The sequence below is a fragment of the Chionomys nivalis genome, chromosome 7 (assembly GCF_950005125.1).
Source record: "Chionomys nivalis chromosome 7, mChiNiv1.1, whole genome shotgun sequence".
NCBI lineage: Eukaryota > Metazoa > Chordata > Mammalia > Rodentia > Cricetidae > Chionomys > Chionomys nivalis.
Genome location: NC_080092.1, coordinates 61,147,409 through 61,724,124, shown reverse-complemented (window position 1 = coordinate 61,724,124; position 576,716 = coordinate 61,147,409). Strand labels below are relative to the sequence as shown.

At 43.8% G+C, this 576,716-nt stretch overlaps 9 protein-coding genes across 18 annotated transcripts in view; 3 read left to right on the top strand and 6 right to left on the bottom strand.

Annotated features, from left to right (window-relative positions):
- Nucleotides 1-3,873, top strand: part of Asic2 (acid sensing ion channel subunit 2) — a 283,277-nt gene extending 279,404 nt beyond the window's left edge. Inside the window, exons 8-10 of the mRNA XM_057774916.1 lie at nucleotides 158-237; nucleotides 1,957-2,025; nucleotides 2,910-3,873. Of these exons, the coding sequence (XP_057630899.1) occupies nucleotides 158-237; nucleotides 1,957-2,025; nucleotides 2,910-3,011 (251 nt within the window). The 3' untranslated portion in view covers nucleotides 3,012-3,873. The remainder of the gene's footprint in view (nucleotides 1-157; nucleotides 238-1,956; nucleotides 2,026-2,909) is intronic.
- A 10,492-nt stretch (nucleotides 3,874-14,365) lies between these two features.
- Nucleotides 14,366-19,313, bottom strand: Spaca3 (sperm acrosome associated 3). The gene is made up of 4 exons (XM_057776698.1): nucleotides 19,061-19,313; nucleotides 18,191-18,349; nucleotides 17,789-17,867; nucleotides 14,366-14,432 (listed from the first exon to the last, which is right to left on the bottom strand). Exons 1-4 carry the CDS (start codon nucleotides 19,245-19,247, stop codon nucleotides 14,366-14,368), a joined length of 492 nt encoding a protein of 163 aa, XP_057632681.1. The 5' UTR covers nucleotides 19,248-19,313.
- Nucleotides 19,314-64,422: 45,109 nt separating this feature from the next.
- Tmem98 (transmembrane protein 98) lies at nucleotides 64,423-76,881 on the bottom strand. Its single transcript, XM_057776668.1, has 7 exons — nucleotides 76,755-76,881; nucleotides 74,623-74,806; nucleotides 72,236-72,367; nucleotides 70,881-70,914; nucleotides 69,056-69,171; nucleotides 66,652-66,711; nucleotides 64,423-65,248 (listed from the first exon to the last, which is right to left on the bottom strand). The coding sequence occupies exons 2-7, from the start codon at nucleotides 74,751-74,753 to the stop codon at nucleotides 65,041-65,043; spliced, it is 681 nt and encodes a 226-aa protein (XP_057632651.1). The 5' UTR covers nucleotides 74,754-74,806; nucleotides 76,755-76,881; the 3' UTR covers nucleotides 64,423-65,040.
- A 30,063-nt stretch (nucleotides 76,882-106,944) lies between these two features.
- Myo1d (myosin ID) lies at nucleotides 106,945-409,262 on the top strand. Its single transcript, XM_057774656.1, has 22 exons — nucleotides 106,945-107,258; nucleotides 189,983-190,191; nucleotides 193,565-193,658; nucleotides 195,027-195,192; nucleotides 196,668-196,721; nucleotides 199,087-199,182; nucleotides 203,349-203,465; nucleotides 203,990-204,193; nucleotides 205,602-205,747; nucleotides 205,824-205,938; nucleotides 210,966-211,136; nucleotides 214,878-214,948; nucleotides 218,844-218,918; nucleotides 232,000-232,132; nucleotides 241,082-241,248; nucleotides 247,551-247,758; nucleotides 282,941-283,164; nucleotides 289,755-289,899; nucleotides 290,745-290,849; nucleotides 298,998-299,111; nucleotides 326,247-326,401; nucleotides 407,122-409,262. The coding sequence occupies exons 1-22, from the start codon at nucleotides 107,164-107,166 to the stop codon at nucleotides 407,276-407,278; spliced, it is 3,021 nt and encodes a 1,006-aa protein (XP_057630639.1). The 5' UTR covers nucleotides 106,945-107,163; the 3' UTR covers nucleotides 407,279-409,262.
- Nucleotides 409,263-410,247: 985 nt separating this feature from the next.
- On the bottom strand, nucleotides 410,248-414,418 carry Cdk5r1 (cyclin dependent kinase 5 regulatory subunit 1). The gene is made up of 2 exons (XM_057776894.1): nucleotides 414,286-414,418; nucleotides 410,248-414,077 (listed from the first exon to the last, which is right to left on the bottom strand). Exon 2 carries the CDS (start codon nucleotides 413,932-413,934, stop codon nucleotides 413,011-413,013), a length of 924 nt encoding a protein of 307 aa, XP_057632877.1. The 5' UTR covers nucleotides 413,935-414,077; nucleotides 414,286-414,418; the 3' UTR covers nucleotides 410,248-413,010.
- A 5,084-nt stretch (nucleotides 414,419-419,502) lies between these two features.
- Psmd11 (proteasome 26S subunit, non-ATPase 11) lies at nucleotides 419,503-453,847 on the bottom strand. The gene is made up of 14 exons (XM_057775519.1): nucleotides 453,688-453,847; nucleotides 451,004-451,105; nucleotides 444,654-444,778; nucleotides 438,339-438,410; nucleotides 437,588-437,645; nucleotides 431,694-431,888; nucleotides 428,047-428,191; nucleotides 426,398-426,458; nucleotides 424,192-424,254; nucleotides 421,861-421,986; nucleotides 421,444-421,479; nucleotides 421,163-421,214; nucleotides 420,593-420,735; nucleotides 419,503-420,477 (listed from the first exon to the last, which is right to left on the bottom strand). The coding sequence occupies exons 1-13, from the start codon at nucleotides 453,776-453,778 to the stop codon at nucleotides 420,593-420,595; spliced, it is 1,269 nt and encodes a 422-aa protein (XP_057631502.1). The 5' UTR covers nucleotides 453,779-453,847; the 3' UTR covers nucleotides 419,503-420,477.
- A 23,656-nt stretch (nucleotides 453,848-477,503) lies between these two features.
- Nucleotides 477,504-493,724, bottom strand: Znf207 (zinc finger protein 207). 5 transcript variants are annotated; one of them, XM_057773509.1, is made up of 13 exons: nucleotides 493,527-493,724; nucleotides 491,908-492,034; nucleotides 488,343-488,481; nucleotides 487,172-487,339; nucleotides 486,987-487,062; nucleotides 486,457-486,504; nucleotides 485,027-485,097; nucleotides 484,066-484,223; nucleotides 482,871-482,963; nucleotides 481,665-481,907; nucleotides 480,725-480,884; nucleotides 480,422-480,605; nucleotides 477,504-480,204 (listed from the first exon to the last, which is right to left on the bottom strand). In XM_057773509.1, exons 1-12 carry the CDS (start codon nucleotides 493,565-493,567, stop codon nucleotides 480,445-480,447), a joined length of 1,485 nt encoding a protein of 494 aa, XP_057629492.1. In that variant the 5' UTR covers nucleotides 493,568-493,724; the 3' UTR covers nucleotides 477,504-480,204; nucleotides 480,422-480,444. The 5 variants fall into 5 exon arrangements, with proteins under 5 accessions (XP_057629492.1, XP_057629491.1, XP_057629495.1 ...); XM_057773508.1 differs by having other exon boundaries at nucleotides 477,506-480,605; XM_057773512.1 differs by lacking the exon at nucleotides 482,871-482,963 and having other exon boundaries at nucleotides 477,506-480,605.
- Nucleotides 493,725-502,071: 8,347 nt separating this feature from the next.
- C7H17orf75 (chromosome 7 C17orf75 homolog) lies at nucleotides 502,072-525,063 on the top strand. Of its 2 annotated transcripts, none has more exons than XM_057774859.1 (10): nucleotides 502,072-502,237; nucleotides 503,553-503,633; nucleotides 506,485-506,610; nucleotides 508,329-508,472; nucleotides 509,563-509,620; nucleotides 513,611-513,730; nucleotides 516,170-516,234; nucleotides 516,378-516,514; nucleotides 519,342-519,445; nucleotides 520,475-525,063. In XM_057774859.1, the coding sequence occupies exons 1-10, from the start codon at nucleotides 502,098-502,100 to the stop codon at nucleotides 520,589-520,591; spliced, it is 1,092 nt and encodes a 363-aa protein (XP_057630842.1). In that variant the 5' UTR covers nucleotides 502,072-502,097; the 3' UTR covers nucleotides 520,592-525,063. The 2 variants fall into 2 exon arrangements, with proteins under 2 accessions (XP_057630842.1, XP_057630841.1); XM_057774858.1 differs by having other exon boundaries at nucleotides 520,385-525,063.
- A 3,125-nt stretch (nucleotides 525,064-528,188) lies between these two features.
- On the bottom strand, nucleotides 528,189-575,991 carry Rhbdl3 (rhomboid like 3). 5 transcript variants are annotated; one of them, XM_057774666.1, is made up of 9 exons: nucleotides 575,601-575,991; nucleotides 574,201-574,224; nucleotides 559,159-559,317; nucleotides 556,123-556,347; nucleotides 549,737-549,885; nucleotides 548,509-548,621; nucleotides 543,018-543,118; nucleotides 535,074-535,134; nucleotides 528,189-530,647 (listed from the first exon to the last, which is right to left on the bottom strand). In XM_057774666.1, the coding sequence occupies exons 1-9, from the start codon at nucleotides 575,709-575,711 to the stop codon at nucleotides 530,376-530,378; spliced, it is 1,215 nt and encodes a 404-aa protein (XP_057630649.1). In that variant the 5' UTR covers nucleotides 575,712-575,991; the 3' UTR covers nucleotides 528,189-530,375. The 5 variants fall into 5 exon arrangements, with proteins under 5 accessions (XP_057630649.1, XP_057630650.1, XP_057630653.1 ...); XM_057774668.1 differs by lacking the exon at nucleotides 528,189-530,647 and adding an exon at nucleotides 530,681-534,702; XM_057774669.1 differs by lacking the exon at nucleotides 528,189-530,647 and adding an exon at nucleotides 530,681-534,698.
- Nucleotides 575,992-576,716: the final 725 nt, after the last annotated feature.

The following is a 576,716-nucleotide window of genomic DNA, read 5'->3' as shown; positions in this document are numbered from 1 at the left end:
GCATACGTGTGGCGGTGAACCTGTCAACAGCCTGGCCCTCCTGCGACAGGGTCCAGGCTTCCCTTGGAGGGGCCACCCTCAAGAGCTCATCATCTCTTCACCCCTTCCTGGATCTGTGTGTAAAACCCAATCTCTGGTCTTTTCCCTTCCTCTGCAGGTGACATTGGTGGTCAGATGGGATTGTTTATTGGTGCTAGTATCCTTACAATACTAGAGCTCTTTGATTATATTTATGAGGTAAGATTTGGGGTTACCCTTGGGGAAATGACCAAATGGTGGAACGCCCAGACTGAGAACCAAGCATGGCTGAGCAATAACTTCATTCTGCCCACACAAACCCGCTTCTCCAGAGCATAAGTCAGGAGTCTCAAGGAGAGGTGGATGTGGAAGAAACGGCATCCCTGGCCCTCTCTTGGGTCTGACCTGTGCCACAGAGAGGGAATGGAGGAATGAGAAGAGGCCAGACTGTGCAGAGGCAAGGCTTGGGTCCCTCACACAGTGGGACCAGGGCAAGGTTTCATACCCCAGGTAGTCCACATCCATATGCAATATATCACACACCCAACATATTACATGCTCATGCATCACACACGTATCATACTTAAAACATACATATACCACATGCATTCACACAACGTGTTCACAGACATGCACACACACTCAAACCTCTTTCATAGATCTGCATACTACACACAACACACTCAAGAGTACACACCACCCACAAGCCTGTCCTCTGAGTGGCCTGTCTTCCAAGGCCTAGCCAGCCCCAGAGAGGGCACATGTCCTAGGAATCTTCATCAATCCCCAATGAGACCACAGTATCCATAAACTGCCTCTGCCACCCATGGTCTAGGGAGATGTGACCCTCTAGACACAGTTGGGGCCACATTTCTGAAAGATTCTCAGAGGCCCTGGAGCATGTCAGTTCTTACAACTTCCTAACCCTAGCAAGAGCAAACCTACCTTGGTCTACTCTGCCCACGGCTCATCTGGGCAGAGAACCTGCTGTGGCCAACTACCTGAAGAGCAGCTGTGTTAACGGACTCACCTACCTGTAAATAGGTTCCATGCCAGCACTGCCCTGCCATGGTGATCACTTGGTGACCTCCACGTCCCTGGCCACAGATGGGCAATTCACCCCAGGCTGGGTGTGCCTCCCTGAAACAGGGGGTGATCCCAAAGGTCCCACAGCACTCCCACGCTGCATATGCCCTCCGGACACTGGTTATCAGTCACCCCATTGCCTCCCAGGAAAGGTAAAATACCCCCAAGCATCAGTAGAGCCCCTTGTGACCAGTGCAGAGACTAGTGTGTCCCTCAGCATGTGACTACAACCCAGAGAAGGCCCGATTCTTGCTCTGCATTATTTATTCATCCTCCTGAAAAGCCGCACAAAACGAAAGGCAAATTGAACCGCATTAGAGAGCATATTTAAGAACTACCCTTAATTGCTACAAATAAAGTATTATAACCCTGGTCATCCCTCATCTTGTGGAGGAAGCAGTCCTTGGAAGTGACTAATGAAGCTGGGTGTGGTGGCATATCTCTGTAATCTCGATACCAGGAAGTTTGAGACAGGAGGATGGTGAACTTGAGGCCAACCTGAGCTACACAGTAAGAAAGAGGTCCCAGAATGCTCTCTAGGACCCATGCGGATCTGAGTGTACCAGTGCCTTTAACTTCTCCATTGGAGAAAGAGGTCCACACAGCAAGGCGGAGCCCTCCCCCACCCTCTCCCAAGCTCTGTTTGGAGCAACAAAATCACAGGAAGGCCAAAAGGTGAGCTTGAGCGAGTGAGGCCCTCGAGACGTCCACCAGGCAGAGCTCTCGCCTTTATGTACAGCCACCGCCCACACACTCACTGCGTGATCCCCTGGTTCAGCCCTGAGGAAGGATGCCCTTTGGCCTTTGCACCATCCCTCCAGCCTGACTGTGCACTTCCTGTCTTCCTGATAGCTGATCAAAGAGAAGCTATTAGACCTGCTTGGCAAAGAAGAGGAGGAAGGAAGCCATGATGAGAACATGGTAAGGACAACTCTGGACTCCTGGAGGCTCTGTAGGACAGACGGCAACCTCTGCTGAAGGAGCAGACAGCAAAGAGCTAAGGCTCTGCTCTCAGTTGTCTTGGGCACTGCCTAGGTCCTCTGAGTCCTGACTGTGTGCCTGAGGGAAGTTCCTTAGCCTCCCTAAGCATCTGCTAGGATCATAAAGCCTCAGAGGGGACTCATGGGCTTAGGAGAGATTGTGCTTGCATTTCAGAGACAGCAAGGGCTCCACCAGCCATGATCCCCACTCCACCTCCCTTCCTTCCTTAGAATGTCTCAGAGTCATAACCTCCTTTCACCTATGTCCCCTCCCCCAGCCCTGTCTCCATCAACTCCCCTCCCTCCTCACCCCACCCCTTCCAAACTGACCCCAGCACCACAGCCCTGGCACAGCCTCTTGTCTGGTCCTTCCTTTCCCCACATCTCTCAACCATCTGCACACTGCAGCCTGGGAGCCTTGGGCGAGGTACAGCATTTCAGGTCTACCCTGCTCAGGAACTCTTCTGTTTCCCCGGGGCCAATCCTGGAGCTCTGATCAGCTGAGGGGCAGAGGCAGAAAGCCACACGCTGGACGCCAAAATGTAGGGGCATAAACGACCGGCAAATAGGATTAATCAGACTAGCTTTAAGATCAGCTTTATTAAGGGGAAGAAGGGGAGAACTTACAAAACCAAGGTTCCAGTGGAGAGCAGGAAAACAGAAGGGAAGGCGGGGAGCACACCTGCAATATTTATAAGTAAATAATATCCTCAGGGGATCCCACCCTTCAAGCAAGGTGATTGGCTGGGCTTCCCCTACAACTCACAGGACTTTGCAGTAGAGTTTTCTGAATGAGTGACTGCACCCCCTTCCTTTTCCCTGCAGAGCACCTGTGACACAATGCCGAACCACTCTGAAACCATCAGCCACACTGTGAATGTGCCCCTGCAGACAGCTTTGGGTACGCTGGAGGAAATTGCCTGCTGACACCTCAGGCAACCCAGCACCTCCAAACAGACCTTAAGGCCCAGGACAGGGGACAGCAAGCTCAGGTGGAATGGCCCCTGATGACAGAAAGAAGCAAGAGCCCCCCATTATGCACACATTGCGAACTTCTGCCAAACCTCACTCTGGCCACATCTGACATGAACTGTCTCGGGCCCTGCCATTTGTCCCTTGTAGGACTGACGAGTCCCACTCCGGAGCTGTTCGAGAACTAATCTGCCATCACATCTCACTGCCAGATGTACAAAGCACCTGCATGCTCAGACTTCTTATGGCGCCACCTCCACTTCTGTCTTGTACATGCTATTTTCTCCGTACAGTTTCCAGAGCCCACACTGCTGCCCATGCAGTGGGACCAGGTTCCAACCCCAAAGCCACCCTGAGCCCAGCTCTGGAATCAAAACTGCACGGTCAAGAAGGAAACCACAGAACTCTCTACAACGTTTGACCCTTGTGTTGTTTGTGAAGGTTCTTGACCCACCCACAAACCCTTGTCCCCTAAACGGCCCCTGGGGCTCCTGCACTAAAGGTGACCAGTGCCAACCTCCTTCTTATCCCAGCACCTGTGGAGGTGGTATAGTGGCCTGGGTGACCCCAGTATTCGTCCATGGAGCCACGTCCTTCTCACCCTGTGACACAGCTGTAGAGTTGGATTTCTTTTTGTTTTGTTTTGTTGGGGGCGGGGGCTGTTTTTGTTCGTCTGTTGATTGTTTCGGTTTGCTCTGTTTTATGGGCTTTGGTTTTGATGTTCCAAGGTTCGGTTTGGGTTTTCCATTTTCTTTGGAGTTTATTTATTCGTGCTTTGAACCACAGTCATATTAAAAGCTGGTCTTGTGGAAGTGGCCACATCTGTCTGCCTTTTCTCAGCATCTAGTTTTCTGTCCCTGAGAGCGCAGGAAAGCCTCAGAGCTGCCAGCCAAAGCTACGGAGAATGTGTTTGCAAGGTTCGTCGACCGAGCTCCCTTTCCAAGGTGTGTGCACCGTGTGTTTTATCCTAGTCTAAGCCACGACTTAATCAGTTGCCTACGTAATCCACTAACAGGTCAAATCCTGTGTTCTGCAGGACACCACCGAATGTAAGTGTTGTTTAAAAGGGAGAGACAGAAGCTACCCATGGCAGAAAACCCTAACAAAGAGACCTTCCAGGGCCCCTCGCTCTGCCGCCCTGAGTCCTCCCAACCCTGTCTGTGAGTTCAGGTGAGACACAGAGCCAATGTGGCCTCTCACTCGTCACCATCTGACCCTCTCTCATGCCCAATTCTTACCCCAGGGAACTGACCTGCCTTGTCCCTGCATCAGTCACATTTGAAGCATGTAACTCCAAAGAGGATATCCCAATGAGACACGGGTTGAAGGTGCCATTACTGGTCACAGGTGCATGCTCACCCTTTGAAGCCTCTGAGTGGCAAACGGGAGCTTCTTGTTTGGGCAGAATCACACCGTGCTGGTTCCCTGGTGACGGTTCCTCTAGGCTAGGTTTTGCCTTCCAGCCACAAAGCCCCAGCACTCCTAAGTCAGGGTCTGCTCCAGTAGTGGAGACAGGTCTGATGTGCCCTGAGTCTTTCCCTCCACGTCCGTATTTACGGATAGAACCAGTCAGAACAGGGGTTCCGGTTCCAGTCTCTACTTTGTATCATTCTCTCCCCTACCCCTCACCACACTGCGATTTCTCCAGCCTGTTGAGTTGAAGAGTTGTCTGCAACTGTGGCCCATGAGCCTCTCCTCTCAGCAACTGATGGTGGCGACACTCTCACCCTCTTGGGCTCTCTCCCTTGATTTGAGGATGATCATAGTTTCCCTATGTGAAGGGAAGGTGCCGGACCAGGTCATGTCTGGCATGAGACCCCTTCAGATTCTAAGCACTGCGGCTGTACTATCTGCCACCAGCTGGAACAAGTTCTATATATACACCTGTCACATGCGTAAGCCTGGCCAGGAGAAGGAGGTGATGGAAACCGCAAGAACAGGTAGGAAAGCGTTCCGCTGCAATGCCCACCCCCACACTAACATGCACCCAGACTCTCACCGGGGTTGCCCAAACTCTTAACCATTCTTAAGAAGGCAGAATGGCTCCTCTGGAAAGTTTCCTGCCTTGTTTTCTATTGTGGAGGCAGTAAGTCACTAGTAGCATAGTGTCGTTTAACACAATCTTACTCTCCTGGGAGGTCTGGCACCCGTCTCACTGGGCTGAAGTAACAACAAGATTGCATTTCTTTCTTGAAGCTCCAGGGAGGGGATACACTTCCTGACCCCGTTCAGCCTCTAGAGGCCCACCATGTTTCTCTCTGGACTCATGGCCCCTTCCCGCTTATTTCAGGTTAGCTAGGGCTGCTCCATCTTCTCCCATCGCATCACCAGGACCCTCTATATCACATTTCCCTCCAACTCTGACCTCCCCCCCCCCCTGCCTTCTTTCGCTTTTAAAGGCATTCTGTGGCTCCATTGGGCCCACCAGGCAATCCAGAACAACCTGCTTTGTTGCCACGTTATTCCCTCCAGCACATCTGTGAAGCTCTTTTTACTATCTAGGGTCATGAGTTCTACTGATCAGGTTGGAAACATCTTCATGGGGAATTATTCTGCCTGTTGGGTCACATAGCCTAACGCCCTCATTTTTCTCAATGAATAAACCCAGCCGGGGTGGGAGAGACTGACTTGGGTCACCTGCAGAATGAGCTACTGTGTCAAGAAGTACCCCTCAGCTCCCAGGCTCCCAGTTCTGTTTGCAGACCTACCATGATGACTTGCTTAAAACACAAAGGGCCAAACAGGATTTTTCTTTCAGTCATTGCCAGACCAAAGAAGTCTCTCCTGAGACAAACTCACCCCTCCCTTCACCCAGCTGGAAAGTGTTCCACTGGTGGCTGAAATGTGGAAGGGGTCTGAAGGCTGGCCTCAGACTTGCTTCCATCAGTGACAGGAACAAAGTGGAATGCCTGTTTGGATAGCTAGGAGTCTGCCTGATGCCTCTGCCTTCTTCCAATTTAACAACTTCATACATTTTTAAAAACTGATAACTGAAGATGCTATTTGAACTGCTTCAATGGATTTCTAGCTTCCTTCCAGAAAAAATATAAATCAGGGAGAGGGATCATTTTGTGATGGGGCAAAGACTGTTCAGACACATCTATATTACTCTGGGCCTCACACGTCTATGTAGCCCTTCTGATTCGGGGGTTCTGGCTTCATTCAATTTAGGGTAAGTCTATATACTTAACCTATTTAAATGTTTATATACATACATGTGTGTGTGTACACACATATAAAATTCAAAAGAACAAAGCAATTCAGGTATCAATTGTTAACAAAAGATAGTCTAAATTCCAGTAAGTGACAAGGCGTTTATATTGCTGTCATTTCAAATAAGTGTCCTAAGAAATGTATATACAAATGTTTTCCAAGTGATCATCAGAGAGCGTTGGGTGTGCAGAGGACGCTCAAGCAATGTCACAGTCAAAGGAATCACTGAAAACAACACAAAGACATGAAGTTGAGAACAGTTCCATGGCCACATCTCAAGGCTGGATTCTCAGTGGCTTTGGAGGCTGAGATAAATTGATTAATGAGTGGCCGGCAGCCTCAAAGATAGAGAATCCAGGAGGCGGCTACAGTCAGTGGAGCAAAAGGAATGAGTCCTTCTGTGTGCATCCAAGCTGTGCCAGGGACCGCGCTGGCTGCGCACAGGCTGTGGCTTTGTTGTTTTTGGCAAAGTCACCAGAGTTATTTTATTTTCCTCTCTCCAGATTGAAGCTATTTGTGTGGCTGTTTTAACTGTGAGCATGCCTAGAGAGGAGCTTCTAGTGTGACAATCACAGATGAGAGACTAGAGTCCCCCGAGGGGCCAGCTCCTTGTAAGCTAGGGGTGGCAGTGGGAACCTGCCGCCCACAGGTGTGGGCTTGCCAGGCAATATGTTCCTTCCAGGAAGCTGGGCTCAGCCCATCTGAGCAGAGAGGTCCAAGGTGAAGCCCAGTGACCTTGTCCTTCACAGACTTGAAAACTGTCATTCTTGGAATGTGCAGCCAAGAGTCCCCGTTGGCCCCAGTGACTGGATTCCTCAGTTGAGAGAAGAAAGGGGCTTCAGAGAGGTCGAAGAGATCAAAGAATTCCTTCCGCAGGAGAATTCTGCCATCCTGATCCACATAAGGGGGCCGTCCCCATACTGCACGGAGCAAGCTTCCTGGCAAAGTGGAGGAACAGGAAGACAAACAAGAGGCCAACAGCCAAAACATGAAGAACACAGGCTCACCATTCATTCACCTCAACTGCCGTGTACCAGGCTTTTGCCCTCATGACGTTTATAGTCTGAATGGAAACACTGACGAACATACAGGTAGATCTGGGTTCCAGGTGAAGGAGCGTGAAGTGAGGTATAAGCCAGGTCCAGATTAGAATAGGCAGAGTTTAGGAGACTGGACCAAGTAAAGAACCCCAAACAGAGACATGAAAGGGAGAAACGAACATGCGTGCGCGCATGTGCACGCACATGTGCATGCGAGTACATAAGATACTTTTTCCATGGTTTTTTCTTTTTGCTTCTTTGAAGCGTATTGATTCTTAATCTTGTTTGGATCGCTGTGTCATTTTAGATAAAGTGAAAACTATGAATACCCCTCCCAGGAAAGATTTTCATGGCCATGAGCCTGGGCTCATGGCATAAGCTCTGGAGCTCATCTGTGGCCCTCCATGGCTCCACGGGTGCTGCCCATCATCTAGAAAGTGCTAACTGATTTCCAAAAGAGCCCACACCAGCACACAAAAGAGGGACTGATGTTTCTTCTCCCCAAATGGCATAATGACGGTCGTTTTTCAATTTGTGGAAGGGAAAACAAAGGATAGGGTTTGATCAATTTCCTTTTTTTTCTCCTTAATTTTTTTTAACCCTTTGACCCCTGCTTGCAATTCGTGATTGGAGTCTGCTCTCACAGATGGCATCGCGAATGAGTGAGCAGAAAATGAGCACGCACAGGAAACCTCAGAAATGGGATTTTATAAAATCAGTTTATGCGTGTGGTGATGCTAAGGGCTGGAGAGACCCGAATACGTGAACAGCAACTGTAACACCTGCTTCACAGATGTGCTCTCAGACTGGATGCTAGAGGAAGAGGGAAGCGAGAACGTGATGTTCTTGGACGGCCACTGAAACTTGTCGTGCCCTTGCTCTTGGATTTCATTTGCTTTTTTTTAAAGCAGGGATCCTGTCTTATTAGAGTTTCGAGTTCTGTGATAAGACATCATGACCCAAAGCAACTTGTGTAGAAAAGGGTTTATTTCATCTTGCATGTCCCAGCCCCAGTCCCAGTCCATCATAAAGAAAGTCAAGGCAGAACCCTGGAGGCAGGAGCTGATGCAGAGACCATGGAGGAATACTGCTTACTAGTTCAGTCTGCTTTCTAATAGGACTCAGGACCACCAGCCCAAGAATGCACTGGCCCCTGTGGGGTCCCGTCCCCCATCAATCATTAATCAGGATAATACTCTCACAGACTTGCCTAAAGGCCAATTTTATGGGGGCATTTTCTCAATTGTGGTTCTGTCTTCTCTGGTAATTCTAGCTAGTGTCAGGTTGACACAAAACTAGCCAGCACAGATGCGAAACTTGTGTGATTGTTCATAGAAAATTCCACACCCTGAGAATGAATGCAGGGAGGTGGGATTTGGATGTCTGCACGCTGAAGTTCTCTGTACCACATTCATTTGCCCAGCTTACCACCATGGTGAGCCGCTTGTCTTTAAAATAATCCCAACTGTCCTGGCTTCTTTTCAAAAAGAATTATACCCAACTTAAAAGAAAGCTAATGCAGAATCATTGCAGGGCACCAAGTCACACCCAGCTCAATTCGCCTTGACACAGTGAAAAGGCAACTGACATCTCTACCCTGAGTTCATCACCTCAGAAGTATTTTCTGTGGGCCCTCTATGTTTCAGGTGCTGTGCCAGGTCTGGGGAGTGGGGGGGGTTCCGACAGTAGGAAAACATTGTTCTTTCTTAGTTTTTTCATACAATATATTTTTATCATGTTCTTCCCCCTCCCCCCAACTAGTCTCAAAGCATCCCCACTACCAATTCAACTTCATGTTACTTTTCTCTTAAAAAAAAATAATAACAAAAAGCACACGCCACTCACAGATCTCAGGAAATGCTGAGTTCTGTCTGGGTAGAGGTCACCTTCCACATCCCAGAGTGTTCAGAGGGCATTGTACTGCCCAGCAGAGCACAGTGACCTCAATAAGAGGAGGACATCGGCAAAGCCTACTACAGCCACCACCAGCCTCTGCCTCCTGACCTCCACTTACAGCTAGAAGATAGCTAGCTGGTCTCCCCAGAGCTTTGCTCCACACTTTGGCTAATGGCAAAGAAAATCCTGCTTCAAATCTGAGCCATTCTAGTATGGAATGGGGACACCTACCAAGTGTGACACTCTTTCCACACTCCACAGAAACCTGCCACTTTTTCCAGCTCCTTTCCCTCCTTTTCTTCACACCCTCTCCTCTCTCTCTGTTGACTGAGGTTTTCTGTCCCACCAAGTCCCACATCCATTTAGTCACACAAAAAAAAAAGCACACAGAGGTCTACATTAACTATAAACTGATTGGCCTATTAGCTCAAGCTTCTTATTAACTCTTATAACATATATTAGCCCATAATTCTTGTCTGTGTTAGCCACGTGACTTGGTACCTTTTTCGGCAAGGCAGTCACATCTTGCTTGCTCTGTGTCTGGCTGATGGCTACAGACTGAAACTTTCCTCTTCCCATAATTCTCATTGCCATGCCTCTACTTCCTGCCTGGTCGCTGTTATCCCTTCTATACTTCCTGCCTAGCCACTGACCAATCAGCGTTTTATTAAAAATAATACAAGTGACAGGGTACAGACCATTGTACCACAGCATCTCTCCTTCTCAGCAAATAGTGAGAAGAATACAGTGCAGGTCTCCAGGTAGGTAGGGCCTGGGGGCACCCACTGCCCCTCACCCCCAGGAGCTGGAGCTCAGTATACTCAGAGCTCAAGAAAGCGCACAAGGAGTAATTTCTTTTCCAACGTCAGATTGCTGACTAGAGTGGAAACCCATTGCTCCAGCTCTGGCCAGATCATGCTGGGTTCTTTCAGCTGCCAGACTGACAGATATGACTGAGCAGGCAGAGGGTCCAACTCAGATAAAGAGCAGTTAGAGTGATCTGGAGAGGCAGGGAGACTCCCCAAGACGGCTCAAGAGAAGTGATATCCATTGGAAGGAAAGCAGAGGCCTGGCACACAGGTAGTTCTTAGCAACACCGTTGAATGAATCACGGCTTTATGAAAGGTGTCAGGACCCATTCATTCTCTCCTTCCTCAAACGACAACTGAGTGCCTCCCAGTCATTCATTCGCACACCAGCTGGGCCTTCAACGGGCTCATCCATTTGTTGAGTTTTCTGATGGACTGTTTTAAATGCTGGAGACAAATGCACAATGTTCCTGCCCTCATGGTGCTTGCGATCTAGTAGAAGAAACTGGAGGTGTGTCTGTATGTGTGTCTGTGTGCATGTCTGTGATTGGGGTCTGTGTCTGTGTGTCTGTGGGCGTCTGTGGGTATTTTCAGATGTGCAAGAAGTCACTGTTGATAGTGAGAATGGTAAGGTGGTGACAAGGGATAGTGAGGGGCCTCCTTCCGCTCTGGTTGTCAGAGAGTCACTCTGAGGTGGGGAGATGGAGTTAAGTTGAGACTAAAGAAAGAACAAGTCACTGAAAACTCTAACGAAATGACCTGCCTGGGAGCTGCCCAGCTCCTGTAGCTTGTTGCACCCAAAGCAGAGCTGGTGAGTGGGAGTCTGAAGAACAATGAGGAAGGAGCGAGAAAGAGGGCTGATCTCAGGAACTAGCTGCCAGGACTCACTGCTATTAGATCAGTGTTTCTCAGCCTCCCAAACGCTGTGACCCTTTATTCCAATTCCCCATGCTGTGGTCACACACACACACACACACACACACCATAAAACTATTTGTCACTACTCCATAATTGTAATTTTGCTACTTTTATGAGTCATAATGTAAATAACTGATATGGAAGATATCCGATAAGTGACCCCAGTAAAAGGGTTCGTCCCTAAAGGGGTCGTGACCCACAGGTTGAGAATCCCTGCGTTGGGGCAGAAGTTCAAAGAAGTTGAGGTGGCTCTGGACTGGTCAGCTGAGTCCTCTTATACCAAGAAACAGCTTGGGTTTCAAGCTGAGAGTGAGAAAAGACACAGCGCTCAGAACCTGTGACAAGAGAAGGGAGAGCAGTGGGAGGAGGCGCAGTAGCATGAAACAAGGTGAAAGGCAGGGACATTTTCTGGAAGCCATTACATCTGCCCCAGTGGAGAGAGAGGAGGGCTTGATTGAACACATCTGAGTGTGGGTAGACGTGGGACAGTCCAGAGCTTTTGAGATCAAATGCTGAGAAATGTCTGCCACACAAGCGTAAGGACCACATTTAATCTCCAGAACCCACATTTACAAAAAAACCAAAAAAAAAAAAAAAAAAACAAGCCGGCCACAGGGGTACATATCTGTAACCCTAATGCTGGAGAAGCAGAAACAGGAAGATCCCTGGAGCCCAATGACTAGCCCATATCCTAGTCAATGAGTTCCAGGCCAGTAAGAGACTGCTGCAAAAAAAAGAAAGAAAAGAAAAGAAGGAAGGAAGGAGGGAGGGAGGGAGGGAGGGAGGGAGGGAGGGAGGGAGGGAGGGAGGGAGGGAGGGAGGGAGGGAGGGAAAGAGAGAACAGTGTCTGAGGAGCACCCTCAAGGTTAACTTCTGACCTCCACATGTACCTTCACACATATACAGGCACACACACACACACATACACGGGAGAGAGATGCACAATACAACAACAACAAGAGGTCAAGTAGACAAGCTTCCATAAGCAGAAGACTGTAGGGGTGAGTGGCCGAGAAATGGGGAAGCCCTGTGTTGTAACCAGGGTACCAGACCTGAACATTCTCTTAGGCACGGAGTTTGGGACCCAGGTCTCCTCTAGTTTCCGCTCTTAGGAGAGCTTGTGCACTGCCAACCCTCACCATAAGCCAGGCCTTTGTAACTTTGATCAGAGCACTCTCTCCTCGTTATGCCTTCTCCATCTCCACCTGCCCCCAGTCAACACCCTAGCCCGAGCCTCCAGGGTCCCCTTTCCCAGATCTGACACCGCTCAACCTTACCTTGGAGAGGCCTGAGGCCAGGACAGCAGTCTCCATATCCTTTTAAGAATTCTCCCCTCACTTCCAGGAGCCCCATTTCACCCCTTCCTGGGTTCTCTTCCCAGACTAACTGAATGAGGTCCACTGGAGCTATCAGGGAATGCAGGTACAGGCATCTGAAGCTACAGCATCCAACATAGAGGAGCCCTGGATCTCTGAGCATCAGCCCCTTGTCCGTGTATGGTGACAGTATACACTCAGGAGGTCAGAATGACTTGGGTACAAAATGTCCTTCCCTGAATCCGTGTCCTTATCTACAGAATTAGAGGATAGTGGTACCCACATCATTATTATTGTCCCCAGGTATAAATCAGATAATGCATGGCACATGGTCAGCACAGGGTATTTGTGTGATTTAATAGATCTATTAGTCATCAATGTCACCTCTCAGCAAGATGTTTTATCACTGTCCACTTGGATAAACAGCTCCCTTGTTTTATCATTCATTGACCAGTCCAGTCGTAAATGGAAACGGATCTATTTCATCAATTGTAGGTTCTCAGCCACTCCTCCAGTATTTGTCAGCAGTTTAGGGAAAGGGAACATTGGCTGACATCCCCCTAGGAGCCACTAACCATTCCTCAACTCACAGTTTACACAGAATCCAGTGAAAACCCTTGTAGATGCTGCTACAGTCTAAACTCAAGACTCATTCCTCTTACAAGCCATCCTCCCGTCACCTCTCTTGCTGTACTGGCTAATTTTATGTCAACTTGACACAGACTAGAATCATCTGGGAGAAGGGAATCCCAACTGAGAAAATGTCTCCTTAAGACTGGGCTGTGGGCAAGCCTGTAGAGCATTTTTTTTTTTAATTAGTAATGGATGTAGGAGGTCCGAGCCCTTTGTGGCCATGACAGTGGTACCGGGTTCTATAAGAAAGAAGGCTGAGCAAGCCGTGAGGAGCAAGCCAGTAAACATCACCCCATCCATGGCCTCCTCATCAGCTTCTGCCTTGCCTGAGTTCCTATCCTGGCTTCCTTCAGTGATGAACCATAGTAAGGAAGTGTAAGCCCAATAAACCATTCCCTCCCCAAGTTGCTTTTGGTCATGGTTCTTCCTCACAATAGCAGCCCTAACTACGACAACTGCTAGCCTAGCCATCTCAAGACTACCTGCCTTGCCTCTTTAAATACAGATGTCCCTGGTACCTGAGACAGGTCCTGTCAGTGAGGGCAGAGCTGCCTTCCTCAGAACTTCCCACATACTGGAGAAGGCACTCTGCATTTTGCTGCCCTCTAAACCCACTGGCAAGCTCCACTCCATCTTCCAGCCTCATAAGCGCAGGCAGAGCCTTATGACTTCCTCTTCCAAGAAGTGACCAGCTATTAACAGTGCCACTTGAATCTCCTGCCTCTAGAGGGCACTAAAGAGCAAGGTGATCAATAAAGCAATACACACACACTCGCAACAACCACACCTACGACGATGACACTGGACAGCACTTAGGGACAGGACACACCCCTGTGGCTCTTCACCTACAGTCACTCTGCATCACCTCATGACCATGGGATATGAGGAGAGTAAGAGTTAAGGCTATGGTGGCTACAGCTACAGAACTGCAGAAAGTAAGCGGCTCAAGGATCTTTCCAAATATGCCAGGGGTTCCCAACACCAGACTTTTCTAGGTTTGCCAGGTAAAAATACAGAAGCTCCCAATTAAATTTGAGTTTCATATACACAAGTAGGTTCTTCAATATTAGTATGAGCCATACAATATTTGAGTTATACATGCACATTAAAGTTACTTGTGTAGCTGAAATCCAAATTTAACTAAGTCCAAATTTACCCTATTTTTGCTCTGGCTTGGCTTTTGCTAAATACGGTGACTCTAAACCCAAACTCTGTCAGATATGGGGAAGGTAGGTACTGACCTTATCCCCTTTCGTGATGGGCATTTTGGAGTCCACCTGAAACGAAGCCCAGGTGAGCATGTGAGATGAGACAAGAGGAGGCTCTGGCTCCAGCTGGGTGCCTGCAGACCTGCAGAACTCTGGGAAATATTTTACACATCAAGTTAGACTTTTATTAGTTGGCTTGTCTTCCCAAGCCTGTGTCAGGAACAAAGCCACACTTCCCAGTCAGCAGTGTGTGGCTTGGTCCATCCAGAGAGGATCTTAGAAGTCACAGCCATCCACCCAATCACTGAGGTCCTTGCCCTGGCAGTGATGCCTCCAGGCCTCCCTGTGGGTAGAAAACAAGAAGGAAAAGAATCCACATTAGCAACTAGGTGGTGGTGGTGCACACCTTTAATCCCAGGGATCAGGAGGCAGAGGCTGGCTCTGTGTGCTTGAGGCCAGCCTAGTCAACCACAGCTACACGGAGAAACCCTGTCTCTAACCCCGCCCCACCCCACAGCCAGCCTAGACCACCACAGCTACGCAGAGAAACCCTGTCTCTAACCCCCCCACACACACACACACACGGCCAGCCTAGACCACCACAGCTACGCAGAGAAATCATGTCTCTAACCCCCCAACACACACACACATGGCCAGCCTAGACCACCACAGCTACGCAGAGAAACCCTGTCTCTGACCCCACACACACACACACACACACATGGCCAGCCTAGACCACCACAGTTACACAGAGAAACCCTGTCTCTACCCCCCCACACACACACACACACACAATCCTCATTAACATCATCCCTTGGTGCTATTCAGATAGCAGGAAAGGTACCGGACTCTAAACTGAAGAGAAGCAAGGTTGCTGAGGCTAAGCAAGGGGACTAAGAGGATGGGAAGCAACAAATAAGCTGAGCTAACCTAGAGGAGGTGGTTTTTAAGAAAGAGAATAGCTGTTAAAAGTCAATATCTAGCTGCCTTATTTTATCATTGAAGATACAAACTAGTATGCTCAAGCTTACCTATGTCCTCGTCAAAGGGCTAGGAGCTGGAATCTGGAGCCTAGGCACAAAGCTCCTTTCCTACACCCAAGCGCTTCTGGGGACAGTGAGACCACCGTGTATGTGCACAGCCCTTCACAGTCTACATACCACCATGCCCTTCACCCACTTATAACTTCTTCCCTCCTGTCCCCAGCTGGCCTAGAGGTTGATTGAGTCAATATTATCTCCCCTATTTTCCTAAGGAAAAACTTGGGCTGTGATGTACACTTATCCACTCAGGGTACACGGCTGTATGCACACTCAGCATGTCTTGATTGCCAGTCTAGGTCTTTCCATGATTGACTACTATACTCCTCTTTTGGGACCATCCGCCGCCCCCCCCCATGTGTGTGTGTGTGTGTGTGTGTGTGTGGTATTAGGCTAGATGTCAACCTAGATTGTCATTTCTCAGAAAGTGTTCACCTTGTCCTTTTTAGAAACAGGGTCTCTCACTGAACCTGGAACTAACTTACTAATTAGGCTAGGCTGGTTGGCCAGCGAGCCTCAAAAATCTGTCTCTACCTGTCTATGGTGGGATTACAAATGACCAGCTTTTAAACGTATGTTCTCGGTACCCAACTCGGGTCTTCACTCTTGCATGACAAGCAATTCTCATGGGCTTACCTGTCTTCCCAGTCCTATCACATCTGCTCTCTTGAGGAAGATAAAAAAGAACATAGGGTCCTAGAGCACAAAGTTCTCTGGAATCCCAAGATGTGAAATCTAGTGTCCATTGTGATGTCAATGTCAAAGAGTGCAGTGCTTAATAGTGCATTGGAAAGGCTTCTAAATAACTGTCAATCAAGACAGGTTGATTGTCTATCGCATTAGACTATAAGATACTTGAGGACACGGACAGGTCTCAGCTATCTCTGAAGCTCAGCATCTACCTGGACCTTGCATACCTGCATCCCCAGTGCATGTGCGTAGACAGGAATGGACAGCCATGTATCTCCAGTGCTGCATGTGAGTGGACAGGAATGACAGCCTTGCATCCCCAGTGCATGGGAGTGGACAGGAATGACAGCCTTGCATCCCCAGTGCATGTGAGTGGACAGGAATGAACAGCCTTGCATCCCCAGTGCATCTGGGTAGACAGAAATGGACAGCCTTGCATCCCCAGTGCTGCATGTGAGTAGACAGGAATGACAGCCTTGCATCCCCAGTGCATCTGGGTAGACAGAAATGGACAGCCTTGCATTCCCAGTGCTGCATGTAAGTAGACAGGAATGGACAGCCTTGCATTCCCAGTGCTGCATGGGAGTGGACAGGAATGGACAGACAGCCTTGCATCTCCAGTGCATGGGAGTGGACAGGAATGGACAGCTCTGGACCTTCTGGACCCACTTCTTCCAATTAGCCTCAGACACTCAAGAGTCACCCATGCCAAGTATTTACAGTGTGACAGAGGTGTTCCTTGGCTTCACCTATTAGGACCAGGTCTTCAACTCTGCAGTAAGGGTACCAAGGATGCAAGCTCTTGGAATAACACCTGAGCTGGCCTTGTCCCTTCCTGCTTTTATAAACACGCTCTGTGTCCTACAGAGCTGGCCTTACCCCAAACTCACTTCTTAGTGTTTCAACTATTCTCAGACCAACAAAGCAGTGTCCGTTTCAAGTAATGTTTCTGGAATATCTCAAGATTCAGTCATTTGCAAGCAGTGGTGGCGCATGCCTTTAATCCCAGCACTAGGGAGGCAGAGGCGAGTGGATCTCTGTGAGTTCGAGGCCAGCCTGGACTACAGAGCAAGTTCCAGGACAGGCTCCAAAGCTACACAGAGAAACCCTGTCTCAAAAAAACAAAAACAAAAAGATTCAGTCCTTTACAGTGTCTCTCTGTCTCTTAGATCACACCTCACCTAGTCCTGAATCCCTTCCCGCCCCTTATCTCTCTCTCTTGTATCCATCCCTGGTGCACCTGTCCCTCTCCAAATCCTATGTCTCACCTAGATTCCTACAAGAGCATCCAACAGATCCACCAATCCTTCCCCTTCTTTATTTTCTCCTCCTCTCTTTTGCTCCAAGGTCTCCTACTGTTCTTTCCCTGGCCTCATTAGCTGCTATATCTGTCCATGGTCTGGGTGTTCCTCACCCCTGGAGTGGTTCACCTTTCCCAGATTCTTCCTTGCCCTTCTGGTTTCTCCTTCATAAGCAAGAGTAGAGTGGAGGTTGGAGACTCCGGTGGGAAACACACATCAAAAGAGTTTGGGCAACTGTGACACAGGTTGTATGAACCAGTCATCTAGGTCAGAGCCCGATGCTCAGACAACCTCACCATTGTGAGGAGACTTCAAAGGACATGTTTCTGGAAGTAGGTAAGAAAAAACAACTGGAAGAGGAGGGTTCCAGAGCCCTACCCATGATCCAAGCAAAGAACCTCATCTACCATCTATTATACACCTTGAGTTTTTATATAAAATTTGGACTGAGATGTGTGGTCATGTGATTGCCAGTGCTATCCTCCCTGGTTGTCTCATCCAGAATTATCTGGAGTCTCAAAATTCCCAACACTGGTTGTGAGGTTTGGTTCATGAAGTCAAAGAAATGTGTTGCCTAGGATAAAGTGGATACTCATGGAAGGTCAGTTCCCTAATGTTACCCTCCAGTTCTGACTACAACTCCCACAATTCCAGTGGGAGTTACTCACCAGTAGCCCAGACCCTGGGGCTCTTGAACTATCTTCATGACACAGATGACAGAATCCTTGAGATCTTGGCTTAACAAATCTGGGGTGGGAGGGGAGAAAACAATGAGGGGGCAGAGAATGGGGTGCTATCTCTCTCTCTCTCACGCACACACACACACACACACACACACCACTTCTGCATCTCTGGAAACACCACTCCCCTGTCTCTGAAGATGTCACCCTACCCCTCTCTCCCACAATCTTCCCTCTATCCCTGTAGCTCTAAGACCATCTCTCAGCCTAGACCCCAAATTGGATTCATAGCCAGCCTTCCATCCCCACTTGACCCTTATCCATCTCCTGGGGGATCTCTACCCAGAGACAAGGAAAGAAAACTAAACTTCGAAAAAGAGGCTAGCCCACCAGTGCAGTATAGCTGGCAAAGGTTGGGGCCATTCGGGATGAGAGTCTTGCACCACTTCCGGCTGTTGATCTGGAAAATGCCATTGTTGGTGCTTCCGTCAGCTTCATGGTCCACAGCAGCTGTATTGAACCCACTTGTGTAGTAAGCAAGGCAGACCCCTACAAGGGACAGACACAGCTCTGAGGTCAGGTTCTTGGGCCACCACAGACAAAGGGTTCACAGATAAATTCCTAGACACTGGCTTCCTCAACACCATGGAGCCAACAACAGGTCTCCTTGCATCTACTTTGCAGATGGATCAGTCTAGAGGTCAAAGTGACTGCCCCAAAATTATATACAATTACCTCAAAGCAAGGGTCAGGACTGTCACTCTTCCTACTCTCTCACTGTGCAGTATATAGAAAAGTTGGCTGCATTTGTTGAATGGATTTAGGAGAGCTAAATGTTTAGAGGCAAGATTAGGAAGACACAAGCAAGCTCTACAAAGGGGGGCAGGACTAGAGACAAGATGAATCTAGATGTGACTGGGCTTTACAGTCTCCTGAAAGTGCCTCTAGTCGGCAATATTATTGGTTTGCTCAGTTCGCCATCTAAGTTTCAGCAGGTGTATTTGTTCCTCGTGATCAAGATGAAGTGTAACCTACAAAGCTGCTGGTTCCTTTGACTTCCTGGCTAGCAGTAGGGATGGTTCTAATCTACTTGCCTGCTGCTTGCCTAGGATGAGGTTAACTCAGAAGGTGGGTGCCATCCACCTCATTGGCTTCTGGTTTTACCAAGAGGGATTAAACTCAGAACGCCTCCTCCAAGGCCTTTGAATGAGTAGGAGGAAAGACAGACAAGAGAATGAGCGGAGGGAGAAGGGTTCTCACAATCTGCCAGGTTATATCCGCGATAGCCATCCAGCCCAAAGTTATGCAGCTCTTTGGCCAGCTCACAACGACTGAAGACCTTGGCCTTGCTGGAGGCAAGCAGGCAGCTGAGCAGATAGGCCAGGGCCAGCCAAGTGATCCCAGGTGGACACATCTGTCTTCTGGAAGCCCGGCTCCTAGTTTCCATGCAGTGGAAGGTAGAGGGGGCTGAACTGTGGGATGGCAGACAGTTCACCAGCCAGGGGTCCAGACAGCTGCCCCTTGGAAGAAGAAAAGAAGGGCAGGGTTTGAGTGTACATTGGGAAATGAGAGAAAGGGCAGACAGAAGACAAGGCTCCATCCCTGATGGGACACCAGACATGCTCCTGAAGCCTTAGATAAGGTTCCTGAAGCCCCACTCTAGGGATCTCCCTCCCAGCCCATCCCAGAATCAGGTCCCTCGGGTCACATCATGGAGCCCTCTCAGGTGGAAGGCACTCCTCCCACACACAGATCCTGAACAGCGCTGAAGTCTCCCTCTTGGCCATCCATCCTTTCTATATCCTCACCTTGCAAACGCTCCCTAAGACTTACCTATCCCAAGTGCTCAACTCTCGTCACTTGGCTCTGTGGGCAGATTCCCATGTGATGGGGACATCGGCCACTGCTGGTCCTTAACCTTGTGGTTTCCCCTCCTCAGACGCCACTGTCTTTGCCACACTGTGATCTTGCTATTCTTCATCTTATCATCAGTTCTTACTTCCCCATGTCTTCAGCCTTCTGCTCAACTCTCCCCGTGACCACACCACCAAACACATCTACCCCATCTCCCACGAACTCTGCCCACAGGCAAAACATACTTACACAATCTCCAAAATAGGTGTGCTCTGTGTGTTATTAAAGTGGAATGGCATGGGGGCTGGAGAGATGGCACAGCAGTTAAGAGCATGCGATGCTCTTGTAGAGGGCCTGGATTTGGTTCCCAGCATCCATAGCAAGAAATTCACAGTCACTGTAACCCCAGCCCCGGAATATCTGATGCCCTCCTTAGGCCTCCACAAGCACCAGAACTCACAGACACATAGACACACACACACACACACACACACACACACACACATAGTTTAAAATGTTTAAATTGTTTTAAAAAGAAGATGGAATAGGGAATATTAGAGGTAGAAGAAGGATCTAACCTGGGGCGGGGCAACAGGGAGATAGGAGAGATAGGGAGGACCAATCCAAACTGAGTGTGTATAAAAATGTCACAAGGGAACCTGCTGCTTTGTATGCTTACTCTCCTCACTGAAAAATTAAAAGCATAAGGTATTCTTTTTTTTTTCAACCTCCCACCCTACGTGTGGAGGATGACAAAGTGACTAAGGGCATAGTTTCACACATGAGTTTGAAGCCCACCGCTGCTCCTTCCTATGTCTTAAGCTTAGGATATTCACCAAGCTTCTTTTTCTTCATTTATAAGATGGGGTAAATTAATAGTACTTGCCTCAGAAGATGGTTGAAAGAATAAGAGAGAAAATGAGTGTAAAGATATTGGCTCTTGGCATTAAGAACAGCCTTGCCGTTGTTTCTGTTGTGAACTAGCATCTATGCGGATGCTTGTCTTTGATCATCTTTCTCTCCGCTCCATCAAAAGGGCTTCAAAACCCCTCATTACTGCCCTCGAACTTCTCAGCCACTTCTCAGCTCCCAGATGACCTCACCCCTTAGGACACCAAGAAAAGCAGGATTGTTTTCCTTCTTCCTGCTTCAGCCCCATCCCACCTTCAAATTCATCAGAAACTCCCCCCGTGTTACCAGTCCTCGGGAGTAAGGACAAGGTCAATGTGGAAGACAGTACTGATGGTACCATCTTGCTTTATTCCTGGTTTCCTTCCTCATCCTCAGGACATGACCTTCATGCCTGGAACAACTTGTCCTCAAAGATAAGAAGAGGCCACCACTAGGTCATTTTTAAAACATCAGGCTGCCTGGCTCGGGCTCTGGGGAAATGGTGATTTCTGATGTAACCCCGATCTTCATGAATATTCCCTGCTCCCAGAATTCTCATAAGGGGTATCTGGAGATGTTGGCCTGTCTCCTCTCTGGGCCACTGGCTCTCCACGTGACAGGGTCCAGTAGCACATCCCTCACGTCCCTCTTTGCTCTGAGCGCAATTCTTCTTTCCTTGGCAGCCATGCTCTGTCAGGCATGCCTTCTCTCCCAGTACCCACGACACTCATCTCTACCTGTTCTTTCTCATTCCGTGGGGATGCCCTGGGTTAGGGCCCCAGCTTCCAAATGTCTCTGCTTGTTTCTCATCCTTGTCTGTGCCCATCCCTCTTTTCTGCTCTTCTCATCCAAATTTCTGAGAGAAAAATTACCACTGTCTCCCTGTCCCTTCGTCTTGTCTTCTTTTCATTTTTTTTTTTCTTTTTCTTTTTCCTAGTATTAGAGATCAGGTCCAAGGTCTTTAGCATGCCATGGAAGTACCCCGCCACTGTCCTACATCACCAGTCCCTTGGTCCCCCTGTCCATTTTCTTTTGAAACAAAATCTTGCTAATTGCCCAGGCTGACTTTCAACTTGCAATCTTCCAGCCTTGGCCTCGTGAGTTGTTGGGATTGCAGGTATATCCCACCACACCTCTCTCCTCCATGTTTGCTAATCTGGAGTCATAGCTTCCGCTCCCCACCCACAGGACACCTCTGCTGGCTGGCTAGCCTCACAGGTGCCCTGTGGACATTCCACCTGCCGATCACTTCCCTGTTGAAATCAGAGTTTTGTTGGTTCCTCCAATGTTCCCTTCATCCAGGCTTCCTCCTCCCACAGTGGCTTTCTCCTCCTCCACTGCATAACCCCTATCTGCTCCCATCTTAGCTGCTGAGATGTTTTTCAGCCATTTTTATCTTGAACCCTTCTCTCTTCCACATCAGGAAGGCCTAGGACGCCCCTGGTGTGACATCAACCGCAGGGCCATGGCCTTCTACTGCACCTTTTCTAAGAAATGAGAAGCAGCTGACCCCTGGACACCTTTTGTCAATACCCCACAGTCTCCTCAAACTCAACTCACTGAAGAGAAATAGTGTCGCCACCAAATTCTGCCCTTCTGTTCTGTTCTACTCTACCACAGAGCACCTGATTCCCCAAATATCCTAGAAACATGGATGTTGTCCTTTACTTCTCCAGCCTATGCCCTTCTTCTACCCAGAGCCAATTAATCAATGCCAATGCCCTGTTGACCCTTCCTTCCAAGGCCACAATCTCTCAAGTGCAAACCACCACTCCGTCTTCCCCCATGGCTTTCTTATGCTAGTGACAGACCTCTTCCAGACCTCCTACTCATCACATGAGCCAGAATGGACCGATATGCAAAGCCTGGTCATGCAACGCTCTTTGACAGCTCCCCCGTCACTGCTCCCAACATGGTCCAGAGACCCCTCCATGGCGCAGTAAAGCCGGCTCATCCCTCACTCGCGACCTTCCATTCTGGTGATACCACATGGTTGGTTCACTCTTTGGGTGAAGCCTGCTGTCTAGCACTGTGGATATCTCTTTGCCTCTGCACAGATAGCTCCTCTCAATGCTTCAAAGATGAGACACAACCAAGGTGAATCCCCAGTCAGGCTTTCCTGTCGGGCACCATCTCCCTAGACAAGCAGAATAACTTTATCTCCACACAGGATTGTAATATATGTCAGCTGCAGTCCCCAAGGTGAACTTCCACAAAACAATGGCCTGGTCCTATTTATCTTCATATCCTGAGAGGCAAACTGAGTGTGAAGTGGCTGTTCAATGGATACTTCTTAAACTCAAGTACACCGAGGTCATGGTCACAGTGAGAGTGTGAGCCCTTCTCAAAGAATGGGGAGGGAGATAATTATTACCTTCGCTGAGTCCTTCAGCTCTGCAGGACCAGGTGTTTTGTGGGTGTTTTCTAACTTAATCTCATCTAATCCTCTTAACTATTCAAAGAGCTGGGATTAATATCCTCAATGTATAGATGAGGAAACCAAGTTCACTGCTACCCAGGGAGTGTTTTTTGATTTCATAGTATTTTTTGTAGTAAAATGACTTCAAGACACGTGTATCTAGAGCAGTTCACAGCAGGTCCTCAGGTTTAAGGAGACAGACCTGGTGGTAACTCACAGACCAGAGACCTGCCAACCAAAGCTGGTATTCACATTCTCCCCTCCTTGCTCTCTCCCTCCCTTCCTCCTTCCCTCCCCATCTCCTTCTCCCTCTACTTCCCTCTCTCTCCCCTATCCTCCTACCTCTCCTTCCTCTCTCTCTCTCCTCTCTCTGTCTCTCTGCTGAGTCTCTGTCCTAGAACAGAATCTCTCCCTCCCTTTCTCCTTCCATCTGTGACCACCGCCTTGCTGTTTCCAAGTCCCTTTAGTCAACACTACCAGGACTCAGGGAGAGGGACTCACAGATCAGGAGTCTCCCTACCAGAGCTGAAACTGTGGTGACAATGACAGCAATGACTGTGGCTCAAAATCCTGCTTCAGCTCAGGACACCCCTTGCGATCCTGCCAGTGTCCCAGCACTGGGCATGAAGAGAACAGTCAAGAAAGCAGACTCCAGATTGACCTAGGGCCTTCTGGAACTCCCTGGCTCTGTGAGCTCGTCTTCTAGAACATGCTTCACTCCTTGAACTTCGAAGAGACTGACTGTGCCTTCCAGGTTCAAGGTCTGGGAGCATTTTAGAGGCATCTATTTTCTCGGTTTTGTTTTTGCTTTATCAGACAGGGTCTCGTGTAATTTAGTCTGAGCTCAGATTCACTATCCAGCCAAGGATGACTTTGGAGTTGTGATATTGCCCCTCTTCTCAAGTGCTGGGATTATTGGCATTTGTCACCCTGCCAGTTTTATGCCATGCTTGAGGATGAAACCTAGAACTTTAGATATGGTGGCTAAACACTACACCAGCTGTGCTACCTCTCCTGCCCAGGTTAGTGGTATACAATCACAACTCTTCCTGGCCACCTCTGCTTACACACACACACACACAGACACACACACACACACACACAGTACTTCAAGGGATGATTCTGCCCTTCTAACAGACATGGCTTCCCAGATACAGCTATGTGAACCCACTGCCTCCAGGTGGCTCATCCCAACCCTGAACTCCCTTCAAAAAATACTCTTCCTTAATGTTGATCCACAAATCGCCTCCCTCCTCTATCTAGATGACAATTGCTCAGTGTACATAGGCCCAGGGCTAAAGCTGCACTGCTGTCCCTAAAGCCCAAAGAGTAAGAGAAGTGAAGCAAAACGGCCTGTGACACCCATGGGAGCACCTGCCTGCAGGGTATCAACAGACACTCCTTCTATAGTGTGGGGCTGCAGGTCTGAGCTCCTACACGGCTAACAGTACCACCAGACGAGCCCACAGAGAAAGCAGTTCAAGCCTTCTCTTTCCTCAACCCCAAGTGGAGATGATAATCCCTACCTAGCATGGAATTAGGAAAGCCTAATAAGTGTTTATGTAGGGCTTAGGACTCAGGACTGCTAGATCAGTGCAGTCGCTGTGAAGAGCACAGCAAAGTTACAAGTGTGTCAGTTTGTACTAAGTTTATCTCCTCTTCCTGGCACAGCCTAGACCAAGCGCCTTAGCCCTGAACTTGTCCCATCACTGGCACCAGTGTTTCTTTCCCCCTTCCTTCTTTCCTCCTTCCTTCCTTCCTTTTTTTTTAAATTTTATGTGTGTGGGTGTTTTGCTTCCATGTATGTTTGTACATCACATGCATGAAGTGCTCACAAAGGCCAGAAGGAGTTGGATCTCCTGGACTGGAATTCCAGACAGTCGTGCCGGGAATGGAACCATGATCCTCTGGGAAGAGCAGCCAGTGCTCTTCACCATTGAGCCATCTCCCTGGCCCCACCAGTGTTTTCTTTTAATTATGGTAGATGATAACAGGTAGATGTCTAGATACATAGACAAACAGATATATATCTCAAAATAAATACAGTAGCTAAGTTGTAATGACAAGTTAAGTTTACTTAGTTTTTGAATAATTTTTTAATTTTTTGAAATTAAAACATAGTTTCATCATTTTCCTCTTTCCTTTGTCCCTCAAACCCCTCCCATATATCCCCTCTTGTCCTCTCTCAAATTTATGGCTTTATTTAATTGTTTATATTAGATTCCTAAATATATAAATACAACCTGTTCAGTCCATAAGTCATTTTATTTTTAAGTTTGAGACAAGGTTTCTCCGTAGCTTTGGAGCCTGTCCTGGAACTAGCTCTTGTAGACGAGGCTGGCCTTGAACTGCATCTGCCTCCCGAGTCTGGGATTAAAGGTGTTCACCACCACTGCCGGGCATATAAGTCAAATTTTTTAAAAGGCTTTGAGAATATTTAAAACAGGACACCTGTCCCCTTAAATTTTTAAGTGCACAATAAATGATCAGCATCACTGTACAGTACAAACGTGCACAGCCGACCGCCAGAACTGAGCACCGCTGTGCAATACAAACTGCACAGACGACCGCTAGACCTGTTGGTTTTGCTTGACTGAGTCTTAATGCCCATTAACTGGTAGCTCGCAATTAGCCTCTCCACTGGCCCTGGTGCCCACCGTTCCACTCTTGGGCTCTACGACTTTGATTTCTCTAGGTACCTCATATATTCGAGCTGGCTTATCGCCATTAACATAGTATCCTCCAGGCATGGCACTGAGTGTTCTCATTTTCCCATAGCATCCACGATTGTTTGTTCTTGAGCAACAAACCTGATTATGGTTCCGTTGTGATTTTACCTTGCACTTCCCTGATAACTGGTGACTAGGGGCATCTTTTCAGATACCTGTTTGACTGTTCACAGAAATGTCTAATTGAACAGGTATTTTTTACACATTTGCCAGATGATTCCACTAGGCATCCAGGCTTGAAAAATGTATTCAGCAGAAAGATCTCAGAACTTATGTTTAAAACCCTAAAACCTAGGGCTGGGGAGATGGTTTGGTGGTTTAAAATGCTTGTTCACAATCATCAGGATCTGAGTTCAAATCCCCAGCATTCACCTAAAAGTCAGATGTGGCACAGGGCTCCACAATCCCAGCACTCCTACAGGTGATAGGAGGTAGGACCAGAGAAATCCCGGATGCTAGAAGGCCAACGAGCCTGCTGAAGATGGTGGAAAAGCAGCAAAAAGACCATGTCTCAAAGTAACCCCTGAGGTTGACCTCAGACCTCCACATGCATACTAGGGCAAGTGTGTGAGCACACACACACAGAGTACACACATGCACACACACACAAACACACACACACACTGAAAAATACCTTGAAAACCCAGAGCAATGAAAAGTGAGTTCAAAGTTGCTCCTCCCCTGACCAACTGGCTAGCGTTGCTAAGTTAACCTCCATTTCCTCATGAGGAAAGCGGAGCTGTTACCCCTTTCAGGCCAGCACTGGCCTACAACACTGTCAGCTACAGTCACTACCTCATCTCCCCAGACCTCATTTCCCTCCTCTACAGAACGTAAGCGATCATCTTCCCTCCCCGCCGGTGTGGGGCAAAACCTGACAGTGCCTACCAACTGCAGCAGTACATCTTAGCTGCCATTTTATTGCCTGGCCCTCGGTGGTGATTCTGTCTGCCTGAGTTTTGGTTTGGTTTGGGTTTTTTCTAGATTTTACTGCATCGGCTGTCCGCTTTTACTATTCCACCACTTCTTTTTATTGAGTATTCTTTCAACTTATTTTATTTTATGATATGTTTGGTTATTTCCCTATTGACTTTAAAAGTGGGACAGTTATGAGGGCAAACTGGGCCTGACTATGGGCTCATGGCTATTTCTCTATTCAGCTCCTTACCCTGCTCTCCTGGCTCAGCAGTGGAAGCCCACAGCCTTGAACACAGCCTAGCAGAGACCCTCCAGCAACTTACCCCAAGTTTACATTTCTCTTACCGTATGTTCCTGCCCTTGATTTATATTTGACACTGACGCCTGGGCCCCACCTGCAGGCCAGTGGCACCCAAGTCTCTGTGGATGGAGCCCAAGCCACCAGCTATTGTTGCTCTTGGGTCGTATGAAGTGCCCCCTGAGCTGAGAACAGAGTTCTTACAGTGTCCCGTGCATGCCTTATATGGTCTTGTATTATATGTCAAGGGCTGTCTGTCTGTCCCCCAGCGATCTTCTGGTCCTCCTCAAAGCACCTCAGACGCTCAACTTACTCTCTTCACTGCTTGGGGTGCCTTGGGGTCACCTAGCATCTTGCACAGGATCTGATGTTGCAACTCTAACTTTGCCTTCTAGCACAGTCTTGTCAACCCCTTGTACCATCGTTCTCATCAGATTAGCAGATGCCTGATGTGCCTCTCACAGCTATTTCCCAGTGTTGAGAAAAAAAAATTAAAAAAAAAAAACTGCTAGGGGAGTTTTAAAAAGAAGGAAGGGAGGGAGAGAGGAGGAAGAGGAAGGAAGGAAGGAAGGAAGGAAGGAAGGAAGGAAGGAAGGAAGGAAGGAAGGAAGGAAGGAAGGAAGGAAGGACAGTCTTCAGATGGAAGCTATACATACACCCATACACCCAGACTCCCTGAATCCTCAGGACTTCAGACTTGAACTAAGCCATCAGCTTTCCTTGGTCTCCTGCATAAGAAGTTAGCCTGTACATCATGAGACTCGTTGTCTCCATGAGTGAATGAGCCAGTTCCATTTGCCACATTAATATTTCCCTCTCTATTGATAGACAGATTAGATGGTTGGATGGATAAATAGATAGGTGATAGATAGATAGATAGATAGATAGATAGATAGATAGATAGATGAGAGAATAAAAGATAATAGATGGATAGAAAATAGATAAATATAGATAGATGATATGTGTGTGTATATATACAGATGATACAGACATATATTTTTTACAGAGCATCATGAGAAGAAATATTCTTTTCTAAGGAAATCTGGCCCACTATAAATTGGTAGGAAAAAGGGGTCACATTGTCCTGTGAATATGGTACCCACTTCCTAAAGAGTCATAACAACTTCTTGAAGTTTCATACACAAAACCCAAGTTGGCTGCTTTCCTCCTCTCCAGGACAGTGCCTTCCATCCTGTCTCTGGAGTACACGCTCTGCTCTGCTAAATAAACTTCTATCTAAACTGTGTGTCTCTTGAAGAGATGACAGTTAACACACACACACACACACACACACACACACTTAAAGCTAGTTCACTGTGTCTGTTTCTAACACTCTGGTATGTTATGACATTATATCTGGACCAGTTAGTGTCTACATCAGAGGGTTCTTCCTAAATGTCATGGCTGAATACATCATTCCTCTTTCTCTCATTTTTTGTTTTGTTTTGATTTTCAGACAGGATTTCACAGAGCTCAGACAATCTGCAAACTGTCCAGGTAGCCCAAAATGATGCTGAACTTCTGATCCTCCTGCCTCCACCTCACAAGTGAGATTACAGCTCTGTGTCATCGTGCCTAGTTTATATGGTGCTGGGGACATGCATGCTTAGCAAACACTATCAACTGAGCCCCATTCCCTATTTTCAACGTTTTAATAGATCTCATCACTCACCATAGGGCTGCTGACCCAGCTCAGGTGGCCTTAGTCTATCTCTCCTCCTACACCAGCCCCATCCCCACCTCATCCACTGAGCTCTGGAGGTCTAAATTACTGCCTTCTCCCCAAAAGTGATTTTTCCTCTCTAGGTACCAAATCATTTCCATTCAGACAAAATCAGCCCAGTGTTACAAAGTTCGCAGAGAGGGTTAACCTTGCTCGCTCTCCTCAATCCCCCAGTCTAGTTCCTTGGGTCTCTACTTCAGCATGTCCCTTGTGCTGTCATTTGTGATGTGCTGGCCGGCTGGCTGTGCACTATTCAAGAGCAAGGATGCTGTTATTTTTATTCCCTTGACTTTAATGGATGAAGCACACTGAAAGCCCTGGAAAGAGGTTAAGAGGTTGCGTTTATAGACACCGGTCTCAGGAGTAAATGGCGACAGAGTGGCGAGAGGGCAGGTCTTTGCTGTAAGGGGATAGTTCTGCGGTTTGATGGGATTGGTGAGCAGATGCACTGTAGGGAAGTCAGTGTCCTGGTTTTTCTTTTCCAGTGTGGCCATGTAATAGTTCCCACTGCGGGAGACTCAGTGAAGGAAGTGTGGCATCTCCAATATTTTTGCAACTCCCTGTGTAATAACTATTGGAAAATAAAAGGTTTCTTAGAGAAGAAAAACATAGGCTAATTTAGCTATTTTAAGGGCCTGTCAACCCCAGAACTGTTTGCAGCCTAATATCAGAATCTTAACAGTTGACTAGCTGGGAGGCAAATAATGACAGCAGAAACAGAACCGAGTTGTTTGGACATCTGGTTGCTTTTAAATCAAGTTCCTGCTCCAAAGAGCTTTATACCGTCACCCCAGTGATTCCTTCAAGTCCTGCCAATCAGGACAAATCAGGATCTGTGAATCAGGGTCCGTGCTGTTAAGGGAACTGGACAAGATCAACGACAACAAACTTAATTTTGAAAACACTGTGAGAGAAGCATGCCTCTCCACTTTCGCTGTCTGTCTAGCTAGAACACGGCTAAGTAAGAAAAAGAAGGCAGGCTGGCTGACCCACCACTTAGGACTCGGAGATGTGTGTATCTGAGTGTGTGCCCTTAGTAACTCAGAAACTCTGAACACTTGGGGTGCTCGAGATTGAGGATTTGAGCAAAGTGATACCTTCAGAGGCTGCCCTCAGACTCAGAGCCTCTCAAATCCGTGCTTCCTAGCAACCAAAAGGCTGGCTACTGACTCAATAACTTCAAGTTCCTGGGAGCCTGAAGAGTCTTGGGCCCCTAAAAGCTTATGTCACTAGCAACTGGGGGCCTTTAAGAAACATGAAGATGTTCATGAATTGAAAATCGGAATAACCTGAGGCTTCTAACAGCCCAAGACCTATAATAAACTGGAACTCTTAGCAACTCAGGTTACCTAGCAACCAAGAGACTCTAATTATCAGAGACTCCTAGCAACTGGGAGATTGCACAACCTGGAGGCCCAGTACACATCTAACACTGGACCCAGACTGTCTCTCCCTCTGGCGCTTGCTGCATGCAAAATTGTGAGACTTAGTTTGATCCTAGAGATATGGCCAGAATTAGATAATACGTCCTACTATCCTGGCTGTGTCTGTGGCTTAATGTCAGCCCTGCCAATAGTTACCTTTCCAACAAATGAGTCCTCGCATCACTTTTGCCTAAAGCCTTCCACTGACTCCTTGTTCCGGTGAAGGTCAAGGTGAGACTCCAGCATGGTGCCTGAACTCACACGGTCAGTCGCTATCTTTCCATCTTACCCACTTCCTCCAGCCCCCATGTCCTTCCTCGAACCCTAAAGCAAATCTGAAGTGAAGGCATTTCACTTTAGTTTCACAGAAAGTGAGACGGGAGGAAGCTAGAAACATGCCAAGGCACACATGGCCTGCACACGGCAATTTCCAGTCACACCTGATTCCAAAACCCAGCCTTTTTGACTAAATGCCCGAAGACCCACCGTAGCTACCTACAGAGTTCCTAAGATGAGATTCTCAAGGTACTCATTGCCCTTCCAGGTTTGGAGTTTAAACCCAGGGTCTTACACAAGCTAGGCAAACACTCTACCACTGACCTACATTCCCAGCCCTCTTTATACTTTTTGTTTTTCTTGAGACACCATCTCACTAAGTTCCCTGGCTGGCTTTGAACTTGGGGTCTTTCTGTCTTAGCCCCTCTGTAATTTGAGTAGCTTGACAGTTTCCTGCCCTTTCACTGAGGCTACCAACCCAGAGTAGTGAGGGCCTGACTAGAGGGCAGGCCTCAAGGTCCCCGCCAGGGAAAGCGGGCCCCTGCTGCTGGGGCTGCAGTCTCTGCTGTGATCTCCTGGACCTGCTCTGCTTGTGCCCTACTTCCCTTTGTCCCTGGCTCATTGGGGCATCCAGGAGTTCCTGTGTAGGTGCCGAGAAGTTTCATCGGGACGGGTGAGTGTGTGCTATCCTGGGGCAGACGGTCCCGGTAGAGAGCACAAACGCCCCTCCCCCAGCTCCTGCTGCAAAGCTTTCTCTCCTACACACCCGCCCCCACCCCCACCCCCAAGCCTGCCTTGTCTGCAAGGTCCTTAGCTGTGGAACAGTTTCCTGCCCTTTCACTAAGGCTACCAGCCCAGACCAGTGAGTGCCTGACTAGAGGGCAGGCCTCAAGGTCCCCGCCAGGGGAAGCAGGCCCCTGCTGCTGGGGTTGCAGTCTCTGCTTGTGATCTCCTGGACCTGCTCTCCCTGCCCCCTATTTCCCTTGGTCCCTGGCTCATTGGGGCCACCAGGAATCCCTGCATAGGTGCTGAGAAGTCCCATCTGGATGGGTGAGTGTGTGCTATCCTGGGGCGCACTGTCCCGGTAGAGAGCACAAACGCCCCCCCCCCCCAGCTCCTGCTGCAAGGCTTTCTTTCCTACACACCCGCCCCCCACCCCCACCCCCAAGCCTGCCTTGTCTGCAAGGTCCTTTGCTGTGGAACAGTTTCCTGCCCTTTCACTGAGGCTACCAACCCAGAGTAGTGAGGGCCTGACTAGAGGGCAGGCCTCAAGGTCCCCGCCAGGGAAAGCGGGCCCCCGCTGCTGGGGCTGCAGTCTCTGCTGTGATCTCCTGGACCTGCTCTGCCTGCGCCCTACTTCCCTTTGTCCCTGGCTCATTGGGGCATCCAGGAGTTCCTGTGTAGGTGCCGAGAAGTTTCATCGGGACGGGTGAGTGTGTGCTATCCTGGGGCAGACGGTCCCGGTAGAGAGCACAAACGCCCCTCCCCCAGCTCCTGCTGCAAGGCTTTCTCTCCTACACACCCGCCCCCACCCCCACCCCCAAGCCTGCCTTGTCTGCAAGGTCCTTAGCTGTGGAACAGTTTCCTGCCCTTTCACTAAGGCTACCAGCCCAGACCAGTGAGTGCCTGACTAGAGGGCAGGCCTCAAGGTCCCCGCCAGGGAAAGCGGGCCCCTGCTGCTGGGGCTGCAGTCTCTGCTGTGATCTCCTGGACCTGCTCTGCCTGCGCCCTACTTCCCTTAGTCCCTGGCTCATTGGGGCATCCAGGAGTTCCTGTGTAGGTGCCAGAAGTTTCATCGGGACGGGTGAGTGTGTACTATCCTGGGGCGGACGGTCCCGGTAGAGAGCACAAGCGCCCCTACACTAAGGATACCCAACCAGAGCAGTGAGTGCCTGCCTAGCGGGCAGGCCTCAGCAACCCCCGAAAGGGAGCGCAGGCACCTCCAGCTTGTACTGCAGTGTCGCCTGTGTTCTACTCGACCCCGCCCGACCCCTTGCATTCGGCCTTCTTTACGCGGGTCATTGGAATACCACGCATCCATGTTTTGGTGTTGAGGAGTTCACCTGGAAGGGAACGGTTCCTGCCCCTACACTGAGGAGATACACCTAGAGAGTTAGTCACAGCAAAGACTGGTCCAAGACATCAGGCCTCTCCTGGCTCCATTTGAAGGAAAAGATGGGCAGGCGCCAATGCAAGAATTCCCCCAACAACTTGAAAGGCAACGTGACATCACCAGGATCCAGGAATCCCGAAATGAGAAGTGTACACCCTAATCCAGAAGAATTAGAAGAATTCGACTCAAAAGTGAATTTTATGAAAATAATAGAGGACCTTAAACAGGAGGTGAAAAACTGCCACAACCAATTAGAGATTACAAACAAAAAGGTAGAGGAAATGAATAAATCTCTCAAAGATACCCAAGAAAACCAAGAGAAACAAGAAAAAGTAATCAAACAGGTAAGGGAAACGGTTCAAGACTTGAAGAATGAAGTGGAAGTAATAAAGAAAACACAAACCGAGGGAAGGATGGAGATGGAAAATTTGAATAAACGAACAGGAACTACAGAGACAAGTACCACCAACAGATTACAAGAGATAGAAGAAAGAATCTCAGACACTGAAGATACCATAGAGAAAATAAACACTCTCATCAAAGAAAACAGCATAACCAACAAATTCTCATCACAAAACATTCAGGAAATCTGGGACACAATAAAAAGACCAAACCTAAGAATAATAGGGATAGAAGAAGGAGAAGATCTACAGCTCAATGGTCCAGAAAATATATTTAATAAAATTATAGAAGAAAACTTTCCCAACCTTAAGAAAGATATTCCTTTGAAGGTCCAAGAAGCATACAGAACACCAAATCGACTGGATCAAAAAAAAACATCTCCTCGTCATATAATAATCAAAACACAAAACATACAGAATAAAGAAAGAATATTAAGAGCTGCAAAGGAAAAAGGTCAAGTTACCTATAAAGGTAAACCTATCAGACTTACACCTGATTTCTCTATGGAAACCATGAAAGCCAGAAGGTCCTGGATAGATATACTGCAGAAACTACGAGACCATGGATGCAAGCCCAGACTTCTATACCCAGCCAAGCTTTCGTTCACTATAAATGGAGAAAACAAAATTTTCCAGGATAAAAACAAATTTAAACAATACGTAGCCACAAATCCAGCCCTTCAGAAAGTAATTGAAGGAAAATCACAAACCAAGGAGTCCAACAATGCCCACAATAACTCAGACATCTAATGACCCTTCACCAGCACAACTTGAAGAAGGGAAACACACAAACTCTACTACCAAAGGAAAGAAGGAAAGAAAGGAAAAATGACTGGAGTTAACAACCACTGGTCATTAATATCACTTAATATCAATGGACTCAACTCACCTATAAAGAGGCACAGGCTAAGAGATTGGATACGAAAACAGGATCCAACATTCTGCTGCTTACAAGAAACACACCTCAACCACAAAGACAGACATCTACTCAGAGTAAAGGGCTGGGAAAAGGTTTATCAAGCAAACGGACCTAAGAAACAAGCAGGTGTGGCCATACTAATTTCTAAGAAAGTTGACTTCAAACTAAAATCAATCAAAAGAGATGGAGATGGACATTTTTTACTCATAACAGGAACAATTCACCAGGATGAAGTCTCAATCCTGAATATCTATGCCCCTAATATAAAAGCACCCACTTATGTAAAAGAAACGTTACTAAAACTCAAGGCAGTCATCAAACCACACACACTAATAGTAGGAGATTTCAACACTCCTCTCTCACCAATGGACAGGTCAATCAGACAGAAACCTAACAGAGAAATAAGAGGATTAAGGGAGGTAATGAATCAAATGGACTTAACAGACATCTATAGAACATTCCACTCAAATAAGAAAGAATATACCTTCTTCTCTGCAGCTCATGGAACCTTCTCGAAAATAGACCACATACTCGGTAACAAAGCAAACTTACACAGTTACAAAAAAATATCGGTAACCACCTGTGTCTTATCAGATCACCATGGATTAAAGTTAGAATTCAACAACAATGCTATCCCCAGAAAGCCTATGAACTCATGGAAATTGGACAGTCAACTACTGAACCACACCTGGATCAAGGAAGAAATAAAGAAAGAAATTAAAGTCTTTCTTGAATTCAATGAAAACGAAGACTCATCATACTCAAACCTATGGGACACTATGAAAGCAGTGCTAAGAGGAAAGTTCATAGCATTAAGTGCCCACATAAAGAAAACGGAGAAAGCACACATTGGAGACCTAATAGCCCACCTTAAAGCTTTAGAAAGAAAAGAAGCAGACTCACCTAGGAGAAGTAGAAGACTGGAAATAATCAAATTGAGGGCTGAAATCAACAAAATAGAAACACAGAAAACAATCCAAAGAATCAATGAAACAAAAAGCTGGTTCTTGGAGAAAATCAATAAGATTGATAAACCCCTATCCAAACTAATCAAACGGCGGAGAGAGAATACGCAAATTAACAAAATCAGAAACGAAAAGGGAGACATAACCACAGACACAGACGAAATTCAGAGAATCATTAGATCTTACTACAAAAACCTGTATGCCACAAAATTGGAAAATGTAAAAGAAATGGACACTTTTTTAGATAAGTACCATATACCAAAGTTAAACCAGGACCAGGTGAACAATCTAAATAGACCCGTTAGTCGCGAAGAATTAGAAGTTGTTATAAAAAACCTTCCCACCAAAAAAAGCCCAGGTCCAGACGGCTTTAATGCAGAATTCTACCAGAACTTCCAAGAAGACCTAATACCTATACTCCTTAATGTATTTCACAATATTGAAACAGAGAAGTCATTGCCAAATTCCTTTTATGAAGCTGAAGTTACTCTGATACCAAAACCACACAAAGACACAACCAAGAAAGAGAACTACAGGCCAATCTCACTCATGAACATCGACGCAAAAATACTCAATAAAATACTGGCAAACCGAATCCAAGAACACATTAGAAAAATTATCCATTATGATCAAGTAGGCTTCATCCCAGAGATGCAGGGCTGGTTCAACATACGAAAATCTATCAATGTAATCCATCATATAAATAATCTGAAAGAAAAAAACCATATGATCATTTCATTAGATGCGGAAAAAGCATTTGACAAAATTCAACATCCCTTTATGATAAAGGTCTTAGAGAGATTAGGAATACAAGGGTCGTTCCTAAATATAATAAAAGCTATTTATAGCAAGCCGTCAGCTAACATCAAATTAAATGGAGAGAAACTCAAAGCTATTCCACTAAAATCAGGAACACGACAAGGTTGTCCACTCTCTCCATACCTCTTTAATATAGTGCTTGAAATTCTAGCAATAGCAATAAGACAACATAAGGGGATCAAAGGGATTCAAATCGGAAAGGAAGAAGTTAAACTTTCATTATTTGCAGACGATATGATAGTGTACATAAGCGACCCCAAAAACTCCAGCAAAGAACTCCTTCAGCTGATAAACACCTTTAGTAGCGTTGCAGGATACAAGATCAATTCCAAAAAATCAGTTGCCCTCCTATACACAAAGGATAAGGAAGCAGAGATGGAAATCAGAGAAGCATCACCCTTCACGATAGCCACAAATAGCATAAAATATCTTGGGGTAACCCTAACCAAGGAAGTAAAGGATCTATTTGACAAGAACTTTAAGTCAATGAAGAAAGAAATTGAGGAGGATACCAGAAAATGGAAGGATCTCCCTTGCTCTTGGATAGGGAGGATCAACATAGTAAAAATGGCAATTCTACCAAGGGCAATTTATAGATTCAATGCAATCCCCATTAAAATCCCATCAAAATTCTTCACAGATCTTGAGAGGACAATAATCAACTTTATATGGAGAAACAAAAAACCCAGGATAGCCAAAACAATCTTATATAATAAAGGATCGTCTGGAGGCATTACCATCCCTGACCTCAAACTCTATTACAGAGCCTCAGTATTGAAAACAGCTTGGTATTGGCATAAAAACAGAGAAGTCGATCAATGGAACCGAGTAGAAGACCCTGATTTTAACCCACAAACTTATGAACACCTAATTTTTGATAAAGGAGCTAAAAGTATTCAATGGAAAAAAGAGAGCATCTTCAACAAATGGTGCTGGCAGAACTGGTTGTCAACGTGTAGAAGAATGAAAATAGATCCATATCTATCACCATGCACAAAACTCAAGTCCAAATGGATTAAAGACCTCAATATTAGTCTGAACACACTGAACCTGATAGAAGAAAAAGTTGGAAGTACTCTACAACATATGGGTACAGGAGATCACTTCCTACGTTTATCCCCAGCAGCACAGACATTAAGGGCAACATTGAATAAATGGGACCTCCTGAAACTGAGTAGCTTCTGTAAAGCAAAGGACACTGTCACTAAGACAAAAAGGCAACCCACTGACTGGGAGAAGATCTTCACCAACCCTGCAACAGACAAAGGTCTGATCACCAAAATATATAAAGAACTCAAGAAACTAAACTTTAAAATGCTAATGAACCCAATAAAAAAATGGGGCACTGATCTGAACAGAGAATTCTCAACAGAAGAAATTCAAATGGCCAAAAGACACCTAAGGTCATGCTCAACCTCCTTAGCGATAAGGGAAATGCAAATTAAAACAACTTTGAGATACCATCTTACACCTGTCAGAATGGCTAAAATCAAAAACACCAATGATAGCCTTTGCTGGAGAGGTTGTGGAGAAAGAGGCACACTCATTCATTGCTGGTGGGAATGCAAACTTGTGCAACCACTTTGGAAATCAGTGTGGCGATTTCTCAGGAAATTTGGGATCAACCTACCCCAAGATCCAGTAATACCACTATTGGGAATATACCCAAGAGATGCCACATCAAATGACAAAAGTATCTGTTCAACTATGTTCATAGCAGCATTGTTTGTAATAGCCAAAACCTGGAAACAACCTAGATGCCCTTCAATGGAGGAATGGATGAAGAAAGTGTGGAATATATACATATTAGAGTACTACTCAGCAGTAAAAAACAATGACTTCTCGAATTTTGCGTGCAAATGGATGGAAATAGAAAACACTATCCTGAGTGAGGTATCCCAGACCCAAAAAGAGGAACATGGGATGTACTCACTCATAATCGGTTTCTAGCCATAAGTAAAAGACATTAAGCATATAATGTGTGATCCTATAGAAGTTAAATAAGAAAGTGAACCCAAAGAAAATCATATAGTCATCCGCATGGAGAGGGGGAAGTAGACAAGATTGCAGGGCAAAAACTGGGAACTTGCGGGTGAGGTGGCATGGGGCAAAGGGGAAATGGGATGAGAAATATGAGAAGGGGAGGATGGGAGGAGCTCGGGGGATTGGGATGGTTGGGATATAGGAAGGATGGATACGGGAGCAGCGAAGTATATATCCTATCTAAGGGAGCCATCTTAGGGTTGGCAAGAGACTTGACTCTAGAGGGGTTCGCAGGTGTCCAGGAATATGTCCCCAGCTGGTACCTTGGGCAACTAAGGAGAGGGAACCTGAAATGACCCTATCCTATACTGATGAATATCTTGCATATCACCTTAGAACCTTCATCTGGCGATGGATCAAGGTAGAGACAGAGTCTCAATTTGGAGCAATGGTCTGAGCTCTTAAGGTCCAAATGAGGAGCAGAAGGAGGGAGAACAAGAGCAAAAAATCAGGACCACGAGGGATGCACCCACCCACTGTGACAGTGGAACTGATTTATTAGGAGCCCACCAAGGCCAGCTGGTCTGGGACTGAATAAGCATGGGTTGATTCCGGACTCTCTGAGCATGGCGGTCAACGAAGACTGATGAGAAGCCAAGGACAATGGCACTAGGTTTCAATCCTAATACATGAACTGGCTTTGTGGGAGCTTAGCCTGTTTAGAAGCTCACCTTCCTGGACGTAGATAGAAGACCTTCGTCTTCCCGCAGGGCAGAGAATTTGGACTGCTCTTCAGTATCGAGAGGGAGGGGGAATGGTGTGGGGGGAGGAGAAGAGGAGTGGGGATAGGGGGAGGGGAGTGGGGGGAGGGGGCAATATTTGGGAGGAGGGGAGGGAAATGGGAAACGGGGAGCAGGTGGAAATTTTAATTAAAAAAGAATAAAAAATAAAAAAAAAAAAAAAAAAAAAAAAAAAAAAAAGAAAAAAAAAAAAAAATGTAATTTGAGTAGCTTGAGTTTACAGGCCTGTTCTAGCAGCCCCCATTTCTAAATATTCCCTTAATAAGCTTCTTCTTCACCTCTTCTTTGGGGAGCCATAAAACTCCATTTTATTTTGGTGGAACTTGAGGTTAGTACCACCAGTTCACATGGAAAGCCCCAGGATCAGACCCTAGGAGAGTACTGAGACCACGCCCAGGCCCAGTGATGGACTTGAGGTTCACCTCATTTTGTTCATGATGGGCTTTAGGGTTAGGATCCGAAACCTGCTTCCATCCTCTGTCAAAAGGATCCCGTCATTAGCATCTCAGTGGTTAGAGATCATTTTTATTTGCATCCTTTCTGTCAAGAAAACAAGTTAATCTGGGCTATAAATACCTCTGTGTTCCTATTCGGGATACAGTAACACTGCTGTCCCTTTTTAAATTAAAAGAAGTATAACCTAGGGCTGGAGAGATGACTCAGAGATTAAGAGTGTGCACTATTCTGGCGGGGGACTCAAGCTCGATTCCCAGCACCCATATCAGGCAGCTCACAACCACCAGTGAGTCCCACTCCAGGGGATCCACAGCCTCTTCTGGGCTCTGCCTACACATGTGGTCTAAGCACAGGGATACACACACATAAATAAAAATAAATAAATATGACCCACACATACCTTTATTTCCCTTGTTTATTTCTCAAGGTTGGGGGATGTGAACACGGGGTATGCTGAGGGAAGGTTGCTCTCTACTGATAAAGTTCAGAGAAGTATGAGGATAAAAACATGACCTTCTAAACATGAGGGTAAAGATCCCTAAGGGGAGTGAGTATCTCTAGGACCCGTAGAAGGAAGAGCCAGCATAGGGCCAGATGGAACTTTCCCGAACATAACTGTGTGTGCTTATAATCCTCTTGTAATTAATAGCGTATATAACAGAAGCTCTCTGACACTACTCCTCACAGGCCTGAGTGCAAAGTAAGGGGCGGCAAGAGCGAGTTCTCTACAGGAACACTCCCCGTGTATGGAAGAGAAGTCAGACATGACCCGCAGTGATTTCATCCCTCCAAAATTTTATGTCTCATGTGAAATGAGCATAATGATGTGTGCCCTTGAGAGGTCCGGCTCCTCCCCTGCACATCTCTGAGACCTGTTCTCCCTGGGCTGAGATCATAGCTCCCAGCATCGTGCTCCTGTTGTGCTCTGCGTGGGCTGGGGAAGAAAGATCCTAAGCACGTGACATCCAAAGCAGTTTCTCCCAAATTTCAAAGGAAGAGCTATGCTCCAGGTGCATGTTTGTCAGTGGACATAGGGATGTGTGTGGCTTGTCTTCCCACGGGATGAGGGCAATGTCTGATGATACTTTGTATTATCACAGTTTGGGGCAAGGGAAGTTACTGACCCTTGAGAAGTAGCTATCAGGAATGCCTACAATGCACTGGTCAGCCCTTACAGCAAAGAATTAATCAGGAAACACTCACAGTACAGAGCAGCCTCAGCCTTGCTCCCTCTCTGTCCCTACCTTCTGTGAGATGCTGGATAGGCTATCTCATTGCACTAGACAGTATTTTGTGTCCTGACTTGTAGAATAAGCTAGTTTGGCTCAGTGATCTAAATGGACCTCCAAGTGCCCGCCATTCTCAAAGCCTTTGCTTACTGTATTGAGTCTCCCGAATCACAGCAAGTATCCGCGCCTCCATTCCTTCAACTATAAAAGGGGGCTGAGTACTCTTGCTTCATTGTTTCTATTATAGTATGAAAGGGGAAAGTGGCTATTGAATGGAAAATAGTAGCACATAGTAGGTGTTTTTTAAATCCACACATGGTGGTTCATGCCTGTAATCCCAGTACCTAGTAGGTTAAGGAAGGGGGAGAACAAGTTTAGGGTCAACCAGGGCTACATAACAAGACCTTGTCTCAAAATCAAAAAGCGAGCAAGAGAGAGAGAGAGAGAGAGAGAGATAGTTCAATTGTAATTCACTTAAAAGTACATTAATTCACAGCCCTCAGGCAGGAGGAACCTGGGAGCTAGAAAATGACATTTTTCTAGAACTTTCCATAAAGCAGCAATGGACCTTGGGGCTTTGCAGGCGACCTAGTAAAGTGAACAGAAGTTGGGCATGGGGATTCACACAGGCCTGCTGCTGCCAATGACGCATCCTTAGGAGAACTATTTCTGTTGGAAATGGAAAAAAGAATCCGCTGGAAGAATCATTTGAACAGCTCTTGCTTCTGCAGCATGGAGGTACCAGAGTTTCTAGGCCAAGTCTGATCAGAGGTCACATACTTCCTCTACCATTATCTATCAGTTGTCAATGTGGATGATAGAAAGGCAGACCAAAGAGAAGCCTGCAGCTTTCAAGCAAGGTAAGGCATTCAACAAGTATTTAATTAGTGCTATGGCATTCAGTCAGTGTTTAATAAGTACTATGATCTAAAAGTCTGAGAGAGTCTTGGGCAATGTATTGCCTACTCAAACTCACCTTCATCCTCATTTAAGATGTCCAAGAGAAGCCGGGTGGTGGTGGTGCACACCTTTAATCCCAACACTCGGGAGGCAGAGGCAGGAGGATCTCTGTGAGTTTGAGGCCAGCCTGGTCTACAAGAGCTAGTTCCAAGACAGGCTCCAAAGCTACAGAGAAACCCTGTCAAAAAAAAAAAAAAAATCCAAGAGAAATTTTGAAATATTGTGAAATTCCATTATACTTACATAGAAAATAAGTTTGCTAGCCTTAACTATCTCCCATTTATCCATCTACACACACACACACAATTTTATATACTAAAAAAATTAAAAGTTAACCTTGGATATTTAATCAAGGTTTACCATGTTTTCCAGTTGCTCCTACCTCACTCCACTATCCCCCAAGAACACACCTGCCAAGAGAGGTTAGAAACAGCTCTTAACCATTTAAAGTGGAAACAGCACCTCCCAGCCCCATTGACCCATGAAGAAAATAGTCTTATAAAACAGAATCTGCTCCACAGTTAAGCCAAGACCATCTTTTATTGATTAAAGGTCAACAAGAATGTAGATAAGTTAAGCTATGCAAAGACTCAACATTATGAAATGCCAAGGCCTGAGGCTAGAAGTCTAAAGCTCACCATTCAAAACACCAGTAGGCACAACCCTGGGGAGGGACTGGCACTAAGCCACTCCACTGGGATCTGAATTGCAGAGCCCATCCAGCTAAGGCACTCCCACACGAAAGGCTAGGCTGCACTCTGAGCTAGCTCCCTTTCAAACAACATCCTGCAAACATGCCCAGAGCTGAGGTGTGTATTCCAGAGGCTGGGAGCATGGAGAAGAGACAGAAACAGGAGGGCAGATGGAATGAAGGACACAGAGGTGCCCACATCAGAAAAGCCAGCAGCTCCCATCCAGCGTCATTCATTCTTCAAACATTTAAAAAAAAAAAATCAAAACTTGTTCCTCATCCTTCTTTTCTCCAGACCAGGATGACTGTACGACTGTAGTTCTTTTATCACTGGCAGAAGCCACTCTATGCAAAGGCAATGGAACATTTCAGCCTCTTCTAAATACACCATCCGAACCCGTGTTGGCCTTAAAGAGCACCAGCTTCCTTTGAGTCCAGGATGGGGAGATAAGAACAAGTAGGGTTAGAGGTCAGAGCAGAACTAAACAGGGGCAAGAGTTCAGCTCCAGGGCTGGGTCCCTGGGGAAGGCAACCACAAAGGTCAGAGGTGCCTAGCTCAAAAGGTGAAGCGAGCCTAAGGGCTAAAAACAGCAAAGTCAATCAAACTGCTCCAGCTGCACAGAATGTCTAAGCAGCCAGCACCGAGCAGGCGGGAGACCTAGCCTGTGGTGAGGGCAGACAAGGAAGCAGGTGACCGGCCCTGCTTCCTTCCTTGTCACCCTCCTTACTGGGCAGCACAGATGCAGGTCCATGGTGGGTGACTCACAGGCCTTCAGAGACCACGCCCAGTCTCTCACCACTTCCATGTGTCTATCATTCTGCCTTCTATGAAAGAAATAGAGTGTCACCACCTGTCTGTGACCTCCCCGCACAGTTTTTACAAAGTCACTAATCTAATGAGATGCCAAGGACTAAAGTCCAGACACTACTAAGGTGTGATGAAGGCCTGGGGGTGTAGCTCCATCAGCAGGGTGTATGTATACATGCAGGAAGTCCTGGGTTAGAACTCAATAATACTGCATGCCTTTAATTCCAGAACTCATGGGGTAGGCTGGAGGATCGGGAATTTAAGGCCAGCTTGAGCTACATGAGACCTTGTCTCAGAAACAAAGTACCTTATAGGAAAAATCTAATGACAAGCCTGGCCATGGCCTTGGAGCAGTCAGTGGGTTCTGGGTGTAACTGGCTACAGCTAGAGCAAACAGGGCTCGTAATGGGATCTCCATGTCTTGTTTTACATCACTGTCCCCGTGGCAATGGTAGAAATGGGCTAAACCTGGTCCCAGCCAGACATAGCAGATTGAGACCTGTAAGTGATCTCATGAAGAGGGGCTAGCTTCTGACCTGTATATTTGTTGTCTCTGTGTGTATGGTCATCTCAGACAACCTACAGAGGAAAGAAAATAGGGTAAGGGTCACCTGTGGCTCATTACTACAAATTGTAAGCAGGCTGTGTGCCTCAAACAAATTGCTAAGACCTTCTGAAGTCAATAGCGATTGTCTATTGCTGTGAAGAGACACCATGATATGGCAATTCTCATAAGTAAAGCATTTCATCAGGGTGGCTTGCTTACAGTTTCAGAGGTTCGGTTCATTATCATCATGGCAAGGAGCATGGTAGTGTGCAGGCAGACATGGTACTGGCTACATCTTGATCCACAGGCAAAAGGAAGTGAACTGTGTTCCACAGGGGGCATAACCTCAAAATCCACCCCAACAGTGACATAGTGGCACACTTCCTCCAACAAGGCTATGGCTACTCCAACGAAGCCACACCTCCTAATAGTGCCACTTCCTATGAGCTTATGGGGGTCATTACATTCAAACTGCCACACTGTGGAAAGTGACTGCTCCAAATCTTTATTCCTCCTGATAGTTATCCATCTTACTCTTACTATGTGGGTAGAGGCATTTCCAAGGCAGTTGGTTTTGGGCTTACCTGTGCATTTGTCAAGGAATTTTTCACACAGCACTAGCAGACTTGAAATGCATTTATGCCCTTGGACCTGCCTATTCTCAGCAATTCCTGCCTTTTTTCTATGAGAAAAACAAAAGCTGCCACAGTCGACCACAAGTGCAAGGAGGATGGGAAGCAATGTGCATTCCCAGCTCAAACCACAGTCTGGAGTGGAACTGAGCTGACACACACACACACACACACACACACACACACAATCAGCCAAACTCTATTCCATCTGTAGGCCTGTGAGATCCAAACACGTGTTGTTGTAAGCTATTGGGATTCCAAAGCTGTTTGTTATATGCATCATAGCTACACAATGCTCTTTTAGGCCCCTCCCAATGCCTTTATTTAAAGACTCTGATTGTTATTGTTCTGGGGGAAATGCTTACCACATGAGCATAAGTGGTGTAGGAGGGCCTTCTGTATTTGTGTTGCTTTCATTGGTTAATAAAGAAACTGCTTTGGGCCTGGTGATAGGGCAAAACTTAGGTAGGCGGGGAGACAGAACTGAATTCTGGGAGGAAAAAAGCAGAGTCAGAGAGCTGCCATGGAGACGCCAGGTCAGACATGCTAAATCTTTTCTGGTAAGCCACGACCTCATGGTGAACACAGATTAATAGAAATGGGTTAAATCAAGATGTGAGAGTTAGCCAATAGGAAGCTAGAGCTAATGGTCAAGCAGTGTTTTAATTAATATAGTTTCTGTGAGATTATTTTGGGTGTAAGCTATCCGGGTGGCCAGAAGAAGGGGCCCTGCTCCCATCAACACATAAGGACTCGAGTTTGATCCCCAATGTCCAAGTGAAAAAATTCCAGGCATGAGGGTGCATGCTTATATTCTCACACTTATGAAGCCAAAACAGGGAGTGTTCCAGTCAGCACAAAGACCCTGTCTCAAAAACAAGGTGACCAGCACCTGAATAATGACACCCAAGCCAGAGCTCCGACCTTCACACACACACGTACATATGTGTACACACACCCGCAAGCACAACTGCACCCACATAAACAGCACATGTATGCATGTGTACACACACACACACACACTCACACGCACACACAAAACTTCTGAGGGGATTTTTACAAAATCTAGAAGCTACTTCACCCCATTGCTCTGGAGAGTAAATTCACGGCACCAAGTTAAGTCGAATATTACACTCCTTAAGCTTCAGCTGCGGCACCTCAAGGAAATTACATAACTGAGAGCAGATGGTGGTCCTTTTTCTGCAAGGGGCCAAATAGTAAATATTTTCAGCTTTGTGTGTTGTATGGTCTCTGTTGTAACCACTTAATTAATCCTACTGTTTTAGACGAAAGCAGCGGTAAACAACACTTAAGTGAATGCCAATGGCCACGTTCCAACAGAACTTTCTAACGGACTCTAAAATGTGAGTTTCATTCTATTTTCACTTGCCACTAAATAGTCTCCTTATACCCTATAAGAGTGTTTGTGTTAACATGTGTATAAAGTGTTTAAAGTGTAAAAGCCGTCAATTAGTGGGTGAAATGAAAGACAAAATAGAGCATCTATATCCAATGGAATACTATTCCATCTTAAAAAGGAGGAAACCTCTAGCATGCGTGGAATCTCAGCATTCTGGAGGCTGAGACAGGAGGGTCTCTATGAGCCTGAGGCCAGCCTCAGCTACATACATAGCAAGACTTTGTCTTAAAACAAATAGAAAGAGAGAAGTTTTCGTGATGACTGAAGACATTGTTCTCACTGGAACAGACGGGGCACATAACAGCAAATGTGTGATTCTGCATCAAGTGCATAATAACAGTCAAAAGAAAACAAAGGAAAGTGGTGGCTAGGGGCAGAGGTACAGGAAAATGCGGAGCTGGTTTTGGGTGTTTTGATTTTCAATTTTTTTCGTACAGAATAACTTGTTCTAGCACTGACAAAAGCTGAGTTAGCGATTACTGTCATTTTTCTAATCTACTAGCATCCCCGGATGAGGAAAGATACTGGGTAGGTACTCGGGCTCTGGTTTGAGGTGTGGATCTACTGAGTTCTTACATGTGGAACCTTCAGTGACCTGAACTTGCAAAGATCCTTCCATGACCTTCCCCGTGAAATGGACACAATAAGCATAGTGTTTTAGTGTAACGACCTTCTCAGTATCTGAGACAGAACAAATAATATGTCGGGCTTTATCATGACTTATGAGAAAATGGGCTCAGACAAATATAATGTGTTAGAATTAATGTTTGTTTGGATTTCCTTGAGTTTGTTTTTATTTTAATATATGCATATGTGTCTGTCTGTATGTGGGTATATTTGTGTGAGTGCAAATGCCTACAGAGGCCAGAAGATGATGTCAGGTACCTTGGAAGTGGAGTTACAGGCGATTGTGAGCTGCCCAGTGTGGGGGCTAGGAATGAACTTGGTCCTCCATAGAGTAGTGTGCACTCTCAGCCACTAAGTTGTAGCTCCAGCTTTTTCTTGAGATTTTTATGTCTGAAAATTTATAGACTTTTACTACGTTAGAAAATTGTTCAGTTACTGTTTTCTAATACATTTATTCCCCACCATCATCATTTCTTTTTTCTTTCAGGGACTCCAATATATATATAGTTCATGTTGACATTAAGTTCAGTTGATTGAAAGTCTGTTTCTTGGTTTGTTTGAATGCTCCCTATTTCCTGTGTCTTCAAGTTCACTGATCTACCTCTTGTGTCTAATGGGCTCTTTGTTGAGCTGCTGTCCTTTTTCATCTCTCCCAGTGTGATTTGATCTTTTCCATATTACTCAGGTCTCCCGGGAACATGCTCATAATCTCTTCTACCTTGGGCTTATGAACTCAATTTCTCATAGTTGTTTGAATGTCCTTATCTGGTAAGTCTATCGCCTATGACACTTCTGGATCTGTTTCTGTTGATTGCTTTTCCTCCTCACTGTGACTCATGCCTTTTCTACTTCTCTACATTCCTGGCAATTTTGCTGAACCCTTTGAAGTTTATATTGTTGAATGCTGTCATCGTTAGCTTTGGCTGTCAACCTGACACACCTAGAAGAGCGAACCTTGCTGGAGAAATTGCTTTCATCAGATTGCTTTGTGGGTGCATCTGTGGGGTTTCTTCACTGTTAATTGATGTAGGAGGATCCAGCCCATGGCAGGTGGAACCGTCCCTAGGCAGGTGGCCCTGAGCTGTATAAGATAACTGACCACAACCTAAAGCAAGCCATAAGCAGCACTCCTCTGTGGTGGTCTCTGCTTTAGCTTCCGCTCTGGCTTTCCTCCATGAAGGACTGTTTAACCTGTAATTAGCCCTATCCTCCTCCAGTTGCTCTTGATCACAGTGCCTAATCACAGAAAAAGAAAGCAAATTTTCATACTCTTTTAAATGGTTTTGAACTTTGAGTTTAGTTTGTTTAGTGAAGTCACTGGAAACAACTTGAGTTCTTAAGGCATGCTAGGTCATCAGGCAGGTAGAGAACAACCCTTAGTCCAGGGCGAGCTTAGTCACCACTGAGACAAAACTCCCCTCAGGATTCCAAACAATGCCTTACAAGTTGGGAGGTTGTGGATTCCTTGCACAGTTTGAGCCCCTGACGAGGAGTAGTGAGTCAATGAAGAAATGACAAACACACATACACAGAAAGAAGGGATCAGGCAGCCTGGGGCCTCTGATGGAGACGCTGAACCTCCCCCCCGCCCCCAAATAAGCACAGTATGTTTATTATATACAGTGAAGCAAGGAGGCAGGATTATTGCACACTGAATCAAGAAGGCAGGGTTTATGGTATACAGTTGAATCAAGAAGACAGGTTTAGCTAATCTCAGTAAGGAGCAGTCCCTGCAGGGAAGCAGTCTTCGGGCTGTAAAGTTGGGGGCAGTAAGCTAGGATGCACAGTTTCTGCGTATACTATCAACATCCATGTGTGGACCAGAGAAAGGCTTTGCCAGTCTCTGAACCCCACCCAGGGGGAAGGCTTTGCTCTTATCCCATGGGTCTGAGGCTTCGGTCCTTTTCATGGCCAACTCATGTCAATTACACACACCACTCAGGCCTTCAAACACTCAGGGTTTCCTCCTCTTCCCCATAGGAGGTCTGAGAACCCAGCTCTGGCACTATGTGAGCTCTGCCTGGTCCTTTGCCGCACCTTTCACCATGGTCTTCCTCGGCTCTAGTAGTTTCCGTGTGTGTGTGTGTGTGTGTGTGTGTGTGTGTGTGTGTTGAGCAGTACTAACTTGAAGACTGCAAGGAGCCCTCCAAGACCCCCAAAGTCCTCTCTGTCTCTCTCTCTGTCTCTCTCTCTCCCTCTCTCCCTCCCTCCCTCCCTCTCTCCTTCCCTGTGTGTGTTAAGCAGTGCTCACTTGAAGACTCCAAGACCCACAAAGTCCTCTGTGTGTGTGTGTGTCTGTCTGTCTGTCTGTCTGTCTGTCTGACTGTCACACTCCTCTCTGCCTTGGCTTCACCAAGCTCTCAACTGAGGAGCACTGTCAGATTCTCTCTCTGTTTTTCTCTCTATCAAATATCCTCTCCTCTGGTTCAGCTAAAACCTTTCAGAGAATGAAAAAAGAAGCTGAACATGCCCAGAAAGTGTTACTGCCCACTGGGCTTCAGGAGGTGGTTGTTTAACAGCTGGAGTTTCTGCTCAGCATGATAAGAGAGCTCTGAGGGGAACTGGGGAGACAGCTGCAGCCAGTAAAATGCCTGTGGCACAAGCAGGAGACCCTAAGTTCAGTTACCAACATCCATGTAAAAAGCCAGGTGCAGCGGCGCGCCCAGCCATCCTAGCACTAGGAAGGTGGGGAAAGGCGGATCCCTAGAGCTTGCCAGGAGCTACTCCAGACAAACTGGCAGGCTCCATGTTCAGTGAGGGACCCCGCTTCTCCAAGCCCAAGGTGGAAGGGCTGGGGAGTTGGCTCAGTGTGTAAAAGTACTTCTCATGCAAGCCTGAAAATCCAAGTTAATCCCCAAACCCACATAAAAAGATAGACGGGGTCATACATCTATAACCCCAGAACTCCTAAAAGTGGGAGGCAACGATGGCGAAATCACCCGGAAGCTCACAGGTCCCCTGGCCTGGAGTGCACTGCACCCCAACAGAGGTAGAGAGACAAAGGTGAGAACCAACTCCCCAAATTGACCTCTGACCTCTACTGCATAACTAAAGCACACATGCACCTGTGTTCTCTCTCTCGTCACTCCCCCCCCCCCATATATAAATATAAGTATTTTCTGGCAAGATCTCTCATTTGATAAAGGTGCTTAGTGCCAATCTTGAAAACTTCAGTCAGATCCCCGGAACCTACAGAGCGGGAGGAGAGCACTGATTCCCAGAAGTTGTCTCTGGCATCCACAGGCACATTCTGACACACATATGCCACCCCTCCCAACTGACAAGTAATCAAGTCAATGTAATAAAGATTTTTCAAAAGTGGAGAATGTTAGAGAAAACAACCTGATATCAACCTTTGCACATATGTGTACGTGTGCACAAGCACACACAAACACAAAAGAAAAAAGAAAACCTTCTGCAGATGGATGGTGAGAGCAGATACACAGCAATGTGGATGTGTTTATCTATGGTAAATCTTATATTATACATATTTCATCATAATTTTAAATTCAAATTCTAAAACAGAAGACATGGCGGAGGGCAGGTGAGGTGGCTCAGCTGGTAGAGAAGCTGCTGCCAAGCCTGACCAAGCCTGAAGACCCGAGTTTGATTCCCAGAATCCACACAGTAGAAGGAGGAGGAGGAGGAGTCTGGTTTCCACATGCTCAATGGCACCACGATGACAGGCACACGCATGTGCACCAAAATGAAAAATATTTTTTAAAATTAAAAAAGACGTATAAAAATATCAATCTGTGGCCTCTTACAAAAGCACTTGGCAGTCAGACTTTTCTCTAGAGGCTATGGAGTTGGCAGTTACCCTAAAGAAACACATGCACAGATGTGCACACACACACATACACACACACGTGCATGCACAAGCGCAGTAGAAGATAACCACAGGAGTTCCTCACAGTAGCATCCAGAAGGTAAGAAAGAGAAGCATCCAAACTTCCATCTGTGGGAAAGCAGGGAACACACTGGGAGTATTTACACAAAGGAATACCCAGTGAGAAGTTCCAGTTTATACCGGAAATTTAAAACCCTATTGGATGATGCTATATTGAATTAATGAAAGCATAAATATGTAGTAACAGAATTAAACATACATAGGGTGATAAGCACCTGATTCATGATGGTAGTTACCTCTGAGAAAGGAGGAGGAAAGCAGGGTTGGGAGTAGGATATACAATTGAATTATATCAGCAATGTTTTATTCCTTTAAATGAGATCTGATGCAGATATGACACAACGTTAAGATCTGATACAGTTTAATGGGTAAATTATGCTTTTTTTCAATTTTTGCCTGATCTTTGAAGCATTTTGTGATGAAAAAATTAATTTTAAAAAGCGAAGGGGAGAACATTTTAAGGAGAAAAGAAATTGTCAATCTCAAAACGTGTCATCGGGAGCAGTAGGAATAAAGAAGGAATTCTCAGCCAGCCCCGTTGAGACCTCCTGGCTTTCTTGCCCCCAGCATGGAGTTCGGGAGGCTAATATGCCGTATTTCACACCGAGCAAGTCAGTTCCTCTACTACTACAGAGGGAAAGTTGACAGGACTCAGGCCATCACTGTCTGAGTGTCACCCTCTAGAGCCACAACCCAGATTTCCCGATTTCTAGAGGAAAGCTCACCCACACCTCCAAAGCATGATCAAGACCTCAGGAAGTCTTGCTTGACATGGGATGTCACTCACTTAGTAGTGTGTTTAATCTCTCATGTATGAAGCCTTGTGTTCAATCCCCAGCACCACATAAACCAGCAGGGTGGCATATGGCTATCCTAACCCTTGAGAGGCGAGAGGAGGAGAGTCAGAAATTGAAGGTCTTCTTCAGCTACATAGCAAGTTCTAGGCCAGCCTAGTATATCTGTGACCCTGAAGAAAGGAAGGGAGGAAGAGAGGGAAAGAGAGAAGAAAGGAGGGAGGGAGAAAGAAAATTTTAAATGGAAACCTGAGGTTCTCTCACCGATTCAGCACAGATAGAAATACACACCCCAGCCCACTGGCCCTAGTGCTAATCCATTTCAAATGCCGTCTGGTTGCAAATGACAGTAAACCCAAGTAGCAATAGCTTGAGCAAGATTGAAACTCATTTGTGGGAGGTTTGGAACTCAGGCAGTGTGAAGGTACTGCCATTCCTCAGCTGTGACGTCCCCAAGGATTCGCCAGAGCTCCAGTTACCACATCTGCCTTCTAAGCAGCAAGATCAAAGAAATGGAGGAGGGCTGGCATTCTCTTTTGTGAAGGAAAAAAATAGACTAATTTCTTTTTTTACGATGTCTGAAGAGTCAGACATCATCAGAAGGCCACACATAGCTCCAAGGAAAATGCTGAGGCCCTGGGCTCTGCTTGTCTCTGCTTAAACTGGGTATGCTATGGCCAAGGCGGCAGGGAGAATTGTCAGGAGCAGCAGCACCTAGTGACTGCCTGACTGACTGCCTGGCAGGTTCTAGGCAACAGCAATTGTTACTCTTGGTTTAGTGCCCCACCAGTCAATGCTAGGGTCCACGCTAGACAGTGTAGTCTATGCTGGGGTTTTAGGGTGGCTTTAAATTCACTGATCCATAAAGGAAAGAGACAAAGAGAAAAAAAGTTGTATTATTCTTTATTCATAACGGATCAACATATTTACTGCTTATTGCTCTCAAAACTCATAAACTATCATATGCTGCTGGATGTGTTGCCCTTTTTTAGAGATGAGAAAATAGAGGTTTAAAATGGCTAAGCTACTGCCAAGCTCACAAAGCTTTAAGTGGTGGGACCAGGACTCCAATCCAACAAAGGCTCCTGCTCTACATCCCACTGCCAATCTCAGTAGAGTCATGTACCACATGTAGGTGCCTTGGCATGTGACAGGCCACACATATGTCTGTGACCACATAACTAACTGCTTTAGTTCAAGTATACTCTGTGACTTCACACAATGATGAAATTGCCTAATGACACATTTCTGAGAATATATAACATGGTTGTAACTGGGAATAGACCTAGGCACAATCTCAAATCTTCTACTTACTAACAATGTGATCTTGAATAAGCAGTTTAATGTCTCTGCACTTCCTGTTTCTAATCTGCAAGTTGGGAACCACACCGGTACCTCTGCTGTAGGGTTGCCAGGAAGATGAGATGAATGAATATATCTTGCTCTCAGGGTTCGCACATGTTAGCCATATCACATTCGGCAACATTGGCTATGTATCGTTTGTTGAGTCAGAGTCTCCTGTAGCTTTGAACTTACTATGTAGCCAAGAATGACCTTGAGCTCCTGAGCCTCTTGTTTCCACCTCCCAAGTATAAGGGTTAAAGGTGTGTCTCACTATACTCAACAAGATATACCTTAAGGAAGACCAAGGAAAGGATGGGCTGAGATGTTCTAGGGAGAGGAAGCAGCCCAGTCCCTAGCTGGGAGGAGGTGACTGCTGGGCCAAGCAGAAAGAATGAGAAGTGTTTCTCCCCTTTCATTGTTCCAAGTCTCAGCACCAAGTGTCCTTACAAGACATACACGGGATTTAAGAAACTTCCTGGAAAAGCCATAAGAATAAAAGCTAAGAGGACAGTAGCACCTCTAACTCCCAACTACAAGCACTCCAGGGCAGTAAAAGCTTGAGTAAGTGAGGAGGGGTAGCCTGGAACGCAGAGAAAAGGGCACAACTTAGGTGCACAGTTTGCTGTCTTTGCCCTAAGGGGTTCTGGCCAGCTATTCACAGTGGCAGCTGACAAGCCATGAAGCACCCAGCCCCACCTTCTGGACAAGGCTGTTCCCTGAACTTTGTCCTAAGCAGGAAACTTTTTTCCTCCCAGACAGAAAAGGATAGCTGTACAGGGTCACAACCAGGAGTCCTACCAGTCAGAATATGCCACCAGCAGGAGGCCTGGGGACATAGAGCTGTCTTCAATGCCAACCCATCCCAAAAAGAGCTGGATCGATCCCTCAGAAGCTATCGCTAGGTTTGCCCTCTAAGCAAACTACTGGCCAGGGTGACGCACCTATAAACTCCACACCTAGAGGTAGAGGCAGGAAGCTTAGGAGTTAAAAAGTCATGCTAGCAGGTTGAGGCCAACCTGGGCTACATGAGATCTAGCTCACAAAGGCAAGATATAAAAATAAAGCAAGAAAACCATGCTGTAGTTACAAAGCATCCAAAGCAGATCTCAAGAGACCTGGATTCTCTTACTAAAACAGCTGCGGGGTCATTCTGTGACCTTGGGCAGTGCCTCTGCCTTTTGGAGCTTTGAGTGGAGGGGAATAGCCATTCCAGTCTCAAGGTTGTTCGTCTGTTAGGAGATTAAATGAAATCACACAGGGAGACATCTAGAAAAGCTCCCAATAGGAAGCAGGAACCCAGGCCATGTGAGGGCTCTTGGGTTTTCAAGTTTCTCCAGGCTTTAGCAATTCCACAGCACTCCTAGTGTGAGTTCCATAAGACATGAGACGACACCCCACCCCACGCCACGGATCTGTCCTAAGCATACTTTGTGTATTTATGAACTTGAGAAGTTGACTTTGAACTTTTTCCTCCTTGTTTGTGTCTTTGTGGCTTTTTGTACACCTGACACATAATGAGAAACATCAGTGGATCCAAGTAGCATCTTCTCCACTGAGCTCCAGGGAGGTCAGATAGCATAGCACACACAAGGGGCCAGAGCCTCGGTGAAACCAAACACACTGAAGTCTTGTCATCTCTTAGACCCTCTCCAGCTCTCAACCCCGGTCTTCCCTACCATTTCTGAGAAGATTCCAAGTCGGGCTGGATTTGGAAGTAGGACCTCCTAGCTATTACTCTGATCTACATGTGAAAACATGCCCACTCCCCAACACAAACACTTAAGCTCCCCAGCAGAGGTGTGACAAGGCTACAGGAGGCTGAGATCAAAACCTTATGAAAGGGAACAATACCCCAAACATACCCCATACTGGCATGACCCAAGAAGGAACCCTTACACCTGGAGGCGGCATAGCAGAGAAGCAGCTGGCTTGGTTTCTGGCTCTGGATTACAGTCGTCCTGTCTGCTAGGAGAAGGTGACTTGGGGGTGATGTCAGCCCATGCTTAGTCCAGACATTCCTCCCTCATAGGAGCAAGGAATGGGAAGGGGACGGGGCGGGGGCATTCCTGTATACTCCAGCACTCCACTGCTTGGAAGGGAGAGGAAGGTGGGATAGAATTTCAGAAAAAGATATGAAGAAGAAAATGTTAGCTATTGCCTAAAAATGAAGGGCTTTTATTTATAATTTACAGCCTTATTTCAGGCAGCAACAAATCCCTACCTATCCTAAGTGTGCACTCCTGTCTGTATGTGTGTGTGTGCACGCTCACGCTCACTCACACCCATGCACAGAGTACCTGACCCCCACCTGTGCGGGAAGCACGTGATTGAAGTTGAGTGGCATGGTGGAAAATTTGGCCCAGTAGCTAAGCAATTCTCATCCACTCAGAACCCAGGGAAGTGTGACTAAAAGATGTCAGAGTCGGAAAGCCATTAGGAAACATTGCACGCCTTGCTGTAACCTGTGTACAAAAGAAGATGTTGCTGAATCTTGCTCTGGAGTCCCGGCGGGTGACTCCTAAGCATAAATAGAACATGGCAGTTCACTTGCTCCCCCCCATACACACACACCAGAACATGAACCCAACAACAGATCAGGAGGCCAGGCTCACAGGCTCACACCAAGAGAGATAATCTGGCGCCTTCCTAAAAGCAGAATCAGGTTGGCCCTCCACATAGGATGGCTGTTCAGCTGTGGTTTGGGTGATTCCTGGGCACACATTCTTTCCCCAGTTCCTCCCTTTGTAGATGCGTGAACTCCAAGAGTGAGCTTCCCTAACCTCCTCAGTTTTCTCCTTGCCAAGTCTCATTTTCCTGATGGAAACAAATCAGAATAGTTTCCACTCCCCTGGTTCTCTCGGGTGTCCCTGGGCTTCAATAAGACGGGCACGGGAAATGTTCTCTCAAGGCAAAGCCATGGGACTACACAAAGCCATAGCTAGTTGGAGGGAAGTGATCTGTCCAACAGCAGCAGCCGTGGAAAGGGGAATTTTGACTGGGGCATGGTGATGTATTTATGTAATCCCAGTATTCAGGAGGCTAAGGCTGGGAGCTCTCAAATGCCAGGCCAGTGTAGACTACAGAGAGAGAGTGAGGTCAGGGAGGAAGGAAGACGGGGGAAGAATGGCAATAATGAGAAGGAGAAGGAGGGGAAAGGAAGGAAGGAAGAATAAATACATTTTTAAAAGCACAGATGAATGAGGTGCCCATGAGTAAAGAGGGACCCCAGGGTACTGTTCTTTCCTTGCTTCAATATTCGAATAAAGTAGAATCCACAACATGGAAAAAGGACAGAACGTTTTTCTGGGAGTTACTAAAAAAGAACATGAAAAAGCTCACAGTGCTTGGGGTCTGAGTTACCAAGTTCCTTTAGCTGTCTCAGGATGGCTAGGGGAAGGTTATCCAAGGAAAGGAGTCTGGAAAGCCCAGCAGGACTTGACTTAGCTGGCGTCTTATCACAGACACTGCCACCAGCCACTGTAAATGCATGCTGGGTGACAGCCCACCCCTCAGTTGTGTATAAGAGGCCACAGTGACTCAGACAGAAGGACTTGAGAGAGAGAGAGAGAGAGAGAGAGAGAGAGAGAGAGAGAGAGAGAGCTTTCTGATGAGTGACAAGCTTTGGACCAGACAATGGGACTAGGGAGCAGTGTCGGTAAGAACTGTGAAGATAGAGAAGGTACAGTTAGCTTAGGGAAGAGGAAAGAGCGAGTCTAGGGTAGAATGGGCTCGGAGGGCTTGAAGACCAGACCAGAGCCTTGGGACTGTATGAAGTTGGGCCCACGTGGAGTATCCTCCTTGGGCAGGGATGATAGCAAACACAGTCATTCAAACAATGGTTACTAGAAGGGTCTCTAAGTATCATCAGTGTGTGTATGTAGTACCTCAAAGGGTATGTAGCACCCAAATTTTTGAGTACCTTTTATATCCAAGGGCAGTAAACTAGATGTATTGCATACACTAGTTCCCTCAGCTCACACGTGCACAAGTACATACGTGTTCACATGTTATTGAACAACTCCTGAGACTCAACGGCAGTTAAGTGACCTGCCAGAGGTCACACAGCTAGTTTTTAAATAAGTCTTGGGCTCCCAAGGTCATGTTCATAATGGCTGTTCCCCTTAAGGAGACAGAAGCAAGTCTGGAGAGACTGGATGATGTCTCTTAACTCAAAGGGGAGACTGAGGGCCGGGCTCTCTATGAACAGGTTTTCTCCGATGAGTCAGACATGGAGTCCTCTGCCCTGGGTAGCCGGCACTGCCTTTTCAGTTGACAGGCTGGCTGAGGAGCTGCTTTCATCCCCCACAGCCCCTTCTGTTTTCTTCTGCCTTTGTGTTGTTTTAAAAGCCTCTGTTTCCACATCCATCTCATCCATTAGACCGGTGAGTGGTCTGCACCTGAGCTGCACTTTTGGATCTTATTAAAAATGACAATGGCTTGGGACCCACTTAAAACCACTTAATCCGAGTCTCCGGGACTCCAGCGGTCATACTTTTAAGCTCTTTAGATGGTGATTCAAATGTACCTCCAAGTTGGAGGCACACTGAAGACAGTGAGTATTGAGGGTCAAAGAGCAGGTCATGAGCCTTTGAATCCGCAGAGACAGGTTCGGGGTAGGCAGCTTCCAGAATTTTAATGAGAGGAGGAATGCGGATAGCAGAAGATAGAGATCAAGTATACAGAAAGAGAAAATAGGGAAGTACATTATTCAGAAGAGAAGCAGTGGTTTGAGACCCAACCACAGAAGCGAATCTTTAAGATGCCATGGGCAAAAGCAGAATCTGGCCAAGGCTGGGTGATCATGAGATTGTCTTGCATAACAAATCTCTAGTTAAAGTAATAGAAAGCTTTGGTGCAGAATAAACAGCACCTGCGGCAGAGACGCTGGTTGAGGCTCTAGACGCATGCGCATGCACGGGAACAACAGGCTCTCAGGGCCTCAGGGCCGGGGCCCAGCTATTGCTGAGAGGAGGAGAAGGAGAACAGGGCTGTGAGTGTGGAGAATGTCTGAAACATGGGAAAGACTCTGGCCAGGATGGGATAACTCGTGATTTTAAGATAAAATGGGAAGACAAAAGAAAGGATTGTGTGATCAAGAGTAGAATGAGTTGGGGGCTGGAGAGATGTTTTAGTGGATAAGATCACTGGCTGCCCTTCCAGAGGACCCAGGTTCAATTCCCAGCACCCACATAACAGCTCACACCTGTCTGTAACTCCAGTTCCAGGGCATCTGACATCTTTGTACAGACATACAGACAGGTAAAACACCAATGCACATAAAATAAATAATCATCTTTTTAAAAAAAATATTAAAGAATAGGATGAATTTGTAGGCTATCCAGATGCATGTTTACTCAGAATGCTATTGTTTTAGCAGGGGAAAGGAATTACAGGTAAATAAAATATGCAAATGCATTTCATAATGAAAAATCTTGTGCCGTGCAGCCGAGATAATGACTGTGTGGGTTCTCTGGGAAAGACTGCAAACGGCGGCAGGGATGAAGTGAGTGATTCTCCTCAGGTGCGATTTTCCAGGGGAGGCTGCTTCACGGGCTCAGAAAATTAGCTCACTCAGCATTGATCTCCAGGCAGCTAAACCCAGGTCCAAAGTCTCCTTGCTTCGATTTCAGACAGTTGCCCAGGGGCAGGCTGTCCCAGGCTGGGTCTCAGAGGTGAGCAGGTCGCACGTGATGTGTACAGGAGAACATCTCCTGGTAGGAGGATTAGGTTTGAGTATCTAGCTCTAATCTACGGTGCTAGGAAGGAGAGAGGAAATAAAACAGAGGTTAGCGTGGTCAAGGGGTAGAGAAGCAAGATGCTCCTGCCATTCCTTGAGTGCTTATTGTGTGCCAGCACCAGACGTACGGTTTTTCCCTAAACCACCAAAACGGCTCCCCAGAGTCGGGAGCTGACCTGAGGTCAAATCCAATGCTGAGTTCCTCGCGGCCCCTTCTCTACTCCATATTCTTTCCCTAGCCTCACTCCCATGCTCCTCACTCCTACCACAATGACCCATATAAAGACCTTCAGCCCATTGTTGATGGAGCTTTACTCCTTACATCTAACTCAACTCAGATCAAATGCAATTTGATTAAATTCCATGTCCATATCAGACGCTGTGAATCTTAACCCAAGTTTGCGTATCTTCTTCTCCCTGGGGTCCCTGTCCCTGCACTGTTATTCCATGTGGGTATGTAAACCTAAAACTTAGGGATCTTTTCTGGACACGTTAGGATCTTGCCCCAGTAGTCCATATCTAATTTGTTCTGCTTACTATCCTTCCCAAATACTTCTCAAATGGATCTACTCCCCTACCTCTATTTTCCTGTCTCTGCCCTAGACCACACTACCAGTATTTCCTGTCTGGACCACCAATAGTCTTCCCTGTCTACTCTGGTCCCTTCCAGTTAGTGAGCCACACATCTTCGCCCATTAGAACTGCTGCAACAGTGTAACAGAGCTAGTAATTGACAACAACAGAAATTCCTTCCCATAGCTCTGGAGGCTGGGAGATCCACTGAAGCAACAGTGTTCATCACTGGCACCTTTTGGCTGTATCTTCTTGTGGCAAAATCCTGCAGTGAACAACCAAGTATGAAAATAATTCTTTGGAAAAACAACTGTTTTAGAAATGCAAGGAGGTATGTCTCAAGATTCTTAGAAAGGTGGATCCCTCATGAATCAATCATCTTCCATAGGCGCCACATCTTAATACTAGTGTATTAGGGGCTAGGACTCAGCATAGGAACTGGGCCAACATCAATATTCAGAACCTAACAACACAGAAACCAAAGGAGCCCTGTGTGCCGATGCCCATAATCCTAGCACTTGGGGTAGAGGCAGAAGGATCAAGAATTCAAAGCCATCTCGGCTGTGAAGTGAGACTGGCGCTAACTTGGACTGTGTGAGAACTTGCCTCAAAAAAGGAAGGGAGGAAGGGAGGGAAGGAGAGAGGACCACAATCCTTTGTGTAGCCTACGGCGTCTGAGGTAATCTGAACTCGGGCCCCGTGCTCATGTGCCTTTCTTTCCATCTTCTGTCCAGGCACACTGGTCAGGACTCCGCTGTCATTCTGTCCACACACCTTGTGTATGCTTGTACACCCTCCCCCCTCCTCCACATCCGAGCTCCTAGGTAACCGCAGACAGAACAACAAAGACCTCTTTTGTTGTTTGTTTTGTTTTTCAAGACAGGGTTTCTCTGTAGCTTTGGGGCCTGCCCTGCAACTCACTCTGTAGACCAGGCTGGCCTCCACCTCAGAGATTCATCTGCCTCTGTCTCCCGAGTGTTGGGATTAAAGGCGTGTGCTATCCCAGGGGCAGCAAAGACCTCTTTAATGCAAGTCTTCTTTGTGTTTTGTTCTTGAGACAAAGTCTTGATAAATAAGACAAGTTGGTCTGGAATGTATAAACCTCCTACTCCCTGATGTTGGGACAACAGGTGTGCGTCACCACTCCTGGCTCTGGTGGAAGCCCTTTGTGACATCTAGATATGCTCATGTCCCTAATGATCTTTCACAAGACTATCTTTCCTTAAAATATTTAGAACCTTTTACTTTACGTTTATTTAAACAACTGTTTACTTGATACCTGTTTTCTCTCTCTGGCTATAATCCTGCAAGGTCAGAAATGTGCGGATTTGGGTTGAGTGTTTTCCTACCCCAGGCACCAAGTACCTCATGCTTAGATAAACCTTGTTCCTTCATATTCTCCCTGGAGATAGTGGCTCCTTCCATGTATGACTCTCCCCTGCCATCCCCTCCTGATTCTCCCTACTTCCCCCCTCCACTCTGTCTACTTTCGTCCCTCACTGTTCCCACCTACACCTTGAGACAGGTTTGGTGGGAATAAAAGATGATTTGGTTTCTCCTATCCTAGTTGGGTTTGTTGTTTTGTTTTTCTTGTCTACATCCAACCTGTGAATATTGCTATCAATCACCCTCCACGGCACACTCCTGCTTCAAACATTTCAGTGATATTTATTTGATCTCTGAATGAGGAAGAATTCTGTAAGCATAAAAGTAATGGAGGAAATCACTGAGGGAAAGAAAATCAATACATTGGACTACACCAAATTAAAAACTTCTGGATGTCAGAAGCCATTCCAAACCCAACTAAAAAGCAAATGACAAGACTGGGGAAAGTCTATGCAATAAATATGATGAAAAGTTGTTATCCCTCAAATATAAAGAGCTCATATAAATCGATAAGAAAAATATACCAAAATCCCAGTGGGAAAAATGGGCAAAGGGCAGGACAGTGTACAAATAGCTTAATAAACACATGAAAAATCTTTAACTGCAGCAGTCCTCGGGGACATGCAAATTCAAAAGTGCTTTCCATTGCTCACCTACCAAATCAGGGCACTAAAGCTGGAAGGCTAGAGATGCCGCTGGGGTTGATTCTTTGACTTGTGCACCGGCCCTGGGTTTGATCTGCAGCACCTGGTGGGCTGAGGGGCAGGGCTGAAAGAATGCAGTGTGCTTTTGCCGCTTCACAAGTGTCTTAGCTACTTTTCTATTGCTGTGACAAAGTACCATGGCCAAGGCAACTTAGAAAAGAAAGCATTTAATTTGGGGCCCACCATTCTAAAGGGTCAGAATAGCCTGAGTGGCACCATCAGGCCTGGCTGAAAGTTCACATCTGATCTACAAGGAGGTATAAAGAAAAAAAGTTACTGGGAATGGTGTGGGCTTTTGAAGCCTCCAAGCCCACCCAAAGTAACACACCTCCTCTAACTAGGCCACACCTCTTAATCCTTCCCAAACAGCTCCACCAACTGGAGACCAAGTATTCAAATATATGAGTCTATGGGGGTCATTCTTATTCAAACCACACCACGAAAAAATAAGAAATTGTTTCTTGTTTTTTTTTTTTTGGTGGGGGTGGGGTTGGTTTTTAAGACAGTTTCACTGTGTAGCACAGGCTGGCCTCAAACTCCTGAGCCCCTAGGCTCAGCTTCCTGAGTGCAGAAATGTTGGGTTAACAGGCAAACACTGCATGGAAGTAGCTTTGTGACTTTTAGTATCTCAGCACCATCTAGATCAATGTTTCTGAACATTCCTGTGCTGCCTCCCTTTACTATAGTTCCTCGTTTTGTGGTGACCCCAACCATAAAAATATTTTCATTGCTACTTCATAACTGTAATTTTGCTACTATTATGAATCTTAATGTAAATATCTGTGTTTTTGATGGACCCCTGTTAAAGGGTCCTTCAATTCCAAGGGTTGTGACCCACAAGTTGAGAGCCACTGCTCTAGAAGAAAGCACAAAGAACACACAGGGTCCAGAAGACTCTCCAGATTCTAGTTCTTGCCTCCCTGTCTCACCTTACCCCACACACCACACCTCCTGTGTGCTGTGTGCAGTAAGGATCATAGTATGGAAGGCTGGGCCTGTCTGGGTTGCCTTCCTGAACACTCTGCCTCTTCCTTTGCACCCTTCATGAGCACCCATCTCTGACACCCACTCCTTTTGAGAAGTCACAACCTTCAGGAAACTCCTGAGCTAGGCTTGGCCTGCCTTGCCTGTACTCTCATGACACACACCTTCCTTCACTAGGCAAGGTTGAGACAGCTCTTAGCAGCTTTCCGTCCACCTTTGATTCTATGTGTCTCAGGGGAGGCATTAGATTTTTATCCATTCCTGGATTCCAGAGCCCAATTCAGGAGAATAATCAACAGATGACTCTGAACTAATCAATCATGTCATAAATTAGCGATTCCATTTTGCACCATAAATTTTTGCTACTAGGCTGGTAAATGTGAGTTTTACTTAAAATGCATAAAATGAAATGCTTTTGGATAGAGAAGAAGTCCCTCACTTATGCCCCAGCCCTTATTACAAGCCCATGTTCTATCATCCTGTGGGTTGTAACCTACTATGGGCCATGAAATTCATTCCTGGGTCACAGCTGCCATTGTCTTAATGAAAAGTATCAGAAGCAGAAGAGGGCGAAATGATTCTCATCTCATTCTTCTCTTCCGTTTCTAGTATTCTCTGCTATTCTCATCTCTCCACCTGCTGCACCCAGGTGGGGAGCACTACTGGCAAGTAATAATAGTAAGTAATAATGAAATAAAAACCCCAGGGCATGAAACTCCTGCTGATTTTTCTTTCACGAAAAACTACAGCGCTCTCCAGACAGGCCTTGGTCTCGTTCCCCGAAAATTGGGAGTAATAAGAATCCAATCTAGAAACAAAAGAAATTTGGGCAGTGGTGGTGCACGCCTTTAATCCCAGCACTTGGGAGATAGAGGCAGGTGGATCTCTGTGAGTTCGAGGCCAGCCTGGTCTACAAAGTGAGTTCCAGAAGAGGCTCCAAAGCTACATAGAGAAGCCCTGTCTTGAAACAAACAAACAAAATCCAAGTTAGGGCTGGAGAGGTAGTTAAGTCAGAGGAGGTAAGTACAAGGACCTGAATTCAATCTCTAGCACCCAAATTTAAAAGACATTTTAGTGGCATGCACTCTTAATCCCAGCACTTGGAAGACAGAGCCAGGCAGAAGTGCCTGGAGCTCCTTGACTGGTCAGCGTAGCCTAATCATCACAATCCTGGCTGAGAAAAAAAGAACCAAGGTGAACAAACTGTTCCTGGGAAAAGATGCTGCTGGAGGGTGACCCTGGCAGGGGCTCATTCACCCATGCACACACACACATGCACATGTTGAACATTCACATACAAATAAGCTGGACTGTGGGTGTGGTTCAGTGGTAGAACACTTTGCCTAGCACCCATAAAACCCTTGGTACCATTGCCAGCACCTCAAATAATAGAGCTGATCAGCGCCATGTCCCAATGAGCTGGAGCAGAAAGGAGCTGGTTTTGCTTCAAGTGCTCAGCACTGTCATCCGCATTTCAGCACAGAGATCCCAAGCACCAGAAGCAGACAGCATAGCATGCATCCCAACCTCCTCAGCTCCACTGTCTAGCCCATCTGCTCCGTTCTGAACAAGCTGCCTGGCTGCCATTAGGCTGTGATGTAGTCCCGAGCCTCCCAGACTTAGACTCATGAGCATAGCAAGTGTAAGAGCCCTGGAGCCCAGGGCCATGCATTCTGTCTTTCTAAATTGCAAATGTGACCATATCACCCTCCTGTTTCACATCCTTCTATGACTCCCTGATACCCCTTAAAATATCCTTTCTGTTGCCCTTCCATCCTGTTTAGTCTCCCAGGTCTGCCTATTCCAAGGGCCAAGAGGAGTGAAGTCACCTTCTACCCCAAAGGGTGCTTCCACCTCAACTGTCAGCTCCTAGCACCAACTGGGTGCAGAGGCTTCTCATTCACATAACACTAGAAGAAAATCTGCCCAGTGCAGAAACACCTGCATATGTGTGCGAGCGTGAATGTACACAAAAACACATGCATGTGCATGCACGCGCGCATGTGCACATGCACACACCCACACACATTCTTCTACGGCCACCCTCACCAAACCCAGACACTCCTCAGGTCCTGAGCAACCCGTCCTCCTGGAAGAGGGCATATCATGATGGATGACTGGTGTCCCAGTCTCAGGAAAGGTAAGCAATGGTGGATGTCACTTTAGAGAACTAAGAGCACTCCACTCCATCCTCCACCCATGTGGTGACTGAGATCCCCATTTAGACTTGCTTCTCTCTAGCTTTGTCTCTAGGTTCCCTGTTCAAGTGTAGAGCACATTTTACTACAGTGGCGCCATTGCAGCCTCAGCACATCCAATAGTGCAACTAGGTCTTAAAGGGGAGGGCCTCAAGAAAAGACTTTGTGAGGGCCTCAAGAAAAGGTGGAGTGGGTTATTTTGACATTTTCCCATCACAGCTCCCAACAGGGTAGGAGTTAACTACATAATACACTTTTAGGGTTGATGGGAGGAAATAGCCGACAAGCTTCTCCTGGAATCCACTCTGCAGTCCAAAAGGGGTAGTTCTGCTTGCCCCTCCTTGGTACACATTGTGCAGGTCAGAGCTGCCTTCTCTCCAGGAGAGAATGAAATATCTAATCACAGACAAACAAGATCCTGGACTAAAGACTGAGGTCATGGTACCCAAATATCAAGCTAAAGTGTTTGCTGACTTGAGTTAGGGCAGAGAAAATAAAACGGAGACAGAGGCATCTCCAACAATGCTTAACGATAGGACCAGAGCAGGACCTGGGCAGCAGCGAGCCAGTCCCAGCTTCTAAGAACTGGTTCTGCGAACGTGGAAAGAAGGTTCTTCAGGCTCCCCTATGTGCGTGGGATGGAAGTCATGCAATCGGGACTATGCAACCTTGAGCTGGGTTCCAATGAGTTTTCAGGTCAGAAAAATACCCACTATCAGTAGGTGGTGGCCTTGGACACTAGTGATTCCAGCATTCTGGAATCTGAGGCAGGAGAATCACAAATTCAAGGCTGCAATTTAAAAAAACAAACAAACAAACAAACAACAAGGAAGAGCCTCTTGTTTTTTCAGTATTTGCAAAACAGATTCTAGAAATAAAGGGTCACAAAGATGTCACTGCTGCAAGAGGAAGCACTTCTATTGTAGTGTCAACACTCGTGCCTGACTCTTCTTAAGTGTACATACACACACACACACACACACACACACACACACAGAGCACCTTCAAGATTTCCTAGCTCTCTCCTCCCCTCAGTTCACACACATTCTGCCATACACCCCACATATAAACTTGACTCAATAACCACACATTTGAGGAAAACAGAATAAGTTTACTATTCACCTAGTGGTTGTAAAGGAAAATTGCAGGCACAGTGATAAAAAGGAAACAATCAACTTCATATTCCTCAGCTTCTGACACAAATGGGAAACGGGAAGACACAGGGTGTGGGGGCGGGTGGTGAGGGGCTCGGATGCTTCAGGGACCAGGTTCTATACACAAACCGGCCAGGGGAGTTCAAGGATCACCCAAAGAGGTGATCCCGGCTTAGTTCTGATTGTTTTCTAAAACGCAGACCCGAGTTGCCACACCTTGATTTTCAGAGGCCAGGAATCCTAATTTAATGCGAAGCCTCTTGATTCTTAGAGGCCACTCGGTTTTCGTGGAAACATGAAATGCACTGAGCCTAGCAGTTCTGGTGCAGCTTTCCGCATTCTGCTGGCGAGGTCCGAGGCATCTCCCCTAACTGTGGTATTACACTGCCACTCTCCAGCCACCGTTTGCCATTGCAGCGGAGGCATCCAGGATGAGGCTCTCAGCTTTACTCTGCACCCGGGGCTGGATGCCGGAGCCCCAGAGAACAACTCGATCTACAGGAAGTGGAAGGCTCGGCAGAGCCACGCAGGGGCAGGGACCAGAGCCTTGCAGATTAAATGGCCGACTGTTCCTGCAGGAAACCCTCGGGGTTGGGAAGGCCTTTATCTGGCTCAGAAGCCAGGGCTGCCTCTCGGAGGACTTCCAGGTGCTCCTCAGCAGCAGACAGCGACTGGTCGATCCAATCCAGGCCCCCAGTTAGGTGGCAAGCATTCCTGGTCACTAGCACCAAGTGACTGACGGAGAGAAGCAGGGCAGTTGTCCTAGGTTAAAAAGAGAAGAAATTATATGGGCAGTAGAAAACAAGATCTCCTGAGTAAATTGGGAGAGGGTTGAAGGGGAGGGGAGAGGCAGGGAGGGGAGTAGAGAAAAATGTAGAGCTCATTAAAAATCAATAAAAGAAAAGAAAAGAAAAGATCAGGCTCTGTAGAAAGTGGGGAACTTTGCACAAAAGCCCACATGGGTCCACACTCTATATCAGCGTCCCCCCCAAACCGGAGACCCCCATCCTGGAAGGTGAGCGGTTATGTAAGATAATGGATCCACACTGAAACACATAGAGGATGGCTGCCTTAAACAAGGTTAATTGTCTTGGAGCCTTTGATGAGTTTGACAAAATTCCAAGGGGAAACTGGAGAGCTGTGTCTGGTAAACATATTTAAGACGGTGGAAGAGGCTTCCAGCAACACACCCGTTAACAGCTCCCAGAAGGGTGTTTTCTGAAATAGTTTGGATGTGGTCAATTGGATGAGTGGATCTCCAACTGCTGCCCACTTAAAGATGGGTTATATATATCCCTTTTCAGTGAACATCCCTTATTGATCACAAATCAATAAGCCCAGAGCTGGCTTACTCAATGCTAAGGCAAATATAATTGAAAATCAAATTGAGGAGGAGGGTTTTGTTTGTTGTTGTTATTTCTGAGAAGTTTGTTTTATTAACTGAAAAATTTACTAGGAAATAATTTTTAGATGGTAAGAATGCCAGATGTGTTCAGGGCTCCATTATCGATTGCGAACCCATGGAGAAAGCTGAGCAGCAATAGGAATGGGGCAAAGAAACCAAAGCAGACATGTCATGACTTACTGGCCACCTGGCAACCACCACACAACATGTCCATGGTAGTCTCACAAATCAAACGGAGACGACACGTAGGTATTTAAAGGGTTTACATTTGGTAGGGCTGAGTACACTCTGCAGTGGAGGAGGGTCCAGAGAACAGGATCCTGGGATCCTGATGGGGAGTGAGTTCCACCTGTGGCTGACCTATTATGCATTCTTGTTGCTGGGCTCACCACAGCCCTACCAGGCAGTGCTTGCAGCAAGGTGTGGCTGTTTTCGAGTCCAAAGATCAGAGGGAGGAATGGGGAGTGAAGGGCAAGGAGGCCCGGGCAGCAGAGCCAGTTTAGTATGCAGATCCAAGACTGACTCTTGACTTGCTCCCTCCTCTCAGGGATTCAAGGATCAAGTCCCTCACTCTTTCACCTGCCAGGCTCAAGCCACTGGTTGGTTCAGTGTTGACCTAGAAGGGGATGAATCCAGAGCCAGGGGTGGCCTTGGAAATCTGAAATAATATCCTCTTTAAACAACAGGCGATCAACCTGGCAGGCTTGGTCTCAGTGACCCTGAAGGGCAGTGCTATGAATAGACCCTCCTCCCCTCTCACCGTGCGTCCAGGAGCTTGGGGTCCAGTGGAGGGTACATTGACTTCACGACATCGTCCACTCTGAGGGGAGGCAATAGGGACAACTGTCAATATTTCACCTCCTTGTCCCCTTTTCTCCTTCTTTAACTTCCCATTCTCATGCTTAGACTTCTCTGTTGGTGTTACACACCCACTCTTTGGGGGTCCTTTCTCTCCCTCCTTCCTTCCTTCATCATGCAAGACTTCTCTGTTGGTATTACACACCGACCCTTCAGGGGTCCTTTCTCTGACTACTTCTGCATGCCCACACAGAGTCTAGCAGAAAGACTTCAGGTTCTGTTTGGAAAATATTCTGTTCTCTGCTTTTGCTTTCATTCCAGTGGTTAAATGTGTGAAGTCACACATATGGAGTGATGCTCAGGATTACAACTAAACTGAAGAGGTAACCGGCAAGCAGGAGGATGCTGTATCCTTCTGAAAACACAAATATAAAAAATAAACCAAAGCTATGAAATGCAAGAGGGAAGGTCTAGAGGACTGCTCACCATTTGATGGTGGCTGTGTCCCTGAATTGGGCAGGGAGGAATCAGGGAACATCCCACTTTTCAGATAATCTATTCCTGACGTAGATTAACTTTTATAAGCATTTTTTTTTTACTTTTGTATATTTTAAAAGATGATAATACAGTGATATAATACAATGTTTTTAAAAAGTCACAGCTTAATTTGGGCTCAAACTGCTCTGCTGCGTGTCTTTTCCCTATAGCACAGCCCATGACTAATATTTAAGTTAAGTTTCCACCTGTCCTGATTTGTGGGATGCGAGATTTTGCTCCCATGGATCACTTGGTAAAAAAAAAAAAAATGGAAGCTGTGTTGTTAGATTTCTAAAAGCGCTAAGAAAAATGCAACCCTCATTCTCCCTCAGGTCCGTGGAGCTGGCAAGCAAGCAGGTGAGAGGCATGGTGGGCCTCAGCATCTCCCCCAGCTAGCTCCTTCCCTCTCTGCAGAGCCCAAGGCAGAAGCCACTCTCCCTGAACTAATAAATCATCAGCATGGCAGATGGAGAAAACAAAACCGGGAGGACATGGGAGCTAACATCAGCCAAGGGAGAACTAGTGAGGGCAAATAAAGAAAACAAGAGAATTCGGGCAAGAAACATGAAGGAGGTTGTGCCAGGTACTCGGCAGAGAGCTCTACCCTCCTGGCAATGCCACACTCTCACCATAGCACACTGTTAACCGTGTCCCCTCTGAGAAATCGCAGCACCCTAACACCCTGTTGACAACCTGCACCTCTGAGCCTCTCTGGCCAGGCCCTGTGAATGGGTCTTAGAAGTGGGAAGAAGCACGAGGAAGGGTCCAGCAGATGCGAGCATTGCACAGTCTAAAACTGGCACAAGTTGGAGCCTGGGCGGGGGTGCAGGGCCTGGTACAAACCAGGTAGTAACACCCATGGGGCATCTCCAGAGCCAGGAGCTATTCTGGCCTGCATCCTCCCTCTCCCTTTCTCCATCTCACTGAACTACCTAGACAGAGTTCAAGTACACCAAGTCTTGTTTTTCTCAGAGGATCTTACAGGCTGCTCCTTCTGAGCTTTATGAGCTTATTCGAGACCAAAAAAAAAACCACTGGTTGCTTGTGATTTAACCCAGGCACCAGGAATGCACAGAGGAGGCCATTCAAGGCATAGGGGTCAGGTGACTGATAAGAACACGTTCCTGGAGTGGGTCATTTGACAGCAAATCCACATACCAGCCACCAGATGGCAGCACATATTTAGCGCTGCCTTTGGCTCAAAAAAAAAAAAAAAAAAAAAAAAAAAAAGGCCTTATTTTTCTTTGCAAAATCCAGTCCAGCTGAGGGGGTGTAGTTGTTGACTGGAGCTCTGCTGGGTGCCTCCCACAAGGGATTTTGCAGACAGCCTGGAATTCAGGAGGTCTGAATGCTCTGTGGCTTCACCTCCCACCCAGGGCTAGGCTGAGGACTGAGCAGCCACTGAGAGCCACCAGGAAAGGAAGGGAATCCTCAAACTAGTTCCCAGGACAGCTAACAGGCTGGACCTAAGGGCATGGCTGGAAAGTCACTGGAAATAGTCTCATAGGAGCCTGTGGGAAATGTGCCTGCTGGCTGCCGCAGTGTAGCAAGGGAAGGGAGGCTGACCTGGTGAGAGCCGGAGTGGTCACTGTGGAGCTGCAGGCTGGCAGCACAGTCATTCTGGAGCTGTTAAAGGACTTGTGCTGGTAATGGGGGATGGCAGGTGACCTCTTCAGCTTAGGAATGCCCGAACGAGGCTGTCTGTATACACTGGCATCCTGATAACTGAGGCCACAGACAGGCCTACTGTTTTACAGCATTGCTTAGCCTCGCTGGCTCCCTTAGCTTCCCTTGTGGAGTGTGGGACTTCACAGCCACTGACCACTCACCTGGGGCTAATCCGCTTGGCCACCACAATGATGTCACTGACACTTGCTGAAGTCTTCATCTTGGCCCCAGAACCCATTGTCATGGCAACAAGTTTTTCTGTCAGAGTGTGACAAATCTAACAAGGAGGAAAGAGGTAATGAGGGGATGGCCTGGCTCCTCCCTCCGCATTGAGGACTCTACCACCCTGACAAAGACAAGTCTGGCCCCACCTTGGGTACTGCCGCTAAGCTGGCTCCTACCCTAATGGGGAGAGGAAATGGAGTGGAAAGGGGCAAAAGCCAAGAGCCTGGGTGATAGCTGGGGGGGGGGGGGCACTCAGATCAAGGGCAGAGCTTCAGCTCAATGAGGACTAAGCTGGAATAATCCACCTAAGAAAAATCATGCGCTCTAATTTCACCATCCTGATAGGGAGTGTTTTCTATCCCCTCCTTAGACTTCCAAATGGATAGTATCTCCAGTGGGGCGTCCATAGAAATGTGGCTGAATGAAGGGCAACTTTCTCTTCAGGCACAGTTTTTGAGGGTCGTATACTATGAGCACGTTTGTCCAGGTGGTGATGAAACGGCCCTGGAAAACTCAGGACAAAGGCAAGCTGGCCACCTCCGAGGCTCACTGCCTCTTTCTGTATCCCCCATGCTGAAACCAAGCATGCCTCTGTCCCTGCGAAGAAGTACCTGCTGTACTAGAAAACCAAAGCAGGAAGAAGCCCAGGAGGCCACCAGGGAAGAAGGACCCATACTCCCCTTCATACTCTGGGGAGATGATGGAGCAAAGGCATTCTGGGCTCTCAAGAGGAAGCTCAGAAGCCCTTTTCTTTATTCATACTCCCCAATCCAAGAACTAGGGCCCTCCCCTTCTGATGGAGAAGGACAGGGGAAAAAAAAAAAAAAGCAAGGTAGGTCCAGGACATATCATGGCTTGGCAAAGGGAAATGTAAGGTGGTTTATTGTTCCAGTCAATGTACCTTGCTATCTGTGTCTACAACAATATGTATATGTGCAGCCATATTTATATATCCAAGGAGCTTCCGGATTCCCAAGCAACAATTTCTTACATAGGTAGCCAAGGGAGCGGCAGATAAAGGACTTTTTAATATCCTGTGCTGAGTGACCCTAGAGAGGAGCCCAAGTTGTCTCTGGGAATCTTGAATAATTAGTAGACAAAGAGACAAGGTCACTGACGTGCAGAAACCCACATTTGCATTTTGTTAAATATTTGCATGTTATTCTTATTCTATTGGGAAGGATAATATCAGGCAAGAGCTGAGAAATGGATGTTGGAACTATGAAGATGGCTAACGCGCAGTTTGGATGTAATTTTCCAAAGGCTTCAGGCCTTCAAAGACCAAAGTCTGCCTCCAAGTGGAATAACTTGTTGCTTGGGTTTTTGTCTTTTTAATTCTGGTTATCGCTTTTGTCTGACCCCAAAAAAGCCGGGGAAGACTTTCTAGCACTGAAACCCAAATCTAGAATGCATTCCATGGACTGAGCTGGGTGTAGGTAAACAAAGGATCCCAGGGAGGCCAGAGCCTCATTTGCTTCAGCAACTCCAAGGCCTCAGACACCCAGTTTTCCCCCCAAGGTTTGTAAAATTATTACCCCGCAAGCTGTCCTTTCCACGGGTCACTGTGGTTGAGAGGACTAGATGGGATAGAGCTTAAAAAGAACTTTGAGAATGCTGAAGTAAAACAGACCCACTAGGGAGAGACGGAAGCAGACTGTAGAAATACAGCAGGCTGACTGGGGCGGCCTGCCAGGTCAACTCCGTGTACACACGGGGTGCTCCAGCACTGCCCTTGGCCTCACAGGGAAATCAGAGTATTACCTTCAAGATGGCGATGCAGTGGGACATGAGGCCCCTGAGGAGACAAGAGGAAAGTGTTAGTGCTGCTCTAAAGAGCCCAGCTCCTTCTGGATACCCCCCTACCACTCTTCAGCCAGCACCAGGAACTCAGTAGGAAACCATCTCCAAGCGGAAGCCCCCAGCGCTATAGTGTTCACACCCACCCACCTCTCCAGCCGGCTCTGTCCCCACCTGCCAAGTCCAACATTTTATATCGCTGTGTACTCAACGTGCCCTTTTCCCTAGATTCAGTGAGTTCCTCTTTCTTCAGTAAACCCAGTCAAAAGGCACCCATTCAGGGGAGGGGCTTATGAGGCCCCACCCTCCATAAGGGCTCATAGGCAGTTAATGGTTCTTGGGTAAAAGAAAAGGAGAAACATTTCTTTCATTAGTGCTGTAGATACTTTGGGATGGCCATGCTCCTACAAATAATTCCTGTAAGCAACCCTAGTTAAAGTAAATGGGGGGCACACACACATGCATATATGGGCACGTGCATGCACAAACATGCACACACAAAAAAACATGAAAGAAGAAGGTGTAAGGGGCACTATTCAGGAAGAGAAGGGTATCATAGAGGTAGGAGGGGAACAAGAAATAGTAATGGGTGAATGTGATTAAAATACATTGTATACAGGTATGAAAATGTCAACGTGAAACTCATTAAGTAAATATAAAATGTTTTTTAAAAGGCCCCCCTCTGGGACAGGCTTCATCAAAGCTCCCTTGATCTCCTTACCCCAGGCAGACCTGGACACTGCTCACTCCCCGGGCCACTCCTCATGCACTGAGACCCCCCTAGTCTCTATGACACTGGCTCTGGTGCAGTTCCAGCTCTCTGTCACTCTGACATCCACAGGGCCCGGCCCCATGCCCAGTATATGCGTGCCCCCCATAAACATATGTCAGTAGACAGAAGGATAAAGGGGTAATGAAAGGAAGCGGCATGCACTTCTGTGGGACAGACAGCCCTCTGTGGGACAGACAGCCCTCTGTGGGACAGACAGCCCTCTGTGGGACAGACAGCCCTCTGTGGGACACTGAAAGCAAAGGCCGCCTGGAGCTGACTCAAAATCCCTGGACAGCCCAAGAATAACCCGACCACACTGGGGGACTTTATAATGATGCCTGCCACACAGCTAACTGCCCGGGCATTCAAGTCTACAAAGTAAGGGGAATGAGACAAGGACGAACACTGTCATGCCCGATGCTGACATCCCTCACGACAAGGACAGGGAATAGCTCTGAGTGCACGGCGCAGTGTTCTGGTAAAGGAACCCAGAAGCCCCTTTGCTATCCCTAAGGGCTAGAGAGCCAAAGTTCCCCTGAGGCCTTACGAGGCATCTTCAATCCAGTCTTCATTCTCCAGAATGGCCTCGATGTGGGGGTTGGTAATGACAACATCATCCAGCTCTAGCTCGGAGGGCTCAGACTGGGTCTCCATCGCACCAATGAGGTCCACAATGGGCCTAGAAGGAATGCCACTATTAGAATTTCATGACAAGTGACTGAGACTGACCCTCTTCTCATCACAGCCACTACTACAGTATAGGTGTTGAATGTCCCCCAAAGGCCTGAGTGTTAAAGGCTTGGTCCCCAGGATGGCACTCTTGGGAGGTGGGTCCTTTAAGAGTGAAAACTAGCGCGAGGGCTTTAAGTCTTTGAGGCTGGACCCTAAAGGGGATGATAAGACATTGGCTTTCTCCTTTTCTTCTTTTTCTACATTCTGACCACAAGGTGAGCAGTTTGCCTCCCCACAGACTCTCCCATCTGGCTGCACCATCTGATGTCTAGAGCAGTGAGCCTACTTGATTGTGAATCAGAACCATTAAACCCATGAACCAAAAGAAACCTTTTCTCTTTACACTAAGTTATCTCATGCATTTCGTTATGGTGACAAAGGTATAGAGAATTCAGAGGCGAGGCCACTTGTCTGGGTAGAGACCTAACTATAATGGGCTCATAGCACAAGACAAGGCACACGGCTATACAGTGAGTCAAGAAGGTAGACCAAAATGCAAGCGAGACAGGATGAGCTGAACGGCTGGAGAATGGGCAGCACTAGCATGATTGCAGAGATGTCCTAGACAGGACCAGCTATCTTCCTTTCTTTCCCTTCAAGCCTATGTTAGTACAGGAATGTTGTTATTCTGATTAGCTCTGTGTCCCTAACTGGTGTACAGAATCACTCTTGGGAACCACTCATCCCCTCTGAATAAAACTACCTCCTCCTTCATGGCAGGGTTTGGTAGAACCTAGCTACAGAGACATTCCTTGCAAAGCAGAACCTTTCTGGGGGTGGGGGAGACATCTAAGTGGGCATTTACAGGTTGTTAACCACTCAGCGGAGATGCTAACCTAGTTAAGATCAAGAAACATCAGAAGCCTAAGGTTGGTTGCTAATATCCTTTATGGTTCTCTCCACTCAAAATCCCTAAAATGACCTTGCTTGCAAAATCAATCTCACACAACCATGCATGATGAAGGAGACAGGCATCTGTATGCCAGGACTGCAAGATTTGGAACATTTGTTGCTTAGGTGTGTGCCTGAGTGTGGGCATCAGATTGCTGTTTCCAGAGTTTTACCTGGAAAGAAATTTGGCTCATCTCCTGTCAAACAAAGTGGCCCACATCACAAAGATTGGGCTTTCATGTCAGGCGAACACATTCAGTGACTTCTCTGTGACTGAAGGAACAGAAAAAGTAGTGTCCCAGGATGCTGGTGGGCTTAAGCAAGGTTGTTTTGGTTTTGGTTTTGATTTGTTTCATTTTTTTGAGACAGGGTTTCTCTGTGTAACAGCCATGACTGTCCTGGAACTCACTCTGTAGACCAAGCTGGACTTCAACTCAGAGATCCACCTGCCTCTGCCTCCCAAGTACTGGGATTAAGGTGTGCACTACCCAGGGGAATCTTCCAGGAGTCTACAGGGAGGACCCTAGCTTAGACTCCCAGTCATAGTGGATAAGTAGTCTGAACTGACCAGATTGGTGCCTGGCTCAGCTGTCATCAGGGAGGTGCCACCCAGCAACTGATGGAAGCAGAAGCAGAGCCAAAGCCAAACATCAGGCGGAACTCAGAAAGAGGAGGAAGAGAAAGGAGTGTAGGAGCCAGAGGGGTCAAGGACACCACGGGAAGGCACACACAATTATTTAACCTGGGCTCATAGGGGCTGGCAGAGACTGAACAGACAACCAGGGAGCCTGCATGGGACTGACGGAGGCCCTCTGCATATATGTCACAGCTGTGTAGCTTGGTCCTCTTGTGGGACTCCTAACAGTGGGAACAGGGCTGTTTCTAACTCTTTTACTGGCTTTTGGGACCCTACTCCTCATGCTGGGTCACCTTGCCCAGTGTCAGTACATGGAGAGGTGTTTAGTCTTATTGCAATTTGTTATGCCATGTTTTACTGATACTCAGGGAGACCTGCCCTTTCCTGGATGGGCATTGTGGGGTTGGAGTAGAGAGGCGGGGACTGGAAGGGGAGGATGGGGGAGGCTGTGGCCAAGATGAAATAGATGAATAAAAAAATTTAGAAAGGTATGCGCCACCACCGCACGGTTTAAGGAACGCTCTTAAGCTCTGAAGTCTTTATAGAGAAGTGTGACCTGCAGGAACCATTTAAGAGAGAATAGGTTGAACTGAAGTGGCCCAGCAGCAAACTGCTCTGTCCCTCTGGCTTTCTGCTGCCGGGGCTCTCCTCCCTCCGCATCCCAGCCCACTCACTTGGAATCATAGCGCTGTAGCAGGTCTCGGGGCCGGCAGTAGCGCTGCCGACACACCACCACCAAGGCAGCAAACGAGGCCAGGAAGATGGTGGCCAGCACACCTATGGCGACGATCACCACTGTCTCCATGCTTTCAAGGGCTCCCGGATACAGTCCACTCACATCCTCTGAGCAGGTGGAAGCTGGGAGGACCAGAACATTAAACAGATGTGTAAAAACAAGGCAAAGAAGGGAGGGACGGCTGGGTCTTCCCTGCCAGAAACAGCAAATGAGGATGAAAAGGGTAGCACGGCACCCTCATGTCACCTGCAAACCCAAGGGACCTTAATGCAAAGCCCAAATTTCCCTTCTCCTTTATGATAAGTGGTTATTTTCTAGTTAGACTGAGATAGCCTGGGACACATTTGCATAGGCACTGATGATTTCCCATTGCAAAACATGTGAGTGAAAGAAAACCATGACAGCACAAGCAGAAAGGTGGACTGTACCTGGTGAGGAGCCCCTCCGTATCAGACGCCCTGTATGTGTTAACTCGTCTACCAACTGCCATTTGAGGCAGGTATTGGCATCTCTACTTTATGATGAAGAAACTGAGGGCCCAGGAGGTTGAGGAAGGTTGTCCAAGTCTGCATAGCTGGCCTGCCTAAATTAACAGTCACCTTTCTTTCCCTTCCTAAGGAAGAATGAAGGCTCCGCAGTGGGTTCTGGCAGCCACTTCCAGTATTGGAAACGTACAAGCAGAGCGGAGTGTTCCTTGCCTCTCACGGCGCGGGAAGTTCTTTCACATCAGCAGTCAGGTATGGTTTAACGATGCGCTTTTGTTCTGAGAAATGTATCGCCAGGTGTCATGGTCACGGTCAAACGCCCAGATCGAACTTACACAAGCGAAGGCCAGCTATGGAGTCATTCCATGATGCAATTCTATAGGACCACCATGCTATATGTGAGTCACTACTCACTGATATGTGATCTGGCCTGTCGGCGTATGTTAAACTCAAGTCAGGGCACCTTACCCTTTGCAGCATTCTTTCAGGCCTCCCATCTGCATCCCTTTGAGCAATCTCCTCCCCTCCCTGGGTTTAGTTTATTTACCTACAAAAAGGAGTGCTCTGCCTTAGCAATCCCTATGACCCCGGGATGGTCCATCACTTCCACTTGCCATGTCTCAGGGATTTCAAACTCTGATGGTCACTTGATCATGCAACAAACACTGAATTCCGAAGACCAAAGATGAGACGGCGCAAACCCCTCCCCCACCACCACCATGTTAACGAACTAGCAGGGAAGAAGGATTCTGTTCTGTGTAAATGGGCTGGATGCAGACTTGGACAGTAAAGAGATTACATTTGCATGATACTTTCTAGAAAAGCCCCCTTCACAGGCCTGGGTATGCTTGAAGTGGGTTTTGAGGGATAAGGCAAGAGTTCCAGGTAGACAGGATGTGGGAGTTTACTGGCTTAAAATGCCAGGGAAGCCTCCTCAGAGTTCTCCAGGGCTGCTCTCTCCGAAGGATTTTTTTTTTTTTTTAACATCTTGTACCTCTGTTGGGAAACTAGGAAGAGAGAGGTACAAGGGTCTAGAAACATTCTTTATAGTCCTTCCTTGTCTTTCCTCCCTATTCTTGTCTTCCTTTCTAGACTTTTTCCTCCGGTATCCCATTCTCCGGGATTCCCACGTCCTCTCTCCCATGCCCCCATTCCCCCCTGCTGCCTTCCTCTTCTCTCTTAGTTTCCAGCGTTTCTCTGAGCGTCTGTGCTCTCTTGAACTTTCCCTCCGCCTTCCTTTGTGATCCCTCTGTGTGGGCGTTCCTTTGTGTGCTTTTCTTTCTTTGTGTGTTTTCTGTTATCTCCGTGACTTTTCCTCTCTCCTCGATCTCTCTTTCTCGCTCCATCCCCTTCTCTCCTTCCCCCTCCATTTAGTTCTAAACCTATCAGGATTAAATTCCATGACCCTCTTTCCCTTCCTTGACCCTGCCAGCCGCCACTTGGGAAGGCTGCCACTGCTCTAAGCGCCCGCTCAAGTTTGGTCCCCAACTTGTGCGCTGCCCGCATCCACCGCCCAGCAAAACAAAGCAGGGTTCGGGCAGCCCGCAGGGAGCTCTCCCGCTTCCCAGTCCTCGTGCTCACCCACCTCAACTGGGGCTCCACTCCGGAGCGCGCCGGTTCCCCGCGGTCCCCCAAGGCCAAGTCCGAGTGCTGCCCACAGCGGCCAGCAGCGGGGCATGCCGGGAGCGCGGGCGGGCCGACAACCCAGATCCACCCACGGTGGGGCGGCCCAGCCAGCGCACCCAAATCCCCCGCTGCCAGGCGCCGCCGTCCCCGCCAGGCCCCTGGCCGCCCGGGGGGATTGGCGTCGCAGGAGGCCAGGGCAGCTGGGAGACAGTCACTGGCAACCCGAGAACCCCTCCACGTGCGCCCACGGAGGCCAGGGCAGAAGGGTGACGCGAGGGCCATGCGTTCACACCCGCTGTGCTCCAGCTGGCCCACCAGGGATGGGGGTAGAAGCTTCCCTAGCTGTACAGTGTTGGGTCGCTGCCCCAACTTACTGGCTGCAGATTGATTGTAGCTACTAGCCGTGAGCAATTCGATCTCCCTTCTCTGTGCCTTGGTGCCCCCCTCTGTAAGGATCCTGGGAATTGGTGTCAGGGTCAATGACATAAAGCATGCATTTTCTTGGGCTAACAGTGTATCTACAGCCTGACATAACACTCTTGCTAATCACTGTCTAGCCAGGACCCTGGCAGGCAATCGTGCCCATGATCCCATCCTTGATATCCCACTGCAAAGAGGCCACACCTCACTGGTCAGGAAACAGTCCAGTCACCAGTTAGGCTGCCCTTCAGGCCTAAAGATCCTAGCTGATGGCAGCTGCTTAGGATCCCAGAGGTCCCCACAGGCCTAGGAAACAGACTGAGGACTATTTGGGCGGGAATCCCAATGTCGAGAGCAGTGGTTCTCAACCAGTGGGTAGCCACCCCTTTCAGGCAGAAGGACCATTTCACAGGGGTCGCCTAAGACTATCAGAAAACACAGATACTTGCATTATGATTTATAACAATAGCAAAATTTCAGTTATGCAGTAGCAATAAAAAATAATTTATGTTGAGGATCACCATAACACAAGGAACTGTACTAAAGGGCTGCAGTCATCAGGAAAGTTGAGAATCTCTGCTCTAGTGTATCAAGACCATGTTTTACAAGGGGAAATGAATGGACTCCAGATGGTCACATCCCTGGTCTGTCCTGAGGAAAAGGGCAGAGCCTTAGGGGGCCGAGTGAAACATGGGTGTTGTTCAGTTCTAAAATAAGCCTACTTACAAGGGCCCAAGATGACAAGGAACACAGGATATAGATTAGGTCTCCATAAATATGATGCAGCGTTTGCAACCAGAGCCGTAGGCTCATCCAGACCCCAGGGGTTTTGTTTATTTTGGTTTGTGCTCCTGTTTTGCTTTGTTTTGTCCTGCTAGCGGTTGGATATAGGGCCTCCTATATTCATGTGGTAAGAGTGTTCTACCCACTGTATGGTTTGCCACTGGACCTGCGTTGTATACGAAAGCAGACTGAGCAATCCGTGAAGAGCAAGCCAGTAAGCGACACTCCTCTGAGGTCTCTGCTTCAGTTCCTGCCTCCAGGTTCCTTCCCTGACTTCCTTTCAAGAAGCACTGCAGCCTGTAAGGTGAAATGAATCCTGTGTCCCTCAAGTTGCTTTGGGTCACGGTATTCACAGCAATAGAAACCTAACTACTACAAGAAGACACTTGAGCCGGGCGGTGGTGGCGCACGCCTTTAATCCCAGCACTCGGGAGGCAGAGGCAGGCGGATCTCTGGGAGTTCGAGGCCAGCCTGGTCTACAAGAGCTAGTTCCAGGACAGGCTCCAAAACCACAGAGAAAGCCTGTCTCGAAAAAAAAAAAACAAAAAACAACAAAAAAAAAGACACTTGACGTCAACAACCAGCTTTCACAGGCACAGCCTAGTGGTAGAGTGAAGCCGGCGAGCACAAGGCCCTGAGTTTGATCCCGAGCACTGGGAGGGAGGAGAAGCATGAGCTTTGCTCCTAATTCTAAGTGTCTTCTCCGGAAGAGAAGGCTGGGGAGTGGTTTTAGCACCCTCTGAAGTACTTTCATGAAGACCTTTGGAGCACTATGGCTGTGCAGAAAAGTTCATAGCTCAGCAGCAAGTATCAGAAAGGGGCATGAGGGGCAGCATTTTCATTGCCTGGAGATTCTCCAAGATGAATTGTTTCTGTTGTCTTGGTTGGATGATGCATTTAAAATATATGATCCTTGTGGCCAGCTCTGAGATGTTATGGCCACACAAGAGATGTAGTAATCTTGAAGCATTCATTAAACAGATGAACATTTTCCAAAAAAAGAAAACAAATATATAAACAGCCACCTGGAGCTGATGGTACAAACTCACCCCAGCGAACCTCATGCTACCCATTCATCAGGCAGACAAAGGGCTCTAGATACTGCAAACCTTTTCCAGCCCACTGTCTCCCACTGGTCTAGAACTTCTGCCATCCCAACACCCCTGAAGCATCTCTAGACGCATCAGAGAAGACTCTGAGTGGCATTCAGCATTCTCCCTTAACAATAACAGAACCCAGTACAGTGTCCCCACATGGAAGTGGGACCTGTGGAAAGGACATCGGTGCCCACAGAATCATCAGGAAAGTAAGAATCCATGTTGGAAGTGGGCAGGCCCCAGGGACTGTACACCTGAACCTGCAAGGATTCTGACCATTCCCTCCAACTTTGTCTTTTGAGCCCCAAGTGCTGGGTAGGGCCTAGGAAGCAGAAAGAGAAGGGGTGGGGCAGGAAATGACAGAGAAAGAAGAGAGAGCAAGGGACACAATAATCTTCAAGGCTATGCTCCCAGTAACCTACTTCTTTAACTAGGCTCCACATCCTAGTTTCCATATCCTCCCGATAGACCATTAAGCTATGAATCTACTGATGAACTAGCCCATAATAGAAGTCAGAGTCCTCATGATCTAATACATGCCTGAAGGCTTCACCTCTCAACACTGCTGTACTAAAGACCAGTCCTTCAACATCTGAGCCTTGGAAGGACATTTCTTATCTATCATAGTTGGTTTTAATGTCAACTTACCACAAATTAGTATCACCTGAGGAGGGAGAGAACCCCAACTGAAGAACTGTCCTGATTGCTTTGATTGATATGGCAAGACCTGCCCCGACTGTGGGTGGCACCTTCTGGCAGCAGCCCAGATTTTAAAAAGAGGAGGGGACACATCAGGGAGCTAGAGATATGCTGAACAGTGACAATTATTGGCTGCTCTTCCAGAGGACCTGGGTTCAGTTCCCACCACCCACATGGTGGCTCACAGACATCTACAACTCCAGTTATAGGGATCCGACACCAACTTCTGACCCCTTCTGGCACTAGGCTTGAGTGTGTGTGTGTGTGTGTGTGTGTGTGTGTGTGTGTGTGTGTGTGTAGGCAAAGACAGACATATGTATAAGATTTAAAGTCTAAATAAACACATGTTTAGTTTTTAAAAAGGGTATGTTAGAAGGAAGATCATCTTTCATTTGGCCTTCCCTCTTGCCTCAGACTTATTTGTCGTCCTCCTTCTACTGCTGCTGTTGATGATGATGATAATGATAATGGTGATGTTAGTGATGATGGTGATGATGATGGTGATAATGATGATGATGGTGATGATGGTAGTGGTGACAGTCATGATGATGCTGGCAGTGGTAATGGTGATGATGGTGGTGGAGGTGATGCTGGTGGTGGTGGTGATGATGATGGTGGTGGTGGTGATGATGGTGCTGACAGTGGTGATGGTGGTGATGGTGGTGGTGGTGGTGGTGATGGTGGTGATGATGATATGATGATTCCTGCACTAATAGCAGAACTGTTTCCAAGATTTCCTCATGACTAGGGATCATCAACTCTCGGCTTTCCAGGAAACTTCAGGGCTTCCAGTGCCCGATTGGAATTACTGAGGCACCCCACCTTGTGGACTGAATAATTATCAGTTCTCAAACTCAATGAGATCGCTGTTATGGGACTAGTCTGACTGTTAAGACATTCAGCCTCCAGGGCCATGTAACTATGGGGTTCTCTGCTTCTCAGGTATAATTTGGCTCTTGTTACTACTTTAAAGCTAACTTAATAAATTCTGAAATATATATATATATACATATACATATATGTGTGTGTGTATATATACTTTTTTCATCTCCTTGGTTCCGTTCCTCTAGAGAACCCTTACTAAAACAATATCCAAAGCATAACAGTGTTCATTACATAAAAAGTAAAATAATGGTAGCCACTGGGGTGAGGGAAAGGCATAACTCCACACTACAGCTCTTACAACCTGAGGAGTATTCTTAATCTTCTAGGAACCTCAATTCAAGTAAATGGGATTCTTGACTTAAGCACAGAAAAAATAAAAGTGGGTCAAGACAGTATGAAGCTGAGTTGGAGTTTATTAAAAATAGAGAGGGCTGGAGAGATGGCTCAGTCAATAAAGTGTCTGCTGCAAAAGCATGAGGGCCTGAGTTTGGATTCTTAGCAGCCATGTAAAGGCTAAGCATGGTGGCTGCTCCTCATTTCTGGGGATGCAAAGACAGAAGAACCCCAGAAGCTCATTGTCCAGACAGCCTAGTCAAACTGAGGAGATCTCAGTTCACAGAGAGACCTTGTCTTTTAAATAAGGTGAACAGGGGGCAGAAGAGACAGTCAGTGGTTAAGAGTACTGGCAGCTCTTCCAGAGGACCAGGATTCAATCGCCAGCATCCAGATGGTGGCTCACAACCATCTGTAACTCCTCCCAGGGAGCTCAACACCCTTCTGTGTTCTCCTTAGGCTTCAGGCACACATGTCGTCCACATATATTCATTCACGTAGGCAAAACAGTCCCACACATAAAAACGTTTAAAATAAAGGAAAAATAAGGTGGACAGCAATAAAGGGAGATGAACAACGTTGACCTCTAGACTTCACATACACACACATATACACACAAACACATGCAAACACACACACAGAGAGGGAGAGAGAGAGAGAGAGAGAGAGAGAGAGAGAGAGAGAGAGAGAGAGAGAGAGAGAGAGAGAGAGAGGTGTTTGGGAAAAGCCGAAGGCACACCCGAGAGCATGAGTATTGGCTTCTCAAAGACAGTCACACTTAAAGTGTCCAACAGTAGTCACATATGCCATCATGGTGTCTCTACAACTCAAATGACTGCAAGAAAAAAATTAGTTTTACATTCATTTTGTGTGTGGGGGGGTGCATGCCGGCTGTTGACACACATGTGCCATGGCATATAGGTGGCGATCAGGGAAAAACTTGCAGGAGTTAGCCCTCTTTTCTGGGCATCAAACTCAGCTCATCAGGAATGGTGGCAAGTATCCCTACCCCCTCACACTCCTTCATACTCCAGGAATTCTTTCTATTTTCTTTGATATATGTGATTATAAGATGGTGCCAGAGGTGCCTTGGGTGGAATTACAATGTGATAAGATAAAATCAGGAGCCACTGGGGTTTAGGCTGTGTCCTTTCACTGTTAAAGGAGTTTTCTGGTGAGATCCCTAAAATATTGCAGGCTTTCAGCTAAGAAAAGGGAAAGGTCTTAAGCAAATGTTAATTATGTTGGAATTCTTGATTTCCAGCTGGCTAGAGGCTTCAGCCAGACTCTGGAGGTTCCTTCCCCTGCCATGCCTCATAGTTTTCTATCTTTCTATCTTGCCTTAGGAAGACTTACTGTGGAATGGATCCAGAGGTTTGGTTTAAAAAAAACAAAAGGAAAAAGAAAGTGCTGGGGATGGATTGTGGTGGTGTCTATACAAAACGCAAACGCCTAAAGAAACCCCGTCTCAAAAAAATAAAAAACCAACCAACAAACAAAAACTAAAATGCAAATGCCTTAAGGGTAGCGAGTTGTGTGTTTAAAAGTGGTCTAAGTGGTCGACATGTGTATATTTTTTCAAAATTAAATAAGTGCTCCTCATAGGATAGCATAGGAAAACGGGTCAAATATCAAGTTTACCTAATGTCAGGCCTTGGTATTCCCTATCTGGAATAGTCACCCCATTATCCCAGTGCCTCCCCCTCCCTCTGCTTAGGTATCTATTCATGCCTCCCCTGAGAAGCCCACCTGGGACCCCCCATCATTCCTGTTCCCCAGCCCTAGATATGTGTTTCTAATGGAGCATCTCACTGCTGATTCTACTGTCCACAATGTCTCCCTTTTCAGGATGTAATGTTTGCAAGGGCTGGGACTTCACTTACCTGTTCCCCGCTGACCACTGGCATCTAGAGTAGCACCTGGCACTTAGTTGGTACCTAAAAAAGTACTTGTGCAAAGAACGAATAGAAAGGTGAACCACTGTCACAGTCCAGAGGGAGATGGGACTTAAGACCCACACCCAGTCTAGAAGGCCTGCCAGACTATGTGTCAGCCCTGGAGTGGGGTGGGGGCAGGAGGGATAAGTACCCAGGAAACTCTTGGGAACACTGAGGAACTAGGACTTAACAGAGCAAGAAGGCCAGTCTGAATTAAAGGCGCACAACTTAAAAACCCTGATTGAACTCTCAGTCCATTTGTTTTCTGTGTCTGGGCCCTTTTATGGACTGGCAAGGAGAACTGCACCAATCAGGGAGGGGCTTGTGTACACACACACACACACACACACACACACACACACACACACACAGAGATCAGGCCTTCTGTGAGACCTTGCAGGAGCAAAGCCAACAAGCAGAACCTCTCAAGCAAACAACTGCTAGAGCTGGCCAGAGGGCAGTGGGTAGGACCAGGAAGCAAACGATACCGGAAAAGCTGGTAGGAAGGCAAAGCGCTAACAGGGCAGGCTAGCCAGGGTCCCCACTGGGCTACAGGTCAAGTGTGCATTTCCTCTCAGTTAATGTGACTGGACCAAAAATCATAGCGACCCTCTTCAGGGATTTCCCCTGAAACCATTAGGTCGGACGTACTACAGCAGCTGGGAGGGTGGAAAGACAGACTCTCAGCAAAGGTTCTGAAAACTTTCAAAAGACCGCTGGAAGTACTCTGCAGACAGATTGCACAGCCGTCCTCGCCCGCCTCTTCTAGATTTGTGCCACATCCCACTCCAGAGCAAATGGAAACCTCCCTTGCTTTAAGTATTTAGAGAATGACAGTTAGATGTGTATAAGGGGAAATGGCATCCCATATTTTATTTAATGCACATGAAGTTGGCTTAAAGATGGATCGAATGCTTTAATTAAGTCATTTGCTTCTCTGGTTCTATTTGACACACCAACATCGTAATAACTGTAATTGCTGCCACTTCTGGGTGTGGTTTGTAGGTTTGTGTGTGTTCAGAGTCTCTACCTCAAGAGGCCTTAAATTCTCTATGTGCCCAAAGAAGCCCTCCAAATTCTGACTTTACCATCTCGATCTCCCAGTACTGAGATTACAGGCAGGAGTCACCACATCCAATTTATGCAGGGCTGGGTATCAAAGCCAGGGTTTCACACAGGTTAAGCTCTACCAACTGAGCCAGCCCTGGGGTTGTAAGTATTTCAAGCTAAGTGCTAGATAACATTATAATTCAAGTGCCAGTGTATCACTTACTAGCTGTAAAATAACTCTTGAGTACTAGTTTCCTATGTCAAGTCATGAAGAATAATGGTCTATTTTAAGGGATTGTTATAATAATCATGGAATGTCTACAAAGTCCCTATCATAGCACCTGCCCAGCTTATAATTAATTTCCCTGACACCTCATTTTTGCATGACCCCAATCGGTGAATTTCCAGGATAGCGCTTACTGAGTGCCTACTCTGTTTCAGGTGCTCCATACATGGAACCTCTCTGGGAGGAAGGATTAATGCCTTGCAGACACTCACTGGGTGAAAGGGCCGGGGCATGCCTCAGGAGCCACAGCTAGTAACTGGAAGAGCTGGGATGTAAAGGCAATTCGGCCTGTTTCAAGACTTGTGTGTTTCTCCCGTACCCACCTCTCTGTGTGTTCTCCCAGCCTTAGGAGGACACCAGCTGTCACTTTGTCACTACAATCACACTGCTATGGAGTTTCTCTTTCTCCTTCAATTTGGGACATATGTGTGGTATAAATACGTGATAATACAGCCTTAAGTATTTACGTCAGAACAGCAAAAAAGTGTGGGGCCTAAACGGTGTTGCAAAAGGAACTCCCCTTGTTGATACTCTGTACTTTTCCCTTGGGTATAAGGGGCTCAGATGGGGGCTAGAGAGAGCTCAGTGGCTAAGATATTTGCTTTTGTAGAGGACCTGGCACCCACATGGTAGTTCACAATCCTCCATAACTCCAGTCCCAGGATGCATATAATATACAGACATAGGTGAGAAAAACACCCATACACATAAAGTAAAATAAATCTAAGCAAAAAAAAAAAATTAAAAAGAGCCTTACTGTTCTTGCAGAGGACTCAGTTTAGCTCATCCACGTCCGTCAGCAGCTCCAGATCCTGGGACTTGCACTCATGTATGTATGTGCACACACATTACATACATTTCCTCTCTCTCTCTCTCTCTCTCTCTCTCTCTCTCTCTCACACACACACACACACACACACACAATTAAAAATAGTAAGATAAATAATTTTAAAAGATGTATTTTATTTTATGTGTTTTGCCTGCTTATATGTAAGTGTGACACATTCCTGCCTGGTGCCCACAGAGGTCAGAAGAGGGCATTAGGTCCTTCTGAACTGGAGTCATCACAGATGGTTGTGAAGCCACCATGTATGTGCTGAGATCTGGACCTGAATCCTCTGCAAGAGCAGCAAGTCCTCTTAACTGCTAAGCCATCTCTCCAGACCCAAATCTTTTTATCCTTATTTCCTAAAGATTAACCTCTAATTAAGGGATATCCAGCTCCTTAGCCCGCAAGTCCAACCCAGGACTTGTGACAGGTATCAAATGGATACAGACTTGCAGAGGGACCTATGAATCTCTAAATAAACCAGATCTTAGTGCAGGGGACAAACAGAGCCAGGGACAGTATGATGTCTTAAGCCCAGAAGGAAGAGTACTCTTTGGAGGTGATGGAGAAGGGGACAGTCCTCACTCAGCTCTTGCATCAGCCAAGAGGTATATACCCCAGGACTGCTGTGACAGAGAAGAGTCTATGCACTGCCCAGCATTTGTTTGAACCTGGACAGGGCTTTAGAATGCCCCAGCATCCAGGAATCAGGATGGTCCCTGACCAGCAGGGACCCAGCGGAGAAGATGTCTGGGCTCTGGAGCTAACAGTCCAGATTACTTTGGGTGTCTTTGCACTCCCCTCTAAGCTACCCCACCACACAACACTTCACCACCTTGGGAATGCTAGGGTGCAGGCACCGAATCCTGCAAGAGATAGCTGGGAGAGCAAGAAGCATTTCTGAGTAGAGCAGAAAGAGAACAGTCTCCTGGAGATCTGCTCCTAGCCCACACCCAACAAGGTGCACTTCAAGGAGCCGTCACTGGGTGTCACCACTGCATCTCAGGTATGTGTCCTTCCCCAGCTGTTAGCTTACATGCCAGAGCATATGCAGAGAGAAAAGTTCTCCATCTAGGCCTAGATGAAAGGAATGTGGATCCTGTACTTCCCATGAGTTCTGTGGCATTCCTACACCCCTCATACCCCGGCTCTTCTGGAAGGCCTGGGCCAAATGGTCCACCAGCAAGTTAATCCTCTGTTGTCACTTGGCAGAGCCCTAAATCTCTCTTTTCCGACTAGCACCACGTATTGCAGTAGAGATCTGCAATCACACAGATCTGGCTTCAATTTCAATTTAAGATCACAAATCTCAGCCAGGTACTCATGGCTGGACAGCCATCTGTCCATGTATGTTCAGGTCTCACTGCCTAACAGTTCAATTTTACTTGATGGTAGTGGTGATAATGGTGGTGGTGATGGTGGTGGCAGTGGTGGTGGTGGCAGTGATGGTAGTGGTGGTAGTGGTGGTAATGGTGGCAGTGATGGTGGTAGTAATGGTGATGATAGTGGTGGTGGTGATGGTGGTAGTGGTGATGGTAGTGGTGGTGATGGTGGTAGTGGTGATGGTAGTGGTGGTGGTGATGGTGGTAGTGGTGATGGTAGTGGTGGTGATGGTGGTGGTAATGGTGATGATAGTGGTGGTGGTGATGGTGGCAGTGGTGATGGTAGTGGTGGTGATGGTGGTAGTGGTGGTAACAGCAATGGATAGGGGTCTCACAGCATATGTGTGGAAGTCAAATGACAACTTTCAGGAACTGGTTCTTTCCTTCCACCTTGTTGAGACAGGGTCTCTCTTGTCTCTACTGCTCTGAGTACTCCAGGCTAGATGGCCTTCAGTTTCCAGGCTAATCCCATGTCTCTTTTTCCATCACACCGTAAGAATGCAGACATTGTAGAGAAAAGCCACCATGTCCAAAGTCATACGGTTCTGGAGATTGAGCGCAGGTTGTCAGGTTTGCATGTCAAGTGCTTTTGCCCTCTGAGCCACCTTGCCAGCCCTCACTGTCTAACTTGTTTAAACAGCTCCACATCCATTCATCAAAGCTCCAAGCTGTTGTGTTGGGCACACTTGTTTCCTTCAAGAGAAAAGGGAGAGCTGGAGCTGGAGATGTAGTATCGCGTGATTGGTAGAGTACTTGCCTAACATGTACGCTGAGTTTAATTCCTAGCACTGCATAAAATAAATTACACCTGTTGTCCCAGCATTCAGGAAGCAAGGGCAGGAGGATCCAAAGTTTAAGGTCACCCTGGGATACAGGGCAAGTATGAGGCTAGCCTGGGTTCTGTGAAACCTTGTTTCAAAAACAAAACAAACAAAAAACTGTATATAACTTCCTTATAATTTTACCACCAAATCTCTTCCTACTAACATGTGTGTGTCTGTCTATCCATCTGTCTGTCTGTCTGTCTATCCATCTATCTGTCTGTCCATCCGTCCGTCCGTCCGTCTGTCTATATCTTCTCTTCCTGCTCTGGCTGCTGGCCTCCTCCTTTCTCATAGTCCTGGATCCTCAGGCTGTCTTCTAGTCTAATACCCTCCTCCATGCTTGAGAGTTATCAACTGCAAACAAGCTCCAGTATTTTTTTTTTTAATTCAAGCCATGCTTTGTGGCCCATACCTGTAACCCCAGTACTTGGGAGGTAAAGGCAGGGAGACCAGGGGTTTGAAGTCATCCTTTACTCCTACTAAGTTTGAGCCCAGCCTCAGATATATGAGATCCCCGAAAACATTTCTTTTTCTTTTTTGGTTTTTCAAGACAGGGTTTCTCTATGTAACAGTCCTGGCCATCCAGCAACTTGCTCTGTAGACCAGGCTGGCCTCAAACTCACTGAAATCTGACTGCCTCTGCCTCCCAAGTGTTGGTATTAAAGGTGTGCACTACCACCACCTGGCTAAAACCACAATAACAATAATAATAGTAATAATAATAATAATAATTTTTATTATTATTTTATGCCAAGTGGCTCTCCAGTTACCTGCCTTGCCTATATCTTCAGTCCCTTTTAGTACTGAGTGCCTATCTCCTTTCATCTTAAAAATTTTTAACATTTGCCTAATTAGTGTGTGTGTGTGTGTGTGTGTGTGTGTGAGAATGTGTCCACACTCATGTGCAAGAGTATATGTATGACAAGACATGTGTGAAGATGAAAGGACAATTTGGGAGAGTCAGTTCTCTCCTTCCACCACCTTGTGGGTTCCAGGGATAGAAATCAAGTCGTCAGGATTGGTGGAAAGCTCCTTGACCCACTGAGCCATCATGCTGGCCCTCTCCTTTTACCTCAACACAACCAAAGCATGTTACTCTACTAACACCTATTCTCTTCAACTTGCTCCTCTGTTCCACACTAGTCCTACTCACCTTGCCTCACCAAGGTGACTTTTTAAGGTCACCATGACCTCTAAATCACCAAATGTAATGAGTTGACTTTTCAAGGTCACCATGACTTCCAAATCACCAGACGCAACAGATACAAATATCCTTCAGCATTTTCCTCACAGACCTTGATTGTGCACACAAGACAGAAACGCATTCTTCTTTTATGCTTTCCTATTCTTGGTGCACACCAGATGGGAATATATATATACATACATACATACATACATACATATATATATATATATATATATGTGCCCTCCTATTCTTGATTTTTTTTCACCTTGGTTAAGTTTGAATACATATATATATATATGCGCCCTCCTATTCTTGATTTTTTTTCACCTTGGTTAAGTTTGAATCTAAAATGTTCCCCCATAGGCTCATGGTTTGAATGCTTGTTCCCCAGATGGTGGTGGTGTTTGGAGAAGCTGTAGAAGCAGTGGTTGGCTGGGACTTGGCTGGGAGAGGTAGGTCCGTCCCCAGGGGCAGGAAGTCTATCTGGTCCCTGGGTCTGGGCATGCTCTCGGTTTCTTGCCTCCCACAGGTTCCAACTCCACTCTACCTTCCCCACAATGATGGACTGTAGTTTCTGGAATCATGGGCACAAATAAAGCATTGCTCTTTTATTTATGACATGTATTTGGCTTGCAACAAGGAAAAGACTTCTTTTGTCGGTTTCCCCGCCCTGATTATAAATATTTATAACTTTCGTTCCAATCCCGGCTTGTTTCTGTGTTTCCGTACTACCCCATTTTACTAGACAATGCCATCTACGGGACAGATCTCCATGTCTAAGCAGCCGCTTCTGAGCTGTGCATCTTTGACCCATGCCTATCTAGTTGCCATCCCTACCTGTATCTTTCGCAGGTATTTAAAAATGAACGGACCCAGAACGGAATGGCCCATTCTCCCCTCTCCTGGAAAGACAGTTCTTCATTTAGCGTGTTCCACCTCTACAGAGGGGACCATGGCCAGCCACGCTGCTCACACTCTGCCGCTCGGGATCTGTACCTCTCTTCACCCCTCCCATGCACGTCGAGAGTAAGTCTAATTACTTTTATCTCCAGCATTGGTTTCTCTTTTCCCACTGACCTCTGTCTCTACTGGGATTCTGCTCAGGTACAGGCCAGCACCTCCGCTCAACCAAAGAGATGGGAAACATTCCAAACTCCCCTTCCCTTCCCCTCACAAGCTCCATCTACTCTCAACACCCCAGCAACAAAGGGCCTGAGAAACTAAGTCTGGGATGGACACCATCTGTCTCTTAGTCTGAGTATTCATGCATAGAACTCTAAGGAGGGTTGATTATCTATGCACTTTACCACGAGTGTTGATTCAACTAAAGCACAGAATCAAACCAGAAAGCCAAAGGTGTCCATTGGCTGGGTAAAATTCCTCAGCAGTGCCTTTCTGAATTCAGATAAAAGACCACACCCTGTAGGCTCAGCCCCCGTGGGTCTTTTTCTCCAGTCTGCCTCCCACCGCACTTCCTCTCGCTAGTAGAGCAGCTGCTCTGGCTTCACTTGGTTCCTTCAAGAGGCCCAAAGCCATCCTGCCTGCTGGGGAGCCTTTGCTCAAGAACTTCCTTCCATCCTTTCCAGTCCCAGCACCTTCTTCCTCTCACCCAGTTAGGCTTTCCCAGAATTCCATGTGGTCCCATGTATTCTTTGTGTGACATACTCATTACCTTGTTATTATATTGTGTTGCTTTTTCCACAGTTGGGAGCAGCTTTGGCTTTTGCCCACATTTAATGCATACATTTCTGTCCCATGTAAGTGCAGCCTAGACAACCAATGCCACGAGTCTGTGAGCAAAATGCCCTTTCCCTTTCTAAAGCCCTCTGTGTCATGGCAGAGGTGCTTAAATACCTACCCTTCCCCTCCCCCAGGAGTCCAAATGGGTCCCTTTAGGCACTCCTAAGAACTCTAGCAATTTATCTGCTGAGGTGCAGTAAAAGGGAAGAGTGTGACCAAAGGCATAGGTGGGGGCAGGGTTCTGGTAGACTAGGCCACAAGCAGAGATAGCCATGGTCTGGTAGACTACGCCACACTGCAAGACTGTCGATGCTGTTTCCTTTCCAATGACCCCATGCCTGGATTCAACTCACTGAAACTCTTCTCCCCACCCCCCCACCAGTCATCTCCACTGAGACAGGGTGCTAATTTCCACCCCCAAGTCTAGAGAGAGGTGGTGGGGCCCATGTTATCAGCTGAACTGTATCCTCCAAAAACACAGTAGGCCGCCTCAGAGCAGGGGAGAAACAAGGAAGTTTAAAAAGCCACAGATGAGCACACACACACAGTATACATGGGTGGGCCTAAATGATTTCACAATAGAAGTTAAAGGCGAGGCACAGGTACCTGAGGCCGGGCAAGCAGCAGTAAATTCCCAATACTGCAGGTGTTTTTTCAGACACTTGTCCTTCAGCCCAGCCCCCTGACATAGCCGAATTTTTGTTGTTGTTATTGTTTTGTTTTTGTTTTGCTTGACAAGTGTAGTCATTTCAACTCCAGGGCCATTCAGGGCAACCTCATTTACTCGAAAGCTCTTCTGAGAGGCTCCAAATGATTGCTACAAGGACATCTCTGTGGATAACAGTTCTTCTAAAGTTGTTCAAAGATGGCCTCAATGCCTTCAGGCTCCCCCGGTCCAGGTGCCAATCATCCAGACAGCCTAGTATGTCTGAGATCTCAGGAGCATCCACTGAAGCTGGGTGACTTTGGGAGAGAAATGGCATGGGGTGAGACAGACATTTCCACAGTGAACAACTCAGGGTGTACCTCAACAGCCAGCCCTTGGTGGTACTGTGGATTCCAGAATACACAGAACAACTCTAACCATCCAGAAGGACAGCGGCAGGGACTTGATAAAGAAACTAGACAGTTGCACTTATCAGCTTCTTGTTAAAAGAAAGAGAAGGAGAGAAAGGAGAGCGTGCAACTGGTGAGAAAGATAGCGCTTGTTATGGAGAAACAGACCAACTCCAGCTACATCAACTTTCATCCTGGGTTTTTTTTTTTTTTCAGATAGAAACAGAGCGAATATCTAATACCCCCGAAGACGGAGGATACTATTTTTGTTTAGAAAGCACTTTGCACTTTATGTTTGTGGATATTTTCCTTTAACATTTCTCAGTTGCCTGCCCACATTCCTTCCCACTACTTCCTTGTGAGATTTGATCTGCAGCCAAGTGGGAAACCCTGCTCTTCCTCTGCTGGGTCCTGTGCTTCACATCCCTACCGCACCAGTACCCAGCTCTACCTTTCAAATCCTGCCCTTTCTTTAGCCCTCCTCCATCAAGTGCCACCTCTGGTTGATTTGTGTCTCCTTCCGCTGAGGGTCATGGCACTCTGTTTCTGGGGCCTGTATGATTTGTGTTGTAAGTATATGACCGACATCCTCTCACCCACAGTTTCTTCTTTCTTTCTTTCTTTCTTTCTTTCTTTCTTTCTTTCTTTCTTTCTTTCTTTCTTTGCTCCTTTCTTTCTTTGCTTCTTTCTTTCCTTCCTTCCTTCCTTCTTTCTTTTCTTTCCTTTCCTTTCCTCTTTTTTTTTTGTGAAAGGAAAGACTGGAGGTAAAAGTCAGAGTATCCCTTATGTTAATCATTTAAAAATACTTCTCAACCCTTCTTCATACTGGCAGATACAGAGCCCATTTGCAATAGAAATGTCATTTCTCATTTTCTTTTTTTAGTTGTACAGATCTTTAAATTTTAATTTTCTTTAAAATTTTTATTTTTAAAGATTTATGTATTTATTATATATGTTACCTACCCCATGCATGTGTGTGTATTCCTTTGTGAGTTTATATGTACCACATGCATTCAGAAGTCCTCAGAGGTCATCAGAACCCAAGAACTGTCATTACAGGTGATTATGAGCCACCATATGGTTCTTTCCTTCCACCATGTGGGTCCTGGGATTTGAACTCAGGTCATCAGTTTTGGCAGAAAGTGCCTTTACCCACTGAGCCATCTTACCAGCCCAGTTTCTCATTTTCAACTTGACTGACTGCATTTAGAATCCCAATGCAGACATACCAATGAGTAGGTCTAGAAAGGTACCTTTAAAAGGTACCCTTTTAACTAAGGGAAGACCAATCCCGACCATTCATAGGGTCTGGACTGAATGAAAAGGAGGAAAGCAAGCAGAAGCATCTTCCTTTGTTTCCTGACTATAGACACAATGCAGCTAACTGCCTCAAGCTCCTGCCACCACAGTTAGAGGCACTGGTTAACACCATGTCCTGCCTAGACATGATGGCCTGTACCATTAAACCATGAGCCAAAACAAACCCTCCCTAATATAGCTCCATCTGAGTTCCCACAGCAGACTTGGGAGACACAATGATACTCAATATGAGCCAAGTACATCCAATATCTTTTTAAATCCTCATCCCACCCTAAGAACCTGGCCCCAATCCTTTAGAGGTATGAGGCTTCAGACTCAAGCCTTTAGAGGTATGAGGCATGCCAGACCCACATTTGTAACAAGCAGGCCAAGACTCCTTATTGTATAGAGGAATGTTGAAAATGCCCAGAGGACTTAATCTGAGTCCTCACACAGACAACCTTTTCAGCCTCATGCAACCCTGCAAGCCGTGATTTATATTTGGGGACAATTTTGCCCTCTGAGAAATACTTGGCAATGTCTGGGTTCATTTTCAGTTGTCATTCTGGGAAAGATGATGCTACTGGTATCTAGTGGGTAGAGGGTACAGATACTTCTTAATACTGTACAGTGTACAGAACCATCCCACACAACAAAAAGCTGCCTCGCCCTAAGATGGCCACAGTGCTGTGAAAGACACACCTTGCTCAGTATAAGGTGTTAAGCACCTAACACATACCTGCGACATAGTTTAGGGTCTATAAACCTCAAGAATAGTGCTATCGGCCTGTTATTATCTGTTATTCCCACCATTGTGACTTTGATCGGGACCAGTGGCTGGGAAAAACACATTGTAGTTTCCTTGATCTTTTCTTTGGACACCTCCTTTCTTTAAAATTCTCTTACAAATAGGTTGGTTTATGTCACACCAGTTGCTTCCTTGTAGCTGGTAGACACACCTTGCTCAGTATATCATATGCTTTCCCTTCTCCTACCCTCCATTTTATTCTCTTCTCCTATAAGGAACATACTCCAAATGACATTACCGGACTCTGAATCAGACAGAACATTTAGGTTTTTGTTTGTTTGTTTTTTGGTCCTGGGGAAACACAACAAGTACTATACCACTAAGCTACACTTCCAACCAACCCTTCAATACCGGATCATTCTATGATGATATAAGTAAGTATCCAACATTACTGGCCATAAAGAAGCAAAATTCAAAAGTCAAACTCTAGCCCATCTTTCATTGAACTTCCTTACATTTTTGGAGGTTCCTCATCACTTGAAGGGGAAGGAGCACCTGAGAGCTGTTTGCTGTGGCAGATGGTTCTGAGCACGGTGGGATGTTGGGCAACATCCATTCCTCTACCCAGCAGTAGATGCCAGTAACTTGATCCCTCCCAGAATGATAGTCAAGAATGTCCCCAGGCATAGCCAAGTTGCTCTTGGAGGGCAAAATTGCCCCCAGTTGTCAACCACTGCTACCAGGCCAGCCCCATTTTGTTTTCCACAGTGGGTGTGCCCTGGGGTGAGGTTAAGTGGGCAGGAGGAAGAAATGAAAACGCCTGCTACCCAGCTAAGGAATGTTCCAGCATCATTTGATGAAGGCCTGGGACACCCAACTCTCTGAGCCTCCAGCTCACACTGTATTGCAGGCAAAGGAGACAGCATTTAAGAATCAGCTTACAGACTGTCGATTGACAGAAGAGAGAGATGCTAGAGACTCAGGTGTTTGCTGCCAACAGAGAGAAAGCCGAGTGGGAGAGATAGCAGCCATCGGTGGATCCAGTTCACAGAAACTGTCTGCTAATAACTTCTAAGGAGTACGGTGTGTGAAGGGCACTCATATCAGAGGAGTCAAAGTCAAGAACACGCCAGGGCCTCAAACATGATACCTCTCTTGGCCATTCTAAGCTTGCACGGAGAGGCCAGCTCACTGCTGTGGAATTCTGAAACTAACTAGGACAGGCTTTCTCCTTCCTCTTGTCTCTCTTCTCTCCAGTGGTTGAGTTAGGCCACTCACGCCTACTTCTTTCTGACTGGGATATAAACTTTAATTTGTTTCCTCAGGGAACTAGCGGATGAATGCATGTCGAAAGCTCTCTCTCTCTTGCTCTCTCTCTCTCTCTTTCTCTCTCTCTCTCTGTATTCCAGGCTGGCCTTAAACTCACTATGTAGCCATGAATGACCTTGAATTTCTGACTCTACTGTCTGTACCTGGAAAGCTATGGGATTACAAGTGTGCACCACCATGCCCCACCCATTCTGTGGTGCTGGGGATCGAACCTGAGGCTTTACATGTGCTGACGGCCAGCTGCTTAGTACAATGGTGATCAGTTTATCAGGCAACACTCAGCCAGAAGTTGTTCTTTTCATGTGTCTGACTCCATGTGTCTTCATTTCAGTAGATCTTAGCCACTAAAAATCTCAATTCAAAAGCACTGGAGCTGTAATTTGCTAAAACAAATCGAATGACCAGCCAGATTCGGAATTCACTCACCCATGAAACCTTCCTAGAGCAGCTTTGTAAATCTGAGAGTGGGAGGGAAGGGGCAGCCGTTTACAGCAGCTGCATTCACACCCTGGGCGTCCATATTTACCTGGGGGAAAAACAAATACCTCATGAGAGGCAAGGGTGCCTGGTGCAGCTCAGGTGACAAAACCTGACTAGAAAAGCTGGAAGTCACTGTACCTTTAAGACTGAAACGTTGAGAAACTGTAGAAGGAGAGGCACTAAATTCCCTGCAATTAGTGTAACACCCCAGCTACAAGGAAGTGAGTGGTGTGACAAACCAACTGATTAAGAGAATTTTAAAGAAAGGAGGTGTCTAACGAAAAGATCAAGGAAACTAGAATGTTCTTTTCCAGGGCCACTGGTCCCCATCAAAGCCCCGAGGGAGGGCCTGGCAATAATCACAGGACAGACGGCACTGTTCTTGGGGTTTCTCGACCCTAAACTGTGTCCTAGGCTGTGTGTTAAGTGCCTTACATTTTATCTGCTTTAATTGTCATAGCAACCACTAGAAGTGAGGAATCAGAACTATTCTCGCTTTACAGAGGAGGAATGAGGCTTTCAGGGCTGAAGTGACTTGTCCAGGGTCACACAGAGCATTTATGTGACAGAGCTAGCCCCACAGTTTTTGCTTCTAGCTCTATGCTCTACTGCCTTTAAACTCTGAATGCCACAGCACACACTGTAGATCCTCCTTTTCTGTGGGTTCTGAATGCGTGGATTTAGCCAATCGCACATTGAAAGTATTTGGAGAAATGATTGTATCTATGCTGAAAACACGGGCACCCTATTATTAGTCTCTAGATAACATAGTGTAGCAACTGATTTTGTGTCACTTGTGCGGTATGAGGTCCAATAAACAACCTTGAGATGTCTTAACCTGGAGAGGTTAATGCTTAACCTCAGCATTAACAGGACTTGTTATCCTTTCAAAGGACCCAGACTCAATTCTCAGCACCCACATGGAGGCTCATAACTACCCATAACTTCAATTCCAGGGAATCCAGTGTCCCTTTTGACCTCTAAGGACTCCTGCACACGTGTGAACATTCATACCATCAAGCCCACACGTGTACACTTACAATTAATGAAAAGTTTTTCAAAATGTTAAGCAGATGGGAAGATGTATTCGATTATAAACAAGCAGAAAGTCGTGTTCTATAAGGGATTTGAGCACCCACAGAGTTAGTATCTATATAAATCTTTCTCTCCCCACAGTTGCCAAGAGACAGCTGCAGGGCTGGGGATGTAGTTCAGCTGGTACATGCTTGCTTACCATGTACAGAGCCCGGGGTTACAGAGTCTCGGCAGTGTTGTTCCCAGAGTCCAGTACAGGGAGTTCCTCGGCTACCTAGAAAATTCACGACCAATCTGAGATCCATGAGAACACCCTCACCCCCCCCCTTTTTTTTTTGAGACAGAGCTTCTCTGTAGCTTTGGAGCCTGTCCTGGAACTAGCTCTTGTAGACCAGGCTGGCCTCGAACTCACAGAGATCCGCCTGCCTCTGCCTCCCGAGTGCTGGGATTAAAGGCGTGCGCCACCACTGCCCAGCAAGACCGCTACTTAAGAGAGAATCAACAAGTCATGTGTGCTCGAAATAGTTGATACATATACTTATTCATAGATGAGAATGTCAGACAAAACTTATCCACAGTTCAGGATCAGTTCTTCTTAACGACTGCTTGGATACTCTTTGAAGAGTCCTGAAGTAAAATAAATAGAAATCCCAAAGAACATCTAAATTAACAATAACAGCAAAAACTGAACACTTATGCAAGGCAAAAATGAATCTCTATTGACTGGTTGACAAAGCTAAGGCTCCCACCTTCTACCCAAGCCTTACTCTCATGTCATTAGCCTCATTTCTCATTATCTCTTTAAAAAATGCTACGAAGCATGTATTTGTGTGTGTATGAGTATGTGTTTGCCTGTGTGTGTTTATATGGAGGCCAGAGATCGAAGCTGGGGATTTTCCTCCATGGCTCCTCATCTTATTATTTTTTAGACAGAGTCTTTCACTAAACCTGGAGCCTGCTGTCTCAACTGAACTGGCTTGCCAGTAAGTCTCTGGGATCTACGAGTCTCTGTCCCCACACTATTGTGCCCAGCTGGATCCCCAGCTGCTGGGGATTCGAACTCAGGTCCTCCTGCTTGTATAACAAGCACCTCACCAAAAGAGCCATCTTCTCAAGCTATGAACACATGCTATACTAGAATCTGAGGCTCTACTGCTCTGTGGGGTGGCAATCTTCACATTGAATGGGGAAACGAGAAGGGCTGGGAAGGTAGGAAATTGATTGAGGGTTATTGTATGGCAAAAGGATACTGTAGAACATGTGGGAAGGGAAGAAAGGCAGATTTGATGTTGCAGGGGTGGGAGTTGGGTAACATCAAGGACCCAGCCAGATGGCCCTCAGCCATAAAAAATATTTAGTAGATTTTTATTACCTGCTGATTTCAAAGTTCATCATGGCTTTGCACAGGCATGACAATAAACTATCCCTAAGAACCAAGAGTCACATAGAGAAAAATAAGACTCACAGGCAGCAGAGAGCCCAACCTGCTCAAAAAGACATGCAGGGAGAAGATGGTTCTGCAGTTAAGAGCGCTAGCTGGACTCCCCCGTATCCTATTCTGGCCTCTGTGGGTACCAAACACTCATGCAGTGTTCGTACGTACATAGAGTATGCAAAAACTCATACACATAAAATGAGACATTTTTCTTTTTAGTTTTAAAGGACATGCAATAAATTATTGTCATAAAAGAGCATCCATGTTCTGGAGAGAAAGGAAGAAACACACTTATAGCAATGCTAGCTTGTGTTTAACTAGCATTTGCCACCTGCCTGGAATTAAATGAAGCATCTTATAGCTGTCCCTTTGTTTTGTGGTTCTAACACACTGAGATGGATTTTTATCATCTGTTTATTCAAAATGAAGGCACTGGGGCTTATAAAAATGAGCTAATAAGCCTCAGGCAGTATAACTAGCAGGTGGCAAAGTTCAAATTTGTACTTACTCCCAAATAAACACTCCTCCACAGCATGCCTCTGGTCACGTGCGGCGGAATCTCCTGGGGTGCTATTAAAGTTCAAGCTTTACGTCCTACCCTACACCGGTGGTACAGGTGCCTAATGTGTAAATACCACCTTCATGAGAATGAGTAGAGTGCTAGTCTGCCAAATTCTGAGCTATACAGGGGACTAGGGGTATTAGATAGACTAGAAATACTCCACACTAGAGAATGAGGTAAGGAGGGAACCTTAGGAGAAAGTGTCTGCGACATTATTAAGAGACAAGCAAGGTCAGACTGAGACATTGAAAAAGTGGCTCAGGGTGGAAAGAAGAGGAATGATGCTGAACCTGCAAACCCAACACGTGGAAAGATCAAGGTTCAAAATCATATTTAGCCACAGTGCAAGTTCAAGGCCAGCCTGGGCTACTTTAAATCCTGTCCCAAGAAGAGTATAACAAAGGAAAAGAAATCAGTGAAGAGAGAGCCAGAATCCTTTGGATAAAAGGACCAAAAGGGAGGTCTACTTGAGAAAAGCAGGTTTCTCTGGCCCTGACCTTGACTCCCCAACCTGATTATTCCTCACTGTCACCTGGTCTTATCTCGATGGCATATCAGATCTAAAGGACAAACCAAGCTCATAAACAGGGGTCAATGAGTAACAAGATGAGAGGCTAGGACAGTTGAGAGCTGGTTTGCATATGGGCAGGCGTGGGCATACGGAATAATGATGGCATGAGGGTGTGTCCGTGTAAAGACATCTGCTGGGCACGGGGGAAGCCTGAGTGGCACAGTGAGGCCTAGAGAGAATGGTGGATTAGACAAGGGATTCAGGTGCTGGAGGGGATATTGGGTTACATGACCTCTGAGGTTTCCTAGGTTTTACTGATCCAGCTTTTAAATAATTGAAACTTTTCCCTTGTCTCTGTTCTTTCGGGTTCAGTTGTCAGAATTTAGATACAACTATGGCTTGTATTGTGTCTACCTCCAGAGAGTGTGAAGCGTGGAACCGGAAAAAGCCCAAGAGTCACACTTCATTTGAACGCCATCTCATTTCATGATCTTGTGTGTGGTACACATATGTGTGCGGTTGCATGTATTTATGCAGGTGTACATACACCTGTGTGCGTGTCTGTGTTAAGGACAGATGTTGACATCAGGTGTCTTCCTCAATCATTCACTGCCATATTTTTGTTTTTGAAGAAGAAGAATCTCTTGCTGAACTTAAAGTTGCCAACTCAGCTAGAGCAGCTGGTCAACAAGCCACAGGACTTCTCCTGTCCACACCTCTCCTGATCAGGGACTATTGATGTGGACTTCCCCTCTGGATGCTATGAATAGGTTTTATTAACATTGGTTATTAAAGAATCTGTTTCAGCCAATGGCTTAGTAGAGTAAAACCAGGTGGGAAATCTGAACAGAGATATAGAGAGAAAGTAGGCGAAGTCAAGGAGATGCCATGTAGTTGCCGAAGGAGAAAGATGCCAGCCACCAGCCAGAACCTTACTGGTAGGCCACATCCTTGTGGCAATACACAGATTAATAGAAATGGATTAATTTAAGATGTAAGAGTTAGTTAAATATAAGCCTAAGGTATTGGCCTAACAGTGTTTTTTGTATGATTATTCAGGTCTGGGTGGCTGGGAAATGAACAAGCAGTCTCTGTTTACAGACTATAGTGTGTCTATTACTCCACTGTGTTTTCACATGGGTGGAGGAGGTAGAGCTCAGGTCCTCTTTGCGCTGCAAGGGCTTTACCAGCTCAGCCATCTCCCTGGCCTCATTTCATGATCTAAACTCTAGGTGATGGGTACCACTTTAGCTCACTAGTTGAAAAACAGGGATTGTAGATGTAGTCAGGAAGAAAGGAATCTGGGGGAGATTAGATGTCATGGTACAGTTGTCCCAAAACATCGATTTTGAAGCTATTCTGATAATAATAAAAGAATCCAGATTCAGTTTCTCTTATTCTACAGTCACATCACAAATTATTTCTGGCAGCAGGGGCTGCCTCTCCACTACCACAAGCAGTTCTGCAGCAATGGATACCTGATGGGTTCAGTTCTAACACTCACTTACCTGTCAGGGTGTAAGACAGACTTAACAACATGATCGCCTCCACTGAGATGCCAATCAGAAGCCCCAAGCTTCTTTACCAATGTTTCCAAATGAACGCTATCAACCAAAGTCACCCCGGTGCTTTTCTTGAATTTCATTTGCTTGATTATCTCCTAGAACTCATGGAAACACATTTGCCAGATATATACATAACACACATGCAGAGAGGGGGAGTTACAAAAGGGTATAGATGCAGAAACTGAAGGGCTACGCATGTGGGAGGAGCATAAATCCGTTTGTGCGCCACCCTCCAGGACTTGCCATGTGTTGTAGAATGTTATTTTAAAATGTGTTACATTTGTTTATGCTCTGAAACATTTGTTTTCGTGATGCAAGGATGTGTACCATTCTTTTATGCTGCATTTGTTTAACTCTGTGAAGCTGTGCTACTTTCCTGTCTTAAACACCCGATTGGTCTAATAAAAAGCTGAATGGCCAATAGAGAGGCAGGAGAAAGGATAGGTGGGGCTGGCAGGCCTGGAGAATAAATAGGAAGACAAAGATGTAAGAGAGATCAAGGAGCAAGAAAATAAGAAGCTAGCCACCCAGCCAAATAGCCACCCACGGAGTAAGAGTACAAGTAAAATTACAGAAATAAGAAAAGGAAAATGTCCAGGGGCAAAAGGTAGAAGGGTTAATTTAAGCTAAGAAAAGCTGGCTAGAAAAACCAACCAAGACTGAGCGTTCATAAGTAAGAAAAAGGCCTTGTGCGATTTTTGGGGGGATCTGGGTTGTGGACACCCTCCCCCCAAGACCAAAGAACAAAAGAGAAAAAAAAAACTAAAAAACAACCAACAACATTTTGGCAATCCAACGTGGGGCTAGAGTAAAAGAAAATCCAACAACTGCCATGTGTTCAGCTAACCAGAAGATCCCTGAAGGCTGTTTGGGTTTTCACAGAGAGCTTGTTGCACAGATAGGTTTCAAGCATGGAGACAATCTTGTAGAAATGTAACTGGACAGAAAGGACACGACTAATGTTAGGCTGGAGGAGAAACCCAGCAAGGCCCGGTGTGTCCACAGGCTTCCTGCACCACACGTCAGGGTAGGACCTCTAAGAGGGTCTGTGTCTTAGTGTATACTATCAGGTAGGGTCCGTGTCTTAGCGTAGACTATTGGATAGGAAGTAACAAAAGGTATTCTTTGCTCCAAGACAGACAAGTGGAAGACTGGTGTTTCTCTGACTCACCTCGAGGAAGAGGAATTCTATTTTCTAAGCCTCAGGGAGGGAGTTGGGAGTCAGGAGTCATGGACATCACAAAAATATACAAGTGGCTAAATTAGAACTGCTTGCTGTTTTGTCAGAGGGAAAAAAGGAGTTGGAATGGTTTTCTTCCTCCCTTTAAAAAAAAAAATCTCCCGTGTAAACTGCCCTCTGAAGAAGGAAGAAAAGGAAGGCAACAGCTTCCCATTCCAGAGTAGGATAGAAACAGGTCGCCAAGAGAAGATCTAGTCTGCTGCTCTTCTTTGATGGTCTTTGCTTTTCCTCTCAGATTTTTTTTTTTATCATCAACAGCAATCTCTTAATGAGATGTCTATGTTAGGTTTGTAAAAGAAGCTATCCATGTAGTTCATGCACGTAACCTCAGCACTCAGGAGGCGGAGGCAAAAGGGTTGCCACGTGTCCCGGGCCAAACAGGACAATACAGTGAGGTCCTGCTGAAGCCAAGTAAGAAAATAAAATAAAAAAAAAAAATCAATTGGTTCTAGATTTCCCAATCACAGTCTGTATTTTGACCAGGTCCCTAAATAACTCTCACATGCTTTGAAGCTGGAGACATCTTACCAAAAGGCACTGTCAACTCATGAATGGATTGGAAAGTTATTCTCCCTCTCATATCATCAAATCTACTGGTTCTAGGAAGAGTTCCAAAGGTCAGAAGAGCTAGAGACTTAGTAACCGCCTGGCTGGATGCTTAGAGAAAAGGCCTTGTGATAGAATGCTTTCACACAAATCTGTTAGTTAATTAACTTGATAATCAATGTACCTACTGAGCACCAGACAAGGTTTGAGGATCATGTGCCCTTTCTAGCTAGCTTAGGGCACATGCTTAAATAGTCAGCTCCAACCCAGTGCAATAGTTATCTTGGCAGCTAAGAAAGGTGTGGGCTGGGGAATGTAGCTCAGTGGTAGAGTACTCTCCTCGCATATGCAAGGCCCAACATCTGGTCCCTGGAACCGGGGAGGGGGGTAGAGTTCAGGGTCGGGGAGGATATATTCCTTGAGATTCTGGATGTTTATCTTCAGATATATCACAAGCAGAAACAGTTCTAGAGGCAATTCTAGGCTATGTCCACATCCTCTATGTGACTCTGTCTTGCCTGTGGCCTGAAATCTGTGCAGGTAAATTGTCGGGACAGTCCCTTTTTTGGTGACTCACAGGACCGTGATGGTAATTTCCTTACCCTCTTCTTCCTTCTCCAGTGGTGAGGACTTGTAGTGAGAGCTTCCCCTTAGCACAAGTCTTCCCAATTCGGAGTCCACAAAGAGATCACCTCTGGGAGCAGAAGAGAGGAGGCAGTCTGCACAGAAAACCATTTCATGTATGTGTTTTATACAGTCACCTCAGGAAACAAAGTCCACAAGTTTTTAGAAAAGCGTGATGTCTTAGTTAGGAACTCTATTGCTGTGAAGAAACACCATGACCATGACAACTCTTAAAAAGGAAAAGATTTAATTGGAGCTGGCTTACAGTTCAGAGGTGTAGTCCATTATCGTCATGGTGGGAAGCATGGTGACATGTAGGCACACATGGTGCTGGAGAGGGAACAGGGGGTTCTACATTGGGATTGGCAGGCAGCTTATAAGGTAAGTATAAAATGTCCTTTAAGTATTCTTCATGGCTGTTTTTTTTTAAAATTGATTCTGTTTTGTTAGACTCATGATGAAAAAAAACAAAAAACAAACAAAAAAAAAAAACAACAACAAAAAAAAACCCTTGTCTTGCTGGGATGCAGAGCCCTGGCGGAAGGAGATAAAAGTAGGGTGGGTGCTAAGAAAACTGAAAGAGAGCAAACATTCAAAGCAGATCACCCAGACTTGATTTTCATTGACAACCCAGTAGCCCTTGAGTTGAGGCTAGTTATTACAGAGAGCCTGACCAGGCCTGCACACTGTGTGTTTACACTGACTAAAAGTGGTTGTTCTGAAAGTCCTTTGTACCAAGCAGTTTGAGATACTATACCTTTTATTAGTAAAGACTTTAACAGATGTCTGCTTAGAACAAGATACTCTCTTATGAAGCCTCAGCACAGTAATCGAATTTAGAAACATTAATTAACATTGACACCTTCTAACATATAGTCAATTGCATCCATTTTTCCAACAGCTCTCTCACCTTCTCCTGGTTTGAGGATCACACATTATCTTCAGCTGTGATGTCTCTTTAATCAGCTGTTGTTGTGAAATATTATTTTAAGATGTGTTATGTTGATTTATGCTTTGGAATACTTGTTTAATGATGCAAAGATGTGTTGCATTTTTTATGTTGCATTTGTTTAACTCTGTGAAGCCGTGTCACTTAGCCTGTCTAAAACATCTGATTGGTCTAATAAAGAACTGAATGGCCAATAGTGAGGCAGGAGAGGGATAGGCAGGGCTACCAGGCAGAGAGAATAAAGAGAAAAGAGAAGAAGCAAGAAGGAGGAGTGAGAAAAGGAGAGGAGGATGCCAGGGGCCAGTCACCCAGTCACCCACCTAGACATGGAATAAGAAAGGAAAAAAAGATATACAAAAATAGAGAAAGGTAAAATTCTAGAGGCAAAAGGTAGATGGGATAATTTAAAATAAAGCTAGCTAGAAACAAGCCAAGCTAACGCCAGGCGTTCATAAGTAAAAATAAGTCTCCATGTATTGATTTGGGAGCTGGGTGGTGGGCTCCCAACAAGCCAACAAGTAAAAACAAACAAACCCTACAAACTAATCTTGGTCAGTGTCTTGGCATCTTTGTCTTTCACACCATTGGTATTTTTCATGGGTGCTAATCAGTTGTTTTGCAGGATGCTCCTTGCTCTGGGTTTGCTTCATGTTTCTTCCCAACCACACTCAGCTTATGGATTTCTAGCAGGTAAGTGATACCATGTCTTTTTCAGGTGATTCAATCAGAAAGCTCATGATGTCATCACATGTCACTACAGGTGATTTAAATACTTATTTTATTTTTTAGTACATCTTAAGACATAGCAAGCTGGGTGGTGGTGGCACATGCCTTCAATCCAAGCACTTGGGAGGCAAAGGCAGGCGAATCTCTGAGTTCGAAGCCAACCTGGTCTACAGAGTGAGTTCCAGGTTAGCCAGAACTATTATGCATAGAAACCCTGTCTCATAAACAAATAAACAAACAAAAAAACAAACCCCTAAAACCAAAAACAACAACAAAAAAACATATAACAAAAGGTACATATCCAAATGTGTCTCTATTCTCATTTTATCATGAAGGAGATTCATAATGAGCTAAACTGCTCTGGTTTAGCATACAGGAATACAGTCCTTGACATTTAGTCTTCCTTGTTGTTTCTGCCTTGTGTGATCACTGATTAATAAGGATGCAGCTGGCCACTAGAAGGCTATATATAAAACTTTACAAAGGCCAGGTGGTGGTGGTGCACACCTTTAATTCCAGCACCCGTGAGGCAAAGACAGGTGGATCTCTGTGACTTTGAGGTCAGCCTGGTCTACAGAGGGAGTTCCAGGATAGGCTCCAAAAACTACAGAGAACCTCTGTCTAGAGAAACCTAAAAAAACAAAACAAAACAATAACTATACAAGTAACAAATTACCACTGAATATGTAAATCAGAATTCTCTTTATATTTGAATAACTCAACCACCTAAAAAAGTTAGGTCAGAATCTAGAAGCTGATTTAAGTTGATTAACAGTGGGCCTTACTTGATAGCTCTGAGTTCACTAAAAGAAACTCATTGGTCTCAATGCCTGACGTTACACTAATCTGGACTTATACAAGAATTTACAGAATATCTTTGCACAGATTGTACATACATTCTAGACCTGAGGCTCCTGTTCAAGACAATGACTATAATAAAGTTCTCCAAATTAGCCCTTTGAAAACCGCATAGCACCCTGGTATAGCTCCCAATCCCTGCGTATTCTTGTATTCTGCTGGTTTTCGTGTCTCTTTTCCTAGTGCCTAGAATTTTACTCTGATCTTCAATAACTGCAGGACTCAGAGAACACATACATGCATAGGGCATACACACATATCCACTTACTGCTATGACTTGGGGTCTGTTTCCAAGGGCACAGACTCTGAGATCTGTCTCTTTCCATTTACAAATTCAGTCCTGCTTACACTGAAGTACCCTGATATGAACAACATCGGGATGTATACTCACTCTCATCTTAGACACGCTAAGTGTCTCCTCAGCCACTCGTCCACTCTCACAAATGACTCAAACATATGACAGCCCTACCTTGGAAGTATTATCCCAGCGTTCTTCCTCTACAAACAAGCACAATGACATCCAAACATCTTGTGAAGAAAGCAAGCTACACACAGTAGCCACACTGCAGCCCAGCTAGCTCTGCTGTGCCAGGGAGCAGAGGTGCTCCATGAAAATGATCAAGGCACCGTCCCCTCTCTTGGCAAGTGTGGGTTATTGGCAGCTAAAGCATGCCAAGGTCCTTCAGTCTTATTTACTCATCTCAAATTCAGCCACAGAGCTGAAGCCCAGCCAGGTCCTGGAGGCCTCTAGATTTCCTAATAGATTCTGTACTGAAGGTGGCCCTAAAAGGGACACAGGCCTGTAGAAGTGCAGGTGCTGGCAATGTCCCTTATAATGTATTTCCATCAGGAAAATATAGTCTATGTTTGAAAAAACAAAATTTGAAGATCACACATACAAGATCAGGGTGTCTTTAAGTTGAAGATCACACAACTCATAACAACCTGTGGAACTAATTTCATGGTTATATTATAATAGACCCCATACAATATCTACTTGGAAGGTGTGGATTGTGTGTGTGTCGGGGTGGGGGGGGACATATCAAAAAGTTTAGGACACGGTCTTCTGTGCTAAAAGCCTGCAATCATCCTGAGGTGACGATTCAAACATATATTAAAAACTTGCTAGAACAAGGTCAAGTCTGATGGCACGCTCTGATGAATGGAAGAGGAAAAAAAAGGACCACTGTGAACGGAGGCTGAATGCTGGGGTTCATAAATCAAATGACCTCCATGAAGTCGCAGCTTTTCCACTTCCTAGCAGTGTGGCAAGTTACTTAAGTTTGCTAAAGCACTTAGATCAACTCTGAGCATTTTGGTGACCTGGAAGTGATCGGTACTGTTGCCATCTCTATTCAGTCACCACTTCAAGGGTGGGTAGCACATGAGCACAGGAGAGTGTGCCAGAATCATAATGGATAATTCGCTCCAAAGCTGCTCAAGTTATGTTTGTAACTTTGTTGGTATATACTAGGCAGGGGTTGAAGAAGACAGCAAGGCCTATTTCACGCACAGTCGGCACACAGCACCCTTCCACGCGAGATGCTCGTGCCTGTCTCTAGGGGGCGCTGAGGCTCAGCCGCCGCGGCTGGCTCGGAGCGCGTCCCCGCCCCGCGCGTGCGCGACGCCCAGGTGAGGAGGCGGCTGGGCCGCGGCTGGGCGGGATCCTCCACGGGGGGGGCGGAGCCTGAGCGACCAAGGCGGGGCGGGGCCCAGCCGGACCCAGGCTAGAGGCGGGACCAGCCGCCGCCGTCTCCGTCTCGCCACCACGGCCCCCACACACCCCGCAGTCACCGCGGGAGGAGCGGAAGCCGCCGGCCTCGCCCGTCCAGAGCCGACCCGTCCCGAGCACTGACGAGCGCCCGCCTCCTCTCTCCGGCCCGAGCGTGCTGTACGCCCCAGCCCCGGCCCGAGCGCGCCAACCTGAGGCCGCGCGCCCACCTGAGCGAGCACCATGGCGGAGCAAGAGAGCCTGGAATTCGGCAAGGCGGACTTCGTGCTGATGGACACCGTCTCCATGCCCGAGTTCATGGCCAACCTTAGGCTCAGGTGAGCGCGTCGCGGCTGCCATGCTGGGGTTTCCCTGGAGGGGGCGCTGCTGAGGTGTCTCGGGATTCGGGGTGCACCGAGTAAGCAGCGCCCGCGAAGGAGTGCGCCAGGGTGACAGGGGGTCTGCGGCGCGGGGTGGTCACGCCTCCCCGAGAGAGGACGCCTCCGTGGTGCGGCCTTGGGACTCTAGGGTGTGACGAGGTCTCGGGCTGCAGTTTTAGGGGTCTGGGGTCGTCCCTGAGTGGTGTCCGGATTGGGGGCGATAAGAGGCAGGCTGAGCTTGAGCTCACTTGGGGCAGCACCAGCCTGCCCTGCGCCAGGTAAGTGATGTGGGCGGTGCCGGATGACTTAATGGAACAAAAATAAAAACTTTCAGGAGCGGTGTGGTGGCCCTGGCGGCCCTAGGAAAACGGGAGGGCTGTTTTAAAAAGAGGCTGGCATCTCTTCCCGTTTTCACGCTTGCTTTTCTTTTCTTTTCCTTTCTTCTTCTCCCCTTCTCCCCCCCTCAACCCCCCCCCCCGGCGTGGTTCTATCCTGCCATTCAGGATGCTATGGAGTGAACCCTGAGCTGTCTGTTCCGGGACACGGGCTATTTTTTAGTTACTCGTTCGACGTAATTAGACACGTTTCCAGACATCGAAGAGACTGCTGTACTTGCCAGTGCCAAGATAAACTGTCTGAATTTGACAAGGCGTCCATGGTTTCAGTTTTTTCAAGGAGTTATGGATGGAGCCCTTGTATTACTGACGTCCTTGAGAATTTAGTCACAACTCAATGCCCCAAAATGGGCTTCCAAAAGAACTTATTTTAAAGTCTTCTATATGAGATTATTTCATTTTCGATAGAGTAATACGTAAGCTGAGTATTAAAGCAGTGTGACTTTTAAAAAGTGAAACCAAGTTTCTAAATAGCTTAAAGTGTGTGTGTGTTTGTTCGTTCGTTCCCAGAAGCTTTGCTTTGTCTATTGCTTATAAACTTTATAGCCAAATATCACTTTGTAAACTTAAAACCTGAAAATCATAATTAGATTTGGATGTTTAACTAACTTCATTTTTCACTATCAACCTTAATTTCAAAATTTAAAACACCTGGTTTACTCTTCGAACCAGCAAAACAGTTTCATCCATTCTTTTGTGCTGTATAGCTTAGGGTAACTTTGAACTTTTGATCCTCCTACCTCTACTTCCTGTGTACTGGATGTACAGATGTGCACTACCTGGTACACGTAGAGCTGGGACTCAAACCCAGAGCTTGGTACATTAGGCAGGATTCACTCCATCAACAGACAAACGGGCGGCATCATCAGCCCTCATCTGTTCTGTACCAGGCTTCTAATGTCTGGAATAAGAGTGTGGAGTAGGAGCACCAGCCTGAATGCTACACCTGTGTACCATAAACTGTGGGCCTCCATTTCTTAGTTATAAAGTAACAGGGATCTCCAGGAATTTTCAGAGCTTATATTCTCAGCCCCCCTGAGTTTCCTAGGGTAGTAGTCTCAAAGGACACACCGTAGTCTAAATAGGGTGTTGCATAGACTGTGTAGTTCCTTGCTGTCCTCAGAAAGTCCCTTCCAAGAGTCTCTGTGAATTCTAAAATTTGACGATGCTTACCTATGGTCCCAACTATTTCAGAGGGCAACGCTGGAGAATGTTCATTTGAGGACAATTTATCAAGACTGCATTAAACATTATGGTTAGAGGATGCCTGAGTCCTTAGTGTAAACTGACAAAAGTAGCTTCTTCGTGTCTGTGGGACATGTATTACAAGAACCCCCTGGTGGATAAGCCTTATTTACTGTTTTCTCCTATAACTACAAGCCTATGATCAACTTTATAAATTCAACACAGTAAGAGATAAAAAATTACTTATATAAAACAACTATTATAGCAATGTACTGTGATAAAAGTTAGGTCGAGTTTCTTGTGGTTTCTCATTCAAAAGATGGCTTTATGTCATATTCACCCTCACTGATTGCATATAGCTGAAACTGCATAAAATAAAGTTTTAGATAAGGGAGTTTTGTTTGTATAGCCTCGATTACACATATCTTCCTGTATTTTCTTTTTTGCAGTCCCAGGGACTGAACTCAGGGCCTTGTGTGCACTTGGCAAGTGCCTTACCCCTGAGCTACACCTTTAGTCCCTTCTGTGTTCCTTAAATCATATCTAGGTTGCTTATAATACCTAACACAATGTAATGCTATGTATTATATTATATTATATTATATTATATTATATTATATTATACTATTAGGTGATAATGACAAGAAAAGGTCTAAACTTGATCAGCCCTGATACAGTGATACAGTGTTTTCTCCAAATCTTTTCAGTTCTCAGTTGATTGGGAATATAGAACCAGCAGTTATAGAAAGCCAACTACAGATTGTATCCATAGTACTAGAAAAGCTTGTTTCACTTTTTTTGTTGTTTGGTTGTTGTTTTTATTTTACTTATTTATTTTCATTTATTTGTTAATAGTCTCCCTATGTGTAGCCTCAGACTTAAAGCAATCCTCTTTAGTCTCCTGAGTCTCATTTGACACCATGTTTTATATGTTAATTTTAAGCCAAAGTTTAGATGCCCAACCTTTTTTTTTTTTTTTTCCTTTTGTTTTTTTGAGACAGGATTTCTCTGTATAGCTTTGGCTCCTGTCCTGCAACTCGCCCAGGCTGGTCTCTACCTCCTGAGTGCTGGGATTAAAGACGTGTGCTACCACCACCCACCTAGATGCCCAACTTTTATATAAATGGCATCAAATGTCATCTTAATCAAAATGATATAATTACAGTTATAAGCAGTATTATGTTGGTTCAGAGTCAATGGCTGAGATTCAGGTTCTCATTTTACTACTTTCTTGCTATGGTCTAAAGATATCTTATTTAAACATCTCTGTATCCTTATCATTTTTTTAAAAATAGGTCATCTTTAGATTAAATTCTTTAATATATATAATTCCAAAGACTACTTTCTGGTAAATATTTATTAGCAAGTTTTCTCAAGTACACATAGCGTAGAGAGTTATGTAAATAATAATTTCACCAATTGAACTTGTTCAAAATTATTTGAGATGCTACCCTTCCCCCATGATGGAGCTGTGTGCTTTGAGAAGTCTTTTTATAATTAAGCTGCTGTCAGTTACTAATCATTTCAGTTTATCAGACATCAAGTACATTTGCTAAGTACATACTACACACAAGACACAATAGTAACACTTGAATATGCTGTCTTATTTTAACTTCCATACAGCATATGTACGGCACACATGGCATGACATTAGCCAGAACTCTGAGGAATTTTCTGAGTTTCAAGTTGAAGGTTTAGAGTCTGAGTTAAACCAGTTTTTAAAACTTCCTTTTTGCCAGATATGGTAGCTGACTCCTGTAATCCCAGCACTCAGAAGGCTGAGGCAGGAAGCTTGCAAATTCACGTTTAACATGGGGTACATAGTGAAATCTGTCTTACAAACTTCCCCCATCCCAACAGACAAGAAAGGCAAAGCAAAGAAAGATACCTCCCCATCCCTCTGCAATAGAGTTAAATGGTTGTGGCTTTTAAAAATTAGCACCGTCATTATTCTTATTGTCAGTGTTGTGTGTCTGACCAGGGCCTTTGCATGCCTAGAAAGTGTTCTACTGTGAGTTTGACCTGCAGCCTTTTTTTTTTTTTTTTTAAAAGTAAATTGAAGGACAGTATTTAGAATTTGTTTTAAAGACTTTCACATCCATTGGTTACAAGCTTTCAGAGGTTTGAATAAGTAGATCTTTAGGGAGAACCTGACGTCTGTGTGCACAGAAGAGAATGATATAGTTGAACTTTGCTTGAGGTACTCTAGAGGATGAGATGGGTGGATGCAAAGAATTATGAGTGTGATCTGTTCCTTATCTTTAAGAGGTGCTATGTCAGTGAATACCAGGAGAAAGGGGACAATTGCTATTAATTTAGAAAACAGAAAATGAGATAAGCTTTATAGAGCTAAGATGGCTATTTGCCAAGTAATTCTATGAACTTAATTGTTCTGGAAGTTCGAAAGAGGGACAAACCCCACAGGTTGACTCAGGAACACCCTGAAGAGAAGTTGAGCTAAGCTCCAGAGAATGAGTAGTGCTCATCTAGGTGGACCTGTGGGTGGAGAACATTCCAGGTGGATACAGTGGTATGAATGAGTAGGGAGGGTGGCAAGAAAGCCGGCTGTGTATTTAGATGATAGTGATTGAGCTGTGCTGTCTGCAGAGGAGTTGGTATTGGGGATCTGTGGGAGGAATCATGAGCTCTTGTTAGCAGGATTCCTGGCTGATGCTCAGATTTCCAGTCTGCCTTTTCCCTGCCAGTCAGAATCCTGGATGGTTAGATACCTGTATGTGCTTGTTGCTGCTGTTGCTTTGGGTGGGTGGGTGGGACTCACACATCACCAAGGCTGACCTCCAACTCATAATCCTCCTGTTTCTGCTTCCATGTGCTAGGACGACAGGTGTGTGACACCACAGCCAGCATTTGTGTGTGTGTAACTGTTGACTGTGATTCTCATTACACAGACCACCAACTTCTCAGTTGTTATTTAATACATAGTGTCAGCGAAGGGTGGCCCCATACCTTCTTTTAGAGCTATAAATCCCAACCCGGATTTAAAACCACCCTCTCTGATAGTTTAAACTTCCGGTCATCATGACATTCCCCCTCCCTGACTGTATTTAGCTGTGAGTTCCTGGAATTTATTGCTGTGTCCTTTGGTTTTCCAATTCACTTTATTTAGAGATGACCAAGAATCTCCACAGCAGACCAAATACTAACATGTGATGTTAATAAGTTTTCAGTGTGAGTGGCTTGGGTTACACCAGGCATATTCCTTTGGCTGTCAGCAGGTGAAATGGGAGGTGTCTGTTTGAGGGGTGGATGCAGGGATGCAAATGAATTTCCTAAAGATGTTCCTGTTACTCCTGCCCTCCTCATGCTGGCTCCAGTTTGTGCTCCTTATTCTGGAATGTCTGCTCCTGTGATTTCTGCCTGGTTCTTCCGCATGGACCGCTTCCGTCCTTTTTAGGGTCTGTAACATACATGAAGTATCTAAGGCTGTAGTTACTTCAGGGGTCTGTGACATCAAAACTTGATTTTAATTTTCTCAACAGTGGAAATTTTCCATCACTGTGCTGGGCACACTGTACATTCCTTTGGGATAACAGTTTCCGTATTGTGGATAGAGAAGAAAGGAAGTTTTCAGTTACTTTCAGTAAAACTTTTATGGCCTTGGGTGTGGAGGTGCACACCTGTCAATCCCAGCACCTAGGAGTCCAAGTGAGGAGAATTTTGAGTTCAAGCCAGTTTGGACTACATAATAAGACTTTGCCTTAATAGTCAATCGAATAAATAATTTAGAAACTTAAAAAATATCATTTTCAGTTTGGAATTGTCTTTTCAGAGCTAGTGTTGTAGATCTGTAGTGTGATTCATAGGATGTGTCACATAGCATGTGCAAGGCCCTGGCTTTCCTCCCTAGCGCCATCTAAAGGAAAGGACAGTAACAACAATTGGACTGTTCTCTGCTTTTCCTCTATTGGAACTAAAGCTTGATTTTTGAACATTTACTCCAATCACTGTAACTTCACTCTATTCATACTACCTGTGCGTGCATGCATGTGTATATGCGTGTTGTGTGTGTTTGTGTGTGTGTGTGTGTGTGTGTAAGGCCAACTCAAGGTGCTATCTACTTTAAAAAATTTTTGAGACAGGGTCTCTCACTAGCCTGGAGCTCACTAAGTAAGCTAGGCTGGTTAACCAGCAAGCCCAGGAGTCGACTTATGATTGCTTTCCCAGCACTGGCGTTACAAGTGCCACCACACCTGGGATTTTTACTCGCATTCAGGGTCCAACTTGGGACTTAATTATAAGGCAAACACTTTACTGACAGAGCTATCTCCTTAGCCCCACATCTACAGATGAGTGTAGGTGAGTGTGTGTATGTGGACAGGGTAACGTTAAAGAGCTGGTGCGGGTTAATGTGAGTAAGCGTATCTGAGAAGATTCCATTTGTATTTCTTGCTCTTGTAACAAAATCTCCCTGTGTCTTGAGGCTCCCTTCCCTTCCTCTCAGAAGTCTCCTGTGAGAGGAAGAGACTTGTTCTGTTATTTCTCTTTAATTTTCCAGTGGAGGTGGTGGTGGCAAAGTGCTTTCTGTTTCTAAAGGATCTGTGCCCAGGAGTAAGATTCCTGTCAACCCTCCTCTGACGCTCAGGCCACATTCTGCTTCCTTTTTAGCTACTTGTTTGGGCCAGGGAGCCCTTGCTTCCTCCCTTTCTAGCCTGACTCATTCCTGTTCCTGAGTCTTTCTAGCATCCCAGCAGCTTCTAACCCCATCTGAGCGCACTGTTAGGTGGATGGGGGAACACCTAGCTCTTCTGAGTGCACTGTTGGGTGGATGGGGAAACACCTAGCTCTTCTGAGTGCACTGTTAGGTGGATGAGGGAACACCTCGTTCTTCTGAGTGCACTGTTAGGTGGATGGGGGAACACCTAGCTCTTCTGAGCGCACTGTTAGGTGGATGGCAGGGAACACCTAGCTCTTTTGAGAGCACTGTTCAGTGGATGAGGAAACACCTAGTTAGGTGGATGATGGGGAGCACCTCGTTCTTCTGAGCGCACTGTTGGGTGGATGGGGGGGGCACCTAGCTCATCACCCTCACACTGCTGTCTGCTGAAATGTAAAATGCGGGCTGCTGTGTAGGAGTGGACTTGAGCAGAGGACACTGTCCCTGAGAGATGTGCTTCTTAGTTGATAGGGCAGTAAAATGTGGTAAGTTTCCTACCGTCATCTGCTCTTCCTACCTTGAAGACAAAGCATCTACTCAGCCTTATTTATTTTGTGGTGCAGGGGATTGAACCCATTGCCTCATGCATGCTAGGCAATTGCTCGACCACTGAGCTATACTCCAGTTCCTGTTTCTTTTAACCTGTGCTTATTATGTCTTTGCTTAGAGCAGATTTTTTTTTCAGTGAAGCTGTTGACATTTTGAGTGGATAAGGCTTTGTTGCGAGGGCTCCTCTATGCCCTGAGGGATATTTAGCAATATCTACCTACTAGATGCAAGAATTGCATCTGGGTAAAATTGCCTCCAGTTGAGAACCTCTGACCTAGACTGTTCTTACTCCCTGAACTGTTCTTCCCTCATTGCTACTCTTGTTCCCTCCCTGCTTATCACATCTTACTCATCTAGAGACCAGTTCTAAGAAGTCTTTCCTAATCCCACAAGACACCATTAATTACACTCTGCTCCTAGAATACAGGCACACTTGTTCATAACTGTTAAAGATTTTGCCACATCCTGTTGTTTTTTTGCATATCGCCTTTCTTACTGACCTGTGGCATAGTTAGTCAATGATGCATTTCTAAAGGTAGACCCGAGTTCTCTGTTACTTTGAAACCCAGTGCTGTTGGAGAATCCATCTTTAAGAAAATACAAAGTGTGGCTATAAAATTGGGTCTTTGGACAGGGAAGCATGAGTGGGTGACTGAGAAGCAGGCCTTTTGTTTCCTGTCATGCCACAGGCTTGACACCTGTGTGCTCAGCACAACTAAAGTAGTCAAACGTTGGATAATTGGTCTTCAGCCAGAGCTCTCGATTCTAAGTGTATATCAGAGCCTGGTGTTGCAGGTCTATAACCCCAGCTACTCAGGAGACTGAAGCAGGGTGATTAAAAGCAAGGTCTGTATGAGCTCAGAGTGAGGTCAAGGACAGACTTGCAATTTATGGAGATTCTATCTCAAATTGCAAAGAAAAAAGAGGGCTGTGGTTGGGCATAGTAACATAATGCCTGTAATCCCAGGATTTGGGAAGCAGAGGCGGGAGGATCAGGAGTTCAGAACCTGTGTTGGTTCATGAGTTTGATGCCAGCCTGTACTGTATTGAACACCCCCCCACCACATACCCACACCCTTATATACATTCTCTCCCACACACACACACACATACCACACACACGCAAACACCCAAGACAAAAGAGAAAGCTAGGGATGTAGCTGCTCAGTAGAGTACTTGCCTAGCACTCAGAGGCTCCAGATTCAATCTTTAGTACCACCCTCCCCTACAAAGAGGAACAAAAGGCGTATAACCTTCTCAGTGTTGTCCTTGACTGTGGACTGGGGAGGAGAGGCCTTATGGAACGAATAGGCAGACAGCAGCTAGGGCCTCATGCTGCCATAGAACTCTGCCCACACCCAGTAAGCCATTGGGTCATTGGAAACTGGTGAACAAAGTTTTCCCTTCCTTACCAGACCCTGTGTGGTCTTCACACAACGTAAACCCACCGTGGGTTCAGTGCTTCAGTTCAAACTCTTTCTCCTCAGATTTAGAGGAGAGGTGAATGGCACACTAAATCTTTTTGGCTTCCATATAAAATTCTTTGGCAACTGCCTTTGGAAACGGACAGTCTGCTCTGTGCCTGTTTTGCACATTGGCTTCAGATTGGAACAAAAATGGGAACTTGGGTTTTGGAGCTGCCATTTGGAGTGAATCACCCCCACCGCCTTGTTTCCTCTCCTCTGTGACAGACTTCCAAGACTATTTTTATTCAGGGTCATTTCTTGACCCTGTAGACTTCTGCTGAGTTTAGCTCCCAAATACAGCCAGATGTGGATGGAATCAAACACTCAGAAGTCACTACTGGTTGCTTTCATTACAGGCTTCTGAAGGGATTGACTCTTAGATTTACTTGACTTTGATATGGATGGACACACTTGCACAATGATCTGCATGCACTTCACTTCACTGAGCTAGCCTTATGTGGAGAGCTAGCTGCTCACCAGTGTTCTCACCAAATGTCTGAGCCAGCCCAGCAAACAGAACCATGATCAAACACTAGCCCCATTTTTTGATAATTTCCTAAAGACAGGATTGGGCCATTGTGTTGTTGCCCAGCTACTGCCTAGTTCATTGAGAGAGGAACTTCTGTGGTCCTCGTTGACTCTAGACCTAATGGTAGCTTCCCCCATGCATGCAACCACTGACATCACACAAATGCCAACCCTATTCATAGAGGTTGGAGTGAGAGGGCAAGCCTCCTTCTAATTGTCTTTTAAATCCCTTGATTGATTTGATAGTTTTATTTCCTGGGGAAACAGGCTTCTTTCATCTAACTGCTCTATAGTTATTGGTTAGGGCTCTTGAAAAGATCTATGTTTTCCATCCTTTAGCTGGGGGGCATTTGTGTGGTAGAAGAGAAGGGAAAAATGTGCTTGCCACAGGGAGAGTAGAAAGCACACATGCTTTGAGGTCTGTCTGACCCAGATCCCAATCTCGTTATGATTTAGGTACCCTAGACCTCAATGTCATTGTATGTGGACAGTGATCACCTACGGTTACTGCGATGAAATCATCTGTGTGGAAAAGGTCTGGTCAGGGCTTAGTTTAATTCCCACTTAACTCATGTTGACTCTTCTCTACTCCTTCCCATATTGTCTTCCCTCCCTGTCCTGCCCTACCCCTGTGAGTACTGAAGTAGCTGTGTTCTTCCTCCTCCAGTAATATGAGGGAGTCAATTGTTCTGTTTTCATCTGGAAAGCAAAGATGAAAAAGGTCCTGGGAGGAATTCTCGTTGCCCGTGGAGAAAGAAAGATGTTTTCCATGTTCTACCTGGTTCCTCGAAACCTCCCTTGTGGGAATAATGGGCTATTGTGAAGTTAATGATAGCATCTGAATAGGTGCCAGAACACAGCAGGTCTTCAGTGAATGCTTAACCTCTGGTCCAGTCCCTTGGACTGAACATTCCCTGGCCATACTCAGTTCGTTCAGTAACCACCACCTGAAACAATCACGCAATGTTTACTTCCTGAAAACCGTCTCAAACTCTCCATAGCAAGCACTTCCGCTGCCTTTTATTCTGTGTGCCGTGTTCTCTGCTCTCCTACGAGTCGGTGACATTGATCCTCAGATCTAGGCACTGATAGCTATGTGATAAACTTGTAAGCAGAGTCTTTAAAAATAAAAACATTCTGAAACCAAATTTCCTTACCTAGCTGTGGAATCCATATGATTTTTTTATACTTTCCAGCATCAAGCTAAAGACCACTGTGCTGAGTACTTACTGGGGCTTTCTTGTGGAAGTCACTCTTTGAGGGATAGCTTGCTGGGGTAAAGGATGCATTAATGAATGAATCAATGTGAAGTGAAATATGGAGCCCAAGTAAACAGTGCAGATAATTCATCATTCTAAGTACTCCCTAGACAGAAGGAATCAACATACCATATTTTTTAAAAGAACTGATGACAACATAATTAAGATCTGTACATATGAATATATTACAGCCCAGGGGGGACTGAAAAATGAGATTGGAAGTGGCTTGGGCATACTCTCTAGAAGAGGTACAACCTAAGCAGATCCTTGATGGAAAAGAGCTGTCTCTCATTTGGAAGCTGTTTTTCCTGCTGCCTTCTATCCCTGGATGGCTTTTCTTCTTTTTCTACCTGCTCAGAGTGAATGGGCTGGCCTTGCTCCTAGCCAGCTTCCATTGCACAAGCTGCTTTCCCCCATATGTCTACACCTTTTTAGTCTTCTCTTATACTGTCTTACAATTAGAGATTAAGTTGAATTATAAAAATTCTCTTAGAAAGTCACTACCACCAGGCACGATTAAGCTTGTGCTTATAATCCCAGCCCTCAAGACAGTCTTGAGGCAGAAGGATAACCCTGAGTTGAAAGCCTCTCTGGGTAGGCCAGCCTAGGGTATAGAGTATATTTTATAAAATCAAAAGGAGAACAAGACATTCATATTCACACACACACCCTCTCTGGAATCACATCCTTCTGAAGTAGCCCAGGCACATTTGTGTCCATGGGCCTAATCTGGTTACTCTCTTTCATGCCTCTCTGTGGCCCTTCACTGGAATGAGGGACTGGAGTTTTTGTTTCTGAGAAGTGGTGCTGATGGGACGGATCTGGGATGGAGTTTAAATGCCATTGTGAAGGATGTGCATGGTAATGTAGCTCAGTTTATTCTTGGGGAGGCAAGTCCTTGTGATGAGGAAGGATGGCCAAGGAAAACTTTGCATAATTATGATTGCTGGCTCATCTCTGAGTCTAGAAGAGGATGGGGAACAGGAAATCTCCCCTCCCCTATTTTTATGCTCAATTACTGAACTTCTGAGACTCAGTACCCAGACTGTTGTGTACTGTGATCATGACATTGTGGGTGGGAGATGCTTGTGAGCCAGCCTGTGAATTAGATCATGGCTTCCAACATTTCCTGATGAAATAATGGAAAGCAGGGCATTTAAAGCAAAAGATTCCAGTAACAGACTTGAATAGTTGGAAAAGTCTATCAAGGCCATCATCTGACTCCTTGTTCATACTTTGCCTCCCTTCCAGTTCCCCCCATGTCCTAGCTCTATCTTTGTAGGTACCCAAACTTACAGTCCCCACACAACTGCTTCATGGATGTTGCCATTCTGACTAACTAGGACTCCATCTCCCCCACATTCTACTCGACTCACAACATAGCAGTAGGTTCACTTTAGTGTGATTGAAGCTTTAACTCTAACATGGCTGTTTTGCTTTACTAGAAAGACTACTTATTGCTGAGCAAGATTTTTTCCTAGAGGAGCCACAGGCTAGTACAAAGTTCTAATATGTCCTTTTGGAATGATTGGAAGGCATTTGAAGGAGCAAACAAAACACAGCTTTCTTTTAATTTCTTCTTTCCATATTTCTCCCATGATTATATTACTGTCTTGATTTTAAAAAATTATTTGCCATTTATTTATAGAAAGTTCACATAAACAATAGAAGCAATTGAATTGGTCCAAAAAATAGTTTCACCTAAAACAATGAAGCAAACACCAAGAGAAACTCAAACAATTTTTCTTTCTGTGACCACAAAGTCGGCTTTGAGTACTTGTACAATGGAGAATCGTCTGGAGCGACTGTCTGAGGCTGCTGGCCTATCTCAGTCCACCGCTTTGTATGTAGCATCAAGTCAGGAAAAAAAAGGCGTAGTCAATTTTCAAAAAGGTCAAACACTGTTGAAAACACTTAGACTTATTTGGAATGATTCTACCGTTAGTCTTGTTTCAGTTCTGACTTACATAGATATCTGGATCATCTTGAGTTTTTTATAGGAGTAGTTGTTAATAATATCAGGTTGAGTTATCAGATTCTGTTATCTTTCTCTAAATTCTTGTGATTAATAAGAGAACCTTTTAACAAAGCAGAAAGTTCAAAGTCAAGCCTGGGCTACATGAGACCCTATCCCCAAATCCCCAACAAACAAAAATTTCTAGGCTAGTTTAAATGTAAGTACAACTATGAGAACTTGTAATCATATTCAACTAGTTTTTCTGTCAGTTTGTGTTTGTGTCTTAGCCTCTGTGTCCTGAGGGCCATGCAAAGGCTAATCTCCAAAGGCCTATTTGCATGAAGGGCAAAGATGATTTTATATGCATATATGAATGAATAAATAAATAAATGCATAGTATTTAAGCATCTTTGTTTCCTTGTTAAACTATGCATTTTTGTTTTCTAAAAGATATGAATTTAGCCCTAGCTGGCCTGGAACTTACTATTGTAGACAAAGCAGTCCTTGAACTTGTGATGATCCTTCTGCCTCTGCCTCTAGAACACTGGGATTTCAGGCCTGTGTCACTGGGCCCTGCTTCATTTACTGTGTTTAATGTATGCCTTTTACTTCTTGTGTTTTGTGTATCATGACTTTTCTGTTGTAACTTCGGTCTTTGGGAACATAGGAAAATAAAATTACCATTACTCTCAGGGGATGAGGTTCTACAGCATGTTTGGGACTCTTTGTAAAATGGTGACTACCTCCTTTTCCTTTCAAAAGTTTGCAAGGGGCTGGAGAGATGGCTCAGTGATTAAGAGCTCTTGCAACTCTTCTAGAGGATCTGAGTTTGGATCCCAGCACCCACATTGGGCAACTCTACAACCCCCTGTAACTCTAGCCCTGAGAGAGTTCCACACCATCTTCTGGCTTCCACAGACACCATACATACACATGTGGCACACACACACACACACACACACCCATGAGTAAATCTTGTGGTGCCTGAGCCATAAGATAAAGTGGAAACCATGGCCAAGTGTCACTGTCGCCCCCTTTAGCCAGTTAACTGCATTTCCACCACACTCCCCAACCTTGCACAGCATCATGATGCCTTCATTCAGTTTTTATCAGTTGTCAAATGTCCACAAGGTAGACACTTCAGTATAGCAAGTCCGGTGATGCTTATTCTGGTGCTGTCTGTATTATTCCTGGCCAAGGAGGAGCCTAAGGAGCAGCCTGGGATTCTGAATAGAGTCGAATAGTGCTTTTTAGGCCACCTGCCTTCTATGGCTTTCAACAGAGCAGCTTCACTATGGACTGGGGTTCCAGGGATTTAATTCTCCATTTGGAAAAAGCACCAGCCAGTGAGAAATCAGCTTATAAACTACTGCTACAGATTTAGAGCTTTAGCCTCATAAACACGTGTTCCCCAAAATTAGAGGTACTCCCAATGAAAAGCAAAAGTGGGGTGCCATATAAAACAAAACTCAGGAGACAGTGAGCTCTGTAGTTACACACGGCTGCACCACTCGGTGTTTGGGTTCTCAGAGCCTGTATGGCCTAACCTTAAAGTGTGAATGATTCTTACAGTACAAGGCTGTTACCAAGTGAGATGTGTGTTGTTTTGTTTTGAGACAGGGTCTATCTATGTAGGCCTGGCTGTCCTGGAATTCCTATGTAGAAGCTCTTGCCTCTCCCTCCTGAGTGCTGGGATTAAAGGCCTGCACCACCATGCCCAGCTGGAGTGTTTAATTCTTAACATGTTACAGGTACTCAGGTATAAATACTACCTCAGTTTTGCTTCTTTGAAGAAATTATGAAGTTGGGCATGGTGGCATGTGCTTAATCCCAGATCTTGGGAGGCAGAGGCAGGTGAATCTCTGAGTTTGAGGCCAACTTGATCAACAGAGTGAGTTTCAGAACAGCCAGGACTACACAGAGAAAACCCTATTTCAAAAAAACCAAAAAACAAAAAAACTATTCTTTTGGGCTGGAGACACAATGAGGAAAGATGGCCCAGTGGTTAAGAGCACTGTCTGTTCTTCCAGGGGACCTAGATTCAGTTCCCAGCACCCACATGGCAGCTCACAACTGTCTGTAACTCCAGTTCCAGGGGATCTGACACCCTCATACAGACTTACATGCAGGCAAAACACCAATGCACATTAAAAGAAGAAAATGTGAATATGTGATTTCACTTTTTCTTTGGTAACTCATCATCATGGCCATACTTTTGAACAGTTTTTTCAAGCCATTGTTGTATGTAATCCTTTCCTCCCCAAATTAGTGTAAATAGTTTAACTTTTAGAGTATATTGCTGTTGGAGGCCGCTCGTTCATTCCCTGATGCTCAGACCCAAAAAACCACACAGAATCTGTATTAATTAAATCACTGCTTGGCCTATTAGCTCTAGTTTCTTATTGGCTATCTCTTACGTCTTAAATTAACCCATTTCTATTAATCTGTGTATTGCCATGCGACTGTGGCTTACTGGCAAGGTTCCAGTGTCTCTGTCTCCTGCGAGTGGCTACATGGTATCTCCTGACTCTGGCTTCTTTCTCCCAGCATTCAGTCTAGTTTTCCTGCCTAGCTTTACTCTGTTAAGCTATTGGCTGAAAGTTGCTTCTTTATTAACCAATGGCAATAAAATATATTCACAATATGGAGAGGGAAATCCCACATCAGTATATGGTTAAGTCTACACGATTTACTTCAGTTTGCCTCCCTGTAAATCTTCTCTGCCCTCTTAATGTACAAATCTAACCAGCCTGGTTTCAGCAGTCAGATAAGCTCATTATAAGGAGTATGTTCTGATTAGACAGATCTTGTGTATCAGTTGTGTGACATCAGTTTTAAGAAGCCTGTGTCTTGTCTTTGCAGCTGAGATCCCTTTTTCTATTGTTTTGGTGTGTTGGTTTAGGAAGCTGAGTTCTAGGTAGGTGCCGTGCCACTTGAAACTTATTCCTGTCCTTGGCATTTGAATTATGTGTGTGGTTGCACAAACTCGGCTTATGAGTGGAATTTTCCATCCTGTGAGCATTTTGATTGCTTGCTGACTTGTGGCAAGTAGCTGCCATGTGTCTATTTGCATCTCTGACCTCTTAGGCTCCTGTTTTCTCTGAAACCTTTGATGAAGAACTTCTTTAATGTTGTCTTAGTTTGTCCTAGACAGGTGTTGCACATAGCCTGAATTGTGTTTGAAGTGCCCAGCTTTAGAGAGACTTCCTGGGCTCCATTTCCTAGAGACTGCTTTCCTGAGTCTCTTGATGCCCGGATGATTCTTGTGTACAGCCAGGCCAGTAACCACTATCCAGGCAACTGTGCTTTCAGCCCAGGGCTGTGCTTTGATGAAGCAGAATTGGGCATGACTGTGATACGAGCTGACTGGCATATTAGCAAATATAACAGCCAAATAGTCATGGTTGCCATTTGTTACAGTTTAGTTGTTTAACAGTCATGTGCTACTCTCCATCTTTGCGTTACGTTTTCATCCTATGACTAGGCCTCTCTTCCACTTGTGCCATGCTGTATGTTGTTTTACTTTCTGTGTCCAGGTAGTTGTTGTTTTGGTTTCTTGTGACAGGGTTTCTCTGTGTAGCCCTGACAGTCTTGAAACTCACTTTGTAAACTAGGCTGGCCTTGAACGCCTGCCTCTCCCTCCTGAGTGCTGGGATTAAAGACATAGACCACCATGCCCAGTCTGTGTCTAGGTTCTTAATTAAAAAAAAAAAATCTGGAGGAGGGAGATGACTCAGTGGGTAAAGTGCCTGCTTCACAAGCACAAAGACCTGAGTGGATCCCAGTGGTGCATGTCTTTAAACCTAACACTGGAGAGATGGGGAAAGAAGAGTGCAGAGACAGGCAGATCCCTGGGACTTACTGGTTAGCCAGTCCAGCCAATCAGATGAGTTCTGGAGTCATTGAGACTATCCAAAAAAATAAGGTGGAACATAGAGGAAGACATCTGACCACTGACCTCTGGTTTCCACGTGCATGTTGCGTGTACCCATACATAAATGTGTATATATACCTATATGTAACATCTTATTAATACTTTGATACATTCCCTTTGTAATATATATTATATATAATTTTAAATATATATTTGTAAATATATATATATATATATATATATTACTTTAAAATTTGGAATCCTCCGTTTTCCTTAAGAGTATGGCCCTTGGCAGGTTAAGCATGTGCCAGTGGGTGACCCCATACCCATGAGTATATTAGCAGTACAAATTGTACTCAATGCATTAGTTTTTAAAATAAAGGGAAGATACGTAGTTGGGAAGGGGTGGAGTTGAACTAGGAGGAGTTAGGAGAGAAGCAGGGGATGAATATAATTAAAGTACATTGTATGCATGTGTGGAATTTTCAAAGAATAAAAATATTTAAAATTTTGGACTCTTTTTACTTACTCAATGTGTAGTTTTGTAAAGTGCTTTTTTTATTTAGCATAGTAGCATTTGTGCTTTCCCATGGCATTCAGGGGTCTTTGGAAGAATGTTGACCATCATGTCTTCTCTATTCTTTCTGTGTAAGTGACTAGGGATGCTGTGACTCCTGTGCTTATGAAGCTAATCAGCCAGCAGGGAGACATACTCATTTGGTAAACAATGAGAAGGGTTGAAGGAATCATACAGGGTTTCCTCATCAGGGAAGTGTAACATATGTGCAAGTGTAAGAGTGTGCCACAGAAAAGGCCCTGCGTGGGGAAGTTGTCTTTAGCTGAGATCAGAAGGATGAGGAATCTGTGTGTGTCAGAGGGTGGGAGGGAGGCAAAGAATCAGATGGGGAGGGGTCCAGGCCAGGCAGAATTAGTCACATGTGCATAGCAGAGAGAAAGAAATCGGTTAAGACAAGCAGACTCTGCACATGTTTGCAAAACTGCAAAGTGTCCAGTGATACTAGAATCTGGTGGAATGAAGCAAGCAAAGTGGGGACAGGTGACAGTGGGGGAGTAAGAAGCCACACTTGTGAAGGCCTTGAGAAGTGATCGCTCAGACTTTCAGTACAGTGGAAGCTATCAACTACATCTTGTAACAAGATGGCAGTATCGGGTGAAAGCATACTTTTACACATGCTTGCTTTAGTTTTACTGCCAGAACCCCCCAGGTCTCGTAGCTGTTCCGAATGTTTGTTTTCATCAAGATGGTGAATTGAGCACAGATTTGGAAGTTGTTTTCTCCATTTTTCCTCTAGTGTGAATGTAAACATAAACAAGCGCCTAGGTGTGCTCTCTGGGGCAACAAAGCTGTTCTTGACTTGAAGGGAATCTTGATAATGCAGAATTGGGATTTTTTTTTACTGCTTCAATTGAGAGGGTATTTCTGAGCCATGAATTCTCTGAAAAGTCTCTGAGTCAAAATTTAACACCAGAAGACGGAACTCCAGATTTTTCACTCGTGTACAAATGCACAAAATGAGAGCCAGCATGCAGTGGTAACATGGTCCACAAGTAGAGTACCAACTCTGTATTCATTTTTCTGCTCCTTCCTCTTTCCTATCTCACATTGTAATCTAGTAACTCTTCAACTTCCTTTATTATTATTTAAAAGAAATATTCCTTATAAAGAGCTGAACACTTGTAACAATGGAAAGGAAACAATGTGAGTGAAAAGTAACCAATAGTTCTTTAGTGACTACTAATTGAACAATACAAACAGAAAGTAACCTTTAGAGGGGAACTGATGAGGGGTTCAGTAGACTATACTATGTATCAACATTGTTCCCAGCCCTATCCACCTCACCTGGAGGGAAGAGTAGTCCCACGCTCACCCTGTGTCAGTTTGAATGCAGTTGACTGCAGGTGAAAAGAAGTCCTGACCACAGTGACTTAAATCAAAAGGAAACACAAAAACTAAACCAAGCAGTCTGGAGATGAGAAGCTTTGGCCATGTCCTGAGGGCCCAGCCTGTGACTCCCTTGGCCCTGACCTTCTGGGGCTTCTCATTCTCTTCGGTGCAGATCATTGCTGTAGTTCTGTGCATCCCATTTGGATACAGTCACCTCCAAAGGAAAGAGAGAGACTACCTGATGTCTTATCTTCCATCTCTGCCCTCAGTAGACCTCTTCATACATGTAATTTGTCAATATTTTGTTGCATACCCATTACAAAACCTGCCAGTGGTGAGAGGCGCATGAATATCAAGGTTAGTTTAGAATCCTTGGGAACTGAGGACACAGTTTACTTCTGTTATACTTGGCTGTGTAGAAGGGAATCTGTATCTGAGCAGCCAGGTTCTTTTAGAAAAGAAAGAACTGTATGGGTGGAATAGTGTTAGGAGGTGACCAAGAGTATTTCTTCTATAGACCTTCATAAGCTAAGCATACAGGACAGAGTTTGTTCAGAAAAGAATGCTTTCTGTGTAGAGATACTTGAAATTAAATCATTTAAGGAGTGACTGAAGAAAAGGAGATATAGATCATGATTAAAAAACAAACTACAATATTTGAGTAGGAACTGGTTGTGTTATTTTAGATGATTCCAGAAGATAGAACCTGCACTTGTAGGTAAAAGTGCTTCCCCTCTTCCTGAAGGAAAAGCAATATAAGTATCTATGTCAAGGGTAGGGGAGCCACAGGGCCTAACATTAGGGTTTAGAGCCCAAGCTGAATGAAGGGGGTTCATACCTGAGGAGCCAGTGTGGAGAAGAGAGCCTCTGAGCAGGCAGGGTTCTGGGGACAGCAGTTAGCTTAATTCTCAGACTGATACTGTCACAGTGCTTATGTTCAAGTAGCCTCAGAATGGCATGTGATTTAAGATTTACAAATTGTGTATTTCTGGAATTTTCCATTCAGTATTTTTGGGTTATAAGTTGACCACCAGTAATTGGAACCACAGAAAAGGAAACCGCAGAGGTGGGGGGGAAGCTACTGTAGTTTGGGAAGCAGGACCAGCTTCTGTGAAAGGGAAAGTAGGAATCAATTATTTACTGAGATAACTGCTAGGTATCTGGAACTATATTTGAAGGTTTTTTTTATTCCTTATCTCTTTTAATCTGCTCAGCTTTACACAATAGGCTTTATATAGATGTGAAACCCACAGTGAATTAAGAGGCAGTTGGGAATTTGAAACCAAATTGGCTTGAGTTCAAACCCATGACCTATCAACTACTGACCAGCACTGCTTCCTAATATGATAAGGGCTGCAGATGGCTGGTAATGTCTGTAAGATACTGAGCACTCAAGTTGATATGGAGGGGATCATGGAACACATATATATTAGACCTATATGGCCAAAAAAAGCAATAAAATGTGAGCAAATGGCCAGTGGATGAACCTTTAGAAGCATATTTATTTGCTTGTGTGTGGGTTCTGAGGATTACACTCAAGTCATCAGGCTTGGGTGACTAGTATTTTTCTACGCCTTCATTCAAGAAGGATATATCCTATATAGAACTGTCAATAATAATGACCTTAAGAAGAGTCAGGAGTGTCCAGGGAGTTGGAAGAAAGCCAGCAAGTGTGGTGGTATAGGATTCAAGAGAAGAACAGAATGGTTGACAAAGGTGGACACCCCAGAAATGTCTAGGGAAAGATACACAATGACGACCCATTAGATACAGCCTCAAGGAGAGCCTGGGTGCCATCAGAGAATGGCTTCATTGGCGGGTGGAGGGAGAAACTAATTTGCAGTGATTGAACAGTGAGTGGTGATAAGGCCTTCTAGAAGACTGCTGTGCAGGGAGAGCAAGATGTCACCATGGGAGCCTGAATACGGGTTGAATTGGGGTTATAGTTTAAGCCTAAGGAGTTGAGCATAGATAATGGTATAACAGAGGGGGAGGAAAAGAGTGTGGAGGGAGGGGAGAGAAGTTGAGAGATTGAGATTAAAAGAAAAGAGAGGTACAGAATGGGTTTAAATGTGTTCTTTACCCAAATTGTCCATTTCTCTCCACCATAAGGCAGAAACCTTGCTGTGTGAGGAAGGGTGTTCACCGATCACAGTCTAGCTGCTGTGTGCTCTACAAAACTGTTCCCAAAAATAGTAAGCCAAGACGTGTCTTAGTTAGGGTTTCTGTTGCTGTGAAGAGACATCATGACTATGGCCACTCTTATAAACGAAAACATTTCATTGGGGCTGGCTTACAGTTCAGAGGTTTAGTCCTTTATCATCATGGCAGGAAGCATGGTAGCATGCAGGCAGACATAGTGTTCAAGAGGTAGCTGAACGTTCTACATCTAGATCTGCAGACAGCAGGAAATGACAGTGACACATTGGCCAGGCTCGAGCTTCTGGAACCTTAAAGCCCACCCCCTTAGTGCCACACCTCCTCCAACAAAGCCACACCTACTCCAGTAAGGCCACACCTCCTAATAGTGCCACTGCCTATAGGCCTCTGGGGGCCATCTTTATTCAGACATCCACAGCATGTATTTATATACATATTCTGAGTGGAGGCAGCTACGATATTTTCCTTATAAAGCTGTTCAATTCAGTACTGTTTTCCTGGTGTGATCTCATCAGAAATGCCTTCTTAAAAAGAAGAGGAGAACAGGCATTAAAAGTGAATATGCTCTTAGCCAATGAAAGCTAGCCCTAAAGACCACTGTCCTATGACCAAAGAAAGTCAGTGCTTCAGACCCATTCATCCAAAGAACTCTATGTCATGTTTTTCAGGGCTGAGTATGTTTGCAACATACATTGTTTACTCTGTCATGGTCACGCTCTCTGCCATTTAGCTTGGTTCTGAAGAACTGTTTTGATCTGTATGTTGAGAAGGTCTTAGGGGTGTGCTAAAGCAATGTGTTGTAGTGGGGAGATGGAAGTATTAGATTTAGTGTTAAAGTGTAATAGGGAATAAGTCAAAACCTGGCAAGCACACAGTGTCTGTCAGCTTGGGATGGGAAAGTGAGTTTTGGTGTTGAAAGAATACTACATAGCAGCAACAGTAATGAACTGTAGCTACACAAAGCAGCATGAATCACTTCACAACACTGAGCAAATGAAGCTGGGCACCAAGCAGTACCTATCCCATACCTCCCTTGCCATGTTCAGAAACAAGCAGCAGTGATTGGTGGTGTTGGAGTTATGACGATGGCTCTTTTTGAGAGGGGAGAGAAAGCAATAATGGCGAAGGCAACTGAAGGCTTCCAGAGTGCTGTGAGTTTGTTCTCCACACATATGGAGTGTGCTCATCAAGTCTACACTTTGGATCTTTGCCTTCTTGTAATTTTATGCTTCAATTCAAATGTGCATAAAGGAAGACTGACAACAAGGAGCCTTCTGGGAGGTGGTAAGGAAACTACAAAACTTGGGCAGTAATTAAAAATAGGTAGAAGGCCTTTCATCTTATACGATGAATCCCCTCCAGCTAATAAAGATTAGCCTACACTCTGTTAATGTTAGTTGGCGGTATGTCATGGCTTTAGTGAATTTACATTGACTGGATTAGCAACTACCAAAGGTATGTATGTCCACACTCCCCCAGAAATGAATATATATTTGTGTACCATACATCGGTGTTTCCATAGCGACTATACAAGCACTGCCTCTGGATAAGAGTGTATTCAGGTAGTGCACCCATCCAAGGGAGTGTCTCAGCTCTAACCTCCAGTTCATGTGTGTTCCATTGCTATGGTTACAATCTGTTTATCCTGCATTCATTGCTTCTCATGTTTCTCTCTAGTTTTATACTGAATTAGGTGCCTTTCAGAAATTGCGTATGTATGGGGTTCTTCCTCATGGACTATGTTGAACTCAGTTGGGCAGTATACAGGAAGTGCAAACTATCTGACATTATTAATTCTTTGTCAAATAAAATGTCATTTGCCATCCTGAATGAAGTGTATAGTGTGCCGCAAGGTTAAGCAAGAATCACTTTGGATTATTTGTTTGCTTTTGGCTTCATTTGTGATTCTTCTTTTTACCCAGCAGACACTGCAGCTGGTTTCCATAGATATGCAGACTTCACATCCAGGTTTATTTCAGGTGGAACTTAAGCTTTTCTTGGCAGGAGGTGATTCACCCGTGGGGAATCTTGAATGCTTAAGTACGGAAGAGATCTGTTTTTCAGAGTTTCATAACTTTTTACTAGTCACTACTTTGCCAAGATGCATTTTATTTCTTTATAACCCCCCTGTGAGTTTGAGCTTCCTGATAATTTTGATTAATAAATTAGTAAAGTTTAGCAAAGCACGTGTGTGTTTGAAATGAAAAGTAACTCTCCCTGAGATGAAAAGAGATTTTATTTTTCTTTGGCTTGTACTAATTCCAGTATGGTGAAGTTGTTGAATTGCTAGTAAAGAGAATATTTGTTATTTTTCTGTTTTTAGAAAACTAAGGTAATTTTCGCCTATTTTTGAAACCAGTAGCTATGAAAGGTGCCTTTCAGGCTTTTTCTTTAGAAGAAGGAAAAGGGCATTGTGGGAAGGTTTTCATGAACCTACTTAAGAACTTGCATACTGTTAGCACAGTGGTTCTCAACCTTCCTAACGCTGCAATCCTTTAATATAGTTCCTCATGTTGTGGTGACCCCCAACCATAAATTTTTTTCTTGCTACTTCATAACCATAATTTTGCTACTGTTATGAATCTTAATGCAAATTTCTATGTTTTCTGGTGGTCTTAGTCAACTCTTGTAAAAAGGGTCTTTGGCCCTTTGGATTCTCCTACAGGTTGAGAATCACTGATCCTACCCTGTGCCTGTAAGCCAAACTATTCATTAAAATATTTATACATTTGATTATCTGTTGGCTATATGCTATGTGGTAGAGGCACAAAGATGAACAAACTCTTGTATAGAGGAAAAAACAGACAAAAAATGTAATCCTAGGAACATGAGTCGTAATGTGTTAGGAGTGAGGATGGCATGCTGCGGGAACTCGGAGGAGGACACTCCTGCTTTGGAAGGGCAAAGTGAAGTTTTCCAGAGGAGATATTTGAACTAAGAGGTGAGTAGGAGGCTCCCAGTGGACACTGAAAGAATAAGTTTATTAAGTCCCATGCTAAGAACTTTTTATTTTATTGCATGGTGATGGGTTGCCATTGAAGAGTTTTTAAGCAGGGGAATAACTTGATCCAATTTACACATCAGAAAAATGACTGTGTTGTTAATGAAGAGGATAATTGTGTGCTCAAGGCTAGCAGTAAAGACAGCATTTAGGAAACTACTGTTTAAACAGTTCAGGTGAGGTTTTGAGGATATAGTTCAGTGGTTTAGTGCTTGGTTAGCATATGTTAAACTCCGTATTTGATACCCAGCACCACCTTCAAACCCTGTCCCCCCAAAAGAAAAAAAGTTCAGGTGAGACTTGTGAGGAAGTAGGAAGAGAAAAGGAAGTGTTTTCCAGAGATAGACTGGATTGGCCTTGTTATGAGTCTTTGATTGGATGTTGATGGAGTCTTGTATGATTCACCTACTTGCCCAGAATAGAAATTTCAGGAAGGCAGTGTTGTCTATAAAGGAGTGGAGATTTGGGATGTTAGTTAAGGGCAGGACAGCAAGTTGAAGTTGTTACTCATTGGGTCTTCACATGGAACGTCTAGTGGACAGGTGGCAGTGGCGTTCTGAAGCTGAGGAGGGAGTGTGTGCTGGTGATATGGTTTGAGAACCTTCTGTAATGGTATTGAGACTTGAAAAGCGCGTGAGATGACCTATTGGAAAATGTATTGAGTAAGAAGTGAAGGTGAATACCACTTTTCAAACAAGAGTTTGACCCTCAGTTTCTTTTTTAAAATGTTTGGTTTTTCCTTCATAATAGGTAAATGATATTCATAATCCTTATGGACAGCTTGGAAATTCACAAGAAAATCACTTCTAGTATTTTTAATATTTTCTTCCAGACCTTTCCCCTATGTATTTTCCATGCAATTTAACTAAAACTAAACAGCACCATAGTTTTGCTATGTAACATTACTATAAGTCCAAACATAGTACCATCTTTTATCATAAGTAACCTACTATTTAATGCTTCTGTGCAAGGGTTACTTCTACTATTGATGGTCACAGTTGTTTTAACTAGGGTTCTGTTGTTGTGATGAAATACCATGACCAGAAACCAAGTTGGGGAAGAAATGGTTTATTTGACTTACACTTCCACACAGTATTCCATCATTGAAGGAAGCAGGGCTGGAATTCAAAGCAGGAGCCTGGAGACAGGAGCTGATGCAGAGGCCATGGAGGAATGCTGCTTAATGGCTTGCAACTCATTGCTTGCTCAGCCTGCTTTCTTAGAGAGCCAGGACCACTTGCCCAAGGGTGGCCCCACCCACGATGGGCAGGGCCTTCCCCCATCAATCAGTAATTATCCCTCAAATTAGCAGTGGTGGTGCACTGCCTTTAATTCCATCACTCAGGAGGCAGAAGCAGGAGGATCTCTATGAGTTCAAAGTCAGCCTGCTCTACAGAGTGAGTTTCAGGACAGTCAGGGCTACAAAGAGAAACACTGTCTCTAAAATGGGTGCATGGGGGGGGATTAATGCTTCATAGGTTTGCTTATGGAGGCATTTTATCAACTGAGGCTCCTTCTTCTCTGATGACTCTACCTTGTGTCAAGTGACATAAAACTAGCCAGGACAGCAATCTTATCTATATGGATTTCTATAAGTGACATAATTTGATTAAAGGTGTGACCCATTGGGAAATATTTTATCTAATCAATAATTTTTCCACGTAGTTGTATAAATGTATGCTACTAATAATAAGTCCTAACATTTCATGGTTTTATGGAAGGAAAACTCCATACAAGAAATAAGTTGAACCAGAAAATAATGGTATAAAAAGAAACCAGTGGATCTATGAGACTTCTAGAACAAAGCATCAGTAGTAGAAGATGCTGAAGAGAGGTCACATTTAAAAAAAAAAAAAAAGTGGATGAATTCATTGGATTTGGTGATGAGAGATGCCAATATAGTGGTAAAGAGTTAGCTAGGTTACAGTGAGCTGAGGCATACTTGAAATGGATAGTTTATTCCATATTTTTACTATAAAGAAACAAGGTGGGGAAGGGAAAGAGTTCTTAAGTAGAGGGACCACAGACTTGATGGAAGATATTGTGGTAGTTGTAGTGTGAGTGAGTATCAAGCACATTTGTAGGACGAGGAGTTGGTAATGGGTAGAACAAGACATGGGAAGTGGGTCGATGTGGGGTCTAAGCTCTGAGTAGGGCAAAGGATGGTTAATGTGCAAGTAAATGAGGTATTAAGTGGCTGGAGGGATGGGAGGAGTTTCTAATAGATCTCATTTTGTTCTTTGACAAAAGATGAGATATTGTTTCCCAGTGAGGAATGGTAGAAACGTCAGCTTTTGAAGGGTTTGTCTTCTGATGTGGGTAGCAGTCAAGTACACATACCTCATCAAGGTATGTGAAGGCCTTTCTGCCATTGAAAACCACAGATTGATCATAGAGCTTCCAACTTGCCAATCGGGTAGGTGGTTTGTTATCCGCCACCCCCCCCCCCAGCACTTAACAGTCCAGGTTCAGGGGAAAGACAAGTAACCAGCCAGTGTGCCTCTATGAACCGTGTGGGCAAGACAAAGTAACCAGCCAATGTACCTCTATGAACCGTGTGGGCTAAGGGAAAGACAAAGTAACCAGCCAATGTACCTCTATGAACCGTGTGGGCTAAGGGAAAGACAAAGTAACCAGCCAATGTACCTCTATGAACCGTGTGGGCTAAGGGAAAGACAAAGTAACCAGCCAATGTACCTCTATGAACCGTGTGGGCTGTTGGCTTGGTTGTTTTTACACATTCACTTATCTAACCATAAAGTAGGTATAGGAAGATTTGAAGTCTGGTAAATGAGATAAACAGATTGACTCACATGATATATTAGTTACTCTGCTCATCCCTGCAACCAAATACCTGACAAACGCAGCTTCTTGACTTTCAGTTGGAGGGTGCAGTTCATCCAGGGGGAGAGCAAGAGGCTGCTCTTCACACTGTGTCCACACTCAGCACGCAGAGAGACGAACACTAGCGCTCAGCCACGATCTCCTTTTACCCTTTTTATTCTGGGACCCTAGCCCAGGGATGCTGCTGCCTGTGTTCAGGGTGGGTCTTACCTGCTCAGGTAAACCTCTCTAGAAAAATCTGAGGTATGTCTTCTGGGTGATCCCAGATCAGTCAGGTCAACAGTGCAATTTAAGCAGCACACAGAACAAGCTGGTTTACCAAGTTCTAATCAAGCCTTGGCAAGACCCTTCCCCTCAAATTCACTATGCCATAGTTAAGCTTTAGAAACATTTGTATATCCTTGTTATTTATTACTGAGCTTAAACTAACAAAGAAAAGCTAGGATGTGTATCATGTTGAGTAGGAAGGAATAAAAGCGTTTTCAGGTTATTTATTTCTTTTTAGAGTGATTATGTTGTGAGAAGCGCAAATGTGGAGAGCCAGTGGAGGAGGCAGCGGATGAAACACTCACAAAGCCCTCTCATTTTTGTATTTCTCAGACATTTTATGTAAAGAGTTTTTACTTTGAGAAAAATTATATGAAATACAATGTTTTGTTTTTTGAGGCAGGGTTTCACTTTGTAGATCTGGCTATCCTGGAACTCACTCTGTAGACCAGGCTGCCCTCAAACTCATGGAGATCCATCTGCCTCTGCCTCTCAAGTGCTGGGATTAAAGGTGTGCACCACCATTGCCCAGAGAAATACAATTTTGTATCAAAGTAAGGTGTCTGCCTTCTTTGATATATGTAACTGGGAAAAACACGGCAGTATCAGGAGGCCTGGTTGGTTATTGTTGGAAGAACAGCAATATGCACTTAACCATTAGTGGATTCATTTAAGAGAAAAGTCCACATGGTTTGGTTCTCCTACTGTGTTGTGAAGAAGCCATATTTTCTTTATCAGGCTTGCTCTCACTGTGTCTCTTACAGGACTTTAGTGACATCAGTGCTCAGTGGACATAAACAACATCCCCAAGAACAGTAACTATTAAAGTAGATTTGAAAACCTCTTGACAATGATGAAAAAAGAGTTATTTCCCAGAGGACTATTCAAAGACTGATGCTTCTTGTGCCAGCAAAGGGCCAGTTTTTAACCACAAAAATTTCCCTGTAACCTTTCATGATTGAAAACATATTACTTGCTATTCAAAAACACAGGCAAATTAGTGAGGAGTGTTTCTAAAATAAGCTCCAGGGTTAGACATATAATTTGTGGATGACAACTCATACACAAAGTGTGTCTCCTTCTGTGTTTTGTTTTAAATCGTAGGGGCACATGAGACCCAACAAACCCGACTTCAGATATGTTTTCACAGCTGTAAAATGAGTGCGCTTAATTTTTTAAGGGACTTCTGTTCCAAGTCTTACATGTCTTATTCCATGTTGATTTCTGACAGTTTGTGTTCTCTTACAGTGTATGTTTATGTAACTTTGCATGGCAATAAGGTTGTTAGGGGGCTTGGCATGGTCATCCGGGAGCCTCTTTATTGTGGGGTCTATTTTCAAAAAAACATATACTCTCGAGAACAAGTATGAGGCATAGGATAACTGTGTGGAATGAGCCAGCTCCCTGTCATGACAATAAGGACATGACACAGCACAGACTGTGGTGAGATGGTGACAGTCAGTGGTTCCAGCTGAAGTCACCAGGCGATCCCACACTTGACAAGAATGTACTCTGCTATGAGGAGTGGGTCAGCTCTAGAGCTAGGGTACTGTTGGAGAGCTAATAACAATACTGTGCTTCCTCAGTAACACCCAGATGTTGTTTTCTAGATCATTCTCAGATGCCCACAGAACTACTGTCTTAAGGAAACATGAGCAGAAGGATGAATTAGCTTTTGGAGTGACTCTTTATTTTGACATAGCAGAAAACCTCACAGAAGTTACAAGACTCCCTTACACTTTTCATTCAGCTATTCCACTTGCTTATCACACCCACCCACTGTTTAAGAGAAAGTCACATTATACCTCCACACCCCAAGTACCTCAAAGGGTGTTCCCTCAGAACGAGCAGCATCTTAAAGTGCCCACAGCCCAGCAGTATAAAGCAGGGCATCCTCGGCTGCGTTGTACGATAGCATCATATCCAGGACCTTGCCTAGGCTTTGCTAACTGTTCCTATTAACATCGACTTTAATAGTATACTCTCCTGTTACAAGCTTCATTTGCTACCTCTTAACTCTTTTACTCTTAAATGAATTAACTCTTAAGTGGAATGGAGAGGGCCTAGTTTTCAGAGCAGGCATTGCATGTGTAGCTATGGCAGCATCTTCTGTGAAGCATCATGGACGGAAATTTTTCTTAGCAGGAATCTTGTAAGAAACACTTGTTCTCTGGCCTATCAGTTAGGACTTTTATTTTTAACTGTTGAAAGGCTATCTTCTGTTTCACATGGTTGGATTTTAACACACTAAGCACAAAGTTTTGTTTTTCTCCCAGGAAACATAGGTACTCAGTTGTGGATACTCCATTAGTAAACCTCATGGTACGCTTTGTTTATACTGCTGCAGAAGTGCTGATCAGGTTACCTACATGACTGATAGGTTTTTGAGCGCTCATGGTAGCCCCCACTTTGGGTTCCCCAGGATGATACTCATGTGAGAACTGTCTTCTGCATCCTGCCCAGCCGCACAAGGGTGTATCTCCAGCAGCTAGCTTCCCATCCTGTCTCAAGTCTAAATTGCATTGTAGGCCTTTCTGAACTCTGAGGCAAAATCCTAGTTCATTTAGATGGAAGGAGAGGGTAAACAGATTCTAGGCCACCTACAGAGTACACTGTCCCCTGCTTCAGGGTCTACTCCTAACCCATTGCTCAGTGTTTTCTATACCGGTCACCTTTGACACTTGAGTTCAACACAGTTTCCCCTGCAGTATTTCAGAAGTCATGTCATGTGGAATAAGTTGACCATATAATATTTTCCTCGTTTTGAGGAAGGCAAAGCAAGGGTGTGGAAAGCCACCACATGAGAGGAAAATGCTACTGGAGCAGGAATCGCACTGCTTCTGTTAGGATGGAAAGTTTCCTTGTCTGGACTACCCAGAATAGTCACCATTGGCCACATGTGGTCATTGAATCCTTGAAATGTGACTTGTGCAATTACAGAACACAGTTGATGTTTAAGGCATTTAAACTTAAATAGTTCAATGTGTTCGGTGCTGTCACAGTGGACTGTACAGGCTCACACTATCATTTAGCAGTGTGAGACCCTGGACATATCCCTCTACCTTCTCTGATAGGACCACACCTCCCTGCCTTCTGCACAGCCTTTCAGAACAGAATACAATTATACATGCAAAATCTTTCTTAAAATTATAAGTTGAAATATAAAGTGACATTATCAAAATTATGACACCCCTGTGCTTTATCATAGTAAAACTGAAAACACTCACATTTTGCTGATAGTGTCAGTCCTGTTACCTCTCTTGTTTGAATGCTGGGATTTTTTTTAAAGCAGGTTTAAACCTAGAGTCTATTGAACAGATAAAGGAAGCAAACTTGATTGTTATTTTGGAGGTTTGTTCTTATATGTTCTCAAAAATTTCTAAGTAGAAATTGAAATGAAGTTTTAAAATGAGAACATTATAAAATACTGTATGGATTTTATGGCTTTTTGGAAAGTGATGTCAAGATGGTGTGGTAGTAATGTCACACTGATGTGGCTGAGACAAGAGGCCAGCCTGAGTTACAACTGAGACCCTATCTCAACACCCTCACCAAGAAAAACTTTTAAAAAATGGAACAAGATAGCAAGTGCCAAGGAGCACTCACGATCTCACTACCCCAGATGGTTGTTGTCAGTCCTTTGGTGTAACTTTTCAGAGTTTTTGTTTTTGTTTTTATGTCTGTATAGAAATGTAGGCCAGGTATGATAGCACACACCTATAAACCTAGTGTGTAGCGATGGAAAAGAGGCAGAAGAATTAAGAGTCTGAGACCAGCTTGGGTTTGTAATAAGACTTCTGTCTCTAACAGCCTCATATACATACAAAGAGAGAAATATGTAACTTTTGCTTATATAATTACAATTTTAAATGTATGGACATTTTAGCATGTCAGTAGGCAAGATTTACTTTAGATATCTGTAGATTTCTATTTACAAACCATTCTAGTTTGGTTTCTATTGCTGTGGTAAACACTATGACCAAAAACCAATTTAGGGAGGAAAGAGTTTATTTCAACTTACACTTTATAGTCCATCACTGAAGGAAGCCAGGGTAGGTAGGAACTCAAGGCAGGAACCTGGAAGCCCGACCTAAAGTAGAGACCATGGAGGAACACTGTTTACTGCTTGCTTCTTATGGCACAATCAGCTTGCTCTTTTATATACCCCAAGACCACCTCCCAGGTTAGCACCGCCTACTGTGGGACAGTAAGCTAAGTCCTCTCACATCAATCATTAATTTAAAAAAGTGCCTCCCAGGGCTGGAAAGATGGCTCAGTGGTTAAGAGCATTGTCTGCTCTTCTAAAGGTCCTGAGTTCAATTCCCAGCAACCACATGGTGGTTCACAACCATCTGTAATGAGGTCTGGTGCCTTCTTCTGGCCTATAGGCATACACACAGACAGAATATTGTATACAGAATAATAATAAAAAAAATCTTAAAAAAAAAAAAGTGCCTCCCAGACTTGCCAACAGGCCAGTCCGATGGAGGCATTTCTCAACTGAGGTTTCTCTTCCTATATGACTCTAGCTTGTGTCAAGTTGACATAAAACTAACCAGCACTCAAATATAACATAAATTTGTACAAGATCAGACATAAATATAAGATATACAAACAAAAACTTCCATATGTATGTATGTGTGGATATATAAAAGTATGTATCAATATATCATTTTAAAACTTATTTTTATGAAACTAGATTACATTTATAAATACTGTCTGTAAATTTGCATTTTTCACTTGACATGTTTTCATTTATCTTACACATTTATCTCACATATTTATTATATTCTGTATGCTAAAATATTTAGTTAATTGGATGGTGAGCTAATTATAGTTACCTTACTAATAAAATTGTTTTGAAGGGATGAAGAGATGTTCAGCAGTTAAGATTGCTTGGTGTTGGGGCTAGAGACATAGCTCAGTGGTTAGGAGCATTTACTGTTTGTGGAGAACAATGGGGACCATTTCCCATTACCTACCTGGGGGCTCACAAACCACATATAATTCCAGTAGGGGACCCAGTGCCCTCTTCTAACCTCCACAGGCTCCTGCACACATATGATACACATACATATACTTAGGCACATGTACCTACATATAAAATAATGAATAATCATTTTTAAAGAATATTTACTGGTCTTCCCAAAGGACCTGAGTTTGTTTCTCAGCACCCATATCAGGCTACTCATAACTGCCTGTAATTCAGTACCGGGAAATCTGACACTCTCCTCTGGTTTCTGTGGGCACCACACTAATGTGTAGTATATATTTAAGCAGACACATACTTAAAAATAAAAAATAATTTTTTGCCCTTTCTGTTTAATAAATTCTCAGATGTAAAATAAGGGATAAGAATGTCTGGATATTAAACATTTATTTCTCACTGGATTGCTCTCAGAGACAAATGGTATTAATTCATCCAAGAACAAAGCAAGAGTACTTCCAAAGGAATATTGTCATGTTTGTTTGAAACTGGAAAGCATTTGTCATTATCAGGCTTTTCTTCATGCTAATCTTAAGTTTAAATGTGACTAGATGAATTCATGTGTGTCCATAGAAAACTGCAGCCCTGGCCTTCTACCTTCACTGTCTTAATGAGACCCATTGCCTTTCCTTTGACCCTCATTCTGGATTGTGACTCCTTCCTCTTTCATCTCTTCTTTTCCATCCCCCTAAATGCTAGAGGAGAAAAAAACTTGGTGACTTTGGATTTCCTCTATATACCACAGAGAGAGCATGATTTAGTGACTAGGAAACTTGAGGCTAGTTAGTGGTCAGTAGTATGTGTTCCATTTGACTCATTCAGCATTCTGTTACTAATTGTATACGTTATTTTTATAGCTTTAGATGCACTCTGTATAAATATGTTCTCTATTTTCTCATTAGCCCTAGGAGTGGGTTCTGTGTTGACATGCAGTGTGCCCTATGAGCTTTAGTTGTTAAGATACTTAGTCTTTTAACTGAGTATTTTGTCAAGAGTATTTCTTAGCTACACACACACACACACACACACACACACACACACTGGCTAAAAAGTTGCAGTTAACAGCTTTTTGTTTTTTATTTTATTTTATTTTATTTGGACCTTGCCTTGGAGCACAGCTGGCCTAGTACCAGGGATAATCTTCCTGCCTCAGCCGTCCAAGTATGGAGGATATAGGTGTGAGCCATCCCACAGAACTTAAAAGAAAAATAGAAATGAAATACTTGACGGTCTAGTGACATGGGATTAAAAACATTTTGTTTTAGTTTGCTTTTTGTTGATGTGATAAAGCACTGACTAAAACCAACTTGGAGAGGAAATGGTGTATTTCATCTTATAGGTTCCAGTATATCATCGAGAGAAGCCAAGCTGAGAACTGAACCAGAAGATGGAGGAGGATGCCTGCTATGGCTATTGAAGCTTTCTTTCTTATACAGCTCAGGCACACCTGCCTATGCATGGCTCCAACTGCAGTCGGCTGGGCCCTCCTGCATCAATTAGCAATTAAGAAAATGACTCAAAGATTTGGCCACAGGCCAGTCTGGTGGAGGCAGTTCCTCAGTTGAGATTCCTTTTTCCCTCGATAGAGCTATGTTTGTGTCAAATTGAAAAAAAATTCACCAGCACACTTGTGTATTGAAAGAAATAGTGATTTGGAGATTCTTGAAGAGCTACTAGAGGCAGCAGATTCTTAATATGATTTTGAAGTGAGCTTCTGAAGTCTGGGTATATAGAACAGGCAAGGCTATTATGAATGAAAGTGGGAAAGAGGCATGTAAGACACCAGGGGTGGGAATTAGGGTACCAACGGCATCTCAGAAGTGGCATGCAGCTTTGTGTGGTGGGGATAGGTCACCTGGGCAGAAGTTCCTGAAGGAAGAGAAAAGAAGAGGGGACAGGGAGGCCTTGAAAGCATGTATATGCTCAAAGACTATGAGGAATAACTGAAAGTTCTCATGAAGATCCAGTGTGCAGCTGTCTCCTAAGAGAACCCCTTGTTCATTGGGTCACTGCTGGGGTCAGCTGTCTCAGAAACCTTGCAACTGCCCCCCCATACTTCTCATTCCCCGCATTTCCTCTCAGATGCCCTGTTCTCGCACTGCTTCCCACGTCTTCTGTCTAACCCAGCTGTCACCCCATTCTCATCATGTCTTTCCTCACCCTTGCAGTGCACTAACCCACTGTTCTTTAGTCCTGAACTATCAAGCTGCTCCTTTAAGTTTACCTTCAGGATTCCAATATCTGGTCTGCTGGGATTTGCTGGCAAAACTGATGCTACTATCAACACAAATGTAGCTGCTAACCTTAGATCTTAAAATTGCCTGGTATTCCTATGTGTCTCCCTGACCTGCCTGCCCTCTCTTCATTGTGCCTTGTTTTGTTTGTTTGAGATGGGGTATTGCTGTATATCCCTAACTGGCCTACGACTAACCCTGTAGACCAGACTAGCCTTGAACTCACGGGAATCCACCTGACCCAGTCTCGTAGGACTGGAGTTAAAAGCATGTGCCACCACAAGCCACTTGCCCTTTCTTTGCTTAACATCTCTTAGGTGGTCTTCCACTACTAATCTTTTATTTCTGTCCTCTTGCTTCTCTCCTGCATCAGATTCTACTTCTCAGAGCAATGTCTTTGTTGGTTCAAACTTCTGCTTTCTTTGGGCCATGTCTTCACCAGCTCTCTCTTCTTCCCTTCCTACAACAGGATACACAATTTAAAATGCAAAATAATCCTACCTTTTAGCCTTGGTTAGTTCGGAAGTAGGCACCTAACCCAAGCTAGACCACTCAATCAAAGTTCTTCACCAGAAATTTATATCTAAAATAAAATCATCTCTCTCTCTTGGTGTAAAGAAATCAGAATCCATATATTTAATAATTGCTGGTAATCAAGTTCTATATAAAAATTAAAGATTAAAGGGGGTAGTAATGAGATAATGAGGAATGGAAAGAAAAAATTGTATAAATGAATTATTGCTGAAAGGACAAAGTATCATTTTATATATATATATATATATATATATATATATATATATATATATTTTACAAGTAGTGAATCCCACTCTTTCAAGTCATGAACCACATGAAGTGGTTTAAATTCTTCCCCTGAGGGAAAGGAATGAAACTGTGTTTCTGGCTGGTGGGTGCACCTGTAATCTGAGCACAGGTTGAGAAACGGTTCTACAATGCCTGGCTTCAGTTCTTCACCTGGTCCCAGTGTGGGTCCCATGAGCTATTGTCCATCGTGCCTTCATCAGAGATGTCAGTTCCTCCACTGCCTTCCTGAACTCCCTAGTTGCTGCTCCTGTTTGCTCCGCTAATACTCCAGCCCCTATTCTGCAATTATCTAATTATCTGCTTGTGCACTTTGGTACATGCAAAAGCCCCAGGAGGATAGAAAGTACATCTGTCTTTTCATCTTTATAGCTCCAGTGCCTCCAGTGGGATAAACATCTCCTGAAAGAAGGAATTATGCTCTCTCTGCCCACATAAAAGAGTAGCAAGGAAACTGTAATTGAAACAAGATCTCGTGTGTGAGCGTTCTTTCTAAAGAAGAAGACAGCTTTGAAAAGGAGCTCTGGATAAGAAAGTGCAGAACTGTGGAGTTTTGGCATCATCTACCTTGTAATGTTGTCAGATTATCAACTCTTCCAGGCTTGAAGGAGATGATGGCTTAGTACTCCTGTTAGAAGATAAGACTCAACTCATTTTCAGAGTAGCAAATTTCCTGTGGGAACAGATGCATTAAAATCCCTGAGAATTAATATTGTTCTAACAGAATGGATAGGTTTTCACCTTTCTCTTCTCTGTCCAGCACTCTCTCCAGACTTGAGAGTAGGAAAAGAATTAAACACCTCCCTTATAGGATGAGGCTCCTTCCCAGCCTTCCGCGAGTGCTCTTCTCTTGAAGGCCTTCTCTCCTCCATATTATAGCTCCTGCTGCACAGCTTCATCTCCCTAGTAAAGAGCTTAAGCTATGACTTGGTGAAGCCACAAAGTTGCTGCTCTGTGCCTCTGACCCAGTTTTAAGCACTTAAAATCTCCGCAAGTGTCTTTCGGCTCCTTTGGCGCTCAGGTCCCGTCACTGTGGCGTATTGTTGTTCTTCTAACACCCCAGCCTTTTGGAATTTTGGTTGAAATGGTTTGGTTTTGCTTTTTAAAGTAACTTTTCAGATTTTTTGAAAATAAGGTTTTCTTTGTTGGTGCTCAGGTATACTCCCTTTTAATGGTTAGTTTGAAAGGCTGTTGGTGTTGTCTGCAAAAGCTCAGCCTCCTTCCTTAGCATACATTTATTCCTTTCTGCTTTTGTTCCCTCTTGGTTATTGACAGTTTTATACTTTTAGTCAGGCTGTCAAGACTCCCCTATCCTGCCTTTTTCTCCCTTCTGGTTCTACTAATAACTATATAATCTTCACAAAAACATATGATGTAAGATGTGTCCTTTCTTTAATGGCTTAGCACTAATTCTCCAAAAACCTGAGGAGAAATGATATATAATCAAATTGTAATTTTTCATAAATATTTGATGTTGTGCCAAATAAATTAGACTAGGGTGAAATTAGGTGTTTCAGAGGGAACTCGTTTAAATAATACCAGAGTTAATTTGTAAAAACAAGTGGTGATAGTTACAGTAACTTCCTAGGAAACGAGAAGAGTATCAGTGAGGCCTTACTCTTCCTCATGCACCTTTGAACAGGTTCCTTGGCTGCACTTAACTTCCTTTAGTAAATTATTCTTCATCTTATGGTCCTCCTAAAATGCATATCTGAACACTTTGCTCCCTGATTACAGGTGTCCTGACTTGCCCTGCCCTCAGGACAAAGTACAGAGTCATTTTTAAGGCCCCTAAGATCTACTCAGCCCCACCCTTCCAGGGCCTGAGCGCTTGCCACATGCGGCTTCCTAGTTTTTCTGCTGCAGCCAGGATGCCAGTTCTCAAACTCTCCTGGTACCCTTTTTCTCTTTCATTTGTAGATCTTTCATCTTGATGTTTCTTTGGGTAGGCCAGGCATCACATCCCCAGAAACTTTTCCTTCATTAGCCAAGTTCATTAGAGAGTCCCTTTATGCACGCCTTGGTCTCCCATACCTTTGGTATATTGTGGCATTTCAGTCTGGTCGCTTTTTCCACACCCACACTACTAGTCTGTCTTCACCATAAGAACAGAAACCAGAAATGTCTCTCACTGTTTTATCTCTGAGAGCTAATGTGATGTATCTACTCAACAAACACCAATCAAATGAAGTAGTGATGGCGACAGTGATGTAGAAAGTGTGATGATGATGTAAAACTAGGCATTCATAGAACTAAAAAGGTAGTCCCAAAGTAATTATAAAAACTGAATGAATTGTATAATATGCATCATAAACCCCAAGCAGAAAGGAATATATATTTGATGTTATTGCCATCATTGGTTATTAATTTTTATAAAGAAAACCTAGACATAAGTCTAATATAGTACCCCCAACAAAGGTTGCTAAGGAAATAAAGGATCAAATAAATCTTAAGACGATTAGTATGGATATTCATGGAGAAATATTCATATTAACAATGGATACTTTATAAGGAATGTTCTAGGGAAGAGCCTTTCCTAAGCTTGGGTGTAAGGATGGGCTCACCTACATTAAACTTTTAAAAGCACACTAGATTTCAGGAAATAGTTGCTGTAAATATAGAACTACATAAAACACAATAAAATATTATATTAAAAAGCTGACTATCTTGATTAAATGTGAAGACCCTGTGACAAATGCACATATGCACATGAACAAAATATTTATCATAGCAAACATGTAAATGGATGGTTTCACTTTTACTAGATTCATAGAACTAAATAGTTTTTTCCCTTGTTAGATTGGTAAAGAAGTGTTTGTTTGTTTTTAAAGCCAGAGTTGTAAGAACATGGCAAGCAGGTGAGGAATGTTTTCTCAGGCATTGTTGGACACTAATGTCAAATGATAAGATTTTTGAAGCAGCGAAGCTTGGTCTGTAACAGTCTCAAGTAGTCACATAACTTCTATGACTCTACCCATATATGAATCTAGATGAAGGAAATAAGTTAATATAGGGAAAACTTTAGATTTTGGTCAAAAAAGTGTTAAATTATAGCCAAAATTTAGAAACTGTCTGTATGTATAATTATAGGAGCATGACTAAGCAGTAGAATATGCCTAAGTGATGAACCATATTCTGAAAAAAATTGCGTGTGTGTGTGTGTGTGTGTGTATGTATTGGACAAAAGACTTAGCCAAAAGACTCATCAAACAAACAACACTAAAAGCAAAATTTCAAGCACTCTGAAACAAAGGTAACAAATAATCTATTACTGGAAGTGAGCCCACAGTGTTGAGATCTGTGTGAACATAATGTTTTCAATGCTGTGATGGAAACAGAGCAAATGTTATAGGTGCACAGAGGAGGAAGTGTGCGCTTGTGCGGGGAGTTGGGAGCTCCACAGGGGAGGTCACATTTAGTGGAGTACTGAAAGATGCACTAACGTATATTCTCTGAGCAGCTGGGCAGGGATTGGCATGGGGGGAGGATGGAGCTATGTTTGATGTGCCTGTCAGAATATGTTTGGTACCACCCTGTGCTCTTGACAAAATTAAAGGAAGGGAATAGCATCTGCTTTGGAGAAGGTGCCTCTAGCCCCAGAGTGTTATGAGAAACTGAAGGAGGACATGGTGATAGGGTGTGGTTAGGAGAATAGCGTAGCTCTTAGGTGGTGGTTGATGAAAGCTGGACAGTGGAGTGATAACCGCAGTTAGAGTTGGACTCAAGAAGGTGTCAGATTGGTTGCTTAGTTCAGGAAAAATAATTGGTGGTAATTACCAGGATGCTGCCTTGGAGAGTAGACTCTGCTGATCTTGGCTTTACTTACGGCCACCATGTGATCTCGGCAGGGGTGGGGTCAGGAAGTAGGACATCTCTGCTTGATGAGTACTGTGTCTACTTGCCCAGAACTATTTCCTAGTGACAGGAGTAATGTATGATTGGACAGTCTGCCATCTCTCTTGAAGTCCCTGTTAATTGCAATTCCTGGACTTCTGTCTGCTGCTTACTATTTATCAAATTCAGAATGATATCAATATTGTTAAATTTTTGAGACGTTTATTCATTTATTTATTCATTCAGCAAACATCAGGTTTCACCCCTGTGCCAGGCTGGATCATCGGGAGTGAGGAGGGAGTATATTGACATCAGGAAAGCTGAAAGGAAGGTTTGGAGTTTTCCGTGCTAGAGAGTTTGAGCAGAGATGTAGTATGATGTGGTTTATATGTGAATGGAATCCCTCTGGCTGCCGTTCTGACAATGTACTGACAGGGCGGGAGGGAAATGGTGTCAGAAGCTGTGTAGTAATATGATCATCATCAAAGTGAAAGACTGGGGAGATGGCTCATTGAGGAGCTTGTTATGCAAGCATGAAGACCTGAATTCAGATCCCCAAAGCACACATAAGAAAATGCTGGGTGTAGTGGGCTATTCCTGTAATCCCAGTATTGGGGAGAGAGAGAGAGATAAGAAGACTCCTGGGACTCACTGGCCATCTAGTCTAGTTAATCGCTGAGCTCCAGGTTCAATAAGACACTGTCTCAAAACATGAACGGAGAGGTGATTTCCATACAAACTCTTACACACACAGGTACATGCACCCAAATGCAAGCATATCCCACACATGAACATGTTCTTACCACATATACATATATGAAAGATAATCCAAATGAGGTGACGGTGACAGAGGCAGTGAGAAATCCAATTCTGGGTGTATTTTGAAGATAGTTATTGTGGGCAAAAATCAGAGCTGGAGACTAGAGGTCAAGAATAGTTAAGCTGGGCGGTGGTGGTGCACACCTTTAATCCTAGCACTCCTGAGGCAGAGGCAAGCAGATCTCTGAGTTCAAGGCCAGCCTGGTCTACAAGTTCCAGGACATCTAGGGCTATACAGAGAGACCCTGTGAATAGTTCTGAGGCAAGCTTAGGAACTTAGTTTGAATACTAGTGCAGTAATTGGGTTTATGACTGTGAGGTTCAAGATGAAAGTCCATGCTGGAAATACAAACTTAATTCTGAGTGTACTTGTTACTTTTTTATGGTTTATAATTTAAACACCAAAGACTCGGGGGACTGTCATAAATAGACCACTTTACATTTCTGTAATGATCCCACAGGACAAATTGCAGATTGTTTTGCAGGCACAGAAACCCTTTATAGATCATATACATTAAGCTGCTAAGAGTTACATGTGTTTTAAAGGGTTCCTAAACTGTGTACAGTGTAAGTTCTTTCCATTCAAGTTTTCCTTTTAGTTTAAAAAGCTTCTTTCTCAGCTAATTAAAAATGGTGAATTCGACTTCTTTAATACAGCTACCTTTACTCAGAATATCCATCCACTTATTCTTTAATTAGCTTGATTTTATCCCTCAATGCCATATATTCAGACTGTATGCTAGATTTTTAGTCACTATGGCAAATAGAACAATAGAGAGAGGAAAGGTGCATTGGTTCACAGCTTCAGAGGTCTCAGCACTTGGTAAGCTTGCCAGTGGGAATGAGGTGGAGCACTGCTGTTCCAGGAAGCGGGGAGTGGTAGGTACTGAGTTCACAAGGCTTTCTCCTCCTCCCGCCTTTGTTTCATCCATGGTTGGATGGTGCCAGACATACTCAGCACAGATCTTTTCAAACTAGGCTGGGTCCCACATGCCCATCATCTCTAGAAGTGTTCTTATATCCTTACCCAGAAGTGTGCTTTTACTAATCCTAGCTGTCTCTCAGTTCAAAAAAGTGGAAATGAAGATTTACTAGTACAGATTTGAGCTTTAACAAATACAAACTATATAGTTAGCAAGTAATACTGAATATCAGACAATTTTGACTAAATAGTTATAAGAATATTGGGAGTCATAATTTGGCTACTTTTTTTGCCAGACACTTCAAAACCATAGGTTCTGTTCTTCTGTTTAATAGACTATTACTTTGAAAACTCTGGATATTATTGACTTTGATAAAAAGTTTAGTCAAACACCCATCGTGATTATAAAGATATGCAATGAGGATTTATTTCTTAGTTACTAAATCTTTTGTCCTTATTTTACTATTTAGGCTCACACACATGTTTTGTCACCATTTGCTAAGTGTGTATTGAGAAGTGCGTTTGACTGTGGCTGCACGTGAGGCCGTTGCTGTTGAACTGTAGAGACACTCTCCTGCCAGGCTGAGCTGAATGTCTGACTGCTCCTTCAGTGAACCCTTGAGCTGCACAGACGACCTCGTGTACACTTTCATACTCAAGGCTGCAGAGGCCTGGTGAGATGATTGTGGAAACACAACTCATCATGGCTGAGCTACGTGATTCCAGTGCCAGTGCCATTTCACCAACTCACCTGGGAAAGGTTAGGAGGGAGAAAGTGTAAGGTACCTACCTCTGTGTGTAACAATGGCATCTTGGTTACCGGAAGAGGCCATTCAAATTCCAGGAAGAGAAACCAGCAGGTCTCCAGTGAACTTTAAATATTTGCTTAAGAGTAGTACATAAGCCCAGTACCCACGTCAGTTATTTTGAGGCATACAGAAAAGCAATACAGTGCCATGAGGAAATGAGGGTTAATAAATACAGCATTTTCACTGCTATTTTCCTCTTCTTATTTGATGTCACATCATACTTACATTTTGTTTGTTTTTAAAATTAATTTATTTTTATTTTATGTACATTGGTGTTTTGCCATGAGTGTCCGGTCTTCTGGAACTGAAATTACAGACAGTTGTGAACTGCTGTGTAGGTACTGGGACTTGAACCCGGTCCTCTGGAAGAGCAGCCAGTGCTCTTAACCACTGAGCCATTTCTCCAGCCCCCATACTTATATTTTTTTAAACCTCATTTATTCAGATTGAGTTTATGTTACTCTTGTCAACAATCGCACACTATCATCCTAGAACCTAATCAGTGACAGCAATACAACCACATTCCTCTTTGAACAGATGCTGGAATTGGACCAGGAAGTCTTTGGTTTCCCCAGTGTGCAGACTGCTCTAGCTGCTTCTGGGCTACAGCGCTACTAAGAACAAACTCGCTGTCTGAGAGGACAACAGCCTAGGAGGCAGCAGAGCTTTCCTTCCGTAAAAGAAATAACTCTTCTGTTTCTTTCAAGTGTATATAATATGCTTCAAAATGTTATTCTGTTCCTCAGAAGAACCTAAAAAGTATTTTCTGATTAGCACTCTCATCAAATTGTTGCTTACTAATGTGCTGAATTCTATTTTCTTTTTTCTTTTGACACATTTTCTTAGATCATTTGGTCACAAGTCACTAATATACTTATAAAAACTTCATCTTTCCTTAGCGTATATGTTATTTATTTTGTTGTCACAACAAAATACCTGACACAAGCAACATAAGAAGGAAAGGTGTTTTCCTGTCTCACAGTTGAAGGGTACAACCATGATGCTGGGAAGTCACTCTGCATCTACAGTTAAGTAGAGCATATGGGTCTGGAAGGATGGCTCAGTGGTTAAAGCACTGACTGTTCTTCCAGAGGACCCAGGTTCAATGTCCAACACCCATATGGCAGCTCATAACTCCCAGTTCCAGAGGATCTCACACCCTCTTCTGGCTTCTACAGTCACCAGGCACACGTGTGGTGCACAGGCATACATGTAGGTAAAACACTCATACACATAAAATAACAAACCAGTTTTTAAAAAGAAACCAAGAAACTGGGCACAGTGGTGCACACCTTTAATCCCAGCACTCAGAAGGCAAAGGCAGGCTCTGAGTTTGAGGCCAGCCTGGTCTACGGACGGAGTTCCAGTACAGCCAAGGTTGCACAGAGAAACCCTGTTTTCTAAAAACAAAAAAACCCAAGAGTGATGAACACTTGTGCTCTGCTTGCTTTCTCCCTTATTTTTTATTTTTGTTTTATTTGTGTGTGTGTGTGTGTGTGTGTATCTCCATTATTCAGAGCACAGCTGTGTTAGGGTGAAATTTGTTTCAGAAAAGCTAAAACAGATATTAATAATTCACTTTACTCATAGGAGACTGTCTGGACCTTGAGATTTCCTGACTTATTTTGGTGATATATTCATTAAAATAACTCTTAAACTCATTGGATCAACTTTTCTCTTCTTTTATTTTTGAGATTTTTTTTATTAATGTTGTTTGTTGTTTTGAGACAAAGCCTCCATATGTAGCTAGCCCAAGCTGACTTTGTGCTTGAGATCCTCTTGTCTCAGCCTGACAAGTGCTAGATTCACTGGCTAGAATTATCCTTTCTACTGTATAAATATCCCACAAAGTGAGTGTTCCATGGTCTTGGCCCCTCTTCACTTATGTGTTGTGAGAACAGGGGAGTCTGATTCCATGTCCTAGATGGCATCAGCACTGGGACAAAGCCTTGTGACTGACTACACAGCCCCCAGGATATCACAGACCTCTATGAGTATAACTCAAAGTGGAAGAAATGGCTTTTGAGTTGAGCCCACAGTTTTTTTTACATCCATCTGTGGATGAAGTCTCTGATGGTCCAACCAAAATCTGGTGGAAGAGGAGCAATGAAAGCAGCAGTCATGGACAGAAATGGTCCTTTGCTGTCTGCTTCCCTGCTGCATGCCTGTCCAGCCCCTCCCTGTTAGGCCACTGGTTTTTGCTACTATTTCAAGATCTCATCAAAAAAGTAAATGTTTTGTAGTTTATTTTGGCACACGCTGTAGCATATTTTCTTACCATCACTTCCATTTTTGTTCCCAGCTTATTTTCTCCCGTCAGTGTGCATTTGTGGTGGTGCAGCCCGGGTACTAAGTCTCCAGCACAGGAGTCAGACCCAAGTTTTGCCTCCAGACTATCATTTACTAATAGTGTGATTTTAGGGAAATGTACCCAACTTGTGTGTGCCTCAGTTTCCATAGCAGCCAAATAGAAATGCAATAACACAGAACCAACAAAACCTATTAGATCTCAGAAATCCAGAACAAATGACTGAGGTGCCTATTAGCATATCAAAGCCGGCACTGGCCAGCTCCCCAAAACTCAGCCAGTACCTGTGTGTCCTTCCAGTGCTTCTCATCCCACCCCTACACTAAACCTCTCCCTCCCAGGGGCGGGGCTTTGCCTTCCCTTCCTCCAGGCTGGTATTTCAGCTATTGACTGTCTCTTAGCCTCTCCTCACTTGCTTCCCCTCCCCCGTCTCCTCTCATGGTCTGCTTTAGCCTGCTGGCCACATTCAGCCTGGACTCTTCCCTCTGCCCGATTTCTCCCTTTTATCTACAATAAAATCTTCTCCGTACATTAGGAGTTGTCATGTCCTCCTTTTATTTCATTTTTCACTCACCTATAAAGCGGAATAAATGAGGAAATGCACGTAGGGTCGCTTTGCCCCCGAGCACAAAGCAAAACTCAGAGCAGCTTAGCTTTTCTACCCCTCAGGACTCCTTTAAACAGTAAGAAAAGTCTATTATGACTGCTGTCCCTTTTTCTCTCTTACATGCATCTTCCCCACCCTTCACGTGAACACAGAATTAAAGAGAATGGAACATGCTCAGCACTGCCAAGTGCCTCCTCATTCATTGCTCCGTATGCCCCTGCCTGCTAACTCCAAAGAATAAAAAGAATCCAATTTACTTACTTGGGCAACTACCTCTTACCCAGGACCTTTCTGGAAAATGGTGCCTGCTGTCATTTGCTGACTCCCACGCTGACTGTCCACTCCGACACTGACTCAGACTTCAAGTGTTTTTCATCTTGGTTAGAGCCACTCCCATACTTAGGGTCTTTTCTTTGCCCAGTATAGTGGTTTGTGATTCTGCATTTTTGCTGACACTATGGCTCTAACTCAGTAAAAGTTTATTTTCTTTTTGTCAAATATTGCTTTTTTTAAAATTTCACATAGAAGTTAGAGACAAAGACCATAGAGTGCTGTTAATACCTCCCACCTGCTGCTGCTCAAAAGACATTCCAGCCGTGTTGGGAAACAACAGAACACAGCAGTGTACTGTCATGCAGCAAAACAAGACAGAAACACAAGACACAACATCTCTGCACACTGATATGAGACTGGTCATGACCTCGAAGGAAAGCAGTCATGGTCAAGTCATTGTTGATGCTGCCAACCAAGGGCACTGGGCTCAGGACAGCTCTCTCTTTGGCCATGGCTTCTGGGATCTTCTGCAGGAATTGGAGCTGCTTGTTTGAAAGTTAGATGAATCACAATGTTATTGTTTTATTCTTAGTAAAAATACAGTTGATAAGTAAGGGCAGACATTTTACCTGTAGGACGGTTTTCCAAAAAGTTTTGTGTACTTAGAAGAAAGTTCTTTTCTTTTAAATTTCTATTTTGAGATTTTATTTTACTTGGTGATGCTTGCCTGGATGTATGCCAGTACAGCATTGTGTGCAAGGTCTCTAGAGCCAAGAAGTGAGTATTGGGTATCCTGGGACTGGAGTTACATACAGTTGTGAGCTGCCATGTGGGTGCTGAGAATTGAACCTGAGTCCTCTGCAAGAGCAGTCCGTGCTCCTAGCCACTAATCTATCTCTCTAGCCCTAAAAGTTGTTTTCTTAAGTTCCATTTCCATATTGATTTGGAATAGAAACTATTCTTTCTGTATATGGTCACAGATCTGCTTGTGGAATGTAAATTCTACTTTGTCTTTAAATTTAGTAAGTTTCTTTCCCCCCCTATGGTCTCCTGAGCCCAGACTGGCCTGAAACTTACTGTGTAGACCAGAATGGATGACCTTGAATTTCTGATTCTCTTGTCTCTGCATTCTGAATGCTAGTGTTACACATATGCACCATCATCACACTCGTTTATGTGGTGCTAAGAATCAAACTTGGGGCTTCATGTGTGCCAGGCAGGTAATCTTCCAACTGAGCCACATCTCTAGCCTCCCCTTTCTTTCTTATGCAGATTGGACAGATTGGAGATTTCAAAATATAGTTTGTTTGGTTTTGATTTTGTTTACATAAATCCTATTTATATTAAGAGAAAAATTGTGGCTTTTGGAATATTTCATAAATTAAAATATAATTGCACACTTTCCCTTTCCCTTTACTCCCTTCAATTCCTCCCATGCCTCCAACTCCCTTTCAAATTCCTGGCCCCTTTTCTTTAATTGTTATTGTTACATACATATATAAAACACAAATATATACATACTTATGTATGTAAGTATGAGTCTTCTGAGTCTGTTTTTAAAGTGCTTCCTATTAGCTGTTCTCTTGTTGTAAACTATACATAACAAAATGTAACACATACAAAGTGTAGTACAGTTTAGTACTTAGCAGCACTTAGTACTTGTACGTTTTTGTGCAGCCATGACCACTGTCCATCTTCAAACTGCATGCCTGTCTGTCACACTCCATTTCTCCCCTCCTTCTCTCCAGCCCTGGTAATCACCCTTCTTTCTGTCCTTATGAATTTGACCATTCTAGGTTCTTTATGTAAGTGGAATGATACAATTTATGTGCTTTTGTGTCTGGCCTGTTTCACTTAGCATAATGTTTCAGAGTTCATTCGTTTATAGCATGTTTCAGGATCACATTCATGATGGCTAAGTAATATGCCATTATGCGCATATCTCTCTGTTTCTCCATTCATCACTCTCTGACTGTGTGAGTTGTCTCCATTGTTCAGATATTGCAAACAATACTGCTGTGAATATTGATGTGCAAATATCTGCCCACATCCCCAAGGCCTTCAGTTCTTTTGGGTATGTAGCGCCAATTACCAGCTACTGGCTCACATGGTAATTTTATATTTATAATTTTGAGGCACTAACATACTGTCTTCTACAGCTGGCCAAGCTACCTTATATTCCCAAGGTTCCTAATATATGGTTATATCAGAATTTAGCAAAAAAAAAAATGAAGCAGTCTAAGAAATGCACAAGGCAACACTGTACTTTACCATGCTGTCCCAAGATAATCTGATGTTGTCAGCCTAGTTTACAGATGCTACGAGTTGACTTCTGTTTAACCCAGGGCTCTCTGAGTTAGGAGTGTCACTAATTCAAGGCCAAGCAGGACTACACAGTCAGACCCTGTCTCAAAAAAGAAAAAAATAATTATACTGTCATGAAAATGTGGGCAGTCTAGTTTGTGCTGTGTAATTTACTTGGTTGTTCAGTTTTACTAAATAAATTACTGAAAGAATATGCATTTTTAACAATATAATTTATCAAGCTGAGAGATACTGAATTGAGACTCAGTCTTCTTCAGGCTCCTGTTCTTAAGGTAGTAAGTAGCTGGCTACTGCTGTGGTTGTGTATTCCTGTACGATTCCCTGCATATCTTTGTTTCTCCGCATTTATAAAAGCATTTATTCATTCATGTCAACAAATTTCTATTGGCTTTCTGCCCTGGCTCTGTACTGAGGAAAGGTGGGTATGCTGATTGCTGACAAGTGAAATGGGCAAGTCCTGTTGAGTCTGGCTGAGTTCCGTGAAAGCAGAAGTGCAGAGAGCTTGGGAGTAGATGGGAGGGTTGGTGGTTGTTTTCTCTTTACTATTTGCTCTTTGGGGGCTCACCATCCAGCACCAAATAAATCACACAGAGGTTTATTACTTATAAGTCCCTGGCCTTAACTTGGCTTGTTTCTTGCCATCTTATTAACTTAAATTATCCCATCTATCTTTTGCCTCTGGGCTTTTACTTTTCTCTATTTCTGTATACCTGTTTTTTACTTCTTACTCCGTGGTTTGCTGTGTAGCTGAGTGGCTGGCTGCTGGAGTTCTCCTCTTCTTCTCCTTCTTTTGCTCCTGGAACCTTCTTCCCAGATTTCTCCTCCTCTTCTCTTTGCCTGCTAGCCCCACCTACCCTTTCTCCTGGCCAGCTACTGGCCATCCAGCTCTTTATTAGACCAAAGCTAAGTGTGACACAGCTTTACAGAGTTAAACAAATGCAGCACTTCAAAGAATGCAACACATCTTTGTATCATTAAGTAAATATTCCACAGCATAAACAAATGTAACAAATACATCTTAAATTAGTATTCCACAATATAGGAGAGGCAGCTATCCTGGGTTTGTCAGAAAGGAGCTGTCTCAGGTAGATCTAAAATACCTCCAAATTTTCCCCAGGCAGCCGGCTCCAGGAATAGAGAAATGACTGACACTCCCTTATCACTTAAACACCCTCTCTCACCTATCAGTGTTGTGTTAAAGAAGCAGCCGTTAACTTCCATCAGCCTAGGAAATTAAAAATACCAGTGCTTTTAAAGCTCTATGCATATCATGTAAGATCAGGTGATTTTGCTTTAAGAAGCTTTATCCAAAAACAAGAAATACCCAGTTATTAATATATTATGAATATTTTTTTTCTTGAATACTAGTTAATTTGGGTCTGAAATTTTTCTGTATAAAGGCTAACAAGTTCAACAGCTTTTTTATTTTTTGGTTTTTTTCTAGATGAGGTTTCTCTGTAGCTTTGGTTCCTGTCCTGGAACTAGCTCTTGTAGACCAGGCTGGCCTCGAACTCACAGAGATCCGCCTGCCTTTGTTGGGATTAAAAGCGAGCGCCACCACCGCCCGGCAGAACAGCTTATTTTTGATACCATAGTTTTCTTTCTTGATGGGGTCCCTGCAGGTGTCACAGAGGGAAGCAAACACAATGCAGATTGACTTCATCAGCCTGGATCAGACTTCCGGAGTCTAATGCCAGGCACTTCATTATCAGCATGTTTGAAACACAGTACAATTTGGGGAAAGATTTCCAGGCAACAATCAGTCCAATTCCAGGTGCACAATAAAGCTTAAGGTGTGACTACATAGAAAGTCCTTTACAAAGTGCATGTGACCACGAGGGTGGGTTCCACAGCTAAAAGGCCTAGTATCTAGTGTGGTCTCTGACCAATAGCATACATAGAGGTCAGCAGGCCATAAAGTGCTTGTGACATCTACCCTAAGGATGGGTAACAGTCTAGGGAGGGAAGAGTCTAGAATAAGTATTCTGGGGTATTAGGATGAGGTCTGTTCCTTCAGATAGCAAAAAGGTCACCAGGTTGTTAGCAACCTCCACTCTCAGCTTTTTGGCTAGAATGCAGGTATTTGGTTTGTATCGCCTCCACTGAGGAGACACCCTGTGTGCTTAACATCCCTGGTTCTCTTAGTGCTTCTCTGTGAGGACAAGCACCTTTATGCCCACTACACTTCCTTTTTTATTGAAGATTTTTAAGTAAGTGTGTATGGGTGTACACGCCTGAGTGTGGTTTGTACATGTGAATGCAGGTGCCTGCAGAGGCCAGAAGAGGAAGTCAGATTTTGGGAGCTGGAGTTACGCAACAGGTGATTGTAAGCCACTTGATGTGAGTGCTAGGAACCAAACTCAGGTCCTCTGGAAGAGCAGCAACAGTTTTCTAAGCGCTGAACTACCTCTCCAACCCCACAACTTTCACATAAGCCACAGCAGCTATAACAAAGATTTGCTATTTTTTTAGATAAAACATTTTAGTTAACCTTTTTCCATTTACTTTTAATTTTGATTTATCACCATTATTTTTCATAATTATGAAGAAAAGTACCAATAACAATCAATAAATCAGAAGTGATATGAAACATGAAATATGCTCCCACCCTTTTCTTTTCCTAACCTTACTCCCCTAGAATAAGTGCTGGATATGTGGTGTCTGTCTTTCCAGAGCATGCAGCCATAATGATCCACCAAGCACTGGCATGCATATGTAGGAGGGAGAAGAAGGTGAAAGGGGGAGAGCTAAAGGATAAGAGATTATTCCAAATAATATCTGTAGTGTGATTTCATTTTCCATTTGCTGCAATATAGCCCTTTCTTCCATGTGTGTATCCTGAATTCTGCCCCATCTCTCCAGTGGCTGAATGTTTTCCAGTTTGAATGTAATTGTTCTCCTGTTCAGAAATATTGTTAACATTTATGAGAATTTGTTGTTACATGCTGCAGCAAATGGCCTTGCACGTGTGCCTTTGCATACGTGGTCAGTATTCCTGTAGTGAGTGTTCCTACAGTGGAGTCTTTCACATGATGACTCTGAGAGTGGGTACCAAATGGCTGTCTGAGGGACTTGCATTGGATAATCTCTTAATCATTTTTAGTGGCATAGCCTTATCACCTCACCTATTACCCTTATGCCCTCGATCCTAGAGCAGGTAGTTGTAAGCATTATGCTGATCTAGTAAGTGAAGAATACAATGCCATTATTTTATTGTACAGTCCTGGGTGTTCCCCCTTTCCAAGATGCATTAGCTATTTAGATTCTCAGAATTTCCTCTTCTTAGCCATTTTATTAGAGGACTTGTTCTGTTCTTCTTGATTTCTAATAACCTTTTATAAGCAATTCCTTGCTGTATAGACAGGAAATATTTTTCTATTTTTCTCTTCAAAGTTTGTTTATAGTGATTTTTGCCAAATATAAATTTAAATTTTTTTAAATAGGCAAATGTTTCATCTTTCCCTTTATTGGTTCTTGGTTTAGTATCATGACTATAAAAGAAAATGAAATTATTATGAAAATATTCACCTAAAACATTTTTGTTCTATTATTTCCATAGGCTTGTTTGCAAATTTAAATTGCTGATGCGTTTAGAATTTGTTTTTGTGTAGCCTAGGGTGTTGAAGATTTAGTTTTAGTAGAACAGTCCATCCGTTAGGCATTGTTTAGAAGTGTGGTCTTCATCACCTGCTTCCCAAGTTTTATATGTTAGTTTATTGACATGACAGATACATTTGCTTAAGCTCTGTCTTAATTTATGTGAATTTTTCACCTTACTGCCTTGAAGTGATTTTGCACTTGTTTAATGTGTTAGCTCTCTGCGTTGTGCTTTTCTTATCATTTGAGGCTGTACAGTTAGTTTGAAATGCTCCCCTCTAGTAAATCGTCTTTATACTTGCAGCTTTACATCTCTTCTCTTCCTTCCTCACCCAGGCTTTGGTAACTAGGTTACTATTACTAGTCTTCCTAGTTATATTTCAGTAATACTGTGTTTGGTATTTGAGGAGAGAAGTAGCGTCAGTTTAATCAAATGGAGGCTTATTTTCCCATTAAATGAATAGCACAGAGCTCAACAGTTGGCCTGGTTCTATAGCTTCACAGTGTCTTTAGTGTCCTTCACTTAAGCTACCCTCTCAGAAGCTGTTCTTGGTTTGTGACTTCTTTATTCCTACTTACCTCATGATCATGTGGTGGTTGCCTCATATCCAACTGCTCATCTCTGTTCTAGACAAGAAGGCGAAAAAAAGGAAAAGGAAAACAGGTGCCTTCATTGGAGAAGCAAAACTTTCTTAGAAACCCAAATTCATAGATCACTGAGCAGAACTGTCACAAGACTCCCTTTGCTGGTGTCACCCTAGCTGTGAGTTTTGTTAGTGAGACAGGAAATAAAAGGCTATGGGCCAGGCAGTCGTCTCTGTGAGTCGCGTGTTTGCTTTTATACCTTCAGATGGTAGCACAGGCTTCTTAAGACCATGAGCTCTAACTATACCCTGTGACCCTACTTGGGAAGAAAAGAAGTTGGAACACTTAAATGATCTTTTACCTTTTCTTCTTCCTTTTCTTGTTGATTTGTTATTCTTGTTATTTTGGACATATATTGCCTCTTCCCCACAGCACCATGTTCTCTCCTTCAGTGGCTTCAGTGTTTGCCTCCAGTCTTTGTGCTTCAACTTCTGTGTTCGTCCCTTCATTGTTTTGACTCATCCCTAAGCTTTTCAGGATGGCCTCATGTAAAGTATTTTGTTTCCATCCTTGCATGGTTTCAAATCACTGCCTGATGTCTTCATCCCAAAATGATTGTTTGGGTACAAAATTCGCCACTGTAACTTGCTTTTTTTTTCTTGGTAGTGTTGTCATGATGTTTTCTGCTGGTGAATTTTCATGATGTCTAGAGGGAACCTGATTCTTCTTGCATAGGTAGCCTGAGCTACTTATTTTTAGCTTAGCTTTCAAGAAATTAGTTTGGTGTTCTGTTTTTTCCCCTCAAAGGTCAGTTACCTTCCTAGCACAGGGATTGGTGTTAATTAGTGTCTATTGGTTCACCCAAGGACTTCTTTGAACAGAACATTGATGATGTTTTTTGCATATCTTGAATTGTGTCTTGGAATGTTTTTGCCTATGTGCTTTTTCCCCCCAGAATTGTCAATCAGAGCTATATTGTGTCTTTATCACTTGTATTATTATTTTTCTCTTCTATTTATCTTTTTTGCATTTTATTTTTCTCAAGCACAACTCAGTTCTAGAGGTGTTGCAGCAGGTTCTGTCCCTTTTGGTAGCTTCTGGGGTAGCGTCTTCTCGAAGTGAGCTTTGATCCTACTTTCCTAGGTCCTGTCATTGCTTTTTGCTGCTGTTGTGATAGATTTCTACAAGTTCAGTAGCTTAATTAGAGTTGTTCTTTAGCAGTTAAGGTAAGAAGTCACTGAATATGAATGTTGGCAGGGCTGTTTCCTTTCTGAGGGTTCTAAGGCAGACTTTCTCACCTTTTCCAAGATCTAGAGCTTGCTGACATTCCTTGGTTCAGGCCTCCTTAGCCATCTCCAAAGATACCTTGTTGGTCAGGTCTTTGTCTCTGACCATCTTGATGGTATCTTCTGGGAACTGTGAATTGTCTTGTGCCTCCATTTCCAGTTTTGATGACCTTTGTGGTTATATTATATCCACCAGGCAATCCAGGATCCTCTTCTTTGAGAATGAGTTGATTAGTTAGTTCCCTCAGAAGCCTGACTTGATCCCTTTGCCAGGTAAAGGACATACAGACTCCAGGAATTGGGGTGTGGCCATCCCAGCATAGGGAGCAGAATTCTGCCTACCACAGTATTTAAGTTAGTGGTTTCAGCCTGATTTTGTTACTTTTGACATATTCATCCTCCCTCGCTCTTATTAACTCCCCTCCCCTTCTCTTTTCCATCTCCTTTCTCCCTCTCTCTTTCACTCCTTCCCTCTCTCCTTAGTTTTGAACAAAACTCCTATTCTCATAAGAAAAAGAGTTTTTACATGTGTGCTATTATTGTGGATTTTGGGTTGGGGAAATAAAGTCCCTAACCTTATTTTGTTTTGTTTGAACAAAGATGTTTGAAGTTAGATCTGCCTGTGATGATTTAGTTTGGGGCCCAAACTAGATCTTCTGGGAACTTCAGGAGAGCCCAGGCAGGAGTCTGAGTATACATGTGTCTTTGCATGTGTGCATGCATGTATGTGGAAGTATGGGAATGACTTAGTCTTGACTTTTTCTTGCTCCTTCTTCTTCAGCAGAAGTGGCACTTTAGTGACTCCTTGTGAAAATAAATTTCAAGTGTATTTCTCTACCATTTTCTTTCTTACATGTTTCTCTTATAATTCTTCAAGCTGTTTTGTGTGTCCTTTTTTTAAAAAAAACAAGTTTTTATGTGTGAATCTATGCACCCATTTATGAATTTAGCTTGTTCATATTGGAATAGTTCTAGAATCCAAACACTAGAAGTGTTGTTTGTACTAAGCTTGTGATAATGCTTGCCCACTGGCTATATCATTTCCTTGCAGTTTTATTGAGGCACATTATTTGTCAAAAATACCATTTTTAAAATTATACCTGTTGTGCTTTGATATTCATATCGTGTGAAATGATCACCACTGTCAGACTAATTAGCATATTCATCACTTCGCTTACCATCGTGTATGATGAGAAATCTCAAGATTTACTACTCTTAGCAAATTTCAAATTTATAATACATTGTTACTGGCCAGGTAGTGGTAGTGCCTTTAAGCCCAGCAAAGACAGGCAGATCTCTGGGTTCAAAGCCAACCAGGTCTACTGAGTGAGTTCCAGGACAGCCAGGGATACACAGAGAAACCCTGTCTCAACAAACAAAAACAAAAATATATTGCTATTAAGTATTATAAATGTGCCACACATTAGGTTTCTAGAACTTCTTGATCCAGACCTTCCCTTCCCCCAATCCCAGGACCATCATGGCCACCATTGTCCTGTGTCTATGAATTGGACTTAAAGACTCCACTTTGTGTGTGTTGTGTGAGAGAGAGAACATCCAGAATATGATTTCTTTGGCTTATTTCACTTAGCTATTGTCTTCTAGATTCAACCTCATTGTTGTAATTAAGGGGGTTTCTTTCATTTTTAGTATAGGTGTGTGTGTGTATAAGATACATTATTTTTAATCTACACATTAAGCAACAGGCACCTGGGTTGTTTTCACAGTTGGTTATTAACATAATGGACACAGGAATACAGATGTTTTTTTTCCGAGTAGTGATTTAATTTCCTTAGGATATATACCCAGAAGTGGGACTGCCAGATCATACAATAGAACAAAGTTCTGAGGCAACTCCAGACTAGTTTCCATAATGGCTGCTGTGGTTTACATTCTCAAAACAGTATGTGCAAGGGCTCCTCTTAAAGAGAGACCACTTTACTGGCCTGCTCAGCAGGAATAAGGTTCATCTGCTCCCCTATTTGCCCAGCCTCCCCACCCCCATCTGGAGGAGGACTTGGTTCTGAGATAGCCAGTCTAGGGGCATCACAGCTACAAATGCCTGACTCAGGAGTTCCACACGGTCCTTTGAAGCAGTAGGCGTATGTCTAGGTTCAGCCACTTAACAGTTTTTCATTATGAACAGATTACTCAGGAGCCATTGTGCCTCAATTTCTTCTCTGTAAATTTTGAGACTCCATATAATGTTCTTTTAAGATTAAAGATAGTGCAGTTAATCCCCTTTAAGTCCTCAGAACAGTGACTCATACACAGTCACAGCTCCATTCATGCCTTGTTGTTATTCTGCTGGAAATGTGGACTCGGGAACTGGACAACTTCAAGACTTGCTGGCAAAAATTAGCAATAGAATGTCAATTGGAACAGTGAATCTGTATGTGGATATGAGCAGGTAGCTTCTAAGGAAGTTCAAAGGCAATTTGGTGGAGAAAGATTTTTGTTGTTGTTTTTAAGATAATATTCTATTTTTCTTTTCATAAAATCTTAACTAGTAATGTAAACATTTAAAGTATTCAGTTTATAGATTGCTTCAGCTTTCGTGGCTAGGTCATATGGTTCAGCATATACTCTAGGATTCAAAATAAAAAAACAATAATCAGAAACAGTATATCTCTTCCTTTGGGGTCATTGAACTCTTGACAGGTTTAAAGAGAGCTTGGCCATTTACAGAACAGTATACATGGTCACACAAACACACAGGCATTCAAGATTGATTGTACTTTGTTTAGAGAGCAATGGAAAAGGCTATGCTAAGTCAAATACACCTGCCATTCCAATATGTAAAGAAGTGGAAATTGCTATCAAAGCAGAGGGAACTATTTTATAAGGGAATAATAGAATTAGAAAAGAGAAATGAAAAAAACTGTGACATGGCCTTTCACCTCTAGGTCTGGCAGTTTCTCCCCAGGATTCCTGAGAGATCCTGTGTGTCTCTTCACAGCAAATATTCGAAGTCAGCATAGCCTCCTGTTTTGTAAGCAAACTAGCCTAACCAAATAAAGACGGAACTGACTTCTGTGTGATGAAGAATTATTGCTGTGTCATTTCAGATCACTTTATCCAACACTGTGACAAACATCTTCACAATGAGTGGATAACTGACTGCTGGTACTGTTCAGCTACCTCTGACTTTTCTTTATGTAGGTTGAATATTCTCCAAGCATATCGTTTAAAAAAAAAATAAAATAGTCAAGGAAGAGGTGACATCAACTTCTCTGGTAGAATTTTGTTTGGCTTACTTTAAAAAATTTTTGAAACTGAAAATGAGACAGAACTTCCTAAGATTTTAACCGGAAAGAATTTGAAAGTTTTTCTAGTCCACTACTCTCAGACACAGAGAGCTGGTCTCTAAGATTGTATTACCCACTCAGTCTCATGTAGTGATCACAACATGCTTATATGTAGGCTGTCCTACTGCCAGGTAATGTGCTACCCACGACCAAAGATGCAGCCATGCTGGACCAGGTCCTCTGGCTGCACAGCATGGGTTAATGTGCTCCTTTTGACTGGGATGCTATTTTACCTTCTTTGTCTTTCTTTTAGTATCTGTTCTTAAGAAGGCTAGAAACTCAAGTCTCACGTTTCCATCATTGAACTGGATAAGGTTTTCCTTTTCCTCCACAGCGATGTAATCTTAACTGAGATGTCTTCCCACTGAACTGCTGTGGCTAGTGGTCACTTACTTAGCCAGCCCTCCTCCCATAAAGAGGCCAACGTTGTGTCGAGCCCTAACTTGGTGGTGCTGGGAAGAGGGTCAGGGGCTCCAGGACAGTGAGCTGCAGATGTGTTAGCAGAATTCCCTCCTGCTTGCAGAGGCTCTGCAGGACAAGGTGGAGGGAAGTTAAGAGCACTGGCTCCAGAAGTAGAGAGGCGGTTTCCACTCTTCCTCTCACATACTTGAAAGACCTCGGGGACCTACACCTCTTGAAATCAGACATGTTTTATTATGAAGTATGTTGTGAGGACCCAGGTAATAACAGATGGAAGCCACTTACCACAATTCCCAACATGGTAACGCTGCATGCATGCTGGCTGCTAGGATAGTACTTGAACACAGTTTAGAGGAAAAGCTACTGGGGGTAACACCCCCACTAAAATTCTGTCATCTTTGCTATTCTTTGTAAGTTTTCAAATTGAAAATAAAGTGTGATTTGCCAGCTTTTTATCGCTGAGACTCCCAGATTACTTTCCTCGCAAGTGTGAGCTCTTCCTTCTATTTAGCTGACAAACCACTTCTTAAACTTGTGTCATTTTCTCAATGTAAAAGCAGTTTTGATGCCTAAAGTGTAGATGCATCTTCTGAGTACAGTGGGGAGACTTTGGATTGCCCTCTGTTGAGCCATTGTTTTCCTGATCAGTCCTAAGATCTTTTAGGATCAAAAATTTGCAGGTTTAAAAACTGTATTTTTCTTCCATAAAATAGCTAGCAGACAAAATACTAGTTTTCCTGACCATAGTATATCTTAGTACCGTATTAAGTAGAAAATTAAGTCATAGTTACTTGCTTATGGTATATAGATGAATTATGAAAATTTTACCTAACCAAAAAGTTTTATAATGTATATGTCTTTTACTTTTTTAGCTGTCTTTCTTTTCTTTAGTTAGAAAGACAAATTCTGAGGTTTTCTTTGAAGTCTTTAAAATAATTATATTATACTTGAAGGAAAAAGACAAAATTCTATTTTTTGTGTTGAAAATGAATTAGGATTCTGAATTTTAAACTCCTATTTGATGTTATAGTTAGGAATGACCTCTGATGTCTCCAGCGACAATGTTTACTATATTTTGACTACTTCAACATAAATACCATGGAATTTATTATTCACTAATTGTAAATGCATAGTTTGATATTTTGAAAGAAAAAATTATTAATTTTTTCACACATACTCACACCCTAGCATTTTAATTTGTTGGGTTATAAAGAAAAGAGGTTTATTTTTGCTCATTATTCTGGTTTAAGGTTGACGATGAACTTCTTGATGGCAGAGTCCTGAAGTGGCTCAGAGGATCTGGCTTCTTACCCTCCTCTTTTTTTTTTTTTTCCCCTTTTTTATTTGCTTGCTTTTTTAGTTCTGGGTTTGGACCCAGGTTTTTGAGCATGCTAGGCACCCTTGAATAATTTTTTGAAATCTCTGTGTATGTGTGTGTTACTTGTTCATGTGTATGTCACGGTCCGTATGTAAAGAAGTCGGAAGTCCATCTCAGGTGTCAGTCCTCAGCTTCCACTTGTCTGAGACAGTCTCTTGTCCATTGCTATATATGGCAAGTCAACTGGCTGTTGCAAACTTTGTTTAAATTTGGTTTTAATAGTCCTACAGCAATCAGGCATGGAGAAACTGAAAGAATTACTAAGATGATTTCAAAGTTCAAGGGCAAGAATAATTATTAATACCAAAGTTCCCAGTTCTTGCCACTGAAGCCTGTATTAGTTCTTACCATTGAAGCCTGTATTATTCCCATGGTCAGGAACATTCTTAGCCTCCTGCCTCTCTGTCTAATCCTACCTTTTCTTTCTGCTTTTGTCTCTGTGAAATCTTCCCTATACTGGTTAGGTGTCATCTTTAATACTGCTAGCAGTCTGCTCTGTCTGATTCCTTGCCCTCAGAGTTTTACTGTCTGTACAAAGAGGCTGCTAACTTGTCAGAGAAGGGAGCTGCTTGTTCGTCCGGCCGCCTAGAACCGAAATAATCACACAGAAACTATATTAATTAAATCACTGCTTGGCCCATTAGCTCTAGCTTCTTATTGGCTAATCTCTTAGCATCTTAATTTAACCCATCTCCATTAATCTGTGCATCACCACAAGGTCGTAGCCTACCAGCAAAGTTTCAGCACATCTGTCTCTGGCGGGAGATCCATGGCATCTCTCTGACTCTGCCCTTCTTCCTCTCAGCGTTCAGTTTAGTTACCCCTGCCCTGCCGCCTACCTAAGTTCTGCCCTATCAACAGGCCAAGGCAGTTTCTTTATTCATTAACCAATAAAAGCAACACATAGACAAAAGGAACTCCCACACCACTAACTAGATTATCAAAGTGTGTTTCATGTTCTTCCTGGACGCACCTCCCTTGCACCTATGCCTGATTTCCCCATTCTCTGACCCTTTCTGCTGAATAGACATTGAAACCCTAGAGGAAAACGTGTTGGATGTGGCAGAGTGAGTGTCAGGCAAGTCACCAAGTGGTTGCATGATACAGAGGCCCAGTCTTTTGTCCCAGAAGCATTTATATTGGAATACTTTGGGATTATGAATGAACTTCTTAGGTTAAGCTAATGCAAAGCTTGGGATTTATTTGTTATTGCAATTAGCATTACACCAAGGCAACTTTTAATAGGCAATACAGCAATCCCAAAGTATTTAATTTCTAAGAGTGATTCATTATTCTTAATTTGTAATGCATCCCACTTGAAAGAAACACAGTTTTATTTAAACGAGCCTGCTAATTCTTAGTCTGCTTTCATTATTCCAAATTACTTGACTCTTCTTTTAGCAGCCAACTAATAGTTACTCTGATTAAGTAGGTCCTGTATTTAGCCTCCTTCCTCCCACACCATTTTGTAAGGTAGCATTTCTGTGTTTACAAATCCAGAAAGTATTTGCTGTTATTTATAAATGCAGGAGGAATAAAATGAGAAGTAAATTTAAATTGTCAACCCCAAAGTATTGTTTATACTTCTGACTTGAATTGTGGCAATTACTTTACCAAAAGGTGTTACTGTTTCAGGAAATTTATCTGCATTAAAAAAAAAAAAAAAAGCTATTGCCTAAAGCTACTACCTTCTACCTAATCAAAGCCAGAAATGCAGTCATTCTTTGTGCCCACTTCTCCACAGTATTTTGTCTCTCCGTAACTCACAGATGAACACATATCTGCCTAAACTCACAAAGCTCTAAATCTGATTACACAATAATCAGTCTCAGTGAAGTCCCATGGGTGCGACCATCTCTCAATAAGTCTATTGGCTTCAAGCTCAATATGTTTGTGCTGAAGCCAGAATTAGCTTTCCAAAGTGCTGAACCTACACCTCAAAATCCTTCAGTGTCTGGACCTTCCTTGGGGGCTATAACTTATTTTTGTAGTAGTGCAGGGATTAATTCCAAGACCTTCACATGCTGGGCAGCCGCCCTGCCCTCCCCAGTGCTGGGATTCCTGATTTACATCAGCCCACCAAACTCTAAACGTATGCTTTTAAACCTGTGTCATCACCCATCCGTTTGCCTGTCTTGTCTCTTGCTGCCTTCCCGCACCTTTCCCTGTACTGTCTTTTCCGCATACTGTGCTCCAGCCTTACTGGAATCGATCTATTTTTTAAAGACACCTTAATTGTTCTCAGACCCTCATGCCACTGACCTGCTGTGATCTGTGTTGAGCTCTGTTCTTCTCACCATACTTTCTCCACTACCCCCCTTTGGTAATTCCCATCTATCTATCCTTCCTTCTCAGCTTAGATGTTATTTCTGGAATTGCTTTTCAGAACCTTGATGCAACACCTTTCCTTTGTGGACTGACATCTTCTTGCATTTTCTCTTCCTCCTCACTTCTTTCTCTTTGTTTTCCTTTCACTGACTTCTCTCCTCTCCTAGGCTGGATGGTGACTGCCATGATTATACTGATCACTATTATGTCTAACACCTGACATGTTGCCTAACACAGTAAATATTTGTAACATAAATGAGTAATAGGATCTGTTAGAACCCAGGCCTGGGCAGCCTTATCTATGGGTGATATTAGAAGATACACTAAAGGAGAGACAGTGCCCATATATCTTTCCAAGTATTGAGAAATCCCCGGTGCTAATGACCTTTACAAGAGAAGCTGCTGAATGTGTGTTGAAAGTTAAGCTAATGGGGATGTGCTGCAGAAGTGGATGATGGGTCTGAATGATTCACATCTGTCCCATTTTCTTGACGAAACTATTCATGAAGAAATAATGTTGCAGTTATGGTTAAGGTTACTATGAGGATTAATGACATAATACACACATGAAGTTTCTACCCATCCTAGTATTTGACATTTTGTAGTTACCTGAAAAATATTTTTTCCTCATTTGTAACTTAGTGTCAAGTTGAGGCTAGAGAGAAGAATATGTTGCACATAGAATTATTATCCCTAGGCAAAACTTCTGCGCAGGATCATTAGGCAGTCTTGGGCGGCTTCTCCCCTTGAACTAGTGTTCTAGGTGGCTCTCCAGCTTCCTGGCTTAGAGAAATCTTTACTTTAGGATGACACCCATTGAAGCTGCTTTTCTTGGTTGTCTACTTCTTTGCTGCTATGTTAGACTGCTTTCTCCCCTTGCTGTGACTAGTACAGGGAGTCTAATATAAAGCTTTAAGTGCAGGTAAACTGGGACAAGGTTTTTAGGCTTTGCTTGCTCTCATTTTTCTCACATGTGAAATGGGAGTGGAAACTCTTAAGATTGTGAGCACTGCATAGTGTTTAGCTATCATCAGTCACTGTTGTACCTGATGACCACAGCCACTTTTGTGGATCTCTATCACTTGTACACCAATTATCAAGTCTTGGTGTTCCCCTTTTATCACCCATCCTTTGATCTCATTTCCACCAAAAAGACCCACAGGAAATTCAAACTCAAAAATCAAAGCCAAATTTATCAACCTACCTGGCAGTCAAACCTCTATAATCAGAAGTCCAGAGGTAGGATGGATTCAACACTGGTGGGTGTGGCTTCTTGGCTTCGTGTTCTCATGACGTTGGTCTTTGCCATGGTCTCAGTATTTTCACTTATTCTTTATGTCTTCCTCTTGCTCCTCACAGTATATACCAATGTTTATATGTATATAATCCCTTTTAACAGATAATGTCTGCCTTTGAGAACACTGAAAAATTCCCTCTTGTCTTTACTCAGATCCTCATAGAATCACCAGCAAGAGGACTGGGATTCCAACTTGTAGCTGACTTGGACAAAGTTTGTGCTTCCACAGACAGTATTCTTTAGCAGGACAATGCAGGACTCAGGAACAGAGTTAAAGCTCTAGGCAAATGAGGAAGGTTGAGAAGAGTGTGGGTAGAAATCTATATTGTCTACTACACTGTTCAAAACATTTCATAATTGGAAGAAAACAAATCCAATGATGTAGTAAAATAGAGTCAGGGAAGCTAATGGTATTGTCAAGTCAGGCTGAGTGTGAGGCAAGAGCAGAGGGGAAAGGAGTGAGAGGCATAGGTAGCATCTTGGGGTATGGCCGGAGTAGAAAAGAAGAGCCTCCTTTGGCTTCCTGGTCCTAGTTGGCCAAGTAGACAGTCATGAGCACTAATAAGAGTGCACACTGGGTGGAATGAATCGTTTCATTCTGTAGGGGTTCATTGAGTTTTAAACCCACAGCCTGTGAAGAGCTGTACAAGGCATGCTAATGGCAATGTTCCCACAGCCATGGAAGTGCCTGAACTGGAAGTGTCACTTTCAGAACACTGTTTCCTTGTGTTTAGAGTCTCTGCTTCCTCCCCTTCCCATGGTTTCTGATGCTACTTCAATCTCCCTCTTAACCTTCCTATTTCTTCACTGCTTTTTGGCGGCCATAATCTCTTCCTTTTCTTCTGAAGGAGTGTACTTCCCTTTGGTGAACCAATTCCTTTACTCATGGTGCACTAGTTGCCAAAGTTAATGTCATGGTGAGTCAGGAAGCCATCCTGGTTAGAATTAAATGAACACTGAAAACTTATTTAGTTGATCTACTTTGTAAAAGACCTATAAATCATTAAATTATAAAAACAACTTCTGAACCAAAGTAAGTGGTAAGAAGACAGAATTATTTTAAAACATATTGAATGCCAGTGTGTTGGTATGCAGGAGGGTACAAGAGACACCAGCAGGAAGCAGCTGGCAGAGTGATACAGCTGGAAGGTGTATTCAACTCTTAAGACGCGTGGAAGGATGAGAGGTGGCCTGACCCAGGAGCCTGTGACAATGGGTTGTGGACAAAGCTGTGGAGAAAAGTGCCCAGACAGACAAAAACACTAAGGAAGGAAGGAAGGGTGGGAAGCAGTTAGCAGGAGAAACAGAAGGGCAAACACACAGAGTTCTAAAGGAGACCCTGAAGTCAGACTGAGGAGGAATGTGGACATTGGAGGGCCCACATCAAGATATGCTGGCTGGTTTCTCACAGTTGTAAAGTTTAAATTGATTGAAAATGAATATTGTTGATTGTTTTGTAGTTATAGTTTTAGGGAATTATAAATGCTGGAGTTTGTGGAGTAAGATGTGACAACATCTCTTCTCCACCCTATGCATTCCTTTCATACTTTTGACTTGGTGATTATCATATATATATATATATATATATATATATATATATATATATTCTCATTTGGTGTTCTGGGGGGACAGGATGGCATGTAACACAAGATGCCCTCAAACTTACTATGTATCTGATCATGGTCTTGAACTCCTGATTCTCCTGCTTTCCAAGTGCTGAGATTACCACACCTACCTTAATTTTCTTTTAAATTTACTATTCTATGACCTATCAGTTTTACTTCAAAGAATTTACAGTTCAGAAATATTTATATATGTTAGCAAAACTGTAGGCCAAAGGACATTAGTAATGACATTATTTGTAGAAATAACAAAACAGTCTAAAAGTACATCAGAAGGGCCAATACATCAGTTATCTGTGCTGATGTGAAGAAAAAAGAGAATCTGCAAATATGCTAATATTACCAGGATTGCTGTAGCTACACACTACTCTGAAGGTGCAGGCCTTCATGCACCAAAGGCAGTTTTCTCACTTACCCGTGGTCTTCTATGGATCTGGGAGCCTCCCCAGGCTGTGACTGAGCATGTACACTTCGGTCTTGTGGATGACTCTGCATCTGAAACACAACTTCTATAATCACCAAAGCATGTGAACACCAGCTACTTTATGCCTTGGCCAGGTCTCTGTGTTCCATAGTGGCCTATTAGCCAGAAATGATGCATGGCCCTGCATAACTGCAAGAGGAGAGGGGGAAGGCAGCTATCTTTGCCATAGTGCTTAAGGCATAGCAGTTGTAAAGAACAGCATACAGATGCAATTATCGTGTACTTCTGTTTATACAGTGAAACATGTTATATGATATGCATTATATGATGTATCTTTTAAAACTAAGTATGCTAATTATAGGCACATGAAGTTTCTGGAGTGATATACAAGGCATTATTAACTAGTATTCTAATAGAATTATATTAATTTTATGGAGCTTTTTCCCATCTGATTTGAACTGACTGTAAAATCTTCTGTGAAAGTAAATTCAACTTTGATAAATCTAAGTTTTGTGACTATTAATTTTCCTCAAATGAAATTAATCTATAATCCTACGGTGTGAGTATGTGTATAACATACAGGGAGAACTATAAAATCTACATATGTTTATCCTTCCTCATGTTAGCTAAGGCTTATTGTTACCAGATTTACAAAATAGGAAATGCCATTCACCATTTACTCTGCACCACTCCTTTCCTGAATACACTGAAACTAAAGGGCAGGCAAAGTAATAAGTGATCCATTCATGGTGAGCAAGTAAGGAGCTGACTAATGTCGCCATAGAAAGCCACGCCGTTGGCACTGTGAAAGTACTCTAACAGATGATGTAATCTTTGCGCCCAAGAGAAACGTTTTTAAAATACATTCATCTCTTGGGGCTGGAGAGATGGCTCAGAGGTAAAGTGCTTGCTGTGCAAACATAAGAACCTGAGTTCAGATCCCAGCACCCGTATAAAAGCTAGGTGTGGCAGCGTTTGGTGGACTGAGCAGAGATGGGCAAATCCCAGAGGCTGACTAGCCAGGCTTGCTAAAACAGGAACTCCAGTCTCAAAAATAAGGTTGGGGAGCTGGGGAAATGACTTAGTGGGTAAAGGTACTAACTGCACAAGCCTGACAACTTGGTTGGATTATCAGAATCCACATAAAAAGTGGGGCACAGTGGCATACATCTCTGCTCCTAGCACAACTACAGTGAGGTGAGATGTGGAGACAGAATTGCTCAGAATCCCAGGGAGGAGGGTGCAGCACAGGAGCAGAAACAAGACAGTCCCCATCTCAACCATGTGGAAGGCAGGGTCCAGCTCTGAGACGTTCTCCTCTGATGTCCTGATGTGCACTGTGGCGTATGTGCACACTGCAAACAAATAGTAACTAGATGGAGAGCAATAGTAAAAGACTCCGGCTGTTGACCTGTAGCTTCCACACGTGTGTGCAGAGGCAAGCACACCCACAAAACACGCAGGTACACACTTATGTTAATCTCTTTGAGCATTCAAAACATGAAGATTCACTTTTCACAGATACAGCCAGACATTCTGATGGTAAATGCCCTAGATGTATAAAAGAGCACATTTGGACTTAAATTCTAGAAAATAGCAAGGCACTGTAGGTATGGCGGGATAAAATTAATTTATAATCATGAATTTTTACCTCTCATTAAACTCCAAAAGGTACTGTTGTGGGGGAGGGCGCCGGGGGAAGGCTAGGTGTTGAACTGAGGCTCTCACACATACTAAAGAAATGCCCTATAGTTTTAATCCTGGTATTTTCTATAGCTTTTGTACATGTTCATGTAATGAAGTCCCCAGGAATGTGGTTTGAATTCCTGTGTCCATCAGTTTCTGGGATACCTGCAAAGAACACAGACCCTTATAGCAACTCTTTTAGAAATGTGTCCTTGGCTAGTGCTACTAAGCCCCATGTCCCTACAAGCTGTGCTAAAAACAGACCCAACGTATGAGGAATTGTGGCTTATATTTGGTCGTTTCTCTAGACCTACTTCCATCGTCATCATTTACTCCATTGTGACCACACATTCAAAACAGCTCTGTTTTTCCTGGAAAGAAGAGTCTAGGAAGCATGTTTTGTAAAGGGTTAAGCATGCCATTAGGATTAAAAATACATAATACATTTTACTTCCTTAATATCTTTCTCTACTTGAGATACTACAACATAATACCCTAAATTGTTGGGGTTTGTTGTTGTTTGGTTTTTGTTGGGTTTTTCAAGATAGGGTTTCTCTGTGAAGCAGCCCTGGCTATCCTGGAACAGAATCCGTAGACCAGGCTGGCCTCAAACTCACAGAGACCTGTCTGCCTCTGGCTCCCGAGTGCTGGGGTTAAAGGTGAGCACCACCACCGTCTAGCTAAACTGACATTTTGTGAATAACTAAAATTTACTCTTCAGGATTCTGGAGGTGGTAAGGTTCAAGACCTCCACAGGCTCTGCACCCCATAAAGACCTGTCCTTCACGTGGGCCTCACTTCCTCAGGGCTCTTCCTGTTTCCCGGAGGAACACTCATAGCCTACTGACCTCCCAAGGTGTAATGTCTCTGCACTGCAGATTGTGTTTTGACATTTGAATTTAAGGGTATACATTCAGTACAGGGCATCTAATTTAGCTAGTAATATTACACTAAGTTGTAGAAACAGCCTGATTAACAAAGTGGCTATAAACATAACAAGCAACCAACAACAAGTAGAATGCTTATGTTTTGTCTGATCTGTATATCTTTTTGAGTCAGAGTTACTACAGTGTCCTTAAATATTATTCTTTGTAACCTGGTGCCTGTCTGTGGCTAACTGCTGGGTCCACACCACTTCCTCACGCAACCTCAGCATGTGTTTGAGAGAACACAAACTGATCTGCACTTTGCTGAACAATGTAAGATCACTAAATCTCACTCTAGGCTTTCATGGTAATGTCAAATTGCCTAAAATTCTATAACCGCTGTCTTTCTCTAACATAGACCAAGCGACATCATTTTAATTAATATTCATTTTGAGAACGAATGTGGAGCATACTGTAAACATGTAGAAATACTTACTTGCTTAAAAGAACAATGGAAGAGTTCCCTGAGACAACAGCAATTAATTGACAGATAAGTTAAAGGTAGTAATTGTCCTGAAAGCCCAGTGGGAGGAGGGAAGTGACTTTAGGTTAGCAAAACCTAGAAAAGCCTTGTGGAAAAGACGTTAAAGTGTTATGGTATAAAATATTTAAAAATATTGCCTGGCGGTGGTGGCTCATGTCTTTAATCCCAGCACTTGGGAGGCAGAAGCAGATGGATCTCTGTGAGTTCAAAGCCAGCCTGGTCTAAAGAGTGAGTTCCAGAACAGACTCCAAAGCTACACAGATAAACCCTGGGTCTCAGGGAGATAAATAAATAAATAAATAAATAAATAAATAAATAAATAAATAGATGCGCACACACACACACACATATATTCAATTGTATTTTTTGTAAACTGAACAGTAGTCATAGTAGTTAGTTGCTGCTATTACTACATAAATCTTACAGTTAGCCTTTGAGTGCAAAGAAAATCCCTTTGTCTTCTGTTTTTAGATGTACTTTAATCTTAATTATATGCCTGTGTGTTGGGTTGGGGTGGGTATGTGCGCATGAGAGTGCAGGTGCCTTCAGAGTCCAGAATAGGATACCCTGGACCTATTCTGTAGAAGGTTGTGAGACCCAACGTGGGTGCTGAGAACTGAACTCAGGTCCTCTGCAAAAGCACAAATAAATAGCCATCTCTCCAGCTCTTTATTTGTGTTATCTTTAAAAAAAATCGGAACCAAAAGTCTTTGTTCTTTTGAATCATCACAAGCTTCTTAGTAATTACGGTGAAGCAGCTCCTTTCTAAGTGGGACTACTCTGGATGGCTCCTTTAAGAGCTCTGTTTTGCAGATGTTGTTTTGTAATGTGGACTCAGTCCCTGGCAGCAGAGTGTAGCTGGTGTTGCATCACTTCCCTTGCAGGAGAATTGACTCCAGGATCCTTGGGGCAGGGTCATTTTCTCATTGTTTTACACACTGTGTATAACCTATTTACGTTAGAACTCCGGTGAGTCACAGCCACAGATTAAATGGGGACTGTTATTACACCTGTTAGCTGATGATGTGATAGGTTTTATGCAAGCTGTCGTTTCTTTTTCTCCCCCCCCCCCCCAAGCCAGTTTTATATTCTTTAAACTTTAGCTTCAATTTCAGACAGAATACTATCCCTTTTTAAAAATCCATGTTTTCGGCTTCCCTGAAAAATCAGAAGTTCTGACACACCTCAACTACATTTTCAGAATGGGTGCCATCTGCCAGTAAATCTTGCTGCTTCCTCCCTGCAGGGAGCACACTGGTCTAGCTCCCCACCATTTCCCACATGGCATACTTCCTGTCTGTCACTTACCTGTCTGGCTCCCTGGTTTCTTCCTTAGATTTCTGACTCTTCTTGGTGTCTCTGCTTGATTATTAGATTAAAATGTAATCATGTGATATACATAACAATTAAAAAGCAAGACAAAATTTGTGTTTTGCAATATCTGTTATCTTTTGAAACTTGAACTGTGCATCATTTAAAGAATATAATTATATATAAATTCTATAGTTGAAATCAATTGGTTAATCTTAGTAATGGGTTATGATAATGTTATAATTTTATGTGTGCTTATACACATTTGGTTGTATACACAAATATATATAAACAGTGTTTATTAAAATACAAGGGGCAGGATCATCTGAGTGAAAAATATTTGGGAGTTTATTTCTTAATGTTTTCCTTACAAATTTTAAGTTTGAGATTTCATAAATGTGAAAGTTGTTTTTTAAAACTCAGGCTAACTCCCAACACAGATCCAACAATGAGAAAATTTTTTTCTTCTCAAAAAGATCTTTTTATATTTTAATTTGCAGAAAGGAAAAACTTTCAGTCTACTTGATTATCATGTTCTTCCTCAGGAAAAAAAAAATATTTTCCTATAGCTTATACTAAGAATAAAGTTTAGGGACAGTCAGGAAAAGCAGAGGATGAAGGAAGGGACCACAGCCCCAAGAATGCAGGCAACCTTTAGGAGTTAGGAAGGTGGGAATGGATTTTCTTCTGAAGCCCCAATAGGGGATACAGACACTGAAGACACCTTGTTTTTGAACTTTGATTCCCATACTATAAGAATAAATTTGTATTACTCGGCCAAAAATATTCTTTTAGAACTATTTTTTTGTATGAATTAACTACTGCCTCCAGTTATTCGTGTACTGTTCTAGTAAGGTGCTGGACATACACAACCAAAGAAGGACTTTATTAGCAGAATCCGTATGGGCTCATGCAAAAGTACCGACATATTAGATATTTTAACAAGTGACCACACTGTCCTCGGGGCATAAACCCTTTTTTTTATGAGTGGTGATCCGTGTTGCAAGTTCATTCCCATTTAGTCTGTCTCCCTTGTAGTCAATGGTTATGTGTGTGTCCTTGAAGGCTAGTCAGGATAAAACCTACAGATCACACTGCCAAGACTAGAGCAAAAATTAATAGGGCTCTGCATGGGGGTAGCTGAGTGGAATGAGGATCTGGTTGGCAGGTGTGGTTGTTCCTGGCATTTCACTACCCTTAGGCTTCTTAGCAAACAGAGCTGGAAAATGGTCAGGGTGCATTCATGCATGGTCAGCTCCTGTGTCTGTGGGTTCCACATCCACAGATTCGACCAACTGCAGATGGAAAATATTTGAAAAATAATTCAGAAAACTCCAAAAAGCAAAACTTGAATTTACAGTGTATTCCACTGAATCTGTGCAATTGAAGTAGTATATAGGCATTATATTAGGTTTTATAAGTAATATAGAGATGATTTAAGGTATATGGAAATATATGCATTGGTTATGTAAACATACACCATTTTATATAAGGGGCGTGAGCATCTTTGAATTTGGACATCCACAGTGTCTTTGAGGGTCTTCTGAATATCATGAGATGTTTCTTTCTCTATATTAAACATGAGCTCATATTAGTATCTCACATTTCATAGACTCATATGAATCTTTTCCTCTTCCATATCTATAATTTCCTTCTGCAGTATGAAGAAACCTGGCTTCCATATTCTCAGCATATTCTTTGCTTAGTCCTCCTATAGATAACTAATTTCCCCAGCATGCATACAAACAGACCACAGCCTAGACCCTGGCCCTGCTGGACACCCCAGTGCACTGATAGAATCCTTACTCTGGCCCCACCACACATGAAGTGAGCCAGCTGAATTCTTAGCCTGGCTCTGCCAGATATACTGGCCAAACCCTTGTTTTTAAACTTAGAGGGATTATATAAGCAAAAACTTAAGACAGACTATTTTCTGAAGTTTAAAAATAAGGATGCTAAAATTTATTCAGTCATTGTCTAGTTTCAATTACTATTCACAGAGACTGGTGGGATTTGTTTGAGTGAAGATTTGGAACTAATGCTATTTATATGTAGTCTTGGCTTTTCCTTTGTGTAATGTCATGTTAATGGGCATTTAAAGAAACTGGCCATGGCCTCAGTGAGCAAGGTTGAGCTTGCCTCCCAGCCTAGAAAGCTTGTGCAGTGGCACTTCAACAAAAAGCAAATGTTACATAGTATTTGTCTTCAGCTGGCAGCCGATCCACCTACATAAATTCCTTTCTTAATTTGATTGAACAATAAAAAAAAATGATTTCTGCTAGAAGAGCAGAAGGGGGAGAGCTAAGAGAAAAAGTAGGAGAAATTATCATTTGTTTTTTCCATTTCCTGGTGCATTTGATCTGTTTTTAGTTTGACTTTTCTTTGCCACACATTCTTACTCCCTTAGTTTGCTTCCTGATGTCTGCTGTTCCTGAGTGTAGATAACTCTCGGTTATTTTCACAAGTGGAGATGGACCAGCTGGTAAAGCAGAATACTAGATGGTCCGAATCATGTTTGTCTTTGTGTTGATTTTGATAGTCTAAATGCAGGCCCATTTAATATGTAGAGAATGTAATAACGAGTCTCTCTGTGGCTCCAGGTCTCTGCCTCTGTGAAAACTCCCTTGGCTTCCAGTGCAGTGCACTGGGAAAAGTAAGAACAACCTCTCTAGCTCTCCCCGGCTCTAAGGAAAGGTTCTGACATAGGAGCAAAGCTGAATCATCTATTTCAAATAACATTTAAAGATGAAAACTCCTTGCACAATGGTAATGGTGATATCTTTTATCTTTTACATATTCTTTAGTCTTCTGTAAATTTAGCTCCCTTCTCCTTACCCACAAGACTTTGTTCCCAAACGCCCAGCCATTATGCAGAGGCCCCCAAGGAGCAGCTATTACTACTTTACCTGGGGTACTACTGACATTCTGATTTCCCAAGGGCTGCTGGCATCAAAGGAGTTGCATTGGTATGCTGTAAGCACTGTGAGAGTTCATGTATTCCATGGATACACCCAGCATGGGAGCAGTGAGTGTGTGCTTCAGCCTAACCTCCCTCCCTCAACTGAGGCTTACATCTGCAACCCCAAAGCAGAAATCTTGTAAATGATAGCCAACACTGAGGATGATCTTGAAGTCTGTTGTTAATATTTAAAAATTCTTTGACAGTTTCATGCATGCATATAATGAATTTTAGTTCCTTTCAACCCATTATCCTGTCTCATTATCCCCTGCTGAAATCTTTCTTCTTAACAAGCCCCACCACACAGACACTTTCATGCCTTTTGGTGCATATGACCCATGGAATTTAATTAGGGTTGCCTGCATGAGTATCAGTGAGAGATTGTTCACTGGAGTGTGGGCACCTTATCAATGACTACGCCACTGAAGAAAGTGACACCCATTCTGCAGCTACTGTCAGTAGTCCTTTAGGGATAGAGCCTTACAGGCTCCCTGTTCCATGAAAAGATGTTGAAAAGCCTGATTTTGAGTAGGTCTTGCGTGGGTAACTAAAGCTGCGTTGAGTCTGTATGTGTGTGAGCTATGTCATACCCAGAAGACACTGCTTCTCGTTGCTCCTCCCCAGCCTCTGCTCTTCATTCTTCCCTTCTTTTCAGTGTTCTCCGAGTCTGGGGTGATGGGTAATATAGACTCTGGTTTAAGGTGGAACATTCCACAGTTGCTTATTCTTTGAACTTTTAACCGGTTCCACCTTGATTTGTCAGACAGTGTGCACTGGTTGGCTAGGCTCGCTGGCCGGCTGGCCAGTAAAACCCCTGCCCCAAGTTCTGGGATTACATGCAGCTACCACCACACTCTGCTTTTATGTTGATTCTGGGGATCCAAACGCAGATCCTTTCTACCAAGCACTTTGCTACTGAGCCGTCTCCCCAGCCCCGTAGCCACCTCTTAAAATTGCCTTTTCCTCTGCTGTATGTCCCTAAGTCTGCTCAGCTGCTCCTGTGAGTAACCCTAATACCTCCACCTCCTTTCCTTTAGCAAACACAGTAAGTTATCCTGTTTGAGCAGTTCTGTCTTTAAATCCCACTGTCTGAAGCTCCTTCATTCCTCAGACTATTGCAGTAGCCTCCTAGTGGTCAGTCAGCAGGCACTCGGGCCCTGTACCAAAGGAGATAGGATCCACCACACTCTCCTGCTCCAGATCCATTCCAGACCCCTCAGATGATGTGTCAGTCCCTCCTTTCCCAGCATCCTCTCTTGTTGTCTCTTCTGGGACATGTCATCGCCTGTTCCACTCTGGAGTCTTCAGAAACTTGGTCCCTCCTCTTACCAGCGCAGTATACACTTGGTTGTCTCTTCTGGAGCCCCTATTTAGTGTCTGTTCTCTTCTTACTTGCAGTAAGGGGAAAATGGGTCAGCTGCCTATTACTCATAGCTCAGAAACCTTGGAACATGAATGCTGACCAATAGTAAGCTGGATGAACAAACACATGAATGCAAATAAATGCAAAGACAGCAATAAGAATATTTTAAAAGACTTCCAGGAATGTTGCTGATAAGAATAGCACTTAGTTAATTATGCTCTTAGTTTGCACCAGTAGTGTGTTGAGGACTTCATGTGGCGCATCTCATTTATTGTAACAGTCTTGAGGTGGTTATATGCTGTAGTTTGGATGGTGTTTTGTCGTTGCTTTTCAGGCAGGAGTCTCTCTATAGCCAGCAGGATTAACCCATGCTGATCTCAAACTTTTGATCTTTCTGCTTCAGCCTCCTGTGTACTGGGATTACAGGTAATGCACTGCCATGCCCAGCTAGTTTGTTTGTAAAATGTCCCCAAAGGTCCTTGTGATAAAAGTATGGTCCCCCTCCCCCTTATTGGAAGGTGGTAGAAGCTTTAAGAGCTGGGATGTAAACTTCAGTGATCTTTAGATTATTGAAGCATAATTTAGGTTATTATGCCCTTGAGGTTATGGAACGCCCAACTGTAAAAGATGGTAAGGACCATCTTCTGCTCCCTGCCCCTTGAGATGTCAGATTTTGCTCTGCCACACATCCCCACCATTGTAGGCTTCTTATCAAGGGCCCGAAGCAATAAGGGCTACCAGTCTGAAAGCTCCAAAGTCTAAAGCCAAAATCACCTTTTATTTCTACTTAGACATCATCGCTACATTTGTTAGAGCAATAGAGACCCGACTAACCCAGCACTATTACTGTCCTACTCGGCACAGAAGTGTGGTAACTTAACCATAATCACTAATCTAGTCAGTGCTAACCAGCGACCATGTACAAAGGGCACTTATGCCAGTGCCACTTTCCTGTGCTATCTATGGCCCAGCAACATCCATGTGCAGGTGACTGCGCTTAGCAAGGGTTCTCATCCATGGCGTGAACTGCAAGCCTCTGTGTCAGTAAAAGACAAATATAAACCTTCCAGTTCAAGGTGATTTTAAGACAGTTGAAATCAAGAAGTGCTTGGAACTGCCTGTGTAGTAGCTATATTAGAAATAACTCAAATGTCAGGCAACATGAGCCGTAGGGACTTCTTTGAGTTCCCACTCTTAAAGCTGGGCTAGGTCTCCTTCTCTAAACTGTGGCATTCTTTCTATTTCTATCGGAAATTTCTGAATCCATGGATTGAGGATGTGTGTGGAGAGGAGAGTAGGAACAAAAGAATAGTTTTTAAAATAGCTATTTTTTAAACCCAATTATTGTGCTTACTATGTGACATTATCAGTTTATATAAAGCATGGAACAGTGTAATATAGTCAGTAGTTTCCTCTCAACTCAGGCTCCTGGGCACTTACTGACCACTCAGATATATATGAATGCATATAGTTAGTAATTAGGATTCAAGCCTCAGGCCCCAGGGCTGTGTGACTTGAAAATCCCTTCTCTTTCTAACACATAGTCCTTGCTCATAGTCCTACAAAGTAGATAAACTGGCAGGCACCCAGTGAGCAGTGCATGAGCAGGCAAACAAAGGTGTAAAGTTTTGTGTACTTTGCAGTATAAGATCTCCTTTCAAAATAGCCCAGGATCAATGGTTAAAAAGCCCACACCCAGAACCAGAAACGTCACACATTGTAAATACAATTATAAACTATATTATCTCACTATTTTTCAATAATTCAAAAATTTAAATTGCATATAGCCTTTAAAATTTTTAGATGTATTTAGTTTTAATATTGTGTGAACATTTTGCCTGCATGTATGTATATGTACCATGTGCATGTCTAGTGTCTATGGAGGTCAAAAGAAGGCATGGGATCACCTGGAACTGGAGTTAAAAAGAGTCGTGCATGTAGGTGCTGAGAACCGAACCCAGATCCTTTGTAAGAATAGCAAGCCATCTTTCCAGCTCCTGCAAGTAGACTTTAAAGCAGCACTTGTCATCACAGAAGTGTGTTCTACAGGTGCACAAGCATATATGCCCAAAGGAAAATAAACACCATATGTTTACACTTGATTATCCACAGTAACAAGTATTGATCAACAATGTGAATGTCCAGTGGGATGAACTCAATACTGTGCAAGCCTTTAAGCATGAGACTTATCTATCTGCTTATGTGAGGTTTTTGCCAAAATAAGTATTTTAATTAGGAAAAAATGTGTTTATGTTAATAAAAAAAAAACATCAAAAAGTTATTACCAGGTGGTGAACTAGCTCAACAGATAAAAGCATTAGCAGCCTGCTGCTCAAGCCTGACCCTTGAGTTCAGTCCCAGAACCTATGAAAGGTAGCAGGAAAGAACTGATGGCATTTGTGCTGTGGCAGGCATGCACCCACATGCCATATGTTTACACACACATTAATAATCATTTAAGACCTACATAGACACACTTGTATATATGTAAGAAGAGTATGTTCCAGAAGAATTCGCAGGAAAGCTGCAGCAGTGGTTACCTCCAGGAGGGAAGGTTGTGGGAAAGATGTGAGAGAAATACTTTGCACTGTCTATCTTTTGTATCATCTGTGTCTTTTGCTAGTTTATATCACCTTGTCACAGCTAATAGATCGATAGATATTTAAACTTGCTATATAAAGAGGCTTGGAATTTAAATTTTTAATTTTCATCCTTTAATTTCATATTCATGGAAAACATAGTATAAAAACAAACACCTTTTATTCCTCACCAGTTTTTGTATTTTGCTCTGTTTCTGATCGTCTCTCTTTATATTTTTATGTATGCATATAATTATTTTTACTTTTGGAGAGTATATTGGAGACATCATGATCCACAGAATAATTCAAGGCATGTTTCCTAAAATCAAGAATGTTCCCTTCACCACAGCACAGTGATCAAAATCAGGAAATGTAATTTTGTCACAATTCAGTGTCTGACTCTTAGCTGACATTCTTATTTTATCATATCAGTTGTTCCAGTAATATCCTAAAAGCAATTTTCCCCCTACTCTTTTTTTTTTTTTTTTTTTTTGATTTTCGAGACAGGGTTTCTCCATAGTTTTTTTTTTTTTTTTTTTTGGTTCCTGTCCTGGAACTAGCTCTTGTAGACCAGGATGGCCTCGAACTCACAGAGATCCGCCTGCCTCTGCCTCCCGAGTGCTGGGATTAAAGGCGTGCACCACCACCGCCCGGCCTCACCCTACTCTTGATCCAAACTAGGAGTGTACCAGGGTCTGAGCTCTTGATCACCCTGCCTGGATTGGGTTGTTGTAACTTCTTGTTAACTTTAGTCTTGATAACAAGCTATGCAAAAAAATCTTCTGTATTTCGGACGTCCAGTTTCCCTGTGTTAGACTGGGTCAGTCACACCTCACCCATTGCTGTTACTCCTTTCCTAGCCAGTTAACTCAAAGCCATTAAGAGCCCAAAATGTCAGGAAAAGTCAATGGGGTGTTTGTTGTGCCTCCTGACAGAAGCATTCTTCATGCTGGAACCAAAACTTTTAGGCCTGCTGAACACAAGATTCCAGAAACAGGAAGCAAAAGTGTCCCTAGTGAGTCACTAGGGTTGACAGTGATCTAGAATGTCACTAGGGGTAATAGTGAGTGACCCAGTGGGTCATTAGGGGTGACACTGAGTGGAACCATTTCATTTTCTCCTCTCAGTTTCTAGATCTGTAAATGCTGGTGATAAGAGGAAGAGTATCTTATACTGGACTCTGATTTAAAGCGTTTACAGCCTTCTGGAGAACCTACCCCAGACCTAAAGGCTATTGCCACCCAACTGGAACTCTAACTGTATCTTTATTTTTATTTTTTACTTTCTATTCTTATTTAATATATTTTAATTAAAATACAATTATCTCGGTTCCCCCTTTCCTTTCCTCCTTCCAAACCCTCCCATATGTCTCCCTCCCCTGCCCCATTCTCCATATCAAGTTAATAGCCTCTTTTCTTTATTATTGTGACAGATAGATGACACACAAATAGATAAACACAATCTGCTGAGTATTTTTGTTGTTTGTTTGTATACAACAACTCATACACCTAAGGATCAGGGACCATTCCAAAAGAGAGGATGGAAGATTGTAAGAGCCAGAGGACCAGTAAGTCCTCTGTGAGACCAGAAATGGCTGCCTGAACCAGACCTTACAATAATGATATTAATAGACATCTAATGGAGAAAGCGTGGAGGGAGATTTCACAGAGTCCCACCCCTCAACAAAGAACTGCAGGCTACAGTTGATTACTGAGAGAGAGAAAATTAGTCTCATTCAGGGACAAGCCCCTAATCGTTTACTCAGTCCCACTTGTTTTGTGACCATGTTCTCCAGCAGTGAACATGGCATATCAGATTTGAGTTGGAGTAAGTACCTCTTTTATTTTTCTGGCTGTGAAGTTGCTCACATAAAAAGAGAACCCGATTATTTTCCGTGGGGACATGAATATATGGCCCATCTTTTAAATATTAGATGACATTTTGTTGTATTTTCTCCCTCCTGTTGTAAATTTGGCATGCCTGCCAACCAGTGGAGGCAGAGCTGACTGCAGCTTTTGCCATGGCCGTGCATTTACATCACTGCAAGTTCTACGGAGCTGTGTTTGGGCAGGAGCATCCCTAAAGGCCTGGCCACCCCAGATCGTCTGTCTATCTTGTTACTTCTCTCTGCCTCCCGGTCGGTCTGTCTGTCTGTCTGTCTGTCTGTCTGTCTGCCCTCACATGCTCTCTCTTTCTCTCTCTCTGTCTCTGTCTCTCTCTGTCTCTCTCTCTCTGTCTCTCTCTCTGTTTCTCTCTCTCTCTGTTTCTCTCTCTCTGTTTCTCTCTCTCTCTCTGTCTCTGTCTCTCTCTCTTCCCACTCCGAGACTCCCTACCCCAGTACACCTCTTACATTAGATATGTCACATGGCATGATCTCTTAGCAGCTCACCTTGGCCTGGCCTGCCAAAGGTACCTTCTCTGCTGCTTTCTCATTACACCTCCCCTTCACTTTTGAAACTTATAAGCTAACATCCAGCGGAAGCTAGGATTAACCATAGGAATAGGGGAAAATGATGTTAGACAGTTTAAGGCTTTTCATATCATACCTGATAAACTGAATTTTGTCCATAAGACAATTCCTCAAAGAGATGTGCTAGAGATTTATCCACTCACTATTGATTTTATTCACTAAATGTCTAACCATTCCTTGCTAATACAGACTGTATTACATGGATTACATGCTGAAGATAAAGCAGGAAGCAGGGCGGTTATAGTCTCTGTTTCCCTAAAAGCTGTTTATCACAACTACTATGAGAGAAACAAATAGGTGTGAGCTTCGAGATGGAGAAAGAATTGGGCGTTCCATGCCAGACCATACAATCATGGGGTACTGGTGTGACACAGACCACTGTCTGGCTGTCACATTGGCAAGATTGTGACTTCCCGCTGAAATGATTGAAGACCAGGCCTTTCTAATAGCTGTGTATTTTCAGGTCCTATTTAGTGGTATGTGGAGAGCAGATCAGAAGGGGTGACAGTGGTCGCATCACGACAGTGCCTATGACAGGGATAGGCAATGCCCAGGTCTTCAAGTTCTTATTAATACACGGTAGTTCACTGCCAAGTCCCTTGATCATAGGAGAGAAGGTATATCCTACTGATGTGATTTGAATTTCTTTTTGTAAGGAAGCTGAGACACATTTTCATGGAATTTATTATGATAAAACTTATTTCTAGGGTTGCTATGGAATTTATTGTCCACAGTCCTAAGACAAAAAGGCCAAAATCAAAGTGTGAGCAGAACCAAACTCTGAACAGCCCTTTCTGGTCTCTTCTGGCTTCTGGTACGGGTAGATAGATTGTGGGGGCTAGATGGTATTTTTTCCTTGATGTGTGCTGCCTCACATGGCTCTATCTGTGTCCACGTGACATTTCCCCTTCTTTAAAGTCCACCCTAATGAGCTCATCTTGATTACATCTGCAGACGGCCTGTTTCCAAATACGGTCTTATCACAGGATGGCTAGGACTTCCTAGTATATTGTTTGGGGAACACAGTTCAATTCCCCACACCAATGCCCTGTGATTTTTTTTTCATTTGTTTTTCCAAAGCTGCTATCTATTTTTCTAACAGTTGCTGATTTTTTTTCATTTTCAAATGCACAGTTTATTGTTTGCACATAAAAAGTGGGGAAACAGCTTATGGAAAAGGAATCTAACAATTGAACATCCAGCTCTAAGTAGTACCACCAATGTCCAGAGGCAGAGTTCACTCACAGTGGGTACATCCCCTTGTGGGAGAAGGACAGTGAGTGGATGCCAGCCAGCAGATGCTCCTGGAGATGTACAGAGGCTAACTGGCCACGCCTCGGTTGTGCTTAGCCAGGTCAACCAGGATGCTGGACACTCAACAGTTGCCTGAGTGAGAGCTAGCCAGAGGCAGATCTTGGTAGATGTCGTCACCGGAAAACTCCCTTGTTGCTATAGTACCTTGTTCATGTGCCTTGAGATGCTTTAGAGAGCCGTGTCTGCTGTTACTGGGTTTTTGGTTTTCGTAGCATATTTATTGTTTCTAAATGTTACTGTTATCAGATGGTGTCTGGGACACCAAAATGTGATCTTCAGTTATATTCTAGTTCCATAATTTTCTTTATCATACTTTCATTTTGTCTTTCTGGTTTTTTGTTATTGTTGTTGTTGGGGTTTTGTTTGCTTGTTTGTTTTTTGAAGCAGGGTTTCTCTGTGTAGCCCTGGCTGTCCTGGAACTTACTCTGTAGACCAAGCTGGGCTTGAATTCAGAGCTCCAACTACTTCTGCCTCTGCGGAAATTAAAGGTGTGCACCACCACCACTGCCTCCATTTCATTATTTTATCTTTTTTTCTTATCCCTGCCTATTTTCCCAGTATTCATTCTCCCTTTTGTTTATTTTTAATATTTTTTTTCTTGATTTGGCCATTTCATATATGTATATAATGAGTTCCAGTCATTTTTCCTCCCATTACCTGATTTCATTCCCCCTTGTCTTTTTAAAAGCTACATATCTACTTTATTTCTATTAGAAAAAATACTATAGCACATAATTTTTTATCTTTCCTATTATACTCTGTCGTTATGATTTATTTACAATATTTTCTTGATTTTGCCTCTTTTAATTGCCAGGGTTAGACCCCTTGTAGTATACAAAGTAGACACTTGGTCATAACACACAAAGATCATAGGAATACTTTCACTGTACTTTTGGAGCAGGGTGTCACAGGGTTTCTAGTGTAATTACTGCACATCCTCCCCAGGGAAGTCCTGAACGGACCTACTGCGTTGCTTTTCTGTTCACCTCCACCCTCAGGCTCCAAAGCCTTGTGGAATTCCAAGTTGGTTTTAGAGCGTATAGTGGCACCACCTAGTGGTGATTTTTGAGATCTAACCAAGTTTAAAGTCATTTGATAACCGGTTTAGAATTTCAAAAGTAACTTTCTATCATTGTTGCAAATTGCTGAAGCATTTGTTTAATATTATATTTTGTTGAGCCTCTAAAACAGTTTTCAAGTCAACAGATAGGATAAATATTATGACTTATAAATAATGTGATTTATAAACAAATGATTTATTCATTTTATACCTTTTGAAACAAGCTGCCCTTGATCTCTTGCTCTCCTACCTATGCCTCCCAAATACTGGGGCCGTAGGTGTAAGCCTCCACACCTGCTACTGTGCATTTATTCTAATTATATCTTGAAAATATGATGCTTAGAGATTTAGTCAAACAAAATATTTAATTTGAACTAATATAGAATTTCAGAGACTCTTCCATTTGTGGCCCGAAGAACTATTCAGTGAGAAAAATGCCTTATTAAACACACTGGGGATGGGACAACACTCTGTCACAAACAGCGTTGCTTATGCCTCTGAGTCAGAGTATCAAGTTTGTGAAGTAACTTTTTCCCTACCAGCCTGTTAACAGCTCCTTTTCTTTTTTTTTTTTTTTTTTTTTCCCAGTTTGGACAGTTTTGAAAACTAAACAACCCTGTCCTTCCTTGGTGATGCCTGCTAAGCATGTCTTGAAAATTTCCATATCCAACCAGAGAGACTTGAGTGCTGAATCCTACCTTTTATTTCTTTGTGGTTTTTTTAAATGTATGTTCTTGTGGGGAGGGTTTGTGCCGTTGCTCTTGGAGACCAAAGGGGAGGGTATTGGAGTCCTTGGATTGAGAGTTACAGTCACTTGTGAGCCACTTGTCATGGGTGCTGGAAACTGAACTCTGATCCTTTGCAAAAATTGTACACAATCTTAACCACTGAGCCCATCTCTGCAGCTTCGTGTTGTGGGTCTTTTTGTTTTGTAGACCAGGCTGACCTTGAACTCACAGATCTGCCTGCCTCTGCCCCCGAGTGATTAAAGGCATGCACTACCACCACCCGGCAACATTTGTGGGTCTTTTTTTTCTTAATTTACTTATTTTTTTATTGAAAATTTCCACCTCCTTCCCTCCTCCCACTTCCTTCCCCTCCCCCCACTCCTCCTCCCCCTCCCTCTCCAGTCCAAGGAGCAGTCAGGGTTCCCTACCCTATAGGAAGTCCAAGGTCCTCCCTGTTTCCCCCAGGTCCAGGAAGGTGAGCATCCAAACAGACTAGGCTCTCACAAAGCCCATCCATGCAGTAGAATCAAAACCCAGTGCTATTGTCTTTGGCTTCTCCGTCAGCCTCCACTGTCAGCCACATTCAGAGAGTCCGGTTTGATCACAAGCTCCATCAGTTCCAGTTCCAATGGCCTTGGTGAGCTCCCATTAGATCAGTGGACACACCCCTCACGGTCCTGACTTCCTTGCTCATGTTCTCCCTCCTTCTGCTCTTCATATGGTCCTTGAGAGCTCAATCCAGTGCTCCAATGTGGGTCTCTGTCTCTATGTCCATCCATCACCAGATGAAGGTTCCCTCTGGATGGAACTCCTCAGCACTGAAACAGGGATACCTGGTAGTCCAAGGACACCGCAGACAAAAGGCCATTTGTGGGTCTTTAAATGTAAGCTGTATAGGTAGATATCTTGTTGGTGACTTGCAGTTGATTGACAAATAATGACATTGATCATTTAGTCTATTCCTCATCTATAAGGCTATTGAGTAGGGGCAGTGTTAATAAAAATAAAAACATTTGGTAAAGAGTCTGTACTCACCTGCAATCCCAGTACTACTCAGAAGTAGGAGTATCAGGAATTGAAGGCCATATTGGCAACATAGTTCAAAGCCAGCCTGGGCTGCCAGAGATGCTGTCTTAAAACATGCAAACAGACATCACTTTCACACACAACATAATAGAGTATAAAAATTAATTGCCACTTTTTGAAAAAAGGGAAAAGCACTTATTCACTGCCACAGGGATAGAGAGGTCTGATTATTACTGTTGAACAGCTGGAGAGGCTGAAGCATGGGGAGGGTAAACAGGTTTTACAAAGTCTCACGACCGTTAAGTTAATAATGTGAGCATTCAGGCCCAGATGTGAAGGACCCCAGAGTCAGTGCTTTTACTGTCAGTGGGAAACCCACAATAGAAAAATGCACAGAAAACCTCACTGGTTAATAACTCTTATTTAAATACCTGCCAACTACTTGGTAAAAATCTTGGTTCTAACTTATTATTCACAACATCTATTCTTATTTGTTTCCACTCTTAATTATAGCTGATAACTTCCATGTTAAAGGAGGTTTTAAAAACTTGCTTTTCAGGCCCAAACACTTAGTTCTCCTTATCCATTGGCTATAAAAAGCAGGGTACTAAGAGACAAACTACCCGTGGACCAGCATTTTGTCTGTGTGAGCACTCTTCATTCAGCTTTGGAAGTGAGACACAATCTTCCCCCCATATCCACAGATGTGGTATCCTTACAACCAGCCAACTGCAGATTAAAAATGTAAGGGCTATTTAGACAACGTATAACTTGTATGGAGAATTATTATAGCCTACAGATTATTTAAAATATGGAGAAGTATATACATAGACTTTACACAAATCTAGGACATTTTGCATAAGGTACTCAAGCACCCATGAATTTTATTTGTGAGGACTCCTGGGACCAATATCTAATGGATGCTGAAAGGTGACTGTATTTGCCTGTGCCTCTAGCAGATGGAGAGTATTGGTAACAATCACTTGACCAGTAACAGTTAAGCTCTGGTTTGTACACTTATAGGTATGGGTTATTGTGTAAATAGTATGTGTGGGGTTTCTGTGTTTTTTAAAGTTTTATTTGATTTTTTTAAAAAGAAAATAAATTATCTTTTTTCATTTTACATACCAATCCCAGTTCCCACTCCCTCCCCTCTTCTCATTCCCTCCACCATCCTTCCTTCATCCACTCCTCAGAGAGGGCAAGGCACATTGTTCCAAGGAAGGACCAAGGCCCTCCCCACTATATCCAGGCGGTTTCTATGTTGTTATATTAAATTTTTGTGCATATTTTTCATCCCTATTTACAATTTCAATTATAGGGCTTTTGCTAATTTTACTTTGTTCCCATGACTTCTCCTCACCTGCCTTTTCATTCCCCCATCCATATCACCCCACTGTATGTATATAAAGGATAAGCATGCCATGTGTTGTATAATACCTTGCTGTGCATACATATACTCATTTATCAAGTGTACATACAGATAGACAAACATACATAAATGTGTTCCCATACAAAAATGGGATCATATTACATATACCTTAAAAATATAGATACTTTCAATCAGCTGTCCCATTCCTGAGAGTCCTTCCCACTAATTTGTAAGCTATGTGTCAGCGTGTTTTCTGCAGTGTTGCTCATAGCAGCAGAAGGGAAGGGAGATCACTGAATAAATCGTGCTGTATCTACACCGCAGGATTCTAGGCAGTCACTACAAAAACCAATTTGATTTAGACCAGAAGTGTCTCCTCTACCATTCTCTGTTGGGGATTTTACTGTGTTTATTTCTTTACTGACAGTTTAGTGAGACTTCTAGAGAGAGATGAAATAAATGTGAACAGGCCTCTTTGTAATTGAAAATCCAGTGAAGTAAATTCGAAGACCTGATTTAGCTTCTATTTCTTTCCTACTAGAGCTGTGAGGGTTTCTCCAACATTTTTCCTCCTCTTACTTGACCTTCTGTATTGGAAACAGGAAATCCACAGCCTTCTACGTGTCAAGTTCTTCTTGCCTGAATTTTAAACCCTTGGCCTTTTTCACTAGTGGCATCCAAAGGGTACCACATCAAGATATGGTCTCTACTGTTAGTTGGATGGGTTTTGTTTTCGTTTTTTTGTTTGTTTTGTTTTTAACTTCACTACATAGCTTAGGCTGGCCTCCAACTCACAGCAGTCCTCCTGCCTCAGCTTTAAGAGAGCTGACTATAAATGTAAACTATCATACCTGACTCAGACATAGTCTTTGGGGTTTTGTGTGCTTATTTTTAAGACAGAGTCTCACTCTGTAGCCTAAGCTGTTCTGGAACTCACTGGTTTTGAAATCACAGCAATCCTCCTGCCTCAGCCTCTTAGGAAATGGGATTATAGACACAAGGCACCACACCCAGCTGTAATGTGGTCTTTAATAGTAAACTGAGAACTGATGAATTATCAGTTCAGAAACAGTTCCTGGAACATTTGGGCCTATTTGGTAATAAATTAAGAGGAAACAATTCACCCCAGCTACCTTTTGTTCTTACTTCTGTGCAGATTTGAGAAAGGACGCATCTACACATTCATTGGAGAAGTGGTCGTCTCTGTGAACCCCTACAAGGCGCTGAGCATCTATGGGAGGGACACAATTGAACACTATAAAGGTCGTGAGCTATACGAGAGACCTCCTCATCTTTTTGCTATTGCTGATGCTGCTTACAAAGCTATGAAGAGGCGATCAAAAGACACCTGTATTATGATATCAGGTATTTGGAGGGGGCCCTGGTTCCAATGTCTAAAGGTATTTAATTTTTTTTGTACTCAAGAATTCACTTAATTGATGAGTTGGTTTTTGTTTTTGTGTTGGTTTTTGTTTTCGTTTTTTAAAGCTTAGAAACCTAAGGTATTTACAGAAAAGTACTGAATACTTAAATACCAAAGTATTTCTACCCTGTTTGATCATCTTCTAGTCTTGGTTTTAGAGGCTGAGGCAGGAGGATTGCTTGAACTCTCGGGAGTTTAAGACCACCCTGAACAACGTAACAAGACTTCATCTTATAAAAAGAGATTATACTTGCATGCCTTTTGGTCATTTGTAGACTGAGCCAGCATGGAATATGATTCCTCTTACCTGAAGCACACAAAAAAAATACCAAATAAAATATAACAAAAGTAGTTCAGATGTGTTAACAGAATGAAACAAAGAAAACAATGCACTTCCATGCCAAATGTGGGGGGCAAGCCTGGAGTTTGGAAGTTGGCGCTGTTGTGCAGAGGTCGGAATGGGCTTCCCGAGCTTGGACCGGAGCCTTCTGGAGGAGAGGAGGCACTGCAGCCCACATGCTCAGAATGGGAGCCTAGCCACGCACACAGTGCCGAGTACTTTGCAGCATCTTGCCTGGGAAAATGAAGACAAGGAAAATACCTTTTCCCTGGCCCAGAATGCCTCTCAACTGTGGGAATCTCTGTTGGTGCTAATAATACTGCCCCTTTACTTTAGTGGCTTTGTGCTTTTCAAAATATTTTTCAATCATTATTTTATTTTGGTTATCAAAATAAGTGGTATGTAGCATAGTTATTTTTCTACTTTACAGATAAGAATGTTAAGGGTCAGAAGATTAAATAACTTAGTGTTGGAATTAGAGAATTATAGCCCAGGACTAAACTGTTTTTTAATAACAAAAACATTTTAAAAATTTAAAAAGTTAATCTGTTATACAAATTTATGAATGAAAAAAAAGTGCTTTACTCTTTTCTCATACAATGTATTTTTATCATTCATCAGTGTGTTTTATTATTTGTTACCCCAAGTCCCTCCCTTCCAGTTCTTCTCACCACCACCATTTTCTCCGAACTTCATGTCTTCTTTTTGTTTATAACCCACCCACATCTAGCTGATTAGACACCATTATACACGTGTGTGTAGGGCCATCCCCTGGAGGATTCCAGTCAGCCTACCAGGATCAGACCCCTGAAAAAACTGATGCTCTTTCCCCCAAGCAGCTATCAACTAGGACTGGGCCTTGGGAGCTCCTTTCCCATCCGTACTAGGTTGACAGGCATGAATCTCATGCAGGGTCTGGTGCGGGCAGCCACAGCTACGTACTGTGAGTTATGAGTATGGGGCCCTGGCATGTTTTAAAGACACAGTTTCACAGCAATCATCCCCAGCTTCTGGCTCTTAAACTCTTCCAGACATTCTTCTGCCGTGTCCCTTGAGCTTTGTGACATAGATACACTGTTTATGGTTAAGCCCTGCACAGACCCTTATCCTCTGCACTTGGCCAGTTGTGAGTCTCTGTTTTAACCACCATCACTGCAGAAAGGATTTTCTCTGTTGAGAACTGATAAGTCTTTAGGAGGCAGTTTGAGACTTTGCCCTTTATTAAAGTAATACTAGCAGATTCCCTTAAGGCTGTGACCTCCCCACATACAGGTTCTTGGCTAAGTTTACAACACCAGACATGAGTTTCCTCTCCTGGTGTGGGCCTTAAGTCCAGATAGTAGCTCTTTACCCCCATAACATCGTGCCATTATTGTAGTTCACAGAGTAAGAGTGTTGGTGAACACCAAGTATCAGCAGCCTGCATAGCACCTCCTGGGGTACTCTGAAAGCAAGCAAGCAAGCAGAGAGAAAGCTTCCAGATCAACACCAGCTTGATTTCTGCATCTCTAGTGACTGAAGTATATAGTATCTTCAGCACTCGAGTCTTACTAACAAGTCTTAGTGAGCAACCATGAGCAATGGCAAGAGCTGTATTTTTTTGTCAGGGAGGTTCCTCTGGGACCCGTCTGACACGGGGAAACATTCACTCGTGCTTGAACATCTTGTCCCCCAACATTCTAGAAGTAGCAGATGGTTAGTTTTTGTCCTTTTGCATATTTTCTCTCTATGTGTAGGTATATAGAGTCACACATTTGTATAAATGAGTAAAATACAGAATTGTAAGTGTTTACTGCTATTGCAAAGTTAGTTTTTCCCACTCAGCAGTGTATAGTGGACATATTTTCATTAGGGTTTCTATTAGAACTAGCACATTCTCTTTAGCAATCCCATTATGTAATTGACTATTTTTATCCAGTTCTTTATCAATCTATTAGTCCAATTTTAGCCATCACACAGAGTATAGTCTATAAAAAGATAGTTTTAAAGCCTTGGAAGATTGATACATTTGGTTATACTACATTTAAAAATATTCCCTTGGAAGAAAGTTAAGTGAGTGAAGTTTTGGTGTTTGAATGAGTAGATGGAACGTCTAAATCTGCCCCTTCGCTACAACCACTTATGCCCATTGTCACACTTTTCCATGATACCTTGTGTCTCAGATGTGGTGACTTCCTTTCTTCACTAAAATTATTGTGGGGTTTTTTTTTTTTATTTAAGACGTTAGTTTTTCTTTCCTTTTTTATACTAAGAGACTGGATTTAACTGGCTTTAGAAATCCGTGTATTCAAGCTACCTTTCTTGGCCTTTAGAGGCTCTGGACCTGTGTGAGCACCTGACTGTACTTTTCATAACCAATTGCTTTATTCCCATTAAATCTAAAATAAGTTTTCTGTAGAAAATAAGGTTATATGAATGTAGCTGTAGTTACTGTTTGGATGAGCACCTTAGTTATTTTCGGCTATACTTAGGAGTAATTGCTTAGTCTAAGGGCTAGTTTACCATAATTTATTCTTTGATATATTTTCCCTAATTAAATATTGATTTGTAATTTATAATTTTGCTTCTGTCTTTTTTTTTAATTTATTTATTTATTATGTACACAATATTCTGTCTGTATGTATGCCTGCAGGCCAGAAGAGGACACCAGACCTCATTGCAGATGGTTGTGAGCCACCATGTGGTTGCTGGGAATTGAACTCAGGACCTTTGGAAGAGCAGGCGATGCTCTTAACCGCTGAGCCATCTCTCCAGCCCCCGCTTCTGTCATTTTTTAAGACATGTTCATACCTATTAGAAGAGCTGAGGACAAAATAATAAGAAAGCGGGAAGGGTGAGGAAGGAGGAGGAGAGGAGGAGGATGGAAGAAAATGCAACACATAGAATTTAAATGAATAACCACCAAAGGTTTACATTTTTCTGTTGACAATGAGCTTACCTTATGGTGTTAAGCCCTTCATAATTCTTTCCTCCAGGGGAAAGTGGAGCTGGTAAAACAGAAGCCAGTAAGTACATCATGCAGTATATCGCTGCCATCACCAATCCCAGCCAGAGGGCAGAGATAGAAAGGTAAGAGCTCAGGAGCACAGGCTGGCTGGGCTGGGCTTCGTGTAGTGTGCAGACTGGGCTGGGCTTCGTGCAGTGTGCAGACTGGGCTGAGCCTAAACTGGCAGTCATCAGACATTTTCATGATGTGTAAAATGCTTCGATTTTCACATTGCATTTTGTCTTTCTGCCTTTACTTCTATTACTATGTCAATTTCCAGCTTTACCAAGTTAAAAAAAAATTAAAACTATTTTGAAATAGTTGAAAGTGTCCTGGTTCCAGTTCCAGCCAGTTTTCAACCTCAGCAGCAGAGCTGCTGGAATTTGCACAGCTTGGCTTTATTCTTCAAGCCTCTGCAGGTTCCTTGCTCTCTGTTTTTAAAAACTGTACTCTGAGTGAAATGAGGCCCTGGAAAGTAGACCCACAACTTTCCATTGCTATCACAACCATAACCCACTGATGCTGGGAGCCAAAGTGAGGTTCGCATGTAAAAGGGCCTCATACTGCACTATGCTGGGCTCACAGTCAGATGAGTAGCATAGCTGTTCTGTACGGTGTGGGGCACCCGTGTTTAGAACAGTGCCTGGCATACAGGGTTTGCTTAGTAAATATGTAAGGAGTAAATGGGTGGTTATTGTTTGTTTTTTAATGAAGCGGTATGTGTAGCTTTCTTATGTACTGCTGCCTTTTCTAAGAGGGAAAAGTACTTTGCTGGTTGCCGGCTTTGAAGCTGAGTAGTATTTGACTGAACACTCAACAGCTCATCTGTGCTCCCCAGGTAGCTCGACAGGCTGGAATCCAGGGGGCTGTCTGATGTCAAGGGAGAGGATTTAGATTTGATGATACTGTGTGGACTTTGCATTTTCACCATAACTGGATTACCCAGTCAAAAGAAGCCTTTTAAAAATGTGTGACATATTCCCACTTCTGGTTTTTTCACTTTGCAGTCTAATTTGAAGTGAACATTTGATCAATTTTTTGTAATTTCTTTTGGACCCCAGGAGAATAGCTAGCTGAGAACTAAATTACTTTCATTTCTATATGGCAGATAAGGCTTATGTAAATTTACTGTCTCTCTAGAGCATATCAGGCCATCATCTTATGGTTTCCTTTGTAAGCAAGCAGTTCCTACACACATGCCTTTGTAAAGAATACAGTCATTGATGGGCAGCAGTTTGAAGAGTCCGTTGCAGGATTCGTGGGAGGGGCAGGGGTGCACTAATGAGGTCGTGTCAGAGGCCAGGTTATTCCTACAGGTGTGACTGTGTAAGATGAGTCTTGTCAGCAACAAGGAAACAAAGAGACATGACTAGAATGAAATTAAGGCTTATCCAGTTTAAGTGTCTTCATCTCTGAAATTTTTTATAATAACTTTGATATATTTTTGTTAGAGTGAAGAATATGTTGCTGAAGTCAAACTGTGTTTTGGAAGCTTTTGGAAATGCCAAAACCAACCGTAATGATAATTCAAGCAGGTTTGGGAAATACATGGATATCAACTTTGACTTTAAGGGAGACCCCATTGGGGGCCATATCAATAACTACTTGCTGGAAAAGGTAAGTGTGCTAGATTTCTAGGATGACGCTTGTGATAACTGAATGTTTAAAATGATATATGTAAAATTTTTCATTTATTGTTTTAAAGTAGTATTTAATCCTGTTGTCCCTCTTCAAGTTTGTCTTCCATGGTTAAAATTGTTCTCTTTGTTCTCTTATGAGCGCTTAGGCCTATTATTTTCAACCTTCCTAATGCTACAACACTTTAAACAGTTCTTCATGTTGTGGTGACCCCTCCAACCATAAAATTATTTTATTACTACTTGATAACTGTAATTTGCTACTGTTATGAATCATAATGTAGATAATATCTGATATGCAACCCCTGTGATAGGGTCATTCAACCCCCAAAAGGGTCACGATCCACAGGTTGAAAACTGACTTATTATGTCACCTTAGAAAATGTTAGACTTTGTTGATGCAGAATTAGGTCTGTATGGGACAGGAAGAATGTGTGACAACTTCTGAGTAAGATTTAACACAAACCAATCAAATCCCTCTCCCTCCCACCCTTTTTTCCCCCGTGTAGCTAAGACTGACCCACCATACTTACACCTCAGCTTTCTAAGAGTTGAGCTTACAGGACTGTGTGCCATCATGCCCAGCTTCCAGACCTAGACTCTTTTATGTTACCATCCTCCATCCAGTTTGCGTTTAACTAAATTGAAATTTTCCTTCCTTTAGTTTCTGTTTGCTCACTGCTGTATAATATCTATAGCTGGCTACAGCTGGACGCAGGCGTTCTTTCTCCCGATCCAGTGAAGCCATGCTGCACAGTCACCTCCACCTTGAACTGTGCTCTGATGCTTCTCACTCAAGGGCTCCCTATCCCAGTGACCCCACAGCATCTTATGGCACTGTAATTTCTATTATCTGTGATATCGAGGCTGACTGTTAAGGAAATAAGTGCTCTATCAGAGTCATCTGAAAAGAAACAGGAAATATCAAGTACTACTATCTTTCCTCCACAATGTTTTGTGATTCCACTGTGTGTACGTATTAAATCAAAAAGAATCCTTTGAATGAACACACATGCTGAGCAGTCATTTTGGAGAGTCTAAGCAGAGTCCCTAGGGCCTGCTCATGTTGACTGATTTTATTATAGGATATGAGGCATTGCTCTTTGAAATGCCAGCAGACTCTGGACAAGGGAATGTTGAGAATGTTCCTCCCTAGCATTCCTTCCCATTCTCCCCCCTCAGATTCCTACCACTTGCACATACTATCTTTAGACTCCAGGTTGCAAAAACATGGCTTCATTCCTCATGAATGTTAAGAAACCCCCATTTTAAGCAATATAAAGAATTACCAAAATACTGCCAGGAAAACCATAGCAAGCACCGGTCTCTGATGAGCTTTGGCCACAGATTTTTTAAAATGCACTATGAATATAAGATTCTCTTAGAAAGTTGATTCTGTTTCATTTATATCTATACTTTCAGATTAACCATTTTTTAAAAATATTTTTTTCTTAGTCTCGTGTGATTGTGCAACAGCCAGGAGAACGCAGCTTCCATTCTTTCTATCAGGTTAGTAATCAGTCTTATGCAGAGAATGTCATTCGCCTAGTCGTACTGAGAATCTTTCTGCTGCACTCTCATCTGTCCCACAGCTCTCTGACTTTCCTTGTCTCCACTCCACAGCAGATCACATTACGTACAGGCATGGACACATCCTACCCCACCTAAGAGACCATGAGCACTGTGAGCACTGTACGAGCTGGTGGGTGCTCAGCCAACTGAAAGCTCCCAGGCTGAGCATCACCTGCATTTCCTCCAAGGAGAGTGAGCAGTGTAGTGGCCATGAAAGCTTTTGCTTTGACACCTTCTAGATGTGTTGATTTCATTTTCTTTTGAATTGAGTTGCTACTCCTGTACTTGAGAGTTCCTGAATTGGGAATGTAAATTTGGTTTGTGTTGCTCTTGTTAGGTGTAGGGCAATATGATTAATTTAAAAACAAAAGCAGGATTTATAAATTCAAAGTAGAAATATCTTCTATGCTGTCAACACTCAGAAAAAAAATAAATGTCTTTTGGGGATGTTATTAGAGCTTGAAACAAACTCTTAAATAATCCTCCTTTGGCACATCTCTCTTAGAGAGAGCAAGGTGATGTTAATATGACCTTTGAAACTCAAAGTGATATAAACCAAGACTGCTATTAAAAGCTGTTGACCTAATTAAGTAATATTTGGAGTTTTAAAGACCAGATGGTAAAATGCTTGCTGAACCTGTGGTTGGTAAAAAAAAAAAAAAAAAAAAGAAAGAAAGAAAGAAAGAAAGAAAGAAAGAAAGAAAGAAAGAAAGAAAAGAAAAGCAGAATTGGTGGTGTCGGTATCCAGCCCTAGTGCTGAGTAGGCAGAGCCAGTTCTGGGGATTGCTGGCTCTAGGCCAATTTAAAAAAAAAACAGAGTGAATGGAACCCGAGGAATGACACACGCCCAAAGCTGACCTCTGTGCACAAACCAACAGAAGCACACATGCAATCATACATTTAAAACTCTGAGTTAAAAAGATTGGTTTCTGTGTGTCTTTGAAGGAGGTTAATGGTGACAGTACACTCGAATACAACATTGTTTGATTAAGTAACTGCTTTCGTCAATGCCATTCAAGTTCTGGTATGTTTGGTTTAAAAAAAAAAGAATCATCCTTTAAGGTCTGATAACTGCACATTTGAAGTAAGCCAAAACTTACTGTTCAGTGCAGCGCCCTCCTGGAGGCCTGCTCTATAGCATGAAAGGGTAATGGCTTTGTTTGGGTTTCTCTTAACAGTTTGCTAGATTTCAGATAAACTGTTTCTTTATAAAATGTAAGAACTGTTTATTTCGAGAACTTCCAGCTTTTGCCCGTGTTTATCCCAGTTGGGTGAAGTTATTGAGAAGTACCATCACTGTGTGAGAGTCACAGCCATCAGTCACACTCCTTTCTGACTGACAGTTGAGGAAAAGCTGTTCAGCACATGGGACTCCATGTGTCGGCTGATGGCTCTTCCCCAGCATCGCTGACTTCTCAATTCGGCACAGTGACACTGCTAAGCAGCCAGCACCTCAGGCAGGGACCCGACTTACAGATGATGACATTCTAAGCAAGGACCTTTTAGACCAATTCGTTGTGAGTGAGCTGAGACATTTTCATATTCCTCGTGACTGTATAACATTCTGTCTATCTTAATAAACAGAAGCCACTGACCTGTAAGTAATAACAACAGCAACAAAACAAAACAAAATCCAAACATTTCCTCAAAGCATGTAACAGAAGGACCTAAATGTGTAAAGCCCAGAAAATGAGTAGGAACTAGATCACCACTAGGTTAGAATGTTTGACATTTAGGAGATCAGTATTTGCTTTGACGGTTGAATTAGTCAGGAGGAACCCTAGAGGGACAGAACCAAAAGAATGAATATTTGCTAAAACAGTATTTTTTAGATTGGCTCACACGATACTCTCTGGATAGTCCAGCAATCCATGCAGGAGCCTGGAGAGGCTGAGAGCCCAGTAGCTGCTCAGCCCCTGAGGTTGGGTGCCTCAGCAGTCCTAGTCTGGTGCTTGAAAATTCCTGGAACTGCTGGTCTTCCTTGGAAGCTTGAAGAAACAGAGTTCTGGTGTCAGCAAAGGAATGTAGCAGTGGTTGTGGCTGCAGCAGCAACAAAGTGGCTGAGTTGATGCAAGATACAAATATGGAAAGCAAAGCTTTACCCTTGGACCTCCTTTTATCTAGACTGCCACTAAAAGGTCCTGCCCACATTTGGGTGGTCTTTTCAATTCAAATAGCCCGATCAAGAAGATCTCTCACACAGGTACCCAGCAGCTTATCTTTTAGTGGATTCCAGATGCAGTCAAGTTGACAACTCCTATTAGCCATCACAGCAATTTAATTTAAATTGAATATTTTCCAGCTGCTCCAGGGAGGTTCTGAGCAGATGCTGCACTCCCTACACCTGCAGAAATCCCTTTCATCCTACAACTACATCCGCGTGGGGGCACAGCTGAAGGTGAGTTTCTTCTTTGAGAGTGGAGAGGCGGCAGAAGGAACACAAGCTGTTCACCCAGTCCCTCTGTTGCCCTCAGGCAAATGAATGTCCTCTGTTCTGGCTTTTAAAATTCTCGGTCCGAAATTCATTTAAATTTAAGATTTATTTAAACTTAAATTTAAAAACACCACTGAACTGAACACCTGGCTAAATAACCTTGCATGGCTGTCTTCTAACAGAAAAGTTCCTCTCCCTCTATTTAGGGTTTTCTCTTAATATGTAACCTGACTTAATTTATCTGAAACCATGAGAACACTGAGGACAAGGATGACTTCTCCGCAAGAGTTGGTGTGATTTGGCCAAAGGCATGTTGCTATGACAAAACAAAATTACAAAGCATTTTGATTTTTTTCTCCCCACTTTTCTTTCTTTCTTTCTTTCTTTCTTTCTTTCTTTCTTTCTTTCTTTCTTTCTTTCTTTCTTTCTTTCGGTTTTTCAAGCCAGGGTTTCTCTGTGTAGCTCTGGCTGTCCTAAAATTAACTCTGTAGACCAGGCTGACCTCAACCTCAGAGATCCACCTGTCTCTGCCTCCCTAATGTTGGGATTAAAGGCGCTATGCCACCATCACCCAGATTCCCACTTTTTTAAAATATTGATTGCGTTTATCCTAATTTTTCCTTTGTATTCATCTTTCAGAAGGACCAATGTTTTCCCTTGCCTTGTGTGCAAGCTCTTGCATACACATCTGCAGGCCGCTTCTGGCTCCTGTTTAGTTTTTTCCTAGTCTGACAGTCAGGCTAACAATGTGCTGGCTGATGAGAGTGCATAAAGAAGTAAATGCGGTGCCCTAGTCCCTGGAAGCGAGGCGTAGAAATGCAGAAGCTGTGCAAGGCTTGGGTCGCAGTTTTAACTGTTGCTTCCGGAGGGGTAAAAGTATACATGTTTGGACCCCACATTTCTGTATTTTTAACTTTTCTGTAGTAAAAAGTGCACTGCTAGCAGGGTACAGTGGCACATACATATAACCTCAGTACCCAAACGGCGGAGATAAGAAGATGCTGAATCCACCTGGGCCACACAGCCAGACCTAGCTCAAACAAGAGAAAGCACTCTTGATTTTAGCTGGATGAAGCATAAAAAGATCTCAGTCAGAAAAGGATGTGGGAGGTATTTTTATTTAAATTATTATTCCACTTAAGCTAGTTATACCCTTATTACTGGCTTAGCAATATTTTTATTGCTGTCCCTAGAAATAAATGATACTTAGGTTCTGTAGTTAATTTTCTATTATTTGGCATTTAGGCTTGTGGAAATGTTTGACTGAAAATGAATTGAAAATAAAACAGTAAAAGGCAATGGTCCAACGTTCTCAGCATTGCCAGAAGTACTATATAGAGAGGATTGTGAAATCAACACTTATAGATAGTAGCTGAGCTATTCCTTTGTAATCAGGCCATGGTCTTATTACCAAAATTACTTCGGTCTAAGTCATGTATCTTAATACTAAGTTAATATTTTAACTTCTTTCTAAATAAAATTCATCTTTGGTACTGTTTTTATTGGTTTTCCATTTGGACTTTTTCCTTCTTTTTTTCTGACAAAAACAAAGAATATGTACTCTTAGTCAGAACCTAAGAAAGAGACTGGCTCAGTGGCTGGAGAGGTGACTCAGCAGTTAGGAGCACTGCAGAGTCTTACAGAGAACCCTCATTTGATTCCCAGCACCCACATGGTAGTTCAAAAGCATCTGTAACTCCAGCTCCAGGAGATCCTATGTTCTCTTCTGGCCTCCATGGACACCAGGCACATACACGGTACACAGAAGCAAAATACCCATACACTTAATTCAAAACAAAGCAAAACAAAAAAGCACCAAAAAAAAAAAAAAAAAAACCCTAGGATATATGCTTAAATTCTACCATATAGAGATGATAGTTAGTAATGACTTGTGTGTGTGTGTGTGTGTATATATATATATATACAAAATCATTAACAATAAACCCTGCTTAGACCTATGTTTATTATATTACAGTATAATCACTTCCCTCATACAAATATGAATTGATTTTAATGTTCATAAAGTGTTACATGTATTTTAATTAATCATGTACAGTTAAGATACTGTTGGTCACAGGTAAGAGAAAATCCAGACAAGAGTCTCCTAAAATGGTAAGGACTCCGCTAGCTCTGTATGACAGCAAGTGTTGGAATGCTCATAGCCAGGGCCTCAGCAACATTGCTAGAGACCCGGGTGGGGTTTGTGGTTTTCAGACTTACAGCTCTGCTTCCCTCAGTAAACTGGCTTGGCCTCCTGGTCTGTTTTTGTTGTGGTTGCAAAACGTCATCAGCAGTCCCAGTATTCACTGCAAAAAAAATGCTGTCTTTGCCACCTTACATACATACGTCTCCCTAGAGCCCCTCCCTTTACACAGACCCTCATATGCTTTTCCTCCTGCCTCCTTCATCACAGTAGCATCACATGCCTGTGGCTGACCACTCACTTGGTAAGGGGAAGAAAATGTGTGTCTCAGGGTTTCTGCTGCTGAGATAAACACCATGAGCAAAAGCAACTTGAGGAGGTAAAGGGTTTATTTCATCTTCCAGCTTGTATCCCATCACCCAGGGAAGCCAGAGTAGAAACTCAAGGCAGTGCACATGCCATGGAGGGGTGCTGCCTACAGACTTGCTCTCCATGGCTTGCTCAGCCTGGTTCTCTTAGATGCCTCGGGATCACCTGGCCAGAGGTGGCGCCACCACAATGGTCTTTGCCTCCAAGTCAATCACTTGTTAAGAAAATGCCCCACAGGCTCACCTGCAGGTCATTGCTTCTCAACTGCAGTTCCCTTTTCTCAGGTAACTCTAGTTTGTGTCACGTCGACCATAAACTATCCAGGATAATGGCCATGATCAGTTTAGAACCGTGAAGCCTCCAGAGCTGGGAGCGAGCCAATCAGGGATGAGCTTGAAGAGGACTAGACAAATCTTATGTTAGCACTAGTGAAGTGACAGAGGAATGGCTGTCAGGGAAACAGCCAGCGATGTCCTTTTATGGGACAGAATTATAATCTCAACATGTAATTTATAATGGCAATATCTGATATTTTAGTATTTTTGGTATGGTATAGACCAGAAAACAATCTGTAAGAAACGTGTTACTTGGGAAGTAGAAAAAGACAAGATCTCCTGAGTAAATTGGGAGCATAGGGACCTTGGGAGAGGGTTGAAGGGGAGGGGAGAGGCAGGAAGGGGAGCAGAGAAAAATGTAGAGCTCAATAAAAATCAATTAAAAAATCATAAAAAAGAAATGTGTTACTCTGTGTGTGTGTGTAATTTTTGAGGAAAGTGAGAAAACACTGACAGGGATAGCAGCTTGCCTGGTTGTGCCTAGGACACGAACTTGTGCTCCTCGAGGTTTGCTTTGTATGTCCTTCTGTAGGAAGCGAGCATCAGGTGAGGGCACCATCCTGGCAAGAGGAGCAGCTTGTTGAGAAAAGAGTTAGTCCTGAGCTGCTTCCGGGAAGACTTGTAAAATAGACAGTTGCCACTCTACTGTGGAATCTCTTGGCACACTGGTATATCCAGTCCGGTGGCCATGTCTCCCAGGGCTGCAGATTCACCATGGAGCTCCTCCACTCTGGGTATAAGCTGTAACTTACCAGACTCTTCTAACATGAGAAAAAGAAAAGCGTATAGTCCTATTGAACTGCTTGCTAAGTGGCTGCTGCTGGTGGCTTTGCTCTGGGTGCTGCTTTTCCTAACCTGGGAAACAAGAAGCCTGATTATACAGTGTGAGAACTGTTGCCAGCCTACACTAGAGCAAGGAGCTGTGAGAGAGCTGCAAATGCAGTGACCAGCCGTGCACTTTACAATTCCCACATACAACATTTTCATGTGTGACTTCAGTCCCATGCCATTGCCCCGGTGGGACATAGAGCTATGGTATTCTGTGAGCCAACTCAGAACAGACGCTTCCAGAAAGGTGCATGGTGCTTATTTAAGTGACAGCTCTCAAACACAAATGGGCCTCATACATCTAAACAATGTTTCTACCACAAATTAATTTTGATACTTACTTCCCTCAAAGTGACTTACTACAAAGGCATCAAGACTTTGGCTGAACACTTCTGTTTTATAATCAGTGCTCGTGTGTAATGTCTGTGACTTAAGATTTTGATGTTCATGCCTAGTCCTCCATCAATGATGCTGCAGAGTTCAAAGTCGTCGCCGATGCCATGAAAGTAATTGGATTCAAACCTGAGGAGATTCAAACTGTGTATAAAATTCTGGCTGCTATTCTTCACTTGGTGAGTAAGGACTCTCAAAGTACATTGTATCCCTGTGGATACAGTGTACTCTTCCAGAAGATTTTGTTCCTTGTCAAAAGTAATTTATGTTGTGAAAATTTTGCTTGTGTTCTGAAAAACGTACTCTGATTTTTTTCATTATTTTATATTTTGAGAGGTTTTCTAAACCACTGTAGAGGCTATGCTCATTTCATTGTATTGTGATATCCTCAGACCTTGACTTCAGCACCAAGCCTAAGGGTGATGGCCTCTGAATCAGATGGCTGCAAGTGACCTCCAAGGCCCAGCCAGCCCATCTGAGGCCAGCACATAGACCAGAATGGCAAAAAAAAGTATTTGTAAATATGACTACTTAAAAATACAGACCCTCTATCAAAAATGTATGCTAAGATGGAAGAATAGACATGTGTATGGAAAAGAGAGTGCTAGGTTTTCACATATGACATGTATGTTTAGGAAGGTAGGTACAAGCAAGGTCAGAAGCTCACTGGACTTGGTGTCTTTTGTTTTTATTTTTGATATAGGGAAATGTAAAATTTATAGTAGATGGTGACACGCCACTCATTGAGAATGGCAAGATTGTGTCTGTCCTGGCAGAATTGCTCTCTACTAAGACAGACATGGTGGAGAAAGCCCTTCTTTACCGGACGGTGGCCACAGGCCGCGACATCATCGACAAACAGCACACGGAACAGGAAGCTAGCTACGGCAGAGACGCCTTTGCCAAGGTGAGACTGAACTTGATCTGTGGGTTGCAGCCTAAGTGAAATCCTGTGAGGATGTGTTCAGACCTCTCAAGCAGTGGGCTAAGGGTTTTTAGAAACGGAGACTTTCTGGCCATCAATGTCTCAGTAAAGCTCCTGGCTGTGAGTATCACTGCTGGAAAAGGAAATAGACCAACTATGGGCATGAGGGAGTCGACGTTGCTACCTCAGCAAGGTCGGCACCACTGTGCCTCCCCTGCCTCGTTTTCTGCTATCTTCAGACACTTTTACTTATTCCAGCATGCTCATCTTTTCTTAAGCCTCCTGAGTCCTTCTCCCCTTTCTGCTTCTAACCACAGGGGCTGCACACACCATTGCCTGAGCACAGAATGAAGTCACTTCAGGGGGCTGGAGGGATAGTTCTACAGTTAAGTACACATACTATTCATGCATAGGACTCCAGTTCAATTCCCACCACCCATCTGGGCAGCTTAACAAACTACCTGTAATTCCAGCATCAGGAAAACCAACACTTCAAAAAGCATCTACGTGCACCCACATACAGACACACATAGTAATTTTTTTAAAATCACCTCAGGGGGGCTGGAGAGATGGCTCAGTTGTTAAGAGTATTGCCTGCTCTTCCAAAGGTCATGAGTTCAATTCCCGGCAGCCACATGGTGGCTCACAACCATCTGTAATGAGGTCTTGTGCCCTCTTCTGGCCTGCAGATATACACACAGACAGAATATTGTATACATAATAAATAAATAAATATTAAAAAAAAAACACCTCAGACAGTGTACGTGTGTTCCGTCACCCTAACCTTCCACTCCTCGGAGACTATGACTTTGTGTGGACTTAGTGCTGTTTCCAACAAACTGTGTGTCTAAGTGCTCAGCAAATATTTGGTGAGTGAGCGGATAAATTCCTAAGTAGCCAAGGCCATTTGCGCATAGCTCAGAGTTGGTAGAACAGTTTCCAGAGGTGAGAAGAGCAGATGTGTCACTGACGGAGAGAGGCATAGACACACATGCCAGGAGAATAGTCTTTTTCAAGACAGGGTTTCTCTAGCTTTGGAATTTGTCCTGGAACTAGCTCTTGTAGACAGGCTGGTCTCGAACTCACAGAGATCCACCTGCCTCTGCCTCCTGAGTGCTGGGATTAAAGGCATGTGCCGCCACCACCCGGCTGAGAATAGTCTTACAATATAAACAGTAGCCAATAACCTCTGTAAAAAATCCTGATTGCTTGCTTCAGTTTGGCGTATATCGTGTAGATGTTTCTGTAATAGGGGATACACATTTCTCATTGTTCCACTTAGGTGATACTGTGTGTGCTGAAGAGTAAGAAGAAGGGATGGAAGACACATCCGAGTCCATCGGAGGGACTCATTCCCAGACACGAATTTACAGTGTCCTTTCTCTCACAGGCAATATACGAACGCCTTTTTTGTTGGATTGTAACTCGCATCAATGACATCATCGAGGTCAAGAACTATGACACCACGATCCATGGGAAAAACACTGTTATTGGCGTACTGGATATCTACGGCTTTGAAATCTTTGACAACAACAGGTAAACTGGGTAAGATACTTAAAACCCTATTGCGTATTTTTCAGTACTTAAGCCTAACATGTTCCATCTCATGTAGCTTCGAACAGTTCTGCATTAACTACTGCAACGAGAAGCTGCAGCAGCTGTTTATCCAGCTGGTTCTGAAGCAGGAGCAAGAAGAGTACCAACGGGAAGGCATCCCTTGGAAACACGTGAGTACCCTCATGGGGACTGTCTCCCTGGGCTGCCCACCTTGATTCCTCCGACCTTCCTGGGGTCTTGAACCTCCTGGACCCTAGCCTTCCTCCTTGAGATATGCTAATCCAGTTGTGCTTCTCCTGTGGGTGTGATTCCTCTAATCTGAGAGCCTGCCCTGTTGGTGTTCGGTACAGCCTGAAGCCTCATGTCAGCTGTGTAGCTGATGCCACATGACTTCCTGGTTGGTTTTTGTTCGTTAGAGTCTGGCATCACTCAAAGTTCACTCTTTCGACTTAGATTCGATGAATTTACGCCCAGACCTCCCGTTGTTTTCTCCTCTGCTCTGCGGACTAAGTGGCACTGGACACCTCTCCGCTGTTGATGTTTCTGTTCTCGGAATGCTGGAACGCTTGTGCTCCTGTCCAGCTCCACATTCTTCCTTCTGCTGTCACCTCTCTTCTCGTGGCTCTTTGTGAATGTTTGTAATGTTCAGAGGCAAACTGTACCGTGAGATATGGATGGAAGTGACACTGGTCCGACCGGGGCTCATGGCTGAAACACTGGCTCCCGGGGCTTCCTCTGCTCTGCCATTGAACCCCCAGCTCCTGACAGAAGTGAGGCTTAGTCATTCTTCTGGGACATCCGTATTTTTAAAACAATTTTGGGAGTAGACTTTTAAAAACTGGTTTTCTGTAACTTTCTGGTATTTTCTTGTAATTGTTTGTTTATTTTTGTGAGGTTTTGTAATTTGTTTGCTTTGGTTTTTTTGAGGCATAGTCTGATGGTTCCCAGGCTGGGCTTGCACCTGCTGTGAAACCAAGGATGATCTTGTGCTCCTAATTCTACCTCCACCTTATGAATACTGGCATTACACGATTCACCGCCATGACTGGTTGCTGAGTTTATAAAACTGTTTGTATACTCATCAAACAAATAAAAGGCAGTATTTATCCTTTGATATCAAACAGAGTAGCAGTAAAAAGCTACTTGAAATGTCATATTAGAATTATTTTCATATCAATACCTTCCTAATTTTTATTTCTACATATTCATTTTAAAAGAGAGAGTGATATACTAAGTAGCAGGTCTGCCTCAAATTACATCTTTGCCTTCCATCACATGTTAAATATTAGAATGCCATAAAGTTTTATTTATTATATTAGCTTAAATTTTACATATTTAAAATATACCAGAGTTGTGAGCATTATTATAAAATAGAGATGCCTGTTGTTTGATTTAAACAGCGACCTCTCATAACTATTTAAAGTGTAACTCAAGCCAAGCCAGGTGTTAGTAGCACATACCTTTAATCCCAGCACTGGGGAGACAGAGGCATGCAGATCTCTGAGTTTGAGGTCAGCCTGGTCTACAGAAAAAATTCCAGAACTGCCAGGGATACACAGAGAATGAATAGATAGATAGATAGATAGATAGATAGATAGATAGATAGATAGATAGATACATACATACATACATACATACATACATACATACATACATACTAGATAGATAGATAGATAGATAGATAGATAGATAGATAGATAGAAAATATAACTCGATTGAAGTTATGTGAAGTTTTTAAAGAATAAACCTGTTGTTTAATATACAGTATAACTGAAGGTGAGGGGTTTTTTTAACCATGAATCTCATCATAGAACCTGTTATTCAGATGTGATTTGGAGATACTTATCCAAAATATCCTTTGAAGCTGATTGTGGTGGCACATGTATAATTTCATATGTAATTTCAGCACTTCAGAGGCTAAGATATGAAGATCCCAAGTTTGAGACCAGTTAAAGCTATGTAGTAAGAGCTGTCTTTTAAAAAAAATGAAACCAAACAATCAGAATACCTCTAGCAATCAGAATATCAAGCTCCACAGGCTTAGTTGACAGGGGGACAAGTAACAGCTGCAGTGGTGTCTAATTCAGACACCTTGGAAAGCTCAGTAACCCTGGAGATGATGGGGTTTGGAAGAACTGAAACAGATTGTATCATGAAGGGAACAGAAGCCAGCTCCTGGGTGACAGAAGCAGCATGTTGATGTGCACCAGCATTGCAGCCTGTTTCCCTCGGATCCTCAGACTTCTAAGCATTGTGATTCATCGCTATAGAACATTTCAAAGGTGTAGGAGGGAAATATAAACTATGTGCACCCTCAACCCAGTCTTGGCATTTCTGCTGTGTTGCCCTCCTCCTGCCTCTGTGCCTTCCTCGCCTGTGCCAGGTCACATTGAGTTACTCAGATGTCACGTTACTTCATCTCTGATTTCCAGTGTATCTCTCTAAGAAATAAATACTCCTACAAAGGCTGTAACCATAGTTCTGTGACCCCACCCCAAAAATTAATAACAATTTCTTTAATAGCACCTTCTATTTCTTAAGTTGTTGTATTGTTGTTGATGGTAACCGATTTCTTGATTGGATCCAGATAAGGATTTTGCATTAAGATTGATTGATTTTAGCAGGGCGGTGGTGGCGCACGCCTTTAATCCCAGCACTTGGGAGGCAGAGACAGGCGGATCTCTGTGAGTTCGAGACCAGCCTGGTCTACAAGAGCTAGTTCCAGGACAGGCTCCAAAACCACAGAGAAACCCTGTCTCAAAAAACCAAAAAAAAAAAAAAAAAGATTGATTTTGATTTGATTGATTGACAGGTTTCTCACATAGGTCTGGGCTCATTCCTTCTCTCCCCATCCCTTTGTAATCTTTTCTTGAAAAGGGGGAGCACTTTGGCTGTAATGAGCATCTTTTCTGGAAGGTTTCCTAGTCCAGATTATGCTAATCCAGTTCCTGAAGTGTTATTAATACATGTCTGTGCACCTGTGTGTTCCATGTACTGGAAGGTAGATCTAGTGTGTTGATGGGTTCAGAGTTAGTTTTTCTCCACAACCTGTTTCATGGCCTGTGTGTGAATGCCTATCAGGAGCTCATAAAATCTAATTATCCCTCTGATTCATTCTCTTCTAAAAGTTTACAATTTTTTTTAATTTCTATTTTTATTTATGCATATGTGCACCATATGGTTACAGGTGCCGTGGAGGCCAGAAGAGGGCATTGGAACCCCTGGAACTGTAGTTACAGGTGGTTGTAAGCCATCTGGTGTGGGTGCTGGGAACTAAATCAGGTATCTCTGCAAGAGCAGTAAGTGCTCTTAAGCACTGAGCCGTCTCTGGAGCCCCCACAGATCATTTTAACTATTGAAAACTTGACATTCTAGTGAACTCTCATAAAGTTAAAATGCAATTCAATTGTTTATGTGACACTTTCTAAAAATATATTATATACATTATATGTTTTATATAGACATACTATACTGAAATTTAGATTTTTATAACAAATTTAATTATAAAGTTTGTTATTAAGATTCCACAGGCATAGGCAAGAAAACTGCTATTAGAAGTGTCTGTATTTGGAATGAGGATGTGACACAGGACCTCCATACCCATAAACCATCCTGACACGTCTCTCCTATCTCCTTGTATACCTTATAAAAAACTCATGGGCATTCCGGGTTACCAGAAGAACCTGATTTTGGAAAGCATGCTTTAAGCACTGTTAAATTTAAAACCAAAAGTTACTAGAATCTTTAGCAAAAATCAGTGGCTTCTAGGAATATAGTTGGAATTTTACTACATTAAAACTTACTTTTATACTCCTGATGTCTGAAATGTCAGCTGGTAATAGATTCCTGCATTTGTGTATTTTAGGATGTTTCCCTAAAGGTGGAAATAACTTTTCTCCCCAACTGAAAACACAATAACTCCGCACAATCAGTATCACTATTTAAAAACAGATCTCTCCGCCCAATTAAAGTTACGGGCTAGGTAATTTTTGCAGTAGGGCATCCTATGCATTAGAGGATTTAGCAGCATCCTGACCTTCATCCCTTGACACCTGTAGCATTCCCCAGGATGACAATCAAAACTGTCTTCTGACATTACTAAATGTTCATACAGACAAAATTAACCTCAGTTGAGAATCAATGATTCAGACAAACCAGGAAAGTATTAAAAAAAAAAAAAAAACCTGGGAGGTGGGAATGGGAATGACATGTAATTTCAGGCTTTCATCCCAAAGAACATTGTGTTCTAGACTAGAAATGGAGCTGAAAGCCACAGCAAATAAGTGGCATAGGCCTGTAGATATGAAAGCCTGAAACTGGGGTCCAGTTCTGCCGTGAGTCTGTAGAGCTTTTAAGAGGTAGTGGAGACAATACTTAGTTAGGTTCCTCTGACAGGAGATGGGACATCTCAGCACACAGTACTGAAATGTTTGCACATAAATGGCTCGCCTCCATGACATAGAGCTTGCCTGAGATAGACCTGTGAAGGCAGTTTCTGTGCGGTCCATCAGAGCAGGAAGGTGGTAGCAGATTTCTGGCTACACCTTGTATACACTGAAGTTGCTAAAAAGCCCAAAGTTCTTAACTTCATTTGCTTCATGGAAACAAGTGGAAAACTTATTTTTATCTTTTACATATAATTATGTCTTAATTAAGTTTTTAAAATTATTATTCCCAGAAAAGTTTCAAAAGTGTTAGGTTTCTATGCTTTCTAACTTTGGGAAGTCTAGAGGAAATTCTCCTTTGGATTTTTGTCAGTGCATGTCACGTGAGCAGAACTGCAGATTTTGTGGAGTACTTTGATTTCATTGTCAGAAGAACACCAGATGATATTGTCAGGTCATCTGCTGGCCCTTAGTGGAAACTGTTTCATGATTAGTGGCAAACAGGTTGGGGGCTTGCAGAATGAAGGAGTGGGATTGGGTGTAGGGCTGGGAGACAGGAAGGAGTAGGACAAAAATTAATCACATTTGCCTTAGTCCACAGTCATCCCTGGTGTTTCCTTCATGTCGTAAGGACAGTAGGTCAGAAACCTCTGTTAAAATGTGTGCTCATTTTAGTGCTTGGCCTCACTAGTACTGTCTGCCTTTTTGACATTTGAGTGTTACACAAGTCTGTGAAACAAAAGGAGACACCTGTGTGTCTTGCCCATTGGGGTTCCCATTCTCTTGGACATTGCTTTCTTGTTGTCCTGCAGATTGATTACTTCAACAACCAGATCATTGTGGACCTTGTGGAGCAGCAACACAAAGGCATCATTGCAATCCTGGATGACGCTTGTATGAATGTTGGCAAAGTCACCGATGGAATGTTCCTTGAGGCTCTTAACAGTAAACTGGGCAAACATGGTCATTTCTCCAGCCGAAAGGTAATAATGAGCTATAAAACCTTTGCTCGTTGTTTGACAGGGCAACATTGCTTTACATTAAGTTAAAAGAATATACACCCAAATAAGGGGGAAAGGCATGAATGTCTGGTAAATGTTGTATCGCTATGGTTAAGTTCCACTTCTCTGATACAAAGATGAGACTGACAGAAATCATAACATCCAGGAGAGGGAGCCAAAAGACTGTGAATTTGCTAGATGCAGGGAAAATGAACACGAGTCTTTAGAAAGAATGATGTCATTTATAACCAATAGGTGCTGAGTCCTTGTTCATATGCTAGAATTTTATGCCTGCATCTGATGATTCTGGCATAAGAAATTGCTTTTGTCCTTGACTTTTCACCATAATCCTCATTTACAAAATACGGAATGTGCTCTGCATTCTTTAGACCCCATGACTTGCCTAAAAGTGAGACATTCTAGCTGTCTCCCCTCTTATTATGAAGAAATGCATTCTTTCAGTGTATTGGGTATGCTTCCAACTCTCCATTTTTACAGACTAAACGTGTCACAAATAAACCACATCTGTAGAATAATTGGTGGCAGTTGTGGTTATCAGATTTTTATTCTAGACCTTATGTATAGTATGTTTGTCATTCATGTTTGTATCATCACCCCAGTCTTCCCCACAAATGCAAGCTTGTCTAGTTACCAGACACTGCCAGGAAAGCAAGCCGTGTTCCTTCACATGCTGAAGGGAATGGGCAGGCACTCTGTTCCTCTGTAAATCTGTGGCACATTGCCACTGTCTCATGAATAAATCTTCTTCCTAACTACGTCCCCTTTAGAGTTATGTAAGCCAAACAGAGAAATTCCACAATTAACTAGAGAAGGTGTAAATCATCTTAAATTGTTTCTTGACTGACACTTGTCTCCGGCCAGTTATTTGTGACTACGACTTGATCTTCAGCTCCTGCAGACTGATCTTTGACATTAAGGGCCTCAGTCCCTTCAGCCAGGTCTCCTTTATACCCAAAGGGCTAATTAAATGCCTCTTGTTTGGCAGCTCTAGTCCTTGGTGCTGGCACAAAACTGCACAAAGTAAAAAGAAACCTAAGTCACAGGAAGATGTTTCAAGGGCACCTTTATCCAGGAAAATTTCTGTCTGTGAGGGAGTTTAGAGATGCCCATTGTCATTACACCTCTGAGTTGAGTTCTGGAGACTCATCTACTACTGTACCCTCTAGATGCTAGACAGTCAGTGTTAGTGAAATTACATTGAACTGGTCACAGTCATACTAAATAAATCTTACATAAATTGTTTTTATTTAAATGGTGTCTGTAAGTCTCAAAAATGACACCCCAAATCATTCTTTTTTTTTTTTTTACCCTGGCTATTTATATAACTGAATTAAGTAAGTTGGTCAGGCAAAATAAATGTTTCTCTGTGGGCATGTGGAGGTCAGAAATCAATGCCCTATACCTTCTCTATTACTCTTCAACTTTTAAAAAATTACCTTTATTTATGCATGTGTGCATGTATATGCATGCCTTGGCACACATGTGGAAGTCAGAGGACAACCTGCAGGAATTGGTTCTCTCCACCATGTAGCCTCCAAGAATCAAGCTCAGACACTGTGTCAAGCACCTTTACCCACTGAGCCATCCCACTGACCTTCTAGTTTATGTTTGAGACCAGGTCTTTCATTGAGCCTGGACCCCCCTGACTGAGCTATGCTGGCTGACCAGCAAGCTTCAGGTACCTTCTGTCTCTGCCCTACCAGCACTGGGGTTACAGACATCACTGTACCCAACTTTATGTGATCGTTGGGGATGTAAATCAAGTCCTAATGTTTCTGTGACAAGCACTTCAGCAATCAAGTCACTTCCACAGAACCATCTTTTGAGGATTTTTGCCTAATAAAGGAAAGAAATTATACAGCCAAGCTATCGGGATTTCTAAGTCACTGCATGCCTTAGATAATGTTATTGGGGTATATGGTGAGTCAGGTATCATTTGCTACTGCTAACTGATCAAGTAGACTTACTGTCTCATTAAATAAAAGATTGCTGGCGTGATGGAGAGATGGCTCAGTGGTTAAGAGCACTGACTGCTCTTCCAGAGGTCCTGAGTTCAATTCCCAGCAACCACATGGTTACTCACCATCACCTAGTGCCCTCTTCTGGCCTGCAGGCATACATGCAGACAGAACACTGTATACATAATAAATAAACAAAAGAAAAAGATTGCTGGCTTTTATTTGGGGGATAAAAAACTTCCTTTTGCATTAAAGGTATCACGTGATCCAAACAATCGTAAAACATTTTCAAATAATAACTATATAGCAAAATATAATTTTTGTGTGTTGAGGAAAATCACAATTTTGCAGTTTATCCAAATATAAGAATGGCTTGTGATTTGAGTCTTTTTCCTTCAAGAATTTTGCAAATTAAAGGATTTTTCAAAAGGGTGGTGAAGGGGCAGACTAGATAGTGGACTCAACAGTTAAGAGTGTGTACTAATATTGCAGAGAACCAGAGTTCAGTTCTTAGCACCCATGTCAGGCAGCTCACAACTACCTTAACTCCAGATCCGGACAGCTGAAGCCCTCTCCTGGCCTCTACTGGCACCCATACTCACAATGCACAACCCTCGTGCTCACAGTTAAAAGTAAAGCACATCTTCCAGTGAGCAGGGCGTGATCTATTTTGGCGAGTCCTCTCTAGCTAATGCTTTGGTCTCATACATAGTTCATTTAACTCTCCACTTTTCCAGATGAGTAATTATTAAAAGACGCAAAGTAAACCCCCAATTTCCTCTAATTCTTTATTCATGAAACTCCTGGACATTGTTCCTTTAGTATCTGAAGCCTGTTGTCCTGGATGGATTATGTGCTGTATGACATGTGGATGGGGTGCTATACCACACACTAAATGGTATTGTATAGATTTTTACTTGTCTGCCTGTCTAGGTGCTACTGTAGCAAAGAAAATTAGAGAAAGTCATGAAGAAATCCAAGGCCATATAAAACCTGCATTTCTTAGAGTAGTCCCCTTCAATAAGAAGATATTCAAGTTTACTCTTCTATGAAGAACGCCTAAGCTGGAGTCCAGCTCAACAGGCAGATGAGCCAAGCCACGTGTACACGAAGACATGTTCCTTTCTGTTTCCTGGAGCCTTTCCAGGACTACCACTTACTGGCAACATCATATGCCAACTGCCTACCTCACTGAGCTTCAGTCTCCATGTATGTGAGGAAGACAGTTTGTTCTTTAACAGTAGATTGTGAAGCTGTAGAATGTAGGTGCCTTACAGATAGGAAGCCCTCGGTGTGGTCCTCCCAAGTGGAGCATGGAGGAGAGGGATTTAAGTGTCAGAAGACTTTGCACATCTGTTTCTCAGGGTACCATACTTCTTCCATTGCCTGGTTGCCCCACCTGCTAGGGGCCGTCCTTTATATCCAAGGGCATCATTCGTCAACCTCTGACCACACTGGGCATGGCATAGCCACATTTCTACATTCATTGTCCAGACCTGGCCTCTTGGCCATGTCTACTGCTAGAGCAGCCAGAAAATGGAGGCCAGCTGTGTGCTATGTGCTGTGTGGGTTTCTGTCAGAAGCCTTTACCTTGTCAGCCATGTATTTAAACAGACCTGAATCAGGGGACTGTGATTTCATCTAGATATCATGATTTGTGATGCTTGGTCATATTAATTTGGAATGTGTTTTTAGACGTGAAAAATGTCATTTTTTCAAGTTTATGTCCTTTTTTATCTCTTAGACCTGTGCCTCAGACAAAAGCCTGGAGTTTGAGCGGGACTTCCGAATCCGGCACTACGCAGGTGATGTGGTGTGAGTATCTTACTCTGCGCCTAGCCCAGCATGATGATTTGCATGCAGCCTTACTTCGGAAAATGGGGCTGAAACACTTCTGGTTGTTTTCCTTTTCATGTGTGTGGGGATTTATTTGGGAGGGGTCATTGTGGGGAACAGTATAATTTATCCTCTTGATTTGAAGAAGTGCATAGCTTCATTTCTTCCTTGTTCCTCAGACATTTGGTTTGAGCATATGTTGTGTAACCAGGTGTACTTCCCCGTGTGGTTGGAACCACTGTATCAGTAAACCTTGGAAACATGTTAGAGTCTAGGGTAGACATGTGGTAATATGGATTCTGCCCAATAGATAATATTCTTTAATCATATTCCCCCTGATCTGTACCTCTACTCACTTGCCCTTCTATCTTCCTATTAGCTCCCTTTGTCCCCCTGGACACTCCCACCTCTATTTTCATGCCATCTGTACCTGAAATCTGAGTCCCACAAATGATAGAAAACATGATATTTGTCTTTCTGAGACTGGTATAATTCACTCAATATGGTTATCTCCAGTTGTATTCATTTTCTTGCATATGACAAAATTTCATTCCTCTTTATGACTGAAAAAATCCATCGTATGCACAAACCATATTTTCTGTATTCATTCTTCTGCTGATGGGCTGGTTCTATAACTTAGCTAGTGTGAATAGTTCTGCAACAAATACTGATATTTATCTCTATGAAAAAAGGAAAGATGGGTTCTTCCCGTAAGAAGCCAGCAGGTTAGTGAATATGAGTAGATACATCTAAGTCACAGGAAGGGAGGAGGAAAGGACTCAGCTGGGGAGGCACACAGCATTAGGGAAGCAATGAGGAGTCTGGAGAAATCTTGCTGGAGGAAGAAGTGTGCAAGCAAGTTCAGCACCATAAATGAAAGCCTGGAGACAAGGGAGAGGGAACTGCAGGGCACCCGGTGTGTGCAGGACTACAGGGAGCAACACAAGCAAAGGTTTTACTATATTACTGTCAAAGAGTGTTTGAGAAATAGAATTCCTACAAACTTCATTTTTTATTGCCTTACAATAAAAATAGCAGTTGACATGGAAGTACCAATCAGTGTGAAAATTACCTTGGTGTATTAGGTACCAGGTGCTTCTGTAACAAGCTATCACAAACCAGTGACTTCACACAACAGCTGCACTGGGGGTGCTGATGCACACCGTTAGTCTTAGCACTCAAGAGACAGAGACAGATGGAACTCTGTGAGTTCAAGGCCAGCCTGGTCTGCAGCACTAGTTCAGGACAGCTAGGGCTGTTACACAGGGAAACCCTGTCTCAAAACAAACAACAACAACAACAAAAAACAAAAACAAAAAAAAAACAACTACATGTTTTTATTAGGTAAAATGCTCACCTGGCATAGGTCAGGCTACCAGCACCACAGAAACAAATACAGAAGCAGAAGTTTGTGTTTTCAGTAGTATCATAATTTGGGAAGCAGGAAGTTCAAAATCAGGTGATGGCAGGGCTTTTCTGGAGGCTTCCCTCAGGAAGAATCTGCCCTTTTTTTGCCTTCTGATGCTATGGGCATTCCTTGACTTGTGGCCATCTCCTTGGTACATTGCTCCATCCTGAGGGTTAACCACCTGCCACTGTGTTAAAAGAATCTGGTCACTTTTCTTCCCACCCCCGCCCAGTCTTCTATTGGATTATTTCCTTCTTTGAAGATCTTTAGCATAATCACATCCCTGTACCACAGAAGACAGCGTCCCCGAGTTCCAGGAAGGCTGATGTGCTTGTCAGTTGTTGTGGGTCACTTTTCAGCTGCACTGTTTGGTATGCATTCACTCCTCATTAAGCCCCGTTCCTTGTCTTATTGTTTAAAGAACACTACCTTTTTCTTTATTTATTATGCTAGGAATTCTTCCCACGTAACCCATTACAAGAAGAGATTAATCAACACAAAAGCAAATGATTATCTTTATAAATGCTGAAAAGACATTAAAGAAACTTTAATGTCTATTTCTGGCTAAACTAAAATTCTAGAATCTTAAAATAATGTGGCTCAAAATTATTACTCTCCGTCAAACTGGCCATCATTGCAAGATGTCACAGTTTCCCACCACTCCAGTCCTGGTCTAGAGTACTCAGTAGAAAAGACAAGTACCACTCAGATGCCTCCACTAAAATAAGCCCAAGCCGTACTTATAGACGACTGTCTGGCAGTCAGGGTGGTGTGAATGCAGAGATGGGCAGAGGCCTGTGCCCCCAGGTCCACCTGTCTTACAGAGGACTCAGCATCTACAGAGTAAGCACATATCTGACCCAAAGTCTCATACGATGTGTATGGAAGAACTGAGGCAGCAGCTAGGCTTCCAGGCTCCTGGTCCAGAGTTCCAACTGTACTCACTGCCTCAGGCTCCTCCTTTAGCCTTCAGTCCTCTTCAGGGTTTTTATAGGTGATTTTCTATATGCACAATACTTTACAGGGCATGATATCTGACCACAAGGAGCTTTCCATACAAGATACACACACACACGTGTGTGTGTGTGTGCGTGGTTAAATGTATGTTTAAGCATATATATATAAGCACATGTACATATACATATGTGTGCATAAGATGGCTATAATAATCACCGTATGAGTCATAGCAAGTGTTGTGACAAACTCCGAATAAGAAAACACTATAATATTTTTAGGTGTTGTGGTAAGCCCCAGGAGGCTGATGCTGCTAGGCTCGGGTGCTAGGAATTATTTTTATAGGAAGAAGTGGGAAGAGTGGTGAAAAAATATTCAGGAAGTAGCAGGGGTGTATCCTTTCTATGGTACAGATTAGAAACGCCTGGAAAAGTAGACTGAGATCAAATCACAGTGAGACTTGAACACTATTCTGTACTCTTTGAAATTCAGTCTGTGTGGGTTTAATGATAGATTAAGAGTAGGGTGGCTTCAAATGTTCAGTTAAAAATGACAAGATGGGATTGGGAAGGAGACCTGGGTTAGGCAGGCGACAGAATAATTTTGGATGTGGTGACCTTAAAGTCCCTCTGAGCAGCACATCTGGAATATTTTTTTGTTTTGTTTTGCAAAATTAAATATGTAAAGTAAAAGGTTAGGGATGGAAGTCTGAGAGGTGTTGATGTGATTGTCGAAAAGAAAATGTAGACAAGAGCGCAGAACTGCTAAGGAGAGGCTGCATGCAGTTACTGTTGGCTCAGTCACCCAGCCTAACCCCCGTTACTCTTTTACCAAACACAGGGTGGCGTCCCCTAGAGGCCTCTCTGGTCACTGCAGCAGTATAATTCCCCTGCCTTGTGCCCTCCTCACGAGCTGCCATCTTAGCTGGAGTTTCAGAGCCTTACTTTCTGCCTTCCTCCAGACTCTAAAGAGTGGGCTCCTCTCTCTGTGATGCTCCTGCATGTGCCTGCATCCAGCCCTTCATTCTGCCTGTTGCCCCACGTGATCTGCCAGTCCCTTTCTCCTCTGCTTATCCAGTTCTCACCATCCTTTGCAGTTCTCCTTGGACTCTTTCATGCCCTGCACCACTGAGTGGTACTTAGACAAGCCACTTGGCCTCCCCACGGATGAGACAATTAGTTCCTGTATGGTGCTGTTTTGGTTTTATCTTAGGCATGCTGGATGATAAATACAACTATCTGTTTTGAAGTCGTCTTGTTGAGGTAAGCAATAGCCAGTAGAAAATGATGCTCTTACTCAGAATGATGGACACCAGTCCGCTTTCCTTCTGAAGGCGAGAAGCAGAGTCCCTTTTATTTAGCGTGTGAAGTCTGTGACCTTTACTTCAGAGCTAAGTAGACCAGCTTTTAGAAGTTTGATTGCAAAACTGATAGCAGAAAGGCCTGTGCACTTCTAGAAAAGCTCAAACGTGGCTTACATGGCAATGATACATGTGTTCTGTTTTCTCTCTAGCTATTCTGTCATTGGTTTTATTGACAAAAATAAAGACACTTTATTTCAAGATTTCAAACGTCTCATGTATAACAGGTATGATTGCTTATCACCTTTACCTTAAGTGTTTTAACATAGATCGCATAGTCTATGAATATACACATGATTGCTTTTGTGTGACAATTCTAAGAGTTTTTAGCAGACTTTTCTTCTTTGTTATGCTTAATGAATGAAAATGTGTGTGACCTCAGGACTACAAAATCTGTAGACTTGGGGTAGGGGCTACTTTTTACCAGTAAGATTTGCCTTAATTCTCCTTGAGTTGCCTCTACTTCTCTGTTTACTGACACCATCCTTCTGGTATCCTGTACCAATATACTCAGTGGTCCCCAAACAGGCCAGAGGTGACAAGTACCAAGTAGCCTCTGGTCCACCCAAAACTATTACATACACAGATTCCCACCAGAGGATCTTTTCCCCGAGGTATGAGCCACTCCATTGTCAGACTGGCGCCTGGCATCAATAAGCCCCAGTCTTTCGCTGAGCTGGAGAATTTCCTCACAAACCACCTAAAGACAAAAGCTATACAGAACAAATATAGGCAAGGATGAAACTTCAAACACAGTATGGAGAGACGGTTCAGGAAGAGAGAAGAAGCTTCTTGGCCATCATTCACTTGTTCACGCATTTAGGTCTAAATAGTTCCTCAGTAGATTACAAATGTATATTTTAAGCCAGGCGGTGGTGGCGCACTCCTTTAATCCCAGCACTCGGGAGGCAGAGGCAGGCAGATCTCTGGGAGTTCGAGGCCAGCCTGGTCTACAAGAGCTAGTTCCAGGACAGGCACCAAAGCTACAGAGAAACCCTGCCTCGAAAAACCAAAAAAAAAAAAAGAATGTATATTTTATACTCTTGAGCCACATATCCTTCTGTGCTCTAAGATACAACTGAGAAAACAGTTTAGAAACTGCTTTTTCTCATAATAAATAAACAAGTAACTTTCAGAAAAAGTAGGTGAGAGATTAAGAGTGGAAGTGTAAGGGAGGCATTAAAAACAGGATGACCAGAAACGAACCCATGCTAGAGGCAGCATCCAAGAGATGCCTATATAAGGTAAGGGAGGGAAGAGAACAGCTGGTTCCATGCTCCAAGGGAGGAATCAGCTTGAGAGTATTGACAGCAGGAGAAACAGCAAGAAATTTGTATGCAAAAAACAGAGGGAGATGGGAGAATGGTAAGGAGTGAATTTAGAGAGGTGGCCAGGATCAGAACCATAGTCTGTGAGCCAACATGAGAATCGAAGCATGAAGAGAGGAAACCATTGATCCAGTGTGATTTGTACTAAAGACATCACTAGTACCACTGTATAAAAGAACAGAGTCATGAGCAAGAGTGAAACTGGGGAGACCAGTTGTGGCTTAGCAGTGACAGAGAGGGTTAAAGGGCTCACACCAGGTAATATTGAGAAAGGAGAGTTAAGATATGAGTTGAGCCGGCAATGGTGGCGCACACCTTTAATCCCAGCACAGGGAGAAAGAGGCAGACAGATCTCAGTGAGTTCAAGGCCAGACTGGTTTACAAAGCGAGTTCCAGGACAGGCTCCAAAGCTACACAGAGAAACCCTGTCTTGAGAAAATAAAACAAACAAACAAAAGACATGAAGTGATAGACAGCCAAAACCCAGATGTGATGCTGGAGCCTTATGTAGGAAGACAAGGTGTGTTTTGAATGTTGTAGGCTAGAGTACAAACTGCACCCAAATGAAAATTCCAAATAGGCTATTGCACAATTGCAATTGTATCTCCAGAAAAATGGTATTGGTACCTATTTATAATGTCAGTCTGTTGATTGTATATTAGACCATGAGACCGGAAGAGTTATCCAAGAAGTGAGTAGAGTTAAAAAATGACAGTAACAGAAAGAACAGAATAATTATGGCCCAACTTTTAATTAAAGCAGAACCTAGCAAAGAAACACTAAGGGCACCATATGAGATAGAAGAAAAGCAAGAAATCCAGTGTCACAGAGACTCAATCAGAAGAGGTGGGTACTTTAAAGTTAAAAAAAAAAAAGTGGGGCTTAAGAGATGGCTCAGCAGTTAAGAGCACTTGCTGCTCTTACAGAGACCCCACACCAGGCAGCTCATAACTGCTTATAACTCCAATTCAAGGGATCCAGTGCCCTCTCTGGACCTACACAAGCCCTGAATGCATTAGATATACATACATTCAGGCATATACACATGAAATAAATCTTTTTTAAAAACAGAAGAAAACAGTGATAAACTATATCAAATAAAAAGCTGGAATGGTGCCAAGATTGACCAATCCTGTTTTCTCAGGGATAATTCATGGGACTCTTGAAAAATACTGATTTCTGGGCAGTGAGCAAAACAAATGTCTGATTGACATGGGCTTGAGAGAGAAGAGAAAAAGAAAAGATGGACCCAAATGTTTAAATAATTCTCTCAAGATCTTTTGCTCTAAAATGGCTTGTTTGTTGGATGCTGAAGCCACCAAGAATGAGGACGGAGCTGTCAGCAGTAGAAAGTTATAGAGACATCAAAATAGGAAAGGAAGTCTATGCAAGAGCTGGGGCATGGGAGAAAGTGGCTTTCAGAAAAGAGATTCGGTGTTCAGTTTATCAGGTAATACGTACCCGTTTGAAGAGCAATTGCCAGAGTCTAACATTTTCACTCTTTGTAAAAATGTTAAATGGGACAAAGTAACCATATTTGACCAGTGGTGATGTCACAGTGCACTGTCAAACTTGTGTCCAAAAATGAACATATAGTGGTATTTATTTGTTACCTTTGTGCATTTATCATGGCCCAGAGAATCAGCTGACAGAGCACTGCCTCGCAGAAGTAGACTAATGTAGGTTAGGAGCATGGGACCAGGTAGAACGGAATGAAGACATAGAGTGCGCTACTTGCATTGGTATGACAGGCTGTTTTCTCTATTGGAAAAACCTGCATTAGAAGGCAAACAGCAGCGGAAACTTCCTTACTAATTGACAATGAAAAATATTACCCATAGAAGCCAGTGCGCTAAAGGAATTTAGATAAAACTAACAGTTAATGGTACTGGACTGGGGCAAGGTGAATCCATTTTATCATTTCCAAAGCAGTAGAAAGATTAAATGTCTGCTCACTATTGCTTATTGCGCATATCTTTGTAATGGGAAAGACCTTGCAGTGAGATGGCATTTAGGCGCGATACCTTTACTGATGAACACTTTTTGATGTTTCTGTGGCTGACCATCCTCCCAAAGCCTGAATGCCTTCTTTCTTTGTATAGGTTAATGTGACTCTTGACCTCTAGTTCTTTAGAGCCCAACAATTGCACATGCACACAGAAATAATGTGTATGTTCACTTACTGCACACTGTCTGTAAATGGAAGAATGGGGCAGGTGGGTGGCCTGCCGAGTGCATGAACTTTTACTCATTCTCTTGTTGCTCAGCCAAGATCTGCCTTACCTTTTATAGGTGCTGGGCCTCTAGTTTTGTTCCTCTTTTAAATAGAAAAATAGATTCTAGGGGCTGGAGAGCTGGCTGCTCTTCCAGAGGACCTCGCACCCTCTTCTGACCTCTAGTGATATACATCTGCACACATGTGACATATACACTCACACAGACACATGCATAGTCACATAAATAAAATTAAATCTAAAAGAGAAATGAAGGCTATCCAGGTATTTAAGATCTCTAAACAGTGGTTTTGATATTGTATTCATGACTTTCTGGCCTTAAAATTCTCTCTTAAAGGGACTCTGGATTCTTTTAATATCAATCCTAATGTGATATATAACCATATTTTTAGTTTTCCTCTTTCCCTCCACTTACAACATGAGAGTAGTTTCCAGTTACTGTCATCAGTAAATAGGATAGAGGAAGAATTTGGGTTAGAAACCGCACAGATACAAGCGGCAGTGGTCCTCATTCTTCTGGCACATGTAAGAGTTCTCAGAGTACACACAGCACAGCCTTCTACCTCCAGAAATTCTGTTCAGTAGGTGTGTGAAAGGCATGGTAGGAACCCTGTGCACCAGAAGTGAAGGACCATCACTTGAATTACTTCTTTGCTGAAAGAAAGGAAAAACAATATGGTTTTATGTGGTCGTTTTTATAAGGGTGTGACTGGAAATGATGGAATATAATTGTTCAGTGGTCAAACTGTCCATGAACCAAAGATCTCATGTTGTTTTAGCTCTTTTGATGGTAGTTGGTACTGCACAGTGGTGGTGATGTCTGGTTTAGAGACCCATCTCGCCACCCCACCCCCTCTAGCAGCATCTGCTCCTCCACTTCACGGTGATTGTGTTGAGCAAATGTGAAACAGAAAGTCACTGCATGCTTCAGGGAACCAGCTCAGTTATCCACAAGGGAAAGGAAGGTGGGCATAATGATGGGGGGATAAGCACAATTAGCAATGGATTCCTGTGTTAATTATTGTCATTTTCTAACCCCAAATTTGTAAGAGAAAATTCTGACAAAAGTTCTGCCAACGAAGCAGCATGTCCAGGCCCAGCTACACTAAAGTGCAAAGCACCCAAATGGAACAGGAAGAAAATCACAGCCGAGGCACTACACACTTTTATATGAGAAAAAAATCTCCGCAGAGGCAAATAACAAATTTGCAGTTTCAACATGGAATTGGCCTGAAGTTCATTTTAGAATTGGATCATAGTGGCCCTAGTGTGATGTCAATATAGTGCTGGAACCACTAGCACTACCTGCGAATGTGTTCATAAATCCAGCTCTAGGAGACAGCTTTGCTAGGAGACTAACAGAGCAGTTACGTTTATGTCCCTAGCTGTGTATTTCTCACCTATTAGAAGATGTTTTCACTTTCCTGTTATGCGCCATGACACCAAGAACTGTTTTCCTGCTAGTGATTTGTCTTCACATTTTAGCCATATAAAATCTGCATTTTAGACTAAGGCTACCAGCCCAGACCAGTGAGTGCCTGACTAGAGGGCAGGCCTCAAGGTCCCCACCAGGGGAAGCAGGCCCCTGCTGCTGGGGTTGCAGTCTCTGCTTGTGATCTCCTGGACCTGCTCTCCCTGCCCCCTATTTCCCTTGGTCCCGGGCTCATTGGGGCCACCAGGAATCCCTGCATAGGTGCTGAGAAGTCCCATCTGGATGGGTGAGTGTGTGCTATCCTGGGGCGCACTGTCCCGGTAGAGAGCACAAACGCCCCCCCCCCCCAGCTCCTGCTGCAAGGCTTTCTTTCCTACACACCCGCCCCCCACCCCCACCCCCAAGCCTGCCTTGTCTGCAAGGTCCTTAGCTGTGGAACAGTTTCCTGCCCTTTCACTAAGGCTACCAACCCAGAGCAGTGAGGGCCTGACTAGAGGGCAGGCCTCAAGGTCCCCGCCAGGGAAAGCGGGCCCCCGCTGCTGGGGCTGCAGTCTCTGCTGTGATCTCCTGGACCTGCTCTGCCTGCGCCCTACTTCCCTTTGTCCCTAGCTCATTGGGGCATCCAGGAGTTCCTGTGTAGGTGCCGAGAAGTTTCATCGGGACGGGTGAGTGTGTGCTATCCTGGGGCGGACGGTCCAGGTAGAGAGCACAAACGCCCCTCCCCCAGCTCCTGCTGCAGGGCTTTCTCTCCTACACACCCGCCCCCACCCCCACCCCCAAGCCTGCCTTGTCTGCAAGGTCCTTAGCTGTGGAACAGTTTCCTGCCCTTTCACTAAGGCTACCAGCCCAGACCAGTGAGTGCCTGACTAGAGGGCAGGCCTCAAGGTCCCCACCAGGGGAAGCAGGCCCCTGCTGCTGGGGTTGCAGTCTCTGCTTGTGATCTCCTGGACCTGCTCTCCCTGCCCCCTATTTCCCTTGGTCCCGGGCTCATTGGGGCCACCAGGAATCCCTGCATAGGTGCTGAGAAGTCCCATCTGGATGGGTGAGTGTGTGCTATCCTGGGGCGCACTGTCCCGGTAGAGAGCACAAACGCCCCCCCCCCAGCTCCTGCTGCAAGGCTTTCTTTCCTACACACCCGCCCCCCACCCCCACCCCCAAGCCTGCCTTGTCTGCAAGGTCCTTAGCTGTGGAACAGTTTCCTGCCCTTTCACTAAGGCTACCAGCCCAGAGCAGTGAGTGCCTGACTAGAGGGCAGGCCTCAAGGTCCCCGCCAGGGAAAGCGGGCCCCTGCTGCTGGGGCTGCAGTCTCTGCTGTGATCTCCTGGACCTGCTCTGCCTGCACCCTACTTCCCTTTGTCCCTGGCTCATTGTGGCATCCAGGAGTTCCTGTGTAGGTGCCGAGAAGTTTCATCGGGACGGGTGAGTGTGTACTATCCTGGGGCGGACGGTCCCGGTAGAGAGCACAAACGCCCCTACACTAAGGCTACCCAACCAGAGCAGTGAGTGCCTGCCTAGCGGGCAGGCCTCAGCAACCCCCGAAAGGGAGTGCAGGCACCTCCAGCTTGTACTGCAGTGTCGCCTGTGTTCTACTCGACCCCGCCCGACCCCTTGCATTCGGCCTTCTTTACGCGGGTCATTGGAATACCACGCATCCATGTTTTGGTGTTGAGGAGTTCATCTGGAAGGGAACGGTTCCTGCCCCTACACTGAGGAGATACACCTAGAGAGTTAGTCACAGCAAAGACTGGTCCAAGACATCAGGCCTCTCCTGGCTCCATTTGAAGGAAAAGATGGGCAGGCGCCAATGCAAGAATTCCCCCAACAACTTGAAAGGCAACGTGACATCACCAGGATCCAGGAATACCGAAATGAGAAGTGTACACCCTAATCCAGAAGAATTAGAAGAATTCGACTCAAAAGTGAATTTTATGAAAATAATAGAGGACCTTAAACAGGAGGTGAAAAACTGCCACAACCAATTAGAGATTACAAACAAAAAGGTAGAGGAAATGAATAAATCTCTCAAAGATACCCAAGAAAACCAAGAGAAACAAGAAAAAGTAATCAAACAGGTAAGGGAAACGGTTCAAGACTTGAAGAATGAAGTGGAAGTAATAAAGAAAACACAAACCGAGGGAAGGATGGAGATGGAAAATTTGAATAAACGAACAGGAACTACAGAGACAAGTACCACCAACAGATTACAAGAGATAGAAGAAAGAATCTCAGACACTGAAGATACCATAGAGAAAATAAACACTCTCATCAAAGAAAACAGCATAACCAACAAATTCTCATCACAAAACATTCAGGAAATCTGGGACACAATAAAAAGACCAAACCTAAGAATAATAGGGATAGAAGAAGGAGAAGAAGTACAGCTCAATGGTCCAGAAAATATATTTAATAAAATTATAGAAGAAAACTTTCCCAACCTTAAGAAAGATATTCCTTTGAAGGTCCAAGAAGCATACAGAACACCAAATCGACTGGATCAAAAAAAAACATCTCCTCGTCATATAATAATCAAAACACAAAACATACAGAATAAAGAAAGAATATTAAGAGCTGCAAAGGAAAAAGGTCAAGTTACCTATAAAGGTAAACCTATCAGACTTACACCTGATTTCTCTATGGAAACCATGAAAGCCAGAAGGTCCTGGATAGATATACTGCAGAAACTACGAGACCATGGATGCAAGCCCAGACTACTATACCCAGCCAAGCTTTCATTCACTATAAATGGAGAAAACAAAATTTTCCAGGATAAAAACAAATTTAAACAATACGTAGCCACAAATCCAGCCCTTCAGAAAGTAATTGAAGGAAAATCACAAACCAAGGAGTCCAACAATGCCCACAATAACTCAGACATCTAATGACCCTTCACCAGCACAACTTGAAGAAGGGAAACACACAAACTCTACTACCAAAAGAAGGAAAGAAAGAAAGAAAGGAAAAATGACCGGAGTTAACAACCACTGGTCATTAATATCACTTAATATCAATGGACTCAACTCACCTATAAAGAGGCACAGGCTAAGAGATTGGATACGAAAACAGGATCCAACATTCTGTTGCTTACAAGAAACACACCTCAACCACAAAGACAGACATCTACTCAAAGTAAAGGGCTGGGAAAAGGTTTATCAAGCAAATGGACCTAAGAAACAAGCAGGTGTGGCCATACTAATTTCTAAGAAAGTTGACTTCAAACTAAAATCAATCAAAAGAGATGGAGATGGACATTTTTTACTCATAACAGGAACAATTCACCAGGATGAAGTCTCAATCCTGAATATCTATGCCCCTAATATAAAAGCACCCACTTATGTAAAAGAAACGTTACTAAAACTCAAGGCAGTCATCAAACCACACACACTAATAGTAGGAGATTTCAACACTCCTCTCTCACCAATGGACAGGTCAATCAGACAGAAACCTAACAGAGAAATAAGAGGATTAAGGGAGGTAATGAATCAAATGGACTTAACAGACATCTATAGAACATTCCACTCAAATAAGAAAGAATATACCTTCTTCTCTGCAGCTCATGGAACCTTCTCGAAAATAGACCACATACTCGGTAACAAAGCAAACTTACACAGTTACAAAAAAATATCGGTAACCACCTGTGTCTTATCAGATCACCATGGATTAAAGTTAGAATTCAACAACAATGCTATCCCCAGAAAGCCTATGAACTCATGGAAATTGGACAGTCAACTACTGAACCACACCTGGATCAAGGAAGAAATAAAGAAAGAAATTAAAGTCTTTCTTGAATTCAATGAAAACGAAGACTCAACATACTCAAACCTATGGGACACTATGAAAGCAGTGCTAAGAGGAAAGTTCATAGCATTAAGTGCCCACATAAAGAAAACGGAGAAAGCACACATTGGAGACCTAATAGCCCACCTTAAAGCTTTAGAAAGAAAAGAAGCAGACTCACCTAGGAGAAGTAGAAGACTGGAAATAATCAAATTGAGGGCTGAAATCAACAAAATAGAAACACAGAAAACAATCCAAAGAATCAATGAAACAAAAAGCTGGTTCTTGGAGAAAATCAATAAGATTGATAAACCCCTATCCAAACTAATCAAACGGCGGAGAGAGAATACGCAAATTAACAAAATCAGAAACGAAAAGGGAGACATAACCACAGACACAGACGAAATTCAGAGAATCATTAGATCTTACTACAAAAACCTGTATGCCACAAAATTGGAAAATGTAAAAGAAATGGACACTTTTTTAGATAAGTACCATATACCAAAGTTAAACCAGGACCAGGTGAACAATCTAAATAGACCTGTTAGTCGCGAAGAATTAGAAGTTGTTATAAAAAACCTTCCCACCAAAAAAAGCCCAGGTCCAGACGGCTTTAATGCAGAATTCTACCAGAACTTCCAAGAAGACCTAATACCTATACTCCTTAATGTATTTCACAATATTGAAACAGAGAAGTCATTGCCAAATTCCTTTTATGAAGCTGAAGTTACTCTGATACCAAAACCACACAAAGACACAACCAAGAAAGAGAACTACAGGCCAATCTCACTCATGAACATCGACGCAAAAATACTCAATAAAATACTGGCAAACCGAATCCAAGAACACATTAGAAAAATTATCCATTATGATCAAGTAGGCTTCATCCCAGAGATGCAGGGCTGGTTCAACATACGAAAATCTATCAATGTAATCCATCATATAAATAATCTGAAAGAAAAAAACCATATGATCATTTCATTAGATGCGGAAAAAGCATTTGACAAAATTCAACATCCCTTTATGATAAAGGTCTTAGAGAGATTAGGAATACAAGGGTCGTTCCTAAATATAATAAAAGCAATTTATAGCAAGCCGTCAGCTAACATCAAATTAAATGGAGAGAAACTCAAAGCTATTCCACTAAAATCAGGAACACGACAAGGTTGTCCACTCTCTCCATACCTCTTTAATATAGTGCTTGAAATTCTAGCAATAGCAATAAGACAACATAAGAGGATCAAAGGGATTCAAATCGGAAAGGAAGAAGTTAAACTTTCATTATTTGCAGACGATATGATAGTGTACATAAGCGACCCCAAAAACTCCAGCAAAGAACTCCTTCAGCTGATAAACACCTTTAGTAGCGTTGCAGGATACAAGATCAATTCCAAAAAATCAGTTGCCCTCCTATACACAAAGGATAAGGAAGCAGAGATGGAAATCAGAGAAGCATCACCCTTCACGATAGCCACAAATAGCATAAAATATCTTGGGGTAACCCTAACCAAGGAAGTAAAGGATCTATTTGACAAGAACTTTAAGTCAATGAAGAAAGAAATTGAGGAGGATACCAGAAAATGGAAGGATCTCCCTTGCTCTTGGATAGGGAGGATCAACATAGTAAAAATGGCAATTCTACCAAGGGCAATTTATAGATTCAATGCAATCCCCATTAAAATCCCATCAAAATTCTTCACAGATCTTGAGAGGACAATAATCAACTTTATATGGAGAAACAAAAAACCCAGGATAGCCAAAACAATCTTATATAATAAAGGATCGTCTGGAGGCATTACCATCCCTGACCTCAAACTCTATTACAGAGCCTCAGTATTGAAAACAGCTTGGTATTGGTATAAAAACAGAGAAGTTGATCAATGGAACCGAGTAGAAGACCCTGATTTCAACCCACAAACTTATGAACACCTAATTTTTGATAAAGGAGCTAAAAGTATTCAATGGAAAAAAGAGAGCATCTTCAACAAATGGTGCTGGCAGAACTGGTTGTCAACGTGTAGAAGAATGAAAATAGATCCATATCTATCACCATGCACAAAACTCAAGTCCAAATGGATTAAAGACCTCAATATTAGTCTGAACACACTGAACCTGATAGAAGAAAAAGTTGGAAGTACTCTACAACATATGGGTACAGGAGATCACTTCCTACGTTTATCCCCAGCAGCACAGACATTAAGGGCAACATTGAATAAATGGGACCTCCTGAAACTGAGTAGCTTCTGTAAAGCAAAGGACACTGTCACTAAGACAAAAAGGCAACCCACTGACTGGGAGAAGATCTTCACCAACCCTGCAACAGACAAAGGTCTGATCACCAAAATATATAAAGAACTCAAGAAACTAAACTTTAAAATGCTAATGAACCCAATAAAAAAATGGGGCACTGATCTGAACAGAGAATTCTCAACAGAAGAAATTCAAATGGCCAAAAGACACCTAAGGTCATGCTCAACCTCCTTAGCGATAAGGGAAATGCAAATTAAAACAACTTTGAGATACCATCTTACACCTGTCAGAATGGCTAAAATCAAGAACACCAATGATAGCCTTTGCTGGAGAGGTTGTGGAGAACGAGGCACACTCATTCATTGCTGGTGGGAATGCAAACTTGTGCAACCACTTTGGAAATCAGTGTGGCGATTTCTCAGGAAATTTGGGATCAACCTACCCCAAGATCCAGTAATACCACTATTGGGAATATACCCAAGAGATGCCACATCAAATGACAAAAGTATCTGTTCAACTATGTTCATAGCAGCATTGTTTGTAATAGCCAAAACCTGGAAACAACCTAGATGCCCTTCAATGGAGGAATGGATAAAGAAAGTGTGGAATATATACATATTAGAGTACTACTCAGCAGTAAAAAACAATGACTTCTCGAATTTTGCGTGCAAATGGATGGAAATAGAAAACACTATCCTGAGTGAGGTATCCCAGACCCAAAAAGAGGAACATGGGATGTACTCACTCATAATCGGTTTCTAGCCATAAATAAAAGACATTAAGCATATAATGTGTGATCCTATAGAAGTTAAATAAGAAAGTGAACCCAAAGAAAATCATATAGTCATCCGCATGGAGAGGGGGAAGTAGACAAGATTGCAGGGCAAAATCTGGGAACTTGCGGGTGAGGTGGCATGGGGCAAAGGGGAAATGGGATGAGAAATATGAGAAGGGGAGGATGGGAGGAGCTCGGGGGATTGGGATGGTTGGGATATAGGAAGGATGGATACGGGAGCAGCGAAGTATATATCCTATCTAAGGGAGCCATCTTAGGGCTGGCAAGAGACTTGACTCTAGAGGGGTTCGCAGGTGTCCAGGAATATGTCCCCAGCTGGTACCTTGGGCAACTAAGGAGAGGGAACCTGAAATGACCCTATCCTATACTGATGAATTTCTTGCATATCACCTTAGAACCTTCATCTGGCGATGGATCGAGGTAGAGACAGATTCTCAATTTGGAGCAACGGTCTGAGCTCTTAAGGTCCAAATGAGGAGCAGAAGGAGGGAGAACAAGAGCAAAAAATCAGGACCACGAGGGATGCACCCACCCACTGTGACAGTGGAACTGATTTATTAGGAGCCCACCAAGGCCAGCTGGTCTGGGACTGAATAAGCATGGGTTGATTCCGGACTCTCTGAGCATGGCGGTCAATGAAGACTGATGAGAAGCCAAGGACAATGGCACTAGGTTTCAATCCTAATACATGAACTGGCTTTGTGGGAGCTTAGCCTGTTTAGAAGCTCACCTTCCTGGACGTAGATAGAAGACCTTCGTCTTCCCGCAGGGCAGAGAATTTGGACTGCTCTTCAGTATCGAGAGGGAGGGGGAATGGTGTGGGGGGAGGAGAAGAGGAGTGGGGATAGGGGGAGGGGAGTGGGGGGAGGGGGCAATATTTGGGAGGAGGGGAGGGAAATGGGAAACGGGGAGCAGGTGGAAATTTTAATTAAAAAAGAATAAAAAAATAAATAAAAAAAAAAAAAAAAAAAAAAAAAAAAAAAAATCTGCATTTTACAAACATATATATATATATATATAAAATAAGATATGTGTGTGTGTGTATTGTAAGAGCCACATTAACTATGCAAGAGATCTACATGGATGTCACTTTAAAGAAGTCCTTTTTTTTTTTTTTTTTTTTGATTTTTTTGAGACAGAGTTTCTCTGTATAGCTCTGTAGCTCTGGCTGTCCTGGAACTCTCTCTGTAGACCAGGATGGCCTCAAACTCACAGAGATCCATCTGCCTCTGCCCCCCTGAGTGCTGGGATTGAAGGCGTGCTCCACCACCGTCTGGTTTAAACAAGTTTTTAAGGTGCTACAGTTGGAAGTTTTCTGTGGTACACTATTGGTCATTATATAATAGTTTTTTGGATGAAACTGTTTTTCCAGCTAGGCTTTGTGAATTCCATCTACAGTGCAGTGATTCCCAGGACACAGCTTGGCAAACTAATTGGCCTTTTTTTCCACCTTATTTAATGCGATCTTTGAATTATTCTTTCTGTGTTTCTCAGTTCAAATCCTGTGCTAAAGAATATGTGGCCCGAAGGCAAACTGAGCATTACAGAGGTGACCAAGCGACCTCTGACTGCTGCTACCTTGTTTAAGAATTCTATGATTGCTTTAGTAGACAACCTTGCTTCAAAGGTAATTATTTTATTTTCTAAATATCCTTTTTAATTCATAGGTTCTCTCTTGACATACATTGTGAAGAATGCATGTGTGACTTACTTTTTAGGTAATTATTCTTAATTAAGTTGAACAGTATATATTCAAATTGAACAATAGAATTTTTATTCTTGCTTTTAAAAAAAATGAGTAAAATAATTATTTGTATCTCAGATGAGTTCCTTTCTTAAATTTGAACTTTTCATTCTACCGTTAAGATCGAGGGGGAAACTGCCAAGGGTTTCAACTATATGTGTGGTATATTGTGCCTAGAAAATAAACTGAATCCTGTGCCAGAAGGCAGGGCATGGCCAGAGTGGGGAGGGACTGGAGTCAGAAACAGTTGGATGGAACTATAGTCATACACCATCCGTCCATGTGTTATGTTTGAATAGTAAACGGCCAGAAGGAGTCTAAACAAGAGTTTAGCTTAAATTTTATCTTTACATCGCTTTAAATGGTTGGACTACACAAATAATTAATGGCAGTGATTCCTAACTTTTGCTGTTGCTTTGATTCTAATGTTGTCTGATAACTTGAATCTGGCTATTTTTCCATTTTATTTTTAAGTATGGGTTCTGTTTTCCTCCCTTAAAAGAACAGATTTCTGCTCCTAACTGCTCTGTTGACAGGTTTGATAAATTAGCAGCATTCTGGGGCTTGTTATTTTTACCTTTTTTCTTTATATCTTCCTCTTCTGGTAATTTTATTGTATGTTTTCTTCTCTGTTATTATCTTTTTTAAAAAACCTATTTTCCTTCTAAAAGAATTAATTTGCATCTGTATTTCACCATGGTTACAGTAGGCTGCAAGCACACATCTATTCACTAGCTTTCTGTCTCTTCCCTTCATCATTCCTTAGCCTCAGCTGGCAGCATGTAAGCATAGTCCATCCTCTTGCATAATTGCGTTTCCAGAAACGTGAACTAGCAGCCAGGATGCCGTTAGCAGCCCTGGTTCTCTCATCTCTGCTTCTTTCCTATGTCATCCCTGACCTGCTGCATCCAGTAGGAAGAGAGTGAACCTGGGAGGAAGGCGTGTGACACAGGAAAGAGCTGACTGATGGTGGAGGTTCTTTATTCAGTTAACCAGTGAAAGAATCATTGTTTTCAAAAACTGATAACTGTATATCTGTAGTCTCGGGAGGACTGCAACTGTGAAGCCTGCTAAGGATCCACAGCTAGTTCCAGGTCAGACTTGGCTACAGAGAGAAACCCTGCCTCAAACCCAGGAACTGTGAAAACCAAATCCCAACCTTTTCTAATACATCAAAACAATTCTGTACCCAAGCAATAGGAAATATCTAATCCTGTCAAGTGTAAATGGGACACTTTGCAAGAACTGACCACATGCTAGGTCATAATGATGCGACTACAGACACATCCTCAAAGCAAGTCATGTTAATATGCTTGAAAACCTAAAACTAAAATGCTTTCCTAAATAAGTCACAGATTTAAGAGGATATCACAGTGAAAATTATAAAATATCTGGGACTGCTTGACAAAGAATTTGTCAACAACAGGATGCTATTAAAGTGAGCTATTTATTACACCTTTATAAAACAACAAAGTTGACTAAAAGTTGGTAAGTTCAACTCAAAGAGCCAGAAGAGAAACTAAAAAAACAAAACCTAAAGAGAGAAGACAATAATATAATAGCAGAAATTAACCATGACAGAGAAACAAAAAAAAACTAGTAAATAGACAAAGCTTCTAATAAAACTGATTTAAAAAAACAGAATGATGAATGAAAGGTTGTTATATATAACCTATAATTCTAGAGGTCAGTGTGTTATAAATAACTGGCTGCTAGCACATTTTAAAATTTAGTTTGCTAGGAACATGTTAAAATTGATTCAAAGTGAAATAGAAAATAATTTTTTAGTTTTTTAAGATAAACTCTCTGAATGCAACAGAAACTAGTGACATTAAGAAAAGTATAAGCCAGGGACTGTGTAAATTAACTGAGTGGAAGCACAGCCTTAAAACTGATTTTTCAACTGGTAAGTTTGTTGAAATATCTGGTTAGTGGGCATTCTGGTCTGAGTGCTTGAACTGAAATCTTGGGCTTACCCAAAGTAGAGTAATAATCTACAACACACGCATACACGCACACACACACACACACACACACACACACACACACTCCCCTTCAAAGACTTACATCCCCAAAAGACCAGATCTAGATATAGAATGAACCCTCTATTGTCTGTTAGGAAACTTTGACACTTAGCCAAAGGATATCAAGTATCGGAAGGCAGTGAATCTTTCTTGAGAATATGTAATTATAAGCCAGCTTTGATGAGGTTTGCAGCCCACATTCATACTGCCTAAGTGGACTGAAAAAGCTTCAGTCCAGCAGTGTAAGGTAGTCCAGGTCTTGTATTGCCCCAAACTTTTGAAAGAAGCAAATACAATTCTTTCCTTGAAGATATCACATTGATATCAGACCTTAAAGACTTTCCATTAAAAAAAAAATTTCAATGAAAATAGGAGCTGCAGGGGCAGGGGAGTCATCTGGAGAGATGGTCCAATGATTTAGAGCATTTGTTGCTCTTGTAAAGGACCCAGGTTCAATTCTCAGCATCTACATGGTGACTCATAACCATGGGTAATTCCAGTTTCAGAGACTCTGACACTCTTTTCTGACCCCTGTGAACACCAGGCACACATGTATACATACATACATTCAGGCAAAACACTCATATTACATAAAATAAAATAATCTTTTAAAAAATAAAAAATAATGAAGTTTTTTTTAGGTGACTTCAAGATGTCATATGCTAAAGTGAGTTTAAACAACAGGCCCAGATGAAATTTTCTGATACTAGAACAATCACAAATAGAATCCACAGCTCGGGAGATGGCTCACTAGAGTCAAGCATGAGGGTCTGAGTTCAGAACCCAACACCCATGTAAAATCTGAGTGTGGTGGTGCATCTCTGTATCCCAGTGATGGAGGACAGAGACAGGTAGGTCCCAGGGGCTCATTGGCCAACCATTCTTACTGAAACAATAAGATCTAGGCTCAGTGAAAGATGCTCTCACAAAAGAGCATGGAAAAGTTAATGAGGAAAATACCCTACGGCAATCTTTACATGCCTACTTGCATGTGTGTGTGCATGCATGCACATGGGCACACATGCACACATATACAAAATACAAAATGTTTTACTATACCTCGTGAAGGGTCTTGAAATATTAGGAAGAACAAATAACTAGACAAGATACAGAAATAAAGCTGAACAAAAAATAGTAATGAAAATATTTTTTTAAAATATCTAGTATTACACTTAGAGAGAGATATGAAAGATTAAGGTAAATAGAGATAATGAAAACACCCAGCGTGCATGTACTCAGGTGTCCTGGAGAGGACTACCAGAGCAACACTGGAAGAAATTTGCCCAAGATTCTAAGACTGTTGTAAGACACTACAGGCCAGGCAATCCGGAAGCTGAGCAGACCCCACGCTGGGAAAATGAAAGGACATCTGATGTGACACCCAGTGACAGAACATCAAAGAGAAAGCATCTTTGTGCTTGGTTTTGTTGGTTGGATGACAGGATCTTACTATGCAGCCTGGGCTGTCCTGGAGCTCTCGACAGCTGAGAATAATGTGGGACCCCAGGTTTTCCTGTCACCAGCTCCCAAGTGCGGGGATTACATGTGAGTACCACCATACCTGGTTCAAGACAAGTCCCTAAAAAGCAGTCAGAGAAAAGATAGGTTAGCTTCAAAGAGTAAAAATGACATAACAAAAATTCAGTAGCCAGAGAATGTCTTTTCTAAGAACATAGACATGTTAAAGACTTTCTAAAAAAGAGAAGCTGAGTGTTTATGGCCTTTCAGAGCTCATTAACAGCAACTGAAGGTCTGCAGCAGGATCCAGAAGCAGGCCTGCAGCTGCACTCAGTCTTACACTGATGTCTTCCGATCTTGGCCAGAGGTCTTTCCCCGTATTTTCTTTAGCATTCATCTTGCAGATCTCATCAAGGAGGCTAGGCTGATGACTACCTAAGCATTTCCCAGAAGTGGAACTCCATGGGACATGTCTCCACAGTGTTTCAAGTGTGCTATCTTCTCTCTTCATCTGGTGTTTCTTTGAAATACAGAGACCAGGTCCTACTTTCGTACTTCTTGATAGCTTTGTAAAATGCTACCAACAGATGATGGTCAATAAGTTATTAAATGAATTTGAATATACCTTGACTATTAGTGTGCAAAACAGATCAAATAGATGTCTACTTAAATGCACCATTTGGCATACTTTTACAAATTTTTTTTTTGCATAAAACCTAAGGAGACAGGTTAAGAGAATGAGATCACTATGAACTCTGGCAGTTTAGCCTTTATACAACACCGAATTTGTCAAATTTAGGATTGCTTAGGCTGAGTCAGTCTTGGTATTTATAAGTGAGAGAGGAGGTGGCATTTATAAACTGAGACAGAGTGCTGATTAAATATAGAGAAAGTATTTCCACTAGATTCCTTATTCAATGACTTACATCACCAAGCGGGCTGAAAGGGCTTTCCCACTTGCTGCTTGGTAGTTAGTGTCTCATGGTGTTTCTGCTTCCTGTGTGCAGTTGCTCAGTGCTGGTGGAATTCCACTTCTGTGTGCAGTACCGGCTCAGGCGCCGCCTCAGGCAGTGCCTTGCACGGACTTCAGTGTCATGTCACTACAGGAGTATTCTCTTCAAAGCACTTCCTAATTCACCATGTAACTCTGACCTCTGAGTCACTCTGAAGTATGTTTCTCAATTTCTAAGCATGTAGGTTTCCTAGTTATCTCTGTTGCTCTCGATGTCTAACTTCAGCGTTTCACCGAAGAACATCCTCAGTGTGATGCTGATTCTTAGAAATTTGTTAAATTTACCGTACATGTATGTTTTGCTTGTATTAAAGACAGTTTATATTCAGTATTCTGTGCAAGATCAAGTTTGACCTCCATATTGTCTAACTTTACAGCATCTTTACTAATAATTTCTTTGTTGGTTGAAAGGTGAATTCAAAACCATATTGTCTCTAACCTTATCTACCTCTCCTCATGTGCCTCATGGACTTTCAGTCTTTGCTTTAAATGTTTTGGGAATTCATTCATTCATGTTAGAACTATCACATCTTTCTCTTATTTTTGAAACACCCCTTTCTTTCTTCATTGTTTTTATCTTTAAGTCAGCTTTGCATGAATAATGCAACTTTGCAGATTTCTCCTTTAACGTTTGTATAGTTCCTTTTTAGTTCTTGAATATTTATTTTTTTATTTCATTGTCTGTATATACCTGAGTGTATATGTGTGTGAATATATATACATACTTGTGTGTATATATATGAACATATACTGTATACTTTGTGTGTGTGTGTGAACTATTATGCAGTACCAAGCCTTCCCCACCAAGATGGACTAAATCTTCAAAATCAATGAGCCCAAATAAATCTTGTTTGGACAATATGGAAGCCAAACTTGACTGCTTGACTCGCCTCCTTAGTGCTGGGATTAAAGTTACGTGCCACCATGCCTGTCATCAGTTTTCTCTTTTTTTTTCTTTTTTGGTTTTCCAAGACAGGGTTTCTTTGTGTAGCCTTGGCTGTCCTAGAACCTGCTCTGTGGACCATGTTGGCCTCAAACTCACAAAGATCCACCTGCCTCTGCCTCCCAAGTGCTGGGATTAAAGGTGTGCACCACCACCACCTGGTCATCGGTTATCTCTTGATACATAACAAATTACTCTGAAATGTAGTGCTGAAGAAAACCACAGCTTATTATTCCTCATGATTCAGTGAGTTGGCTGGACAGTTCTGGGCCCAACAAGCAGAGATCCGTAAGCCAGGGCTGGGCAGTCTGAGATGATCTCACTTAAATGGCATGGCTAGATGGTTGGATATCTTTATTTATGTAGTGTTTCGCTTGTTTTCATGCTAAAGAGGCAATGTGTCTCATGGATACCTCTCCAGATGTCACTTAGTGTTATTTCTGCGGTCTTGTATTGGTAAAGCAAGTCAGCCCTGATTCAGACACTCCTACCTCTTAGTGGCATTTGCTACAAATATCATGATCATGTTTTTCACTCTCCCATAGATGGCAAGATTGAAATAAAGACAGGCATGCTAGGCAGAATAATGGCCCTACCTGGTAGCACCACCCCCGATACCTGCTAGGCCTCTTGTAATTAAATTCCCTTCTGACACTACTAGCCAAAGTTGTCATCACGAAGTTAAAGGGCAAAGTTGCTAGTAAGACTGATTTTTATTTCAAATGCTATCTTTAAGTGAGGTCTCTGAGACACATTTCTATATGACGTGGATACAGTTTTTGGAGTTCCCTTGGCCCTTATTTACATTTAATAATTTGCTAGAATGAGTCACTGAACTTAGACATGCTATCCTATGATAACAGTTTTATTATGAAGGATACAAACAGCCAGAAGAAAAGATAAAAAGGCTGTCAAAGGCTGGAAGTAAGGTCCAAGCACAGTGGTTTTCTGTCCTCAAGGGGTAAGGCTTTACCATTCACCCAATACATCAATACATCCTCCAAGCCCAACTGTTGTGAGTTTTTAATTAGGATTTCACTGATTTAATCATTGGCTGCATAATTTACTCTCCATGAATTTTATTATGTGTTATTTGCCTTATTTTTGTTATTCCATGGATTCCCCCCACTGCAGAATATCCATGGCCTAACTTAGAAACCCGCGTGATTGTGTTACACAGAAAAGGTGAAATTAAGATCTTATTAGCAGTCCTTAAAATTAGGGATTATCCAAGGACATCCAAGTGGGCTCAGTATATAATCACTGAGCCCTCTGGTAGGGAAAAGGGAGGCAAAAGAGTGAGAACAGAGAGCTGACATAAGAAGATTCACCTAGCCGTTGCTGTCGAGAAGATGGAGGGGAGGCCCAGGCAGGTGGGCCTCTAAGAGCTGGATATGTTGGTCATATCTCGTTGTAGTGACAGAGAAACCAGCATAACAACTTGAAAAGAAGCAAGCTTTATTTTGGCTCTTGGTTTTCATTCCATATGATAAGAAAGGCAGAGCAGAGCAGCTCATGTCACGGCAGCCGGGAAGTAGAGTGCGGTGGGTGGTCTGCTTTCCCTTGGTTCCAGTCAAGCCCCGGCTGAACACCCTCACAGATAGTGAAGAAACGAGCTCTATAGATAGTCTCCTACATCTCAGTCTAATCAAGTTAACGTTAAGATTTACCATCACACCAGAAAAGATGAGCAAGCTATCTCCAAGGTCTCTGAAACTAGTAACTCCACAATACCCTCATGTTAGCCTATTGAAACCCATTTTAGATTTCTGACCTCCACAGCTGTGAGGTGATAAAATTATATTACTTAAGCCACTAAATTTGTCATAATCTGCTATAACAATAGGAAGCTAATACAGCAGAATTTGTAAAAGAGAAAGAAAACTACTTTATTTTTGAGGTGTAGAAAACATGATAAACATATAATTAAGCTTTCTATTGAAAATTTATTTAAGTCCAAATCAATTCACGTCAAACTTTCCTACGTCTTAAATCATTTGCTCCCCTTTGCCATCTCAAGCCCTCCCACAGTGCTCTAAACTACCTGATGTAACTATGTAGGACTCTCTTAATTAAGGTGCATCTGTGTGTCTGGTGGATCATGGATTCAGAGAAGAGAAAGACACTTGCTATTCTTACAAGTGGGATATATTTGACCTCTTCGATTCATCCAGTGATAATTTATTCATTATCCTCAGTGTACCAGGATCTATGCCAAGCATGGCTTTATATTTAACAGGAGCTGTAATCTAACACCTGGTATAAAATGTAATTGGCATCGAAGGGAGAAATTCTAGTGGGGCTCTTTCATAGACTTACTGATGCCTATAGATGGTTTTATAAGATTTCTGTTACCCATAAAGTTTAATCTCTTTCAGAAGCACAAATAATGCAATAACAGCAATGATAATAATAATAATAGTAATAATAATATAAGGACCATGACTGACAATTAGGGAGCATTTGCACTCTCAGACCCCCTGACCTAAACTCGCAAGGTTCTCTATCACAGTTGATCTTTACCACAGCTACTACTTCCTTTTCTTTTGAGTTATTCCTTCAGTTATTTGTAAATATACAAAACTCAGGGTTTATACATTTTATTGATTTGCTCCTTAGTTTAACCCCTTTCTACTATTTCTGATGAGTCTTTTTTTCTATTTTTTTTTTAATTTTATTGATTCTTATTGAGCTCTACCTATTTCTCTGCTCCCCTCCCTGCTTCTCCCCTCCCCTTCAACCCTCTCCCAAGGTCCTTATGCTCCCAATTTACTCAGGATATCTTGTCTTTTTCTACTTCCCATGTATATTAGATCTATTTAAGTCTCTTAGGATCCTCATTGTTGTCTAGGTTCTCTGGGATTATGATTTGTATACTGGTTTTCTTTGCTTTATGTTTAAAAACCACTTATGAGTAAATACATGTGATAATTGTCTTTCTGGGTCTGGGTTACCTCACTCAAAATGATGTTTTCTAGCTTCATTCACTTGCCTGCAAAATTCAAGATGTTGTTATTTTTTTCTGCTGTGTAGTACTCCATTGTATAAATGTATCACATTTTCCTTATCCATTCTTTGGTCGAGGGGCATTTAGGTTGTTTCCAGGTTCTGGCTATGACAAAGCTGCTATGAACACAGTTGGGCACAACCTCTGATGAGCCTTAAACAGTAAAATAGGAACTGGTGATTACATGAGAACTACTTTGAATTGGGGCAGAATGGAAGACTGCTTCATTCACAGATATACTCAGGTGATCCAAGACTGCTTCATTCACAGATATACCCAAGTGATCCAAGACACTGGTCTTAGTTTGATACCGTGGACACTGATGGCATGCTAGCATCCTTTGTCTAGGTCTACAGTGAATTCTGTCATTGCTTATTTATTCCTTTAGGAACCATACTATGTGCGTTGCATCAAACCCAATGACAAGAAGTCCCCACAGATATTTGATGATGAGCGCTGCCGTCATCAGGTGGAATACCTTGGATTGCTGGAGAACGTGAGAGTGCGCCGGGCAGGCTTTGCCTTCCGCCAGGCCTATGAGAAGTTTCTTCACAGGTAAGGATAGAGTGCACTCAGAATTATGATGATACAGCAGCCGTGTTATGCCATCTGGAAATTCAAGGAGGAATATGGATTTGGAGTCTTACGTAGAACCCTGCTGCAATACTTACTTCCCACCTAAACCATATGTTTCACCTCTTTGATCTTATTTCTGCATCTATAAAATGAATATAAAAACTTCATTGAATGGTTGTTGTGAGTATTAAGTAAAAGTCCAAGTCCCTGGCATGTAATAGATACTTGGTACTCATATCACTACTGATACAGTGATTATCATCATTACCAACACAAAAGTCAAAGAAGCAAGTGGTCATAGCCTGATTTGAACAGCATAGAAAAGGAAGTTGAGTCAGGCGCGTTCTTCTAACAGTTCAGGAGTGTTTGCTGTACATAGAGACAGAGGAAAATGGACAACAGCAGCTGCAAAAGGCTATGCGGTCTCCTGACACAGGTTAAAGTGCATGGGTAGGGGTAATTAAGAACAGGGGAAATCCCATGGCACATGAGAGAGGGATATAAAAGTAGCAAAAGCATCCTTGAAGAGGCAAGACAAGATAGAATCCCAGACTCAAGTGGAAGGTCTGTCAGCTCAAGATGGGAGCAGAAGCATTTTGCCTGTCACAATGGGACACAATCAGAAGATAATGGAATATCAGGTTCAGGAAGGCTTGAAGCTTCATTGGTAGCAAAATGCAGTTGTTCCTGTCTACTTCTGTGAGGCACAATCTTGCGTAAGAAAAAGTGATAGAGGAGGTTAGAGGGGAAGTTTTTAGATCAGTGGGTCTCAACCTTCCTAATGCTACAACCCATTAATGCAGTTCCTCATGCTGTGGTGACCCCAACCGTAACATTATTTCATTGCCACTTCATAACTGTAATTTTGCTACTGTTATGAATCATAACGTAAATACCTGATATGCGGGAGATCTGAGGTGGGGACTCTAGGGGGCTCAACCCAGAGGTTGAGAACCACTGTTTTAGATGGTGAAAACAAGTGGGTTTGTTCCATAGGTTTGTCATCAGAAAGGAAAGAGGGCCTGTTGGAGATATGAGATTATAAAAAGGAGAAACCTAGTGTTGATGAGTTTTCTCCATGGCAGTACTATTCAGCCATGTGTGTGCAAGGGAGATCACACTGAAGAAATGTTTTTTGGCTGGAATGATTAAATCTTTATAGAATAATAGCCCGGAAAACTGGAATTCAATTTTATAGTAATCATAAAATTATGCTTAAAATTGATCCACTGTTCCTGTTGAAATCACGCAAATCTATAGGCTGTATGGCAGAAGTGTTTTCAAGAGTGGATATGTGTTCATTCTGAATCTTGATTTCAGTGTCTAGTTCTTTCATTAGAAAGAGTTATAATTCATCTTCATTACACAGAAAATTTTAACAGTTTTTCAGTTCCAGTGTTGTCATGTGCAGAAAGTCAGCAGAAGTTAAGTATCAGAGTGAGCATCTTGAGAACAGTAGCTGTCAAAGGGTCCTGTGCTGGGAGTGTGCTGCCTTGAGATACGGTGGAAGCCATGAGAGTGGTTGGAGTAACCAAGCAGTAAGCAAGCTTGCTAAGGGGAAAAGGCATATTGTGAGTTGGGACCTTTAGCTATCCTTTGTCTCCTTTTGGACCTTTTACCTTTCAACTCAGAAGGTGTTTATGTGTTCATTTGAAGCATAGAAAAAATGCTAAGCATTAGAATACAATTTCTAACACTCATATAAAAATAGAAAGATTAAAAAGAACCTTTGAGGAGCTGAAGAGGTAGATGAGGCATAAAGTTTTTGCCATGCAAATGTGAGGCCCTGAGTTCAGATCCCCTGCACCTGTGCAAAAGTGGGTACAGTGCATACATCTTTATCCCCAGTACTGGGTGAAGGGTCAAAGGTAGACCCAGGGGCTCAATGGCCAGACAGTCTAGATCGTCTAGGCAAGCCCCAGGTTCAGTAAAAGAGATCCTGTCTCATAAAATTAGCGAGGGATAAAGGATGACACTCAGTCATCCCTTGACCTACATGCACATACACACTTGCATACACATACACACTTCTATCCCACCCCCCCGTGAAAGTATAAATCTCCAATACAGTAATCTCAGTGGCTCAAGATTAAACACCACATTCCTACCCTAAACATACTTAAATATTGCAAAAACATATATATGTATGTGCTGGTTGATTTTCATGTCAACTTGCTACAACCTGGAGTTACCTGGCAAGGACTCTCGATTGAGGAATTGTCAGATCAGATTGGCCGGTTGCCACATCTATGGGAGATGATTCCTTCATGGCCCTTCTTTCCGGGTTCCTGCCTTGAGTCCTTGCCTGGGAGTATAAACTGAAATAAGTCTTTTTCTCTGCTAAATTGCTTTCGTCCACAGTGTTTATCACAGCAATAGAAAGCAAACTAAACAATTTTAAAATAGCAAATGCACAACCAAGATAGAGAATCAAAAAGAAAAAAAAGAGCTACTCAGTGAACCTTGAAGATGTGTCTTACTCGTAATCATGATAAGAAGATGCAGAGGCAATCTAGTGAAGCTTGAGCTGCCTTTTAAAAAGCCATCCCAGGATAGATGTGGAGATATATATATTTGCCATCCCAGCATTAGGAGGCTGAAGCATCAGGGATGTCTATGCCTAGCCTATATAGTGAGTTAGAGACCACTCTGAGCTACATAAGGAGGCCTAGAGTGAATGAGAAGAATGAATTCCAATTGGGTAGGCATAGCTACACGGTTAGGAGATTGGCATAATGACCAATACAAGGAGCCACATCTCCAGCTGCTGTAAGGAAAGCAAGGCCTATCTAAGGTCAGTACAAGAAGAAAAGACAGAATAGAGAAGAAGCATTATTCAAACAAACTGAAGAAATGGCCAAATGTTGATGAGATTTTAGGGTATTTAAACTTTTCAAGAGAACTATAACAATAGTTAATGGCTATTTAAAATGCTTATTCTGTATATCAGGTCCATTTTTTAATCATTTTATATGTTTGTTTTAAGTTACTGAAACTGGCAGCCGCAGAAAATAGTGTCTTACCTCATTCTGTGCAGCTGAGGAGACAAAGGTGCCACAAACATTGTCTTTAACAAATGGTGCCGGGAAACTGGATATTCACTTGTACGAGACTGCCTCCATCCTATACAAATCAATTCAAAGTGGATCAAAGATCTTCAAATAAGAGCCAAACCTTTGAAATTAGGCAACAGACTACAAGATCTGAGGCTAAGGAGATGGTTCACTGGCAAAGTGAAGACAGAGCACCAACGTAAGGCTGATTGTGGCTGCGCTCATCTGTAATCCCAGTGCTTCCAGTCCAAGGATCCTGGGAGTTGGCTGGAGAGCCATTCTGGATAGAATAGCAAACTCCAGTTTTATAAACTTCGTTTTATTATTTTATAAAAATTTAGATTTATTTTTATTATTCTTAATGTGTGTATGTTTCTGTATATGAATCTGTGTACCTAAATGCAGGTGCATGAGGAGGCTAGAGGCATCAGATCCCCAGAACTGGAGTTACAGATAGTTGTGAGCAACAATATGGCTGCTAGGTATTGAACTCAGGTTCTCTGGAAGAATAGTGCATACTTTTAACTACTGGTCCATCTCTCCAACCCTTGATAATGTTTTGCTGTATATATACGGATATTTTGTCCACTGGTATATCTGTGCACCACTTGCATGGCTGCTCCCCATGATGAGCAGGTGAGGGCATTGAATTGCCTAAAACTGAAGTTGCAGATGGTCGTGAGCTTCCGTGTGGGTACTGGAAATTGAATCTGGACCTTCTAGAAGAGGAGCGCATGCTCTTACCCACTAAGCCATCTCTCTAGTCCCCAAGATACCTTAATTTTAAAAATAAAAATATCATAGAAAGCAATAAAAGAAGATACCCAACTTCAACTTCTGATGCCCACATAAACACACACTGGTGTGTGCACACACCTCAGAAAAGGAAAACATTTATGACATAGTCACAGGCAATGATGTTCTAAACATGAATCTAATAGTAGCCTTAGGAAATAATAACAAAAACTGACAAAGAATAAGACATAAAACTAAATAGATTATATGAAGCGAAAGAAACAGCAGAGAAGAGATAGCCTATAGAATGAAAGAAAATATTTGCTAACTATTCATCAGACAGATTAATATACAGAATATATTTTAAAAACCAAACCATCTAAACATTACAGAAATCACTCCATCCCACCCCAGTCTGATAGCTATCCTCAAGAGAACAAATGACTAATAGTGAGGTTGTGGAAGGGGGGAGAACCCAGACATTGTGGTGGGAGTATAAATTAGTACCAATGCTAGGGGATCAGAAAGGGCTTTTCTCAAGAAACAAAATGCATATGATTCAACTACATAGTTGGACAGAGAAAAGGGCTAGAGAATCAGCCTAGGTGCCCATCAGCAGGTAAATATATACAGATCTGGGCTAGTATTCAGCAACAAAGAAGAGCCACACCTTGTCATTTTTGGGAAATTGGATGGAACTGTAGATAATGCTGTTGAGTAAAATAACCCAGAGTCATAAAGAGAAGTGTTTCCTGTTTCAGTCATCTGTGGAGTCTTAGGATGAGAAAATATATGAAAAGCAAAGGGAGAAAACAAAATAATGTCCCAGTTCTGAGATGCACTGAGGATTAGGAATACTATCGGAAGTCTCAAAAATAAATAAATAAAGGAAGTGTGTTGATAAATTGCTTCATTATCAGTTACTAATTATCACATTGCTGTATCTTAAAATGTAATGAACATTCTCCAGCAAGGGATTATGTCATTTTAAACAAAATGTCCCAAGGGTGTTTTTCCATGTTACAGAGAAGTCTTTATAGGAGAAGAATACAAGACACAGTTTCATGAAATAAAAAGTAAAAATAGAAGAACCTCTTCAATATTGTACATAAAGGCAGAGAATGTGGACCCATGAAATAAGCCAGTTATGATTTATATTTTAAAATGTTGAAGAATAGACTTAGGTCTTTTCTCTAATTGGGAATAGCAGATAACTTTCCTATAACTATGATAAAATCCACATATACTTGAGTTATATATTCTCATATCTTATTTCATGTTTAAGATTATATTTTAATTGTGCTTAATAATTTGGTTTGGCAATCTGATTTTTACAGGAAAATGAATATAGTATTCTTCTGTCTCCTGTAGCCTGCTCATTGTAAATAATTTGATTTTGTTCTTTTAGTTAGAAATAAAAATAAAATTAAATGTCTTATGCATTTAGAAAAAAAAAGAAAAGAAAAGCAAAGGGAAAACTAGAAGGAGATGAGGAAGGGGCTTAAGGAAAGCAACGGGAGGGTGAACTGATCAAAGTATGCTGTATGCAATATGAAAGCTTCTCAGTGAAACCCTTTCTTTTATACTACTAATATATATTAATTTAAATGTTTGAAAATAAGAAAATGTGATTACTAAAAGGAGCATCAGTCAATAACTCTGTAACCTGAATGAGAAGAAAATCTCAAATTACTATAAAATTCAGGTTCAGTATCAGAGAAAAATCAATTAATTTAGCTCCATGTTAGTGCTGCCTAGGATATGGGGGGGGAATCCCTGTGGTGGGCAGGATTTTTAGATGCTCTACCTTCTGCCTCTTGGTACTCATGTCCTGTGTGGCCCCTTAAATGTCTGCTGAAGCTCTTAATGCTTCCAACAAAGCAGACTGTGGTAGAAGTGGTGGAATGTCACTTTGAGGTTGTGACATGTGACTTTTGTCTTATACTTGCGTAAAGAGTTGCTCTGTGACAGACTCAAATGGCAAGGAGCTGTTTAGACATAGAAATGCAAAGTCATTCTCGTGTGTTGACCTAACACTGCTTAATTTTCTCCTAGTTTTAAGGGTTCGTCCACAGATCCGTTTGACTTCCTTTGAAGAGAGTCATATTATTCATAAGCATTGTCAGTTTTGTTCTTCCTCACTGTGCTAATTAGACCCCAGAGCAGTGTGCTGAGAACCCGTGCTGTAAGCATCCTTGTCTCGTGTCTGTAAAGAGGATGCTTCCAGGGTCACCTGCTTGCAGATGATAATTACTATTAAATTTTTGGTGAGTAGCCGTCCAAAGATGAAGGTAGTCCCTTTTATTCCCAGTTTAGTAAGAATTATTATCGTGGAAGGAATGTTTTAGTAAACAGATTCTCTTCTCATCTCATCAGGCTAAAGAAATTTGCTTCTCTTAACAGTTAGCTAAAGATTCAATGAGAAGCTTTCTGTTAAGATGACCGTACAGATTTTCCCTCCTTTGATTTTTGCCCTGTTCTTCCTTCATCCAGGTACAAGATGATCTCTGAATTCACCTGGCCTAGCCATGACCTTCCCTCAGACAAAGAGGCTGTCAAGAAGCTCATAGAACAATGTGGCTTTCAGGATGACGTAGCTTATGGGAAGACCAAAATTTTCATTCGAACACCCCGTACGTTGTTTACCTTGGAAGAACTCCGTGCCCAGATGCTTGTGAGGATTGTCCTCTTTCTACAAAAGGTAGCTTCATGTTTTATGTGCAAGAGGCCTTTGTATATTCAAAATTTTGCTAAGTGTTTTTTCTTAATTCAAGAAATGTATGGAGATGGTCTAGTTTGTGGATCTTCACACGCCTCACATTGCTCCCTCCACACATGCAGAACATATTCGGCCATGCAACTTCAGAACTCAAAAAACATGTTGTCCTCTGGTGTTTAAGTGAGGCATCTAATTGGTCCACTTCTGTAATTAACCATTTTTTTCTCTCAGCCTAAATGCTTAAAGGACCTTTCAAAAATCTGGACTTTACCCCCTTGGCAGAGACCTTGGTGGTGGTAGTGGTGGTGTTCTTAGTCGGGCAGAACAGATGGCAGTCCTTTGTTCATCCTAGCTTGATGCCTGGCTTGGTGGCCAAAGCTGTTTCATGCCTAGGGCACATTAAAAATCCTACATTTCAAAATTGTGCCAATATGTTTGCGGCCATGCCGTGAGCAATCCTTACACTACCCTACCTCAGATGTGGATTCCATGCCGTGAGCAATCCTTACACTACACTACCTCAGATGTGGATTCCATGCCGTGAGCAATCCTTACACTATACTACCTCAGATGTGGATTCCATGCCGTGAGCAATCCTTACACTACACATCACTGCATGCATGTGTTCAGTCTTTCTACCCCAGTCTTCTCATCGTAGCCGCCACTTAAAAAAAAGTTGTATGTGTGAGCAACGTGTAATGACTCAAACTTGTAATCTTAGCACTCAGGAAACTGAGGCAAGAAGATCACAAGTTTGAAAGCAGCCTAGACTACTTAGACTACATAGTGAGTTCTAGGTCAGCCTGGGCCGCAAAAAAAGTCCTTATCTCAAAAATAAAAAATAATAAAGTGTATGTGTGTGTATGTATATATACATATATATAATGTATATATGTTTTTTAATCACATTCTTCTAGAAGAATCGGGATCATAGCATATCTCTCTATGTAATTAATATTAGTACTGTCAGGTTCCTATTCAGAGCAGCTACCAATTTGTACAACCACTACCAGTTGGTTATCTCTGTGAGGGTGACCGTATGATATTGCTCCCTACATTTTATCAGACTACTGTTGAATTTGAGCATTTCAGTAATTGGTTGATTGATTGGGTTCCTGTAAATTGCCTATTTATATCTTTTGTAATATTTTTATTCTTTGAGAATTTCATACAATGCATTGTCAGTAAATACATTCTCCTCCTCCTCCTCTTCCTCCTTTCTCCTCCTTCTTTCTTGTTTTTTCCTTCCTTATTCCTTCTTCCTTCTTCTTCCCCACCTTTTCTACCCCCCTTTCCTTTGACCTTCCCCTGTTGAGTCCAGTTTGTGTTGCTTAGGGAGTCTTAGCCTGCATTGGTGTGTGCTCGGTCTGCTAGGTCACATCATTGAAGGAAACTGACTCTCCTCCTGCTAGCTACCAAATGCCAATAGCTCCTCAGCTAGTGGTAAGATTGTGTATCTCCCTTCCTTCCTCGGTGCTAAAATTTTGTTTGGGTGGAGCTTGCAGAGTCTTCTGCATACTGTCACATCTTTTAAGTTCATATGTACATCTACCCTGTTTGATCTGGAAAACACTATTTCCTTGATATTATTAACAACCTTTGGCTCTCACAGTCTTACGGCCACTTCTTTCTACAAAGATTCCTGAGCGTTGGTGGGAGTGATCTGATTTAGAGTTAAGTACTCCACAGTCTTTTGTTTTCTGTATGTTAACCAGTTAAGAGACTCTTGTGTTAATTTCCATCTACTGCAAGGAGTTTTTCTGATGAGGGTTGAGAGATACTCTATGTATGAGTATAACAATAAGTCATGTTAGGGATCAATTTAATACTGTATCTCTTTAGCAGAATAATCGTATGGGGTTTTCACCTAAGGCCTGTGACATATCTATCCATAGGTTCTTGGTCCCTAAATAGTGCCAAATACAAGTTCCATCTCATAGAGAAGGCCTTTGATCCAATCAGAAAGTTGTTGATTACCTCCATAACATTCATAACTATTGTACCAGTGGGCCAATACTGTCAGGCCGGGAATTATTATAACTTGCAGGGTTCACACCTTGGTGAGATTGATGCTAACTCTTCTCTGGCATTGTACAAGCACCTTACAGCACTGTAAACACTAACCTGCAGAGATGAAGCTTCCAAGTTAGTACCAGCGTGATGTCTCCTTGTTCTGTGACTCAAGTATGTAGTGTGTTCCGCAATAGGGTCTTACAGTTCAGTTCTGGCGGATAACTAGGAGTACTGGTAATAGCTTGTGATACTTGGGGATCTATGTGACCCCTATAGCAAACTCAAAGAGAGTTAGCTTGTTCCTGATACTGAGATTTTTATTTGCTAGCATGAGATGTCTGTTTGGAACATTATCCCCCTCTTGTGGGGTAATTCCAATAAACCTCTTTATATATGTATAAGTATACATCTTATGAAGTGTCTATTGTGGGTCTTTTGTTCATTTTCTCCAAGTTGGCGTCTTCTTGATAATAAGAATTCCTTGAATATTCATATTACCTTATCATTATAAATATATCTTCCTACTTTATAGACACTCAAATAAAATGTATCCATAATGTGCTTTGCTGAACAAAATCAACTTGACACAATCAGATTCTTCGGTTTTGCTTTATACTGTGGACTTTTAAATTTCATTTGGTGAGAATTCCTTTGTTTCTAGGTCACAAAAATATTATCTTATATTTCTCTCAAGAATTAGATGGATTTTTTTCTTACATTTAGGTCTTTAATCCTTTTGGAATCTATCTAGTAAGTGTTTCATATAGGAATCAGTTTGGTTTTCTTTCATATGGCTAGCCAGTCTTCTTGTTGTAAGGTCAGTCCCCCAGAGATCACCCTGCAGACACTCTAGTCTTTACTGCTGGCTGGTGGCTATCTGGACACCTTGCCCACATCGTGCAGCCCTGAGCCTTACAGCCCTCTGTCTTTTATGCACTAAAACCACATCTTGGTTGTCACACTTCAGTTAGTGAGAAGCAGAATTATGGAAGCTAAAGGCAAGGTTAGTGGATTTAGTAACTTTCCCAGAACACTGGGCTAGGTCTTTAATGGAATGGGTTTTTGTTCCTCAGCTGGCAGATCTGCATCCTGGATTTAAGGTCAGAATGGCACCTCTAACATGGCATCAGTTGTGCTAAGGTCAGCGGACCATTACATTTCACACTACCTCCTGCAAAGTCTACTCCTTCCCTTTGATTTGGGGGCCTACTTTTATCTCATATTGACAATAGTCTTTTCCCTGGTGCTCTGCTCTGTTCCAGTTTTTCTATTTGTCTATTTTTGTGTTAATGCCACACAGATTTTACTGATATATGTCTTAATACCCAACTTCTTAAGTTGTGGATAATAACCCATACATGATTAAGTAACTGAATATAGGGGATACAAAAACTCTGGTGACAGTATAAGGTTTCTGAACATGCAGTGACCAAAAATTAACTCAGAGTTAAATATATAATGAATCTGAGGTGTTCGAGGCAGGGCTCACCCATGTTGCATTGTGTACTTTACTGCAGCCCTGATTCTGACGCATGACGCATCCACTTGCATTGTACAAGCCATCACAGCACCAACCAATGCTGCCTGAAACACCTTTGATTTGAAGTCACCGTCTGCTATAAATTGCAGTGTTAAATTGCATGCAAGTTTGCTGCTCTTACAGAAATACAGTTGAACTACAGAAAACAAAGAATATTTCTCATACTTTCACTCTTCAGCATGCATCAAATTAGTGTATCCTTAAATTGTATTATGTTAGAATGTTTGATCTTAAAAATTGCTCTTTGAATGATTGACTTGAGTTTCCTCTAAAAAAGGCACATGCCTTTAATCCCAGCACTCAGGAGGCAGGGGCAAGGGGATCTCTTAAGCTCCAGAATAGCCAGGGCTACACACAGAAACCTTGTCTCAAAAAAAATAATAATAATAATAACAAAAATTGATAAATGAACTTTGACTCCTATGTCCATTTCATTAGAATACAAATTTCCTTTTATCTTTAATAAATGATAAAACTGTACTTATTCTGGGGCTGGAGAGATGGCTCAGAGGATAAAAGCACTAGCTGCTCTTCCAGAGGTCATGAGTTCAATTCCCAGCAACCACATGGTGACTCACAACCATCTGTAATGAGATCTGATGCCCTCTTCTGGTGAGTAGGCATACATGGAGGTAGAATGGTGCATAAATAAATAAATGAACATGTAAATAAATAAATCCTTTTAAAAATTTTAAAACTTGCTTATTCCAAAGGATTGTTTTAAAAGAAATTTCTTCATGGTTTATTATTATTAAATGTTTGATTTGTAAACCTATTTTACATATATACCTAAGAGTTATCTAAAACTTTCTCGGGTGAGCAGCAGGAACTGTTGAAGAAACCCTGTCTGGATGCACAGTAGGATAAACTCACCTTCTGTGCTTTTCTTTCTAAGATGGAAAGGACCACATATAGACCTTTATCCCACAGTTTAAGTTTTGATGTGTGTAATAGGGTCATTATACACAACAGTAATTTTTATTAGGATTGCATTGAATTTACAGAATCATTTAAAGGGATTAACAGTTGTGCAGTATGAAATCACCTCATTATGAGTACAAAGTATGTTTATTTAAGTCATCTTCATTGATCTTTTGACCAAAAGAGGACTTAGTATCAATGATTAATTCATATATACTTTACTATTTTTGTTGCTAGTATGGGTTTCTTATATTTTCTACATAATAATGTTGGTGTAGAAAATAATACTGGCTTTGTTGGTTTTTCTGCATCCAGAGTGGAACATTTCTTAATTCATATTTGTTGACTAGTTTTCCTAGGTAAATGATTGCATCATAAGCAGACACCTTACAGTTGCCAAGGTGTTTCTAAGTGTTGGTCTCCATTTATTTTGCCTGGAATGGAAAATAACTTTTAAACTAGACTACAAATTTCTGTTTAATCCTCAAGCAGTTTTCTTGTACCCGTTGCATTTTATCGTCTTGGTCTACTTCTGTTTTCTTTCTTATGAATGTCTGCGAACTTGGATTTTTTTTCTGAAACACTGACTATTCTCATACAGCTATCATGGATCTTCATGTCGTTGCCCTTGATCCTTGGTGCTCATCTTTGATGGAGTTTGTGGTGTTTGGGCTGATTGGTTGGTGGTTGTCTTGTTGGTTAGTATCTTTGGATCAGGACTTGACTGTGTAGCTCAGGCTTGACTTCATGGTCATTCTACTTCAGTCTTCCTAATGCTGGGGAAAGTGTATACCCATGCCCAGTTATCTCTTATGACTTCGCTGTTAATTTTTTGTTGTATTATTTTAGATCTAACACTGGTTTTGCTTGATCTTTTGAAACAGGCTAACTGGCATTGAAGGTAGTCTGTTCAGATCCACTTTCTTAGGAAGCCATCTGGAAGGGGCATTTGTGTGAACAGAACAATTTTGTTGAAGCTTTGTGTTTTCTTTTGTTTATTTTTGTGCCTGTGTTTTTCTTGAGATGAGTTTAGTATGCAGGCCAAGCTAACCTGATACTCAATTTTGCAGTGTATTAGGATTATAGACATGTGTCACCTTGGCAGCTAGCTTTTTTATGTGTTCTTTATGATGATTTGTTTTTATTTTGTGTCTGTTATAGAATCAGTCTCAATAAGTTTTTCTTTAGAAAATCACTCAGGTTCTGCAATCATTCCCTTTTATGCTCACTTTCTTTTTCGTTGTCAGCTTTAGTGATGCATTTTATTATGTTTCCCCATAATAATGTGTCTCCAGTTTATTTATGCTATAATTTTCTTACTTTTAATTTACTAATTGTATGTTTGTCAAAATAATGAAGAACAGAAGTGAGATTATCTTCTCCCAATTTCTTTCACGTGTGTTAATGACAATGGAATTTGTTCTGGGATTTGCTTTTGGTATATATGGGACCAGCTACTCTCACATTTAATTGTGTGTGTGTGTGTCTGTGTGTGTGTCTGTGCATGTGTGTGTTAGATTCCTTTTGTCTCCAGTAGTTTTTTTGTTTCATTTTTTTTAAGATAATTATTTCAGCATGGGAGCATATAGTTGTAATCTTAGCACTTGGAAGAGAGAGGCAGGAGGATCACAAGTTTGAGGCAAGCGGCCTACATAATGAGTTTCAGGCAAACCTGAGCTATGTAAGAAGACCCATGTCAAAAAATCAAGAATTAGGAATGTAGCTCAGTACTTACCTTGTCTGTACAAGGCTCTAGATTCAACCTCCAACATACACACAAAAAAATTGGGGGCCAGTGAAATGGCTCATGATATTAAGCTTGACTATCTGAGTTCAAACCAGGGGTTCACATGATAGAAAAAGATAAACAATTCCTATGGATTATCCTCTGACCTCCACTCATGTGCTGTGGTATGTGCGTCCACACACGTGTACAAACACAACAAATCTTGTTTGTTTGTCTTTTGTTTTTTGTTTTTTCGAGACAGGGTTTCTCTGTAGCTTTGGAGCCTGTCCTGGAACTCGCTCTGTAGACCAGGCTGGCTTTGAAATCATTTTTTATTTTTAAAATCAATTCCAGGCAATGCATGTTTTAGGTATATGTTATTTCACCTTCTGCTGTTGTGATTTTTACTTCTGTTGCTCAAGATCACACTAAGGATTTGATGGCATTTATCGTATTAAATTAATAATGGTTGTCATCATCTGATACTTGTTCTGCTCGCCATCTCCAGTTGGCTGAAGCACGTGACTTTACAGATGGTCAGAGACAGCCTAAACCTGCTGAGAGCAGAGCACGCCACTGTACATCAAAGCACAGTCCACACACATACCGTGGGCCACAGTTCCTGGCAGCCTGTCACGTACCCTGCTGTCAGTTTAGAACTGTGTTCAAGTATATTTTAAAACCTTGATATAATGTATTGATTATAAGTGTTTTTACAGAATAGTTTCAAAGGTGGCCCGTGTATTCCAAAGCCTGCTCTGTTGGCTTGTCTTGGTGAATTATTTAACTTCATCTGTACGCTTTAGCATTTATGTGTTAATTTGTGTTATGTTTTGCATTTTTCCTGTTAGGTTATATAATAAAGCCCCCATCACAAGAACAATCTTGTGAAGAGTTAAGGGTGGCTCATTAACACTTAAGCTTACAATGAAGATTGTAAATTCAGGAACTGAGAATAACATGCTGTTAATTATAAGTGGTTTTCAAGATTTGTATACAGAACTGAGCAAAATAACCACAAGACAGACTGAACAGGATCATTTTCTAAGTGGGACTTTGCTGTTTCTGCAGTCCATTTGCCCCCTCCTCACAGGAATTTACTGTGAGGTAAATAGCTCCGTAAAGCTTTGCCAAGTGAGAGAGGAAGCCACGTGGAGTTTACAGGCTTCTAAACAAAGCCTTCTCCCTTCTATGTGAAACCAACCACATGCTTTGTTATTTCTCAGACTAAAAGCAAAATCATTATTTCTCTTTTAAAAAATACTTTTTTCCCTTAAACGAACAAACAAACCAAAAAGCTTCCTAAAATGGTATCTGACTGATGGCTGCTCTTCCGGTTACTTTACATAATGCCTACACCTTTTGAGAACCTTTTAGACAAGTCCATTTGGTAACTAAGGAAACTCAAGCCACGGAGGGGCTGAGTACTAGATGGAGTCACACAGACGATGAATGCTGGGACTGGAATTTGAACCCAGTAACCTGCCTCCCACCCGCACACTGCACTTGCCCAATAGTGATGTCGTTCAGGATTCCCTGCTGCAAGGAAAAACCGGTGTGACTCACACACTTTTTGTGAAACTAGCCACAAAGGTGATGATGAGAGAGCCAGTAAAGTCGGCAGAGTTCCTTGTTAAATAGCCTTCGTAGACATCTAGCAATGTCTGAATCATTCACTGTAAAACGTGGACTGAGGTGTGCTTTTATTGCAAGTGGAGGAAAATGCTGACGTTGGGACCCTGAGTCAGCTCCCGACACGACAGTAATGAAACATGGTCAATGAGCGCTGTTTCCTGATGGGTTCTCCGGAAGGAGAGATCCAGGAGCCCTGGGTGGGGGATAGGAAAGATGTGGCTGCTGACAGAGCAGAAGCGGTGCATTACTGTGCAGCCCTGTTGCCTGTCTACTCTGCTGTGTTCACAAAGCACATGCTCACAAATATGCGCTTGCCCTTGCCTGAACGTTGAGAGAAGCACAGTGTACCTTTGACCGGATGGTAGCCTCTAGCGCTGTCTTCTGACCGGATGGTAGCCTCTAGCGCTGTCTTCGCAGTATTTTTCATGAGTAATAAACATGTATTTGCTCATTATTTCTGAATGGGGATGTGAAAATGAGCAAGACCAGGTTCCACGCACAAGAAGCCCAACACAAAAGAAATGTGTTCGCACTCAGACCAGTAAGATAGAGAAATTATGATGCTCTGGAATAGGCAGTGACTGCCAAAGGGACTCAGGAAAGGATCCTGGCCAAGCTGAGGAAAAAGGCTTGGGTGGGAGAACCAAAAGTTTGCCAAACTCTTAGCTTTTCTAGGTCTGTGTTTTACATGAAACTGTATTTCTACTAATATAGTAGAAAAGAGACCATGGGAAGGGAGGAATAGAGCTTAAGGAAGGCAGGAGATGCATGCAACATGAAAGCAGGGGAAGATTATCTAGGAAGAGGAAGGGAAAAGCAAGAAGGGGACAAGGGGGATTAAGAAAAGGGAGGGGTGAATAAGAACAAAATGTATATAATGCCATATATGAACAAAAATGTCATAGTAAAGACTGTTGCTTTATTGAGGAGGGGGTTTCATTTGTTTAAGACAGGGATCTTGTATAGCCAAGACTGGCCTCAAACTCACTAGAATTGTTCTGAACTGCTGATCCCTCTGCCTGCACCTCCTGAGTTCTGGGATTATAGGCATGCATCATAACACCCAGAAAAATCCATTATTTTGTTTACTAACTGTCTCAGTTACTTTTCTGTTGCTATGAAGAGACACCATGACCAATTCAACATATAAAAGAAAGCATTTAATTTAGGGACTCACGATTCCAGAGGGTTAGAGTTCATGATCATTGTGGGGGCTGAGGGAGCACAGCAGCAGGCAGGTATAGTGCTGGAGGGCTACCTGAGAGTTTATCTCCTGATCCATAGGCATGAGGCAGAGATGGGGAGAGGGTATCTGAGTATGGTGTGGGCTTTTAAACCTCAAAGCCCAATGACACATTTCCTGTGGCAAGGCCATAGTTCTTTCCAACAGTTCCACTAACTGGGTACAAAGTATTCAAATATATGAGCCTATAGGGGTCATTCTTATTCAAACCCCCAAAGTAACCTTTTTTAAAAAAAGAAAAAACAAAAAGAAAAGAAGAATAGTCTTTTTAAAAAAAGAGATACATTTATAGTCAGGACAGATCTTAATCTCTAGTAGACTGACAATTTGTACAGTTGAAGTTTAATAGAGCTAGATTATTGATACTAAAGTAAATTAACTGACTCTAAGGTTCATGGGTAAAATAAACTTCTTATGACAAATATAGATACAAGGTCTTGTACAAAAATATTCAAATTTGTTTTTCTTATAACAAATACAGACTAGCCGTTAGAATGGCTGAAATAGCCCTCCCCATGTTGCAAGAAATCTCTTGCCCTTCATTCACATATCCAGATGTATAACTAGCTAGCACAGCAGCCAGGTAGACATAGCCTTCCCCTCAGCCTTACAACCAGCATGCAAGTGTTGACTAACAAGGTATATAGAGCTGACTCAGGACTTTCTTCTCAAAACACCTGAACCCAGCAGACTCCCATCCTGCCAGGGTTGCTCATTAGTAAGTGCTGGTTGTGGCTGGCAGCCTGATTTACACGTTTTGGGAAGTTGAGGGGGATTTCCTTTGCTTTGTTTTGTTTTTGTCATGACTTAAAACATTTGTTTCTTACACTCTCCTGTGCATAGTTTCCAGCTCTTGATTTGATTTTGAGTGTTTTGTTTGACTTTGTTTGGAAAGTAGCTTTGGTTTTCTACCTAGCATAATCACATTATGTTCTTTTGGTTTTGATGGGGGTTTTGGTGGGTTTTTTTCTGTTTTTGTTTTTGTTTTAAAAGACAAGCTTTCCTGTGTGTCGCTGCTGGTCAAGGGTTCAACTCCCTCACCATCTCAGCCCACTCCCTTCCTCTCTCATCTCTCCAGATATGTCTGTCCACAGGACCTGAATCATTGTCTTTCTCTCCCATGAACCAGTGCACCATACCTCTGCTCACACTAATAGTGTCCATCTGGCTGGTACTGGTACTGCAAGGTACCAGGTGGGTCCGTGTTTTCTTCTTGGAGCCCATCATGGATAGCCCCAGACGTGCGTGTAGGTCTCCTTGTCCCATTCAGGTCACCTTGGTGGTGTGCTAGGCCATGCCTCCTCATCACAAATAGATCATCACAGTGCCCGCCTGCCCGTGGTATCCAGCAGTCCCTTGTTTGATGTGTTTAGCAGCATGGTGTGGGGTGAGAGGTTTCTCTGGAGTCCGATCAGGGACCATGGGGTTAGAATCCCCCTGGCCAGTGGAGAGGCATGCACATTTTTAAGTACATTGAAAATTACTCAGTTGCTTTTCTTTGTTGTTTTCTGCTGCATATGTGAGGCTAGGGGGGCAGAGCCATGAGCTTCTGGGAATGCTTCTGCCTTCGCCTCCCATTGCTTTCTTGCAAGCTCAACTGTAGCTGTTAGATGTTTATGTATTAGTAGAGCTATCAGCTAGTACCTTGCCATATTCCATGGAAATAGTAAGAGGATAGTGCTGTGGTCAGTTTGAGGGCTTTAAATAGATCTGTATTAAAAGGGAAACAGAGTAGCCAATTAAAGCCTGTTGTATACTCTGACTAAAACTAACGAGGGCCTCAGTCACATTAGTGGTAGCTGAGATGAGAGGAAATAACCAGACGGTGAGAGTTGTTGGGATGGGAAGCTGATACGAGGCAGAAATGAAGGATTCCTATTCTTCCAGGTTGGAGTCCTAGATAACTAATATCATGAGTTACTAAGATAGAGAATGTGTAGCCACTGGCATATATTTTCAGGATATTAGTAGTGTGGGCATGATGTGTTTTAGGTCTGTAGAAGACATTCAATTGGAAATGACTGGCAAGCAGGTAGGAGTGGAAGGGAAGAAAAGAAACAGAAAGTTTTAAATATGAAGTGGCCAATATGTTTAAGTAAACTGGGATAAGCACAGGATACAGAATAAAATCCAAGGAGCAGAGGCCTTCAGCAAGAACGTGTGCTGGACATCTGTTAATAATCCTTGAATGCAAAAACAGTCTGGGAAAGGATGTGTGTTCTTAGTGAAGAAACCAAGGTGTGTTTCTCTTCTGTAACAGTTAGACTTCAGCTACTGAATTTGAAACCTTATCTTGCATATTCCTAAACAGTGCTATTAATATTTCTATGTACAAGTCATTGATCTTCCTATTCTAAAAATTTATATTTACGATATAATCCAACAACTAATTCAATTAAATATGTGTCCACATCTGCACCTTGACAAATGACAGCCTTTTAGAAAACTAAAAATGCTTCAGCAAAAATTTAACACTGAAACCACAAGGCATGCTTCCCCTGCCACCCTCAGCACTCTTCTTCTCCCACCCAGCTGATGAATTAAAATGATAAAAGCTTATTTGAAAAATAATGATGACTTGTCAAAATCAATTTGTCCCTTACTTATCTTCTCATAGATACGGCAAGTATCTTCTACTGCCCTCCCCCGGCCCACTCCCCCTCTCCCAGTGAGTGTCCTTGGCCTCCCTTCCCCAGCCCATTCCCTCACATTGGATGCAGATGATTTGCTCTCAGAAAGAGCAGCAAACCCGTTGCCTGGGTGATAGCTCATTACTACGGCAACCAATTTGGTGCATCAGTATGAATCCCAATTTTAAAATGTAATTATGCCAAGATGTGTACATATGCTTCAGATTTACTTAAAAGAAATCTGTTCCCCGTTGGAAAGAAAATGTTTCCTGTGTTAGATGAAAGAAGTGGGGGAAAAATCTTCATTTTCTTCTCTCTTAGACTAAATACACCTTTCAATTAAGTCTCTACTGTGTCAGGAAAACAGCTTGCTTCGGTTTTTCCCTCACCACTTTTGTTTTAACTTGAGATGTTCCCTCTCTCAGACACTTCTCTCTTGAGACCTGTCTCTCATAGCCCAACAGATGTTGTCTCCATGACAACGCTGTCTGGCCCCTATAGGTGGTATCAGGGAAAGGGGGGAGGGGGTGGAAACATGGCTACATTTTCATTGCTTTTTTTCTTTTTTAATTGCTACAAGCTTGAGAGATTGACTCTTTGTAAAGCATTCATTAGTAAAAGGAAAGGGATTTAGTGAATAGATGTTTATACTAAATCACAATATTCGTGCTACCCCATACTCAGAGGAGCAGGCTCATGAATAAGAAACACACAGTCACAAGTGTAGCTGGAGATGTGCACAGACACGCCAAACAAAAGCCATCGAGTTGCCGCTGAGCAATTCGTTTTTGCTCTTTCCCTAACAGAAACGACTGTTTAAAGACACAAAGGGCATACATATCTGAGTACAAGGAGTGTTTATTTTAGTTACCTGTCTCACTACACATAACTAATGAATCATGTAATCCTTGCAACTCATTAAGTTTCCCCTTTATTGAAACTGCCAGGAAGCACAGGGCTTTATACTCACTGCCAGAAGCCATCTTCGGTTTGGGCTTTCTAACATACTGGTTTGCTTCTCCTGCCCACACCTCTGTCCCACTACTTGGCTGGCCTTTTCTGATTTTTGTTAGGTTCCAAATATTTTATTGTAATGGCTGTTCACCACTTAGTAAAAAAAATAGCTGCCATTTAAAGTATAGAATTTTTAATTTGGGGGTTTTGTTTTGTTTTATTGTTTTGGTGGGGGGTTCTGTGTGTGGTGTGCTGGGGATAGACCCATGACCTCAACATCATTGAACCATATCCCTAGCACAACTTAAAAAAGACTCTCTAACATACATAATTTTTTACATATTTCATTAATCTAAGAAAATCTGACTGTTTCGCAAAATTAGTATGTACATATACATAAGGTATATGTAGTTTAAGTATGAGCACTATCGTGTTGACGTGTTTCTTCTTCCTCTTGCTTAGCAAATATATGACATTACTATCAAGTGACATGCGAGAGTCAGAAATTGCCAGTGTAGCTGAACTGATGAGCTCTGGGTTCAGTCACACTCTCAAAAAAAAGGCAGAAAGCTCTAGATGGCTGCCAGTGTCAGCCGTTAGCCTTCACATGTGTGAGCACACCTATGCTTGCCCACTTACAGGCGTGTACAAATACATACATCATACACGTGTTAAGTGGTGAGAACTTTCCAGGGGGTAATTTAGCAGTATTTTTTTTTAAATCTAAAAATGTGTTTGCCTCTATTCTAGCTGCTATACTCATAGTAATTAATATTTAAAAAATTATTTAAAATGTATATAAAATTTATTTGTAAGAAATTATAACATTTCTTATGAAAGTAGAAAACAATGGAATATCTTAAATGTTGGCATTAATTGTATATCTATGCAACAGAAAGCTATGCAACTATTAACAGTAACTAGGTAAAAAATAACAACATCAAAACGTTCATGATCAATGGTAAGTAAAAACAAATACTGTACACTAAGATGTTAAGTATGACGTCCTCTTAACCGTGCAGTTCGTTCTGGAACTGTCTGCTCACATGCTCATCATGAAGTGGAGCTGATAACTCATTTGGGGGCAGGGCTTTGTTCATAAAGAAAATTTAGGACATTTTATTCAGTAGTTTTGTCGAAATATCTTAATGTTGCCAAACATCATGGTCTTTTCAATGGTAATGAGAGTCTGTATTTTTTTTTTAAGAAAATATAATTACTTTGGATATGGTGGTATATGCCTTTACTCCCAAAACTTAGTGGGCAGAAGCAGGTACATCTCTGTAATTTTAAGACTAGCCTGGTCTCCATAGTAAGTTCCAGGCCAAACAAGGCTACATGGTGAGACTTTGTTTCAGAGAGAGAGAGAGAGGGGGGGGGGGGGCTAATTGTATAATAAGATATTTACTTAGAATATTTTATTTAAATTAGGATATTGAATATAGAGTTGTAAACTAATATATCAACTCGGATAGATAACTATCTTAAATGGTTTTATTTTGTATTTGTATGGATAGAAAATGAACCAGTTTTAGAAAATAAGTTGATGGTGAATATTCTTGGAGAACTAAGATACAATCAAGCATTTATCATTTAATTTGCTTTTACAGGTTAAGTACTTTCTGAGTTTATTGGGCTTTAAATGAATAGGTTATAAATAGTAACAACATATAGTTATAATCTCATTATTTCAACCTAATTTTTTTTTTTTTTTGCTGTTTTGTTTTTGTTTTTTTTTTTGAGATAGGGTTTCTCTGTATCTTTGGGGCCTGTTCTGGAACTCACTCTGTAGACCAGGCTGACCTTGAACTCACAGATCCACCTGTCTCTGCCTCCCAAGTGCTGGGATTAAAAGTGTGCACCACCACTGCCCAGCTGAACCCAAATTTTTAATTTATAGTTTTTATTAAAATTAATATATTTTGAATTTTTGTTAAAGATAACATCAACCCAGTCGTTGTCCAACTCTCTTATAGGCACCGTTTTAAAACTCAAAGTCATGGTTCGTGTACCATGCATGGGTATTCTCATATGAAAACTAGCTTCAACATGGAGATGCCCCAGCCCACTGTGAGTGGCCTTTCAAGCTTCCTTTCCTTTTCTTCACAACATCATAATCTGAGTCAGGGATGTTGTTCATCTATTCATAAACCCTTCAGTCTCCTACAAAATTTAAAGCAGACTCTTCCAGCATCCCATTCAACTACATCTCTCTCATACCATGGGATGACATAATTGTTCACTTTCCTGACTCTGCTGATGTATCTGTATCTCACCACCATGCTTTTACATGTGCGCCTGCCTTGTCAGTGTTCTTCAGATGATAGTATCTCCCACTGTAGTCCTCCCAGTGGAGGCATCTTCATACCCATGTTTACTTCTCTCCACTGGTTGTCATTTGGTGGCTAAGTTAGTGGATTCAATGGGAGGCAGGACCCATGAACCTGATGTTGGTTACAGGATTTAGAATTGTAGGCTTTGGGTCATCCTCGCTTTTATCTGTAAACTTATAGAGTTGATGGGCGCATCTGTCATAGGCATGAGACAATGTGGGAAATCTGTTACTGATAAGCTATGCATTGTGAGTTATAAGTAGGACTGATTCAAGGTCATTTCTTTAAAGCTGATTCTTGAGTGAGCAGAAAGTACAATCATAAGGACTGTAGGACCCCTGGATTGAGCTGCAGGTAGGGATGTCCCTCTTATATGCCATGAGGCATCAGGCAGAGAATCTCTCAGCTCCTGATTTATAAGAATGTAGCTTAAAAAAAGAAAAAAGAAATGCTTGTTGTGTTTTATAGTTTCTGTTCTCTTTACCCAGTATCTAAATCTTAAACTGTCTCTAACTTTGCACGTCTGTCTTGTCTTTTCAACTAGGTTAGCGGTAATGGGGGGAATGGCATCCTGATAGGTGAATGATTGGGTTCCACACAAGGCCACCAGCATAGTACCTGGTGCAATCTGTTTCTTACTAACTAGCTGTCTTATGTATGGAAGCACAGATACTAGTGAGTACTTGAGAGCTATTTGTGTACATTCAAGTGAGACCCCTTAACAATACCAAGCAACTGGAGTAATTAGTATGTGCGAGAATTATTCTCAACTGGGAGAAAGTCTCAAAGTTTTCATTCTTCCCAAGTTGAAGAATCACTAACTTCTTGCTGATTCTAACCTCCACTGGGCTTCTTCCTAGCCACAGATAGTTCTTCACTTTAATTAACTATAGGCATTGGGTTCCAGTCTCGGCTCCAGAAGACAACATGTTTAGATCATGTGTGGCTCAATTTTGTCATCTATGAAGTGAGTGTAGTTACAAGTATTGATATAGTTTGAGTACTCTATAAGGAATCTACTTTCTGTAATACTAATATTGCTAATTTGGATTTACATCAAGTTATTGCCACAACTCTGCTGTATAACTACATTATTAGTGCCTAGAACTACTAGAAATGATGGTTACAAATGAGGTGCCTTAAAACAACAGAAATGCATTCCTTCACAGTTCTAGGGGGAAGCTTTAATTCAGTACACTGAACCAAAACAAGCTGTTAGCAAGACAGAGTTCTCTCCAGGTGATGAAGGAAATCAGTACCCTATCTCTTCCAGCTTCTGACAGATACTTCCATTTTCTGGCTGTGGGTGCATTGCTCCAGTCTCTGCCCTTGCCATCTACTTTCATGGAAACAGTGCTGTCTGTTCTTGCATCTTCAATTCTCCCACCACCACATCCTTGTGAATTATATGACTTCATTTAGGGTCCAGCCAGATAATCCAGGATATTCAACTTGTATCAAAATCCTTAATCATATAAACACTTAAGACTGTTTATTGTCTTATAAAATATGTACAATATTAATAGCAATTATCTCTTAAAAACTCAACCTAAAAATATTGTTCTGTAATTCCTTTGGTCAGAAACATCTGTGACTAAGTTATGTCACCTGAGTTCTTCAGTGCCATTTAGCAAGCCAACAGTCTATCACCTAGCAAGGAATCGACAGACCAGTTTTCCCTTGTAAATTCTTCACTATTCTTCTGAAACCTACTCTAGCAAACTTAGAGGGAAAGACCTAAGGAAATTTATTTCTCTTAAAAGTGAGTAGAACCTACTAGATAAATAGTGTCTGCCTTCACAGTCCTCTGCAGTGTGGAGACTGTGCTTATCTGTGGAACTGTTGAATAAAATTCAGTTTTGTGTGTAAAGAACAGAAAGTAAGTTATCGTAAATTGACTCAGAGAACTGTAGAAAACACCCTCAATGGTGGTGTTTTGTAAAGAAATGGCATTTTCCCACTAAGCATGCGCTGTCTGATTTCCTGTCAGCCACAATATATGAAGAAAAAAGGATGCGGGTGAGAAATGATTGTTGCACACACTGATTTCCTTTGCATGGTCTCATTTAAGTTTCTCTCATTTGAACTAGTGGAAGGATCTTGACTTTGCATTTGGAAACATCCAGTAAAAATAGAAACAGGGTGGGGGTGCAGAAGCCATCAGGTCTTCAAAATTTCTTCCCAACTGATTGTCGGGTTTCTGCGAATGGAAAGAAGACATCTTTTAGAATCCATTACTCAGCCTACTGCACTACCTAGGACTTAGTGAACAGAGCAGCATGTGTGTCTTGCTTTAGTGAAAGTATAGTTTTCTCTGGCTCTTATTAGGTGGTTAAGGAGCTGTGTTTCTCATGGTCTTAGTCTAACCAAATAAATATATTCCCAAATGAAAAGAACCTTGAAAACACTGTTCCATGAATTTTAAAGTTTAGAGATTAAATCTCCACAAGCATGGAAACTCTTAAGATTCCCTGGGCTACCTGTTTCTGCAATGCCATGACTCTCAAGAGTCCATAGCCTGCTGGGTCAACTCTCCAGAGGAAATTCCCACAGTGAAGCCAGGGCTTTGCTCATGGCTGTGTCCTCTCCTGTCACCTCTGCATAAAGCACTGGGGAGCTAGCTGGCCCAGCCTTGCATGAAGATGCCTTCTCTTTGGGGATGAGAATTTTAAAATAAGTATAATTTCATGTTATTTTTTAATTTGATAAACTTTATTTTTAAAAACTTGGAAATAAAAAACCATACAGTCCTTACTGTAGAAGCTCATTGAGTCATATAAACTTTAGGTCAGGGCTGGAGAGATGACTCAGTGGTTAAGAGCATTGCCTGCTCTTCCAAAGGTCCTGAGTTCAATTCCCAGCAACCACATCGTGGCTCACAACCATCTGTAAAGAGGTCTGGCGCCCTCTTCTGCCTTCAGGCATACACACCGACAGACTATTGTATAAGTAACAAATAATAAATAAATATTAAAAAAAACAAAAAAAACTTTAGGTCAATAGTTTTGATATGATGTTTTTGTTTATAGATTTTTGTTAATTTCAGGACCAGTATAGAACTAGTCAAAAATTTTTGTTTATTTTGTTTTTTATAGAATTCTCAGTCTTCTGTCCCCCACTTCTCTTCATCCAAGTGTTAAAAGGAATTGTTTTCTCACAGGCCCAGTGAAGGCAGGAGCAATACTCAGTAGAGCTCATGGGCTTCTCCTCGGTCATTTCACTTCCAAAGAAAGAATAGTGGTGTGCATCGTCCTTAGTCACTTGACGAATGGCTCTTGGGTATAGAATTTTGTCAAAAAAAAAAAAAAAAAGAATTTTTCGTTAGAATCCTAAAACTGAAATGAACAGGGAAGTAGGCACTTAATTTATAATGTCTGCATTTTATACTAGGAACCAGCTTAAGATGAAGATTTTACATTTTTATTAAAATCCTTTTGCTGTGAAAGGAATGCTCCCAGAAACGCAGACTTTTCCATTTGTCAGCTCTCTCCGTGGCCAGTTGTCCTTCATGTCATTGTTTGCTCATGCTAGACTGCTCTAGAACCATGGCCAACATTGCTCTTGAAGTCCTCTACTTACGAAGAACATTCCTACAGCAGAACATGACTGCTGCCAAGTCTCTACTGTCGTGAACATTTCAGAGTGGCTTGGCCCTTCCTCATGGATGTGTGATAGGATGAAGTCTTCCTCCCAAGCTCTGCTAATCCTTAAGTTACTGAGCCCTACTTGCAGGTCTTACTCCCATATGACCTTCTCCCAGACAAACAACTCTCATGCATAATAAATACACTTGGTTTATCCGGGTCGATAATGATTAATTTAACACATGTATTTACCTCCAGGCACTCTTTGGAAATATAGTCCTGAGTGAGGCAAGAATAGACCTTGTCTTTGTGGAGCATACATTCTAGTCAAGGAGTAAAACAAAACATATGAACCAAGAAATAACTGCAAAGTATGTAATCATGTGGAGGAAAGTCCCTCAGGAATGCCGCCAGGGTAGTCTGTGAAGACCTCTCTGAGGAGGCTTAAAGAATGGCAAGATCTGGCCTAAGGATTAGATCAAAGAGAAAGAGGACTAAAGCCAGAGAAATACACAGGCAAAGATCCTGCAAAGAAAAGGCTTGATCGTTTGAAGGCCTTTGTTGCAGCACCCTGGCTGTGCCTGCGCTCCCAGCACCTCGCCCATGTCTGTTTCTTCAAGGCTCAGTGCAACAGGGTTTATCTGTAGGCAAGGTGTCAGCTGGAGCTTGGGTTTGGATTTAGTTTTCTGTAAGGACACCTGAGGGCAGCTATGGGAGAGGAGGGTTCCATGAAATATTCATCACAAGCAGTCAAGAGGGGAAAAAAGGCCAAAAAGGAAGGTAGATTTTGATGATCCTAAAATAATTCTTTGGATCATATACAGAAATAACTATAGGCAATTTAGTGCTGGTGTTTATTGGAAAGACTGAAGTTGAGATAGGTGTTCCTGACTTTTCATGAAACTACTGGCTTAACTGGTGTGTTAACTGTGGTTGACCCTCCACTATAATCAAATAATTGTATTGTGTGGGTACACACAGCTGTGTGTCTGTCTATATCTGCTTATCTCCCCAGCTTATTTCCCAGTGACTTTTTAAATCCATGACTTTTTGCACCTTTTCAGAGATATTTCTCATGAAAATTTGGTATTAACCCTTCTTAGTGCCTGACCAGAAGGGAGCTGATTAACACCCTGCCCACTCACATAGAAGAGGCTCCACCATTGCTATGGCCGTCAGCTGTAGCTCGTGACCAATTTGCGTTCCAAAGAATCTAGAGCTCTTATGGGCACTCCACGTTTTTAAGTTATGGGTGATCTTCAGAATGTACACTACCAACTGCCATCCGTGGGATGATTATGAGATAAAAGCCAAACTGGGTGGTGGTATACCACACCTTTAATCCCAGCACTTGGGAGGCAGGTGGATCTCTGTGAATTCAAGGCCAACCTGGTCTACAAAGTAAGTTCAAGAAGAGGCTCCAAAAGCTACAGAGAAACTCTGTCCTGAAAAACCCAGAGAGACAGAGAGACAGAGAGAGATAAATGTCCTGGCCATGAGTCCTCCCATCCCCATGTAGCTTACATCTTAAGAAAAGCATAAAATCATTTTATGGACTCATACTTGATTTTAATGAGGGACAGCATTTCTAAACATAGCAGCAACCGAAGAATTGAGAAAGCCAGATGTTGACAGCTGTGCTGTTCCTGTCCCGACACTTACAGCTCTTAATTCTCAAAGCATATCACTACAACATTCTGGTTGAGTTGCAGAAACAGAAAATTGCTGCCCAGACTGGCTTAGGAAATACCACCTTCTTGCTTGATCTCGCGCCCCCTTGTGGTTGCAAGATTGTAGTTAGTAATTTCAGCAACCCAGCTTACTGTTCAGGAGAGAGGCACTACTAGATCCTTGGACAGTTGCAGAAGACATGGGAGAAGTGGAGCTTTTGTTTTGTGTTGATTTTCCCAATAAACACTGAGTGAAATTCTTGTCCTGTTTTATTGTCATGAACCAATAATTATATCAAAGATGTGGTAAAAGGCAACTGCAGTCCTAGGAAATATAAAAGAAGGCCAGCTTATTTCATATACAAAAAGTCTTACAGTTGCTATATAACATTGTAAGTATGCAATGGTTTTTTAAAAAAAATACGAGGAAACTGTTTTCAAAAGAAAAATTTCAAGTCAGGCATGGTGGTGCAAACCTGTAATACCAGCACTCTAGAAACTGAGACAGGATGATCCTGAGCTTGAGGCCAGCCTGGATTACACAGTGAGACCCTGTCTAAAAATATTTGGGGGAGAAGGGTAGATAGGGAGATCCACCCTTAGTGGTTAAAGTGCTTTGTGAGGGCCAGAGTTTGGATCTCCAGAACCCGTGTAAAATGCTAGATGGCTGTGGTGGTCCACCTGTAGTTCCAGCATCTAAATGTACAGAGATAAGAGATCCCAAGAGCAAGCTCACAAGGGAGACTAGCCTTATCAATAAGCTCTGGCTTTGCTTCAATGAATCAAGTGGAAGTTAAGGATGATTTCCTGCATGAACTGGACATCTACATGCACGGACCCCTCTTGCCCGTATACATATACACGCATCTGAAAATGGTTAAAAAAAAAAGTTTTCAATTGAATAGTGAGATTTTTAATTGAATAACGCTATATTAAAGTAGTTTAATCATTGTAATAATATCAGTTTAACTAGTTCTCTGTAACTGTTTATTGGCAGAACACTGTTGCTCAAGCTAAGCATTCATGATAGAGATGTATTGATGTATGCCTTAAACATACCCCACATATATCTCCTGCTTTTTTATTTGGAAATGAGTACTGCTGAAAACTCAATTCCAGTTCTAGAAACCTTGTTATGAACAATTTGTGTGCATGAGTTTATATATGAGGACAATGCTATTTATAACTGCAAGAAAGAAAACACCAGTAATAACTCACAACAGGGTGTTGGTTAGGTGTTCCATTGCACCATCCAGATCCACATTATAGGATATTAGATCACATGGACAAGCAAAAACCATTACAGACCATGTGATAATTGTTATATTGCCTCATTTTTATATGAAATTATATGTAAACGTAAAAGAAAAACAAACACACTTGACTTTGTTTCTTAAAACATAATGACTTCCATAAGGCAGCATAACATATATAGTCCCAATGTATTTACTGGAAAAATATTTAAAACATGACTAACAAGAATATGATCTTCATTTGTCAAGACCCTACACAAATGAAGAGGTAATTGAAAGCTAAGAGAAACTGATGTGGGATGTCCTTTGTATATGTCATGCTTATTGCAGTGCAGAATAGGGCAAAGCAGATGAGAAACATTGGGGGGGAGTCTGCTAAACATGGACTTGGCCCGCACATTGGATACCAAATGAAGAGGAGACATGTCAAATGGGGGAAACACAAATTTTAAAAAATCCCACACTAATAAGGGGTTCTTTATTTTAAAAAAACTCACAAATCACAACAAAAAAACAAAAACAAAATCCAACATCTAGGTGTGACAGGCAAGGAGTAAGAGAGCTAGCAGGCAATTCCACAGGCTTTGGTACCCAAAGCCATGCCCAGCCTGGTCCAGCCTCTCAAAGGCCAGTGGTTAAAAGAGGTCCCCCCTCAAGAAACAAATAAAAGAAATGCACAGATTTAAAAAATGCAAATGATGGATGAACTATGAGTTTATGTGTAAATTGACAGATGGCAACAGTAATAGAAGTTGGTTGAAAAATCAATCATTCTTATTAGCATTATTTTATGTTTTTAATAACTAGGAACCTTAAATTTCAAAAATATATTTCTTTGGAAAGAAATAGATAATAGGATTTTTAAAAATTATAAGGTCATATTTTCAGTAAAATTTTTTGTATATTTTATTTTACTTTGTATTTTGTTTTTGTTTTGAGATGGAGACTATTGTAGCCCAGGATGGCCTCCAACTCACAAGGTTAAAAAAAAAAAAAAAAAAAAAAAGATGACTTTGAACTTCTGATCATGCTGCCTCTACCCCCACCCCCATACACACACATACACGCACAGAGCTGAGAATAAAGGCATACACACACGCACACACACACACACACACACACACACACGGAGCTGAGTGCAGGCACACAGTACCATGTATGTTTTATGCAGGGTTAGAGATCAAACCCAGGGACTTCATGTATGCTGGACAAGCACTCTATCCGCTGAACTCCTTCCTTAGCCCAGGATTTTCATTAATAAAGACAGTTAACATCTTTGTGCAGATATAACCCTTGGATATTACTGAGCAAGTGCAGTATTTCCCTTTAACTGTATGTTTCAAGTGTAGTAGCATTTCTTTGTAGCAGCACAGTGGTCTAGCATGAAGTGCTTGATGCACTGATTATGTCCTCGCCTGTGTGATAAGTCATGTGCCCAGACAGCCCAGAGGTAATCCCAAAGCAGTATCTTGTTGTTGTAATTTACTGGTGACTAGTATCAGTCCTCTTATTTGGCCTTTTTATGTTCAACTTGTTTGTATGTGCTTGCACTGTCGAAAGGTTCCTGTCCATAATGAGTTCTTTTAGCTGTATTCCTCCCTTAACATCAGTTACAATCTAAGAAAGGAAGTAATAAAGATAAAGCATATTTAACTTCTACTTAATTAAGTAAATAAGAGGTCATTCCCTTTCCTTGGGATCTGGAATCCTCTCTCAAGAAGTGTATTCATCCAGCTTCATTATCATAGTGGTTAATGGTGCTATGTTGGGATGCCAAACTATGTTCAGGAACTCTGGTTTCTCAACAAACAACCTTCTGGCACAGTTGCCTACTCCAGAGCCAAGCTACTAGCAAGAGCTGTGAGTATCATTTGAACTTCTCTGCAGAAGCTTGATTCATAGGGCTGAAACATGTTCCCAAACCAAGCATTTAAGAAGGGAAGTGTATTAATGTATGCCTAGAATTACCCAAGGTTTATTTCCTTCTTTTTATGATGAATTATTAATAAGAGAAATGAAACAGCACATTTACAATCAGGCCAAGACTGTCTTCTTAAAATACCTGTCCTTAACTTGTCAGATGCCTAGTACAAGAGGAGTACTAGTGCACTGTGTTCCCTCACCCCCTGGGGCATGGCAGAAGAGACCTTTGAGGAGGCACGTACTATGATCAGGAGCTGTTATGTCAGTGGGAAATTCCCTTCTTAACCATCCAGTGTAAGATTACAAGGGTAGAACCAGTCAGGGAGCTGTCCACCTGAGCAGTGCTGGACTTCCGAGCAGCAATCTTGCTCTGAAGTACTGAACACTTTATATTGCTGGAGCCTTTTACAGCGTTTTTGTTTTGTTTTTATCTCAATTTTTTAATTTAATTTTTTTTCATTTTGCATATACCTTCTCCCATTCCTCTACCTCCCCCCCCCGCATCCATACCCCCTCTCCACTCCTCAGAGAGGTTAAGGCCTCCCTTGAGGAGTCAACGAAATCTGGCATACCAAGTTGAGGCAGGATCAAACCCCTCTCCCCCTGAGCTGATCAAGGTATCCCACCATAGCAAATGAGCTCCAAAAAGCCATCTCATGTACTCAGGATAAATCCTGGACCTACTGCCAGTGCCTCCCCCACAACTGTCAAGCCACATAACTGTCACCCACATTCAGAGGGTCTAGTTCAATCCCATGTAGGTTCCCCAGCTGTCAGTGCAGAGTCCATGAGTTCCCACTAACTTGGGTCAGCTGTCTCTGTGGTTTTCCCCATTATGATCTTGATCTACCACCCCTTGCTCATGTGATCACTCCTTGCTCTTCTCAGCTGAACTCCAGGAGCTCAGCCCAGTCACTGCATCTGCTTCCATCAGTTACTGGATGTAGGTTCTATGATGACAATTAGGGTAGTCATTAATCTGATTATAGGGGAAGGTCTGTTCAGGCACCCTTTCCACTATCCAGAGCCTCAGAGAAGCTCGGTAGAAAGGAGGACCCTAAGAGGGACACCACACATGGAGAGGGCCTAGGAAGGTGAAATGGTTAAGATCTCCTGGGTAAACTGGGAGGTGTGGGTAGAAGGGATGGGAATGTGAGGACTCGAGAAGGTCCAATTGGTTGAGGGACAGAGTGGGAGAGCAATGAAAGAGATATCTTGATAGAGGGAGCCATTATGAGGTTAGGGAGAAATTCCCAGGAATCCACAAGGATGACCCAGTTAAAGAGGTTTTTAAGAAAAAGCAATAATAATGAAAGGTCAGGCATGGCAATTAATTGCAATACTCAGAAGGCAGAGGCAAGTAGACTCTGTGAGTTCTAGGGCAACCAGAGCTACATAGTGAAACTGTCTTGAAAAAGAGGTAGAGTTGGGAAGTGGGCTTCTAATAACAGTTAATTAAATGTATTGTGTGTTTGGCCACACTCACCATTTCCCCCCCCCATTCTCCTCCCTACTAATTTTCCTCCTCAAATAGACCCCTTCTACATTCATTGTGTGTGTGTGTGTGTGTGTGTGAGAGAGAGAGAGAGAGAGAGAGAGAGAGAGAGAGAGAGAGAGAGAGAGAGGATCCTCATATGAGAAAGACATGGTATTATTTCATTTAGTGTGTGATTCCCCAGTTCCATCAGCTTTCCTACCAATGAGATCGTCTCATTCTCCATGACTGAAGAAAATTCCATGGTGTGTAGACACTGCATTTTCTGTGGCTGTTCCTCTGTTATAGACACCGGCCTGATTTTATGTCCCTATTAAACATGGCCAGGCACTGCCGTAGCCTGCTGGCTTAGATCTTACTTTTTTGAAGGAGTTGGTTGTTTCTAGTATCCTCAGGAATACAGGAATACACAGGTGTCTCATCTTCCCTTTCTGCTCCCTCAAGAAGTCACCTGGACCACAGGCATTTGACAATGGCTTATAGAATGAAAAAGACATCCATAGGTTTTAGATACATCTCTAGCTACCATAATATTTTACAAGTCAAAAAAATGAAGGAGAAAATAATCTAAATGCCAGTGTTTTATAATGATACAAAGTATTTTCCAACTAATACAGCAATAGAAATATTAACTGATATTTAGATGTGGAAACTTAAGTTGCCTGAAAGATAATTATTATTATTGCTGGAGTCTAACACTCATGCCTTTAGGCATATAGTAAATGTTGTTTGTTCTTTTTCCCATTAAAAATGAATTATTGTTTATGAATATTTAGTATCTCAATTGGACCGATATGTTAAGAAGTAAAATAAATACTAATTTCAAATACCATGTTTTCCCCCATGATGTTCATAGTTAATTTTTAGTTAACTTTTTTTAATGAGTGCTAAGTGAAAATAGCTTAGCTATCATTTAGTCTACTCTCTTTATATTGCCAAAATTTAAATCATATATTTTCATCCATCAGAGCCATTTTCCAAAGAGCAGTTTCACTCTCTTATGGAAACCCTGACTCTAATTCCACACAGTCCATCGGAGCACAGTGGAGAGAGCCGTAAGTCACAGTATTTCCCTTCATAGCCATGAGCTAAGCCAAAACTCTTGAGGTATATAGCTTGTCCACAAACCTTGCTCTTCCTTTTGGTAAGTGCCTTAGCTGCCGTGTGTAGATTCCTTTCCATCTCTCTTTACCACAGCCCTGTACCTCTGCTCTTGAAAGCTGCACCACGAAAGTTCTGTTTGTGCTGTAGAAAGACTTTGGATTTGGGGATTGTCTCCCTTCACAGGAAGAATGTAGACTGGGCTGTATTTGATTGTTACAGAAAGCTCAGAGCTCCTTCTCAGAGAGAAAATGAAGTGATAAGCTCTGCTCTATGTACACTGCACTTGCTTCCAGTGTGACTCCTTTGGGAGACGCTATGATACAGTTTCAGGATTTGCTGTGAGATCCGGTGCACATCACTCAAAACATCTGTCTATTTAGACCACTAAGAGAATTAAACGAGATAGCATGTATAAATCACCTTATATAGCATTCAGCACATGCCTGGCACTCTCCCCTTCCCTCAGTCTGCCAGCTGATGAACCCAGTTAGTTGTTATATAAAGGACTCTGGTTCGATGAGTAAGATGCTCCACTGATAGAAAATTTAAGGTCACTCTCTTCCCGCTGCTCTTCGGAAGAGGCAAGCAGGTTTTTGCCTCTCTCTCTCTCGCTCTCTCTCTCTCTCTCTCTGTGTGTGTGTGTGTGTGTGTGTGTGTGTGTGTGTGTGTGTGTGTAATATACACACATGTAAAGACCATTTTCACTTATGGAAATTTTGTTAGAATATATCCTACTTCTCCTCTGTCACTTAAAAATCTTAATTTGCTTTATTTTGAGGTGGTTATAGATTTATAGAAAACTTACAAGGTTAATATAAAGAATTCCTGTGCATATACCTTTTACCTAGCTGCCCCAAATGTTAAAAAAGTTTTTATATTTACTTTGCCATGCTTGTTCTTAGGTCTCTGTGTATATCTATGAAGATGCTCACAGAGGCAGAGCTATATTCAGATTTTTTTGTGTACATACACACTTGGCTATTTAAAGGGAATTCCACATATTATGTGTCATTGCCATAATACTTCATCATATTTCCTAAAAACAAAGACATTCTCTTCCATAGCTATAATACAGCTATAAAAATTGGACAATGTTGGTATAGTTTTGTAAGCATTTACTTGATTAGAGAAAGTATGTCTTTTTTAGTTTGCTTGGCCCATTTTCTGGTATAACTAGTCTTTATTTCATTCTTTGAATAATTGTCTTTGTTTTAATTCAGTGTTTTCTGAAAAGGTAAATAAATGAATAAAATATATGATCCGTTGGAAATTGTAAAGGAGGGATAACTTTTCCCCTCCACCCATCGTAGTCTAGCAACTGGGGCCTGTAAGATCAATGAACAAATTAGCAGAAGAAAAGCACACAATTTTTAGTGATACTAATATTTTATATGCATAGGAGCTTCATAGAAAGAAAGCAGTGAAAACCCTAAATTGAGAAGTGATTCGATGAGGAGGTGGCACCGCCTCAGCAAAGGGCAATACAGTGTGCACTAGGCAAGAGAAGAGGGTCACAGGGCAGTGCCTGGGTAGGCAGTGAGGCAGTGAGAGCTAAAGGAGGGAGCGGAAGATAAGAAGTCCTGATGCAAGCCCTTTGAGTAGAGAGCCTTCCTTGCTGAGCTGAGTATTCTTGTCTTCCTGGAAGAAGGAGGGTCTCTTTCTCATTGGAAAAACTTAGGACCTACTTTCAAGCAGGTGGTGGAGGGCAGAGAGCCTTCCCGAATTGGCTTTTCTTGGTTTCTTTCCCTGTGCCAAAGTATCATGTTTTAGAGAGGCGCATCCTGATTATGTTAAAAATGAGGTGTCTATAAATACAGAAATGTCTGTAGTCAATATATGTTAAAAATACAAATGTTATATAATGTATGTGAGAGGCTTATGTATCTAGAACATCTCAGGGCATCTAATATGCTAATGTGAGTTGTAAATTTCCAAAAAAGGAGTTCCATTATCCAGCTTTTCCAAACTTAATGAATATTAAACCCTCTTTTAACATTGCAAAAAGCCTGTTTCAGAATTTCTTATGGGGACTCTACAAAAGGTAGATGTACCCTTGGCTGGTTCTGGGTTTTTAAGTATCTAGGGAACGATTCAAAACTGAGAACATTTGTAGGGATCTGACGCAAAAAAAAAAAAAAAAAAATTAAGGAAGACAAAATTGAAACATCCCACAACACCACTTTGTATAATCTCAGATTCATAAGACTTGACCAAAACACCAGTGTAGAGGTAGTCTTGATTGTAGAGGTGAGCTATCAGTTTTGTACCTTAGCTTTAAAGAAACTAAACCAAACAAAAGCAAGCAGTCACTCCAATTCAGCTCCACAAAGTATTTCCTTTTGAACAAGATTGAGGCCTGATACCAGTTCCTCAGAATTACTAAGCCTGTTAACGGAGGCAATTTTGTTCTCTTTTGTCTGCAAAATGACCGCAGTTTAGGTTTAATGGGGCTAATGTTGAGATATACCCCTAGTAGTAATTGACCAAAAGGTCAGTGCTCCCTCGGGTTAGAACTGCAAGGAGATTTTCAGGTCCTGTCGTTCCCACGCTGGAGTCATTAGTGAGCAGCCGCGGTCTGCACACAAGTGTCAGCTCAGAGATCTGAGCAAGGCTGTGATTGAAATATACAAGTCCAAAACAAGGTTCCTGCCTCAGATAATGTTCCAGACTCAGTTACAGCGACTCAAGGACAGACTTTTTTTTAAAGCTCTCAGTGTGTGTGTGTGTGTGTGTTGGTGCAGATACCACATATGTGGAAGTCATGGAATAACCTCCTCTTTGCCTTTCACCTTGTTTGAAACAGTCTCTCTCTCTCTCTCTCTCTCTCTCTCTCTCTCTCTCTCTCTCTCTCTCTCTCTCTCTCTCTCTGCTCTGTACCAAGCTAGCTAGTTTGCAAATGCCCAAGATTTCCCTATATCTGCCTTCCATCTCTGTAGGAGCACTGGTGTTTCAGATGTCTCTGCTTCTGACTTCACGTGGGTTGCAGGGATTCACACTTGGCTCCTCATGCTTAAATGTCACTTAACCCACTAAGCCATCTCTATCTCCAGCCCAAGATGGTTGTTTCTTTAAAAAAAAAAAAAAAAATTACCTCTTTTTATTTCACATGTGTTGGTGTTTTGCATGCATATATTATGTCTGGAGTTAAAGACAACTTTGATCTGCTGTGTGGGTGCTGGGAATTGAACCCAGGTCCTCTGGAAGAACAGCCCATGCTCTTAACCGTCCCTCCAGCTCCAGTCATTTCTAAATTAGGTTCTACCAGGCAGACCTCCCACCCCACTCTACCCTGTGACAAGAGTTTGGTTCATCAGGACAACTTATAATAATAGCCACTCACATGAGCTTCTTTCTCTGTGTGTCCTTTTTTAAAATTGTTTTATGTTTGTTTATTGACTGAAGATCTAGTTAACTCATTGCTTTTTAGATTTCCCATCAGTCATCTTGGAATATTATTATTTTATATATAATTTTGAGGGACTTTGTTTCAGGAATTATACTAAAAACATAGATTATACCCACTAGACTTTATTTTGATACATAATAACCTGCCAATCTGATAAAAAAAATGTCTTAAAATAGCACACTGGGTCTTTATTAATTTTGTTCCTCAGAGAGATATTTTAGGAAAAGGGGAATATTTTTCTGACTTTGAGCCTTGCTTTAAAATAACTCCTGGGAGAACAATAGCATATATGTGACATGAAAGCAGGAAGGGGGTCTACCAAGGGGAGGAGGGAATCCTCGAAGGAGCTAGAGGAAGGAAGTGGAGGAGGGGCAGGAACGAGGCATAACTCTGTTACGTGTGTGAAAATACTGGTGCGAAACCCACTTCCTCCTGTGACAACCAGAACATTCATTTTTAAAGTCCTTCCTAGGGCTGGAGAAATGGCTTGGAGGAGCATTGGCTGCCCTTCCAAATGTCCTAAGTTCAATTCCCAGTAAACACTTGGTGGCTCACAACCATCTGAAATGAGATCTGGTACCCTCTTCTGGCATGCAGGCATATGCAGACAGAACAGTGTATACATAATAAATAAAATAAGTCTTTTTTTAAAAAAAAAAAAATCCTTCCTAAATAGCCTAGAAGAGGCCAAATTGGATACAGCTGTCACACTCTAAGTTGGATGGAGTATGTGAGTATCAGCGGTGAATTATATGTGGTTTACAGTTTGCTCAAATTCAACCTGGTACTTAAATACACCCTCTTAACCACTACCACTACTGTTCTTTAACAGATATAACCTGTCAAAGGAACTAGATGGGCGTTTGAGTTTAGAAATGGAGAAAGGCCCTCTAAAAACTGTCCCTAAGTATGGATGGCCTAGGAAGCTTAATTTTGAAGAATTCTCGTTGTGGAAACCAAGAGAATACCCACTTCAGAGAACACTAGAAAGGTCTGAGGTAGTGAATTATACTAACCATAAGACAGAAAGGCCCAGTGCCCATGACAGCTAAAATAAAAATAAAAACAGAACACATGAAGAAAGCTGGCCTCTTCTGAAACTAAAGCAAAGGTTCATAATTGACCTGTAATGAGCGCCAGATGTTGCTTTGAAATGCCTGACTACTGAGGAAGTGTGAGCCAAAGAAAAATGCAGAATCCAGATGTGATTCTGTGAAACCCCTGGCTAAAGGTAGAGATGGCGCTTATATCTGCTGTCCACTCCCCTGAAACGGCAGGGTAGTTCCGAGCCTAAATAAAGCCACGGGGACAAGCAGAGCCATAGTGACCATGGCAGCAGGCGAGACAGGAAGTGGGCCAGTGGTGACCCCTCCAAGAAGGTGGGGAAGCTCAAGAGTCTGCAGATGACAAAACAAAGTGCTTTCAGTGGGGTTCCCTTCGGGCTCCCTTGTAGTTTGAACCTTTCAGGCATGTGCAAACAAGTAGTAAGCATTTGATTATGGAATTTAACATTTAATCTTCTGCTTTCTAAATTCTGTCATCAAGCAGAGTCCTCTACAGAGATAAACTTCATGTGATGCTTGAACAAACCAACAGTAGAGCTGGAGAGTGGCTCAGCAGTAAAGAGCACTTCTTGCTCTTGCAGAGGACCCAGGTTCAATTCCCAGCACCGACATAGTGGTTTGCAACATCTGTCACTCCAGGTCTTGGGTACCTGACACCCTCTTCTGACCTCCAAGGGCACCAAGCACACATGTGGTGTACACACTTGCAGGTCAAATGCAGGCAAACTCATAAAATGAATAAATCTAATTTTTTAAAATTAATAAAAAAGTTTGTGCAGCTTTAAACAGAGATGAAAAATGAAAAACTATTATACCTTAATCTTCTTTTTTTATCTTTTTGGTTTTTTGTTTGTTTTGATACGGGATTTCTCTGTGTAACCCTGACTGTCCTGGAACTTATTCTGTAGAGCACCTCAAAAGCAGAGATTCGCCTGCCTCTGCCTCTAAAGGTGCTGAGAATAAAGGTCTGCACCACCACACCTGGCCTACACCATAATTTTCATACTGCTAACCCTTGGAGGGAAAGTCAGCAGCAACTCCTCCACACAGACACATGAGCGTTCATGGGACAGTCTTTTTTTTCCCCATGGGACAGTCTTAATGAGATGTTGTGTTTGCAAAGCAGGAACAATACACTTTCCAAGTAAATGTCATACTATAATTATGAGGGAAAATGCATGAGCTACTTTCTCCAAGGAGTCCTAAAGAATGTGTCCTCAACTCTGAAGCCAAACAGATACAACTTCATATTATAAACTTACAGAAGTGTCATCCAAAAAAAAAAGAAAAGAAAAATTGGACCCAACTGGAAAAGGGCACCAAAAAAATCAATATATTCTTCAAAAAGAAAAATGGAGCATGGAGAAATGCAGGGGGCATTCTGAAAAGGCACGGCTGCTTTCAAAGGGTCAGCATTCACTATCACAACAGAGCCAAGGAGAGCTTGGAATGCCCAGTCCTCTGCTGAGAACCTTTCTTTCCCAGTTGAGAAGAGTTGGCAGGGCTTCCTGTCTTGCCTGCCTCTTCTATATCCAGAAGTGGGGTCTACCAGCAGTTATTGTTACTGAACCAAGAAATGCTCTCTAGATATGGAAAATGAATATCAAGTCACGAGCCACATATCTCCCCACTTAGTAAAGTGTTTATTTCTGAAAAGTTACGAAAGACTATACCAACAGTGGCCCAAAACCAAGACTCTCTTCCTGTCCTTGCTGGGTAGCTAGAAGACTGGGTACAGAATGCAAACTCTGGGTGCAGTCCATCTTGTAAAACCCAGTAGAGCAGCACTATTTGAGTGTGGACAAATGAATGTCTTACATTCACTAAAGAGTTTTCAGGTCACATTGACATGTGACAGAAGCAATAACGTCTGCATTTACATGGGAAAAAAAAGTCATGCAGCCTGCCAGTGACAGAATAGACTTTGAAGCAGTCCTAGCAGCTGTGCTCAGCAAGCTCCGACAGAGATCAGGCACTGTCTCCCTGTCTCTATTCACCCTCACAGCACTGAGGAGGTAAACACCATTGCCACCCAATCTTACAGATAAGAAGTCTACAGTGCAGAAGAGACTTGCCCATGTCTTCTCAGCTGTTGTGAGTGCCCAGGCTTTGGACATGGTCAGTCTGTGCCCAGAGTGCACTGCCAGCTACTCTGCCCCTGCACCTCAAGAAGTAGACATTTTAAGCACCTGCTTTATACTTGCAAGTATAATAAAGAGAAACCTAGCAGCCATGTGGAAACTACTGCAGAGAAGTGAGCCAAGGCAGAGAAAGACAGAAGCTCAAGCATCAGTAAGCCAGTATGAAGAGTGGTTTGTAAGCCTCAGGACCAGAGCTGTGCAACAGCCAAAGGAGCGGGTCCCAGGGAATACCCCAAGAAAAAGATTCTGTGGATGAGCCTACCAGTCGGAAAAGACCATCGCTGGTCACTTGATGGGCCTGTGATAGCATTGGGTAAAAGTTAACACAAGATGTACTAAAAAGTTAAATCAGAGGTTTTAGAAATTTTACCCATAGTTCTAAACTATGAGTAAAAGCAAATTTATGAGGTAATGGAAGAATAACCATACTCCCTTGTCTATTTTATAAGTCCATTTTATATGTCATACATAATATAATGCAATACATGTGTGTGAATTATTCAGTGGGTGGTATATGTAGAAAACACTTATATGACAGCTGTTGAGATGCCAGAAGTATGAGTGGTGCTGAGAGAGTTCTCACAACTGGAACAGGACAGTATGTGTATGTGATCTGCAGATATGACAATGGGTCCCAGAAGCAGCAGTTAAAATAGTTTATGGAGAATGAGCATGCAAGGTAGAGAAGTAAGGGCAGGTGTCAGGGAAAGGGCTACTGTCTTTTATTCTAAGCATTTTTACACTATTTTTTTTTCGACAATCCAAACCCTACATAAACCAACAACACAAATGACCTTAAAGACTATCCTTAGAAAGAGCACCCCTGGAATGTTTTTAAAGAATCTAACCAAAACTGTTTAAGAAAAAGCTTTATTAAATGCTTCTTGGAAATTAAAAGATTGACTTTGTATGGAGAATGGGCACAAGAGAACATTAATTTCTCCCCTCTGTAAAGCAAAGCCACAAACAGTATGAAACTTTAGTTTTGTCTAAGAAATTGAATCACACACTTCCACCCTCTAATTGTGTTCTTTTGGTTTCTCAAGATACCAAAGAAGGGGCCTTTATTTTAGCACTTGGGTGGGGGCGTAGCACAGCCATCTGTACAGCACATTCAGCTACAGGAAGGAGCCGCAGAGACTAAAAAGGGCTGCTGTGCCGACGCCGCGTGAGAGAATGAGATGGTTTTCATCGCCTCGTTGTCTTCCAGTGCTGTTGATACATGAACTCTAGATTCCCATTACACGTTGCTCACGTGCCATGTTTCCCTTATGTATTGCGATTTTTCTTGACCCATCAGGCTCCTTTGATAACCTCCTCCCATGTGGTATGCACACAGTGCCACGGGCTGCAGAGGGAGAACACTACCAGCACACGGCGAACACTGAGTCTGCAGGAAGATGGACTCAAAACAATGAAACAAAAGAACCAGTGCAAAGGTGTCTTAGGAGAATTTGGGGAGCACAGATGGGGATTCAAGAAGAAATGTAGGAAACCTGAGAGAGACTGGAGAACACACACTTGTGGGTTTTAAATTCAGGGTTGAAACCATTGAACCCTTCAGGTCAGGGACAAGAAGGGAATAAGACAAGTAGCTCAAGGATAGGACTGGGTGGTAAAGCAGAGCAGTGACCAGCAAGGGAGCTCCGGGGGGAGTGTGTAACAGAAAAAGTGAGTAGTCATTAGAGATCACAAAGACTCTGCAGCAGACATGAACAGAAAAGGGAAACAGTAGGGAAGAAAGCAGATTTGGTGGTTGAGAGACTGTATAGGGGAAAAGCCCTTGATCAAAGATTACATCAAATTCAGCTTTGCTCAAGAGATTATATTTGCTCAAAACAAAATAGGAGCACCTGGATACAGGATCTTAGGGGAGAAATAAGTATCTCTGATTTGATGCTTGGGCTTTTATATATTGCCTGATCAACTTCCGAGTTGCTGAAATAGACAAGAAAACTTCATATGATATTGATGATCTCTCTGGCCCTTTCCCCCTGGAATATATTAAATTCTCGGGACTTTATCTCATGCCTAGAGAGGGTGGGAGCGTAGGCTTTGCGAAAGTAAATCCGGTTGCAAACCCAAAGTGGCGTTCCACTTAGCACCGGTGAGTGTGATCTGTGTAAAGCTCCGTTTCCTGAAGCACTGGAGATGCGTATGGTGCTTGGCTCTGACTCATCTTACTTGACTTCAGCTTTCCCAAAATATTTATCTATCTACAGATACTTGCATTTTGGTTTTCTTCATTTCGTGACAATAAAGTTAAAACTGCCTTAAATACCACACGCACTTCTCTGTAGAATTATGAGCGACTAGGTCCTGGTTGGGGAGAAGCGGGTAGTTGGACCATGATTCCCAGCGCCATCTATTGGCGATAGGTGGAATCAACAGACTTTGTCTTTGTTTCATTCACCAAGCAGGTTGCCAGCCCAGCTGGTTAAGCAGAGGAACCATCTGTAATGCCAAAGTCACCTACTACTCTACTCAGTCAGCCAGCAACATTTTCGGTTTTCTTTCTCTGTCTTGAAGGTGTGGCGTGGCACCCTGGCCCGAATGCGGTATAAGAGGACCAAGGCAGCTCTGACAATAATCAGGTACTACCGGCGCTATAAAGTAAAGTCGTACATCGACGAGGTATCCAGACGCTTCCACGGGGTCAAGACCATGAGAGACTACGGGAAGCATGTGAAGTGGCCAACCCCCCCAAAAGTCCTGCGCCGCTTTGAGGAGGCCCTGCAGTCGATTTTCAATAGGTAAAATCTTGTCAAGTGCCACATTCCTGTGCAGTGGCACACTCCCAAATCCTCGACCGTGGCATTGGCTCGGCTCTTTACTGCTGTGACATTTACCTCTCCTTCTATCTTGTGTTTGATTGATTTTGTTTTCAAAGGGCATCTGCTTACCTCTCAAAGTAATGGAACTGTCAACGTGTTTTTCCTGTAGCACTTGACAGCAGCATGCCACAACTCCTGGATCTAAGCCACATTTAAGATAAACTACCAGCATGCTGTCCCCCACTTCCTGTCATTAGCAAAAGAACATAAATAACTTTCTTAAAATCAACACACATACCTCAAACTAGCAAGTCGCATTGATCCTATCAGAGCCGCAGGTCAGTCCAGCTGTGCCTTAGACTCAGGAGCTCCTGAAGCCCTGATGCCATAGGTCCACGCTGTTTGATGGAGCTGAGCATGGGGCCTAGGCCTTTAACAGTTCCCCGGTGGCTTGAAAGTGCAGCGAAGGGAGAAAACAACTATTTTAAGCCATGCTTCTTTTTTTTCTTAAATTAATACCCAGGGAAACATTTGGACCTTCTCAACTGATTTTTTTATGACCTGCCCTGAATCTAAGAGTCTTTGCCTAAGCCCTTCCTCCTCATTTTGAGCTTGTTTGTTGACAGCATGCATGCAGCAGAGACAATTGCCCTGCGGTGTCTTCAGAGAATTCTCCAGGCCCCCTTTAGACACTAGATTTTCAGACTTCTAACATAGTCCTTTCTTTCTTCCTTCCTTCTTTTCTTTCTTCCTTCCTTTTTTTTTTTTTTTTTTTTTTTTTTGAGATAGGCTGTCTCTGTTATGTAACTCTGGCTGTCCTGTATTTTCCTATATAAACCAGGCTGACTTCAAGCTCACAGAGATTCACCTGCTCCTGCTTCCCAAGTCCAGGGCTTAAAGGCGTGTGACACCATGCCTACCATGTTGTAGCACTTTAGTAGAACCTGTATTCTTTAAACCATATCTGCACTTCTGTACATAATACAACCTAATTATTCTGTATATGGCTGTTATTGCTGTATTGTTTAGGGAGTAATAAGACAGAAAATCTCTACCGGTGTTCATCAGAGTTGCAGCCATTGACACAACTCTACTAGCCATCTGCGGCCAGTTGAGCCCAAGGATACAGATGTGAAGTGATACCTAGTGCTGTCTTAACTATGATCATCTGGGGACATTAGCCAAACTAACAGATCTCAAATGTAGTCATGTGATATAATTGCTTTTAAAATACACTACTTGATATTCTGAATGTAGAAGAACTACTTTTAATTGTATGCTGAATCAGACTTCCATCTTCATTAATAGACTGTATGGAAAGATAGAGAAGTCACATGACAGGAGACTCATGAATATGCATCTTATTTATACTTTATAAAAACCATAAAAATGCAGAACTGTTGGTGCAGGCCCACAGCCGTAACTACTTAGGAGGTTGGAGTAGGAGGATCTTAAGTTCTTGGGTAAGTTAGACCCTGCCTGGAAAGATAAAAGGAGAATTAAGGACATGGTTAGATGGTAGAGTGCTTGCCTAGCATGCACAAGGCCTAAATTCAGTAATTAAGTCCTCAGTGCCACAAAGAGAGGAGGGGCAGCAATAAAGAGGACAAACAATATAAAATTAGTGAAAGCAAAGGAAACAACTCTCAGCTGCCAGATACAACACTGAAAAGTAACTTTGGGGAAAAAAATTAGTTAACTCTGTGTGTGTGTGTGTGTGTGTGTGTGTGTGTGTGTGTGTGTGTGTGACAATACTTCATATGTCACAGGCTAGCCTTTAACTTGCTATATAGTCAAGGCTTACCTTTACCATCTGCTCTTCCTGCCTCCCATTTCCAAGTGATGGGTTTACAGGTGTGCATCCTGATGTATGTGTTTCAGCCATCAACTGCCAATAGCTCCTTACCTAAGGGTAGGGCCTCATGACCCCTCCCTCATCCATGATGGAATTTTGATGGCTTGATCCTGTGCAGGTTCAAGTTCATAAATACAGCGGCCCTCTCATGTTCAGAACACAACATGTCACAACACTCCTCCTCATCCTTCAGCTCCTTCGTTCTTTCCACCCCTTCTTCCACAGTGTTCCCTGAGCCTTTGGGGAAGGAGTAATGTAGATGTCCTACTTAGGGCTGAGCATCCAATGTCACTTATTTTTATACCTTGGCCAGTTATAAATATCTGCATTAGCCACTGCCCGCTGCAAAAAGAAACTTCTCTGACCGAAGTTGAAAGCAACACAAATCTATAAGTATAAATGTATATTTAGAAAGCAATTTGACGGCATGACCATTTAGAGAAACAACAATATCAGTTCCCCTCTGGGGCCTATTACTTCTCCAGCCACAGGCTTTTGACCAACTTTACAGTGGTACTCATAAACTCTCTCCTGTGGAGACTGCCTCAAATCTAATCAGAAAGGGATTGGTTGCCTCCATGATAATCAATGCCAGCGGTTTAGTGGCACATCTTGCCTGGCAGATGGTATTGTAGCCAGGTATGGGAGGTTCCCACATGGAGTAAGACTGTTGATGTCTTTTTTCCCCCCGTGGCCTGCATAACACCTCCTAGCACTATAAAGCTAGCCATCAGGGAGGAAGTTGCCCAGTCAGTCCCAAGCTCATTTCTCTATGTTCAGCAACCAATGTATGCAGAGTCTTCAGCAGCAAGGTCACCAACTACTTATGGTGGGCAACCTTGAGAAACTGCAATAGCCTATGTTATTGGTGGGGAGAGCTGGAACCCCCTTGATAGAGAACTCATGGGGAGGTATCCCCTACCTGGCACTGAAGTGCCACTTACTAATGCATGCCCTCTGTATGTAGCGTTTCTACACCTAAGGGTACTTTCATCCAAACCTTTTGCTCCCAGCAGGCCCCTCTTTTCTTTGATGTCTTATGGATTCTCCTTCTCCCCTCTCCCCAGTAAAGTCTCCCCACCATAGTCTTTTCTGGCTTCCTGACCTCTACAGACATGCCTTGTTAAATATATAAATCTAAGAATTTGAAATTAGGATCCAGATATGAAAAAGAACATGGACATTTGCCTTTCTGGGTCTGTGTTCTCTCACTTGGTGTAATATTTTCCAGTTCCATCCATTTTCTTACAGATTTCATAATTTCATTTTTCTTTATAGATGAATAAAATTCTGATGTGTGTGTGTGTGTGCATGCATGCATGTGCGTGTGTGTGTGTGTATGTGTGTATACATACTACATCTTCAGTATTCACGAAACGTTGGGCACCTAGGTAGATTCCATTTCCTGGCTGTTGTAAGCACTGAACGTGGATATGCAAGTATCTCTGTAATCAGATGTGGAGTCCTTTGGGTGTATGCCCAGGAGTGAAGCAGCTAGTTCATCTGGTAGTTCTGTTTTGGAAAACTTCCACACTGATTTCCATAGCAGCCACACCAATTTATACCCCCTGTTTAATATTTGTGATGACTGCAAATGATAGTGATTAATTTCACATTGTACCCTGGCCTAAGAAGGCCTCTTTTTTAGATTTTGATGTTTTACTTTAAGTCTAGAACTGGTTAATCTGTATATAATTAAATTTGCTCATCCAGCAAATATTTTCTGAACACCTGGTGTTTTGCAGGTACTAACCAGGTTTCCAGGGACACAGTGACAGTCAGGAAGAATGGGAATGACAGGCCCAGCCTCCTCACAAGGGTCATAGTTGATGAATACATAAAAATACTATTTTTTCTTCCCCCCCTTCTTCCGAATGAATCTTGCCATTTGTATTCATCTAGTCAGGCAGACCTTTTCTGTAAAGGGCCTGTAGTATTTTAGGCTATGCAGGCTACATATGGTCTCTCACATAGTCTTTGTTTTGTTAAACGTGTAAAAATATAAATACTTCTCTGAGCTCACAAGCAGAATAAAAACAGACCTTGAGCCAGATTTGAAACAAGCTGTAGTTTATGAACCCCTGATCTTGAATGTTTTGTTCTGTGGGATTCTGTGCGATATGTGTTAAGGGATTCCAGTGTTATTGTTGGGCTTGTTTGTGAGTTTCTAGAATCTCCATGTGTGCTAATTGTATTATTTTGTTTTCAGTGCTTTGTTTGTTTTTTTGTTTGTTTTGAGATAGGGTCTCATATAACCTGAACTATCCTTAAACTCCATTATGTAGCGAAGAATGACCTTGATCTTCTGATCCTCCTGCCTCTGCCTCCTAAGTACTGAACTGTGGGCATGTGCCGTCAAGCCTCGTTCTTTCTAGTTGTGTTAGGATCATTCCTTTCCCCACAGTAACTCTTTGTGGCTAAGCCTGCTTTGTGCCCAGTTTTGTCCTTTTCCTGTCATTAGGCAAGTGGTCTTTATGGCTGCCTACCTGAAGTTATGTATTGTGGCTTGTATGACCAGAATAATAAGCCAGACGACTCTCACCATGGCTGAATAGGTCAAATGCCTGAAACTCAAGTGTGCTTCTGTGCTGAGGGTCTCTAGTCAGGTGTGAACTTTGTCTTGGGCAACTGTGGGAAATAAAGCAGAGACAGGGTGGCCAGACACACGGTTAGAAAGAGAGCAGCAGTCAGATTAAAGTCTCTCCCACCAGCAGTGCCGTCTGTAGCTCTCTGGCCCACTGGGGCCCTTGTTCAGCAAACCACTTAGTGCTGGAGGGTCTGCCTGTTGCCTGTCACCATTGTTCTTAACTTTGACCACTATTACTCTTCTAGCCTCTTGGCAAAGACCTCAGAGCAGTCTGTCTCATATGAGCACTGGTAGGCCATAAATGCTCAAGTAGGGGCGGGAGGTAGTGGGACATGGGGCACGACTCTCACTGTAGGGCTGAGGCTGTGTGTTTTCTTAGTGTTTTGTAATCTACTATAGTTGGCTGATTCCAACAGCCATGAACTCACTACAACCATCACCTCCTGCCTTTGCTCCTAGTCCTGCCACTCAGGTCTCAACGTCTTCTGGGTCTTGCCATAAAACCTATCCCTGCAAGTTCATCTCCCTGTTTGAGCACAGTGGTCCACGTGGAGCCGAACTTGCTTCATGTCTGCCTGTCTTCATGGCCACTGTGTTGACGTTTCCTGTTCTCATAGCTGTATAGGTTTTCTCTTATTCCTTTATTAGTCACTTATTTAAGTGTACATTTTTATTTTAGTTGCAGCTTACTCTAGTATTCCATAGGAACATAGTTTAAGAATCATTGACCTTGACTATTCATTCCATTAAAGACCATTCATTGTGCTTTTAGCCTCCTTGATTGGCACTACCATGGCAGAAAAAGAGAACAGACGCGTCATGTGAGACAGAGTTGCTGCTAAGAGCATAAAATTCCTTCTATTATTCTTCTCAACCAGGAATATTCTTGGTTTATGTTTGCAGATGCTGATGCCCAAAACAAAAACACTGGAGTCATCCTTAAACTTCCTCTGTCCCAACAATCTAATCCATCCACAAATACCATTGGCCTTCCACCAGAATGCATCTAGATCAACCCTTGTCTTTGCCTCCATCCCCAGCTCCCTGACCTGAGTCACATCCCTCTGCTGTGTGTTTTATCAAAGTAACCTCCTAACAGATCTTCTGGACCCTAGCCTACAACAATGACAATAATCCTATATGTGTCAGGTCATCTGGTCTCTGTGTAGAACCCTTCGGGGTACCTCACCTCATGAAGAGTAGAGATCAGAGTCCTAATGATGCCCTCGTGACTCTGTGGATTCATTTAGCCCTAGCTCACCCTCTAACCTTTCTCTTCCTTTCCCTACCCAGCTGCTTCAGCTTCTCAGGATCCCAGACTTCCCCATAACTCACCAAGCAGGCCCTGTCTCAGAGCCCTTCCACTACTGTGGTCCCTGCTGGGTATGCTCCTGCTCAACTGTCCATATGTCTGTCATCTTCCTGTATGCTTCTATTCATCTATTCTTGCCAAAAGACCCTTCATGGCCATCCATTTAAACACCACCATACCCATGCCTTCCTTCCAAGGCCCTCTCTGCCCTCTTTCTGTGTTCCCTTCCATAGTAGGTTTCCAGTCCCCTTCATGTATTTTTTATTGTCTGTTACTCCTTAAAGCACCTGGAAGAAAGTTCCTTGAACTGATTTACTTTTCAGTGTGTCCCCTACATAGAGCAGGACCTGGACTTTCTTGGTGCCTAGGATACAGTTAGATGAATGATGAATCCACATTTCTGTGACCTACAATTGACAGAGGTTGAATGTCCCTGTATTGAAAATACTTGGGACCAGAAGTGTGATTTTTAGACTGTTGAGGCCTTCAGTTTTACGCAGATCTTGTTGGTTGAGTGGTACTTGGGAAGTCTGGGACTTGAAGGTATTTAGGATATCTGCTTGCTTTGTGCCCAACTAGTATTGTAAAAGCCAGAAGCCACTGAGTTCTAGTTACTTCAGAGCACACAGACAATAATGTTCTTACAAAATTTCTATCTACAGAAAACAGTTTTGTCAACTTCTGTATGTATTTTGTAATCATTTTTACATTTTTAAGCATAATGTACAGTTATTTCATGCTTCTTAATGACAACTTGAACTCTTGGGGAGTGAATGAGTTTCTAAGGCCTCTGCATCTTGTTTATTTGCTTATAGATGGAGAGCATCCCAACTCATCAAGACGATACCTGCTTCAGACCTTTCCCAAGTCAGGGCAAAGGTTGCAGCCATGGAAATGTTGAAAGGTCAAAGGGCAGACCTTGGGCTCCAGAGGGCCTGGGAAGGCAACTATCTTGCTTCGGTAAGTCCAGGTGAACAATGTGAATTCATGCAACTCTGCAAAGAATGTTTCCCTAAGAATCTACAGAAAGGAGGCTGGATGCTCGAGGCCTGGGTTCCAGCCCCTGCACTGTAAAAGAAAATCAATGCTTTATAGAGAGAGGTTTTAAGAAACTAAATAATTTCTCTGAGAGGTGCTAATTTAAAAGATTTTGCTGCTTTTAAATGTACAATACTTTATGCATCATCTGCTTGGAAGAGGGTTATAGCCACATAGATTAGCATAGTCTGTAACCTGACCCTTGACCTCCTCAACCTTCCCTTGAATTATTTAGCAGCCATTTTTTTAAGATATGGTCTCTCTACATAGCTCTGACTGTCCTGTAATTCACTATGTAGGCCAGGCTGGCCTCAGACTCACAGAGATGTGCCTGCCTCTGCCTCCTGAGTGCTGAGATTAAAAGTGTGTGCCACGTGGTGGCTTACAACCACCTATAATGAGATCTGGTGCCCTCTTCTGGCCTACAGGCAGGATACTGTATAAATAAATAAATCTTTAAAAAGAGAGAAAAAAAATGAAAAAAAAAAAGAAAAAAAAAGTGTGTGCCACAATACCCGGCTTCAGCAGCCATTTTTAATTACATCCTTTATATTATTTCCAACACTCCATTTCATCTTCTCTCTTGTTGCCTGTTTAAAGTTTTTAATGGGACCTTCGCTATGGTAACACCCTTTGTGAGTCTCAGATCTGGGTGAGAGGGTAAAAGGAGTGCTGTGAAGCTCTAGGTGTAGTTCTAACGCCATATACTGAGCCATTTCCTCAGCACTACAGTGAAGAACTCTCCTGTCCTTCCTTTGTTCTTTCAGAAGCCAGATACACCCCAGACCTCAGGCACGTTTGTACCAGTTGCTAATGAACTGAAACGTAAGGACAAATATATGAATGTCCTCTTTTCCTGTCATGTCCGGAAGGTAAGATGTTCTTGAAAGTCTGTCATGGAGGGAGAAGACTGACTGAGAGGAAACACAAATATGGGCTGCAGTGAAAACTTGTATTCCCATGTAGCTGGGTGCAGCCCAATGAGCTCTGCCCACCTGTGCTGAAGATATGTTGAAAAGACTGACATGACCATCTTAGAGTTAGGCTAATGAAGCCCTCCTGAGGGAAAGGTGTAGTCTTGCATAACTACTTTTTATTTTTTATTTTTGAGAGATCTTGTATAGCCAAGGCTGGCCTCAGAATCACTATGTAGGCAAGGGTAGGCTTGAACTCCTTCCTAATCTCCCTGCCTCTGCCTCGCCGGTGCTGTTTTCAGATGTGTGCCACCATGCCCAGCTTGATCAGCATTTCTTTTTTAAACAAGTTGTGTGTTTCGTTGAGGTCAGAGATTTGTACTTTACCATATGTGTGTCCTTCACAGCAACTACTTGTAAGCAGAGACTGTCCTTTTGGTCCTGGCCACCCGGACCCAAATAATCACACAGAAACTGTATTAATTATAATAATTAACACTATTTGGCTGATGGCTCAAGTGTATTTCTAGCTAGCTCTTACATCTTTTTTTTTTAATATTTATTTATTTATTATGTATACAATATTCTTTCTGTGTGTATGCCTGAAGGCCAGAAGAGGGCACCAGACCTCATTACAGATGGTTGTGAGCCACCATGTGGTTGCTGGGAATTGAACTCAGGACCTCTGGAAGAGCAGGCAATGCTCTTAACCGCTGAGCCATCTCTCCAGCCCCTAGCTCTTACATCTTAAACTAACCCATTTCTATTAATCTATGTATCGCCACAAGGCTGTGGCTTACTGGTAAGGTTCTGGCATATTTCTCCTTCGGCAGCTACATGGCGTCTCTTTGACTTCACCTACTCTCTTTACGTGTGTGTGTGTGTGTGTGTGTGTGTGTGTGTGTGCGTGTGCGTGTGTGTGTGTGTGTGTGTTCAGATTTCCCACCTGGCCTTATTTTGCCCTGCCGTAGGCCAAAGCAGCTTCTATAGTAAACAATAATAATAAAACATATTCACAGCATACAGAGGGGAATCCCACATCAACTACTAGTCTGCTCTTTATTATTTACTGCCTTTTACACAAGTGTCATTGCTACTTTAAAAACTAGATTTGGATGGGATGGAGAGATGGCTCAGCAGTTTAGACATTTGCTGCTCTTCCAGAGAACCTGAGTTTGGTTCTCCGCACCTATGTCAGGCAGCTCACCATCACCTGTAATTCCAACTTCAGGGGCATCTGATGCCACTGGCCTTCATGGGCTCCTGCACTCATAGACACATACCATGCATGAAAACACATGCAGACACATAATTTTTTAATCTTAAAATAGAGAGAAGTTAGAGTAATTATAAGGAAGTTTGTAAAGTAATCCCAATACAGTTCCATATATTAATGAAGCCATGCATTAGCTTAACAAAAGATACTATTGTAAATAATGGCACCATACAAAGAAGAAATTTAAAAAGTTAGCAAGGATCTCAGAACATCTTAAGAAAAATATTTAGTTTCAGTATATGATTAAGATCATAGAAATGAAATATGGTTTTCCAGCTCTAAGTCTGGTACTTTGAAATATTGATAGTAACGGGTGTTTGCAGGGATTTAGGGGAACACTGTTGCCTGGAATATAAGATAGTTTTGAGTGGGCAATTAGACAGAGCTATCAAAATGTTAAATGTTCACACCTGATTACTCCAAAACTCGACAACTCAGATTTACCTTTCAAGTATATTTCTACAGATATGGGTTTTAATGGTGGCAGATAAAAGTTGGTTTAGTAAATTGTGACCGTACACAGTAAGGCTACAGTGTGGCCATTTTAAATAAACAGAGTGAGGATACACGTGGGAAGAGAAGGGACAAGAAGTATCAAACGACAGTTTTCCAGATAGTGCATATCAGTAAGGGAAAAGCAAAGATCCCTGAAATACAAGAAGAGGTGAGAGGGGCTGGGATGTAGCAGCGGCAGAGGGCAGCTCAATGTGCGCAAGGCTACATTCCATCCCCCACACCACAGAAGAAATGGGGCAAAGTGAAGAGAGTGGCCCCATTAGACAGCCAGTGTCCCAGGGCAGTCCATGGATGAGAATTAGGAAGGACTGAGACAGACCTCCAGAGGACAGAGTAGAAGAAAAGAGAAGGCTACATGAAAAGAATTCCTGGGATCTTTGGAGGGTCTGGTTCAGACATCAGGTATACTGCTCAGACATGTGCAGAAGGAAACCACTATAGGTTGGGCAAGGACTACCACCCCCAAAGGGGAGGAGGTCACAGTGCTGGTGCTCAGTTAGGTCCCACAGAGCCTGAACTCTGCATCCAGACTGGAGACCTCAGGAGCACCAGAGAGAGCACTAACAAGGACCTGCAGCAGTACGGAAAACGATTAGCCCTTCTTGTCCTCTTGAACAAACCTGAAAAGCACTTCTGGAAAGGGTCAAAGATCTCTAAGTGGCCTAATACCACACGAGAAAAAGTTCAAAAGCTTTTATAGAATGTCCAGCATTCAGAGGTAAAAGTCAGAGTGCATGACATACATCAACAAGCTTACAAACAAGACCTTGAATACAGTCATCCAAAAAGGCACAGACCAGATCATTAAGGCAATTATTGACATTTTATTTTATATATTCCAAAAGCTAGAGGAAATATTGGACATGTTTAATAAATACCTTAAAGACTTTTAAATGACTTACAATTGAACTTACAAACATAAAAAATATGAGAGAAAAATGCAGTCAATAGAATTAACAGCAGATTAGACCTTGAAGAAAAAAAGATTAATGGGTTTGGACTGAAATGGCTCAGCTAGGAAAGGTGTTTGCTGCCCAATCCTGAGGTGAAAGGAGATAAAGGAATCCTCAGAGATGTCCTCCAACGCCCACATATGCACCTTTGGCACAGGCACACACAGTAAAAATAGACTGACAATTTCTTTAAAAGAAAACTCAGTGAATTTGAAGAGATGGCAATAAAACTACCCAAAACTAAACACACATAAAACAGCAAGATGTAATTTAAATAAAGCATTAAAAAAAAGATCATACAGCTATCTGTCTTCATGTGGCACCCATGTAAATAGACTTGAAGACCCTGGTGCTGTCTTTAAAGAGAGAGGGAGGGTGGATATAGAAAGAGGAAGGAAGAAGGAGTCTGAAGTATTGAAGTAAGAGCAGTTAAGCTAGAATTGAATGCCCAGTAAATATATCATCAAGAACTATAGTGACAAAGATTTTTCCAGGAACGGCTGAAGGTGAGTACTGAGGAAGAGTTAGAAGACATGTTCAAGCAGGAAGGAGAAAAGAAAATGTATAAGGTTTTGTGCTCTACATAGAGTAGAATAGTATCAGTCAAAAATCATGGGCCTGGAGAGATGGCTCAGTAGTTAAGAGCACCGGCTTCTCTTCCAGAGGTCCTGAGTTCAATTCCCAGCACTCACATGGCAGTTCATAACTGTCTATAAATGTAGTTCCTTGCAAGCCAATGGCCTCTTCTGGCGTGTAGACATACATGCAGAAAAATATCATGTACATAAATATATAAATAAACCTACTAAAAAAGAAAGGAAGGAAGGAAGGAAGGAAGGAAGGAAGGAAGAGAGAGAGAGAGAGAGAGAGAGAGAGAGAGAGAGAGAGAGAGAGAGAGAGAGAGAGAAAGAGAGAAAGAGAGAAAGAAAGAAAATCACACATTGTAACTGTGTTGTATAAATCTTGGCAAAACCAAAAGAGTAACAAAGCTAGTTGTTGCTAAGGAGTCAAGAAAGATACAGGGGGCTGGAGAGATGGCTCTGTGGTTAAAGAGTACTGCTGCTCTTCCAGGACCAGACTTCATTCCCAGCACCCACATGGTGGTGGCTTACAACTGCCTGTAAGTCCAGTTCCAGGGTAACCAGAGCCCTCTTCTGACCTCCATAGACACCAGACATATATTGGATGCACATACATGCATGCAGGCAAAACACACATGTGCATAAAATAAATCTTAGAAAAGAAAGAAATTGAGAGGTGAGAATGTGGGGCTTAGTGGTAGGAAAAATGGAGAATTGTGGGACTGGAAGCAAAGGATAAACAGGACAAATAAATAAGCTGAAAGATGGTAAATTTAGACCTAACCCTATTGACCATCATATTAAATGTCAACGGTCTGGCTACCACAATTAAAAGGAAGTGTTGTGCCCTCTTGCCCCATGGAAGCTTTCACCATCTGGGAAGCTCTCCAAACCTCCAAGGTTCATGGAGGTTCCATAACATAGGCAGAATTGTTTAAATTACGGTTGGCTGGTAATTAATGTAGTCCCTAAACTTAGCCTTTCTCTTCTCTCCGATGTGGTTGAGGAGCAGAGCTACAAAATGGAAGGAAGTTCAGCCTTCTAATCGTGCCTTGGCCTCCATGATTCCTATTCAAGGGCTCTGTATTGGGAGCCAGGAACAACAATACAAGTTGAACATTCAGAACCTGAAATGTTGTGAAGTCTGAACATCTTGAATTCCGGCATGACATTCAGAATGTTTCCGGTTTTGCAATGCCACGGTCAGCATTTGAGCATTCTATGAACAACATGACACCAGACTTAGGAAGTTTGCAATAGCATCAGCTGGTCTCTACACTCCAGACTCTAGTTTTGAACTCTGAAATTCAGGAACTCTGTTTTAGTAAATACACCTAGGGCTAATGACACAATCGGAAGAAGACTTGCTATCCAGTTGTGTTGAAGGAGCTGTGGGCTGTGTTCCTGCCACCCCAGCTCATGGTCGCCTGGCTAGCTTATGCCCCAAAATAATGACACACAAACTGTATTCTTTTAAACACTGCTTGGCCCATTAGCTCTAGCCCTTACTGGCTAATTCTCATATCCCGATCAACCCATCTCTAATAATCTGTGTAGCATCAGTCTTACCAGGAAAGATTCAGCATGTCTAACCTGGCGGCTTGCTTCATCGCTTCTGGCTCTGAGAGGAGCTGCCCTGCATCTGAGCTCACTTCCTCTTCCTCCCAGCATTCTATTCTGTTTACTCCACCCACCTAAAGGATGGCCAATCAAATGGGCCAAGGCAGTTTCTTTATTAGCCAATGACCTTCTTCCATCACAGTTATACACACTCACGCAAAAAGTTTCAGTCATATTCCTGTTTGTGGATACAACACAGGAACGTACCTGTACCCACTACCTAGGGAGTGAGGTTATACCCACTCCCATTTCTGATAGCATGGCATCTGGCAGTCAGAATAGTTAAGAGAGTCAGGTGGTTCTGAGAATTTGGCCATCTGTAGAAAAGCTTGGTGCAATTCCCCTCATTCCAGGGAGGACAGTTTAATGCCTGACATTTTCACCCTGGTACTGATGAATAAAAACTGAAGAATTCTTACTGATGGTCCTGTATTTCTAAGTTTAATATAAAATACCCTTCTTCATGCTTGCTCAGATAATGTCCTCTGTAGAATCTTTTAGTCCCAAAGGTACACCAAGGCGAACTTGATATACTTCCAAAAGGCCCTCCTCTTCATGCTTTATTTTGAAGCAGCTGCTTTCCATTAACGGCAGTTATTATAACATGTTCTTTAAGGTGAGAGCCTACTGCATAGAGCTCCTCTCGCCACTTACTCTGCTTTACCTCGGGAGCAGCTTATTTCCGACCCCCTGTGGAAACAACTGAACCTGTGAGCAGCTGCCTTGAAGTGCTTCTGGAAAACAGAAGGCTAGGGGTTTTTTCCTGGGGTGAGGATTTTAACTTTGAGTCCAAGAAATAAGGTGAAGTCTTATCTAATTCTGCATCTGCAATCCAGCTTTGCTGTCCCTTTGAGAAGATAAATATGAAATAAAAATAGCGTTCCCATTCTATAATGGTGTTAAGCAGGAATTCACCTATATATGTTGAATGTTTTCCTTTCTGTGTCGATAGAGCCACGTTAAGCAATCTACAGCTTTTTTTGCTGTTAGACATGTCTTTCTCACTTACCTGATCCAAGTTTTAAGATGATTTGAGTTGCTGAAACAGAAGGTAAATATTTGTTAGTCTCTGTAGAAACTGCGTTTTGTAGAAAGAAAGAAAGAAAGAAAGAAAGAAAGAAAGAAAGAAAGAAAGAAAGAAAGAAAGAAAGAAAGAAAGAAAGAAAGAAAGAAACTGCGTTTTGTTCATATAAAATATTTCTGAACAGCTTCAGTACAATCTCTACTTTGAGGGTTTCTTTCCTCCTTTTTGGATTAACTCATGTAGCATCAGAAGAACATGTGGCCTTTTTGTCTCAACAAGATCAAATGATCTTGTCAGATCGGGTAACAGGGTTTTAAAATTATATTCTTTTGTACCTCATGTGTTTGTTCCTCCATATGATTCTTTATGATGAGGGTATTATTTCTACCTTTTATTCAGGTTCTTTGCTAGATGTTCTCTGTTCTGCATAGTGCGAGGTTGATGAAAATGATGGTGAATGTTCTCCAAGCTGGCTTTTATTGAATATTAATAGGTATTTGTTTTTAAAAGGATTACATAGATTAAATGTACTGTGGCAATGCTGGGCTAAGCATACTGTTTAAATGCAAACTCCTCAGAACCTCTAACTTTCTAGACTGTGGATATCCTAGTGGGAGCTGTCGTTTGCAGTGTTTATCCAGCCAGCCAGACCATGAAACCCTTTCTTTCACAAAGTTCTGCATAAAGCCAGTGCTGTGCAGAACAGCTAAGTGGATCTCCACACTCAGTGCTTCAGATCTTCTCAGAAGTGCCAGTTGTCTGTCCTGGCAAAAACAGATGCTATGCAAAGTTATCCTCCGAGAACACAAACTATACGCTTATCACGTAGATTCTATTTTAATCATAGGCACGACTTTCTGTCATGTTGAAGACTGAAAAATATGTTTTTATTATATAATAAATGTTTAGAGAATTGACTAATGGCTAAAACCAAGTCAAAGGGGATAAGGTAAATTTCCATGTCAAGCTTGAATTTTACTTTGCTACTTTTTCTATCTGTAGTGGCCTGCCCTGCCCTGCCCTGCCCTGCCCTGCCTGAGTGCAGCTATCTGAATATCCTACCAAACAGTGTTTTCAGTTAACCCCTCACTTCTTTGTCGGTATCTTCGAAGTAAGAATTGGGGGTGTGTGCAAAGAATGTAGAGAATCCGTGTGAGTGCCATGATGGCACAGTGTATCACAGTATGCCTTCCGTCGGGGTAGAGGCTTCTTGTGTTTGCTGTGTTTTGTCTACTTGCCTTTCTCAGCCAGTGAAAAGCTTCACATTGTAGAGGTCTAGAAAAACGGAGCTGGAGAGATAGCTCAGAGGTTAAGAGCATATAGTGATGTTAAAAAGGATCCAGGCTCAGTTCCTAACACCTTTGTCATTCAGCTCACAGCTGCCTCTACCTCCAATTCCATATCAACACTCTCTGACCTTCAAGGGCACCTGCATCCATGTGATGCAATAAACTCAGGCAGACACACATGCGTACGTTAAATAAATGAATAAATAAATAAACCTGTTTTTAAATGTTAATCCAGGTACCTAAATTAAAATATTTTTTGAACTATCCTAACAAATAACTAGCCACAATTTGTACAATGTGCCATGGTTAATTTTATCTCTTGGGGAAACAAAGTATCTGTAAATTAGGGCATTCTCTGACCCTCTGTCTAGTAAAGTAGCGCTCAGCAGAAACGTGTATATATTTTCATAATGTCACTTTTGTTTTCTTCATATTTTTATTTTCATTTATTGCTTATTGCTCTCATCCCCAAATACTAATCTTAGGTTCTTATAGCCCAGGGCTTCAGGCATAAACGGTATCAATTAGATTATTTGTTAATTACTGATAAAAAAAAATCCCTTATCAGACAGTTGATTCCCCTGTCTGTGGGTAGTTGTATTCACATCCTTGAAGGGGTCTGCAGTTCATATTTCTAGTCCCCAAATTCTACATTTGCTGTGTTTTCCTTGTTAAGCATTGTATTGCCAAACTCTACACACCTGGAAACTACTATTCCTTTGAAATAGAGCCATCCGTGGTGACCTAGTGAGCTTTCATCTCCATGCTCAGTCACCTCTGAACCTAGGTATTTCTAAACACGACATTTTTATGAGCTACTATGGCTTATTGGTTTGTTTTCTTACAGGTGAATCGATTTAGTAAGGTAGAAGACAGAGCAATTTTTGTCACTGACCGTCACCTGTATAAAATGGACCCCACTAAGCAGTACAAAGTGATGAAGACTATCCCTCTGTATAATGTAAGTATGCATCAAATACAGGCTCCTATTTCATAGACAGAGGCTGATGGGCTAAGCATGCAACCTCTTTGGCTTTGGGGACCCCGTGTCTTCCTGGAATCTTACACCAATTTTGTGTTGTACCAAAGTACAATTTTCAAAGTTTCTGATAAAGTAACTAAAAAAAATTTTAAGGCTAAATTCAGTGGTTCTGAACTAAGCATGGTGGCACAAGCCTTTAATCCCAACACTCTGGAGGCAGAAGCAGATGAATCTCTGTGAGTTCGAGGCCAGTCAGGTCTACAGCCAAAGCTGTTACACAGAGAAACCCTGTCTCACAACACACACACACAGACACACAAGAGCAGTTGTTCTGGACACACACACACACAGCAGTTGTTCTGGGTTCAGAGTTTCTGATAGGTAACTAAAGCATTTTTTTAACAGCCGTTCTCTGTGACATCTATTCCTACTGTGACATATTGTTCAAATGTGCTTGTCCTTATACATGATGCATTTTCTTATTTGCTTTCATAATGATGGGTACACGTGTGGGCAAGGGTGCACATGGAAGTCAGGTGTCATTCCACAGGAACCATCAAGAGTTTCACTGCCCTCTGGCTTTGTGGGAGCCTAGGCAGTTTGGATGCTCACCTTACTAGACTGGGATGGAGGTGGGTGGTCCTTGGACTTCCCACAGGGCAGGGAACCCTGATTGCTCTTCGGACTGACGAGGGAGGGGGACTTGAGTGGGGGAGGGGGAGGGAAATGGGAGGTGGTGGCGGGGAGGAGGCAGAAATCTTTAATAAATAAATAAATTTAAAAAAAAAAGAGTTTCACTGACCTAGAGCTCACCAACTAGGCTAGGCTGGCTGACCAGTGAGCCCCCTGGGATCCTCCTGTCTCCACTTCCCCAGTGCTGGGATTATAAATGCTCACCACTGTGCCCAGCTTCTTTATGTGGGCTCTGGATCTTGAACTCAGGTCTGTATGCTTATGTGGCAGGCACTGTACTGACTGAGCTAGCTCCAAGCTCTACTTTTATAAAATTTTTATGGCTATGGAATCAAGTAGAAAAAACAGTAGGAAATTACTTTGTGGAAACATTACTACTTTTACTTATTCTCTCTCTCTCTCTCTCTCTCTCTCTCTCTCTTTTTAACTACTAAGCCCTCTCCCCAGCCCCAACTACTACTATCTTAAATATGAGATTTATGTAGCTCCTAAAAGTCAGTTTTTACCAATATATTTTACATCATTAATTTATTGGTTGTATAATTTCTGATCTGAGTCAACTCTGTAGCTCACTATTATGCCTGGGCTTTCAAATCTATAATCACTTTGTTCTGAAATGTGAAATTTTTTGGTTATCTTCCTGAATCTCGATATGAAATTTCATTTTGTTGTTGTTGTTTTTGACACAGGGTCTTGCTTGTCTTGTGAGTTGATATGAACCTTCAGAGTGTACACCACCACATCTGGCTCAGATTTTTTTTTTTCCTGTTTAACAGTGTTAGTTTTACATGTGTCTGTACTGATTCTGTAGAAAGCTGTTGATAGACTACTGGGTATTCTCTGTGGGGCAATTTTTCTGTCCACTAGTTCTTAAATAGGGACTCTGCATTTATGCAGTGCTAGGGTCTGTGAGGAGTATTACTAAAGATTATTTTAAGTCCCTTTGGTCCCTGGAAAAAGAAATAGGAAGCATATTGTTTCGTGGCTTCAATTTGTGACTTCTGAGCTCCTTTAGTAAGGGACAAAAGGGACCAAGCATTCCTGGCTGCGCTGAATGACTCCTGCATTTATGAATAGCCTGTGTCATTGGGGTTGGGATTTGACTTACCGTGGTGCCCTTCCCTCTCACCCCCACCCTACCACACACATACACCTCATTTCTTTTCAATAAAAAGGCCAATGGATTGAAGCTAAGAAAAGACTTTAGATGGTATATAACCTTCTTAGCCAAGACCTGCAATCTTATATATCAGCCACAATTTAAGCCTAACAGCTTGCAGACTTAGAGTAGGAGGGAAGGAGGGCAGACGAGGGAGAAAATTATACTTCGTCAAAGTCTAAGGAAGTATGAAACCAAACAAAAATAAATCATGGTATGGGATTTATTTCTTTGCCTTTGTTCCTGTTAAAGGGAACCCATCAAGGTCATGATATAAATTCAAAAAATAGCTAAACAACTCTTTAAACTGAAATGTCTTTTTTATTTTTAGAGTTTTTTATGTATGCGTATACGTGTGTATCTTTGTATGAATGTGTGCATATGCATACCTGGTGTCCACAGAGTCCAGAGAGGGAGTTGTGTGCCACCCGATGTGTGTGTTCAGATCTTTAAGAGCAGTATGTGCTCTTAACCACGGAGCTGTCTCTCTAGCCCCCATCTTCCTTCTTGCATTGATTATAAATAAAAACTGTAAAACAAGTTTACATTTATAGTCATTTCCCATAAACATTGTCAATGGAACTAACAACATAATATCATAAAGCTGATGACATTGAACTACTCTAGGAAGGTAGAGCTCTGAGGGACGGATCCCCAGTGTTGCGGATGTTCTCAGGGGTCCACCCATGGCACTTTGTATCCCCGTGCCATTTTTGTGCACACCATCCTAATTTCCAGCAGCCTTCATCTTTCTCAGGCCTCTGCCTCAGCTGGAGCCCCTGCTCCCTCACATAGATGGAATGCAGTGAGCAATGGGTGTCGGGGTGTCCTACCCCAGCTCCATTTCTCATTACCAGGATCATCTCCCAGAGCTTCCCCGCAGAGCCAACTGCAGTTGTCCACAGGAGTGGCTGCCTCTCTTCTGACCCAGGTCCCCCTTCCTTGCCGTTGTCTGTGGCCTCCCAGATCAATCTTGCTTGCTCATCAGTCTTTGCTTCTGAGAGGAACTAACTTCAGAACGATGGAATGGCTGCCTCCTCCAAAGCTGGGTACAAAGGGGGACCTCCAAATGTAGCATCAAGTTTTGTTTTATTTTTGGTCTTAAAGTAAATATGACAAAATGTTAAGCCTGAGTATTTTATTGTCTTTAGGTTGTTCACGTTCTAGCTCTCTTAGATATGGGACCTTTAGCTGCTTCAGTTTTAAAATATTTTTAAATGCCTTTGGGACTATATATGTTCGTATTTAAGAATGGTTTGAGCTGAATTTTACTTTTTATGTGATACTAGCCTTGTTTGAATTTCTGTCATGAGGTCCTCTTAAAGCCATATGTCGTTTAGTGGTGTTTCACAGATGGTGATTTATGGTGTTTGAGTGTGTGCGTTACATGGGGAAGAGATTTCATCTCCCCAGTACTCGTTAGTGTCACACCTACCGTAAATTCAGTGCTCCACATGTCCTTTTCTGGTTTCTGTACCATGGTCTATCAGTCTACTGGTTATCCTTGTACCAATTACTATTATTACTACAGTTGGGCACAGTTTTATGAATTCTAAGATTGCAATAATTTCCCAGGTCCCTTCCTTTCAAGTTCGTACCATCTGGCTGGGGCTGTGTCTCAATAGTAAAGTCCTTGACGTGTGTGAGAGGCCTAGATTGATCCACGGCACTGCAAGTCAATACAGAATTCACCCCACCCCAGCCTAACTCTTGTTCACCATACCACAGGAAGAGAGAGGAGTTGAGGCTGGTGACACAGGGAAGCTTGTCAGGAAGGACACAGACGCTCACATGCAGTCTCGGGCATAACCTGCTGATTCTCCTCTACTCCTTGGGAACCACTGACTGTTCTGTCTCTCCAGTTGAATCTTTACTTGGCAATAAGCATTTAAGGCTCCCTGTGTCTTTCTATGGCCAGTGGCTCCTATTTTTTCACTATTGTCTTAGGTAGGGTTTCTATTGCTGTGAAGAGACACCATAACCATGGCAACTCTTATTTAAAAAGCTTTTAATTGGAGTGACTCGCTTACAGTTCCAGAGGTTCAGTCCATTATCGTCATGATGGGGAGCGTGGTGCCGTGCAGACATAGTGCTGGAGCAGAGTGCTACGTCTTGCAGGCAATAGGAAGTCAACCGGGCAGTATCCTGAGTATAGGAAGCCTCAGAGTCCATCCCCACAGGGACACGTGTCCCCCAACAAGGCCACACCCACCCCAACAAAGCCACATCTCCTAATAGTTCCACTCCCTTTGGAGGCCATTTTCTTTCTAACCACCATACGTATATTCTTTTTTTTTTTTTTTTTTTTTTTTTTTTTTTGGATTTTTCGAGACAGGGTTTCTCTGTAGCTTTGGTTCCTGTCCTGGAACTAGCTCTTATAGACCAGGCCGGCCTCGAACTCACAGAGATCCGCCTGCCTCTGCCTCCCGAGTGCTGGGATTAAAGGCATGCGCCACCACCGCCCAGCCATACGTATATTCTTTTATTTGGAGATCCCACAATGTGTTTTTGCATTTACTATCTTGACACAGTTGAATAAATACCTAGGGGTGTACTTATTCTGTCACAGATAAGACTCAGCTTAGCTTTGTAAGAACTGCCAGTTTTCTTCCAACATGGCTGTGCCGTTTTGTATTCTAAGCAGAATGAGAGTGCCTATTTCTTCACATTCTCACTGTTTGCTATTTCACCATTCTAATATGTGTATAGCTATATAATGTATTTTTATTACCCTAAAATATATAATTCAGTATTCACTGAGTCTCTATCTTTAACCACAAGAACCAGCTCCCTACTCTCTGTTGTTTTATATTAAGGTGGTAATGACTTTTTTTATATATAAACCTAAGCAAATTTATTTAAAGATGCATTTGGCACCTTTCCCCCCTCTGACTAGAAAGCACTGTACACCTATTTGTCATGTAACAGTGTTTCTGGTCAATCATCCCAGGAAAGATAAAAACAGGACATCAGATCCTCTAGAATATTTTCAGCAAACACTGTCCTCGCAATGACATAGTCACATAATAGTAAAAGTGATCTGAGAGAGAAGCATTTAAGTTGCAGGTGACTCCTTTAGTAGCTAAGCGGCTTTGTATGCACAAACACTGCAGGCATGGGGTAGAGTTTCAGCCAGCTGCAATCTGTGTTGCTATCAAATCAGTGTCTTCCCTCACGGGCACGTTCCTGTGCCATATTTGCAGATTGTGCTTTCAAATTAGAATGCTAGTTCCAATGCATTTGTCCAAAAAGGTTCAGTTTTTGCAAGGGACAGTGCAGTCAGGAGTTGAGGATTTTGTGAATCTGAGAGGCTTGTGGTTGCTGCTATTTGATAGGAGAACAAAGGAAAGATATTACATTACCTGCATAGTTAGCGATGCTGCGTCCAATGCTTTGATCACCACCTCTGCCTCTGAGAATTATCCTGGGAAATCAAGGTTAAGTTGATGGAAAAGATTGCTCTCCGTGGCTATGGCATGTTGTTTAAGTAAGTAAATAAATGCTTCTGCCATTCAGGTTCATGTAGACACTGGTGCATCCAGACCAGCACTCGGGAAGGAGGTTGCCGAGATTAAGCGTGATTTACATAAGCATTAAATCTGCTTGCTGCTTTTGAATAAGCTGAAACACTTAGCCTGAGTGCCACTGAAATTCTTTCGCCCTCCTTTTGTTGGTGAATGTTAGTTTTGCCTGGTGAATTAGTCTGAAAATGTTTGAATCTGCCCATTAATGTTGTTTTGATATAGACCCTTTTATCAGGATAGGCTTGAGGGTTAAGGAAGTAGCCAATTAATTACGCTCATCCCTCCTTTGGTTCTGCGTGAAATACAAAACAAACAGGGAAGAGGAAAGAGACAATTATCTGAACTGATGTGCAGGTTCCGTAGAGCTCAATGGGCTGTAATTACGCCGGGCTCCATGCTTTATTACTCTGTTTGACATGGCTTGCTAGAAAGATTTCCTTCTGTTTGGGGGATTGATTGTCCTTTTAACGTGTACAGGAGGTGAGCCCTGTTGAAATCCATCCACCAGCCTGCTCTGCTCCCCACCACCATTTTTCTAAAGCACCCTCTCCTCCTGGCAGTGTCCCAGGGGAAGGCGTTTCCATAGTAACCCCAACAGAGGCAATCAGCTGTTGTCTGGCACTGCCTGAGCTGGCATGTGCTAGCCTTCTCCCTTCTAGATCCCCCTCAAGCCTTTAAAACACTATATTTATTAGTCCTCTTTAATGGAAGTTTATAATCCCTTAATGTCACACTCTGAGTAGCACTAGGGTTTATTTATTTATTTAGGTAATAAATCTACCTTCCTAATTAATTCTCTCCAAGCCCTGAGAGCTCCATTATTTTGAACATCTTGTGCAAATATTTATATTTCTGCCTGTTGTAACAAAGAAACTGCTTAGCAAAATTGGATTATTCGGAAATTTCTGTCTATATTGGAAATAAATTTGGAAAAATATAGGTGCTAAGGTTTCAAATGAATTTTTCAGGATTTTTTTCTTATTATCACGCTAGTGACAAAGCGGTCTTTCTGCTATTGTAGTTTCAGCACTCAGCGATTCTATTGCTGAATTCAGGCCGTAGGTGTTTAAAAGTCTTCCTTGAAATGTAGTATCTGAGACATGTTCTCTCTCAGTTTTTATTGATGGGGACAGAGAAAGAAGGAGGGGGGGGCAGGCGCATATGCAGAGCTTCTCTGCCAATTGTTTTCCTGGCGTGTGCAGAAGTACATGCCTTTTGTTACGTTTGTTAGCCATCACAACTTATGCAAAACAGTAGGAAGCAAATCAAGCAATGGTCTCTTTCAGAAACCAGGAAGAGTCCATCTTCATAAGTACTAGACCTGGAAAGCCATTTTCAGATTTCAAAGATATCTCAATGCAGTATCTGAAAGCAAAAATCATTCAGGCAAGATTTCTATTTAAAAAAAAAAAAAAGCCATCTTGTTAAAAAAATGTGAAGCCTTTTAAGAGCTAAAGTATAAGAAAGTAAGCACACCACCACTTATTTTCCAGAGACCAGATTGCTGAAAGTCAGATCCTCTCAAAACAAAGCCCTAAATAGAGACATATATATATATATAAACAGATTTCTGCATTTGTGAAATAGACTCACCGTACTGAGGCAGTTATAGGCTTACTTTATACAACTGTCTTATCAGGGACTGAGAATGTAGCTCGATGTTAAGGCACTGGCCTGGCATATATGAAGCCCTAGGTTCGATCCCCAGCACCATAAAAAGAAATAAGCAACTGTCTCATCAGAGCTTTCTTCTATGCATTAAACCTTTTTGAGCAGCTTCTCTATGGCATGCATTTGCCAACACTAACAATGCAAGAGTGCTCCATGCAGTCTGCCTACGGCACCTCCTGCACCTGTGGGAGGAGCAGGGATACACACCAGCTAGTATAGCACAGTGCCCGGGACACATGCCAGTAGCCCTTAGGTGCAGTCACTATAGGATCGTGTTCGCAAGAAGAAAGTTGCATTCAGAAAAGTAAAGCAGCCCAACCAAGACCTCCAAGCTCCCAAACAATGGATCTGGACTTCACACCCACATCTGTTCAGCCTTGCATCCAGCCCCTGCTACCTGCTGCCTCCCATTTATGAAGAGCACACAAAACTAAAATCTCTTTGGAACGGTACTGGAAATCAAAACCAGGGTCTTTTGCACATTACTAAGCTATAGCCACAGCCCTAATATTTTATTTTCAAAATCAAAAAATAATGAAACTGTCTCTGTCATATAGCTAATACTTTTAGTAGCTTAATCTGCTGTATCTTCATCTTAGAAGCCTGTGCAAGAAGCACCTTTCGTAAGTGAAGATGTCAGTTCACAGAGAAAGTGGTCATTGGTGTGGGCTTTTGGTACAGGTTTCTGACCTCACACCCCAGGTTAACTACAAAATTCAGCTTCTTTTGGCTGTGCCCTGTGTCGACCTCTATCTCCTTACATTGTCCTTGTTCACTTATAAAAGTCTTCCTTATATTATTAGTGGTTGCTTTCTAAAACATTTCATCTTAACCTGTTTAGGACAAGTTACTAGTAAGACCTCTGAAAACTGGAGAACCTTGTAGTAGGAGCTGCAGGCCTGCTTTTCATCCTGCAGCTCCTACTACAGAACCTAGCTCACACATCAGCCCTGTTCTGCATATCAGCAGGTCCAAGGAATGGTTCATTAGTGTAAAAAGAGAAAAAGAAAGCACTTAGCAGGGAGGTGGTGGCACACGTCTTTAATCCCAGCACTCGGGAGGCAGAGGCAGGTGGATCTCTGTGAATTCGAGACCAGCCTGGTCTACAGAGCTAGTTCCAGGACAGGCTCCAAAGCTACAGAGAAACCCTGTCTCAAAAATCAAAAAAAAAAAAAAAGAAAGAAAGAAAGGAAAGAAAACACTTGCTTCATCTCTGTTGGGAGGAAATACAGCAGCACCTTTGAGGAGAGCTGCCTCATCCCTGTGCTCACGCAGTCCCATCTTTCCATAGACAAAGCCTGTAAGAAAGGGCGCTGCTCCGGAAGACAGTCCTCTCAGTACTAACCTTATCCCTAGAGATTTTAATTTGGCTGTTTCAGTTCTGACTTGGGGTTCTTAGGACCCTTAGCCACACACTAGAATAGTTTTTGGGATTTGGAGGTTTTGTTGGGAATTGAACTCTGAGCGTCAGGTATACTGAGATGCTCCATCATGGGCTACATCCAAAACTTCTAGTGGAAGTTTTAAAAATTCCGATACCCAGGTTCTACTGGGTGCTGATGAAATCAGATGTCTCAGGCAAGCAAAGGGGGAGAGAGGTTCTCTATACCTTGCTTTATTCATATGTCGGCTCTTTGGATGGCCATGGGGACCCAACTAATACAAACACTGATTAACAAGAGAAGCACACGCTCATTCTGCTGTGTTTCCCCATACGTGGAAATTTTCACGAGTCGAGTGAAGGAATGATCAAAGCATGACACTTTTATGGCTTTTTAGCTCCAAAGACAGCGTGAAGGAGTGATGGGACAGGAGGGTCTTCTAGGTGAAGGAGTGATGGGGCAGACGGATCTTCTAGGCAGTCACAGGGTGTTACTAAGAGATGGAGGGGAGGAGCGGGAGCTAGTGCAAGGTAAAGACCGCTCCAAACAGTTCACCTAGGCAGCTGCATTCCAGTCTCAGGTGCCAGTCTTGGTAATCAAGGGGACTTCCACCTTGATGTTTGGGTACCCACATACACACAGAACTGGAAAACATCCTTATGGCCTGTTACAGCATGCCTGTTCTGCTCCCCATATTTCTCACTGTTGCTGCTATGGCTCTTTATTTTTTTAATGAAAAACTTTTTTGTTTTGTTTCATTTTTTTTATTTTTGAGACAGGATCTTACTACCTAGCCCTGGCTGTCCTCGAGCTCTCGAGATCCACTTGCCTCTGCTTCTAAAGTGCTAGAATTAAAGACATGCGCCGTCACACCTAGCCCTTTTTGTTTTTGTTTTTGTTTTTTTGTTGTTGGGGAGAGTTGTTTAATGCTTATTGAGGAAACATTTGTTGAAAATTTGGATTTGTCCCCAAATTGGGTTCAGTCAGTTGATGTATGTGTAAATGTCTGTGTGAGAGAAAAAGACAGAGCGAGTATAATGGTCTGTTTCTCCAAACTTCCTGTGGTCACATCCCAAGTCCCAAGGTGATAACATTAGGCAGTGGGGCCCTTGGAGGACTCTACCCTCGCAAGATTAATGATCTTATATCGGGGCTAGAGTGACCCTCACACTTTTACCACACAAGGACATCTGAAGTCAGCAGTCTGCTACCCAAAGACTGTCTGGACATCTACTGCCTAACTCCTAACACCTGAACTGTGAGGGATAAATCCACACTGTTTATAAAATACCCAATTTGGGTGTTTTCATAGCTGCCCAAATAGATTAAGGAAGAAGGAAGCAGTGATGGATATGTTTGAAACAAGATTTTGCTTTTTAGGTCAGGCTGGTCTTGAACTCACTATGTACCACAAACTGCCTTCAAATTTAGAATCCTCTCGCCTCAGTCTCCCAAGTACTGGAATTGCTGACCTGAACTACCACACAATCTACGGTCTGTGTCAAAAGTTAAATCTCCTTGAAGTTCAAAGTCAGTTTTGTGAAAAGATCTTCTTTAAACAAGAGTAATGTAAGCCAGACAATTGTGGTACACACCTGCAACTCCAGCACTATGGAAGCTCAGCAGGAGCATCAATAGTTGGAGACCAACCTGGTCCACATAGAAACACTCAATCAGTCAATCAATCAATGGTCCCATCCTTTATAATAACAATGTGTATGTCATCTCACTTGGCATCCACTCCACCCTAGTCCGGGGGCAGGGAGCAATGCTGGTCCTGAACTTTAACCCTAGATGGGCATCTGGTGAATGAATTTCTCTGTTTTTGGTTGGATCAAAAACAAACTTTATTTGCACAAAACTATTGCAATGAAGTTTAACTGCATTACAGAAAGAACCTGACCATCTAAATGACAGACGTTAAGAAGGTTCTAGTTTATTGGAATTGTACCTACCCAGAGACATCTTTACTGTGTACCGCGGTTGAGGGAATGCCCAGCAGGGGAAGCACAGCTGACCAGTGTCTTCCCCCACTTTACTTTGCTCATTGGATTTTGGTGGAGAAAGCATCCATTTTCCTGTTTCAGCCTCTGCCTTTCCATCCCTGCTCTCTAGTATCCTTGACATTTCAGATCCTGGCTTTTCACAAAGTTGGAGGAGTTAGGAAAATGCCCTATTTGCATTTGAAGACCATTTTAGTACATGAAGAAAATGAAATTATATCCAGTGGGGTCTGGGAACACAGCTATTAGGATATGTGGAGTAGACTGGTCATGGCCAAATAACAACACCCTAAGTAGGTACGTGTAAGCACACGGGAAATAGCATATGTGAAGTCCATAGCATGGCTAAAGTGCTCAGCCACCATAAACGGCCCTCAAGAAGTCATAGGAACAAGAGGAACACAGCATTCAGGGCCTCAGTGTTGGCTCTGCTCTTCCTGTTCATTCTTGCAGAATTGCTTCTCAGACAACTGCGTGGACTCCTCACATATTTCCTCAAAGGGGTACCCCAAAATGATGCCTTCAGCTCCATGCTGTCCCGCTCTGTGCCTTCCCTATTATTCTATTCTTCATTTCCACCTGACATGTGATATGGTTGTCTAAAATCTGTCTCCCCACTAGAACATGGACTTTAACCCCAGAACACTTCCCTCCATACAGTAAGTGTTCTATAAATGGTTGTTGACGAGACAGGAAAAGCAGTTAAAAGGCTGCTGCTGTGGCATGCTGAGAAATTATGAGAGCCTGAACCCAGACAAGGATGGGAAAGGGAAGCAGGCGATGGCTCAAGAGCTACTCAGAGGGTTATCAAGATGGCTCAGTGATTGAGAGCACTGCTTCTCTCCCAGAGAACCTGAGTGTGGTTCCCAGCACACGTGTTTGGTGACTCACAACCACCTATAACTCCAACTTCAGGGGATTGTATGTGCTCTTCTGACCTGTGTAGGCAACTGAACACACATGGCATACACACAGAGGGTGGAGAGAGGAGTGAAAATAATCTTTAGGCCGGGCGATGGTGGCGCATGCCTTTAATCCCAGCACTCGGGAGGCAGAGGCAGGCGGATCTCTGTGAGTTCGAGACCAACCTGGTCTACAGAGCTAGTTCCAGGACAGGCTCCAAAGCCACAGAGAAACCAAAAAAAAAAAAAAAAGAAAATAATCTTTAAAAGGATTTTTAAGCGGTGTGTTATGAACTGAAATGGGAAGAAGTGGGAAGCCTTTCCAGGGACTCTAGGAATTGTCCCTGTGGGTGCTGTAGCACAGGAAGTGAGAGAAGACATAAGACACAAGAGATTCCTGAGCCATACTTCATTCAAAATAACAGTTTAAAGAGTATTTTCTGTGTGCACTAGTTCAATATTCTCCATATAGAAGTTTCAGTAATTTTGTTATCCTTTCTGTGAGGCAGTAGTAAGACCCCATTTTCAGGTGAAGAGGCACAGAGCATTGATCGGACTTCCCCAGCATGTGCACATGTGTGTGTGCTTGCATATGTGTTATTTGCTGCCTCCTGTATGTCCTGGATTAGATTCCCTTCCACTCCTACAGATTACAAAGTAGTCTTCAGAATCCCCACCAAGGTGTGGTTGATGGATGCCAAGTACAATCCCATGTCGTAACACTCTGGCCAAAATGATCAGAGTACAATTGAAATCACTCATTATTCCTGAACTAGAGAGACACTGATGTATATAGATTCAGCTTGTTGGTGACAGTGTACCTCAAATGATGCGTGCATAATCTTTTTACATCAAGAGGATCATTAATTGGTAAGATAAAGAATTTCAATTAAAGACCAATAAGGAAAGCAACTTAATTAAGTTGGTATTTTAAGAAAGGGAAAAAATAAATTAAAAATAGATTTCTTAAAGAACTAGATTCAATTAGTAAAACAATTATCTTTATAAAATAATAATTTGACCATCTAAGACCCAATTATTTAGTAGCTTCACCTAAATCAATGGTTTTATACAATTAGAATCACTTGGGAAGTTTCCCAAATGAAACAAATCAGAATATCCCCAACGCTCCTAATGTACAGCCACATCTGGGAACCACTGGCTCAAATGAGCCACAGTCAGAATGTAAGTTTGAATAGTCAAAACAAATGGGACAGGGCTTAGCACTTAACTTTGCATGCTGTTCTAAAGGAGCGCCCTCCTGGGCCATTCGTCTTGCTTCATATACCCTTGTGGTGAATTTGATTATATGGTTCCTAAACCCACAACAATAAATCTGAGGCAGTAATTAAAAGAGAACCCATCTGCCATAGGCAGGCATGTTGATGGCTGCAATATATGAAAGCCAAAAGTATAGGAACACTCAGAGGAGATACAGTTGACTTCCAGTAGATGGCTTGGTCTTTCAGATCTCATTGAAGTGCTTTCTGGAGCTATTTCCCCAGAGCAACCTTTCTGAAATTAAAAATTCAATTGTTTTAGCTAATTGTTTTGCTAAATTCAGGTTACAAGATAAACTTCAGAACTCAAAGTGCCAGGTGTTCTTGGGGCAGAGACCGCCAGTGCCCTATGTGAGGATTTCAACAAAACAATTACCCATGAACCACTAGATCCTAACTACCTTCCCAGAAAGGAGTTTGACATGGCCAAACATGGAAAGCGCCTAATGTGGTTCCTATAAATAAGGCCCTTCCCACTTCAGGATAAAGGATCCAAGGACTAACAGAGGAGGCAATGGCAGGCCAGCTCACCCTAGATGAATTTATATTTCATTTTCTAAAGTGTGCTGCTCATTTGCAATGAGAATAATGTATAGGCTGTAAACATTCTTCTTGATGGTGCTCTTGATCCCTGTCAGGATGTGTGGAATATTTGGAAGAATCAGGACAAGGAGATGTTTTTATTCAGTGCAGTGAGATGGATTGGGATTGGAAACTTACTAGACAGTTTTATGGAGAGGCTTCCATCAAAGTATTACAATCAAGAGTTGAAAGACCTTGCCAGTCAATGATGCAAACTTAGCCCTTTAATCGGCTGATTATAATTAGTTTTATTGATCAGTACTACAAGGCTCATAACAGCACTTTTGTATAAAATCAGTTCTACTGGTTTTGAAACTATTTTTAATTGTCCAAGACCCCTATTTTGTATAGTAGGTTTTGTTTCATCATTAAAACTCCAAGTGGGGTTAGTGAAGATCTTTTACCATTCTATAGGCTGTCGTTTTGTCTTGTTGACCATGTCCTTGTCTTTACAGAAGCTTCTCTGTTTCAGGAGGTCCCATTTATTAATTGTTTCTCTCAGTGTCTGTGCTATTGGGGTTATATTTAGGAAATGATCTCCTGTGCCAACGCATTCAAGTGTACTTCCCACTTTCTCTTCTATGAAGTTCAGTGTGGTTGGTTTTATGTTGAGGTCTTTGATCCATTTGGACTAGAGTTTTGTGCATGGTGATAGATATGGATCTATTTTCATTCTTCTACATGTTGATATCCAGTTATGCCAGCACCATCTGTTGAATATGCTTTCTTTTTTCCATTTTATTTGTTTTGCTTCTTTGTCAAAAATCAGGTGTTTGTAGGTGTGTGGATTGATATCCAGGTCTTCGATTAAGTTCTATAGGTCCTCTTGTCTGTTTTTATGCCAATACCAGGCTGTTTTCAGTACTATAGCTCTATAGTAGAGTTTGAAGTCAGGGATTGTGATGCCTCCAGAAGTTTCTTTATTGTACAGGATTGTTTTGGCTATCCTGGGTTTTTTTGTTTGGTCCTGGGTTTTTTTGTTTGGTTATTTGGTTTGGGGTTTTTTTTTTTTTTTTTTTTTTCTTTTCCATATGAAGTTGAGTATTGTTCTTTCGAGGTCTGTGAAGAATTTTGCTGAGATTTTGATGGGGCATTGCATTGAATCTGTAGATTGCTTTTGGTAAGATTGCCATTTTTACTATGTTAATTCTACCTACCCAAGAGCATGGGAGATCTTTCCATTTCCTGTTGTCTTCAATTTCTTTCTTCAAAGATTTAAAGTTCTTGTCATACAGGTCTTCCACTTATTTGGTTAGAGTTACTCCAAGATAATTTTTGTTTGTTTTTGGTTTTTCAAGACAGGGTTTCTCTGTAGCTTTGAAGCCTGTCCTGGAACTAGCTCTTGTAGACCAAGCTGGCCTCAAACTCACAGAGATCTGCCCACCTCTGTCTCCCGTGTGCTGGGATTAAAGGCGTGTGCCACCACCACACAACCACTCCAAGATATTTTATATAGAACATGTACTTAACAAGTTCCTGGATTCAATTCTAAACACATTCCTCCCACCCTCCAAAAAAAAAAGTTTCCATATTTTGATCACAATTGCTGAATAATAAACTATCCCAGGCTGGTGAGATGGCTCAGAAGGTAAAACTGCCAGCTACCAAAATAGCCTGAGTTTACTTCTCAGAACTCACGTGGTAGAAGGTTGTCCCCTGACCTACACACACACAAAGTTAAATAAAATGCAATGCATTTTAAAACTATTTAATTTCAGCACTCAGGAGGCAGAGGTGAGTTGAACTCTTTGAGTTAAAGGCCTGCCTTGTTTACATAGTGAGTTCCAAATCACTTGAGGCTATGACTGTTGAGATGATCTTTAAAGTTTTTTTTAGCTACCCCAAACTTACAAACAAGACATTTTATGGTCCTCAATTCTTGTGTCAGGAATCTAAAAGGCAAAGCAGATGGTGTGTCTCTGTTCCTCAGTGTCTGAGACCTCAGCCAGATATGAGAGCTGGAGTGTCTCAGAGGTTAGGGAGTCAGGTCTTTGGGAGGCTACTTACTCTAGTGGTCAGCACTTGCTGGGAAGGGGTGAAGGTGGCAACTGGAACCCATCCAAAGCCTTGAGAGAGACTAAGCTTCTTCAAGCATAAAGGTTTATGGGTTTCCTTTTTCTTTTTCCTTTATTTCTCACAACCTTAGCCTCCTGACTTCTTGGATTACAGACCTGTGCTACCACTCCTGGCAGTGAACTTCAGACAACCATTTATGGACTGCTGTTAAAAGTCGCTCAGCCTCACTTTGATGCATTTTACTGAGTAAAGGCAACTCATACCATAGACCTGATATAAAAGGAAGAGTAATTCAGTGGGAAGAGTGGTAAAGAGTTTGTGATCATGTTTGAAATCCTCCACAAGCTACCTTCTGCTTTAAAAAAAAAAATCAAATTTCTGTTTAGAGTTTTGCCAGCAGTGGTGGCGCACACCTTTAATCTCAGCACTCAGAAGACAGAGGCAGATGGATCTCTGAGTTTGAGGCCAGCCTTGTTTACTACAGCTAGGGCTGTTACACAGAGAAACCCTGTCTCAAAAACACAAAAACTAACAAGCACACAACACACACAAAAAAAAAGGAAGGAAGGAAGGAAGGAAGGAAGGAAGGAAGGAAGGAAGGAAGGAAGGAAGGAAGGAAGGAAGAAAATCATTTCCCTGGGTTGAATGCCCAGCACTCACTTTTTAAAATATAAGGTTGGTGCTGTAGTTACAGTAACACAGCATTTGCTTGGTATACATATGACTCAATACCCAGAACCAAGTATGTGTAAGAATGTGAGAAAGAGGGTATGTGTGTGTAAATAAATTAAAAATGTTTTCTTTTCCTCCCAAGATAGTCCCAAGATTTTGTACCCTGATAGTATAAGGTTTCAAGGTCAAAACTAAGATCTTAATCATTAATTCAGTCCAGGTTCCACTCCTAAATAACATGCCTTTCTATATTAAGATTGGTGAGCTAAACAGAAATTGTCCCATGGACTGGGATAGTTACCCTCCATGGTCGCCCACTCCTAGAGGAAATGTTGGAAGGCTCATCAAGGCTGGCCATCCATGTTTGCAGCTTGCCTTTATAACTTACTACTTCCCCACAGAAACTAGGGGTTCAGAAGCGTCTGCATTGTAATTTCTGTTCCTTCAGTGTAGTCTGTAATCTATGTTCACTTCTGTGAATCGTGATGAAGCCATCATACGTCTCGATATATGATCTACTCTGTTAGAGGGAAAGGAATCTGCAAACTGTGTGCTCTGTGTTTGAGCTTCTTGTGCTGCTGTGAAGAAGGTCCTGGAGACTCTTGGAGCCCTGGTGTCATGGAGAAAATTCACAGGACATGCCCTGAAGATCTTTGCGACGCCTTTCATCTGGAAGATCCTTTGAAGCAATGCTTTAGATGTTTCTGGGGTTGTGACAACAGATCTTACAATCCTGATCTGGATTTGATCCATTGCCCTGAAACCATCTCTTAATTTGAGAATCATTTGCCATCTGGAGGAGCTGAGAGTAAGGAACAGTCGCATTTTGAAGCTCAGCAGTTGCGGGCTTCTTTGTAGTTCCTCTGAATTCTGCGTGAAAGATGAACACTTCCTTATTAGAATCTTCTCTTTCCTCTCACATTTTTTTTTTCATAGCAGGAAGCCAGACAGGATTTCCCTTACTCTGTCTAGAAGCCTCCTTATCTGGATCACCACACTTTCCAGGTACATTTTCTGTACCTACCTCCTCAGCACCAGTATTGTCGCTTTGCCTGCCTCCTTCACAGCCAGAATGCCTTTCGTTCTGAGCTGAGGTCTTGTTTCCCTTCCCTTTCTTGCAGCCTTCACTTCACACCTCCTAGAAACCTGTCAGTGTACCTCAGGAGGCTCCTCTTCCACCTCCTACCCACTTACCTGTGGCAACTGTGCTAGGGCTGTTACGGTGGCATCCCCTCTTCTCTCTGTGTTTTTATTCCAGTGACTGTTGCTAGGTAACAAAGTATCCCAGACCCAAGAGAAACAAATAATTAAATCACCATCTTATTATGCTCAGAGATTCTGTGGGCTGAGTTTAGAAAAGGTCAGTGAGGCCAGGCCAGTTCACCTCTGCTCCACAGTACCTTGGCCTTCAACTGGGAGGATGCTAAGGCTGCTTCTCAGCAACTTCAGTGCCCTGAGACCCATTTACTTCCTGTGAGATCCACATGGGAACTGAATCCCAGTTATAGCTATCTAAGTGGATGGAAATTTAATCAGAGCATGTGGCTGGAGGTGGGGCCTTTGGGAAGTGATTATGACTAGATAAGGTCCTGAGTATAGCCCTTGCTGAAGACTGGTGACTATATTGGAAGAAAGAGAGACCTAAGAGACACACACATAGAGCAAGAGATATCCTGTACCACGTCTGGATTTTGTTAGCAAGAAGGATGTCTCCAAATGTGTCTCCTCGACCACAGACCAGAGCTATGTGCCAGAGTAAACTTCGTTTCCTCATTACTTGCCTTGTGTGTGATACTGTGATATCATGATATCATGCTATTACAGTAGCAGAAGATTAAGATAAGCAATGAGCTGTGAAAACACTGGAACCTCCATGCTTGCCTGGCTGAGAGTTGGAACTGTTTGAATCAGTACTGCTGACCCAGAATTTCTGTGCTCTGTAAGGCTTGGCTTCCTCTCAGCATGGTCTCCTGAGGGCAGTCAGCTTGCTCATGTAGTGGCTTGGGACACAAGTATTTAGTTGTTTTAAGCAATGTTTGTTTACAGGGAGATAAACTCTCAGTTATCCCAAACAGTGTGCTATGTCCAAGATGAAACAGTACCATTAAGATTTGGGATTTAGATCTTATTGAGACAAGAAGGCAGGAACAAGAGAAGAGAGAAGCAAGAGTGTGGTGAAAAGGAGGGAAGAGTGAGGAGAAGGGGGAGAGAGAGTGAGAAGTTACAAGGTATCCTGTAAAGGCCAGTCCAATTGTCTTCCAAGTGTTGGGAAGGAAAACAGAATGAAGAGTGCTCTCCATTGAGAAGTGGTCAAGTCAATTTGTTAATTGAGGTCAAAAAAGCATAATTGTGATAGCCCTGCACCCAAACTAAAGAAATGAAGTAAAGAATAGTAAATTCAAAGAGCCAGTATATATATCAGAATACAAGCAGAACCTGGAGAAATTTCATGACCACTTTAATTTCATCAACACCCACACCTCTCTGGGAGGCAGAAATTACAGTTACTATGGTCCTCTGAGATGTGTGTTCAGAGGGCTGTAGCCAGCTGAGAAAAGAGGTCCTCCTGCAGAGAGAACCACAGAGTAAATCTAGAACAATCGCCCCCTCATCCTGCCAAGGGAATCAAGACACTGGTCTCCTCCCAGGAAGTTCTCAGTGGCCCTTGAGGAGTAAGTTCTTTAATGCAGCACAGTCTATTTTGTTACTAGTCTTTTGTCAGGGGGCACCCAAGCCTTTGCCTGCAATTCCTATGCTTCAGAAATGAGCTCATTTTTATGATTCTGGGATTTACAGCTGTTATTTTCAGGACACAGTTTTCTCTGACATGTGCATGGGAACACACTCAGGTTGAGATATAAAGACATGGGAGGAAAAAGGGAATGAGAAGCAAAACAGACAAAGTAACAAGTTAAAGCAGCCCTCAGCAGACTATGACCCCTACCTGTTACAGCACCCAACACTGCTTACATTTCAAATTATCTTTCAAGCACTTTTATTGTGAGAGTTTGAACCCAAGGCCTCAAGCATGGAATGCAGAGAATAGGTGTCAGTGAGCGCTCTGCCACAAATGGGACATCTGCATCATCCCCTACCAAGGCTCCAGGACTGTTGGAGAAGAGGAGGCAGAAAGATTGTAAGAGCCTGAGAGAGGGCAGGGAGACCAGAGCAGGACGGTGTCCTCTGGATGTGACGGGACGGCTAGCAGCTGTGTTGCCAGTTGTCACACCAGCGTTCTCAGCGCTGCAGTGGAGTGAGGAGGGGCTCATGGACCCCACCCTAACTGGGGGGTTTTACAGATTCTCATGGCTTCCAGGCGAAGGAGAGACATTTTACAAGGGTGTGCTGCCTGGTGTGTTGACCATAGCCAATGGATGGCCCCACACCTACAGGTGCATGGTCGGCATAAATTGAACTCAGTAGGTTATTTTTAAAAAGAGGGCATGAAGTGGAGAAGGGGTAGAGAGGTGGGAAGAGGAGTGAGGATAAATATGATCAAGATACATTTTATAAAATTTTCAAAGAACTAATACAAAGATTTATAAATTTATTTATGTGCTTATTTTTCTGGACTAAGGATCGGACTTATAACCTTATGTATGCTAAGCAAGCACTCTACCACCAAACTACATCCCCATATTTTTATCTATTTATTTTTTTTCTATTTATTTATTTATTTATTGATTGATTGATTGATTGATTGATTGATAAGTTTTGAGGCAGGGTCTACCAGGCCCAACAGAAGATTAACAATTTTTTTTTAAATTCTCAGTCTAGTAGTATATACCTATATAAATAGTAGATAGGGAGACAGTTCAGTATTTTGTGAGTTTACTCTTACTACAATGGACCCTTGGATTTACCAGCCTTAAGTAACCATCTTTGAACCTATCAGAGGGTTTAGAGCTGGGCACAGTGGCTAAGGCACCTGTGATCCCAGGCTCGGGGCACTGAAGCAGGAGGAGAGCTGCAAGTTTGAGGCTGGCTGTACTACAGAGTGAGACTGTTTCACAGCCCGCCTATCCACCCCCCAGAAACATTGAAGTCAGCCTTATGCAGATCCAGCGCTAAGCCTGAAAAACGAAAAAGAGCAGTCTGGGAGAGTACAGTGGTACCAACGTCTATTTCATATCTTGACTTGGGCGTCAGACTCAACCGCCTGTATACCTGAACATCTATGAATTTTACTAAATATTACAAAAAGCCACATGTAAATTATATTGTAAGTTGTATTTCAGCATATACCGATTATACAAGACAGTTTCATCCTGGCATTTTCATATCATATGTATCTAGATTCCACATATGGGAGAAATCTAGACATCTATACATAAGAGAAAATGTTCAGTCTTCATCTTTTCGAGTCTGCCTTGTTTAACATAATCATCTCCAGTCCTGGTCACTTTTCTGCAAGAATCAATACCGTTTTCCTGTCTACAGAGCAAAACTCCTCTGAGTATCTGTGTCTGCTGGGGGGAATCTAGGCTGGTTCCATAGCTTGCTTGCTATAAACAGTGCCACAGCAAACACGAGTATGCAAGGTATGTTATGTTTCAGTTCCCTCAGGCATATGCTTAGAGTGCTGTGGCTGAATTATTTAGTGGCTCTCTTGGTTTTTGAAGAATCTCCATACTGATTTCCATAATGGCAACACCTGCATTTCTGCCAGCAGTTAAAGCCTCATTTTTTTTCTAAATTTTTTTCGATTTTTTTAATTTATGAATATGGGTGCTTTACCTACATGTAAGTGTATGTACCATATGCATCCAGTGCCCTCAGAGGCAGAAGGAGGCACTGGATCCTCTAGGACTGAAGTTACAGAGAGTTACGAACCCCCATGTGAGCCCTAGTTCTCTGGAAGTGCTCTCAACTGACGAGCCACCTCTCCAGCCCCTGTTCCTCGATTTTTAAATATCCTGTTGAACCGATAGTTCAACTTGTATAGGAGTGGGAGTTATATGTTTTAATTTCCAGTTAATTATTTCTTTTAACCTTTTATAAATATGATGTAGGTGGCATAGTCTATCTGTTAAAAATCACATTACAGACTAGAGAGATGGCTAGAGATTAAGAGTGCATTTTCAGAGGAGCCAGTGTGTTCTCAGCTCCCATACTAGCTCTCTCATGACTGCTCATGCTCCAGGGGAGCCTCTTCTCACCTCCTCAGCACCTTTGTGTATGTGTGCATGCCTGCATGTGTGTACACCCACATACACACACATATAAAAGCTTATTTTAGTTACATTAAAAGATCCAAGCAGAGTTCTCTATGATCAGTGAATTCCAAGAAGAAATTTGTTTTCTCCTCTGTCTCCAGCACTTTACTGCCACAGATTAACAAGTAATTATAAAAAGATATAACCAATAAAAATGATGAAATAGTAATAAATACACATGAGCCCTTGCCACTTGCTGTAGAAAGGGGTATTGTTTGTATACTTGAGGTATTACAAAGTAAAAATTATGTATATTCATAATATATTTTAAATATCCTGTTGCCTTAAAGAATTGAAGGCCGCCAAGTCTGACCTCAAGGCCTGAACTCTTGTTAGATAAGCATTGATCATACAGATAGCAGGAAGATGTGGCCTTCTAATCAACTCACTTTTACTAATGTTTTTCCTAATGCAAGCCATCCATTCACCTGCAAATCCAGCTTGTTGATTATTTTGGATTTTCCCATCTGTTCTCATGATACTCCCTTCTGAATGTTGGGAGGTGGGTGGCACTCATGTAAGACCTTGACAGTGGGAGAACAGGAAACATTTATGCTTTGTCAAATCTTGCGACCAGAATTAAATAAAATTATCAGGATGTCTTCCACATTTTCCTGTGTAATAGAACATTCTGAATAATGTGAGAATTGTCATCTGAACCTGACAGTGCTTGTAATTCCAGCACTTGGAAGGCTCTGAGACAGAAAGATCAGGAAAGGTTCCATGCCATGGGCCAGAGAGATGGCCGAAGAGAAGGGTGAGCCCCCAGGAAATTGAACGGGGATCTGAGATCACGTGACTGAAGTGGATTGCACAGGCAGGACTCCCTCAGCCCCCACAGTCCTCCCACTCACCATGCAACCTCCCAGAGCAGAAAGAGACTGGTTGTTGTCTGCCTCCAGACAGGAAGACTTAATCTTTCCTTGTGTGGTGGAGCAAGCTAAGTAAGTGTTCCTTGCTCTCTTTCTTCCAGGACACCCTAAGACCTAAGTACACAAAGAACCAATTCCTACCTGCAGCAGATAAACCTGCCCTTCCCCGGGGAAAGGTAGGGAGGGAAGAGGGGGAGCTCTGATGGACTAGGCCAAGGAAGGGCATTCTGGGAAGTGGTCCTCTGTGTGTGCACAAGAGGGGGGTCACAGCAGCGTGATGCCTCCAGCTGCTCTCCCCAGCTCCGGAAGCTAACCCTCCTGGGAAGCACTGCAGTTAACTGCTACTCTAATTCTCATTTTATTAGGCTTTAATCAAGCTTTCCTGTGAAGTGCTGCATAAATTCAATTTTGGATTTCACAAATAAAGTAATCAAATGACAGTGAAGCATCATAGGCACAAAATGTTTTCAGATGAAAATGATATTTTTAATTTAATCATACAAAAATCATCTGGATGCAATATGTCTGAGTGGAAAAGAAATTGCTGTATTGTCTTACCACTAGACTCAGACAGCCATTTGTAGAAAGGTTAGTGAGCGATTTCCAATTATTTAACTGTTTTCCATGCTCTCCATTAAACACTGACCTGACGTTTGTTAAGCTGCACCACAGCCAGGGGATGATGGAAGGACTCTGTGGGTAAAGGCTGGTGACCTGAGTTCTACCCTGGGATGCACATGGTGGAAGGAACCAACTGGCACCAGTTGTCTTCTGACCTACATACATGAGCTGTGTGGCCTGTGGGTGCCCACACACACAAGAAAAGCAAATCCTCCTGAGAACCCCACTTCTGAAAATATTTTCATAGGAATACTGACTGAAGAATCTTCTGTTCATTTATGTGTGGTATTTGGAAAAGCTTCATGTTAGGGCCAGAGATGTAGATCAGGGTTAAAGTACTTGCTGGCATGCTCAAGGCTCTGAGCTAGATCCCAGCACTAGAAAAGAAAACAAAAAGAAATTAACTGAATATAATTTTTTAAAAAAAAAATGAGTGAGAGTCAATCCGTAGCCTGATTTCTAGTTTCTGGGTCAACACATGAGCTGAGCATCTTGAACTCTGCTTTTCTCATCTGTAAAATGTATGGCTCTCCCTGGCCTTCCAGGTCTGCAACTGAAGAGTTTGCTCCTGTGCTTAGATATTCTCCAGAATCCAACAGTATTGACTCACCAGAGAATGAGGTTTCCATCCTTGCTAGATCCAGGCCAGGTACCAGCATGTGCCCTGACCCACAGCCACCTGGTCCCCAATCACGCTTGCTCACTCACGGCGCCAGTGGCAGTCAGGAGGTAGCACATCGGTATTGTCTGCTCTGCTGTCCGAAGTAGGATGCTTTGGGATCCAAACGACCAGGGATAAAGTTGGCTTTCGTGTGTGAGACTGGATTACGGGTCTATGAGTCTTACGATGCTGTTGTAAGCACTGCTCTGGTCAGGACACAAAGTGGCCCCATCATACTGGAAAACTCATAATTAGAGTCATACATGAGTAACCTTTGGAGACTGAGTGCATTCACGCAATACCTTTGATGTTTATGCTTGTTGTGGAATAGTCTGCATCATCAGTTTGCTCCTTCTCGTTGCTGAGTATTGTTTATAGATGCCTCTCAGTCCGTTCATCTATTGATAGGCATTCGATTGCATTCATTTGGGGTCATTACAGAGCTGTTAGAAACAACCAGATAGAATTCTTTAGTTAACAGAGAGTTGAGGTTTTCATTATTTGGGGTATGTGTATGTGTGTGTACACACTCTCAAATGTGTTCGGGTTCATTTATTTTGTTCTTAGTCATTCAGGCAGGTTTGTGGTAGTATCTCATTACAATTTTTATTTGCCATCTCCTAAACTGCTAAAAATGTTAAACATCTTTTCATGTCCATTTGCTATTTGTATGCCTTCTTTGGCGAAGTCATTTCTAATCATTAGTTTTCTTCTAGAAGTTTTATAGTTAACATTTTATGTTTTGTTTAGACTTATGGTCCAATTTGAATTGAATTGTGAAGGATGTGATTGGAATAAACATTTATTTCTGTTGGAATGTAGATTTCCAAATATCCCAAGTTGTCTATTCTCTGCTGAGTCACCTTTGCACATTGTGGGCAATGTATATGTCATAGTTCTGTGACTATCTTCCTGATGTTAGTTTTCATTTCTTTGCAAATTACATTGTCTTGATGACTTCAGCTTTATAGCTATTATTAAAATCAGCAATGTGAGTCTTCCAACCTTGCTTTTCTTTTTCAAAATTTCTGTGACTGTTCAAGTTCCCTTGACTTTCCAAAAACTCTTCAGAATCAGCTTTTTAATATTTAACCAAAACATTTTGTCTGGGATTGTATTACATACAGAGATCAATTTATAGAAAATTGGCATCTAAATAGTATCAAATTTTCCAGTCTCTAAATGTAATTTTATCCTTTGTTTAGGGTCTTTTTCTTTCATCTGTATTGTAATTTGACTTTATCAGCATTTAGTAGTTTTCAAAATTATGTAGGTCCTATACACACGCTTTGTTAGATTTCTAAGTATTTCTAAGTAAAATCTAAAGATTTTAATTTTTAAAATGCCTTTGTAAGATCAGGCATTTTGCTTGTTAGTTGTTTTGTTTTGTTTTGTTTTTGTTTCATTGTGTATCTTTCAAATAAGTTATTTGATTCAGTTTGCTAATGGTTTTAGATCCAAGTTCATAGAGGTTATCAGTTTATTATTTTCTTATGCTTCCTTTATGATGATTGTTAAAATGAGTTAGATGTGTTCCCTTCTGTTTTCTAGAAGATATATGGAGAATTGATGGTATTTCTTTAGATGTGTGGTACAATTCACTGATGAAATCATCTGGGCCTGGAATTTCTCTTGACATATTTCTAATTAAAGATTTAATTTTTTCAACAGATACAGATCAGTCAGGCTATTTGGAAGAAGGGGAGGTTTAGTAGTTTGTACTTTTAAAGAATTGTTTGGTTTAAGTTGTTGAATATGCTGTTAAACCTAGAGTTGTTCAAATAATCCCTTTTTATATGTGATGTCTGTGCTCTGTGGTGATAGCCCCTGAATTCCTACTTCTGGTAATAATGCCTCTCCGCTTTTATCTCTTTTCTTTTTATGTAAGTTTATTCATTCTTTCATTTATTTATTTATTTATTTTATATCCCATCTGCAGTTCTCCCTCCCTCTTCTTCTCCCAATCCCTTTACCCTCCACTTCCCCCTCTGTTCAAAGCCCCCGTTCCCGCATCCACTCCTCCTCCTCGTCTGTTTAGGAAAGAGCAGGTCTCCCATGAGCATCAACAAAACATGGCATATCAAGTTGCAAACAGAATAATCACCTCCCCATGTATTAAGGCTAACCAAGGTGACCCAGTATGAGGAGTAGGGTTCCAAAAGTCAGAGACAGCCTTTGTTCCCCCTGTTAGGAGTCCCACAGGGGACCAAGCTACACAACTGTCACATATATTCAGAGGGCCTAGGTCATTCCCATGCAGGTTCCCTGGTTGTCAGTTCAGTCTCTGTGAGCCCCCATGAGCCCAGGTTAGTTGATTCTGTGAGTTTTCTTATGTCCTTGACCCCTCTGGCTCCTGCAATCCTTTCTCCCCCTCTCTTGCGGGATTCCCTGAACTCTTCCTAATGTTTGCTTGTAGGTGTGCATCTGTTTCCATCAGTTGCTGGATGAAGCTTTTCTGGTGACAGTTGGGGTAGGCACCAATCTGGTCACAGAAGATGGCTGGTTCTGGCTATCTGGCTATGTAGCCGCTATTGTTAGGAGTCTTATCTGGGATCATCCTTGTAGATTCCTGTGGGAGATTCCCTTGCTCCAGGTTTTTACCTGACCCCAAGATTTCCCCCTCTTTCCAGTAGTCTCAGTATTCTCCCTCTCTGTTACCCTCTCCAACTTGATCCCTTAAGTTCCCATCCCCACCCACCCTCAGTTCACCCAGGAGATCTCCTCTGTTTCCCCTTTCCATGTAGATCCATGCATCCCCTCCTTGGGCCCTCCTTGTTACCTAGCCTCTCTGAGTCTGGATTGTAGCATGGTTATCCTTTACTTTACAGTTAATATCCACTTATGAATAAGTACATGCCATGTTTATCTTTCTTGGCCTGGGTTACCTCACTCAGGATGATTTTTTTCTAGTTCCATCCATTTGCCTTCAAATTTCCCAGTGTCCTTGTTTTTAACAAATGAGTAATACTCCATTGTGTAAATGCACCACATTTTCTTTATCCATTCCTCAGCTGAGGGACATCTAGGGTGTTTCTAGGTTCTGGCTATTACAAATAAAACTGCTGTGAACATAGTTGAGCAAGTGTCCTTGTGGTATGCTTGAGCATCCTTTGAGTATATGCCCAAGAATGGTAATGCTGGGTCTTGAGGTAGATTGATTCCCAATATTCTGAGAAACCGCCACACTGACTTCCAAAGTACCTGTACAAGTTTGCACTCCCACCAGCAGTGGAGGAGTGTTCCCTTTGCTCTACATTCTCTCCAGCAGAGCTATCATTTGTGGTTTTGATCTTAGTCTTTCTAACAGGTGTAAGATGAAATCCCAGAGCTGTTTTGATTTGCATTCTTCAATGGCTAAGGATATTGAACATCTCCTTAGGTGTTTCTCGGCCTTTTGAGATTCTTCTGTTGAAAATTTTGTTTAGATCTGCACCTATTTTTTAGTTGGATTATTTGGTTTGTTGATATCTAGTCTCTTGAGTTCTTTATATATTTTGGAAATCAGCCATTTTCCCATTCTGCAGTCTGCCATATTGTCCTATTGACAGTGTCCTTTGCCTTACGGAAACTTGTCAGATTATTTTTATAAATAGGTAACAGTCGAGAGAAACGTAATATAGTTCTGTTGCATATGTGTGCTAAAAGCTTGTCGATTTTATTCATTTTCTGAAAGAATCATCTTTTTGTTTCCTTGATTTCCAATCATGTTCATTTCTTACCTTTATCATTTTCTTAAATCCACTTATTTATTCCATGGAACTTGATAAAGGCAGAAGCCATCACCGTCATTGTTATCACCTGATCTAATTCGTTCCTCTCAGAAATATCTTAATAGTTTTCTGCATGTTATCTCCTTGCAGTTGACTGGGCTGAGTGTCTCCAATGGGAAAGACCAGCTTGTAGTGTTCCATACAAAAGACAACAAAGACCTCATTGTCTGCCTCTTCAGCAAACAGCCAACCCACGAGAGTCGAATTGGAGAACTTGTTGGAGTCCTGGCAAATCATTTCAAGAGGTAAAATTTTATTTTTGTAACTAAAAGGCGAGTTTTGAATACACAAAATATTTAATCATGCTTCTCACTGAGCTTGTTTTGTTCCAGTGTGAATATATTATTATTTTCCTTCACAAGGACAAATTAAAACACCTCTTTTATAGAAGGTGAAATTAGCACCCATCCTTAGCTTCAAGTTTGGGAATGATCCTCTACTTTTCCAGTATCTAGTTTTGCCAACAATGAGAGATTCCCCCTTGGTTATTTCATTGCTGCCAATCCAAATCTAATGTAATTCAGTCCAAACAATGGAGGAAGTTACTTTATATTCTTATTGCCACTGCTTTGTATTTATTTCAAACATAATCAGTTAGTGTGTCTGTCATAACAAATTAGAAAGCAGATTTAAGATAGCATGTAGGTCCATAAAGGTTGAAGAAATTCCCAGGACAGGCAGAAATTGTAACAGAAACAATTATGACAGAAAAGAGCATATTCTGAGAAAATTACTATAAAATAGGATGGTATCTTGGCAGAGGGGATGGGGAGGTGTTGGAACAATAGTATGAGAAATATAAGTTGAAAACATGAGTCAGCTGTTAAGAGTACTTGCTACTTTCCCAGAGGACCCAGATTCAGTTCCCAGCACCCATGGAGGCTCACAACCATCTGAAACTCCAGTTCTAGGGATCTGATGCCTTCTTCTGGCTTCTGTGGGCACTGCACACATATGGTATACAGACAGATATGCAAGCAAAATACCTATACACATATACATAAAAATAATAAATGTTTTTAAAAGAAATATGGATCACAGATTCCCTGGGGTGATGGGGACTAGTCAGTAAATAACCCTAGGCAGGGAAGTAGGTTTGTCGGGTTATTTGTTGAGATGTTGGAGTGGCCATGGAGTCCTGAACCAGTGCTGTCTCCTAACTCGTGTTCTTACTGTGGTGTGCTGTCTGCCCCTCACCCCGTCTTGGTGTGAGAACAAGATCACACAACAAAAATCAGTGGCAAACGGTACAGGTGCCAGTTTCTTTTCTTCCTTCCACGTTCTCAGACATGCTCAGAGCTCCTTGCTAGTGTCCCACCTGTGCCCACAAGTTCTACTATCTTTATTTTTGCCGGTAAATGTATACAGTGTAATGTAAGCAGTCTTTGTTTGTTTGGACAAGATCTCCGTGTAGACCAGGCTGACTTCAAACTCACAGAGATCTACCTGCCCCACCTCCTAAGTACACTATTCTTTGTTATTAAACCTTGCATTCTAAGAGAAAATGGATTTTTATATTGCATTTAAATATTTATATATCTTATTAGTTATGTTTAATGGTCATCTCATAGAAAAAAAACAATTTAGAGAATTGTTAAAAAAAATTATCATTAAATATGTGGGCTTTTGTGATGGTTCATCCCTATTGTCAGCTTGACTGGACTGAGATGCCTAACACCTCAATAGAGCTCACTGCCGGACGTCCGTGAGAGCATTCCCACAAACAGTTAACATGTGGGGCAGTAGCTGAGAAGGAAGAACCTGGCTCTGAGTGTGGCCAGCCCCATCCAGTAGGCTGGGGGCCCAGATGAACTCCCGCATCTGCCAAAGAACTGTAAAGCTAGGAAGTATACCAAAGAGGTTAGAATGGAAGGTTATGATGGAAGCCTCTGCAGTAAACGTCCCTAACTCACACAAGCAGGCTTGTTTTCCTGTCAATATTTAGTCATGGCAAAGCATGAACAATAGAAGAAGTCAGAACTCGTTGTTTTTACTTGAAGACTTGTACTAATGAGTACAGTCGGTTTTGCCTGAGGAAAGTAGTCTTGTCTCGGTCTGGGTTCTTATTTAGTAAATTCTAGCTCGGAATGAATGTCTTCTCCCCATGATGGGGCTGTCTGTGACTCTCCTCTAGCAGGCCGGTGCATTCCTAGGTGTGTGCCTCCTAATGGAACCTAAGAGAGAATTTGTGATTTCTTCAAAATTCCTAGATGTAAGGAGAAGAAAGCTGACAAAATTGTAGGGCGTTTTTCCAGTTTATTCTTTGTTTTTCTGTCTTATGAGCTTGGAGATCAATTAATAATAAAGTATTACTCTATCTTTCCTAAAATTAGAAGAAATTTCAACTTAGAGTTATGATCAACACCCTTATTTGATGAAGAAAAAATATTTTTTTCTGGCCATTGTCCTGTCTCTTATCATTGTTGAGTTCATCATAGTTCACAGTGTGTTGCACACGCATAGTAGTGTAACATGTAATCTTATTTGTACCTGCATTAATGATGGAAATCAGAGGGCAGAGGCATTGGGTTCTTGACAACTCTTTATTTTCTAGATTTTCCCTAAAGCATATTCTGAGAAATTCTATTCAGAGGGAAAGCAGCTCAAAACTGCACAGCATGTAAGTCCATAGACCAGTGTGGCTGTAACCTTAGAATGTAAGAAGGCAAGTCCCTCTGAAAGCCTGCTGTACCTATATTCACTAGATTGAAGGAGAAAAGAGTTACACCTTCCCAACAGAAAACAAAAGTACTATTTCATAAAAGGCAGTATTCACCACAAATGAATAATATCCAAAGTGAGGAAGCACAGGAATGGGCAAGGGGAAAAAACAAAAAGCAAATTGAACCAAGCAGTGGTTATGCACACCTTTAATCCCAGTACTCAGGAGGCAGAAGCAGGCAGATCTCTGTGAGTTCGAGACCAGATGATAGCTGCAGATCAAAGCCAGCTGAGCAGAAGTAATCACGTGGCCACCACACAGCAGTTTCTTGTCACACTGACCCCAATGACAAAGAACATAGACAAGTTTAAGGAAGAATGCCTGAGCAGAGGACATGGCAAAGAGTGATGTGAGGCCCTAACCCAACTGAAACTACCACACAACCTAGCTGAATAATTTATTCCTCAAGAGCTACACTTCAGCAATTAGCTTCCCCATGAAAAACAAGTAATTGAAGGAAACAGCAAGAAAACTGCAAAGAAAATAAGCAAAGGCAGAGAGAGAAAGGGGGAAATACAGACATAGCTTTATACGTATAGAAAAAGCTGAAACACTGGGTGTGCCAGCACTTTCCTGTCTGTCATCTTAGCATTCAAAACACCCAGAACAGAGGCAGAGGCAGGCAGACTGCTGTGATTTCAGTGCTAACCTGGTGAACATAGCAAGTTCTTGACCAGCCAGAGCAACAGAAACCCTGTCTCCAAAAAACAAAAAACAAACAAACAAAAAAAAAAAAAAGAAAAGAAAAGGAAGAAACAAGACAGGGCCAGGGCAGTGTCAGGGACTAGGACTAGACCTCTACATGAAACCACAACCAAAAATTAATATAATATACGGGGCGGGGGTAATGTTTTCAAGACCTGGGGCATCAGGCAAGAACAGGCAGTGCTTGCTGGGAGCTGAAAACAAGGTGAGTCCTGTGGGCAGAGCCGCAGAGAACCAACGTAGAACAGTGTGCTGCCTGAGCAGCCATGGCCACCAAATCCAAAGATCAAAGTGCCAGAGAGAAGATCTCATAAGATCCGCAAGCACTCCCAAACGCTAATGTGGATTGAGGAGGGAAACCCCACAGCTAGGGAAAGGGAAGCAGGTGTGTGCCAGGGACAATAAAGGTCTCTCAAGGCAAACTGGACACCCCATCATTCACAGGCATGTGTATGAGGATTCAGGAAGATTTTGCCTCAGGAGGAGAAATAATAATTGGCCTTAGGATCAGTGCCTTTATAACAAATATTGTCCAGTAAATCTAAGTCCATCTGCTTCCATAGAACATATCCTGGGGCAAATCTCATGAGGTTTATTTTGGTTTGTTTTGTTTTTGTTTGTTAGGGGGATTGGTGTTTTGATGTCGTTGTTGTTGTTTTGTTTTGTTTTGTTTTTTGACACAGTTTTTCTCTGTTTTTGACTGTCCTGGAACTCACTCTGTAGACCAGGCTGGCTCGAACTCATAGAGATTAGCCTGCCTCTGCCTCCCCAGTGCTGGGATTAAAGACTTGTGACACTATGCCCCTGCATAAGTATATATAAGAACACAAAAATTTTCACAACCAGTAAGGCAGAATTCACAATGTCTGATATCCAATCAAAGATTGTCAGGCATTCAAATGGCAAGAATACACAACCCATTATTTCAGACATTTATGAGTTAACTTGAGGCAGAAGGCATAAAGACAAGAGCTAAGTCAATTCAGTAAATTGATCTTCATCACCATCTTCTTGGGCAAGCTGAAGCCAGACAGTCCCTGACACTTTCTTCCATGGGAGACCTTAAACTAACCCCACCTCAGTATAGATAAACCTTTCTTCTCACCTCCGCATTGCTCACTCTGCCTGTACCTGTAATTCCTTCCTCACCAAGCATCTGAAGACAGTGAGTGAAGGGGGCTGGGTCATGGACTCACACCTGCTAAGTATGTGCTCTCCCTGGCCCAGAAGACAGTCTTTAATAAGGTGTTTTCTAAAAGGTAACACTCAGATTATTCAGGGCTAAGGATGTAGTTCAGGACCTCAGATTCGATTCCCAGAACACACGTGTGCACAAAACGATTAATAGATAACCAGTATGGCTCAAGGATAAACCATTAGGACAGACACCACCCAGAAACACCTGGCAGAACCATGCCAGCCAGTCCCAGCTGTGATGATGTCTAGGTGAGAGAGCTCACCTCGATCGGCAAAGACCTAAAGGCATATATTGTTTTGGGATATGCCAGTGAAGTGACCAGGTTTGCCTCCTGCAGCACTTTTCAGCGCCTTTGTTTTAACCAGGGGACTACAAGAGCTCCCGCTATTAGCACGAAGCCGTTTCTAAAGTAGGGGGCAAGGCAATGTGCCAAGTGATGTATGTGGCCAGCCACCATTTGTGTAAGCACAGATACCTCCTTATAAAGACAAACTCCTCATCTATGTTATAATCCACATTGGAAGCTGGATATAGTGCCTCAGGCCTGTTGTCCCAGAACGTGGGGCACCTCCTCCTCCTAAATATGTGTGTTATAGATACCTCTTGTTGCCGTGTTTGTACTTACGTGGTGATGTGCATGTTGATGCCCCTTGCTTTTTCCCTCCTAAGCCAACATATACAGCTACAGGTATAGGTAGACACATACACACATAACTGGATCCAGAAAGCTGAGCAGGAAATAGGCGACTTCCCCAGGAGAAGGAGCACCTCAACCCTAGGAGGAAGGTGGCGTTGAGACTGCTTGCTCACTTGCCAGCCTTTGGCAGATAGTATGCTGTTGGACGTGTTTCACTTTAATACATGGAAGCTTGTTTTAGTGCTTACAGACGCTCTGAATCCCTTCATACGGCCTTATCCTGATCAAAAAAGTAGAACGAAAGAACTCTCCACGCTAATGATATGCCTTGTGGCATGTCTGTATCCTGATCCTCCTGGGACACGTGAAGGCTGTGCTTTCCGAGGCTGTGGAGGCGAGGTTAGCCGCACCAGTCTGTTGACAGGCCTTAGGAAGGGTGGACTTGCCTCTTGGTTGGCATTTCACTCAGCAGTGACTACCTGCTGGTAGTGAGGGTTCTGCTCATCAGTAAACAGATGGCGTCATGTTGGCCTTTCTAACACGGGAGTCACCAAAAACTGCAATATTAAGCTGTCAAAGGGCCCATCTGCCCTAAGCAGCTGTCCAGGCATTTGCCTGTCTGGGTGCTGGAAACCTCAGTATAGCCCCAGTCTCAGGCATGGAAAATTCCTTTTTCCTGTCCTGTGTCTACAGTGAAAGCAGAAGTCAGTGCCATCTGCTACCTTTTTCTCATCAGCAGTGTGAAGCAGTGTAATATCTGCTTTAATAAAGGGGCACTGTTGCTAAAATTATCTGGACATTTGACCTGCTTCTCAGATGGAGTTCTCTTTTTTCTTTCCCCTTGAACTCTCCATCAAAACTATAAGCATAGCCAGCAGTGGTGGCCCACGCCTTTAATCCCAGCACTCAGGAGGCAAAGGCAGGTGGATCTCTGTGAGTTTAAGGCCAGCCTGGTCTACAAGAGCTAGTTCCAGGACAGTCAGGGCTACACAGAGAAACCTGTCTTGAGAAAACAAACAAAACAAAACAACAACAAAAAACAAAAAACACAAGCAGACTGTCATTTTCCGGTGAGAGACAGCTAAGTAGCCAGGAGAGAATTAGCCTTATAACCATGGTGAGGAAACAAAGAAGAAAGTCACATCCCAGAGGTCTCAGCTACTGGCCCTCACTCCCTCTACCACCCCCTCCTTGCCCAGCCCCTCGTGCTGTGCCCTGTGCCTCTCCTCTCCATGGGAAACATTTTCATGTCCCTTGATAGGCATTTTTAAAGTGCTTTCCCCAAATACCTGGATGCTTAGCGATATAATTTATATTCCAACTAAAATCCTACAAGTAAAATAAAGACAGTTGAAAATAGCCAGACTCCAACCATAGAGGATCTGTTCTTTGCTTGTTTGTTGTTTTTTTCAAGACAGGGTCTCACTATGTAGCTCTAACTGTCCTGGAACTCACTATGTAGACCAGGCTGGTCTCGAACTCACAGAGATCCGCCTGCTTCTGCCTCAAAGTGCAAGGATTCAAAGCATGCCCACTATGCCCATCTTTTGACCTGTCTCAGTGGAGTGTGTGATTACTTCCTTCCACCTCCAGGCTCTTGCCACGTAGCCCAGTCTTCCTTCTCAACTGTTAGAATTACAGCAGTGTGTCACCATGCTCATCTTGGACTATTAAAAAATTATAATTGTTGAAGTAATCCAGGTTAAAAGTGAGTGATCATGACTCACCTTCCTTTGCTTCCGGTGGAGATGTGTATCCATGGAAACAGGGAAGGAGTGAAACTTTCCACAGTGTAGAAATTGGAAATGCTGCTTAAACATTGGCCCAGTGACACAGACGGCCTTCCCTTCTCCTCCTGTGTTATCCCATAGGCCTTCCCTGGTTGCCCTATAGGGAACAGCCCTTCCCTGGTCCCACAATCTTCTCCCGTGCCTTGCTTGAGTTCTCCCCCCAGATATACACTTTCATCTGCCTCTGACCTGACGTACCTTGCCTGTGTGTGTTTTTTTCACACACTCTGGCTGACATATGAATCCATGGAACCTCGGAGACTCTGTTTCTACTCTTAACAGCGGTCCCCATGTTCTAAGCAGAGCCTGGCATGTGGAAGGTTCTCTACTAATACTAGTTGTGTACTGGTAAGTAGGTAACTGCCAAGGATGAGGGCCAGCTGGCAGTAGGATGCCTCTGGCCCTTCCTCACAGACCTGTGTACCTTGCCTACCAAAAGATGGTAACCAGTCTTCTTATGTGAAAGACAGGAAGAACCCTTTCACAATGCCCTTCCCTTTGTGAGTACTGCTTCTCTTATACTATTTATAATATAGCTCTAAGCAATGCACTGTATCCGGGGACTGAGTGATTAGGTATTTCAGATATACAGTCAGCAACTAAAAAGTTTATGAGCTGGAAAAGCCATGGGTGTGCGATGTGCTGAGGATTGCAGCTTCTTGTTCACTTTTCTTTAACAACTAAACAACTAGAAATAATTCCAGACTCTCCTTGTCAGTGAGCTGTTGAGGAGGCAGGATGTAGAGATTCCTGCTCAGATCAGCAGTTTCTTAATAACTAAAAGACTTTGAAACCACAACTGGCGGCTGTGCACATAAACCAGCTCCCCAGCTTAAAAGCTAAGCCGGGGATTCTAACTACAAACAGGTGGACTGGAAGAAAGAACCCGGGAGGCTCCATGTGACCCTTTCATGTGAGGACCCCAGGGCTGAAAGATGGCTTCTTAGTTGGGAGCCTTTAAGGACAGATACTAACAGGAGAGCTGCAAATAAGAGCTAAAAGAAAAGCCGACTTCTGAAAAGAATTAGAACACGAAGTTTATATTATAGAAACTATCTGTTCAAGAAAATACGGGACATATGGAGGTGAATGAAAGAAAACTCTGGACGATAGACAGCTAAAGGTGTTCAGGTGTTCGAGTCAAGCCAAAGACTTTAAGACATTAAGTCATCATTAAAGTATGTAAAAATAGCAGTTGACGCGCAGAAAACAGATCCGGAAAATAATGAAAAAGCAGTTTACGGAAGAGAACGATGATTTGAGGCTTTGTTTTGTTTAATGTGTGTCTGTGGGGTGCAAGGAGGGATGCACAGGTGGGTTGCAGGTGCCAGAGGAGGCCAGAGGCATCATATGCCCTGGATCTGGCATTACAAGCAACTCTGAGCCATCTGATGGGAGTGTTGGGAACAGCGCTTGAGTCCCCTTCAAAAGCAGAAAGCGCTTTTAACCACTGTGATGTCTCTCCAGCCCCAAAAACAATGATTTAGAAAATGTCAGAGAGTCGAGAACAAAAGCCCACATTCAAATGACAGGTGCACTTGAAAAGGACACACAGCTGAGCAAAAGTGTTTCTGGATTTTCCCACTATATGTTTTTAATTTTGACATCTCTGAAATTTAGATGGGACTTAAAATTGACATATTGCCATAGCTAAAACAGGCAATATTTTAGCAACAAAAGAAAAAAAGATGCATCTTATAAGGAGGATCTTATATTCTGTAAATTGTGGTCATTTAAAACTTTAAATTTTCTGTACTGCAAGTATTTTACATGGAGATCTAGTGAATGGCTATGTGTTCACATGACGATGCTTTGAATTTAAGGATTAACCGTGTGTGTGTGTGTGTATGTGTGTGTGTGTGTACAACCTAGGATGAGGAGAGATTCCCTTACAAAGAATAGAAATATAGGATTGCTTTCACAGCAGCAATAAATATCTCAATCCCCTGAAGCAACATCTTCAATCTTTTGAGAGGGAAAGATTAGGGCTTAAAAATTATATGTGCAACCAAATTGTCATTTGTGTTTAGCAGTCAAATACCTCATGAAGTATGTCCCCTCCTGGCACTCCTTGGCAGAGGGACAGCTATGATGAGGAATTTAAGGCCTGTCGTAATCTCCATCTTTTTAGCTTTTGTTTCCCGTCTTCACTCTCCCCAAGTAGTTCCTTCCATGTGACTGGAAATGTCTGCAAATAATTCTCAAGGGAAAGTAGGTCGTAATCTCAGGGATATCGTCCAAGAATCCCAGGGAGATGTTCCCACTAGCCCAATGACTGTAGCCAGAGCACTGAGATTGTCATAACATGGTGGGACACCTACCCAATGGCAGTCACTTTGACCAGTGAAATGGGTGTTCTCAGAATATCATAGTCTCCAATGCGGGGGTGGGGGGACGACCAGTTTTTGGGGGAGGATGAGGTTGCATCTAGATAGGATTCTAGGATGTGATGTATGTGAAGCTGGTCTTTCCTACAAAAAGCAGAAATAATGGCCTGGGAAGATGGCTCACCTGGATAAAGTGTCTGCTGTGCAAGCATGGGGCCCTGACTTCTCATCCCCTCAGAGCCAGGCACTGACGTGTGCTGGAGGGTGGAGATGGGCAGATCCCCATGACTTGCTGGCCAGCGAGTCTAGCCCAAATAGGCAACTCCAGGTTCATTGAGAAGTCCTATCTCAGAAAATGAAACAGAAGAAAAGCCTAATGTCAGCCTCTAGCCTCCAAATGTGCACATACATGCATACATACACATTACCACACAGACACATACAAAGTAAAATTGATCCTAGCCAGGAAAGACAAAATGGGATAGCATTTTTATAATTTATGAATGCAATGAAGCTATAAGAAAGTCCATCAAGATAAACATGGTTAAGTAGATGGTGGTATTTCCGTGCAGTTAAATAAGCATGACCCCATTATGAGGAAGCAATGACAAGCTTCCTGTGTGTCAAGGGACTCCCTAACTTTCTCTGAATTGGCACTGCCTGAGGGTACTTGCTCAATAGGCAAGTTGCAGGCCCCACCCCAGACTGCTAAAGCATCTCCTCCAGGAATCCAAGTTTACACACAACAAAATATGTGCAATGCCGCCTTCTTAGCTGACAAAAGATATCTAGCTGAACAATCAGATTTTAATATGACCAATTTGCTGAAGCCATTGTGACAAAAATAGATTTTTTTTTCTGTTTTGGGAAGTTTGTTTTTGTTGTTATTATTGTTGTCTTGGTTTTTTTTTTTTTTTTTTGTAAGAGGGGTTTTTGTTTTGTTGGCTTTTATTTTGTTTGAAGACAGAGTCTCTCTGTGTCATCCTGACTGTCCTGGAACTTGTTATGTAGACCTAGCTGGTCTACAACTCACAGAGGTCCTCCTGCCTCTGCCTCTCGAGTGCTGGGATTAAAGGAGTATGCCACCATGCCCAGCTAGAAGTATTTTTTTAATAAAACCACTAAATCCTCAAGTTTTTAATTATTTCCAAGTAAAATGCAAAATAATGCCCCCTTATCTCCTGTAAAGAGAGGCCAGGAGAAGGGAAGGTTTGGAAGGAGCAGGGTGATGGAGATCGGAAATGCTACTAGGCAGAGGGCTCACACAAACCAGGCTCTGTCTGTGACATCTGCTTGTCCCATAAGGAGGTGTCAGTCATCCTAAATAATGGCTTTTGGTTGCTCTAAGAAGTTCACAGTGGGGCCCCCACCTGCCTCTTCCCAGATAGGAAACCCCATGTAGAAATAGCAGCTTCCACATAACAAACTCAGGCTATTTGTACATATGCTCAGAGCCATCTGTGGCAACAAGAGCAGAGAGAGAAGTTTTAAAGGTTTTCTGTGTGACTAAGCCAGGGCCCCAATCAAACAGTTGTGATTGCCGTCTCCTGTGAGCACTGAACCAGATCTACTTTTCCCCCTCTGCACTGTGCCCCTGGAGCCTGAGCTCCTTCTGGAACAGAGCTCCCTCTAGGGTGCAGGGCACACAGCCTTCCTCCTTTGTTCCTGCCTTTATGTTGGAGGCTTTCTGGGGGCATTTCTGTGCTCATCAAAGCTATTTATCTGCTTTGTGACGTCTCCACCATCGCCTTTCATGTTGAAAGAATAAATCCCAAAGTACATCCTTTCAAGCCTCTCCGCAGGTAGATAATGTACATTTAGAATAGTCATATTAGTTTTTGAAAGGCCATAGCACTGAACTTTACAATGTAGGTCAAAATGGAGATACTGAGGTATTCCCAAATTCACCAGATAATTAGTGGATAATACCCTGGTTTGTGCTATCTGTTTGATTTTTTTTTCCTAACGTGAATGTCAGCTATAACTCTAATGGGATTTTTAAAAGCTTTCTTAATGTATTTATTTCGCGTCCTATGAGCTCTGTTGGGATGAGGATTTTATGTAACCAGGTGTGTTATCTGCAGTGAAGACTGTTCCATTTCCATGCCGTCACTCAACATGCACTCACAGAACACCTACCACCGGACCTCGGGTTGTGCAAGGGAGTGGGCATACATATGGATGGACTACTCAAGTCCATTGTCGTTAAACAGCTCTTTTAAAAAAATATATTAATTTTTATTTATTTACTATGTATGCAATGTTCTGTCTGTGTGTATGTCTGCAGGCTAGAAGAGGGCACCAGACCTCATTACAGATGGTTGTGAGCCACCATGTGGTTGCTGGGAATTGAACTCAGGACCTCTGGAAGAGCAGGCAATGCTCTTAACCGCTGAGCCATCTCTCAGCCCTTTAAACAGCTCTTAATCTTAAAACAAAGACTTCAGCAAAGTTGTTGTAATATGAGCGGCGGGGCATCCCCGGCACCCGGCCGCCCGCATGGCTTATGCCCCAAAATAATTACACGGAAACTGTATTCTTTTGAACACTGCCTAACCCATTAGTTTCAGCCTCTTATTGGCTAGCTCTTACATATTGATCTAACCCATTTTTAATATTCTGTGTAGTACCATGAGTTGGCTTACCAGGAAAGATCTTAACCTGCGTCTGTCTGGAGTGGGAGAATCATGGCGACTCACTGACTCGGCTTCTTTCTCCCAGCCTCCTGTTCTGTCTACTCTGCCTACCTAATTTTCTGTCCTATTAAAGGGCTAAGGCAGTTTCTTTATTTAACCAATGAAATTAACTCCTCCATCACAAAGTGACCAGTTGCAGGGTGGATCAAGGTTTTCCCCCAGAGAAGGGAGCAGAATTCACAGTCTTGGTAAAGGTTCAAGTCCTAGTACATTTGGAGAACTGAATGATTACAAAGAGTCAAAGAAATAAGATTAGAATAGATGAGCCAGAGCTTGTTAAATCCTGCATCTATGCATTTGAACTTTCTCATATAAATAATGGGGAGATGGTAAGTATAGCAACATCAAACTGGAGACTGGAGAGATGGGTCAGCAGTTAAGAGCATTTGTTGCTCTTGCAAAGAAGAGGACTTGGGTTTAATTGTCAGCACCCACATGGTGGCTAGCAACCATCTGTAGCTCTAGGTTCAGGGGATCAGACACCATCCTCTGGCCTCTGCAATCACTATACACATGTGATACACAGACATACATGCAAGGAAAATATTCATACATATACAATAAATATAAGCACATCTTTAATTCACACACACACACACTATATGCATATAATGTGACAAAGCCCAATGACACAGATATTATCCCAATGCACTGCTTGAGAATCAAAGTGCAAACTTCCTGAGCCCAGGTCTGCATATATGGCAGTGGATGCAGGAGGGGAAGTCACATTGCAGTCTTCAAAGTGGGTGCTGTGCTTGATTTAAGAAGTGTACAATCTGAAGTGGGGCTATTTGTCAGAAATGATTCACTAATGTGCCTTGTGCACAGTTGACATTGTAGTGTATTCTTGAAAATTGACAGAGGTTAAATTCACACAGATTTTTAAGGAATGTTCAGGTTGGAAAAAACTAAGGCTTTTTAGTTAATTTAGTCTTGTAAGAAATTATAGCAGAAAATATATTATACTCAGACTGTGTCTCTCCTTTATTTATAGTGATCAGGAAAGGGCATCCTTCTGTGAGGTGTTGTGCTCTCAAGGCACAGAAATCCATATAACCGTCTCCAAAGAACAGTAGCAGACACGGGTATGATTACCAAAAGTGTTGACTTACATTCTAGGTCATGTAGATCCCCAGCCTAGAAACAGCACTTTATGCTTTCCAAACCAGATCTGAAACTATAAAAAAGATGGGAAAGTCCACAGGTTTTCATGTTCTCTGTGGGAATTTTAGTCTAGCTGAATTTGAAGGTCTTTTAGTCATTATTTACTTGATATTTGGTATTCTATCAAATCTACCCAATAAGTACCTCATCTAACTTACCAGATGTACCAGATGTTGCCTCCAGAAAGAACTCTTTTGATAGGCTGCAGCTATTTAATTTGGAAAAGTGGCAGCTGATAACTTTGGGGTATTTATTTATTTATTTATTTATTTGGTTTTTGAGGCAAAATCTCTCCTGGGTGTCCTAGAACTCAATATATAAACCAGGCTGGCCTTGAACTCACAGAGATTCACCTGCCTCTTCCTTCTCAAATGAGGGTGGTTGAAGGCATTTGCTCCCACACCCAGATGGGAGATTTCCACAGAGCTCTACATGACCAATTTTCATTTGTTCTCATAACAATAGTTTAAAACAGCCTATTCCAGACCATGATGCTCCAACTGGAAGTAGGAGGAGACAAGGGGAGAAAGAACAGAGTCTGTGTACCAGCTGCCAAATACACTAGGGTGGGAACCTGAGGGACAGCAGGAACCAGAGACCAAGAAAAACTGGGCTGACGGTGAGCAAGAGTCTGGAGGTGCCCAGCTCTGATGGTGCACCCAACAAAAACCACTTTGATAAGTAGGCAAATTTGGTAAATTTGGCAAACTTTGTCATTCAACAAATTGAAACTTTGATTAATTTGTCATTTGACAAGTTTCTTTTTATTTATGAATGGGTTTCTGGCACCTAGATCCAAGAAAATCCTAAACTAATGAGTCTTGGGAAAATAACAAAAGCAAGGAAAGCAGTGTTGTTTGTGGAATGGGGACAGGAAGACGTCATTGTTCAGAGCAAATGGTGTCATACCATGGTGTCATCTTATCCACTAAGAGATGTTTAAAGCTGAACATAAGCACTAAGGGGAATGTAAAGCCCAGCTAAGAAAAACAGGGACAGCTGGGTGCCTTATTAGTTCAGACCTCCAGGCCAGATGACTCACATCAGAAAACACAGGGAGGCACGTCCAGCTGAACCGCCACCTTCAGAAACTGATCAGCTCTGCAGACAGACTAGGCCCACATAATGAACACAGCTGAAGATGTGCCTGGTTTTGCTAATGGGAAGAAAGATCCCAAAATGACAAGTATATTAGCTGGGTGTGATATGGAAGCCTGGCATTTGGAAGGCTGAGGCAGGAGGATCATAGGTTAGAAGTCAGGCTGTATTACATAACAAGTTTCAGGAAATCCTATGTAGCTATGTAGCAAGACCCTATCTCAAAATATCTAGAGTAGGGGATATAGATCAGTGGCAGAACACTTGGCTGGCATGCCCAAAGCCCTGGGTCTGCAATCCAAGTTCCATTTTTTTTGTTTTGTTTTGGTTTTTTGTTTTTTGAGACAGGGTTTCTCTGTAGCTTTGGAGCCTGTCCTGGAACTAGCTCTTGTAGACCAGGCTGGCCTCGAACTCCCAGAGATCCGCCTGCCTCTGCAAGTTCCATTTTTTTAAATTACAATTGTTGAACTTAATATAAAATTTCCACATATTTCTAAAATAGCCATAACCTTCAAGTTTTAGGGGAAGAAAAGATATAAAAATCGGTCTAAGCATGGTGAGAATCAACTGGAAAAGACCCACATGACACTCTTCAGAAACTTGAATATAGTACTACTCACTGAATTTGCCAAGGACATAACTCCGGAGGAATGGCTTACACTGTGGATGGCAGAGTCCAAATCCAGAACATCTTGTCAGGCTAGAACAATTTGAAAAGAAAAATTACAGCAAAGTAAATGTGAGGTTCTGCCTTTAGGCACAGCATGTCATGTGCACGTGTGGCATAGGAAAGCCTGTGGGGACATGTGTGTCCCTAAGGCTCCAGTGCTTGTGACTCTGAGTCACACACAGCTCTGGATACAGATAGGAAACCACTAGAGACAAGAGCAAAAGACATATCAACTTTTCTCGCTGAATTTTCATAGCGAAAAGGTGTAGACATGGTTAGAGCATTGATACGGGCTCCCTTGTCCCTACATGCTGTGCACTCTTGGACTCATTCTCTGTAGGTCCCAGCTTTCCTGTATAGTCCTGTGCCTGTCTTTGAAAGATAACAGTGATTCTTCACTTGAGCTTCTCTTTGACATGTTATTCCAACTTCCCTTTCTGTGGTGTCTGAAACCAAAAGAACTGAGGGGAAAATGTTTTTTGCATTTGATTTTTTTAAAATTTGTGTATTTTTTTTAAAGTGTCTTGCCTACAGGTATGCTGTGCACTGTGTATGTGCCTGGTACCCTCACAGGTCAGAAGAGAACATCAGATCCCCTGGAACTGGAGTTAGACAGTTGTGACCAGCTGTGTGGGTGCTGGGAATCCAACATAGGTCCTCTTGAACAGCAGCCAGTCATCCTAATCACTGAGCCGTCTCTCCAGCCTTACATTTAATATTCTTTATCTTGAGTCTTCTTTTTTTTTATTTATTTATTATGTATACAATATTCTGTCTGTGTATATGCCTGCTGGCCAGAAGAGAGCACCAGACCCCATTACAGATGGTTATGAGCCACCATGTGGTTGCTGGGAATTGAACTCAGGACCTTTGGAAGAGCAGGCAATGCTCTTAACCTCTGAGCCATCTCTCCAGCCCCCCATCTTGAGTCTTCTTTTAAACTTAGGTCCTAAGAAAGGAATGTCAATTTTTCTAAAATTGTCATGCATTTTTTAATCATGGGAAAATTATTCAATTGTTGCAAGATTATTTTAGATTTAATTATTTCTTCCAGAAACAAAGCAACTAGTTAACCAATAAATTCACAAAGTTTTCATAATGGGAAAAAAAAACAGCTTAATTTATGGTAAGACAGAATCATTGGAAAATGAAACAAAGTGTTAGATCTGGTCTCAGGGGATAAGATGTGATATCTAGAATGTCCTGAAAAATGCAAAGATGAAGCTGGGTATGGTGGAGCACGCCTCCAGCACTCAGGAGGCAGAGGCAGGTGACTCTCTTGTGAGTTTAAGGCAAGTCTGGCTTACAGAGAGAGTTCCACGAAAGCCAGGGCTGTTATACAGAGGAGGGAGAGAGAGACAGAGACAGAGAGAGAATCTGCCTGGGTATAAGGAGAAAGAACTGTATGTGTGAGTGGAAAGGACTGCAGGTGCACGGCCCTGCATGACTCACAGGTCCTTGTCAGGAGGAATATCAGAAACAACTTGCTAAAAGATATATGATATTACTTGCCAACCAAGACAAATGAAAAACCCAAGCCCAGCTTCACTAAATTACGTCATTCAAATTTAGGAACTGTTCACATCTGAGCCTTCTTTGACTCATGGCAATTCTTTGCGTTCTCTGTTTATCAAATGCATTGAATTAACAGAACCAATAAGACTAGGATTTGACGGGAAATAGGCCTCATAGGCTCTGGTCCTGACTGCCTGGTGACTAGCTGTAAGTCTTGAGCTCCTTGAATATTCTGTCCCAAGGTTTATCCAAATGGTAAAATAGTTGTATCAGCTGTGTATGCCTTTCATCCCAGCACTTGGTCAGAAGTAGGCCAGTCTCTACATAAAGAGAACCTATCTCAAGAAATCTGTTTGACTTTTTTTTTCTTTCATTTTTTTTGAGACAGGGTTTCTATGCAGTTTTGGAGCCTGTCCTGGAACTTGCTCTGTAGACCAGGCTGGCCTCAAACTCACAGAGATCCGCCTGCCTCCAGAGTGCTGGGATTAAAGGCATGCACCACCACCACCCAGCGATTTATTTTATTTTATGTGTACATATTTTTTTAGATTTATTTTATGTGTATGAATGCTTTGCCTGCATTATGTATGTGTACCAAGTGCATGTGTGGTGCCTGAGGAGGCCAAAGGGAAAGTCTAATCCCCTGGGGCTGGAGTTACAGGTGGTTGTGATCCACCATCTGAGTGCTGATAACTGAACCCTGGGCCTCTGGAAAAGGTACCAATACTCTTAACCGATGAGCCATCTTCTCCACCCCCTGTTCTTTCATTTTAAAACTGCATGCATTTCTGTTTGAAGTATGAAAAATATTGGAAATGGGTTTTACAAAATGTGAATATAATTTTTTTAAAACAAATGTATGTATGGGTGTTTTCCCTGCGTGTGTGTCTGTACACCATGTGGATGTAATGTCCTCAGAAGTCAGAAGATAGCATCGGGTCCCCTGGGACTGCAGTTACAGACAGTTCTGAACTACCATATGGGTGCTGGCAATCAAACTTGGCTTCTCTGAAAGAGCAGCCAGTACTGTTAACCACTGAGCCATTTCTCCAGCCCCCATGAATATACTTGATACTGCTGAAATGTACGTTTTTAGTGATTTAGATGATAAAAGGTAACAGGCAAGTCAGTGCTAGTTAGTTAGCACCATAGAAACAAGAAAAATCTATGTATATTTACATGTATTTATTTATATTTATTTCTTCAGCTCTGTCATATCTCAGACATCGTGTCATATGTGGGAATTTAAAAAAAAACTGCTTTTTCCATTTAGCATGGTCTACCAAGGGGAAAATGTATAATTCATAACAGGTTTGTAGGAGAATAAAGAAGTTAGCTTAAAGTATAAAGATCAAGCTGGGTGGTGGTGGTGGTGGTGGTGGTTGTGGTGGTGTACACCTTTAATCCCAGCACTCTTGAGGCAGAAGCAGGTGGATCTCTGAGTTCAAGGACAGCCAGGGATACGTAGAAAAACCCTGTCTTGAAAAACCAAAAAAGGAAAACAAAAATGTCCTGTTGAGTTGCCTCAATGGTTAGGAACACTGGCTTCTCTTCCAGAGGACCCAGCACCCACATGGCAGCTCACAACTGTGACTCCAGTTCCAGCGGATCTGACATCTTCACACAGACATACATGCAAGCAAAACACCAATGCACATAAAATTATATAGATAAATTATTAGGGAGAAAAAACACAAAGGTCAGAGCACAACTTTAGTCAGGCCTGAGAGAACTGAGGAAAACTTATTGAAATTGCTAGAGAAAGATTTCTGTTTACCCTCCTTCCTAAAACAACTGAAAACATGCATATGAAGCAATGGCTGTAACGGCTAGATATCAGGAAGTGAAGGGCAATGGTCCCTGAACACAGAAAATGAGGGTGGATCTGCAGCTGCCCCAGCTTCCGGCTGGAGAGGGTAGCCAGGCCATGGCTCAGGGGGGGATGTTAGCAGAGCCTGTAAGCGGGACTCTGACAGAAAGGAGAGATGCCCAGAGGAAGAACTGCAAGGGTTCCTCGTGGGTTATGGACTGCTCAGCATAGGTAGATAACAGAAGTACCCAAAGATGAAGAAAGGACAGTCCAGGAGATGTGAGGTGCCCATGCCCAGCACTCTCAGACTGTGAAAAGCAGTGCCTGCCCCAACAGTGAGACTGGGACACCTGTAACAACCAGTGGGGTATTGAATGTTAGACACAGAGGGGTTTTCCTTTAGCAGTAGAAACTAATGGACTCTAGACCAAATACACCCAAAAGAACTAAATTATTTGCAAATAACCTAACCCATAAAAAGCCCCCAAAAAACATATGAAATATAAAATTTCCTAGCAGCAAGTTCACAATTTCTGCATTATGAATCCAACCAAAAAGTCTTAGGCTTGCAAAGGAAGGAAGGAAGGAAGGAAGGAAGGAAGGAAGGAAGGAAGGAAGGAAGGAAGGGAAAAAGTACAACTTGTTATGAGAAGAAACGGCAAAGGAATTGACCTAAACTACCATATACTTTAGACACTGCCATCAAGGACATAGAAGTGATTACTATGATCATGTTTAATAAAAAGGTAAAATCGGAAAATATCAAAGGCAAAAAAGCAATGGGTGGGTTAAGAATGCACTCAGAAATGAAACACAATGAATCTGACACCTAACAATAGAAACTGTCCAAAGTGAAGCACGGTGAGAAAGTGGGATCTTTAAAACAAATGGATCACCAACCGTGAAATGACTCCAAATGACCTAGCAGCATGCAAATGAAGCTGCCAGTGGACCAGGAAGAACAGAAAGATGAGTGAGTAAATAATGGCTAAAATTTTCCAACTTTAGTGAAAACTTTATAAATCAGATTCTAGAAATTCAATGGAACTCAGACACAAAAATAATAGTGAAAAGTATGTCACAGTGAGGTTTCTCAAAATCAGTTATTTAAAGTAGTCTTAAAAGGAATCAGATGCAGACACATTGCACACAGAGAAATAAAGATAAAGATACTGACAAGCATCATTGGAAACACTGTAGGCAAGAAAGTAACATAGTTAAAGCACTTTCATAATAAGCAAAAAATGCTAGCATGTTTTATAAAACACCCTACCTAACATCAGAATGACTTGTTTATTTGCTAACATAGACCATAGTGCTGTGTTGTGGTTATAAAGATCATAAAAGGTTTCTAGGTCCCTATCCTCGTGAAATCAAGTTAGAAATCAGTAATGAGGAGATATTTGAAAAGCCCACTTTTTTAAAATGGAAGTTGAGCAAAGATGGCTCAGTGGGAAGAACCTCTGTTGTGCAACCATGAGGACAAGAGTTCAAATACTCAGGACCCTCATTCATGGGGGTAAGAGTGTCAGAAGATGACTCGGAGCCAGGCGGTGGTGGCACACGCCTTTAATCCCAGCACTCGGGAGGCAGAGGCAGGCGGATCTCTGTGAGTTCAAGACCAGCCTGGTCGACAAGAGCTAGTTCCAGGACAGGCTCCAAAACCACAGAGAAACCCTGTCTCGAAAAACCAAAAAAAAAAAAAAGAAGAAGAAGAAGATGATGACTCAGCCCTGGGGTGCTTTCAGCCGATCTGCATTCAATCTCTGAAGCCACATGGTGCAGAAGATTGACTCCGCAAGTTATCCTCTAACCTTCAGGTGTGTGCCATAGCTTGGGCACACATACATACACACAATAAATAAGTAAATATCAAAAAATTAAACTGGATACAGTAGTGCTAATCTCTAATCAGTACACATACATTAAGTCTGGAGGCAGAGGCGGGAGAAAACCTGGAAGGTCACCAGCCAGTGAGCCGATGTGTGCAACAGTGAACAAGAGACTCTGCCACAAAGTGGAGGACAAGGACCTGTGCTAAGGTTGCCCACACTGTCTACACGAATATGCACACACAAATTTACACACACTAAATATACATCATGCACACACATTTTAAAAAAAAAAGGAACTAGAGCAGTCGTTCTCAGCCTTCCTAATTCTGCGAACCTTTAATACAGTTCCTCATGCTGTGGGGACCACAACCATAAAACTGTTTTCATTGCTACTTAAAAACTAATTTTGCTACTGTTACTCCAGCTCTAAGGGATACAATGCCCTATTGTGACCTCCATAGGCACCTATACACGTGCACATACCCACACACAGACAATTAAAATAAATCATAAAAACAAAATAAATAGCGTTTTTAAACAAAAGACAAATGACATTCTCCAAATTAATCCATGAGTCAAGGAGGAAATTAAATTAAAGTTAGTATTTTGAACTACATGAAAATGAAAAACATTTTTTTTTTTTTTTTTTTTTTTTTTTAGTTTTTCAAGACAGTGTTTCTCTGTTTCTCTGTGTAACAGTCCTAGCTGTCCTGGAACTCACTCTGTAGACAAGGCTGGCCTCAAACTCACAGAGACCCACCTTCCTCTGCCTCCCAAGTGCTGGGACTAAAGGTGTGCGCCACCTCCACCTGGCAACATTTCACTTTCATATAATGCTGCTAAAACAATACTTACGTGGAAATGTATATCACTAAATGCCTAGATTAGGAAAAAGAAAAAATCTCGATGACCTCAGTTTCTGCTTTAAAAACTTAGAAAATCCCAAGAAAGTAAAAGAAAAGAAACAAAAACCAGAGCAGGAATCAGTGACAATAGAAATCAGAAAACGTAGCAAAAAATAGAGCCATGTAGTCAGACTGGTGACAGGAATCAGAAAGCAAGCTCCCACAGAGCGTGGTGATGGCGCACACCTTAGATCTCAGCGCTCAGGAGGCAGAGGCTGGGGAATCTTTGTGAGTTCAAGGCCAGCGTGGTCTACATTGCAAATTCCAGGACAGTCAGGACTTTGTAGAGAAATCCTGTTTCAATAAAAAAGAAAAAAAGGAAAAGAAAGCAAACTCCCAGTGTCTGATATCCCAGTAGCTGATGTAAGTGCTACACATTTCAAGCTCTTGGGAGGCAGAGGCAAATAGATCTCTATGAATTTGAGACCAACCCGGTCTACAGTCAGGACTACACAGTGAGAGCCTGTCTTTAAAAAAGAAACAAAAACAAAAGTAAAAAGCCATATGCTGTATAATATATCTATCTATTCATTTATCATTTACAGTTCAAACACTCAAACTCCTATCTTAAAATGCATTGTATATTATCATAGTCTGCATTCACCCTAGTGTATGTATTCATCATAGTGTATGGTAGCATACCAAAACCTCTTATCTCTACCTCACTCTTTAATGACACAGATTAGGTTGCACATGGCAAATGTTTCGAGAGAGATGATGGTTTTATGATTATCTGCACATCTCAAAATGTATCAAATGGTAGAGTTTAGAACTTTGGAATTTAGCTTCAATAAAGCCATGAATAAAAGCTTCTGGGGTCCTGGGTACAAGGGGGTCTGCCCAGGTGGGACAGGACAGTGCGCTGTGGGAGAAGGAAACAGCATGACAAAAACAGAAAGAATATGTTCAGAAATAGCCTGGCTGTGTTCTGAAAACCGTGAGTCATCCTTGGTGGCAAGATCAGAGGTTATAGGAAGGAACGTGGCCAGGAACACTAGAAAGACATCTAGGCTTAGCCAGGCAGTCAAGGAACTTGGAGGTAATGTAGATGAGCTTGAATCTATGACAGAATCACCAAGGAGATAAAATACAGAGAAAGGAGAAACTAGATAGAACCATAGGCCACACTTAGAGACGATCAGAAAGGGAAGTAATATCTCAAAAGAAGAGGAGGACGTGCCCAACCTGGAAGGAAATGGGAGGGACACACGGAATAACAGTGCTACCCTATGGAACTGAGCTATATGTGACTTGTTAAATTAACTAAATGTACTTGAGTGATTGAAATTGATTTAAAAGAACAGAAGAAGAGGGAAAGAAAGGGAGAAGGACAGGTATTAGCCTCTCTGTTCTGAATTCTGTGGTACAGACTCACAAGTTTAATTTTTATATTGTGCAGATTCAGGAAAATCAGCTCTAGGTGTGTGATCTGTAGGCGAGAAGCTGCAAATGAGGTGGGAGCAGTGTTCTAAATACAGCCAGCTGATGCTAGCTAGGTTCAAATAAGCAAGGTTCTGTGCCACGTTAAGGGGGAAAGGGCGTTCCATAGCTGAACAGTGGCAAACCCTGAGAAGAGGCAGTAACATTTTCAGGCCCTATAACACATGTGGGGAGTCTTGACAGCCCATCTATCGTGAGGCTCACATCCTGTGTGACCCTGATTCAGTTGAGTTTAATAGAGCTCTTATGGGTTTTTAAAAAGAAAAAAGGGAAATTGTCATATAACATACACACACATATATATATGTGTGAGATTCCAGAGCCATATCCCGATATCTTTATGAGTTCATGCTCGCTGATGGCTACCTCTGGGGTCTCTTTGAAGCCTGTTTCTGAATTTGGAAAGTTTCATCTATTGGATTCTTCCTTAGACTTTTCAACTCTCACTAGTGGAAGGTAAATCCAAGGCATCATTGTGTGTGATTGTCCCCAGAGTCCTTGATAAATGGATATATCATTGTTAAAAAATAGTTGTGTATTCAAAAGAGAAGAATCCAAACCAGAAGTGCAACTTCAGCAAAAAGAAAGAATTAAAAATCAATTTCTGGGCCCTGACAAATCTAAATGAGTTGCTAGATATTAATAACCTATTATCTCACTCTGAGTCACATAGCCTTTCTGAAAGAGAGGTAGCAGGAAATAAAAGCTGATATTAGATTAAGAAACTATAATGGCCATGCAGTGGTGGCGTACACCTTTAATCCCAGCACTGGGGAGGCAGAAACAGGTGGATCTCTATGAGTATGAGGCCAGCCTGGTCTACAGAATGAGTTCCAGGACAGCTAGGGCTTCACAGAGAAACCCTGTCTTGAAAACACAAAAAAAGAAAAAAGGAAGGAAGGAAGGAGGGAGGGAGGGAGGGAGGGAGGGAGGGAGGGAGGAAGGAAGGAAGGAAGGAAGGAAGGAAGGAAGGAAGGAAGGAAGGAAGGAAGGAAGGAAGGAAGGAAGGAAAGAAGAATAATGTTGGGTATGGTGGGTCATACCTGTAATTCCAGTAATCAGGAGGTTGAGGCAGAAGGATCACAAATTTGAGGTCACTCTGGGCCACAGAACAAGGCCCAATACCTCAAAGAAGATAAACTAGAATGTGACCAACCTCAGCAGCATGTCTGAAGCTTGCAGACTACCACTGTATCTGGGCAGCTTTTGATATATATTAGAGAATTGTCCTTAAAATTATCACCTTTTTCCAGCAGAATTAGAGTTAGAAAGTCACAGTTGTCCTCCTCAGTCAGGCCTGGCCGGTGTCTGTCACACAGATTCCTAATGTGTCATCTTTTGTTGTACCCTCTCTACACAGAGGAACAAGAATGTCTGGAGGCCCAGGTGCCTTTAAACATTGTAGCCTTGTGGTTTAAACACTTGTCCTCAGCCATCCTGCTTAGTGCCTGAGCAGCAAACAGGCCAGGAGAGCTGCTGGCAAGTGCTACAGTAGGCTTTGTGAAGACAGCTACTTTGACAGTTTCCCCTTCCTTCTCCCTGACTCACCCTGATCTACCTAAAAAGGGCGAATTTTATTGCAGTTTTATCCCCAGGTTCTATTAGTGGCTTCTCTAGGTAGTAAAAAGGAAGCACAGGGAAGGCTTTAGTGGCTTTCAGCTTTCTGAAGATCTTGGTTTTGCAAAAGTTCACTGTCTTCACATCTCACATCTCTCACGTGAGAGCTTTAGTGGATTGCAACCTCAAATCACAAGATGATGTGCAGCGTACACCATGGGATGCTAACACCTGGACAGATGCCACTAGAAAGTCATCCTGGGAATTCTGGGGACCACATGATGAGTTTATTCCTAACCCCCTCAACCTAGCAGTCATTTCTCTGATGAGCAGGATCCAGGCAAACTCCAAAGAAGAAACAGGAATCCTTAAGGAAAACAATCAGGAGAAGCTGACCTCACCAGAAATGATGGAAGAAGGCTTTGGGGTTTACCCACTAAAGTGGAAAGATGGCACCCACTTACCAGAGAGGCTCTCTTGTCCCTGATAGATTATAATAGCAAGGTTAGTTTTCATTAAGTCCTCCAAGAGTATTCCTTTCCTTGTTGTGTGTTATTCTACATGTATACTCCATTTAACTTACTTGAACAAAATTTAATATAAGTCAAAGACTTATAATAAAACACCCTTAATTTCTATTGGAGTCATCCAAAGCTTTCACCAGTAAGTAAATGAAAGGATATAAAACAGGTCTGGGGATATAGCTCAGATGGTAGAATGATGGTCTAGCGTACATAAAGCCCTAGGTTTGATCCCCAGTACTACCCAAACCTGGCATGGTGATACACCTATAAACCTAGAATTCAGGAGGTAGAGGTAGGATGATCTGAAGTTTAAGGTCATCCTCAGCTACATGGTGAATTTGAGGCCAGCTGGGATATATGTGTCAAGTAAAAGGGCTAAGGACAGCTAGATTGTTCCGCAGGTAAATGTGCTTGCCACTAAGCCTGGAAATCTGAATTCAGTCTCCACAACGAGTTGTAGACCGAGTCTGCTTGTTCATTTCCCAGCCGCCCAGACCAGAAATAATCACACAGAAACTATATTAATTGCAACAATGTTTAGCCAGTAGCTTAAGCGTATTTCTAGCTAGCTCTTACATCTTAAATTAACCCATTTCTATTATTTTATATTTGACCACGATGCTCGTGGTTTACTGGTACTGGTGCACAGGCGTCTTTCTCCTTCAGCAACTACATGACTTCTTCCTGACTCCGCCTTCTTTCCTCCTCTATCTGCTTGGAATTCTTGCCTTACTCAATTCTGTTCACAGTATACAAAGGGGAATCCTGCATCAATGAGTAAGATAGAGAACAATCAAGGAAGACTCTTGATATCAACCTCAGGCACTTACACATGCACCCATACATATACATGTGTTTATAATACGTGTGAATTTGAATACATATATGCACATAAGCACACTATACATACATACACGTGGTACAGAGAGATACAAAATAAATAAGATGTAAGAATTTGTAACCCCAGGTGCCTGACTCATGAATTTTTAATTTTAAAAAATTGAACTACATGGGCAAGGTCAGTTAAGAGTACTGGGATTGGAGCTACTAGAATGGCATTTGACCTATACCAAAAGGAGCCTTGGATTTAGCTACGTACCCAGTACATGTGATAGAAAGTGAGCATTGGGATCAGGAAGTGCTGGAAGTGAGCGCAAGATACAGGTTAGTGGTAATACGCATAACATCACTTGCCTAGCATGTCCAGGACCCTAGAATCTATCCCCAGCACCACCACAAAGAAAGGAAAAAAGAGGGAGTGCTTTTAAATGTCTTCAGTTAAGAAAATGAAGAATAAAAAAATTAGTTTCTTACAGTCTCTTGTTGATGGAGCAAAACCTAAGAATGTTATTTGATATAATCAAGATAACAAAACCAGACGGTGGTGGTACACTCCTCTGCAGAGGCAGACAGATCTCTGAGTTCAAGTTCGAGACCAGCCTGGTCTACAGAGAGAGTTTTAGGACAGCCAGAGTTACACAGAGAAATCCTGTCTAAAAAAAAATAATAATAATAGAAGCCTGTCTGTCAGCAAAGGAACCCACTGGGTGATAGACAACGCTGACAGATACAGAGCAGCATCCATGTGCAGCATACTGAGTGGAGTTATCCATGAGAAGGATTAAAATAGAGATGGCTTAAAGCAAGTAGGAGAGAGCGTAGCAATGGGTCAGGGGACTTCTTTTCATCTGCTTCCACACCCTGCGTGGGTTCCTTTGCTAAGCTAGTAAGGTGATGGTTTTAATTGCTTCAGCAAAATCACATGTACTGGATGTCAAGAGGAAGTGCTTTCTGATAACCCAAAATTAATTCAATGGGGGAAAAGAGGGTTGAAAGTATTACTTCTTCACAAGATTATAAAGAAATTTCATTGAAAAAATATTCTAGGAGGTGCTAGTTGATATGCTACCAATGTCAGAAGAAAGGGCAAATTCCTTTCTTTACCTAAGGACATTTCACTATCTCTAATTCAAACCCTATTCCTTGTCCTGCCATCTTCTAGAGGAGAGAAGATTACCCATCCGAGACCTCCAGAGTTTACAGTTTTCTGGGACAGTTGGCAAACCTAATGGAATCAAGAGTTCCTGGGAAGGGGAAGGAACAGGAAGCACTTAATCAGGAACATTAAGAAAGTCCCAGCAAGGGCTAGGTCATACGGAAGGTCGCAAGCATTGGTTTCGCTAAAGCTTTGTGATCTATTTATTGACTGCCTTTTTTTTTTTACCAAGTGTTCTTTCCCCACCTTCCTAACCCTGCCCTCTTCCCTCCTGGTGCTTCTCTCCAGCCCAACCAGCCCTTGAACACATCTACCTCTCTCTCTAACATACCTTTGCAAGCATGGGTGGTAGAAGAACCCCACAGAGCCCAGCAGAGCGGCACACTCATGTAGTCCCTACACGCAGGAACTAAGGCGGGGGGGGCGGGAGGGGGCGACTTTGTGGTTTTAAAAAATCCCTTTCGGGTCTTTTCTAAGCACGGTTTCAAGTCCCATTTCATCAGGAGCTGTTCTCAACATGGGGTTTTCTTTCCTTCTCCTGCTGTCTCTGACCATGGTCTCTGCTTCCCCTTTTGCTCCAGCTTCTCCTCCCATTTTAGCCAGCCTGCCTTTTTCAGCCTCGGCTATCCCCATCTCCTCTCCCCTACCTTACTCCCTAACAGCAGGTGTGGGTACTGGGTGACTTCATGGAAGAGTATACACAGTATTAATAGACGTGTGTATGTGCATGTCAGTGTGCATGTATGAAAGTATGTGCAAAAAAAAAAAAAAAAGAAAGTATGTGCAGGTGTACATGTGTGTACACTTGTGCATTGTGTGTACATGCATACATGTGTTCATGTGTACATGTGTGTGTTCATCTCTTTTTAAGTGTTAGAAACAATATTGTGTTAAAAATACACTCAAGTTCCACTCTAACTCTCCAGTAGTTAACTTGATACCAGATATCCTAAACTTTGGCATTACAGAATCCATCCAAACACAGAGAATCATGTCACAGTGTGATTTCATACCACTGTATATTTCCTTGAATTTGAGAGCGGTGGCTTTGAAAGCAGGATGTGTTAGAGGAGTCTTAGAATGTATGGTAGTATGGCTTTACAGTGTTAAGAGGATTTAAGGAGAAGGTGGCCTTGCTCCGCATTTCATAACCAAGAAAGCTTGATTAGATGAGCAAAGGCTGATTAGAGGATAGAGTGCTTCTGATCTGTTGTTCATCCTGAGAAATACCATGAAAATAAAAAATAAAATAAAAATAATTGACAGGAAGAGGACAGAAAACTCCTTGGGGGCCACCAAGTTCTGGGTGCTGGTAACTGCAGTGGCATTGGGGTAAAGGATTCTGGCTTGTTCAGGATTGGTCAGATGTAAGTGGAACTCGTCTCTGGATGCTTAAGTACAGCTGTGTGCTTAAAGACCTTGAGAGGAAGATAGTCTACATTCCCTTGGTGATCTGTTTAATGTCTTTAGTATCCCAGGGAGCTGGGGAACTCTGGTCCTCTTTCAACCCCAAATTCCCCTACTCTGCTTTATTCTGGTTCTCAGGGACTGTGGGAATAGCTGTCCAACCTAGTGACTCACCCTATACTCTCATCTTTTCTCTCCTTCATTCTTGGACTTTGTCTTCCGGCTCCCTACTAAATTCAGATCATGCGCACTACAGATCTACAGCGGTGAGAAGCTGTGAGAGGTGACTATAGAACTGCATCTCCTCCTGGGCCTGTAAGGAACTGGAAATGCAGACCTAGCCAGATAGGAAGAGTTCTCAGCTCTAGTCCAGCCCTGCAGAATTACCGCTTGGGGAGAGGAAAACCCTGAGAAAAGGAGTTGAGCTTCCTAGAAAGACATTGCTCACACACTGGGAGCCCAGCTTCCTGGGGGGGCATTTCTCATACAGGGGAAGCTCTCTTCCTGGGAGGGCAGCTTTGCCAGTGGGAGGTTAACATTCTCAGGCAAGAGGCTGGGAGTGGCCTTTCACTCCCTTGGGAGGTCACCACCTTAAGAAGTAGGTTAGATGGGGAAGGGCTACCCAGGACAATCACATCTGTGTCTTTTGTGCATTGGTTGTACTGGTCTGAGAGCACCACATTGGAGTTAGATATGGGAGCCTGTGGCCTGGTACAATTCGGAACACTTCTGAGATTAGTCACTGCTCAGCAGGTTTGGGCCTAAAGCAAAGCTGTGCCTAGCGAACAATGGAAGTGTATTATGGTTGTCTGCCCGATGTCTTCACCCCTGAGAGAACAGACTGCTCACAGAATGTTGTGTCTTCTACACATACACCTATGTGGAAATGAGTAGTCGTTTCTGGGTACTAGGGCGGTGAGAGGCTCTGTCATAAACACCTGCTTACAACACACACCTGGCTTTGGTTTTTGTGTCATCTAGACATGGTTCTTTTACTGTCCGCTGACATTTGCCAAGCAATAGAACCAAAAGCACCCTTCTACAAACTGGGGAGAGTCAGGGGTGACTTAAAGCCTCCAACCTTTAAAGGCTCACATGTAGAAAGGGTCCCCTGCATAAAAACATCTCAGGCACAGGAGCAGAGGACCAGGCCCTCAGCTCTGCCTTGGGGCTTCTCGGAAGGTGGGTAAGTCGTCCACATGACACGGAACTAAGGAAAGGTGGGGCCTGGCCCATGCTCATCTGGGTGCCAAGAGTCAAAGCAGGAAAGGTCAGTGCAATTGCCAGGCACCTTCTATGTGAGTGACTGACTGCAAGGGACAACCCAACACAATTAATAAAACTATCGCCTTTAGTGACAGTCTCCCAGACATGACAAAGGCCATGGCAAACTAACTTGTACACTGCACTAAGGGAGCTGGTAGGTTATTTAAGGTGAATGGACTGACCCGATTGGTCTTCTAGAAAGAGAACTCTCTCAGCCATGAGGAAGACAGTTTGCAAAGGGGTGAGGCTAGAGACAGAATCTTTCTACAGAGTAGTGTAGAGTTAAATAGTACTTGTTTTAAAAACTAAAATATTCTCAACTCAAACTTGCCTAAATATTGGTTAGAAGAATGTCTGTGTTTCCAATTAGAATTGTTTTGAACTGCACCAAGTCGCCTAGGTTTCTGAACATATCTTAGCCTTTTATTGTCACTAGTAGTGTGTATGTATGTTGTGTGTACGTGCACGTGCGCACACACTCATGCACATCATGGTGAGCACACGGGTAATCAGGACATCTCGGGCGTTGGTTCTCTCCTGCCATCCTGTCTGATTGAATTCAGGCCTGTTCACAAGTGTCTACAATCACTAAACCATGGCCTGTATCTTAGCTTTTTTAAGTAATTTTCAAAAATACTGGCTGCCTGCTACCTGTCTATCAATTTATCTTCAGGGAAGTAGAGACTACTTGGAGTTTGTGGGACTGTTCATTTGATACCTCAAAGAGTTCTAACAGGTACTTGGGGGAAACTTCAAGGTTTTCTTGAGGAAAGAACAATGCCAACCATCTCCGATCTCCCAGATTTAGGTTGGAATTTGCATGATCATCATCTAGGAAGCTGTTACTGTCCATCTCTATGACACACCCATCACTGTGACATGCCTTTTGAATTGTTTGGTTAGCTCTGCAAACAGGTTTTACCAAGCCGCCCACACTTCTCTTTGGAGCCTGTGAAACTACTGAGCGCATCTCTGAGACGGAATGACGTGGATAGGGGTGTAGTCTCTGAAGCCCAGAGCTGAGGTTCTCAGACATGGCAGTGGAACCAGACGTGGCCTTGGTTACACAAGGCGTATTCAGTAGAACACACATTTAAAGTGTCCTGTGATCACCACCCTAGTGCGCATGCCTCTCTACCGGGCTCTATGTACTTGATAACTAACAGCAAAATCAGAGAAAGGACCCCACAGTGGCCAAGGCATCTCGAAGGTACTAGCTAGTGGCATGGTCATGCCAAAAAGACAGTGTGACATGTCAGAGGCTGAGGTGGCCTTCATCTGTCTGTCCCCGTCCTTACTGGATCTTCTGAATAGCCCTTTTGTGCTGTTCCCTTTTGATAAAATGAGGATAGTTGTTGCTTTTATGTACTTCCTGGATTTCAGCTAAGTACCAGGGTGGCACACTGTAGGTGCTCGACTGATGCTGGTGCATTTTTCATGGCTACCACAGAGCAGGCTCTGCCTAGGCCCCTGCATTCACTCACTCCCTCACTGAGCATATCCTCTGAGCAAAGGTCCTTTGCTAAACAGTGCTCTCTGCTCTGAGGTAACAACCATAAACAAAATGGCAAGATTGCCGTCTAAGGATGCCAAGACAAAGCACTCTAACTCACCTTCATTTTCCTTTTCTCTTCTCCTGTTAACTTCTGACTACCTCCACCTTATGTTCCTTCCCAGGAGCCCCTTACCCTCAACCAGAAGTAACTATTTCCCTGACAGTTGTACCTGAGAACCCAGAAGCCGACAGCCCAGTCATAGGCGGTGGTTCCATCTACCCCAGGCCCTAGAAAGAGGACCAAATGGTTGCTTGAAAACCCACTGCCCTCTGGCAGAGCTCTGCTATTCCCCACCTCAGACTCAGAACCACAAAGTCCTTGACTGGAGCTGCAGAAAGATAGATGTGTCTTGAGAGTCTGGTATAGCACACATCTATGTTGGTTAACAAGTTTTAAAGGAGAAAAACCAAGAATAATACCACTTTTTTTTTCTTTTTGAGGCTGGCCCGTGATCCTCCTGCCTCCGTCTTCCAAATACTGAGATTATAGACATGTGCTGCCACACCTGGCCCACAGACTGTCATTAAATTCCTTTTTAGAAATTTATATTTGAGGTTCCAAATGAATAATTAGTTTATTAGAAATGCTGTCTGTCATTAAGGTGACAACCACAGTTAGGGCTTTTTGAGCCCACTCAACTTTGTTTCCAAATAAATGGGTCAAAACATATTTGCCTAACTGAGGTTGGGCTCAATTAAATTTCCAGCTAAATCACTCCTCTGTGTCAGGCTCTTTTTTGAAAGAAAAATTGTTTTGTTACACTTGTTTGTGTGTTCATGTAACACCCCCCCCCCCCCCCGCACACACTTCAGTGACTCTGAAGGTCTGATCTGAAGTCTTTCCAACGGCCTTCACAGTGCTGCAACCCAGCCTGCTCTCCTTGGCCTGTGGAGCTCCCCCTACTCCCCAATCTCTGGGTAAAGGCTGAAATAGAACTGCCCCACAGGCCCTAGGTCTCCACGGTTCTTCATTACAGCATGTGATCACTGTTCCATCTCCTCCGGTTTAAAACCTTCTTTAACTTGTCATCTCCTCATAAATGAGCCACAAGTTCATGGAGACCAGGGAGCATCTCACTTTCATTTGACTCATCCATGGAACCTAGCATAGGGCAGCAGCCTCCCGCCCAAAGCTGGGAGGACTTGGAATTCACCTGGCCAAGCCCAGCACACCAGCAGTAAACTACTAAGCACGGGGTGTCAGCTAGAGAGGAAAGAACAAGATGGGGTTCTGACTCACATTTCCCAAGGTGATACTGGGCAGAAAGCTCATAGAGCCCTGTCTCCAAAATGCAATGAGTAACTAGAAACTTCTGCTGACAGCCCTCGCTCAGCCTATTCTGACTGACTAGCAAACGGAACAACGTGAGAGGCAAGAGGAATCAAACCATGTGTCACCTGGCTCAATTCGAGCCTCATATGGGTGAGCTTCAGGGCCTGGGGCAATTCACGTCGTGGGAAGCCAGAGTTGCAACATAGTAAGTTCTTCTCCATGTCATCTCCAGATGGCCAGTGGGCATGTTAGAGGCAACACACTGACCTCCAGATCCTGCAGGAGAAGTTAAAGCAGATTTTACTCAACTGCTGCCACACGTTGGTCCCTCAGTACTCTTGTGTTCCTGTGGATCATTTAGCCAGCAAGAATCATAGGTAACTTGAGCATACTTAACCCAAAAAGAACCAAAAGGCTGAGCACACTAAACTGACATTAAACTGACAGGTAGTAGTTGGAGGTGCGATTGAACATCACATGTGCAGTGAACATGTTCTGTCCCTCGCATCTCTTCCTTAGTGAAGCAGAACTCTAATCTGTGAGTTATGCCTCTGTAAAGTGGCTCCTGCTAGTGGTCAGGTGCACGTGCTGAGGGAGGATACGAAAGCTCATGCAGCCCATGCTGGCCTCGAACTTGCTCTGTTGCCAAGGACAAATAACTTCTGCTTCCCCTGCCTCCACCTCCGTGACGTGTACCAGCATCCTTGACTGATCCTACCTTCTTAAACAGTAGGATCTCAAAAACCTTGACAACAGGCACTGGAGAGATGCTTCAGAAGTTAAGAGCACTTGCTGGTCTTGCAGAGGAACCAGGTTCAATTATCAGAACCCATATAGTGGCTTACAGCTGTCTGTAACTGTGATTCTAGGGAATCTGAGACTCTTCTATCTTCTGTGGACACCAGGCACAAGCATAGCATATATACATGTAAGTAAAATACTCATATATATAAACTTAAATAACTCAAACTAATTTTTTTAAAGTCCTGGCAGCTGGGTAATTAAAGTGCACATCTTTAATCTCAGTACTTCAGAGGCAGAGGCAGGTGGATCTCTGAGGCCAGCCTGATCTACAGAGTGAGTTTCAGGACAGCCAAAAGAAGCACAGAGAAATCTTGTCTCAATAAACAAACAACAAACAAAAAGTCTTGGCAGCACTGAATGATTTCTGAACACGCAGCAACCAAAACCCACTAAATTCAAATGTGTAGTGAATCCACGGTGTTTCTGGCTTACCTGAGGAGCATCACGCTGCTGTTGGTTCTGTGCTGTATGCAGCATGTACACTTTGCAGGCTGCATGCCATCACAATATACAGTGCCAACGAATGCTGTCTGAAACTCTGCCTCAGACTCCAGACTTGGGTATAATGAATTGCAGTGTTTCTACTATACATGGCAAAGTTTCTGCTCTTTGAGAAACATCATAGAACTGGGTGGCAGTGACGCACACCTTTAATCCCAGCACTTGGGAGGCAGAGGCAGGTGGATCTCTGTGAGTTTGAGGAGAGCTGTCTTGAAAAACCAAAGAGAGGGGGTAGGAAGCATAATAATTTACTTATAAGAGACAGAAACTTTTAATATTTTTCTACCTTTATTTCCCAGTATGTGAGTATCAAATTAGTATTTTTTAATTCTATTGCATTAAAATTTTGATTTTTTTTTAAAAAATGCTATTAAAATTTATTACTTGAGGAGCTGAAAAGAGAGATGACTCAGCAGCTAAGAGTATCTACTGCTCTTGGAGTTATGTTTCCAGCACACATATCAGATAGCTCACAATCTCCTGTAATTCTGGTTCCAGAGGATCGGACACCCTCTTTTGGCCTTGGTGAGCAGTACACTCATTGACAGACACATAAACAGATACACATACATGCATAGTATATCTGTGTCTGTATGTGGGGGCAGGGGGCGCCTGTGATGGCCAGAGATAGACAATGAGAAAGGCAGGAGTGCTAGGCTTGGAAATGAACTCTGTATGTAAGTGCAAGCGCCTGTGGAGTCCAGAAGTAGGCAGCAGATGGCAGATTTCCTTGAGCTAGAGTTACAAGCAGTTTTGGTTATTAGTTATCCAGTGTAGGTGCTAAATCAAACTTGGATCTTCTGCAAGAACCATACACACTCTTAACCTCTGAGCCATCTCTCCAGCCCCAACTCCCATTTTGTTCATCCTCGTCTATTCATGGGAAAGCACTAAAAAGGGAATGCCTGACCAGCCTGAAGGTCACATTTAAATGCTTGTGGACGTACACACTCAACACACAAACACATTCTGTGTGTGAAGCACTTGGAAAGCATGTATAGATGATAGTGGCTAGAACTGTGTTTGCTTCAGCCAGACGTGCACTAAAACTGGAGCAATAGAGAGCAAGGTCCGTGCCAAGATCTAATCAGAACACAGTACCTATCTTCATTCACATAAACCTGCAGGCCGAGGAGGTGAATCTTATCTGAGACGCAGAGAATTCAAATCACTTGTTCAAGGTCGGCTAATCAGGGGAGACAAGAACACAGTAGATCCGGCTAGCATTCCAACCCTGACATCCTATGCCAAAGACACACACAGTCTCTGGGATGTGGACTGCTGTTATTAAAAGCACAAATAAGATATGTAGAACAGAAGCGCATTTTAAAATAGGAAATGAGGAAGGCGGGAGTGCCAGGCTTGGAAGTGGCCTGTTTCCTTTGGTCTCTGGGAAATCATTCTGTAGCAAAGCAAGCGAGAATCCTGGAGGAGCTTTTCCCTCATAAAGGAAGTAGGCTTTGGGCTCCTTGCTGTTGACAGTCATGTTACTGACAGTGAGTCCTCAGATGGCGGGAAGTTTGTTTGCTGTGTCCAAACCGCAGGTGTGGACATGTGATGATAGCTACGCCTTGCTTATTCTCTGTACGCTCAGTGAAAAAGCACGAATAAAATGTGCTCCCACAGTGGGAAAGAAAACACTTAATCAGACTTGTAGGGACCTACTTTGCTCCTAAGAGCTGCTGCACCATCAGTTCTCCATGGTTCTCCCCAGTCTGGTCATTTCCAGGGCTTGAGGCACTCAGGTCTGGAGTTTACTCTTGGTGACAGGAAAAGCCTTGCCTCCCAGACTGCTCCTGTTGGCTGTCCCATCCAGATAAGTTGTGTTAAGCCACATTGACCCACAGACCAAATTTAATTCCCAAAGAGAATAGTTTGTCATTTTTAAAAATGTGTTGAGATCAGAGCTGGAGAGATGGCTCAACAATTGAAAGCACTGGTTGCTCTTCCAGAGGACCTGGGTTCGATTCCCAGTACCCACATGGCAGCTCACACCTACCTGTAACTCCATTTCCAGGGGATCTGACACCCTCACACAGACACACATGCAGGCAAAACACAAATGAATATAAAATGAAACTAAACACTGAAAAAAATTAATGTGTTGAGATAAAAATACCAAAATAAAGCAGGGTGGTGGTGGTGCACACCTTTAATTCCAACAGTCCAGAGGCAGAAGCAGGAGGATCTCTGTGAATCTGAGACCAACCTGGTCTACAGAGGGAGTTCTAGGACAGCCAGGGCTACATAGAGAAACCTTGTATTGGAAAAAAAAATCAAAATAATATTTTTAGATACCTGAAAATTGCATAGCATTCAAGTCCAGTGCCAGAGGTAAATATTTTGGGGAGGCAGTCAGGCCCCACTGTGACTAACCCAGAACTAAACCAGCAGAGCCTCTCAGGCCCTGCCCAGGTTCCATCCACCTTCACCAAAGGTAAGGATGGTAAGTGAGGGGCTCACAGTTAACTGAGCAGTGACCACAGTGCTGAAAGCCCAGGTTGGACATCTTGTTCTGTAGGTCGCTTATCATTCCTATATCAGTCTTCAACTGCCTTAATTGGAGTGACTCCTGCATTATTTCTGTGTAAACTATTTGATATGGTAGATATGTACTTCTGAGTGTAGGTACCCACAGAGTCCAGAAGAGGGCGTCAGATCCCCTGAAGCTACAGGAAGTTGAAAGCTGTCCAACTTGATTACTGGAAACTAAACTTGGGTCCTGGGCAAGAGACAGTATACATACTTTTGAAGAAAAAAAAAAGATTATGTGTATGAGTGTTTGGCTTACATGTATGTCTGTGCACTCTGCATGTGCCTGTTGCCTGCAGAGGCCAAAAGAGGGTGTTGGATCCCATGAAACTGGAATTACAGATGGTTTGGAAGAGCACCCAGGACTCCCCGGTGCTCTAAACCTCTGAGCCATTTCTCCAGCCCCACCCACGCTGATTGTGATATACAGCCACCTGCCCTGTATCTGCATACTCTGTGACAGACTTAAGTAACTAAAACAGAACTATAGGTAGGTTTTCATCATCTCGGTGACCATAGCAAATGCTTGGGCCCAGAACACTGTTTTCACCTAACAATACAAAGAAAGTTTGAGAAAATGTTTCCCATGCACTACTGGCTCTTCCTGCAGATGTTTACAATGCATCATTTATCCAGTCTCTATCCCTGAAGACTCCCAGCAGTGCTGTGAATTAGTCTCAGATATGTGTGTTCCTATTATAATTGTTTACTAAAAAATCCTAGAAAGAGAATTGTGAAGTTAAAGTATGTGTTTTTCAAGGCCTTTGATCCACATTCTTGATCTGCCCCATAAAGCTGTGTGTGCTGGGCTTCTACCAGCTAGGAGCAGGCCCCAGATAGCACTCAGACAGGAGAAAACAGTCTCCCCCTTTGTTTGTCCACATTTGTATGGATCCACTAGATCCTTGTGTTTATGAATTGTTCATGTTCTTTGTCTCTTACTAGTGTATCATCATTTGATGCTAGTGTTTCTGTGTTGGTAGGAATCTAATTTTTCCTTTTTTTAAGATTTATTTCTGTATTGTATGTATATGGGTGTTTTGTCTGAGTGTACATCTGCACAGCAGAGGAGAGCATTGGACCCCGTGGCACTACAGTTATAGACAGTTGTGAGCCAACATGTGGGTCCTGGGAATTGAACCCAGAACCTCTGGAGAACAGTGTTCTTAACTGCTTAGCCATCTCTCCAGCCCTTGGTGCTTAAGAACACTTCATGTAGCTGTCATACATGTTGAAATCATTTTCTTTGTCTTTTCAAATTGCACTATCTTTTCTATGAAAGTTTTATATTTATGTAGTCAAATCTGTCTTTTCCTTTATCTTTTGCATAAAAACTTTTTTTAAAAAGTGCAAGCATGGTGGTTTGCGCCTTTAATCACAGCACTCCGGAGTTCGAGGCCAGCCTGGTCTACAGAGTCAGTTTCAGGACAGCCAGGGACACACAGAGAAGCCCTATGTCAAAGAAAGAAGGAAGAGACAGAGGAAGGGAGGGAGCGAGGGAGGGAGAGAGGGAGAGAGGGAGGGAGGAAAAAAGAAGAAAGAGAAAAAGAAATTTCCCCACCCAATGATCTGACAAATATCTGCTTTTTCACTTCTGTAAATCTCATTTTTGTCTGTTTGTGTTTCTGTATGGTGGCTCGAAACCAGTGCGTCACAAATGCTAGGCAGTCGTTGGCTCTACCACTGAGCTACATTGCCTGCTTTTGTTTGGTAATTTTCAATACTATGTTGGCTTTAGTCAGACCTCCTACTTAAGAGACAGTTAAAGAACTGTGGAGCACATTTTGGGGCAGGAACTGGCAGCAGGGAAGCCAGCTAACTGGGTATTGCAGTTGGACAAGAAGGCCCTGGGCATGCCTGTGATTCTGACCTGTTTTCTGGTGTCCCACAGCTTATTATACAGCAACCACCCAACAGTAATTTCTATGCAGGTTACAGTGATTCTGAGCCTAGGGGAGGGGCAAGAGAAGGAACTTTCTGTCAGTTGAGAACCCCAAGGGGAACTTTCAGGCAGGAGCATATTTAACAGATTCAGGAGGCTTACTGCAGGGCTGGTGGTGAGTGGCTGCAGGTGATGAGCAAGCGGCTCATCTGGATGCCAGAGCAGATCATCCAGCCTGTAAAGATGGGGGAAGGGAGCCTTGGGCAGAGAGAAGCACAGAGGCTAAGAATTCAGTAAGGGGGTTATAGTAAGCTTGCACTGAGAATCTAAGCAATGGGCTGCGGGAATCTTGACCTTGGGAACTACATGAATTAGAGAGGTTAATAGAGTAGATACCAACACTGAACAGGAATCAGAAGGAGTAGGAGTGACTGATAAAAGACAAATGCTGAAATTTAAAAACCCATGGCCAAGAAGGAACTCGGGGATACTCCAGTTCAAAAGGAGGATGGGACGTGGAAAAGGAGGAGTCAGTCAACAAAGCAAAGAGTTTACCAAATGTGTAAGAGTACTCAGAATGACAGTGAACCCTAGAGGAAGAAGCGTCAAGGCCAGGGGATGCTGTGCATCACTGGAACATTGTAGCACCCCAACCTACTTCCTGTTTCAGCTCCTGCTGGACTGTACTTGTGTATCAGGTCCATTCTCAGCTCTTTGTAGTTAAATATACCACTTCCTGTACTGCTGCCAAATGTCCCTCCATATGGTGAACCACTTCTCTTTCAGTAAGTGCCTCAGATGTTGTCTCCTATCTAAAAGCGATCCTGCCCATCACTCCCCAAAACTGGACTCATCCCTGGCATTTCTACCTCCAGTCTAATATACCGAATTATGTTAGTCACATAGTTACCAATGCTTTTGATAACTTTTCTAAGAAAGGTTCCCCCAACAACAGAGAACTTAGGTTAACATTTCCTGGGGTCATGTCCAAAACAGCCTACGGCATGCTTGTTTTTATTTTTTTACATTTTAATATAAAAATTATTTAAATAAAAATATATTTTAAATAATGCTTATTTAATGTGTATAGTCATTTTGCTTGCATGTATGTCTGTGTACTTCATGTATGCCTAGTGCCCATGGAGACCAGATGAGGGTGTCAGATCTTCCTAGGACTAGAGTTACGGATGGTTATGAGCCATGTGGGTGCTGGGATTCAAACCTGGGTCCTCTGAAGGAACAGTCAGTGACCTTAATTGCTGAGCCATTTCTCCAGCCCAGCATGATTATTTTTAAAGTCTTATGTTGTCGTTGTTTAATAGTTAATGCTGTTCCAAATATTGGGTTTGGTTTGATTTTTAGATGTTTCCTATTACTTCTTTGGTGTAAAGCTGATTTCGTAGCAGAAGTCTCTTTATTCCACAGCTTTACTAGAGTAAGCAATGTACTTACTCTAGTACATTGCTTAGCATCAAAGGGAACCTGGGCCCTAGAAGATTAAGTTTACATATATATATATATATATATATATATATATATATATATATATATATATACATATGAATGTATCTTCCACGAAATGAAGAGCTCCATTGTAGAGACCATGTCTTCAATACCACCTTGTCCCAGCATAGTGCCTAGGACATAGTAGGTGCTGGTGTAATGAAAGAACAAATGAAGGAAGGAGAAGTAAGGAAGAACAGGTGAACAGAAGTAAGAAGAGAGGAAAGGGCAAGTGTTTATATGAATACTCTTAAGAAAGTTGCTTGTAAAGCATGGGTGAGACAAGGTAGTGGTTTAACTTGAGGGCATTTGCTGGTAGGAGGTACAGAAGGATATGTGGATTGTTTGTTTATTTGATGGAAGAAATTTGAACATGCTTACAGGCTCAGGGGAAGGCAAACAGAGACTAAAAAAATACTTGTTTGATTCACTCAGTAAGTATTTATTGAGTAATAATGTACCAAACACTCAACCGGGAAGGGTGGGCAAAATGGGCTGAGTTTCAGTGCATGGATCTTCTATTCCAGCGGAAAATGATGGCGTGCGATTGGGCATTGAGCTGCCGTCCAGGATGCTAATGCCACCTCAGGAAGAGCAAAGCAGTGTCATCTTAGGCCAGGTCTAACGCACTAATGGCAGCAAATGGCTAAAGAAAAGTGACTTCCCAATGCCTGAATATCCTGTCTGCGTGTCTTATCTGCATGTGAGGGACTTGGAGAATGAGCAGAGGCAGAGTGGGATGGGCTGCTGTGTTTCTCTCTGGTGATTCAGGCAAAGTGGTGCTGTGAGGAGTCACAAGTGAAACAGGCAGAAAAGGGTGAGGCTGAGCCTCCGTCTAGCCAGCTAGCCTAAGCCTCTGGTCTTCTGGCCTTCCTAAGTGACTCACTTCCCTTTGAGGTGGTTTTCCTATGTTACCACACATAAGACCGGCTGTTACATCCAAAAGGAATTAAGAATAAACAATAAATAAATGACTTGGAAAGTGCATAAAAAAGGATTAAGTATAAGATCTGACTATATATGAGCTGCAACTTTACTTAATTTACTTCTGAACGTCATACCATAGCTCCATGCTTCGTGATGTTTCGTTACAACCACACAGATAACCTGTAATTCTAGATTCATTCTGTTCTGCAGATAATATTAATGAATGGTAGCAGATTGGATAAAGAGATTCATTTTAGCTGGGTGGTAGTGGTGCACACCTTTAGTCCCAGTACTCAGGAGGCAAAGGCACATGGAGCTCTGAGTTCAAGGCCAGCCTGGTCTACAGAGTAAGTTCCAGGACAACTAGAGCTACACAGAGAAACATTGTCTAGAAAAAATAATATTATAAAAAGATTATTTTTAAATTTATTCACTTATCTCTATTCTTCTAATAATAACTTTCTAAAACTTTTTAAAATAGCAATGATGAAAATATATTTTAATACCTAAAAAAACAAATCTATGTTGGATGTTGGTTTATGATTTATACTTTTTAAACTGTGTTATAGAGGCCTTCCTAATCCTCTGTGATTCACTATGGAAATTTTGCTTTACTCTTTCTGAAACAGTAAATATAAACAACAAAACTATAGCCCTATAATACTGAAAAGTTAATATGCATATTGCTTAAGATACGATTCTCTGCTTAAAGATGGAAAATTATTTATCTCATGATAGTGTTTATCATGAAATATATTTGGCTGACATACTATTAATACTGAGCTTTTTATTACTTATACTTAAGAATTCACTGTCATAGAACTTTGGGTTGGGCACGGGTTTGTCCCTCTTCACAGTCCTGCCTGTATCTAACATATGAAGTTAGTTAATGTGACCTTTACTTGACACCAAAGGAAAAGGGGGTGCTTGGATTGTAACGTCGTCGACACCATGTGTATCACAAACCTCAACATCAAGGAATGAACTCATATACTTATGACTCAGGGATTGGTGCTGACCTTTCATGTCTAAAGCATATATTTGTTTTTAAGTCATGCAATTAGTGTTATATATGTACACATTCACACATATACGTCTGTGTGTGTGTGTGTGTGTGTGTGTGTGTGATGACACCAAATAAAAACTCAGGGGCTTCCTCCCCTGGAGTCTCATATGCAGCAGGGGTCAAGACAGTGGTCTGCTGAGAGCCTCCCAAGGAACTCAAGTGGGTTCTAACCTAGCTCAGTCTGCCCTCCGCACACCTCTCCACTTCCTTCCCATTCCCTGTTCTTTCTCAGTTGTTTTGTATGATTGTTGTTTTGTTTTGTTTTGTTTTGTGAAGCAGGGCCTCATATAGCACAGGCTGGCTTTGAATTCCTGATCCTCCACCTCCCTAGTGCGAGGATTGCTGGTGTATACCAGTGCATTGAGTTTGCCGTTTTTTTTAGGATAAACTTTCACTGCAGCCATTTTTGTGGACCATAAACACAGAAAGGCAGGTTTAGGGGCTTTGTAGCAACTGTGTCCACATTAGAAGCAATTCAAGGAGCTGTAAACCAGCCTGCCCAAACGCAGAATGCTCTGCAGTGTAAAACTCCATGCCTACAGGTACCTAACCCAAGACCTGCCAGTCCCTTTGGACTATGCTGGTTGGTGAGCGAAGACAATGATGAAGGACCTTTTCCAGTCTACATAACTGTGATTCTAAGATCACTGGCTCTGACTTCACAGAAGTCACCTTTATGTCTGAGGACACAGCCCACTGTTAACAAGTAGGCAGGATGGGAAAGCATGGCTTTTATTCCAGTCCCCTGACCACTTGGTCACATTCCTTATCTGTAAAATTGGGATGAAAAATACCTGCCTCATGGGGTTTTCACAGAGATTAATCTAAATCGGGAAACAGTGTAAATTGTCCGGTGCCATCTGTCAGGAACTCAGTGACTGACGTTATGTTTGATGTATATTGTATGCTGTAAATACACAAGGGAGACCTGGATGCTGCATAGAGCAAGACAAATGCTCCTTTTTCTATAGTGTGGTCAGCCTTCAGCAATAGAGCAAATCAGCAAAACCTCCAGCCAACTCACGCAGAGCATGCAGCCAGCTGCCCTCTGCTGTCCTGGTTGCATCCCTGAATAAGCCATTGGACCTTGGTCTGTCCTCAGGTGTTGTGGGTTGTGAGCTGGCAGGGTTGGGATACCTTCCTTGGGTCTCTCCTTTGGGCATGTGAACTCGTTTTCCATATTTAGAAGCATAAATTTAGGGAAGCAGCAGGTTCTCTTTAAATGATCATCTCTAAGCCTTTAATCCCAGCATTTGGGAGGCAGAGGCAGGTGGATCTCGAGTCCAGCCTGGTCTACAAGAGCTAGTTCCAGGACAGGCTCCAAAGCTACAGAGAAACCCTGTCTCGAAAAACCAAAAAAAAAAAAAAAAATTCTCTCTAGCAGCTGTGTACCCTGCCCCCAGCTCCTTTGTCTGCTTTCTCTAGGAAAGGTGCTGGGAAGGAGCCAGCATGCAGGAATTTAAAAGACAACTGCTACAGAACAGAAATATGTGCTAAAAATACTAAAACCAACAAGGATTCATCATCTGAGAGCAGAATAGACTGCGTGTGCCCTGCTTCTGGACCTGCTCACTCCGTGATGGCTCTGCACTATTCGGGGGTGACAGTAATTATGGAGCTGGAGTGCTCCTTGGCAGAGACAGACAGAGCTCGGAGCAGAGGGGTGGTTTCCATGGCAATGGCATCAGCATCTGAATGACTTCCTGTCACAACAAGTTGGTGATTTAATGAGTTCATCACCAAATTCCAAAGGAAAGCCAGAGCGTGGATGAGCTGCTGTTGAGACCTTGTAGAGGCTCATCCCACAGTGTGTGTGTTAGGGGGATGGGAGGGAGCCTTCCATCCTGTGCAGCATGGGAAGGGACCAGGTGCTCTGTGTGGTACTAGGAGCCTGGGAGCCCTGTGGCAGTACACCAAAAGGAGGGAGTCTAGACAGAATCTGCTCTGGGAGGGCCGCTTTGCTGTTATTCTTAGAGTGTGAGAGAATCACAAGTCCTCATGAGAAACTTGTTCTGGTTCAAACCTCAGGAAGTGAATGGTCACAGGAGTTCAGCTCAGACTCTGAGCACCGCAGGTCCTTCAGAAAGTAAACACCCAAGAGAAAGACCTTTGGTTCTAGTAATGTGCAAACAGAAGCAAGAACGGAAAGCAGGGACCTAGTCTTACTTTTCATCAAAGTACAGGGAGAAGTGCTTAATATGGAGCAGAAGTCAATCACTGGTATCGCTTCCAGAATTAAAGTCTCATCTGTGGTCAGGGGCATATAAAATTTGAACTGAGGGACCAGGGGCATAGTTCAAGAAGTGAAGTACTTGCCTTCCAGGCAAGCATGAGGCCCTAAATTTCGTCCCCAGCACCTACAAAAGAAGCCATGTGTGGTGGCACACACTTGTGTCCCCAGCACTGGGAAGATAGAAATAGGCAGATCCTTGAAGCTTGCTGAGCAGTCAACCTAGCCCAACCCATGGTGAGCTCCAGGTCTCAGTGAATGACTTCCACACAACCCTGCATACACGCGCGCGCACGCGCACACACACACACACACACACACACACACACTTGAGCCAAGGCGTAAGAGTGCATTAAAATGAACTGTCCATCCTTCACCATCCTTACTAATGAGTCACCACTGGGCTGGCAGAATGTCACATTAGCCTCGTCAGTTACCTCGGGTTGGATGAAGGCAGAAGGTGCTGGTACCCAGCCAGGAGTCCTATTTGTAGGAAGTGGGATAGCATGCCATCCCTCTTATGTGCCTTTCCCTATGGGATCCTCAAGGAGTTTACAAACTAAGGATAGAACAGTTTAGCTACTTTCTGGGGACTATCCCAGAGGCAGAGGCTGTACAAACATCTTTTTCATGTTGCCTGGTGTAGCCCTAAGGATAAATACTGCCTTTCTTTTCTTTTTTTTTCAAGATGGGGTCTCACTATGGCTGACCTGGAACTCACTATGTAGATCAGTCTGGCTTTGAACTTACAGAGATCCACCTGCCTCTGCCTATTCATTTCCCTTATATGGAAAAGTAAACGCAGACTTGGAGAGATTGTCACTGGGTATGGGCACCAAGAGCTAGTAGATAGCAGAATCAAGATTTCAGTCATGTTCTCCCCATCTCAGCTGGTCTTCTTCACCATGCAGCCTTCCACACAACTACAGATGGGGGCCATGGGCCTGCAGGAGGGAGAGACTAGGAAGTTCTGCCTCGTAGACTCTTGGAAGGTGGCAAATTCCTCCCCCACCGCCTTCTTTCTGTCTACACAAGGCAAGGAAGGACTGCAGACCGGTATTGCAAGGCAAGTGGGCCAGGTCTGTGCTTGGTTGCAAAGCACAGAGAAGCATTTAGAGAGAAAAAAAAACAGCAAAGCACCAAAAATATTCAGGCTGTCATCTATCAAATATGATACCAAATGATCAATCTATAAGGCTGGGGCAGTCTTATTTGGTCTCACAATACAGTTTTTATGCTTAAACAGCATACAGAGAATGTTGAAAATAAGTCAGTGTGTGTGTGTCTGTATGTGTGTGTGTGTGTGTGTGCGCGCGCACATGTAACTTGCTAGGCAGAGATGGTCCTTTTCTGTATTAGTAAATAAAAAGGGAAGCGACCACTTGATGATACTCACCTATCTATAGGCAAACATACTGACTTCAAAAATGATGTTTTCCAGGAATTCTTGACATTATTAACCTGTTCTTATTTTTTTCCATCCCTAACCAATCAAAGCAATAGACTAGAGAAGGCTAGTAGTGTTTTGTAAGTATCTTGCTCAGGACATGGCCAGTGTTAATGCCAGAATTTCAGAAGCTGTACGAGCCCAATCCTCCCCATGTTCAGCTCATTTAAAACTATGGTTCTCAACCTGTTGGTCCTGACTCCTTTGGTGGTCAAATGACCCTTTCACAGGGGTCACCTAAGACCCTCCAAAAACACAGATATTTACATTACAATCATATAGTAGCAAAATTGCAGATATGAAGTAGCAATGAAAATAATTTTATAGTTGGTGGTCACCACTACACGAGGAACTGTATTAAAGGGTTACAGCATTAGGAAGGTTGAAAACCACTGATTTAAAACATATATGCATTTTGTCCAGTTGTTCATACAGTTTTGGCAGTGTTGTTTGTTTTTGTTTGTTTGTTTGTTTGTTTGTTTGTTTGTTTTAAATAACACCAGCATGAAATATGAATACGCAAGCCCTGTGTGCTTTAATGCGCGTGGGATTATCTTCAGCAGGCTGCCCCTCCTGCCCACGCAGTCTGCCGCAGCATCTACACTGCCTCTCCCCTGCACAGCTCCAGGCTTGAACAGCCTGCCAGCCCTTTTGAAAATAACGGTCATCGAATAATCGACGAAATTCTTTGTAATCACCCGTCCCCAGATCAGAACAGGAGCTTGGGATCCTAGTTTGTTTTTTCTCTTGCTGTGCCCACCAGCTAGCCCCGCCCACCAGCTAGCCCCGCCCCTGCTTCCACACTCTGGGAGTTTGCCTCCCAGGTGTAAGAGAAGGCTGTTCACACAGACCCACTTAGATTTCCCACTAAACTGTGAACATATGAGCAGCAGTCTGTATAAAGTAGTCGCTGCTTTTGGTCCCCACACTGCTGGCTCCCTTTGAGCATTGCCTCCCACTGAGTTTGCAAAGGCATTTTCCATAAGCTGCAGGTTGTAAACATCACAGTTTTTGCTCATTAGATGTGCCTTCCCATTAGGCCTGTGTCTGGACATGCACATCAACAGAGTGTTAATAACTGGCAGGGCCACAGCTGAAATAGGTCTCACCTGGTGTCACCAGACAGGCAGTGTGCCTCACCTCCCTGTCACCCTGTGGGAAGCAGACAGTGGGCAGGTCTGCACATGTGTGTGTCTGAGACTAGGGCCAGCAAAGCGGCTATCCAAGCGGCAGAGCAGGCAGGCCTTTAGTCTGGTAGTGAAGGGAACCGGTTGCTTCTGGACCCTGGAAGAGACTTCCCAGTGTGGCTGGTGCTTCAGTGATTCTCTAAAGGCCCATGTCGTCTTTCCAGTCTCCTAGACAGACCAGGGCCACCGGAGGTAACCAGTGCTGTAATGGGTGTACTTTCTAGCTCTGTGGCTCCTGCAAGACCCTGAGCTGACCTGCTGGGAGGAGAGGACAGTCCTCAGAGCCCTCAGCAAATAGGGGTATTCCATTAACACAGAAGGCTGAGGCTGAGTTAACCTGCCTGTGGGAGTCCCTGGAGGGAGTCGGGGAGTGCCTGCTCTGCAGGAACTGAACAGGCTTCACAAGCATCCCCAGGAGCAGCCCGGAAGTTCTCGCCTCACCTCTAGTGGAAAGCTTTTGACAGTCACTCCCATTGGCTCTCAGGGAATCATTTCTTTTCTTTCCCTAGATTTACCTAGTCTGGACATTTCATATAAGTGGAATCATACAATATATGATTCCTTTCTTTCACTTAGCACAATACTTTCAAAGTTTATCCATGTGGTGTTAATGGTATATATAAAAAATTAGCTGGTAGGTTATGGTGCACTCCTTTAATCCCAGTACTTGGGAGGCTGAAGCAGGTGGAGTGAGTCTGAGGCCAGCCTGGTCTAAAGAGTGAATTCCAGGACAGCCAGGACTGTTACACAAAGAAACCCTGTCTCAAAAAAAAAAAAAAAAAAAAAAAACTTAAGAAAAAACAAAACCTACAAAACTTTATTATTTTTGATATGTCCAAACTAGTCATTTCATAGCTGCATCTTCTGCTTGTTTCCATGATTGGTTGGTGTTTTGAGATGGGATCTTGCTAAGTAGCCCATATTGGCCTAAATGAAACTGGCGAGCCTCCTGCTGAGGCATCTCTGAGTCACCAGGCCCAGATTAATATTCCTATTTTTAAAGACCATTTATGTAATCCCTCCATTTATCTTCTGGATCTGAGATCAACAATTTTTTTTTCTGTGAAGAGTCAGGTAGTGAATGACTTATGTTCTACAAGCCATGTTCTCTTTGCCACAGTATTGTTTGTTAATCATGACACAAAGGAACTACAGACAGTACATAAACACCCGGACATGACCGCCTTTCCACAGACCTTATTCACAAAGCATGAGGCTGCTGTCAGCCCCACCACTAAAGCATAAATGATATCTACGGCTGGAGAGGTGGCTTAGGGGTTAGGAACACCCACTGCTCTTCCAGAGGACCTGGGTTCAATTCCCAGCACCCACATGCAGCTCACAACTGTCTGTAACTCCAGTTCCAGGAGATCCAACACACTCACACAGAGTATATACAGGCAAAATACCAGTGCGCATTTAATAAATAAATAGATCTTTAAATAAAAAGAATAAATAATATCATTCATTTCTACAAAGACTATAGTAGTTCTAAAAGAAAGGTTATCCTGAATTGATTATTAATTAATTGACAAACAAAATAAATAGCCGGAGGTATAAAATTGTAGAGACATTGTTAATATGAGTCATCCAAGAGCCCTGGGAGGAAAGATGCCTGCCGAAGCTGTACCCTACACACATCTCCATTCCTTGGACAAATCAAGAGAGACAGAGCTGAAGAAATGGCTTTTATCCAACCACACATTTCTGGGTCAAAGGTGGCCTTTCAACTCCAGAAATAGAATTTATCCCCAAAATCTACTTCCTGCTGACAAGAAGTGTGAACCGTTGTGTCTGTAACTGTGAAAGGATGCAGTTCATGGGACTTTTTCCCAGTGCATTAGGATGAAATCCTGAACAGTACACTTTTAAAAGACCATTGGTAACAATTGCTGGAGCCCCGCCAGTTCCCGAGGGCATCAAACAGAAAAGTACAGCTTGCTACCCACTCAGATCCCAGGAGACAAGACAAGCTAATGCAAAATACATACTACATAGCATCTCCTCATTCACAATCCTCCCCATCCCGCTCCAGTCTATCGCCAAGAAACTAACCACGTGGAGTTATCCGCTGGACAATCTAGTAAGTAAAGCAACACCTGAGAGTCATCATTCTCGTAACCCCAAAAGTCATAGGTTTGATTCACTGATCACAATTTTAAAAACCAGTTTGGGGTTCAAAATGGCCCCAACACAAGGCTGGAGAGACACTTCAGCCATTCAAGGCTGAGGCTCACAACCAAAACGACAAAAACCCCTGGCACGATAGGCTCTCCTTTTCCTGTCTTGGGATTCACCTTTGTTTCCTTCTTTCTGGACCTGCATAACTCTAGTCTCTATGGCAGCCCCCTGCCCAGCTGTGCTGTCAGAAATAGAGTCCAGTGGGAAAAAGCACTGGCCTTTCTCCCTCAGGATACACAGTCCTACTCCTTCAAGGAAAACACTCAGAGGGCTCTTAAAATTGGGTGCATACTAGGGACTGGAGAGACGGCTCAATGGCTAGGAGATCACTCTGGTCTTGTAGAGGACCTGAGTTCGATTCCCAGCACCCACACGCAGAGCACAGCCACGTGTAACTCCAGCTGGAGAGGATCTAGCACCCACTTCTGTACTCTCGGGGCATCTACACACGTGCACATACCCACACACAGAAACAAATATACATATAATTAAGATTAATATTATACACATGTCATTAAGTTTTATATATAAGTATTAAACAAGTGCAATTAATTTGTTTTTTTCCTAGTCAGTGAAGTTGAAGTCTGTTTCAAAGAGTATGCCTTTGGTGTTTTTGGTTTTTCTCAAAGAATATACTTTAAAAGTTACATAGTTGGGCCGGGCGGTGGTGGCGCACGCCTTTAATCCCAGCACTTGGGAGGCAGAGGCAGGCGGATCTCTGTGAGTTCGAGACCAGCCTGGTCTACAAGAGCTAGTTCCAGGACAGGCTCCAAAATCACAGAGAAACCTTGTCTCGAAAAACCAAAAAAAAAAAAAAAAGGTACATAGTTGGTACTCTTTGCAACAAGTACTGTGTACAAGGTCATAAAGCAGGAACTTAGTGGCCATGCTGCGGTAAGAGGTATTGGGCTCACCTGTGTGCTTTAACTACATTGTCACAGAGACTAAAGGTTACTCTGATTTTCGACTTTCTTGGAAATTCAGATGGATTTAAAATCCTGATGCAGTTAGCACCCCAGAGAACAGAAAAAGCCCCATCCCTGGTTCCCTAAGAAACTCATTCTCAGGGCTCACTAAGTATCTTGTGTTACATTGCAAAGGCCACCAGGTGCAGCTGAATGGACTTAGCCGAACGATTTCAGTTTTTCTAGAGAACAAAACTTACGTGTGTTCACTTCCCATTCTGCTCGTACTTGCACTGCTGGCCGAGGCCACACCTGCTGTCCCCACTGACTAAAGCACAGCAGCTGTAAGGTCTTGAGGTCACACCCTTTTCGTTCACTCAATCCCGTTACTTGTGGCTGTCCAACTGATACCAAAGCAGAAGCCCATCTCTACAGGAGTTATAGGGGGAGGGTGAGTAGGGAGGGCATTCAGGAAGGGAAACCCATCCTAGCCCCAAAGTGAGGAGTTAATATTAGCCCTAGCATTTGTCAGGAGCATCAGAAGAACTGACCCCACCCTCCTCAGCTGCTTCTGTGCTTCACTCTCTGTGTCACGTGATTACAGTCCTCACTCTGTATATCATGCCATTGTGGATCTAACCTTCATCTGAAGCTTCCCTCCCTGAGGGATGGACCAGGGCCATCTCTTGAGAATATGCCAGTCTGACTGCACAAAGGATGAGATGCTACTGGGTAATGATGCTATGCAGTAGATGATACTGTAGAGATGAGCATAAATGGGACTGGGGAGACCGTGCAGTTGATAAAGAGCTTGCCATACAAGCATAGGTCCATGATTTAAAAAAAAAGTGTGATTGTAATATCAATGCTGGGAAACCAGAGACAGGCAGACCCCTGGGGCTTGGTAGTCAGCAAGAGATCCTATTTTAAAAATCAAGGAGGATGGCTCCAGAAGAATGACACTCTGGCCCCATACTCAGACATGTACATATACAGACACAAGTAAATAAATACATAAAAAGAGAGATTCTGTGATCCTGAGAGTAATGTTGAGGCACGAGCTGTTCCTGTTCAGTAAACAAGCAAAGCAAACCTCTAGAAGCTTGCACACTGTCTCAGCTGCCTTTCCCCGCATGTTAGCATCCGTGCCTGGTGTATTCTGATTGCTTTTCCCCTGTGCTGATGCTCGTCAGGTGTTTGGATGATGTAGCCCACTCATCAGGACATGTGCACATGGTTATTTGTGTGTTCTCTACAATGCTTTGAACCTGGATAGGAAGGAGATCAACATATTTAAACCCTGGACTGATGCCATTTACTTTAAAGGAAAAAAAAGTGACCTTTAGAAAACCATTTCCCAACAACATTCTTATTTCTCCTCCATGGAGTTGTGTTGGGTGCTGCAGAGTAAGCTCCATGTGTAGAACAGATGAAGTGGAGAGCAGCCTGGGAATCCCAGCACTTAGGAGGTGGAGGCAGGAGGGTCAGGATACAGACTCATCTATCAGTGGATATATCGTGAGTTCGAGACCAGCCATGTTTGAGACCCGGTCTCAAACTTACACACACACACACATGTGTGTGTGTGTATGTGTGTGTCCTGGGAGGAGCTCACACGTTGTAGAGCCCTATGGACTATAAAGCCCAAGAACAAGGAATTGGGACCATGGAGACACTTTTGCTGCTTCCCTCCTGCCTGTCTCTCTTCCTCTATTCTCTATCTCTGTGTATTGTGTGGTTCTGCACAGGGAAAGCCTGGGCACACTTACTTTCAGCCAGATTAACAGCCTTTAAAAAGGGGGAAAACTTTCTACTTCAAAATATATGAACCCCTTAGCCAGGCAGTAGTGGCACACACCTTTAATCCCAGCACTTGGGAGGCAGAGACAGCTAGATCTCTGTGAGTTCGAGGCCAGCCTGGTCTGCAAGAGCTAGTTCCAGGACAGGTTCTAAAGCTACACAGAAACCCTATTAAAAAAAAAAAAAAAAAAAAAGAACAGGAAGGAAGGAAGGAAGGAAGGAAGGAAGGAAGGAAGGAAGGAAGGAAGGAAGGAAAATATATGAACCTCAAACAAAGTCTCAGATTGGCCCAAGGTGGACCCCATTCTTTCTTTCAGGCTCATGTATGTGAGGGTGCCGACCAGAGTCCTGCGAGTGGGAACACAGTCCTGAGATAGGAAATTCCCCCGGGGCTGGAAGGGAAGGATCAGTTCTCCACAGAGAATAAATGAAGATAGAAAACTGCCAAGAAGAGCCAGTCAAACCCCAGGGGAGTCATGGCAGCAGCAGGCACAGCCTCGAGTACCCTGAGGTTTCCCTTTTTAACGTGGAGACGTATATCTTACACCACATACTGTGATGGCGGAGGGCTGGAAAGAGGCTTCAGCATGAGCGAGCGCTGTGTATGAAGCCAGTGTCTCCACTGCCTCCTGTCTGGCAGGGTGGAGGCTGGAGAGAAGAGGGACGCCTCTGAGAATATGTGTAGCTGAATTTCCTCACTGCCCCTAGGAGGGGTTCTTGTGAAAGGCAGCTGAGAGCAGCTCCAGAAGGCTAATGGGAAAGTTCTCCTGTCGGACAAACTCCTTGTCAAGAAGGCCATGACACAGGGGTTCAGGCTTCCCAGCCCACAGAAGAGCTAGGAGGCTAGTGGCAAGGGCTCAGCTAGGCAGCCCAGCTCTTCTCTGTTTACCTGTGTATGTATCTTTAGTGCAAATGTGTCTGAGAGTCTACAGTCACACAAATCTTCACTGAAGCTCTTTTTCTGGTTAGGAATTGGCAAAGGGCTTGGTTTGAGTAGACACTGAAAGCAATTAAAATAGGAGCTGAGAGACAATTGAAGAGCAGAGGATTTGGGGCCAGAGATGCCGCTCTGACAGAACGGCTCTGAGTTCCAGCCCCAGCACTGGGGGGAGGGGAAGCACTTGATGTTGTCTAAAATATATCTATGGTGGGGGGCATTCTTGGTGAGTCCCGACATCATCAACCAGCTTTCTTTGAGCCTAGTATGTGCTGGACTACGTGTTTAGACTTATGAAGAAAATAGGTGCCCTAGGAGGATGTGGCTAAGGGCCAAGTGACTCTGCCATGGGAACAGGAAAAGGCCCCCCAAATAACAACTAGATGCAGATCTAAACACCACATGGACTGAAAACAGTCTTTGCAGAAGCCTAAAGGCAAAAGCATCATGGCAGACAGCTTAGCTGTACGCTGTAGCTGAACATCCTCAAGGAAAGCAGAAGCAAAAGCATGCAAGAGAGCAGAGGGATGCGATCTGGTCCAGTTCTCCTGGTGCCTGCCTCTTTAGCTGCTGGTTCTGGAGGGAGCTCCAGACAGGCTAGCGAGCTGCCTCATTCTCCCTACTTTCTTTTGTGGCATCAGAGTCTCCAGGAGGACAGAAGCTCCCTGAAGCTCATCTTAGAAAATTGGGGAGATGGTCTCTTCCCCAGACCTGGTGTTCATGGGTCAGAAACATTTGGATCCTAACATTTGAAATCTTCCTTTCCAGTGGAATTCTGAATATGTCCCCAACTGGAGACAGGTGATTGGATGCACAGATCCAGTGTCATCCCCTGGGGGGGAAAAAAAAGCTTGTGAGATACCTGAAGAAGGGGAATTTAGAACTCACTTGAGGAGGAATGTCAAATAGCATAGATTGGAAATCAACCCGCTCGTGGCAGCTGCTTCCCACAGCTGCGTGCCATACAGCAGCCTCTCTCAGCAGTTAATGGGGCTAAAAATAACCAGAAACTAACACTAGCAAGCCGCAGAAATGCACGTGGGGAAGGAGATTGGAGGTGGATGTCCTAGGGCCTCTGGATGAGTGACAAAGGGACACCAGGTGGCCCAGGTCGCATTAGAGGCCTTCAGAGCCCATATGTCTGGATGATTTCACAAATGGTGGCCAAGAGTATTGACTACTGACTTCTTCCAGTTTCTAATCTCAGCTGTAATCCCAGCTGAGTTGACTGCCTAAGGGAAACAAAAGTAATCAAACAGGAACAGCTTCCTGGTTTCCAGCCTAAGCCTGAAGCTAGTGACAGAGTGGCAAGGAAGGGGCCTGGGCTGCCATACAGAGAAGTGACTCTTTTTAATAGTGAAACTAAGCCGGGACTTTCTCACCAGCAAAGGAAAAAAGTGAGGTGACATCAGAAGGAAATACGGTCCATCAAAGACAAAAAAGGGATGTTTGTTATATTGTGGGAAACTTCAAAGATAAATATACTCATTTAACACCAGAGGAAATAGATCTGCTTTCCTTGAGCATATGAAAGCAATGACTATTTTTTTTTTTTTTTTTGGTAAGAAAAGTGAATTGTCTATAGCTGTCCCAGCTGTGTGCTGTGTGGTCCTCGTGAGAACACTCAGAGTGTGTGCTTGTGAGGTTCTTGCGGCACTCCAGGCATAATGAGAGCACTCTCTGTGCTGGGTCCTTCATTTTGCGTCTCTACAAGATTCCTGTTTATGGCCCAGGACACTGAGTCAGGCAGAGGTTAGGACATTTGCTCTGCTGTCCCCTGCCTGTCCAGAGCCCATCACGACTGGCCCCCAGCCGTTCTCCCTCCAGCGGTATGGCCCTGGAGGTATTGCTCATCATGGAGACGGACAGGAATTTCCTGTGGAGTTTTTTCTGCTGTGGATCTCGTTGTGTGCTTTCCTTATGGGTGCTGCTTTATACTTCTTCCCTTCCTCATATGAGAGAAGTGAGTGGGTGAATGAGTGAGTGGGTGGGAATCTGGGGTGCTCTGTGCAAGTGTTGTTCTGGCACTAACCACCTATGTGGTTTGAAGGCATTTTGTTGGCTTCATTGGTTGCTTGGTTGATTGTTTTGTTTTTTTGTTTTATTTTGTTTTCACTTTCCTGCTTTATTTTGAGACCGGATCTTGCTCTGTAACCTAGGCTGACACTGAACTCTTGATCCTGCCTGCCTCAGCTTCCCTTGTGCTGAGATCCAGGCATGTACGACTACAACCAGCTCAAGACATGGTTCTCTGTGAAGTAAAGCTGTTGGATTATAACCAAGGCCACTCCTGTGAGAAGTACACTCCTTTCCTTTGCTTCCTCCGTGGCGCTTCCTTGTCCTTCATTATGTACAGTGGGCATGCAGAGGCAGTGCTAAGAGGCTGAGGACACGTGCTCAGATAACAAGACCAGCAACCAGTGGGATGTGTACATGCAACACGGGCCAGTCTGGCACATCCCTAGCCCTGTTCTTGTCTGCCCTGTCCTCCTTTCCATCCTCACACTGCTCCAGGACTTCAGACTCAACTTGCACCAAGCTATGCTGACCTCCTACTCCGTGCTCCTCTCGCTATCTCTTCCCTCTGTCCTGCATCCCGTTCCTTCCGCTCTCTGCTGGCTGTTTAGGAGGCAGTAGATCTAGTCTGCCAAATGTGTTGACCAGGTGTCTTTTCTGAGCACTGTAATCATTTAACTCATTTAAGGCAACATCCAACATTTAAGAAGGCCCTCAATGCAGAGGACCTGGTTTGATTCCTAGCACCCACAGGATGGTCACAACCATCTTTAACTCCAGTTCCAGGGTAACCTATGCCCTCTTCTGACCTCCACAGGTACCAGGTATGAATACCACATGCAGGCAAACACTCATATACACAAAAAATGAAAATGAAGTAAAGGGTACTAATTGATCTTTCTTAGTAACTCATTGCTTTGAATCTCTATACTGTGGATTTTTCATTACTCATTTTCAAAGAGTCATCAATATAAAATTATTGTATAAGTAATTCTTAAACAGTATGTCACATTGATTCATTTTTGGAAGGTATGTGGTGTTCATTTTAGTAGTTTTATCTAGAGAAAGAGAAAAAAGACTTTCAAGATATTACAGTTGTTTAGAGTAAAATTGTTTCATTCTAGCCACTGCTAAGGGCTCTCTTTTGGTCAAAAAGCTTTCTAACTTTAGGATGGTGGTTCCTACTCAGCCTTAGGAGCCAATATCAGGTTGGAAGTGAGCAACAGGAGTAAGGACAGTGAATGAGGGGGTGATCCATGCAGACTTTGTTCTTTCATCATTCTTCTTTAATCATGGAACATAAAATTATTTGGTCCTGGGGAATGTATGGTTGTTTAGGTTTTGTTGTTGTTGTTGGCTTTTGATTTTTGGTTTTTTGAGACAGAGGCTTTCTCTTTGTAGCCTTGGCTGTCCTAGATCACTCTGTAGACCAGGCTGACCTTGAACTCAGAGATTCGTCTGCCTCCTGAGTGCTGGGATTAAAGGTGTCTGCCACCACTACTTGGCAGGACATCTGGATTTTACTAGACTGTAATATTTCAGGCATGTGAGGAGAGCTGAGACGTGTAGGTTCTAAGCTAACCGGATATGATTGTTTAAACCCAGAAGTGACCATAAGCAAGCCAACATTCCCTGTGCCATGGTCACTTATGAACTTAACTGATATTTGTATTGAAGTGTTCCCTAATCTGCTGCTGCCAAACGTGGGAGAAATTTATATGAAGAACTGAAATTCTCTTCCTTTTTAATGACAGGGTGTCCCAGTGGGCACAGGCTGGCCTTGAAGTGTTCAGCGTCTTGAGTGGAATTACAGATGTGAGCTGCCACAGCTGGCTCAGCACACTCTTCACTTCCTCCTCTGTGTTCTCTTCAGTTTTCCACAGTTCCGCAGGACTTTGTGGGCCTTTGTCCCTACAGGAATAGTACTCCACTGTCCCAACACGTGGTTAGGCACAGGATCAATGTCATTGCTTGAGCCTTGTCCCTATTTTAGGTGTGTTTCTAAGGAGTAGGCTGGTTGTCATGGTTTACGAAGGCCTTCTTCGCTGTCAGGATGCAAGAATACTGCAGTAGGCAGCAAGGGAGGCATGGGCCATCTGTCCCCCAGGGAAGTGTCTAAAGGAAATAAATAGCCTTCTAGCCACAATGCTTTGCATGTGTCCCTGCTCAAAGCTGAACTCAAGGTTTTGTCCTAGGATGCTAAGCTTCACCCCTGAAAAGTGGCCGTGGTGTTTTTCTGTCCTTCCATATCATATCCATTCTCTGCCTGCTGTCATTCCAAACTGTCCTCACATCCCCACTCCCACTGCCAGGAAGATGAGCTTTGCCTTTGCTCTGGGGATGCAAAGACTGAGCTCTGGGATGCAGGACTCACAGCAGTCCACGCGTGTCATTTGTAGTTTTTCTCCACGGCTGAGTGAAGGCTTAGGGGAGAAGGATGCCCTACCCTGGGTGACCGTGAAATCCCTAGGGCTGCTGAAATGGACAGAGCTTCTGTCTAAATAGAACAGTAGTATGGACCCTTGCCCTCTGACTCCCGGGACTCCCACAGCAGTTGAGAGTAGAGCCGTTGGGAGTCAGCTCCCAGCCCACAGCCGTGTGTCACATACCTGTTATTCATCAGCACACCTCTTCATCATCTGACAAAGCAGGATGCTGCAGATGCAGGAGAGGTGTGTCATAAGGGAGAGGGCACCTGTGGGGAAAGGCAGATGCATTACCCCACAGCGTGCTGAGCTTTCAAAAACTCCCCGATTGTATCCCCTAACACTGTGACTTCATAGCAAGGAACTGGCGGCACAAGGGCGTTTCTGGGCCTCATTGCAGTGGGAAGCCTACCCTGGGGACCGCAGTCTTCTGTGGTCTCCACCTGTGTCACCCGCATCTGTGTGTGGCAGGGTCCACCACGGGCTGAGCAGTTAGAGGAAGGAGCGAGCTCTGCTGTGCCATCTGAATAGCTTGGCAAGCTCTTCCTGTTGGTGCTGGAACAGTTTGAAGATAACACCATGAGGCTGGGCTCTGAGTCCGGAAGGAAGACAAAAAGGGATACACATTGATTTTCTTCTTCTGGAGGAGGAGTCCCTGCTGCAGGACGGCTCCTGGGGCCTTCAGGGTGTCCTCATCTGCTTGCAGCTGTCTGGGGGGCAGCTCTTTTGCTGCCTTGCCCTTTAACTCTTTCTGCCCAACACTTGTCTCTTTGTTTGTGTGTTTGTTTTTATCCTAAAGCTCATTTTCCTGTTGCTTTATACTTTTCTCATCCACTAATCATATGCCCTTATCTTAACAAACCCATAAACCCCTTCCCTTTGGGCACCCCAGTGAGCTCATCAGTATGCAAGCAGATGATCCACACCCCAAATCATCACCTCAAGAAAGACAAAGCAACCATCAGAATGGGGGCAGACGGTAGGGGGGAGGGCACTATAAATGATGCAGAGAGTCTGAAGTAAGCCACACCGGCCTTCTTGGTGGGCGTGCGGGTGTGTATTTGAGCACATTTCCCACCCACAGCTTCAGCACCCGCTCCCGCGGCCGGCAGCAGCATTTTAATGTCAGATGGAAGCACCGGGCCTGTGTTACCATAGCAACCACAGAGTGGCAGAGCTAAAAGCGGCAGCCTTGGCCACGCCACCTCCCTGCAGCCCACCCTCCTCGGAGGCGCAGATTCCCTTTGTCTAGCTCAGACTCCCCTTGCCATCCTCTCCCTGCCCCCTTCCCTTTGTGGCCCCCACATTGCTAAGCTCTGCTGCCCTGCACCTGCAGCACCCAGGCCCGGGCCAAGCACAAAGCCTGTGGGAGTAAGGGAGGGAGAAAGCCCCGCTGCCAGCCCAAGCTTGGGGACTTAATGCCTCATTGAGACCAGCCTTTTCGAGAAGTAAGGGTAAGAGCCTGGCAGGAACACTCTCCTCTTACCAGTCATCCATCTCTGGGCACCATGTCTGCCTCATTTGGCCATGGCTCTGCTGGCCTTAAGGGATGGGCATGCTGCCTGCCTGTCTCCTCCCTGGGCTGCTGCCTGCCTGTCCCCTCCCTGGGCTGCTGCCTGCCTGTCCCCTCCCTGGGCTGCTGCCTGCCTGTCCCCTCCCTGGGCTGCTGCCTGCCTGTCCCCTCCCTGGGTTGTTCCCATGCTCAAGCAGTTGGAAGTGGAGCTAGACGTGGTCACAACTGCTCATAAAAGCTCCAGAGAGGTTGCCTCCAGCTCTCCATGTCCTTTTGATTTGCTGAGAGGTAGCTGAAGGTGATAACTGTGAATAGGTGGTCTTCTGCAGATTTGAAGGTGATAACTGTGAATAGGTGGCCTTCTGCAGATCTGAAGGTGATAACTGTGGATAGGTGGTCTTCTGCAGATCTGAAGGTGATAACTGTGGATAGGTGGTCTTCTGCAGATCTGAAGGTGATAACTGTGAATAGGTGGTCTTCTGCAGATCTGAAGGTGATAACTGTGAATAGGTGGTCTTCTGCAGATCTGAAGGTGATAACTGTGGATAGGTGGTCTTCTGCAGATCTGAAGGTGATAACTGTGGATAGGTGGTCTTCTGCAGATCTGAAGGTGATAACTGTGGATAGGTGGTCTTCTGCAGATCTGAAGGTGATAACTGTGGATAGGTGGTCTTCTGCAGATCTGAAGGTGATAACTGTGGATAGGTGGTCTTCTGCAGATCTGAAGGTGATAACTGTGAATAGGTGGTCTTCTGCAGATCTGAAGGTGATAACTGTGAATAGGTGGTCTTCTGCAGATCTGAAGGTGATAACTGTGGATAGGTGGTCTTCTGCAGATCTGAAGGTGATAACTGTGGATAGGTGGTCTTCTGCAGATCTGAAGGTGATAACTGTGGATAGGTGGTCTTCTGCAGATCTGAAGGTGATAACTGTGGATAGGTGGTCTTCTGCAGATCTAGGGGCCCTGGCAGCAGCCCCCTCCTACCCCTGGCTTGCATGCGCAAAGTCACTCATCCTGTCTCTGAGAACTCTCTAAAGTAGAGTTGTACATTGTAAAGCACTTCCATAGCCTCTGGAGTGTGAACTCTTGGTTGAAAAGGGGGAATTGTTTAGAGAGAATGTGCTAGGTGGTTAGCTGTGCATCGGCTTGGAAGGTGGACCACAGGAATGACCCCAGCCTCCAACCCTTCTTCACTTTGGCCTGGGCAACACTGCAGTTCCAGTGCATTGCTTTTGGTTTTTGTTGTTGTTGTTTTTTTAGTGTTTGGTTTTTTTCCAAGATAGGGCTTCTCTGTAGCTTTGGAGCCTGTCCTGGAACTAGCTCTTGTAGACCAGGCTGGCCTCAAACTCACAGAGATCCACCTGCCTCTGCCTCTCAAGTGCTGGGATTAAAGGTGTGCACCACCACCGCCCAGCCCAATGCATTGCTTTTATTCAGCTGCTCTGATACTCAGGAGGCTGAGGCAGAGAGTCGCTTGAGCATGGGAATTCCAGGCTAGCGACATCTCAAAAAGGGAGGAGTTATAGCTCCACAAAATACGCTATGACCTAATTAAAGTTTTAAAATTTGCAGGATACTAACTATATCCAACACACAAATAAGTATTTGTTTTGTTGTTATGGTTTATGATACATTCTCACTCACTCAGGCTGGCCTCCAGTTCTTTCTAATCTTCCTGCCTCTCCCTAACTGCTGGGATTACAGGTGTGCCCACCATCCCTGGTTGATGCAGTGCTGGGGATCAGAACTAGGACTCGGTATGTGTAAGCAAGCACGGTATTGGCTAACCTGCATTCCCAGCCCTCGGAATTTGGGTAATGGTGTTTTTTGTGTTTTCCTCACAAATTATTCTAGTTACTGGTTGGGTTTTTTTTTTTACATGTGTTTATCTGGGTGTTTATGCACGTGCAAATGCATCCTTCAGTGTAAGTGTAAAAGTCGAAGTCAAAGGACAGTCTATATGGGTCCTAGAGCCGGCAGTCAGGTCTTTTTGGTGGCAAGCACCTCTACTGTCTGAATTGTCTTGCTGGTCCTAGGTTTTTATTTTGGTTTTTAGTTTTTTGTTTTGGTTTCAGTTTTTCCAGACAAGTTTCCCTGTGTATCTACCCACATTAGAAATAAACAGAAAGACTGAAGGCTGGAGTTTTAGCTTCAGAGTCATCACAACACACACACCATACACACACACACACACACACACACTGGTGCTAGTGAACATTATACTTGTGTATATAATATTCTTGCTTGGGTTCTTTTGCAGGGAGGGTAGAAAACCCTTTTCTATTCCAGGCTGGCCTAGAACTAGCTTTGTGGGAATGATGACCTTGTCCTCCTGACCCTCTTGTCCCTGTTCCCAAATGCTGGGATTATAGGTGTGCCACCACCCCAGCTGTTTTTTGTTTTTTTTTTTTTTCCTTCTTCTTCTTCTCCTTAAAGTAAAATGTTTTGGTTTTGTTTGGTTTGGTTTTCAAGACAGGGCTTCTCTGTAGCTTTGGAGCCTGTCCTGGAACTAGCTCTTGTAGACCAGGCTGGCCTCGAACACACAGAAATCCACCTGCCTCTGCTTCCCGTGTGCTGGGGTTAAAAGCATGTGTCACCACCGCCTGGCAAGTAAAATGTTTTTAATATCATTTCTTCACCGGGCAGTGGTGGTACACACCTTTAATCTCAGCTCTCAGAAGGCAGATCTTTGTGAGTTTGAGGCCAGCCTGGTCTACAGAGCGAATTCCAGGACAGGCTCCAAAGTTACAGAGAAACCCTGTCTCAAAAAAACCAAAAAATAAACAAGCAAAAATATTCTTCAAGGAAGAGTGTACACGACTAGATTAGATCCCTCATTCCAAGATCCCATCACATTCTGTTTCCGGCATGGCTCTTCACAGAATTCCATACAAAAACAGTGCTGTTTTTGGTTCATGGTATTTCCAAACTAAACTACAAACTCAGGAAGCAGCGTGGGTCTTTTACCAAACCCTTTATCTAACTTTTAGCAAGACTTGGTGTCTTGAATGAAGAGATGAAAAGTAACAAAAAATAGGGTGAAGGCAAAATGGTAGGTAGGCTCAGGATTCAGAGGTGATAGAGCCTCTGACCTAGGACCCTATGTTCTGCAGCAAGAGTCTTACCTTCCGAGCCATCTTCCCACCACTGCATAAATTATCCCCACAGGCCCTTGAGCTCGGAGGCTCTCCTTCAGGAAACACTCTAACGGGACTCTGTATGATGTGTGTACTTCTAGTTTACCTCTGAAATTTGACAGAATAAAGTTTAATTAATTAAGCTAACTATAGAGTAGCCACAGTTACCCTCTGTTACACAAGGTTAGCTGCAGTCTAAACTGTTGATGAGAAGCTGGAGCCTCAGTTGGTAGACTTCATGCTCTAACATATGCAAAGTCCTGGGTTCCCAGAACACATAATACAGAGTGTGTGGCTCACATCTGACATCCTGGCACTTGGGAGGTGGAACAGAAGGAGTAGACATTGGAGGTCAGGCTGGGCAGCATGAGATCTGCCTCAAAACTTTTAATTAAATAAAAAAGTTCAGAAATAAGCATTCTACATGTTTGCTGTTGTTTGACATGGTTAAATTGTATTTATCTATGTATTTGATAGGGGTATGTTCCACAGAGCATAGGTAGGGGACAGAGAACAGCTTGTGGGAGTCGGTTCTCCTCTTCCACTCTGTGGGTCCCTGAATCACACTTAGATCTTGGCTCAGCAGCATCTAACCCCTGAGCCATCCCTCCTGCCCAGGGCTTCTTGTTTTTGTTTGTTTGTTTGTTTGTTTGTTTGTTTGTTTTTGTTTTTGTTTTTCGAGACAGGGTTTCTCTGTGGTTTTGGAGCCTGTCCTGGAACTAGCTCTGTAGACCAGGCTGGTCTCAAACTCACAGAGATCCGCCTGCCTCTGCCTTCCGAGTGCTGGGATTAAAGGCATGCACCACCACCGCCCGGCCGGCTTCTTGGTTTTGACATTAAGATTCTCCAGCAATGTGTTTCTTTCTTTGTCTTTGTGTGTGTGGGAGGCAAGGTACATGTATACATGTGTTGGATATGGGCGTCCTCTTTGTCACTGGCTGCTGTGTCCCCTGAACAGCCTCTTACTGAACCTGGAACCATCTGAATGACAACACGCGCCAGCAATCCTGTCCCTATCCCCAACACCAGCTCTGAGGTTACAAGAACACACGACCACACAGATTTTTATGTGGGATCTGGAGATTTGAACCTAGGACCTTATGTTCTGCAGCAAGATTCTTACCTTCTGCACCATCTTCCCACCACTGCATAAATTATAAACAACTTATTTCAACATTCTGTTTATTTCTAAGTATTGTATTTTGTTACTGTTAATCTCTACTGTAACTAATTTATAAAGCAAATTTGATTACAAGTATATATATGTAGGAAAATGCCTCTCCATGATTTCAGACCTTTGAGGGTCTTGTACTGTGTCCCGAGTAGACGATGGGTATAGGAGCCTTATCTTCTGCTAAGCTGTTTCTCAGGATGGTAACTGGGGCATTTATCAGAGGCAAAGCCAGACTAGCTCCTCTTCCATCATTCCCAGGGAAGTGATCACAGGGGAATCCCTGATGGTTTCACACTCCACAATGAGGGAAGCAGCCTTTGGGGGAAGGGGCCAACCACTCTCAGGGCTACTGGTTTTCAGCTGCTTTTCAGCATCTAAGGTGTAATCGAGGTAGAGTGTTGCTGTGCAGTCTCCCAGAAATGGGAATGTACTCAGCAGACCCAGAGCTTTGGTTTTAGTTGCAAGGTTGCTGCTAGTAATGTAGGCGGGATACAGTGAGCTGCGATAATCTGCAGCACTTCACACCATCTCAAGACTGCTCACAGAGCCTCCCTCCCTCCAAAGCCTCTGGGTCCCCTCCTGTGACAGCCATTTAACACAGACATGGAACTGTCTAATCAGGACATGCACCATTTTCCAGACTTGCCCAGGCAGCAGTGACCTAAATATTACTCTGGGTGTCTAACATCTAGCCCCAGAGGAAGAGTGCCTTTGGTTTGATTGTTTTCATGCTAATGAAGTTGGGCCAGTAGTTCCAAGTCTTCATCTAGATGGCTGAGTCACTTGAGGCTATGAGTTAGTTCTTTAGAAGGCACTGGTATGGTATCTTTATTAAGTTATTCACTTTTCAATAGAATCACATGCACACCTACTTAGTCTCATTTGTTGTGCCATTTTTAATTGATATGTGAGATAAATGAGTAGGAATAGAGGGACTGGTGGAAATGGACCCACCCACTTATGCCAGCCAGAAACTCAGTCTTGAGAAAGGTGACTGACTAACCCACTTCCAAGCTAGGGGTGTGACAAATGCAGTGGCAGATTGTTCATCTCTTCCCCCCCTCCCCATGACCCTGCAGGCAATAAATAAGATCTACATTAGAAGTCACTAAAGCCATAAACACACACAGTAGGGAAGTCCATCTGAACTGCCCGCCTAGGTGTTAGCTGCAATTGGCCTTCTACAGAAGCTTCTCTGCACTCGAGGTCACACCAAATTTGGCAAGAAGCCCTGTGAGGATACTTCCTGTTGAAATCTCTTAGGATAGTAGGGGCAGGCAAGGGAAAGCTTCTCCTGGGTCCTTAAATCAAATTAGTGATCACTGAGAAAACAAGAATTCTTCGTGGCACACAGGAGAAGCACACATGTGGCTTGAGAAAACCCACATTCCAGCCAGCAGGCTCCAGTTTGTATCTAAATAGCCATTTCTGGAAACTTAAAAAAAAAAAAAAATAGAAAAAGAAAGGGCACACACACACAAGGGAGAGTAGTCAGATGGGCTTGAGTTCCTGAGGGCCTATGATGTGTCCACCCTGTGGCAGCATGGCCAGTGGCTTCTGTGATGTGGGATTCCTAAATAAGAAGGACTGGACCTCGGCCACTGGCTCCCCTCTCATTATTGTGCCAGAAATAAATGCCCTGTCCCAGGAAACAGGAAGTGAGGCCGCATGGAATGTGTCCTCTGTGGGAATACCGTTCTGCTTGCCTGCCGTCATCACTGTGTCCTCATTCTGTAGCGCAGGCATTAAGTAAGAACCTGAAGATTGATGCATTATGTACTCGCTTAAAATAGCAAAGGCAGAATAGAAAAGGCAGAGCCGGTAGGCAGCATGCAGAACATATTGACAAGAGGCCTGCCTAGCCTCTGTTCATAACAGCGTGAAAGCGTGTGCTGGAGGAGGGGAATTTTCCATGAATAGCGCTCCCGAGGTAGAGGCTCCCGGACCACAGGGAGACCAGGTACATGTTCAGCTGACATCGCAGAGTGCAAATCCTTCCGTTTTCAAACAGGTGGTAGAGAGTGGGCAGTCCTTTTTCCTCTTAGTGTCCTGGGGTTGCTTTATGACTTACTCAGTTTTAACCTCTTTGAATTTCCCCTTTGTACAAAAATCCCCAGTTACTTGCTCCTAATGAGGTTACCCATGGGTTACGCTTGCCTAGGTGGGCAGCAACGTTTAGTGACAGTGGAGTGGAAATTTTATAAAAAGTACCAGACTATCAGTGCTGAGAAGAAAGCGCCGCTCTTTGTCAGCGTGTATGGAATTTTGAAATACCCAAGAACAGGTTAAAAGCACCTTCTGGAACCCACAAGCTTTCTAACCAAAGCAGCATGATGCTGAGCTGTTTCTCAGGAGCCAGAGGTGGTCAGGGAGAGGCCTGCGATTGGAGCCCAAGGGCCTTCTCAGCCTTTCCGCGGCCTTGTGTAGGCAGCAACCACTGAGCTATATCACCAACTCCAGCCTCAGAACGTTTGACCAGCACTCCCTTCCTGGCTACATCCCTCCTAAAAGTCTGCCCCATTAGCAGCCAGAAATGGAACGCTTGTCCACGCTATACTGCACTAGCTACCCCGCACATAGTTTCCCCTTTAACTCTCACCATGACCTTTGTAAGATAGATGTGTCTGTAGCCTTCACAGAGTGCCCAGAGCCAAACAGCTGGAAGGGAAGTCCTGGATTAGCTAAGTCCAGGCTTGGATTCTGCTAGCCTCGTACTATGTTCTCTTTTGATTAAGATACATTCCCAGAAATAAGACATAAAAGCAGGACGACCCTTTTTTTTCTTTTTCTTTTTTTTTTTTTGGTTTTTCAAGACAGGATTTTTCTGTAGCTTTGGAGCCTGTCCTGGAACTTGCTCTGTAGACCAGGCTGGCCTCGAACTCACAGAGCTTTACCTGTCTCTGCCTCCCAAGTGCTGGGATTAAAGGTGTACACCACCTCCATCCAGCTGACTCTGGTATATTTTAACCGAAGTTCTCAGGCTTTTTCAGGCTGTAAACAGTCTGGCGCTCTGGCGGCCCTCAAATGGTGACTCGGACTATCGTTCAGCAAACCGGAACCAGCTGGCTGCCACTGGACAGCCTCTAAATTCTTCCAAATCCACCGCAGTTTTGGATAACTTGCAAAGCAAGCATGAAACCGCCCTCCCTTCCTCCTCCTCGCCTTCATAATGCTCCTGTTCCTTCCAGAAGTGTTTCTAGAGCTCAGATACTTCAAAATAAAGTTCATTGCAAAGGCTTAGCACACCTGTGATCCCAGCACTCAGGAATCCAAGGCCAGCATGGTCTATTTAACAGCCAGGGCTACATAGTGAGACTCTGTCTTAAAAATAACAACAAGAAAAAAAAATGCAAGTAAAAAACATTGAAAACCATAGGCTGAAGAAAAACTCAATGACTAAAAGCATGATCTTGCAGAGGGCCTGAGTTCAATTCCCAGCACCCTCATCAGGCAGTTCACAACTGCTTGTAGCACCAGTCTGTGGCCTCCACAGGCGTGCACATGCACACACAAACACACACTCACATACATGTGCACACACACATCTCTCACATACACTCACATACATATATACACTTAACAACAAAAATAAAGCCTAAACTAATTTAGAAATTTAAAAGAGTTCAAAAAGGACAAGAATGACTGACACCAGGTGACTGAAAACACAGGCATTGCCTGTAGTTTTGTTTTGGGTGTTGTTGGGGTTTTTGTGGGTTTGTTTGTTTGTTTCTGACAACATTTCTCTGGGTAGCCCTGGCTATCCTAAAACTCACTATATATAGATCAGACTGGCCTCAAATTCCGAGATCTGCCTGCCTCTGCTTCCCTAGTGCAGGAATTAAAAGCACACACCTGTGCCACTCACCTCATTGTCTGTTTGTTCTTTCCTTGGGACTGGGTGTTTAGTAGCCCTGGCTTACCTTGAACTTACTGGATAGCTAAGAATGACCTTAAATTCCTGATTCTCCTGCCTCCACCACCAGAGCATTAGAATTACAAGTGTGCACCACCACACCCAGCCCTCCCTTTCCTACACAGCACAGACCACTATAATCTTACAGTTTTTCTGATGAATTACTTGTAACACAGGTCCTGGGAGGCAGTCCGTCCTGAGTCACACCTCTTCCTGAGACAGAGAAAGGTGTGGGGTTTGTGTACTCCTGGGTCTGCATGATGCATAGTGAAACTCTGGGTTTTCCAGTGCTGTCACTCTGCCAGGGCTATCTGCTTTCTCTCTGGCTCCTTCACCACCACCCAAGCTGAAGCTCTGGAGCCATGATCAACTTTACATTCCGTCATCTGCCAGCTTCACCCTTTTGGGCATTTTTCTACTGACTGCCTTGCCCTTTTAATGACCTTTCTTCCCAACTTAAGTTTCTCAATTCATCTTCCTCCCTCAAAATGCCCCGTTTACCTATTGTGTACATTGTCTGTCTCATCTCTATCGGTTCCCTGGACTGGCGATTCTAATGAGTACTAAATGTATGCCAGGCATCCTTTTGCCACAAGGTCCCCTTCTCCCATAAAACTTCCTTTGGAAGGGGATGGAGACAGTGACAGACATCAGCCAGCCAAGAACTGAGACAGTGGTGAGCACACGGAAGAAGATAGGCACTCTGGCCTTCTCTCCTCAAACCCTTAAGGGTTCTCACTGCCCACAGATTCAGCATGGACTTCTCCCCTCTCAGCTGCCTGCCAACCTGAGTGGGCTCATCCTGCCACATTCTCCCAAACCTGTGTGAATCCTAGACTCACCGTCTAAATCTCCCCCCTCCTCCTATGGGCAGAGGTGGTCCAGCCAAGCTCTAGGGGAGAGAGGGATCTGGAACTTGAAGGATGGTATTAGTGACCAGCAGGTGAGTCACCGCCAGTCCTGGCACACCAGGCACCCAGTTCCATAGCTGCATCCTGATCTGCGTCCACAGAGGTCGGCTACAGGACAGGTGCCGCTTTCCCCTTCGCCAGTTCCCGGGAAAGCGCATTTGCCCACAATAGTCCTAGACCTCCCATGGCTCCAGCAGGCTCCCACCCTCCATGACAGCTATCTGCTGCCCAGCTGCCTCCCTTCCCAAATGGTGAGCTTCTGGAGAACAAAGGCTGTTTCACTGCTGTCTTGTAACCCAGAGCTCTCATCTCACTGTGTAGAGCAGGTTGTCAAGGCCATGCTCAGCCAGCGCCAGGGTGTCTGAATCCAGGGGATTAAGAGGTTGAAGTCAGCCTGGGCTGCATAGTGAGAACTTGTCTCACAATAGAGAAGCTAAACAGAAGAGACAGCCAGAGACTCCTGAGTTCCTAGCAAACTTGTTTTGTTCCTATTTCCCAAAATTGTTCAAAAGTGCGATCCTTTAATCTGTGCCCAGTGAAGTTTTATCCATTGTTCTTTAGGCAAGTCTTTTCAATATCTCTGTCCCTGGTGTATTTATGTGTTGACTGTTTTAAATACTCAGGTGGCAGGGACTGGGACTCACCCGGCTTCCTGTGAAGCCCTGCGACTCTGGCCACTGGTGAACACAGCTCATGGTTCTGAAGAGCATGAGTGTGAATAAGCTCAGATGTGCAACTAAGTTGTGTGCCCAGAGGAAATCATGGGTGGGCGCTGGTCAGGTTCCTTCCAGTCTTATTTAGCACCTTCATTAACAATGGGAACAGAAAATAAACACCAGTGTGCACAGATGGTGCTAACCATAGAGGTGCTGTGTGCAGAAGTGTCGAGAAAGAGAACCGTAAGCAGGAAGCAGCCAAGATGTAAAAATAAATAAATAAAAAGCCTCAGTACAGCAAAGAAGAAAAAAATATCTTGACAGAATAAATTCCTCAGGACAATGCAGCCGAAAGCATAAAGAGATGTGAAGTTAAAGGAGAGAATGATTGCTGCCCATGGACCCGGGGCTTCTCGGGAGAGGACGGGCTGCAGCCCTGTGCGCCAGTGAAGCCTCGCTACTGCTCACTGCGATGTGCTCTGCCAGGCTGCTGTCCCTGGACTCTATTGCAGTAAATGTTTTGTTTGCTGATGGCTTGTCACTTCTGGGTTTTGTTGTCGTTTGTATTTGAGAGCGCTGTGGCCACAACTAAATCTTTGTAGTTTGGCTTTGGAAGGCTACATTATCCCTAATGTACAGCGTTAAGTTGGACAGTTTGGGAGAGACAGAGGAATGAGCCCTGAGAGAGTAATATACTATGGAGTTAAAATGGGGCATTCTCATAGCTGCAGCTCTGATCGGGGCAGGGATAAACCATCGCCCCTGCCCTTGCAGGGTGAGTGCAACCTCCAGCACGTCTTTCTTTACCCACCTTGCCAGCGGAGGCCTGCTGGGATGCACACAGAACAGGAACCTTTTACCTTTTAGTTGACAGAAATAGCACCTGGGAATAGCCACAAAACAGTGATCTTCCCCACAAAATGTGTCCTGAGGGACTGGATGTGAAGCTCGGTGGAGAGGGTTTGCCTGGCCTGCAAGGGCCTGGGTTCAGTCTGAGCACTGAAAAAGGAGGACAGGTACCCCCGGGAAATCAGAAACTGCACACAAGCTCTCCAGACACCGGGAGAGTACCCCTCTAACAGCATCACCCGGGTCTGGAAGCGTCTGTCTTCTGGCCTGGTTGAAGCTGAGGCATGGGAGGAGCAACAACCAACAAGATAAAGACGAGAGGTAAGCGGGCCACTACAGGGTCCTGGCTGCAAGTCGGCTTCTACCTCCAGAGAGCCAGTGGTGAGGGTGTGGCTGTGAGTCAGTGTCTAATCCCAGGGAGAACAGGTCTGGGGGTGTGGCCATGGGTCACTGTCCAACCCCAGAGAGGGCTAGTGGTGCAGTCCTGCCTACAGGTCAGTGTCCAACCCCAGAGAGGGCTAGTGGTGCCGTCCTGTGACACCTAGGGCTGGTGAGTTCCATGCTGCAGAGGCCATGATCCCCACAAGGCTAAGACAGCACCTCAGTACGGAACAACAGGACAGAAGCTGAAGGTATCTCTGGAGAGGCAGCTGGATGTGCCATTTTCCAGCTTTGAGAAGTTACTTGACATAAGCTTCTGCTTCCTCCTCTATGAAGGGAAGGGAATAGCACCCCCACCCCGTGGCAGCTTTGGAAGGGATTAAATGAGATGATGCGTGTATAGCATTTAGTGCAGCACCTGCTACAGGATAAGTCCTCAATAAATGGATGATTTCCAATCCCAGCCCCAGCCCAAGACCCCTAACAGTTAGTCCAAGGCTGCTGCCGAGCACCCGTAGCCAGCAGGCAGCCTGGCGATCACTGGAAATACAACCCTTGGATACACATAAGAAATATGCAGAGAGCCAGGGTCCACTCATCTCCGTCAACCCTCAGGACGTAAGCACAGCATGATCATCAATGTCATGTTCCAAACCCCGTCAGTCCTGCTGTGTAAAGCGACCAGCAGCAGGGGTATCTGTTATTCCAGCATCTGTCAGACCCTACTCAACCCCTGCTGCTGGGAAAACAATATAATGTACCCATTCACATATTCTCCATCCTCTCAAATATTTTTATCTCCCTTAGAATTCATTTTAGAAATGAGGCATTTCCTGGGCACTAAGGTTTACAAGGCAAGTAGATAAGACTGTTCAGAAGGGCCCTCCAGGTCTCAAAAGGCATCCCGTGAATATCCCGTGAATAATGAGTGTTCCTTGTGCCTCTTCATCACACTACATACAAACATTCCCTTGCACAGAGCAAGGTGCCAGAAGTGCGCATGTACCTCCCCTAGCCACCTCTGGGCCCACACCTGGATCTGATGGCTCCCTCACCACCATCTGCCTAATCAACAACCCCATTTGAAAGTCGCATAGGTGCTGGGTAGTGTCTCCTAGTTCAGTTAACTCCAACTGCTTGCTTGCTTTTCCTTCCTTCCTTCCTTCCTTCCTTCCTTCCTTCCTTCCTTCCTTTCCTCTTTTTTTGGTTTTTCAAAGCAGGATTTCTTTGTGTAACAACCCTGGCTGTCCTAGAATTCTGTAGACCAGGCTGGCCTCGAACTCACAGAGATCCTCCTGTCTCTGCCTTCCGAGTGCTGGAATTAAAGGCGTGAGCCACCACCCTCTGGCAATCCAACTGCTTTCTTAATCATATCATTGTAAAAACAAATCATCCACGGACAATGGTGTGCTCCTAGTCTGTGTCAGACCCTATAGCAGGCACTCTTTTTTTTTTTTTTTTTTTTTTGGTTTTTCGAGATAGGGTTTCTCTGTGGTTTTGGAGCCTGTCCTGGAACTAGCTCTGTAGACCAGGCTGGTCTCGAACTCACAGAGATCCGCCTAGCAGGCACTCTTGATAGGGTGTAGACAATACCCAGTGTCCACTGCTCAGGAGCACAGACAGTGATGACATCATATTCTGAGGTTAAGACTCCAGCTGCATAACTAGGTTTGAGTCCTACCTCTGCTCTGTGACTCCAGGCAGGTTCTAAATCTCCATCTGAAGGTGGAACTCGCCTGCTGCCATGAGACTGGCAGGAACCGATGTTTCTGATGCTCCTGTATCCTCTGCTGCTCTTAGTCTGGTGGACTGAGTACCAAACAACAGAAGCATGTTCTCACAGCTCCTCAGTGTCCAGCCCAGAGTCAGCACGGTTAGGGGCTGGTGAGGGCTGTCACGAAGAGAGGCAGAGAGCAAGCTGTGTGTCTCTCAGACCAAGACCCCACTTTTGGCTGGGGGTGCAATGTAGCGGTAGAATAAGCGCTTATCTCTGAACACGTGTAGAGTCAAGATGACAGTGTTAATTTGGTACAGTCCATAGCATCATTACTTTATTTGACTTTATCACATTTTTAAGTTGTAGATTTCTTTTATTATGTGTATGAGTGTTTTGCCTGTATTATATGCATGTGCCTGGTGCCTACAAAGACCAGAAGAAAGCACTGGATCTTCTGGATCTGGGAACCAAACCTGGGTCCCGTAGAAAAGCAGCCAGTGCTCTTACCTACTGAGCTCTCTCTCCAGTCCAATCATTGTGACTTATATGTCTCTTTAAATAGCTTATGGTTGCATATTTTAGGTCAACCTGGGAAATAGCTTTAAACAGTTTATCTGTTTTAAACAATGTATCCATTTTGTACAGTTTATTGCATTTATATATTCAAGCTTATCTATGGATATTCTTTGTGGTTGTGCATTTTTTTAATTTTCCATTTACTTGTATGTTTTACACGTGTATATGCGTGTTAAAGAGTTCTCTCCTTCTACCATGTGGATTCTGGGAACTGAACTCAGGTTGTCAAGTGTGGTAGCAGCCACCTTGTTGGCCCAGTTTTAAACTAATATATACATATTATACATGTGTATCTTGTTAGGGTTGCTGTGACGAGACACCATGCCCATGACAACTTTTATAAAGGAAAACATTTAATTGAGGTGGCAGCTTACAGTTTCAGAGGTTTAGTTTATTATCGTCATGGTGGGAAGCATGGTAGCATGCAGACAGACACGGTACTGGAGCTGAGAGCCCTTACATCTTGATCCAAAGGCAACAGGAAGTGAACTGTGATACTGGGTGTGGCTTGAACATAAATGGAATGTCAAAGCCCACCTCCACAGTGACACACTTCCTCCAACAAGGCCACACCCACTCCAACAAGGCTACATCTCCTAATGGTGTCATGCCCTTTGGGGGCCATTCTTTTTTAAAGCACTACAATGTTTTTTTGAGATTATAATTGAACCATTTCTTTCTTTTTCCTCCCTCCAAACCTCCAATATGCCCCTCCCCATGTTCCTTCAAATTCAAGGCCTCTTTTTTCATTGTTATTATATGCATATATATATTTGTATATACATATATACTTCTAAATTTAACCTGTTGGGTCTGTATAATGTTACATGCATTTACAGGGCTGACCCTTAGGCCCTGGACAACCAGGTGGTGTGCTTTCCCATGCCCAGCTGCCTGTAGTTCTTTGTGTTGAGTCAAGGCCTTGCAGGCTTTCCCCATGCCACTGACACGGTGTTGTCCTTGTGCAGCTCATGTCTGAGTGGTCCTGCTGCTGAGACATTGTTCTTCTCATGTTTCTGAGGCTCTTCTGTTCCCTGTACCTTCCCCTGGATAGGCCAAGTTTGCATCTTCCTTCTTCTTGGAGAGTTACCATTACAGCCTCTGTTCTTGCTTCATTTCATCTTTTCCTTACCTGTGTTCTTGCGAAAGAAGCCTAAAGACCACCCTCTTCCTCTCCATCCTCCCAAACAAGAGGAGCTGGAATGTTCACTGCGATGCCTCACTGTCTCCCATGTTGCTGACATCCAAGATTTTCGCTCAACATTGTCTTGTTCTGTGCTGGGGTCAAACCCAGGGCCTTGTGAGTTTTACTTCTCAGTCCTTCAGTGCAGTCTTTGTTTGTTTTGTTGGTTGGTTGGTTGGTTTTGTTTGTTTGGGTTTTTTTGCTTTTGTTTTTCAAGACAGGGTTTCTCTGTAGCTTTAGAGCCTGTTATGGATAGACCAAGCTGGCCTCAGACTCACAGAGATCCACCTGCCTCTGCCTCCTGAGTGCTGGGATTAAAAGCGTGCGCCACCACCGCCCGGCTCAACACAGTCTTAAGCCATCAGTTACGTACATTTTCTATAGTCCTGAAAAGAGCCACACGCCCCGTGAACTGTATGATCTGAGTTTTCCTGTTCACCAGCCCTGCTGCCCTGGGCCCTCTAGACTCGTATTGCCTGCTGTGTCCTGCAGTGATCACGACGGCTGAGCATGGCAATGTTTTGTGGTCTCTGTCTAGGTGACGAGGCCACTAGTCCTCTGTGAGCAGCCTTCTTGTCTTCTTGCCTCTGGTGGTCTATAGTGGGTTTACTCTTCAGAGACACAGAGAGCTGGAGCCCTGTCTTTTCTGGACTCTGTTCCCCACCTGGTGCTTCTCTGCCACTCTGGAAGGCAAGCTGCTTCTATGTTCATTGCACAGACTGGTCAGCCTACAGGGGGCTCCTTGCTCCTCAGTTGTGGTGCTGGCCATGATTCTGCTCAAGCCAGCACTTTGGGGCCCCAGTCCAGCTGTCCACTCTTGTTGCCTTCCCCTGCCACCTGGAGGCTGTCTTTTTGTTCCTTTACCATCCATGGTGGCTCCCATGCGCTCTGTAGAGCCCTACAGCGCTGAGCTGCATACAGGAGCTCAGCTTGCCAGGCCTGTCCTTTCTGGGGCTGAGGACCAGAGAGCTCTACACTCCAGGCCTGTGACCTGGCTGGAGAGCTGGCAGGAATGAGGCCAATGGAGAGTGAATGGCAGCAGGGAGTGGCGGGCCCCCGGCTGCCTGTTCCAGACTCTGCTCATGGCATGGAGGAAATGTGGAATGTGTGTGAAGCAAGCAGGGCGTGGGGCCCAAAAGACAGAAACCAGTTGGGCGACAGTGGTCACCAGGAGAGGCTGAGACGGTCGTCTGGAGAACTGGCTCTGGGCTGCGTGGGCAGTAGAGGCGAAGGGAGCCAAGCTGACTCCCAGCTACTGGCCTCTGTGAGGAGGGCGTCTAGGCTGGGCTCTTGACAGGTTTGACGGGGATGAGGCCAAGAGGGCGGGCTCAGTGTGGCTCGTGGGAAGACTCGGTTGCCTGTGGAGTGTTGAGGGGTCTCTCAGAAGAGACCAAGAGTGTGCTGGAACTTCATGCTTGAATGTGGACAATGAGTAGGTCATTATCTGTCATGAAAACCACACAGTGGTAACATAAAATCTAGTGAATGTGCAGAAATAGCTGAGACCAAGAGGATGAAGCCAGGGAGGCCCCTGCAAGAGCCCTGTTGTCCCTGAAACTCAGCCCAGATGCCACCTCCTTGGGGAGATTCACCTCAGCCACCATTACCAGTTGCTCCTTCTGTGTGGCCCACACCCCAGCTCAGAAGTTAATTCACCGCCTCCTGTCAGGTGTGACTGGCTCTCTAGATCCGTTGATGGACCAGTGATTCTCCACCTGTGGGTCATGAGCTCTTTGGTAAACCTCTAGCTACCTGATTATTTACATTATGATTCAAAACAGTAGCAAAATTACAGTTATGAAGCAGCAACAAAAATAATTTTATGGCTGGGGTCACAACATGAAGAGCTGTATTAAAGGGTCTCAGCATTAAAAGGTTCAGAAGCGCTTGTAGGTGGGGAAGAGAGGGGACTTAGAAGCACTTTAAAGAGGACACGATGAGGGTGGAGTGGGTTCCCTGCCTGGGTCTGGACACCAAAGCAGCTCAGGCTAGGGCAGAGGCAGCCCCTGGGCGTGGGTGAAGCTCTCGGGTGTCCAGCTGTTTCACGACTGCTGTGTGGTTTCGCCTCGTCCCTTACCAGCTACAGATACAGAAAGGGCTTCAGAGACAGGAAGTGCAGCACCGCCGTCCCCGGCCTCTTGGCTCCTCTAGAGCAGCTGTGGTGCAACTCTGACCAGAGCAGAAGTAGCGTTTCCCCAGCAGGATTTTGAAAGAGCTGCCCTCTGAGGCTCAGCACCAGCAGGGGACCGTGCCCCTGAGGCGAAGCGCAGTCCTCTGTGGGAGCCAGAGTGTGTACTGCATGTCCCAGTGACATCAGTGAGGTAGGACTCTGGGGTTGGCTGCCCAGCACCGGAGACTTTTCGTCTCATTGTGACCGCATCTCTCTGGTCCACAGCCTGGGACCAGACAGCAGAGTACAGCCCCTCCTTCACAGGGCACTTCTGACCCTCCCGAAGTCCAAGCCAGGCACCCTGCCGGACTGCCTGCAACCTCCTGGGCCACTTTCTTGGGTTGGCTTCGGTCTGGAGACTGCATTTCCCAGCTGCCCAGGGGCCTGGATAAGGAGGGAGATTCTTCTGAGCTGATTCAGCTCCTGGACACATGTGGTTGCCCCCTTTGTAAACGGCCTGTGGGGGCGCAGCCAGCCCTGGAGCCATGTCGGCTTGCCCCTTCTTACCCACAGCTGCTCTAATGAGAAGACGGAGTCTAAAGTGAAAAAGGAAAGAAAGTCACTCGACAAGGGCCATTTGCCTGCAATGACGGCTGAGAACAGATGACATGAGATCAAAGTCCCCACAGTTTGCTGAGCCACTAAACCCTGTAACAGAAGCTGGGGAGGAAAGGCCCTTCCCCCCCACACAGGCAGGCTCCCTCAGCAGCTGCACACCATCAGAGGGAGATACCCTGTCTCCCTCTCCATTCTCTGTGAAGGTGAGGAAAGACCCCAGTGTGTGCTGGGGCTCAGGCCAGAGCCAAGGTACTACTCCCACGGCAGCACCCACTCTCCTGTGCCTGCTGAGACCTCACCAGCTCCACAGCCACACAAAACCTCTTGCTAGCTTGGTTGTCTCACTTTGTAATCCAGACTGGCCTCAAACTCACAACAGTCCCCCTGCCTCAGCCTCCTGAATGCTGTGATTAAAGGTGTGAGCCACTATGTTCAGTCTAACTGTACTTCAGTCATTCCGTTAACTTAAAATAAGGACTTCCTCTAAAACTGGTCAGTCATGGCCTTTAATCCCAGCACTCAGGAGGCAGAGGCAGGTGGATCTCTGAGTTCAAGGCCAGCCTGGTCTACAGAGCAAGTTCTAGGACAGGCTTCAAAGCTACACAGAGAAACCCTGTCTTGAAACCCCTTCCCGCCCCCCCCAAAACAAAACAAAACATGTTTTCTGCTTTTAGTCCTTTGAATCCTATTGGCAGAAAAACTCCCTCATTGAACACGGACTACTATGGACACAGTGTTAGACAGCTGTTACCTCTGTCTACTTCTAGACTATTCTACTACCCCAAAAGGAAACCTCCTTAGCAGCCCTGCCACTCCCTCCCCTCCCTGATGCCCCTTGCAACAACTAAGCTACCCTGTCTCTGGCGGTGTGTCTAGTGGGGGTATTTCCCATAATGGGGTCTTACAGTGTGTGGCCTGTTGTAGCTGGCTTCTTTCAGAGCGTATTGCTGTATTGATACTTTACTCCTTTCATTGCTGAATAATATTCCACTGGACATACTATCCTAGTGAATGGATTTAGCGCCCTTTGGTGATCCATTCAACCACTGATGGGCTGGCTGCCTTTTGTAGATACTTCTGCTGTGAAACTGATACACAGGAGTTGTCTGAACACCCGTTCTCATGTCTCTCTGGCACACACCTGGGAGGGAGCTGCTAGACCATGTGATTGGTGTTTAGTTTTTTCTCTGGCACACACCGGGGACTGCTAGACCATGTGATGGCTGGTTAGGGTGCTGAGGAACTGGGAAGCTGCAGCCGGGTTTTCCTTTGTTCACGTGATGTGTGGGTGGCAGCAGAACCCTCCCAAGCTGCTCCTCTCTGCCCGTCATTCTATTGTGAACTCAACCCCTCTTCCTCTGAACCCTGCAGCAGCCTCACAAAGATGGTGGGGCACCGGGTCAGACAGGGATACGCCAAGGAGAAGAGCAGGAGCCTGGGGCCATCCCATTTCTCAGTGACCACCCCGAGTGCTTGTTTTTCTGAGGGCTGCCTGCCTCCTGGGACTCTCCCATTCCACAGGCCATCTGGCCATCTTGCCTGCGAGATGAGCTTCTTGAGTGGGTGTTTCGGGTCTAGGAGGACCATGGCCAGTTGAGCACACTGCCCGTCCCCATTGTGAGGCTGAAATAATGGAATAAAGTGCTGGGACTGGGCTGTCTGCAGTGCACCGTGGCCTGGGATGGCATGCTGACCCAGCAAGCCCAGAGCCAACGGCCTAGCTGGGATTGCCCATTAGTAGCGAGAGTCCTCCTGGACCTTCAGGCACAGGGTTCCGGACCCTCTGAGAACCCTCCCCCTCCAGGACCCTGTATCCATACGTGGAATGTCAAGCCATACATGTGGTATAAGGGCCCCCACACCTGTCAGGCTGAAACACAAGCTGAGAAGGCCCAGGATATACAGCGCCAGACAGGGGCTGTTCAAACAGAGCAGCCGTGTGGTTTATGAGCTCCAAGAACATGTGCGGAGAGCATCAGCGCAGTCTGTCATGGTGGCTCTCCTGAGCCAGCACTGCTGGGAGTCCTTGCCCTCGACTGAAGGAGTGCAGCTCCCCTGGATAGTGCCCGCTCCCACAGACAGAGCTCTGTGCTTTGGTCACAGCCTGCAGATCCCAGGAGGGCGAGCAGCCGCCCAGGGCACAGGAAAAGACCCCGTCTCTAAGTTTACACTTACTTTCTGTATTCCTGGGGCTCAGCACCTTGAGGTAAAGACTGGGTAAAAGCTGGAGAGCAGATGTGGGGTGATGGTGAGGATGATGATGATGAAATAACCTTCACCTGTCACTACCAGCGCATAGGTGAAGAAGAGAACCTCACGTGCGCCTGATGGCTCTAAGAGACTCACAGGGACTTGGGCAAGCCCAGGAGCCAGTAGAACTGGAAGCCAGGCCTCTAGCCCAGCCTTGTACTTAAAAATCGCAGATGATCAGAAGCAATCTTAGGCGCTTAGAGCACACTACCCAGAAATCTAGGGTGGAGAGTTGGGTGCAGTGGCTCATGCCTGTAACCCCGGCACCGGGAGGCTGAGGCAGGAGGAATGACCATGAGTTCAAGGCCAGCCTGACCTATATATAGTGAGATCTCATCTCAGAAGAAAAGGGGAAGAGGAGCCGAGGGAGGGATGTGGAGGCTGGCGTGCATTCTTTCCTGGTACGTCCTAATTGATTCTTGCCCCATGGAGGGTGGGGTTGGAAATTGGGAGTTTGATGTTTGAAGCAGAATCTGTGGTTAGGAGTAGGGGTGGCAGGCATAGAAACATATCTGTACTTGGGCTGTTCTCTGACTACCTCCCATGTCACCAGAGGAACAGGACACGGCCACTCCAACAAGCTCCCTGGGGCAGGCTGAGGGTCAACTCTGGCTGTCGGAGAGAAAGAATGACCCCACTTTCAGGGGTCAGGTCAGGGGAGAGCTCCTCCTTGGGAGGTGGGGAGCTACCACAGGCTGGCACAGGATGGTAGCCTGCCAGAGAAATGGGGGCCCAGATCTGTCTGCATCACCGTGCAGAAGAATCCAGTTCCTGGTTCCTGCCTTCCTCCTCACAGAGGTCCCTTCTCCAGCAGCAGTGCCCTCTGGAAGGGAGGGAAGCCAACCTCAGTGGTGCATGCTGGAGCCTCCCAGGTATGGGTCTGCTCAGCTCAAAGTTCCCTGAGAAAGAGGATGTCCCCCTTCTCCCCTCTGTCTGGTTCCTGTCCCGGCTAGTGTTTACTCTCCACTGCCTGTGGACTGACTGGCTGACTAGGACTAAATGGGGAAAGAGCCTGTGGCCTCTGAACCCAGTGACACCAAAGCTCACCCCACCTTTTGATGCTTCCACCACCCACGCCCACACCAAAACTAGAGCTGTCCCCAAACACCCAAAGAAGAAGAAGGACGGAAACCATGGATACCCTGCTGGTAGCACTCTGGCCGAGGGACTAGGCTGAGAAAAAAGCTCCTATCGGGAAGGCCCACTGCACCTCAGGAGCATGGCTGGCATGCTGGTGATTCTCCACATGTCAGCTTCTCAAGCTGACACAGAATTGGTCCCACAGAGCCCGCTCCCAGAGAATCTGAGAGAACCCAGAGTCATACTGCTCTCCTGGCCTCACTAGGAAGAGGAGGGCAGGATGGTGGCCCCTAAGGAGCACACAAGACCCGAGTTCAGTGGAGAAGCATGGTGGCTGACAGAGCTTGGGGACCATCTTGTTCAGAGGCAGCCTCAGAACTGGCACTCTGCCTGCTGGGGGCCAGTGTGAGGCCACAGGGGACCCATGCACACCTACTGCAGCCAAGGGCCCTGTAGGTAACCTTCAGAGCCCCCTGGTTCCCAAGGGAGTGGAAAAGAACCTGAGTCACCGCCTCTGATGGGCTCTGCTATTTTTATGTCCCACTCTGGTTAAAAATATCTAAGCCCAGGTTCTAGCTGGGGCTGACAGGACATTAAGTATTTGATACCTAGTGCCCATGTCTCCCTGGTCCCAGTCACTGCATCTGCATCATGGCTCATGAGGCAAGTAGGTAACAGACCTCAACACAACCAACCCTGGGCCTTCTGTAGTATGTGCCACCAAGTGTCCCTGGACACCATGCCCTGGGGCCAGTGCTGCAGAGGCACCTATGCTCAGCACATTGATCCCTGTGAGCAGTAGCATGGCATGCAGCCTAACCGGCATGCAGCCTGGCCGGCATCCGAGCAACTGGGACTATTGGACCAGCCAGTGCTTGGGAAACAGTGGGAAAGCTTGTGCAGAGGCTGACCTCAACCCTGGCTTCCTTCTGCACGGTGGACATGGCCACTCAGTGCTCATCACTCGGTGCTGGGAGCTCCCTTAACCCCAGGAGACCAGGATGTTCAGAAGACCCAGCCTGTTCACCCTTGACATGGAGCCTCGGCAGCCACAGCAAAGGAATCCCTATGGAGGCAGAGAAAGCCTAGCTGGCCGGGCAGTGGTGACGCACACCTTTAACACCGGAGGTAGAGACACAGGTGGATCTCTGTGAGTTCAAGGCCAATCTGGTCTATGAGAGCTAGTTCCAGGACAGCTAGGACTGTTACACAGAGAAACCCTGTCCTAATAAAAAAGTAAAAAAGAAAAGGAAAGGAGGAAGGAAGGAAGGAAGGAAGGAAGGAAGGAAGGAAGGAAGGAAGGAAGGAAGGAAGGAAGGAAGGAAGGAAGGAAGGGTGAGTGGGCAGAGTTGCTGCCCATCCTAACTGGAAACCCCTAAGCAGCGAGCCTTCCTCCCCCTCCCCAGCTGGAAGCAGAGTGATGCAGCAGAAGCGGGGTGCAGCGTGGGACGGCTGGCATGGATGCACACACGTTAGGTGCCAGCCTCCTTACAAGGCTCTCAGCTTTTAACCTAAGCCGCAGCTCGAGCACATTCAGCACAGTGTGCGTTGTTAGAGGCGAGGGCGTCCACTTCCACAACAGGGAGAGCGCAGCAGGCCACCCCTGGTGGATAGGAAGTGAGATCACCTACCGTTCTGGAGCAGCCAGGCAGTGGGGACTATCTGCAGGGCGGTCTGCGCTCTGTTGGAAAACCTGGTTCCCCTCGCTCCGAAGTAGGAACAGCCTTCACAGGAGGGTCATCAACTCAGATCTGCTTTGATTTGGTTGGTTTGAGTAGCGCTGGGGACTGAACCCAGGTCCTCACACACGCTAGGCAAATGTTCTACCACCGAGTTGTCTCTATGTACAGGAGTTTCCAAGTCCTTATTTCCACACAGGGTGTCAGAAAGTTGCCCAGGCTAGCTGTAAACTCACTCTATAGCCCAGGTTGGCATTAAACTTACTGTTCTCCTGACTCAGCCACCCAGGTAACTGGGATCCCAGATCTACTGTACGTCAAGGTTCAGCCTCAGACCCACTTTTGACAGGCAGACTCCATGAGAGCCAGCTAGATTCAAGGCAGACATTCCTTGAGGGGCTGGGCAGTTCTAGTCTCCCTGTTGGCAATCAGAGATGACTGTCATGAGTCAGAGCCCTGGCACCCTTTTTCCTGAACACCCAAATGACTCAGCCCCGCCCTGGCAATGGCACAGCCACATCTGCCTCCCTGGTTCGGCAGCACACAGGGTTCCCTGGATGAGCAGTCCTTCTGCCTTGCCAGCACCTGCCGGCCGTAGCACACACCTCAGTGCCTCTGTCTCCTTCCCGCCTCTGTGGGCCCCTGGGAAGAAAGCAGGTTGAACCCTGAAACTGCCACCCCACAGGATCCTGGCAAATGGCAGGGCCCTGGGGGTTGCCAAGGAAACCACACGATTCTCTGTCTGCCCACTCACTGCCTGGCCTATCTTTTCCCTTCTTACAGTGAGAAGCGCCACCTTCAAGTGAACGTCACCAACCCAGTGCAGTGCAGCCTGCATGGGAAGAAGTGCACCGTCTCTGTGGAGACGCGGCTTAATCAGCCGCAGCCCGACTTCACCAAGAACCGCTCCGGCTTCATCCTCAGTGTGCCAGGGAACTAACTGCTGCACGTCGGAGGCCTGGCCTGGGGAGCAAGAGCTTGAGCCTGGTACAAGGCTGGCCGGGCCCGTAGGCTCTCCATCCCTACACACGTTCCACCTGGCTCAGCATCCCAGGAGCCCGCTAATTGCTGTACGCCCTTTAATACCACTAGAAATCAGCATGCAAGGGCCTCCCAGGGCAGGACTCCTCTGCCTTCTCCGAGGCCCTGCTCATGAAATGTCCTGTCTGACTTTCTGCTCCTGCCTCTCCTCTCTCAACTCTGCGTAGTCCCTGCTCAGGAAACCAAAGACCCTTTGCAGCCTCCTGGGCTGACAGCTAAACTTCTCACCCCACAAGCAACTGGATAGTACCTGTAACTGGCAAAGGGCCAGTGACTACTGCTGACCCAGCAGAGGGATGGGTGGCCCAGAGCACAGGACAGTTTCTCCAGCTAGAGACGTTCTCTTATGGTTTGGATCCAGTGTCCGTGGGCAGAGGACTAGCCCTGCTGTGACCCACACCTGATGCCTTCCTTCTCCTACATGATTGCAGCCCTTGGACCTAGCGCAGAGCCCCTTAGCACCAGCCTTACCGCTAGCAGCCAGCCAAAGGCAGCAGGTGAACAGGTTTGCCTGTGAAGCCCATCCCTCAGCCATGTTCAGAGGTCCCTCCTTCCAGAGCTGACCCTGGAAGATCTTTTGCCACCAAGGTTTCAGGGCCTAGACTTTCTGACCACTTCTCCCGTAGAGATACCCTGCTGCTACTCAAGGACCAGTTATCATAACTCTTCTCTTTGCAGACTGCCAGGTTTGTAACCAGATGTCCCCTGCTGTAACCACACTGTCAGTACCTAGTAGGGAGCAAGGACAGCCCTTCCCCCAACTCCTCCACCTGAGCCTCCTCCTCCCTGGAGAACTGGGGAGCCACTGCACACAGCTGTGAGAGCTGGGTCAAAGCTGCAGCAAAGAGTGTGGAGTCCTGGCACTGCCGGCCAGGCCAGGGTGCCCACCTATGCCACATACCTGCCTGCTGGAGCCTGGCCCCTGAGCCCGCTGACAGTTTGCCAGTGTCTGCCAAGCAAAAAGCTTGCCCGTTTCAGAGCCTTCCTGAGACCCCTGCTCCCGTCTCAGCTGCTGAGGATAAGGCCGCCTGTGGGCATTGCAGGCTGCTGTGAGTGCCTACCACGGAAGGCTGGGAGCAGACAACAGCAGGCACAGCAGGACTTACAGAACCAGGAGCACATTTTCTTCACTTTCCCCCAGGTTCTGCCCCCTAATCCTCACCTTGCCACCTTAACCCACCAAGTGCCTGTGTGCCACCTCCTGTGCCTTGCCCAGGGCCTGAGGGAGTCACCTGGCTGACTGACCAAGGTGGTTCCAGCCACCTGGTCTCATAACCCCTTTCGCAGAGCTGCGGAGCCTTTTACACTGCAGGTCGTTCGTAACAGAGAGCCCTGCTGCCATCTGCCCTTGGGAGCCTTTCTCATTCTCCAGGCCTGGTCAGCTGCCCGTGCAGAGCGGAGGTGCCTCCAGCCCTGTTTTGCCAATCGCCAGCGGACATTGACGAACCATCTGACAGGAACTTCACCTTCCCTTTCCCACCGCCCCCAGCGTGTTGCTCTACACTAGACATGCTTGTGTGTTCATGCACACCAAAGCAGGTCATGCCAAACAAGTCACAGATCAGAGGCTGGGCATGGGGGCTCTTCTCTCACCTCGACGTAGCCTGGGACCCCTGACCCAGGCCAGAACCTCCCACCAAGGAACTGCCCTGCCCACAAGCACTTTCTTATGATCAGTGTGCAGCCACTGAAGGACCTGGAATTTCGGGTGTGAATGATAACAGTAAGAAGGGACAGGACACAGTGATTGTATGCACGGAGTGGGGCCTCTCAATTATATGAAATGCAGTCTATGGTTTGGTGCGTATATTCCTATTTTCCATTAAATTAACTTTATTTCTAAAGCATATTTTGATTTACCATAAAGAGCAATAAAGCATTAAATCTTATTTTTAAAGGCATTCTGCTTATCATTTAAAAATAGTGAAATTTTAGATTATATAGTCAACTACCATCTCAGAAGGTAGAATCAAGCACAAATTATGTAAAATGGGGGATAATTTGCCCAAGGCTTTTGAACAGAAAATTTAGGGAGTGAGAAGCAAGCTGTGTGAGAGAAGAGGCAAGAGGCAACCTTGGAATTCATTCCAGGCACACTCTTCCGCCATTCTGAAGCTGCGGTCTAGAATCCTAAGGGAACATGTTTCTGAAATAAACGCATGTCCGCACAAAAGATGGCACGAGTTCCTGCAGCAGCTCACGGGAACAGGAGCCTAGGGTCAGGTGGAGGCCCCAGGACACCCTAGCGCCCAGGAGCTCAGCCCTGCAGGGTCTTGCAGTCACTGGCAAACTGCCAGGGCTGTAGGCTACCAGCAGTGGGTGCAGGGACGGCAGAGAACAGGCCCTCGCTTCCCTCTTCCTGAGGCTGAAAGGCAGACAGGACACAGAAGCTGAGGCAGTGGCACAACTGGGAGACCCAGGACCAGATTCCTCTGAAGCTACACTGTTAGGTCACCAGGACTCCTGTCCACACCTGCTGACTTTTGGGCAGTGGACACTGAGCAAGGTGGGCCTAGGGGAAGATGGGAGCCGCAGCCTTGGCACCAAGACTCAACATACAGTCTAAGTCCAGATGCCTAAGCAGGACTGAGCTGGCCAACACTGACCGGGCCATGCCTAAACGTGGCTGGCCTTCTGTGGCTTGAGCTGCCTGCCATGTGACCCCACAAAGGAAGCCCCTGGGAAGAACCTGCCCAGCACCTAAGCCAATGCTGGCTTGCCCCAGTGCTGCTTTCTAAATCGCGGAAATCTGCTCCCTCCCTCTCCCTAACTGTCCCCTCTGCCCGCACAAACCTATACATACACAAACCAGGCACTAAAGGTGCCCCTAACAAGCGCCCAGATGGCGGGTCCACAAAGAGACAGATGTAATGGATGGTCAGTGCATTTTATTGAATCAGCACAGTACAAAAATAAATAAAAATAAGGGAAGGGGAATTAAATTACAGCCAAACTGAGCTTCATGACTCTTGTCAGATTATAAACCACACATTCTCAAACACGCTACACATACATACAGAATGAGACAAATATAAATTAACAGTGTCCACAGTTTGGTCAAAAAAATAGCTACAGAGAAATTTCACTAAAAAAAAAAAAACCCATACATCACGTGTGTGTGATTAGCAGTATAGATGTACAGCTATGGATGACTCTAGGACGGGATGGCACGTTTCCTCTTCATTGCAAGTCCAACACTGCTGGAAGAAAACTAAATTCTAATAACTGCATGGAAAGAATATATCAGCCCTGCAGGGCTGTAAGGAAAAGAGAAGAATCCAGTCCTGAACTCGGCTTCTGTGGCTTGTCCTCGGCACGGCGTGATTCCCACAGCCATCTGTTCTAAGACACAGAGCGCTCCTGGTCTGCATGCACGGAACCACTGTAAAAGCGACGAAGAATAAAGGGAGTTTTTGTAGATTTTTTTTTCACATTTTCCTTTTTTTTTTTTCTTTTCTATTTTGCGTGTGTTTGTTCTAAAAGTGTCTTCATAGCAGCATGTCAGATGGGTTCATTGCTCGAACACTCAAGTCTATCACTTGTTCCTTTACACAGTACTGATGGCCAGTGCGAGGGGGACACACGGGCTTCACAATCAACTAGGGAGTTCTTCCTTAGTCGCCAACCACTTCTGAAATATGCACCTCCTCAAAAATTTAAAAAAAAAACAAAAAAAAAAACAAAACTTTTTTTTAAAGTACAAAGAGAAGGAAACAGTCAGTAGAGCTGGAATCCTGTGATTGCAGCTCAGTGAACAGCTCCAGACCGGCTTCAGCAGGTGGGCGGGCTACAAACACGCACCCCCTCCTCCTCAGACTGGACATCTGAAGCTCCTCTTCCACTACACCAGGGGCCAACTGCCCCATGGGGCTCTCTGCACAGGTCACCGTGGCAGCGGAATCGGAAGACAGATCCCGCGTGAAGTCAGACCAGAGAGGTTGCAGCTAGGCTCAGGCTCAGCAAGCCTTGCAGGGCTCCCCAGCTCCGCGGCAGATCATGAGGGCCCAGGATTCGCTCTCTAGGAATCTGGCTGAGGGACTGGAAAAAGGCTCTCTAGTCTCAGTGGGTCGGGTCCTCTTCCCCACCTCTGTGAACTGGTTGGCTGAAAGGCTCTGCTCCAGGCCTCTTCAGGGGAGACCTCAGTTTCACAGCTTTCTCTATGTGACTTTTCAGTAGCGCTTGTGTAGAAGTTGGCAGCCACCTAGAACCTAATCCTACATAAGATAACCTCTGCCTTCCCCACTGTAGCCCCCATGCCCATTCCTGGGGAGCAGGACAGGAAGAGGAGACTCCCCGCTAGCATCTTCACATTGCTCTTTGTTCCCCAAAGCTGGAGAGAGGGCCATGCAGGAAGGCTCACTCCCTTCTCTTGGACCGCTTCCAAACCCCCAAGCCACCAGTCTGGGAAAATTAGAAAGAAAAACCAGTAAAGTCCACAGAGTGTGTTTTGCAGCTGCCAGGGATAGGTGGGCACCACACCCAAGCAGCTGGAAGTGTTCAGCTGGACAGTCACCAAGCTTCCCGAGCAGTCAGGAGTCACAGGCGAATCTTGCAATTGTCTCCAGGATGCAGCTGTCTCACTAGGTTGCACAGAGCGAAGCTTCATCTCTGGGAGAAACCGAACTGCCTGGAGACAGCTTTAAGCTACCAAGGGGTAGGGATGGGAGACACCATTGCCACGGTAACCCCTGCCAACTGATCTCACCTTTCCCCAGCTTTGTAGGACAAATATGTTTACCAGCAAGAGGCCGTGGCACTTAAGTGGGCAGGCACCAACCTGATCTCAGGCATTGGATGCCCACCTGCCCAGAAGGAAACGTTGCTCATGGGTACCTGCCACTGTCCTGGCTTTCGCACAGAGTGACTGAGCTGTGTTAGTCAAATGAAAAACTCACTCGGGAAAGAGGCTGCCCCTAGCTTCACCTCACCCCCTTAGCTGGGACCCAAAATGAGAGGGGAATCTACTAAGCAAACCACCTTATTTACCGACACTAAGGTGGGAGCTGGGGCATAGACAAAAGGACAGGGCGGGGAGCTCCATCCATCCTGCCAGGAAAGAAAAGCCCTTCGCCCAAAAGCAAAGCAGCAAAACAGGGCCGTGCACAGCCAACAGTCACGGACAATCTTTGCAACAGACCCACTTCCAGGCTCCTGTGCTGATGGCCCAGGGCAGTGGAGAGCTCGCCTCACTGAGAACCTCCTGGAACCTGAGTCGGGACAGCTGGCTCCAGGAGCCTTTGGGAGAATGAAACAGTCGCCAGAAAAGGGTCACTTCCTCCTGGGTCACAGCTCCCATCACGGGACAGTGGGAAAGCCTCATTTACTCTGGACCCCGCATGGGTACAGGCGACACGGGCAAGTCAGTCCCTTGAGCCCCCAGAGAGAGCACTCAGCAGCCTAGGTGGCTTTAAATGCATCTTCTGGGTTTGCACAAGGTTCATGAGTTCGAAAGTCCCCAGAGTTCTCGAAAGGTCTAGGGAAGAAAAAAAAAAAAAGAAAAAAAAACAAGGAGAGAACATGGGAAGAGGCCCTTGGTGGCTTTGCTAGACACACTGTACACAAATTGATTCGTTTAGTAATAAATTTTAAAAACGAATGGAATCCTTGAGCCGGGATATCGGCCACAGGGGCTCACCGATCAAGCCCCAGGAGGAGCCGCTTCTTGTCCTCCTGGCCACTCTCATTCTTCAAGTCGGAGAACACCTGTGTGAAGTAGTGTGGGTCGGCATTGATCTGCAGCATCTTGGAGCTCATGAGGTTGATAACTGAGAGGCAACGGTCCCAAAAGGCTTCCTTGCAGCTCTCCACTAGGAAGGGCTTGAGCGGGTAGGAGATTTCATTGCCCATGTAGGAATAGGAGAGGTACAGGCAGGTCAGCAGGACAGCCTGGAGCTCGTGGTCCGAGCCCACCTCGGAGGAGATAACATCCCTGCAGAGCATGTAGAGGAAGACCACGTTGGCCGGGGTGATGAAACCCTGGTCCTGCCAGCCCTGCAGAAGCAGCGAGCGGTCCACGCTGCGCAGCCAGAGCACGGGGTCCGTGGGGGACAAGTGCTTCAGGCGGTAGCACCGGCGGCAGAGAAACTCGCCCAGGCAGCGTAGCAGCTCACTAGTGGAGGCCTGGACGATGACCCGTTTGGGTGTCCCTGCAGAGGTGATGGCAGGGTGCGGGGCCTTCTTAACGGAAGAGGAGACCCCAGTCTGGGAGCCCGAAAGCTGGCTGGCTGGGGGTGCGGGCGGCTGGGCCGGCGGGGGCTGGGCGAATGTGGACAGGTTGGCGCACGACAGCGACTTCTTCAGGTTCTCATTGTTGAGGTGCGCGATGTTGCTCTGGTAGCTGCTGTTGGGCTGCGCCTTCTTGGAGTTCTTCTTCTTGGCTGACACTGCCACGATCCTCTTCCAAGGCAGCACCGAGATGATGGAGTGCCGCTTCAGGTTCTTGTCCTTGGCGTTCTTGCTGTTCTGCACGGCCGTGTAGTGGCCCACCGTGGCCGCGCCATCCTCAAACAGCGTGGCCTTCCGATAGCTGGGGGACAGGGACAGCACTGTGCCCATGGTGCCACTGCGCGCCCGGCGGGGGCCGGCGCCCCTGCGCGCCCAGCCTGCCGGCCTGAGGGAAGAGACGCCTTACCGAGCCTGAAGCGGCCGCAGGGAGAAAGGAGGCGCTCCCGGGACGCGACGCGTGTAGCCCTGCGGATCTGCGTGGAAAACAAGATGGTTCTCAGCCCCGGGCGGGGCTCAGCGCCGCGCCCCTCCGCCCGCACCTCCGAGGCCCGAACCCCCGGGCCGCGGCCCCACCGAGCCCCAGCCCGCGCTTCCACTGCGGCACCGGCCGAGCGCCGCAGCGGCCACCGCCGCAGGACTCCGACCCGGTCGCGCGCACGGCTCCGTTCCGCGCAGGCTTACCCGCAGGCAGGCTCCCGCGGCAGGCGCAGCCGCTGCGTCCCAGGCCCTCCGCAATGCGCGCCGCGGCCCCGGGGCTCGGCGCGGCTCGGCGCGGCGGCGGCTCGCAGCTTCTGTCCAAGGTTCTGCAGACGCCGCGGCCCCGCCCCCGCCCGGCCCCCGCCCGCGTCTTCGCCGCGCGCTCGCCCGCCCCGCCCCGCCCTGGCGCGCGCCTCGCAGGCTGCCTCTCCGGGTCGCGCGCGCCGCCGCACTCCCGTCGGTCTCGCCGCCAGGTCGCGGCCACTCGAGTCCTCGGCTCGAGCGGCGCACGGTGGCGCCTCTAGTGGGCGCGCTCCATGCGGGCGGCGGGAACGCGCGGCGCCGGGTCCCCGCTTCGAAGTCGCCCGCGCCGCAAGGCGCAGCCCGGCTTCGTGAGTCCCGGCGCCGCGCAGCGGAGCTCGCTGGGCGGACGGGCGGGCGGGGCGAAGGGCGGACCCCGCCCAGACACGTGCTGCCTTTGTTCCCGCCGCGGCCCCCGCAGCTGAGGCCGCGGGCCTTGTGAAGAGTGGTACCGCGCCTGGCAAGGAGAGCCGCATGCATTCCCATGTTGGCGAAAAGCCCGCTGTCCTCAAAGGCTCAGAACCTCGGGCCAGCCTCTGATTTGCCCGTTTTGAAGCTTGATGGCAGTAAAATTGCGGGATATTCTGGTTCTGATCATCGACGCACAGCTCCCAAACACTCCATATCCTTCACAAAGGTGACTGCCGGTTTACTAGCCATTCATTTTGGACTGATTCTGGAGACTCAAACTGGCAAGCAAGCCACAAACCGTCTCTTAACTAGGACCTAGAGAATTCCTGACAACACCTGCAACAGCTGAGCCAACTACCCAAAACAGGAATCTTGTTGAGTGATTAGGCACAGTACTTCCAGGTTAGAAAGCGCCAGTTTCTTTATGTACCCAGAGAGTTCTCTGCCAACAGGAGCGGAAAAGTTTAGGGGCCTTGGCGACCAGAATAGAAAATGCACTGAGCTGTACCAAAACAAACAAACAAACAAAAAAAACCGTTTTCCAGGACCTGTCAAACACCCAGAAAGGCTAGCTTAGCTTGTGTGCCCTTCATCACAACGTTCCTCGATGAGCAGAATCGTAGCCGGTATTCTATTGCTAGAACACAACACCCAACACTGGATAATCTATAATGTGTCGCGGGGCGGTGGTGACACACGCCTTTAATCCCAGCACTCGGGAGACAGAGACAGGCGGATTTCTGTGAGTTTGAGGCCAGCCTGGTCTACTGAGCGAGCTACAGGTCAGGCTCCAAAACTACAGAGAAACCCTGTCTCGAAAAACAAAAGCAAAACAAAACAAATGCGTTAACTCACAATTCTGGAGTCTGGCCCAGAACCAGAGGTAGAACTTTCCTTGAGGAGAGCTTTGAGGCTTCAACTCACATGGGCAAGGGGGAGGAGCTAACAAGTACTTGTGGGATTGATGGCAGGTGGCATGTTGGTTATCTAACAACTCACGCTAGCAGGAGCTTACTTAACCCCTTCATGCATTGAAGCGAAGCTGACTTAAAACCTTTCCTTGTAACACAAGCCAGCCAGCGACTGGCAGTCTTCCTGCTTGTGTTAACTGCTGGAACTGAGGCATGAGCCACACCAGCTCTGACAACCCAGCTCAACACTGACACTGAGATCAAGCCTCATGGCTCAGACTGTCAACAATCCTAACTGCTCTTGAAAATCAGGAGTTGCCCTGGCCCTTCATTGTCACAGTGGGTTTAAGTCATCTGCCCATGGTCTTTCAGCCCCCCTGACCCAATGCCTCTTCCTGGAAAGGAAACCCTGAAAGTCAGCCTCTGTTTCTCCAGCCCCAGGGGGAGAGACCCAGCTTCTCAGCTGGCTTCATTGTTTATGTTCTTTCAAATTATAGGATTGAGCAAAAGTTAAATGTGTTCTACTTCCCTAAATAGACACACATCTCTGAAGGCTGCAATCCACCCATCAGAAAAACCTGGGCCTGCTGTTGCCTGCAACTGAATTCCAGCTCTTACAATTGACCCTGGAGTTGATGGGCCTTTTCCAGCATGGCTGTACGCATGTTCTCTCTTGTCTTCTGTCCAGCCAGTCCTTCAAACCCTGTGTGAACCACTCCAGCCTCCTCACATTGCCAGGGGCAAAGTCATGTTGGTAGCAGAACAGAATAGGACAATTCTATCAACCTCCATGCTGAGGGACAAGGTTGTTAGGCGCCCTACCACCTAGGTGATACCTGAGAAGCTCTTCAAAGTCTATCAGTCAGGGTTCCGGAGGGTAACAGAACTCCCAACAACGGCCAGCTATTGGACAGAAAGTCCAAGAATCCAGAAGCTGCTCAGTTCAAGAGGCTAGATGTCTCAGGGGGTCTTCAGCAGAGGCAGGAATCCTGAAGTAGGCCCTAATGCCAATGAAGGAATAGCCTTGCTAGCAAGGACAGAGCAAGCAGGCAAAAAGCAAAAGCTTCCTTCTTCAACTCCAGCAGTAGGTGTGTCCCTCCTCCTGAGACCCAGATTACAGGCGTGTATCTTCACATCTCAAGACCCAGATTACAGGCGTGTATCTTCACACCTCAAGACCCAGATAAAAAGTGGAGCTTCCTACATCAAATTGAAGCAAAATGGTGTGCGCTCCAGATTTGCATTTTCGTTAAATCCAGATGTAGTCAACCTTGAATAGCCTTCACACAGGGCACCAGTCAAGTCCACCTCTGTCTTCCCCCACCCAGCTCCCTCACTGTTCCAACAGGGAAGCAAGGAAGAAAGGGAAACAATCTGCCCAACATGGTAGAATCTAGAGCCCAGAAGGCAGAGCCAGCTGAACGCTGCAGGATGCTCTACTCCCAGCATTGAGATAGCTCAGGGAAGATGTCTAGTTTTCACCATCTACCAGCCTACTTTCCCCAAAGCCTATCTAGCTACCTTGCAAGGTGGGATGCCCATGCAATAGCTCAATAGAGATCTATTGTACACTTACCACTTCCCATACTGGCCCAAGAACAGAAGGCCAAAGGAGCAACTAGCCTCATGGTACAGAAAGGATTCCAATCAAGAGCTTCAGAACGCTGGTTCTTGAGGAAGTCTTCCTATGAGTGCATAGAGCAGCATCTAGTGGCTCTTCTGAGCAACACAGATTATGTAACCAGCACACAGCAGGGCACCAGAGCAGCCCTCTTGGCTGTTAGAGTCAAAGCAGTCTCATTAATGCACAACAAAGTCCCAATACATTGAAGGCGAGTGCCTAAAAGGAGCCCTCAGCTAGACAGCCCAGAACCAGGCCAACCAATGGCCAGACCTTGGGAGTGGGGAGGAAGCTAGGCTAGCTATGTGAGACCTGGAAGGAAAAACCGCGGCACATCCCATGACCGTCTAGTGCAGCACAGTCCAACAGAGGTTACCTGAGAGCCATATTGACCAGCCACATGGGTAATGCGCTATTTTCTAGGAACTACATTAATAAAGAACAGTTGGGTGGTGGTGGTGCACACCTTCAATCCCAGGAGGCAGAGGCAGATGAATCTGAGTTCGAAGTCAGCCTGGTCTATAGAGCTAGTTCCAGGACAGTTAGAGAAACCCTATCTTGAAAAACCAAACCAAAAAAACCAAACAAACAAAAAAAAGGGAATTTTAATAACGTGTATTTTATTTAACCCAATATGCCCCAAATATTCCAGTGCATATATAAAAATTAGTAAGCTGCTTAACACTTCTTTCACACCAAGCCTGTAAAAAAAAAAAACCAAGTCTGTAGTTGGTCTGAAATAGCCTCACTTCAAGGCCTGATGTCGTCATGCGGCTAGCAGCTCTGCCTGACTATACTTCTTGCATCATCACACTAAGGGCTACTGTTCTGAGCTGCTTAGGGTTTAGGTCTAAGAGACCCTCCTTACCCTGCTCCAGCTCCACATCACATCCCTATGCAGAGTTTTAAAGTCCTTTATAGAAACTAAACTTTCTAGAAGTAAAATTATACAAAGAAACACATCTACACCTGAGAACTGCTAAACTGGAAGGGGTTTGTCAGTCCCCCAGGGGCCCCAGCCCCTCAGAATCCCCCTACTCTTGGGGTCTGCAGGCAGTATGAAAATAGCTATTTAAGATTCCAAAGTCGGGGGCTGGAGAGATGGCTCAGAGGTTAAGAGCACACTGGCTATTCTTCCAGAGGTCCTGATTCAATTCCCAGCAACCATTTGGTGGCTCATAACAATCTGTAATGAGATCTGGTTGCCCTCTTCTGGTGTGCAGGCAAACATGCAGATAGAACACTGTATACATAATAAATAAATCTTTAAAAAAAAAAAGAAGAAGAAGAAGAAGATTCCAAAGTCACTAAAGTGAGACTGGCCATGGAGACACTGGCTCCTGCACTACTTCATCAGAACCTAGCACCCTATCGCCTCCCCTGGACAAGGAGATAAGGAGACTGGCTTGGTGACTACTGTCCAAGCCCACATGTCCTCGCTGGTCCTCCTGCCCCAAAAGACACCTGAGCTCCATTTTTGACTTCACTCCTTACAGGTCAGCTTTCCTGCCAAGGTCTCCAAATATGGACTCCCAGCATGGCTATAAGATTCCCATTAGGCAATGAAGTGACAGAGCTCTGGCCAAGCCAGAAGGGGCTACATGAAACACTTGAACTTTCTTGGAAACCCACCAGCACTCAAGAAAAGACACCTTTTGAAAAAAAAATTATTTTATTGGAACTCATCTGAACATCAGATATACCTGGTGTTGGTTAGCAAGAACCGTTTGTACATTTGATATTGATGGTGCCAAAACCAAAACAGTGACTGGACATGATGGGGAGAAGGTGGCTGAGAACAAAACCTGATTTTGAGAGGAAAATGAAAGCCAGTCAGATTTAGTGGAGATGCAAAACCTGGTACAACAAAACCCTTTTACAAAATAGAAATCTATTACCAAAACCTGGAAGGACAATCTGAGAAAAGGAGGCCAGTAGGAAAGAGTGAGGGGAGGAGGGAAGAGATAAAAGACAGAGTGGATGAGAGGACACAGCACGGTGGGGACAGCAAAGGTGCAGGCATTCACCTGCCCAAATGGCATCAAAGCCTGCTAAGGAACTGCATCGGAAACAAAGCATGCTAAAACAGCGCCACCTCGTCGGCTCACACTCTTACGAGCAGAGGAAGACAGTCTGGGAAGGGGGCATGAGGGTGCTTCAAACCCAACAAAGTTTTGGTTTGGTTTTTTTTTTTTTTTTTTTTTTGTAATTTAAATTAAAACCACCCAGCCTCATTCCCGATGTTACTGTTTTGAAAAGGGATAGTTCCGTCCGACAACAGGAGATAAGGGTAGAGAGGGAAAGCAGCAGATGGAGTTCAGACAACCCAACTCCTCTAGAGGGGAAAGAGAAAGGATATGGTCTCCCGGCTGAAAGGAAATAGAGGAGAGGAAAGCAAAGAGGGGAGGAGGGGTGGTTAAAACACTGCCGTCTAATCTAGTTACTGTGTTAAAGAAAGCCATGTGCACAGCAGGCACCCTGAGGGCTGAGGCCCACACTGCGCCCGCCCGTGTGGCCGTAGTGGACACTAGCTCCTGGACTTGTTCCCATTATTTCACAGGTCAGAGCAGAGCCATATTGCAGTGGCTCCACAGCCGGCCTTTCAGGTAGTCTGCTGGAGCCGAAGTCAGAGAGGGAAGGGTAGACAGGCCAGATGGCAGGGAGAACACACCAACGCCTCATTTCAAATAAAAAACAAAACAGCAGTCTATACACAGTTGTTTGTTTTGGTTCAGTACAAACAGAATAAAAAGTCGTTGCTTTTGATGGTCAGCAAACACCCAATTCTGAAGAGGAGGAGAGGTGGCGCCCAGCAGGTGGATGAGGATCCCCAGTGGTTGGCGGGGTGCCTGGCTTTGCGGCCCTCTCCCAGGAGGCAGAGAGCACAGCTTTAGGTAGTGTAAGCCTTTTTCCTTTTATTTAGAATCTTTTTTTTTCTTTTTTCTTTTTTTTTAAGCAATTTCCCCACTCCCATGTTGGCCAGTGCTGATTACATGAGAACTGGCCGCCTATCGCTGGATACAGATGCACCAATGAGGGTTAAAAACTTTCCGAGCGAAAAGTAGAACAGAAAGAAAAGAATCTCCTAGCATTTCCCCAAGGGTTCACTCTCCCGCCACACACACTCTCCAAAGAACCGCTACAGATCCAACTCTGCAAGAGAAGACAGAGCAGTGTCAATCGGGGAAGCCGTGAGGACCAGAAGGTGTTCAGTGTCGCAGGCAGAAGACAGTGCTGCCCGGCCCTGGGTCCCGGGGCAGGCACTCACCTATGTCAGCTTCTTGGCTTTGTTGTAGAGGGAGTCCACTACTTTACTCATGTTCTGAATTGTTTCCAGAGCAGCTTCGTAAGTTTTATCTACTGGGGGTTCATCGAAAATGATCAGGACGCCCTCCCCCTGGTCCAAAATCCCTGCAAGAAACACAGCAGCAAACCAATTAAAAGGAAATATTAGACGATAAAAAAGGACCCCACTGTCTGTCTCATCACTTTATCCCAATTTCTCCCAGCACGTTTGCTATATACTCTCACTTCTTTTTTTATTAAAAAACTTTGAGTGTTTTATTATATACACGTGAGCCTGTTTGAGTACACACAGCACACTGTGCATGCAGGAGCCCTCGGAGGCCAGAAGAGGGCATCAGATCCCGAAACTAGAGTTACAGGCAGTTGTGAGCCACCATGCTGAGAACTGAACCCAGGTCCTTAAGTATCTTAACTGATGAATCCTCTCTCCATCCCCTTACACATTGTTCAAAGGGAGAGAAACTCAGCCCCTGTTTTAAAGATACACCCTGTAAATTCTGACCAGGCCCTGGCCTGTGTGCTGCTTACTCACCGTGAAACTTCTTGTCAAGAATCATCTGTGATAATTTTCTTTCCACGTCGGCCTAAAATCAAAGTATATGATTAAAGGGACCAATATCCATTAATCAGAGATCAGTCTGACATGAAAGTTTCACAAGAAAGAGTCTTACAACAAAGAAAAAAAGAAAGGATTGGAGCAAAATAGCAATGAAATCCTCTCCAGCTCTGAGCCCACATTCAGTTCCTCACAAAGAAGACAGCCCCTCCATATCTTTCCCCCATTACCACCACAGAACAGGCCTGAGAACTTACCTTGGAGAGTTTGATGAGACTAGATATGTGTTCAATCTAAAAGGAAAAGCAGACAGTAACATTGAAAGTTTGAATTTATCTTCAATATAAAACAGAAGGACAGAGAACTAGTGTGTCTCTTGAGCTGCTGAATCTAGAGAGCGGAAATTCTCCCTGGCCACACTTAGTGTCCTGCTCGGTCTACTTCCTGCCCTTCACTTTACAGAATACACTCATAGCCAGCTCATAGCCACCTACCCCACCAGCATCTTCTTTGATTCATTTCCCATCCAGACAAGTCCAAGCCCTTCGTGGCTTCTTACCAACAGACATACCCTTGAAAGTGAGTTCCTATTCTGGACAAATATGGAAAAGGAGGTGGCTACCGCTATACCATCTAACCCAAACTGTTAAGAAAGTTCCCAGGAAGATTCTTACCTGTACTCGAGAAAAAGGTTCAATGACCCGGATCAGATTCTGTTCCAGTAAGTTATCATACAACTTGGCCAAGTGTGTGCTGATGATTGGGTCATCCCGGAGCTCTGCCCGGTAGTCTGTCAGGGCCTGCCAAACAAAGCTCATACCAGAGACTGGCACAACACATTAAAGTCACTACTCCTAGTCTCCTGAAGTCTTCTGGCCCTGGTGATTATATGATACACACACACACATACACAATCTGAAGAGTATCAAGAACTAAAGCATGAAGCTACCACCTTTCCTGTCCTAAAATTTAATCCTGCAAGCCAAGACACTCTATTTAGAGGTCAAGTAAACTGTACACATATTTTTCAGCAAATATTTCAAAGAACTCAGAGATTAAATAATGAAAAATTACTACATAACTAGCTCTTAGGAGCTTTGTGAGAACAGTACAATATGGCTCTGCAGGCAAAGAAAGCAAAATGCTTTTCTTTTTGCAAAATGCTTTTCTAATTCTGCTTTGCCTTAATATTTTCTAAGTATCTGATCACAGAAGAACCATGAATAAAAGTGTCCCATCAAATTTTATGGCAAATGTATAGGCTGTTTTACTGTAACTGATCCATTTCTGTAATGGGTTCAGTGTCCAGCCTCACATTACTCTGCTCTAAGGTACGATAAAGGAAGTAGACAATCATACTAACTAGGAATAGGTAGGCGACTACAAAGAAATGACTGACATGGGAGGTCTAAGCCATGTGATGTGGCCCTTATCTTCAAACACACTGTTTTTGTTTTTTAGATTTTGTTTCCATTTGGTGGATTTATTTTTGAGACAATATGCAGTCATGGCTGGTTTGGAACACTGTGTAAACCAAGCTGACCTCAAACTCCAAGAGTCCCTTTTGCCTCTGATTACCAAGTACTGGGATTAAAGGCATGCACTACCACCAGCCAGCCTAGGTCTGGTTTTTAAGTTGATTACTAAACTCAGACCAAGAACACCAGTTTAGAAAAGAATAGACAAGACTCGTCCTAAAGTTAAAAATGTGTTTCTCCCATTTTTAATCTCAATGAGCAAAAGAAAGCTTGCAGCGGCATCATCGCAAAGAAGGGTCTTATCTCTCTTAGAGTTAGGTAAAGTAGTTCACACTTGTAATCCCACTACTTGGGACAGGAGTTCAACGTCAGTGTGGCCTACATAGCAAGATCCTATCTCAAAAAATAAACCAAGTGCCAGGCATACTGCCTTCAATCCAAGCATTCCAGAGGCAGAGGGAAGCGGATCTCTATGAGTTCAAGGCCAGCCTAGTCTACAAAGTGAGTTCCAGGACACCAGGGCTATTACAGAGAAACTGACCCACAAAAACAAAAACAAACAAACAAACAAAAAACAGAAACAAATGAATGAATGAATAGAGGGAGGGAAGGAGAGAGGGAGGAAAGGAAAGGAAAAAATAAAAGGAAAGAAAGGAAGGAAGAAAGGAAGGATAAATGAGTTGAATAAGTAAATAAGTGAAATAAGCACAAATGAAAATAAGAGAAATAAATAAACAAAATCATCTCTTTTGCTCACAGAGTACAAAGCAGGTCTGGGCTACCCACAGCTGTTCTGTGAGGAAGAATGAGGCCTAGAGTTAAGCCACAAGACGTGACTGTTGTGTGGTTTGGGCATCCCCCAATTACCATGTTACTAAAGAGTAGAGGTAAAGAACTTTATTGTGCAAAATGAATGGCAACTTTTTAAACATTCGTGTGCGCGCGCGCGCGCGTGTGTGTGTGTGTGTATGCATGCAAGCATGCAAGCATGCATGTACACTTGCAGGTGTGTGTACATGAGTGCAGGTGCCTGTAGTGTCCAAAGGGTTAGGATCTCCCTGGGGCTGGAGTAACAAGAGGCATGTGCTACCCAATGTGAGTTCTCTGTAAGAACAGTGCATGTGCTCTTAACTAGTGAACCATTTCTCTGGCTCCAAATGATACCTTTTGAAACCAAAAAGTATACACAAATGAATTTTATATAGCTCAACACGCTACTCACTATACAAAACTATTTCCTGGTTTTGATATGGTTCTGGGGAAAGAGGACATGGGATCAACATGTACTATCTTTGCAACTTAGAAATTTTTTGAGGGTTTTGTTTGTTTTTGGTTTTTGAGTCAGGGTTTCTCTGTGTAGCCCTGGCTGTCCTGGAACTCCTTCTGCAGACCAGGCTGGCCTCAAACTCACAGAAATCTGCTTGCCTCTGCCTCCCATGTGCTGGAGTGTTACCACTGCCCAATTGAAACTGTTCTTCAATGGCCTTTATCTCCACCCATTCCCCATCAAGTCAATACCACACTCACCTTTTCAAAATCTGCCAGTGATCTGTTTTTGCTAGCTTGAGCCACACATTTCAATGCTTCTGTCTGAGAATTTAAATAAAAAAAATCATGAAAGCAATCTGTCCTGAATGCTCACATATACCCGAGGTCTCATAAGCACCTGCTATAAAAACAGTAACTTATCCCCCGTCACTCTTTTTTAAGAGGTCTTAGAAGAAAAGCCAGAAGTATTGAATATCATTGTATGCCAACCAGTTTCCCTTTGAAATGTGAAGTGACTTAAATAGAAGTTTCCCAAAAGGATAGACCCGGATAAGGATTCTCTAGAGAAACTAAGCTTAAAGAGAAAATAACAAGAGAATTATGATTTCTTTCTCCTTACTCCACACCTACCCATTTCTTTCTGCCCTCAAACCTGATAATCCCTGGCCAAGCACAGTCAAGGTTCACTGTGCTAGCTTTGATACAAGATATTGACTGAGTGAGGTCTGCACTGGGGTTCAGGCATTAGTAGTCCACATATTACAACTGAATATTAAAACCCTACATCGTGCCAAAACTGAATGTACAATGACCACAAGAAACATCTAACTTGGTTATAAAAGGGTACCTGGCAGACTCTCATGTCTCCACTCAGTGCCTATCTTTCTAGATCAGCCTGACTTCTTGTGAGAGCTGTCACTGAGGCACAAAGCAACAGAGGAAGCTACTATGTGTCAGTCTACACGCATAAAAACACTAAGTCTATATTGCAGACTAAATGGCACAGGCTGTGAGGAGCATAGTTTGTTTCTAGCATCTGCCCTACAGACAGAAAAAAAATGTCATAATGAGAACACTCTGGAGCTCAGAGTCAGATAACCAAAGTTCAAATCTGTGCCCACCACTCTCAGCTACCTGTCCTTGTTCTGAACATTTGCAGGTCCTGTCTCGACTCTACAATTCCAGGCTTGGTTTTCGTTTGTTTCTTGGTTTTGTTTTGAGGCAGGGCCTTCTCTGGCCTAGAACTAACTCTGCCTCCCTAATGCTGAGATTAAAGGTGTGTGCCACCACATCTGGCTTCAGGCTTCACCTCCAGTTTTTTGTTTTGTTTTGCTCGCGTTCGTTTTTGATTTCTTGTTTGTTTGTTTTTGAGACAGGGTTTCTCTGTGTAGTCCTGGCTATCCTGGAACTCACTTTGTAGACCAGGCTGGCCTTGAACTTACTGAGTTCTACCTGTCTCTGCCTCCCAAGTGCTATTTCACCACCCAGCTCAACTCCAGTTCTTATGAGAAAAGGCTCTACAATAAAAACCAGTGGCCGGGCAGTGGTGGCGCATGCCTTTAATCCCAGCACTCGGGAGGCAGAGGCAGGTGGATCTCTGTGAGTTTGAGACCAGCCTGGTCTACAAGAGCTAGTTCCAGGACAGGCTCCAAAAACCACAGAGAAACCCTGTCTCGAAAAACCAAAAAAAAAAAAAAAACCAGTGTTCCTGAAGTCAGAACTACAACTGACTTGGAACTTTTACTGAAGGAAAAACCAATTAGGACCACTTACAGAGAAAAAGGAAATCAGTTTTTGTACGCCACAGATTTAGGGAGATAGCTAATTTGTTCATTGTTTAGAGACAACTCTACCTGAAATTCAGAATGACTGCTTTTACTTAACTACAACAAACTGCAGATAGAACAAATACCTAATGTCTCAGACATCATCCTGACAACTGTGTGCTCTAAAAAGCCATTCACATCTACTCAATATAAAAGGATGATCAACCATCAATGGCCTCTTTTTAAACTATACTCAGACTCACAGTATGAACGGAAAGATAATAAGCTAATAACACTCAAACTCTAGTTCTTACACCAAGTAATCTGGCCTCCCTGCAAGCATGCATGAACCAGATCTCACCAGGTTCCTGACTCAGAGAATCAAGATGTGAGATTCACTGGTTCTACTTGCAAGGGAGGCTCACAACAGGAAGATATGACCAAAGATAAATTGTAACCTATCAGCAAATGCTACAATATACTTCTATAAGCCCCTCAAATTACTTGTAACAGAGTCCAACACTTACTTTCTAGGCCAAGAATTTAACAGTAAAGAAAGTCTAACGAATGAGCTTCAGGGAAGAAAACAAGGGGTGGGGAAGGTAAGATGGAGACCTGAGGAACTCTGGTCCCATCACACATTATGAACTTGACAATCAGCTGGTCTCAGAGCAGACTGCAGTCACGGCATTCCCTACCTGCCTCCCTGCATACCGAAGTGCAAGCTTTCCGCTCACCAAAGCCTGGACATCTTCAGGGCTACAAAAAAAAAAGATATACTTGGTCAACTGCTCCAGGACATTGCAATTCTAATCATAGATAATTGAACTATTTACGAGAATTCCATTGTGAAGATTCACCCACACTGAAAAATCAACTAAACTCATATGTCCCAACACTGCAGCAGCCAGGTTTCTCCACTCTTGGCCAAAGCTAGCAGTGAAAAGTAAAAACCTCCCAACATTAAAGAGAGGGACAGCAGAGTGTGGTAGCACATACCTTATGGAGGCACAGGCAGACAGATCTCTATGAGTTCAAAGTCAGCCTGGTCAATGTAGTAAGATCTTGGAAGGGAGGGAAAGAGGGAAAGAGAGAGGGAGGGAAGAAGGAAGAGAGAGAGAAAGACAAAGCAAGAGAGAAAGAGAGTGAGAAAGAAAAAGAGAGAATGACAGACAGATAGACAGAAAGTCCAACTGAACCCCACCCCTAAATCAACAGGCAGAATAGTAAGTTTGAGTCAAATCTCAGCATAGTGGGTCTTGTTAAAACAACGCGGCCCTGGGGAGGGGGATGCAGCTCAGTTGGTAGAATGTTGCCTGGCACACATTAAGCCCTGGATTTATTTCCCAGTACTGGTAACTCATGTCTGCAATTCCAACATTCTGGACAGCAGAAGTGTGCCACCAACATCATTCTTATCTACATAAAAAGTTGAGCAGGGCTAGAGAAATGGTTTGGTTGTTAAGAGCACTTGTTACTCTTGTAAGGACCTGGGTTCAATTCCCAGCACCTACATGGATGCTCACTGATATCTGTAACTCCAATTCCAGTTCTGATGCCTTCTTCTGGCCTTCTGGACACCAGACATGCAAGTGGTGCACACACATATAATCAGGAGAAACACGTGTACACATACAATAAAAACAAATTTCAAAAATATATTTTCAAAAAGGTGAGGGCCAGTGGGAGGTGGTAGCATAAGCCTTTAATCCCTGCACTTGGGAGGCAGAGGCAGGCAGATTTCTCTGAGTTCCAGGCCAGTGGAAAGAAAAAAAAAAAAAAGATAATGCCAGCCTGGACAACATGAGATCCTACGTCCCCTGGTGTATCCCCTCAAATAATAATAATAACAACAACAGCAGCAGCAGCAGCAATAATAAAAAATATACAATTAGATGATTTTAAAATCACGACCCTAGGTTAGGGACATAGCATTTATCTAGCATGCATGAGGCACTGGGTTCAGTCCCTACCACCACTTAATTATCATGCCTTTTATAGCCCAGTTATTCAAATATTTCCTGGGCTCCATGCTCCCCATTCAGGTTGGCCAGTTGAGTAACACTGGCCTATCAGCTATTTCCTGAGCTCTGTCCTGTGCTCCATACTTATGAGGACAAAATATTTGAAAAATGAGAAATTCTCCAAGAAAAATTTCCACTTAAGTAATTTCTAAAATCCCCAAATCCAAGCAAAAGAGATGTGGTGTACCTATGTCAACCAGCCCCTCAGCCTGCAGCTAACTTTGCATTTATGAGTGGTGAAACTTCCTCCCAAGCCACCTCTGCTAGCACAAACTTGGTTGAAAGACTAAAGTTCTTATATCCTTCAGTTAATGTACACTTACGTGTTGAGCATGATTTTGCACAGTAACATGTACTTCAGAGATGTGATGGCCTTGGGGCTATCAATGGAGTCATAGCCTTCAAATGCCTCATAGAAGTATGAGTAAGCAGTTTTCCAGTCCTTCTCCTCTGCTGCATGAATAATACCTGAAGAGTGAAAGGAAAGAAGAAAAAAACAAAATAGTAGAACTAGAAGAGACCTGTAAATTCCTTAGAAACTGACTCCAACGGGAGCAAGTTACTAATGACCTCAAGTGAGGACAAAGGAACTGCCCCAGGTCATAGCCAACAGAGCTGACATTAGAGCTCCAGGTCTCTGGCCCCTGATCAGCACCCACCTTTTTAAACCACCAAAGGAGTAAGAGACCCAATTAAAAAGGAACCCTAAAAACCTCACATTGTATTATTATCTTTCCCATGCTACTTACCACCTATTCCTACCAGCACTGAAACAAACGTTAAGCCTCCATCGTATCACTTGTACAGGCCAGTGAACTGACCCACACATGCCCAGACCACATGAATGACCTCAATTAATAGCATCAACTCTGGGCTGGGGTGTAAAATGCTTGACTAGTACATACAAAGTCCTGCATTCAAGCCCCAGCACTGAATAAACTGGACGTGATGTCAAACATCTGTAATCCTAGCACTTGGAGATAGAAACAGGAAGACCACAGTTCAAGATCATCCTCACACCAATTTTAAGGTCATCCTGGGATTTATGAGATTATATCTCAAAAGCAAAGCAACAAAATTAAAATAAAATAAAAAGAATCATGCCAGGTGGTGGTGGTGACACAAGCCTTTACTCCCAGCACTCAAGAGGCAGAGGCAGGTGGATTTCGGATTCCAAAAGTGAGCCTGGTCTACTACTGAGTTAAGTTCCAGGACAGCCAGGGCTACATAGAGCTCAAAAAAACAAAAAACAAAACAAAACAAAAAAGAACTACTAGCTTTTTCTATGCTGAGTTTGGTGTTGTTGTTAGATTTTTTGATGAGACATTGTCTTACTATGTAGCTCTGGCAGTCCTGGATCACCATGTAGATCAGGTTGGCTTCCTCTACCTCCAACTGCTGGGACTAAAGGTATGTCCTACGCCTAGCTAAATTTTGAATTTTCACACTGAAGCAGCTTTCCTGATTGGTAATATTCCCCAACATGTTATTACTTTCATTTCAAATATACCTCATTTTGGATGTGATTTTGCCTATAGGAAAATATATATCTCTCTACAGCCAAGGAAAACTCCCTCAAGACTGGAGAGGCAGCTCAGCAGTTAAAAGCGCTGACTGCTCTTCCAGAGGACGAGTCCAATTCCCTGAATCCATAGGGTAGCTCACAACCATCTGTAACTCCAGTTCCAGAGGATTCAACACCCTCTTCCGGCCTCAGTGGCCACCAGACGTGCATGTGGTACATAGACTATGCATGAAGGCAAAAGACTCCCCCACACAAAACAGAACTAAATAAATCTGTTTGTTTGTTTTTTTGAGACAGGGCTTCTCTTTTTATTTTTTTTTTATTTTTTTTTTTTTTTTGGTTTTTTCGAGACAGGGTTTCTCTGTGGTTTTGGAGCCTGTCCTGTCTTGTAGACCAGGCTGGTCTCGAACTCACAGAGATCCGCCTGCCTCTGCCTCCCAAGTGCTGGGATTAAAGGCGTGCGCCACCACTGCCCGGCAGGGCTTCTCTTTTTAATAGTCCTACCTATCCAGAAACTCACTTTAGACTAGGCTGGCCTTGAAACACACAGAAAACTGCCTACCTCTGCCTCTCCAGTGCTGTTATTAAAGGTGTGTGCCACCACTGCCCAGCTCTAAATAATCTTGGAAAACACAACAAACTGCTAAAGTTGCCAAGCTTAATGAATATCAGAATTTCCCCCATATCCTCCCAGGATATCAATAGGGCAGAATAAGTCAGTCCAATAAGTCTGGCTGGAGGAAAAAAAGTGAGCTAAACACTATAGGGTTATGTGCTCATAACCACAGCACTCATCAGCACTCAGGAGGCTGAGGAAGGAGAATTCTAAGTTCAAAGCCAGCAGAGACTATAATGTAGGACGTTATCTTTAAAAAGAAAGGAAAGAAGGAAGGGTGGGAGGAGGGAAAGAGGGAAGGAGGGAAAGGGAGAGGAGGGGTGAGAGAAAGGGAGAGAGAGACCGAACAAGGCCTCAAAGACAAATATGCTGTTTTCTTGAAAACATTAACAAGAAAAGTCACATCAGCAGTATTACAATTGGCTTATGTTTACTTTTTAAAGACTTTTTTCATCTTTGTATTGCTTTTATTAAGCTATACATTTTCTCTCCCTTCCTCCCCTCCCCCACGACCCCCACGCTTCCAATTTACTCAGGAGATCTTGCCTTTTTCTCCTTCTTACGTAGAACCAACCATGTATGTCTCTCTTAAATTAGGATCCTCTTTGTTTTTCATTTATTTTTTTATCTGAGTGTTTGTACAGATGCCCAGAAAGGCCAAAAGATGGCACCAAATTCCCTAGAGTTAGAATTAGGGGCTGCCCAATGCATTTCTAACTGCTTAGTCATCTCTCCAGCCTGAATATGTTTACTTTTAAAAGCAAAACCCCATAGTCATTCAACACAAACATTAAAGGGAGTCTTCCACGTGCCAAGCAGAAAATATACAAACAAGGCTCCTAACAAACTTAGTACGATAGTGTGAATAAAAGAATAAATTTTGGGGAACTGTAAAGAACACCTGTTCTGGCAGAAAATTCAGTGCCCAACACCCAAATGGTGGCTCACTGCCATCCGTAACTCCAGTTCCAGAAAATCCAATGCCCTCTTCTGGCCTCTTTGGGTACCTGGCAGACATGAAGTACACATACATGCAGGCAAAACACCATTCATATGAAATAAAAATCAATCTTAAAAAAATTTTTTAAAAAATATATTTTGGTAAGTTAGCTCAAAAGCAAAAAAAGGAAGCCAACAAAGGCGAATCTGTGAGTTGAGGGCCAGCCTGGTTCTAGAGCTACATAATGAGATTCTGTGTAAAAACCAAGAAAGAATGACAAAGAAAGTTTGCAGAAGAGACATACAAGTGTAAAGGCAGGGCATCTGAAATCAGGATTATCTTCCAGCAGTCCTGACATGAAGCCTGTTCAAAAAAAATTCTACAAGTTTCCAAAAGTCTCTAAGAGACTAATAGATTTGATTAACACACATAAGGTAGGCCAGTCTGGAAAAGAAATGCTACCATTCTTAGTAAGTGACTAACAGATAAATTAAGTGAGAACCCCAGCATATGGCTGACAGTCAGGTTGCCTAGACAAGCACTGATAATTATGGTTTTTTTTGTTGTTGTTTGGTTGGTTGTTTTTTCGAGACAGGGTTTCTCTGTAGCTTTGGAGCCTGTCCTGGAATTCACTCTGTAGACCAGGCTGGCTTTGAACTCAGATTCACCTATCTCTGCCTTCCAAGTACTGGGATTAAAGGCGTGTGCCACTGCCCAACTGATAAGTATGTTCTTGTTTTAGGCAGTTAATTAAGAAGAAGCTGGCTTGAAACACAGCCTTCTCGTTTGTTTCTTAAATCAGTCAATTATTTTCCAGCTTCAGTCCCACCCCCATTCCTTTCACCCATAAGATAAGGACGTGCATCTTATGCACTGCTGGGCCACTTACCTGATTGCATGTCCAAAGTGGCCTGCAATTTAGGGGGGCAGTAGATGGCATTGGCTGTGGTTCGAGCGGAGGTTAAGGCAGCTCGGGCTTTCGGCAGATTACTCAAAGCATGGTATGTTTTGCTTTCTAAAAGCTGTACTTCCACCAAAAGGGCTTTATCATCCATCTTTTTCAATTCCCGCAGCAGCTGAGAACCTAGAAGAGGAGAAAATATGCTTATATCTGTTTGTTAGTCTCATTACCACCATCATCCTTTTTTCCTAGCACTCGGGAGGCAGAGGCAGGTGGATCTCTGTGAGTTCGAGGCCAGCCTGATCTATAAAATGAGTTCCAGGACAGCTAGGACACAGAAAAACCCTGTCTTGAAAAACAAAAACAAGCAAATATAGAGACTTACAATACAGCTCTGAATAGCCTGGAATTCACCATGAAAACCAAGCTGGTCTAAAGTAGTCTAAACTGCCACACCAGCCTCTTTTTTCCCCTAAACAAAGATTTGTTTGGGGTTGGAGAGATGGTTCAGGTTAAGACCAGGACCCCTTGGTGGTTCACAACCATCTATAGCTCCAGTTCCAGGGGATCCAATATTTCCCTTTGGACTCTTTGGGTGCCTGGCACACACACAGTACATATATCCACACACATACACATAATCTTATTAAAAAAAAAGAAAGGTTTGTTTTAAATTTGTGATTATTGTCTTTGTAAATATATATGCACATGTATGTACAGGTAGATCTCTGTGCACAGAGACCAAAAGAGGACATCGACTATCCTCCATCACTTTCTGCATATTTCTTTGAGGCAAGGTCTCTTCCTGAACCTGGAGCTCCCATTTTCTCACCTAAGCTAGAAGTTAACAAGCCCCATGGTCCTTCTGTAACTACATGCCTTGGAGCTGGCATTTTGTCTAGATTCCCTTGTTAGTCTTAATCTTAACATAATACCATAAAATCTTACTCTCTACTCATAATGGCAGTAATAAAGAAACCCTCCAAAACTCATACAAGTTACCTTCACAGCCCATGAAAGAATTAAATTTTCCTCTAATGTGTTTTCAAAAGAAAACTACATTACCTCTGAAGCTTTTATTCTAAACACAACACTGGAGCTAAGAGTTCTATACACTCACACCTAAGATTTACAGTGACATTCTCCCCCATCCAGCAATCAAAGGGCTGTAACTTTTTGAAAAACATGGGAAGCAGGCATGGTAAAGGCATGGCTCAATCTCAGAACTTGGAGAGTTGTGACTGAATGATAGTAAGTGATTGGGCTACATGGTGAGAAACTGCCTTAACCAGCTAAAATAAAAAGAAATCAGGGTACAAGACCTCGTGGGGAAGAGAGAACTTTTATAATATGTCAATATTCTTCAAATAAACCTTATTTCTCCATCTCAGAAGAGAATAACAGATCATTTGTACCATGTACAAAAATTAACTTCAGATGGATAAAAGGCATAAATAGAAGAACTAAAACTTTGGTGCATGCCTGTCACTGTTAACACTTAGGAGGCTAAAACAGGAGTATGAGCAAGAAGCCAGACTAGGGTATATAATTAATTCCAGACCAACATGGGCTACAGAGAGACAAAGACAGACAGACAGAAAAGACAGACAAGAGAGAGAGAGAGATAAAAGAAAAGAAGGAAGGAAGGAAGGAAGGAAGGAAGGAAGGAAGGAAGGAAGGAAGGAAGGAGAGAAAAAGAGAGAGAAGATCAATCAACTATAAATCCTCTAAAACAGAGCCAGGTGTTGTGGTGCACAACTTTAAACTCAGCACTTGGAAAGCAGAAACAAAAAAAAAAAAAATGGAATAGATAAAAAGGATATTATTATAATTTAAGGACACTTCATTTGGTGTGCACACATGCACAGGCCCAAGCTCGGTAGTGGCACAGCAAGCATGTGGAAGTCAGAAGACAACTCCTGGGAGTCAGTTCTCACCTGCCACCGCATGGTCCTCAGGCCTGCATGCAAGCACCTCTACCTGCTGAGCCATTTGCTGGCACAGAACTTACTTTAAAAAATACCATCAATAGCCAGGCGGTGGTGGCTCACGCCTTTAATCCCAGTACTCGGGAGGCAAAGGCAGAGGCAGGCACATATTTGTGAGTTTGAGACCAGCCTGGTCTACAAGAGCTAGTTCCAGGACAGGCTCCAAAGCTACAGAGAAACCCTGTCTCACCTCCCCCCCCCAAAAAAAATACCATCAATAAAATGAAAAAACTCAGCAGGCATGTCAGCTCACATCTATAATCACAGAACTCAGTAGACAGAAACAGGGAATTCCTAAAGCAATGCGTTTTCCCTTAGTTTTTTACTCATAAGTTTTCAAATTTATTTATTGGTTTATCTATTTGAGTGAGTATATGTGTATGGCATCTGTGTGAGCTACAGAGAAACCCTGTCTTGCGAACCAAACCAAAACAAACAAACAAACAAAACACACACACACACACATAAGGAAATCCTACTTTATATACATTAAGAAAACTATAAGAGCTGGAGAGATGGCTCAAAGCCATCTTTATAAGGCTGTTCTTCCAGAGGACCCAGGTTCCATTCCCAATACCCACATGGTGGCTCACAATATCTGTGTAACTTCAACTCCAGGAGATCCAATACCCTTACACAGACATACATGCAGGCAAATTACTAATACACAAAAAATAAAAGTAAATTATTTAAAAACAGAAAACTATAGTAAAAGATAGTATTGATGAGGATGTTTCTGCCACTTGGGAAACAGTTTGGTTGCTCTTCAAAAAACTATAGCTATCACTTGACCCAGTAAGCCCACTTATATAGGCCAGAATTCGAAATAAAAACAGGTTCTAGTAACAAAACAGTATTCTAGAAACAAAAAGGGAAAGAATACAAGTCTGTCAAGCAATGAATAAGCTACAGCCATGGGCTGGGGAGACTGCTCAGTTGGTGAAGTGCTTCTACACAAACATGAGTTTAGAGCTCTAGCACCCAAGTAAAAGGTTACTGGAAAGAGGTAAAAGGACCCCTGTAATTCAGTGGCCCTCAAGTCTAGCTAATCCACCCAATATCATATTCAGTGAAAGACCGAAAGACCCTTAATCTCAAAACTAAGACAGACAATGAATGATTGAGGAAGACACCCTGCATCAATCACTGGCCTCCACACATATGCATATACACTCATGTGAATGCGTGTGCGCGCACACACACACACAATACATCCAAAGGACAACTTATTACTTAGCAACTGACACATGTGACAACATGGGTGAATACTGAGAATAATTATGCTAAGCAAAAGATGACCACGTATTATATGACTCCATTCATATGAACTGCCCTAAACAGGAAGATATGTACAGAAAGCAAACAGTAGTGTCTATGGCTTGGGAAATGGGGTAAGGAATGAAGAATTCATGAATAGTGACAGCTGATGGCTTCTTTCTGAAGTGATGGAAATGTTCTGAAATTAGGGATGGTCACTGCACAACTTAGTAAATACATTTCTAGGAAAAAAATTACTGAAGTATACATATAACTTTGGAAGATGAATTTAGGGAGCTCACTCAGTCCATAAAGTGTTTGCCACACAAACTTGAGATCCTGAGTTCAACCCCTAGAGACTAGAACAATGTAAAATTTGAGGCATGGTGACCCACACTTCTAATCCCAGTGCTGGGGAAGCAGAGAAAGAAGCACCCCAGGGGCTCACCTGCCAGCCAGTCTATCATAATCAAGGAGACACAAGTCCCTTTCTCAAGCCAGGTATGGCACCACACATTTTTAGTTCTAGCACTCAGGAGGCAGAGACACGGGTGGATCTTCACAGGTGGATCTTCTGAGTTGAGGCCAACATATCTATTCTTTTTTTTTTTTTTGGTTTTTCGAGACAGGGTTTCTCTGTGGTTTTGGAGCCTGTCCTGGAACTAGCTCTTGTAGACCAGGCTGGTCTCGAACTCACAGAGGAGCCTGCCTCTGCCTCACAAGTGCTGGGATTAAAGGCGTGCACCACCACCGCCCGGCTATTATCTATTCTACATAGGAAGTTTTTTTTTTTTTTTTTTTAAATATTTATTTATTATGTATACAATATTCTGTCTGTGTGTATGCCTGAAGGCCAGAAGAGGGCGCCAGACCTCTTTACAGATGGTTGTGAGCCACCATGTGGTTGCTGGGAATTGAACTCAGGACCTTTGGAAGAGCAGGCAATGCTCTTAACCACTGAGCCATCTGACTCCACAAGACCTTGATGGTGGGGATGGGGCAGTGAACACTCCTAAGAACACCACCCAAGACTGACCTTTGGCTTACGCTTTCTACACATGCTTACACAAAGATGAATATGAAATGAATCTGAATTATGTCTCAATAAAGCTAACTTTTTTTAAAAAACTACTATATCCTTAAACCTATGAAACTGTTGGCCAGACATGGTGGCACACACCTTTAATCCCAGCACTTGAGAGGCAGAGGCAGGTGGAGTTCAAAGCCAGCCTACTGCAGGATATTTGATCATACTGTTAACCCCAAGATTGCATTATTTACTGGAAAAACCTGTTTCTAGTTGTAGTGTGGCTCAGCCCTAGCACAACTTTAACCCTTTAATCTAAGAGCTTCCTGCTTATTGTAAACAGGATTAAATAAAGTCAACCATAGCTCAAGAAAGGGAGTAAGCAATCATTTGACAGAAGTGAACATAGGATTATTAAGAAAAAAACCATAGAGAATAAGAGGGAGTCAGGAGGACAAAAGGAGAAAGAGAGACACAGAAAGAAGAGAGGGACATTCTTTTGGTCTCTTTCTGGGAAAACAGCAGAAGAGGAAGGTGAGCTGGGTGCTTTCCTGCCGCACTGAACTAGCAGGCTTTAATGCCAAGATCTGATTGACTCCCAAGTCTTTACTGATAAAAATCAAACAACTGAGATTTTGTTAAAAAACAATACCAGCTTGGTCTACAGAGCAAGTTCCAAGATACTGAGGACACACAGAGAAACTCTGACTCAAAAGCTACAGAGAAACCCCGTCTCGAAACCCGCCAAAAAAATAATTAATAAAAAAAGAAAAACCAAATAGATTAAAATGTAGTAATCACAAAAAAATTAAATCTGAAATTTAGTAAGGTATTTTATATAAAGTAAAGAAACTAAAGGGGGCTGGAGAGATGGCTCAGTGGTTAAGAGCACTGCCTGCTCTTCCAAAGGTCCTGAGTTCAATTCCCAGCAACCACATGGTGGCTCACAACCATCTGTAATGAGGTCTGGTGCCCTCTTCTGGCCTGCAGGCAATATACACAGACAGAATATTGTACTCATAATAATAAATAATTTAAAAAAAAAAAAAAAAAGAAACTAAAAAAGAAATCTCAGCTACTATTTCAGTGATAAGGCTCTTACTGCTCTAAATTTAAAGCTTAAAACTGATGTCTGTTTTGTAAAATTAAGACTAACCCCAGCTGGCTTCCCAGAACTTTATGCCCAGAGCTGCTCTAGCACCGAGCTAACTGCCACCCCAGTATTTCTGATTTTTGTTTTTTTTTTTTTGGGGGGGGGGGGTGGCTGGTTGAGTTTTTTATTTGTTTGTTTATCGAGACTAGGTATCTCTGTATAACAGTTCTGGCTTTCTGCAACTCTCTTTGTAGACCAGGCTGGCCTCGAACTCACAGAGATCCACCTGCCTCTCCCGAGTGCTGGAATTAAAGGCATGCGCCACCACCACCCATGGCTAGTTTTTCAAAACTTTGAAATAGAACTTTACTGTGACAGATTTTATGAATGTTAACTACCTGAAATGCTTCTTAGACACAAGTAAAATATGATTATTAACAATAATAACCGAGTTTGGAATAGACTTGTTTAGTTATCTTAAATTAGATGTCTTATTAATTTCTACCAGTTTACTTACCCAAATGCAATGCTTCCTGGTACCTCTTAGTATCAAAATACAAAGACACCAACCTTGCCTAGGAAAGAGAAAAGGCATTGACTGAAGCAAATAGGGGGAAATCCACAGAAAGAAATTAACGAATGACAGTCACAGAACGGTAACTGTTGAATATACATGTTCCGATAACAAGGTTGGACATAACAAGCAGATTACATCCCAGTCCTATTTCTTATTGTGGCCAAATGACCATTAACTATACTATACCATACTGCGGCTTATTTTCTACACTCAAACAGCCAAAGTGCCTCAAAAGTTCAAGAAGAAATGAAAATAGTTTAAAAGAAAAATTTAGCCAGGTGTGTTGGTACAAAGACAGACAGATCTCTGAGTTCTTGGCCAGACAGGTCTACAGAGCAAATTCCAGGACAGCCAGGACTACACAGAGAAACCCTGTCTCAAAGGAAAAAAAAGAGAAATTTAGATCCAGGCACAGTGGCTAACACGTATAATCCCAGAATTTAGGAAACTGAGACAAGAAGTTTGCCAAAAGTCTTAAGCCATGCTGAGCTCTAGAATAAGATGTTGTCGTGTTTTAAAAAAATAAACACTTCTACCAGGGACATTTCCGTAACTAGAAGCACTATCAACAATATTCAGGTGACATGGTGATACAGAGCTACTCAAGATGCTCTGTCAGGGTGGTACGTATACTCACAGCTTATCTATCTAAAGCTGCATATCTCAAGTCAATGCTAAGGTAGGCACCTACCTCCAATGCTTGGCGTAAGAAAGTTCTTTTCTCTGATTTGGCCCATTCGATGCACTCTAAACATAGCTCGACCTGGAAGAAAGACAATACATGTAACATGATGTCCTCGCCTTCTTCCAAATACATATAACATGATGTCCTTACCTCCTTCAAACTAACTACTTGGAAGCACCAAGCCTTTAGCTCCCTCCTTTCTGATTCCACATTTTGTTCTATTTAGCATGTATAGTATGCTGGCCTACCATACTTCAACATCTTTTTACGATTTAATTATTTGTTTGTTTTTGTGTGTAAGTGCTCTATCTGTATGTATGCCTTTATGCGAGGAGAGGGTATCAGACCCCCACTAAAGATGGTTGTGAGAACTGAACTCAGGACCTCTGGAAGAGCAGCCAGTGAGCCATCTCTCTAGCCCCATATTTTTTTTTAAGAGCTGGTCTGTAGTATACTTGCCCACCACATCTCAACATTTAATGGTTATACTATGATAAAGAATCAACTTGGCTCTTAAAAATTTTTCTTTGGCCCAGCACGGTGGTACATGCACACTTTTAGTCCCAACACTTGGGAGGAAGAGGCAGGCAGATCCCCTATGAGTTCCAGGCCAGCCAGCTTGATCTACATAGTGAGTTCCATGACAGCCAGGGATATGTAGAGAAACTCTGCCTTTAAAAAAAAAAAAAAGGTTTTCTTTGGAAAAAGCTTTCTCTTCTACCTTCCTAGTATATTCAGAATTCCTCAATACATATAGCCCTGGAATACCTCTTTTTTTTTCTTGACATCATAGGTATCTTTAAAGTACAAATCTCTTCCTGAATAGTTGAAAAGAGTAAAATAAAATACTATGACTACGCTAGTAAAAAGAGGTGAAAGTCCAAGCACAAAAAAGCCTTGTTCCTGCCAGGCAGTAGTATTGCACACCTTTAATCAGTACTCGGAAGAAAGGGGCAGGAGAATCTCTGAGTTTGAGGCCAGCCTGGTCTACAAACAGAGCTCCAGGACAGCCAGAGTTGTTATACTGAAAAACCCTGTCTGGAAAACACCAAAAAGTCTTGTTCCTAAAAAGTAGCGGTAAGGCTCAAAACATCTAGCTTGCTCTTAATCATTAAGCACAACTAGCCAATTTATTATCATTCATACAGGAAAATAGATACTGTAAAAGGGAAGAGCATAGAATTGTCTAACACATTTAAAAGAGCTCTGAATCCCCAGCTGTCTGGCACCCAAACAGTAGTAAGATATACAAAGTAACAAAATGTAGCATTCTATGTGAGACAGTACATGCCTTTGGGTACCCAAAACATCCTAGCTTTGACAGACTGTAGCTTTTCCTTTTTTTTTTTTTTTTTTTGGTTTTTTGAGACAGGGTTTCTCTGTGGCTTTGGAACCTGTCCTGGAACTAGCTCTTGTAGACCAGGCTGGTCTCGAACTCACAGAGATCCGCCTGCCTCTGCCTCCCGAGTGCTGGGATTAAAGGCGTGCGCCACCACCGCCCGGCTTGGCTTTGGTTTCTTGAGACAGGGTTTCTCTGTGTAAGTCCTGGCTGTCCTGGAACTCACTCTATAAATCAGGATGGCCTCAAATTCACAGAGCTCCACCTGCTCCTACCTCTCAAGTGTTGGGATTAAAGGCGTGTGCCACCACCACCCCTCCTTGAAATCTATTTTCAATTAGAGTATATGGCTTGCTTTATCTATAATGATAATTATAAAACCAGAGCTAGTCCCAGGCAAAAATTTAAAAGGTCTTGGAGCTTGCTACATAGTTATTTTGTCTGAGTGATTTAGTGTTTCCATCCACCAGGTAGATACCAAGGATCAAACTCAGGTCATCAAGCTTGGCAGCAAACATATCTTTACCCAGTGAGCCATCTTGTCCCTCTTCCCCTCCATATTCTTGATGAAAAGATCTTTAACAAGTCTAGCTCTTTTAACAATAGTTTTAAACTCCAACTTTGCCTCAGGCCTCAATACTATTACAGCTGTTGCCGTGCATGGTGGTAAATGCTTTTAATCCCAACACTTGGGAGGCAGAGGCAGGCCAGCCTGGTCTACAGAGTGAGTTTCAGGACAGCCAGAGCTATTCAGAGAAACCTGTCTCAAGAAGAGAGAAAAAAAAGACTACTATAACTATGATCCGTCTATGCCTGCCTTTTCACATCACCCAGAAAACTTTAAAAAGGCAATAAACACTGCATCAATTTCCCCACAACAAAAACTTTTCAGTCACCTAGACAAAAAGAAAAGTGAGATATGCTCATATATCCATTAAATCTAGAGATGGCTCAGCAATAAAGAGCACTGTCTGTTCTTCTAGAGGACCCAGGTTCAACCTCCAGTACCCACATGGGACTCACAACTGTCTAACTCTATCTAGTCCCCATGGATCTGACAACCTCTTCTGGCTTCTGAGGGCACTGCACCTGGTGCACAGATACACAAAACATACATACATATAAAATCAATGAGTTAAAAAAAAAAAAACCACAGATCTTAATTCAAGAAAGTACTTTCTGAGCACACAAGACCTGACTGTATACTTCTTCAAGTACTAAATATGTAATTCCTTTAAGACAAATTACTCTAGGCGCTAGAGAGACAGCTCAGCTATTAAGAGCACTGGCAGCTCTTGCAGAGAACGTGGGTTCGGTTCCGAGCACCTATATGGGAGCTCACAATGTCCTCTAATCTCCAGTTCCAGTGATCCAATATTCTCTTCTGACTTCTTCTGGCACTGGACACACATGATGCACACACACACACACACACATACACACATACAGGCAAGACATCTATACACATAAAATAAATCTAAAAAAATTGTTTTTTTTTTTGTTTTGTTTTTGTTTTTTTTTTGTTTTTTATTTTTGGTTTTTCGAGACAGGGTTTCTCTGTGGTTTTGGAGCCTGTCCTGGAACTAGCTCTTGTAGACCAGGCTGGTCTCGAACTCACAGAGATCCGCCTGCCTCTGCCTCCCGAGTGCTGGGATTAAAGGCGTGCGCCACCACCGCCCGGCAAAAAATTGTTTTTAAGTATTCAAAATATACTAGTAATGAAGAAAGCCTTGAGTTACCACAAGATATAGAATAATTCCCTTGACTAAGACTGTATTAAAGATGCCAAGCGGTGGTGGTGCACACCTTTAATCCCAGCACTTGGGAGGCAGAGGCAGGCGGATCTCTGTGAGTTCGAGACCAGCCTGGTCTACAAGAGCTAGTTCCAGGACAGGCTCCAAAACCACAGAGAAACCCTGTCTCGAAAAAAACCAAAAAAAAAAAAAAAAAAAGACTGTATTAAAGATGGTAAGACAAATGCATAATTGTCATATAAGGTAAAATAATAATAAATATAACACACAAAAATATAATGTGGGTCATTGAAAAAGTTAAGATCACACCAGCATTAACAGGAAAAAATGTTCAAGAAAGTGAACTTGAGATGGATTACAGAAGGAAAATGCATAGCATGAGGAGTAGACAACCTCAGCAAACCAAGCACTCAACAGCATTCAGAACAGGGAAGATGAAGCTGCTGTAGTGTATACTGTACTCCAGAAAAGCATGAATTACCTACAGCTGACAGTGGAGAGCACCTGAAGGATCAAGCAGAGGCAGAAGAGATACAAAATTCTCAGAATACTATTTGGTAAAATACCTTTGAAAATAAGCCGGATAGTGGTATTGCAAACCTTTAATCTCAGCACATGGATCTCTGAGTTCAAGGCTAGCCAGTTCTATGTCTCAAAAAACAAAACAAAGGGTGGGCAGAAATCAATGTTTCAGAATATTTGTTTACACTGTGAAGATATATCTTTGCCAAGGTGCCTTCTGATTGGTTTAATAAAGAACTGAATGGCCAATAGCTAGGCAGGAAGAGGTTAGACAGAACTAAGAGAGAGAGAATTTATATAGACAGAAGGTATGAAGTCAGGTGTGGTGGTACATGCCTGTAACCCAGAAAAGTGTCCTCTGACCCACACACATGCATCAACAGGGCATAGGTACACATACATATACACACACAAAGTGGAATTTTATTAATAGCAAATAACCTATAACCCACAAAAACTATCAAAAAAAACTCCAATCAATGGAATGAGACTTGGGATTTTTTTTTTGATAAAAGCTAAATTGCTAATTGTCAAAAAAAACTTTATTAAACATTAAAGTTACAAACATATGAAAAAAAACATGCAGTCAGACATAGTAGTGCACGCCTGCAATCCCAAGATTTAGAAAGCTACAAAAGGATTTCAAGTTTCAAGTTCCGAACCAGCTTGAGCTATGAGATCCTGACTCAAAAAGACAAAAAGCCAAATGTACAAGGAGTACACCTTTAATTCCAGCACTTGGAAAGCAGATACAGGAGGATCTCTATGGTTGTTAAGACCAGGCTGGTCTACATAGCAAGTTCCAGACCAGCCAGGCTATAGTGAGACATCTCTAAGAAAGGACAAATTAATTATTTAACTAATTTTCTAAAAGAACAACTTGTCTGAGAACTTCCTTTTACTCTAAGAAAAGGAAAAACAGTCATTAGTTGGAGAAAACAAACAATTACAATGTATAAACGCAGTTAAGAGAGAGCCTACCCAGACATGGAGCCATATAACAAAAGTCCCACTGATCAAATAAAAAAGGGCACCAAATTATAAGCTGAGGAGACTTCCACAAAGGACTGAGGATTAAGGGCACACTGGTGCGCACCTTTGATCCTAGCACTCCAGAGGCAGGGGCAGGCAGATCTCTCTGAATTCCAGACCAATATGGTAGTCTGCACAGTGAGCTCCAGGCTGACCAAGGCTACATAAGTGAGACTGTCTCAAAAAAATGAAGAAGAAAAGGAATAAAAGAGTGAACTAAACCGGTTCTACTCAGTCAACTCTGTTAAAGGGAGGAACAAATCTAATGACATCAGTGAGCAAAGAAATGGTCTAAATTTTTAATATGAAAAGTTCAAAGTAGCATTTATTAGTTGGAAGCCAACACTGATTGGTCAATCTGTTTTTAAGGCATTCTAATTCAAACAAAAGAATTCATGAATACAAAGAACAGTTTAGAAAACAATTGAGGGCTTGATAAGATCAATATTTCTAAAAAGTATGTTTTCTTTCATTCACCAAAATAACTATAATACTTTGATTCAAAAGCATTTATCTAAATATTATCTATTTTGACCTACTGTCATAAACCAGAAACAAGTAAATTTGAAGACTACCCTACAAATGAAGCTTATAGCTTGGCTTCAAAGAATCATCAGAGTGGGGCTGAAGAGATGGCTCAGTGGTTATGAGTACTTACTGTTCTTCAAGAGGACCTGAGTTCAGTTCCCAGCACTCACATGGTGGTTTATTACTATCCATAACACTAGTTCCAGGGTATCCAATGCCCTCTTCTATCCCTCTAAGGGTATCAGATACACACGTGGTATGCAAACGCACATGCAGACAAAATACTGATACACGTAAAATAAATAAATCTAAAAAATAAAAAGAGCATCATCAAAGCAAAAAACCAGAATTAACAAAATATAATTCCAAAGTGGGATCCATGTATCCTCAATTTCTGAAATCCCTCACTCCAACCAATATACTACTGTGAACTTTTGTCTTTACCTGCCTGCCCACCTAAGATACAGGAGACAATTAAACACACAACCAACTGGCAATTCCAGCCCCTGACTTTATATATTACCATACACATTATATATTATCTACCTCCCCTTTTAAAATAGAAGACTCACGAAAGTATTAATGCGTTTTTCCAACTGTATCCCCATTGGCTACAGTACTACTATAAACACTAGAGTTCCAGAAAAGATCTATTTTGAACAGCTCAAAGTCCAATTTAAACCTGTAAGTAACATGTATAGAAACATCAGTCACTTCCCAACACATGAAACACAACAGATGGATGGTCACCCTTAATAAAGGCACATAAGCCACACAAAACACAACAAGAAAGAATGCCACAAGGCTTAATTGGTGCTCATAAGAAACTTTGTGACACAAGATGAAAAGTACCACAGACACAGAAAACATTACAAAGGTGTGGCAATACAATACCTCAAAGACAAGAATCAGTTTGTGACCCTGATGTAATGAGGATTCCAGGGACCACTGACAATCTCCACTTACAAAGCAAAGCATGGAACAGACTCAAAGTATCAAATGCCCTGTAACAAAGAGAAACTGACATGATAAGTCCTGAGCGTCCTCCCAGCTATCCCTTCCACACAGAACCACAGTGAAGTAGGCATCTTTCACTGAAACACACTTTTATCATATTATCTACTTCCTGTAATTATTATAACTTACCTCCTGCCCTGTAGCTGCTTCCATATCAAGAAACAAATCAAGAAGAGATCGGACCAGACGAGCTGCTTTAGCCTTACTGATGGAATTCAAGAAAGGTCGTACATACTTCAGGAGTCCTCCAAGCTCTGTGTGGGCAGCAATTCGGAACATAAAATGAAAAATTTTTAAATTAGAAACAAAATGGTCATTTAAAACAACTAAGCCTGGGGTGAAGGTACTTGTCGTCAAGATTGATGGCCCACTGGGACCAAATGTCTGTTAAGTTCCACATAATAAACAAATGTTTGAAAAAAACTCTTATAAAAAAAAAACTGAGTCACTTTAATAAAAAAAAAAAAAAAATCCTGGTTTCAGTCTAATGAACCCATTACAAGTCTTAACAATTTCCAGCAAAGCCAGGTGTGGTGGATCACATCTACAGTCCTAGCACTTGGGAGGTTGAGGCAGATGAATTACATGGACTCTAAGGTCAGCCTCATAATAAATTCAAAGTCAACCTGGGCTACAATGTGAGACCGTGTCTCAAAAAAAAAAAAAAAATTTAAGTCAGGCAGTAATGGCAAACACTTTTAATCCCAGTACTTTTTTTTTTTTTGGTTTTTCGAGACAGGGTTTCTCTGTGGCTTTGGAGCCTGTCCTAGAACTAGCTCTTGTAGACCAGGCTGGTCTCGAACTCACAGAGATCCGCCTGCCTCTGCCTCCCAAGTGCTGGGATTAAAGGCGTGCGCCACCACCGCCCAGCTTAATCCCAGTACTTGAGAGGCAGAGGTAGGCAGATCTCTGTGAGTTCCAGAACAGCCAACACTACACAGAGACACTATGTCTCAAAAAACCAAAAAATAAAAAATAAAATAAAATAAAATAAAATAAAATAAAGCAACTTTTAAATCACAGCAGTAACAGAATACCAAAGTTGTATTCACTGGATCATTCATGGGAAACTCCCATCTATGTCTCATTTAATCAAAGATACAAAGCAAAGCATTTCTGTTCTCACAGAACAGTTAATAGAACATGAAATATGCTGTGCAACTGCCCACCATGACAAAAATCACCTGCTCAAACCAGCAAATATAAAGTCAAGTCACAAGGGTAATGTTTTATCTCCCAATCCACGCTCTGGCAGCTTCCCTAAGACAGAGGTTTCCAGCTCCAGGCCCCTCTCCCTCTTAAAAGTTTCCCTGCGTAGCATTTCAGCACTAACACTTCCTTGGCACAGTGCGGTCAGGGTGTCTTGTTCTTAAAAGTTTCATCATACACTTTAAAAATTCCTTATTAGGGGCTGGAGAGATGGCTCAGTGGTTAAAAATACTGGCTGTTCTTCCAGAGATCCTGAGCTCAATTTCCAGCAACCACATGGTGGCTCTCAACCATCCATGAGATCTGGCGCCCTCTTCTGGCCTGCAAGTAGAACAATGTATTATTTCATAACAAATCTTTCATTTATTTATTTATTCATTCATTCATTCATTTATTTATTTATTTTGGTTTTTCAAGACAGGGTTTCTCTGTAGCTTTGGAGCCTATCCTGGAACTAGCTCTTGTAGACCAGGCTGGCCTCAAACTAACAGAGATCCACCTGCCTCTGCCTCCCGAGTGCGCCACTACCGCCCGACCATAAATAAATCTTTAAAAAAGATATTCTTCATTAATTTCCAAAGTCTATCTTAGGCAATGATTTAAAAAGCAGTCCATCATAAAGTTTTCTTCGCCTTTTACTAGAGGGCAGTTCAAGAAATCTAAGGGAGTGACTTTAGTAGCAGTAGAAAGGGACTTGTTAAGTCTTAAAAATTAGACAGTGCTTTTTTAAAAAGATTTGGTTGTTTATCTTTTTCCTTTTGGCTTTTGTTTGGGGGGGGGTTGAACAAGGTTTCTCTGTAACAGTCCTGGCTGGCTGTCCTGATCCTCCTTCTCTGCCTCTGCCTCCCAAGTACTGGGACTAAAGGAGAGTTTGTTTTTCTTTTTTTTTTTTTTTTTTTTTTTTTTGGTTTTTTTTTTTTTTTCGAGACAGGGTTTCTCTGTGGTTTTGGAGCCTGTCCTGGAACTAGCTCTTGTAGACCAGGCTGGTCTCGAACTCACAGAGATCCGCCTGCCTCTGCCTCCCAAGTGCTGGGAGCGAGTTTGTTTTTCAAGGCAGGCTTTGTGTAACAGCCTTAGCTGTCTTGAAACTCAATTTGTATAGCAGTTTGGCCTTGAACACACAGAGAGCCACCTGCCTCTGCTTCCTGAGAGCTGGGATTAAAGGTGGTGCTACCATGCCCAGCTTAAAGATTTATGTTTATTGTTTTTAGTTCTGCTTATGTGAAACTGCATAAGCACAAATGTCCTTGAAGGTCAAAGATCAGAGGACTCAGGATGCTCCTAGAGCTAGAGTTACAAGTGGTTGTAAGCCTCTCAATATGGGTGTTGGGAATCAAACCTGGGTCTTCTGCAAGAGTAACAAGTATTCTTTCCTGAGCCCTCTTTCCAGCCCTAGTCAATGCTTAACTAAACAAGAAGTATTTTGGGAATGTAGGCTGAAGTTACCTTGGTGCCAGCATCTCTTTAATATCCTCTAATTGTACACTCATTCTCCTGAGAACTCTAATTCAGGGCAAGCAAACTTTGGCCTCCTGAGACTCAAATTCAGCGTCCTTGAAACCCTCATCTACCTGAATTCAGAGGGTGCACCAAACTACAGTATGTGCTAAGGGTGAGCTACACAGAACATTAAAGTTCACTCCTCACTCCCCAGGACTGAGCTTTGACTTCCAATGTCTGAAACTTCTTTCCATTCCACTCTCGTTTATGCTCATACACTCATTATAATAAGCCTGCTTTCAAGCTGCCTTCACGCCAGAAGCTCATCTGAGATGTCTCTCTAATCTACCTAAATTCTATGTAGCCTTTGGAGGCCCAGCTAAGGAACTATTGAGTCTTCCATACTAACTCCAGTTGACACTAATTTTTCTCTCATCAAATTTCTTCTTGTAGCCAGGCGTTGATGGTTCATGCCTTTAATCCCAGCACTTGGGAGGCAGAGGCAGGCGGATCTCTGTGAGTTCTTGGCCAGCCTGGTTACAAGACAGAGCTCCAAAGCTACAGAGAAACCTGTCTCAGAAGAAAAAAGAAAAAAAAAAATCTTTCTTGTGCCCTTTCTCTCTGCTTCCGGTCCACCATGAGCTGAACAGTTCTGCTGCACCCTGTACCCTCCGACAACACTAAGTGAAAGCTCTGGAACCACTGGCAAAATCTACACAATGACTTTGAAATAGCCTAGACTACAGAGAGATACTTTGTCTCAAAAGAATAAAACAGACATGAAAAAGAGCAAGATAGGGCTGGAGAGATGGCTCAGTGGTTAAGAGCATTGCCTGGTCTTCCAAAGGTCCTGAGTTCAGTTCCCGGCAACCACATGGTGGCTCACAACCATCTGTAGTGAGGTCTGGTGCCCTCTTCTGGCCTACATACATACACACAGACAGAATATTGTATACATAATAAATAAATATTATAAAAAAAAAAAGAAAAAGAGCAAGATAGACAAACACACACAAAACCTTATTTTTTTCTTTTCTTTTTTTTTTTTTTTTTTGTTGTTGTTGTTGTTTGTTTGCTCAAGGCAGGGTTTCTCTGCGTGACAATCCTGACTGCTAGCTGCCCTGGAACTCTGTAGACCAGGCTGGCCTCAAACTCAGAGATCCTCCTGCCTCTGCCTCCTGAGTGCTAGGACTAAAGATGTGCACAACCATGTCCAGCTTACTTGTTTAAATTTATGCAAATTATAATTATTCTATACAAGCATGACTGTGTATATGCATGTAGAGGTCAAGGGGGGCACCTGGCTGGCAAGTTTTCCACTACAAACTACATCCATAGTTTGTGAGAGTTTACTATAAGTAGTCTGAACAATATTCTTTCTTTTATATTTTAGTAACTAATATATTCAGAAAGCAGCTTATTCCAATCTTTTTTCGGGGGAGGGGGGAAGGATTTTCAAGACAAGGCTTCTCTCTGTAACAGCCTTGGCTGTCCTGGAACTTGATCTTCTGCAGACCATGCTGGCCTCAAACTCAGAGATTCACCTGCCTGGCATATGCCACCATCACCCAACAGTTTGGAATAGTTTAATCTAGCCTTCTCATTACCTTTCTGAAAAGTGGAATAATATTTGCCTATTCTCAGTGTTCATATACTTCGTCCTCATAATTTCTCTGCACTTCTATCTGCTAGTACTCCTTTGATGCCAACAGACAAAAACTGTCAGAGCCAGGAGAAAGGAACTTATAAAGACCATGTGTTCTCTCTTCTCTCACCTACCTTATCTTTAATTCTCTGATGTTATTTTATCTTTTCTGTTTGAAAACCATTTTCCTTCCTAGAAAAGGCAGAAGTGAGACATGAGCTAAGGTGTCTGCCTTTATCTCCAGCATCTGCTAGCATTATTTTCTCTAAATAGTATTCTTACCTCAACAGAGGAACACATGATCTGAACTATCTGTTTTTAATCTCATTTTCTATTTTAGTCTATTACTATTGAGTGTTCATTCTTATACACATTCAGTTTATTTCCATGTTTGTATATTCCTTTAATTTCATAAAAATCATACTCCCAGTACAATGGGAATTAGGATCAGAATCTCCTTCTTAGAACCTAACAGACTCAGCAGATCTTTTTATCAAGTCCTGGGAGAAAATTTCCACAGACCCTGAACTTAGGCATCTTGTTTGCTAATGCTCAGAATTACTTTCGATTACTACTATACATCAGACCTTATCTTATTCATTGGCCTCCAAGTACTATTTTCCACCAGAAATCCTATCTTAAACTTTTTAGGTAGGGTACTTAGCATAGTGCCAGTTAATTATCAAATGCACAATAAAACAAAACTGAACATTAAGGGGAAAGACATATTTTCAAAGCTAATATTCTACAGAAGTCTTATATAGTTAATTGCACAGATAGGTAAATTAATACAAGAGGCTCCAAGACCTTAGGATTTCTGCTCTGTGAATACCGACCCATAAAGATCAAACTGTCTTAGGAAACAGTAAGTGGACAGAAGAGCTTTTGAAGACACTATATCACATTAGAGAGGGAAGACTGAAGAAGAGAAGCAGGAAATGGGGTTTCAGAAACCTCACTAGAGAGAAATTATTGAGAAACATTCACTGTATATACTAGATACAAGGTTGGTTTTGTTAGGGTTTGATTTCTTTTTCTTTTTTTCTTTTTTTTTGAGACAGGATTTCACTATATAGTCCTGATTGTCCTGGAACTCACTATGTAGACTGAGTTGATCTCAAACTCACAGAAATTAGCTGCCTCTTCTCCAAAGTGTTAAGATAACAGGTATGCACCATTCACATCTTTTCTTAACTTTTTACTGATTGAGCCAGTAATTAGAAAGATAAATTATCATTAATTACAGATCTTTATTTACAAGCTCAAGAAATTTTATTATACTATTTGGATATACCACTCTCTGAGCTTACTACATAAACTGAAAGAAAGTAACACATGAAGTGACTTCCCAGAACTCACTTCATTCTAATCAAGTAATTCTAAATTCCACTTAACTTCTTTTATGATTTATACTATGCATATGAATGTACATCTGTGTACCATGAGCATGCCTGGTGCCCTCAGAGGTCAGACAAGGGCATCAGATCCCCTAAGACTGTAGTTACAGATAATTATGAGATGCCATGTGGGTGCTAGTCCAGATCCCCTACAAGAGCAATAAATACTCACAACTCCTGGGCCATCTCTCCAGACCCTCTAAGTTCACTTTAAACAGACAAAAATTACCCATTTAAGTTTAAGCACACTTATAATATTATTACCACTTTACTGATCACAGTTCCTTTCTAGTCAACAGAACTATCACTTTAAGTCCAGCCAGCCAATGGTTCAATTACCACTAGCACACCTGAATAACAAAGTGCAAAAGTCCCCAGTACCAAGGAAGAAGTCTTAGGAAGGCACTACTTTATGTCTTACTCATTCTGCATCAGAAAAAGTGAGTCACTTAGATACAATCCATAGCCCTATTTTCAAATAAAGAACTCTCTTTAAATATACCAGAGCTAGTCAATGAAATTGCTGAAGACTGCTCCTGCCCATATGTAAGGAAATACAATAATTCAAAAATAAGAAACAAATCACAGATCACTACATTCCAACAAAAACAGAACTTTCCCTCACCTGTAGAACAAATTCTACACTTTTCTGTTACAAAATTGAAGAACAACAAGTTGTTAGGAAAATAAATGAACTGAGCGTTAGGTACAGTCTGGTGTTCTGAGGGAAACTCCATCTGATGTTTCAGACAAAAGCATTATAGGTACAATCTGTTTTTAAGACTTACCAGCAGCTTGTCCAGTCTTCGCCAGGAGAGACCCCAGTTCAAGGATGCTCTGCTCTTTGACCTGGACTGCCTCCTCATCATTTTCTTGAATGTCACGTTTCACTGAGAAAAGAAAATGAACTCTTAAAATATGATTTAAAAAAAAAAATGAAGGGGAAATTCATCCTTAAAAGAGCTATTATGAATTCTACCCTATTTCCCAAATGAAACTACCAAAGCTAAGACTCAGTGGTTAAAAGCACTGACTATTCTTCCAGAGGACCAGGGTTCAAATCCCAGCACCCATATGGTGGCTCACAACCATCTGTAACTCCAGTTCTAGGGGATCTGATGGCCTTTTCTGACCTCTAGAGGCACCAGGCATGTGTATGATATGAAGACAAAATATGTATACATATAAAATAATAAATCCCAAATGAAACCACCAAAGAAATAAGGGCTTAAAAAGGTAAAATGCCCAAGTATCTATAGAACATGCCTCATAATAAGAATAAAAAAATACTCTGCTGGGCAGTGGTGGTGCATGCCTTTAATCCCAGCACTCAGGAAGTAGAGACAAGAGGATCTCTATGAGTTCAAGGCCAGCCTGGTCTACAAGAGCTAGTTCCAAGACAGTCTCCAAAGTTACAGCAAAACCTCATGGGGGGGGGGGATCTTCTCTTTAAGTGGGCCTTTTTATCAATCCCTTAGAATTCATCTCACCCAGATACTAAAATTTCTGCTCCTGTACTTGTTAAAAGTAAAACTAAAGCAAATTCTTCCCAATTATGGTGATGACTCCCATGCTAGACACTATGTTGTATGAAGATATTTTTTAGGAAAATGCCTAAAATCAAATTATAAAGTTATTGATGACTATAACCAAGTCTTTCAACAAACTTTTAAGTCTATAAAAGCTTCAACTAAAGAATGTTATTAGGAATAAACAATTCTATAAAGCAATTCTAGACAATTCCCTACCAAACCTTGATGTGACACCCAGTAGTTACACTTAGGAGAGACTGCTGCCTCCTAATGGATCGAGGTCCTGTTAAAATAACTTTCTGTCTGTTCCACTTTCAACTGTTAATAATTACTCAGCCACCCGAACCTCAAACAGCCTCTCCACAGCCTGCAGTGCTTATTCTGGTGACCATGGCTAGTTACCACTGCTCTTATAAACCATCATGACTTGACAAAAACCAAGACTTTGATACTTCATGACGGAGTCTGGGAAAAGTAAGGCTGTCACCCATCATGACTCAAGCCTGCTCTAACAGGGAAGCCTGCTGGGGACTGTCCTTTAGTGAAGTGAACAACCAAGAATACTCTAATGCAACGTTTATCTGTAATTTCTACTTTCTCAAAGGCAAACGAATTAAGCACAAAGCACAAAAAAAGTTTAAACTCACGCTCCTTAGATCAGTTCTAAATATGAACTGTGTTCACATAAAAACACCTATGGAGCAATAGTCGGATGACTCTGGCACTCTGTTCTACGGCTGACTCGGGATCAAAACTTCGAAAGGCACGCGATCATTATTACTTCAAAATGCACTGTGATCACCATTTCCGCTCCTTTTATAGTACCCCGAAGATAAAGACATCAAGCTCTTGTCCTTTCTCTGTGCAAGTCTTGATAACTGCAGACTAAGTCAACACCAGCATCAACATCCTGGGAGTCCTACACCCACCTGCACTCCCTACTTGTTGAGCTAATCCCAATCTTCCCGGGCTACACTGCAACGATCACATTAGCACAAGGAGTTCCTGCCCTACCCGAACTCTCCAGGACTGAGGAAAAAGTAAAAAGCCTTCTCTGCCAACATTATTTCTGTTCACACCTGAATCCCAGTAGAGAGCGAACGGCCGCAGGCTCCTATTTCAACTTTCCTGCTGCCCTCAGTTGACAATCACACTACGATGTTAAAATTTTCTTTTCCTCCGGCAATGTGCGGCCGGCCGGTTCCAAAGAGTTCCCTGAACAACAGACAGCTAACTCTGAACTAACTTCAACCCCTACTGGGGAGAATTAGTCACCTCCTCTGTCCCGGCGGTCCCACCCCGACACTTCGCCTCCTCACAGTCTACACCGGACAGAGGACCGTCTTGGCCACCTCCCCCAAATGCCAGTCCGAGGTGTGTGGCACCCCTCAACTTCCCACCCCCAGAAAAGGCCCTCGTTTGCTGCTGCCGGGGAATGGGGGTGAGCAGCAGTGCCCGGCGTCCCGCGGAAGAAAACTCCGAGAGAAGCGCTCGCGCTCCCACCCGGAGCAACCTGTGCTGATAACAACGGCGGGAAAAGCCCAGTCCTGCGCGGCTGTAGCCCAGGTCACTCAAGAACGCACTCTGCGACCCGTGTGTAACCAGCAGCGGCTCTTAGCCGCGGGCCAGCTCGTGCGGGCCACAACCCGGGACCCTAAGGGGTAGTGATCCCGGCCCGGCCCTCTCTCCACGCTGCGCGGCGCCCACCGTGAGTCAGCAGCCAGCAGGTGGACGCGCGGGCTGCCTCGGGGCTTCCCGCCCGACTGGAAGCCATGGGGCTTCCGGGGACCCCGAGCGGCCTGCGCCCCCGGCCCGGCCCCCCTCACACACAGTGAGTCAGCAGCACCATAGCCGGTTAACCCGGCCCCTCGCCGCCGCCTCCGACCGACACAGGCCGTGCCGGGCCGGCGGGACCGCGGGGACGGCGCGAGGACCTTTACCGATGGAGTGGAGGATGTCGATGGAGGCCTCCCGGTCGGTGCTGAGTAGGGACTGAGCTCTCTGGAACTCCACCACCGCTGCGGCCGCCATCTTACCGCTCTCACACCGTCCCCGGCCGCGGCCACCGACGCCGGAAATACACACCCGGAAGGTCCGCCCTCGCGTCCCTCCCCCAGGGCCCCCCGCCTCCCTTCCCAGGGCACCCCGGGAGTTGTAGTCTCTGTCGGGCGGGTGACCCAGGAGCGTCCCGTCAGTGGCATGCGAGCTCCCCAGCACCATCTTGCGGCCAACTCTGAGAAGACAAGACCGAAGTTAGTCCCTACCTGCCTAGGTGGTCAAGAGAAGCGGCTTGGCTATCTTTATAGTATCCACATTCGACCAGTCATTCATAGCGACAGATGACCTTTCAAATTGTCTGTTGAATGGCAGGGAATAGCACCGTTCGGGTTCATTCAAATGTCTTGCAGAAAGGGCACACACACACTCCCTTCCTGTGCTAATGAAATCACCAGCGTCATAGTACACTATCTTTCCCAAATAACCATTCCATCTTCGGACAGAGCTTCACATACTGAATTGAAAATCATCTTTGACCCACTCATTCCATCTAAACAGTTTTTGAGATTCACACGGATGACTCACCCCAGCTTCCCAGCTTAACAATAGAACAAATTTTTCCTATAAGTTCCTTCAACTGTAATCAGATATCTGTGAAAATATCAAGGAAAGAAAAAAAAAAGCACATTTTATGTGACCACTAAGATTTAACCTAGGAATCTTGCTAAAACAATACTGAGAGATGACAACCCAACCATGAAATAGCTGTGCTATAAAAGAAACTGTAAATAAGACCAACATCGCACTCCTGTGTGATTGGATTGATCAATTTGCTTTTTTGTTTTAAAGATTGATTTATTTAAGGGCTGGAGAGATGGATCTGCGGTTAAGAGCACTGGCGGTTCCTCCAGAGGACCTGGGTTCACTTCCCAGCACCCACATGGCAGCAGACAACTGCTGAAAACTCTACTCCAGGGGACCTGACACCTCGCAAAATACCAATTCACATACAGTAAAAATAAATAAATCATTTTTTAAAAAAGATTTATTTTTTATGTATACAGTCTTCTGTCTGCATGTACTCCTGCAGGCCAGAAGAAGGCACCAGATCCCATTACAGATGGCTGTGAGATGCTGGGAATTGAACTCAGGACCTCTTGAAGTCAGCCAGTGCTCTTAACCTCTGAGCCATCTCTGCAGCCCCTGGATTAAACAGTTTTCATATCTGTCTCCTTTTATCGGTCAATGCTTTGTGAAGAAGATATTTAACTCTTTACTAACTAAGGAAACTGAAGGGAATAGGTGATTTGGTGATGTCCTAATCTGGCAGCTGAGAATGGGTAGGGAATATATTCCTAACCCCAGTAGGATTTCCTTTTTTCAAAGATTTATTTATTAATTATGTATACAGTGTTCTGCCTGCATGTACCCCTGAAGGCCAGAAGGGGTAACCAGGTCTTATTACAGATGGCTGTAAGCCACCATGTGGTTGCTGGGAACTGAACTGAAAACCTCTGGAAAAACAGTCAGTGCTCTTACCCTCTGAGCCATCTCTCCAGCCTGCCTCCCAAAAATGAACACTGGATAACATCTCATCAAGCTGGTAACAGGATTCCTAACTTTGTTGTGTCAGGTGAACTGGCTTCTAAATTCTCTCAACCCTGAAATTCTTTGTACCTCACTGGAATACTCTGACCTTGTTTTCCCTCAAAGGAGGCTTTCCTTTCTCCACCTGATGGAGAGCTAATGATATTATACTGGATTAATTTGCTGCTGAAGTCTTTAAATCTTTTATTCATATTTACTTCTGTCTGTATGTGGGAACTCACATGCCATGGCTTGCATGTGGAAATCAGATGACAGTTGCAGAAGTCAGTAACCCCCCATTACAGAGATTGAACTCAGGTGCTCATGCTGGCAACAAGCATCCTTACTTGCTGTGTCATCTTGCTGTGTATTATTTCTTTTTTCTTTTTTTAAGATTTATTTATTTATTGAGCCGGGCGGTGGTGGCGCACGCCTTTAATCCCAGCACTCGGGAGGCAGAGGCAGGAGGATCTCTGTGAGTTCAAGACCAGCCTGTTCTACAAGAGCTAGTTCCAGGACAGGCTCCAAAACCACAGAGAAACCCTGTCTCAAAAAAAAAAAAAATTATTTATTTATTTATTTATTTATTATGTATACAACATTCCTTCCATGTATGCTCGCATGCCAGAAGAGGGCACCAGATCTCATTATAGATGGCTGTGAGCCACGATGTGGTTGCTGGGAATTGAACTCAGGACCTCTGAACTCAGAACCTCTGGAAGAGCAGTCAGTGTTCTTAACCTCTGAGCCATCTCTCCAGCCCCCTGTGTATTATTTCTTTAAATTGGTTTTTGAAGACACGGTTTCTCTGTGTGGCCCTGACTGTCTGGGAACTCACTCTGTAGACTAGGCTGGCCATAAACATGGAGATCTGCCACCTCTGTCACCTGAGTGCTGGGACTCTTTAGTGTGCCACTATTACCTGGCTCCGTAGGTTTTCTTGGCCAATTCAACTGAAAGAACAATAGGTTTTGGAAATAAGGTATTTGGTGTAAATCATAGGCTGACTACTAGTAGATGTTGACTTCTAAGGGATCTTCATCGTTTTCATCTTGAGCTTTCCTATCTAGAAGACAGGGGTAATAAAACCCAGCTCACAAGGTTGCTGTAAGAATATGAGATAATATGGGAACCTTATGACAACTGTTTTCTTCCGAACTAATGTCTTCCTTACATAATACTATAGAGCAATGGATATCGCAAGGAGCACAATCTGCTTGTCAGTGGTCAGCTACTGGCTACACTGACAGCCACGTCTCTAAACTTAAGTAGACTACAAACGTAGTAATTTTCAGAAGTGTTAAGTTCTGGGCATGACCAAAAGCTCACACTCACCTTCTTGCAGTTGTCCTGGCCTCTGTTCTCCCGACTTTGAGACTCTTCCTACCCGCTTTGCCTGTAGCTAGGCCCCAGCAGCTTGGCAGAGTCCAGTGAGGTCTCCCCCGTGCCACAAAGCATTGCAACCTCTGTTCCTACAGTTCCACTTCTCCACCTTCATCTCACCGCTCTTCTGCTTCTCCATCTGCTCAGTTGGCTTTTGTTTTGTTTTGTTTTTCGAGACAGGGTTTCTCTGTGGCTTAGGAGCCTGTCCTGGAACTAGCTCTGTAGACCAGGCTGGTCTCGAACTCACAGAGATCCGCCTGCCTCTGCCTCCCGAGTGCTGGGATTAAAGGCGTGCGCCACCACTGCCCGGCCTTCAGTTGGCTTTTTTTTGTCTCGTCTTCTTTCTTCTACCTTCATCCCCCATCACTCTCATCTTTTGCCTTTATGTCCCTTAGATTTCAACTCAAAGAACATTCAACCACGAGGCTTCCTGGCCGGGCTGTGGTGGCGCACACCTTTGATTGCAACACTTGAAAGGCAGAGGCAGGCCGGGCGTTGGTGGCAAACGCCTTTAATCCCAGCACTCGGGAGGCAGAGGCAGGCGAATCTCTGTGAGTTCAAGTCCAGCCTGGTCTACAAGAGCTAGTTCCAGGACAGGCTCCAAAACCACAGAGAAACCCTGTCTCGAAAAACCAAAAAAAAAAAAAAAAAAAAAAGAAAGGCAGAGGCAGGCAGATCTATGAGAGTTTGAGGGCAGCCTGGTCTACAGAGTGACCAGGGTAGTTACAAACCCGTCTCGAAAAACCAAATCCAGGCCGGGCGGTGGTGGTGCACGCCTCTAATCCCAGCACTCGGGAGGCAGAGGGAGGCAGATCTCTGTGAGTTCGAGACCAGCCTGGTCTACAAGAGCTAGTTCCAGGACAGGCTCCAAAACCACAGAGAAACCCTGTCTCGAAAAAAAAAAAAAACAAATCCAAAACCAAAATAATAATAATAATAATAATGCTTTCTGCACCATTCCGTTAAAAATGATGTCTTAAGCCGGGCGGTGGTGGTACACGCCTCTAATCCCAGCACTCGGGAGGCAGAGGCAGGCGGATCTCTGTGAGTTCGAGACCAGCCTGGTCTACAAGAGCTAGTTTCAGGACAGGCTCCAAAACCACAGAGAAACCCTGTCTCGAAAAACCTAAAAAAAAATAAAAAAATAAATGATGTCTTAATACTGCAGTTCAGCAAGCATCACCTCAGTCCGTCTACTTCCTCCCTCCAGAAGGTACCTTCTCATGCTGACAGTCGGCATTCTGACTCCTACAACAGTGCCTTACACATGGCAGCCAAAAATGCATGTTAGATTAGTGCCTGAGAGAATCTCCTGTCTCAGGTTGCAGAGATGGCTCAGAGGTTAAGAGCGCTGACTGGTCTTTCAGTGGTCCTGAGTTCAATTCCCAGCAACCACATGGTGGCTCACAACCACCTGTAATGAGATCTGGTGCCAAGGTATATATGCAGACAGAACACTGTATACATAATAAATATTTTTTTTTTAAAATCTCAAAAAAAAAAAAAATCTCGCCGGGCGTTGGTGGCGCACGCCTTTAATCCCAGCACTTGGGAGGCAGAGGCAGGCGGATCTCTGTGAGTTCGAGACCAGCCTGGTCTACAAGAGCTAGTTCCAGGACAGGCTCCAAAACCACAGAGAAACCCTGTCTCGAAAAACCAAAAAAAAAAAAAAAAAAAAAAAAATCTCCTGTCTTGGCTGGGTGGTGACTTCTCACGCCTTTAATCTCAGAACTCGGGAGGCAGAGGCAGGTGGATCTCTGTGAGCTAGAGGCCAGCCTGGTCTACAGAGTGAGTTCCAGGACAGGCTCCAAAGCTACAGAGAAACCCTGTCTCAGGAAGAAAAAAAAGAAAAAAAAAAAACCAAAACTCCTGTCTCTGCCTTCGGCTGCTTTAAATGATGTTTTACACCATGTGACTCTGCTTACCTTAGCCACTGCTGAATGGATTGAAGTAGCATAGGGAGCTGCCACAGATTAGCCAGCGACCTAAGGCTTATGGATCCTGATGTAAAGAAATTAGGTCGACTGCAGCAGGCAATGATGCACAAGTTTAGTCTCAGCACTTGAAAGGCTGAGGCAGGCAGAGCTCTCTGAGTTTAAGGACAACCTAGTCCACATAAAGTGTTCCAGGTCAACCTGGGCTAATTGTGAGGAAAAGAGAGAAGGGGGCAGGGGAGGGGAGGGGAGGGGAGGGGAGGGGAGGGGAGGAAGGAAGGAAGGAAGGAAGGAAGGAAGGAAGGAAGGAAGGAAGGAAGGAAGGAAGGAAGGAAGGAAGGAAGGAAGGGGAAAAGAAATTAGGTAGGCCAGGTCAGGGACTGAGAAACCAACTCAGTTGGCCAAAAGAATTAAAATCCAAATCTGTCACTTGGAATCAGCAAAGTCAAGCTAATATAAAACTCAGCTGACAAATGGGAAGGAGACTATTAAACCAGGAAATACAAATGCCCCCAGCAAAGGCTGTCTTTGTTCCTAATAATGTCTCCCTCTCAGCTTTACTCCCATGAGACTCACCTACGCCAAAGTCTTGGAACAGTACCCTTTCCAAGTGCCTTTTCCTAGCAGAGTGTTGTATTTTTTATGTGTATATGTGTGTGGTTTTGTCTGGTTGGTTGGTTTTTCAAAACAGGGTTTCTCTGTGTAGCTCTGGCTGTCCTAGAACTCACTTTGTAGTCAAGGCTAGCCTCAAATTCAGAGATCCACTTGCCTCTGCCTCCCAAGTGCTGGGATTAAAGGCGTGCGCCACCAAGCCCAGCTCTGTGTGTGTGTTTATATGATGTGTTCATGACTACGGGTACTTGTGCAGGACAGGAGAGGGAGCTAGACCCTCTGGAGCTGGAGTTATAGGTGGTGGAGAGCTGAAGACATGGGATCTGGGAACCAAACTCAGATACTCTGAGAAAACGGAGCCATCTCCTCAGCCACCAAATATCTTCTAATTTTTCCTAGCTATCAGGGAAACACGCTGTAGTGTAATAATGTCTACAGTGGCTTCCTCCCCAAAACAGCTACCTCTAATACATTTTTAACTTTAAAAAGAAGTAGAGGAGGAAGAAGAGGAGTAGGAGGAGAATGGGGCTCGAGAAATGGTTCAGAAGACCCCTGGCTGCTCTTCCAGAGGTCCTGAGTTCAATTCCCAGCAACCACAGGGTGGCTCACAACCACCTGTAATGAGATCTGGTTCCCTCTTCTGGCTTGCAGTAGGGATAGGTACAGGCAGAACACTGTGTACTTACTAAATAAATAAATAAATCAAAACAAACAAACAAAAAATAACAGTGCAGTGAAACCCAGTACTGGGGATAGCTTCCCAGACACGTCCCCCCCCCTCCCCAGGATCTCAAGGTAGTTACAGTTGCTTTGAGAGATGATCCAGACCCATGTCCTGGAAACAAACCTAATGAAACCCACATAACATAAAATCTGCTCTTAGGTTTTGTTGGTTGGTAGTTTGGGTTTGGAGGTTCATTTAGTTTGCTCTTGAGGGCTGGGTTTCTTTGTAGAGAATCGCTCTGTAGACCAGGCTGGCCTTGAACTCTGAGATGTGCCTGCCTCCGTCTCACAAGTGCTGGGACTAAAGGCATGTGGGTTTTTTTTTTTTTTTTTTTTTTTTTTTGGTTTTTCGAGACAGGGTTTCTCTGTGGTTTTGGAGCCTGTCCTGGAACTAGCTCTTGTAAACCAGGCTTGCCTTGAGCTCACAGAGATCTGCCTGCCTCTGCCTGCCAAGTGCTAGGATTAAGACAATTCTTAGTATGTTTTTAAGTGTACACTACTATACTGTTGACCACTTTCATCTATGGTGGGGATTTCCAACCCAGTGAGCAGAAAGCCCGCATTGTCGCACTGCCGCAGTCCCTGGCAAGTCTGCCCTCCCTTATGTTTCTGATTTTTGTTGGCCGCTATGTGCCTTGCCTTTGTGGGATTTGCTATTCTAGTTCTCTTGTAGTTACCTAACTTTGAAATATGTCCTCCAGATTTGTCTACAAATCAATCAGTATCAATAAATATCCAAACATGAAGCTCTTGTATTAATGATTGATACGTTTTTAAACTAGTTTTTAAGTTAGCATACAAACTAATTGGTTTAATTATAACAATTTCATAAATACATTATACTTTGCCATGCTTAACACTCCAAGTACCATTCCTCACCCTTCCTTCTCCTGGTTCCCTTTCCTCCCTCATATAGTCCCTTCTTCTTTCATGTCCTTTGAGTGTTTGTGTGTTTAAAACTAGATTCTACATATGAGAGAAAATATGCAACCTTTATCTTTCTTCACTCAACATTGTCATCTCCAGACTCATTAATTTTCCTGCAAATGACATAATTTCATCTTCTTTAGACGGAAATGGTATATATATCTCTGCAGTTGCTAACCTCTGTCAAAGGGAAACCTGTTTTCTCCTGTGGAGCCTGACTGGGTATATCTACTATATACACCAGGGCCATCTCCATGTCCAAAAGTAACTGGCCAACACAAGGCAAACTCAGTGGGTATTTTCATAAACATTTTGTTTTGATTTGGGCATTTTTTTCTGTTAGCCTTTTGCTTTTTTTTTTTTTCTTTTCATTTTTGTGAGGTGTCTCTGTTGTCCAGGGGTATTTTGTTTTGTTTTGAAAGAGAGGGACAGAATAAAAGCCACACCTGAAATCCCAGCACTCACTCAGGAGACAGACCAGCAACAGTCTGGTCTACAAGAGTGAGGCCCAGGACAGCCAGGGCTACACAGAGAAAACCTGTCTTGAGGGAAAAACAAAAAATAACAAAGAAACAAAACCTTAAGTAAGCCAGGCATTGATTGTCATTGTGGCACACACCTTTAGTCCCAGCACTCTGGAAGCAGAGGCAAGCAGAAAGCAGATCTCTGAGTTCTGAGTTCTATGGTCTACATAGCAAGTTCCAGGACAGCTAGGGCTACCTAATGAGATCCTCTCTCTAAATAAATAAATAAATAAATAAATAAAGTTATACTTAAGCTATAAAAAAATAGATCTATCATAGATACTCAGGGATGAATAGCCCTTGCTTTCGTCTCTGAAATTCACTTTTAATCTTGTCTGTGTGTAGTTTTTCAAGACGGGTTTTCTCTGTGTAGCCCCGGCTGGCCTCAAATTCAGAGATCCACCTGCTTCTGCATCCAAAGTGCAGGGATTAAAGGCATGTACCACAACACCTGGCTTTATTTACTTCTGGTTTTTCGAGACAGGGTTTCTCTAACAGTCCTAACTGTCCAGGAAGTAGCTCTTTTGGCTTTATTTTTAGTACTTTTCAATATTTGTGTGTGTGTGTGGGGGGCTATATGCACATGAGGCACAAAAACCAGAGGTATTGTATCCCCTGGAGTTATGGGCATTCGTGAGCTACCCAACACAGTTGCTGGGAACTGAACTTGGGCCCTATGGCACATTAAGTGCTCTAACCTGTTGCACCCTCTATCCAGTCCTGCTTGTTTTTTTGTTTTTTTGTTTTTTTTTAATGATGTAGTAGTTTTAAAAACTTGGGGAGCCACAGATTTAAAATCACCACCACCACATTCCTAGTGATAAGTTCTCTTCTAATCTTATCAAATTTAATTCTAGCATACAGCATATACACTATAAGATACAGATTAGACTATTTCTCACCAGTAGAAATGGCTGAATGCTGGGGGAGGAGCCTGTTTGCAGCAGATGTACAGATTGCTATTAATGAGGGATAGAGATCTGAGTATTTACAAACCATTACATCAGATCAGAATACTTAATACTGTTGTGGAAACTTTTAGATCAAGCATGTGTTGGGTGGGTAGATGGCTGGTCCAGGTTTGAATTTTTTTTTTAAGTCATTTTTAGCCCTACAAATTGAATGAAAGTACGTGTCAAGAATGCTTTAAGCCAGGCATAGTTTTATCCCAACACTTGGGAGGCAGATCTCTTTGAGTTGGAAGCCAGCCTGGTCTACATAGTGAGTTCCAGGACAGCCAAGAACTGTTACACAGAGAAATTGTTTTCAAAAGAGACAACCCCTGCCACCCCCCCCCAAAAAAAAAACCCTACCACTAATAAAAATCCATTTAATGCAATTTGTGTTGCCCAAATACTCTTAGGTATGAGTGATCCCCCGTAGTTTTTATTTTGAAGCAGGGTTTCTCTATGTAGAAATAACTGTACGGGGAACTCTATACTGAGAGCAGGCTCATCTGGAACTTCCAGACAGGTAAATGCTAGAAATGAAAGGTGTATACCACTATGCCCATACTCTTAATTAAACTTCTGTTTCTTGTTTTTGAGATAAGGTTTCTCCATCTATCTTTGGCTGTCCTGAAACTTGCTTTGTAGGCCATACTGGCCTCGAACTCAAGAGAATTACCTGCCTCTGCCTCCAGAGTGCTGGGATTAAAGTCATGTACTCCTGACTACTTTTTTTCCTTTGGTTTTTCGAGACAGGGTTTCTCTGTGGTTTTGGTGCCTGTCCTGGAACTAGCTCTGTAGACCAGGCTGGTCTCGAATTCACAGAGATCCACCTGCCTCTGCCTCCCGAGTGCTGGGATTAAAGGCGTGCGCCACCACCGCCAGGCTTCCTGACTACTTTTCAACCTAATTGATATTTAGACATTTATTCATTGTTTCTGTGTGTATCTATCTGCATGAATAGGTAAACACTTGTGTGTGACTATGGGCAAGTGCATGGGAGGTCAGAGGTTTAAATTTGGTACCTTCCTATATTGTTCACAAGATCCTGAACTCACCAATTGGATGGACTGGATATCCAGAAAGACGCCAAATTCCACCTGCCTCTGGCGCCAAGCCCTCAAACTATAGCTGGGTTCAGCTTTCTTCCCTGGGTTCTAGATAGATGAATTTAGATACTTATGTTTACAGATTCCCCAGGACCTAGCCATCTCTCCACCTGTTTTGTTTTTTTCGAGAAAAGGTTTCTCTGTAGCTTTGGAGTCCGCCGTGGAACTCGCTCTGTAGACCAGGCTGGCCTCAAACTGAGAAATCAGCCTGTTTAATCCCAAATGCTGGGATTAAAGACATGCACTGCCACTGTCCAGCTACTTTACTTTTTTTTTTTTTTTTTTTTTTTTTTTTTGGTTTTTCGAGACAGGGTTTCCCTGTGGTTTTGGAGCCTGTCCTGGAACTAGCTCTTGTAGACCAGGCTGGTCTCGAACTCACAGAGATCCGCCTGCCTCTGCCTCCCGAGTGCTGGGATTAAAGGCGTGCGCCACCATCGCCCGGCCAGCTACTTTTTTTTAAAAATTTATTATGTACACAGTGTTCAGACTCCATGTATGACTGCAGGCCAGAAGAGGGCACCAGATCTCATTACAGATGGTTGTGAGCCACCATGTGGTTGCTGGGAATTGAACTCAGGACCTCCTGAAGAGCAGCCAGTGCTCTTAACCTCTGAGCCATCTCTCCAGCTTTTTTTTTTAACCTTTGTTCACAATTGCCATTATTCTACAGAGCCCATCTTCAAACAAAATTAAACTCACAATGTACCTTTCTAGATGCATCGTGAGATAGGGCAAAATATTCATTTCTAGATAAAACTGAATCTAGCTCTAGCTTTCAGATAGTCTAAAATAGCTAAAATTTTGAAGGAAGTCATATTTTCTGAGATTTTGGCTGTCTCTATTAATACTTTGTCTCTAAAAATGATTTTAGCATTGCCTATAGAATGAGTTCCAGAACCAAGGCAACGCAGAAAAACCCTCCCTCAAAAAATCAAATAGAAAAGCAACCCTTTTACTCAGATCTTGTTGACCCAAGATACTGTCTTTACACGGTACATAGTACTGCAACTTGCCATTCTCTAACAAGATAAACATTCACAAGACAGCAAAAAAGCCTCTCATGGAGAAGTGATTTTTATACTACTGGCCTCCTGTTGTTTTCTTGGCAGAAATACCTTGCAATATCAATTTTTACAATTTTTTTTTTTTTAAAAAAACTGTGCTTATCATGGGGCTGGAGAGATGGCTTTGCAGCAATGGCTGCTCTTCCAGAGGACACAGGTTCAGTTCCTAGCACCCACATGGCGGCTAACAACTCCAGTTCCAAAGGAGCTGAAAATCTTTTCTGGCCTCTTTGGACACTGCGTGTATGGGGAGCAAGATATTCGTACAGGTAAACACCAACATACATAAAATCTAACAAAAAAAAAATTACAAGGGAGGTAGTAAATAAAAATGTACTCATGTTTCTATGGGTGTATGTGCCTGAAAGGCATTCAGAGGATACAAGATCACTTGGAACTACATTTGGACTAGATGTTTGTGGAACCACTCCTATCTCGTTATAGATGCTGGGGTCTGAACGTCTGTCCTCATAATTAGGGCAATAAGAAGAGGCGTCTCTCTAGCTCCAGACCTGAAACGTCCAGGCTGTGATCGTACTGAAAGAACTGACAAAGTGCACACACACTGACAAGTGAAGTAAACTTTATTCCGAAGCAAAGTGACATTCCAGACCTGATCAGCTGCAAGCCAGCAGCGCTCTATTGCATTAGAGTACCCAAGGGAATGGTTTTTTGTCTGTGTTCTCATTTTATGAGGTCAAGGAAGAGGAACTGTTGAGTGGGTGGTCTTCTGTTTAGAGAAACAGGCTTGAATTATGTAAACCTTTACGTGATGCATCTGACTTTAATCATATGCACACACAATTATGCATATGCATAAAATGACAAGAGTTTCCCATAAAAGTTCAACCAGAGAATACAGTTTGTTTTATAGAGTATGTACTAGTTCAAAGTGTATTGGCCATGTCTTTTTAACCAGAGATATTCTAAAATGTTTCCGTGAAAACTGACCAAAAAAGGTGAATTACTGAGCCAGGCTTGGTAGTGCACTACTTTAATCCCAGTACTCAGGAGGCAAAGATAAATTTCTGTAAATTCAAAATCAGCCTAGCACACAAAGCAAATTCCAGGACCAAGACAGCTGGGAAGCAAATCCAAGTCCAATGCAAGAGCAGCAAATGCTATTAAATACTATCAACTGAGCCATGCCTTCAGTTACATACACATCTATTAACTATGTCTGAGCACACATGCCAATTGTCAGAGAACAACACTCAAAAAATAGCTTAAATTTAAAGTTCACCCCCCCACACCCCGACCCGACAGTGTTTCTTAGTACTATGGAGCCAAGTACTGGAACTCGCTTTTGAGCAGGATTGAGCCACCTGCCTCTGCCTCCCCAATCCTGGAATTAAAGGCTTTCACCACCACAGTCCAGTTTGTTTTCTCCATGTAGTAATGGCTATTCATTAGCTCATGGCAATCTCATGATGTATCCCTGGCTAGTTTGAAACTTCCGATGTAGACAAGGACAACTGACAGAGTTGTACCTGTCTTTGTCTCTCCAGTGTTGAGATTAACAGGTGTATAACCAGCCAGGCGGTGGTGGCGCACACCTTTAATCCCAGCACTTGGGAGGCAGAGGCAGGCGAATCTCTGTGAGTTCGAGACCAGCCTGGTCTACAGAGCTAGTTCCAGGACAGGTTCCAAAGCCACAGAGAAACCCTGTCTCGAAAAACAAAACAAAAAACAAAAAAAAGGTGTATAACCATGCCCGGGTTTTTGTCCTGGAACTCTTGACCATACTTTTTTTTTTCTTTTCATTTTTTGAGTCTGCAGTCTCTCTACTGAATTTTTTTTTTGGGGGGGGGGGGTTTCGAGACAGGGTTTCTCTGTGGTTTTGGAGCCTGTCCTGGAAATAGCTCTTGTAGTCTCGAACTCAGAGATCTGCCTGCCTCTGCCTCCTGAGTGCTGGGATTAAAGGCGTGCGCCACCACCACCCAGCGGTTTTTGTTTTTTTTATAAGACAGGGTTTCTCTATAGCTTTGGAGCCTGTCCTGGAAACAAGATGCCTCAGGAGTGATCGGATTAAAGATGTGAGCCACCACAGCCTGCCTTTTTTTGTTCTTTTCAAGACAGGGTTTCTCTAACAGCTCTTATAGATCAGGCTGGCCTCGAAGTCAGATAGACCTACTGCTGCCTCCCAAGAAATGGGATTAGAGGCGTACGCTCCCATTACCCAGTAGCATCCTCTATTATTAAAACATACAATGTAACAAAAAAAATCATACAATCACCAAGAAGTAGAGTATGATGAAATGGAATAAGGAAATCTTTACCTAAGATAGAAATTAATAGCATTTATTATGTAAGTATACAAAGAAACCTCAACAGTTAAGAGTCATTCTTAGGTTTTGTGGCCAGTAATGAAGTTTTCCTGTGCTTTAACCACAGTAAAATTCCCAAAGTGGGGAGGGCTGTGGCAGCCCATGCCTTTAAACCTAGTACTCAGAAGTCACAGGGAGGGATGTCTTGAGTTTGAGGCAGGTCTACAGAACGGCCAACAGGACAACCAAAATCAAAAAGTTAAAAAAAATTCAATGTGATCTACTTGGAAGTTTTAGTGAAGCATGTGGCCCAAGAATTTTCCTAACGATATTTGTATTTGACCTTTTGATCCCTAAGAGAACTTTTTTTTTTTTTGCAGTTTGTTAGTACATTTTAATCCTATCCCACAAGCTTATCTTACTTTGTAATTGCCACCAAAACTACATCTTGCATGCCCCTCCCGTTCTACTGCACAAAAGGTTTTTGGTGTTGTTTCAAGGCACTCTTGTATTGTCTAGGCTGAAAATACTACCAGTTAAAAGAAAATGGCCCATTGAACTACATGCTCAGTTAAATGGATTTGTATGTCATATAGGTATCAGAAATAAATAAGACCTGGTAGCAAAGGTTTGTATTCTAGGGGAAGGGGCGCTGAACAAGTATAATTCTAAGTTTAGAAAATTATAGGTCATTTAAAATTTGATCTCAGAGCTGGAAAGATGGTTAACATAGCCTGCTCTCAAAAAGGACAAGCTACTGTTCAATTTCTAGGACACATGTAGCTCACAAAAATCTGTAATTCCAGTCCAGGGATCTGACACCCTCTTCTGTGGCACACACATACGTAGGAAAAAGTATCCATATACACAGACAGGATGCTATTTAGCATATAAGTAACTTATTTAGATCATGCATTTATAAGTAACTTATTTAGATCATGCATTTAAAGTTCTGCCTGCATTGTAGAAGCACCAGATTGCATTATAGATAGTGGTGAACAACTGTGTGGTTGCTGTGAATTGAGCAGTCAGTGCTCTTAGCCTCTCAGCCATCTCTCCTGCCCTGTATTTAGGTAGAGAGAGGGTTTCCAAATAGCCCTAAGCTCCATTTCAACTCCCATCTGCCTGCCTCCCCTGCCTCTCCATGTACTGAGATTAAAGGTGTGAATCACCGGGTTCCTGTCAGGCCAAGCTAATGTTTGGTTTAAGTGGTTCCTTTATTAGATTAGGCTAGTGGTCAAGATCACTGAGTTTTGGTTCAGAACACCATACTTGATAGCTCACAACCACCTCACCTCTTCTGTCATACTGCACCACAAGAAACTCAACCTTTAAATCCGGCTCATGACCACCAGCCTGTTCTACACAGCGAGTCCCAGAGCATCCTGGGGTTGGGATGGGGGTTAACTGGCGTGTTGGCAGTGCTAGAAGCAGGCACACATTATCTAGAGGCCGTAGAAACATAAAACAATGATTAACTAACCACGGTAATCAAATTAATCATTGCTGGAGCTTAGGGATCTACCCGGTTTGTCATCTAAAACTTGGCACATGTGGGAAGAGGAAGTTAACACAATATAGCAAAGAATGAAATTTATGCTTATTTGGCGGTGCACAACATACAAGCAAAATTCAACTGCAATGGTTTTGTTGGTGGTGGTGTTTATTTTTTCCAAGACAGGATTTCTCTGTAACTTTATAGACTGTCCTAGAACTGAGCTGTAGACCAGGATGGTTGGCCTCAAACTCAGAGATTGCCTGTCTCTGCCTCCTCAGGGCTTGGGATAAAAGTATGCACGCCCATGACCTGGTGCTCAACTACAAAGTTTTAAGTATAAGTCCAACAGTCTCATGTGTGTAGATACATACATACTAGGGCTGGGGAAGAAAAACTAATGCTCCTCAGCCAGGAGACAAAGTATCACATACACTATTATTTGTGTGGAAAATTTTTATTTTATCATAAAATTCCAGCGTTAGTGAATTAAAGGCTAGCATATAATTACCTTTAGTGAATTTATATAAAAAAAGACATAGATCAAGATTTCTGTTCACGAACCATTTACTCATACACGGACTAGCAAATTTATCCTTCCTCTTGGTACTTTCCTTAAGATCCTCCACACAATAATATCCCCCAAATGATTTTGTTCTTTGTTTTCTCTAAGCACAACTGACACTTGTCACTAACACTGGAGACAGGCAGACCCATTTATTTTCAGAAAATGATGAAATGACTTACTTCAAGAAATAATTATCATTTCCATTGTATTATACACTTTTCACTTTAACCGGTTAACCTTCTGTTACTAACATATCCCCAGGGAGTGGTCAGAATCAACACAGAAGCCAGGCGGTGGTGGCACACGCCTTTAATCCCAGCACTCAGGAGGCATAGGCCAGTGGATCTCTGTAGGTTCGAGATCAGCCTGGCCTACAAGAGGTAGTTCCAAGACAGGCTCCAAAACCACAGAGAAACCCTGTCTCGAATCCCCCCCCCCCCAAAAAGAATCCACATAGGAACACAAAGTTGTCCTCTAACCCCAGGATAGCTCTTACAATAACGGTGGGGGGGGGGGGGCACGCGCAACATATCCACATAAAAAGCAGGAAACTCAGGGCTAGAGAGATGGTTCAAAAGTTAAGAGCAGGGGCTGGAAAGGTGGCTCAGAGGTTAGGAGCACTGGCTGCTCTTCCAGAGGACCGGGGTTCAATTCCCAGCACCCACATGGCAGCTCAAAACTGTCTGTAACTCCAGTTTCAGGGGATCTGACGCCTTTACACCAATGCACATAGAAAAAGAAAAGCTAAATAAATTATTAAAAAAAAAAAAAAAAAGTTAAGAGCATTGCCTGCTCTTCCAAAGGTCCTAGGTTCAATTCCCAGCAACCACATGGTGGCTCACAACCATCTGTAATGAGGTCTTGTGCCCTCTTTCTGGCCTGTAGGCATACACGCAGACAAAATATTGTATACATAATAAATAAAGTTAAAAAACGAAACGGGGGGGCTGGAGAGATGGCTCAGAGGTTAAGAGCATTGCCTGCTCTACCAAAGGTCCTGAGTTCAATTCCCAGCAACCACATGGTGGCTCACAACCATCTGTAATGGACAACCATCTGTAATGGGGGCCAGCAGGCATACACACAGACAGAATATTGTATACATAATAAATAAATATTAAAAAGAAACAAACAAAAAAAAAACAAAACAAAAAAAAACAAAACAGGAAACTCCCCTCCTCCCACCAAATTCCAACACTACCCCATAAGGTATAAAGAAACCGACTATGGAATGGAGATTGTTCAGCAGTTCAGTTCCTATTACACACATCAGGTGGGTTCCAAGTACCTGTAGCTCCAGCTCTAAGATCAGGCAATCCCCTTTCCGCTTCAAAGGAAAACTGCATGTGCATTCACCAAATAATAAAAAACTTTAACAATGCACCAGAAATTATACAGTGGTTCTCTTCCTTTGCCACCATATTTTATTTTTAATAGAAGTGAGAAAAAAAAAACAAAACAAAACAGAAGGCTTTAAGAAAACTCCAAGTCAATATTGGGTTGCTAGAATACATTTAAGTTTTCATTTACTTAAATAAATGAAATAAATAAATAAATAAATGTTGCTAGAATACATTTAAGTAAGTTTTAAGGTGACTTCAAGTCATGTATTGATACCTCAAGGAAAGTTTTAAACAGAAAATTAGCATCACTTAAATTATCATACCAAAAACAAACAAAACCCACCAAACAAAAAATAAAAAAACAAATCAGACAAATGAGTAAGGTACATTCTAGTTTAATCATTTTGAATACACATTTTTGGAGAAAATGTTAGATACAAAGATCAAGTTCCTAGAAGGGTTCAGGAATTTCACGTCACTTCTAATTGTCTTTGAATATTTTGGCAACTCACCCTTACCACTACATGCATTTGAAGTTACATACTTACCAACTGTCAGTCTGCTTATCCATGCTAGGAAAGGACAGAGTTCCTTAGAAATTTATTTCACTTTAAATCTTAAAGACACAAATTCAGACTCAAGATTTGTTGAGATCTTATCTAGAATAAATTACCATACACACTCAAATTATGAATTCCAGATTTTAGAAAACTAGTATTGTTTATACTAAAAGCAACAGAATTGACTTTATTGATTCACAAAGGTCATAGCAGAAATGGAATGTAGATACGAATATAATAATGTTACCCAGAATGTGGCTAAAAATGAGGGAAAGAAATCCTTATGTCACAGGCTAATGCCTGAACTAGACAGGAATAAACGTATTGTGGGCTAATTTTCACAAAGATGCTAACAATATTTTTTACACAAGTTTTCCATGCATGGAACAGAATATGCCTTCATTATTTCATTCACCTATGCAGTGAGAAAAAAGATCACTGAACAAGTTTTATGTCAACTTAAAAGAGGGTGGGGAATCTTTATTTAAAGCTGTATTTCTTATTCATATGTGTATCTGCACACGAGCACATTATGTCCAAGATCCTCATGGACCTAGGTGGTTTTAGTCACCTGACATGGATAATGGGAACCAAACATAAATCCACTCGCAGCATGTTGTGGTTTTCTTCTTTTTTCTTTTTGAGACAAGATTTTTCTATGTAGCCCTTGCTATCCTTGAACTCACTATGTAGACCATGCTTCCTAGAACTCCCAGAAATCCACTTGCCTGTCCCTCTTGAGTGCTAGGATTAAAGGCATACACCACACCTGAGGTTATGACATGGTCTTAATTGTTGAGGCATCTCTCCTGTCCCTAGATTTCAATTACTAATTTTAAATAAAACAATCATTTCTTCTCACCAAAATATATGTTTTCAACTTTTTCGTGCATATGGTCCTTTAGGAAAACGTGTAAATGTGTGTTTGTGTGTGTGTGTGTGAGAGAGAGAGAGTGAGAGAGAGAGAGAGAGAGAGAGAGAGAGAGAGAGAGAGAACCCTTATCAATAAGTAACAGCCTAAAGATCTAATTACTACCCAAGCTGTGAAAATTCTGGCTTCTCACCTCTTTGATCACTGCCACGTTACAGCTAGGCTAAAAAAATAAAACCATGATATGAATATTATAAAGCAATACTCACCAGAAAGGCAGCTCTAAACAGATACGGAAAACCATTTTCATTGTATCTACGCCATTCTTAGATTAAACTGTGAAAGGCAATCAAACTTAAGCCCTCAGGCAATTTTACAATCAAAAGACAAAGCGGGAAAAAATTTACAATATATTTTTATTACTGGCTGCTAGATGTTTATATTTAAAATTTTAAACAAATTGTACTGTCCCCAAATAAAATAGGAAAGCTAATCACCATTCAACTTACTTTTTTGGTTTTTCTACTTTCACTGTTCAAATGTCAAATATATGACTTCCTCATTAAACTCCAAGAATTACATAAGAATCTGACTCTTATTTTAAGCCAGGGAATCATCACACAGCCCAGCCTGGCCCTAAAATGAAGCCATTTCTACCTCCGCCTGCAGTGTTCTGGATTAAAAGTGTGCAAAGCTATGCAGATTTCTTAGTATTCATGTCAGTGATGAACCCAGTGGCATGTTAATGTAATTTATAGCTCACAGAGACAAATTACTTACAAGTATTACTACATTTGAAGCAGTGTACTTTGTAGGAGTAAATACAAAGTAAATTAAGTAAAACTCCCTATAATCGTACACCATTTTTTTTCACTGCTAGAATTGAGGGGAATCTGTCTTTTCTTAAGTTACTTCACTGTGGAATGTAAAGGGTGACTGTAATTAAGGACAATGGACCTGGAGCCATGGACTAGATGGACTAAGTATTTCCCCTCTTCTTTTATCTAAAAGGCATCTATATAGGTTCAGGACCACCAGATAACTGAAGAGCAGCATTACGCCTTTATTACACCTAAAGTCAGTAACCCTAGAGCTACGCACGTTGGTCCAAGTGTTTGAGAATGTCCAGTGGATCTATCATTTATACTCACATTTAAATAACTGCACAGCAGCTTTCTTCTTTATGTGCGGAAAATGGGTATGTTGGGGTGGGGGTTAAAAAAAAAAAAAGGAACATCAGGTACTTACAGAATAAACTAACCTGTACTGGCAGGGCTGTGGGATTTTTCTTCTCTACCAGTAAGTAGCAAATGCTGAAATTCTGCTGCTAGTTAACAAAAACACAAATTGTATTAAACTGAGGAGTTCAACCCATACTATAAAGTCAATGTGCATTTAATTTCCTCAGAGTCTGATAGTAGTTTGCCTAAATCTAACAAAATTTGCTTTACATTGGCTACTGCAATTGAGTGATAATTCGCTAGGACACTCAAGTACCTCTTAGATGCTTTAATGTTCAATCAATAATGCATTCAATGTGTAAAGTGTGCTGGAAATTTTGGTTGCCCTAAAAGGGAGTATAAGTATTTAAATGTGATACCTTTACATCTCAATTACTATACAGACAATCCTTAATTGCAATTTTAACTTTTAATTAAATTCTCATGAAATTTTTATCTCATTTTCATTTTAAAAAATGAGCTATAAATTTTGCTACTTCTCCACAGATATTAAACAGCTAGCAAGTAAGGGGAAATTAACTCTAAACAGATACCCTATTTCTGATTTGAATTGTAAGAACTGTAATAATTTTCTTGGCTGCTTAGGCAATTCAACAACCCTAGAAAAGATAGTAGAAATGATATTTTCACATAGAATTAATAGACTGATTATCTTAATAAAGTATCAATCTTCACCAAAATAAAAGTGTAAAACCTCAAAGGAACAAAAAGAAGCAACAATAGTTAATTTCCTAACATTTAAGGTTCTTAAATCTAAACCCACCATACACAATTTGTGTCCCACATAGTCAGCATCAGTTAATATATATTGGGGAAATAGGTCTTCGTTCTTCTTTTTCTTTTCGGTGATAGGGATTGAATTCAGGGCTTCACGCATGCTTAACATGCACTCTGCCACTGGGATACCTCCAGCTTCTCAATCTTCATTTTTATTCAAGTAGGGTAATCAACAAATTTTATCACTAAGTCCCTCAAATGGTGAAGACGTAAGATTTAAAAAGAAAAACAAAAAAACAAAAAACCTAAGCCCAAAAGAAAATACACACATACACAGTTTCCAGATACTGTAACAATGTCAAAGGGCCACTACCCTATACCCTATAACTTTAAAAAAGTCATAGCAACATTGAAATAATGACTGGTGTCCAAGTAATCCTTTAAGGCAATATTTACACATTTATCCTCTCTGCAGTCTCTTTCACAATGACAACATACACAAGGGGGCTGGAGAGATGGCTCAGTGGTTAAGAGCATTGCCTGCTCTTCCAAAGGTCCTGAGTTCAATTCCCAGCAACCACATGGTGGCTCACAACCACCTGCAATGAGGTTTGGTGCCCTCTCCTGGCCTGCAGGCATACAGACAGAACATTGTATACATAATAAAAATAAACATTTAAAAAAAACAAAAAACAATGACAACACACACAAAAACAGTCATATTCAGCCTCAAGATACTAATCAAAGTTAGCACCCACTGAGTCCATTTAGTTATACGGTATTCAATATACTTTACTTAATAGTAGTAGTTGAAATTGGCTTTAATGAACACTAAATCATAGGCTGTGTATCTCTACTTCAGTAAAAAGACTTTCCCTTGGAAATGAAAACTGAGCAGACTTACAAGAAAATTAATTCAAATCAAACTAATTTAATTTTAAACTGTTGTTCAGATTGAAGTTAACTATGTTTTCAGCAGAGCAGTAGTGGTGCACACCTTTATTCCCAGTGCTTGGGAGGCAGAGGCAGCCACCCTGATCTACAAAGTGAGTTCCAGGCCATCCAAAGCTACCTAGTGAGACCCAGACTCAAAAACAAAGAGAAAAAGAGAAATCTTGTCTTGAAAATAAAAAAATGAAAAACTAAAGAAAAATTATTTTAAGCTGCAAATATTAAAGTGAGAATGCACAGCATTTAGGAGAAGAAAATAGTGCAAGAATTTGTGTGACATGGTCTTACTCTAACCCTGACTGGCCTTCAATTTGCAGGAATACCCTGGACTCATCTCTTCCTCCAGTATGCTGGAAATTATACATGTGCTACCACATGTGCCCTTAAAATAAAAATTTAAGAGTCCGTGCACAGTGGTGGTGCACGCCTTTAGTCCCAGCACTTGGGAAGAGGAGGCAGGAGGATCTCTGAGTTTGAGGCCAGCCTGGTCTACAAGAGCTAACTCCAGGATAGCTAGGGCCGTTACACAGAGAAACCCTGAGTCAAAACCAAAATAAATAAATAAATTCCTATTTTGTGACAAAATTGCCAGGCAACATTAAAACAAAGAAAAAACCCACCTGAACAACACCCCTAGAGTTCAATATAAGGGAAACACTTATAACAGTTGGACTTCAGGTTATTGGCAATTTAAAAGCGACCTTTCTCTATCTCCTATGAATTTATCGGAATAATAGTAGTCTATGGAGAATATCCAAGAGGGATGGACAGTGGTGGTGCATGCCTTTAATCCCAGCCTGCAGGAGGGAGAGACAGGTGGATTTCTGTGAGTTCAAGGCCGGCCAGCCAGCCTGGTCTACAGTGAGCTCCTTTGAGAGCCAGGACTGTTTTTACAGAGAAACTGCCTTAGAAAAAAAGGGAGGGGGTGAGGAAAGGGCAGATAACTGTGATTCACTTGGTAGAATGTTGCCTAAACAAAAACAAACAAAGGGTACATAATTGGTAATTCTAACCAATACAAATGTCGCACACATCCCACATTCAGTAGATTACTCAAACTGTACTTCACTAAAGTGAAGTCAGTATTATTCAAGTTACCAGTTGGCCTCAGAGAGACCCTAAATTCTACATAATTCTCAACTGGGTTGCTCTGGGTCACGAATTACAAGGAGACACCAGAGGATATAACAACCCAATCAGGACAGGGTCTATACTCTGTAGCCCAAGTTGACCTCACACAACCAATCTTCCTACCTCAAATTTCTAACTTTTAGGAATACAACTGTGAACCACTATGCCAAACAAAGTACATCTTAGATTAGGTATCTATTAAATCTTTCCACCAGCCTTATTATTCAAGTAAGTAACTTATAATTAATTGGGTTAGATAATTTCAAGAGATTTCAATATACTGGAAAATAGTGGGTATAAGAAAAAATGTAGGGGCTGGAGAGATGGCTCAGAGTTTAAGAGCACTGCCTGCTCTTCCAAAGGTCCTGAGTTCAATTCCGAGCAACCACATGGTGGCTCACAACCATCTGTAATGAGGTCTGGTGCCCTCTTCTGGCCTGCAGGCATACACACAGACAGATCATTGTATACATAATAAATAAATATTAAAAGAAAAATGTATCCAATCACAGTTGTTAAATGGTAGTGGGAATGAAATACAGGGCCTTGAACATATTTATTAGATAAGTATTATATGATAGAAGTCCCTCTAATTAATAAGTCTATAATTTACTAAAGTTATAAAGCATTTTGTGGAACATTGTCATGGAAACAAACAGTAGTTCTTAAAAGAATTAAAATCTATCATATGTGGTGGTGCAAGCCTTTAGTCCCAGTATGCGGGAGGCAGAGGCTTACAGATCGTTGAGTTTGTGGCCAGCCTGGTAAACAGCAAAATTCCAGACAGCCAGGGTTGAACAGAGAAACCTGTTCTCCCCGTACCAAAAAACAATATAACCACAAAACAATAACAACAAAAGATTAAAAACTGTTTCTACTCTAATGCAGGGAACAGGTTAGAAGTTACATTCTGCCACCTCCCCCCATTTCTCAACATACAAGTTTTGAACACAATAATCAAAGCAAAATCTAATTGAAAACAAATGTGGATATACTACTGGTGTGTGCATATTACATAAAGCACTGTTCAGTAAAAGCTGAAAACTTCCAAAAAAAAAAATTCCAAACCCATTTAATACTCATCACACGATCCAATTTCAATTTGGCTACCGGAAAATTAGTTATCTATCCACTGAGACATGAAATCCCCAAACTCTTTTATTATAGCACACCTGTAGTCTGCACCCATACAAAGCACACAAACACAGACAAATCACCTTCCCACTCATTACAGGGCTCTACATTAACATTTGCTCTAGTGTGGTGAGATTTGAGAAAAGATAATAAGCATTTCCACATGACCTTACCACCCTGATGATCAATATAAGCTTGGGATTTAAAACAAACAACAATATCCTGTGGCATTTCAAATAATTAAGCTTATCCTTGAGGTTAAATTTAAGTTTGAACAGAAAACCACCAGCATTTTCCTATTGGTCAAAGTAAAAATTTGAATTAAACATATCATGCCTCCAAATCAATTTATGAAGGGGAATAAAGCTTTAGATATTATGTAACAATACTTATTTATGCTTAGTAACACCACAGTCAAACGTGAATATTAATATAGAGCCTTCTCTGCCAAAGGAATATAAAAATCCTAAATTTAATTAAATTTAGGGGCCTTCACCAAACTTGCTGCAAGTTTGGGGACATAAATATCCAACAGCCATAAAGCTGTGAAAGCCCCTGTAAGTAATAAAATAAATCCCACTTGCCTCAGACTGAACAGGGCAACACTGAGACTCAGCCTCAGCCTGTCCTATGGCAGGGCTATAGGAAGAAGAAAATTTTAATTTTAGAAAAACATCACCCAATTAATTAAAAAGACATGCATCAAAATTTAAGTCCCAATGATCAAGCAAGCAACAAAAAAAAAAAAAAAAAAAAAGGCATCTCTGTGTCTACAATTGCATCCTGAGTCCAAACTTATTTCTTGGAGATTTCCGTAAGTAATTCATTAAACTGAGTTTAATATGTAACCTGATCAGTAAAATAGGTACTCTCCCCCTAACAAATTGTGTGAGATCGCTACAATAGTAATGAGTCAAATTAAGTGGTAACTCCAGCAGTCACTGAAAAGTGAGCCCTCAGCTGTTAGTCTTTTCACTATCAGTGGCAAAACAGAATAGAAACTAGTGCCAGACAGTTTTCTTTTTTAAAATGATCCCATGAATGGAAGATAGAGCCAAAGCTGACAGGTGCATTGATTTTACAGCTAACCAGTGTTCACAGGAACATACCAAATAACTAAAAGCAGCCCTTTTGTGAGAAAAGGCTAAAATTCACTTTTAATGACATTGTTTACTTAAAAAGTGTAAATCGTTTCAAATTTGTCACGCTTGTGATTTAACACTACTATGGACCCCAGAAACAATTAGGCAAAATGTATTTTCTAGAAGCTTATTCTTGATGTACTTAAAAATTAAATTTCAACAACAGCCTGAACGGATACCACTCCTGCGCCATACAGTTACAAAACACAGGAGAGATTATATGTAATTAAATGTTACGTATTACACATAACATTTGAATTTTTATTAGGATGTTTTACTTATTAATTTGTAGACTCCATAATAAACCCTGCTGTATTTGAACAAAATGCAAGAGCAAAACCTTGTATCCTTTTTGAAGTTTTCTCTTCAGTTTTCTGATAATCCAATACATGAAATTCTTCTGAGACGGTTTTTAAGAAAGCATTTCTTATTTAATCTAAACTTAACGTCTTTTTTGAAAAACCTTACTATTTCGCTTTTTGTTTTTTAAAACATGGTTTCTCTGTAGCTTTGGAGCCTGTCCTGGAACTTGCTCTGTAGACCAGGCTGGCCTCGATCTCACAGAGAGATCTACCTGCCTCTGTCTCCTAAGTGCCGGTATTAAAGGTTAGTGTTACTACAGCCCTGCTAAAACCTCAATATTTTCAGTACAGGGCTTTCTTTTTCAGTATAAAATATGTGCTGCCAGACCTAAGAAATATTTAAGGGGTTTTAAAGCTTTAGTCGACAGGTATTTAGGGAAAGGAATATGTAACTTGGCTGCTGGCGGAATAACGCATCTCTAGTAATATATGGGCATTTCCGTTACAAACTGTAACTTTTGCACCATGACAGTAACTACATCAGAGGCATAAAATAAATCAGTGCAGAAATACAACCTTGAAAATGGCATTTAACTTTCAATTATTTGTCACAATGCATTCCATAGGCTTTTACCTGTTAACTTTCTTCTTTAATAAGTCAAATATTTTCAATATATTCTTACGAAATAAACACCATTTTTGGTGTTGTCACATTTATCTAATACTTTCATAGAAATTAATAAAAACTTAAGCATTTCCAGCATAAACCAAATCAACTTATATTCGTTTTTTTTGGATAATTACTCTGTAAAAATCAAAAAAATATGTAAAAGGAAAAAGCCAAAAGAATTATTATGAGCTACTAGTATGAGACTTATAACACAAAATCCGCAATAGCAGTCACCCCCAAAGTAAAATTACCTATAGGAATACAAATATTCCACATTTCCAAGGGTCAGGATTAACTGCCTGGTTTTAAGAGAGGGCACATATCCAATCCCAGGTAACATAACCTCTAAGAAGCATGAAACAAATTTGCTAATCATCTCTTAAATCATCCTAACACCTTAATAGGGGCACATTTAAATTAACACATATCAAACCATTAACAAAGACGCATACGCATACAGCTAAGCTTCTAGAAGTTTCCACCTGGAAAGCTTCTGAGGTCCATGAAGTAAAACTAATTAAAGAAAATAAATGGGTCTTAAAATTAAAGAAAACAAACGGGTCTGGCACTAGGCTCTAAACTTTCTTATAAAGAAGTTTTGAATTTTACATTTTAAATTTCTGTGGCATCTGATACCAAAGGATGTGAAAGAAGGAAACAAAGACTCCATACCCGTTATGTAATGATTCATGTGTCTTAAGAGTTTGTCAACAGAAACATTAACAAGAACAATTCTATATATACTATTAAAACATGCAGCTAAGAAAAAAACCTATATTTAAAGAACCCAATCATTTATCAAATCTGTATTGGTAACCGAATTTTATTATGTGGACATCTACTGTGGCATGCATCTGTACAAACCTTTCAGTCAGTGGTCCACAGTTGGGTTATGAATAAAAAGGCATAAATTTTTATCTCATTTTATTACAATGAAGTTTTGAAGTACAGAAAAGTCACATGACCTCAATGGGCCAGATTTCTTAAACCCTGCAACACGAGGAACTCTCTAAATACATTAAATATTGTTACACATTCAGACTTCCAATGTACAAGTACTTGGAAACAGTTACAGCCCTCACCAAGCTAGGTTGGGGACATGAAGTCCAACAGCATTAGAAATGCTGTGAAGGCATAACTTTACAAATAGCAATGTAAGCTTACAGAACTTGCCTTTATTTAAGATGGTATGTTCATGTAATTCCAGCGCCTTCACAATTTAACGAACCAAATTTACTATACTTCACTTCTAAAAACCTAGATGAAACATGAAAAAGAAGCCATACAGTATAAATTGCAACTTCAGGAAAACTTCCTGTTTTATTATTCCAAATAATTTCTCCCATGTCAAATAAATGTCCAATAGTTCCTGGTATGTGGAAAGATAATGTCTGTTAAAGTCACAATGAAGCCTTATAGACGGAAGCTTGTCTATATAAACAGCACAAGTTGAGAAAAGGTTTAATCTCCAAACCTATTAGACTTGGTGAAGTAAGATCAGTAACGGCCACCTTGCGACATAACAGGAGGTCTCATTCCCATTGGAGGTCGAGGAGGCCCACCTTGGTAAGGGGGCACCATTGGTGGTCCCTGTCCATAAGGTGGCATAGCACCAGGGAGGTAACCTGGCATGCCTTGATGATGACCACCATACTGACCTACAAAAAAACCAAATATATGAAGTTGGTTTGTGTGTACAATACTTTTAAACCAGTACACTTTACAGATAGTTAACCTTTTCATATACACTTAAAATTCATGAAATGTAAAAAAGTACCATGAGGTGGCATTGGAGGTCGCATTCCTTGCTGCTGTGGGATGCCTGGCTGTGGTGGCATCATACCCCCAATTGGTCCAACTGGTGGATTACCAAGTGGAGTCTGTCCTGGTCGCGGAAGATTACGCTGATATTTAGGTAACTGTGCCCTTCTTTCTTCCTGTGAATAAAAATAATGTATGACGTAAGAATGCAGGAAGGTTCCTCAAGTAGAAAGACAATTATCCAAAATCCTGATCATTTTAAACGTACAAGTACTCCCCAATAATTACTTGTGCTCCCACAAATTAGTGCTACTACTTAATCTAAAGGCCTTGTCTTTTTTTGAAGCTATATTTACATTAGAACATGGCTAGCTAATTTCATACATTAGCTTTCTGTCAAATGAAATTAACTTGTATAGGCTTCAGTGAGTCCATGGACAGGAAACTTTTGTCAATCAATACAAGCAAATTTACATCTAAACATTTTTAAAGTATTGAGCTTGCTGTCTTTTCTTTTAGAAACGGAAGGGCAGGAGCATCTAAGATCAAATATGAATTACTCTTCAGTTTTGGTTTTTTCTTTTTTCTTTCTTTTTTTTTTTTTTTTTTTTTGGTTTTTCGAGACAGGGTTTCTCTGTAGCTTTGGAGCCTGTCCTGGAACTCCCTTTGTAGACCAGGCTGGCCTCGAACTCACAGAGATCCGCCTGCCTCTGCCTCCCAAGTGCTGGGATTAAAGGCGTGCGCCACCACCGCCCGGCTCAGTTTTGGTTTTTTGTTTTTGTTTTGAATCAGGGTACCACAACCACCTGGCTCTATTTTATGGTTTCTTAAGACACAAATAAATGAAAACCATTTGGTTAAGTCCATATAAATACAAATTAAAATCCACAATACACAGGTTGCTATAATGATACTTGATTAAGCAATACTATTAAAAAAACCTATAAACAACTTACCAGTGATATATCCTCATCTGGATGGATCAACTTACTGGTTGCACTGGTGGTTGTAAGTGTAGCAGGCTTACTTGTAATTGAAGCTGCTGGTTTTGCTGCAGTACTGTTTGTTGTACTAGTGGTTGAAGCTGTTGACTGTGTATAAGCTGGGAATGTAGGCTTTGGGGGTTCTGTAGTTGTAGCAGGAGTACTGTTTAAGGGCTTAAAATCTGTACCAACAGGTCCTTGGACAGCTGCCTGAGCCTGTAAAATAATGAACCTTTATCAATACATGTCAATATCCAAAGTTGAAAACAAAAATTTTACTTAAAAAAAAAAAAAAAAAGAAAATGTACTTAAAAAAAAAGACAGCAATATCAAATAGAGCAAACTTCATATGAAACCAAAAACAAGTAAACATATGTTCCACAAAAGTTCAAACCAGAAGAATATCAAAAGATCCTGGGCTGACATTACTATTCTTCTCAGATCTGTCTTATAACTTCTCTCCATAAACTTAATATACAATGCTTTGCATTAATTCTAGTTTGCTATAGAATAATGAAATAGTATTTAATGCAACTGCTTTTACTCTCCTAAATTCTTTGTTTAAAGCAATCCATCTTTTAAGCAGCTCAAAAAAATAGAAACCACAGACTATATGGGTCTAGATAACCCACTAGAGTAAGCATAAAAAAAAACAACCAATAATCAATGGTGACTCAATGTTATCACCTATACAAGTATCCTATAGATAGCAACACACTACCCTCCAAATTAGTAATTGCTAGATTAATTACAGTATAGACAAAAAGGGTTAATGGCGCAGGCTCTAAAGTTAACGTGAATACACATTACTTTCATAATACAACTGTTTTAAATGTCTAGGTCAACTTTAGAACCAAATACAGAGTGCTAATTTCCTTAAAGATGTGATGCATTAAACAGCATAAATTAAAAAAAAGCTTAACCATGCATCAGGCTAACCATTGGCCACTAAAATTCATTTACGGCTCACATGCTTTTAACCCTTTAGAACCACAGATGTTTAGAGTATTTTGTGAAAGTCTTAAGTATGAATTCAAATTTTCAAACACCATCTGAATTTTAGTATTTGTTTTACTTCTAAAAACTAAGTATATTTGTAAGATTTAGCTTTTATAAAGGGTCCAAAGGGTTAAGTTGTAAAGCATTTTTAAAATTTTTAAACTGCAACTTCCTGCGTACTTGTGCTGTGCTAGGAAACAGAGCTTTAGAAGATGCAGACAGACTTTCTGAATTGGATGAAGCTGTACTTGAGCTTGTTACAGGTGTCCCCATCTGTAGCATAAAAGAAAGGAAACAATGAACCGTCTCCGAACAAATGGGTCAAAATATGCTATGTGGCAACTTTTTAGTATAGATTGCATTTTTTGCAAATAAAGATTGTAATGCAATCAAATGTCATACAAAGAGGCAGAGTTAATGCATTTTCAATAAACAGTAAAAGTACATGCCTCAGAAATTATCTCTATACCGATACAATTAAAAATAATCTTTCCTAAACTGTAAATAATGAAGCACCCAGTTCTCTATGCAGAAGCTCTATACAATGAGTCTACAGATTCAGATAAAACATTCCCATAAATAAAATATATGCCACAAAATGTAAATATGCTTTAAAGGAACTTAAAATTTAGCACCCAGAAACAGTGGGAAATTGAGGAAACATCTTAGAAATAATCTTAAAAAAGAAAAAAGACCACAAACTTGATCCTTCTATTTAATTCTAAATAAAAAGCACAAAAAATCTGACCATTATGCATCTAGCCTACTCGTCTTCTGGAAAAGTTTTGATGGAAGCAAGGCTAAGAAATATGACTAAATTAAAAGCCATTAAATGATGTGCTTCCAACACAAGAGCAGCACTGTGATTTACAACGGTTCTTTTTAAATGAGCAGAAACACCCAATCAAATTAAAATTTTCTGTATAGCCCTGACTGTCCTGGAACTTTCTGTGTAAACAAGGCTGGCCTTGCACTCAAAGACCTCCTTGCCTCTGTTGCCTGCCTACCCCCTCCAAGTATACTAGGATTAAAGATGAGCTCTACCACTGCCAGGCCTGCTCATATCTTTAAGAGATTTCACCACTGGCTCTGACCAAGTTTTACTCCCTTCCACAAGGCAAAGGAGCACCTGGAAACATCATTTAAGTCCTCAGAAATTCAACTTTACTTTCTAGCTATAGCTAAGAATAAAGAATATACAAATGTGAAAAACTAACATCCTATTCCTTTCTGCTGTCAACAGAGGAAATCAACGTGATGATAGTCATTTTAGTGTGTGGTATATTTAAGAAATCCATCTGTGACAACTTTACACATTCAGTAAACAAGTCCACTTTAAACATAAATGCGCTCCTTTTTAAGAATTTCACCTTACCTGTCCTGCACTGGGGAAAAGAGGCTTAGTTACTGGAGGCTGTGGAGCGGGTACTGCTGCTGTTGGTGCAGGTGGTCTATTAAGAATACCTGGTGCTGAAACAGCCTGTGCTTGAGTCATTGGAGGAATTCCAGGACGTGGAACAGGAGGGGGCATACCTGCAGCATAAAAATGTTTGTAAGTAATTCAAGTCAATGAAATGATCCAAAGACAAACATACTCTTCGCATCAATCATACCTCGTCTCTTTAGATCAACCATAAACTTTACTGATATCACTGTTTCAGCCAACCTTTTTATTTATTTGGTTTTTTAAGACAGTTTATTATTGTCCAAGTTGTCCAATAACTAAGTCTGCAGACCAGGTTGGAATCACTGTTTTAGCCAACCTTTTCATTTATCTATTTATCCATTTACTTATTGATTGATTGATTTGGTTATCTAAGCCAGTTTCTCTATATTGTCCAAGTTGTCCTAGATCTCAGTATGTAGACCATACTGGCCTATGCACCCTGAGTGCTAGGATTAAAAGTGAGCACTACCACCATCACCCCAGCTGACGTGGTGTAACTATGTATATGCTAGTCTGCAACACAAGAAATCTGCCAATGTCTGCTAGGATTAAAGTGACAGGGTTCAGGCTGTATGTAATCACAACCATGCCACTTAGACTTCTTTCAACATGTAAGAAAATTAGAAGCCGGGCGGTGGTGGCGCACGCCTTTAATCCCAGCACTCGGGAGGCAGAGGCAGGCGGATCTCTGTGAGTTCGAGACCAGCCTGGTCTACAAGAGCTAGTTCCAGGACAGGCTCCAAAAAACCACAGAGAAACCCTGTCTCGAAAAACCAAAAAAAAAAAAAAAAAAAAAAAAAAAAAAAAAAAAAAAGAAAAGAAAATTAGAAACCTATAGGAATAATGCTACCAGACACAATACAAAGGAAATTGTTTTAACATTTCATACCTGGTGGCATACCAGGCATCAGAGGTGGAATTCCAGGTCCAGGTGGCATCATTCCACCCATTGGCATCATTCTATTAAAAAGAAAAATTTAAGAAAAAATAAAATAGAAACAAAAAACATTAACAGAATAAACCACAAAAATTTGGCAATTACAAAACACTAAATAAAACTTGAGTTATGTCAAGTACTGAAGTCAATCAAGCCTCAAGCCGCTACCATATACAATAATCCTATCGTAATAAACATTCTAAAAACCAACAACCTCTTCAGTTTACCCATAAAGAGCATTAAAAACAAAAAAGAAAAACACTAGCCAAACAAGGTCTCTGAGATCCAAAAATATTCTTGAGAATATATACAGGCCCCATCTAACAAATGTGTTAACTGAAAAGCTTTTGTTCCACTTGAAAAATATGCACACAGAACATAGAGACATTTCTATTGAGTTGTCCACTGTGGAGTAAAAACTTGTGTCTGGGAGGGAGAAGGAAAAATCATCACCAACATTAACCTATAGAAACGCAAGATCATATAAAAATTTCCTTCCTAACACTAAAACCATGACTGAAAAATATAACCCATATTTACAGTTTCCCCCTTTAAAAAAACAAGACAAAGCTCACCTTTCAAGATCAACCAGTGTCCATTTACTTCAAAACAAGTATATGTACTTGATTTGTGGTCTGTTTTGGTTTTTTTGGTGTTGGGGATAAAACCCAGTACCTTGTGCATGTTACACCAAGCTATGCTTTTTAATCAGAAATTTAACTTCTCTATATAAATTCTAATTAGCTGAAAATCAGCATACCTTCTATAATAAAGCATGATGGCAAACTATAGATTTCTAAGTATTACCTCCTATATTAGGCCTTACTACCTAGTAATACCTAGAGAAAGCATCTGCACATTTGGAAAGGAATGTTTTTCCTTTTTTTTTTTTGGTTTTTCGAGACAGGGTTTCTCTGTGGTTTTGGAGCCTGTCCTGGAACTAGCTCTTGTAGACCAGGCTGGTCTCGAACTCACAGAGATCCGCCTGCCTCTGCCTCCCAAGTGCTGGGATTAAAGGCGTGCGCCACCACCGCCCGGCTGTTTTTCCTTTTTTGAGACAGAATTTATGTAGCCAAGGCTAGCCACTATGTGGCCCAGGCTGGTCTCATACTCAGATTTGGGATATGCCTGCCTCTGCCTCCCAAGTTTTGAGATTAATGCATATCTGGGACAAAAATTATTTTAATGTGTCTATTTGTTCTGAAGTGTTTCAAATTTCTACTTTAAAGAGATGTGTCAATTAGCTGACAAACTTAAACAGTTTTAGTGAGAAAGATTAGAAAATTTCTTAAGTCAACTGAATAGATATCATTAAACACACACACAAATGACATTATGATTATATTATACCTCCTGAATTACATTATGAATGAGATGCTTACATGTTTTCACCGCAAAATGACTGGGTGTATTTTCTCTGATGATGCAATCTGTGAAAATGTATGACAAAATCAAAATCTAACTGTGATTTTCAGAACACAGCGGGAAAGTGTATTGTACACCTCTCACATCCAATTTTAAGTAAAAGTGATGGGCAACACAAACTTCAACTCATTTTAGTTTCTAATGCTTTTGTAAATCATTTACAGTTTCCTTCTCACCACTAGAGAGCATCCTTGATAGTTCCAAAACGAAGATACTCAAATCTATAACAACTTTAACTACAGAAAATGCAACTGAAGATGGTTTCCTGTATTCATGCTCAAACCCAAAAATCTAAATTTCTGAAACAAACGTATTTGTCTCATACTTACTGACCCCTTATTAGAAAGTTTAAAATTTAGAACCCATTTCTTATAAATAAAAAACCAAAACAAACAAAAAAACCCCTAAAAACTGAAAACATTTAATTTATTATAATATTCAAGTCAAAAATGGAAGAAGCCCACAAACCAACAGGAAGTCTGCTTACCCAGGTGGCATGCCTGGCATAACTGGAGGCATGCCTGGCATCAGGGGAGGAACACCTGGCATCAATGGAGGTATGCCTACAAAGTGTTTCAGCAACAAAATTAGTATTGGATATTAAACAAGAGGAAGTAACATTTGCATCATACCAATTGGGTCCTCATTATGAATTTTCAAGGAATCTATTACCTGGAGGCATTCCTGGTGCCCCTGGAACTGGTGGAAGTCCTGGCTGGGCCATCGGTGGGATATAACCTTGCTGAGGTTGAACAGGCTGCGGCTGAAAGGAAGTTGAGGCTGCAGATTCGTCATCATCATATTCATCAGAATCATCTTGTTGCTTTTTTTTTTGACTCTCTGTTAAGAAAAGGTTTTAATTCATTTCACTCTTAAAAAAGAAAAAAAATAACCTCAACAACTCAGAAAATTTTTAAAGTAATATTATGACTTTAATCCCAGCACTCTGACAGAGGATCTTGGAACCAACTCCAGTTTCAGAGGATGCAATACCCTCTTTCTGGCCCTCGTAGACTGGTTACCCAAATGATACAGACATACATGCAGAAAAAACATTCATTCATGCACATACAGTAACTTAAAATCTTCAAAAATGGGGGTGGGAGAAGACTGGAAAGATATCTTCAGATGGTATCACAAGAAAGAGCATCTGGGCTAGAGAAATAACTCACAGTCCAAGAGCACTGACTGCTCTGCCAAAGGTCCCGAGTTCAATTCCCAGCAACCACACGATGGCTCACAACCATCTATAAGGAGATCTGGAGTCATCTGGTATGCAGGCATACATGCAGATGCAGGCAAAACACTGTAACCATAATAAATCTTCAAGAAAACTTAAAAAATTTCAAAATCAGATAGGCAACATTTTCTATTACGTGCACAATACATAGCTTGAAATTCCAAGACAAATGACACTAACAAACAGAACACACGAAAAGAAAACATCACTGAAGATTAGAATTGGAGGGCTCAGGTTCAATTCCCAGCATACAAGCAAGGCAGCTCAGTCACATGTTAACTCCAATTTCTGGGGATCAGACACCCTCTTCTGGCCTTTGTCAGCAAACACAATGGAAATATATGTGCAGGTAAAGCACCCAAATACATAGGAAATATTAGAATTAGGAGCTGAGTGCAGTGGGGCAATAGCTGCTGTGTTCATGGCTCAGAACAAACTGCCCTCTTATCTTCCACATGTGCCATAACACATACAACCCAACACACACAATAATGAAACGTAAATAAAAATACTTAACTGTAAGTTTAAATAAAACATAGACTTATGGTTGAAAATAGCCAACTCTCAATATGAAGCTATATTTTAACACACTGCAAACTTTACCCTGTGTTTTCTGTTCAAGAAGTCGCCGTCTTTCATCCATATCTTTCTCTGGAATACCTTCCATGCCGTATATTTCCAACTCTATATCTGTTCTCCCAGGTATTGCATTTGGTACAGCATCTATGGTTTCTTTATGCACCTGAAACAACAAAAACAAAACTAAAACTATTAGATAAAGCAAAAACTTTTTCTAAAAGTAATTCATGAAAGTCTTTTTTCAACTAGAAATTACTCAAAAGACCACTTAGTAAAAACTAATAGATCTAACTTAAGACTTTCTATATTCAAGTCCTTTTACCACCTATGGCTTTCAATGGTCTTAAAACACCTGTCACTTGACTTCTAAGGCTGAATTTACAACATCTATAGCAAGTAACTTCTTTCTAGAGCTCTAAAAAAAACTGTTATCTTCCTTTTTATTATTTTTCTATCTGGGGGGATATGCAACAACATGTCATACATGTGGATGCCGGAGTATATAACTTTTGTGAATTGATTCTTTCCTACCATGTGAGTAGTATCTATCTGGGAATCACATTCAGGTTTCAGTCCAGAATGCAAGCACCATTACCCACTGATCCATACCAGACTCCCTGAAGCAATTTTTCTCACCCAGAATTATCTCACTTTTTCTTAGACTTCACATCAAACCACGAGCAACGTCTGTTCTGCAGCCCTGCCTCTTTCCTTTAACCCTCCAAGTCTAACAACTGGTCTGCCTGTACTCCAGCCTATTTTCAACTCTCCAGATAGAATGGTCAAATCTGGTGCTCAATAGTGGTAGAACATGTGAAAAGGAAACCTAGGATGTGAAAGCTTGGGGTTAGAAGGCCATTATAGTGCTACAGGTACATACAAACCTTAAAAGGGTGCTTTCAGTATTTAAATCCCTTTCACTCAGAATTAACATACTACTGCCCTTTCATTCAATATAGAAAATTCTCCAACGTTTTTCATTTGCTATTTCTTGGAAATTATTTACTTCTCAGACCTCTTCTCAATGGACAGCTTCCAAGTCTTCTTTCCTTGTTTTCATTTTCTCAATAATTTATTGCAAGACAAACTACTTTGTTATGTTCTTCCACAATGTAAACCTAACTTCTATGGGTGCTGTGTCTATTACAATGATGTTCCACAGTAATTTTCTGTGACTAATGGAAATGTTCTCCCGACCTCTCCCCAACAATAGTCACCCATGCTACATGTAGCAACAGAGCAGAGAAAATACGGCTATAACCTATGTGGAAAACTATTCTTTAACTTAATCATCATTAAACATCTATGTGACACTAGAAGCTATTACAATTCTAAAGGATAGGAGGCTCTAAATGATGGTCTTTGTTTTTGGCTTTTGAAACAAAGTTTCACTGTAGCCCAGCTCTGATATTCAAGAGCCACTTCCTTAAGATTCTAAAAGTACTATTAATTACAAGACTATAACAGCAAGCAAAGCATTCTCAAATATGGGTAAAGGACATGGCTCCACAGATAAAGGTGTTTGACAATCTGAGTTCAATCCCTGGAACCTACATGGTTTAAGAGTCAAACGCCTAAGCCAGGTGGTAGTGGTGCAAACCTTTAAACCCAGCACTCAGGAGACAGAGGCAGATCTGTGAGTTCCAGAACAGCCAGTGATGTTACAGAAAAACACGTCTCAAAGAAGCAAAGGGCCAGACTCCTAGTCATTCCAAGCAAACAAACACACAAAATTAATGAGTGAGGCTTGAACTGGCCCAATGGTTAAGGACATATACTGTTCTTGTATAGGACCAGACATTGGTTTGCAGTACCTACTTCTAAAGGCTCACCACTATCTGTAATAGGGGGATGACACCCTCTTCTGTTCCAAGGCCAACTGTACTGACAGTACATCTCTCTCACACACACACACAATACCAAGAAATTGTCTTTAAATAAATTAAGCATAAAATGATTATTTATTTAAATGGTTACTGCAATAATGCACAAAGAAAAAAAATCTTTTTTCGGTTTGTTTTGTTTGGCTTTTCAAGATAGTTTTCTCTTGAAACTTTGATTTTCTTTTCTTTTCTTTCTTTCTCTCTCTCTTTTTTTTTTTTTTTTTTTTTTTTTGGTTTTTCGAGACAGGGTTTCTCTGTGGTTTTGGAGCCTGTCCTGGAACTAGCTCTTGTAGACCAGGCTGGTCTCGAAGTGACAGAGATCCACCTGCCTCTGCCTCCCGAGTGCTGGGATTAAAGGCGTGCGCCACCACTGCCCGGCTTGAAACTTTGATTTTTCAAGACAGGGTTTCTCTGTAGTTTTTTTTTTTTTAAATATTTATTTATTATGTATACAATATTCTGTCTGTATGCCTGAAGGCCAGAAGAGGGCGCCAGACCTCTTTACAGATGGTTGTGAGCCACCATGTGGTTGCTGGGAACTGAACTCGGGACCTTTGGAAGAGCAGGCAATGCTCTTAACCACTGAGCCATCTCTCCAGCCCCTCTCTGTAGTTTTTGATGCCTGTCCTGGAGCTAGCTCTTGTATACCAGGCTGGCCTTGAACTACCTCCCAAATGCTGGATATATAGTGTGTGCCACCACCAAACTGCTTTTAAAAAAAAGATCTTTTTGTAGCATCCAGGGTCTCAAGTATACTAGGCAAAAGATCTACCATTAAACTACAACTCCAGTCTTTATATAAACTTACAAATTCCTAAGTTTTCATTATTCCATTGTGAAATAACTCAAGAGAAGTTTGAGAACTCAGAACTTAGCAGTGCTTACTGACCCTCTAGAGAACTCAATTTCAATTTTTGATATCTTAATAGTAGCTCACAGCTGCCTGAAAATCCAGCTCTACTTTTTCAAGTACTCACACTAAGAGCACAAGTCCAGACTTAATAAAACATAACAAAAAACTCACTCATGAAATCTGGACATTACACAAAACCAAGATTCCAAGTAGAATATAATGGTTCATTTTAGATAGCCCAAGAAATTAACATCGCAAAGAAATAGTAAATAGTAAAGTCCAATTAATTATCAGCTGGGCAGTGGTGGCGTACACCTTTAAACCCAGGCAGAGGCAAGAGTGGATCTTTGCTAGTTCAAGGCCAGCCTGGCCTACAGCCTGAGTTCCAGGACAGTCAACAGCCAGGGCTGTCCCACAGATAAACAAATCCTATGGGGGGGGGGGGAATCCAATTATCTTAACGGTAAAATAACAGGTAGGTAGTTAAAATGACAGAGCTTTGCACCTAACACATGGAATCTATTATTACCACCGTCCAAAAGAAACAGAAAAATTTGAGTTTTTTTTTTTGGTTTTTCGAGACAGGGATTCTCTGTGGCTTTGGAGCCTGTCCTGGAACAGCTAGTAGACCAGGCTGGTCTCGAACTCACAGAGATCTGCCTGCCTCTGCCTCCCTAGTGCTGGGATTAAAGGCGTGCGCCACCACCGCCTGGCCAAAATTTGAGTTTTTAAACAGATTTGGCTAAAACTTATAAATGATAAAGATACAGTTTCCATAGACAAATTCAAAAATCTTCCTCATGTGGTTACAAATCACAAGATAACAAAAACTAAATCCAGAAGAAATTCTTACCTGCATGCAATGAATAGCTAATCCAGGTCCTGTGTACAATTTCTTATGGCATATATGACATTTAAAATGCTTTGCTTTTTGGTGCTGTATAAGGATCTTCTCATCATCAAAATCTCTGTTACAATACCTAGTCAACATTAAGGTACAAAACACGGCACAAAACATGACCCTGATGCCAACAAAAACATCTGTCAAGCCTGTGGCAGTTGTGTAGATCCCACCGACTTCGAAGCTATGGGAAACGAGCATAAGAGAGTGGAGCATCCTATGAATGAATATTCCATCTAATGAATTTCAAAACAAAAACAGAAAGCCAGAAATGATAGTCCATGTCTTTAATACCAACACTCAAGGGAGCAGAGACAGAGAAACTCTCTGAATTTGAGGTCAGTCTACTATACAATAGTTTCCAGACCAGCCAGGGGCTACATAGTGAGTATGGAATCAATAAATAAAAAAAACAAGGAAGACTTTTATATACCTTGAGAATAAGGGCAACTTTAAAATGAAGACTCCAAAGCCAGGTGGCAGCGACACACACATTTAATCCCAGCACTTGGGAGAGGCAGGTTGATTTTTGTGAGTTCAAGGCCAGCCTCGTCTACACAGAGGGCCTGTGTCTTGAAACACCAAGATGAACAAATAAACCCAGCACCCAAGAAGCAAGAGTTAGGCTGAGCTACATTGAGTTTGAGGCAGTGGGGCAGCCTGGTCTACAGAGCAAGTTCCAGAACAGCCAAAAAGTGGAGCAATTTCACGCAATTCATTAGATGTACAGAAGAACCGAAATTACAATTCATCAATATTTATAATAGTAAGATCGACTTCACGGCGAAGGTCACATTCAACTATCAATCCATAAAAATGCCATCCAATCACATATTAAGTGATGCCATCGGGGAACGTCAACTCACATATTATATCTAACCCACAATACTAGGAGTTCAGCAAGATTTTTCCTATGAGAGTTATTACAAAGTTCGTGACTGGTTTTTACTTAGTGGCTGACTATTTTAGAAACAGCTGATCTTGAGACAGATTTACACGAAGTAGATAATAAAAACCTATTTTAATGTAAACTACGTTAACGCTTCTAGAAAATGTGAGAAAATTATCTTCCTTTTCCAACAGTCGTCCGCCCCCCCCCCATACTAGAAAACTCCACCCAGTTAAGAGAACGTTTCCTGAAGATTAAGGCGCCAGGGAGAGACGCGGAAACCAGCCCTCCGCCGCGGGGGGGAGGGGCGCCTAGGGACATTCACAAACCAATTTTCCAAGGACTCAATTACCGCGACTACCCCAAACTCAAGTCCCTTTCTGGGATCCTCCAGGAAACAGCGGAGACACGAGTCCCTAGGGGCGCGTGCACTTGGGGAGACTCCAGGCCCAACGCACCCCGAACAAGCTGCTCCTTAGTCACCGAGCCTAGCGCCCCCGACCGCCGGGCCTCCCCGCCGTGGGTACCCCCCCTACTACAAAACCATCCCGAATCCCAACCCAGCCACCAAAGCACGCGGGCCCGGCCGGGCCGCGTCCCAGGCCCAAGCCAGGCCTCTCAGCCGGAGGTCTCAACAAGCGACACCCACGCTCGGCCTTCCCGGTAAAGCCACAAAGGATACCAGCACCACGGCTTCAACTGCTTCTTCTTCTTGCGACCCATCGCTGCTCTCTACAGAACAGGTAGGAAGGAGGCGAGAAGAAGCTGGGGGGGGGGGGGGACACCAGAAGAAAATCGCCGACTTCTCGGAACCAACCGCCACCACCGCGTCCCGCAGGAAACAGACACAAAATGGCCGACAGCCTCGTTCTCTCTCCACCTCCCGTCAGCCACCGCGCCGGGAACTGAGGCGTGTCACGTGACGTGGGGCTCGGCCTTCGGTGGGTGGAGATGAGCTGCCGCCATCTTATGAGATTAAGTGGTGCGGCCTCTCGGGCTGCCTACACTTAACCTTTCGTGTAGCTCGGCCCACACGTAAGCAAATTGAAGGGAAGAAAAGATTACCAGATTTAAAAGAAAAAAAAAAGAGTGCCTTAATTATACAACCTTTTGTATAAGTAAAGATAAGTTACAATAAAAAATTAAGTTACAATAAAGAATAATTAAGGCATGATCAATTTGTGTTTTTGGTTTGTCTTTTTTTCGGTGTGGGGGGGTTCAAGACAGGGTTTCTAGTTGGGCAGTGGTAGCCTATGCCTTTAATTCCAGCTCTCAGGAGGCAGAGGCTTTTTGGTGAGTTCAAGGCCAGTCTGGTCTATAAAGCAAGTTCCTCCAGGACAGACTCCAAAGCTACACAAAGAAACCTTATCTCGAAAAAGAAAAAAAAAAAAAAACCCACAGGGTTCCTCTGCTTAGCCTGTGCTGTTGAATTTACAGAGACCAGCCTGCCTCATGCCTTCTGAGTGCTGGCTTTAAACAATTTGTTTTGTTGCTGTTGTTTGTATTTTAGAAACAGAGTCTCTCTACATAACCCTGCCTATCAAGGAACTCTCTTTGTATACCAGACAAGCCTCTAAGTTACAGAGATGCCTCTGCGAGGCAAAACCGTGTGGTGGTGGCACACCTCTGCCTGTGCCCAAACCGTGTGGTGGTGGCACACCCATTTAATCCCATCACTCAGGAGGCAGGGTGGGTGAATCTCTGAGTTTGAGGCCAGCCTGGTCTACAGAGCAAGATCCAGGACAGGCTTCAAAACAACAGAGAAACCCTGTCTCAAAAAACCAAACAAAAAAGGCATGTGCCCATTTCTGACCTGACCAGTCTGTAAATTTTGTTCCAGTTGCCCGATTGATCTTTTGGTAGCAGGTCTTATATCTTCTATGGGTTTATATGGTCAGAGAAGTCATCAAGCCTTCATTCTGGTGACAGTCATGGAGGTCAGTATGGCCATAGTGATGAGGGAAAGTCAAAGTGCAGAGAACCTCAGAGGAAAGCAATCCTAAACAGAGGTGACGATCATAGGAATGTCAGAAAGATCCAAGAAGGCTCAGTGTGAACAAGTAAGGTGGCGACATCTCATTAATATGGGGTCTTGCGTCTATTGTCCCAGGATTCAGAAGACTGAGATAGAAGACCCTATGAGTCCAAGAACTGGGGCAAAGCCTCATGTTGTCTCTAGATTTTTTTTTTTAATGCAGTGAACCAAGCATGGTTGTGTGCACTGTTAATCCCACTACTTTGCTGGCAGAGGCAGGCAGATCTCTGAGTTCCTGGCCTGCCTGGTCTCCAGAGGGAGTTTCAGGACAACCAGGGCTATGTAGACAGAAAAATGCAGTGTCTGAGACTTTGAACCTGAAAGTAATAGGACAGGTGTGAGACTCAAGATTTAATTAAGCCTTAACTTTACAGGGATTGCATTTTCCCTAAAGGCCACCCGGTAAATAACAGAGCCTTGACCACGGCTCCAGAATTGTGCAGCAATATTGCACTTTGAACAGATCCCCTAAAAATAGGAATAATCCCGTAATTAAGGAGACAGGGAGCGGGCCATAAAATTTAACAAGGTCCAGATGTTCTTGGGAGGCCTCCTGACCTTGAAGATACCTTGTCAGTTATTAATGGCTCTTTGTTAGGGTTTTCGTGCCCCAAAACTGACCGATGGTTTCAGAAACTACCTTACCCTATGCCCTCCTTACCCAATCCCAAAATGACAGGACATGAACTCCCCTGATTATGGCATTTCAATTTTAAAAGTTCTACCTTCCCAGGGTTCCCTGCCACACTTTCTGCACCCCCAATGCTTGGGTGTTGGAAAGGTGTTGGTCCAAACTTGAGTTTGTGTATTAAAATCCTCATGTATTTTGCATTGGAAATCCAGCTCCGTGAACTCATTTGGGGACCAGAAATTTGGGCTTAACACAGGAAAAGCGCTGGTAGCTAAAGATAATCCTGGGAAGACTGACGAAAGTGAGTGGTAGAGATTGTTAGGAAGAATAGAAGTAGAATGTTGTGACGTCTCGAAACAACAAAGGGTTCTAAGACAAAGAATGATGATGGGCATGCGGTAATCTGGGAATTTCAGGAGACTGAGGCTGGAGGATCAGAGGTAATGGCCAGCCTCAATCACCTAGTGAATTAGAAACCACCTGAGCTACATGAAATTGTTCATTAAAAACTAATAATGTGGGGCTGGAGAGGTGGCTCAGAGGTTAAGAGCACTGGCTGCTCTTCCAGAGGTCCTGAGTTCAATTCCCAGCAACTACATGGTAGTTCACAACTACCTGTAATGAGGTCTGGTACCCTCTTCTGGCATTCAGACAGAACACTGCGTACATTATAAATAAATCTTAAAAAAAAACGTGTGGGGCAGTAGTGGCGCACGCCTTTAATCCCAGCACTCGGGAGGCAGAGGCAGGCGGATCTCTGTGAGTTCGAGACCAGTCTGGTCTACAAGAGCTAGTTCCAGGACAGGCTCCAAAACCACAGAGAAACCTGTCTCAAAAAACCAAAAAAAAAAAAAAAAAAAAAAAAACGCTACAGAGAAACCCTGTCTCGAAAAACAAAATGTTGGACTCTAGTGTCCAAACATCGAGGAGGAGTCGCCCCCAGAGACGCATCTCACACACCACAGCCAATGCAAAAGCATGAGGATTTTATTAATTCTGTCATGACAGGGTCCCCCAGCATTTGGGAAGCTGAGGGACCCCGAATAGTTGGCACATGCTACTTTTAAAGGGGCCACAGAAGCAAGGGGGGTTGTTCTTTGACTATTTTGATAGGCTTATTCGAAAGGGCTATTACCAATAATTGACTGGAGAGCTGTTGCCAGATCAGGTGAGGTAAGAGGTCATTTTGACCCCGTTTCCAGGGGACTGAACCAAAACATACGTATATGGGTAATTGTTCAGGAACTGAGTACGTGCATTTGTAGCTGGTAGGTCCTTGGTTCCCAGGGGAGGAGGGGAAGCACTATGCACAGAGGCTGAAAGGATTCAGAATTGTCAAAATGGCTTCAGAATTGTCTTAAATCTTACAAAACAAAAGTAAATAAGTAAATAAATAAATAAATAAATAAATAAATAAATAAAGTTGTTCTCTGACCTCCACATGTATACCAACCTGGCCAACGTAGTATATCTCTATCCGGCAGGAATACACAATGAGACCTTGTCTCAAAAATTTGTATATACACACATACACACAAACATATATAGTTGTATATAAATATATATAATTATATATATGATTTTTTAGAGATATACAAATAACAAAAATAAACTAAAAACTTCCTGAGTGTATTTGGGGAAGACATTTGAGGAAGAAGAGATTGTTGTCTGTAGGGTATGGTGGTACATGCCTTTAATTCCAGCACTCTGGAGGCACAGGCAGGTGGATTTCTGTGAGTTCAAGGCCAGCTGGGCTACGTACTAAGACCTTGACTCATAGAAAGAGGTGGGCCAGGGAGAGGGACTTGTGGGGAGCACACTGTCCTTTGAAGAGCACACAGATTTAAATAGAAACTCTACTCTCAAGGAGAACACATCACCAAGGCTGAACTGTGGACACAATCACCTCAAAAGGGAAATGATCCAAATAAGATAGTAAGTTAAAGGAAGGAGGAAAAAGTAACAACAATAAAGAAACTGGACTTCCGCCAGGAGAACAAAGTCACTAAGGTACTAAGGACATGTAATCCTTGACATTGCAGGAAGCTTGGTGTGTGCCAGTTGTGGTCCAAAAACCACCCTCCCTGAGATAAACAGCAGCCATGATAGTGGGGCAAAATATGGAGGCACACACTGTAACCCCAGGACTCAGGATGCTGAGGCAGGAAGAAGAAAAAAGGATCAACCAATGGAGGGAATTCTACCAAACAGTTGACTAGTATTTGTGACATCTGGCAAGGTTCTGAAAAGAAACCGTGTGGTGGTGGCACATGCCTTTAATCTCAGCACTTGGGAGGCAAAGACAGGCAGATCTCTGTGAGTTCCAGGTCAGCCTACTCAACTCTATAGAGTGAGCTCCAGGACAGGCTCCAAAGCTACCGAGAAATCCTATCTCAAAAGACAAAAAACAAAACAAATATACAAACAAACCCCAAGCCAGGCGGTGGTGGCGCATGCCTTTAATCCCAGCACTTGGGAGGCAGAGGCAGGCGGATCTCTGTGAGTTCGAGACCAGCCTGGTCTACAAGAGCTAGTCCCAGGACAGGCTCCAAAACCACAGAGAAACCCTGTCTCAAAAAACCAAAACCAAAAAAAAAAAAAAAAAGATGGCCAGAGATGTAACTGTATATTACAGGAAAAGTAAAGAAATTGGATTGAAGTGTGGATTTTAGTTGTTATCAACAGAGGTTCAGGGATTATAACAAACATATCTTAATAATGTGTGCCATGCTACTAGATGAGGCGCTATATAGAAACTCTATGACATTCTTAATCCTTCGGGACACACCTAAAATTGTTCTAAAAAGGCTGGAGAGATGGGAATGGTTAAGAACACCTGCTGTGCTTCCAGAGGACCTAGGTTCAATTCTCAGCATTCATAATGTGGTTCACAACCATCTGTAACTTCAGTTCTAGGAAATCCAAATGACTTTTTTTTTTTTTTTCCTTTTCGAGACAGGGTTTCTCTGTAGCTTTGGAGCTTGTCCTGGAACTAGCTCTTGTAGACCAGGCTGGCCTTGAACTCACAGAGATCACCTGCCTCTGCTTCCCAAGTGCTGGGATTAAAGGTGGCGCCACCACTGACCGGCCAAATCCAATGACTTTCACAGGCAACAGGTGCTTATGTAGTACACATACATACATACATACAGGCAAAAAACAAAACAAAAACAAACAAAAAAACCTCATACATAGAGCCGGGCGGTGGTGGCGCACGCCTTTAATCCCAGCACTTGGGAGGCAGAGGCAGGTGGATCTCTGTGAGTTCGAGACCAGCCTGGTCTACAAGAGCTAGTTCCAGGACAGGCTCCAAAGCCACAGAGAAACCCTGTCTCGAAAAACAAAACAACAACAACAAAAAACTCATACATATAAATTAATAAACATTATAAAAATAGATATAATTCAATTTATTTATTTATTTATTTTAGATTTATTTCTTTATTATGTATACATCATTCTGCCTCCATGTATGCCCGAATGCCAGAAGAGGGCACCAGATCTCATTACGGATGGTTGTGAGCCACTATGTGGTTGCTGGGAATTGAACTCAGGACCTCTGGAAGAGCCGCAGTTCCCTTAACCACTGAGCCATCTCTCCAGCCCTCCTTTTTTTTTTTTTTATAACTGCTAGTTTTGTTTTGTTTTTTCAAAATAGAATACCATGTACCCCACGTTGGCCCTTGAACTTACTCTGTAGCCAGTGATGACCTTGAATGTTTGATCCTCCTGCTTCCACTTCCCAATGCTGAGATTACAGGTATAAACCATGCTCAATGTTTGTGTGCGAGTATGTATGTGAATTTGTATTTTTGCTGTTGTTTTGTTTTGTTTGAAGAAGGGTCTCACTTGTGTAAGTGAGGGCCAAGACAGGCTCCAGCCAGGTGGTGGTGGTGCATGCCTTTAAACCCAGCACTCAGGAGTCAGAGGCAGGCAGATCTCTGTGAGTTTGAGGTCAGCCTGGTCTACAAAGTGAGTTCTAGGACAGCCAGAGCTAAACAGTGAAACCCTGCCTCACAAAACAAAACAAAACACTTTGTGAGTTCGAGGCCAGCCTGGTCTACAAGAGCTAGTTTCAGGACAGGCTCCAAAGCTACATGGCGCACGCCTTTAATCCCAGCACTCGGGAGGCAGAGGCAGGCGGATCTCTGTGAGTTCGAGACCAGCCTGGTCTACAAGAGCTAGTTCCAGGACAGGCTCCAGAACCACAGAGAAACCCTGTCTCAAAAAAGAAAAAAAAAAAAAAGAAAGAAAGAAAAAGAAAACAAAACAAATAAACAAAAAAAGATTGATCTAGGCTGAGTGTAGGGAGCCCTATAATCTCAAATAAATGGAGTGTGGCAGACCGAGAAGCCAAAATTATCTTGGCCTACCTTTTAGGCCCTTTAGTAGCCATTTACGGTCAACCTCTGTCTATGAGCTAGCATCTTGTGAATACCAGTAAAACTCTTGGAATCTAAAAGATTTGCAGACCCAAGCTCCTCCCGATCTCAAAGCCAAGAATGATAACAATGAAATATTGTAAAACATTTCATTGCCTGGTAAAAGAGAACACCTTTGTCTTGTAGAAGAGCTTCCCTTATTTGACGGTTTGACCTATCTTCTTTTGGGAGTATAAAAGTTTGTACAGACTCTTTCGTGGGAAAACCATGTAATTCTGGGTAATTTGAGCTCGTGGCAGGGTCACTCGTCTTGGCTCAAAGTAAATTTAAAATTTGTAGATTACTTTCCCTTCAAGCCACACAGGTGACCTGCAAAGACAAAGGGCCAAGTGAAGAAACACAGCTTGACCAGAGCCAATGAAACACACTTTGTCCCTGCAACCAGAGCCAAAAATATACACACGCTGAAACCAGAGCCAAAGAAACACACACTCACGCTGAAACCAGAGCCAAAGAAACACACTTTGTTCCTAGAATCAAAGAAAGAAATAGGCCCTGGCCCTGAAATTAGAGCCAAAGGCTAAAAAGGGCCAGTTAAAGAAACACATTTTGGCCCTAAAACCAGAGCCAAAACTGTCCCTGGCCAACTAAACAGAAAAACAGCGAATCCCTGTGCAAGGAAATGAACCAATCCCTGATCAGAAAACCAAGTAATCCCTGAGCATGAGATCTAGCCTATCTGGGCTTAAGGGACTGAAATCTGATCAATTCCCACCCTAAGAAGCCCTGCACCTGTTGATCAGTTTGTGGCTCCGGTCTTCCACCCTGGCAGAGGCAGCCTCTCTCCTGGATTCTTTCCTCCCAATACATCTCTTGAATGAGGTTTGTGTGAGACCTTCCTTCCTCTGAATGGAGCGGAGGACGGAAGTAACAACTTTTCTCAGGAGCGGAAGACAGAAGTAACAACTTTTCTCAGGAGCAGAGCAAGGTTATAATGCTTTCCCTGGGGAAACCTTCCCTTAGCAGAACCGAGTTGTTAGGCAGGCGGTGGTGTCACACACCTTTAATCCCAGCACTCAGGAGGCAGAGGCGGTCGGATCTCTGTGAGTTCGAGGCCAGCCTGGTCTACAAGAGCTAGTTCCAAGACAGGCTCCAAAGCTACAGAGAAACCCTGTCTCAGGAAGAAAAAAAAAGAATGGAGTTGTTACACTCCAGGGACAGGAGTTGAACTGTGACAACTTGGAAATCTTCTATGATCAGAACAGAGCTCTTACATTGGAGAAATCTTTCCCTAGAGCACGGCTGTAAACTGCTAGGCTTACTGTGACCTGTGGTACTCCTTAGCTCCCGACTACCAGGATACTTTTCCATCAGAGCTGTAACACTTTGCTAGTTCTCCTGGGCTCCAGACTGCCAGGATCCCCTTTCCATCCAAGCTGCAATGCACCAACACCACCCAGCTAAATTCAAGAATTTAATACTCTCTCTCACACACTTCATTTTAAATTTATGTCTCATTATTATTAAACTCATGTATTATTATTATTTTGAGACTGTTTCTCTAGCTGTCCTGGGACTCGCTCTGTAGAGAAGGTTGGCCTCGAATTCAGAGATCTGCTTGCCTCTGTTTTCAGGGCGCTACAGCTAAAGGAGTGCACCACCATCTTCTGGGATCTTGTCTTTATTAAATTTTATTTTTGAGGCAAGATCTCACCGTGTAGCACTGGCTGGTTTGGAACGCGGTATGTAAACCAGAGAGGCCTCTAGCTCACAGAGATCCTCCTGCCTCTGCCTCTAGAGTGCTAGTGTTAAAGGGGTGCTCCACCGGGACTGGCTAAATTTGTGTCTGATCAAACTGTTATAATAGCATGTCTTTTTTGCTCACGGAAAGAAGGCAGGAGAGCAGCTCTACCATCTTCAACACACACTGTCTCCTTGATACGTCAGCTCTACCATCTTCAACACACACTGTCTCCTTGATACGTCAAGGAGGAAAGTCAGTTAAAAAGAAATAGTAAAAGGTTCTCGGAAAGCCCCCCTGAGAAATGCTATTCTCTCCAACTGAGCTTTCTTGCCCGGGACTCGGAAAGCCAGCGGAACTCAGGTATGCGAGGGCGAGGAGGAGGTCGAGCCGGCGCACAGAGGACCGCCCAGCTGCGGGGGAACGGTTTGACGGGGACACAGGGCCGCGAGGAGGCTGCCACGATGCTCCCGTCTTTGCAGGAATCGCTGGATGGGGATGAAAAGGAGCTGGAGAGCAGCGAGGAGGGTGGCTCTGCGGAGGAGCGGAGACTCGAGCCACCACCCAGCAGACACTATTGCCTGTACAGCTACCGCGGAAGCAGGTGCCTGCGTCCTGCCCGCTGCGCCCGCTGCCCCGCCGCCCAGCCTTGCACCCCGAAGCCCTCACTCGCCATCTCCTCTCCCAGCCAAGGTCTCTGACCCGATGGGCCCTTCTGGCCTCCATCGGTTCTTCATGGCCCGTCTGGACGTTTATGCTCTGCTCTCCCAAGCCCTCTGCCCTCTTTTAGACCCTGTCACCGCAGCCCGACATCTATTCAGCGCAGTCCTCCAGTGTCTGTTCCCTGCCCTCAGTGGCTGTCCCCAGTTGCGTTTATTTCTACGACACACTTTCATCCCCGCCCTCTAGTTTCCTTGATTCTTGCTGCCTTTCTCTCCCCGCGGCTGACTTCCTAGGAGCCCTTCTGGCCCGAAAAAATTGTAAGATGTGTTTTACATTTTTATTTTTTTATTTTTTATTTATTATTATTATTTTTTTTTTTTGTTTTTTCGAGACAGGGTTTCTCTGTGGTTTTGGAGCCGGTCCTGGAACTATCTCTTGTAGACCAGGCTGGTCTCGAACTCACAGAGATCCGCCTGCCTCTGCCTCCCAAGTGCTGGGATTAAAGGCGTGCGCCACCACCGCCCGGCTACATTTTTATTTTTAATTATGTGTCTGTGTGTGGGTATTCGCACATACATGCAGGTGCCCACTGAGGCCAGAGGCATCAGACACACATAGCACTTGAGTTACAGTCGATTGTGAGGTGCCCTAATTGTATATTGAGAACTAAATTTGGATCTATCCCCAAGAACATTGAGCGCTCTTAACCGCTGAGATATCGCTTCGGGCCTTGTTTGTTTTTTTATATTAATTAATTTTTTTTCTTATTAAAAATTATGTGCGTTGGTCTTTTGCTTGGATGTATGTCTGTATGAGGGTGTTTGAGCCTTTGGAACAAGGGTTACAGACAATTGTGAGCTGCCATATGGGTTCGAGGAATCGAATCCAAGTCCTCTGGAAGAGCAGCCAATGCTTTTAACAGCTAAGCCACCTCTCCAGTCCTTTGTTTGTTTATTTATTTATTTATTTATTTATTTTTTTGGTTTTTCGAGACAGGTTTCTCTGTGGTTTTGGAGCCTCCTTAATTTATTTTTAAATAGGAGTTCCTTCAAGCTTTCAGAATATTATAGTCTTTTCTCCACTTATTAAGTACCCTGAAGAATAAGAGGGCTCTTGTCAGCATTTTCTATGGGGTTTCTTTGCCCTTGCAGCATTTTCGTTGATTCCTTGTTTTTACCCGACTTGCAAAGACTGGATACTCTACTTGATTTACAGCCCATAACTGATAGTACTGCTTGTTGGATTGCGTCTTGCAGATTGACACAGCATCGAGGGGATAGTGATGATGGACATTCAAGTGGAACAAATACAGAAACTCCCTCTGGTGATGATTTCAGGTAAAAACAGTTAAGTATAATTCACTCGTGTGCTTTCATGATCTGTGCATATCTGTAGGTATCAATGGATGGCCTGCTCTTACTGAATTTTCTCTGAGTCAACCATCAGCTCCTCTTAGGAATCCCTCCTTGGCTCTTTCACTCAAGGTAGGGGTAGATACAAAGACTGATAACACCCCTGTGGTTAGCCACATAGAATTCTTTTGTGTTTCTTGACTAGATAGAACTCCAGTAAAAATTCAAGATAATATTTCTGTTAAGATGTATATTTAAAAGTCAAGCAGGCCAGAGAAACCCTGTCTCGAAAAACCAAAAAAAAAAAAAAAAAAAATCAAGCAGGAGGGGTGTCTCATGCCTTTGATCCCAGCACTTAGGAGGCAGAGGCAAACAGATCTCTGAGTTTGAGGCCATTCTGATCTAAAGAACAAGTTTCAGAATAGTCAAGACTACACAGAGAAAACAAAACAAAACAAAACAAAGCTGGGTGGCAATGGCACACACGTCTTTAATCCCAGCACTCGGGAGGCAGAGGCAGGTGGATCTCTGTGAGTTTGAGGCCAACCTGGTCTACAAAGCAAGTTCCAGGACAGCCAGTACTCTTATACAGAGAAACCCTGTCTCAAAAAATCAAAACAACAAAACAAAAACACAAATAAATAAAAACAGCAGCCAAACATGGTGGCATTTACCTGTAATTCCAGTACTTGGGAGGTGGAATGCTGGAAGATTAGAAGTTCAGGGTCAGGCTGGGGAGATAGTTCAGTCTATAAAGTGTATAAGGACCCAACTTCAATTCCCAGAATCCAGGTAAAAGCTGAATAGAGTGGTGTACTTGTAATCCCAGCCCAGGGTAGGCAGAGAGAGGAGAATCCCTGGATCTTGTTCACCAGCCAGCCTAGCCTAATCCATAAGCCCCAGGTCCCATGGAGAGACCCTGCCTCAAAAAAGTAAGGTGGACAGCATCTGAGGAACAGGTTAACTTCTACCCTCTATAAGTATGTGCACGTGCACACACAAATGGCCCTATACACATGAATATGCATATTCATGTATACACACAGAAGCAGTTGAAGATCATCCTCAGTTACACTGTGAGTTTGAAGCAGACTGAGCTGCATGAGACTAATCTTTTTTTTTTTTGATTTATTTATTTATACAGTATCCTGCCTATAGGCCAGAAGAGGGCACCAGATCTCATTATAGGTGGTTGTGAGCTGGTTAAAGAGCAGTAAGTGCCGGGCGATGGTGGCGCACGCCTTTAATCCCAGCACTCGGGAGGCAAAGGCAGGCGGATCTCTGTGAGTTCGAGACCAGCCTGGTCTACAGAGCTAGTTCCAGGACAGGCTCCAAAGCCACAGGGAAACCCTGTCTCGAAAAACCAAAAAAAAAAAAAAAAAAAAAAGAGCAGTAAGTGTTCTTAACTGCTGAGCCATCTCTCCAGCCCGAGACTCTAATCTTTAAAAAAAGGAAAAACCATTGGGGTTGGAGAAATGACTCAGTGGTTAAGGGCACTGACTGCTCTTCCAGCACCCAAATGGTGGCTCACAACCCTAGGTACCTCCAGTTTCAGGAAGCTGATGCCCTCTTCTGGCCTCCACAGACACCAGGCACACATTTGGAACACAAACATGCAGACAAAACACCCCTACACATAAAATAATAAAACTGCCAGGTGATGGTGGTGCACACCTTTAATCCCAGCACTTGGGAGGCAGAGGCAGGCGGATCTCTGTGAGTTTGAGACCAGCCTGGTCTACAGAGCTAGTTCCAGGACAGGCTCCAAAGCCACAGAGAAACCCTGTCTCGAAAAACCAAAATAAATAAATAAAATAATAAAACTGAAAAAAAGAAAGGAGGAGGCTAGAGGCATGGCTCAGTGGCTAAGTGCACATACTACTCTTCAGAGGACCTAAGTTCAGTTCCCAGCACCCATGTCAGGTGGCTCACAACCCCCTCTAACTCCAGATCCAGATTATCTGACACTCTCTTCTGGACTCTGAGGACACCCAGTCACATGTGGCATGTACTAATACAGATACAGAGGTATGCAAGCACATTACCTAAACAGAAATAGCAATAAATTTTAAAATTATAAAACATCAACAATAAAATAGGTCCAATGAAAGGGTACAGCAGGTAAAGGCACTCGCTGCCAAGCCTTATAGATGAGTTTAGTTTGATATGCAGAATTCATAAGATGGAAGGAGAAAACTCACATGGATCCTCCTGCTTCTGCCTCTCAGTTTGCTGGGACTAAAGACTTGTGCCACTATGGGAAAGAAAGTCATCTTTAAAGGAAAAGGTTGATTTAGCTCAGTTTCAGAAGTTTCAGTCCATGGTTTCTTGACCACACTGCCTGTGGCAACACAGGAGTTCATGGCAGAAGAGCCTGTTAACTTCATGGCAGTAGGGAGAAAGGGAAAAAGGGAGGGAGGAAGGCAGGCTTCCAGTCAGCTGGCCAAGCACTTCGGTTCTGATACTCCAGTGACTTCCTCCCATCTCCTGAAGGTTCTAATACTTCCAATAGCACCATGGCCTGGGAGCCAAACCTGCCTTTGGGGCCATTCCAAATCCAAACAGTAACACTCACCAACAGGGGTCATCAAGTAGACAGCATTCCTAAGAGAGACCCTAAAATTGTTATGGCAATAGACAGCTGCCATCCCAGCACTTGAGAGCATTCAGCAAGTTTGAGGTTAATCTAGGATATGTAGTTATTAGTTCAAGACCAGCCTGGGCTACATAGAGACCTTGTTGAGAGAGAGACCGAGGCCCTGGCTTTGGTGCATTATATGTGATTTATGGGTGTGCATGTACTGTTGGTAAGAACGTGTGTCTTCCTCTTGTCCAGCCTCTCCTTGGTGGATACTAATCTTCCTTCTGAAGTGGAGCCAGAGCTGCGCAGTTTCATTGCTAAGCGTCTTTCCAAAGGAGCATTCTTTGAAGGGCTGGGTAATGTTGCATCTGTAGAGCTGAGGTAAGTATAAAATATGCTGTCTCCTGTGTTTTTTATTTCTGAGCCAAACATGAGAAGTGTGGAGAAACTTAAAAAGATGTAGACCTGCAGAAAACATCTTTTCTTTCTGTTTTCCAGCACTTCCTCCTCTCCTGCTCCCAGCCAGAATGATGACTCTCACATATAAACATGGCAAACTTAGATTGAGTGAGATTCTGGCACCGCAATGTACTTTAGTCTTGTTTTATATTTAGACAACAGATTCCAGGGCTGGAGATGTAGCCCTGATGTAGAGCACTTACCTAGCATGTATAGCTCTCTGTCCCTTAGTGTCTTTTTTTTTTTTTTTAATAATTTACTTTTATTTAATGTACATGGTGCATTGCCTGCATGTGTGTCTGTGTGAGGGATTGGATCCCCTGGAACTGGAGTTTACAAACGGTTGTAAGCTACCATTTGGGTGCTGGGAATTGAATCTCAGTCCTCTGGAAGAGCAACTAGTGTTCCCAACTGCTGAGCCATCTCTCCAGCCCCCCCCCCCCCCTTAGTGTCATTTTAAAAAGTTAATTGCCAATGTAGAAATTGTATACCTATAGTTTGTAACATACTTTCACAAATGCTGATGTAGTTCTTCTTACAAAGGGAAATAGGGCAGTGATCTTATTTTCCAGTGAACAAGTAAACACAGAGAACCAGAATTGGAAGGCCAAGATCAGGTCACAGGGAAGTCAGGTCACAGGCACCCTGAGCCTGACCCAGCTGTCCTGTCATCACACTCCTTTAGACCGCGCATTTTTTAAACATAGGTCCTCATACCGGTGCTCCAAAGTAAAGCTACTAGAAAAGCCAGGCACATCAGCATAGAACATCCGTGACATGTGAAGGTTTAAAGGATGGAGAACATGCTAATTTTATGTAAACATGAGTATTCTGTGAACAAAGTTGACCTTTGTATGAATTTTTCTTTAAACACTTTTTTTTTTTTTTTGGTTTTTCGAGACAGGGTTTCTCTGTGGCTTTGGAGCCTGTCCTGGAACTAGCTCTGTAGACCAGGCTGGTCTCAAACTCACAGAGATCCGCCTGCCTCTGCCTCCCAAGTGCTGGGATTAAAGGCGTGCGCCACCATCGCCCGGCTCTTTAAACACTTTTTAAATTATTTTATTTTCTGTGTATTGTTGGTGGATCTACCTGCATAAGTGTCTGTGTACAAGGTGTGTGCCTGGTGCCTGCAGAGCCCAGAAGAGGGTGTTGGTTCCTTCCCCTGGAGCTAGATATAATTGTGAGCCACTATGTGCTGGAAATTGAACCTGGGTCTTTTAGAAGAGTAGCCAATGCTTTTTTAACTGCTTAGCCATCTCTCCAGTTCCTAGGTTTTTCGCATAAGACTGAAGAATTCAATGAACCTCTATGAGAGGCTGGTTTGTTAAAGTCTCACCATGTAACCTGACTGGTCTGGGGCTCACCATGTAGACCAGGTTGTTTTTGAACTCACAGAGATCTGCCTGTCTGCCTTGTGGTGCAGGGTTGTAGTGCATCACCACACCCTGTCTCTAAGCTGTTTAATAAACCTCACTGGTGTGCAGTCACGCTCCTCTGCTGAGACGAGGGGAACGAGGCTGGGAATCTCTGCATGAGTGGGATCTCAGAGTGTTACCTATCAAGACCCGGGTTCAGAGCTGTCACAAAGGGAGGAGCATGAATACCAGATATGCCACTTTTCCCTTTTCTTTCTTTTCTAGAATTCCCGGTTACCGGGTTGGTTGTTACTACTGCCTTTTCCAACAGGAAAAACTGCTTCCTGAAATAGCAGCAATGGAACCAGAACTTAACCCTTCTGAGTATGTGGTCTGCTTCTTAGGAGGGTCTGAAAAAGGATTGGAGCTATATCCTTTCTTTGGTATTTGAGAGTATCAGGAGGGAAAACATGGGGGAAGGGACTAGTAGCTATCTCCCTGCTCCCACCTTCCCCACCCTTAAGGGTGTGTCTGAATGCCATTTATGACCATTGCCCAGGCTTGTTTTAATCCAGTTTGTAGTATTTAAGAGACCTTCTCTCTCTCTTTCTCTCTCTCTCTTTTTTTTTTTTTTTTTTGGTTTTTCGAGACAGGGTTTCTCTGTAGCTTTGGTGCCTGTCCTGGAACTAGCTCTTGTAGACCAGGCTGGCCTCGAACTCCCAGAGATCCGCCTGCCTCTGCCTCCCAAGTGCTGGGATTAAAGGCGTGCGCCACCACCGCCCGGCTCTCTCTCTCTTTGAGACAAGCACTCATTTTGTAGTCTTGTAGTCCTGACTGGCATGGAGCTCACTATGTAGGCCATTCTTGTCTCAAATTTAAAGAGATCCACTTGCTTCTGACACTGAGCACTGGAATTAAAAGCTTGTGCCACCATCCCCAGCTGAGACCTTGTATTTTTCTTTCTTTCTTTCTTTTGACACAGGGTTTCTCTGTAGCTTTGGAGCCTGTCCTGGAACTTGTTCTGTAGAACAGGTTGGCCCTGAACTCACAGAGATCTGACTGCCTCTGCCTGGGATTAAAGGTGTGCGCTACCACCGCCTCACTCTTTTCTTTTCATGATTTTATTTACTATGTATACAGTGTTCTGCCTACATCAGAAGAGGGCAGCTGATATCATTATAGATGGTTGTAAGCCACCATGTGGTTGCTGGGAATCGAACTTAGGACCTCTGGAAGAACAGTCTGTGTTCTATACTTCTGAGCCATCTCTCCAGCCCTTTTCTTTTTTTTTTTTTTTTTTTTTTTTTGACATAGGGTTTCTCTGTGTATCCCTGCCTGTCCTGAAACTTGCTCTGTAGACCAGGCTGGCCTTGAACTCAGAGATCTGCTTGCCTTTGACTCTCAAGTGATGGTATTAAAATATTAAAGGCCTGTGCCATCAATGCCCAGCAACCTTGTATTTCTTGCTGAGAGGTAAGATACTGATTGATCATTCTATATCACTTCCTTAAGAACATACTTTCAGGCTTGAATTGGACAAGTATATTCAAGGGCTGAAAAATAACATGAACTGCAAGGTAAGAGGACTGACCGGAGCGCTAAAGACTAAAGTGATGAACATACCAGGACTGCTGTACTTGTCGGGTCACTCGGGAGCTCACCATGTGGGCAGTGGATAAGTGCTGTGGCCACAGGCAGGAAGGTGGCTGTGTCATAGGTGCTGAAGGCTTCGGGATTCTGCTTTTGATGTGTCACATTGATGAAAACATCAATGTTGAGTCTTATTGTGGGAGTCCACCCCTGTCATCTCAGCACTTGGGAGGCAGAGTATGAGGCAAGCCTAGTTTACATAGTGAGTTCCAAGCCAGCCAAAGCTACATAGTGGACCCTTTCAGAAGGAAAACAGGGAACTGAAATAATGGCTCAGTGGTTAAAACACTGTTTACTACTCCAGAGGACCCAGGTTCAATTCCCAGTACCCTCATGGTGGCTCACAACCATCTGTAGCTCTAGTTCCAGGGGATCAGACACCATCCTCTGGCCTCTGCAGTCACTATGCACATGTGATACGCAGACATACATGCCTGCCAAACCCCATACTCCTAAAATAAAATAAATTAAAAAAATCACAGAACTGCCGGGCGTGGTGGAGCACGCCTTTAATCCCAGCACTTGGGAGGCAGAGGCAGGCGGATCTCTGTGAGTTCGAGACCAGCCCGGTCTACAAGAGCTAGTTCCAGGACAGGCTCCAAAACCACAGAGAAACCCTGTCTCGAAAAAAAAAAAAAAAAAAAATCACAGAACACTGTATACTAAATAAATAAATAAACTTTATTTAAAAAAGGGGGGGGGCTGGAGAGATGGCTCAGTGGTTAAGAGCACTGACTGCTCTTCCAGAGGTGCTGAGTTCAATTCCCAGCAACCACATGATGGCTCACAACCATCCATAATGAGATCTGGTGCCCTCTTCTGGCCTGCAGGCATACATGTAGACAGAACACTGTATACTAAATAAATAAATAAACTTTATTTAAAAAAAAAATAAATAAAAAATCAAGCACAGCTGATGAGGTGGTTCAAAGGTAGATGTGCCTGCCACCAAGTCTGACTATCTGAGTTTGATACCCAGGACTCACACTGAGGAAAAAGAACTGACTTACATGTATTGTTCTCTGACCTCCACATATGTATGGCACATGCATACACATACACACAGAAATGTAAAAACAAAGACAAATCTGTGCAAAGTTCAGTGGCGGTTAATAGCACCTGGTGGGGAAGAAGAGGCCTTGTCTTTCATTTCTAGGCACATGGTTCTGTATTTTGGTTAGCTGCTTATGGCATCAGAGGTATGCTCCTCCGCACTCTACAGATAGAAAGTTTTAAAAACATTCCATTTTTACTAGTCTTTCATGAATTAGACATGTCTATATCGACTCATTTATCCAAACCTGTCAGAATTGCTTTCAGGCCAGGCAGTGGTGGCGCATGCCTTTAATCCCAGCACTTGGGAGGCAGAGAAAGGTGGATCTCTGTGAGTTCGAGGCCAGTCTACAAATGCTAGTTCCAGAACAGGTTCCAAAGCTACAGAGAACCCCTGTCTCAAAAAAACAAAAAACAAACAAACAAACAAAAAAACAAAACTGTGCCTTCAGGAAGTTTAAGGCTAGCCACAGCAACAGACTTTGACACTCATCAAATTTCTGTGATTCTGTCTGAATAAAACTATACCCTAGGGACAGCAGCTATTAGTGAAGACTCTCATGATACGTAGGAATAGTTCTGTAGTTCAAAAGCTGCTGTAAGAGGAGAGGAAAGGACAGCAGAGCTGTGAGCCAGGGATTTGAAATTGAGGTCCTGGACTCTCCCAGGTAGGAGCTCTTCCTGTGTGACAATTGTCCCCAGAGAACAGCAGTCTAGAGTATCAAATGTGCTCATGGGGCCACGTCTGTACTTCAATAGTTTCTTATACCCCTCCTTATTCACACTGTGAGTATGAACAAATTGTCTACACTAATTAGTTCAAGCAAAGTCAAGATGGAGAAATGGCCGGGTGGTGGTGGCACACACCTTTAATCCCAGCACTTGGGAGGCAGAGGCAGGCGGATCTCTGTGAGTTCGAGGCCAGCCTGGTCTACAAGAGCTACTTCCAGGACAGGCTCCAAAGCTACAGAGAAACCCTGTCTCAAAACAAAACAAAACAAAAAGATGGAGAAATGGGATATTTAGGGCAGTGGTTCTCAACTCGTGGGTCATGACCCACTTAACAAACCTGTGTCCAAAAATATTTACATTATGATTCATAGCGGTAGCAAAATTACAGTTATGAAGTAACAGCAAAAATAATTTCATGGTTGGGGTGACCACAACATGAGGAACTGTATTAAAGGGTGACAGTGTTGGGAAGGTTGAGAACCACTGTCATAAAGCATCTCTCCAGTGAGGATGGCATGCAGTAAAGAGTCACCTAGAACCCTGTTCTTCAGTCAGATCATCCAGAAAAAACATGTCATAATTCCTTTTTTTGAGCTAGGGTCTTGTTCTGTAGTGTGTCTCACAAACTCACTTTGTAGTCTAGGGCAGCTATGAACCTGAGATACTCCTGTCTCAGTCTTCCAAGTGTCGAAGCTGCAGGTCTGCACCAAGGTGCTTGTTCCCAATTTATTTCATTGTGTAGGTTTGTGGGGGGAAAAAAGGAATGGACAGGCAGTGGTGGTGCACACCTTTAATCCCTGCACTGAGTAGACAGATAGGAGGATCTTTTGATTTCCAGGCCAAAAAAGGCTACCCTCACTGTTTTTGTCTTGAAAAACCAAAATCAAAAAACAAAAAACAACAAGAAAATACCACAGGAAAGAATGGCCAGGGGCTGGAGAGATGGTTCAGTGGTTAAGAGCGCTGGCTGCTCTTCCAGAGGTCCTGAGTTCAATTCCCAGCAACCACATGGCAGCTCACCCTGTCTGTAACTCAAAACCATCTGTAATGAGATCTGGCGCCCTCTTCTGGCGTGTGGGCATACATGGAGGCAGAATGTTGTATACATAATAAAGAAATCTAAAAAATTAAAAAAAAAAAAAAAAGAATGGCCGGCTTGTCAGCACATACCTATAATCTAAGTTCAAGGCTGGCCTGTATTACATGGCTGCACCATATCTCAAAAACAAACAAACGGAAAAGGTACCTATCCTAGCTCTTGTTGTCCAGCCATTAGGAGGGCCAGAGTGCAGCTCTCAGCCCAAAGTCCTGCTACTCATCACCGCCTGTAACTCCAGTTCCGGAGGATGCAACGCCCTTTCTGGACTCTGGAGGCTTCCACAAGAACACACATATACACATACAAACAAAAATAGAATTTAAAAATTGTACTGAAGAAAGCTACGAAGGTGGCTTTGAGGATCTGAGTTTGGACCCCCAGTGCCCACAGAAAAATCTGAGTGTGGTGACATGCCTCTGTAACCCCAGTGCTGAAGTGGTGTGGGACAGGCAGATCCTTGTACCTCATTAGCCAGCCATCCCAGCCAAATCAGTGAGCTCCAGGTTCAGTGAAAGACCCTGGCTCAAGAAAAGAAGTTGGAGAAGTTAGAGAGATGGTACCTGCCAAGACTGCTGACCTGAGTTTATCTCCAGCACCCAAGGGTTGAAGGCTAGAGCTGACTTCTACAAGTTGTTCTCTGATCTAAACAGACACTGTGGCACACTTGTGTCCACTACCATCAGCCCACCTCCAAAAATGTAGTTGAAAATATTAAGGTGGCAAGCAATTGAGGAAGACACCTGATGTCAACTCTGAGCGTTCACAGGCACGTAAATACATATATCATGTATACAGAGAAAGAGTATATAGAGCCGGGTGATGGTGGCTCACGCCTTTAATTCCAACACTCGGGAGGCAGAGGCAGGTGGATCTCTAAGAGCTAGTCCCAGAATAGCTAGGATTGTTACACAGAGAAACCCTGTCTCCAAAAAACAAAAACAAACAAACAAAAAAAGAGTATATTGAAGACAAAAGTCCACTAAGCTAAAGATTTTTATGCTATTAAAGCAAACAACATTCTCTCTCAACCTAGGAAAGCAGCCTGGGATGTGATGTCAGGTCCTACCTGAACAGCTGGTATGAGGATGTGGTGTGTCCAATCCAGAGGGTGGTTCTTCTCTTTCAGGAAAAGCTGACCTTTCTGCTGCATGCTGTGAGTATTGCACACCAAAGGCCATCCCGGTCAGAATCTCCTCAGCAGACCTGGATCATTTAGAAACATACTCATTTTCTCTAAACATAACTTTTCCCTGCCTGAATATTTCTTTAGATAATGCTTGCTGTTTAGACCACATCTTACTGGCTCCCATCTAGAAAGTTTTATTACTAGGGTGGGGTTGAATGTCAACTGGATCTCTCCATTAAAAACTGCTTTCACACGAGGTGTGCCGGTGCATGTCTATTCTCCCAGCACTGGGGAAGGAGGTTAAGGTCAGTCTCAGCTACACAGAGAGTTTGACATACAGCTGATTTATGGGAGACCCTGTCCTGTTAAAAATGTCAGCTGGGCCTTCACATTTAAAAAAAAAAAAGTAATAATCTTTTCTTCTTAGCCACTTTTTGAAAAATAGGGCATCACCAGGCAGTGGTGGCACACACCTTTAATCCCAGCACTTGGGAGGCAGAGGCAGACGGATCTCTAAATTCAAGAGCAGCCAAGGATATGCAGGAAAACACTCTCTCAAAAACAAAACAAACAAACAAAAAAACCCAAAAATTAAAAAGCAAAAAAAGATAGGGCTTAACTGTTCAGCCCAGGATGGCTTAACTTTTTTTTTAGAAAAGACTTAAATGATTTTGTGTGTGTGTGTGTGTGTGTGTGTGTGTGTGTGTGTGTGTGTGTGTGGAGACAGAGGACAACTTTTGTGAGCTCTCATCTTCAGCCTTGTTTCTGTGTGGTATACTAGCAGGCTGGCCCTCGAGCTTTCTGCTGATCATCTCGTACCTGCCTCCCATGTCACCGTGAGAGCGCTGGGACGTGCATGCCCCAGATCCGGCTCTCGTGGGTTCTGAGGGTTGCACTCAGGCCGTCTGGCTGCAACAGCTAGCACTTTTACTCAGCTGAGTCACTTCCGGCTCTGACTCCAACTCTTCAATCTTACCTGCCTCAGCTTCTTGAGATTATGGACCTGCCCATAATCTGTCTGAAATAATTACTGTTTGAAATACTGGGAAACAGGTGCCATTTTCAGGATATCTGAAAATGAAAGCAAGATGCAAAGTAATTTTAACTATACGAAAGTGTTTGGGGGGCTGGAGAGATGGCTCAGCAGTTAAGAGCACTGACTGCTCTTCCAGAGGTCCTGAGTTCAATTCCCACAACCACCTATAATGAGATCTGGTGCTCTACAGGCAGGATACTGTATAAATAAATAAATAAATCTTTAAAAAAAAAAAAAAGAAAGTGTTTGGGCCCTGCACAAGCCTGATGACCTGCATTCAATCCCCAGATTCCACAAGATGGCAAGAGAGAACCAAATCCCAGAACTGTCCTGAGTTCCACATGCACTCCTTGACACTTTTATACACACAAACACATGTGTACACACACACACACACACGATAAATAGATAGATTTCGGGGCCAGTGTAATAGCTAAGAGCATTTGCTGCCAATCCTGACAACCTGAGTTTAATCCCTGGAACCTTCAGGAGAGTGCTTATACCTGCAAATTGACCTCTGACTTCCACATAAGTGCCATGGCATGCGTAAAGCCCCCATTGAGATAAATAAGTGAGTAAATAAATGCTGGAAAATGTTAAAGTGGTAACACATGTGATTTTAAAGACGCCATGAAGAAGTCACGCCATGCAGCAAGGCTCACATCGGAGGCACATAGGAGATGTATTGAAAGAGGAGAGAAGGGGGCAGAGGAGGGAGAGGGGGCAGAGACAAGTCCCCTGGGGATGAGTGGTAGAAAAGAGAGAGAGGGAGGGAGAGACACGGGAGGTGGGCAGGCCCACCTTTTAAAAGGGAACATAGTGAATGTGCTTGGGAGGTGCTCTTAGTGGCTGCAGGTGAGGACTGTCCTGTCAGAATCCCAAGGGCAGGCCAGTGCAGATGCCTGAATACTAACATCTAACACGAGAGAAACTGAGGTTGGAGGATCAGGAGGTGCAGGCTAGCTATGCTGCAAAGCAAGACTATCTTAAAATAAACCATACTAATAAATAAAAATTAAAACAAACAAAAACAAGCCAGGCTGTGGTGTTGCATGCCTCTAATTCCAGCACTTGGGGGTATCTCCGTGAGTTGGAGGCCAGCCTGGTCTATAGAGTAAGTTCCAGGACAGTTCCAGTGCTACACAGAGAAACGCTGTTTCTCAAAGTCAAATCAGACAAAGAAATAAGTCAAACATTACTGAGCAGGGCTTTAGCTTAGAGCACTTGTTTAGGGTGTATGAGGTCCTGGGCTTAATCTGTAGCAGGGGAAAACCTTTCCTTCAGATGTTTCCAGCAGCCGCTGAGCACAAGGTGTGGTGGGCAGTGTTCATTAATAACCATGGCAGACGATGCATTTGGATGGAGTGATGGGTCAGTGAGGAACAGAGGACGCATGTATCAAACTGGCTCCCTCTCCCTCTCTCTCACAGGCTCTAAGTTATACTCCTGTTGAGCTTAAAGAATCAGATGAAAAAACAAAGAGAGACATTAACAGGTAAAGAACATAATTTCTGAAGAAATCCTGCCCCCCTCCAAGCCAAACGGCTACATTTTTACCTCCCACCCCTAGTATAGAATGCATTTGTTTTCTCCTGTTCTGCAATGCTGTTGATGGAAAAGGACTTGTATATATGACAGGTTTCTGAGTGTGGCCAGTCTCCAAGGACTTATTCATGAAGGCACCATGACCTCTTTGTGCATGGCCATGACAGAGGAGCAGCATAAGTCTGTGGTCATCGACTGTAGTGGGCCCGAGCCTCAGCTCTACAATGCAGGTGAGTCAGAAACCTAGAGGCAGTGCTTGTGGGACTCCTGCACTGAAAACACGTGACACAGACATGTCCTTGTGCTGAACTAAGCTTGCTGAAACTTTAATGATCCTAGAGACATGGGATTCAATTCGTGCCTGTAGTCCACTCTGCAAATTAAAAAGTTCACGTGTGTACATGTGTGTATATTAGAAAACTCATATCTGTGTACACAGGAGCAAATCCAAAAATGCTCAGAAAGTCATATTTACATTTTTTTACTTTGAGATAGGTTCTCACTGTATAGTCCAGGTTGGCCTTGAGCTGACAATCCCCCTGCCTGGCTCTCCTAGGATTACAGGTGTGCTTTATATAGACTTTTTTTTGTTTGTTTGGTTGACTGCTTTTGAGAAAGGGTCTCATGTAGGCTATACGGGCCTTAAACTTCTAAACCTTCCACCTCCACCTCTCAAGTGCTGAGATTATAGAAGTGCATTACCCTCCCTAGTCTGCAGACATTTTCTTGTTTTTGGATTTTTTTTTTCCAAGACAGTTTCTCTGTGTAGTCCTGACCTGGGACTCACTACGTAGACCAGGCTGGCCTTGAACTCAGAGATCTACCTGCCTCTGCCTCCTCAGTGCTGGGATTAAAGCCATGCACCACCACTGCCTGGTATTAAAGGCATTTTCTTAAAATCTTTTTGTTTTTTTGTTTTGTTTTGTTTTTTTGAGACAGGGTTTCTCCATGTAACAACAGCTCTGGTTGTTCTGGAACTTGTTTTGTAGAGTAGACTGACCCCAACTCAGAAATGCATCTGCCTCTGCCTCCCAAGTGCTGGGATTAAAGCCATGTGCCATCACACCTGGCCAAGAAAATCTTTTGAGTATGTCTGTGTGAGTCCAGGTACATGTGTGCCCCAGCACACATATGGGAGTCACAGGACAACACTGGGTGTCAGGCTTCACCAAAGGGGGTAGTTCTTTTTTCCTTTCTTTGTGTGTGTGTGGTTTTTGTTTTGTTTTGCTTGCTTTTGTTTTTTGTTTTTGAGACAGGTTTCCCTGTAGCTTTGGAGCCTGTCCTGGAATTCACTTTGTAGACAGGGCTAGCTGGTCTCGAACTCAGAGATCCGCCTGCCTTTACCTGCTGAGTGCAGGGATTAAAGGTGTGTACCACCACCGCCTGACAGGAGGTAGTTATTTGTTGGCTCCTCTATCTGTCAGTCTAGCTGACCCTCAAGGGTTTAGGAGTTTTCCTGTCTCCATCTCAACATAGGAACAATGGGACTTCAGATACACCCTTCAGCATCTGGCTTCACGTGGGTGCTGAGACGGTCTCAGGGCCTCGTGCTTGCATGGCCAAATGCTTTATCCACCAAGCCACCTCCCCATCCCTGAAGACATTTAAAAACATTTATTTTCTCTGTGAGTTCGAGACCAGCCTGGTCTACAAGAGCTAGTTCCAGGACAGGCTCCAAAACCACAGAGAAACCCTGTCTCGAAAAACCAAAAAAAAAAAAAAAAAAAAACCCATTTATTTATTTTTTTTTTCAAGACAGGGTTTCACTGTATAGCCCCAGCTGTGTTAGAACTTGCTCTGTAGACCATGCTTGCCTCAAATTCATAGAGATCCACCTGCCTCTGCCTCCTGAGTGCTGGTATTAAAATTGTGTGCCAACACACCTGGCTTCTAAAGGCATTTTTTGATATAACAAATTGGAAGCAACTTAAATGTTTAACAAGAAGAAATCAGTAAATTGCTAATTCACAGATTGGAATTTAGAGTGGCTAAAATCAAACTAGAGATACATGTTAATGTCTCTGAATCATACTGTTCAGTGAAACAGCCACTAAGAAAAACACACAGAGTCAACATATAGAAAGCAATACATATACAAGGTAAAGGTGGCTAGCCAAAGCTTCAAGTATATATTAGGAATGAGAGTTCTTTCCGGTGGGAATAGAGCGAAGAGTGATGATGGGCTTCGGCTGCTTGGGTATTTCCTACCATGTGGTACGCATAACTATTTTTAAGTCACAAGAGAAGTTTTAAGTAATTATAAATGGTCTTTATAAAGAAATTCATGTGCCAGGCAATGGTGGTTCATGCCTTTAATCCCAGAACTGAGGAGACAGAGGCAGGTGGATCTGTGTGAGTTCAAGACCAGCCTGGTCTACAAAATGAATTCCAGGACAGACAAGGCTGTTACATAGAGAAACATTGCCTCAAAAATAAATAAATAAGCCGGGCGGTGGTGGCGCACGCCTTTAATCCCAGCACTCGGGAGGCAGAGGCTGGCGGATCTCTGTGAGTTCGAGACCAGCCTGGTCTACAAGAACTAGTTCCAGGACAGGCTCCAAAACCACAGAGAAACCCTGTCTCAAAAAACCAAAAATAAATAAATAAATAAATAGGAAGAAGAAAAGAAAAAAGAAGCCGGGCGGTGGTGGTGCACGCCTTTAATCCCAGCACTTGGGAGGCAGAGGCAGGCGGATCTCTGTGAGTTCGAGACCAGCCTGGTCTACAAAGGGAGTTCCAGGACAGGCTCCAAAGCTACAGAGAAACCCTGTCTCGAAAAACCAAAAAAAAAAAAGAAAAAGAAAAGAAAAGAAAAAAGAGAGGAGTTTATTTGCTAGAACTGTGGTTAATAGCAGTGCTGCTCTTTTCAGAGAAGGTGTTGGGTTCCCAGCACCCATGTCGGGGGACCCAACACTTTAGGTCTCCTAGGGCACCTGTATTCATATGCACACACACACACACACACACACACACACACAATTAAAATAATAAAAGTAAAATCTTTAAAACTGACATACATGTGCTTTGTGTTATTTAATTTTATTTCCTGTTGTTTAGGAAGCAACCGTTTTTGTGAGGACTGGATGCAGGCTTTCCTACATGGTGCTGAAGCGGGGAACCCTTTCCTTTTCAGACAAGTCCTGGAGAACTTTAAGCTAAAGGTAATGAACTGGCTGTGTGCCAGGGGCCATGCACAGTGTTTGCTTCTGCATCTGGTTACTGCAGGAGGCAGCAGTGGTGCTTGGCTTCCCAGTCACGATGCTTTTTTTTGGTTCTGCATCTGATTACTGCACGAGGCCTCAGCAGTGCTTGGCTTCACAGTCACAATGCTCTTTAGATGGGGCATCCTCAGAACTCGCCTCAGAAGGCACTGCTGTCCAGCAGCATTGTGTGCATGCAATTTCATTTCCAATACTTTGTGGTGAATTGCTTGCTTATAGTTAGGGGACATCAAGCTGATAATTTGTGATGCATATACATGGCAATACACAGAAACAAATGATTTTAAATTCTGGTCAGTGAGTACTATCACCTCAGGAGATTTTTAAAGTTTTAATTTTTTTTTTTTGTTTTGTTTTTGTTTTTGTTTTTCAAGACAGGGTTTCTCTGTGTCACAGTCCTGGCTGTCCTCGACCTCATTCCTTAAACCAGGCTGGCCTTGAACTCACAGAGATCACCTGCCTCAGCTCTCAAGTGCTGGGATTAAAGGCATGTGCCACCACAGCTTGACAGAAGACTTTTAAAAAAGTCTTTTTAAATGTGTGATTCTGTTACACTAAAGGCAGAGGATACTGGCAATAGGAATAATGGGTGTTCTTATAAAAAGCTCAACATTAGCTGGGTGTGGTGGGGCACACCTTTAATCCCAGCATTGAGAGGGAGAGGCACGTAGACCTGTAAGTTTGAGGCCAGCCTAGTCTACAAAGTGAGTTTCAGGACAGCCAGGGCTACATAGTGAGACCTTGTCTCAAAAAAACGAAACGAAACAAAACAAATGGCACCACGGTTGACATACCCTGAGTGTTCACCTTGAGAGCAGGCATTCTTCAAGGCTCATCATGACCTCACTAAACAGATTTAACTGGGTCATCTTTTCCTAGGCCATACAAGACACAAACAATTTGAAGAGATTTATCCGACAGGCAGAGATGAATCACTATGCTTTGTTTAAATGTTACATGTTCCTTAAGAACTGCGGCAGTGGAGATATTCTTTTGAAGATTGTTAAAGTGGAGCATGAAGAAATGCCCGAAGCCAAAAGTGTGGTGGCAGTCCTTGAGGAGTTCATGAGGGAAGCACTTGACTGAGGCGTGAGCGCGACACGGGTTAGGCTGCCTGTGTGGAACTGTAGTTGTCATTGTTCACAGGATCACACTGCTCCTAAGATGACGGGAAACACGCAGGCTCTTTCTGACTTTTGTACTTTGTTTGTTTAACTTAATTAAACACAGAAATCCGAGATCATCTTCACAGAGTCCTAGGCAGATAATGTGTATTACAATTGTGGAATTTTGCTACCTTGTTAGTCTCATAAATTTTTTTTTTTTTTTTTTTTTTTTTTTTTTTTTGGTTTTTCGAGACAGGGTTTCTCTGTGGTTTTGGAGCCTGTCCTGGAACTAGCTCTTGTAGACCAGGCTGGTCTCTAACTCACAGAGATCCGCCTGCCTCTGCCTCCCGAGTGCTGGGATTAAAGGCGTGCGCCACCATCGCCCGGCTAGTCTCATAAATTTTAAGCTTAAAACATATGCTGCCTAAAAAACTTTGGAGGTGATTTTTGGCTTCTCTGGAGTTTACTGTAGTATTTAGCAGGTTTGCCTCCTACTCCTCAAGACAAAAAAAAAAAGTTCCTCTTTCTCGATAGACCTGTGATCCTGGTGAGATGTGACCACACATGCCTGTAATCCGGCTACTCAGGAGGTGGAGTCAGGTTTCAAGTTCCAGGCCAGTGTGAGCGACAGAGTGAGCTTGTGTCCGGCTTGGACTGTATAGCAGCCATCATACTGGTCTTCCGTTTCCCATGGCTGCCTGACACACACCAATGGTTGGCATGAAGGATGAAGCCACCTTATTACAAGCCAGTATGCAAATAAATCATGAGTGTATAAGAATTTAAAAGTGAGGGGCTGGAGAGATGACTCAGTAGTTAAGAGCACTGGCTGTTCTTCCGGAGGTCCTGAGTTCAATTCCCAGCTACCACATGGTGGCTCACAACCATCTGTAATGAGATCTGGCGTCCTCCTCTGGCGTGCGGGCATACATGGAGGCAGAATGTTGTATACATAATAAATAAATAAATCTTAAAAAAAAAAAAAAAAAAGAATTTAAAAGTGAGCCGGGCAGTGGTGCCACACACATGCCTTTAATCTCAGTACTTGGGAGGCAGAAACAGGTGGATCTCAGTAGTTCGAGGCTAGCCTGGTCTACAAAGTGAGTTCCAGGACAACCAGGACTATTACACAGAGAACCCCTATTTAAAAAAATAAAAATAAAGGAATTTAAAAGTGAGCTGGGTGATGGTGGTATGCCTTTAGTCCTAGCACTTGGGAGGCAGAAGCAGGCAGATCTCTATGTGTTTGAAGTCAGCAAGTTCCAGCATAGCTGGGGATACACAGAAAAACCCTGTCTTAAAAAAAACCAAAACAAAAGTTTAAAAATGAGCTTTATATTATATAATACATACTTTTGGGCTGAGAAGATGGCTCAGAAGGCAAAGACGCCTGCCACCCAATCTGACACTCTATGTTCAATCCTCAGAACCCACACAGTAGGAGAGGATCAACTCTAACAAGTTCCCTCTGACTCCCCCCCCACCCCATGTACATACAATAAATATAATAAATGGGGTACTGTTGCTTTGGAAAAGACCCAGATTTGATTCCCAGCACCTACAACCATCTGTAGCTTCAATTCCAGGGGATTTGATAGCATGCTCTGACTTCCTCAGGCATCAGACACACATGTAATATACAGACCTACATGAAGGTAAAATACTTAGAAACATAAAATAATTAATCTAAAACCAGAAAATAAAAGAAATGGAGGTATTAGCTTCAATATGAAGCATTCTCTCAAATGAAAAGCTATGCAGAAGTGTCTACACCATTCACAGGCAGTTATTGCCAGGAGCCTGTATTTTCTTCCTCCCCCCTTTTTTTAGGTGAAAATGCTGGGGTTTTTTAACAGTATTAAGGAAAAAAATAGTAAACACAGTAAATATCCTTTACAAGCAAATATAAGAATGCAAACTGGAGGGGCTGGAGAGATGGCTCAGTGGTTTAAGAGCATTGCCTGCTCTTCCATAGGTCCTGAGTTCAACTCCTGGCAACCACATGGTGGCTCACAACCATCTGCAATGAGGTCTGGTGCCCTCTTCTGGCCTGCAGACATACACATAGACAGAATATTGTATATATAATAAATAAATACATACATACATACCATAAAACTGTTGGGAAACAAAAAAAAATTAAAAAAAAAAAAAAAAAAAGAATGCAAACTGGAAGCCACATGTGGTGATGCATGCCTTTGAATGCAACACTCCACAAGCCAGAGGAAGTTGGAGCTCTGTGAGTTCAGGGCCAGCCTGATTTACTGATTTACATAGCAAAGTTTCAGGTCAGCTGGGTCTATATAATATAGTGAGACCCTGTCTCAATAAATAAGCAAATAAAGAATATTTAAAGAATTTAAAAATGCAAACAAATTCTCCCTATCACAATTGCTTATTGACCTTAGTTTGGTCCTGTGTCACAGCCTTGGATTGTTTTACTCTGGGCTGGCCATTTCTAAATCCCCATGGATGCCAGCTGCAGCCACACACAGCGTTGTTCTGCATAGTTCTTTAGTAAGTCCATTTGATCATGATTTTGGTTTAGGAAATCAGAAGCCTTGTGTTCTCACTGCCTTCAGGATGCACAGAGGAGCAGAAGCCTGTAAAACCGAGGAACTCTTAACCGCTCGTAAACCCGTTAAGAGCAGAGTTCTAACTTTCAAAGTGATCGACAGTGGCCTTCTGCCTTCTCCTCTCCATAAGTCAGTCTAGGGATATGACTCACCACGCCCTTTCTTTCCTTTAATGAGAAATACAATGTAGGATCTTCAGAAATGCTTTCATATGGCTTTAAAGTTTAATAACTTGGATTATAGGCAGTATAGAAAAGAATCTAAGTAGCGTTTTTATAGCCGTCTGACGACTGGATAGTCAGCAGCTCTGTAGCACTTTTCTGGACTCTTCCTAATGCACTTAGTTGGCCACTTGGACGTCATTTTGTAAAAATGAGCAACAGTAGGACATCAATATCTTGAATCTATAAAACGAAAATCTTCATTTTCAAACTCACAATCAAGAGTCTGACAAATAGCATTTAAGAAATAAATGTAGGGGCTAGGGAAATAGCTCTGTGTAAAGTACTTGCCATGCAAACGTGAGGACTGGAGTTGACCCTCAGAGCCCATATACAAAAGTCAAGTGTGGTAGCATGTGCTTGTAACCCTAGCACTGATGAGGCAGGAGAGTCCTACTGGCCAGCCCAGCTGGAGAGATAATTCCGTGGATAAAGGCCCTTGCCACCAAGTCTGACGGCCTGAGAGCTATCTCCAGAATCCATGTAAAGGTGGAAGGAGAGAGCCGAGTGATGGTGGTGGCGCACGCCTTTAATCCCAGCACTTGGGAGACAGAGGCAGGTAGATCTCTGTGAGTTTGAGGTCGGCCTGGTCTACAGAGCTAGTTCCAGGACAGCCAGGGCTGTTACAGAGAGAAACCCTGTTTGGAGGGATGCGGGGAGGTGGAAGGAGAGAACCCACTCCTGCAAACTGCTCTCTGACCTCTCCACATGCATCCCTCAGAATTCATCAGCTGACAAATAGGAAAACAAAAGGGTAAACGGTGCCTGAGGATTGATATCCCAGGGTTGGCCTCTGGCCTCCATATGTTTGTACATACAAACCTGATGTGGGAGTGATTTCTTTCTAATCTGTTGCCTTTATTGATTAATTAATAAAGAAACTGCCTTGGCCCATTTGATAGGCCAACCCTTAGGTGGGCGGAGTAGACAGAACAGAATGCTGGGAGAAAGAAGCCGAGTCAGTCAGTCACCATGATTCTCTCACTTCAGACAGACGCAGCAGGTTAAGATCGTTCCTGGTAAGCCAGCTCGTGGTGCTACACAGAATATTAGAAATGGGTTAATCAAAGATGTGAAAATTAGCCAATAAGAGGCTAAAACTAATAGACCAGGCAGTGTTTAAAAAAATACAATTTCCGTGTAATTATTTCGGGTATAAAGTTATCTGTGTGGGAGCTGGGTGGCGGGGACGCAGCCCTGCCGCTCCATATTACAACACAAACCTATACATCAAAAATAATAAAAATAAAAGCAAATGCATCAAATCACTTGTGGATATAGGCAAAGTATAACTGTTTATTTGTAGGTACTTCCTTTGCAATGTAGGCTCACTACAATATACAATTGTATATAGTGGTCTTATGTTTAAAAAGAAGACTGTGATAAATTCTGTATCGCTATTAAAGACAAGGAGAAAAATGTCATGGAATTATCTTGTTGGTCCTGAAAAGAAACAGCTCATGGCCAGAAAGCTGTACTGTATCCAAATTTTCATAAGTGGATGTATTAAGTTGTAAAGGTTTAAAAAGTGATGTTCAGACATGGAATAAACTTGTAATTGTGGGCAACACACAGGAAATATATGTTTGCCTTGTATCAAAATTGTAACTAATTTGTAATAATAATAAAACACAGCTTCTAGGGCTGGAGAGATGGCTCAGAGGTTAAGAGTACTGACTTTCCTTCCAGAGGTCCTGAGTTCAATTCCCAGCAACCACATCGTGGCTCACAACCATCTGTAATGAGATCTGGTGCCCTCTTCTGGCATGTAGGCATACATGCAGACAGAACATGGTATACATAATAAATAAATAAATCTTTAAAAAAAAAAAAAAACACAGGGCTGGAGAGATGGCTCAGTGGTTAAGAGCATTGCCTGCTCTTCAAAAGGTCCTGAGTTCAATTCCCAGCAACCACATGGTGGCTCACAACCATCTGTAAAGAGGTCTGGCGCCCTCTTCTGGCCTTCAGGCATACACACAGATAGAATATTGTATACATAAAAAAAAAAAAAAAACCACAGCTTCTAATCAAAGCAGATATTTATGCTTAATTGAACTCAGTTCACACCTTTAATAATTTCCAATAAGTTTATGGGGAAATTATACTTTTTCATAACACATCATACGCACACACATACACATATACATACACTAAGGCATGTACATACACCTGTCACCTGTTGGAATGCACAAGAAAGGGGGAAACAGTTTTTATCACAATGTTTTATTTGTTGTCTAAAACAGTTTCACCTGTAGGACACAGGACCTTTCCTCTCTCACACTCATAGAGGGTGATAGGACTAGACTCTGGAATTGAGAAGTGACAGACAAAGTGGGGGGGGTCTGTGAAGAAAGACTCCGCAAAGACTCCAAAGTTACCCACCGCTCCTGAGTGACCTCGAGCTGATGAGATAGGTTCTTTGTAAATGTGCGTATATATTGTATATGTGTTCTCATGTGTACGTGGAGACCAGAGGACCTTGTATATGTGGCCTGGGACTTGCCAAGTAGGCTAGGCTGGCAGGCCAGCAAGTCCAGGGATTTGCCTCCCCAGCACTGGGGTGACAAGTGTGCACTGCATCTGAATTCTACATGGGTACTAGGGACTGGGCTCAAGTCCTCATGTTTGCACAGCCACATTGGCTAGAACCCCCCCCCCTTTTTTTTGTTTGTTTTTGAGATAAGGTCTCCCTATTTTGTAGCTCTGGCTGTCCTAGAGTCCTAGAACTCCATAAGTAGGCCAGGCTGACCTTGAACCCACAGAGATCTACCTGCGCGCACCAGTACAGCCAGCCAGAGACTGCCTCCTAACATATGTATGAATTTGATTCCCTTTAAGTCCCATGCAAATATCCAGGGACCAAGAATATAAACTGTGGCCGGCAGTGGTTGTGCACGCCTTTACTCTCAGTACTCAGGAGACAGAGGCAGGTTGATCTCTGTGAGTTCAAGGCCAGCCTAGTCTACAGAGTGAGTTCCAGGACAGCCAGGACTATAACACAGAGAAAACCTGTCTCAAAAAAAAAAAAACAAAAAAAACAAAACTACCCTACCCATCCTCAATATATATAATGAACTTTTTTTTCTTCCCCCTTTAGAGACTGAGTTTCAAAAAGATCCGCCTGTCTCTGCCTCCCGAGTGCTGGGATTAAAGGCTACACCACTACCGGCCCAGCCTCTGTGTAGTTTTGAAGCCTGTCCTGAAACTCACTTTGTGGACCAGGCTGGCCTTGAACTCACAGAGATCCTCCTGCCTCTGCCTCCTGAGTGCTGGGATTAAAGTGTGCGCCACCACTGCCTGACAGTTGTTTTCAATTTTTTTTTTGTTTTGTTTTTCGAGACAGGGTTTCTCTGTAGCTTTGGAGCCTGTCCTGGAGCTAGCTCTTGTAGGCCAGGCTGGCCTCGAACTCACAGAGATCCACCTGCCTCTGCCTCCCGAGTGCTGGGATTAAAGGCATGTGCCACCAGTGCCCAGCTGTTTTCAATTTTTTAAATTATCATTGGTAAACATTTTAGTAAACTATTTAATGAACGAGAATTTGTCAGAAAGGAAGAAACAGAAAAGTAAAGGGAAATGGGAGGAGACCAAAGGCAAATCTAATTAAACAGCTTTTTTCTCCAAGGAGCTGCCTTGATGCCTTGAGTTTCTGGAGCACAGGAGGCCCCAGTGGAAAGTGTTTGCAGAGAACTCAGCTCTGCACTTCCCAAGTAGCAGCGGGTGTTTAGTTAGCCTGAGCTAACTGCGCTCTTGGTTTTAGTTTTAGTTTAGATGGCTCCCACACTGTTCAGAAGCCTTTTTCAGTAATACACAGGAAACTGATGGGAAGGGCAGCGACCCCCGTTCTACACTTACCAGGGCAGTTCAATCCTTCAGCGTCAGTAGTTAACCGGGAAGCTACAGAGGCCAATGCTGATCTGGAGAAGGTGGGCACACAGTTGGCTTTCCAGGCCTCATTCATGCAAAGTAACTCAGCTGTTAAACTTCAGGCCTCGCCTTGAGCGTATATGCTGCTTTCATTTCTCCTCTGGATATGAACTTGACCATGCCCTGTTCTTCAAGATTAAGTTGTTGATGGCCCCAAGGAGGACCTAAAGACTAGGCTTGTTGAGGCAGAGAAAGAGGTCTCTAGTCCTGAGTGAATGTGTATTGCTGACATAGCAAGGTTATGTCAAGGACGCCAGTGTGTCAGTCTCAGGGGATAGCAGTGTGTGGATGTAGACAGAGAATATCCACAGCTTTTGCCCCTCCGCATGTTTACGGCCTGAAGACTGCCCCTACAGAGACTGTGCCTAGCTGCGCCTCCTCGTTCAGCTGAATCCAATAACCTTACTTCCCTGTTCAACAGCATATAACGAACACTCTGAGCTTATGGGGTGGGGCTGTGGCTTCTCCATCCATGACCATGCGATCCCAGCTTTTCTGTCCTTAAGTTCATGTGTGTGCGGTTTCTTCATTCCCTTGGCAACTGTCAATCCCTAAAGCAGTGCTGAGTGAGGCACGTAGGAGAGCTGGGTGAGTAACAAGAAGACAGGCCTGTGGGGACACTGGCACTGAGACTGGCACTCGGGCTGAGCTCCCTAACTACTGGCAACTACCTCCAAAACTGTCCAGGAAGCTTCCTTCATGTTATGTTATGGGAAGAACAATCAGTTTTCACCACTTAAGGAAGACAGTGCCAATCACCAGCACCAAAACCCATCAACCCACCACTTCCAGTTCTTTCCTTCTCCCACCAGACCCAGACAAAACAGTTCCATGGCAGCTCTTGTAGTCACTTCCTGATTAACCAATGGCTTTAAAAAAATCTTTAATGGAATCTGTGCTCAAATAATATGTTACAACAAAAATATACAGAATGTACACAATACAAAAATATTTAGAAACCAACATTGCGGCTAGTGGATTGGTTTTCACTTACTTAGTCCTTGGAGGGCAGCTTCACTGTCGGGCGCTGTTTTTAAGGCAGAGGAGAGTCTAACGCTTTGCAGCCAACCCTGGGAAGCACACAGCACTGGGTAATCCTCATTATCTGCAAACTGAATTGGACACTCGAGGAAGATCTGGGTTCGGTGAGCAGTACCTCCACTGATGCTCTAGGCAAGAATGGTTCGCTTGGAAAAGGAGCGTCAAAAGAGGCCCATTAGGGAGCTTTTCCTAATTAAAAAACGAGTGATGAATGGTGCCATTAAAGTGAAATTTCTCTTCTTTGAAGGCCTGCTTTCCCTTCCCTGGCTTCCATGACTCCTCTCCCCTTTAAAAGCAAGCAAGTCTACATAGTTGTCTGGGGATTCCCCAGCCTTTGAGGCCAACCTCCAGCCAAAAGCATGAAGAGTGGCAGTGCCCCGGGTCCCAGCCCTGCTGGCGCCACACTGGAGGGGTCGGGGTGAGGGACTCAGGAGAATGGAGACCAGCTGGGAAAAGTTGCTGGAATGGTGAGGGGACCCAGGAGCAGTTCCCATCCTCCTGACCTTGCTCCTGCAAGCTCTGCCCCTCACTTCCCAGGTCTGTGGTTCCTCAGCCTGGACTCCCAGGAGCTGAGAGTCCCGAAGCCGATATAAAGGTCATTTGTCTCACAGTCTCCACTCAGGGCTTCCAGCAGCTCCTAGTGCCAGCCTGAGCAGACTGTCTTGGAGGGGCAGAGGCACTGCGTGTCTTGCCAAACTCCTGAGGCTTCTGGGATGTGGGCAGCACAAAGCCATTCCCTCAATCTCACTTCCAACTTCCCTCCAGATCTAATCATCCACGTCTACAGCTGCTCTCAACCCTGGGCACTCACCCAGGCTCCCAGGAGCTCTTCTCTGGGGCAAAGTTTTCACCAAAATATCTTTTACTGTGGCTTCCTTAGAGCGATGGCCGTGGTACCACTGTCCTACGTTTTCTTTCATTCCAAAGACTTTCTTCTACAGGAGGCAGAGCAGACATGAGGCCACCCCAGAGGGAACCACAACACAGCTGGCATTTCCTCCCAAAGGTCCTGGTGGGGCTCTGGTCTTCCCTCTACCACGGACAATTTTTCCGCTGGTCAGTGATGCTTAGGAGGTGTTTGGGAGGGCCAGATGGGAAAGAGGGGCATAAATTATGCAAAAAGCAAGGGCACTGAGCATGCCCATTCCAGCAATCCCTTACCCTTGTGTACATTGTCCTCCACTTCCTCCCTCTGCAGGTTCTGACTTGCCTGGCATTGCACACGCACTTGTGTACACACACACACACACACACACAACACACCCCAAAACCCTGTCTCCACACCCAAAAGAGAGGCACAAAGTAGGGCAAGGGCAGTAGAGAGGAAGAAAAGACCCCAAAGTCCAGATGGGGCACGGATGCAGGATGATGGTGTGAGATGCCAGCATTCACGAATACAGGCAGGAAGGGGGAAAATTGGTCCTGGGCCTTTCCCAAGGGGAACCTGGGATGAACTTCAGTGCCCCTGGCATGGGCCCTCTCACAGATCCCCAGGAAAAGAATATAGCATCTCCCCGTCCTAGGGGCCATGCTATCGCACCCACTGACAGGATCTGAGCCTGGGGTGCTCTGGGCTCCTCCAGATTCAAAGCGTCTACTGCCAGAGCACCAGACCATGATCTGCAGGGAGGACATGACCAAGCCTCCAGTTACCTTCTGGCTGGGGAAGGCATGCCTGGCTGCGGCTGCCCTCAGAACTTCTGTGTCCCAGTGTCTCTCCAGGTGAAAGACCAGGAAGAAGGCTACTCGTGGCAGTGAGAGGGGAGCACGTGGATCAGCTACTCCCATCCTACCCCAGACTTTCCCCCACCCCAGGTCAACTTAGGAAAACAGCAGCTGCATCCATCTCCTCCCCCACCCTTCAACACTGAAACACATACATCCCAGCCCCGAGTCTCCTGCTCCCCCGGTCTCGCTGAATTGGTGATGAAAATCAGATGTAGGTACTTCCTCTGGATGCTTCTGCTTCTTCCCTTCCCTGCCTCGGTCCTCCAGTCTCTTAGGGGGGTGGTGGCAGCTTCAAGTCCAGTAGTGTATAGGCAAAGATGTTCCAGAAGACAGCAAACAGCACGAAGATGGTATACATGGTCACAAAAATCCACCACAGCGACTGGTCCTGCAGTCTCTGCTCATAGTTCCTTAGGACCACCACACCCAGGGTGATGCCCACGGCCACACCACCCAAGTGTGCCACGAAGCTTGGGTGGGGGCATGGAGGATAAGCCGATGGATGGAAGCGGAGCCACACAGCCCTCCCGAATTCCATACTCACTGCAAGGGGAGGAGACAGAGAGACATCACAGCAGGGTTCTGGGCAGGGGCTGAGGAAGAGGCCAGGCACACCGGCCACCCAGTCACCCATTCACTCACTCACTGTCACGAGACCAAATGCAGTAATCAAGGAGACAAGACTATCCCAAGAGCCCACAGGGCTTGGCAATAAATCAACAATCAATTACATTCACAAGACAATTTCATTAAGAGCTACAAACATGAGGCAAAAAAAGACAATATAAAATTCATACTGGGCACAAGACAGGGCATTCTTTGGGGAGTTAGACAGGGTTTCTCAAGAGAAAACGTCTGAACCGTTATCTGAACGTTGAGAGGGCCCTTGCTAGAAGACCCTAAGGAAGGCGCATCTCTGTGGCTACGTTGCACTCCGGGGACATTTCTTCATCTGTCCACTGGTATAAAGGCTTCAAGAGTAGAACATGGCCAACAACTCCCGCACGCTCTGAAAACCCCACAGAGTGTTTCCATGTGCTACCCAGAAGTCCCCAGAAACCACGAGAGCTGGTGCCTCTCAGGAGACGGAGATGGAGAGGGAGCGAGGGTAAAGGAGGAATTAAACTAAAAGTCTGAACTCCACTCTCACCAACACGTCTTAGGATGTCTCCCTTAACCAACTCCTGCATGTCACCAACTATGGCTCAAAGTTCCCTTTGTGAACTTGCTAAGTCAGCCGGTCAAATAGGGATGTTGTATCTTGTAAAGGAAAGGGGCTGGGCAATAGTGCCACCCCATTTCCCAATACCCAAGGGGCAGGGAAAGGATTTTCTTTCTCCCTCCTACCTTTCCTCCCTTCCTGCTTTCCTTTCTCTTTTCGACCTGAGGCCTCACAATGAAGTCTGGGATATCCTGAAACTCACTGTGGGCAAGGACGTCTTGAATTCACAGAGCTCTGTCTCCCTGAGCGCTGTGATTAAAGGTGTGCACCATCAAGTCTGGTTGAAAGCAGGTATTCTTTTTTTGTTTTCTTGAGACAGGGTTTCTCTGTGTAGCCCTGGCTGTCTTGGAACTCACTCTGTAGAACAGGCTTGTCTCACACTTAGAAATCTGCCTGCCTTTACCTCCCAAGTGCTGAGATTAAATGCATGTACCCTTAAAATATATATATATATGTGTGTGTGTGTGTAGTTCATTGGTGTTTTGCCCACAAGTATGTCTATGTGAGGGTGTCAGATCCCCTGGATCAAGAGTTACGGACAGGCTGGGCGGTGGTGGCGCATGCCTTTAATCCCAGCACTTGGGAGGCAGAGGCAGGCGGATCTCTGTGAGTTCGAGACCAGCCTGGTCTAAAAGAACTAGTTCTAGGACAGGCTCCAAAGCTACAGAGAAACCCTGTCTCGAAAAACAAAACAAAACAAAAAAAAAAAAGAGTTACAGACAGTTGTGAACTGTCATGTGGGTGCTGGAAATTGAACCCTGGTCCTCTGGAAGAGCAGCAAGCACTCTTAAACCACTGAGCTATCTCTTCAGACCCTGAGAAAGTAGGAATTCTTATCCTTATTTTCCAGACTGGGAGGGATAGCAAAGCAAACCTGACAGATTAAAAGACCGGTCTCTGAGGGGACTGTTTCACCACATGCATTTCATCAATGTGTCACCCAGGAACCCAGGAACCTCCTTCCCTTTAGGGACTAACAGCTTGATGTCTTCAGAGTGCCCTGCAACCCCACAGCCAGCCAGCAGAGGGTGGAAAAGGAGCAGTAGGGCCATGCTCTAGAGATACCCCAGCCGGGTGGTGCTTCCAGGCTTTGTTTGCTGGGTCTGGGGCCAATAAAGGAAAAGGCTGTAAAAGATGATGGTTCCTCTCCCACCTCTTTCATCACCTTCTAGGAATTTTTTTTAAAGCTTTACTTATGTATTTTGGTATATGGGTACTTTGTCTACATGTACATCTGCACACCAAAAGACAGCACCAGACATTTGTGAGCTGCCATGTGGGTGCTAGGAATTGAACTCAGGACCTTTGAAAGAGTAGTGAGTACTCTTAACCACTGAACCATCTCTCCAGCCGCAGCTTTTATAATGTTTACAATGGGTTTTATTTTAAAACAAACAAACAAAAAAGATAAGACCAAGAAGAGGCTCCTGGTAGGTCGGGGCTGACGACTTTCCAAAGGCCTAACGTAAGAGGTGGGGGCCGTGGAAGTGAAATTAAGGTGAGCGCTTGCGGGTCTGACTCCATCAGAGTTTGCTCTGCTTATGTCTTCCTCTTACCATACAACAGGTATGGCCCAGGCTGAGAAACCCTTGGTGGCCCCTGTCCAGCGTGGCTAAACTGCGGAGCGTTAGTAATGGCGTATTTCAATATTCTGGGCATACTTCCTTTGAGCTGATGATCTTAGCGCTCTCTGAAGCTCAAGTTTACACTTATGAATTAAACCTAATCCTATGCTTCCCACACATATGTTTTGGAAAGTAAAGGAGAAGGTGTTCTTTCCCCCTCTCACTCTTTACATTAAAGGGTGAGCCCTGAGGCTTCAGGTCTCATCAGCCTTTCACTCTGTGTCTGTCTGTCTGTCTGTGTGCGTGTGCGCGCGCACACTTGTCTTTATATCCAGGCCTCTCAGTCAGCAGAATGGACCTGTCCTGACTAGGGTCCCAGCACAAAATGAGCAAAGGAGCCACTACAGTTTGTGACTCTGCTAAAAGTGCAAGGTTTGCTTGTGTGGAGGTGGGGGCAGCCTGAGACAACATTTTACTCTGTAGTCCAGGTTGGCTTCCAAATTCAGTTCTCTTGGGGCTGGAGAACTAGCTTAGCAGTTAAGAGCAATGGCTGCTCTTCATATGACCTAGGTCTGACTCCAAGCACCCACAGGGCGGCTCACAACTGTCTCTAACTTGTTCCAGGGGATCTGATGCTCTCTTCTGGCCTCCCTGGGCAGTGCATACAGATGGTACACAGACAATGATGCAGGCAAAACACCCATGCACATGAAAATGAATAAATAAAATATTTTAAAAACCCAACCCTCTTGCCCTAGCTTCCTAAAGTGCTAGGATTATAGACATGTGTCACACCACTGAGCAAGACTACAAGTTTGTTTAAAAAAAAAAAAATTCCTTGTTCTTATTTTATGTGTGCGGGGGTTTTGTTTGCAATGTATGTTTACGCACCAAGCATGTGCAATGCCCACAGGGACAAAAAAAAGGGCTTTGGATTCCCTGGAACTGGAGTTACAAACAGTTGTGAAGTGCTGTGTGTTGGTACTGGGAGCAAAACCCAGGTCCTTTGCGACAGCAGTAAGTGGTCTTTTTTTTTTCTTTAAAAAAAGATGTGTTTATTTATTATGTATACCAGTGTTCTGCCTGCATGCCTGAAGGCCAGAAGAGGGCACCAGATCTCATTTTAGATAGTTGTGGTTGCTAGGAATTGAAGTCAGGACTTCTGGAAGAACAGCCAGTGCTCCTAATCTCTGAGCCATCTTTCCAGCCATCTCCGTATCTCTACCTGCAGATTTAACTGTGCATGCACACACAATAGACACATATACTAAAAGGTCAAGTTCACAACCCAAAAAGTCATGCAGCTATTTCTCTTGATCCCATTGGTCACTGGGTACTTTTCTGTTTAAATACTTTATGTCTATAAAAGGTTTAAGAAGTAGGGTTGGAGAGATGAGATGGTTCAGTAGTCATTGGTACTTGTGTTGGACGATGGTGGCGCGCACCTTTAATCCCAGCACTTGGGAGGCAGAGGCAGGCGGATCTCTGTGAGTTTGAGGTTAGCCTGGTTTACAGAGCAAGTTCCAGGACAGCCAGGGCTACAGAGCTACAGAGAAACCCTGTCTGAGGGGCAGGGGGACCACCAAAACAAGACATAAAGGGTCTGGGTGATGTAGTTCAGTTGGTACAGTGCTTGCCTAGCATGCACAGAGTCTACATAAAAATCAGTGTGGTGCCAGGCAGTGGTGGCACACACCTTTAATTCCAGCATTCGAGAGGGAGAAGATGGCAGATCTCTGTAAATTTGAGTCCAGACTGGTCTACATAGCGAGATCCAGGACAGGCTCCAAAGATACACAGAGAAACCCTGTCTCGAAAAACAAAAAACAAACACAAAAACAAAAACCACATCAAACAAACAAAAAACTGTGGTGATACGTGTGTCTTAATCCCAGAAAGCAGATAAAAAATTCAAAGTCATCCTTGACCACTTAGTGAGTTCAAGGCCAACATGGGCTATACAGACACGGTCTCAAAAAGCAAAACAACAAAAGATCGGGAAGGATCAAGCAAGGTAAAGAGAAAGACTTTCTTGGGGTGCCACTGTTTTGGACACAGGACTGACATGCCCCACCTTTTCTGGTTTATCACAGGCTCCTAGAAGGCAAGGACAGGGGCTTCTCTGTGGCCCTGTGCACCCACCCCATCTCCCCCCTCTATCTCCCCACACAGCGGTACTCACTACAGATCAAGGCCACAGCCATCCGCAGCAGCTTGAACTGGCACTTCATGCCTGACCAGTTCTAAAGGAGAGGGAGAGACTTCTGTCAGTTTGGGATCAGGCCCCTCCCCTGCAGGTACACAAGAAGCCACTCCATGAAGTACTGAGTAAGGGCTGGGGCTTAGCATGGTTTAGGGATTTCTGACAATGGTGGGTTTATCCTCGTCATGAAAGGTCTTGAGTCACACAGGGTAGAGCGTGTAGAGCCAGCAAGGGAGAATCTCTCTCCCACCTCGGACAGTGAACTCTTTGACAGCGTGATTCTTGGCTGTCCCCACAGGTGACAAGAAATGTGGGGCAGGACATCCAACAAAGTCAAAGTGGAACCATCGGGGTAAGAAATCGTGCCCAGGAAGAAGTACATTGTTGTCTATCAGCCCTTCAGCTGGCTCTCTCTTGCCAGCATGCAGTCACTGCTCTTGTTCAAGACAGGTTTCCATCTCTTTTTTTTTTTTTTTTTTTTTTTTTTTTTTTTTTGGTTTTTCAAGACAGGGTTTCTCTGTAGCTTTGGTGCCCGTCCTGGAACTAGCTCTTGTAGACCAGGCTGGCCTCGAACTCACAGAGATCCACCTGCCTCTGCCTCCCGAGTGCTGGGATTAAAGGCGTGCGCCACCACCGCCCGGCAGGTTTCCATCTCTTATATGAACAAAATATAATGACCATTGTGTGAGTCATGAGTTTCCTGTCACCGAGATTCCTAATGGGACTTCAGCACCTGAGGAGTGAGCATCAGGAGGGGGGTGGGCCAGATGGCCTTCAAACGAGTCTCTTTCCTGAGAGCCTTCCGAGCAGATAAATGGAACACAATTATTCATCTGACAAAGGATTTTCACTTTACAAAAGACTCCTCCGCGGGGTTCCTTTGAGGGGCTCCCCTGCAGGGCATTTAGAACACAGTTCCCCGTACACAGATGCACGCACATGCACACAGACGCGCCTGGGATCTTCCTAGAGCACACTGGCCCTGGCTAAGGTGGCAACTGGGCACAGCTGAGACTTCTGTTCCCTCCCATCTACTCCATCTGTCCCAGTGGCCCAGGCCCTGCTCCACGCTCTCATGCTCCTCTGAGGTTGTAGTAAACCTTAAACTTCACAAGGGCCCCAAATAGTGGTGAAAGTAGAAGAAACAGGGCTTGGGGAAACTTCAGAGAAAACATTCTTTTTTACTCCCCTCCCCTTTTTTTGGTGCTGGGATTAAGGGCATGCGCTACCACCGCCCAGCATAAACACTCTTTTCTTACAAAGAGGATTTGCTTGAAGTATTCTAATGTTCTAATGTCTTAACATTGTGAACAAGCTTTAACTTGTAGGAGTTGCACTTTTCTTTCTTTTTTTCTTTTTTGAGACAGGGTTTCTCTGTAGTTTTGGAGCCTGTCCTGGAACTAGCTCTTGTAGACCAGGCTGGCCTCGCACTCACAGAGATCCGCCTGCCTCTGCCTCCCGAGTGATGGGATTAAAGGCATGCGCCACCAGCACCCGGCCAGCAATAAGGAGTATTTTTAAATGTACTATTTAAACAATACCCCTTTGGTTAATTATTTTGCTAATTGCTTTGTAAATCACAAGTGTTTTGTATTCAATGAACTTACATCCTTTCCAATTAGAAGAGGAGGAAGAGGAGCTAGTACTTGGAAGACTGGAGGGTGACAGGTTCCAGGGCAGCGTGGGAAACATGCTGAGACCCTTCTTCTTTAGCGCAGTGGGCAGCACGTGGCCCCTCTTAAACCAGAATGTCTAACATGCTTGTTGAATGTGTTCTATTTAGAAGCAGATGGCAGGGTAACACTGGGACTTCAAGTGTCTCTCAGCACCTTACCGAAGAGACAGTGCACAAAACCGAGGTCAGTGATTCCATGGAGCCAGCGATCCAATCCCTGAAGTGAGCCTCCTGCAACAGGAAGGTGGTGGGCCCCATGGCCTTACCAAGAAAAAAAAAAGTTTGGTAGATAGGATAGTGCTGGCTGCTGCCCGGAAGTATGAGTGCACCTGGTGCCCCTGGACTGCACAGTGATGGTTACGATGGGGTGGGAAGGAGGGAGAATGGCAGGAGACCCTCCTTGGCAAGTATAAGACCCTGGATTCCATTCCCGGGAGAAAGAAGAAAGGGGGAAGCAGGGAAGGAAGAAGAAAAAGGAAGAAAGGAAAACTTATAAAGATGTAAATGTTAAACACAGAGTGATAGTGCAGGCCTTTAATCCCAGCACTCAGGAGGCAGATGCAGGTGGAGCTCTGTGAGTTTGAGGCCAGCCTGGTCTACAGAGTGAGTTCCAGGACAGCCAGGGCTACACAGAGAAATCCTGTCTCGCAACAAACAAACAAAATAAATCTAGAGTCCAGGTGACCCTGGACAATCAGAAGCTCTGTCTTTACTCTAGCACTACTGAGGCCAGATTCACAAGTTTGTTTCCTTTTATTTTTGACACAGGGTCCAGGTTTCCCAGGTTGGCCTCAAACTCACTCTGTAGCCACAAGATGCCCTCAACTCTATAACCTTCCTGGGATTACAGGTGTGGCTTCCAGCCCATTCATTAGCTTTCTGAGTATGCAAACCTGCCTGGCCCCAGTTTCAAGTTAGTGCCGAAGATTGCCAGGTTGATCCGATCCAACCCAGTGCATGCACTTTAGGGAAGAAGGCGAGGATCCCGGGTAGCCACTTCAAGATGACAGGAGGTTAACAAGCAGATGGTCCTCCCAGTCCACAGCTCTGCCAACCACCCTCTAAGAGATGGCGAGAAACATTTTGTCTGCCTTTGTTGTCCACCCAGCTGCTCCCAGAGCTGAGGGAATCCCAGTGAATGGTAATCTCCCAGCGGTGAAGGGGTTAAACTAGAAGGTCTTCCAAGGCCATTTCATGACCCATTATTCCCTCAATAACACTGAGAGCAGGTGAAACACCAGGAGAGCAAAGGCGCCTCACACAGCAGGCCCTGCTGCTGCTAGAAATGTGGAGAGCCCAGTCCCCAGGGAGCCAGGCCTTTCCAAGGCCCTGTAATTTCATTCTCTCCCACAGCCTTGCGGAGTAAGATGGTGGCAGGGTGAGACAGTGACTCAGCCACTGAGAACAAGAAGGTAACCAGTCGCCTTGATAGCATGTTCACCCAACCAATTAAGGGCACTTTCCTAGCATGTGTGCAGCCCTGGGTTCAATGCTCAGTAACACACACACACACAAACACAAACACACACACACATACATACACACACACACCATGAAATGAAAGCATGACATATAAATCACCCCTAGTCTAACTGTCCTACAGAGGCTGTTCATTTAATTACATAAACCTTATGGCAGAGGGCTTTTTTGTTTTGTTTTTGTTTTTAGCAGTAATCTTTCTTGAGCTTTAACAACGAAATTCAATTTGCAAAGATTTGGCTCTCAAATATTTTATGAAAGCATCTAACACACAGCAAAGTGTAAAGTAAATATCTTGCATATTTAAAAATGGAACTCTGGCTTATGGGCCCCAGCAGCAGGCAATTAATAAATTATTCAATCAGGTAGATCTTTCTATTTCCAGTGTTTAAAATAAGAAGTCTTGATTGAAAGTCTTTTTGGGAGCCAAATCTTTGGTTGAGATATTTTCTGACTTTAATTATTTGGTGTAAACTGGAATTTATAAAACATATATATAATATATATAATATATATTATATATATATATATATATATGTAATGCCCCAGCCTTCCAAATGCTAGGATTACAGGTGCACATTGCCACAACCACAAGACACCCTTTTATATAAAGCAAAATCTCTAATTATCAGCTAGACCTGAGAACATACGTGCTGCACATCTTCCTGGGATATCCCAGAAGCTTTAAGAACACATTTTCTTGGGTTAAAGAGACAGCTCAGTGGTTAAGAGCACTGGTTGCTCTCTCAGAGGACCTGTGTTCAAGTCCTAGCACCCTCATGGTAGCTTACAACTGTCTGTTACTCCAGTTCCAGGGGATCTGACACTCTCATACAGACATGCATACAGGTAAAATACCAACTTACAAAAAACAAATTTTGTTGATCTCTCTATGAAACATAATTAATACATTAAAAAAATCACACAGAAGGCAGCCAAGATGCCTCAGTAGGTAAAGGTATCAGCCGCCAAGCCTGAGTTTAGTCCTGGGGAATGACTAGGTGGATAAAATAGACTCCCCAAAGTTGTCCTTTGATGTCTACACTTGTACTGTAACACACACACACACACACACACACACACACACTCCACCCCACACACAAAATAAAACATAAATGTAATGGTTACACACACAAATGTGCATGCATATGTACACACAGGCGCTCACTGCTGGGTGGCGGCTTACCATGTGGGAAGCATGTTCCAGTTTGTCCACATCTTCATAACAACCACCCTATGAAAGCAACTGGAGCCCCAAAGATTCACAGACTCAGTCATCAGATGGTTCTCAAATCTAAATCTCCTGACTGTCAAATCCACAGTTTTTCTGCCTTTTACTTTAATGAGATACTGTCCAAGGAATAAAGAGTCCACTCTCCTTTTGGAAGTAAAGTGGTAGCATATCTACCAGGTTGAAGTATATGCGCTTGCTAACAGTTAACCACCACTCCCCAACCATAGAAGTGGTACTTTTTTTTTTTTTTGAAACAAGGATTCTCTATGTAGCCCTGCCTGTCATGGAACTCTCTATAGACCAGGCTGGTCTTGAACTCACAGAGATCTAGCTGTCTCTGCCTCCCCAGGGCTGGGATTAAAGGAGCGCACTATTTCAAAGGGGTTGACCTGATGGGTGTCTCAGCACGGAGCCCATTTGGGCAAAGGCAGTCGCTTGATGAGGAGAAACTGACCTTCTTCAGGGTCAAGAAGCACAACTCTCTAGAGTGGTTGATTACTGCAAACTCCCAGGTCTGGCAGCTCCCAGGAGGCAGGCAGGGAGCTGCTTTCTCTGGGAAGGCCTACGGTCTGAAGTGGGACTGCTCATCTCCATGGCCATGGGCTGCTCACCAGGCAGAAGTGTAAGCTGGACCAAACCATTTGACAGGTCCCCGGGTCCCCGGGTGCCTGTGGCCAGTCCTTCAGGGTCGAGTGGCCTCTTCCCCACGGGAACTTCTAGGGTACCGCGGTTGCATCTCATGAGCTGGGGAGTGGGCAGATCTTCTTAAAGTTCTGTCTTTTTTTCTCCTTCCCTATGCTCTCCTTCCACTGTGCATGCTCATCCCCCACCATCCCTGTCCCCATCCCTAGCTTGCAGGAATGGGAGGGAGGAGGTCAGTACTTTCTTCTCCAACTGAGAGGAATTGGGGCAGGGGGAGGGTGGAGGAGGCAGGATTCAGAGGAATAGCTGTGTCTGAGGAAAGAGAATGACCTATTTAAGAGGGCCATGTGAGGCGGCCCTGTGCACAGAGACCCTTAGCAGTTGTGTGCATAAACAGGAACACACCCCGAACCCTCACACTTAGATATGATTTCCCACACCCACCTCCAACCTCTCTACTAACACATACTGGAAGTTGCCAGAATTTAGCTCAGTAGCAAATGTAGTCACTCGGTATCTCCCCCCACACACATACACATACTCTTACAACTCACAAAGGCGGTGTGTGTGTGTGTGTGTGTGTGTGTGTGTGTGTGTGTGTGAATAGAAGAGGATGGTGTTCAGAATGAGGCAGGAATTCCAGTCAGGTGTGCTAGGCTGTAATACTCAAGAGGCTGAGGCAGGTGATTGCCACAAGTTAGAGGTCAGCCTGTACTACACAGGGAGTTTCAGGTCAATTTGGGATAGCCCTACCCTCACACCTACCCACCCTCAAAAAAATGAGGGGGAGAGAGAGAGAGAGAGAAGGCGAGAGAAAAGACAGACTCTGCACTTGGAAGGCTGAGGTAGGACTGAGTGTCACATCCTAGGCTGGGTCAACAACCTGCTCAACCGAAAAACAAAACCCAGATGAAACCATGGGAGAATGCAGAGACTCCAAAAAACCACTAAGCATCACAATTGCCACGTGGGGGAAAAGCGACAGCAAGCAGAGCAGGATCAGGAGGGGTTCACCGAGAAGCTGTAATCTTTTTGGACTCTCCCCGCCTCCCAAATCTATAGGCATCTGAGTATGTCAGGCACAGCGGTATAGATGTGTAACACAGAGAGGCTCCTAGGCCAGTTGGGGCATGCGTGAGGTAGGACAGCTACCGCAGTAGAGATAACTCTATCTCCCTCTAAACTAGACAAGCTTCCTGCCGTGGGGGCTTTAACACACTGATTTGAAGAGCCTGTTTAGTCTGAGTCTACCTAGGTTCTTTGGTAAGGAACGAGGAGTTAAGGTAGTATTTGTTTTAAGTGTTGATTTTCAGTTTTGCTCATTTATTGCATATCACCCCACTTCAGAGGTGTAGAACCCAAGGTAGGAAGCAGCATTTAACCTGGTCCGGGGTACCTTTCAGGAGTGGGCAGCAAGGATTTGGACTGGACTAGGTTGCCTGTTTCCTTGGGCCATGCTCAGACCCTTACTATTGTATTAACCATTGTATTAAAAGAGAATGGAGAGAAAGACAAGGGACCCTGACAATGTGAGGGCTAGGTCAAGGGACTACACCTGGATGGCTGGCAGAAGGTGATCACTCCCACAAGGTCTCTCTTTCTACTTGAGAGTCTGATGACATGACCATGGAGGCTTTCTTACCTCGGAGTGCCTGCCTGTATTAGTGTGCGGTGCTAGGATGGCTCACAAGGGCAAACTCTAGGCATCCACCTTCCCAGCACTGGGGTTACAGGAGTGCATTGTGGCCATGCCCAGCTTCTTATATGACTGCTAGGATCCAAACTAGGGTCCTCATGCTTGTGTTATCTCCTCTTGCTGTGCACAATCTATGACAAAGAATTCTAAAGACCACGTATACTAGTTGACACAAGCTAAAGTCATCTGAGAGGAGGGAACCTCAATTGAGAAAAACACTTCCAGGGGCCTGGAGAGATGGCTCAGTGGTTAAGAGCACTGGCTGCTCTTCTGGAGGTCCTGAGTTCAATTCCCAGCAACCACATGGTGGCTCACAACCATCTGTAATGAGATCTGGCGCCCTCCTCTGGCGTGTGGGCATACATGGAGGCAGAATGTTGTACACATAATAAATCTTTACAAAAAGAAAGGAAAAGAAAAGACGCCCATAAGATTGGGTGTAGGTTAGTCAGTGGTGGCGGTGCACACCTTTAATCCCAGGAAGCAGTGGTAGGTGGAAGCTAACCCGGTCTATAGAGCCAGTTCCAGGACAGCCAGGGCCACACAAACAACTTGTCTTAAACTACCCTCCCAAATGGGTGTAGGCAAGACTGTGGGGACATTTTATTAACTAGTGATTGATGGGGGAGGGCCCAGCCCATTGTGGGTGGTGCCATCCCTGGGCTGGCACTCCTGGGTTCTATAAGAAAGCAGGCTGAGCAAGTCAGAGTGAGCAAGCCAGTAAGGATCACTCCTCCATGGCTCCTGCATCAGCTCTTGCCTCCAGATTTCTGCCCTACTTGAGTTCCTGTGCTAACTTCCTTCAATGATAAAGAGTAACATGGAAATGGAAGCCAAACAAGCCCTTTCCTCCCCAAGTTGCTTTTGGTCATGGTGTTTCATCTCAGCAATGGTGACCCTAACTAAGGCACCAGTGGTCAGATTTGAACCATTTTTGAGGGAACAGGCAGAGTAGGGAGACGGGCACACCTGTGGGCTAAGCCCGGCTGGAGAAAACAAGAAAACAGGAACCCATCTGGGAAGGACACGGCTGAAAGGGGTCTGCAGAGAAAGATGCAGCTATGAACCATGCTCCATCCAGGCAGGCGGGGGGCACCCGACAGTTCCCGGGCTGAGAGAGCGATGGGGACTAACGTCCAAGCCCAGTGATGGTAGAGGACAGACAGGGCAGATCCACAGGGAACAGGGGCTGCTCACCATGACAATGTTGGCTAAGTGGGCAGAGACGAGCGCATACACCCCTCCGGAAGAGCCCACAACGGGTGCAGTCATGTCAGCCACAGACACAGCCAAGGAGCCTGGCACAGAGAGAGTGAAAACCATCAAGGATGTCGGACTCACTGTGCAGCCCAGCACTGGCCCTTGCCTTCTGCCACTAGAGCAGAACTACTCCACCACAGGCTCCGTCTCCTCCCCTTTTGACGCCACGCTGCCTCGTGTACGGTGGAATGAACCCCTCCCTCCGTTCAGCTTTCTCATTTTACTGATGGGAAACCAAGATTCAAAGGAGAAGTCTGACTGGCCCCAAGTGGGTCTGATTCTAAAGCCGCCCACAGCGGAAGGAAGGTGTCCACTCGGGTAGGCGGTGTACACATTTCTCCCTCCTACCCTCAAGGTTCATCTCCATCCTGAAGGCCAACCTTTGAGGCAGGTGCTAACAGACTCCCCACAGACACAAGGAGAGCTCTCATCCCAGCACTGGAACCAGGATTTATTTCAAACCTGTTCTGCCTGACATAAAAATTCTCCTTCTCTCCCAGTGCCAGGAATTAAACCTAGGGCATTACATAAGCTGGGCAAGTACTCTGTCACAGAGCAATTCCCCAGCCTGAAAGTCATGCTCATCAAAACCCGTGCTCTTGGCCTCAGTGGCAACCACTTCCCACATTAGTTCAGAGGTGGCCTCTGCCTCCTTCCGCTTCTCTTTACTCAGCTCAATCTATAAACCTGCTTAGCATCGCCTCCCACACCTCCTGCCCAGTCACGCTAAAGCACAGAAGGTTCACAGGATCTTCCAAGTGGGGCCTCTCTGGAGGGAGAATGTCCTTGAAAAGGCCATAGAATGATGACTTCACACTCTGGGGAGAGGATGGTTCTGTGGCTGTTGGTATGTGGGCTGACAAACTTGGGTCCTGGGAGGGAAGCCGGGCAGTGAGGAGATGGGAGATTTATTGTTCTGGTCGCATTTAAGTGTGATCAATGCTTTGGCTTCCAGGGAAGGACACAGGAGACTAAAAATAACTAGGAGGTAGACCCCGGGGCACAGAGGGTGAGTAGCAGCTGGCCTGGGTGAGCAAGCAGAAACCTCGGTTAGAAAACGCCTGCAGGCTCAGGAGTCAATTAGCCGCTGGAGAGAGGAGGACAAGGCTGAGAGCCCAAACCTGCAAGTTCTACAAAGGTGGGGGCACACATCTTAGGAGGAAGTTCCTGAACCAGGACCCAAGACCATCTGGATGGAGACATGGAGAGAGATCCCCATGGGAGCACCATTGACCACCTGCCTCTTGGCACCCCCTTTCCAGGTCCCTGTGACCAATTCTGGCTATGTAATGTCTCAGAAAAAAATTAAACAAGACAAACGTCAGGCTGCCATGACCCGAGGACTCATAAGTTTTTCTCCCGCCCATGCGACTGGAAATCTCCCTTTCCTTTGTCGGGTCTTTTTCCAGCTTTCATTTGGTATCTAACTACTATCAGATAACTTTCTCCTTTTATTGGCCTACCAATAAAACCCTATTTATGGGTTCAGCCATAAATATCCCAAAGCAGGGGGTCTTGGGATAGGGTGGGGAATCCCAGGGTAGCAAACAAACAGGCAGCAAGATCTGCATGACAAAGGATTCCCACGCTTTCCTGGCCGTTTGTGAGGGCTGCATTGCAGGATAGCAGCTCGGCCAGCTGCCCGAGCCAGCTCCTTGTTAATTACTGTTTGCATTGAGCAAGCCCAGCCTTACCCAGCTGGTCCCTTTCCTCTCTCCGCCAGACCCATTTAACTTGGCCTCTTCTCTATGCCCCAGAGTCCTACACCAGGGCCAGTGGTGCATCAGGACAGCCTCCGGGGACAGAAGGGACCTAGGGGGGCAAGCCTACATAGCACTGACTTTTCCCTCACCCTCCCTGTGGTTAGAGTTTTGACTCTGGGGCCAGGGGCCAGCCAGGAATACTGGCAGGAGCATGGAATGGGGGATGACTGAGCAGTTGTGCGACCTTAGGCACTGCTCCAAAATTCTTTTGGCTTCAGTATTCACATGTATGAGATGACGAAGTCTACAACTTCCAACATTCTGAGGAGTGAAGCCCCTTTTTCTTGGGCTCCCTAATTCGGTGAACCCTCTGACTGTGAAGGGTGTGGTCTGGGGAGCTCCAAAGTTCTTCACAGACCAGGAATTCAATGGATTCGATTTTTGGATTGCGATATATGTATCTTTTAAAGACAAGCCTTAATTTCTCTATTTTTATTTACATGTAGATCTGTGTGAGGGTGTCAGATCCCTTGGAACCTGAGTTATAGACAGTTGTGAGTCGCCATGTGGGTGCTGGGAATTGAGCCTTTGGAAGAACAGAGCAGTCAGTGCTCTTAGCCTCTGAGCCATCTCCTCAGCCTCCTAAAGACAGGTCTTCTGTAGCCCAGGTTAACTTCTATCTTGCTGAGATCCTCCCACTCTGCCTCCTGCATGCCGAGATAACAAGCACGCACTGCTCCGAGGTCTCTTTTTACAATCTTATTAACCTTCCAAGACTTTCCTAAGGTCCATGCATCAGCTGGGGCCTGGAGGGACTGGCTAGGACCAAAGGACACAAGATCTAAGCATACAGAATAGTAAAGGAGAGACTGTGGACCAGGCAGGATCCCTCTGTAACCTGTTATGAAGCTCATGGCTAACAGGTCCATAAGGTCAGGACAAGTTCCATGAAGGTGGTAGGGATAGAAGCCAGGAGGACAAAGGCAAGCTGGACTGCCACACCTCACCGCTGCACAGCACAGACCAAGGGGCTGGTTCCCAAAACATATTCTGGGTCCATGCCATCGTGCAGGTGAATTGGTGGCCTTGCCATTAAGGCACGGCAGCCGTGGTTTTAGTCTGAAAAGTTTGAAGGCGGGTGTTCTCCAACAGCTCCTTGGCCATTAGGAAAAACTCAAATTAACACTGGCAGAACATTTACCTCTAAGCGATGTTACTTTATTTATTCATGTATTCTTTCAACTACTCTACAAATATTTATTACCTAACAGGTGCTGAGCTCTAGGGGTGCATATTGACTTCTATAAACTCAGCAATAAGATGCTGCTGATATACTTAGTTTGTTTCTTTGTATTTGACGTAGCTCAGGGTGGTCTCAAAAATCACCATATAGTCAGGGATGATCTTGACCTCCTCGTCCTCCTGTCTCTACCTCTTAAATGTTGAGATTACAGGTATGTGATCACATGCCCTGGCTTTCAAAGATTCTTAATGTTATGATCTTCAGTGCTGGTCATCGGAGCTGGTATGGTATGCAGGGTTCTACCCTAATTTGATTAATTAGAAGAGTTTATTTCACCTGTCTGAGTGGCCTGTACAATGGGAGTGACAGTGAACACCTTATGGACCTTATAAAATTGTGACGTGTATTGGAGATGACACACAAGACCTGCACCACAAGCCTGAACTCTATCTCTGTGCAGTGGAAGTTAGCCATCACTCGATAAAACAGGATGGCCGTGGGTTTGGAATAGTTTCACCAGGTAGAGATTAAAGCAGGGTCAGATACTGATCAAGGCCTCCCTTGGTTTCGGACAGATTTTCTGCACAAAAGCAAAAGCCTGCCTTTGGATTCTTAGGTGTTTACAGGGCAATCTTTGAGATCACAGAACCTCTGTGGGACCCCATCTCTACCACTTAAAAGCTGTGTCTTCTTGGGCAAGCCACATGTTCCTCTAAACCCTGGCTTCTGCTTTTTGTTTTGTTGTTGCTCTTTTACTGTGTAGCCTAAGCTGGTCTTGAACTTTTGATCCACTTGTATTTGTCTCCGAAGCATTGGCACTACAGGAATGTGCCACCACACCTCAGCCTCAGGCTCTGTATCCACTCCAGGCAGAGAAGTACAGCTACTGGCCCCGCGGCTTGAAGGTGAGGACACCTTAGCTGCTGGTCGTGGATAAGGACTGGTTCTCTGTCAAGGTCTAACTATAAGGGCTTTTCTCTGGGGATAGATACAGAGGGGAAGCAGTGTAGGGAGATCAATCCACTCAATCGGGGAGATCAATCCACTCAATCGGGGAGATCAATGACATGATCTCTGGTCTGAATCAATGGCTCAGGCAGAGCATTGTATGCCCTTGGCTCCATGCTGCAGGCTCCCAGCCTCATATCCTGGTGCTGTGCCTTGCTTCTGTCTGCACTGACATCACTGGGGAGGGATGCTTGCGCTGTCCCCACCCCCCATGTCATCTGTTCTGGGTGAGTGCTGAGTCATTTTGAATCTCACTTCTGTCTTCCAAGTTATTGCCCCCCCCTCCCCCGAGTCTAATTGACTACTAACTGCAAGTGTTACAAGCGCCTTCTCCGTTCCTTGTCATTTAACATCTGGGACTCTGGGAATCTAGGTGGGGAGCGTACATCTCTAAATCCCCAGGTGGCATGACTGAGAGGTGTGTGGGTGGTTGAGAGAGTCTGCAACCTGGAGGTGCTCACTAGACCTCTGTTAAGGACACAGCCGGTGCTGGGAAAGCCTTGTGAGGGTCTAAGGTGCAAGGATCTGGGCACACACAGACGTGTCAGAGACAGCACTGGGAGGGAGGGTCTCCTAGGCACAGGGCGAACACATGAGCAGGTTTAGCCCCCTGGAGGTAGAGTGGGATCCTTCCTCCTCTGAAGTCACTTCGTTACTGCCTGCCTGTTGTTTACAGGTCAAGGCTGCCCAGCTCTCCTGATGACAACTTTAATGCCATTCAGAAAGGATTAAGGCCTTAAACACTCTCTCTCTCTCCTCCCTTGAGCCCAGCTGTCAGGCTGAAGAGGCAAAGCTCCACCAGGCAGTAGTAAAGTTGGAGGCATCGCACAGGAGATCTGGCGCTCAGAGGCTGGGCTGCAGCTACCTTCCCTGGAGAACTCGCCCTTCTGCTCATCTCATTCGTCCCACCTCCCCACATCAGACACAGACTTCTCCCAACAGGAGTATCCACTACCTCCTAGGCCAAACTGTCCTGTCCTCAGAGGGCCAATCAAGGGAGCCATGGCTGCTCTGTGTAAAAAAAGAAAAGAAAAAGAAAAAAAAAAAAAGCTCCCTATGGGTTCAGATATGGCTTGGCCAAAGAGCTGCCTGGTTTCATCCACACCGCGGGTGTCCCTTTGCACGGTAGAAGGAAGCTGTTGTCTCATGTGTGGCTCCCGTCAACAGCAGGCAGCTCTCCAATAGCTCTGTCTACAAGCTTGATGGGACCATAAGGAACAAGGAATTTCCCCAGGTTCAAACGGCTAGAGCACGGTAATTCGACGATGGCAGGAATTCTCTCAGTAGTCCTATCCCGAATCACGAGCTCTGCCCCAGAATACACCTCCCTGTCTGGGTGGCTGTGGGAAATCTGCCTGGAGGACAATCCGGAACCAGGAGCCTTGAAGAGGTTCAGGAATCTAGGGCTTGTACCAGCCATGGGATCTCCTCTGACCTGCCCTAAGGAGGCTCACCCTAGGACCCACCAACCTACCTGCCACAACGCCAGCTGCATAGACAAGCCCGATTCGGGTGGCTCCATGCACCATCTCCAGCGGCACCCCCACCAGCAGCTGCAGCACCACATTGAGTCCTAGGTGCTCTACCCTGTGACAGACACATTCGTTAACTCACCCAGCAAATGCTGTAGGCCAAGATACTGGGGAGCCGGGAGGGTGCAAGACACCTTCTCCGCCTTTGAGCAGTTCAGGGGCTGGGGAGGGGATGATTGTCATGGGAAGAATTCCGTCCAGCTGAGACAGAACACACATAAGGGACCTGGTGGTGACAGGTACCGTCTGTCTCTGCAGCAGTGACAGGGACTAGCCATGCCCAGGACCTAGCAGCTCTAGGGTTTAACAAGGGTGATGCCAAGGCTCAGAGAGTGACAGTGAGTGGCTTAAAGTCACAGCCCAGGTGTCTGACCAGCTTGAGATGTGACATTCGCCACTCTGGGCTCGCTCTGGTCTTTCACTGTACCCACAAACACCATGGAGCTGGAGAACAAAGATGATTTCAAAACACCCTGAAGCATTAGAGGCCTCTTGCAGCTTAGCAACATTTTCTCTTAAAGTCTCACAGAGGGAAGCTCTTGTTCCTGGTGTGAGAAGGGACCCACCCATTCTGCTCACTCCAAACTTTCAGGGCTAGGAGAGGGGACCCAGGCTTCTTCCCCTGGAACAGACCACGATGGGAAATAAGAAGTTCTAATAAATTAGAGCTTTACTTGGCTTGTGGGAGCAACCACACACACAAATTATGAACAACTCTTGTGGCCAGTTGGCTGGTCACATGACCCTTTTGGCTCTGGCCTCTAGGAAGCATAGAACATTCAACCTACCCCTGGGAAGCACACAGACCTATACTGTGAAATGTGTGTGCCAACCTATTGCTGGCTTTAGCAGCCTCTTTTGTTTCTCCTTCCCACACACAGGAACTGACAGTAAGTTTGGTGTTGGGTGGCTTTCAAGAGGCTATCTCAAATCTGCATCTAAGTCAATTAATATAAACCAAAAACTTAATTCCAGAGTTTAGGACTCAGTTTTAGGGCATGTGCCCAGTATTCCAAAGACCCTAAGTCTAATCCCCAACACTGTAAATAAAAAAATTAGTTTGAAACTATGCATATGTAAATGTATATATAAAATGTGTTTTTATATATAATATGTAATAATTCCACCCGAGGGAATCAGGCCACTCACTCTTCGGGAAGACATACTCACCCTGCATGCATAAAGATGTATGTCACATAGCGCCAAGCCTGTGCACGGAGCTGCGGGTGATAAACCAGAGAGTTCTTCAGGTACCGAGGGTGCGTCACCTGCAGCACAAACTGATCCAGTAGAACCCCATTGTACAGGAAAAGGGCAACCTAGAGGAAGCACAGAGCGGAGGCCAGTTACAAAGCACAAGACTGCTCAGGACAATGTTCCTGACGGGCACTGGGGATAAGACAGGAGGCTGTCGCCCCACCTGAATGAAAGGTGCCCATAGCTAGGACCCATTTATCAGAAAGCATCCCTCTCTGTTTCTGAGATACTCTCGTGTAATGGGGTCATGTGATCTCTTTGTCTCTGCTTCCCTGGTGGGCATGATTTTAAACTGTAATTCTAGTAAGCCCTCATTCTCCCACTTCATACAGGTTGATTTCTTAAAAACAAAACTAAAATATAAAACAACAACAACAAAAAAAAAACCCACTGTGGTAGAACAGACATAAAGTTTAGTGCCTCTAATTTTTTGTTGTTTTTATTTTTTTCAGACAAGGTTTCTCTGTAGCTATGGCTGTCCTGAAACTCACTCTGTAGACCAGGCTGGCCTCAGACTCAGATCTGCCTGCCTCTGCTTCCCATGTGCTGGGATTAAGGGCGTGTGCCATCACTGCCTGGCTAAGTTTTTTTTTTTTTAAATATTTATTTATTTATTATATATACAATATTCTGTCTGTGTGTATGTCTGCAGGCCAGAAGAGGGCACCAGACATCATTACAGATGGTTGTGAGCCACCATGTGGTTGCTGGGAATTGAACTCAGGACCTTTGGAAGAGCAGGCAATGCTCTTAATCACTGTGGCTAAGTTTTTTATACTTTATTTATTTAGTGTAAGTGTGTGCATGTATGCATGCATCGTGGTATCCTACGGAATCAGAGAACGACTTGCAGGATTTCAGGCTTTCCTTCTACCACGTGAGTTTCAGGGACTGAACTCAGATATTGCCAGACCTGGCAGCAAGTGCCTTCACCGGCTGTGCCATCTCGCCAGCCTACATTTAGCATCTTAGCCAGTTTCCAGCATACAGCTGAACGGCACCAACTACACTCCTTCCATCGTACAAAACTGGAACTCTGCACCCACAAACAAGAACTCTTTGCTGCCCCTCCTGCAGCTCCTCCAGCCACTACCTATCTGGGTGCTTCATGCAGCTAGGCTTGCAGAGCATGCGGCCGGATTGCACAGTCCTCCTCCAGCGATGGGCTGAGGTTAAAGTGTACGTTCTCAAGGACGGCCTACATCACATTTTCTTTTTCTTTTTTTTTTTTTCTTTGAGACAGGGTTTCTGTTCTAGCTGTCCTGGAACTTGCTCTGTAGACCAGGCTGGCCTCTGCCTCCTGGGTGCTGGGATTAAATACACGTGCCACCACCGCCTGGCTTTCCTTTTCTTTTTATGACACAAGGTTGGCCTAGAATCACTTTAAAGTCCATACTGTCTGCTAATTCACAATCCTACTGCCTCAGCATCCCAAGAGCTAGAATCACAGAAACACCCTACACTGCTGAGCAGAACTAGGCATTTCCATTCTATGTATCTGCCTCTCTTTGACCACACAGTCTTCTGTCAGTGGGAACTTGGAATGCTGTCATCTTTTTGCTATTGCAAATATCTCTAAGAACAAGGTGGACAAGTAGCTCCTCTGTTCACTGCTTTTATTTACTTATTTATCTATGTATTTATTTATTTATTTGGTTTGAGACAGGGTTTCTTTGTGTAACAGTCCTGGCTGTTCTGGAACTCACTTTCTACACCAGGCTGGCCTCAAACTCACTGAGATCCTCCCGCCTCTGCCTCCCAAGTGCTGCTGGGATTAAAGGTGAGCACCACCACCGCCTGGTGTAGTGCATGGTAATTTTAAAGTTAAAATTTTTTTTTTTTTGGTTTTTCGAGACAGGGTTTCTCTGTGGTTTTGGAGCCTGTCCTGGAACTAGCTCTTGTAGAACAGGCTGGTTTTGAACTCACAGAGATCCGCCTGCCTCTGCTTCTGGAGTTACAGATAGTTGTGAGCCACCATGTAGCTCCTGTGAATCAGAGGAAGAGCAGACAGTGCTCTTAACCACTGAGCTGACTCTCCAGCCCCATGCTTCATCTTCTGAAGAGGACCAGTTTTCCTAATGGTCGGACTATTCCACACTCCCATCAACATCTGCGGTTTCTTCTTATCTCCATCTATATACCAAGTATGTTGATTTTTTTCAGGTAACTCCATACATCTGTTCAGGGCCTAGCAGGGTACTTACTTTGCTGATCTCTCTGGAACTCAATGTGTAATGAATTTCTATGCCCCTGTGCTCCTAATGTGTAATGAATCTCTATGCCCCTGTGCTCCTAATCAGAGCATGTGCAAAACTGTTTAAGAATGTATGAGGGCACCGGGCAATGGTGATGCACGCCTTTAATCCCAGCACTCAGAGACAAGTGGATCTCTGTGAGTTCGAAGCCAGCCTAGTCTACAAAGTGAGTTCCAAGACAGTCAGGGCTGTTACACAGATCAGCCCCTGTCTCAAAAAACAAAAAACAAAACAAAACAAAAGAGAAAGTTTGGGGCTCTAGGCTGAGCTGCTACAGTGCAGCAATCCAGGAGGGTAGGGTTTTCTCTTCCAAACACAGTGGCCCTGAATTTGCTCTTTGGTTTCTTCTCTTCCCACCAGCTGTGGTTTCTGTAATGTCGCTGGCGTTAGACGTGGCTGGCAGTTCCATGTTCCTTCATTTTCTATCTGTTATGGAATCAAAGATTCCGATTACTAGAACTCTATGGAAAACAGAAGCCCTGGGCTCCAAAAGAGTTAAATCAGCTGTTTGAGTATCTTCCTTTCGTTCCCATATTAATGGCTCAAATTCATACAGCTGTAGAATTTTAAAATTTGAGCCAATCTGGATACAAACACTGGCTCTTTTTGACAACCTTAGGCAAATTATTAGAATTATCTAACCCTCAGTTTCCAAGTCTGAAAATGGGTACCAATAACTATACTGCACAGGGTCACAAGTTTAAAAGTGACACTGCAGTTGTCGTCCTAGCAGAGACAGGGGGACTGTAGTTCTGAGGGTAGTGGAGTAAAGAGTGAGACCCTTTCCTTTTTTTTCTTTCTTTCTTTCCTTCCTTCCTTCCTTCCTTCCTTCCTCCCTCCCTCCCTCCCTCCCTCCCTCCCGCCCCCTTTTTTTCTTCCCTTCCTTCCTTCATTTCTGGTTTTTGAGACAGGGTTTCTCTGTGTTGCCCTGACTGTCCTGAAACTTGCTCTGTAGACCAGGCTAGCTTCAGACTCAGAAAACCGCCTGCCTCTGCCTTGAGAGATTCAAGGTGTGCACTACTATGCCCTGCAAGAAAGAGACCCTTTCTTAAAAGAACAACAAAATGGGCTGCAAGTACTTATATACACTCAGGCACACACACACACACACACACACACTCACAAAAACCAAAATAAATTAATTAAACACAATCAGGGGCTGGAGAGACGCCTCTGCAACTGACAGCCCTTGCTGCTCTTGCAAGGGACCCAGGCTCAGTCCCTAACACCCACATGGCTGCTTACAACCATCTGTAGGTACAGCTCCAGGGAATGGAATACCCTCCTCTGACCTCTGTGGACATTGCATGCATGTGGTGCAAACATACTCATTCACATAAAGTAAATACATCTAATAAAAAAATATTCAGCCAGGCATGGTGGCGCACACCTTTAATCCGAGCACTTGGGAGGCAGAGGCGGGCAGATCTCTGTGAGCTTGAGGTCAACATGGACTACAGAGCAAATTCTAGGACATCCAGGGCTTCACAGAGAAACCCTGTCTCAAATAATTAAAAAGGATATTTTTAAAACTGTGGGGGCGGGGGCACAGATGTCCAGAGGGTAAAGGCACTTGCTGGCAAGCCTGACAACCTGAGCTCAGCCCTAGAGTCTAGACGGTTGGGGGAGAACGACCGACACATGGAGACCACACATGCACGCTCCTCACACACACAGCAAGTAAACAATAAATAAATGTAATCTAAAATTTTAAAATGACAAAATAACAACGATAGCAAACACTCAAGTTTAACATAAAGGAAAAGCTCAAGGCCCAGCACGCAATCAGGGAAGGAAGCAATAATTAAGGTCAGATTGGGCGTTCTGGACTGCACCTGGACCAACTTAGACTATCAAAGGAAGCTGCTCGGGCAGCTTGGAATAGCGGCCAGAGACAGTGTGCTTGTCTAACATGCATGAAGCCTAGGGGTCTCTCTCCCTCTCCCTCCCTCTCCTGCTCCCGCTCCCTCACTCGCACGCACGCACGCACGCACGCACGTACGCACGGCTGTTCTTCCTATATAATGCCAAGCAGGTGTCCTGGCAACAGGCAGAGCTTCCAAGGTGGCGTGTCATCACTGCTGGTCCTCAAATAGAAGTTAATAAATGTCCTACTCAGTGGGCACTAGAAGAACACATCTAAGAAAATCTCAGAAAAACACCGCCGCAACATGTGCTTGGGCAAAACCATAACAACAAACAGATCTCTATGTGCAGAACAGGGAGGGGTAGATTTTTGCTTGCTTTGTTTTGTTTTTTAGAATTTCTTAGAAATATTTTATCTTTTTTTGGTGGGGGGGGGAGGGTTGAGACAGGATCTCTTTATATATATAGCCCTGACTGTCCAAGAACTCACTCTGTAGACCAGGCTGGCCTCAAATTCACAGAGATCCACCTGCCCCTACCTTCTGAGTCCTGGGATTAAAGGTGTGTGTCACCATGCCTGGCTAAAATATTTTTATTATTTTATTTCTGTGGATGTTTTGCCTGCTTGCATATTTGTGTACCATGTGCATGCCTGATGTCATCCAGAGGCCTGAAGAGGATGCTGTGTCCCCTGGAACTGGAGGTACAGACAGCTGTGAGCTGCCATCTGGCTGCTGGGACTCAAACTCTGGTCTCTGGAAGAGCAGCCAATGCTCTCACCCACCAAGCCATCTCCATTACCGTTTTTTTGAACCAGATCTCCTTCTGTAGCGCAGTCTGGTCTTGAATTCATGGTGACCCTTTGTGTGATTGCAAGTATGAGTAACCAAGCCCAGACAGACCAATTATTTCTGATTTAGGAAAAAAAAAGATGCCATGAAACCAAATGACCAGGGCAGCTGAGGAAGCAGGGGTATCACGAGACCTCCTGCAGAGGCAGTAATCAGTACATGGCCTTGGAGGAGAACTGGCCAGAGACTGGAAAAGGGAAGCCAGACATCCCTACAGGAGCCAGAGGTGGGGTGGGCTATTGGGGTTCCTGCTGAACTGAGGATTGAGTTCCACCACACAAGACAAAACACAAAAGGAACTTCTGGGGAGTCCCTTGTCTGTGCAGGGCTCATTTTTGCACAATAGTAAGTGTGACTAGGAGGGTTGATCTTCCAGAGGACCCCAGTTCAGTCCCCAGAACCCACATTAGAGGTTCACAACTGCCAACAAGATCCAGGGGGTCCAAGGCTTTCTTCTCACTCACAAGCTCACACACAGGCATGCACACAGACACACACACAACACACTCAGAAGCTCACACACAGGCATGCACACAGACACACACACTCACGAGCTCACACACAGGCATGCACACAGACACACACACTCACGAGCTCACACACAGGCATGCACACAGACACACACACTCACAAGCTCACACACTGGCGTGCACACAGACACACACACACAAGCTCACACACACGCACAAATAATAAAATGAAAAAAATATAAAGGAATGGCTCTTGGTTGAAATGATTTGTTTTTAAGAAGCACTAGCCTGTGAATTTTTTAAACAATGTATGGCAGATTCCCTAAAGAGAGAATGCTCTATAAAAACTTCATTTCCTTGTTCACAAACACTCCCTCCCAGAGGTAAGCATGTGTTTCTGTGTTCAAGAAGCACCCCAGCCATCCTCTTCCTCTGTGGAGGTGTCCTCCCCCACGGCATGGGGAAGCTCTGGTGACTCCTGCTTTACGGTCTGCAAATGAAGTCTCAAGGGGCTAACAACTGTTGTTCTAGCCTTCCAGGAGAGGAATTTACATAAATTGGCTTTATTGAGTTTGTCTGGCTAAATCCCCAAATCCTTGAGTTTGTCACATTGTTTTGCTGTTTTGAAGGGGGAAGAAATACGGAGATTTTGCTGCAGGTTGCCTCAAATAATCTTTGCCTGGGAGTGCTCACTAAAAACACTTCAGCTAGGCAACTGGGTTCCCTAGCAAGGCTCTGACTTGCATAATGACTGCTATTTGATCTGCAGCTTTCCCCCTCGAACCTCCGACCTCCTCCCCCCATGCGACCCCAGGTTTAGAAAGCCCCCCCCCCCCCAGCTCCACCCTGGTCCTTGCCTCCAGCAGGGTGACTGTGATCATGAACCAGGGTGGGGGGCAGCAGGTGTAGCTGTCGTAGTACCACTTGCGGTCAATCTCTCGGGGCAGGGTCTCGTAGGCCACGTGGCGGATGAGCCGCTGGGAGAGGCTCAGCCCCTTCTCCTCCAGCAGGGCCTTGCTGCTCAGCCTGCGGTTGCCCTGAAGGATGGCCTGGCGGAAGCTGTTGGAACGCTTGTTGCTCATCTGCACAGGAAAGGGGTGAGGAGAGGGTCAGAGTTGGGGCCTCAGGGAGCACTGTACCTACACCTCAGCTTGCATGCTCGCTGGAGCAATTCTTCTCTGAGCTCTGGGCAGCATTCCAGGAATGCCACCGTGTTGACCTCTGACCTCACAGCTCATCTCCATTAGAAAAGAACTCTGAACATTCCTTCTGCCAAATAGGAAACTGGGGTACAGAGAGTACCTGAGAAGACACAGGTTCAAACCCAGGCCTGTATTTATACAGACCTCCTACCTACTCATCCCTGATCCTCTGATCCCTTGTGTTACTTGGGAGACGGTGGTGCTCAGAACCAGGAAATCAGCAGTCACAGTTCAGAGCGACAGTGGCCGTGGGAAGACACAGGATCCAGGCCAGTGTGTCTCCAGGTGGTCAGCAAGGGCTTTCCTGAGGGCCGGGGTGAGTGAGCATCCCAGGCACACCAGCTTGGGAAGGTTCAAGCAGGTCTTTGTCAGCCAGCTGCCAGAAGCTGTCAGGATCAGAACCCGATGTCATGGAAGCCATGACACCTGAATGTTTCCTGGCATGTCTTGCCCTCAGCAATCCAGGCCTGGTCCCCATAGATCTGCTTTATCCAGCAGTTAGCGGGACTTCCAGCCTCTGGAAGCTTCTGCCACCCTTGATTTTTTTCCCAGATCATACTGTAAACTATTCCAAACTAGGCCAAAAGACCCAGATCTCCTGGCCCAAGGGCCCATAGCTACTGCATGTTTCATAGCTATTGGCATGTAGTCACTGATGTACTCCTCAGACCAGAGGCCATGCAGAAGATAATCCAGCCAGACCCAAAAGTGAGATCCAGTCAGGACTAGCAAGGCGAATGGAGCCAGAGCAGGGCACAGGATCCTGTCTGAGCCTCTTTCTGGAGCGGACAAGGCCACTTAGCGGGAGCCTCCCCTGCAGAGTCATCTCCTAACCTTGAGTCCTGCTTCTCCCGGTTCCCCGCGTGGCTTTAAGCCAGCCTCCCCTGGCTGGTCGGCCTCAGTGAAGCCCCTCTAGCCATTGCCACCCCCAGATGAGGGTAATTTGTTCTGCATGGGTGCATAAGTCATGCAGTGAGGTTTCCCAGCAGAAGAACATTAGGCGACAACAGAAACTTGCAAATACAGTCCTTTATCCTATTTGGTCCTGGCGGAAACCCTACATGCACCATTAGATTCATTTTACAAATGGGCAAAGAGAGGCTAGAGCGGCCAGCAAAGGCAGAGCAAGGGCCCAGGCTCGAGGTGGCCCTCTTTACATGAATGCAGGCTGGAAGGGACTGCTCCAGCTCAGAGTCTGAGCGTAAAAATGTGACAACGACATGACAGTGTCATGAACTCACACAGAGGAACGGAACCTGACAGGAGAGAAACACCTTGCGTGGGCCTTAAGATTGGGCAGGCACGGGGTGCATATGGGCTGGGCACAAGTCTGAGCCAGGCTTCCCGTCTGCTTCCCGATGAGGCTGATGACACTTCTGAGGCCCAGTCTGTGAACTGTTGCTGTCTGAGCTCACCTTGGCCCAGGCTTCTAGGTCTGCTCCCTGGGTCTACTAGAATAGTGGATACTATTCTACCCCCGAGTGTCTCTAGCAGTTCCTTGCCAACCCACACGTCCACAGACGGGGGCAACCTGCAGCCGAGAGGCCACGGACGCTGCTATTGTCTGGGCAGTCACATCACAGAGAGTTAAGATGGGACGGTGACAGCAGGCTTCCCTGGCCCTGCCTGAGGCCTTTGGTGTCTACAATATAGGGAACTTTGCTGCGTTCTTTCTCCTCCCTGGGGGGCATGAAGAGATAGGAAGGCCACATCGGTGGGGAAACAAGCAGACATCCAGCCTTGCAGTCACCTTAGTCGTTCCTGTAACTTCTACTGATGTCCCATTCATGAGGGTGGGGAAATGCAGCCTCTGAAAGAAGAGCATCAATCCCCAGGGAGGAGAGAAGGGCATCCCTACCAAAGATAACCAGTAGGACTCATGAATCATGGTCCCTCCCACAAACAGGAACAATCACCATCAGTTCTAAGAGCTCGGGCCTCCAGCTATGCTATAACTAACAGACAACCACATTTTGGAATTTATTTTGTTTGTTTTCATTTTTGATTTGAGACAAGGTCTCAATGTGTATCTCTGGCTGACCTGGAACTCACTATGTAGAATCAGGCTGGCCTCAAACTCACAGAGATCTGTCTGGCCTTGTCTGCCTCTGCTGGGGTTAAAGGTATGCACCACCACATCCAGCCTTTTGGAATTTATTAACTTAGCAGGACCACGAGCTGCCATCAACCCAAAGGCTAAGAGTAATTGGACAGCATCTGAGGTTTGTGTGCGTGCGTGCGTGCATGCGTGTGTGTGTGCATGCATGTGTATGTGCATGCATGTATGTGCATGCATGTGTGTATGTGTGAGAGAGAGCCTGCATCTGAAGCCTATTGAAAAGAGACCACCATCTTGTTTATCCCATTTTTCTGAAGTTTTCACTTAATGTGTTTCTAAAAATGCCTTGATTTATAACTTTCTTCGTTCTATTATTACTATAAAAACCTCCAAGTAAGTGCACTCTTGAAACATGTATTTGAGGAGACCTAATGTATGTTTCAGGGCAAGGTAACTCACACTGCCTCAGAACAAACCATGTCTACTCCGTGGATGTGAGAGCGGTTTCCCTCTGGGGCTGTGGTGTCTTCTCACCTGTTGAAGCTGTGGCTGTTCAAATGCTGTCAGCCGAGACAACCCTTGGCCTAAAACTACTTCCAGTGTCTAAGGCCCTCCCCTTCCAGAATGCTCACCAGGTTGACAAAGTCCTGGTAGCAGATCTGCCCGTCTGCATGGCTGTCAGCGAGAGCTAGCAGCACCTCCTTTTTGTGTGGATCCAGCTTAGAGCTGTGGCTCTCCAGGAGGCTCCGGAATTTTCCTGTGCTGATGTAGCCGGTGCTCCCGGGGTCAAACTGAGGGTGAAGCACAGAAAGCAGCGGAGTCAGTGGGTACCACCCCAGGGCAGATGCGGAGCCCAGACCTCCCGCCCTCCCACACACAGGGGCTGTGGGGACATTTCTAAGGACACAGTCAGGATGACCAGGTCCAACTGCCTTCTGAGGAGAAGCAACCCAAGACAGGGAGGAAGAAAGCCCCTCTCCTGAACTCTCTTGTGGTCTTTTGTTTTGTTTCTTTGAGACAGTTCAGGCTCGGCTGGAGCTGAACGAAACCCCCCTGTGAGGCATGTATGTGCACTATGTCTGGCTGATGACAATTTTAGTTTTTCAAGACAGGGTTTCTCTGTGTAGCCCTGGCTGTCCTGAACTCACAGAGACCCGTCTGCCTCTGCCTCCCGAGTGCTGTGTGCGCCACCACCGCCTGCTGTTGCTCTGCCACCCAGCTACAACTCTTCCCAAGTTTCTCCTTCCACTTCCCCCTAACTGTGGGAAGGAAAGCAGGAATGGAGTTCTGTAAGTGGAGGAGACAAAGGACAGGGAAAGAGAGACCTGAGCATCCCCAGCGCAGGAGGTACACGGGGCTCCCTTATGGGCCGCCCCAGGGTCCTACTCACAGTCCCAGGATCCTTCCTACTCACACCCCATGGGTGGCCAACTTACCAAAGACATGCTCTCTGTTGTTTTGTTTTGGGGGTGAGGGTAAGGGTGTGCTTCTGCATTTGTGTGGGCACATGTGCATTTTACACCATTCTCTTTAACCCCCTGAAGCTCCCTGTGCCCTGGGCAGCAGCCAGGCTTCCTGCCCAGCCTGTCTTAGCTACTTCTGCTTCATCCCAGGGCTGTAACAGGCATCTGTCTTACAGGCCTTCAATTGAGATTTGCTGGATGAATAAATGAGATGTTCAGATGAACAGACAGGTACTAATTTTCCATGAGAAGCCTCTTTGGATTAGTGAGAAAAGGCCTTTATCCCTTTTTGCTCCTTCCTGACATGGCTTACCCTGCCAGAAAATGGCACCCCATCTCTTGTGGTACCAAACGCACTCTGGTCAAAGGGGCTCCTGACCCTGGACTCTGGTGTGTACCTGGAAATGCTGCCATGGGTTGCGTAGGGGAAAGGCAATGGGACGCAGGGGATACAGCTATGGTGCTAAAGAATCCCTGTGTCTGGTACTCAGTCTGGGATGGGAGGCACTAAATGGCAATGGGCCCTGGGAATGTACAGGGGCAAAGTTGGAAGGCCAAACCCATGCTGCCCTTTCTCTGGATAAGGTTAACAAAGGCTGTTTGGAAAACACTACGCAGTGTTACTAGACAATCTGAGACTGACGGCCACAAGTCACAGTCACTTCAGCTGTCCAGAACCGTTTAGGAGAAAGCTCTGAGGAGGTCCATGCTCAGGTCAGACCCTTCATCCCAGCACCAGGTACGCATGGCACCCATTTCCTTATCATCATCAAGGATTTCAGGAACCTCAAAAGGATCGTCAAGACTAAGAATGCCAGGGCCAAAGAAAGGGCTCGGTAGTAAACAGTCCTTGCTAATAGCAAGCCTGACAACCCGAGTTCCATCCCTGGAGGGAGGAGTGAACTGACTCCCAAAAGCTAGCCTCTTCATCTGTCCACACAAGCCCCCCACCAGAGAATAATACTAGTAATCATAATAACAACAGATTTTTGTTTGTTTTTGAGACAGGGTATCTCTGTGTAGCCCAGACTGGTACCAAGCTCACAGAGCTCTGCCTATCTCTGCCTCCCAAGCGCTGGGACTAAAGGTGTGTGATACCACACCTCCCTCATAATAGATTAAAAAATAATAATAAGGGCCAAGATGCTGGCTCAGTAGGTAAAGGCACTTGCAGTTAAGCCCGATGTCTTGAGTTCAATCCCCAGGACCAATAGCAGAATTATCTCCTGTAGGTTGTCCTCGAACCTGCATACTTGTGTTGTGGCACACAGACAAAGGAACATTAGACCTACATCCACACTCTAAATGTAATTTTTTTTTTTTTTTTTGGTTTTTCGAGACAGGGTTTCTCTGTAGCTTTGGAGCCTGCCCTGGAACTCCCTTTGTAGACCAGGCTGGCCTCGAACTCACAGAGATCCGCCTGCCTCTGCCTCTCAAGTGCTGGGATTAAAGGCGTGCGCCACCACCACCCGGCTTCTAAATGTAATTTTTAAAAGAAGAGTAATAACATCTAATATTTGCCATATTTTCATGTCCAAACACTGTTTAACGTACTTTATATGCAGAATTTCTTCTTTTTAAAGATTTATTTATTTTTTACTTTATATGTATGAATTTTTGCCTGCATGTATATCTGTGTACCACATGTTCCTGGTGACTGTGGAGGCCAGAAGAGGGGGTTGGGTGCTCTGGAACTGGAGTTCCGGACAGTTGTGAGCTGCCATGTGGGTGCTGGGAGAGCAATAAGTATTTCTTGTTTGTTTGTTTTGGTTTGGTTTGTTTTCCGAGACTGGGTTTCTCTGTAGCTTTGGAGCCTGTCCTGGAACTAGCTCTTGTAGACCAGGCTGGACTTGAACTCACAGATCTGCCTGTCTCTGCCTCCCAAGTGCTGGGATTAAAGGTGTGCGCCACCAGTGCCCGGTGCAACAAGTGCTTTTAACCAAGGAGAAGCAGGACTCCAGGAACCCATGGTTCTCCCCAAACAGCTTTATTTTATTTATTTATTCATTCATTCATTCATTCATTTATTTATTTATTTTACAGTAGGAAAGGGGCCTAAACAGAGCTAGTCTGGATTTCTTGCTGCTCAGATGTGGAAACTGACCAGAGAGAGGGGAGAGGAGGGAGAACAGAGGGAAGGTTGAAATGCTAACAGCTGGCAGGGCTTTGGTGCACGAGAGACCACTATCCTAATCCACATGGGGACCCTTTAGCCTGGCCCTGACTGTGTTCATGCTATGTTGACCTCAGGACTGGGTTGTAGGTCCTGGGAAGATGTCTGCTGGGTCCTGTTGGGGTCAAGGTTTCCCTGCATATCAAGGGACCTCCTCAGCCTCATGAGGGGAGGAATGAGGAAGCCCAGTGGCTTTGCCCATGCTGGGAGCACAGCCCACAATCCCTTCCCAGGGGCCTCCTCAGGGTTGCCTATAGAAGAAGATGAAGTAGGGGGCTGGGATCAGGCCCCAGACAAAGAGCCACCTGCTCTCCTCGCCCCCCCTTACCCCTGCAGGGCTCCCTGCTGTTGTCCTAGTGACAAGGGGCTGCCCTGTGGCTCCCCAGGCCTCCTAGCCCCAAACACATTACAGGCTCTATCTACACTGCAGAGAACACGCTGGAATCCGGCCGAGCCTCCATTCTCTGCCAAAACTCTACCTTTCATGCCAGGGCTAGATAGGCCAGACAATGGGGGGGTCACCACTACCCTAATAATGAGGCCTCCGAGACTCAGGATGAGTGGGGGTCGGGGAGAGCCAGAGCCAGGCTGGCTGCTGAGGGCATGGGCAGAGCTGGCAGTGGGCATAGGGCACCCAGAGGGGTGAAGGTTAAAAGAGACAGGAGGAGGCAGAAGGGGGGAGGGGGAGAGATATCACGTTCAAAAATCAGAAGAGGGAGGTCCCACCCTTCAGAAGGAAGCTGAGGACTTCTGACTTAAGACTGTGTCCCTCAAGCAAGATGGCAGGGAGTAAGGCCAAAATCACACTCCTGTCTTTACACAGCTCGGCTTTCCCATCTATTGAGTGGGCTGATGTCAACCTGGGGCAGCCGCTAGATAGCCAGGGGCTATTCCCATCACTTTATTCAAATGGGGATCTGTCTCCTTGGTCTGTCTACCTGCCAGCTGCCCTCAGGCTTATAGGGGGTGAGGTTACACTAAGAGTGTGGTGCTACTTTGGTGGGGAGTGCAGGGGTGGGGGGGTGCAGGCAGAACAAATCCTCCAAACGCAACTTCCTTGTTAAGAACATGCTAGAGGCCGGGCGGTGGTGGCGCACGCCTTTAATCCCAGCACTCGGGAGGCAGAGGCAGGCGGATCTCTGTGAGTTCGAGACCAGCCTGGTCTACAAGAGCTAGTTCCAGGACAGGCTCCAAAACCACAGAGAAACCCTGACTCGAAAAACAAACAAACAAACAAACAAACAAACAGAACATGCTAGAGCCCCTGGAATCCCTCTTTGGGGCAGCAGACTGCTTGCAGGATGAGCTGCGGGGGGTGGCATGGGCTGGAAGCAGCCTGCCATGTTAGGTTGGGAGCGTAGGCCCCAGTCCTTCGCATCTATCCCAGGCCTGGTCTAGACTTCAAATCCCAGCAGGCCAGGTCCTGACCCCTCCCTGGGGGTGGGGTCAGGACCCCTCCCCAGGGTACTTAAATGATCCTCCAAAAGAAGAACACGTGGACTCCCTTTCTTCTTCCCGGGGGTTGCATTCCTGGTTTCCCCCTCGGGGCCACCCGAGAGCGCAGATCTCCCAATAACCTGGATATTTCTTAATTTGGCTTGTTTTGATTTGACTTGATTGGGAATTTTTGCGTCGTCAGAGAGCTCGCTTAGGAAATATTCCTAACATTCAGGTCTAGTCTAGAATGGTCAGTCAGTGCAGCTGGAGGAATGAATATATCGGTGAAGCCGAAGCCTGGCAAGAAGCAGTAACCAAAGTGGGCCCTGACCTGCAGGAGAGAGCCCAGTGCTGGACAGAGCTGTACTGGAGGGGGAAGACCCACAGAGGAGGCCAGAGAGCCCTCCCACAATCCTGCCCTCCCTCCTCGGCCTTGAAAAAGAGCTTCTAGGGGGCTGGAGAGGTGGCTCAGCGGTTAAGAGCATTGCCTGCTCTTCCAAAGGACCCGAGTTCGATTCCCAGCAACCACATGGTGGCTCACAACCATCTGTAGTGAGGTCTAGTATCCTCTTCTAGTAGGCATATATGCAAACAGAGTGTTGTATCCATAATAAATAAATATTTTAAAAAAAAAAAGAGCTTCTAGAGGCTCCAAGGAGGCTTTTAATCCCACCAGTGCCCTGCCCATAGGCTGCTAATCCCCTAGGTGGCTCCTCTGCCCAGTCTGAGGCCACACACACACACACACACACACACACACACGACTCACCCTGCCTCCTTTACTCTAAGGTGTCTCAGCTTGGGTGAAAAATTACATGGCCTTCCCTCCTTCTACTCATACCTTACGAGAATGTACAAGGCATTTACTATCATGAAAGCTACTTCTCAGGGGCAGGGGTACGGTGAGGAGTCAAGGCACCAAGGGCTTGAACAGATGGTAATTTGTTTAGATAAATTCATACCCAAGCAGAACAGAGAACCTGGCTCCCTCCCACCACTGGGTTACTATGCCTAAAGCATTCGAAAGATGGCTAGTCCTCCTATCCATCCATCCATCCACCTATCCACCTCACACGTTTGCCAAGGATCCACTGTGGTCCAGGCAACGCATTCATTATATGGACCGCTAAGAGCATAGAGACTAAAAATAGCTAGAGAGACTATCTCAAGGTTAAAGAATGAACAAGGGCCAATAGAGAAATAATCTGAGGTTCCTCCATGGGGCTCACAGCCCCAGTCTTGCCTTCTCTTGCTTTCCTCAGCCCCGTACAGTGGAACAAAAGACACCTCCTGGTACAGGATCTTCCCAGTGTGTGCTTCATGAGACCCTGGGCCCAAGGCCCAGGAGGGTACAGTGGGCTCTGAGTAGGAACAGCAATCCCTTCTTGGGGACAAAAGGCCGTGGAAGGGGCTGGTGATGGGGGTGGAACAGAGAGGCACAGGTGGAAATCTGGCATTAAACAAAACTCCACTTTCTTTCCCATAGTCAGGAAGCCTTCATAGAAGGGCATGACGTAAGCACCCACAGAAAGGGTTCTACCAGACCCAGTAGTGGAAAAGTCTGTTTGATTTGATCCATCCCCTCATTTTCCTAACTCTACCTTATTCGACTACAGCATTTATTTGTTTGTTTGTTTGTTTCCGAGACAGGGTCTCTCTGTGGCTTTGAAGCCTGTCCTGGAACTAGCTCTTGTAGACCAGGCTGGCCTCGAACTCACAAAGATCCGCTTGCCTCTGCCTTCTGAGTGCTGGGATTAAAGGCATGCGCCACCACCGCCCGGCCACACAGCATTTATTTTTGACAACAACACTGTGTAAAACCTTTAGGGACAGTCACAAGCCTACAGTACATCACGCTTCCCTTCATGAAACCCAGGCAGCTCCTCTGCCTCCAGCTCTTGAGTGTCCTAGGCTCTCAGGCAGCTGATATTAGAAGTCTGTGTGATCCGTCCCAGCTAGAAGGTTGACTGGGGATACTAGGTCCCAAGAGAGGCTGAGAAATCAGCAATTGGCCTCATGGGGCCACCGAGCTGAGCTCTCAGGGACAAAGCCTGCCAGAGCGAGGGGGGTTTGCCTGCTCAGCACCCAGGACAGCAGCCCAGCTTTCCCTAGAGGACAGAAAGCTGCCCCAGGCTTCACAATGTCCCCAGCATTCTCGAACAATTTGCGACTTGCACGGACTGCATTTCTGGGACAACCACGAGTCTGGCTCCTGGGAAGACCCTCTCCTCCACGAACAAAAGCTGTGAGTACCCAAAATGATCCCAAAGGCGACACCTGGAGCCGACAAGCCAGCTGCCATCCTGTGTGCCTCTTGGGTCTGGAACATGGAGCCTGGGTCTGGGTAAGGTCCCGTCTCATCCCCAGAGTCTCTTGTCGGTCCAGAAGGAAATGGCCACAGGGCATGTGTACTGGGATAGGGTAAGATGCAGACAGCTGCCCTCCTTGGTAGAGGGGGGTCTCCCATCTGCCGGCTCCTTGTTTCATTCCCAGGCCTCTAAGCAGAGCAAATTAATGAGGCTATTGGGGAGTTTCTGGCTCAACAGAGCTGTCCCCACCCAGCATGCCACAAGCCCACCAGGGAACTCTGGCCCACTCATGGATATTTACAACCCCATAAATTAAAAAGTTCAGGCTGCAGCTGGCAAGGTCAGGAGGCTGGTGATAGGGAGGTGGGGGCTTTCTCTTCCACTTTTTCCTTTCAAATGAGGACACTAATCCAGCGGGGGGGGGGGGGGAAGGATGGGACAGGGACGAGACCAACCCTTGTCCTTCCCATGACCTTCTCCCTCTAATTTTTCAAAACACCAACTTTCAGAACACAATTAAGTGTGACTAGTCCCATTTAACAGAGAGAAAAACTGAAGTCCTCAGAGACGTCCCACCTGACCTGAGCCAGGGTAAGCAAGAGGTGCTTCTTCCCAGACCTTAAGCTTCAGTTCAAAGTGGAAGGGAACTGGCTGGTCCTAAGACCAGGTTTTGATCCCTCCTGCCCTCCAGCCTGCCCTCTTGGAGCCCTGAGGACCCCAGTGCTCTCCTCTCTCAGCTGCCACTACAGGAGCAGGGGAGGCAGCTCAGGCCTCACCAGGCACCCATCCAGACAGCAGGCTCCTGAACACCCACCCCTCCTCTCACTTCCCAGGGGGGTAGACTAGCAGGCTGGCCAGGGAGGCGGAGGAGGGAAGAGACGGGGAGACCAGTCTCCTTCTACCAGACTCTGGCACTCTCTACTGGTCAGCCTTCCCCAGAACCCCCCCCCCCAAGACCCCCACCCCCCAGTTCTTCAGCACCACCCCAAAGCTTCTCCAGAGGCTCATTAACAGCTTTCCCGCCTCTTGCTTGGCCAAGCCTCAGGGAGAATGGGGGCTCTGACTCAGAAGTAACACCCTAGGGGATGGGGAATAGATGAAGTACCTGGACTGACTCATCCGGCCCAGCTTGTCCGGGACACCCAGGGACCAATCCAGAAGCCTCCAGGGAGCATGGAGCAGGAGTGGCAGGAGGAGGTGAGATCAGGAGGGGTCCTGACATCTGCCCTACCCTTTCTCCTCTGTCCAAATCCTGCTCCCTGCCACCTTCCTAGAAACCCCCAAAATCCATCTAGTCCCCAGAACAGAGATAGCTGAACAGTCCAGGAGACGGAGGGAGGTGGGAGGCAGTAGAGAAGCAATCAGTTGGGATGAAGGAGCCTGGAACAGTCCCTTCACCTCCTGTCTGGTTACAGAAGCCACCCAGAAGCCTTGAGGACAAACAGACCCTCTGCAGAGGCTCCCAATTTGTTTCCTATCTCTGGGGAAGACCTGTCCTCTCCATCCGTAGTTTTCTCCCCTATAAAGAGGACACGGAGTCAGGCGTGACGGCAGACACCTTTAATCCCAGCCCTTGGGAGGAAGAAGTGGTGGCAGGTGGATCATTGTGAGTTCAAAGTCAGTCTGGTCTATAGAGAGAGTTTCAGGCCAGTCAAGACTATACATATACAGTGAGACACTGTCTCAAAACAATAACAACAAAAACCACAACAGCCTCACCTCTCAGTTTGCTGAGAGTGTAAGACGAGAGGACAGGTATGTACACACACAGTGGACACTTGTGTTTGTTTTCTCAAAGGAATTTTACCAATACAGACCTGCCTGCTTCAGGAAAGTCGGGAGGTGGGGAGGGGTTTGGCACATTCCTGTAATCCCAGCACTCAGGAGGCTGAAGCACATTAAGTTTGAGGCTAGCAGGAGCTACACTGCAAGCCCTCATCTCAAAAGGGCTGGGGGTGAGCCATGTAGAGACTAATTTTCAAACAAAAATCTCCAAAAGGGGTTTAGGATTATGTCTGTTTACAGCTTAAGACATACTGACTCCATTCCTATAACAAGACAGTACCCTGGGCCCAATATCACTACACCACCAACGAAAGGGACAGTAAGAACTGCCAAGGAGGGAGAGAGGAGACTTGGCTCAGCCCACATGGTGGCTAGACACCTTGTTCTAGCCCTCTACCTTTCACCCTGTAGCACAGACAAGCCAGGTGAGCAGACAGCGCTTGGGCATCAACATGTACCGGGCAGCCTTGTCCGAAGACTCTTTCTGAAAACTTCAGCAGGGCATGTGGTATCTAGCTTCTGTCCTAGGGAGGCAGCCTAGATGGACCAGGAATCCAGACACTTTGATTCAGGCCCTGGATGTACTACATGTCCATACCCATCTGGGAAACAGGACTCACTTCATTATATTCCGTTATATATATAAAATGAACAGTATTTACCTGGTGCTTCCTCCCAGCTATGCCAAGAGCTATGCACACTCCACCCAACCTCCCAACAATTCTGGGTCAGCTATTATTCTACGGTTTCCATGAAAAGTCTGTGGCTTGGAGACGTTGACTGGCTTGTCCACTGTTGCCAAGCTACTGCGGTGTCACCTCTCCACCTGTCTCCATCACTATGCTTGGCACCAATCAAGGAAAGGAGTTTGCAGTACTGGTGGGAAGCACACAGGAACTCAGACACCATCATAACAATACTTTCCTCACCTGCAGAATGAACAGACTGAACAAGATACTTCCATCAGCTGTCCGATAACCTAGGGCCCCTGATGGGGCAGGAGCTACCCAGTGGTGGGAAGGAGGGCGGGACACAATCATGGAACCCCATGGTCAAGGGATGCTCCTGGAGAGGACACCTTAAGCCTCAAATAATATACATGGGATTATAGTTTTGCTTTGCTTTTTTTTTTTTAAGATTCATAGCAACTGAGCCATCTTTCTAACCCCTGTGGCTTAGTTTGACCTGCCAGTCATTCAAACTTCTGTGGGTCTATCACACACGAGGCAGGACATGAACCCAGATCTCTTGGCTCAGTAGCTCAACCACTGAATGCATTTTTGTGAATGGCCAGGGATCAAAGAGTTAATAGAAACAGGATCTACCTGGTCACTAGAGTAGGAGAGGGTAGGGATGTGGTCCTGGAAGCTACTTGAAAAGGAACCAAGATGCAGAGGCCAAGGGTGGGCTCTAAACCATGGCTTTGTTGTCCTGAGACCCCTACTCTGCTGGCTCGTGTGTTCCAGGGTCACAAACACTGGGACTGTCTCAGGGGAAGGCACTTTTTCTCTGTGGCGCATCTGTAATCCACTCAGCGGTTTCATCTCATCTGAACTTCCTTTCAGCTACCAATGCACCATGACCACCCCCACACCTGCAGCCAGCAAGCAGGGAAACTACAGATGAGGTCAGAACCTGGGTCCCACAGGCTGGGGGACACTGGGAGTAAAAGCAGAAAACGTTTGGGGGGACCTAGAGGGTCGCTTACTCAGTTGTTAAAAGCACTTGCTGCCAAGCCTGACAAATTGAGTTCAATCCCCAGAACCCAACAAATGGAAAATCAACTCCTACAAGATGTCTTCTGACCTCCACAAGTACACTGTGGTATGCACATGCCCCCCCACCAATAAGTAAACATATAAATCTAAACTTCTAAGTTCAACTTTTAAAAATAAAGTGATTTGGAGGGGGCTGGAGAGAGGACTCAGCATTTAAAAGCACTCGCTGCTCTTCTAGAGGACCCGAGTTCGACTCTCAGCACCCACAGGATGTCTCTCAAGCGTCTATCTGTAACTCCAGTAGAATACAGAAGAGAAGACTGAGAGAGTTGAGAGCTAGACATGATCTCAGATCTGAAACCACAGAAGGAACTGTGAAAGAAATGTTCAGATGCTTTAGCAATAAAAATATGGTATTTTTGCCATGATATTGCATTATAGCAACACAGAGCCCTTATAGTTACTACAAAACTACTATTTTGTTTGTTTGCAACACTAGGGATTTGAACCCGAGGCTTCGCACACGCTACACCACATTTTGTCTCTCAAGTATACCCCTAGTCCTATGCTAACTTTATTACATGTATTCTTTGTGGATACGCGTCTGACCCAGTACACACATGGAGGTCAGGTGACAAGTTCTGAGAGTCAGTTCCTCCCTTTTGCCATGTGAGTCGCAAGAACTGAACTCAGGTCATTAGTCTTGGACACAAGCACCTTTACCTGTTGAGCCATCTCATTGGCCCAGTAACTCAATAACCTGTTTAAATATTTAGGAAAACCCATCGAAACCCCGCCCCCCAAAAATGAAAAGACTTATGAAGAGATTCACATAGGAAAAAACACACAGGACACGTGGTAGACAAGCTGTGATGGCCCTCCAATTTCCGTCCTGTGGTAACTTCTATATGAGAAGGAGAGTCAGGGACAAGACCTGTTATTTTACCATGACCACAACACAGGTCAGAACTGGAGGGACAGAGAAGCTTTCAAAAGACTAGGGTCACCCGATCTCCTCACCACCAATCCCCAGAAGGCATCTTGGCCATTTACTTGAAAGGTAGCCACAGGTTAACGTGGTGGCTTCTCACGCTCGGGGTCCAGTCAGCTTCAAGCTGGGTAAGGTTTCCCTGCATATTAAAGAACCACATGGCATGGAAAGTTGAGCGAATTCCACCTCTAATACCTGGGAAACAGACGACCATCTGTGTGGGAAAGGAAGACAGGCCCTGCCCCAGTACTTCTGACTTTTGTAACCATCCTGGCAGGAATGAAGCTATTCTAAAGGGAACTTTGTAGCCCTTCCTTTGGATATCTACTGAAACAACTGTTCTTGTGCTGGCCACTTTTATATCAACTTGACACACAGGCTAGAGTTATCAGAGGAAGGAGACTCAATTGAGAAAATGCCTCCAAAAGACTGGGGGTGAACAGCCTGTAGGGTATTTTCTTAATGATTCATTGGGGAAGGCCCAGTCTATTGTGAGTGGCGTTATAAAAGAGAGAAAGATAGATAGATAGATAGATAGATAGATAGATAGATAGATAGATAGATAGATAGATAGATAGATAGAAATGTAAAACAGAAGGAGTCAGCTCTCAGTCAGTCTCATTTTGAGGATTCCTGGAGGCAGGATCGCCATCTCGAACTGAGTTAAAGGTAAAAGCCAGCTGGCTGTTTTGTTTTTCTGACCTTCAGGTTGAACCCCAACTTCTGTCTCTGGGTTTTTATTATTGTGCTACAACAACCATCTGTAACTCCAGTTCCAGGAGATCCAACACCCTCTTCTGGACTCTATAGGCACTACACACACATGGTGCAAAGACATACATGTAGGCAAAACAACCACGTGTATAAAATAAAATAAATCTTAAGAAAAAAGAAAAGTGTTTTACAAAGTGAGTTCCAGGACAGGCAGAAAAACCCTGTCTCAAAAAACAACAACAACCAAAAATACACACACACACACAAACAGAGAGAAAAAAAAAGAGAGGGAGGGAGGGAGGGAGGGAGGGAGGGAGGGAGGGAGGGAGGGAGGGAGGGAGGGAGGGAGGGAGAAAACTAAAGAAAAGTAAAGAAAAAGAAATCAGACAGACTTATTGTAAGAGAAAAATGGTTCAGAGTAAGACCTTGTGGCTGCTTTCCTAGAATTCATTTTGTCTGTCAGAATGATTGATTGGTTTTCCTTTTATTTATTTATTTTCATTTCTGCAATGCTGAGAATTTAGCCCAGGGCCTTGTGCATGCTAGGCAAGCACTCTCCCATTGAGCTACCTCTCCAGCCCAGGAGGGTCCTGAGTGGGCCTCTCCAGAAGCAGGGTGCTCTATCTCTATGAGATGCCCAGGACTTGCCTCCCATTGGATTTCACAGACTGAGGGCTGAGACTGAGTGCCACACGCCCTCTGCTTGGAACTGCTCTCCAGCTGTGAGTGCCTCCCTCTGGAAGTTCTCTTTCATTCACCCAAATGGTTTGTTTTAAAATATAAACACACACACATAGAAACTGGCAAGAGAAATTAGCCAAATGTGAAAGACGGAGGGAAGAAGCCTGATACACTTTGTTCTAGGTTCTTAGTCTAAATCTGCCAAGAGGTGTGAAGGGCTGGCAGCCTGGGGGAAGAGGAGCAGTGGCGGCAGCACCATGGTTTCTCCTGTCTCAGAGATGTCAGGCCAGCAACTGGGATATTCCTAGGGACCAGAGGGAGAGTAGGTGGCCCTCGTGATGGGAGCCAGGCATCAAGAATTATGTCCCCCAAGATCCTCACCCAGGCTCTTCCCCCCCATAAGCCCACATGCTCAGTCCCATGGGGTAATTGCATTTGGCTGGGTCCCCACATTAAACTTGTCTGTAACTAAAGCTGTTGTTTTTTTGCCAACCCCAACCCCCACTTTTTCCTTTCCCCTTAAATTCAGAGTCTCAGTTGGGGATGTGGTTCCCCTCAGCTACTCAGGTCTATTAATATCTTCCTGTTCACCTATCACTGTATCGCTCCTTTCCAACCTCATTGTCACCTTCAAAGTGACATGTATTAAAGGTTTGATCTCCAGCTTGGAGCTGTTGAGTCTAGCAAGAAGCTTTTGAGTGACTGGGGATGTTTGGAAGGGGGCCGTGGGATTCCAGTCTCTTCTTCTCTTTGCCCCATGGCCACGAGGCCAGTGGCTTTCACCCCACTACATACTTCTGTTTTGGCCTGCTTCCTTGCAGGGGCCATATAGTCATGGGTAAGAATATCCAAAACCACCTGGGCAGTGGCCCACACCTTTAATCCCAACACTCAAGAGGCAGGCAGATCTCTAAATTCAAGGCCAGACTGGTCTACAAGAGAGCTCTAGGTCAGCCAGGGCTACACAGAGAATTCCTGTCTCCTGTCATGAAAAATAAACAAACACCCCCTACCCCCTCAAAATAATATCCAAAACCATAAGCCAAATAGATCTCTTCTCTTTATATACTGACAGTGGAAAACTGGCTAACACGAGCCGCCTGTTGCTTCAGCAGGACCCAGGTTCGGTTTCCAACACTGCCATGGCAGCTCACAAACATCAGTAGCTCCAGTCCCAGAGGATCCTGGCCTTGGAAGGCACTGCACATACAATCGAAACACCCATTCACAAACAGCAGCTTTTGAAAACTATTCCGCCTACAACAAAGGTCTGGACTAAGATCCCTTTTTATACCTCCCTCCCCACTGATAAACACAAGCTAGCCACAAAGTAGCCCTATAGCCAAGGATGACCTCAAACTCCTGGCTGACCAGTCTCTATCTCCCAGATGAAGGCATCAGAAGTATGTGCCATCATGCCTGACCATGCCTGGCTTAAACGAGCAGATCTCTCTCTCTCTCTCTCTCTTGGTTTTTCAAGACAGGGTTTCTCTGTAGCTTTGGAGCCTGTCCTGGAACTTGCTCCTGTAGACCAGGCTGGCCTCGAACTCACAGAGATCCTCCTGAGAGCTGGGATTAAAGGCGTGCGCCACTACTGCCTGGCAGAAGCAGATCTCTTAAAGTTGCACAAACTTCATGGTACACCTACTCTCGGCTGTGACTGAAGTGTTCGGTATCCACCCACACTGGAACACCTTCCTATCTTTTCTCCTGCACTACGGTACAAGCACAGGAAGGAAATACCCAATAGTATCCAAGTACCAAGCAAAAATAGAACTATTTCCCCGATGAAGGTCAAAAGTCCATCTCCAGATTCAAACCCGACATTTGGTTCTTCCAGTCCCACTCCTCACCCCTATATTCCAGGCACTGCAAACAATCACATACTGTTTTTCATTTGTAAACAGTCCGGCATTGGCCGATCCCCACTGCAGGAGACACAAGATAGGCCTCCCAAAGAGCCCATTTTGGGAACAAATCTTCTTCCCAAAAGATGACAGAGATTTTATGTTACAGGGTCCCAAGCATTTTTCATAATAGCAGCAGAAAGGGAATCGGAAGATTCTTTAAGAACCTCCCCCACCTCCCCAGCCTCCTACTGCAATACACTTGCATATAGGAAGCTTTAATACATGTTGGCCAATTCCTAAGTGGTGTAAGCCCAGCCATGGTGCAAGGAGAATTTGGAGGGAGGAAAGGATTCTCTCTAGGGAGCCTTCTGCTGTCTCTGACACCCAGAGCACAGTGTGGCTCCACCCCAGATCTACTAAGCCACGCCTCCACAGTACGTCACCATCTCTGGAGCACTGAACTAGGGAAGCCCACGCAAGAAGGCAGGGAGACTGAGACCGACTTCAGGCAGGCAGGGCTGGAAGGAACGGAGGGATTTAACTGCTCACATACCTTTTCAAACAGGACTTTCCAGTGCTGGTAGAGTGGGAGGCCATGCAGGAGAGGAAGAGAAAGAAAGGCACTTATCACCAAGGTTTCTGCAGCCCCCTGAGATTTCCAACATCACCTCCCAGCTGCTGCCCAGTCAGAACCAGGCTCAGGGGCCCACCAGAAGAACTCCGAAAATTCCCCAGAGGAGCAAAGGCAGAAAAGCACAGTACGGGGTAGAAATGGAGTGTTTCTGGCGTGGGACAGTCAGATGCAGGAATGAGAACAAGGATTCCCAACCGTGTCTCAGGGTTTCTGATAACTCCTGCTACCTAAAGGTCATGTTCACATCCACACCCGGAGTCCAAGCGTACTCATGCCTTGGCAGTTGGAGGATTCTACTCAGGAGACTTACCCCTGCTTGGGCACTAGTTTTGCCTGCTTGTGTGTGTTCGTGTTCCCCAATATGCTTCCAAGATTGAGTCTAAGTACTGAGTACATAAGACTCACTCTCTCTGGAGGAGGGCCAGGAGAAAGTGACAGGCTTGACCACGCAAGCAGGAGAGATGTTAGACTCCCGATCCATTCAGATTTGCTGGCTGTGGTTTCGTAGGTTGGGACTCCCGGCTTAATTTCACCCCGAGGGAGAGACAGGTCCGAAGCAAGGTGCCGGGAGAGAGTAGCTTTAACAACTCAAGTGCCCAAGGCTTCCCAGTGTCAGACCCTACTTCCCAGGACTTAGGGACAAGAGATTTGAGCAGCAGATGGCAGGGAAACCCTCTGGGGTAGCCCCTCCCTAGCCTGCCCCAGGGGACCAGCCTGGCACCGACGTGGTCCAGGAATCCTGAGCCCCCTGCTGGGAGCGTTTGTCCCACCTTTCTGGCTGTTCTAGCTCTCATAGGGTTCAGGGACTAAGGCCAGTTTGAATTTCAATCAGTGTCGCGACGAGACAGATGCCGGGCAGGAGCTAATCTGGGAGCGGAGAAGGGTTCTCCAGACTGGTTTGCGCTGTCCAGAGGAGACTGGGGCGCCGGTTCCTTCCCCAGGCTTGCGGAGTCCGCAGGTCGCCGAGGGGAGGGGAGGGGGAGTCACTACAGTGACGCGGCCGCCTCTGCAGGAAAACGCCGTGTCCCGGGCACTGCACCAGCAGCGGGGAGGGGGCTCCGCGGCCGACAGGTTCCCGGCGCAGCAACCGAGGCTGTGTCCCGCAGGAAAGCCGCGGGAACCCGAGCGGGGTGGGGTGCGCACCAGTTCATTTGGGGAGACCCATTCCTCCCACGCGCGGGGCCCCAGCTTATCCTGGACGCTCCAGTGACATAACCTTGAATCCTCCAAGTTCCCCCCAGGGTAGGGAGCTGAGGCCGCCGCAGATCCCCGCGTGGCGCCCCCCAGAAAGTTTGAGGGGCACAGAAGGGGGCACTCACGTCTTCTGGCGCGGCGGGCAGCCGGTCCTCGGCCTCGGGCTCCAGCTCTTCGATGCGCTCCGCCTCGGCGCAAGCGGCCACTGCGGGGCCGGGGCTGGGGTGTTCGCCCATGGCCCAGGCTGCGGCGCTCGTCCCGGGGCGCCGGGCTAACTTTGCGCCGCCTCGGCCGCGTCGCTCCAGGAGCTCGCTGCGCACCTCGCCACCTCCGCGCTCGCCCCCATGGCCCTGCTTGCCGCGGCCCCCGAGACCCCGGGACGCCGGGCCCCGAGGTGCCAAACTTCTCCGCCTCGGCCGCGGGCCCGAGGCGAGGGCGCCCTTGGGCCGGCTGGGCCCTACAGCTCCCCGCGCTCCTTCCCGCTCCGCGCAGCCCCCGCTCTAAGCGCCAGCCTCCTCCTCCTCCCCACGGACTCCTCCGGGGCGGCGCGCGGCGGGGGCGGGGCTGCTCGCGGGGCCCCCGCCCCCCAGGCCGCCCGCCGGGAGGGAGGGAGGGAAGGAAGGAGGGAGGGCGGGCTGCGGCGGGGCGGGCATCGAGTAGCTGCTCTTCGCGCCCAGGGATCCGGACTGCGTTGCCTTCAGCGTGCTCAGCTCGGTACTGGGTTAACCATCACTTGATGGTGGCAGATTGGCAGATTGTGTGACAGAATCAGAAGCGAGGTTCCCACGAAGTTGGCCACGTCAGGGTTAACCAGGACTGAATTGAGAGTGGAGGTCCGAGGAGTGGACCCCACCAGCCATCCTTACATCTTTTATTTACTGCCGTATCGGATTCTGGGAGTCCTGGGAAAGCCTAAGGATGAGACAAAAGTCAGGGGGTCTGGGACCCCAAATCTACCTCCATCTAGAGCTGTAAGTCCTGCTCACGCTTCTTGACCATGTTAAACCCAGGAAAGCGCCCTGCCAGAGAGAGGGGCGGGGAGGGGGAACTAAAAACTAAAACTAAAATGCAAGAATGAAGTTAGCAAAGCAGTAAAGGATCACTAAAGGAGAAAGGCAGAGGGCAGTTTCCCTGACGGAAAAGCCTCAGGGAAGACCGTCTTCCCGAGTGACTATAATCTGTGTCAGCGGCCAGGCTGGGGTAGCGGCTCCCCAAGGAAGGCTTAGGCAGCCCCCACACAG

Coding starts and splice junctions, on each gene's coding strand:
- Tmem98 (XM_057776668.1), bottom strand. CDS start 74,753: ATGGAGACAGTGGTGATCGTCGCCATAGGTGTGCTGGCCACCATCTTC. Junction 70,915..72,235: donor GACTGGATTGAAGATGCCTC/GTAAGGCCTCAG, acceptor TTGTCTCCTCAG/GGGCCTCATGTCCCACTGCA. Junction 66,712..69,055: donor GCCAAGCGGATTAGCCCCAG/GTGAGTGGTCAG, acceptor GCCTCCCCTCAG/AGTGGACGATGTCGTGAAGT.
- Znf207 (XM_057773509.1), bottom strand. CDS start 493,567: ATGGGTCGCAAGAAGAAGAAGCAGTTGAAGCCGTGGTGCTG. Junction 492,035..493,526: donor CAGTTGAAGCCGTGGTGCTG/GTATCCTTTGTG, acceptor AATGTTGACTAG/GTATTGTAACAGAGATTTTG. Junction 486,505..486,986: donor ATGCCAGGCATGCCACCTGG/GTAAGCAGACTT, acceptor ACATTTTCACAG/ATTGCATCATCAGAGAAAAT.
- Myo1d (XM_057774656.1), top strand. CDS start 107,164: ATGGCGGAGCAAGAGAGCCTGGAATTCGGCAAGGCGGACTTCGTGCTG. Junction 283,165..289,754: donor CTGCAGTCGATTTTCAATAG/GTAAAATCTTGT, acceptor ATTTGCTTATAG/ATGGAGAGCATCCCAACTCA. Junction 326,402..407,121: donor CTGGCAAATCATTTCAAGAG/GTAAAATTTTAT, acceptor CCCTTCTTACAG/TGAGAAGCGCCACCTTCAAG.
- C7H17orf75 (XM_057774858.1), top strand. CDS start 502,098: ATGCTCCCGTCTTTGCAGGAATCGCTGGATGGGGATGAAAAGGAGCTG. Junction 503,634..506,484: donor CCCTCTGGTGATGATTTCAG/GTAAAAACAGTT, acceptor CCTCTTGTCCAG/CCTCTCCTTGGTGGATACTA. Junction 513,731..516,169: donor TGACCTTTCTGCTGCATGCT/GTGAGTATTGCA, acceptor TCTCTCTCACAG/GCTCTAAGTTATACTCCTGT.
- Psmd11 (XM_057775519.1), bottom strand. CDS start 453,778: ATGGCGGCCGCAGCGGTGGTGGAGTTCCAGAGAGCTCAGTCCCTACTC. Junction 421,987..424,191: donor CACTGGCAGATTTTGAAAAG/GTGAGTGTGGTA, acceptor TTTGTTTGGCAG/GCCCTGACAGACTACCGGGC. Junction 421,480..421,860: donor AACCTTTTTCTCGAGTACAG/GTAAGAATCTTC, acceptor TTTTCCTTTTAG/ATTGAACACATATCTAGTCT.
- Spaca3 (XM_057776698.1), bottom strand. CDS start 19,247: ATGGAAACTAGGAGCCGGGCTTCCAGAAGACAGATGTGTCCACCTGGG. Junction 17,868..18,190: donor TTGCCAGCTATACTGCACTG/GTGGGCTAGCCT, acceptor CTCCCACCCCAG/ATTTGTTAAGCCAAGATCTC. Junction 14,433..17,788: donor CCCCAGGGTCTGGGCTACTG/GTGAGTAACTCC, acceptor TTCTACCCACAG/GGAGGCCTGGAGGCATCACT.
- Cdk5r1 (XM_057776894.1), bottom strand. CDS start 413,934: ATGGGCACAGTGCTGTCCCTGTCCCCCAGCTATCGGAAGGCCACGCTG.
- Rhbdl3 (XM_057774666.1), bottom strand. CDS start 575,711: ATGGGCGAACACCCCAGCCCCGGCCCCGCAGTGGCCGCTTGCGCCGAG. Junction 574,225..575,600: donor TGCCCGCCGCGCCAGAAGAC/GTGAGTGCCCCC, acceptor CCACTCTACCAG/CACTGGAAAGTCCTGTTTGA. Junction 535,135..543,017: donor ACTTAGCCAACATTGTCATG/GTGAGCAGCCCC, acceptor CCTCTCCTTTAG/AACTGGTCAGGCATGAAGTG.